Here is a 553,854-nt window from a genome sequence, read left to right as displayed (position 1 = left end):
GTTTAGGGTAATACTGGTTTGATACCGAGTCCTATACCTTTCACTAAAAAGAATATAGAAAGTTGCAATGAGGAACATAGCTGTTAGAAAGAAAATTCGGTAGCCCAATTTTAGTACAGTTGTAATGAAAGGTTTCCTTCATTTATTTCCATTAAAATACTTTCATATGACAACAGCTCCAACTGCTTATCAAAAGAATACAGTAATGTTAACTAGGTGTTATGTTAATGTTACACTGAAGTTTGTGTACTTACAACTATTCCTTTGGAGTAGAACAATCATGACACTCTTAAATTCATTTTCATCCATTCCAAAACATCAATCAATAAACCCAGTTTATTTAAGAATTGAGGTTTTATATATATTATACATAACATACACTGCATTGACATGGGACCTTTAATTTCTGATATACTGCTCAACTACAGCCGTATCCTTGGGGTTGATGACATGCAATAAAACTGGAGAATTAAAAGTTCTCTGTCTGTGATATAACAGAAAATTGGAAATTAATGTTTGTCTATTACATTCACAGTTTCCATACATACAATATCAGAGTGATAGTTTTCACTGGTTATTTTCAGCTACACATATGCTGCTTTTAACTGAAATATTCTATAATGGCTCTATATTTTAATTATTTCATATTTAAATTAAGTGGATGAAGAAAACTCCCTAACCTAACAAAGGTTAAACTTAAGCTCTACGAATATATACATGAAACAAATATACATGAATTCCATATATCTCTAGAGTAGCTTTTTTCTATAATTTAACAATAATATGCCTAAAAATAATTGTTATATTTATAATATTTATTCACTTCATTTTCATTTATAAAACAAAATTTAAATAGTATGAACTATTACAACATTAACTCAACTCATAAAACAATACAAAAAGCATTCCCCTATCATAACAGATCTGGTTTGTTTGTAACAGGCTGGTAAAGAGCTCCCTCTAAATAATCATCCTACATTACTGCTTGAACAATTTTTTACCAAATCCTAACGATAAGAACCAAATGTTCTGTTTCTCCAATAAGCAGTGTTCTTGGGCAGTAAGCTTGTACATAAATATATAGCTATCTAACTAGCTCTTCCCTAATATCTTTGATAGAAATCATAAGTTATGATCATTAAAACAACCAAAGTAAGCCCCATTCTTCTTTACTGTACTTTTCTAAGCATGATATTGTTCTTATGTAACATCAAGGGATTGAATTCTAAGGCCCACATACCTACCCAATCCCCTCTTCCTGTGCCAATTCCCTTAATTGACAAGCCTAATGGAGATCAATCACTCCAAACCTCTCAAGTGTCTAGCATAAAAAGAGACCTATGCTATTGAACCCTTGAGGTGGCATTAATTTGCAGCTTTGTTCAACCCTTTCTAATCAAATCAGGAGGAAACTAATAGCAAAAAATGTATTTGAACATTTGAATACTTGGGCTATACTTATCACAAATGCAAACTTCAAGCCATGCAATGGGGTCACCATCAGAGTTACCCAGAAATTTTCAAAGGAATTTCAATGGTAACTTCTGGAACATGCAAAACCCTAAAATTCAGCCTTGTATTAATTGGGTTTATCAGGTTTTCATATTTAAATTTTATCCTACATAGATGCAATTTTGTATAAAGGAAACAGGAGTTAATTGAAAGAAAAAATGCATCATGTTGTTTACTTTGTGCTATGGTATTGCTATAGATCAAACACAATATTGCTTTCCTTCACAAATGTAGTCACTCAAAATAGAGATAAATTCACAAAAGTGAGTCTATAGGGAAGGAAAATTAACACTAGCAAAATTGTGTGGGCTGTGATGGATATCTGCTCTCATATTTAAGATTTATCTCAACCCTTCAAATATTGAGTCATCTCACCAATTCATAGGTCTGCAAAAAAAAAATTTTTGAGAGCTGTTTTGGTTATTCAGACAGAAATCAAGTTGACTATATTATTGGTACCAGAAAGTGAAAGAATTCTAAGTCAAGTTAAAGTGGAAGAACAAACCCAACCAAATTCCAATACATTACACAGGTCTGCAAAAAAACTTTTTTCAAGAGCTGTTTTGGTTATTCCACTGAATCTTTGTTTTTTGGTGTGCTGAATCTGAAAATGACCTCCATTTTGTCATAGGACATCACGTTTCCTGACAATTTAGGTAACTATGTTAAATAAGGCAATACCTCAAAATAAATGGAAATAGACTTATAAAATTAAAGTTTTATTACAATATTTTCATGAAAATCTTTTTTTTGAGCTGAAATGAGCTCACCTACACATACTAAACTCGATTCTTCCTCCTTGTGAGGCTCCTCTTGGTGCATTTACGCTTGTGAGTAGCATCTGGAATGTCTCTCTGAAGCATCCAACAGTAGTCTGCCATCATTGTAATGCTCCATTTTCCTTGGTATCTCCTTTCCATCTCTTTAATGTCTTGGTGGAATAGTTCACCTTGTTCCTCACTCACAGCTCCCAAATTTTCAGGAAAGTAGTCAAGATGGGACTGGAGGAAATGCACTTTCAAACTCATCAGGCAACCTAAAGCTTGAAAAGGCTTTCAGCATTCTTCCAACGATCTTTTTGTAGTGAGGATCTTTGTTATTGCCTAAAAATTTCTGTACAACTTCTTTAAATGCAATCCACCCTTCTTTTTGAGGATCCGTCATGGTAATGACAAATTCTTGATCAACTATAAGCCTTCTAATGTCTGGTCTGATGAACACACCTTCCTTCAATTTTGCCTCCGACAGGCATGGAAACTTGGTGACCAAGTATTTGAAGCATTCTCCATCTCTTGGAAGTGATTTTACGAATTGCTTTATCAATCCCAATTTTATGTGGAGAGGTGGTAGAACTTTATGGGAAGGTACCAAAGTTTCTCGGAGGACATTTTTTTCACCGACTGTTAGCACTCTCAGCTGCCAACTCTTCTTTGTCCAGTGATTTTGTCAGTCTCAACTGTCCCATAGACACAGAAAACAAGGGTATTTGGTATACCCAGCTTGTTGTCCAAGCAGCATGCACAAGACCTTCAAGTCCCCACACACTTGCCAACCATGGTCTTCATATTTAAGTTTACGAAGAACCAATTCCAAGTTCTCATAGGTTTCTTTCAAGTGTACGGAATGACCTACAGGTATGGAAGCGTAAAAACCGTTGTGGAGTAAAACTGCTTTGAGACTTCTTTTTGAAGAATCTATAAAAAGACACCATTGCTCTGAATCATATTGGATTTTAAATTGACCCATCAGACCTTTGACATCGATGCAATAAACCAACTTGTCTTCCTGGGCGAAGTAAGGAATGAACTCCTTTTCACGATGTCTGAACCATGAAGATGACACTCCTGGCAACAATAAATTCCTGCTTTTCAGCCTTGATCCGAGTAACTCAGCGGCATCTTTGGGAAGATTCAAGTCTCTTACCAAATCATTCATCTCCTCCTGAGAAAACAATTTTGGTCTTGTATCATCTTCAAAGTCAGAACTTGATTCGTCATCTGGTTCAGGTATGACTTCATCTTCATCAGAGTTAGGTATCTCTTCCAAGGTAGCAGGGGGCTTGGGTACTGGCATATCTGTGTCATGGGGGATGGGACGAATTACTGAGTGAAGATTGGGGTATGAAATGGAATGCTTCCATTTGGAATTAAACCCTTTCACATTGCATGAACAAAAATAACAGTCATCACTATGGTTCTTTTGCTCTTGCCATACCATAGGAATCACATAACAGATTTTTTTTCTTACCCTTGAACCAGTTTCAGAGGTCCTCAACACACCGCTTGCACACTTTGAGGTGCCCAAACTTTATCTTGATCTCCAATTTCTAGTCCAAAGTATGCAAAGTATACTTTTTTCACAAAGTCTGTAATATTCTGCTGTTGCTTCAACACTGTATATTCACCACAGATGAAACAGAAACTGTCTGGTGAATTAATACACTTTTGCAGAGCCATAACGTAACAGTTGAAGAATGACGAGCTAACATGAATTGCGATGAAAAAGTGTGAACAGCCTAGAACCAAGAACCTGATGATGATTCATGCACAAGTGTGGCATGCAGGAGAGAACAGTTCTGTGTCTGTACATGAGACGTCACAGTGCCGGCCACGCCCCCTGCACTGACCAGAAATGCTGCTATCTGCCTTTTGTCTCCCTCATACTGGATTCTTCAGGAAAGATTAACCCTTCTATCATTAGAAGCACAGACTTAAAACTTGCTTAGCTTATTTATATATTGCTGACCATCAGATTTACAGTGCTATATTTTTTTACATAACTCAGACAAACCCTTTAAGGGATTTTTGGCATTTTATATCTTAAATGCACTTATGTGAATTAATTAATAGTAATTTGGACTTTAAATTTGGTTAAAAACCCATAATATAAAAAAATGCCAAAAATTTAAAAAAATGATAAATTTGAAGACAATTTTGTATATTGTGGCAAATCATGATGTCTAGGAATTTTTTCAATATTTTATTTGTTTTCAGCACACCAAAATACATGGAAATTAGATGAAAATAATCAAACAGTTTTTTAGTCGCAGACCTGGGATACATGCTTATGTCTACATTAAAAAGTTTTAACAATTATTTGCGGTAACATGACAAATGAGACATTGCTGTAGCACTCTGTACTTGAGACAATTTTGTTGAAAATAGGTATAAATCCACTTCAGCCTTTTCATTGGAAAGTGCAAGATGATATATCCATGGAAGATAAGGCTGTTTAAAAGGCACACAAGTCTTATCAATCAAGACAGATCACTGCTTCCCTTTGCTGTTCCTAGCTATATCCATCCCATGGAAGACAGGATTAAGTAGTCAGAAATAAACCAAAATGTTAACTGAGAATGAGATAGGAAAATGACAAATACTTCATCCAGCCATTTTTCATCCAAAAGTGTTAAATGAAAGCCAGAACAATTTCCACACAGTGGAAGGAAGAGTCAATTACTGAATTTATATCACTGGCCCCCAAAATGTTCACTTTCATATCAGACAATGACTTCTCATTTAGTAGCAAGCCCAGTGGTTAAAGAGCTGTTTAGGTAATAAGGATGGCATGTTTTGATCAGCTGATAGCAGCCTTTATTTCCAGTAGGCAAACAAAGCAAAGGATGCTGCTGTAAAAATGTTTCCAAAATGAGTCAAGGAAAAAAACAGTCAACTAGTTTTGTGTCTGAAGAAAGGGTTTAAGGCAGAGTCAGCTGCCAATTCTCACTTTTATTGTTTGCCTGTACTGCTCAGGCTCACCGACATACATCGGCATTGCTTGACTTTCTGGATCTTCTTAAGTCGAAAAGGTGGGTCCAGTTCAGGGCACTCTAGCTCCACTGTGAAGGAGGTGACCTTCTGAGGCTTGCAAAAGGCACACGATTGGAAAGACTCCTCCTCTTTTTTTACATGTCGGGGGATATAGAAGGAGTTGCACTGGCCATAGCAGAAGCGGTTTATAATTGTGCGGCTAAGGCACCCCTCCTCACTGACAGTCTGCCGTAAGGGCTGGGTTTTGCACCAATCACTTTTCAGATATTTCCTCTCTGTAACCACCAAAGCCTCCTGGCTGGAGGCCAGAACTTCTTTGTTCAGATGCGGCCGCCGGTCAGAGTTATTACTTCTGCTGCCTTTGTAAGGGGAAGGGATGGCTCCCGCAGGACGATTTTTCCTGGGTTCTATCACTTGAACCAGAGTGGACATGAGAAACAATGATAAAGCAAGTTTCCAGATCATTCTGCAATAAGATACCAAAACAAGGATAGATGTTAACCCTCTAGAAAACAGTCAAGATATCATATCAAAATGTATCATTCTAAGTATTCTAATTTTGCGAGTCTTATTCTGCACCCTCAAAGGATTTTTAGGAAATAACTCTGAAATAAATAAGCAATTGAAAATGGAACAGCAGAATAGTATACCTTTAGGACTTTTTTTTTAAAAAAAGAAAAAAAACTGACTTGACTATATCTATATCTTTGGGGCAGTCCAGAATCTGTTTTAGAGGACTCTTGCTTCAATCCAAAATTTATTTTTATTTTATTTTATTTTATTAAATTTATTGATCTTCTACCTTACCACAAAATAACTCTTAATAGTCCAGTTCTGGAATTAAACTTTCTCAATGTTCTCTAGTAATTTCTCTTCTAAGTATTAAATTGGCCCACACAAGGTCAACCATCTGCTGCCATCTGCTAAGATATTAAAATGCAGACAGAATGATTTTTTTTCATTCTGGAGGCAAACAATAGGATTCAATTCCATAAAAATATTATTGAGCTGGGAACGGGACATGAACACAGAACCCATAGGAAACTTTTTAAAATTGCTCAATTTTTCCCCCTGGGATTGTCTATCAATGATAAGGGAAGTTCTGAAGTCCCAGGAAGAGACACAGCTGCTTTAAAGAGCTACAGAAAGTGTTCCTATCTTCTCCATAGCACTTTTTTTCTGAATTCTTTTCAAAGTGTTCCATGGCCTACTTTGGGGCCTAAGAGCACATTGGTGAAAATATGTCTTAGGAACCAGGAAAAAGAGAATATATATATAATAATTTTCCCTTACTTATGTAAACATGCAATCTCAGCTTCTCATTTCCATACACTGATAGGCTCTCTCTGCAATGTGTGAAATGACAAACTTACAACTCTACACAATCACAAGCATACATAAGACCACCTTCTTCTTCTAGTATTTTAATTGATCTTATAACCAATAAGAAAAGTTTCTTTTCAGTTGCTTTCTGGGAAGAAAGGAGGCATAATAACGATGATGTTTCTTGTCCATCAGTCAATTATCAGACTGATTGTGCACAGTGTAAAGAGGGACAGGATGCAAATCATAGGAGAGCCAGGGTGGCATAGTGGTTAGAGAGCAGTACTACAGGCTACTTCAGATGACTGCTAGCTGCAGTTTGGCAGTTCAAATCTCACCAGGCTCAAGGTTGACTCAGTCTTCCATCCTTCCAAGGTGGGTAAAATTAGGACCCAGATTCCTGGGGGCAATATGCTGACTCTGTAAACTGCTTAGAGAAGGCTGTAAAAGTTCTATGAAGTGGTATATAAGTCTAAGTGCTATTGCTATTGCCATAAGAGGTCTGACAGAGCCTAGAACCTCTAGAGCAATGGTTCCCCCTGTGGGGCCCATGCCCCAAAGGGGGGCAATTTGAACCTTAAGCCAAGTTAATGGCCTTTGAGTAGTGTTCACTTTTTGAGCAAAATAAGAATTATTTTATATGGGGGGGGGGGCATCAGGATTTTAGAGCTGCTTAGGTGGGGCATGGCCAAAAAAAAAGATTCGGAACCACTATTCTAGAGCCTAGAACTGCCATATGACTGTCCTACTGCAATTTTGAAATGAACAGAATTAAGTCACCACAGCTCAATATAATGCAATCAGTCCACACCATTCTTCCCAAGCATAAGGCCAAATACAATAAGATGGTGCTTATATAACAAATATATCCAGTTGCTTCAAGTAGACTCTATATTAAAGTCACCTGAGATGGAATCAGACAAGTATCTGCCTTTGGGTTTTCCTTTTGGCCATGTACTTTTCAGAGAGACTGGAAGAAAATATTTCTCCGGCATAAAACTGAGACTGTTCAACTGATTTGCATAATTATAGAATTCAGGAGCACAAGCACACACCTGCCTTAGGTTATTGTATATTTGGGAAGGGGGTTATTTTGCATATGGAGTTAAGTGTGCAAACTGATTGATACACAGAATAGAATGTGTTTAACTTAGGATGTGAACATTTTGAAGCTACATACCTAAGCAGAAAATTGATGCCAACCTCTTGAGCCATTCACCTGACTTTCTGGAAGTAGAAGGGACTATTGTCTTAGTATCCTGCAAATAAAACATTAAAAAAGATAGTGAGCAAAGCTATTTTACTAACACAATTTTCTGCACAATTTAAACTATTTATACATTAAATTATACATTATCTTTAGTTACGCTTGTTCAATGATCTTAAATCTTGAAGATGCTTATTTCTAGCTGTTGTAGAATCAAAATCCAGCAGAAATCGATGAGCTTCTCTTGTAAATAAGTGTACTCAGGATCGCAGCCAAAATGTAAAATGATTATCTCCATCAAAAGACTCCAGCCAGTCTTCAGAGGAGTCATAGCACTCTACTTGACTAACACTCAGCTATTGTGGCCAAAACCATTGGATCTCAACTGGATATGCAGAGGCCAAATTCCTTTCCAATCAGCTAATCACAGCCTTCTCTGAGATGCAACTGAATCTAGCATTATTCCTTTCCTTCCTTGTTGCCAGACCCAAAAATATACAATGAATCAGAACTTCATCTGAATCAAAGCTAATTCTAAATTCAAGTGATTGGAAAACAGATATACATCCAGTGGTGGGATTCAGCCAGTTCACACCTATTCAGGAGAACCAGTTGTTAATTTTCTAAGCAGTTCGGAAAACTGGTTGTTGGAAGAAATCTTATTTTGTTTTTTTTCCACTTTACAGGGCTAATCCTGTAAGGAAGGCAGGAAGGAAACATTCTGGTATTGTTTCTAGCCTAATCTTTATTGTCCTGCTTACAGAAACTGCCTTTCTGGTTGACCCTTATTACATTGTAACAGCTAAGGTGAAGAGCCCTCAACCTAAGTGATGTTGAGTTGGCCACGCCCACATGGTCACATGACTACTGAGCCAGGCTTACCCAGCTGATCATTAGGGCAGAGATCTAGTTATTAAATTATTTGAATCCCACCACTGTATACATAATTGGTTTGGATATTGGGTTTTCCTACTTATTTATATGAATACAAAACCTAATGCCATTGTACAGATTATTGTAATGAAATATCCTTCCATCCTTTTTCTTCAGAGCAGATTTTTTAAAAAAATATTATATTCATTTTCTCCATTCTATATCAGATTCTAAAAGTTCATAAGAATCCTGCTTTTTTGTCTATTTCTCATCTTTGTTAAGAGTTTTGCCTAACAAAAAGCTGTACTACTGCGTGGCATGACAAAACCGCGCTACACAAAATAGCGGAGATTAAATCGTGTTGCTAAAGCTGCGACGTCATCACCGCGCGTCATTACCACCACGACAACAGCGCGGCGACAGAAGGGCATTCTACATGCTTCCTTTGCCTCCAAAGGTAGCCCTCCTCCTCCAGCTGACAGCGGCAGCGGGCACGGGGCAAAGCGGGCTGCCCAGCAGCAGCAGCCTGCGGGAAGGATCCAGCACAGCCGCGGGGGGCAGCAGGAAGCCCCAGAGGAAGAGGCAGGGTGGGCGGCGGCGGCTGAGGCTCTCCCGGGGCCGGCGAAGCGGGCTTGCCCGGCGGAGGCAGGCCGCCCTTTTCTTCCTCAACAACATCTCCTTGGACGGGCAGCTGCCGCCGCCGGGCAAGCCTGCTTCGCCGGCCCAGGGAGAGCCTCAGCCGCCGCCCACCCTGCCTCTTCCTCCGGGGGAGGCGCCAGCGGTGGAGGCCGCCCCGTCCAAAGAGATGTTGTTGAGGAAGAAGAGGGCGGCCTGCCTCCGCCAGGCAAGCCTGCTTTGCCGGCCCCAGGAGAGCCTCAGCCGCCGCCGCTGCCGTGTCCTCCACCACCGGTGTCGGCGGCCCCGCTCGGCCCCCCCGCAGGCTTCCTGCTGCCTCCTGCGGCTGAGCTGGACCCTTTCCGCAGGCTGCTGCTGCTGGGCAGCCCACTTTGCCCCGTGCCTGCTGCCGCTGTCAGCTGGAGGAGGAGGGCTACCTTTGGAGGCAAAGAACAAAGCATGTAGAACGCCCTTCTGTTGCCGCACTGTTGTCGTGGCGGTAGGGTCGTTTTTTTCTTAGCGCTTCGGACGCCACGGATTTGCCTCCGCACTTACGTCGGTGCGGATAAGGGCATCACGGTTTTGTGGTGGAACCGTACTACTGCACTTCAGTCAACTTGTGATTTCCCCTGAAGTCCATTAGGAAGCTTCAGCTGGTGTGGTGCATAGGGCAGCCTGCATAGTTATTCCAAAGTTCCCCCTCATAATGCATTTTCTTTGGTAACTGAACCAGTTGGCACTCCTTTGGAATCTATATTGATCCCCAAATTCAAGAGCCTGGTTATATCTTTTAAAATTCTATATGGCTCAGGATCAGGGGTGGGATTGAAAAAATTTAGCAACTGGTTCTCTGCACAGTTGCTGGATGCATGTGGCCATGGGGGTGTGGCCTAGTTGGCTTCCTGCACCATGGTGCGGGGAGGGGGGTGTTTTTGCCCACCCCAGGCTCCAGAGACTTTCCTCGAAATGCGAAAATAGCCTCCCCCAGGCTCCAGAGGCCCTCTGGAGACCTGAAATGGATCCATTTCTGGACTTCCAGAACTTCCTGTAGGCCTGTTTTTCGCCCTCCCAGAGCCTCTGCCCTGCACTTACCTGGCATCCAAAATGGGCTGCATGGAGACTCCTGGGAGGGGAGGAGTGGGGTGGATGGGGTCAGCCAGTCCTTGCAACTACCAGTTTAGTAAACCAGATTAAAATTAACATCCGGTTTGCCCCGAACTAGTCTGAACTGGCTGAATCCCATCCCTGCTCAGGATCCAGATGCCTTTATGTCTGCCTTCTCCAAACTAAAGCTATCCCTATGATCAGACTGGAGAGAGAAAGCTTGATGAGAGTTCCATCAAGCCTTCTCAATACTGGTTGAACTGTGAAATATTTTGCCCCCAAATGTCTGGACCACTTCATTATTGCTGGACTTTAAAATGGCCAGAGAGATGTGGCAATTCAAAAGACCATTTGGTAGGAGAACCTGCTACCATTCCATACCCTGTTGGCAGGGTGTCTTTTGTTTGTACTGGTCAAACTGATTTTACTTTTTTTAATCCCTATTGGTGAATAATGTCCCCAAACCACTGTAAACAACAGTTTTGGATCTCATAGGTAAGTTAATGATTTATCTTAGGTTGACTTCAAAAGAAAATGATTCAGAAACACCCATAGTGGGTTGAAAGATGGGCAGTTATATAAATGTTTAAAATAAATGCAATAACAAAATATATGTGAAATATATGAATATATTATAAACTTTAATGGTGAAATCAAGAGAATCAAATCCCTCTAGAACTTTTGGAAGAAAAATATTAGAAATTCTGGGTATAATGAAAGAGTATTTTGCAAATCAGGAAAGTACCATCAAGGACAAGAATTTGCCAATATAGTTTGAAAACAGAATCAATACAATCAATCAATCAATACATTCTTTATGAAAATATTATTCTATCAGAAATTGAAAGAACAAACATCTTTTCACACTATAAATGCAAACGGTGCAAATGCATTTTAACAAACCTATGATAAGGCAATTATTTTTAATACCAAGTACAGTATTGGATTGTTGGATTACAAGGTATCTGTGCATAAGGTGCCATTTTTATTGTCATCTCATTTATAGAGGTTGCCAAGGTAAAGGTTACCAATGCAGTTTTAAGACTTTATTGTTTGAGAATTCTTGAACTCTAAGGTGAAAGTAATGACTGCTCTAAAACTATATGATTAGAAAAGGTATATTGTGAATGAGAAACCAATGAAGAAATCAGAGCAGTGCTCTGATTTTTTTTTAAAGAAAAAAAATGGGAAAAATACTTACGAAGAAATATTTTTAAAACCACCAATTTTATAACCCTCTTAAAAATAAAATTAACATGATAGAAGTATACAATATTATGCAGAGTGTGGGGAAAGCATCTATTTGTTTTCCCTCAAAGAACTAGGGCTCAGGCTCAGCCAATGAAGTTGAATGATGAAAAACTCCCAATAGATAAAAGGAAGTCAATTTGCTAAGACAAAAATGTAGTGATGCCTCCCACTTGGACAGCTTTAAAAGGATTAGGAGGATTAGATTATCACTGACTACCAGTCATGATGACTCCAGATTACCTTCAGTACGTCTGTGATTATCTGTTGCTGGAGAACATAAATGGGAGATTTCTGCTATGTTCACATTCTACCTGCACGTTTTCCCACAGGCATCTGGCTGTTGCTAGCTACAATCGGTACACATATCAGACAAGTCTTTGGGTCCGGTCCTGCTACTATCATTTCTTTCCTTACGTTAATGATGAACAACTGGAAGCAGTAGAGATTGTGCAAAAATTCCACATTCTCACAATTAGCATTAAATTGGGAGGAGCAGCTTAAATTTATACTAGCCTACAACAGAGGAAAGGTGGCACACTGATGAATTAGAAATTAGAAAGCAGAGCCCATGGGAGGATCTCATGGAAATGCAATATAAAATAATACTGTAATAGTCAAGAGGAAAACAGTAGGTATTGTCTTTCTATCTGTTTTTTGCAAAGATTCCTCTCTGTTACCTTCTGGCCAAAAAACAAACTTAGAAAATTCTGCATAAGCAGCAAGCACTCTTATATAAAATTTAATAGAAACTACTGTGAGTCAATATTCAGATTATACAGAATACAGACTAAATAGAGCTGGAAGACCTTGGTGATCCTGCTCAACCAGGAGACCCTATACCAGGGCTGTCAAACTCCTGCCCGTGGGCCAGATGCATCACACACTGGTCACGTCCATACCCGGTTTAGCAAAGGGAATAAAAGTCCCAATATGTCACATGATACTGCTGTGACAATGTGAGTTTGACACCCCTGCCGTATACCATTTCAGACAAATGGCTCACCAGTCTCTTCTTAAAACACCCGCAGCACCCGCAACTATGGAAGGCAAGCTTAGCTCAATTCTGTTTTGATTTTGTAGTATTGGAGGTTAGAATTTTATGATGAGTTGGGGATCTTTTAGTAGACTTTGTTTTACATTAGTTTGGAAGTTGAACCAAGAACAAAGTAAAGTACTAGTAATAATCAGGAAGATGCACCAGTAATATCTATCAAGTCCAGTGATTCATCATTCAAACCTAAAAGTAAGACAGTCTTAGAAATTTTAATATTTAAATTTGAGATTCTTGCCCATTCCAACTTTTGCCAAATCTCAGGAAACTACAGTAAAGTCTCAGTTTCAGAATTGATGAACATCAGCCTTTTAGAAAGGAACTGACATGGGTGAGATCAATGAACTTGGATCCAGCTTGAGAAGCAGTATTTGCTCCCACACCAACCGTAATGACTAGACAAGATGGGGATAATCACCAACTCCTGAAAACCACTGTTCAAATATTAGAAGAGTTATACGTACCTGGCAGACTACTGGCAGCACTGCTTCCTAAATCGTTACAATTACTAGGCTGACAAACATCTCTTTACCCTGTTGTTATTCAAAACACAGTATTACACTTCAAGAATACCTCAGGCTTTCCTTTAAGTCTCAGTATTGGCAGCTGTCCAAGTTACAGGTCAAGTCTTCCAATACTGCTTGCCTGAACTGTAAGGATTTAAAACACTGTGTGCTTCACACACAATGTTCAGCCAACACAATAGCATGTTAAATGTGGTGAACTGAAGATTAAACAGGTTTTACAATATAGCTTTCTGGCTCCACACAGCGCCATAATCCATCATGTCCTTATTTGCTAAAATTTTAAAAAAATCTATTGGCCATTGTATGGCATGGATGCTATACTTAAAATGCTGCTGAAGAATATTGCTGAAGAATATTTAATATTTAAAAAGGTAAAGGTTCCCCCTTGCACTTATGTGCTAGTCGTTCCTGACTCTGGGGGGCAGTGCTAATCTCAGTTTCAAAGCCAAAGCGACAGCAGTGTCTGAAGAGATCTCCATGGTCATATGGCCAGCATGACTAAACGCCGAAGGCGCAGGGAACACTGTTACCTTCCCACCAAAAGTTGGTCCCTACTTTTCTACTTGCATTTTTACATGCTTTCGAACTGCTAGGTTGGCAGAAGCTGGGACAAGTAATGGGAGCTCACTCCATTATGCAGCACTAGGGATTTGAACCGACAAAGAGCCGACATTTCTTATCGACAAGGTCAGCGTCTTAGCTACTGAGCCACTGCATCCCTTCTTAGCCACTGAGCCACCGAGTCCTTAATACTTACGTAATGCCTTAATATTTAATATTAAGTAAATATTAATACTTAATATTTATGTAATGCCTAAATTATGTATTATGTAATATGCTGAAAACTGCCAGAGTTCTGTTGTGTAAACCAATCTTTCCAAACCTGTTAAGACTATAATTACCACAGCCATCAATTCAAATGACTAGGATTTATGGATGATGTAGTTCCAACAAATTCTGAGAGTATCAGCTTTGGAAGGCCAAAGTAGAAAATGTTCCCATCTAGCTGAGTTATGAAACAAATGCACCCACTCTTTATTTACTCTACAATTTGGAGGGGCAGGAAGATGCTGATCATGCATTATCCTGGTTCAACCTTATGATAATAGCTAGACTTATCTGTTTCTGTTTCAATCATAGTTTTGATTTTAAACAGCCTTCCCCTGCCAGCCTTTCTCAACTGTGCCCATGCTGCTTGGGAATTCCAGGCTGCATAATCCCAGCAAAACTGCTTGTTGGAGGAAGCTGCATTATGTCCAGAAAACTCAAGTCAACTATTCCATTGGTGCTGAGCTTTGGTTCTCTCCATAGGCATCCTGTTAGGACAATGTATTAATTTAAACATCATCTGACCTACCTAGAGGCATGTGATCATTTTAACTGGATTCACACATTGCATAAACCACTGTTTATTTAGCGAGAGAAATTTAACATAATTCTCTAAGCTATAAATTTATAAAGTCATTATATCTGGCTTCATACCATACACTAAAACAAAAATCAAACAAATTATATTAGGCTTCAGTATAATATGAGGTCTCAGTCCATACTGGCTTAGCTCTTAAACCCAAAGCCTTTATTTATTTTTTTCTTGTGCAAGCAGGCGTGTGTTACAGCACTCTTTCCCAAAAAGGGAGAAACCAGACCAAAAAAGTATCAAGTAAAAATGGCTTGGCAAACATTCCTGTAATGTTTTGAATCTTAGTTACAGTACAAGCAGAGCTTTCAGAAAGGGCCATCAAAATAGTAATCTGGAAGAGGAGTGCTATAACAGTGGTGGATAACTGGAAGGCTGACCAATGGATGCATGTCACATTCCTCCTAGCCTCTCCAATTAGCTGTATGCAGCCCAATCTCTAATTGCCACAGATACAGACACAGCACTGAATCTTAATTAGTTTCCATAGAAACTATGATTTCAAGAGGGAGGGGAAGACAAATATGTAGTGATACAGAGTACTATAAAGTTTTTATTGGCACATTTGAAAAAAAATTGGCCAAGTAGGCAGCAATAAAATGTTATACCATAATGAGCACTTTTCTCTAGTTTTGTAGGAGAGAAATAGAAAATGTCTAGGAAAGGAACAGCAAGCTATTTCTGATTACACGTGTTTATTACACTGGATTAAATGGGTTTGGGATAGCCTTCCAGATCTCCTGGGTGTCTCCTCAGGGTCCCCTGTGGACAACAGGAATGATAGCCCAACACATCCAGAGGGGAAAAGTTTGTGAAATATTAGTTTAGAAAATGTCTTCAGATACACCATACCTTTTCTTATAATGGCTTAGGAAGTTAAAGAATCATATAGCATACATCTTCTCCTAGATATATAAGCAGAAAAGCTAAACAAATGAGAAAACATATCTGCTATTTCCTTCTCTAAGAACCCATCCTGCACCTTCCTCTCCACTTATACATTCTACTATAGTTCTTAAATAGTTCTTTTTTGATGTTCTCTAAATTTTCTAGATGTTTTTCACCTCTATCCTATTTTTCTACTTGCATTTTTTACGTGCTTTCAAACTGCTAGATTGGCAGAAGCTGGGACAAGTAACAGGAACTCAGCCCATTAGGCGGCACTAGGGATTCGAACCACTGAACTGCCAACCTTTCTGATCGACAAGCTCAGCATCTTAGCCCCTGCGCCACCATTCAACTTACACAACTTTAATTACTACAGAGGTAGATTAATTCTTACAGGAAAAGCAGGGAAGGGGCACAAGAACAATCCTTATTAAATATTAAAAATTTTCAACTTAGCCAGCAGACAGTCTGTTGGCTGCAGCTCTTCAGAGTAAGCAATTTATTTTGCTAAGAAGAGAACTGGTTTGCTCAGCTTATCCTTTATCAAATGAAAGAGCACTCATATTCAGAGAGATCTACTCTTTTGGAAGCAAATGAAGCCATTTAGATTTGCTATGATGAAATTCATGATATTTTAAAAGAAGAGTGATTGTTTAAGATGCTTTATGAGTACTTGAAGTAGAAAAGGGGGGAAAGATTTTTTTTTAAAAAAACCATTGCTCAACAGAAGACAGCTTTGCTTGTGCATCAGAACAAAGTTTTAACGATCAGGTGAAGCTAAACAGACATCTGAAGAATGGAGATTACGACACTGAACTTCTAGATGACAACAATCCAGAGAAAAATTCATTAATATTAACATAATTTGATATGATTACACTTATAAAGACTTCCCTTATACCTTAGAGGTGGCACGCAGAGCCCTCCTGTGCCCCATCACCAGCTGTTCTTCCAGGTTTCATCACGTGTATGTGCACCAGACAGCTGGTCTGGCATCAGCTGGCCACGCATGCATGCGCACCGGCCAGCTGCTCTCTTCTGGATTCCGGCATGAGTGTGCATGTACGTGTGGTCCAGTTTCGACACTCGGTGCCCAAAAGGTTACTGCCTTAGATCTATCTATAGATCTAGTTATCTTCTGCCAGAGAAATGCATTACATTAAATAATTTGGCAAAGAACAGTTACAACTTACAGTGCTAGAGAGAAGGAAAGCAACACGTATGTTTGTTTTTGTTATTTTCATTCTCTGATTTCCTATACTCTGTTCAACAGTAAAACATGAATGCATTGTTCATGAACTGACTTTACTTCTTGCCAAACTAAGGTCAGTATTTTAGTTACTGTTCCTGCTCAAGGGGAAAAAATCCCAGAGGTTTTTTTCCACCTTTTCTAAATCACTGTTTATTATCCTGTTTTTGTTTTGTTTTGTTTATAAGAAAAAAAAACCTGCAGCACTTAAGAATGGAAGGGAAAGAATTTCCTCACCAGATAATTCTGAGTGATAACTGGGAAAATGTGTGGGGATAGGCTTTATTTCATGCATCAATGTATTTTTATGAACTACCCAACTTACATGAATGTATATTTAAAAATGAAAATTTATATTGTACCATATTTCTATTCAATCTCAAACATTAACTATGTTTAATATCCCACACAAAGGCACCCATTTAAATTTCTGAATGTAGCAATCAAAATCAATTAAAATATTAGCACCTTGACTTAACATGCTCCTACAAACTTTGTATCATGGCATTCTGTCCAGTGGTGGGATTCACTTCCCTTCCTTACCAGTTTGCATGTGCCTCGTCTACACACGTGCACTGCCTTCTGTGCATGCCCAATGCTCATGCATTACATTGGGGCGGATGGGCAGAGCCTCCTGCAGCCAGTGATATCAGTTCGCCTGAACTGGAGAGGACCAACTGAATACCATCTCTGATTCCGTCTCTTCCCCATTCAATTCATTGTAATTACTATAACCTCAAAGTTTTCCATTCACCGTACTTTCCTAATAGTTAGAAAAATGACAAAATCTGAAACCAATTTCAAAACATGGTTTAATATCCCATCCCACTCTGAAACTCTTAACCACATTTTCCTAATTTGGATACAAGAGAATGTTTAATTGAAAATTTCCTGGCATGTTACGATATTCTGAGAAGAGAACAACAGGATGAAGACATAGCTAGTTAGCTAACGGGTACTGAATCATTCAAAAAGTCCTCTTCGATTCAGGAATGTTTTTGGGAAACATCCATGTTTAATTTAAGCATAAAAAGAGGTGTTCATCAGAATAAGACTCAAATAAAAGCCAATTAGCTTGAATGCTAAACCCTTCCTTCTGATCTCGTGTAACAAAAGTCTGTGTATTGATTACTGCTTTGCCCTTTCACTGCAATGCCTGCGAGTTTTTGTTTTATTTTTTTCCCCCATTCATCTTAGCAAATGCCGTACCAGGCAAATTGTTTAAGCAATGCAGAGCTGACCCTAATCTTCCTTGGTGCAATGCAACCCCCTGTACAAATGAAGAATGTAGTAATGGTACCACTGGGCAGTAATTACAGCTAATCTATTATGAGCTATAGATCTATTATTAGATCTTGGTTAAAACGAAAGAGTGTCTGAGTCAAAAGTATAACGAAGGGACTGATTTTTGTGAACAGTTCAAGAGTGCACTAAAAATCAAATTAAAAAAATAAGTAAAACTATTTGATTTCTCTTTTCATTTAAACTGGGAGGACAATGGGAGCTTACTAATGAGAGTTATCATAGGTGAATCCAAGTACAACTTCATATAGATCTGGAAATTTTCTGTAAGACTATTTTGATTTCTGTTACTTACTTCCCTAACAACACTTAACAGCGCACATTTCCCAGCTGAAGTATTATATCACAAGAATTTAAGAATTTGCCTTACATTAAGGGCTTACCTACACTCCCCTTTTGCCCAGTGGTGAGATTCAAAATATTTTACTATCAATTAGGTGTGGCTTGGTGGACATGCCAGGGGAAGGATACTGTAAAATCTCCATTCCCTCCCGATCAGCTGGGACTTGGGAGGCAGATGGGGGCGGGGCCAGTCAGAGATAGTATTTACCGGTTCTATGAACTACTCAAAATTTCTGCTACCAGTTCTCCAGAACCTGTCAGAACTTGCAGAATACCACTTCTGCTTTTGCCCCATAACCAGGATAGTTTCTGAAGAGTATCTTCAAAGCAGTATCATGGCACGCTTGGTGCTGCTTCTGAACACATTTTTCCCTGTAACCTCATGTATTCCTATACAATTAGGTTACAGCATATTACTTTCTTGCAGTTAACTACAGCGATTCATTGACTATTTCAAAGAGTAAGGAACCTCTGGACTATTTGGAAGCTTAAGATAAAATCCTTCTAGGTCTCTCAGGTGACTGGAAAAAAATGATATACCGGTAGTTTGAATGAAGCTAAAAAAAGAATAAATAAAACAATATTATTAAAGCAGAGGGAAAAAAACTACTTTAAAAAAGTTTCTCTTGGGTTTCAAATCAGGAACCATAGTCAGATAATTTTTATTATAGATTTTAACATAGGTAAAGATAAATAAGAAAATAGAAAAAAAGAAGTGCAGAAAAACAATCGGGAAAAAAGTTATATAAAAAACCGACGTCTGATCTTCTTCACTGCTGTTTTACATATTATACCCCCCTCCACCTTAAAACTACATTACACTATTCCCTTCCTCTTTCTAATCAGCTCATAACTAATTGAAACATCTATAATTAGCTATAATTAGTTATCTATTATCTATATACCTACCTACCTATCATCTATGTATCTACCCTTTCTGAATTTTGATTCACTTATGTCTATTGTCATTCAACTTTTGTTGTTTTTTTCAGTTACATTAGAGGCAAAAACCACTCAACAGGTGGGGGTCACACTTCCCCCACACTGTATATGTGGTGAAGGTAGCATTCAAATAGTACAATTGCAATTGTTGCCCAGTCACTTTTGATGAGATGGGTCTACTATATACATTTGATTAATAAAATAAAGTTAATTAAGCAATACATTTAGGTTAAGTAAGGGTCCCATGGGCAGGGCAGTGATTAAGAATCATTATGTAACAGTATACCATGAATGGTGAAGGGGAGTCAATTTATAGACATTTCTCTTTATTCTTTTTTAGATATATTAAGCCAGTTTGTAGCCTACATACTATTCAGAAAATTATTATTATTATTGTTATCAGCAGCATCTTGGGGGTTATGGTCATCAAATAAACTACAAAAAAATAACAAAAAGTATTAAGGAAATCTGGACAGAATCATCTGAGAAAATAGTAAATCAATATTTGAAAGGATTTTGACTCAATAGAATTTGAGTGTGCTCCATACTCTGTATAATAAAGAGAGGTGATATGTAGATTTGCAGGGATCTGACTCAACAAGGTACAGAGGCTGGCTGCTGTTCCTCAGTGTGGCCTGTTGACTAAGTAAGCATCCAGGTGAGAATTTTCTCATTTAGCAATTTTGTGAGTTGGATGTGGCACAGCCTCATGAGTTACCGTACTTAAAAGAGATACTTTAAAGTATCTAAAAGATTCATCAACGCAAGTTCCCTAACACAGAGCCAAGATAGAAAAAGAAATTCCTCGTTTTGCTCACTATCTTCTCAAACAGACTTCTTGGAATTCAGAAGCTCACCAGAGTATAAACCACTCCAGGAGAGAACAAATGAGATGGCCTATCAATTGTGCTGACAGAAAAAGAGTGATCTCTCTTCTCTAGAAAGTTTTTCCATCCATTCTACTGCATCACCACTTTGACAGGGCTCGGAAAGGCTCTGAATAAATAAGGAAAGGAAATTCTTGATGCTTGCAGAAGGTTGTAATATGTCCCTAAATTTTGTAAAATTCAGTAAAAGCTAGAATCTAATTACAACTGAAAGAAGATTTAATTTCAAATGAATCTACACTGATGATCCAGATACTTGAGCTTGCTGACATCCCAACCCAAGAGTTTGCTCTCCATACACCATAAAAAGTGTGTATAATAGACAGGTAGTCCTTAGTAAGCAACCAAACATCAGACTAGCCATTAAGTAAAGTGATTACTAAGTGAAGCAGTGACTGTGCTTATGATCTCACTTCAAATTTTCTTTGCTTTACAGACCTGCAAAGGTTATAAATTGCAAGGATTGGTTGCTTTTTCATCACCATTATAATGGTGGGCAGTCACTGTACAAGGAAGTCACTAAACAATAACTACCTGTACACAGTGAGTTAGACTCACTATGATGAAGAGTCTTGTGTCATTTTATCACTTTGATGAAGAGTATTGTACAATGTATGGCTGTGAAAGTTGTACTATAAGCAAGGCTGAGTGCCAAAGAAATGAGGCCTTTGAATTATGGTGCTGGAGAAGACTCATGTGAGTCCCTTCAACTGCAAGTTGATCAAACCGGTCAGTCCTAGAGGAGATTAACTTTGATTGCTCTTTAGAAGGCCAGATCCTGAAAATGAAACTTAAATACTTTGGCCGCCTAATGAGAAGGAAGGACTCACCAGAAAAGAGCTAATACTGGGGAAAACTGAGGGCAAAAGAAGAAGGGGACAACAGAGAATGAGGTGGTTGGATGGAGTCACCGAAGCAGTTGGCATGAGCTTAAATGGACTCTGGGGGATGGTAGAGGACAGGAAGGCCTGGAGGAACATTGTCCATGAGGTCATGCTGGGTCGGACACAACTTCTCAACAAACAACATTGTGTCATTGAAATGATATAAACCTCTTCATCAAAGCAAAGAGGCAATGCATTTACCTCAACAAAGCATTAAATCTTTCATGCTTCTGCACTACTGGGAACATTGCAAGCCCTCTCCCCACAAACCTTCTAGCAGCATCAGGGTTGACCCAGCCAAAAGGCTGTGAAGAGTCTTCTTGCAGCCATCTCTACTAACATGTGCCTGTGGCTTTCATTTCAGGAGGAGGCAGAAAGGTGACTCCCAATCAGCCAGTCAAGCTACACACACACACAACAGAGCTGAAGGAGTTTTCTGAGTAGGGGCTGGGCCTGTAGAACAGCCTTCTCCAACTTTAGCAAGTGCCAGCAGATATTAGGGGGACTGTGAAGCACAGACAAGCAGAGCCACCTGGCTGCTTCACTTTGTTCTTAGGAGCCATGGGGCGCCATTCCATCTCAGAGTGACTTTTGAGTGGGTGCTTCATTTGCATCTTCATCAGAGCAAAGCACCTCTTCAAAGAATTCTGCAGCTCTTTTGGGTATTCTCAGACTAAGAGGCTTTTTAAAATGACACATAAGAAAACTCTAAAATCTGGGCATATGACAAAATTGCCTCACCAGCAAGGCCTGCTCTCCAAGAGTAAAGAAGAGGACCCACCCAAGAAATAAAACTTGCAACCTTACTTAATGTAACATTCGATATTCCAGAACCCCTATACTCTGTAATAAAATTAATCACTCCTCCAATCAATTTCAGGACCTTCTTCACTCTGTTTTTTTTTAAAAAAAAAACCTGCACAACAGAAGATGGAATAATAAATGCTGGAGTATTCTACAGGGTTGATATACATTAATTAATCCCCGTCTCCCCAAATGAATTAAGTACATTCTGCTTTACATTGCAGAATGTGCCAAATTCATAGTCCCTTGACAATGATTCTGTTTTCTTACAAAAAAGGCAGAGTGACCATCCATGGTGCTTTTGTATCTCCAGTTCTAGAAGGGCCACAGACTAGTATAAAAAAAGGCATTTGAGTATAATGGCTTCTGGATAGAGCATGAGCTCCTCCCCCTTGAGAGTTCTTAAAATGGGAAATAACTTCATTTCCTTCCCAGGTTTATGGCAAAATTAGCACTTGCTTCAAATAAATGAGCAGGACGACAGAAGAGAATTTGAAGGTTCACAAAATGATAAAGGCAGGCGTAGAAAACTGTGGAAGGGATTGTTTTCTGGTGCATTGGCCTGTTGAATAACCCGTGTATCAAAAACATTACATTTTTAAACTTGTTTTTACAAAGCAAGTCTACCTGGCAACCTCTGAAAACATGTTTTATCTCTTTCAAACCTTAGTAATCATGAAATTATCAATCAGTTTGGAAAGTACAAAACACATTCAAAGGGAAGAGAAGAAAAAGAATGTCGCCAAAATAGAATAGATAGCTGCTGGAAAACATCTTGGATAGCTTTCTTTATATTTGTGAGTAGCCACTGTAGTCAAAACACATTCCTACCTAGACAGTAGTGAGAGTCCAGAGATAAGACCAAATTAAAAGGACCCCTAAATTATGTACAGTTTTTGTTGAGATTGTGAACAGTTCAAACAGGGTTCATTTCGCTCTAGGCTGTGTCCAATATTCTACCCATTTCCAACAGATAGCTGAAAATGTGTCCTGCTTAGGCACTGGGTATGTTTGCTCTTAAGAGAATAAGCCTAAAGGAATCCAGAAGGAATCTCCTATATGTGCCTTATTAAAACACTGATATTTTCTTGATTAAGTTATCTCTAGGAGGTTTTGTAATATATGTGAAAGAGATTTGGGTAAATATATGTGAACTCTGGCTTCAGCTTATAGACACATTTTAAAGTCAGTCAGATGAGTTGATAGGAGAAGGTGACCTCCACTGAAAAGGAGGGCCTGGGTTATTATTACTAGAATTACTAGAATTATTTGCTACTAACAATTTCTGTAAAGGCTGGACTACCTAATAATTTAGAGAAAAAGTACTTTCACTCCTAGCCAAACTCTGAATTCTTTTATTTCTCAGCTTATATTATTTAATTGGGGGTAAATTCCATTGAACATTGAGGTGAAATGACTTAGTTTTGATTTGGCATGCGTAAAATTCTACTATAAACCTTCGATTATTCTTTTCATTTTTCCATCAAAATATATTAGTCTTTTTTCACATAATTTCATATTTGGGAGGAACCGTTGTTATTGAGAACTAGTTTGGTCTAGTGGTTAAGACGCCAGACTAGAAAGCGTGAGGCCATGAGTTCAAGTCCCACATTAACCATGAATGTCAGGCTGGGTGACTTTGGGCCAGTCACTCTCTCTCAGTCCAGCCCATCTCATAGGGTTGTTTGGCTGGGGGGGGGGGGGGCAAGAAGAGGAAAATGTGGTGGATATGTTTGCTGCCTTGAGTTATTTATAAAAATAATAAAGGTGGGACAAATGAACAAATAAACAAAAGTTATTTCTAGCAGCTTGTATAACAATGTGAGAAATATGTTTCACTTCTGCCTATGCTACAGCTTAAACCAAACATGTCAGTCAACTAACTATTCTTCAGTTTTTCCAGTTCTCTTTCCTGCAGAGGACATAAAAAGAATGTCATCAAGATTCATTCCTAACAAAATAAAAAAACCCTTTCACTCCTGTCCCCGATTCAGAACAAAAAATGAATTCCTCTAATAGTTTTTCGATTACAGGGATTCTCACAAAGATATGTTATGATAGAAATTGGCCAAGGCCAAGAAAATCATACTTCAAAACTCACGCTCTTCAATATCAGATCCCCTCTTAATATGGCATCTGCAATGTATAAGCTAGATCATCCCAAGTCCAAATAAAAATCCCACAGAAGCTCGTGAAATATAACAGAGCGAAGATCCTGTGGGATTTCCAGATTCAGAAGGACAGGTAAGTACTGGCCAATCAGCCAGACATCATGGTAATATACAAGGGCCAGAAAAACAGCAGTGGTGATAGACGTAGCAATGCCAACTGACAGCAACATTGGGAAGAAAGAATATGAGAAGATAGAGAAATACCAGGGCCTAAAGAGTAAGTAGAGAGGATGCAGAAAGTAAAAGCCAAAGAGGTCCTAATGGTGGTATGTGAATTAAGAGTTGTGAGTCCTAAGTTGGGAAATGGCTGCAACAGATCTCAGAAAAATATCTGTCCAGAAGAGAGCAGTGCCAAGATACTTTGCAGAACCTTCAAACTCCCAAGCCTCTGGTAAAGGACCCGATGGAGAAAGACACATAAGGGTGAGAAAGGAATTATATAGTCAAACGGTTTTAAACAGCTATTTCCAAAATGGAAGAAAATACGTATAACTCAAGGTTGAACTATGAAGGTTTTGATGCTCTCTGAGCTTGGTTGTTTGCTTGCAGATGTTTCATAACCAACAGTTTGAGTTTGAGTTTGAGTTTAATTTTATTTATAGGCCGCCCAATCCCGGAGGACTCCGTGCGGCTTACAGTGAGGGAAAGAAAAATTATAATAGAAAATAAGAATAAAAAAAAGACAGGTTAAAACAACACAGATACATTCGTTTTGGTTGGGGCTGGACCTCAACAATGAGGTCAACAGTCCCAGGCCTGCCGGAATAGCCAGGTCTTGACAGCTTTTCTGAAGGCCATGAGAGTGGGTAAGGTCTGGATTTCTGGGGGTAGTTCGTTCCAAAGGGTCGGAGCAGTAACTTCAGTGCAGTAACTTCAGTGCACTCAGGAAAGACCACACCAATGTTATCTAGTTGGGTAATAAAACATCTGCACACAAATGATCAAACACAGAGAGCACTACAAATGCCACAAGTCTTTCTGTCATTTTATATATTAGGATCTTAGGAAAGAATTAGGAAAGAGCCACATCTACTGTTTTCCAGAATTTCATATTACATTCATCAATCAAGAAGCGGACAGGGAGGAGAGAGCTGAGCATCATAATTTGACTTTGGGTGGTTGGGAAAGAGGGTTGGCTTTCATTTGTATGTCCCCAACTGTTTGACATCCAAATGCCAGATTCTAATAATCTGCTTCTAGAGAAGAAGCTTTCTTTTGGTTTTTCTTTCTTCCATCTCCAATGTAGAGTTTTCCCATCTAATCTTCTTCACACACAATGGTCACATGTAACACTCCAAGAGCAATAGACTAGCCCCTCCAATCCCCCAATTTTCAGAGGGGTAACTATACGGGGACAAGGTTGATTTCTAACAGAAAGTTGTTTTATAACAGAAACAGCTGTTAAAAATAGTACTTGCAAGACTTTGCCTCCTGAACTCTTTGAGAATGGGGTCAATACTAAATATCTATGGAGAGCCGGGTCATGGGTTGTCTCAAAGGTGCTTTTTCAAGAGGAAACTGGACAGTCTGTGTTTTTCCTTGAGGACATTTTGCTTCTCATCCAAGAAGCTTCTTCAGTTCTGGCAGTCATGAATCCATGATGATCATGTTATGGATTTGCTGTCCCATGACTGACAATGCCAGAGCTGATTGCAAACCTCTGTGCACAGACTATCTTGCTGTGATTAAATTTCAGCCTGTTTCACACATTCATCTCGCCATGGGACAGGAGTTACAGAAACATCAAAGAAATGATGGACTAGAATCATCAAAGAAAGGATGCAAAAAGAGGGGCAAAATGACATGTGAATGACAAAAAATAAAATATTTTTAAAAAATATTTTAAATAATTAAATTGAATTGTTGAATTGTCCTGCAATGGGTTGGCCATGGTGAATTGGCTGTGGCAAATTGTCCTGTTCCATGATCCTGTGTACACTACAGTATTATTATTATTATTTTTAAATGCAGTTTAAAATATGCTTTAAGATGACTGCATTGTTTTCTTGGCCTTTTTTATTTTTATTTTTATTTTCTACTCCTGGAATTTCCTGATGGTCTCATTGGCAAGTACCAAACAATTCTTAAATTAGCAAAGTGAAATGACAGAGTGCCAGTTTGGAGTACAGGTAATCCTTGACTTATAACCATTCATTTAGCAACTGTTCAAATTTACAATGCCATTGAAAAAAAGCAACTTATGATCAGTCTTCGCACTTCAGGGGTGGGTTCCTGCCAGTTCTAACCTCTTCTATAGAAGAGGTTCCACAAATCTACAGTTCCGTTTAGAACTGGTTCCAGCTACCTCCCCCCACCCATCAAGATGAAGAGCGAGAGGAGGAATTCTGGGAGATGAAGTCCACAAATCTTAAAGCTGTCAAGTTTGAACACCCCTGGGTTTTTTTTCTAAAGGGTTAGGGGTGCAAGGGCCTTGTAACTTGACAGCTTTAAGACTTGCCTGCTTCAAATGACAGAGTTTCTGAGCCAACATTTTGGTTGCTAAGCAAGAGCGTTTTAAGTGAGTTTCACCACATTTTACAAGTTGGCCACACCCACCCAGTCACATGGCTGCCAAGCCACTTCCACCCAGTCACATGACCAGCAAGCCACTCCCACAAAGCAGGCCACACCTACAGAAGAGGTTCTAAAAAAATTTGAAACCCACCACTGTCGCACTTACAACTGTCATAGCATCCCTACTTTCCTTTGATCAAACCTCAGGCACTTGGTAACTATCATGTGTTTATTCTTTTGAATTTTTCATTGTATTTTATTTTTTGATAAATCAATAAAAAAATTTCATGGCAACTAGCATGCATTTATGATGGTTGCACCATCCCAGGGTCACCATTTTCAATCTTCACAATCAGCTTCTCACAAGGCAAAGACAACAGGGGAAGCCCGATTTGCTTATTGACAATGATTCACTTAAAAACTGCAGTGATTCACTTAACAGTCACCTCAAAATATCATAAAGTTGGGTGTGATTCACTTAATAACCATCTTGCTCAGCAATGGAAATTCTGGTCCCAACAGTGGTCATAACAGAGGTCTACCTTTAGTAGTTAAAGGCAGCAGGTTAAAACCCAGAAGAGTGTGAATTCTAGTCCTGCTTTAGGCACAGAGCCAACTGGGTGACTTTGAGCCAGTCACTTTCTCTCAACCCTACGAAAAAGGCAACCTCTAAAAATCATGGCATGAAATCTCACCAAGAGTCAACACGAAGGCATCAAAATAGTACAAATAAGAGCTGCCTGGTGAACAATACAGGTCAGTATTTCATCACTTAGTAAAAGTCACTGCAGCTCTTTCCCAATTCCTGTTATAACACAGATGGAGGATATGTTTAAAGACAAAGAATTAGGCTTGATCCTGATGACTGCATCAACAAAATCAAGTCGCTTTCTCAGCAATAGTTTGACTGTGGTTTGCCACTGCTTTCTTCCAGAATGGTGTTTTGATACCCTTTAGTTTGTCTGTTTATTTCCCTGTATAGCCTAGAATTTTTGGTTGCCTTCCATTGAAATATTAATCAGTTCTAACCCTGCTAAACTTCTAAATCCAACAAGTCAGCAGGTGCTGCCATCCACAAAGCTAGCTAAGAAGCTGTATTAAGATGTGACTCAAGGGTAATCAACTCTATAAAAGTCAGCAGGAAAAGAAATGTTGTTTTATTTTCAAAACAGCATACAGTATGAAGAAATGAAGTAGAACAAGAAAAAAAATTCAAATAAGTGAAAAAAGATTTTCTTTCCTGACTTCTAAATCAGCTGCCTGGCTCCAAAATGATTCTGGGTATCTTACAACTTAGAATGTATATATGTAAAGCATACAATAGATACAACTAAATTGGAAGAGCAAAGTATTCAAAAAAAAGTCCAATCAAATCAAAACAGGCAAAAGGACAAAAGGAGGGTCCACAATCAATCAGCCTGTCTAAATCCTGGGAGAGTAACCAGATCTTCCATACTATAGTTAAAACATAAGTGTAAGAGCCACACTGATGTCAGAATCATTCCCAAAGACAAGAATCACAGCACAGTGTTTCCTAGGTCCAATAAGAGGATGGTTTTTTTTTCATTGACAGAACATTTGTGTACTTAGCCTAAAAGTTCATGGAACCTGTAGATTTCCAGACATTTGACGATAAATTGATGTATTGTATTTCTGTATTAAACTCCCTGGTTTACAAGTGACAACTAAAATAGTTATAATGTAAATGGTAAAAATATTGTCAGTAAAAAGGCTAATTAAAATAATAGAAACTTTAAAAAATACATTAATTGAGAAAATATTAACCAGCACAGCAAAAAAAAATTATGGCAAACTTAGTTATCAAATATTCCCTGTTATCTTCAGGGATAGTATTAAGAGAAGGTGGTAATCTTATTTATAAGATATTGCATAAAATATCTCATAGGGCCATGATTAAGACTCCATACTTCCTAACCTTAGTCTCTGCATATCACAGAAGTGCAAAAGAATGCATGCTCACGCTGCCCAGTTGACTTTGGCCTTTGGCCTTCTTTTGAGGCCATTTTTTGCCCTTTTGAGGCCATTTTTCACACGAAAAACCGGCCCTAAGGGCAAACCAAAAATTTGGGAACATACTTCTAGCTTGCTCGTAGGGCCAGTTTTAGCCCTCCAGAGCATTCAAGGAAACCTCATGAAGACGCCTGAAGGCTCCGGAGGGCAAAAACTGGCCCCATGAGCGAACTGGAAGTATGTTCCTGAATTTCTGGTTTGCCCGTAGGGCCGGTTTTTCACACTCTGGAGGCTTCAAAGAAGCTCCTGAAGCCTCTGGAGGCCCTCCTGGGGGGGAGGCTGTTTTCACCCTCCCCAGGCTCCTATAAAGCCTCTGGAGCCTGGGGAGGCGAAAAAGCACGTAAAAAACAGGGGGAGCACTGGTCATGTGTGCATACGCACTGGGATCGTGCACATAGCACTATGGGTGTGGCACTCCTGCAGATGACCCCTCCCCTGCGCTCCCCTCGCTTTTGGCACGTGAGCCAAAAAAGGTTCGCCATCACTGGCCTAGGCTATTTAGGGCTTTATAGGGCAAAATCAGCACTTTGAACTGCATAGTGAACATCATTGGTAGCCAATGCAGAGTCCACAACATTGGAGTTACATGTTCCTGATAACCAGTACATCCCAACATATAGGCTGCTGCACTTTGACCAATTGTAGTGTTTGAATGGTTTTCAAAGGAAGTCCCATGAATAGCTCATTGCATTGGTTTAAATGTCACTGGTAGAAGATCTTCTTATTCCAGCCATTGCTGAATATTTAAAAAAGATCAGCTACGGACAATGGGAGGGATACAGAATCCAGAGATTCTGACCCGACTTAATTTGTGTACTTTATAATTTTCTCTGTTGGCTCCTTTCATTGTTTTAAGCTTACAGTCATTGAACTAAATGCACCAATTAGTATTTGATAGAAAAGCAATCTAATTTTCCATAAGAACAAGTAATGTTCCCTACATAGCAACAAATCCAAACAACATAATACCATCTCCTACATATTCTATTTCATTCCTCAAGCAAACTCAGAAACTTCGCTAAAACGTCAGTGGTTTCTTTTGATAGTTTGATATCATTAATTATTCTTTCCTATTATGACTACATCTATTGCCTTCCTACCATCAGAACAAATTGCAAGGTAACTCTACTATATTCTCAAAGTTTATTAAATCAGCTGCTCTAAGCTAAATAACTGTGCTTATTCCATTACTCAAGTATTTACTCCCATTCATCTTGGCATATAAACAGTGTGCCATCCTGTGCTATGTTTTTAAATCTGAGAAGCAGTAATGTGACCTCTAACTTTGTTCTTTAAAAGTACTCTTGTACAGATACACTACATGATTTGGCAATCAGCAATAAACTCAAGTTTTCAGAATATTCTCTTTCAATTAGACAAGATGCCAGTTCTACAACTGCTACTGAATGATATGGTTCTCCAAAAATTCTCAGTATGATGATGATTATGCTTACACCAGTTACTTTTGCTTTTGAGATTGATTGTTTATCACTTTTTCTTCTTAAATGTTAACCCTGATCATTACTTCCAAGAATTAAATAAAGTTTTTGGAAAGCAACAAATAAAAGCAGAACAATTTCAGAGAACTCAATAAAAAATTACAAATTTCAACCTTTGTGAAATCTGGCACAAGTGTAAAGGGCTGGCTATAAATGTCCATATGATGAAGCCTGAACAATCAACAAAATGAACTGTAAACTTCTAAATATTGCTGGGCAATGTCCCCACAAATACAATGTGTGTTTTATCAGTTTCCTCTTGAGTTTAGTTTGACTTTCAATGTTCCTTTAATTCAGTCATAGTAAACATAACACTGAACTCCCTCGAAATAATACATTTTACTTGGAAAGAAATGATGGCTATGTCATATTATTATAAAAAAAGAAACAAACTTCGTTTATAAATGTTGGATTTAGATTGTCTATAATAACCTCTCTAGATGAAGACCTCAAAACTATGATGAATTTATCTTAGGCCAGGCTTCTCCAAAGTGATCAATATTAACTCTCAAGGGTCAATAAGACTCTCCAAGGCATTAATAAATGGCTGCGGATCAACAGGAATATTTCTATCCTTCTATATCTATCTATCCATCCATCTATATGTTACATTAGTCAGTAGTGTACAATGCTAACACAGAGTAGCTATTTGGCTGCCTAAAACTGCTAGCTGGTTCACACCCGTCTGAACCTGAATATACTGAATATAAATAGATTGAACCTGGGAAAGTGTAGTGATTCTCCAACCAAACTCATTCTACAACCAAATATCAATGCACTTGTCATTCATCAGAAGCATCATTCCCAATAATAATAAATATATGTTAAATCTTATATTTTTCATATTTAAATATTACCTATTTTAGGTTTGTTTTATCACTATTAAAGAAATATGTATTAGGTAATTATATTCACACCATATAATTTTGGATACCAATGAACAATCTGAAACTTCATGAAGAGGTCGATGAACTGAAGAGTTTAGGGATCCCTGTCTTAGGCTAACATCTTAATTGTATCATTATTTAACCTACTACTGTAGTTTGCCCAAAAGAAAAAAAGGAAGAATTTTCAGCTCTTGAAAGCCTTTCACTACAGTTCTATCTATCCTGGATATTCAGGATAATGCTGGTTGTGCAAAAATATGCATAAGATTACTCTGGAAAAGTAACATTTCCATATGATTTTTAATTTTTTAAAAAATATTAACTCAATTGTTGTCAAATTGAAATGACCTAAAAGCTCTGCAAATAATAAATATATAAATTTGCCTCAAGAGGTCTGACATCTCTTTCTCAAAAACCTCACAATGACTGCATGACTACACAGAATTTAAGAGAAAAAGCATGTGTGGAATTGAACTTAGAGGCATCAAGAGCATTTTTGTAACACCACTGAGTTATATAATAAAAAGATGGGATAAAAAACCTAAACTTGAACACATGCATGCAATAGCTTCCCTGATTCATAAGCTTAAAGGATATGGTGATGTCCAATAAAATGATCCACAGATGGTAGGCACCAACTACTTATATATAATTGTTGTTGACTCTCTATAATAGGTATATCTTTGCTGAAGCAAAGACAGCCATCCTGAATGATTGAAGCCACAAGGCAGACAGATTCACAGGATTTGTCTTGGGTTTCCTGCAGATCAGCTAACTAAAGCAATGAGGAGGCACTGAAAATCTCCCTGATGTATTTAAGTATTTTTATTACTACTGTCTGTTTCATATATGTGTGCCCCCATGTATAAGACACAGAAAAGGAAGATTAACTAGAGACTTGTTCTTACTAAGGAGCTTCACACCTTTCTGTTAACTGCAGTTTATCAGTTATGCAGCTAAAACTTCCAGATTATTAGAAGAGGGGTTTCTCCAGGGAAAAGACAGAAAATCCAATATAATTGAAGAGCACACTCTTCACCAGAGAACGCCTTCCTTCATCAAAGGAATCTTAAGGAAACACAGTCAAGGTTTGCATATTTTCTCATTACATAATTCCCTAAATAAATTCAGCAATTATATAAAGCAGAGTTAGCAATTTCTAAAGTGATAGCTGAATTGATCTGTTGGAAACAAAAAACACTACATTGGATAGTTTATATTCTCTTGTCAGAATCTTTCCTTTCTCTTCTTGAAGATCCTAAAGGAACAGATTCCGAGTGGAGGAAATAAAAGTACAAGAACCACAAAAGAGATATTTATAAAGGAAAGACTTATCCCTTTCTCAGATTATTTCTTCTGCCCTACAAAACTTGTTTTCTGCAAGACTCTCCCATCCAAAGGAAACAGATTCAACTTCTATGGTATCACAAAACTATTTACTGTTGCTTTATTAAATTGGCTGTTCTAAAAGTCCTAAATTATGTTTTTTTTAAAAAGTTTTTAAAAATAAAAATCTGTTGCTAATGCAAGCTTCTGACCTCATTGACAGACTAATTTAAATAACTCTTGAGATTATATAAAGAGCTATGACACTGTTAACCTAATTGCTACATTCAACATTTAGCATTAACACTGAACAAGACTTCCTCTATTGCTTCCCTGAAAAATCAGCTCTCCTTAGGAAGCTGACTCTTGAAAACATCAACCACAGATTCATTACTCACTTCCAATTTTAAGTCGAGACTCTCACTTTGTTTTCTAAAGTATATCCAGGAGCTTCCAAAAAATTACATTACAAATATCCTATCAGTCCAAGGCTAGATGAAATCACTTATCTATGTAATGTCTTCTACCATAAGTGTAGTTTTAACAAATGTATCCCATGTTCCCCGGGTAGCTTTGGGAACAAAAATCAATGTATTCAAAAGACTTACATTAGAACTCTTGCATCTCTACTCCAAAGGCAGTCCCACTGAGTTGAAAGCAATTCACCTTCTGAATTATTTACTTAAAAATGCCTTTGTTTTTAAACTAATAGCATTTGACTCCAACTACTTGAGTTGGAGGATTCATATATATGACAAATCTTTCTTTACAGTCAAAGAATTAAGCATACTAAGAGAGCCAGCTTTACAGCTCTTTAGCAAAAACTAAATATAAGCTCAAAGGGGCAAAATATATATGCTCCCAGCTGCAGTACCTTTCATTACACCTGACAAACGCTTGGGATCAGGTGTAAATCATTTCAGTTTCCAGCCCACACATTTTAAGGTCTATGAATTGGGTTGGCCATTTCCTTATCAGCCTTCATTCAAAAGTGCTTTATTTGTCTCTACTTTCAAGTTTATAATAAACAGATAACAAAAGGAGAAAGGCTAGAAAAATGTACCCACAGAGGTTAAAGAAAATTGCATTTGCTTGGTTTCAGTCCATGGAAAAGCATACCAGAACAATGATTTCAACAATATTTGTTTCCTTACCTTATTCAACATGCTAAAAAAAGAAAATAAACCCTGCAAGGAAACACAGTGCCTGCATTGTATTTGTGCTGGTGGGAAGTCAAGAACCTGAACGGCTGTTAGATTTCATAGTGAATTAGCATGCAGCAGCACCACTGTGGTCTGATATGCAAAGTGCTAATTAAGGCCCAGTGAGTGGACCATGCACCTGTTGCTATTTGATTCAGAAGGCATTGTTTGGATTCCTGTAGATTTACATCAAAAACCATTACTACAGTGATTGGAACTGGCTGGAACCCAGGTTCAACTTACAGTATTCAAGAGGCTTTCAAAGTGAGTGCTTGTCCACATTCCCATCCTTCTCTCCCTCTCCCCCCCCCCTTTTCTCCTTTAAGAAGTTTGCTTTCCTGAAAATAAAGTCAAGCTATTCATTTTATCCTCCTAAAATCTTCCTTAGAGAAAGCTACATAACTACTTGCACACTCCTGCCCCTCAGATTAAAACTTTCTCCACGTTTCTGTGTAGGACAGCTTGCTAAATGTTTAAGTCAAATTCAAAAACGATCCAATTTATTTCCAAATTTTGGTTCACTTTAAAATGAAAAGTTCCTCCCGTAACAAAGATGAATTTCTATCCCTCTAACACTCCTGGTCCAAATCATTAAAATCACATTTTGTGTTTCAAAAGCGTCTGGTTATAAACTGGTCTACGTCCTTAGAACTTTTTTTTAACTCCCGGGTTATTTTTTTAAAATCCTGATTTAGGATTAATTACGCTAAACCAGCCCTATCCAAAAATCATTTAATCCTAAAACCGGGTTTATCCCAAAGTACAGAGGAGGCGAGGGGGAATCAAAGTGAAATAGAGTATTATAAAAGCTTTAGCCCTCAATTTTTACACGCGCGGCGACAAGAAGAATGGTCTTCGACTACGGAACGCACCCCGATCCACCACCCCCCCCTTGCTTCAAACAAACCAGGATGTAACGATGTGGCTTACGCGTCTGCCTGGTAGTTCGCTATCTAGAAGCCGTGGATTTGGATTTGAGAAACGCGAAAGCCTGAAGGGCGCAGAGCGGCTCACGAGCAGAAAGCGGGCTGGGATGCTACACTATCCCCCCACCCCAAAAGAGGGGTCGAATCTTCCCCCAAAGGCGAGGAAAAACACACACGCTTCTGACCCTTTCTTGGGGGGTGGCGGAATTCCGATGTCCACGCGCGTGTTATGCCTGCCCCGAAGAAAGGGACTCGCGTCCGCCGGCGTCTTCCTTCCACGCTTCCACTCTTCTAGTCCCAAAAGGCACCGCCGCCACCTCCAGCCCTTTCGGACGGCGCGGCTTTACCTGTCAGCTGCGGAGGCGGCGGCCGCCGGCCCTCTTTTTTCTCTCCGGATCTAAGGGAGCTTCTCGCTGGGTTCCTTCCAACCCCGACGGCTCGGAGACCCCCGAGTAGTCGGCGAATACTCCCGGGACGCGTTTTCCCTTCCAGAGGACGGCGCGGTGCCACGCTTCGCAGCAAGCCAGGCGGGAGAGCCGTGTGGAAAAAAAGGGCTGCCGGCGGGAAGGCGCGAGGAGGGACGCTTCGCTCTAACTCCTCTCGGTCACCGCATGGGGATATTGCCGAAGTCTACGCTTTCTTATTGGCTCCGGTCACCAAACAAATCACACTCGCCTCCCCTTTCGGAGCCGCTCAGCGCTCCCCTCAAGTCCCTCCCGCTCGCCCGCCTGCTGCTTTCTGCTCAGGAGGTTGTTTCTCCTCCTGGCTTTTTTTTTTACAAGCTCTGCGGCCGCCCTCCGGTCAGGCGCGGCCGCTGCTTTTTCTGGGTCTTCTGCGGGATTTGCGCGCTTGTCTGAAGGTTCGATTTTATTCACCTGCAGCCCAGAGTATCTTGTACCGTTGGATCCACGGGGCTTGCCTAGAAAACCATTCTGGCACCCCCCCTCCTGCCAAATCATTCCTAAACTTAAGTTTTCCGTCGCCACCACCATCCTCAAACTGCGTACCGTTGAGGAGAAATAGATACTTTTTTAAAAAAAAAGCCAAAGGCGGCTCGAAAGCGTTTAAAAATTGAATTCGGGGAGGGGGTCCGTTCGCTCTTGTCTGTGGTCTTGGGAAAACTTGTACAAGGTGTTGGGGGAAATCATTTCGGGATTCACTGCATCATATTAACATTATGATGCAAATGATGTGAGATGGCAGAAGGTCACAACTTTAGGACCCGAAACTCTGAAAGCAGCAAATGTCAGAGCTGAATACAAGTTTCCTGGTGGCTTTTTCAATTGTTCCCATAAAGCTTAGACATTTGCAATAGAATCTATTGTTCTATATATGTGATTAGGAGTGTGTTTGGGGGAGCACCAACCAGAGAAACAGATTGAATCAATTTTAAAAGGATGCAGTTAAATCGATATATTTTTTTTGAGTGGCTAACAAAATAAGAATTTGAAACTCCTTTATTTAATATGTCAGATTCAGTCTAGGAAAAATATATAGAGTGTAAGAAATGGAAAGACTGTGGTTTACATCATTGATTTGAAAATACTATTGAATATGTAACTTGAATTACAGAACCCTTGGATTCTGTAAAACACAACTTAACCCTGATAGGTATATTTCGCCAGTCCAATTGGCTGACCTGAGTTACCTGTAACACTAGAAGTAGCAATAGCACTTAGACTTATATACCACTTCATGGTGCTTTATAGCCCTCTCTAAACAGTTTTACAAAGTCAGCCTATTGCCCCCAACAATCCGGGTCCTCATTTTACCTAACTCAGAAAGATGGAAGGCTGAGTCAACCTGAAGCCTGGTGAGATTTGATCTGCCAAATTGCAGGCAGCCGACAGTCAGCAGAAGTAGCCTGCAGTACTGCACTCTAACCATGTGCCACCATGGCACTAGGCTATAATGACACTGTTCATACATTCTCATAATATGTAGTGTGATGACCAAATTAAATTGTTAGTATTCAATAAGAACATTAACATTTTTGCTATGATAGCAAAAAAAATCCTGGCTTAGCGTTACTTTGCTTCTTAATATTTTATCAGTTACATGTCCAAGCACATTCCTTTGATGTGTAACAGGTAATAGCATCTTGTCAACCTTGTATGTTCTTTAGAAGTTAAGCAAAGGCAGGCCTAAGAACAGGTAGCCCTTGACTTATAACCACAATTGAGCCCAAAATTTATGTTGTGAAACATTTGTTAAGTGAGGTTTGCTCCATTTTACAACCTTCCTTCATACAGTTGTTAAGTGAATCACTGCAGTGAAGTTAATAACATGGTTGTTAAATGAATCTAGATCCCCCATTGATTTTGCTTGTAGGAAAGTTGTGAAAAGGGGTCACATGACCCTGGGACACTGCAGTCATCATAAAGAGATGCCAGGTGCCAAGAGTTTGAATTTTGATCATGTGGCCATGGAGATGCTGCAATGGTCATGTGTGGAAAATGGTCATAAGTACCTTTTTCAGTGCTGTTGTAACTTCAAATGGTCACTAAATAAACTGTTGTAAGTCAAGGTGTACCTATAGCAAGGTATGGACAAAATCAGAATTCCCAGGCTAGACTCGCAAATATATAAACAACAGAGTAAAGTAGTAGCAAACAATTTCTGCACTGCTTGACAATATGGATGTCACCCGCAATCAAGCTCAATTCAACAGAAACATCGCTGTTCCGTTTCAAGAGGCCCTGGGAGTGTGGAAATAAATAATAGTTTTCAGTTGAGATTGTCTGCCTGAGTTTGGTGGCTGCTTAATGATCTAAGTAGACTTCTTAGTGTAAGCAGTTTTCAGGAGACAAGGGTGCCCACTTACTGAGGTCTGACATTCTGCTGCAAGCACCATACAGTTATGTGAATGACCAACAAACCAGCAGTGAATGGAAAGGAGGAAAGGACTGGTATTTATTGCAAAAACCAAAGCAGGTGCAGTCTTTCCCCCTCCTACTTCTCATTTGGGTCAGTTATCACTGAAGGTTGTGTATAGCAATAGTGATAGCAGACTTATATATCACTCCATAGTGGTTAGACTTATATACCACTTCATAGTGTTTTTCAGCCCTCTCTAAGCAGTTTACAGAGCCAACATATTGCCCCTAACAATCTGGATCCTCATTTTATCAATCTCGGAAGGATGGAAGGATGAGTCAACCTTGAGCCACTCAGAATCGAACTCCTGGAGTGAGCAATGAGTTAGCCTGCAGTACTGCATTCTAATCACTGCACCAAGTTTAAGGAGGGCTCCCTTAAGGATCTAATATAACCCACCCCCACCCCCCAAATAACCAGAAAGTTGAATGAGGCACTTTCCCCTCACTGTACTGTCTAGTAAAATGAGACAAAGCTTTTGTAAGAACTTCAAATCTGCATTTACCAGAGTGAATTGTTGTGGGAAGCCCTGGAGGAAACAGATTATCCCCAGCCATTAAAATCAGACATCAGGGCTAGATAAGGCACAGAGATAGCATTAGGCGTACTTGTGGATTATTTCTGATAAGACCAAGATAGGTTTAGTGTGATCCTCCTGGTTCTGCTTGATCTCTCAACAGCTTTCAAGACTTTCAGTCATACCTGTCTAAGCTGAGCTGTCTCTAAGAGTAAAGAATCTATGGTTTTATGGTTCTCCTCCTATCTTAAGGAACAGGCCCAGTTAATAAAGGTGTAAGAGGAGAAACTATGACATGTGCTCCTCAATTGTGGACTGCCATGGGACTAAATGCTCCACTCTCCTATTCAAAAATCTATTCATCCTTAGGGAAGACAAAGTGTTAGACAATCTAGTCAGATTTTATTACTATTTTGGTGATGCTGAATTTTACATCTCAACCCCGACCAAACAAGTAATGTTGTCAAAGTCTTGTCCAAGTGTCCAAAGAGTCTCAGAATGAGATGGGGAACAATTAGTTCTGAACGGGGCTTGCATTTCCCCAAGCCAAATGTCTCTGCACAGGATTATCTCATGCACCATTTGCAACCTTTCCTGGAATGGGAATTTTGACTGAATGTCATTCATACCTTAGTTTCAACTGGACAATTTATCAATTGGACCATTGCCATGTGGTTCACAAGGAGTTCCCCTTAAAGATCATTCATAAATTACAGCTGGTTCAGATTACAGCAGTCTGAATTGCTATGTGTACACCTGGAGGCACCTACATAACACCTACTTTGAGAGCTGCATTGGTTGGGTTCTGGGGACAATTCGAGGTGCTGATACTCACCTTTAATGTCCTTCAGGATCTGGATATCAGTGTGACAACATTATCCTGATGATTTCTGCCTACCTGATAAGATCTAGTAGATTGGGTTCTTTATATGTTCTCTTAATTAGAGAGTGCCATCTACACAGAACACAGAGACATAACTTCTCAGTTGCTGTCCCCTTGTCTAGAGAATCATCTATCAGATATTCAAAGATCCCTCTCCATCTTGGTTTTCAAAAAGTCAATGAGGACTTGATCGTTCCATCATATTCAAGCCCTGAGAGCAGAGATGATACAACTATGACCCCAAGGATAAATGAGCCTTATTAATGTTCTGTGTGTTGAGTTCCAGCTTTTATGTAGCTGCTTACAATGTATGGTTTACATGTTTAAATGTTAACAATTTAACAATCTGTTTTTAAATCCTAAATCACAGATTTGAGGAGTTGGGCACCAACTCAAAATTTGACTGATTGATGAAATATTTAAGACTGTGAGTAACAGTAAAAGGAAATTAAAAGTAGCCAGCGTGGGTTTGGTGGAATAAATACAAGCACACTGTGTATGTGTGTCTGAGAGAGAGGAGGAGGGGAAGCAGTGCTTTCATCATATCAGTTTCATAGAAACTAGTCTTCAGCATATTATATCTTTTCTATATACAAATGAAATGTTGATTAATTTGGGATATCATTTAATGAGGAATATTTACTGAACATAAAATTGTACGAAGTTGACATTTCATTCTTCAATCAAATAAAGTAATCTCTGAACTCTGTCAACTATACTGTGTTAAAATACTTAGAATGTATCATTTAAATACACAGAGTAGTTCATTGAAATATGTTGAAAAAATGTAAGTAGCCTAATTTATTCTCAACATTTTCCATGCATCATTCTAAATAAACCATCATTAAGTTCCTTCCCAACGCTTACTTTTTCATTTTTGCCTGCTTAGTCACTTTACTTGTTTACATGAGTCTGTTTAATTTTTGTCTGCCTTATTGCTTATTTAATCTTTTCATTTAGAATTATAATGACCTTCCACAAGTTATTGTAATCCTATTAGGAACACGGGTATTTCAAAGTCACTTGACTTTGCAAATATTTTTATTTGCTCAATTATCTGGCTTATTTGGGGGCCAAGCAGGGTTGAAGAATCCCCACTCCATCCCCCAATCCTAGCAAAGGAAATGGTCATTTTTTATTCTAACTGGGCAGCAAATTAAATCAAAGAATGGGGCTTTGATATCTTGAGTCTGAAAACAAGTTGTTCTATAAATGTAGACATAATGTCATCCGGTAGATTTCTTTAAGTAAGTGTCCTCCATACATGCTGGACATAACTGCCGCCATCTCCAGCCAGCCAAATCATTACTTTCCAGCATTAAATTTCTAACTGTTCTATATATCTGCCTTTAGGAGAGAACAAGTGTGGGTATAGTACAGTGATGGCGAACCTTTTATCCACCGAGTGCCCAAACTGCACACGCACGCATACCCAAACTGCAATGTGAGAACACACATGCACGAGCACATGCGTGCAGGCGCAGCAGAGACCCAGAGATCAGCTGGCCAGTGGGATGCAGGGCATCCCAACAGTGGCAGCGTCTTTCGTGAGCTTCTGTTTTGCTGTTTGCAGGGAAACAGAAGCTCACAAAAGAAACACGACAGAGATCTGACCTGGGGTGACAGTGTGTGTTCCAGCAGAGAGGGCTCTGTGTGCCACATCTGGCATGTGTGCCATAGGTTCATCATCATGGGTATAGTAGTTAATGTCCTGGCCTAGGAGTGAAGACATTCAAGTTCTGCTTCTCACTTAAGAATGGAAGCCTGTTACTTAACTTTGGACAGTTGCTTTTTCTCAGTCCTAGATTGAGAAATAAAAAGAAAACCTACCACCGATCAGCAGCATTGTGAATTATAGAACATAATCTTCAATGAACAGATTTTTATTCTGCAATGTATATACCCATAATGCATACACACATTAACAATGCTGTTAAATGAATCGTTCAGGTTTTCTTCCTGATCCTGTTTGGCCAAGTACCCCTCTCATATTTGAAGTTGGGGTATTCATTTATTTATTTGGCCAGGAATATAATGCATAGGAAAGGGTTAAATGTCCTCTTTTACTCAGCCATTTCTCCGATTCTGAACCATTTGCATCCATGTTAAATAAAATAAGTTATAAAAGAGACCAAAATACCGATAAACCCCATCAGAGTTATTTTTTTATGTTCCATGTAATTCGATCGGTTGCAATGGAGATGGCTTTACCAAATGGTAAAAACCTTCTAGACAGTTTCTTGCAAGATACCTAGAAACCAAGTTTGACAATCAGTTGCAGAGGAAATGAATGCAAAGTGCTATGAAAAACAGTTAAAGAGCTGATAGAAATATTTAGCTTGGACAAGGGAGAGATGATATCAGGCTTCAAATAACTGAAAGATTGACAAAGGCAGACAGGGGAGCAGAGATATTCACTCTTTTCCAGAGAGCAGGACTGGATCAATGAGCAGGAAAGACAAAAAAAGCAGATTCCAGCTGACTAAGCTAGTGAATCTATGTAGGAGTGAAAGCTGTGGGCAGCCTTTTGATTGAATGGAGGCCTAGAAAGCCAACTTGTAGACTTATAATAGCAGTATCCAGTATCATGGAACTTGCCTTGAGAATGGAGTTGGACTAAAACAATGGTAGATAATCTACAGGTCACACGCAGCCCTCAGCTGATTTTTATGAACCCTGGAATCCCCCAAGACATCGTTTAGTGGCACATATTTTTAATTGCTAGTTTTATAAACTGCTCTGTTAACTCCAGCGGTTTACTGCCACCATCTATGATTGCTATACATTAGCTAAGAGCTAACTGAATCTGTTTTGGAACACCAGATTGATATTAGGTGCTTAATTCTAGTTAGTGTCAAAGAAGCAAATGGCAAAATTGCTCATCTGGTCAGGTTTAAAGCTACCGGAACTGATAATCATCTCAATCCAACTGATTGATTAATCTTTACCCATAGCTTAGCCCTGTCAATCAGAGGAGGAATGGAAACAAAGCTAACTTGAGGGCTATTGTAGCTTTGATTCCTTTACTGCAGGGGTATCAAACTAAACCCTGTCACAGACTGCATTAGGAGTTTGCCCTTGGGGGGCCAGGATGGGCATGGCCTAGTCATCACAGATGACTAGATGGATGTGGGCAGGCCCAGGGTGGCAGGGGCCGGTTTCTCACCAAATCTGGTCCACAGGCCACATGTTTGACATGTCTGCTCTATATAATAGAACATTAGGTATTATGTATTACAGTCCATTAGGATTTTAGTCCATATAGATGGAATAAAATGGCAGTTATATCAGGGGTGGGTTCCGGCAGGTACTACTGCCGGTTCACTTGTGGGCATGTACACGCATGCGCAGTGTAATAAAAATTGTTCTGCACATGCACAGAAGCAAAAAACAAGATGGCAACGTCTATGGCGCTGTCCAGAGAATCAGTTTGGGGATGTGGCAGGCCTGGGTCACTGCCAGTTCCAGTGACCCAGGCCACCAAATCACTACCAGTTCGGCCGAACCAGTCCAAACCGATAGGAACCCACCCCTGAATTATGTTGAAAACCAGTGAATGTATTAAACTTTCAAATTGGATCCTTTCTTTTTTTTAGTCCCTTGGGAATAGGGCGGCATACAAGTTGAATAAACATTCCAACATTTAATCTATCACTGTTTGCAGCACTGGCCAAGTTTATATGTTCTTTTCCACTGTCATCTGTCTATAGCAATCTCTATCAATAATTTCATAGTTTGAGTGACATACCCTCTAAATCCAGGTTTCTATAGTATTAGTGAGAGTTCTCACATTCCATCAAATTAAGCTGGGAGTTGTAGCAGGCAAGTAATTATATTCTCATTCCCAAGTACATTGGAATGAAGGAGATAATTTTTTTCCCCTGGTAGGATTATCTGGGTTACATTCATTGCCTGGGCAAAGGCACACAGTTACTGTCAGTGTGTGTTTCCATATTGTGTTGCTTAGGCTCAGGGTTATATAAATTAAACTTGGAATTTTGTGCCAGTGCTAAAAAGATACCTACCAGGCCAAGAGGCCAAATAAACAAGAGGCCAAAATTAATGTCTAATTTAGCCCTCTAAATAACTGTTCTCTTATGCTGCACTAGAAACATTGTGCCTCCATAATGAGAGCGCTGTACAGTCTTCACAATGTTTATGTTTCCTTATCTGTGCATATGTGATTTCATTTAGATTACATTGTCAAGTTTAGATGAGCATTTAAGATATATATACATTTAAATATTGTGTTCATTTATTACCAGTGCAAACCTAAAATGAAAAGTATGAACATAATGAAAAAGGGTCTGTAGCTGCAGTGTCATGGAAACTGAAGTGTCTTTGCTCTCTGTGTAGCCAAAAAAGAAATATTGAAGAAATCCTGCCTGCCTGCCTTGCCAGCTTTTGGAATGAAAAAAACAGAAACTAACTAAACAGAAGCTGCAACCAGTCAGTGCTTGGATTCTCAAGGTAATACTGATAAGAGGAAGGATTGTCTTTGATTGCTTTTGTTATGTGGCTATGTGCTCCCTGGATATAAATTTCATTCAGTGATTCATTTTACTGGCATGTGCACATTCTGCCACTGGACTCTTTAAGATCCCCATTTTGTGCACCTCTCAAATGTGTTCCAGAGGGAAGAGGGGAAACTTTTTGGAGAGAATTGTCAGGGATAGGCAGAAAGGGAGAATGATAAATGAACTTCATAATACATTCTGTTTCCATTTTTTCACACCCCTTTGTGGTTTGATGGGTTTTGAAAGGCTAGGCATTTGCAGTTTTTTTGTTAAGATGCCATAAAATTTTGGGATTAAAAAAAAAACGCAATTACACGGTGACCCTAAGATGATGCTCTGTCTGGGGAAAGTGTAGAAGAGCTCTTTTACCCCTTGTGCTCAAGCATTGAATGAGCAAGTGAAACTATGGCTGTAGACCTAAACATGCTTATTGAAGAGTAAGTTCATGGAGTTCATAAGACTTATTTCTAAATAAACATGCTGAAGTGTTCTGCTCATACAGTATATACATAGCATGAGAATATTATGGGAGCTTATCTAGCCTAGCATTGTAAACCTCTGAATGGGCCTTTAGGGAAGATCAGTGGTTGTCCGCATTGCTGTTCTGCTCCTTTGGATCCACAAGAACTTTCATAATCAGGAGAAGAGCCTTGTGAAAGTGTGATTACTTCCAAGAGTTATTTATGAACCACTTGTGTAGTGCAATCCACTTCACTTCAAGAGTACCACTTCAGTGTGAATTGCTCATTAGCTGGTCCATGGGTTTTTTTTCCCTCCCTTTCATTCACAACAAGCATGAAATGCCCCTGCTGAATGAAATATTATATGTAAATACATTTCATATTAACACTATTGGAGTTTGCTTTCTGGCAGCATATTAAGTCAAAAATTATCTGTCAGAGACATTTGATTATATACCTATCCATAAGAGACAATAATGCAAAGACATTTTACTGACATCAGTCTTCAACTGTTCCAAAGACCACCTAATCCTAATTGAAGATTTGTATTTCTGGACTATCGGGATTAGGACATAAAGAGAACGGAATTCCTTCCATAATCCAAGCTATAAAGAAGTTTGGGTCTGGGTTTTGGCTCTAGTCAAACTTTAGCAGAGAGCCCACACAGATAAAGAAAATAGCTGCTTGACCGCCAGATAGTCTTTCAGTGATGTTTGCTAAGGACATGGGATAATACTAAAACAACTGCTCCAGAAATGCTTTCAACAGACACATGCTAGTTGCAATTATTTTGGTAGACAAGGCCAGAGAATGTGCCCTTGTCCTGTAATGACCCCACAGGAGAGATTCTACCCATTTTCTTTCACATCAGGCACTACGGGTTGCTCTGGACATTGGTTTGCTTTGAGCAGACCCATTGAAACAAGCAAGAGTTCCACTGATTCATGAGGCCGATTGATTGATTGATTATTGATTGACTGAATTTATGTTCTGATTCCCCCCTCCAGAAGTTGCTTACATGGGAGATAGGGAAAAATTCCCTGATTTGATTCCCACAATCACAATTATGTGAGGCTGGGAGAGAATAATGGGACAGGTGTCATTCAATGACTTTTCTGCTCAGACAGAACTTGACTCTTGGTCTCCAATCCAGCAGCAGAATCACCACCCAGCTCTAGCTGTGGATCCAATGGTACTGGTTTTAATCTCTGGTTTTTGTCCCACTAAAATACTTATTTTTCTATAATCCCATAAAACAGGAGTGGGCAACATATGGCCCTCAAGGGAAACCCCCTAGCATCAGAAAATGCTGGCCACTGTGCTATCCAGGCTGCTAAGAATTAGCTATTAGCCCATCCCAACCTGGACAATGTTTTGAAATAAAAATGCCAAGCTACCATGACATGCACTTCTCTTCAATGGCTTCTCCTTTTCCTGCACTACCCCCAAAAAGTTTCATCAAATATTCTGTTAAACTCTAGTTCATCCGTCTCCAGTATGGTGCTTTCCAAATATGTTGGAATTACAGTTTCACGAATTTTCTGCTGATATGCTGCCAGGTAAGTACTGTGCTTGTAGTCCCAGTCTACACATCTGGAGGACAAGCAGCATGTATTCTCATTGCTGAAATGTGCAGATTAGGAGACTGTATCAAGGAGAATGCAAGGAAATGAGTCAAGAGGATAAAAGTAGCTAGGGAGTGAAGACGAAACTTAACAAATTATAAACAGGGTATTATTTACTGGAACTGCACAGTAATCTTCATATGTCACTCCAATGCAGCTTTATGAAATCTGGGTTCCATGTGGTAGTTCTTTAATGTGTATATCAAAGTTCTAAAAATATGGTAAAGTATTAGTACCACAGATGATGTACTTCAGATGGCTCATCTAATCAAACATTAAAGTTATAATTTAGCCACAGTTAAGAATCTTTGGTGGAGGAAATTGAGCATGCTTAACTCTCATTTTGACATTGGCTCGTCTGGAACCTCTGCATTAGCCTTTTCTGGATTGTGCCCAAAATGGACAACATGTGGAGCTCAAGGCCTACATCTGTAGATAATGATTGAATGATGAGTCACAAAAAGCATTACAAACAGAGGAGTTCATCAAAATTCTCTGGCAAGAATTTGTTGTCCTTGCTTTCATCCCTATTTTCATGTCTGTAGAGTCCTGACTCATTCTATTTTCAGGCAATAGGTGGGTCTCTGAGCTACTCATTAAAATAATACTGAAATTGTGACCCTTATTCCTGATGGCTCAACATTTGCATGACATGGATAAATCAGCAGGATCGTAATCAATTCAGAACTTGATGAAAAAGTTCTTAGGAACTGGATTCAGCCTGGAGGTCATATTTGATCCAGCTGTGGGTAAACAATTGCCTTGGATTTCTGGGTGGAAAAGAATCAATACCAGGGTATAGGATCAAAAAGTCTTGATTTGCTGTCCTAAATTGAGAGTTTGGTCAAAGTTTTACAGCTGAGTTTTGTGGACTACTTGCCACTTTTTGCCCTTTTTCAAAGATGCATTTGCCTATGGAAATATGTTCTGTTGGTGTTTTAGATTGTACATCCATCTACAAATTTTATAAATTATTCTGCTAGGGCTGGAAAATAAAACCTAATGTGGGGCTTATAGAATAATAGAAGAGCTGCTACCATCAAAACATCCATTTACAGAATCCATTGAGGATTACAATATTATAGTATTATAATATATAACAATATAATTATTACAGTGGATATCATTTCCTGCTTCCATTCTGCTTTAATATGGAGAACATCTAGGACTTGAAATTAATGGGACTTTGCTGTGACTCAAACAACTGAAGTCTATTGGAGTTCCTGAAAACATATTGCATTCAGTGGGAATTAATTATTACTTTGGCTGGATAATTTTTTTGTATAAAGATTATTAATTACACTAATTGAAGAACAAGATGAGAGTCATTGTATACTTCCAACACAACAAGAACAAAATACTAATATTCACAAGGTAAGCTCCACAATAATAAAGCATACTAATTTTCCCACTGGTGTGGGTATGTATTGTTTAAGAATATTATTATTATTAATATCTTTAAATAGTAATTACAGTCAAATGAAAATGGATATATGATGATAGTGATATGTATGAATATCTGAGTTAAAATGCCTGAGTTATGTTTGTTGACTGTCGAGGAGATGTACCAAAGTTTATTTGTGATCGACTGATACGCTTTTTATAGCATGTAAAGAAAGATGTTGTACCTGTTTCAAATTAAAAATTAAATTTTTTTAATTAAAAAATAAATAAATAAAGCATACTAATTATGTCATCCAATGAAGAACTTTTAAAGAAAATCTGCAAAATATAAGGAAAATATGTATACATAAATAACATTTAATATTAATGAAAGGCTCTTACAATCTATAACCCAGGTAAAACCACAGAAAAGGAGAATGATTATTGTGGTTCTTAGGCCTTAAGATTATTGTTTTATTTATTGTTTTCACCACCAAAGAAACTATTGGTTTAACAAATGACTTGCCAGAAGGATGAAGAGAAAGAAAGAAAGTTTACACCTTTCAGTGGATTTAATTTTATCATAATAATGTGTGAATATAATTATTGCAGTATTACATTTTGATAAAATTCCCCCAACTTGGTGCTTCCTAGAGATGGTGGACCATCTTTTTGATTTCCAAGCCATTTTGTTACTGCCTGGGAATTCTAAGAGTTTTAGTCCAAGACTTCAGAAGAACAGCAAGTTGGAGAAGATTGTGTTATAAAGTCAGTTTCTGCTAATCTTGCCATCTAGTGGTCACACAGACACACATCCTTTTTCTCGACTTCTCTTGAATGCAACAAGCAGCTCAGGGCTTTCAACCTGCACTATATTTGTGCCTGACAAAATGGGACAAGGATGGAGAAAGGATATTCATTTTGAGTGAAGGACAAAAAGCTACCACATTTAATGTCTCACAACAGATATGACTAGTAGGACCAGTTCCTATTGGTTTGGACCGGTTCGGCCGAACTGGTAGTGGTTTGGCAGCCTGGGTTGCTGGAACCGGCAGCCACCCAGGCCTGCCATCCCCCCGAACCAGTTCCTTGGGCATCGCCATCGGAACCGTCATCTTGTTTTTCAGTTCAATTCAGAACAATTTAAATTGCACTGCACATGCACACACAGCACATACAGCATGCACAGCGCGCGCACGAGCAAACCAGTAGTCGTGTCTGTTGGAACCCATCGCTGGATATGACTCTCCCTAGTGATGATGTACCATAAATAGAGTGTTATGAAAAGAAGAATTGAGAGAAGGATCTGAAGAGAAATAATGCAGATGCCAATTGTAAAATCACTGCTGATCTTCTTAACCATTTCTTGAATGGGATAGGAGTTGGCGTGTGTGATATGTCATCTTTTACTTTCATTGTAACAGACACTACTTTAAGCGTGAGTATGCATACTCACATAAGTGCCTCAATGACATAAGTTTTGTAATTTGTATCATTTGTACCATGATATGATGGTGCATGTGATGTCACTTGCCTGTTCCTCTTGTGAAGATCCATGACTTTAAATGAACTTTCTTGAAACTAGGCTGTGCTATGTTATGTTATGAGCCCTCCAGATAGGTTGAGAGCAGTGGTGAAATTCAATTTTTTTTACTACTGGTTCTGTGGGCGTGGCTTGGTGGGTCTGGTAGGGGAAGGGTACTGCAAAATCCCTATTCCTTCCCCACTCCTGGGGGAGGGATATTGTAAAATCCCCATTCCCACCCCACTCTGGAGCCAACCAGAGGTGGTATTTGCCAGTTCTCCGAACTACTCAAAATTTCCGCTACCGGTTCTCCAGAATCAGTCGTAACCGGTTGAATTTCACCCCTGGTTGAGAGTATAGAACTCAGAATTTTGAGCCAATATAACTGATCATTTCAGGGACTGGTCTTCCTTGGGGGGCTGTGGGTTGGAGAATGCAGTCTTAAGAATCCAGCTATTCTTCCACAAATAACTAAAACATGCAATGAAAGCATAGGCTCACCATATGAGGACTCCAAACTGTGCACCTTGAAGTGTAAAATAAGTAAGGCAGCCGATTATCACCAAGGCATTGTGTAAGAGGATTCTTGTATCTTGCCATTCTCCCGAAGAGAGATATGATCACCAGTTCTCTTATAAATAATGCTGCTCTCAGATATATGTTTGTGTGTCTACATATACACACACTGTTCTTGTAAACCATATACTTCTCATAAATATTTTATACGTCTGCAGCTTCATCTCAATTATAAATGTTTAAATTCTTCTAATACTTTTGCTGCCCTTGTACCGTAGATAGCTATGCTGAGGATTCTTTTTTTTTTTAACTGTACTTAACTGTGATGTCACTTGCCTGTTCCTCTTGTGAAGATCCATGACTTTAAATGAACTTTCTTGAAACTAGGCTGTGCTATGTTATGTTATGAGCCCTTGAGAGCAGTGGTGAAATTCAATTTTTTTTACTACTGGTTCTGTGGGCGTGGCTTGGTGGGTCTGGTAGGGGAAGGGTACTGCAAAATCCCTATTCCTTCCCCACTCCTGGGGGAGCTCTTATGTACTTCATAAGTTTTTTCTTCATGGTTGTGATTGTTATTTTTGCTATTATTTTCTGAACTATTTGGCCTCTCTTAGATCAGCAGGATTGTCCAGCAGCACCTTTCATGGGCTGCAGCTTCTGTGGGTCACAATTTCAACTACCTCTATTTGCTTGAATACTTATTGAATACCTTGGAGGATCAAAGCAACAGGTTTTTTTCTGGCACATTTGGAATAAATCCATGCTTTATTGCGATTTTCATAGATTGGATACTGCTCTCACTTTTTTTAAAAAAAACATTTCATTAGCTAAAGAAGGAGGTGCATGGACAATGATGAGCATTTACATTCTTATGAATCACTCTAAGTTAGGGGTGTGCAACCTTGGCAATTTTAAGGCAAAGACTTGTGGACTTTAACTCCCAAAATTCTTCTGTGAGCAAGGCTGTCTGGGGAAGTCCTCAAGTCTTAAAGTTGCCAAGGTTGGATGCCCCGGCTCTATGCCATGATTTGATTTGTTAGGCTTTAGCTTGATCTCCTCTATGAACCCAATCCATGGCTTCTCCCATACAAGTCAACGCAAGCATAGGTATTCATGCTGCATTATAAAAAAAAGCATATTAAAAACCAGCAGCTCTCCCCAACCTGGCACTATTCAGGTTTATTGCAGTCTCCACTCTAGTGTTATTATCTATAACTATGCATGGTGGAAAATGTAGGCCACATATGTGAAAGATACATATTGGCAAAATACAATTTAGATATACACATTGTAAACAAATGTACACTATTTCCTCCAACCAGAAAACATTTATTTTTCTTTTCCTGTGGATAAGGGGATAAGCTGGGAATGTGCTGGTTCTTGATTAAAATCTGTAAGTCCTTCAGGGACATCTATAGCAGGGCTGTCAAACTCGCGATCCACGGGCTGGATTTGCCACTCACTGGCCAAGGCCATGCCCAGTTTAGCAAAGGGGGGAAAGGTCACGATATGTCACGTGATGCTGCCGGGACGATGCACGTTTGACACCCCTGATTTATTGGAAAGATCCAACATGTGAAGATGGTGGTCATAACCAAGCAGTTGAAGTCTTGTCCCCTTTTATACAATTATAAAATCCATCTTGACTTTAATTTAATTCTCCCACCCACCCACCCCAGCAGATATCCCTGAAGTCCCTGGTATACATTTGGCCACAGAAGGTTGCTTTGGGACTTTTATGAGACTCACTGTCATTCTTTGATCAACACTAGTTTAATAGTAGCAAAACCGTATAATCTTTTCTTAGAGTATCATTTGATTCTATAGAAAGAAATTAGAAATTAGGTTTCATTTTTGGAAGTGGACAATCTAAGCACTTTTTTAAAAAACTAATTATTCTAGGTTGAAGAAAGATGTAAGCATTAAGGTATATATTTGAGAGTAGTAGAGAATGCAAGGTGATCTCTTGTAATTCATCTTCTTTCACAGGCACATGTAACATGGCAGGATTTCAAAGAGCATCAAAGAACATCTGAAAGACCTGAGGATCAATGGATTCCTTATTAATTCATGTTCATATCAGAACAATAATGTGAGAACAGATAAAGTAAAGGTAAAGGTTCCCCTCGCATATATGTGCTAGTCATTCCTGACTCTAGGGGGCGGTGCTCATCTCTGTTTCAAAGCCAAAGAACCAGCTCTGTCCAAAGATGTCTCTGTGGTCATGTGGCCGCCATGACTAAATGCCAAAGGTGCATGGAATGCTGTTACCTTCCCACCAAAGGTGGTTCCTATTTTTCTATTTGCATTTTTACATTCTTTCGAACTGCTAGGTACAAGTAACTGCTAGGGACAAGTAACGGGAGCTCACTCCATTACATGGTGCTAGGGATTCGAACTGCCAAGCTTTCTGATCAACAAGCTCAGCGTCTTAGCCACTGACTCACTGCATCCCCCCAGCACACGTAAAGATGTCCTTAAATAAACATTTAACACTATTGTTTTTTTAATCTTTGTCTTTTAAAAAAACCCTTGTTATTTCTGGGGATCATCACAGCAATTATACAAGGTTGGGATCAAGGCCAATGTAATCTCTGGGAGGAGAATGATCCATATGGAGGGATCACCAAAGAAAAGTCTCTTCTCCTGGATGACATCCATAACAGATGGGGCAAATGCAGCATGCTTCTCTTGCTGACTTTTTGGAGGTAATCTGGGAAGATTGTCTCTCAAATAACCTGGTCTCATGAAGGGCATTATAGGTCAGCATTTTATCAGCACTTTGAATTGTGTCTGGAACAATAGTTGCAACCAATAATATTGGAAATAAGTTAATTAAAAACGAAGGTAGGAATATGTGCTTTATAAGAAGCATCTGTTTGTTTGTTTATCTTGTTGGCCACCCATCTCCCTGCAAGGTAACTCTGAGCAGCTTTTTACAATCAATCCAAATGTAGCCATTTCTGGTTTGGAATGCAAACATGGCCCTGTTTATATTAGGTATGGTTTTCAATAATGCATTCTGGAAAGGATTGCAGAGTTTGAAACCCTAGTTAGAAATGAGCCACTAAAATCAGTAGAACAGTTAATCAAGCCTGGTAAAATTTTGTGGGAAGTGGGAAAAGCAGCATTGGTTTATCTTAGAAAAGGCAGCTTAATGTAATGGCAATGATATGGGGGAAAATGTTTTGAAGAGGCTACACCTTAAATTAAATCACAATAATACAAGCTGCAATTTTTACTATTTACTCTATTGGTGGCCCTTCTCCAGTGATTTGGCTACACGACACTGTGGAAGTAGAAAAGGAAAAGCGTACATTTAAAAGAGGTTTTGGATTTTTTTTTTCATTTTCATTCCAAACTGAATGGGATACTTTCTGCAACGACTCAGCATAAATTAGATTTTTGTTAAGCATCACTGCCTTGAAGGAGGTGCATGGGAAGTATTTAAAAAATGTCATGCAATGAAACCTTGAAGGTTTCCAGCTGAAACTTGGCAAGGTTAATCCACTCTAAAAGGTTTACTGTCCCAATTTCATCACGAAGCAGTTGGAATAAGATGTTATCCAGGTAGACCTCACTCACACAGCTTTCCTGCTCCAGAATAACTATTCCCATCTAAGAGACTTCAAACTAATATGAATTCCTCCTAAATATCAGGACAGTTGCCCAAGCTGACGAGATATTTCAGATGTTTTAGCCAGAACGTGGACTGCAACTGCACTGATGAGGATTTGTGAGGGATCAGTTATATAAACTTTTCTTAAGTCAAAAGGCAATAAAGAAATCAAGCAGGCTTCCCTGGGTATACAGAACCCACTGGTATTTCAGTCTGAAGCAGCCAGCATATAGTGTCCAGACAGTCTTATGAAACCTACTATACTCAAATGGTATTTAGAACCCATTGACCTAGAATATGGTTTTACATTTTACAGAGATAGCTCTAACTCATTTAGCTCATTTCCTAAGTAGACAATACCAGATCCTTGAATCCACCCAGATCACAGTGAACCAGTGATGGGTTCCGGTTCCTGTTGCAACTGGTACACTAGGTGCACCAGGTGCACACCTGACGCATGCGTTCCCACCACCTGTGATGCTCCAGCTGCTCAGCAGAGCAGACGCCATATGCTCCATGCACATTCACAAATGCCCCGATTGGCTCAAATAGAGGTAAGGAGAGCGGGCGGGGGGGGGGGGGGCTCCGGTGCACCATACTGGAACGGTACCTGGTGCTCCCAGCAGGCACCGGTACACCGATACTGGGGCGTACCGATCATATCCCACCACTGCAGTGAACCTAACTTATGACATTTAGCCATGTGCCTTTCTTGTCTAAAGTTTTCAGTAAGATATCTTTGGCTTCAAAAACCAAACCATAACACATAAACACATGTCAGAACACAACTAATTAGATGAAAACATTTCCTAATCAGAGAGCCTCCTATTATTATTTTTAGGAAAATCTACAATCAACAGTGATAGTAACGCCCCTTGCATTGGTTCCAACTAGTATTCAGGGTCCAGCTGCTTTTCAGCCTGAGTCAGTACGTATATAGCCATTGTGATTAACATTTATAAAAAATAAAGTTGCCAAGCTTGAAATATTAGGCAGAATAATTAAAACAGCAGCAGAAGGAAGAGTGAAAAAAAGGATTCCTCTGATCTCCAGGACTCTAAAAAAGTTTCTCACCAAGTCAGCCTCTGATGACTAAATGAACTTTCTACATTATATTTGTGGAAATACCTCTGCCATCTTCCAGATGCTTTCCCCCCATATCCCAGACTAATTTACAAACCCCAGGATTACTTGCTAATCCATGAAGTTCTAACTACAGTTTAGTTTAGTTTAATCTACAGTAGTTTAGTTTAGTTTAGTGTCACTCTCCTAAGTCACTAAGAACTAAACTGTTCTTCAGTAATATTCAATTCAATTCAATTCAATTTATTAGACTTATAGGCCGCCCAATCCCGGAAGACTCCGGGCGGCTTACAAAGAACAAGAAAAGAAAGCATATTCTAGATATTACAATCTCTCTCTCTTTCTAGGAGATGATTGAACTATGCTACATTATCTATAATAATTCCCAGCAGCTTGGCATTTGTTTTTGCTCTTTGTTCCAGAATTAGGAAGCACCAATAGTTATTGGCGGATTTTGATATGCCTATGTAATATTGTTTCTTCACAGGCTACCTGGTTAGCTGTATGTAATTCATGATGCAAGTTGTGAGTTGTAAAACCCTTCATGGCATAAGGCTTGGATGTTTCCTGATTGCTTATTTGTACCCTATGACTATCATTAAGTGTTGTACCTTATGATTCTTGATAGATGTATCATCATTTTACGTACACTGAGAACTTATGACCAAAGGCAAATTCCTTGTGTGTCCAATCACACTTGGCCAATAAAGAATTCTATTCTATGTTTACTGGACTGCCCTTTACTTCTGATAACATCTGACAGGATGGGCATATTACAGGTACCATCAGTTAGGTAGTGTCATTTAGTGGGACTCACGAGATGCATCCTTTTGGGATGGCAATCTTTTTCTTTTCTTTCTTTTTATTTCTAGTTTCTTCCGCACATCTTCATACCACTTGCCTATTACTTGTCAGTTAGAATAAAGACAAATGTGGGAAACAGGTAATCTTCTTCAGTGGTGGTTCCTGTCACACAGTTGGAAGAATATCTGTCAACTTGTGCTGTCTTTGGGGAAGTTTTTAAGTCATTCCTGATGAAGACAAACCCAAGGCTGCCATCTGCTGGAATGATACGCTTCTGGCAAAGGGTAGAGAAGTATACACTTAGAAAAAGTCCTCTTGTTGTTAGATGCGAAGTCGTGTCCGACCAACCGATCACAACCCCATGGACAATGTTCCTCCAGGCCTTCCTGTCCTCTACTATCCTCTGGAGTCCATTTAAGTTCACGCCTACTTCTTCGGTGACTCCATCCAGCCACCTCATTCTCTGTCGTCCCCTTCTTCTTTTGCCCTCAATCTTTCCCAGCATTAGGCTCTTCTACAGTGAATCCTTCCTTCTCATTAGGTGGCCAAAGTATTTGAATTTCATCTTCAGGATTTGGCCTTGTAAAGAGCAGTCAGAGTTGATTTCTAGGACTGCCTAGTTTGATTGCCTTGCAGTCCAAGGGACTCACAAGAGTCTTCCCAGCACCATAGTTCAAAGCAAGGCCTCAATTCTTTGGCGCTCAGCCTTTTTTATGGTCCAACCTTCACAGCCATACGTTGCAACTGGGAAAACCATAGCCTTGACTATACACACTTTTGTTAGCAGGGTGATGTCTCTTCTTTTTTGTATGCTGTTTAGATTTGCCATAGCTTTCCTCCCCAGGAGCAATCGTCTTTTAATTTCTTGGCTGCATTCCCCATCTGTGGTGATCTTGGAGCCCAGGAAGATAAAATCTGTCACTACCTCTGGAACTCTGGTTTATGGTTATTTGTTGTTTCTCCAGGCCTTGTGTGACTGCAGAAAATCCCTTCCATTTATGAAAACAGCTTTTTTCAAAACTTCCCTACGTGGCTGCATTAAGAGTTTCCTTCAGGGCTTTTTCTTTTACATGTGGAAGTTTGCATAGAATTGGGCTGCTTTAATGAAGAGTAGACTTATTAACTTGGGAGTCATTTCTGAATAATTGCAAAAATTACAAATCATGCTGAAATGCACAAACAGAAAGGAAAATTTCCAAGCAAACTCCATTTCCTCTCCTCAGAATCTATGTTGAACGTTACTTTTTACCTTTTTCCCAGTCGTGAAAGGGAAAGGATACTTGAATTCCCTATTTAATGAATAAATATTCAACTTGATAAGCTAAATGTGGGAACTAATTTCCACAACAGCTTCAATAGGTAATTTCAAGGCTTAAAATGAGCCACAGTTACCATGGAATGAGACCTCAATGTGTTGTGGCTACTAGGGTTCAATCCTGAAATGTGCCACCAAGCCTATGCTCATCCTTAAGCAGTGATTGAATCCCATGTCATTTTATTTTATGTAGAATTTATAGCTACACAACTCCACTTGTATGACAATCAGTGTGTGACTTCTAACCCTATTCCACCTACAGAAGAGAGTGGGAGGAAAGAAAATAATGTATTATGTATTTTTATTTATTGTATATTCCGCCTTTATAATTTTGACAAACAACTCGAGGCAGTGAAAATGTATAATACTCCTTCTTTCTCATATTTTCCCTAAGGCAACAGCCCTGTGAATTGGGCTGAGAGAGAGTGACCAGCAAAAAAACACCCAGCTGGTTTTCATATCTAAGGTAGGATTAGAACTGACAATCTCCTAGTTTATATCCTGATGCCTTAGCCACTAGACCAAACATACACACACTCCCACCATCCCTCCCTCTCCCCAACTCTCTCTCCCTCTCCCCTTGCATCATCCCTTAACAACTTGAAGGGGGTAGTCCAACTCCCAGAATTTCAGGAGTTGAAGTCCACACTTCTGAAAGTTGTCAAGGTTGAAAAACATTGATTTACACCATAGCATTGGCTTGCATAATATGCTGAGCCATATCCACTCTCCCCTGTAAAGCCAAAACAATGATTTGCAACTGCATAGGCCAAGTTCATTCCACATGCTAAAGCCAAACCCATGTTATGCCTTAATAATGTGGGAATCCTGCCATAATGTGGTTGCCTTGATTTAGGGCTTAATAGGTTATGTGATCTCAACCTCTTGGGTTTCTACATTAGAGGCTATGGCAGAGTACAAAAAGTGGATCCAAGCGCAGGGTAGACTTCCCTTATGACTTTGGTAGCAAGACATGCAGGAGGCTGCAGCATTTAATATATTGGGAGTTTACCAGCATCTCCTGAAACCATTGGGTTCTGTCTCTGAATGTTTCCATCTTGTCCCTTGAATCTCCATGGGTTCCCTCCCACGTATATATACACTCTGCTTGCAGGGGGTTACAAAAAGCTGCAGTATTTCTGAGATGGCTTTCATGATTTCACAGTGGGAGTCAGTACAGGAACTTTGCTATGAGTTGTGAACACAGAGATTGATCCCAGTAGGACAGTGTTATTAATCAGCAGAACAGCTTGCTGGTGATTGAGAAGGCACAATGTTAGTTCAAGAGAGAGCCTGTCACATGTGGAGAGGATGATTTTGTTTCTTCCTTAAATGATAGGGAGAAAAATCCATGGGGAGAGGAAAAACAACACCTGTTTTGAGTTAACCCTTACTGGAAGTTGAGTCAAAATGGTTTTGAAGTGGGAGGCCAGAAATAGCAATTTACTGGTCAAAGGTCCTCAAAATTTTGGTTCACCATTGTGCATGGAGTGTGTAAATTTGTGTACCAATGAGTATATTTATACCTGAAAAACCTTCCTGAAACTGTGATTTTGTAACCAAAGGCTGAATGCATTTGGAATAATCTGACCTTCAAACTGATGATGACTGAAAGTTGTATTGTAACTGGGGTAGGGGAGCGGGGATGGATGTTTTCTATTAAAACTACAATAATTTCTCCAGGATATAAAGTAACTAAATCACAATAGTCAATGTGCAAGGAATATAATATTGACCTGTCCCAATAAAACCCCACACAGTCCGTTTGGTTGGTGCCATGAGAGCCCCCCTCCCCTTTTGGGTAAATCTAACTTCATTTTAAAGACCTCCTATATTTCCCCTACCTCAGCCAAATAAAAATGTCAAAATATGTGAATGGAATGTACTGTATGTTGTACAGGAAGCAAACTAAATATTAAAGAATGGATTAATAATGTGAGCAAATTCAGAATGATCTGGCAAAAGGATCAGAGGATGGAGGAAATGGCAGTGTTTGCACTTTCACAAGTCACTTACTCTGACAGGAGGGTAAAAAAAATAGCCACATTGAAAGCTTTGACTGCAAACTGGTATGATATAAAAGTCTGGTCTCTATAGAAATAAAAGTTTGCTGAACCTCCAAAACTGCTTTTCTACTATCAGGTGAAATGAGAGGTTGATCAACAGCAGGAAAGCCCAAACTTGTGGGGTTAGATACACTATCAGTGGATTTCCTATAAAACCAAGAACTCCACAATGTTTGAGGAATAGGAGCCCATTTTGGTGGACATTGTCCTTGGCCATGTTGTGGTACCAACCAGGTGCGGTGAACATTGTCTTTTCTTTGTGACTGCCATACATTATCTTGTCTCACAAAAGTGCCATTCAGAACCTGCTGTTTCTTCTCTTACACAGACATCAGGGAGAAAATTGAAAGTGTAGGCCAAGATGAATTGGCAAACCAGATTGTTTCACATTCTTCGGCTGTTAGATTTTGACATGTGATTGGAAAAGTCAAAATCTAGGACTACAAAAATGTTTACAAACTGGGGAAGAAGAGGTGGTGGAGTCTTCCATTATTCTGCAATACAGTCCTTTTGACTGTAATTTTATCAGGTAAAGGTGTGGCCCATAAAGGAGAATATTTGTAGTTTAGGATTGAAATGAGGAGTCCTTGGTGCTCTTTGAGTTTGGTTATTTTCTTGCCGATGTTTCATTACCCAAACTAGATTAACATCATCAGTGTTAGTCCTTTTACATGCAGATGAAGGTATAATATGTTAGCAAATATAGGTTTGTGTGATAAGTCAAAGTAATTGAGGGACACAGAGATCCTGTTGAAAACATTCCTTTAGTATGTTGTTTGTATTCATTCTCTACCTGCTGATTATTTCCTGTAACTTCCTCTTAGATGGTTTTTAAGTTGATTAACGTAATTGTTGGCTTCTGACGTTAACTGGCGGGGACAACTAGCAAAAAAAGAAGAATCGACTGATGGGAAGAGGCAGGTTAAGCATTTTGTCTGTGTTAAAAATGCTGGGCTGCACAATACTTTATTTATATCCCATTTGTATTATTCTTACCAATAATTCAATTTGCACCATCAACAGAGTTTTGGAATCCCCCGTTCCTTGAGTAATCTGTAGCCCTGCCCTTATGCTCAGGATTCTAACATTACTTCAGTTGTATTCAATATATTTGGAAATTGTACAGTACATTGACAATAAAAGACATCTCCTTTTATGCATTATATACCAACTAAACTAAGATTGTTACTTTGGGTATATGGATGACTCCAAAACCTGTGCGTTATTGCTTTCTACTGAATGTCAATATCATGAACATTGTTCTAAATATGATTGTCACATTTATACATTATCTGAATATGAAACAATAATTGGAAGCAGCAACCTTGAATTTTCTTAGCAAACAGTTTGAGGGTGGTGTGAAATCAGTTTAGGAGTTTTGTCATGGATGGTTTTCTTTAAGCTTTTCCTAGTAATTTGTTGTTGTTTTCTAACAATGTGTCCCTCCACAATCTCCTAAGTGACCACTCATACAATTTGTTTGCTAGCATTCTGAGAACTTCAGATTACACTGATTATATGAACATCTGGAAATTATCACATACCATTGTTGGCAGAGAACCTCTGTAGTTCATCCAGCAGGCTTTAAGAGACACAGTCTTTGGTAAGGAAAACATCTCTGTTTCAAGACCATTTGGGAGACATTAATGTAAAAACAACAGAAGGGGACATTATAAGGACAGAAATAGATTCAAATGTACACTAACAGAATATTTCCATTTGCGATTTGGGATGTCAACCTCTTGCTTTAAATCTTGAACAAGAGATTCCTATTCTTTTCAGGATTGCAGTGGTTCAATTATAAGATTATCCTTTATACCTGAAGATGGTGTTGAAGCATAACTTTTGCATTGCCCAATTAACCACTTAAATTGATTGTGCAATTGAACTGGGTTTCCTTTTAGCTGTTGCTGAATCAATTCCTATTGCTATAACATTTATAATAAAATTCTAGGAGCAGGAGCTCTCCAAAGCAAATGAAATCAAGGAAGCAAAACTGATGTTGACCTAATTCTGTGAACTGGAGGATCAAGATACAAGGAATTGAATCTTTCTGGCATTGCTATGGTTAGGGCAATGCCAAAAAGATGAAACAGGCATTGTGACATTATGACAAGTTCCACCCTTCATATCTGCATGGATGTTGTATGCAAGTACATAATGGATGGAGTTTGTGTTTCTATGCTGCAACACACATTGTTACTTGCCTTTCCTTCCACCATGCTGGCAGGTGCTTACAGTTCTAGAACCCCATAATTGTCATTACTTGAGTTTTTATCATATTGTTGACAGCTTCCTTCCTTACTCTAATCCATTTCAGGAATGAGGTTTAGTGTGACAATTATTGAAGAAAATGAACGTATGCCCAAAAGTTATTGGGGTTAAATACCACTACCGTACCTACCGTACCTCCAAGTTAGCTTATTATTTTTCAGGCAATGTTGCTAAAACTGTTGCTGAGAATGCCAACATTACTGGTGAAAAGAACATTGACTGGGATTTTTCTGGCAACATACATATAAAAAAAGGAAGTAGAAGTGGGAAAAGAAAATAGGCTTACAACACAGACACCATGATGTCAGACACCTCTGTAAAATTCCACGGAAAGCCACATACCGGTAGTAAAATGTCATTTGGATTGTGACAGAAAGCCTAATGTACAATGAATCTATTTTGTCTTTTAATAAATTTGCTTACATCTAGACTTTGAAGAACACTAATTGGATAACTTTGAGGGTCCTTAAATAAAACATTTGGATCTCAGACTTCCAAGGCTTGAGAAATATTTTACATCAAGGTGGACTTGATGTAAACATCACTGAAATAAATGGAATATTTTTGAATTATTTCATTTGTATTTCTACCAAGTCAAGAAGCTTAGGTCTACCAAACAGAAGAGATTCTGCATATTTTAATGAAAGATAAAACAACAATATAAACATACACAAATTTACAGAGAAAGGATCAGTTTTAATACATTTGGAATAAAAGGATTTCTTTTCCCCCCTTAAAATATGGTATAAAAATAAATGCAAGAAACATTAACAGAATTTACAGACAACGGACAAAGACACAGACTTTCTTTCTTGATGTGAATACATCTGTGAGACAGAACCTTCTGTGCTAATTTATTGTGCAATAGCTGTGATGCCATATTAGGTATATTTATTAATATATTCTTTTTTTTACACGTCTTCCAGTTTGTGAATGACAGCACTGTAAATAAACTGTGCTTAACAGAAGCTTTTAAAAAAAACTGTACTGGAAATTGCAGAAAATAAATAGACACAGATCCAGCTTGATATGAAGGCGAAAGTGGGCAGAGAGTTTTCAAAATGGAGGCATCAAAAGATTACAGTAGTGAGTTCCTTGGAGTCTGTAATGCCTTGATATACACAAAAGAAAACAAGTCAGCTCCTTGCTCATGCAACATCTTGTTCTATTGTCCTCTGATTTCAGGCAATTAGTGAGCTACGAAGTATGTATAATGACTGAGTCTGCTTCCATGCTACAAGATGATCCTTTTAGTAGGACTGCACTAGACTGGTTAATCTCTTTGATGTGAGCGATTTCACCTGAGGAAAAGATAGAAACAAACAAACAAAAGAAAACAGAAGACAGAGGCATGTTCACTGAAAACCCAGTTCATTACCAAGCACCTACTTATTCTGGCTAACATTTTTCACACGGTGACCTTAAATATGGGATGCCTATCCTTGGATTCTTTCAGATATGAGCAGCTTATCACTTGGTGGCTGCAGTATCAAGCAAGACATTCATGTTATTTCAGGCACAACTGCATAGGTGGAGCATTGGACCACCAAAAATGAGAGGATTCACTGGAATTGGTTCACCAAACTAGCTTCCAATCATCATCAAGGGAATCAAAACCAGTTCCCAGGGGAGATGGGTCTGTTTTGATCAACACAGGCTTGATTGAAAAACCACCACCTTCTGGGTACTCTCATATTTTATCCGGTGGAAGCCATTAAAATTACATTCTAAAAAACATCCAATTTCACCTGCACATTTTCAGATTTCTCGTTATCTGATGTTAATGTCCAAATGTCAGGTTCAATGTTCTGAAGACAGCAATGGAGATCTAAGCTTCATTATGAAACCCTGAATTTTAATGCTATGAGTTGAAACAATCAAATGGCTAATTCACTATTGCTGAGATGGCTTACATTTTAAACACAATCTATCATTTATATTACTGATAATAATTAAATGCATATAATTCCCCAACATCAATTCTGCATTGTTATAAAATAATCAGATCTTTCCTTTCTTTTGATGATTATCACTTGTACATATAAGCAATAATGCCAAGAGGCCATATATTAATGACATCTCGATGATATAGCAAATGGTTGTTATGATGTGAAAAACAAAGCCGTTTGAATTTCTCATATGATGCAGAACTGGAGCTGAGAGAAATGTGCAGCACTAATTTATATATTTCTACAAAACCACAGAGGTTTTGCAGTTCTAAAACTCAAAAATTTCCGAGTCATTAATGGAAATTATGCAGGCAATTTCTATAACTCTCCTTTTTCTAATTTCTACTCTAAGTTCGTATATAATTACACTAAACTATACTTTCTTGACACTGAGATCAACAAGACAAGTGAAATATTTGAAGTTATCACACTCATTTCACAAATTTTGAAATAAACCATGTCCACACTCAAATTATCTTGTGATGCCAAAAGATAACTCTAGGGAGATTCCTTTGCTGTTAGCATGCCATGTCAGCTGGTAATGCTATCTACCAAACTGCCTCACCAGATAAAGTTGTATCTGGTTCTTATAATTGTAGCCAATTGGTACAGAAACCCAGTATTCAGAGAATGGGCACCAGTATATACAATGAAAGTATATCTGCAAAGGAAAGTAAACAATAGGACAATTAGATTAAAGTGGCATTAATTTCATTGAGCTGGAATGTTCATAATTTGACGTTATTTGACGTCCTCGTGTTTCTTAGAACTTCATGATCAATAGATTGGTTAAAGGAAGAAAACACTGTGTTAATTAAAAAGGACACAATTCCTACCGACATACATAGTATTAGAAGGGTCATTACCAACATCTTTTATACACCTCAATACTTTCTCTCTCAGTGAACTTCTGCTGTTGATTCATTGCTGGAAACATTCTGGAAGGAAAACCTTCTGGAGCTTATGCATTTGATACATTAATTTTAATAAGTGGATGGAGTTACCATCTTAGTATTTCTCATTGTGCTAGTTCTTTCACTAGCATAAAGATACATAATTTACATTTGGTTCTCATATTCTGACAAGCAGAGCAACTGGCTAATATAAAACTCCCAGCAACCTACCCCTTTTTCTATCCTTACTGTCACATCTCATCAAATCCCAATTATACTTCTGGTGAGGAAACCGGACATCCAAACCCTGTTCTTAGTAGTTCCAGTAAGTCTCATCTGAATTAATAGCTATTTTTCAGATTTCAGATGGACTCAAGCCATGCCTGGAGTTTGTTGAAACTTGATCATCTATGCTAGCAAGAAAGGAAAAATAGAGGAAGTTTTGTTACAATGGCACAGTGGATGTGTGGTTATGGGTTTGAAAACTCTTACAGCTATTGCCAAAGAGGATATTTTTAAGAGTTCAGAGATGACAATCTTCTATTTGAGACTTGGGTTTAATGATTGCTTGAGTTAGAGATTCTCAGCAGATGATAGCATCTGAACTTGTTGGGATTCAGAAGCTAAACAGAATTGTACCTGGTTAGTATTTAGAGAACACAAAGTTCCAGTACAGGCTGCCTTCTCTAGGTTACATTAGGGATTGAAATAAAAAAATAATCCCTAAAATAGTCCAAGTTACTTCTGCACTGCTGCCAATAGGCAAGCCACCAGGGGTTAAATTTGACCTGAAGGAGATCACTTTATAATTATAATAGAGAGTTCAGTTACACATCTACAAATGTGCTGCTTTTCTAGGTCTTTTTGCTCCCAAACAATAACAAAATTCACAATGTAACATGCTGTGGTGAAGCCACCATGCAAAAATAGGGGTTTTTGTTTCAAACTCTCCACTATTTGTTGTTGTTGTTTATTTGGCTGACAAGCAGGGGTACAATTCTCAAATAACTATTAATATCCAAGGTTATTTAAAAGTAACATGATCTGGATGAGAGGATTACGAAGCCTCAAATGTAGTAAATTCTTAAATTTATATTTCATTCTATTATTATTAGGTTCAACTCTTTCCCCCTAAATATCCAATTTCGAAGTCCCATTCTGCAAATATCTAATTTTCCTTGCAAGCATTCAAAGTACTCCAAATCATACTGTTTGTAATAGAGATATATAGGGTTCTTATCATTTTATTAGAAACATTTAAAACCTTGCTTATTTAGAAATTTTTAGGGGAATTGATTTTATGAAGACAGAAAACAAAAACCATGATCTTTGCTGATGGTCTTCATAAATTATCACTTCAGTACACACAGCTTTGTTAACTGACTGCAACAGCAAAAGCCACAATACAGCACACTTATGCACACTCACACACACCACAAGTGCGCACAGGAAACGTACACCACTCGGCGGACAAGGTCAACAAACTGGAGTAGAAGGCAAGATCTTTCTACCTCTTTTCATAACAGGTTAGTGCTCGCCCTCAGTGTTGGTGTACAGTTTTTATGGCAGGGGAAAATTGGGATGTTTCTGCCCTACAAAAATAAATGTGTTGAATGCTTTAGTTTAAACTGGTGCAAAGGTTGAACAGTGTGAATCCAAAGGCATTGGCACATACATTGTTAAACAAACCCAAAGACCTGAGTCTAATTTTTTTAAAGGTGGCTTTGATAAGAAAATGTAGGGTGAAATGGATCCAGTCTAATAATATTCTAGTTCATATTCTCTCTCTTCTTAAAAGAAAAGGTTTCTGGGACAGCATCGAGATGGCATTATTAAACAGCTTCTTTGCTCCTGCTGTTTAAATTATTCCCAGCAGGGCCTGACTTGTAACACCGCCTGGTAGCCTGAGGTCAGCGTCAACAAAAACTACATAATATCAGAGGACAATCTGTCAATCATAAGGCTCATGAGGTTATAAACTTACCATACTCCGTGTGAATTTCTCAAATGATGTTCGGCGATCCAGTGTATTTCCCAACTTGTGAAAGAAAAAAAGCATAAAGGGGAAACAAAAGCAAAAGAAGCAAAAAAACAACAACATGAAAATAAAAGCAAAATGAAGCAATGGGTTGCTAAAACACAAAAGTCATAAAAAGAAACCCACAACACAAAAGCAAGTGCAGAAGATGAAATGCTCGTAGAAATAGAAGGGGAAATATATTTTCCCCTACAATTTTCTCCTGAAGCAGAGAAGTCGAAGTGTACAGAGGCTTACAGATTGCCCACCTGAATGTAGTTTTAGGCATGCAGATGAGCACAGAGGAACTGGAAGCGGTGGGACAGAGAGAATCACACCTGGCAACCAGAGCAGCTGTCCCATACTTCATCCATTCCCCTCCCCCTTACATGGATGTCTGCCTGGCTCAGCTTTGACAGTGCTGATTCACTGGGTGAAGAACAACACTGACGTACAAGATCTGAAGTTTGCTTAGAATGAACTGCCAAGCCAATCAAACTGGGATAATACAAAACAAAACATGAAATTAAAACAGGACAAGGAGCCCTGCACATTCTGCCAATTATGTCACCACTTACACAATCTAAGAACATAATTTTTTTTAAAAAAGACTAGCCCTCCTCTGTTTAAGAAAAATATCCATTTATTTACTGAATTAGTAGTATCTCAACCTCAAGGAGGACTGTTGATTTTAAATAGTTTTCAAGGCACACGTGCCATTAAATGTTAGGGCAATGCATTGCTTTAAGTTCCTTGTACCTTTTAAGATGCTAAAAAGCACAGGTGAGTGCAGAGGTGTACCCTGGTGTACAGAGAATTGGTTAACTCTTTTCTCTGCTGCCACAGGCCCAATAAGATGCCCCATCATATTGCTATTAGCCCTCAGAGCCAAGACAAGCTTTAGAAGGGAAATTATTTTTATTGTATTCCTAGGTGATGCCTTCTCACACTTCCTGTTTGGATGGTTTATTTTTTTTCTTGGTTTCCTATTGCTTTTAACCTTTTAAGGAGAGGAACATGAACTAACTACAAAACTGGATTATGAATTTTTCACTATTGGATTTCTTTTATTCTGCCTTCCTAATTTTGCAGACTGACACAACATATCATTCCTATGGAAGCATTATTCCTGAAATTCTACATATAGCTAGCAAACCAGCTCTCCATTGTTTCTGCACTATTTTTTCCCTACTGGATCTTTATACATTCAGCACAAGGATCTGAAACAAGCTACACAAGTACATTATGTTGAATACAGAGATCTGATCATTATGAGCTCTAAATTATCAGAGTTAACTGAACCTCCTTTTAAGATCTCCATGTAGTGTGGACAGATAGGCAAGACCAGTGGAAGCAGGCTACCCATGCATACCCATTCTCTACCCAAGGGAGTTCTCTCTGTGCATCAATGTCCTTACAGTATTTAATTCAGGGGCTTGCACAAATGAGCATCCCAGTAGATGGGTTCATCCTGTAGTAGTAAAAGTAATAATTAGTAACACAGAGCCTGTATGTATTAAAGTGCCCATAACATAAGGATGAAATTCAGCAGGTCTGAGAGGTTCTGGAGAACCAGTAGCGGAAATTTTGAGTAGTTCGGAGAACCGGCAGTTGCCACCTCTGGCTGGCCCCAGAGTGTGGTGGGAATGGAGATTTTGCAGTATCCTTCCCCTGCCACACCCACCAAGCCACGCCCACATAACCGGCAGTAACAAAAATTTAATTTCACCACTGCCATAACGCCTTAGGTGACATCCATGGACGTCCAAAATTAATAGTCATAGTAATAATAAATATTTTGAAGAAATATAAAAAAGTCAAAACATTCCCAAGATCTCAGCCATGAAGGGTCTCAGTTCTCCATTAACACACATTGTGGGAAAATCTGAAAGAAGTCTCAGCTTCTTTGGCTGTGTGCAGAAATTGTCTAATCCCAGATTCTTTTAAACCATATAATCTATTTTCAGTTTTCTTCTCAAAAAGGAAGATCATTGGTAAGGTGGAAATGGTGGCTCAGGTTATCCACCCTTACCATGTCACTAGAATTAAAGTAGCCAGTTATCTAGAGTTATGTAGAACAATCTGGAGTTTTTGAAGTTTGCCCTCTGGAGGATTCTTTTTTGTGTTTGATTTTGCCTCTGTAACCTTCCTTAGTCGGAGCTAGAAAAATCCAGACAACTGCTAGCTGGCAGCAAAGACTTAGGGTTTCCCTCTGACACCTACTGGTCTGTGTTTTTGCAGTCTAGATTTACTTGCCCTATTCTCCTGATATCTATCAGGATGAGATACAGACAGTAAGAATACAAGTCTCATGTATGAGACTGATTTGGTTGTCTCCAAGAAATCTTTTCATTGGTGAGGCAGAATAGTCCAATCAAGATGAAGGTTGGTAAGGCAAAGAAAATGGCTGAGCATTAAGGCAACTCTTTCTTCTTTCTTTTGGTAGCCAAAAGCCCCATCAAAAATGAGTAGGGACAGGAGAAGATAGACAAAAAGCAAGTACTGAGAGTGTTAGAGACAAATGTGTAGAGTCTAAATGTGTTGTAAGTGCACATTTAATATTATTTGTTATTGCTGTATTTTGGGAACATTAAGCTCACTGTTCTTTCACTGTGTTCTCCTTCCTTGCTGTCACTATCTACCTGTTCTGACCCAGCTCCCCAAACACAACAAACCCTCTGAAATTAAATCAATGATTCCTTTATTAGGAGCCTCAGCAGCCCCAGCAAAAAGTTTCTCTCTCACTACAGCACAGGCTAATAAGTCTGTCTGGCAGGGAGATGAATAGTTGTCTGCCACATCTATTCATCTCTGCCCCCTGCCTTTTATCCCCAGAACTAGGGTGGGACTTCTCTAGCAGAGGTGGCTCTTCCATCCCAAGGATTGGCCCATAGATTTCCACTGCTCTCCTCTCCTTCTGCACATCCATGCATGAGACACTGGACTCAGCTGTTCCTCCTTTTCCTCATCAGCCACCTCCACACCTGGGGGCTGTTGACTCTCCATCTGAGGGCTGATGAGTGGTGCAGGCTCCACCTCTGTCTCTCTCTCTCTCTCTCTGACAGCTCCATTCCCTCTTCCCCCTCAGAGCTCTCAGATTGCCTTGATGCTGACCCTGACTTCCCCACCCCCTCCTCATCTGATTCAGCTGCTGGAGGGGCCGGCGGCGGATAGATCACAACACTATCTTTCTAAGAATGTTTTAATGGCCATCCTACTGGAACTCTTTTTTTTCCCAGACACAGATCCTGAACAAGACTAAGAAGAAAAGAATTCCCAATAACCAAGAATTTATTGCTCTAAAATTCCATGCATTTATTAGGTATGAATTGAGTCCTTATTGAACTTAGTGGAACTTACCTTTGACTACAAAAAAGCTTAGATGAAACAAATTCAGTATTTGTAGCTTTGTATAATTAAATTATATCTGCTGCAAAGTAGAAATCATACTACATCAACTATACTTATATATCTTTCTAAAATGTTTTGACCTGCTCTTATCTGTTTTCCTAAGTTATAGTCCCACATTTCCTTTCAGAATGATACAAAATAAATGTCAAAATGAAATTAATTTGCTCATGCAAAGATGCAAAATAAATATAGGCATGGATCCCACCATCATTATGGGATGCTCAGATTGAACTGAACTCTTCACCTACCAGATATACAGCTCATTTATCCAAAGAGAGAAAGTATGATAGACGAGAACCACTGCTGAAATAATAAAAATACATTGAAAACATTGAATAATACCTTCTTCTTGGCCTGCAGTAATTCCTGGTAGGCACTGGATCGTATAAAACGTGGATATGAATCACTTTTCATCAACTTGTAGATGTGCTCCTAAAATAAAAGAATATAGAAATGTTTTTCACTTTTGAAATCTGATCTTTTGAAAGTATTTTTAAAAAAAAAACAAAAAAGAGGATAAGGAAAAAAACAAAGCAGACTGTGTACATGTGAAATTCATTCCTAGGGCAGCATAGAAACCTGGTTCTATTAATACAGTGCCTACTAAATGATTTCTAATAAAGTTGCAAACTTTAGGGTTTTCAGTTAAAGAAGTTAACAAGAATTGGCCACAATCCAAGCAACATGAGAGTCTTCTGCACAAGCTAGTTTACAAGGATTTTGTTTCAGCAAAAAGAGACTTTGAATGACCACTTATCTAATTTGCATGAATTACCATATTTTTTGGAATATAAGACACACTCCCCCCCCCCAAAAAAGAAGGTAAAAATTTGGGTGCATCTTATACATTGAATGTAGCCCCTCCCACCTGCCGGCCCTCGCCCTTTGGCCTCTGCCTCCCAGCAATTTGCCTCCTTGCAGCAAATAGCCTGTTTCAGTTTTAATTTCAGCACAGCTTGATTAGCACAAGCAGCTGATTGTCAGTTGAATCAGCCTCCCAACCATCAGCTGTTTCAGGCTGCAGTGATTCCCACAGCCTATTGCCGCCTCCGTGTGCCGCATTTTTGGCCTCTGCATCCCATTTTTGGCCTCTGCATGCCCCATTTTCAGCCTCTGCACACTCCATTTTCTGCACATTCTAATCCCTGCTGCCCAGAATGGGTGGAAAATGGGGTGCGGAGGCCAAAAATGGGGCATGCAGAAGCTGAAAACGGGATGTGGAGACTAAAAATGGGGTGGCGGAGGCGGCAATAGGATATGGCAATCACTGCAGTCTGAAACAGCTGATCATCAGGAGGCCCGACAATCAGCTGCTTGTGCTAATCAGGCTGTGCTGAAACTGAAACTGAAACAGGCTGTTCGCTGTTTGCTGCAAGGAGGCAAATTGCTGGGAGGCAGATTTTTTTTTCTTGTTTTCCTCCCCAAAAGCTAGGTACATCTTATACTTCGGAGAGTCTTATACTCCGAAAAATACAGTAGTCAATTTTTACACTAGTGTAAAATTTAGTGCAAAAATGTCAGGATACAGAGTTTTGGCTCTGTGACATTCTCCAACTAACGATTGTTTAAGGAAAATCTACAAGCAAAAGAGATTCTTGCCAGATCACTGAATTTGGGCTCATCACAACCAGCTTGCTCTTATTGCCATATTGCATTGTGAATGAAAGATTAATAATGCTGAACATTTTGTTGAAATCTTTGTCACATCTACAGGAGCAACTATATGGGAGGAGCAAATGAATCCTTCACAAACAAAGAAAAGGAGGCTGAAAGCAGACTGAGAGACAACACAATGTGACATAGAAGATCAAGTCAGAGCAGAAGTTTGATTGGAAGTTGGCTAATCAGAAACCTCTCTTGGGCCACCCTATTGCAGGATATTGAGCTGTTACAGGCTTTCAGTTATCAATAAACCAAATATTACAAACAAATGTCATCTAACAGAGGTGAAGAGTTTTTGTTCCTAGAACTTTTCACTGCTCAGGTAGGTGGGGACATGGCTAGCAACAGTAGTGTTTTGGACTTTGTATTAGCTTATTTACTGTATGTTTTTAATTTATATAAGGTAAAGGTTCCGCTTGCACATATGTGCTAGTCATTCCTGACTCTAGGGGGCAGTGCTCATCTCTGTTTCAAAGCCAAAGAGCCAGCACTATCCAAAGACATCTCCATGGTCATGTGGCCGGCATGACTAAATGCCAAAAGTGCATGGAGTGCTGTTACCTTCCCACCAAGATGGTCCCTATTTTTCTACTTTCATTTTTATATGCTTTTGAACTGCTAGGTTGGTAGAAGCTGGGCCAAGTAACAGGAGCTCACTCCATTATGCGGCATTATGGATTCAAACCGTCGAACTGCTGACCTTTCTGATCCACAAGCTCAGCATCTTAGCCACTGAGCCACCCTTTAATTTATGTAGCTTTATAATTGTAAACCACCTAGAGTTATTGTGAGGTAAGATGGGCGGCCTATAAATTTTATAAATAAAACAAAACAAAAACTGTTCATTTGGCTTATGAAAACATTTGTTTATTTCTAGGATTACTTACTTGCCCTATAGCTAATGTTATCCTGAGTGATACACAACATAAAAATATAAATAAAATTCCATATAAATCAAAAAGTAATAATCTTTTTCTCAGTCACATGTCCCAGGTGGTTATCCCCAACCCATGAGGGCTGAAGGAAATACAGTTATTCTCTTCTGTGGCTGACCCCCATGCCCCCACCCAAAAAAACCCTTAGCCTTTTTCAAGTGTATGAAAACAATTTTATTTTGTAGAGGTTTTGGATGCTGGTACATTTGGATTTCTAGTTCCACGAGTCTCTTTTTAATGTCGTTGTATTGTAACTTTCTTAGCGTCTTTAAAATGTGTAAGTATACAGAGCATTGTATAATTATAAAATAAATAAAATAATCCAGCAACAGAAACAGAGGCTAAAAGAGACATCATATAATAAAATGGAAGGAAAGACTCAGCAGCAGGATAAAGATACAAAGCATTAAAAGGCTAAGAGGTTTTTTTTTAAGTATTTCCCTGGTGCTGAAAAGATAACAAATGATAGTGTGATTTGGAAATGGCTATTGAAAAGTCTTGCTTCCAAGTAGTCACCCACTAAGTCAACATTTGAGGATTTCTATAATCTTTAAAGGTGCAAGAGGATAAAAAGTACATAAAAGACCTCTTCATTTTTAAACAGTAGCACTTCTGTTTAGACAGCTGCCAGCTGATATTTTTTCATATAACACAGCTACTAAAACAAGTGTGCTCAAGCACACAGCTCACAGCTCACATCAGTCTTAAACACAGAACTGTATCTCAGAAAAACAAAGATAGAACAGTGTTTCTCAAACTTGACAAGTTGACAGCTTGACATGCCGGCTGAGGAATTCCAAGAGTTGAAGTTCACACATCTTAAAGTTGTCAGGTTTGAGAAACACTGCACTATCCAATCACTTCCACTAATGCAAACCTACCAGAGACCAACAAGGCAGCTGGTATAGAAAATACGTATATAGACAGCCATCTAGTGGCATGAAAAATTATTAGCATTTTCCATATAGATTTTAGCAAGTAGAAAAATTCAGGTACATTTTTAAATAATCTGTGTCACCCTACATTTGTGGGCCTTGTCAGTAAGATTCAGGCAGTACAGCCAATCTCTCTGGCCAATTTATTGTGAGTTAAAGATAAAAATCAAGACAGTGGACAGCTGCCTAAAGTTCAACTACTAGAGTTGGAAATGCACTACTAGGTTGATTAAGTGTATACACTTGAAGAAGACTGAATTTGGGTATGATTCTCCAATTCAATTGAGGAAATAAATAATTGTCAGTAAAAGTGATTTTGGGTGATTTGGATTAATTAATTAAGTAGCTTGCTTTCTATAAAACAATTATTCAGTTTGTATCTGAAAACTATAAACTACATATGAGTGAGTAAACTACAGGTTTTATATTTTGAAGTCAAGTACTACCTTTTCCTTGTAATCAGTTTCTTGTCATGTAACATATTGGAGTAGAACAGCCTAAAGTGTTTATATGTAATCTCAGTGCCAAATAAACATACTGAATCCAAAGCAATATAACACAATTCCAGAGGGGAATGTGATCAAGAAAATTTTAGACTGCACAGAAATGGATAGATTAACACTTGCTATTAAGGATAAACAAGAAACGGAATACATTTTATATAGGACATATTTTATCAGTGGCTAAATAATAGAAGTTGGAAAGGAGAGGATACAACTGGAGGAGATGGTAAAGAGAAGAGTTATAAAAGAAGATGATCTTCAATGTTAAATATCAATGTTACGATATTATTATGTTATTATATTATTAATATGATGGTGTGGAATTATAACAATAAAAAAGTATAACACACTATTCGATAAAAAATGGATGCTATATGAATAAAACAAATAAAACTTGGGGAAAACAATAACACAATTCCGGAACAATTTGCTATTGCAAAGCTCAATAATATGTAATATTTTGGCTGAAAGAACATCTATGAAAATTGATATTTTTTAGAAAATTTGTTTCTTTGCAGATTAATATGTTACAGGTCTGTAATGCTCGGATTGGCACCTCCCATGCATCTTACCATCAAAAACTAGAATGGTGGGGGAGGATAGATCAGCAATAAAGCTGTGTATGTATGATGGGAAACAGGGTGATGGGGGAATGGCAGGTAATAATGCCCAGAGAAGTCCAGAACCAGTTTCCACCAAAATCCAAGGCCAGGCACCCTGAGAAAGAATGTCAATTACCACCACCACCACCCCAAAAATATCTCAGTCTTTTCAAACTACTTTGGCGAGTTCCAATTGGCTGAAGACGGACTGGTCACAAGGGGAGGGCTGGGATGAAGGAAACCTTTCTGAATTCTTTGAGCGTGGGAAACCCAGAGCTAGCCTGATTTTACTGTAGCCAACATCTTTTGAATAAAATAATCTTTCACTTCAATCAAATGGAATCGAGGGTCTTTCTTTCCTAAGGGATCAGATTAGGGCAGGTCTGACCTATGTAATGTTGAGCCAAAGGGAGCATTTCTCAAGATAAAAAGAAAGTGTTGTTTCATTTTAAATTAAATTGAATTATTTCAGTTTAATCAAATTCTTCCCTAGGCAGAAGGAGGGGATGAGGCAAGCAAGTGATGAAAATAGTACTGTATCTTGACACAAGCTCCATCATCTGTACAAAAGAGGCAGGGCTTCCATTACTACAATACCAGAGTTGGGTTGCTCCTGATTTGTCCCGGATCGGGCGAACCGGTAGTGGCAGTGGCGGAAGGCTCAGCCTCTCTGCCCAGATGCTTCTGTGCATACACAAACTTGTGCACACACGAGTGAACTGGTAGTAAAAAAAATGGAAACCCACCACTGTACAACACCACTCTGCCTTCATCATACTTTCACCTTCTATTGCATTAAAGGTTAGTTTGGAATAGTTCTGTGGCCATTCCCAAAACTTTAGGAGCTGACTTGTTGGTTAGGATCTATGCGCACCTAGCTGCAAAGGTAAGGGTTGGGAGTTATAGTATATTTCCATTATTTACATAGTTATTTTTAGAATATAAATGAACTTGATTAGCCTATTAACCACAGGACATTATATGCTTATTAAGAAACTTTATTATGAAACACAAATCTTGTTGATTCAGGGAAATTATAGGTAGGCTTTAGGGCGCCAGCCTATTTTTAATTAGTGGACAAGTTATTGAAACAGAATTTAACCTGAATATGTAGCATATTGCATACATATAGTGCTCTTTGTTAAATACAGTTCTGGAATATATTAGAAAAGGAATGGTAAAGTTGGAAACAGTTTTTCACAGCTCCATTTCTCCATCAAGACACCCCTGGTACATATCTATACAAATAGTTATACCAACCTGAGCATCGGCAAATGTATGTCGCCCTGGTTCCTTCATCTTCACATTCTGTGTGGTTTTGTCATAACTTTTTGAGTCTACATTAATGGCACTTGGTGCTCCAGGGGCAAGGAATTCTAGCCAGATTTCCTGTACTCTAACAGGAACCTCGCGGATCGGTCTCTTCTTCAGGTCTTCTACTGCTAACCAGAACCTGTATAAGAAAATGGGCAAACAGCAGTAATGGACTGGATATTGAATCTTCTTGAAAGGTTGGTTTGATTTTTAAAATATCCCTTTAAAAATACATGTAGAAGCCTGAAAGCATTGAATCATCTCTCTGGGGTCTCATTTCACTTTAATGTCAGGTAGTTGAATCCATTTCTCATCCATATTTGTGATGTGTGGGGTTTTTTTTCATATATAATTCTTGTCCATGTTCACATTACATTCGAGGTGTTTCAAAAGTAACTCCAAATATTAACTTAAAGACATGTTTAAAGTATTTTTCCCTCAAAAATTCAATAGATAAATAACTTCAAAGTAAGGAGTTAGTAAATTTTGTATAGATGTGTCAGAATTTGCAGTGATTGATGTCTGCAACCATCTTACTGTAGTTGGGAGTTCAAAACTGCTGAACCTGGATCTCCAATGTCAGGGAAACTGTATTTAAGGCACTGTTGTTTTATTTATTTGGCATATCTTGTAGACAGAGACAATTCAGGAGAAGTGGACAAATGATATTTAAAAAGCTGCATTGTTGTGATTAAAGCTCTGCTGCTTGTATATATGCATCATGGCGGCAAATGTTGGTTTTTACCAAAATGCCAGAACCTATCAATGCTATGGTTATAGATATGGGAACTAAAGTCAATATTGGCTCATTTTGTATTCAGTGACTCCTTTTAGCAATCTATAATCATACTTTAAAACTAAGAGACATGACAATACGTAGTATAAAATGGAGAAATTGCAGTATTATAATCATTGTGACATTGTAAATAGCCATGGTTTTAATTAAATCCATAATTAATCAACACTGAACATAAAATTTATCAACATAAGAGAGGCACTGTGTTTGATTTGAAAAATATCCTCTCCATAGACTTTTCTTTAGGATTCTAATTTGGTAGGTCAAGAAAAGATATGTATGAAACATCAAAGTCAGATGGGAACAAGTGGGTTCTATCTAGTGATGGGTTTGCCTTCTTTCCTTGTTGAATACTTCTATCCATGGAAGGAAGTATGCTCAACTTTCATCATCCCTATGCAGCCTTCTGTGATAAATGTCATTTTAATCCCTAGATCAGTACATCCTACATGTAAGTGTACAAGATGAGATCCAGTTTGATGTAGTGGTTAAAGCACCAGGTTAAAAACCAGGAAATGATGCATTCTAGTCTTGTTTTATGCACAAAAGCCATTGGGATAATGCCAGTCACACACTCTCAGCCATTGATGTCAAGCTTAGTTGACAAGCCAGTTGGCTAATTCCTGTTGCAACCTTTGGGTTGATCTCAAAAAAGCAGACCCTGCACTTGTGGGAAGAAGACAAAAGAGGAGGAGGAGGGTGGGGGGAGAAAAATCCTTGACTATCTGTGGTTAGTGGGACATCAGGTGCTAAGAATCAAAGTGCCTGGACCTTTAACACTCTAACACAGGAGTGGGCAACTATAGCAACTTTATGACCTGTGACCCTCATGATTGGCTTATGAATTCTGGGAATTGAAGTTCACAGATCATGGTTGCCCACCCCGTCCAAATAATCTTCAATGCTTCAGAGAGTAGAAGAAGCAATGAAAAATAAAGCTTACCCTCTTGCATTTTCCATTCAGCCAATGCACTGAGTGTAAGGAATATGTCACTGGATTAAAATTCTTTGGATTAAGTAACTGACAGTTTGGTTTAGAAGAATATAATTACTCTTGTGCAGAAAACAGTGCAGAAAATCACAGTATAAATAAGTCAATATTTAAATATCTATTTAAATTACATAACAGGATAGTTCACACCAAAGAACAATTTCTTTCTCGCAATCAACCTTAAATAACCTCCTCAGCTCACAAGGATATGTCAGTAACAATATTCAGTTGAGGCCTCTGATCTCTCTTTGAGTCTCCAGTTAGTCATTCTAACATGGAGTATTCATCAAGCAAAAGATCTCTTGCATCTTCATCCAGCTGGCCTTTCAATAAGATCACAATTTATGGTACTCCCAGTTGGGAAGGCAAGAAGGCTACAAAGACCATCTGTGGTTTCAGCAATGCTGTGCGAAGAGTAGTGTGTCAGGTGTGTGAGATGGGTTTTGCCTTGATTTTACATTTTACGAAATAGATACCACCTATAAACAAAATTCATGTCTAACAAAAATTGATACTAGGAAAAATCCAGCAGTAGTGATAATTCATACAATGGAATGGGGTCCTAACATTTATAGTTAAAGACTTGGTAAGATAACAGTGAAAATATAGGAGCTGCATTTCATCATATATGAACCTGTACCCAGTTTATATCATAATTAGAAGAAAGAAGAAGAAAGAAGATAGGTAACAGATACTTAAGGGTACCACTTCTAAGCTTCTTATGGTTTTTGTCATGCCTGCTTAATTTCAGAACATTTTGTGGAAAGAGAATCAATATTTATTTATTTTTCTGCAAAGAAGAGCAAACAAAATGATTAGGGACTAAAACATACAAAGAACAATTACAGGAATTGGGTATGTCTAGTCTAATGAAAAGAAGGACTAGGAGAGACATGATAGCAGAGTTCCAATATTTGAAAGGCTCCTACAAAGATGAGGGAGTCAAACTATTTTCCAAAGCACCAAAAGGCAAGTCAAGTAACAATCAAAAGAAACTAACCAAGGAGAGAAGAAACTAGAACTAAGAAGAAATTTCCTAATGGTGAGAGCAATCAACCAATGGAACAACTTGCCTTCAGAAGTTGTGGATGCTCCATCACTGGAGGCTTTCAACAAGAGATTGGACAACCATGTATGAAATCATATAGGGTCTCCTGTTCAAGCATAAGGTGTAGACTAGAAGACCTGCAAGGTCCCTCCCAATTCTATTATTCTATCTTCTATGTTCTTTCTCCTATCAATTACATAGGAGGTAATCACATATTGGAATGAAAATAGACAGTGCAAATAATAATGAAAAATCACAACAAAGCTGAGGCCAAGAGTAAGAACAAGTCAAAGAAGCATTGAAAGAAGAGATCTGAGTCTCAGATGAACAACAGATGCTGCAAACAACTCAAAATAGAGGAATTGTTGCTGCACAAAGAAATGGCAAGTGAGTCACGCATCTTCTTATTTTTCAATAAATATGCTGTTTTGGATTTGGATAAAGAGCTGTCATGCCTGAGGACAAGGAACAATGAGAAAATAGCGAATAACCTAAGGACAAAAGGGCAGAAGATAAATTTATCTTGAGAAATACATGACATTGCAAGATGCATTATCAAAAGATAAAGAAGAACCCAACCCATAAGAAATATTATATGAATGAAAGTAAAACAGAAAAGAACTAATCTTTGATTTTTGGCTAAATTATATTGGGCTTTAACTTTATTCTGTGTGTATGAATATGTGGCATTGATGCTGAGTATGGAGAAGACCAACAAAGATAGTGAGGTTTGAGACTCAATCCTACAAACAACGTCAGTTAAAGGAACTTGGTATGTTTATCCTAAAGAAGAGAAGTTTATGGAGAGACATATAGCCATTGTCCATATATGAAAGGTTGCAACAAGGAAAAGGGTATGGATTTATTTTCCATAGCACCTGAGAATAAGATGAGAAGAAATAGGGGAAGCTTTTCAGTGAAAATTCAGATTTGAAATAAGGAAGAATTTCCAGACTGGGAGAGCCATTAAATAAGAGAACAGTCTGGCTCCTGAGTTGGATGGAAGTAGTCAAGAAAAGATTGGACAGCCATTTGTCTGGCTTGAAGATTCCTTCATTGGGCAGGGGTTGAACTAGAATATCTCCAGGAACCCTTCAACCCTATGAGTCTATAATGATATGTTGCAATCTATGTGTATTTGTTGCTGTATCCATACAATTATCAATGTGGATCAGCAAATTTCAAAACCTTTATGACTCCATTCTACAAACAAAACATCTGCATTTCTACAAATTTTTGTTTCCTTAAGCTCAACATTCATTATTTTTCTTACCCTTAGGAATCCCTGAAACTCAAAGTAGATTTTTTAACATTTTATTAAAATAATGTGCCTGTATTGTTTGTTTGTTGATGCAATAAAACTCTATCTGTATCCTTAAGAAATTGCCCTTCTATCGCTAACATCTTTAGAAAAAAAAAACCACAAGGAGGGACCCAAACATACATAGCCACATGGTTGATATCTTAATTTACCAAAGCTCCTTCTGCTACATTAAATGTTACTCCACTGTCCAGGATTAATCAGTAGGACAAAGTATACATTGAACAGCATAACGTGGGGAAATGTCCCAAAGATGCTATTCAAAAGAAAACTGAACTTTCTTGATTTTTTCCTTGAAATTTTTTTGCTTCTTATCCAAGAAGCTTCTCATTCATGGAGCTTTTTAATGGATGAGAAATGTTTTCAAGAAAAAAACCCAAGAAAGTCCAGTTGCCTTTTGAACAGCACCTTTGAGACAACCATGACCTGGATGACTTGAGAATCTCCATATAGAGGAGTTTCTAGATAAATGCTATTTCAACCAAATCACCCTATACTTAACTTTTCTCTAGAATGAGTAAATTCCTCATTCTACGAGGAATGAGTAAATGCAGTAGAAAGAAAATTGGCTTCAGAAAGGTAGAAACGTTGATCTTAAATACATCTTCTTTTATTTCTCCTGTTCTAATTTTCAGAAAGAAATAATAATAAAGCAGCAGAGATTACTAGCATGATGATAATGATCACTGGCAAAATAATACATATTCTCCAGAAGGCTCAGCAATTCCCCTCTGACAGATTATTTACTGGTTATATTCTCCTAACCAGGAAAAGAAAAGTGGAAACATCACTCAGGTCTTCCCAGAAGGATTGTATAAGCTAGGTCAGATGTGAAATTGGACTCCTGCTTTTGCCTCATTTAAAAACTCCCATGGGTGGAGAAAGTGGGCTCTGCTGTGCACATTGAGGATAAATAGCAGATTCATCCCCATTATACTATTTCCTTAGACAGCCCAGATATCAATGAGTAGAGGGAAAGGCTAACCTTAAATTCTCTGAACTAAATTCAGACTCCAGGTATTTGAGGAACTGTTCTCTTCCCACTGGGTCTTTCAGAGCTTCATCCATGCCAAAGCCCCATCGCTTTACTCTTTGCTGACTTGGCTCTTTGCTGAAAGGAAAAAAACAAACCAACAATCCCTCAGACTTGTTGAAATAGCTCGATTGGCTCTATATCTGCCTCGCTATCGGGAGAAGATGGTGTGGGCCATGCAAAGTAACTTAATCACATATAGGGCTACTTCAACTGCATATTACTTTAACTGCAGTAAATATGTACCGTGCTACAGCTATGGTACAAGCAGATAACTAAAGCTTTTTTTCATGCTAAAGTTGAAAGAATGTTAATCTCCTAAATAGCATCAGTTCAGTTCAGCATTTTGGCCAAGAAAAATAATCCTATTAGTGTATTTGGTTCCACTATTATTAGACCTCTGTTGTTAGCACATTCACACGGGTGGTTATATGGAAACTGTACTATTTTCGGCATGGTGCAATTTCTCCAGCATATCTAGGTTGTTTTTTTCCTTGCGTCACAAAGTCCTACGGGGAGAGCACTGCTTGATAACACAGACAAAAGGGAATTTAGAAACATAAAAACTGGGTCCCTGCTGTAATCCTTGATTGTCCTTTACTAAGGAAAATCTTTAACAGTGGAACATTGTGAAAAATATTCTTTCTCCTTCTTTCTTGTAATCTGATTTTTTAAACTAATGCTACTGAATATTTGTTATTTATTTTGGGGGGGGGGGTGAGACCAAATTTACTCCTAACATACCTTATTTCTGTTTCCCAGAAAGTAGTGTCATCTGACAGCCAAGGATTAGAAGGATCAGATGGATGCAGGAAAGGGTCGTATTCCACATACTGCTCGGTAAAACTTAATAGACTAGAAAAACACAATCAGCTAACATTTTTACAATGCATTTATTGCAAAGAGTATTAAGAACCTATTTTTACAAAGCAAGGTCCTAACTAAATACATTTTTTTCAGTTATGTCAGAATCATTCATTTAATAATTGCTCCTCTTCCCCTCCCATTTTTTTGTGAGTACAGAAAATGGCAGCTTTTTTACTTTAATCAAATTCAAATACAATATACTTACCTGTCAGCAACTTTTGACATTTTTAACCGATGTCTTTCTAGCTGTATTTGCCAATATTTTATCTACAAAAGGCAAAAAACAAACAAGTGATAAAAGCAGTCTAAGGTTTGAGTAAACAGAGATAAATTTGGCCTAAGGAAAATGGAGCATTTTATATGAACTTATGGTAAGCCTTATGCATTGATCTTTTTATAAATTAAGTCAAGAGAAAGCACAATCCAGCTCAAGTAAAGACCTCATAACAGTGCAGTGGTCAGTAATATTGAAAGGACTTTTGCCATTAAATCTAAAAAGATGTGGATTTTTGCAGATCCACATACTTAAAACTTCCATTAAAGGATAATAGGGTAAAAAATGCACGCAGTTTTGGGTAATTATTCTGTATTTATGATACAAGTATTTTTAGTTTTGGGTAATTAGATTATCATCAATCTAGGATGACAACCCACCCTTTCGCTACCCCTATAGTCACACATACAGATGTGTTCCATAATATTTATTAAAATCAGGATTCAAAGCAAGGCTCAGCATAAAAACTACTCAGAAGTTCAAGTATCTTAGTACAGTTGGATCATACCCTAAAATAAGATCAACAGTCAACAGTGCTTTGTAGTTCGTGGAAAGCTGTTGAAATATTGGGTTTGCAATAAAATATGTATGGCTCATTAGCCAAAGGATTGTTCCATGAGAAAAATTGGGGCACATAGAATCCTCATGGCTGGCAGGAGCTGCAGTTGCACCTCATCCTAAGCCCTCTCCAGCCACATATCTTGAAGTTAGGGCTGCTATGACAAATATGAGAGAGGTAGAAATAATTGAGGGAAGCACAGATTGGAAATAGAAGTATCTATCTAAAGCAGTGTTTTTCAACCTTTTTTGTGCAAAGGCACACTTTTTTCATGAAAAAAATCACGAGGCACACCACCATTAGAAAATGTTAAATTTTTTTAACTCTGTGCCTATATTGACTATATATAAAGTGTTTTTCCCACGGCACACCTTACACTATGTCATGGCACACTAGTGTGCCGCGGCACAGTGGTTGAAAAACACTGATCTAAAGAGCCCTGGTGGCACTGTGGTTAGAATGCAGTGTTGTTCGATTCTGATGTGGCTCAAGGTTGACTCAGCCTTCCATCCTTCTGAGGTTGGTAAAATGAGGACCCAGACTGTTGGGGGAAATGGGCTAACATTATAAACCACCCAGAAAGTGCTGTAAAGCACAGTGCACCAATATAAGTGTAATTGCTGTTCCTATCTATTAGAGAATAGTATTATTTTCCAGGGATTGATTCTTGAAATGCAATAGTTAGCTAGATGATAGCTAGCTAGCTAATGATGATGATGAAGATGATAGACAGATGATAGATAGATAGATAGATAGATAGATAGATAGATAGATGATAGATAGATAGATAGATAGATAGATAGATAGATAGATAGATAGATAGATAGATGAGAGAAAGAGAGGTGCGTGTGTATAAAACACACTTACAAGCACTCATACACACAGCTATCTCTATTATCCACTGAAATCTGGAGAATATAATAGATCAAAATTATAACCTTTAATGTTTTTAGGAAAATGCATGAAATGGAAGCACCTGGTGATGGTGGTAAAATATGGCACCTTGTATTATATTTAAATGTATTGTGAATCAAACCCTGAACACAATGCTATTCCCAGATGGACATTCCTTTTCTCTCCCATCTATGTTTTCCCCACTTGCTTCCAACACTCTCAGCCATGATTCCTCCCCTATCTGCATAAAGCCTGAGAGCCCTCTGGGGTTAGCAGTTGTGGCTCTGGACTGCCATGCATTCTGACAGACTGGAGCATTTAATTCAGTTCTGACATTTTCAAAATATTCCAGGCATTCATTTAAAGTAATACATAATATGTTTTATATTTTGTTTTTTCAGAATGCAGTAAGTTCAGCATTTTGTTTTGTTACATGAGTGAGTAAACTAAATAAATATAGTCTCACAAACCTCTTGACACAATTGGTCTTCTGTGGGAGGTTTTGTTTCTGGCACTGGTGTGTATGTCGGACTATGACTTCGAATATCATTCTGTAATCCATAAACAGACTGCATATAAAAATAAAAGAGAGATGTTAACACAACAGAGTTTTGCTATGCCTATGCAATTCCATCAGTGGTCATGAGGAGAAGTCAGGGTGGGCTGCTGGGGGTTCACACGGATTCGGGAGAACCTCTAGCTAAGATTCTGTGCAGTTTGGAGAACCCCCATATCCCACTCCTGGCTGGCCCTGCCCACCCCTCCCCACTCCTCCCAGGAGACCGAGTGTAGCCTGGTTTGGATGCAGGTAAGTGCATGGCTCAGGGAAGGTGAAAAACAGCCCTACCAGAAGTTTGGGAAGGCCGGAAATGGGCGTCCGGAGGACCTCCAGAGCCTGGGGAGGCTGTTTTCACCTTCCCAGAGGCTTGAGGAAAACCTCTGGAGCCCTGGGAGGGCAAATAAGCCCCCCCCCCCACTGTGATGCAGGAGGCCACACCCACCCAGCAATCGGACAGAGAACCCCTTGCTAAAAATTTTGAAGCCCGCCCCTGGGTGAAGCATTTGTCAATGGGTACTGCCATGAAGATTTACAGAAGGCTCAGTGCTCTTCTCTATATTGCTCATCTACATGAAATCACTGAAAGAAGTCAAATGTCTGACTGGGATGAGGTCTTCTCAATAGGTGAATGAAATTCAGGTGTACATTGCTACCTTCGACCAAATCAGAAATAGTGTAGAACGCCTGAATGTCCACATCAGATGAGGCAAAACAAACCCTGGACAGAGTTGTTCTTCATCAGTAAAGAACTAGATAATTAAAAAAAAAACATTGGCCCTGCATTACTCTGAATAGGGTTGTAGTTCATCACTTCAGGTCTACTTGTACTGTCATCTCTGAAGAATGTAGTTCATGATTTGAGGTATACTTCACTCTCATCTTCTGCTGAAGCCACTGGTGAAAGTGTGGCCAAGGGCACTTTCATGCATGGTGTTACCTAGTTTAGGTAATGAAACATCTGCAACCAAACAACCAAGCTCGGGGAGCATCAAGGACCCCTCAGGATTTCAATCCAGAGCTACAAACAGTCTCCTCTATCAGCAAAAACAAGTATGCCACAAGGAGCTACAAACCTATGTGAGAATTATATTAACATTGATTATTGATAGAATGGTGAAGTGGAAAAGTGAATACTCTGGTGTTTTATCTGATGATCTATGAATAAAGATTTAGATTGACTGATAAAAGTAAGTTGAATGGTGTGTGTGTGGAAAAACAAGAGATGGGTTGACGAATTAATGAGAGTTAAATTTCCATTTCCATTTCCATTTATTGAATTTATAGGCCGCCCAATCCCGGAGGACTCCGGGCAGCTTACAGAAATAAGAAATATTAATAAGGATTAAAACAAATAAGACAACAAATTAAAAGAAACACAACACAATAAATGAATTCCAATTGAACAAAAAAGTAAATGATCAGAAATCAAGAAGTATGTTGAGGTGGTTTGATCATATAGAGAATTAATGTGTATAGAAACATACCCAAATGTTTAAAGATAGGGTGAATGGATTGAATAAATGTATAAATCCCCCTTGTTACAGATGAATGTAAGGGAAAGAAGTATAGTTTGCAGGGTTAGAAGGGTATTGATATTAATAGATTTAAGGGAACCCTGTTTCCCTCTCTCAAATCTTAAAGTTATCTGGCTTATTGTTTCTTATTCCTTTTTTGTGCCTTGTATAACATTACTTACATCAATAAGGAAGAGGTTGATGGTTAGTGTGGGGGTGTTTCTATCTATATAGAGACCCAGAAACAGCTGTTGTACTTGTGGGCTAATTTTTTTTAAAGTTACAAATGCTGTGATGGCCTATTATTTGTATACATCTTCAGGGTACGCCAAACATTTGAGATGTGACTCATTCTTGGCACAACTCTTTTACATATACACCAGCCAAAATGTCATTATAACCTACTGTAACAAAGCTGATTATTGGCTTAAACACTAATATTTTAACTGAACCACATTGCATTTTGGATTGCCATCTTATCTCATTCAAAAAGGTACAATACAGTGAAATCCTAATCCAGTGTAACAAATATACGGTTTTAATTCTAATATCTGAAAATGTCATCACTTTTTTATTCTCACGTTGGATAGTTTTGTAGTCAGGACTGGGAACCTCTCTATCTCATTGCATTTACTAATTTTGTTTTTAAAAGGATGATTACTTTTCCTTCAGAGATTAAAGCAAGGGCCAATTCCTCTGTTGCAGTTATGTAGCCATATTACTGGAACTCACACCTGCTATAATTGTTTCAGATGTATAATTACTATTGCCAGAAAAAATTCATGAACACGATAACTAGAAATATCCATGCTGCAACATCTGTCCAAGCAGTTACTAGCCATATCAGGACTTGCAATTCCCGATTTTACAACAGATGTTCACGATGGTGACATCCATCATTAAAGTGATCTGTTCTTGATGAACAGGATAGAGGTGAGTGTTGAGTCACGAGTGCAGAAACCATTTATTGAAAGGTCATGTACCAATGTTGCATTTGCAGTCACAGAAGAAGTGCACAGGACGGCGGTCCAGAGCAGTTTATGTTATTTGCAAAAGGGTTGATTTTAATAAATCAGAATGAAGAATTGGCAAAGGGCTGGATAATTTTTTTTCTAAACATTAAAAAAAATCTAAGTATTTATTTGTGGGGGATACTCGCTTCTAGAATAAAACCAAACCGGTTTTCATTTTTTAAAGAATTTTCTATCAATGTATATACTCAGAAGTATTATAATGGATTTCTTCACTATAAGGGTAAACAAAATATGCTTATATATACATAATTTGAATAATTTCTTATTACTAAAAATAAGAACATACCTTTCTTGTTTTGTGAGGATTTCTCATTCTTGAAGACTTTTTAATATCAACTTCAGTCGTATTTACACATCCAGGCTAAAAACAAAATGTAGATAAATGTGATTGCTTTATGTTAGCATCTGAATTTTTTAAAATTCAAATTCAACATTTTTCCTCTGTGTTATTGTAAAACATGTATACACATTAGAGTTGACTCCATTGAATAAAGGTTTTAATACTCTATAACTATCATTAAAATTGGTCCTTGACTTACAACTATTCATTTAGTGACCATTCAAAATGGCACTGGCAAAAGTGACTTACAACCAGTATTTGCACTTACAACCATCACGGTATGTCCATGTTCATGTTGATCAAAATTTGGGTGCTTCAAAATTGGCATGGATTTATGACAATTGCATTGTCATTTGCAATTGTCATAAATCAGAGTCATTTGACTGCCCTCTGTGACCTTCTCAGTGGGCTTCTTACAAGCAAAGTCAATGGCAGAACCCAGGTTTGCTTAACAAAACATGTTATTTAATTTAACAACTGCAAGTGATTCACTTACCAACCAGGGCAAAAAAGATAATAAAAATGGGTGTGATTTGCTTAACAACTGCCATGCTTAACAATAGAAATTGTGGTCTCAGTTGTGGTCATAACTTGAGAACTATCTGTATACACGATGATCATGAACAGTTCTTAGTCCACAACCAAATTAAGATATTTTGTTTGCTTCTGTAATTTGTTGGAATGGTTTCAGCTAGTGAATAGTTTCATAAACTCAAGCTGTCTTCACACAAATATTCTAGATGTTGTTAGACTTTGTTTCCCATGAGCCCCATACATGTAGCCTAGCAAGCAGGCAAAATTACATGATACCATCTTATATAATTATCTGTATAAAATTGCCTTTCACGATGGCACCCAAATGTAAATAAAATCCCTATATCAATTACGGCTTATATCATAGAAACTCAAAGTTTTTCCATGCTTGCTTTAAAAGTAGCTATCTCCTCTATTGTAAAACAAGAAATACACTTTATTTACTCAATGAATGAGAACAGAGGTCCAACAGCAAAAGAGTTTAATGAGAAATCCCTTTCAAACTTCCCCTCAGTGTAAAACTTGAGAAGGGAACAAAAAGAAAGGAAGAAGAAGGTGAACACACAAACAAAAAATAGACAAAATAGGACACCTCCTACTGGTGGTTTTTACAACATAAAACTGAAGTTGTGGAGTCCTTGGTGCTCTCTGAGCTTGGTTGTTTGCTTGCAGATGTTTCATTACTAAATAGGTAGTTCAACCCTGAATCACATATCTTCTCTTCTACTTGAATGAACTGAAGTCATATGGAAAGGAATCGGTAGCTATGCCTTCAGATAAGAACAAAAACATACCACAAAGCTCTGCATGCCATGTGGTATGTTCATGTTTTTGCGTGGAAACAATCTGGCAAATGTTTGCAGAAAATATAATGTGTCAGTTGTACTTGAATAAGTAGTAAGAACTATAGCAACAAATGGGCATACTTCAGCTCATGAAGATAAAAGATTTATCAGACAGACAAAGGAAATAGTACAACATGAGTTGACAGTTTCCATAGGGGAAAACCAAGCAATGGAATTGTCCCCATGGGTAAGCAGGATCACAAAAAGCAAGAAATCGCGAACAGCCCAGAAGACAGAAATACAATTTAAAATTATTTTCATAGGGTAGAGAAATAGGTAAAAATAAAGAATGAAATTCAAGAAACTTGCAATGCTCTTCACACAGAGATGAGATGCATAGGTGTAGCATCTGAGATACCTAGTTTGGTAATAAAGTGCTTATAACAAATAACAATTTTGGAATAATATTGACTGCAAACCAAATAAGTGTCAGCATCATGAACTAGCTGCAAAAAAGGCATGTGGAATTTTAGGACATGTAGGCATATAATAGCTTCCGAAGGACGATAAATAATTGTTCCATTTTATTCTGCATTGATCAGACGCCAACTTGAGTTTTGTGCCTAGTTTTTTGCACCCTACTTTAAAAAGCATTCAGACTAATCAGAAGAGGTTCAGAGAAGATTGATTATGCTAATCAGGGAGCTAGAAATCAAATTATTTGAGGAAGGTGAAAGAACTGGGATATTTAGCCTTGAGAACAGAAGACCGATGAGGGACACAATAGCATATTTTGTATATCTAAAAAGACATTACAGAGAAGAAGGTAAAGATGAGTCATTGTTCTACATCCAAAACATGGGAAAATGGATTTCAGCTACTTTTAAATTCAGAATAGATTCTGATTGAATAAGAAGTTTAAAAAATTCTGACAGTCAGAGCAGTCTGATAGTGGAACCAATTGCCCAGAAACTTATCTTTGCTGGGTGTGTTCAAGTAGAAGCTTTCTGTGAAGAATCATTTATTTAACTTTTGGCATTGAGGAAGATGTTAGACCTGAAGATCTAAAAGGCCTTTTCTAACTTCATGATTGTGTGATTAAATATTATAATCAAATGGCAAATAAATATAGGGCTATTGATCCACTGCTCCCATCAGTAACCATAAAGCATCTGTTTTTCATTTTACAAGCATGGATTTGTAATTACTTTATTGAATTTAATTAAATCTTCTTGTTGCAATTGCTGCTTTATATGTCACGGGCTCAGGGGACGGTTTGGCAAACATATTTAGACACTTTGGGAGAATGTCACAGCCTGGATATGATGCGATATGATTTTAAGTTAGCATGTCCTTTAGCATCATTGTAAGTTTTATAGTAAAATAATAAATATACATGCAACCAAGTTGCTGGTCCCAATTGTCGAGGACTACCTTTACAATGGAACAAGCACAGTATACCCCTCCCCCACTTCCAATTTGACTATACATAGAGAGAGATGCAATTTCCATACTTATTCACATATACTGCATCTTCCTTTCATAAGTCTTACATTCACATGGAAACATATAACCTCCCACCCATAAGAAAAATTATATGCAGATAGATAGATACACATTCTTGAATACAACCATCACTACTCATTCACACACATACTTGTTATTTTTATAAAAATGGAAGACTTGAAAAGAGAGGCAGCATATATAGGCTGTTACTTTTTAATCTTTTACTTATACTATTCCATTTAATTAGGATTGGCATATCTTCCTTAACTAATGCTGTCTCACTCAGTCACTCAGTCAGTCAAATAAGCACGTTGGTTTTATGTATGAATACAGAATAGGATGACTGGCATCAACCAGAGATCCCGCTGATATTGGAAATAGTATCTAATAAAACAAACATGTTTGTAAACATGGAGGTCATGCAGTATAGTTCATTCAAGACAATCCCATCTCTCCAGTGCATGATTCAGAACACAACTTGAATAAGTAAGAGGATTTCCTCAAAATCACAAACAGTTCTGGTATTTCTCAGACCAGCTATTTTTAAAAGCTCAGGAACCTGTCACAGTCCAGATAATGTCACTGGGAGGATAAAAAATCCTGCCCCTGCAGTTTACCTAGATTCCTTTCAGTCGGGTTTCAGGCCTGGTTACAGCACGGAAACTGCTTTGGTCGCGCTGATCGATGATCTCTGGCGAGCCAGGGATAGGGGTCACCCCTCTATCCTTGTGCTCCTTGACCTCTCAGCGGCCTTCGATACCATCAACCATGGTATCCTTCTGCGACAGTTGCGAGAGGTGGGAGTGGGAGGCACCGTCTTTTGGTGGTTCTCCTCCTACCTCTTGGACAGGTCGCAGTGGGTGTTGGTCGGAGGGCAGAGGTCGACCCCAAGGCCCCTCAACTATGGGGTGCCGCTGGGTTCGGTCCTGTCCACCCTCCTATTTAACATCTACATGAAGCAGCTGGGTGAGATCTTATGCCAGCACGGGATTAAGTACCACCAAGACACGGATGATACGCAGTTGTATCTGTCCGCCCCGTGCCAACTCAGCGAAGCAGTAGAAGTGATGTGCCAGTGCCTGGAGGCTGTTAGGGTCTGGATGGGAGCAAACAAGTTGGCACTCAATCCAGACAAGACCGAGTGGCTTCTGATGTTCCCTCCCAAAGATTGGCCAACTATTCCATCTCTCAGGCTGGGGGGTGAAATTATACGCCCCTCAGAGAGGGTTCACAATTTGGGAGTCCTCCTGGATCCCCAGCTGACTTTAGAGCACCATTTGTCGGCTATGACCAGGGGGACCTTTGCCCAGGTTCGCCTGGTGCACCAATTGCGACCCTACCTGGATCGGGAGGCCCTTCAGACAGTCACTCACGCCCTTGTGACCTCAAGACTGGTTACTGTAACCTGCTCTACATGGGGCTGGCCCTTGAAGAGTGTTCGAAGACTTCAGTTAGTCCAGAACACAGCCGCGTGAGCGATTGTGGGTGCACCTAGGTACACCCACGTCACACCTATCCTCCGCGAGCTGCACTGGCTACCCATTAGTCTCCGGACCCGCTTCAAGGTGCTGGTCGTTACCTATAAAGCCCTACATGGCATCGGACCTGGGTACCTGAGAGACCGCCTCCTGCCGATTACCTCCCATAGACTGATTAGATCTCACAGGTTAGGTCTCCTCCGGATTCCATCTGCCAGCCAATGTCGGCTGGCGACTCCCCGGGGGAGAGCCTTCTCTGTTGCAGCACCAGCCCTCTGGAATGACCTCCCCATGGAGATCCGGACCCTTACTACCCTCCCGGCCTTCCGCAAAGCCACCAAGTCCTGGCTACTCCAGCAGGCCGGGGGGCTTGTGAAACATCCAGCCCCACGGAAACTGTGAATGTTGCGGGTTTTTTAAGTGTTGTCTTTGTCTATTTATCCCCTTTCCCTTGTCTATTGTGAGCCGCCCGGAGTCCTTCGGGATTGGGTGGCATACAAGACAAATAAACTAAACTAAACTAAACTAAACTAAACTACATTTTCCTCAAACCCTTTACTCACTCCTAATGTTCTAATGCTGTAGTGCTCCATAGCCACAGCATGAAGCATTTTCCTTCCTTTTCTCTAGCTGTTGTAACAATAGTTATAGAGAGAAAGGCAAAAGATAGCTTTCCCTCTCCTCTTCCTGCCATTCCTTTGGCAATCGATAAATAGATAAATCTATGCCCAAAACAATTAAACCACAAACCAACTCTCAAACCAACCAAATCTCTCCAGAACAGCTTAAGTCAAAAGACCGATCAGCCCAAGAAGAAAAACAGGAATGAACATAAGGTGTAAGGATTATAACAGCCACTATGTAGGCCAGACAGGCAGAAGACAAGCATAGCATACCCATGAGCACCAACTAACAGTCAGAAGATGGGATGAAAACTCCTTAATCTTATGACACATGGACAGACTCAACCACAGTTTTAGCTGGGAATGTGAGAGCATCCTAGACCAAACCAAGTCAAAGATACTAAGGAATTCAGGGAAGCTTGGAATTCAGATAAATCAGCCATCAATAGAAACATTAAAAATAAACCATATTTACACACAATTCAAAAGATATAACAAAAATAGTTAGGAAGGAAACAAAAAGACCTTCCAGCAGCCAACAACCAAATAAGGGGAATTCATGCCAGGTAAACAATCAAGTGGAAAACAATACCATAATTGTTAGGTAAGCTCCCCGTTGGGAGAGTGAATACGTTCAGCGAAGCGTTGTGAGAGTTGTGTTGGAGAACACACAAACCAGCATACAGACACACTGCAGTTTAAATAGGCTTTTACTTTTGTGGAAATAGAGGTATCAGAATCTATCAAACAGTCCAAGTCATACATGGATAATACAGCCAGTCATCAACGTCCTTCAGTTAAGGGATAATCCAAATAACATAGTCCAGTATCATATAATCAGTTCATTACTCAAAGTTTGCTAGCAGTTGCAAAACTTAGAATAGCTCACGGCACTCAGATCAGATCAGCCCAGCATCTATCGAACAGAGAGCTAACAGACATTCTGGCTCCCTCTTATGGCCGATCGAGGAAAACAGCAACCAATCACATTTTACAGTATGATTTGAAGAAACAGGTACAACATGGTTACATGATTTATATATTGTCAACCCAACCGTTAGATTATATTCGTAACAATAATCAAAGAACTAGCAAAGAGAAAACTACACTTTCGCTAAAACTGACAAACTATTAAAACTATTGTGTATAAACAAAGGGCAAATGCCACACTCACTGGCAGTGATAATGTTACCTAAACTAAGCTATAAAACAACAGGTTCAAAATTAAGCACATCACTTAGTCCTTAACTCAGTATTGTGCAAACATTGCCAGGAACAGTTGGAAGAATGAGTTCTTTTTCATTTCAGATTACAATTGAACTGAAGAAGAATTCAAGTGGGCAATATGTTTGTTTTGGATTAGGTGTGAAGATTGCAAGTTCCAAGCCAAGAAATTGGAAACAGTGATGTAATAATTATAAATAAGCTTATAGATAATGAGTGCACTCCCTGTTGGGAATGCAGATGGTATTTACTTAGATGATTTAGTGTTAAATTAATCCTATGACACCCACATTAATCCATATATTTCCCATCTTCCTAGGCATCTACAGTGAACTGTTAGAACTATGAAAACTTAAGCACAAACTATAAAAGCACAAACTCCACCCCTAAGTATTTACAGGCTGACAGCTGATGCAGGTAAACAAGTCATGTGATATCATGATGCACCTTTTGTGGTCAGCAAGTGATTTGTGAGTGTTCATGTCCTTCCTTCATTTTTTTTTAATTAAATTAATTTTATTTTATTGATTTTATATCTCAACTGTTTTGTCCAATGGTAACTTAAATTAGTTATTTCCTATTTTAATCCAGATACTTGAACCATCCAGAGATAAGATACTTCCATCCCTAGTTTGGGATGTAGACGCACTGCACAAGAGAGACCTGGGGTGCAATCTGGATGTCCTCCTAGACTCATGGCTCCTGCTCAAAGAGCAGGTGGCAGCCATGGATAGGAGAGAGTTTTAACGTTTAGGGGGCAGCATCTCTGCATTTGTGAATTTCAACCTACCTCATTGAATCAGTCAATAGGGGGAGGAGAAAGAAGGGAGGAGGGAAGAATATATCACCAAAACTATTACACTAACTACACAACCATTTCTGAATGTAAGGGCTGACAGTATTAATTTACATACCACTGGCCGGTGTACATCCCAGAATGCTCTCTCCTGGCTATCAAGGATTTTTCTTTCTATCTTGTCCCTTTTCTTGTCCACTCTGTAGATGATGAGGTGGATAATAAGTAACATAAAAAGATAAATTGAAATGCCTCGAAAGACAGCAGACGACAAATCAAGCAATAAAATGTCTGTGGCTACTCACTTGGCTTGTGCTTCTGCTTGCATAAAAATAAATTCCCACTTCCGTGCAAATGCTCGTTGCAACCTGGCCAAGCTTTCCTGAAAACACAGGACATATTAGCAAGTTCCTTGAGTAGGAAGAACTTTGGAGAGTTTGCAATCTTCATTACATAAATGTAATTTAGATCCAAGTCATTGTAATTTTCTTCTGACATATCAAGATTCCAAATAAGGCTTGCCTGAGTAGGTGACAAGATTCTAGAATCCTGAGCAGGGTCTGACATCGTTAGTACTTTTATGGGAGACCACCAGAAAACCTCACAATTGTAAACTACACCGGAAAGCTGAAGATACCTCCTGAGAGAACGTAACAGTCATCCATTTCATTGTCAATGTAAAGAAAACTAGATGGATAGACCCATCATTTTAAAAATGAGAAGCTATGACTTTGTTCACTGAAATGTTTCAGTTCACAGACCCTATATTTCCCAGGCATTCCTTTGTCCCTGTCAAATTCTGCCTTCTCTCTCCAGTTCTAAATGAGATGGGAACTTGTTTTCTTTTGTTATTGGAAGCATGATTTATACATCTTGCACATCTGTGCTCTCAAGCTAAAAAAAGTGGATCAAGACAAATCTTTATAAATTAATAGTGGTTTTCTCCCACAGATCAGACCTGGTTCTAAAAATTGCTATGTAAAAAAATAAATACTGTGTTCACACAGTGATCTACTTCTAGAAAGATGCAACAATTCTGCTCCTTCAGTTCCATAGCAAATCAATGCACTTTTCTATTCCTACAATAGCATCAGAGATGGTATTCAGCCAGTTCTCTCCAGTTCGGGCGAACTGGTAGTGGTGGCTGTGGGAGGCTCTGATCACCTGCCCCAATGTCATGGGTGAGCACTGCGCAAATGCAGAAGGCAGTGCACATGCGCAGACATTTGTGAACCGGTAGGGAAGGTAAGTGAATCCCACTGCTGAGTAGCATGCTATAAATATATAGGCTCTGAGCACTAAGTGCATGCTTTTGGGGATAGAAAAACACACTGTCCCCTATTTGAAGTGTGGACACAACCAGTAAACAGGTTGGCAGTAAAATAAAATTGCACTGACTTTCCAATCTGTATTCTTGCAGTGGAAAGGAAAGAAATCACCCTCAATTTTAGACAGTGTGAGTAGAGCATTCAGAGTGAGCTGTTCTCTGATGAAGCTTTCTGAGTTAGAGTCAACATAGACCAAAGCCGGTTTCTGTAACACATACATATGGGACCCTTGGCTGTTGTTACCAATGTTTCTAAACATTTTAGAGCTCTGCATGGGGATGACTATAAGTCTTCTGCAATTTAAGTGAAATGATCTCTCTTTTTGCCATGATGCTGTTCAGTCTTTTTAAAGACAATATTACCCCATAGACCCGTGATGGTGAACCTATGACACATGTGCCAGAGGTGGCACACAGAGCCCTCTCTGTGGGCATGTGCATCATTGCCAGCTGCTCTTCTGGTTTCTGACACACCAGCCAGCTGGTCTCTGTGGACACCGGAGCACCGGAAAATGGCCTGAAAACAGCTCCCAAAATGGCCCAAACCCAGGGCATTTTTCAGGCCCTTTTCGGGCTATCTTTTCAGGCCTTTTGGGGGGCCAAAAATGGTCTGAAAAATGGTCTGAAAACATCCAAAAAACCTGGCCAAAACTAGCCAAAAAACAGGCATGCACCTGCTGGACAGCTGGTCTTTGGGTTTCTGATGCTCCAGCACACGCATGCATACCGGCCAGCTGGTCTTTAGGTTTCCGGTGTATCGGCATGCGCCCATGCCTGTGCATGCACTCATGTTCCAATTTGGGTGTTCAGTGCTGAAAAGGTTCACCATCACTGCCATAGACTCTGCCATTCTTTTTTAATGTGCTTGTGAGGCTTCAATATCAATGCCTTCCTGCAAGTTGAAGCCACAAAATATCTTTTTTTTTAATCAAGACCAGGATTGTTTCAAGGGCTTTGCTTTTGTTTCTGGCAGAGTTTCCAAGTCTCATGACCCAATTTTCAAGTCTCGCTTCTAGGAAAGGGTCCAGGTACTTACTGCTTCATAGTCTGCTAGCTCAAGCCGTGCTTTGTTTTGCATTGTTCGCTTGCAGAGGTAAACCGCTGGAACACACAAAAAAAGAATCAATCAATTTCTTGCTATCTCAGATACTATCTGAAAGCCCAGACATCAAGACCTAAAGTTTTAATATATGTTTCATTGAGTAAAAAGGTTCTGACTGTCAGAGCTTTCTCTGTGTTTCTTTTCAAAACATGATGATCTGCCAAAAAGCATTAAAATGCAGTAGGTGTCAAAAGCAACTAGCCATTGTCTGGCAGTCTGTCTATAAATGAGTGATCAACTAAATTTTGTTTGTTTGCTTTTGCGTTTGCCATTTACTTAAGAAATAATGCGCTGCTACTAAACAAAAAAAAGAATTACAAAGTCTGGCGAGTTTTACAGCCTATGCCTGGAGGTGACTTTGAAACCCAAGGACTGCAAGGATGGAAATGCTTTTGCCACTTGGAGTGTAGGGATTCAAATTGCTTAAGAAATAAGTGTATGCTATTGTTTATGAAAGGGATGTGGTGGCTCAGTGGCTTAGATGCTGAGCTTGTGGATCAGAAGATAGGAAGTTTAGCGCTTCAAATCCCTAGCCCCACATAACAGAGTGAGCTCCCATTACTTGTCCCAGTTTCTGCCAACCTAACAGTTCAAAAACACGTAAAACTGCAAGTAGAAAAATAAGGACCACCTTTGGTGGGAAGGTAACAGCGCTCTGTGCACTTTCGGCATTGAGTCATGCCGGACACATGACTATGGAGACGTCTTCAGACAGCGCTGGCTCTTCAGCTTTGAAATGGAGATGAGCACTGCCCCATAGAATCGGGAATGACTAGCACATATGTGCAAGGGGAACCTTTACCTTTACCTATTGTTTATGATGTTCTCATAAAAGAGTTAATATTTGGTGCTCCTTCAGCCGGTTTCTTTTCAATGTATACTGTTTTCTGGTGCAAAGTTCCCGCAGACCAGTAAACTTTAGAGTGGGGAGGAATAAGCTTACATTTTGAAACAGGACATTAGTAAGTACTTCACATGGACAATCTTGTCCACAAAAATAATTCTGGGCCCTTTGACAACATATTTCCTACATAAGGCTCCAAATCAATGTTTTTTCAAACTTGGCAACTTTAAGATGCGAGGACTTTAGCTGCCAGAATACCCATGCTGGCCAGAGAATTCTGGCAGTTGAAGTTCACACATTTCAAGGTTGCCTGGTTTGAAAAACACTGCTCTAAATGCTTATCTAAGAAATGTAGTCAGGATAATTTAGCAACCTGATTCAGCCAAGAACATTTAAAAAAAAAAAAAAAAGCAGGTACATCAGGAAAAAAAACAACACACTCACATTTCTCTGTAAGTAAATACAAACTTCTGCCAGTTTTCTTATCTGGTAACTCAAGCTTAAAGGCAGACAAAAATCAGCCTACTGAAACAGCCCTACGATGTTTTCTATATCCTTGGCAAATATTCAAAATGTACTAAGTTTAGTTATATTTTCTGTCTTGGGCTAAGCCTTATTTTCTTTATTTTCTCTACCTTCTATACAAGTTTTGATACGGAGTGAGTTCCACTTTCATGTATATGTCAGCCTGTGTTCATGAACTTACATTTCTTTCTTTATAAACTTCTTGGGATGTGTAATATTTTGAATTGTCTTTTTATAATCTGTACTATTTCAGGCAGAGGGCTATTCTCTTTTAGCTCAAACTGTCCAGAATATTGTTTTTTCATCTGGATTTGTTAAAAATTAATTTCCAAGCTGCTGTGTTCTAGGGAGGTTTGCAATGATCTCCTTTCACATGAAAGGTCCGCATGTTAATACTTATAGTTTAAAAAGCAGGATTACATTTAATCTTTTTGTTGCTTTATAATAAAGTTTTGTTTTGTTTATCTCTTACGCGGAAAGTGATGAAGAAAGAAAGGACTGTCCTCTAGTTACCACATCTATTCATAGGTTGTGGCACTGTCGCTATTTTTTCTATTTTAACTTTTAATCCTTAGAATGAAATAGGAATCCTACCTCTAACTGATACTAGAATTAAGGTGCAGGTACCAGATAAAATGTCCCTCTAGAAGACAGGGGTAGTAGCAAGAATGCCAAAGCAGGTGGGGCATCAAATGTGAAGATCAGAGAACCTCTGAGAGAGATGGTTTGGTATCTCCAGTCTTTCGCCCTGCAAGCCTTAGCATTCATTACAGATATGTACAGGTAGTCCTCATTCAATGACTGCCCTATTCAGTGACTGTTTGAAGCTACTACTGAAAAAATAACACTGTATGACCAATTCTTGGTGTAGCATCCCTGTATCTCCCATGTGATCATCATTCAGGGGCTGTGCAATCACTGGGCATTTATGACTGTTGCAGTATTTCAAAGGCACATGATCACCATTTGTGAGCTTCACAGTTGGCTTCCAATAAACAGAGTCAATGGAGAAGCTAGCAGTAAAATTGCAATTGTGGCCATGTGATGTCTCATTTAACAATAATGGTGTGATCACATGATGTCACACTTATTGTATCACTTGGGCATTGTGGTCATATATTTCCCAATCAATTCTGCCAAGTGATATCCATTAATTTAGAAGTATTTTAATATTGTCAGGCAAACTAATCACCAATAAATCTATCTACTGGGTTCCAGAAACATTTTAAAAATATCATATTGCGGCTTGAACATCCTTGCTCAAGTTCAGAAAACCAGCATGTTTAAAGCAAGTGTTGATTCCGATCCTATGATTTTTTTAAAAATGAAAACTTAATATGTAGGCATACCCAAAGTATTCTGGCTTGAGCTCCTGGCCGGGCATGAGGAAGATTATTCACCTCTTCCTACTACCACCCCATTTAAAACTGAACACAAATACAACCAACACTATGGTATTCTGACATTTACTGTGGAACTATGATGGGATAACAAAGGTCATGCATTTGTGTATCAGAAGAAACATTGCAGGAGTATCAGAAGTAAAACCAGTTAAGTGCTTGGAAAACTATCAGTTCCCTCCCCAAGGTTGGTGGAATCCAGTTCATTTTTGTGCAGATCGCCTTCTTTTCAACTATACTTACAAAGGTCCTCCTTTTCAGCTACACTTAAGAAGACTGTACATATTCTCTTGCAAACTTTTAGTGTTAGACTATAGATCATTTCCTCTTCTCACTCGCCTCCTAGCTAGAATTGAGACTCCTGAGGTGCCATTGCATATTGACAATTCTTGATTTAATATTTTCAAATTTCCAAATAATTTCTTTGAAAAAAATATATACAACTCCTAATAAGGTGAAAGGAGGAAAAAGACTTCTTAATTTCTGAACTGCAAAACATTCCCTATGGATGGGCAGCCCTGAAATGTTAAAACAAAAAAATGAAGTGTGATTTGGTGCCTTCTTTCTATTCATGGAATGTTAATACTTACAGTAAAAGACCAAATGTAAAGCAGCTTTAAAAAGAGACACAAATGTTTATTTCTTACGCAAACCTTTTTAAGGCATCCTGCAGAAATAGAGGGTTGTGTCTGAAATATACACTAATTGCTCTGTTTTTCATTAAGCAAAAAAAATATTTTTTCCCTTATTGCAAGCACAGGGGAATAACCACAAATGCATCCCTTCCTTTTTTTTCACAAATACAAACTACGTAAAATAAAATAATAAAAATTAGAAAGTGCATAAAAATATTATAGACAGAAAAACAGAAAAGATAAAAAAGAGAAGCATATAAATTGCTTTCCCCTTCATCACAAATATGAACATGTTTATCAACTTATCACCTTCTCTTAAAATATAAAAAAAAATCTCTGTATCCCATATCTCCTTTATTATCTATAAACAGATCATTTTAATCTTATAATTCAGTCCTGACCAGCAGAAGTGGATTACCAGAAATAAAAACATTTCTGTTTCAACCTTTATTAAATAAACTCACCTTTATTCCTTCCTTTTACTCTTAACAATCTTATCTTTAATCCCTTCAAATAAAGCCCTTGAATTTGTTTTCTTTTTTGTCTGTTCTCACAAAATCCTTCAGAACTCTAACAGATCTCTTTTGTAAATCCAACATGAAAAATTATTTGAGTTATCTTTTGTTTTGCTGTTTGTTCACCCCTTTTAATTATTGAAACATCAGCTTACTAAAACATTTTAATTATTAATTAAAATTATTAAAACATTTCCTTTGTATATGCAGTATAACATTATTTTCCATATCATTCTTGTAACTTGTCATTTTTAAATCTTATTTCAGATCAACCTTGTCTGGTAACAATTGTATATTGAGCCGTGGTGGCGCAGTGCTTAGAGTGCAGTACTGCAGGCTACTTCTGCTGATCACCGGCTGCCTGCAGTTTGGCAGATCGAATCTCACCAGGCTCAAGGTTGACTCAGCTTTCCATCCTTCCGAGGTCGGTAAAATGAGGATCCAGATTGTTGGGGAAAATATACTGATTCTGTAAACTGCTTAGAAAGCACTGTAAAGCACTATGAAGCAGTATATAATGGCAGGCACGTTTGAAATTAAATTCTGGATCCATTTCTTACAAATATCTTCCAGTATGTCCAGGATTAAAATATTTTGCTCCATTCTGTATTATCAAGTCAAATTTAAATTTTCCTTTAATTGTAATCTTTAGTTCCTTCTGGTTTCCTCTAGTATCCAATATTCAGAATCCTATGCTATATACTTTCTTTTAGGAATTCAAAACAACATTTTTGACAGGAAGGATTTTTATGATTTATTTCAAAATCTTAACAAATATATCTGGATCCTTAGTCCATTTATAACTTTCCAAAATTAGCATTCTAATCACTCTTTTGCTATTTATTCCAAAAAAAAGTGGGTTTCTTATGTCCTTAAACTGATCTTTAAAACTTCTTTTGTTAAAGATTAAAGGAAACTCACACATTATAAAATGTATTGACTGAAGGGTTCTTAATAGTTGAAAAGCAGCTAATAAGCATTTTCCAAAATTGATTAAAATATGAGGTTCTGCAGAACTTTGTGTCCATAAGGTTAGATTCCAGGCATGAGCTTGACGGAAATCTCACAACTCAGACCCACACAACTGATAGTGAGTATTCATAGTAAACTAGCTTCCTCCAAGAGAGCAGAGATGGAATTGCAGTGAAGTTGGTGGTTAGGAATTCTGGCCAGTCAAACCTCTCTGAATAAAGGAGAGATTATGAGACTATCCACCTACATTTGGGCTAGCTGTTGAATAAATTGCAGGAACTGTGGTTTTCCCTTCCTATAGAAACATACACCTATTTAATGTCAACTGAACTAGATTCAGTGAACTTTTCCTGAACCTGCCAGCATAGATTATAACTCCTGTAACTCACGCCTGCATGACTACTGGATTATATTTTAAGAGAAAGTATCACTTTTTTCAAACGAGACAATTATGCTAGGGAAAGTGCTAAACTCTCTGCTAAAGCTTTAGCTACCATTGTTACTGCATATATAGTAGTTGTTGAGATTTTGTCTTTTTCTCCATACCATAATTGTCAATGGAGAAAAATGCACCATGAGGTAATAATGGAATGGGAGGGGAGAGGGGGGAAGACTTTACTTGGCCAAGTATGATTAGATAAATAAGGAATTTGCACTTCCCAGCTAAAGGTTCTGGAAATAGACATTTTGGATGGTGTCAAGTATGGAAATAAGTAATGAAACTGATAAAGGGCAAGATCTTGTAATGGCATAGGGCCATGATGGCAAACCTATGGCACGCGTGTCACAGGTGGCACGCAGAGCCGTCAGCTCCAGCGCACATGTGCACACCAGCTAGCTGATTTTCCTTTCTGAATTTCGAGTAGGCCTAACGGGTCTGTTTTTTGCCCTTCCCAGGCTCCGGAGGCTTTCCTGAAGCCTGGGGAGGGCGAAAACGGCCTCCCCCAGAGGCCATCTGGAAGCCAGAAACGGATCGTTTCTGAACTTCTGGTAGGCCCAACAGGCCTGTTTTTCGCCCTTCCTAGGCTCTGGAGGCTTTTTTGAGGCCTGGGGAGGGTGAAAACGGCCTCCCCTGGGCCCCTGGAGGAAATACCAAGCTCAGTTTGGAGGCAAGCAGTGTGGCCCACATAGGGTGGTAGATTGTGCGCACATGCGTATGTGGGGGTGCACTTTGCATTATGGGTGCCGGCATGCGAGTGCACTATCCCACATGTGCACTTGCATTTTTGGCACCCAACAACAAAAAGGTTAGCCATCACTGGCATAGGGGAATGATAGTTGGAGACAGAATGAAGAAACTCAGACTGGCCTATAGTAAGATAAGAGGCAGCTGAGCCTGGAGAAGTAATGAGTACATGGCAGAGAGGATATACTTCACTTCTAGGGTTGCAAATTTTTGGAAGGATAGATGTACTATTCAGATTGTAAGATTCTGTTAATGTAACATTACAATAAAGATAGAGCTGGTATCCCTGAATGTGCTTCTTGTCTCAACTACCTCGCATTAAGTACATCCTTAATGAAATAAAATTGTTGCCTACTAGGGTTTAACCTATATGAAAGATAAATACTGAAGAGAAGAGCCAATAACATTTCTGTTTTACTAAAAGACCCAAGATAATGTTAACTTTGCTAAAATATAGTATGGGTCTTGAAATAGCAACTGAGATCTGCATGCCAATATGCAGTGCTTAAGGATGCACTGAACTTGGCCAGATATATTTTTATTTAAATACAGATTGAGTTGCACATGGAATGCCACAGGCTATTCATCATTACATGGAATTCAGTACTGGTCTGAAGCCAGAAAAACATCATATTCTGAGCAATTCCTTACAATATTAGCTACCCAGAGCCTGATTTGTTGTTGCATTTGTATAATCAGTATATTTGCCTTCTGGTAAAAGGTAACGTATATAGCTTGGTTTATAAATTAATTACAGCTGATCAGAGCCATAAAAAAAAACAAGGATTGATCTTACTTGAAAGGTTATATAAGCCAATGCGGATGTGTATATACATTATCCAAACTAGGGGGAGACAGTCCCACAGCTATGCAAAAGTCGCAGTGAATTGTAACTTTAATGTGACATAATGGAAAATATTGATTATGGAGAGAGTTAAATGGAATAACTATACTGGATTTAGTCTGAATAACCTTTAATTTGGAACAAATGTAGCTATCCTCACTCCATGTCTTTGTCCTGACCCTATTAGCTTTTTGAAGTATGGCTCCTGACACATCCCCTTATTTATTTATTTATTTATTTATTTATTTATTTATTTATTTATTTATTTATTTTTAATTACATTTATTGATTGCCGCCTGACACATTCCTCAAAAGTTAGGTGTCTCTCTCAAACTCTGAAAAATTATTCACTCCTAATATGAATGAAAAGAGAGGCCAGCTTGGGATCCTTTATCCACGCATGTCTACCTTGAACTCTTATAATAGAAGCCCTTGGAGAAAGGAGCACCTCCTGTTTTTTTTGGCAGGCCATGAAACCATCCAAATGTGATAGCAATCTGCAGAATTGTAGTGGCCTCAATGTTTCATTGTTTTCAGAGGAAGAAGGCAAGAATGTTTTTCTTTAACAGATTTTACACATTAGTTATAAAGAAGAAAAATAAGCAGAACAACGCAAAGGGGAAGGAGGATTTGGGAATTTCATTTCACTCTTTCTACTGAAGTTAACTTTGCAGCCCTTTGAAGAGGAAAACAATAGCTTTGAAAGATTAAAAAAAATCAATACCCACAAAGAAGTGATCTGCCCTGTCCTAGAAATATAAGCAAATTATATCAATAATTAAACAAATAAATAGGTTGTGCTGGATGTTGTTAGGTACAGCTAAAAAAGACTGCTTCTAAAAAAAACAGGTGATGTATAGATCAATTGATGCCAAAGAGGCACTCTGTGCATTGCCCAATGATATCCTGTCATCTCAAATCGTGATATGCCAATATATATTTTCAACTTGCACTAAGGAAGAGATTAAATAGGCTTCTCACTGTATTCTGTGCCTGAAATTAGGAAACATGAATTAACTTCTGCCATTTTTTGATCACTATGCACTACTTTATGAGCTTTCTGACTTACAGCATCCAATTTTGTAAACACTATGCAGGATTTGTTGGCTTTGCTAGGAAAGTTACATGGATGCTGCATACCGAATTTGTGTACCAGACTACGAGAACAAATTCATATGGAAAAAACAAGATAGCATTGTAATATGTTAGAGATTACTCTAATATTAAGAAGTTTCACAAAGAAGCATATTTTAGATTCTGCACTTTTTCTTTCTTAGCAACAGATTATAAATACATTCCAACACAGCAATCGCTTTTCAGATTTACTTGGAGATATTTTGTTTTCTCCCTCTGCTATGCTGTCAGTGACTTAATTGTACCTTCAAGCTCATCAAAGCCATATGTTTGTTTTTATTTTAGCATGTCTTTTTGGCCAGGAGAGACCAGATAATTATGAGTTTCCAAACTATGAGCAAACAAGTGGACTAATTATACTTTATCTGCATTTACTTTGCAGGAAACCCACAGCTTTCTATATATAGAGTAAACTGAGTCAGTGATTGAAGTAGAATACTAGACATTACTTCCATTAGAACAATTATACCCTACTAAATTTTAATATCTATTTGACCTGCTGTCTACTCCATCTAGTCGTCATTATCTTCAAATGTGCATCAGAAAAACAAAAGGGCATATTGTTTAGAAGAATAAAAGATCAACTAATCCAAGGAAGTTGAAGTTTTCTAATAATCCCCAGGAGCTGTGAAAGTTAAGAAGGCTTCCTTGAGGAAATTGAAAGCTTGTTCTAATAAGAAAGACCCAAAAGAAGCATAGAAAAGTATCAGGGGACATTAAGGAATGCAGAGACAGACACAGAAACAGAGACAGAGAGACAGAAACACACAGAGAGAGTGAGTCTGAGGAATGTGTGGTTAAAAAACATAAAAGGAAACAGTAAGAACTTCTTTAAATACATACCAAACAGAAAACCACTTCTTTACATGGTGCATTAATTAATTTATGACATGGCCACTTAATATGGATGATGTTGAAAGAAACTGGATAAATTCATAGAAAACCAAGTCTATTGAGAGCTATTGATCTTGAAGACTCACTGTGTTACATTGGAATTGGGGACAGCATGTCTCCCAAAAACAGTCTCAAAGGAATGACTGTGGGAAATGAGTGATGTCTCTGTGTAATGGAACACACCCAAATATGGGCTATCATAAATTGGGCCCTATTATGGTGAGAGAGGCATGTGTTATAAACTTTCCCAGAATGAGCACCATGGTTTACTGAGCTTCTTAAATGTCTACTGTATATAGCAATATCACAGACCTAGAAGACAGTGGAAGAGAACAAAGAAAAAGGGAAAAAAGGAAAGGACTATTTGGAAAAGCCAGTTTAGTGTAGTGGTTAGAAACCAGGAGACTATGAGTTCTAGTCTCACCTTAGGCACAAAACCAACCGGATGACCTTGAGACAGTCACTATTTCTCAATCCTAGAAAACAAGCAAAGGCAAATGACTTCTGAAATCTTGCCAAGAAAACTGCAGGGATTGGTCCAGGCAGTGAACAGGAGTCAACATTGACTTGAAGGCACAAGAAACCATTGGTTGCCCTCTAATACCACTGGATGACATTGCCAGGTCTTGCTGCTTTAGCAGAGTAAGGAAGACACTCAGAGATGATTCAGACCCTGGTCAGTGTCTCTTTGCACTTCTGCCATCAGCAGAAGACATTGAAACATAGCCAGCCGAACAAATAGGTTTAAAAAATAGTTTCTATCCTTGGGCATCAGATTCTTAAACAAAACCACGATCACTCCATGTACACATGGAAATGTATGACTAGTTTTTCTTTTTCTTTCTTCCTTTTTTCCCTAATTACTTGTATAGGGATTATAATAATATACTTTATACTATTTATGTTGTTTGTATTTTTTGTCATGGATTGCACCAGTGAGGCTAAAACAAATTTCATTGTATGCATGATGTACAATGACAATAAAGGCTATACTAAGAATCTTAGTCACTGCAAAGTTGAATGTTGGATGACGAGGCACAAAAACAATCAGGGAAGTGATTGAAGCCTGGGAAACAGGCCCCATGTCAGTCAACAGCAGTGCTGATTTTACTCCCAGCCTATCAAGTACTCAGAAGGTGAAGCCTATGCAGCACAAGCAAATGACAGCTAATGACGTAAAAACCAGCCATCAACACACCCAATCAACATCTAAAAAGCCACTTACAACAGATACTATAAATACTACACATAGAACAACACACATTCTGCTAGAGAGAAGTTCCCTGAAGAAGGGCTCCAGCATGAGTCTGAAAGCTCAGAAGACAAAGCCTCTGGTCCCAGTGACCAACCCAGGTTGGATCCTCCAATATTATCCTGGGGCATGTATATTCGCTTTCATTCATAAGAATAAAAGATGATCAAGTTGCAAAAAAAATGGACCCAAACAATCCAAAAGAGGGATTTAATCACCTTCATCAAGGGCCTAAGCAAAGCAACCCCAAAATAAAACAGAATCTATTTCATGACTAGTTGCATTGACCCAGTGGTGGGATTCAAAAATTTTTACTACCGTTTCTGTGGACATGGCTTGGTAGGCATAGCATGGCTTGGTGGATGTGGCTTGGTGGGCGTGACAGGGGAAGGATACTGCAAAATCCCCATTCCCTCTCCACCCCACTAACCTGCTTTCCAGCTCCATTCTCCTGTTCAGGGCAACAAAAGATCAGCTGGGAGGCTGGGAGGCAGTGTGGGCGGGGCCAACCTATTTGCCAGTTCTCCAAACTACTCAAAATTTCCACTACTGGTTCTCAAGAACCTGTCAGAACTATCTATCTAAATGCAAGTTGCCAGAACAGCTACTGTCAGCTGCACTTTCCTCTTCTTTGGTTTGTAGCCAGCTTTGAAGAAGGGGATAACACGTATTCAGGACAATGGCAAAGGAGAGAGATTTCATGCCTGTGAATTCCTGAATTCCTCTTCACCACTTGATTTTCCCTGCCTTCTGTTTGATCCACCTATTAATCCTTAGAGAGCTTGGACGTCTGAAAATACAGTAGAATTCATCTACCTTCACTCCACTCTGCCTCCTGCTTGCCCCAGAGACAATTGGTTGGCTACAGTGAGAAACACTAGACTAGGATGACTTAATCTGATCCAGAAGGGTGGCTCTCATATCAATAAGTACTGAACAGGCTTATCTGGGTCTGTTGTGATAATAATCAGTCCTGGAGTGCCCATGCAGAACTATCTTGCTTTATACGCAGATATTAATCAAAGCAGCATTAAATGATATGTTTCAAGGAATACTTCACTTGATGTCACCTCAGACAGAGCTTGTTCATAACTTTGAGGTGAAAAATCAAAGAACAACTCACAAAAGGGATGAGGAACTTTTTCCAAATCAGTTCTAAGCGGCTTGAGAGAAAGAAAGAATTCCTTGAATTACAGTTGTTAAAAAAAGAAAGATAAATGCGAGATTGACCTTCCAGTTTCTGTAAATGTGGTCCCTCTTGGGATTAACATTTCATTATAATGGGCTAGCTTCCAAAGAATGCAATCCTATGCTATGCTTCCTACTTTGAAATCTGAGTCTTGATGGAAACAGGCACATAGCACTGTCATTCAGCCTCATTTTTACTGCTTCATCGTTTAAAGTTCTAAAATGGCTCTAAAGTATCTGTGCGGCTAGCAGTATTAATTCCTTCCCTGAAACTTTATTCCACGTTATTCAGAATATGCTTTTCAGTGATGAATTCTTGAAGACAAGGAAACACTACCTTATGTTAAGCAGTTGGGTTCCTTTCTACATAACAAAAACAACCAGAATGTGCCATTCTTAATGTAGTCACGTCTAATAATAGTTAACATGTGAAGCTTTTCATGGTGTGGAAGTCAGTTTCTATAATTCAGTATATACTTAAAAACACAGGAACAATTGATTGAAGGATTATTCATGCTGTGCAATATAGAAAAATTAATTTACTATATTGAAATATTATATCCTATGGAAAACAGTATGTTTTGCATACCACTGGATGTCATATGTTTTGATGCATTATCCGCTAAAATAGTCTTTTCCTGTTCATGGCAGCATGATCTAAACCCCAGTCTTTTTGCATATATGTTAATGTTGGATGCATGTACAAAAAGGATATGGGTTAGATTGCACTTGCCCAGCTGCCAACTTACCCAAAGCAGGTACCCTTGTTGCTGTGGGACCTCTTCAGATATCTTAGACTACAACAATGTAGTATAACTTCCCCCTTCAGACAAGGGCAGTGAGTTAGCGTAAAGCTGTTTGCAAGAGTCTTTAGATACAATGATCTGGAATAGTGAAGTACAAAATTTGGATCTGAAGTAGACAAAGGTGCTTCAGAGCTTGCAAAGTACCCTCGGCTTGCATAGGAAAATATATTCTGAGCTGAGGAAGAAGCAATCCTATGTATTTTCCTGGTTATCAAATGGTTATCAGGCAAAGCCAGGACAAAACTCTAGTACTTTAAGAAACACCCAATAGGTGCAATAAGATGTCCACACCATATCCAAAGTATCTTGTCTGTTTTGTATCTACACACCTCCACTCTAGAATCAAAATACTAAGGGCAGCAGTACACAGTCTGATGACCCAAGGATACATGCATCTTTTAGAAACCACCCTGCTCCAAGTTAATGCCTTATTATTTTAATGGATTGAGAAAACAAAACAATGAAATATATGGGGAAAGTTTAATCTTAATTGATTGCAATTTCATAGTTGTCCTATCCCTCTTAGTATACTACTGACAAGCCAAATCCTCTATCTGGATAAGATTGCATACCAATGTTTTAGGGAATGAAGTGAGGGAATGACATAAAACCTAGCCAATAAAATTGGCACTATACATAAATAATTAGTTTTCTAATGCTAGGACCAAATTTTGGGCAAATGACATTGGACATTTATTTATTTTACAAGTATCTGCAGAAGGTCAAGGATTTCCAAGTTATACAGAGTATTGTTTATGTGAACTTTGCAACAGGATTTTCCAGCTAAGCATAAAGTGAGCATGGACTGAAGGGGCATAATCTTAATATATTCTCAGTGTTTTATCAACCATTTTAATCATGTTGAATTTTAATACTCTGACACTCATACTTTAAAAGTTCCCTAATACCCATTTAGATGTATTTTTTAACTTGATTTCCATATATAAAAACAATCTTGATAGTAGCCATTTGCTTTTTTCATGGCAACTAAAGAGTCCATACTGAAGCAAAGAATAAGAATAATCATAGTCCAACATGAATGGAAGAGATTGCAAAATAGGTCTACAATCAGTTATATGTATGTGTATTTTAAGGCAGAATCTGCATTTTACATTGTTAGATGAATAACTCAATCACTTTGTTTAATATATTTCATGGTAAATGTTTAGTTCAATGTACAGAACCGTGATGGTGAACCTATGGCAAATGTGCCTGAAGTGGCATGTTGCCTGGCATGCACAGCATTGCCTGTTCCTCTTCCGAGTTTCTGACACATATGCTTGCACAATGATCAATTGGCCTTCATGCGTGCAGCAATGCTGGAAAGTGGAGAAACCGGTCTTCCATTTTCCGGAGTGAGCATGTGTGCCAAGCCAGCTGATCGTCGCATGCACATACATGCCAGTAACTGGAAGACTAGCATGCCGGTGTGCATGCATATGCCAAAAACAGGAAGTTCATTTTCCGGTGCATGCATGCCCCTGGGCAGCTCCCCTTCTGGATTGCAGCCCCGAGCGCACATGTGCGCTCCCTTTTCGGCACACTGCCGAAAAGGTTCGCCATTACTCATATAGAACGTTTAAACTATAATTATATCATACATTTTATTACCAACAAAATTAGCAGACTGTAAGAATATTGTAAGTATTACTGAATGAACATTTTTATGCCTTTTCTGCAACTAAAAGTTTATCTAAATAACTATTAATGCCTAAATAATATAAGTACGATATTACCACATAGGAACTGTGCTATCCATAACTACATTCACATATCATCTTGTTTGACTGGCCCTGAATTAGTTTTCAGCTTTGGACCTTCTTAACTGTTGCCTGTCATAATATAAATGTCAGATTTGCAGTCTCTGAATCGTCTAAATAAATGTCTGTAGCTTTGCAAAAGGAGATGCATTTTTTGTATTCCCAATCCATGCACAGCCTTTGTAAACTTTGTAAACCAAAGCCAATCTTGAGCTCAGCATTAATAGTTCTTGCACTAGGTTTGAAAAATACAGCTAAGAGTTGCTTAATTATAAACTGTAAATTAACAGATTAGTCCATTCACTGCAAAACTCCAAACTGAAAGAAAGATGCACACTGACCATAATCTGTATTTTCCGGCTCCCAACAATTAGATGGCCAAAAATAGGGTGTCTGCAAAACAAAACAAAGATAGAAAAAGTGACAAAGCAACATATGAAACATATTCTGAATGTCAATGTTGAATCACTGTGAGATGGGCAGCTATAAAATATTATAAAATTAGCTATTTTTGGGAATTATTGATTGAATAAATTTGCATCTTTGAATAACTGTGTCGATTAATTAATTAATTCCATTCAATTTCAATACCACCTTGTTCCCAACAACTCTTTTTATGTGACAATGCTAAGGCTATGAATTTTTGATATTATTGTTGTTGTGTTGTGAGTGTTGTGTTGAGAGTTGAGATGCTGTGGATGGGGCATTAAATGCAAACAAAACCCAAAACCCACTTCTATTAGCACTCCCAATCTGAAATTGTGTAAGTAATCTAATATTAAGCTGAAATCAGTTTCTTCTATAAATAGGAAATCTTGATCTTTTCTAAATATTTTGTATTGCTCTTGAATGCAAGTTGCCTGTCTGTAATGAATAGCTTGAAACCAGGTTTTAGTTACACCTGTTTGTCAAAAGGTCCTAACCTAGGTCTGGAAGTTGAGGCATGCCAACTTTTGGTTTGAAACCAAAAAAGAAAAGAATACCAGTTTCCTTGACTCAACTTCCAGACAACTCTGAGAATCCTCACTGAGATATTGCTCTAGTCTATGCTTTTTCATACAATTAATCTAGCTATGGGTTAGAAGAAAGACAAAAGCTGTAAATAATCTGTAGATTAAAATATAAACAGTGGTGCTGATTATAAAAGGCTAAATGTATAGACTTTCCTAATAGTACTGTTTCCATAATTCATACCCACTGCTCATATTTTCTAGGAGTTCTAGTGAATATACAGTAGATCAGATCATTTAGGAAGCATAAAGTGAGGGAAGACTTCTGCATTAACATAATATTAAGAGACTCTCTGTAGGGAAAATAAAAGTATCTCTACCTGAGGTACATATTGCTTAGACCATCACATTATGAATAGAATTGCTTATTGTTTGGGGTGAATAACTCTACTTCTAATAATTAGTTAAAGTTTAAAAAACAATGCTGTAAAAAACTTACTTGGAACCGATAAAAGGTGCCGTCATCCTTCAGGGTTAGAACATGGTCTGAGATAGGAAAGAAATAACCATGGGCTGCCATAAGCGTTCCCAAATGAAGGGCTTCCACTATACCAGAAGGAGACAAAAACATTGTAATGTTTTATGTTATGCATTTTTTCTACTTGAACAATGTTAGAACCTTTTCTATGGTAGAATTTTCATGAGTCAGTGACAATTTGGCTGATGAAATACTAGTTATAGGAATTATAGGGGGGAAATCATTCTAACAATTAATAGCAATCATAATAATATTAAAATAAGAACGTTTGCCATCATTGTGCATAAGCAGCAATTATGCAATGATGTCTCATGCAAGGACATTCTCATGATGACATTACAAAGCATATGTTGTCATTTGCCCTTGCTCTCATGTCAACACCCACAATTATGATTTTTTTTAAAATTAGTATCCTTGTGTTTACCACTTATTTAGAGCAGCAGGCAACAAGAGAAATCAAACATTACTTTGCATTGAATTTAAATTGGAAAATCTCTATTAAAGAATGCTCCTGGTTTTTTTATTTTTCTGCATAAAAAACCTTGGACATACTATGGTTTATTTACAGTCAGAACAATAAACAATGATTTATTTAAAGTCTGAACAATAAACATGTTATAAAATCAAACATTGGTATTCCACAGCAACAAAGTGCTCTAAGAATATATTTATAAGCCTGAGCCGAGGTGGCGCAGTGGTTAAATGCAGCACTGCAGGCTACTGCTAGATCAGCAGTTCAGCGGTTCAAATCTCACCGGCTCAGGGTTGACTCAGCCTTCCATCCTTCCGAGGTGGGTAAAATGAGGACCCGGATTGTTGGGGGCAATATGCTGACTCTCTGTAAACCGCTTAGAGAGGGCTGAAAGCCCTATGAAGCGGTATATAAGTCTACTGCTATTGCTATTGCTATTCTGCAGTCAATTAATAGGTTTGCTATTCTTTGAATTTGTGTCTCTTGAGATAATCCATTATAATGTTCATTATCACGTAGTTGCTCTTCGTAGGTTAGTTAAAGAAATCCCTCATGGATGACCTTCACTGGTACAACCTTGCTGCAAATCACCACAAGTACAAGGCGGCTTCAAACATGATCCATTTATGAAGAAGCAGAGTCGTATAATAGTGAAGAGGTTGAACTTGGACTGAAGAGATCCATTTTCAAGTCCCTCCTCAACTACAAAGCTTACAGGGTGACATTAGGCCAGTTATTTTCTTTTGAGGTTGCTCTTGTAAGGACAACAGCCTGTACATCAGTGGTGGTTGCAGGCGGTATGCCCTGGTACGGGCATACCAGAGTCTGCCCGGAGCACCATATACCATTCCGGTACGCTGCTCCAGAGGGCCCTCCCACCCACCCGAGCTCTCTACCTGTCTTTTAAGGCTTCTACGCTTCTGCGCACATGCATGGTGCATACAGCGCCTGCACGATGCTCCGCTGAGCAGCTGGAGCATCGTGGAGGCTCACGGAGGTGGTAACACGCATGTGTGTGCTACATGCATCCATGTGGATGCCGCTGTACCGGTTGGAATGGGATCCGGAACCCACCACTGAGATAACATTAGTGCATATTGCCATATGTGCTTCCAAAGGGGGGGGGGGGAAGAATGGTGATGATGAAGAGGATACAAAAACATTAATAAGGCAGCTCCATTCAAAAAGCTTTGTGGTGATAAAAGAGTAACTCAAAGGAGTTATATGAGGCTTCTTCAGCAGTCTTTTATAGTAAAAGCGTATTTTGAAAAATTACTATCACAAAATAAGTTGATTGCAAGATACTTCGACTATTCTGGCCAGCAATCTTGGGGACACATTATTGTTCTTTTTAATAGTAAGCTTGAATACTCCCACTTAACAAAGCTAATGCATATTCAAGAAACCTGTTCTTTTTTAGTTATTACTCCCAAATTAAAACTTAGTCTTGAAGAATGTGGAAATATGCCACAAGAACACTCTACTCTGTGTCCATTTGTGTCTCCTCCATTCTGACCTTAAGCACAGGGGGAGGAAAGCTATAAGTAACTGCTTTCTTCTAAAGATGAGATAGACAAAGCCGGCTGGCAGGCACTGCATGGGACAGGAGCTCCTCCCCCATTTCTACTGTCTCTCCTGCCCTTATTTAGAGTTCCATCTGTTTCATCAGGGCTTGTAAGAAGAAGAGATTGGGAAAAGAATTGTCATCTCCTCCTCCTCCACCTCCTCTTCTCCAAACCTGTCTGGGCATATGGAGAGAGTCCTGCAGAGTTTACTTGTCACCCCTTTTGAGAGGGCTTAGAGTGGGAAAAGAAATAAAGAGGCAATGGAGGCGTATTGCTGTTACCGTTAAGATGATACTGTGAATTAAGCAAGCAAGCAAGCAAATAAAACATAGCACTAAAATTATTCAGCCAAAGTGGAGAATCTGTTGTATTTCTTCTCAAATGATGGAAAGGTTAGTTTTCCTACTGCCAATTTCAGCTACACTGCTTAATATTGGGAACTTTGTACAGAAAAAGGTTGTGACCCATCTCCATTGTTCCAGAGGGTTGAACATGAAATTTGCAGGAAGGCAGATTCTGACTGAACGTTAGGAAAAAAAATCCTAACAATACAAGAATGGAATCAATTATTCTTATAGCTATGAGCTCCCCTTCACTGGATAGTGAAGCTAGATTTATGCCAGAGATGCTTTAAGTGAAGCCTCTGCATTAAGCAGCAGGATAGACTGAGTAGCCTAATGGCTTCTCTCCTTTGGGATTCTATGACTTATCATCATAATGATAACATAGATAATTCAGGTTTGATCCCAGGTACCTCGAGTGAAGAAGACAGTTCACTATTAGACTTCTTTTGATTATGGTAAAGTAGCTTTTCTCAACTTCATAATCTTTAGCCAACATAAGTCATTAGTGAGAAATAAAAATTATTCTTAACAAACCTCAAAGGATGGATAGTCCTAAAATAATCTAATATAATTTTCAGATTCCTTTTTTTCTTTTAATTTCTTTTCCAGATTGCAGATAGTCTTTATTTACTGGCCACTTCGTTTAAAATTAAAGTTACAATAATGTTAAAAAAAACCCACCTAGCTTTGCAACCAATTTTACTACCATCGCAGCATCCCATTTACTCAACATCCAGAGGCTTTGCAACTGATGCACATTTACAATCTGTGCAGAGTCCTGTGATCACGCAATCACAATTTGTATGCTTGACAACTGGCTTGTAAGAAGCAAAATGCCAAGGCTCCAACTAACGAACCCAAGCAAATCAGAACTTTGAGACTTGGCTCCTTCTCAAAGGTCTTCTTTAATGAGTACATCATACTGGCACAGTTTCAATGGAAAGCAAATCTAAATCTTTCCTGTGGTTTCAGTGCAATTAAACTAGGAAATAACCCAATCCCCAAGTGTCACAGGTCAATTTGGCCAATTGGGTTAATTGGTGGGCTCTTCAGACACTCCTTTCCCAACCTTATCTCTTGCCAGTAGAGATGACCCTGGTTCTCATGAGAAAGCTCTTTGTTCTGTCTAGTAATGCAGTTCAACCTCTTTCTGCCTCTGTGTGGCAACTGAGGAGCAGAAAGATGGCTGTCGCCAGGTTCGGTTCGAAGATGACACAAAGCTAATGGAGAACATGGAAGTAAAATTTCAAGTCACTGTCATATGATGTTTCTCTTAATGAAGAAATGGGAAGTGATGTCATAACAGATTATTTTCCACTTAGCAACTGTGGCACTTAGTAACAGAGCAGTGATCCCAGTTATGGTCGCTAAGGGAGGAGTATCTGTATTTCTTCAATTTCCTTTATGGTTACCACTCCCTCTTTATGGATTTATGATGTCTTTCCTCAACTTTCTCCAGTCACACTAGGAAAGTTATTAAAGGATCATTTATCCCAGAATTACAATTTAGAAATTCTTCCCGTGGTTCTTGATCATTTATTAAGTCATTTGTCCATTCATTTTCATTTATTATCAGAAATCAATTTATGATGTTTATTAGTAGCTTTTTTATGTGTTTCTTAAGCACGTAATGCTATTATCCATCATATAAATTACTAAAATAACTGTGTGCGGCAGGGAATAGTCTGTTTTCCTCATTCAAACATGTACCTCTCTCTTAGTAAGGCATCACAGAAGGAACACCTGGAGCAGGAGATAGAATAGGCTCTTTTCATATTGAAATTCAGCTAATAAATACTTGAACTGAAGCCCACAATTACAGTTCCAGAATGACATTCTGAACATAATAGAACATATTTAAATAATGATTTTTCAGTCATATAAATATAGCTTTCATTTCCAAAATACAATTATAGCTTTTGCTTCATGGTTACTATAGCAGTTAAAAGTTCAATATTTTATGTGTGGTGTATTTTGTGAACAGAAAGTTTCAATCTTTCTGGGATACAGTGAAGCAGATTTTTAATTAAAGTGCTTCTCCAATCAACCAAGCAATGTTACTTGGCATTTATTTACTTGGATGATGCACGTAAAGTACATGTTCCCATAACAGAGGCATATCATTTTATTTTACTTATTTAAAGATTAATTATTTATTAAAATATTTCTACTCTGCCCACAATCCTAGGATCCTCACAGCAAGTCACAGCTCTTAAATATACTAGATAAAAATTAAACTAAAGTAAAAATAATAAATTGTTAGAATAATACCAGCAATAAAGAAAAGCAATGGGATTACAGCCAGGTTCCACTGCCAGCTAAAAAGCAATCAACCTCAGCACCAGTCTGGCTTTCAGAGAAAATATTCCCAAACCAGGGATTTTTATACAGAATAGTCCTCACCCGTAGTCTTACCAACTGTGGAAACTGCTCCCTCAACCAAAGTTCACATAATACACACTAGGAGATGTATTATCTCAAGCATCAAGATCCTAAATCATTACAACCTTTAACCTCATTACTAAACCTTGAAGTCCAATTTGCAGGATAAGTATTTTTGAGATTCAGCAGCTGGCATTAGGACATGTTCTTTATTTGTGGAAAACACCCTAAAATGTCAGGAACAATTCAATTTCATTATATATGATTTGAATGGTTGCACTCATGGTCAAGGTTTATTTCTTACCCAGAGAGTAGTGCATTGTATCAGAACGGCTGAAAAACCAAAAGGCCTATAAGCCTTCCAAAACAATGAAATTACTGCTACTTATTATTATTGTAATATACATGCAAAATAATCAGAAAAGGCTATGCCAGGGGTTAAAGGTCCCCAAATCAAATAAGGTAGTGGCATTTCTTCTATGATGACTAAGTAAAAATGGTAGGAGTTATCACACAGGGAAAGATAAAGAGGAAAAGGTAAAGAACATTTTTTCAGGCTCTAAAACCAAGGGCCCTGCTCACTCTGCTTTGGAGCAGCATATTATTATTGCTGAATTTGCCAAGATTGGATGTCTGGATGGGAACAAAACAGAATCGGATAAAGATGAAGCCAAGAATGGAAAAAAAAACAAGTCCTGAATAATAAACTTCCACTCTACTATTATTCCATAATATTTGGGAACTGTTGGAATACAATTTTCATTTGTCTTTAGAAATACCTCTGGAATGACTGCAAAGGTGGGATAGTTTAGGAATAATTGTGCTTTAATAATGGGGAGTTGTTTGCTAATAATCAAGCTGATTTCTAAAATGTAGGTATTAGTATTGTGTGTTCATCCATCATTTCATTTTTTTCCAGTTAATCTCAAGGAACAATACAATCCTGAGTCTAAAATGAAACCTGGATGTCTACTGTACTTTTATCCCACATTTACTCCAACAGCACTATCACAGACCCCAACAACTTTGCATACAGGATTAGAAGTAATTTTGTCTGCTCTTCCTTTAAGTCATCATGATTTATAAGGTGAAAGTAGTAGCAGAACACATTAACTTCCAAGGATGCTCAATTATAGATCTAAAGGTATCATTTTGGAAGAGCAAAACTATAGTGTAAGAGACTGTGGAACTCACACACATCAAAAGGTTTCAGGCTGTCTCTGTAAACACAATTAACCAACACAATGGAAATTTAACACCTTACAATTACTAATTAATTAGTAAGTACAAATAGGGATATTTGTAATCTGTATCTTGTGTAGCCTACTACTACATAACTACCCTTTTTCCCCTTCTCCCTTGCTTCATCTGAATTTAAATCCCACATCAATTTAATACTCCATGGATCTGATGATGTGAGCCACAGCTCACAAAAGCTTATACTTTTTAATAAAATGAGTCAGTTTGAATAGGTATCAAACCTCCTCCTGACTTTTGGCATTTTATCAAGTTATTTAATCTGAATTATTTAATGTGGTCTTCAAAAACTTTGAGTGATCCACCTTTTTGTGTTATTAGAATATTTATGTTTATTTTCAAGATATTTTTTCCAGGAAAATCACCTGCCTCATCAACTTACCTGTACTGTTGATACAGTATAATATATAGATTTTAAAGTTAGCCCTCCATCTTTCCTGTGGCGTGTTTTGCCCCTAACTGATCAACAGGAGGCAGCATATGAATGGTTTCATTCTTACTGAATTTCATCAGATACATATAGACTCTATTATCAGGTTTAGACATCATATAGTCCAACTTCCTTTACTAATAAGTAAGTGGCAAAAATATATACAGTAAATCCACCCACATTCCTGTGAGGTGGGTGGGTGACAAGATTCACAGAATGTATAGCTTGAGTTCATGACATGTATCAACTTGTTTCTCTAGATTGACAGCTTAAAATAAAGAAGACATGCCGTTATTCCTTACCTCCATCTTTTCCCACTTACAAAGTCAGTTATATATTTGACAGATACATATTTGTAGAGTGCCCTACAGAAATGCGCTGTATTTTTAATATTCAAATGGAAGTGTTAAAATTTACCTCTTGTGATATTTTTACAATTTGTGATATAGGGAATCTTAAAATCAAAAGTCACCATAATAGAACATAGAATAATAGAATAGTCCAACCCACTGCTCGAGCAGGAGATCCTATACCATTTCAGACAAATTATTATCCAGTCTCTTTTTGAAAACTTCCAATGATAGAAGCTTTATAACAATAATGAGAATTAAAATATCATAATGTGCCCTCCAAAACCCAGGTCATAATTGTATGCAAAGGGAAGTTTGAAAACTGAAATTTTAATACAGTGTTAGGAGAGCAAGGACCTTGAGCTTGGCTATATGGATGGGTTGCAGGAAGTCACAAGTAGAAATCACAAGTGGAGGGATATAGCTATCTTGCTATTATCACGGAGCATTGATTGATATCAATGTGAGGAACTAATTCCCCTTTCTGGAGAACTGGGATCCTAGCTCCTTCTACTTTTTAGATAAGATGCAGAGTCATTTTCCTGGAAGCGACTCCAGTGCAGTTGGCATTTTAAACGAAGTCACCTTAAGGTAGGAAATGCTCGTTTATGTGAATTATTTTAAGGATTTTCATCCTTCTTCTGCTATAGGAACCAATTGAGTAGACTCTCTCTTTATGCTATGAACATACAAAGCCACATGCAGCTTTAGAAAATGTATATGACAGCTTAATCCCCATTTTATTACCCGAAGAAGAGTTTAAGAATAAGCACTAATTCTCCTATATATCATTATTAATTTATTCACTTTAAAATGTTTGAAAGGCATCTGTTCTCTTGTCATATTATGACACACGGCTCAAGACAATGGAACTAAAAATCAAAGCAATCAAATTTGAAAAGTAAAGTTGTGGATGTTTTGAGGGCATAAGTAAGACAACCTACATCTGAACTATATAAATCTTTTATACCTGCTAAATTAGAAATTCATTCCCTTTATACCCTTGACACTTAATTTAGAATGCTCATTGAACTGCACAAATCAATGCTATTGCAGTAGGAAAAAGAGGGACTGACCTGATACATAATTGGCCTTTAGAATGAAAGGGGAAACCAGTATTATTTCAATTATTAAGGACACTAAGTCCAAAGTAGGTAATGACTCTGATTTTAAAAATCATCATGTTTATACTTGACATTGAATAGATGGGCTAACAGGGGCGTTAATATTATCCTGGCTGCAGGATAACTGCAGCTTGAAAATTGAAGGTAATTTATTTTTTCATGCATTGCTTGCATTAATAATAATAACAATTAATAATTGCATTAGGTGGTGATGGGAAATAGAACGATTGCATGACCACAAGAGATTCCAATTTCAAATGAAAGGAGCTATCATGATACAAAGAAGTGGAGTATGCAGTTTTAAAATAATATCTTTTTGAAAAAAATTTCCTAGCTCTGAAATTTTCAGTCCTTGCTCCAATTCTGTCATAAGCTGACATAAGAAAATTTAGCATTAGCATATAATTAGAAGTATAAGATTAATTGAATGATATTTTTAAAATGATTAATACCACAATCTGTACAGTTGATGTCCCAGATGGTGCTTCTGGCACCTAATGATAGAGGTTTTTAGGTCTTCATTCACCTGTACCATTGATGTATTGGTACACGTGTGGAAGATTAATGCAAGATTACCAGCTAAAGTATTGAAAATTGTATATACAAGCACAGTTACAGGAAGTACTACATGCATTAACAAAAGCAAACTATCTATGCCATTTCAAGTAAACAAAGAATATCATGATAGTTACACATTGATGTGAACATCCAAGACAGACATATTCTACTATTTTTATGTAGATTTTGCAACTCCCTTGTAGTGGGTTCTTAGAGGGGTTAAGATTATTTGTTTGTGTTTGCCCTACATTTGACCATACACCATGGTCATTATTAAATAAACATTGGGATAAAAATCAACATTTAGAAAGGTGGAGAAAAGCCTATATTCCCAACATTGTTCAGCTATAAAACTTAGACTAGAGACCCAACATTTTATTCTTACTCTCTTTTGTGCATTGCAACAATCCTGTCTGAGTTTGCCCACTTCCTCTCTCAATCACTTCTGCAAATGACATGTAAGTTGCTTTTGGGATACAAAGAACCTTCAGAAGGACAAGTTTCATTATGCTGAGTCAGTCACCTTCAATATTCAGAGAAAGAAGTTTCATGTAAGTTTAAGAACTTAAAGAAAGGGGTTTTTTGTTTGTAAATAAGCAGCAAAAGGGTGATTAAAACATTGATTTTGGACAATTAATCAATGGACGAAAGGTCCAGACTGAATGGAAATAAGATTTTGGAACTAATTATAAGAATTCTTTTTTTTTTGTCTAAAATTGTATTAAGACATATGAAGATTATATTTAAAGGAGAAGACCATTGAATATAGAGTAGTAATAGCACTTAGACTTATATATTGCTTCACGGTGCTTTTCAGCCCTCTCTAAGTGGTTTACAGAGTCAGCATATTTCCCCCAACAATCTGGGTCCTCATTTTACTGACCTTGGAAGGATGGAAGGCTGAGTCAACCTTGAGCTGGTAAGGAACAAACCCTGGCAGTCAGCAGAATTAGCCCGCAATACTGCATTCTAGCCACTGTGCCACCATGGCTCAATGTAAGCGCTTTAATTCTGGAAGAATTCAAGGATATTTGGCAACAATGTACTCAAAACTTTCTTTTAAGATTGTTACTTTAAAACAGATTCAAAAGAGATAGAAGATACAAGCTGGAATCAGAATGCTTTGAATAGGGATTCAAAATGACAGGTTATAGGAATGATATTGACAAAAATGTTATATATGACTTATGAAAGTAGCACTAGCTGATATTTTAGTAGCTAAAAAGAACACACAAATAATAAATTAGAAGTGTGATGGATGGGTAGATTTTCACTTTCAAAATAGCAAGTTGGACAACTCTTTTATTTTGGATTTACAAAAAGTATGTGTTATATTATGAAGAAATTCTTGAGTAAAGATAAAGAGAGAATGAAAAGAAACTAGCTTTTGGGCTCTACTTAAGAATTAAGTACTTAAGAATAAACAGCAAGACTTAAAAGCAAAAAAAAGGTTTATAAAGTTGGCTTCGTATATGAATTTTTCTAGCAGATTTTAAAAGTTTTTTTAACCAGGACTATATGATGATTTGTTTATAGATATGATATGGGAAGTAGGGACTTTTTATTGTGTTTTGTATTGTGTTGCATTCTTAGAGAAAATGATAAGCCACGGTGTTAAAAACTGAAAGAAAATCTTAAGGCGGTTCGGGGAGGAGATGATGAGAAAGTGAAAGGAAATTAATTTGTGAAACATTATTTGAAAGAATTAAAGATAAAAATGTTGTTTCTGGTACCTCTGAATGGCATTTTTCATGATTAAGTTTGAATGACAAACTTTAAAGATTTGTTTATAGATATATGATGTGGCATGAAGCAACTTTTTGTTGTACTTTTTAAAAAATGCTAAGTTATAATATAAAGGGATATATACAGTATATTAAAAAGTACAACAAAAAATTACTTCCTTTTTTAAATTCAGAATATTCTGATAATATTTAAATGACTTTTGTTGATTAAGTTTGAATGATATAAAAGCAACATAAATTATCATAATAAACCTAACTTTCTGACTTAATTTCATATGAAAACTAGTAATAGTGCAAAGGTACATTATTGCACAATAACAAAAATTCATTTATACCCATGATGTCAAACTCAAGGCCCAGGGGCTGGATCTGGCCCATGGGGTACTTAGATCTGGCCCGCAGGCCTGCCCTGGAAACAGTGAAGGACCAGCCTGCGGTGGCTCTGCCAGCGAAAACAGAGCTCTGGAGGAACATGCGCAACTGACCCTGGCTCCATTTTCGGCCACAATGTCCTCCTGCAGCCCTCTGCCAATGAAAATGAAGCTCAGGGTAGCCACATGTGACATGCCCAGAGTCCATTTTCTGCTGTCCCAGCCTCCTGAAGCCCTCTGCTAAGGAAAAGGGAGCCTGGAAAGGCCGCATGCAGAGGCTGCATGCAGAGCCTCCCTGAGCTCCATTGTTGCTGTCAAAGGGCTGCAGGAGGCTGTTGCAACCAAAAATGGAGCCTTGATGAGTGATGTTGACCTGGCCATGCCCACCCTGGCCACGCCCCCAGCCACACACACACCCTCCCCCACGACTTAAACACAACCCTAATGCAGCTCTCAATGAAATTGAGTTTGACACCCCTGAAAATATACAATTGCCTTTAGTGCACTTAGCCCACAACAATGAAATACATCTCATCATTCTTAAATTATCTTTTAATTTAACGATTTTTGACCTGATAAAATGAGTGATGAGTAAGACACAACCTAAGTAAGACACAGCCACATACTTCTGCTGAAGATGGAGCATAAAAGATGAAGGCCTAAGAGTTAAACATGAGAGTTTCTCACTTGGGCTACTGTACTTCTCTCCTAAAAGAATACAAAAGGGTTCTTCCAGTCCTAATGCAAAAAAAGAGCAGCATCTCTTTAAATTAAATGTAAAAAATGAAAGCTATATGAATAACGAGAGCTATATGTACTGCTAACACATTCACACCATACAACAGCATTTTAACAGTGTGAAGAGGAGATCTCTCAGTTCTCTGCCCTAAAAAGCAGGAAGCTGTGAGGTACTATCACCCTTGACATTAAAAGCACCCTTGCTGCTCAACTGCTAGGTGCTTCTGCAAAGGATTTGAAAACACATATCTCCATAGCCAAAGGAAGCAGCAGTGCCAGACACTGTGTGGAATTCACATCAATATCTACATTCACATCTATATCTGCATCTACATTTATATCCAGTGAGTGTGGAGAGACAAAGAGGGACAGAAAAAAAAGAGAGTGCATTTTACAAAGGAATTTGCAATCTTTCTCTCAATAGCCAGAGCAAATTTTACACAAGCCAAAAAGTTGTCTGTATCAATAGAGCTTAAATCTAGCTCCCTAGCCTCAAAAACAGCAAGATAGTATTGATCGTGTATCCATGAGAGATTATAGAAATATTTCCATGCTAAATGCCTGAAAGAGTAATAACTGTTTAATATTACAACTTGGATTCAAAGTCCTCTATGTTCAAAAATACTGCAAAGAGAGAAATATGAAGAAGAAATTAGATAATCATTTGTCTGGAAGGTATAACCTCCTGACTGAGTAGGAGGTTGGATAAGAAGACCTCCAAGGTCCCTTCCAGCCCTGTTATTCTATATTCTACATTTTATATTCTACCAAACATGTGTCAGGTCGGTGGTAAAGTTGAAATTTAGCTCTGTTTTCTTGCCTTTCTCTATCTTTTCCCCTCCTCTCTCTGTATACTGCATATTTTCCAAACTCAGAAAACCATTTTCTGCATTAGAGGAGGGGGGGGGAGAATCCCTGAAAGCAACAATAAACTGAGGAATGACAACACATGAACATTCTTCAAAATCCCAATAGAACAACAATTTTTATCCCTTGCTTAAAACAGTGTAAATCAATCTCACCTTGTCTGCAACAATCAGGGTGCCGCTATCAAAGATGCCCCATTTTTAATTCCCAACAATCTAGTCTAATTATGGATTTTCCAGTAAGGATTGTAAACTATGGAGCATTCATGAAGATAATCCTGTGCATCCTACACACAATCTAGGAATATGTGGATGAAAACTGATCCTATGATTTGTGCCAAAAAAGAAACACAAGCTTGAAACTGTGGCTACAGAAGTTTAGTTACTGCAATTTCTATGAGGTGTAGTTTCAGAATGTTTTCAAGGGCAATCCCATGTCCTACGTTATTCTAAATAAGAGGTGATTAAGGTATGAGTCATTCTAGCCAGATCCTTTTTCCCTAAATAGTGTGTAGCTGGTAAATAAAACTATGCAGAGGCGTTTTCAACCATTCTTGCTATCCGAGTCCCAGACGATTGACAGAATCCAAAGTCATGTGCAAATTGGAAACCTGACCTTTTAGAGATACTGCTGCCCTAACTTGAATGGGATAGATTCCTCACTACCCTGTTTGATTGTCTACTGATCAAGAGAATTTCCTCCATGCCGGGGGAACTTCACTTTCTTCACCATGTCTAATCCCTCATTGCATTGAAGGGTACAGTTCAAAGACTCCACCTTAGGCTCCTTAGCAACATTTCAGACGATACAGAATTTGCTGTTATTCAGTGCATTGTTATGATCTAATCCCTGATGTGTGGATAACCTTCCTCAGTATCTTCATGTACACATTAAAAAAAGAGTACAATGCACACTATAGATCTAAGAATTTCTACAGGATAAAAGAAAGAGGTTTTACTGCATCATTTTCTCGAAAAACTGAAAAATTGTCTCCACATCTAGTATTAATAAGAATTCTCAAAAAGTTTCTAGTCACTGATTGTGGGAATTGCTGTTGAAAATTCCATTAAAACTGGGCCCGGTTCCCAGAACATTCAGTCTGTAAAATATCTATGGTTCTTTTTACTCTGCTGGTTGGGTTAGAATACAAATTGAAGAGTTCTGTATGATGATATTCAAAGTGAGTCAGTTTGGTTTAGTAGTTAAGGCTCCAAGCTAGAAACTAGGAGACCATGATCTCTAGTCCCACCTTAGGCATGAAAGCCAGCTGGGTGACTTTGGGCCAATCACTTTCCCTTTGCCCATCTCACTTCACAGAATCGTGGTTGTGGGGAAAATAGGAGAAGGAAGACGTGTTAGGTATATCCTCATAAAACTAATAAAGGCATGATATAAATAAATGAGAAGATTAAGATCCAGAATGATCCAATATAAGACAATTTAATGGGAGAAATTGGAATGGAAATAAGCAATGACAAAAAAGAGGATAGAAACAATATTCTCATCTTTTTGCTAATGATCTCTAGGAACGGACTCTGGGGAATGGATAGAGTCATATCTTATAGCTTTCTAGTTTTCTTTTAAATTATAGGCCTATAGTATATATAACAGAATTTTCTCTTTTAAAATGTTTGTTTACTCTTTCCATCAGCAGAAATCTCGAATGAATGAATTGAAACTCTTTGGATTTCAATTTCCCCCCCACCCCCAAACATATAAGAGTTTTTAGATTTTACAACATTATTTCATTTTACAAGTGTTGCTATTTTTTATATTGAATATTTCTCTTGTGCCTATTTTAATCATGACATCATAAAAAATCCCAAAGTACTTTGAATGATTAATATAATATGCATTCAGTGACTGTATCTTTATCTAACGCAGCCCCTCTAGGGAATGGAATGGGATGGGAAGACATGCTAGTAAGAAGATTTTCTCTTTTCCAGTGGTGGGTTCCTAGCATGCTGGCCTGGATCACAGAACTGGCAGCGACCCAGGCTGGCCACACCTCCAAACCAGTTCCCCAGTCACCCTGGTTGCCACTGCCATCTTGTTTTTGAGTTCTGTGCATGTGGAACGAACTCCCCGTGGAGATTCGGACCCTCACCACCCTCCAGTCCTTCTGCACCGCTTTAAAGATCTGGCTGTCCCGGCTGGCCTGGGGTTAAGATTCTAACCCCCCCCCCAATTGTGTGACTGTTGTGTTTTCTTTTAATATGTTGTATTGTCTTCATGTGGAAATTGTTTGTCCTTCCCCCCCTTCCCCTTTTTTGAACTGTGAGCCGCCCTGAGTCCCCCCAGGGAAAAGGGCGGCATACAAATAAAGGGAAATGAAATGAAATGAAATGAAATTTATATTGAAGCGCACCCACGAGTGAACCAGCAGTAACGCTGGCTAGAACCCACCTCTGTTCTGTTCCCTCTGCAATCAACCTGAATTGACATTGGGACAGAGTTATAGAAAACCATTAAGAGAAAAGATTCTACATTTTGATATTTTCATAAACTTTATCCTTGATATGGAATGACATATAAAAGAAAGGGCTAATTTAATTGATATAATTCATGAGTTGGAAGCATTTTTAAAGCCACAATCTTTCATTATGAGCAAGCTCTGATTTTATCTGAAGGCAAAAATTGGTATGTTTCTTAATCTGGAGTCAACCCAAAAATTCCAGAATCCTCAAGATTTCCTAAACAAAAATATTACATACTATGATTAAACAATCATAAAGAACAAATTTAAAAGGTTTGCAGGGACAAAGTGGAAGGTAATTGATACCATTGGACCTGGGTACCTGAGAGACCGCCTCCTGCTGATTACCTCTCTCAGACCAATTAGATCGCACAGGTTGGGTCTCCTCCGGATTCCATCTGCCAGCCAATGTCGGCTGGCGACTCCCCGGGGGAGGGCCTTCTCTGTTGCAGCTCCGACCCTCTGGAACGAGCTCCCTGTTGAGATCCGGACCCTTACTACCCTCCCGGCCTTCCGCAAAGCCACCAAGTCCTGGCTGTTCCAGCAGGCTAGGGGGAGCTGAGAAGCATCTACCTCCACGGAAATTGTGAATGTTGTTTTTGTTTTTAATATGTTGTCTTTGTCTCATTCCCCCCTTTCCCTTGTCTTTTGTGAGCCGCCCGGAGTCCTCCGGGAGTGGGCGGCATACAAGACAAATAAATAAATAAATAATAATAATAATAATAATAATAATAATAATAATAATAATAAAATTAAAGTGATGCATTTACCTGGATCTTCTATCGACAAATTCTTTGTTAACCACTGAACAATGTCTGAACCTAGGAAAAAATATATATAATATAATTAGAATGCACTTGCTATAAATTAGCCACATTTTACTGTCATTTTAAAAGCAAAGCAAAAGTTGGCTTTCCCAATAAATTTGTTTATTAATATATAATATAAAGAGGAAACATATGGATGTGGTGGTTCAGTTGCAAAGACCCTGAGCTTGTCAATCAGAAAGGTCAGCAGTTCGGCAGTTTGAATCCCTAGCGCTGTGTAATGGGGTGACCCCCATCACTTGTCCCAGCTTCTGCCAACATAGCAGTTTAAAAGCATGTAAAAATGCAACTAGAAAAATAGGAACCACCTTTGGTGAGAAGGTAACAGCATTCCATGTGCCTTTGGCATTTAGTCATGCCAGCCAAATGACCACGGAGACATGGTGGGGTTAGGGTTAGGGGCTGTATCAGAGAGCAGAAGGGAGAGTCCCTTTAGCTGTGGAAGCACAGTTAAAAACTGAAGAACAAACTCCACATATTATTGAACCCCTTAGAGATGGAATAGTTCAAACAAATAAATAAGAGAAGCCAACTCACTTTGCTAAGAAAGGATCAATAATTACAAAACTCCTTCTGAAAACAACTGTTGTCCAATAATCTAACTTTTCTAGTGAATCACATAACTACGTCTCTGATCATGATGTTAATTATTAGCAGCAATTTGTGGGAAAGGTCAGTCATTAATTTATCCAATTCCCCTACTGTTTCAGGATATTTAATCCAGATCATGTTTTACCTTATTTTCCTGGAATGCAATTCTTGTCTCCTGTAATGTAGGCTATATTGTACAAATGGGGAAAAGATGTCTTTAATTCACTATAACAAAGACACCTTTGAGTTGTGCTCAACTCCTAGTGCTAAAGAGGTTGTAACATTAACAGAAGGTTATGTTAGGTTACACTAACAGAATTGTGCTAGTCTGAAAGTACATCTCTTCTCACATTTATGGGCCAAGAAGTTAGAAATGGTCCCTTCTGAGACATTCGCCATGGTCCCATTCCTTTGCATCTTTTACACTGGAGAACTCTCATCTCATAGATGTGATGAAATATTCTAGTCTGTTTTTCTCATATAGATGAGATTTTTATCTATGTATTAGCAAACCACATGGTCTAGGGTTTAAAAAAAACCTCATTATCAAAATATGTAACACAAACTTAGCTAAAAAAAATTCCCCCAAATTTTCAAGTCTTCTTTCAGTTATACTCTAATTCAAACCTTGATTGTGTAACAATGCTATAAATAACAAAGATAAAGCAAAACTATGAAGTACTATTACTAAATTGTTGCAAAAGTGTTTACCATTTCATTGAAGATAAGATAATCTTTCCTTCAAGGCACATACTTGAAAGTTATGACTTATTTTTACAACTATAATTTCTGTGATAGCCCAGGAATCAACTTAGTGTTTCAACATTTTTCACAACAATGAGGAAGCAAAAAACTAAATGTATTTACTGCCCCCATTCATTTGAAATAGTGTGTCAGTACACCCTAACATTTGTCCCTACATACTTGAGGATGTATCACAAACTGAGTGGTTGGTTGCTTTCCATCTTCCCACTAGTATCTGATTAGAAAGGATACTTGAACTAAACTTATCTTGCTGTTGTTTAAAACTCTTCTTCAATATTTATTTTGAAAAGACATCAACTTGATTACTGGAGATGCTGAGAACACTGAAGGAGCAAAAAACATTTTTTTTTATGAACAGGTACAATGTTTCTGCAGCCTTAAAGAAAGATTCTTTTAATTCAGTATTTTTAGATAACTCTTTGTTTTTGGCTAGATTTAAAGTGCTAAGACACTTCAATTAGTCCAGAGTTTGCATGTTTATTTTTAGAATATGTGCTATAATTTCTTTTTTCCCCCAGAGGCAGTCCAACTCTTGTGTGCTAACTGAGTGCAAATTTTCACAGCTAAGTTGCAAAGAATTCAGCAAAGGAGAGGTGGGGGGGTGGGGGTAGCCTGGGAACCACAATAACTAAGTTGCAGAGGCTATTCTATTAGCCTTCATTAACGGTGTCAAAACAGTGCCATGTTTTCACATTTTCTTCTGTCTTCTCAAGTTGTATCCCACACATAAACTAAACTAATCTCTCTAAAAAGCATCAGTAACACTCTATAATTTGCACCAGAGTAACCTCTTCCATAACACGCTAACAGCTGCTTGTGACTATTAATGTTCCCAAAACAGGGAGTTTTAATCATTCAAGGATAACTTAACAAGTGGCATTTGCACTGATAGTTCATCTTATGCCAGAGCAACTTCCAAATGACATGATGTAAAAGCCAACCATCATAAAGGAAGATACATAACTGAAGAAAAACTTTATTAATAATCAAATATTCAAACATGTCACAGAGTAACTAATTAGGATTGAGAATATCTGGGATAATTTCAGCATGATTTCTTTGACTCTCTAAATCACTAAAGGCTGAATCTGTCAGGCCAAAAAGCTGTTCATCTACCCTGCTCTGATGACCAGCAGTTCTGAGAAGGTCCCAGAAACTTACATATTAAAAGGCTGTGTTCTATTACTGAGTTATAGTTTACATATTACTTATCATCTTTTTATTATCTCTTACAGTTATGTACCAGTATCTTCATTTATATTTCTCTTTTGGCACTTGTATTGCATCCCAGATAAATTACAGAGCATCCAAAGGACTATTTGATCTCACTACAGAGTCACCAATCTCAATAGTACACAGGTTACGCATGCTTTACAGCTGTAGCAGAGCCATCAGTGATTACACATTTACTACCTGGATTTGCATAAAAGGTTGCACCATCTTTGGAAATGGAAACATTTTTTTTATTAGAACGGAAGAGTAATTTTGTAACTATTGCTATTTTCTTGATTCTTAAATTTAAGAAAAGATGATAAGTATAACAAAGATTGGAAATTTTAAATATAGAATGAACCTATTCAATTTTCTTGTGTATACACTTTTGAATGGTGTTTAAATGTTGTTTATTTCCTGTTGATGGCTTATTTGTTAGAATGCCAAGCTTCCAGGGATTCTCTAGTGTTTTTAGATTTAGCTTAGTCTAGTTTCCCAGGTAAATTATGGTTCCCTCAGTCCATATATTGTGAAGTGAAGGCTTTTTCATTGCTTTCTCATTGTTGATGTTTATTGAATCTGCTCTGCTAGTTTTCTGCCACTTGTTATAGTGGCTGTTACAGTCCTGTAGATAATTCATGGTTTTTTTCTTCTTGGGCTGCTGAGTCTCCTGGTTTACTTAAAATGTTTTGGAGGCCTACAGTTAGTTTGGGTGCTGTGATGATGCCACCTGGTTGTAACAATCTGTTGTTTCTGAGAGGTCATTGATGTTTTACAGTGTTAACTTTTTCATAGTTTGTATTGGTTGTGCTGAAGTGCATTGAATTGTGAGGAACTTTTCATGAAGAATCTATTGGGCCTGAAATGTATTAATGGATATTTATGTAAAAGCTCTGAAATTGGGCCTTTGGATCAGTTTATTTTGTTTTATGCAATCAATGATATATTTGTTCCCCCCCTGCCCACCAATGTGACAAGACTGATAAGGTTTCCAACACTGCATGCGATTGAGTTCAGTGGATCTTAACTGCATTGAAAATATAATGAGTATAGAGAAACATGTATGTGTATCTTAAGGAGTACAACTTTACAGACTGGCTCAGTTAACTGTTGTTTCAACTATTCAGTTGTGTCTGACTCTTGGCAACTTTATAGGCAAGGGCTCTGCATGTTACCCCTGTCGAGATCTTTGTGTTAGTTTTGATGTTATCAAGTCAGCATGTTCTTTGCTTGCCCCTTCTTCTTGTTCCACTAACAATTCCTAGCATCATGGACTTCTCCAATGAGTTTACATCCTAAGTAAATCGGACACAAGCTTGTGATTTTGGCTTCTAGTAATTTGTCTGGTTTTATATGATTTAGCACCTCTCTGTTGGTTGTTCTGGCTGTCCATGGTATACACAATAATCCACACAAGCCCCACAGTTCAAAGGCATCAATTCTTCTTCAATCAGCCATTCTTAGTGTCCAACTCTCACACCCATACATCATTATAGGGAAGACTATGGTTCTAAATTGCCTTTGTTTTGTATTAATATCGATATATCTGCTTTTCCAGATCTTATTCTTGTTAACCATTGCAGTACAACCTAAGTTTATCTTGCATTTGATTTCTTCAGGGGTAGAAGTGCCATCGTGAACAATTTTTGATCCAAGGAAGATAAAATTCTTAAAGTAATTCAATTTCCTCCTTAGGCTAGGTTAACACAGCATGATAAATTGTGGCTTGCTTTCACATTTCTACATCAGATAAAACTGGCTAGATTTATAAATCATGTTAAGCTCTAACAAGCCACACAGCTGGATTGACTCACTTATTTTACTTTCAGTATTTCTATTCGGCAATGTTTTAATTTTTTTTAAATAAAATATCAGGTGAAATGGCAATCTTAACAAAAGATAAAAACAAGACAGTTGTTGAAATAATAAACGTTTCAACCAACAACTTCAGTAATTAATAAGAAAAAATAATGAGCCTGGTTAGATGAATGAATGCATGGAGAAAGAAAAAAATTCAACTTCATGCTTTGAATCATGCACAACAGGTGAAGCCAAATCACATTTGGCTCCCGGTGTTAACTAGTCTGAAGGAGAGCTACAGTTTTGACTAATTCATTTTCAGGAAGCTTTATCTGATTTCTAATTCTCTAGTCCCTGACTGAGACTTACTTGGCTTCTTAAAATAATGCCTACAAATCAATAAAACCTTTTGCACCTTTTTCTGTTTGTTGCTTTGGGAAACTGGCATATTTTCTATCTCCCATCTTATTTTAAAATGTCCTGACCTCCTTTTATTCAGAACCAGAGATTTCTTGGCTTGATATTTAACACTGCGAAAGCATTTCAGCATTAGCAATATATAATATCACTCTACCATCACTGGGGCAACAAATCAGGAATTGAGATTTATGTTGCTTTAATGACAGCTGAATGCTGCCATAAATCCCTAGTGTAGAAATGCTACACCATGGCCATTTCCATACCAGTAATTTATAGCATCTTATAGCATCACTGATAGGACTATCAATTCTAAATTGCTGAAGTCCAGATTACCATCAGATAGCAGCAATTTGATATAGAAGGATTTTTGCTGCCATTTAGCAGCCAATTGAGTGACTGCATACAAGATTTGGTAACCCTAATGATCCAGCCATGTATCATTAATAAAGACAACATTTATATAGCCACAATAATGATAGAGTGACTCTCTAAGATGTTGTAACACATTAATGAAGAAATATACCAATTACCATAGCATATCCAATCTGGAAATGTGAAAGGACAAAAATTACTGCAGTTCACTATATCACCATGAGTCATTTTTTTTCTTTTTAATTTAGCATTTACAAAAGCAGACTGCCATTTTTTTTAAAAAAAAGGATCGCCAAAGGTTCTGATATTTTGAGATAAATGCCTTTCAAAGGTAACTGTACTTTTAGTGTTAACATATGTTATCTTCTATTATTATTGTTGTTGTTTTTATATTGTTATTATTAAACTTCTTTGTTGCTCATCTCTCCAAGGCTTTTTCTCTATTCATCCCATCTCAGCACTTTAGTTTTGTCTTTTTCTCTGAATTGCATTTTGATTGTTTGCTGGTAAAGAAAACATTGTGTATAAATATATTGAAAAGAAGATCTAAACAAGAACCATTCACCTCTTGAGTTTTAGGTGTATGAAATGAAGTGGAATATTTTTTTAGATACTGCCGTATATTGTCAGAACATGTGCTGTTGGAAGTAGCACTGGATGTCACCTTGCATGGTATGTGCATGCAGAGTATCTTTGGTTTTGTCTTAATATGTGAAACTAGTCGCTGTGGTTTGTAAATCATGGTTTATGATGTAGCATAATGTGTGAATCCAGACAAGTTTTGTTTACTCAATAGCTGCTCAATAAGCAAGCTGTGGCGTCATGCAATGTGTAAATCAAGACGATTCTTCTACCCACCCAAAAAAACCCGTACAAGGCAGAAATCTATTCCTCCCACTTCAGCAAGCAGGTGCAGCTATCATTCTGATACTAATACTTAAATCAGATTTCTTGTGTTTGGCAGGATTTTTTTTTTTGGTCCATCCTCAGTTTTCATCTGTTGAGTCACTCCAAGAGAGCCACGACTTTTTTCCAGATTGGTATTTTGACTAAAATTACACAAAACTGGGATTTGGGGCTGCTTCTTGATCTTCTGAGCTCCAGGTCCTAGCTTTGTGTTTGCTTACTCTGCAGTAAGACTCAGAAGCAGCTTCTTATCTCTCCTATTGTTTGTGTTCTTACTTAAATGCCGCTGTAGTTATCTAAAACACCATGAAATTAATGACACTGTGGATTAACAAATGTTTCTGAAGTGCTGCTCATATTTTGCCAAGCATTTGGAAATAACTCCAAGTTCAGGGAAAGACAAAAACACTGAGAACTACTGCCCACCTTGGAAGAGATATGAGAGCATATACATTGTCTGATTCTTCTACTGTTTAGCTCATCTCTGCCAAATTGCCAAGTACAGAAGTTTGTAATAATGTTTAAACAAACATGATTTCAAATCTAAACCAGAGGCGTCCATCAGAAAGTTGCAGTCAAAAAAGCCAAGATAGTTGCAGCAAACATGGATGACACAACAAAAAGAAATGATTGTACAGTCACAGCCTATACATTAGTGGTGGTTGTAGGCGGTACGCCCCGGTATGGGCATACCGGAGCCTGCCTGGAACACCGGATACCGGAAGGCCCGCCCGCCCGAGCTCCTTACCGATCTTTAAGTCTTCAGCGCTTCCACGCACACGCATGGCAGGAGTGTTGTGGAGGCTGGCGAAGGCACTAAGATGTATGCGTGTGCTGCGCATGTGTGCATGCATGCTGCGTGCGTCCATGTGCACGCCGCCAGGCCCATTTCAACCATACCAATTGGAATGGGATCTGGAACCCATTACTGCTATACATCTTTATTTTTTTTTAACCCCTCCCTCCTTCTCACTGCCTGGCAAACCCTTAAAGTCAGTCAGATATGGCTCTTTTCACTTTACCATTCTTCATTGATTTTATACTAGATATTTTTTGTACAGCTTCCCTGTAACTGAAAAATTATTAAAATGCTACAAGAGAAGTGCAAAAGATTAAAGATGTTATATAAAGTGATGTTTTCAAATTGGAGTGGAATTTTTAAAAGCCTTCCTCAATAACATTCTTCAGGGAATAGTTTCAATCAGCACCTTAAAGTATGATAGTAGACACTGCACTAATCTTTGAAAAATCAGATAATGGAAATGCCAGAAATCTGCTTAGAATAAATGAAGATGGATCCCTTGAAAAGGGTTACTCAAAATAAGTAATAAAGCCCCAAGGTTGCTCAAAAGCACAAAATAATTCCCTTTTAAGCATGGTGAAGTAAAAACAAAAACAAAAAGGAGCATAAGAACAGAGTGATATATCGACACAGATTTTATCCTGACAGCTTCTTCTCTTAGATTTTTTTTTATAGCAAAGAAAGAACAGGTTTCAAATGTTAAGGCACATACAATTATCCCATCATACATAAACAGATACTCAACCATAGTTACAAAATTTTCATTTAAGTACATATTATGCCAATTACATTACCAGTGGAAATTAAAAGGTTGATAGAATAAATACATAAAGGGAACTAACTAGAATACTCTCTGGGAAATATAATTAAGATCTATCTATTCAATTATTTTAATTCTATTATGTTGGTAAGAAATAAAATTTTATACAGTCAGAATTGAAACCAGTACCCATTGGACATTAAGGAAGGTTTACATATTGCCTTCAAGCACAATATTTTGGGCTTGGTTTTGTTTATACAGTCAATGCTGAGGAAAAAATGGCTTAACATAATGTATAAATCAGTTCAGTAACAGTATTCATTCCCAGTACCATGCTGATATATATTTATATGTATGTTTATTTTTGTTTTACCTCATCAAAATCATTGATGGTTTTATCCTGTTAATTCTTATTAGAAGCAAGGCAAAAACAGTCTAGCTGACTCAAACCTTTCCTATTTTTAACAAATTTTTACACCCTATTTGATTTTCATTAATTGAGAAAAGCCGACAAAACAGCTGTTTGTCATTTTCATGCACCTATATACAAGCATGCCCCCCTACTTCTCAGGAATAGATCAGGAAACAAATGAAATGATGTTCACTCTAAATAGTTTTAGATCAGTGGTGGGATTTAAAAAAATTACTATCAGTTCTGTGGGAGTGGTTTAGTGGGCATAACATGGCTTGGTGGACGTGGCTTGGTGAGCGTAGCAGGGGAAGGTATTGTAAAATCTTCATTCCCTCATCACTCCAGGGGAAGGTTATGGCAAAATCCCCAATTCCTCCCAATCAGCTGGAACTCGGGAGGCAGAGAATAGGTGGGGATGGAGCCAATCAAAGGTGGCATTTACCAGTTCTCCAAACTACTCAAAATTTCTGCTACCGGTTCTCCAGAACTGGTCAGAACCTACTGAATACCACCTCTGTTTTAGATATATCATTTCCCATTAAACGGGGGGCATGGTTATCTATTAATCCTTGAGCCAGCAGAAAAGGTCATTGTAATAAAATTTGCTACCTGGATTGCCGATCCCTATTTGGCCACAATAATGAAGCTAGTGATAGGAATGTTTTCCAAATATAGGACAAATTAAGGAAAGCAATTGGTGGATTCCCCCCAACTTTGTTTTCTCTCTTATTAAGCTCTTTCTACTGAGATGAAAGCAGGCAACAATAACTTTTCTTAGCATCAAATGAAATGCAAGCAAGAGCACGTGAGTGCTTGAAACTAAGTGTTTATCTACATTTTCTAGTGCTCAACCAAGAGTTACAATTGCAAAGGGGCTCAATGTCCATGATTGGGCTACTTCTGAACACAACAGTAAACCCCAAATATGCCTGCTGGCAGTCTGCAGGAGCAAAGGAGGATGAAATTGGAAGAAAGCACCATCAGTGTTTGGGCTGCATTGTTAACTAATGCTGGGGGTGGGGAGATTATAAGATTTGCAGCAAGTCTAGTTTTGTCTTTGTAGAGCATTCCATGGGCAGCCGTGGTACCAGAACGTACTAGGTAAAACATTATTCTCTCAAAGTAATAAAAACATAAATCCTTTATTGGTAGAAGCAGAGGTTTTTTTCCCCTGTAATGCACTCAGTGTGTTGCACATTTTGTTGTAATGCACTCAATGTGACAGTATGAGTGACATTCAGCTGGCAGAATCCATTTGTCATTCCTGGCTATTGCACACAGCTAGTTCTCTCTTGAGGCATTCTTTCAAAAGAGCACTTGTGTATAAGATACTCACATCAAACTTGGCAAGCATTTTGGAAAACACTGGTCAGGTATTATGTGAAAAGATTCCTCTGTGGAAATGAAGTGTCCATCTGTCCTTTGGTCAAACTAACATGGCCAAACTCCATCCCTAACCTAGCAACCGCTGAGGAAGATCAAGTCCATAATAATCTAAAGTGACCAGTAGGAGCTGGAAATGTTCGATCCAAGACTGCATCAGCAACAGCATAATTGATAATGCATTCTAGTTCCTATCAGCCAGAAAAATTATATCAGGAGAAAGGGAAAATGCTACTTAAAAATTGAAACAGCTAAAGATACATGGCAGTTGCTTCAGCTGTGAGTTTGTGCTGAATTAGATTGAACAAAAAAGTGTGACTCTAGTCACAACTGAGATAATGTTATTTAATTAGGAAATGTAAATGGTCATTTGGCTTTTCTAAAATTTTACATGGAATTGTTATAAATCTATTGTTCATATTCACACACACACACACACACACACACACACACACACACACACACACACCAAATCCATAATGGAAAAGAAAATATTTTTTTGAGACAAGTTTAACTCTTGGTGACTCCATAAGCACCACTGCAATTCTTTGGCAACAGCTTCAGTTTTCTATTGCTCCCAGTTTTTACACCATAAATATATAAATTTGTATCTTTTCAGTTAAGGAAAAAAGGGGAGAATCTTTCTACTCATGCGTATGGAGATATTTAAAATCTTAATATCTATAGATTGCTTACAATCCAAAATCTAGAGTTCCTTTTTGCATTACTGATTCTGACTATGCTGACATTACTTTTCAAATTGCATTAAGCACTTATTAATATTAGCCCAATCACTGATCAAGAAATCTCCCATATTATTACCCCCAAGAATAAATAATTGCTCAAAAGGATCAAGTCTACCATAATAGAGATTCTTCCTGATGGTTATTACAGGGTACTGCAGTACATCTTAATTCCTTATTTTAAAGCTTTCTTCCATATATTATTCTGTTAGTTAGTATCTCCTTCCTGTATAACAGAGTTGGAAGGGACCTTGGAGGTCTTATTTATTTATTTGATTTGTCACTTCGTTTACAATAAAATAGGTATAAGAATAAACATGAGTATGAATGAAATGGGTACGAATAAATAAGAACAGTAGGACAGGGACAGTAGGCACGATGGTGTGCTTATGCATGCCCTTTATAGACTTAGGAATGGGGTGAGGTCAATAGTAGACAGTTTAAGGTTAAAGTTTTGGGGCTTTGAAGATGTAACAACAGAGTTAGGTAGTGCATTCCAGGCATTGACCACTCAATGCCACTGGTTGACCACTAAAGTCGTATTCAACTTTGGAACATTTACATTGAGTTTGTATCTGTTGTGTGCTCTTGTATTATTGTGGTTGAAGTTGAAGTGATCATTGACCGGTAAGACATTATAGCAGATAATTTTGTGTACTATGCTTAAGTCTGAATGTAGATGGTTTAATTCTAGGTTGGCAACCTCCTGCTCATGCAGAAGACCCTAGACCATTTCTGAAAATGATTGTCCCATCTCTTCTTAAAAGTTGATGGAGGACCCACAACTTCTGAAGACAAGCTGCTCCACTACTTGATTGTTCTCACTGTCAGGAAATTTCTCCTTAGTTCTGGGTTGGAGCTCTCTTTGGTTGGTTTCCATCCATTATTTCTTATCTTGCCTTCATGTGCTTTGCAAAATAGTTTGTGGTGACTTAGTAAGTGTTTATATCCAAATCTGGAGAAGCTCCAAGCTTATATTTTCAAATTGAATGATTACAGGAGGACTCTCTGTCCTTTTCCACAAAATTAACTTATATGGAGATGACTATATATCTTCTACCCAATAGAATTGCATGCCAGGTTGTTATAGCATGGATTAAATTATATAGGAATTAAATATAATTCATCCCTGCAGTACCATTCTCTGTTTCTTTATTGGCTTTTAATAATCGTAAACACTTTGATAATTTGGCATGGTCTGATTTATTCCATGTTATATATAAAATATAAAATGCCTTCATTGCAATCCTGGAATGCCTTTCTACAACTCCCTGGCTATCCTCCAAATTAATGGATGCAGTTCAATTCTTATTGGCTCAGTAAAAGGGAGCAGATAGTGTTATCTGCTCCAGCATTGCTATGCAGATGGAGAGAGGCTGAGGGTTTGTCAACTGAAGCACAAATTAAATTTGTTTATGATAAACTTCTCACCAAGACAAATTTATCTTACCTTTTTAGTAACTATTTCTTTTCATATGGCATTCAGGACTCTCTATTTCTAAAAATAATTGTCAACCCTGAAGCTGGCCTAGATGAATCCATCTTAGAGCTTCAGTGCTGCACACCAAGCTGAGGGTAGGGAGGGGGGATTAGAGATAGCTGGGGGTTTGTAGCCAAAATACAATGCTTTCTCTTGGGAACCAAGGACATTTTCACACCTGGCCAGGGGAAGGAGGAGTCATGTCACCAGACCTGTGGATGCTGCCTTGATTGGGCCATGTGACTGGTTGTTTGGGATTGAAACTTTCACTTTTAACTAGGTGAAAACCGAGGCACCCTTCAGAATTGGTTTGCAACAGATATGTGCCAATATGATATTTCCAATAAAGCTATTCTTTGAGGAAACCACCTGCCTTGGAGTTTTGTTTGCAATGGATCAATTACTTGGAACCCTGACAATAACTTGTTTGTTTGTTAGCTACACCAGGATCTTGCTCAAAAAATTTGAAGGCTAATGACCAAGAATTAAATTCTGAAGATCTCAAACACCTTTTTCCAAAAGAACTATGAGGACCAGTAACTAGAAGATATATTTCATTGGAAAAGAAATAGATTGAATTATTCTGGTGGAAGCTGATCTTGTCCCTCCTGGGATATGAAGCTTTAATTAAAATAACAATCTTACTACTTTTGTCTATTTATTACAAATGGTTGAGATTACCCAATGCAGTAGCCAACAACTTGTGAATATAGCACTACTCAGTACTTGACTATGTTTTGGCATGCTTATTGTATGAATCCAACTTTTTGATTTATAAACCATGGTTTATAACTTAGTAGGCTTTGTGACCTAAGCCAATGGTTTCTAATTTAGGGCACTATATAAACATAATCAGGCACTTAATCACACTATTTAATAACTTGGTCTCTGGTCTACAAAAGTTTATGTTGTAATGTATTGTTCAGTCTCAAACATACCTAGAAAAATTAAAAATGTATATACAGAGGTCCATACAGCTCTCATCCTAAAATATTATACTTTTTTATCATTTGATTTTCCTGAATCTTACGGAGAAGCAATTACAGCCAATGGAATGTGAGATTTTTTTAATCACTTGTAATTTCTCCTTTCCTATTTATCTCCCCCTCCTCTTCCTCCTCCTCCTCATTCTTCTTCTTCTCTTCTGCTTTAAAAATATTCACTAAAATATACTAAGTATATTAAGAACCAAGGTGGCACAGTCATTAGAATGCAGTCCTGCAGGCTACTTCTGCTGACTGCCAGCTGCCTGCAATTTGGCAGTTTGAATCGCACCAGGCTCAAGGTTGACTCAGCCTTCCATCCTTTCGAGGTGGGTAAAACAAGGACCAAGATTGTTGGGGGCAATAGGCTGACCATGTAAACCGCTTAGAGAGGGCTGTAAAGCACTATGAAGTGGTATATAAGTCTAAGTACTATTGCTATTGCTAAATTTAAAAAAAAGAAATTATTTTTCCTATAGAATGAGAAGTTGAAAAAAGTAACCCAGAAGTAAGCAAAGGCAAACAGCTTCCATTTAGTTGTGAAGAATAGATATGTCTGTCACCAGGATTAAGTTTGTAGGTGAAGCCTTTTCTTTTTCAGAGTAGAATCTACTGAAGCTTCTCTATATTTATAGCTACTATTAAAGGATTTTATGTCAGCACTTAGGAAAGGACCAAGCTGAGGACAAATCATATATACCTGACTGCCAGAATGAGATCTTCCCACTGATCCTCCTTTCCTATTCATCCAGAATGATTACTTAAACCTCTTCCAAATGAGTTGCCTTCACAGTAACAGAGAATTGCATCTGTCTATTATTCATTTCAAAAATAAAACTAGATGGAGCCACAAGCCCCAACATGAAGCATAAATCCTTCTAAATAAATACCATAAATTGCCAGACAGCCTATGAAAAATGACTGCACTAAATGCTATTTCTGAAATACATCTACTGGTAATCCAATGAAAGTCCAAACTCTTTTATATAACACAAAGTACCAAAAAGGATTTAGTTACATCCCATTGCAACTAATTCCTACAACAATGGTAAATTATAACCAGTAATAAAATAGCGCTAGTTGCAGCAACAATAAGAAAATAAATAGAAGACTATGTATATGTTTTTTTTTAATGTTATCTCTGCACATCAGCTTGCCCAAGTGGAAACTATCAGACTGAAATAATTTATTCCTGTTTTTGAACTGTTTTGCAATTCATATGCATTCAAGTTTTACAAACTCATTGCAAGTAATGGAAAAATAGATAAGAATAAGGATTTTTCTTGTCTGGAGAGAAGCAAGGGGAAGCCGTATAGATTTAATTTAAAATAGCAGTTTATGGCTAGCTTCTTTTGTTTATATGTGACTTATTTTTCTTTTCTGCTGAAGATTTTGTTGTATGTCATATTCCATATTTTCTAGGATTTGCTCGACAATTTTCAAGACTGCCAGCTAAAGGACTGTTTGACAACAAAGGTTAAGAGATGTGATTTGATTTTCTATTCTCCATCCCCACAATCTTAAATTCAAAACTAGATCTTTAAAGGGCAAATTGATAACATGAAAAGAGATGAGGCACATTGACATTTGTGAGAATAGCACAATCTTGAATTATGCTTCCACTCATAACAATGTTGTTCAAATTTAAAGAATAATTCAAAGCTTATTAGTACCCTTCACTATAGATGGGTTGCTGCTGGTTTGACCCAGTTTGGCCAAACCGGTGGTGGTGGCGGCGGGAGGCTCTGCCCACCCACCTGGGTGCTTCTGCAAGTGCACGAGCAAACTGGTAGTAAACCAGTGAGCAACCCACCACTGCCCTTCACATGACACTAGAGAAACCAGTGTTGGCTAGTTTGTGCCCAGAAAATCCAGGCATAACACACAGGGAGTGGGGCACATGCATGGGTGTGGGGCACATGCAGGGGTGAGTGTGCACATGCCTGGGAGTGGTTGCATTGCATTTTGGGGCCTTGCACAGCACCCCACGCCCCATTTTGGCTTTCAGTTGGTGCAGGAAACCTTCCAGGCCCAAACGGGGCATGGAGGGGGGGCATGTACCAACCTGGAAGCCCAAAATGCTGTCACATGCGTACACATGCACATTTTTGGCATGCGACAACAAAAAGGTTAGCCATTACTGGGAAAGCATATCCCAGATTTACACAAAGACTTCTTGGTAGGTCACAAAGTGTCTTAGGTAAAAGCAGGTTATTCCGTTAGCATGTCATTTTACTGTTGTTTTGACTGAATTCTGAGTTCTTTTTTATTATTTATTTATTTATTTTCAAAACAAACATATATTATAGAATGTATATCAGCTGGTTACAAAAAACTTTTGTGCATCTCTTCCACCGTCATCAAATATAATTCATATTAATTCAAATATGTTAACTCAAATATTTACTATATTAACATCATCATACCTCCACTTTTATTTGACTACAGTTATTTAAACATCCTTCATCCTTAAGTATACCAAGATTCAATACATAACCACATGCTGGCATTTCATTTACTTATTTGTAAAATCCTCCATTACCATTAAGTCCTCATATCCTGTTTTAGCTAAACATGACTGCGCATGTGCAAGCCCTACCGCTCTGACTGCGGAAGATGAAAAAACTTGAAAACCCATGGATTTAGACCTGAAAACTGTGCGGGAAGGGATTCCTGTAGGAGAGCGAGCCCCAGGGGGACCTGAAGAGATGATTATCTGGGGGGTCGCCACTTTTGGACGGCTCCCACTTAGTGTTGCCCTCTTGACTGCTTCTGTGCTGGTCGGCGGTGGCGATGGCGGCGTTGCGCTGATGGTGGCGCCTCTGGGCAGTGTTTTTGGCGTTTTCGGCATTTTCAACTGCATCTCTTCGACCGTGAGGAGCCTCTGGATCTACGCCGGGCTATTCATCGCCCCACGGAGAAGGTGGTCAGCCTGTGACGGTATTGGGCGAGAGTGGGTGGCTAGTTTCATCTGCCGCCATTGCGGCTCTCCCGGACGCCCCCCTCCCCCTTTCCCTTCGGCTCGGCCTCTCCTTTCGGTGCATTTTCTCCTCCACTCTGCCGTCGCCGCTACGTGGCCTCTTGTTATTTGACACTTGGCTCTTTTTAAACGCGGCTTCTGGACTGCATTTTTGATCTCGGCTTCATCTATCATGACCATGCTCCTGGATCCACAGCTGACATTAGAACATCATTTGGCAGCTGTGACCAGGGGGACCTTTGCCCAGGTTCGCCTGGTGCACCAATTGCGACCCTACCTGGACCGGGAGGCCCTTTGGATAGTCACTCACGCCCTCGTCACCTCAAGACTGGATTACTGTAACACGCTCTACATGGAGCTGCCCTTGAAGAGCGTTCAAAGACTTCAGTTAGACCAGAATGCAGCCGCGCGAGCGATTGTGGGTGCATCTAGGTACACCCACGTTACACCTATCCTCCGCGAGCTGCACTGGCTGCCTATTGGTCTCCGGACACGCTTCAAGGTGCTAGTCATTACTTTTAAAGCCCTGCATGGCATCGGACCTGGGTACCTGAGAGACCGCCTCCTGCCAATTACCTCCCTAAGACCGATTCGATCGCACAGACTTGGCCTTCTCCGGATTCCATCTGTCAGCCAATGCTGGCTGGCGACCCCCTGGGGGAGGGCCTTCTCTGTTGCAGCTCCAGCCCTCTGGAACGACCTCCCCATTGAGATCCGGCCCTTATTACCCTCCCGGCCTTCTGTAAAGCTACTAAGTCCTGGCTGTTCTGGCAGGCCTGGGGCTGTTGAAGTATCCAGCCCCACTTTAATTGTGAATGTTGTGGTATTTTAAATTTTGTATTGTTTTATTTACCCCCCTCCCCTTTTTTATGGTAAGCCGCCCGGAGTCCTTCGGGAGTGGGAGGCATACAAGACCAATAAAACCAAACCAAACCAATCCATAATATTTAATACCAAAATTTTCTAATCCTCCATTTATATAATTTATTATCATTATCCTTTATTTATTTAACTATATCCTATATCAAAACATTTCCCCCTATTAGTTAAAACTTAACTGTATATAATTTTGTTTTTTTATTATAATTATTATTGTTATTCATAATCTTTATATATAGTTCAAAAATATTTCTAACTTTCCCTTCTCATATCCAATTATTACTTATCATAACAACTCAACATTATATACATTACTATTGTTATCAATTTTTATTTAACTATACCTATTACTAATGGATTAAATTCTGAGTTCTTAATAACCATGATAAGTTGAACCCCTCCCCCACAAACAGACCTTCTCAGCAGTATGAGGTTTCAATTTATTTTACTACCGGTTCGCTCGTGCACGCACAGCACTCGTGTATGCACATGACGCTTCTGAGCATATGCAGAAGCGTCTGGGCAGGTGGGCAGAGCCTCCTGCCGCCACTACTACCGGTTCGCCCGATCCACACAAGGTTTCCACACAAGGAAGCGATGAATGAGGTCTAGTGGGTAATATTAAGTAATGGAGGAACAAAAGACACAAACCAGGGAGCAACATAACAAAGTGAAGGATTGTTCTGAAAAGAAAAACAGAATGGGAGAGGAGAAGAAACAGAAAGATTTCAGAAGCATAAATCGTTTAAAAAATCAGAATTGACACTCTCTTTTCTAAATGATAAAAAGGGTATAATATTTTAATTATGCTTCTCTATTGAGGAACTTAAGAGTTCCCTCTCCTGCACATGCTGCCGTTAAAACCCCACAGTTTTGTCAACTAGTTCAAGAATACCCAGCAAGTTTTATAGGGAAAGAAATCTTGAACCTCGATCACTCGAGTCAGAAGCCGTAAATCTCTGAAGTCTCATTCTGTGAAAAGGCAGAACAGATAATCTAGAGTGGTTAGGTTTGGAGAAACATTTATTTAAAGTTACATAACAAGTTCTTGTTATGGGGGCAATATCTACCATCTATAGGTAGATACTTCCCCATAAAACATCTGCACAGACTTATGGGAGCTGCCAGTTCTCTTCAGCTTTTCGGCACACTGGTTTGCCTTCATCACCGGTGACTTTCTCATGATCTCCACTTCTTCCATCTGCTTTTTTCTAATCTCTTTTGCTCACCTGTTCATTTCTCACTGCCTGTCTGTCACCCATCAGCTTATCTTCCCAATGCTTTTGCAAGTGTCTTCCTTTGCTTGCTAATGTTTGGGACCAGCTGAGAATCGATGAGCTACAGTTCCTAATCTGATCCAACATGCTGCTGCCCCTTGTCCTTGCCGGCTATTCATTCAGATCTTGTAACTTCTGCATTGCTATGAGAGAAATCTAAAGTGGCAACACCTTGTAATAGTTTCGAGAAAAAGTGGCTTGAAATGTTAGCTAGAACATTGAAATACTTAACATATACACTTCTAATTACATGGTCTAATCTCTGGATACATCTGAAAACAAGGCTGATTTTCTGCTTGCTTGCTTGCTTTGACAGGTTTCTACAGGTTCATGGACTGTTTCCTCTGAAGCTAATTTTATATGCTCTCATATGGAAAGGGCTGATGAGCAGCAGGCCCAGATGCTTTTCTGCACAGGACACTGTTTGAGTGAATTCTTGGGGTTTCTCTGAGATGCTCTCTGAAATAAATGCCCTCTGCCATCTGGGGATGACACAATAGGATCCCCGATTCTGGAGGCTGGGTGGACAGAAGCAACCGAGCCCCAACAGTATGTTTAACCTCATGTAACAGGTAGAATCACGAAATAATTTTTTCACGAATGATAATATGTGTGTCCCAAGATAATGTTGCAGGATCCAATCTGGGTCGGTCACAGGGACCAGAGGTTTTGTCTTCCAAGCTTTCAGACTCATGCTGGAGCCCATCTTCAGGGAACTTCTCTCTAGAGAAGAAGTGCTCCAGCATGAGTCCAAAAGCTTGGAAGACAAAGCCTCTGGTCCCCATGACTGACCCAGATTGGACCCTGCAAATAATTTTTTTTTGCTCTAAGCTTGAAGCCTGTATCTAATACTTCTGAAAAAAAAGTGAAGCAGACACATAATGTAAAAAATGAGCCCAAATAATGTAGGAAGAATTGGGGAGCAGAAAGGAAATACAGATGAATGACATAAACCAGAGCAAATGATCAGGAGGGATAGGGCACAGGTAGTGCCAGAGGTACACATAGAACAAAGTGGTGCAATCCTATGTAAATTAAAGATTTGTGTTTTGAAAAAAATACTTAGATGATCCTTAAATTATTGAGAATATTAACTGAAAGAGGTAATGTATAATCAAAACCTCAGGGAAAGATTGTCTGCATTTATTCATTTCCACAATGATTCTGAATAGAAGCAGTTTACCTGGATAGCAAATGCTTAAAATTTCATAGTATTCTGAAAGCATTTTATTGTCCTAATGCTGGTTTCTTAGGTGAAGAAGCTTTCCCGAGTTGCTGAAATAATAACTTGCAGTGCTACGTTCATTTATTTGATTATTATTTATATATTATCAAGTCAGTGTTAACTCTTAGTAACTAGATATAATCCACATAGACTACTGTGCCACATGCCTGTAGTTTAATGTGTGGAAAGCACTTACCAGATTGAAACAACTGGAAAATGCAAAATCAACAGGATGACTCAGCCTTGTACTGTCATGAGATAGGGAACAGATGGCAGAGAGAGCAAGATACACCACTTACCTAGAAACACTGAATGTGTTTCTATATCTGTTGCTGACTCACAAATTCCTTGTGTTTTGCTATTCTTCAAAGCTCAGAGCAAGCATTAGTTTGTAGTGGTTTTAGATATGGTCAGAAAGCTAGCTTAAATGTAGCAATTCTCATGTATTCTTACTAGATTAGAAACTTGAAGGTTTGAAGTTGCAGAATAGATCCTTTCTTCCTTCCTTCCCTCCTTTCTTCCTTTCTGCCTTCCTTCCTTTCTTCTTTTCCTCCCTCCATTAGAAACCCTCAAGAACCTAGACAAATATTTACTATTTACATCATTGTATATGTTCATGGTTCACTTTCCCTCAAGGTAAAATTGAAATGAAAATCAAATGTTTTTTTTATTGTTCATGATGTTGCAAGCACTGCACGCATTTCCATGGGAACAAGCTGAGCTAAAGGTTCTCATTCAGGAAAAGAACAGGAAATGTGACTCAAACTTAATCTCTCCATCAATGAAAGAAAAAACCCATTGTACACACACTCCATCTCTCTGTCTTTAGATTTGAGCCAATAACAGCCAAGAGCAGCTTCCAAAATCCTCTTTGCCATCTACCAGCCATGATTTGCTGCAAGTCAAAAAAAACAAAAACCACTTGAAAGATAGTGACTGTCTCTCTAGCAAAATCAGGGTGGGATTCAGTAGAAGAGGAAATTTGAAGGTTTATTTATACTCAGTGTGGCTCAAATAGATGCCTGCAGGAAACAAAGGTCCGGAGAAAATATTTAATACAATAACATAGTTGGAAGGGATGTCAAGTTGTTGGGCCTAAGAATTCAAGCCAGCATGGTTGGTTCAAGAATTTTGGGACTTGAAGTCCACAAGTCATAAAAGGGTCATTGTTCCCCACCTAGGGAAACAGATCCTTTGAACAGAGGTAGAAAGTATGAATGGATATGAATTCATCTGCAAATGTGATAGGTATTTCCTCTATGTCTTCATAATTTGTTGAAGAGTGATGGGTCAAGGACTGAATCCTGAGGTTCATTTTGACTTAACATAATTCGGCAACTATATGGTGAGATACTATCTTGAGATCAAGAGAGGAAAAGTAACTTAAGATACCAGAAATCATTGAAGGGAAAGCTTCAGCCCTTCTAGTTAGGCTAGGTCAAGAAATAGGCACTGCAGGGAATCCAGAAATGCTACTCTATAGTTGTAGGATATCGTAGCATAATCTTGGAACTTGCCCAAATTTATTTCCACCCCGTCCTATAGTTAAAAAAATCATGGAATTACGTTGAGCTTTCTACACTTGCTTCAATTTCAGGACTGTGCAATTTCCAGTCCAAGTCCTTCCTTACCAGCTCTTTCCTCTTTTATGCCTTTCCCAAGGTCAGTCCTAAATTCCTTTACACAAAGGTTGTTATTGGCTTGTCTAAGAAATGGATTCATAGCCCATCTTGGAGGCATCCTGTGAAAAAGAAATTTTGAAAGGCTTCAAAGAATTCTGTGTTAATAACTTACTAATAAAGGAGAACTGGAGGATTCTTATCTCAGTTCTCAATTTTCTGTACTAATTTTTGGCATTAAAGCCATTAAACAATGTCTGTATGAAACGTGTTTCCTTGATTATGCTTTTCAGTTTAACGGCTTGACACATAATCAATGTGACTTAATTAAGAAATCATGGTCAAAATGAACCATTGCTTATTACAACACAGAAAGATAGCAAAAGGAAGTGGAGGAAAATATTAGCAAAGCTAATTTGTCTAAAAAGATACAACAAGCGAACAAGGTCCTATAAGAAGATAAGATAACAAATAATATAAAGACAGAATTGACAACTTGTTTTCATTTATTTATTAAATGTATATGTTGCCCATTTCTCTATCCAAAGAGACTCTGCTGGTTTACTTAGAACCTAAATATTTATTTAGAACCTAAAATTTAGGTTCTAAGTAAGATTCATGGCATTATTTGTCCCCCAATGTGCTATATGTCATAAATTGGAATATCTTACTACATAAGTGATAAGTGTACTGTTGCCTTATTGCAACAAATGTGATATATAAAAATGTCATAAATCTGATATCACAAGTAACTTTATTAAAATATATGGAGGTACTTTAACTAACCAAGACATTAGGTACAATGCACTAAATTATAATAAGAATTTGTTTAGTTTTAGATTAGCCAAACTGTGAACAGTTCAACAAATCATAGTAAAAAAAAATGGCTTGGTAGAATGCAATTAACACAGTGCCACTGATCATGAAGTAAACCATTGTAAAACAACATACTGTATTTTTCGGAGTATAAGATGCACCTTTTTCCCTCAAAAAAGAGGCTGAAAATCTGGGTGTGTCTTATACACTGAATACAGCATTTTTTACCTCCCGAAACCCTGCCCCTTCACCAAGATGGCTGTGCATAGCCTCTAAGAAGCTTTTAGAGAGCTCCTGGGGGCTGGGGAGCGTAGAAATGAGCAAAAAATGGCCCGTTGTTTGCTTAATTTTACCCTCCCAGCCCCAGGAGCACTCTATAAGCTTCCTAAAGGCTATCCATGCCCTTGGTTTTACAAAAATGGGCCCTTTTTTTGCAAAAAAAATCAGGCTGTTTTTTGTTCATTTTTGCTCCCCCCACCTCCCAGGAGCACTATGCAAGCTCCCTAAAGGCTATTAATGCCTTTGGGGGGGGAGAAACGGGCCCATTTTCTGAAAAACGGGCTGTTTTTGGGAGGTTTGCAGAGTGCAAAAACTTTTTTTTAATTTGCCTCTTCAAAACCTTGGTGCGTCTTATACTCCGGTGCATCTTATACTCCAAAAGATAGGGTAATTTTTAATGTTTTTAATGGGAAATAGTTAAAATACATATTCATCAAGTTCAAATATTGATTCAAGTTTCTCATCTCTCATTGGAATAGAAGTAGGTCAGACGGTTACATTGAGATAAAGGAGATCCATGTTCAAGTCTCCAATCAGCTACAGAATTCATTAGGTAATTTTGTAGTATCTCTCAACCTGATAAAATGAGGAATGACTTTATGCATGCTACTTTGGGTTTTCAGAAAAAAGACAGCATGTAAACAATATGCATAGAGACATGTGCAGACACACACACATGCACACACACACAAACACGAACACAAATAAAATGTAGAGATAGAACTAATGAATGAATGAAAACAGCTGTAAGGAATGAAAAGTAAGGATAGTTTAACTTTAAAAAACAGTCTTGGGTACAATCTTTAAATCAGAAGAATTCATATATGAAAAAAAATATCTCTTTAACAACTATTGAATGAAGATCACAGATCTGCATGAATTATGCATAATGTATGTCTTTACAAGATCTGAACTACACCTCACTAGGGTAAATCGTGCATCATATGTTTTCCATAAGTATTACTGTAAAAATGTCAGTACACATTTTCTGACATCGTTTTTTTTCCTTGCAGCAATGCATGATGGATAGAATTTGCAATTCCAATATATAAGAGGCCAAAGGCTACATCAGAATCAAATCCATCAGCATCTACTGGACTATATTGACACATTACTGGAAATTGGAGACTCCACAAATTCTTTTACCATATATCAAGAATTGCTAATAGCTTAGCTATTGTCTTCCTGCTATTCTACGTATGCTATTCAAACAACAGCACTCCTCCCACACAAATAAGCTTAGCCAAAATGCCAAACACTATGATTGAAATCAGAATCCCAAAATATTTCTGTCAAGTTAACAACTATCCATCTCAGAGCAGCAGAAGTTACATCTATTAATAAACATGTGAGAAGAGTCTTATACATTAAACTATTTTTAAATGTGATGTGTTTAAAGTGATTTTATATAATTAAAACTATGTCTCTCCTTAGGTGATTTTGGAACAGTCACAATCTTTCATCTCAACTCACCTCATAGGTTGTGAGGAAAATAGGGGGAGGAAGGGGGTAATCAGGTATGTTCGTGGCCTTGAGTTATTATACAAATAATAAAGGCAAGAAATAATTTGGAAGTGAGTAGAGCAATGGTTTCCAGAGTTGGTGGCTATCTTTTTTTTTAAAGAAAAGTTTCTCAAAAGTTAACTCTGAGAGATTGCTACCCCTAGCAAATCCATGCCCTTCTTCTTTAGTCCCATTTAGTGACAAAAAAATAAAGGACAACCTCAAATCTCTTCAGTTCTTAAGTGAAAGAAAATTTAAATTTCTTACCTGGAAGAAATTTTAAATAAAAAAGTTAATTTCAAAATCGAAAAAGTATTTATTTGAAAAATGGAAAAATAAGAAAAACAATGAAAGGCTGCTTTTTATTCAAGCAAATAAAATCTGTTCAGTCAGTTGTGATTCACTTATCTGAATAAAATATAAGGTAAGTTGGAAACATATTGCAGAAAGTAAAATCTGAAAATGTATGCCGATCACCTTAATAAATGCTGCTAGGAAGACAGCAGTTCAACCAATATAACACTTTTATGGGAATGAGTTCAATAAAAGCCAGTCTTTTAGAGTCTGTAATAGCACAGTGTTCTCCATTATTGCGAATGGTCTAGCCAGAAAATTAATTTCTGGCTACACTTACCTTCTTAACAATACTAATCTTAACATTTCAAGAGAGTCAATGCATTCCAACTTGGTAGGTTTGCATTAAAAATGCATCCAATAACAAAAGATTATGAAATGATTTTTTTTAAAAAAAAAAAAAGACTGGAGGAATATTGAGATGTATGCAACCTGACTGGTTTCAACATTTCACTCTACTCCAGGTTCACACACAGAAGTGGTGATATGCTTGACTAGAATCCTAATCCTGAAATTACAGAGATTAATTGGCAATATGAGGCCTTTTTGTCCTTGAATTGTACTGATAGCAGAAAGAAGAATCTGGACAACTTCCAGCGGGTGCTTAGAGAAGCTTTTCCCAAAGGTCAAACTGTTTGAAAGATTGTAGGAGTCAAAGTCAACAAACCTGTAAAACAGCAAGTTAAATGTTGACATAACACCAAAAAGGGCTGATTACCACCAATAGTTTTCACAGTACAATTCCCAGAAGTGATATCCAAAGCTATTGTACATTGCAGAATGCAATCTGAATTAATCAGATTGTGATTTTATTATAGATAGTTTAATCCATAGTGAAAGTGTCTGAATTCAAATGTAGACTTTTTCATCTTCAAACTGTTAAGCCGAAAAAAAGATCCCATTAAGTTTCCTGATCTTTTATCATCTATAAAAATCATTCACTAAAATTCACCTCACTCAAGATGGAGATAAAATAAATTAGGATGTATGACTTTGTTTAACAGAACAGATCATGCAGATCTGGCAAGTCAGCCATGTTATAATGGTTGTTTCTTTCCCCCTCATTCTTTGGTCAATTTTTCAACATTTAGGTCCAGCTATGAAAATTAAAGTAAACAGGAGGAAACAGAAAGGTTACTCTTTGGGAACATGTTTCTACAACTGTTCTTTATCACATTTTATAAACATTCAAAAATTGTGCACCCTTCCAGGCTATTTTTATAATGAATAGATCTGACTTTCTTACCTTATCATTTAGTTTAGACAAGTTTCCGAAGAGAAGATGTGGGAGGAGTAACAATTGGGTATTAACCAAGCCTTCTTGCCTATTGGAGACTGAGGTAATCTTTTGAAGCCACACCTACTGCTCTCCTCTGGCTTCCCAGATTAACCTCAGTCATCGGCCTGAAAGGAGTGCTACTTTGTCTCTCCCTTCTTTTCGAAAACTTAAGAGTTTTTTCCCTTTCAGCAAGTTTTTTTCCAACAAAATTACTATTAGAGATCAGCAGTTCGCCTCACCATCCTTCTGTCATGCTCCGCGCCACTTTTCAAGCTCCGGCTTGCCAGTGCATCCGCAGATGCCCCGTGCGGCCAGCTGGTTGCGTTGAAGGGGTGGAAGTCCCAGCAGCCGCAGGGACGAGAGAAATGACCGTGCGGCATCCGGAGGGGCCCAGGAGGGTCTGCGAGGACTGGGAATCCACCGAGGATCGCTGCGGAGGCTTCCAGCGGCAAGAGGAGACCCGGACGGCTCCAGCGGTCACCATCTTGATCCGTCAACATTTTAGGAGCACGTGGGTGAGCGTGTGATCAGCGTTCCTCTATGGACGCCAAAAGCGCTCACAAGGCACCAGGAAGCCAGAAGAGGCTACATCTAGGCTCTACCCCGCCGGTGATCCGGGGGGTATTCCAGGGCTGTGCCTGCCGGCAGCTGAGGCCACAATCCAGCAGCAGAAGAGCAGGGAAGCGGATCCAAGCCCTAGAGGACCAAATCCGCCCTACAGTGACTGCAGAAGGAAGAGGTTGGTGAGCACCGTAACTGTAAGTAATGGCAGAGGTGACCAGGAGTAGGGATAACAGGCCCAGAGCCCCAGGGGGAGTGGACCCGGATGAAGGGACCTCCAGAGCCATTTCCCCGGCACCCAGAGGAAGATCCCCAGTGAGGAGGGACAGGGACAGGGCTCCCAAGAAGGCAGTCCTCAGGAAGGAGGCCAGGGCGACCAGGGCCTCAACCAGAGAGTTCAGGGTGACCATCAGCCCTTCCCCCTCCAGATCACGATCTCCCCGCAGGCCTTCAGCCCGGGTTGAGACCTGGGCAGCATCTCCAGCCTCACCAAGGGGTTCCCATAGAGGGCACAGCTCCCTATCGCCCCCCCCCTTCTCCAGCTCCCCCAGTAGACTCGAGAGCGGATCCTTTTGGCCGCAGGGCAACCAGCCCTGGCAGGCCTTGCCTGGCGCCTCTATCCCCTGAACACAGGGAATATTCCCAGCCACCAGAGCTCCAGCCTGCCCTGCCCGACCTCACTAACAGCTTCCAGGACATGCTAGCTAGGGCTCTGGCCCAGGTAATGGCCTTGAACTTAGGTCTGCAGCCTCAGAGGTCCAGGAGCAGGTCCCCTCAGGAACCCCCCAGGGTTCAGCAAGAACGCCCAGCACTTCAGCTGCCAGGGAAGCCAGGTCTCCCTTCCCCTCCACAGCTAGCGAGGCTTCAGACCTGGAGGAGGTAGAATTGAAGGATGTGGGGTTCTCAGAGGATGAGGATCCCCAGGTAGAGGATGATTCCACCATAGCGGGCCTCTTTCCTCCGTCTTTATTTAGCTCCTTGCTCTGCAAGGCATCGGCCACAGCCGATCTGGATCCCCCCCCCGGATCCTAAACTGGTAACGGATCCCTCTGGCAAGGGTAAGAGCAAAAAGAAAAAGGGACCCTTCCATAGGCCCCCCATAGCTAAGGAGGAGATTCCCATGCCAGAGATGTTCATGGAGATGCTTAAATCGCAATGGGTAAAACCAGGCTCCTTCCCCACCCCAGGGGGAAATGAGAGAAAATTTTACAATCTCAATCAGACTTTTGCCCAAGCGCTCCAGGTACCTGAAGTGGACAATCCGGTAGCCATCCTGGCATCAGCTTCAACGGTCGTCGCAGGAGACATGGCCAACTGCCTCAAACCAAAGGACAAGAAGGCAGACATCGTCCTGTGCAAAACGTTCCAGGCCATCACCTGGGCCAGCAAGGCGGCTGCCTCCGCTTCTTTCTTTAACAGGTCCACGGTCCTGTGGTTGGAGTAGCTGAGAGATAGGACCCCAGCATCAGAGGTTCGCCTACTGCAGGACATTTCCAAGATGCTGGCGGCAACACAGTTCTCAGCGTGTTAAAGTATGCCTTGTAGGCTATGTCTTCTTCAGTTGCTTCTAGGCGCCTACTCTGGCTACGCCATTGGTAGGCGGAATCCCGGATGAAGTGGCACCTAACCGGGGCAGACTACACGGGGAGAAGCTATTCGGGATGGCACTGGACCCTATCCTTGTGGAGGATAAAAACAAGTGGAAGGTTCTTCCAACAACAACCAAACGCTCGGACTTCCACCATGTGCCATACCCCAGGAGGACCCCCTTCAGACCTCCCGACGGAGACAACCAGAACCAGAGGTACAAAAACCGCAGGTTCCACAGGCAGGGGGATAGACAATTCCAGAACAGTTTCAGGGGCCAACAGCAGGGCAAGCGGCCCTTTTGAGGAGGAGGCAGTCGCCCTTTCTGCAGGTTCAAGTGATCCGACCCCGGATCACCCCATCAGCGGTCGCCTCTCCATGTTTGCGGATGCCTGGGGCCGTATCACCTCGGATGAGTGGGTACTCCAGATGGTAAGGCTCGGGCTACACCTGGAGTTCCGCTCCCTCCCCCCCCAGTAGGTTCCGCACCTTCACCTCCTCCACAGACCCGACCAAGAGGGCCCTTAAGGCCAAGGCCATTAAACATCTTCTAGACATCAGAGCCATTGAAACGGTCCCAGAGGGGGAGAAGGGCTCAGGGTTCTACTCAAACCTCTTCTTAGTTCCCAAGAACTCAGGGGGATGGAGAGCCATCCTGGATCTTAAACTTCTTAATTAGATCGCACAGATTAGGCCTCCTCCGAGTTCCATCCACCAGTCAGTGCCGACTGGCAACTACGCGGAGGAGAGCCTTCTCAGTAGCAGCTCTGACCCTTTGGAACGATCTCCCCGTGGAGATTCGCACCCTCACCACCGTCCAGACCTTCCACACAGCCCTTAAGAACTGGCTATCCCGTCAGGCCTGGGGATAAGATTCTAATCCGCCCCACCCGAATGCTGAATGAAAGTTGTGTTTTATTGTTTTATTTTTTATTTACGTACTGTCTTATGTTTTATCTTGCACCCCCCTTCCCATGAACTGTAAGCCGCCCTGAGTCCCCTCAGGGAAAAGGGCGGCCTATAAATAACAAATAAATTCTAAATTCTAAATTCTAAATTAATTCCAGGGTGGTATACTGCAAATTTAAGATGGCCTCCCTAAAATCCATCCTGGAGGGCATCCGGCTCGGCAATTTCCTAGCCTCTATCAATCTCACAGAAACATATCTACACATCAGGATCGCCCCAGAACACCGTAAATTCCTGAGGTTCTCCCATGAAGGGAACCACTTCCAATACAGAGCCCTGCCCTTTGGGCTGGCCTCAGCCCCCAAAACATTCACCAAGGTCCTGGCAGCAGCCGCAGGGTACCTGCACTCCCTCCCAGTCCGTTTGTTCTGTTATTTAGATGACATCCTCATCTTAGCCAGGTCGCCAGACTCGGCTGAACGGAACTTAGGTACCACCATCAACACCCTTAGGTCCCTGGGTTTTTCCATCAATCTGGAGAAGAGCCACCTAATTCCCTCCACCAGGCTCCTCCACCTAGGGTCCATCATCGATTCAGTGGCTGGGGAGGTCTTTCTTTCCCAGGATCGCAAGGACAGCATCGTTAAGATGATCCATGAGGTTCGCAAGTCACACTCTCTTCCTGTAGTTCTTCTTTCCAGGCTCCTGGGGAAGTTCATCTCATGCATAGGAATCGTGCCATGGGCTCGACTGCATGCCAGGGAGCTCCAATGGTTCCTGCTGCCTTACCAGAGAGCTGGGACGAGCGACGCCACCTTCAAGATCCAAGTGTCACCCCAGGTGCTGCTATCCTTTCGCTGGTGGCTGTCCCCAGCCTTGAACAGAGGATGCCTCTTCAGAGAACCGGCAAGGAAGACGCTCACCACCGATGCAAGTCTCTTCGGCTGGGGGGCCCACCTGGAGAACCAGACCTGAGAAACAACATCAACTGGTTGGAGCTCAGAGCCATCCATCTGGCTCTCCGCCACCTCAAGGACATGGTGACCGGACATCACATCCTAGTCCTGACAGACAATGTAGTGGCCAAGGCCCACGTGAACAGACAGGTGGCACTCACTCCAGGGCTCTTCGCGACGAGGCGCTGCGACTGGGGAACTGGGCAGAGAGGCATCTGCTGTCCATTAGAGCGGAACACATCTCCGGAACAGAGAACCATCAGGCAGACTGGCTCAGCAGGGAGATGGTCGACAACGAGGTGTGGCAGCTCCATCCCTCAATCTTCCGTCAGATCTGCGAGAGGTTCGGTCACCCGACAGTGGACCTTTTCGCGACACCGCAGAACCCCCAGCTGCCAGAGTTTGTTTTGAGGTTTCCGACCAGGGGACCCATGGACGCGGACACTCTTTGATGCAGATGGCCACCAGGTCTTCTCTACGCCTTTCCCACCCTTCCCCTCATCCCCGGGGTTCTGAGGAGGGTGGTAGCGGAGGGAGCAGAAATGATAATGGTGGCTCCCTTCTGGCTGCGCCGACCCTGGTTGGCAGACCTCGTGGAGCTATCCACAGCCCCGCACTGTGATCCCAGTGGGGGAGGTGACATTGCACCAGGGGTCTCTGGAGCATCCAGAGTGGTTTCATCTGACCGTCTGGCAATTGAGCGGGAACAATTAAGGGAGGCCCAATTCTCCGAGAGTGTCATCAGGACAGTAGAGGCATCCAGGAGACAGTCAACCACATGCATCTACAACGCTTCCTGGGTGTCCTTTGCAGACTGGTGCCGAGTTAAAGTCCTCCGCCCAGCTGCAGACTCGGTCCCCCAGGTCATAAGAAGGGCCTGGCCACCAGTACTCTTAGACGTCAGGTCTCCGCTTTCTCTACAGTTCTGGGGGGGGGGTGAATGCTCCTCCATTGTCCCAACATCCGGTGTTAAAGAGGTTCCTCAAGGGGGCGGGGAATCTGAAACCCTCAGTGGTCCATCGATTCCCCACCTGGGACCTTCCCACGGTACTTCAGGCCCTCACGGAAGCACCGTTTGAGCCTCTGAAGGAGACCTCCCTTCAGCTCCTAACCCTCAAGGTTTTCTTCCTGGTCGCCATCACCTCAGCCAGGAGAGTTTCTGAGATCAATGCCCTCTCCAGCAGGGCGGACCTCTGTACCTTCTTAGATAACCGGGTCATCCTCAGGCTTGACCCCGCTTTCATGCCCAAAGTTAATTCCTCCTTTCACAGGGCCTTGGAAATCATTCTTCCGGACTTCTGTCCTCATCCCTCCGGTGAGAGGGAGAAATCCTGGCACAAGCTGGATGTCAGAAGGGCCTTGCGCATATACCTCAAACGCACGGCCCCCTTTAGGCGTTCGGAAGCCCTCTTCATGTCTTACCAGCCTTCCTCCCGGGGAGCTAAGATCTCTCCGGCCACCATCAGTAGATGGATTAGAGCGGCCATCTCGCAGGCCTACAGGGCACGAGGACTCCAAGTCCCAGAGGGCATTACTGCACATTCCACCAGAAGTGCAGCCACCTCAGCAGCCTGGTCCACCCAGGCCCCCATAGAGGAGATCTGCCGGGCAGCCGCCTGGGCCTCCCCTTCTCCATTTATTAAGCATTACAGACTAGATGCCTCCGCCTCCGCAGAGGCTGCCTTCGGCAGGAGGGTTCTGCAGGGAGTCCTGGACTCCCCAGGGGGCTCAGGCCCATCTAATCCCTCCCAGGACATCTAGCTTTGGTATGTCCCAATTGTTACTCCTCCCACACCTTCTCTTCGGAAACTGGCAGTTGGACTTACCTGAACTGCATGTTTCGAGGAAAGGTGTGGGAGGAGTCACTTCCCTCCCGTTCAGGGCACCCCGCGCCGGGGGCCTGAGCGAGTCCAGGTTCAGCCTAGCGGTTAGGAAGGATATGTGTTGGCTGTTCTTGTTTGTCCTTCCTTTCAGATGCTGCTACAATCCATCGGTTAATCTGGGAAGCCAGAGGAGAGCAGTAGGTGTGGCTTCAAAAGATTACCTCAGTCTCCAATAGGCAAGAAGGCTTGGTTAATACCCAATTATTACTCCTCCCACACCTTTCCTCGAAACATGCAGTTCAGGTAAGTCCAACTGCCATTCTCTCTGTAATCACCACCTTTGAGAATGTAAATCAACTTTCTTTCCTTATTACTGATATCCACTTTCAATCAGTGTCAGTCAAGAACACATCTATTCTGCAGTATGATTATATCTGATTATGTCAAATGATGAAGAATATGACTGAGCTTCTGGACTGCAATTATATCAACCCCTCTAGATACTTTATATTTTCAGATTTGCTACTGATATTTTGGCAAAGATAAAACAATCCAAAACAGAGGCATAGAATATTGAATAGCATTCCATTGTTTAATATCATCACTAGCCAAAAATAAGGTAATTTTTTTACATTTGCATTTAATTTCAGTTCTGATTCAACTAAAATAGAAATTGTTCCTGGTCAACAAAAGTTCAGCAAACACATACCAATTACTTAAATTCAAACTCCCATGAAAAATATGTCACATTATAATAATCACTTTGCATAATAAGGCTGGGCAAAGGCAGCTACTAGGGTTACAATCAAGTGTGTGAAATACATGCTATGAAACTTTGCACTGACAAATTGGTTACTGTGTTTGTGTGTATGTGTGTGCATTAAAGTATGACTATGGCCAAGCCTGAAATACATCTCTCTCCCAAGTGCTTGACATTTCCTATATTCTTGGAAAAATGGACTCTGATTTGATGTATAATAAATTACAAAAGGCATTTTGTTTCATCAAACCCAATCCACCAATAACTTCATTGTCATTTTTCTGCAAAAATCATTACAAACCACTGCATAATAAAATTCTGGGTACAGAAACGATAACAGGTTTATACAAAGTTCTTCCTCTGGGGTTGCCTAGTTTCCTACCTCTCCTCCAGGATTCATGTATCAAGTTGAAATGTGTGTTTAGAGGAGCTACAGGAGCTGCACTCCATCACCCATAATAATCATCATGCAATTAATACATGAAGAATGGGAGATTCTAGATATTGTGTAACATCTGTTTGGCACCTTCCATAAGGCTCCTTTCCTCAGTCAAATTGCCTATCTTAATGCTACCCTTCTGTAATCTATTCCATGAAAAGATAAAAAGGAAAGAGATAAAATCAGAAGATATCTCACCATCTCTATAAACCACCAATTATGACCCCAACTGAAATTGACTGTTGAGTATTATGTATATGTCAGGGTTGAAGCTATTTTGCATGGGGTCAGGACTTTGATAATTGGAATATAGGAGGATAAGGTAACATTTTACAGGGAATTATGGATTAGCTAATATAATTAGCAATTTTAGTTAATTAACCACATGGAAATTGGGGTTTAATGGAAGATTGGATTAGAATAATTTGACCACACACAAAATTTCTGATAAAAATATTAAAATGGCTCAAGTTAAATTAGCAAAAAATATTTAATATGATGGAAAGTTATTTTTCTGAAAGCCATAGATATTTTTCAAAAATCTGTATGTTTTAAATAACTAAGAGTTTGATTACTAGTGTTTACAAAGTAGAGATATATAGCCAACAGTAAGAGAAATGGAAATAGAAATAGGTTATGCATAAGAAAAGTGAATGAAAACTTCTTATGGATTTTTTACTGAGAAAAAAAATTAAAATGGGTTTGCAATATATAAGTTTGATGGTTAGAAACAATAGCTAATGGAAGAAAGAAATTATGGTGCAACTTTAGAGAAAGAAGGTAAAATCTAAATGCATTTAAATCCATTGTCAAAAAGATCAGTCACTCCTTCGTTGTATTTACCTTTTTAATTTTTTTTATTGTTCTCTTTTCTGAAGAAGAGACACTTGTCAATATTAATGTTCCAGCAACACATGGCTTCCTGAGAAGCTCCAAATCTTCTTCCAAAGAAGAAACTGCTGGGGGCAGGGGGAGCATAGTATCCAGTCCTAATGTAAAACAATATGCTAACACAGCATGGAACTTACCAAATGTACTGCTAATGAAGCTTCATTGTAAATTACTACAGGCTTATAGTCATTATTTTTAAACTTGTCTGTACTAATTTTCTAATTTATCATTGTTCTCATGTATTTTCCCAGTACTGAATGAAGCACATGCTGTATTTTGAATCTTACCAGAGAAAACACTGGGAATCTTGGAGAGAAAGCTTTTGACTGTACGAATAGGAATCCCATTTTTCTCATCTTGCATACGAGCTATGACATCTTCCATCTGGATAAGAAAAGGAACAAATAAACATATTATGTTCTTGAGTAGTAAACAGACTGGATGAGTCTTGAGTTGATCTAATTCAATATCATGTTGCCACAGGGACCAAACTAAATGCCTAAGTGAGGATAGTAACCTCTGTTATTGCAATTATGTGTAGCTTTCATAAACAATAGCTAATAATAGCTAAATTAAGACCATCTAAATTAAGAGGACATCATCACATCTTGTGGCATCAATTCTAAGATAACTATTTTCTATATCAAGAAACACATTTTTACCTGCATTGAATCTTAATTATTTTGATAGATTGATTGACTGACAGTAACTACATTTATATCCCACATTTTTTGTTGAGAGCTTAAAACAACATACGGAGGAATCTCCACTAAAATTAATTCTCATGCTAATGAAGAAAGCTGTGGAGAAAGGTGTAAAAAAATTAGATAGAAATGCAGTAACTTGGTCAAAGCAACAAGTAACCTCCATGATCAAGTGCTGACTTGAATCTGGATTTTCCCAATCCAAGACCTTAATGGCTATATTGAGCCAGATCCAAGACTTTAAACACTATACTGGCAATTAACACTCAAGGTCAAAGCTCTCATGAGAACTGTTCATAAATACAGCTTTGATGATACTGTAAACTGAAGTAAGAGACAGGAATGAGCTAAGAACATAGTTTATTTACCAAGCTAATCATTTCCTCTAATGTTATTAAAAACTATTCTGTACCCAACATTGTTTCCAGCTTCTCCACAATGAATAAGTTTCAAATAATAGCACTTAAACATACATACATCCTTCTTCAAAGATCAATGAATTGAATATAGTAGTAAGCATTTGTTTGATTAGTTAGTCAAACAATTCTCAGTTAATAATTTTGAGTACATCTTTATTGAATTCTTAAATGACTTGCTCATTCATACGTAACTATGGCACTGGACGTGATACATATGGCTCTATTTCTATGATATCACAAACTGGGAGAGTTCATTATTTAATGCTAAAAAATTTTCAATTAAACATAGCATCTTTGATACTTGAAATCTGGAAAATTAAAATGTCTTATTAAAGGCCTGGGTTAGCTTGCAGAGTTTGCTGGGGGGGGTGGATTCTCAGATAAGCTCTTTGGTGCTGAAAATGTAGGTGTTATATCAAAAACAGTCACCTATCAGTGTACATTTAAAAAATAGAAAGTATGAAAAAAATTGAAATGTGAAGAGATTTTAATTTGAATGATAGCATTCCAGAATATTCCAAACTCTACAGCATGTTGTTTGTATGTGTATTTTTGTACAAATGTCACTTTGATATGGTCCAGTCTTCTTTTCTGATCAAGACAAAGCAGCCTTCTTTTAAATATGAGAGAAGGAAGGATATTCTGTTGTCACTCACACACTCACATATCGATAATGACTGATAATATTTCAATGTGTTTTTGATATCAATATTACATGGGAGTCAAATGCCAACTGAAACTACGTTTGCACACTTTGCAAATAATTTTGAATAAAGTTGTAAAACCCTGCCCTCCCCCTTTCCAAAGGAAAGATTGCATCTTTGAGCAATACAACTTTTTTTTCCTCATGTTCTCTGGTCTCTAGTTGCCATTTGTCCCACTTGGCATTCCCTTATTTATAGTTTCCTGTAACAAATTGTTCTCCAAGTGAGGAATACAAGGGAACAAACAAAGATAAAACAAACTTAACCCATTAATACAACAGCTATTTTTTAAAAAAACATGCAGAGCTAAGATCATTAGAAGCATCAATATTATGTATTATCAATATTATATATTCATTCATCTTAAGAATAATTCTATAACCCTGAGGATAATGTAGATAAAAGATACAACTATACCATAATAATATCAATTAAACACAGAATGCTACATGAATTGTAATTTACTAAGCAGAGACTAAGGGTGACAAACATGTAAAATATCCAGGCAGGCTAGAAACAGACTAAAAATACAGACCAAAAAACAAACAAACAGTTCAGCAAGAACTAAAATGTATTTCCTTATAAAATTAAGGTTGTCTTAAACCAAATGCTGGGAAGGAATATAAATATGCAGAGATTTAAAAGTGTGAATTTTCATGCCAATGTCTCAACTTGGAGAATGTTTCCTCCCCAAGGTGATTTCATAAGAAACTAGTTCAGGACTGCACAGCATGAGGCGCAAAAGCAGCCCTGTGCAGCCCATCAGTATATTTTTAAAACTCAATGAATCCAGCACCCTCATCATTGGCACCTCAAAATGCATGCTGCCAAGCACCACCAATGCCTACAGAATATAAACAGAGAGATCATCCTGACAGGTGAGCAAACCATTCTCTCCTCTTTTTCTAGAACTCCTTCAAATATAAACTCTCAGTAAACAAGCACTTCATCTATAAATGCTATTAGATAACCTTAAGAGCGATCATTTCAAATATATTTTCTTACCTCAGGCAAAAAAGCAATGTGAGCAGGAACAAGGAAAAGGCCAATTTCTCCATTGAGTTTTCTTGTGGGAATTTGGTAAGAAGCATTGGAAATCTCCCTTCCTTTTCCTTCCCTTCCCTTCCCAATAGACAAGTAAATGACTAGTACTGGGTGGAAGAGGAAGCAAGGGATTGCAAGAGAGGCTTGGAAACTGTCACAGAATATTGAAAATGAAGATTATGTGATCACAGAAGCAGCCCAGCAATGCAGCAGAGCCACCGGTAGCACTGAATCAGCTACAACTTTCCCTAATTTTATTCCCTCCAGAGTCATAAGTCCAAGATTTTAGATGTATTCTGTAAACTGAGGTAACATTGTTGCCTATGATGCACTGTTTCACACACTTAAAGGTCATAATGAGAGCTTTAATTGTACATAGATGTATCTTTCTTGAATTTATTTTGCATTGCAAAATTAAATCTGAGTTCACAGAAACCAACAACTGTATTACCAATTAATTTAATCCCAATTTTTCCTACTTCATTCCACGTACCCAAAAGGAATATTATTTTCCCCTTTAAAAAATTGACTTTCTAAAGAAACAGCATCTTTAGATTAACTAAATATGTCATAATAGGGGGAACATTCTTTTACATGAAAAAAATCATTTACATTTTTATTTTTTTCCAGATCAATATGGCACCAAAATTGTCCTAAATTCACCCTTCTTTCAGATAAATTCAGTATCTCCAGCAAAGGTATGTTTTATTCAAATGCAAATCATTATGTTCTCACTAACTTAATGAACTAAGGCCATAATATACTAAAGCCAAACTTTATGTACTAAGCCATTTTCTATTTTGATTGCCTAGAATGTGCTACAGCTGAATTACGATAAAAGATTAAGAGTAGGAATATTGTAATCTATGCTGTACATGTTGAAATGCTTCTCATGTTTTGACTGAACAGGCAAATCAGAAAAGTGTTGCTTACTATCATGGCTGCCTCTCTCCCTGAATTATCATGGCTGACTTCTGAAACTGCAAAGTAAAGAATTAGTCCCCTAGCTTTGCTTCAGCCTTTCCTGTCCAGTGGTCTGTTTATCTCTTATCAGTTTCACCCAGACCCGCTCTGACAATGCAATATTGCATTTTGTCTTTTTAAAAGACAACAAATCCTACCTGTGCAGAAGGTGCAAAAGAGCTGCCATAGGGAGGAAAAAGAAAATCATAGTTCTGAAACCAATAAGGCAATCTGACATTTTCAAAATTGGGGGTGGGGGGAGCATCACTGAGAAACAGCAGTCACAGACATGCCACAATACGAGCCAAGGAGATGCTCTAGCCAAGATCCAAAATTCGACATGCTCTAATTTGTAACATTTGTGAGAGATGGGGAATTGAATTGAAAAATGCTAACATTTATTAGCAAGCTAACAAAGTGCTTTGTCAATGACCACATTTAATTTGAATTTCTCTCATTCATTGCTAAATGTACACATTTACCAGGATACACAAATAGATATTGCGTTTTATGAAGAAATTAATTGGATCTCAAGGTATTCATTTTTTATTAACTGCATATTATAAACAAATGTTGAAAAGGGAGGTGAGCCTCACTAAGGATGTATAAAAGATGTTTGGTTTCAGGGAATTGGTACTGTTCAGGTATTCTGTTTTCAGATTTGCACTGCTATTTGTTCAATAAACCTGAAAATAACTCTGAAATAAAACACAAGGGACTGTAACTTACATAACCTTTTTTGGAAGGATGGTGGTAAAGGAGGCTTAAGATCCACATAAAATTTCAAGTTTTTCCACAAAAAAGAATTTGAGAAAGTATCCCCCTCTGCTCAGAAAGGCAGCTGAGTGGATGAATGTTGTTCAGGAAGTGGAAGATTACGAGTAGGAACACTGTAATCTATGCTGTATGAGGTAACTTGGGCCCAAGAGGAAAAAGAAAATAAAAACAAGATACATAGTTTGAACAATATATGAAGACACCTCAAAAGACGAAGAGAAAGAAATAGCCTATACTTCGTCTAGTTTAGGGGGTGGCACAATTTTAGGTGTGATGCATCTAAGGAAGTGATGGCGAACCTTTTTCTTACTGCGTGCCAAAATTGCATGCACACTATCACATCCACAGATGTGCCCACTCAATCCTCCTTGCCCACCTGTGCATGTGTGTGTGACCTGCACCCCCCACATGTGCATGACCTGTCCCCTTGTGCATGCACGCATGACCCCTCCCCAGGTTTCGGAGGCTTTCCTGAAGCCTGTTGAGGCCAAAAACGGCTCCCGGAGACCCTCTGGAAGCCAGAAACAGATTGTTTCTGAAATTCTGCTTTGGCTGTTGGGACTGGTTTTTGCCCTCCCAAGGCTTCAGGAAAGCCTCAAGAGGCCGGAGATGGCACAAAACAGCCCCAATGGGCCAACCGGAATTTCGGAAATGATCACTTCTGGCTTCCAGGGGGCCTCTGGAGGGCCGTGTGAGGCTGTTTTTGCCCTCTCCAGGCTTCAGGAAAGCCTCCGGAGGGTGGGGAGGGCGAAAAATGGCCCCAATGGGCCAACCGTAAGTTCAGAAATGATCCATTCCCGGCTCCTGGTGGGCCTCCAGGGGGTTGGGGAAGGCCGTTTTCACCCTCCCCAGGCTTCAGGAAAGCCTCCGGATGCTGGGGGGGGGGGTGAAAAACAGCCCCAATGGGCCAACTGGAAGTTCAGAAACAATCTGTTTCCAGCTTCTGGAGGGCCTCCGAGGGGCCGGGCGAGGCTGATTTCATCCTCCGGAGGCTTCAAGAAAGCCTCCAGAGGCTGGGGAGGGCAAAAATGGCTGAAACTGGCCCAACTGGAAGTTCCTGAACGAACTTCTGGTTGGGCCATTGGAGCCGTTTTTCACCCTTCCCAACCCTTGGAGGCTTTCCTGAAGCATGGGGAGTGTGAAAACGGCCTCCCCTGGCCCTCCAGAAGGGCAAAAAATCAGCTGGTCAGCACACACATGCACGCTGGAGCTAATGGCTGGGGTGCCACCAAATATGGCTCGGCGTGCTACCTGTGGCATGCATGCCATACATTCGCTATCATGGATCTAAGGTGCCCTATGAAAATTTTAATAATTTTTGAAAATCAAAGGTCCCATTAAGTCTTACCTAAAAAGAGTAGAGATTAAAGCATTTTCACCTGAAATCTCCATGTGAAATTACCAGAATATTATGAGATTTCTGACAAGGTTGGATTGGATGTTATTAGATTTTATGGCTCTGCGGATACTATTCAATATATATAGAATGCAGTAAGAAAAAAAGAAAAAACTTCCTCCCTTTTCCAGCACCTTAAAGCTACAGGACATGAAATTAATTTTGAAGGAACCAAATTAATCTCCAAAACTGAACAGATGGTGTGTCCTAGGGAGCCATTGAGTTTTTTGTAGTTTAGGACGTCCAGAAAGGGAAGTTGGTTGTTTGCTTTTATTTCCATAGTGAATTGTATTTTGGGGCATAGGCTGTTGAGATGTGTTAGGAAGTTGTCCAGTTTTTCTTTCCCGTGTGGCCAAATCATGAAAGTGTCATCAACATATCTAAGCCAGAGTTTGGGTTTGTATTCATATTTATCTAAGGCATTAGTTTCAAAATGTTCCATGTATACGTTTGTGATGACGGGAGAGAGGGGTGATCCCATGGGTGCTCCTTCTATCTGTTTGTATCTTTGTCCATTATGGATGAAGTATGTGTTGTTTAAGCAGTGGTTGGTCAGGTCCAGGATGTGTTTAGTGGGGTTGTGTTTGTTTAGGGAAGTGGTTTGAAAAACAAAAAAAACACTGAAATATTTATGACTGAAGCCCATAAGAGCTGGACATAATAAGAGCCATTCCAACTGTGTTCAAGGCTTTCGAATAAATATAACAATGCTGATAAAAAGTTTACCTTTAAAATAAGTCACTTTCTCTTGCTTAAACACTGAACAAAGGGTATAATATCAGCATATGAGATCATAGCTTGATCATAACAGAATAACTAATGCTTTTATGGTTTCCATTGGGTGGGAACAAAAGGACCCTCACTCTAATTCAAATTTCTTGTATGTGAGTCCTTTGAAAGCAATGGAAGTTTCCTTTTGAATAAACCAGAGGTGGGTTCCTACCAGCTGGCACAAGTTCGGTAGAATCGGTTTGTCAAATCTACCGAACCGGTTAGAAGTGGTTCCACCAGAAAGCAGGCCACACCTACAGAAGAGGTTCCAAAAATTTTTGAAATGCACCACTGACACACACACACACACACACACACACACACACACACAGATTCACACAGAGAGAGAAAGAGAAAGGAAGGAAGAAATAAATAAAGAAAAAAAGAAAAAAGAAGGAAAAAGTGAGAGAGATATGAAAGAAAAAAGGAAAAAGGGACAGAGAGAAAAAAGAAAGGAAAGAGAGAGAGAGAGAGAGAGAAAACACATGGCCGGCAAGCCACTTCCACCAGGTCACATGGCTGGCAAGCCACTCCCACAAAGGAGGCCATACCCACAGAGTAGGTTCGAAAAATTTTGAAACCCACCACTGGAATAAACATATAGGGTTGCTCTACAAGTAAAACAAAACTTCACAGATCTGATTACTCTAGAAGTATAATATAGACTGGATCCTTTCACTGAATACTCTATTACAGCAGCCCCCAACCTTTTGGGCACCAGGACCAGTTCTGTAGAGAGAGGTTTTTCCGCAGACTAAAGGGACATGGTTTTGGGTGCTGCCTACATCCATGAATGAGGCTTCGCTTGTTTGTGCGGACTGGTTTCTGGCATGAGGCAGCACTGTGCCGGTCCACAGACTAGGGGTTGGGGACCCCAGGTCTTTTAGGAAGCCGATGTCATAGCCTTGAGTTATGATGAATATGTGTAGCTATTGCCCAGTAGTAAATACCATTGTTGTACTTCAATATAAGGTGTCATTTGTCATAGTTGACAATGCCCTTTTGCTGCTGTGAAATCTAAATGATGAGTATGAATGGTGTATATTAGAACATTATGTCACTTCAAATAGGAGGAAAAAGTTGGTCCAGGAAAGCAACTAATTTTAAAAATTAAATTTCCCAGCCCAAAATTTAACAAGAGGAACACACAATCCCCCTCTATCATGCCCATTCCCACGTTCAAAATTGCATTTTCTTACATTGTCAAAATTGACAATGTAAGAAATTGAACTCTTTAAGCTTATGACATGGGGTTGTAGTTAAGATGCTTAACTCAAAACCAAGACATATTCCTTCCTTAGGCTTAGAAAATATCTTTGGGCTAGTCTCTCTCTTTCTTGATCCAACCTTCCCCCCACCCCTCCCTGATTGTTATTATGGGAAAACAAGAGGAGGAAGGTACATCAATTTTAGATATACAAAATAAAGTCGAGATATAAGCTTAATAAATAAAACATATCCTGCCATCAGCATTGTTTTCTTAGATAATAACATATTCTGGCATTTCAACAAATTGTTGACTATGAAAAGAGAAAAAAGAAAGCATAAAACAGCAAAGTACTACAAACAATGCAGAATACAGATTTTAAAGAATTAAAAAGAGTTGAAATACTAGCTTGCAAATAATCCATATGTTGAATAGACTCCAAATGTTTTTAATTTAAAAACAACAATGAACTCCAAAGAAAGGTAACTCTGATGTGTGAAGCCTCTACTTAAGAAGTGGGCCCAAGAACAGTGAATTTTGACCCTAAACTTAGAACTTGTCCTCAACCATATTCCATCACTTCTTTCTTCCATTATGAAGTGACAAAGTATTTCCTGGAAAATAAAGGTGAAGAAGGGGAAATGAAAGCATTTATCATCACTTCTTTAACTAAATCAGCAATTTTTCCATTATGTTTTTTTGAAAAGTTTTTTTTTATTTTAATTGAACAAAAACACAAAAAAAGAATCATCCTTCATTACATCTTGTAGAAAGCGTGTCGATTGGTTACAGATAACTTCCGTGCATTTCTTCCACAGTCATTACTTATAGTTCATATTAGATTATACACGTTAAATCAAAAATCTTTGTATATCTTACTATCAATGTACCACAATTCTCATTTGACTACAATTATTCGAATATGCTTTTACCTCAAATCATTCATACTTAAAGACACAACCACATAATGGCATTCATTAGCTATTTCAAAAAATCCTCCAATAACATTACACTTTTATAACAAGATCTACCCTAACCCTAACCCTAATGTATAGCATGTATATATTGTTAAACAATGTCCATTGACATTTCCTTGTTGTTATTATAATTTGCTAAAAATCATTTACTATTTATGTCTCATCTCCTCTCGTCAGGACTGTCCCCTCCCCCCCAAAAAAAAACCTTACACCTTTATAACAAGATCTAAATAAAAATTTGTTAATAAAATTTATAGGTCTTTTTCCCAAGTCACAATTTGCAATTTATATCCAAATTTCTTTTACTAGTTTGCCAGTACATGTATATATCATTAAGCTGTATCCATTATCATTTCATTATTGTTATTATAGTTAATTATTTGTTAATGAATAAACATTTAATAACAAGCTAAAACAATCTAAGAGTTACTAAATTCCTACTTATTGATCATCAAAATCAACTAATTTTTTATTATCAACTTTCATTGTCAACCTGTATCTTTCCAGTAACAAAACAATCTTATCTCTCTTGCCAATTGTGGTGTCAGTCTTCTTTTTATCTCCTTTATAAGGTTTTTATAGACTTCTCTCCGCACTTTGTTGCTTGAAGAATCTCTAAGGTAATCTCGTTGCTCACCAGCTGCTACTAAAATTAGCTTGTCTTTGGTTGTCAATCTTGCTTCTGAAAAAAAATTCTTAAGTCTATCATCATTACCATTTTTTTCCCTTCTGTATCATGGAATCTGGGGTAGAGCTCCAATTCATCAAATTCCTTTTCCATATTCCCTTCTTTCCACTTTCACCCACATTTGCTCCATTAATAAATTCATCTATTGTCTTATCTTTATCTACTATATCTTCATTCTGCCATTTAATTTTTGGGGCTCCAACCCCAACATCTTTTGCTAGTCTTTCCAACTTCTTCTCAATTCTCCCATATCCTTCCAACAGATTTTGAATTCCAGCCAAGTTATTTTGGAATTGTAAAGTTTCCTCATCTAAATATTGATCCATGTTTCCAAAAAAGAAGAAAGAAAGAAAGAAAGAAAGAAAGAAAGAAAGAAAGAAAGAAAGAAAGAAAGAAAAACTAATAGTCACTGCCACTCTAGCCTTCCAGGCCTCTTTTATTTTTTTATTTTAGGTTGACTTGAACACAAGTTCTTTTATGCTCTTCAAAGGAGAAGGGTTCTGTTTTTCCCCCTTTCTTTCCCTGCCAAAATATTCCTCAAAGGCACCTGTGAAAACAATTCATGCCCTTGGCTCTTTCTGTATACAAGTTGCAAACGCTTCAGCTACAAAGTCAGTGAAATCAAAGAAGGAAAGAGAAGAGATACGTTGTTTCAAAAATCCCAGCCTCTGACCTCCGAGTGGCAGTGTGCTACTTTTCACTTTCTAATATTTATATCTGGCTTATAGGAAACAAAGTTCTTTAGATTTCTTTTAATGAAATTTAATAACAAGTAATAGGATTGTTAAAATAAGAAGGAAGGTTTTAATCCAGAAGTCAAAAAATAAAGCAACAAAAAGCAGAAGAAAAAAATCAGTCTGTTCACTTTAAGAGGAGAAATGAGAAACATTGCGAGCACTTCAATCCACAAATAATAGTTACAAAGGAAAAAAAAGCTTTCCAAAGCAATCCAATATGAGTTAATTTTACCACTCAGTTCTTTTGCTTAAGGATCTAATTTGGCTTTAACAAAAAATTTCTTTGGGCAGTCTTTCGCAAAATAGAATAAATACCTCACCAGATGGACTCACTTTCTCTTTTCACTTCCTTCCTTCTGGAGCCGTCCCGATTTCATCAGCCCAGGGACTGCCTGTTTACCACCAGCTTGAAGCGCTTCCCTTGGGTCGATCAGGGATTTTGCGATGTCCCTGAGACCAGCAAGGCTTCCTGATCACCATCTCTACGGGACAGTTTAGGTCTCAATGGACTGTCCAGCAGCAAAAGTGTCAACTACGGTCTTGGAGTATCAAGACTGCACATTGTGACATCGTAACGAAGCTCCTCCTTCTCTGCAATTTTTCCATTATGTTTTGAGTGACATAGCAATCTTTCTCTTCCAGTTACTGATCAAACCCAGATTTGATCAACCTTAGATTTTTTTTAAAAAAAAAGATGAATTGGCATTGGCCATACTATGTATTAATATGATCCATCAACCAGTTGCTTTGAAAGTGCATTATCAGACTTCCGTTTATGTTTTGATAAGTACTTATTCATTAATGCTACTATTTCTGCTTCATTAATAACTCTAAGATGCAACAAGTGGAGCATTATGCAGGAAAAATGGTTAATCTAGGAGGCTGAAAAGATACTTAAATAGGGATTTCCAAATGGACCTATGAACTGAACAATTTTTCAGTAAGTTGATTCAAGAGCCTGCCTTAATATGAGGAATTTGTTCTGCTTTTTATACCATTGATTGTATGTCTTGTATTTCCTTTTTACTCTCCCCAAAGATATGGTTGATTTCTCTATTCGTAAGCAAGAACAAAGCTGCCATGCGCATGAATTTCTCTAGCCACGTTTTGGGGATGTGGCCAGTTTCTTTTCTAGATACTCCTCTAGGCTATGGGAATATGTTATTTCTTGAATGAATTGGCTTGAACAGATACTTCAGAGAAGGCTTCCTGCCAAACTCTAAAGGAAAACACACCTGATTTTACCCATTTTCAAAAGCAAAACTTTGCTTCCTGATCCCTACTGTTTCAAGTCCTGATCTGAAGGCAATCACCATGACTTCTCCTGGAGTTGCAATTACAGTGCTTAAAATGGCTCAGCTGAGTTATCATATCAGTGCAGGCTTCCCATTCTAGGCAAACAGATGCTGGGGATTTGTCATACAAATTAATCCTTGGCTAGTGCTGTAATATGCAAGACGAGAATTTTATTATAGTTGGCAATTCTTTGGAGTTGTGAATTCTCCATGTACATTTCTCCCTTTAATTGTGCAGCTGGCTGTATTTTTTATTTAATTTTAATAATTTGAATAAGGCATAATTCAAGTTATTCATAGCTCCAGTTAAAACCTAGAGGAGAACTAGAATTGTAAAAGAAAAGAAGAGTAAGAACCAAGACCTGGTAAAAGAAGAGCCCATCTGAAGAACACCTTTTTGATACAGTCTCCCAGTGTCAATACAGGTAATCCTCAACTTACAACCATTCATTCAGTGACCTTTCCAATGACATGGAACAAGGGGTACTTATGATAAGTCCATCATTCAAGGACGACTAAAGGAATATAAGGAGGTTGAAATGCATTTGAATATAAGTAGCTCAGTAGTTGGTCTGAGCTCTGAACTTTACAATTTGGTTGAAAAGGTTTCAAAGCGAACTGACAATGTCTCCGCGAATAGTGATGAAAATATTTTCCACCAAATTACCAAGCTCGGAGCTCAGACCAACAGACTGAATATAATGAGATTTACAGAGAAATTAAATGGACTCATATTTTCAGGAAGGAGAAAGCAGAATATCTACACCATACTGATGAGTTAAAAGCCGCAAATACTGCATGCACTTTTAAAAAATTATCCCTCAGTTCCTAGACCAGATGTTTTAAGACACATGACCAGCTGTTAGCAGGAAGCCTCAATGACACTTAGGCAGTGCATAACATGACAACAATTGTGTAGTTATTGTCCTGCATCTGCAGTTTTTTGTAAGTTATGAGTCTTCCTTCACTGTGGTCTCTGTTTTGGCTATCCTGATAGTTAAGACATGGTCCAGTGGAACACATCACAAAACAGCCTTTCTGAGATTGACTTCTGTGCCTGAAGAAGAGGACGAGATCATACAAATTGGAGAGATCCTCAATGGTGCAATGCCTGAAAGCACGATTGGATATAACCAGCTGCAGAGAGGAACGCAAGACTGCTGGTACCAGAATTGCTTAAAAGTTTGTTCACAAATGTGCATGTAATTCATCAGGGTAAGAAAAGACTTCATTTATGCCAATGCAAAGGGAGACTTAGGTCCCGCAATAGCAATTAGACTTATATACCACTTTATAGTGCTTTACAGCGCTCTCTAAGTGTTTTATAGAGTCAGCATATTGCCACCAACAATTTGGGTCCCCATTTTTCCCACCTTGGAAGGTTGGAAGGCTGAATCAACCGTGAACCTGGTGAGATTCGATCTGCCAAATTGCAGGCAGCCAGCAGTCAACAGAAGTAGCTGCACTCTAACCACTGTGCCACCATGGCTCATAATACTCTTAAGAACATAGTTTACAGCAGGGCTGTCAAACTTGCGGCCCATAGGCTGGATGCGTCACACACTGGCCATGCCCACCCCCGGTTTAACAAAGGGGGTGGAAGTCCTGATACGTCACATGATGCTGCCGTGACAATGCAAGTTTGATACCCCTGGTCTACAGTACTACAAGTTGTTCTAAAAAATAACCTTAAGGAGTTTTGAATAACAATTGGGAAAAGATATAAAATAAAATAAAACAAAAAAAAAGGAGAAAGAAAGAATGTTGCTTAAGCGGAATGACAAACAGCTCTTGGATGAATGTGTTAATGTTGCCATGGCCAGGAGGAAATTCAAGGGCTAGAGGACTCCCAAGAAACAAATATGTAAATTCTAGAAGGTGGCAAATAAGGATCAGCACTGGCTGATAACTCATATACATTAATCATATGAGAAATGTGTTTAGGATGGTAGCTTTGTCTTTTTTCTTAATAACTGGTTACAATATTCTCAGAGCTTGTGGTATAATGTTTCCTAATACTATATGAGGATTAGCACAAAAATCAGGGTAAACAGATCTAGGCCAGATTGAGGTCAAATTCTTGTTTCAGATGACCTAATTTTCAGCAATATAATCCTGAAATTTCCTAAAAAATAATGCCATATGTTGATCAAGTCATGCGAGTTTGTTTGTCATTTGTGCTGTCTAATAGCATTATTTGAGCCGGATGGAGTGATGGGAAGTTCGCACCTGTTTCATAGAATTAATGGAGGCTTTTTTAAAATAAAGATATTAACAGTGAAAATGGAAAGCTCAATATAAATCAGTTGCCAGGTAATTTCATATCTATTTTCCCTTTCCAGTTTATTTTGTTGATTACCATATTTTTTGGATTATAAGATAGATAGATAGATTGATAGATAGATAGATTGTTTATTTATATGCCGCCCTTTTCCCTGGGGGGACTCAGGGCGGCTCACAATCAAAAGGGAAGGGGGGATAGACTTTTACACACCGGAGTATAAGACGCACCAAGGTTTTGAAGAGGCACATTTAAAAAAAAAGTTTTTGTACTCTACAAACTTCCCGAAAATGGACCTGTTTTTAAAAAGGGCATGACTAGCTTTTAAGAAGCTTGTAGAGTGCTCCTAGGGGGCGAGGGGGGCAAAAATGAGCAAAAAACAGGCCATTTTTCATGAAAATGGGCCCGTTTTTTATAAAAAAAAAGGACATGGATAGCCTTTAGGAGGCTTATAGAGTTCTCCTGGGGACTGGGGGGCAAAATTGAGCAAAAAATGGCCCTTTTTTCTCATTTCTGCCCTCCCCAGCCCCGGGAAAGGGGCTCTGAAAGTCTTCTAAAAGCTATACATGGCCATTTTGGTGAAGGGGGCTGGGTTTCAGAAGACAAAAAATGCTGTATTCAGTGTATAAGACACACCCAGATTTTCAGCCTCTTTGAGGGAAAAAGGTGTGTCTTATACTCCAAAAAATATGGTAATTGATCAACTGCTTGCTTGCTTTTTATGATCCAATTCAGTGTTAAACCCTCAATGGTGTGCTCTTTTTAACAAGCTGATTATTATACCTAAAATTCCTTTAAAAGATAACTGTCTACTACAAGAATTCAATCACAGCTAGATACATATTTTCAATGTCAACCATTCTTTTTGGAATCTGCTATCTATTAGTGTTCTGAATGATGTCCACTCCCTCTAAAAACACATAAAAGACTCCATAGAATAGAATAGAATAGAGTACAGTACAGTACAGTACAGTACAGTACAATACAATACAATACAATACAATACAATACAATACAATACAATACAATACAATACAATACAATACAATACAATACAATACAATAATGTTATTGTCATTTTGAATGTACACTAATCGGCATACATTAAATGAAATAAAATGAACACCAGGGGCTTTAGTGTATTTTTAGTTTTTTGCTAAGTCAGTTTAAAACATGTTACAATTTATTGTCTGAAATGCAGCCTATTTAAAACAAATACAGCTTTCTCCATGGATATATAAAAAATAGGTTTCTTCATATTTCTCAAGCAAAATACTGTATAATGTTTATTATTGGTTTCCAGGTTAAAAATATTTCTCTATAATGCCTGCTTAAAACAACCTTTTAAGGACTGCTTTTGGGATAACCTATTCTTCTCAGACAAATGTTTTGCTTTTGTTGCTGTAGATAGGTTGAAAAGATTAAACCTTTTCAACATTAAACTGTTGCTATAGTTCCAAAACCAAATGTTTTGCATTCAAAAAGTATTTGAAAAATAAAGACTGAATGTACTCTCTTTCAAGTATGTATCAGAAGCATTAATACGGTGCAGTGTGGTGCATCTATCAGTAAATTATTTTCTACCCAGCAGGCTTGCTTTCAGGTAAACAAGCAGAGATTTGCATATTTGCAAGAAACAGATAGCTAAAAAGGTAGGGTTGTTTTTTTAAAAAATGGAATTACAAAACTCTGATTGTATAGCTCTGTTTCTTCCAAAGGTCAGTACTCTTCCAAGTTTTTAATGAATCTAATGCTCTTCAGACAACGCAGGGGTGGGGATCTTAATGTGCTTGTGGAGACTGTGGAAGTCATTTTAGAAGATCTACCCCTGCCCCTACAGAAAAGATATATGGCTTCTCCTTTTGTACTTCCCACAGAGGTATAGTAACAGGAAAGCCTAATTCATTAGTGCTTTCTCTCTCGGCACTTCCACAAGCTATGTAATAGGCTTTTTTTCTTTTTTAAAATTTCTTTTTTTATTAAACCTAAATTAAAACCTTGGACACAGTGTAAACCGTCCTGGCAGAATCTATGCCATACATGCTAAGATATTCCGTTATACATTGTAGCCACCCTGTTTTTTTTTAACATTTGATTCATACTGTATTTACAAAAATACAGTATGTTGGTTTGTGTTTATCTTGTACATTCTCGTATTTATCATTTCATACATAATTCTAGTCTCCATTCTGTAAATCTTGGCTCATGCCTATTTTGGGCTTTCCCTTTTATATTCCAACCATCGATAAAATTTATCCCAGATCTTATAATATTCTGATTCATCTTTATTCTTTAATTCCCACGGCAATTTATCCATTTCAGCACAGATCAAGATTTTCCTAATTATTTCCCCTTCATGTGGACTTTTCCTGTTTTTCCAATTTTGGGCAAAGACTATTCTTGCTGCCGTGATAATCAATGTTCCCTCTAAGTTTTTTTTTTCAGTGTGTGCAGAAAAGTATAGTGTTTGAGTGGCACATTTTCATGCCTGAGCACCTGGATTTTTTTCACAGATATCACCCAAGACAACAACGAAATCAGTGTTATTTGAAACTAAGTTCTATCATATAAATATCCATTAAGTAAATAAATCTCCCTATACAGGTAGTCCTCAATCTATGACCATAATTGAGCCCAAAGTTACTATTGCTAAGTGAGACATTTGTTAAGTGAGTTTTGCCCCATTTTACAACCTTTCTTGCTACAGTTAAGTTTATCACTGCGGTTAAATCAGTAACCTGGTTGTTAAGTCAATCTGACTTTCCCACTGACTTTGCTTGGCAGAAGGTTGCAAAAGGTGACCCCAGGATACTGCAACCATCATAAATATGAGGCAGTTGCCAAACATCCAAATTTTGATCATGTGGCCATGGGGATGCTGCAATGATCATAAGTGTGAAGAACAGCCGTAAGTCACTTTTTTCAGTGCTGATGTAACTTCAGTCATTAAGTGAACTGTTGTAAGTTGAGGACTACTTGTATTCAAGCTCAATGGATGACTCTCTATAGGAAAAGAATCAAAACTTCCGTCTATCCACATTTTCCATACTATGAATTACTTTATATGCTTTATACTTTCCCCCTTACTATCCAATAGTCTGCAGTGATATTAGCAAGTTATGAATAAATTACCAACTGATGTAGATTAGCAATTGGGGTACATAAAGAAACAAACAGAGAGGGGAGAGGAGGGAGGGGGAGGAAGGAAGGGAGGGATGGAGAGAGAGAGAGAGAAATGAAAGAAAAGAAAGAGAAGGAGAAAAAGAAAGGGGACAGAGGGAAGATAAGAAAAAGAGGCAGAAAAAAGAAAGAGAGAGAAAGAGAAAGAGGAAAGAAAGAAGGAAGGAAGGAAGGAAAAAGAAAGAAAGAAAAAAGGAAGAAAGAAAAGAGAGGAGAGAAGAGAAGGAATAGAGGCCAAAAAAGCAAACAAAGAAAAGTAGGGAAAAAACTTTCACTGGAAAATACTACTTTTCCATCAGCACAAAACCTTTCTAAACAAGATTAATTTCCTGGATTTTGACTTTGTGGTCCGGGCAGACCAAGAAGCCTCTATTTTCTTTTTCTTTTTAAGAAATAAAATCAAATAAAATCCGTGGAGCATCAGCTCAACTCCCCCTTCCTGCGAAAAAAACCTCAAGCCCCAATGCTCTGAACGCAGTGGCTGAATTCACCCGGCGTGGGTTTCCACTTGCTTGCATGGCCAAAGCGCCTCCCGCACACACGCATCTCGGAAGCAGAGCCAATGGCGGGACTTAGCCAACAAACCGCGATTGAAGCATGCTCCGCACGTCCCCCAGAGAGTTGGCTGCTGCCGCTGCCGCTGCTGCCGCTGCCGCTGCCCCCCTCAGTAACTTTGATCCAGGAGGGAACGGCCTCCCTGTCAATCAGCTGCGTGCTGGCAGAGGGAGCCCAATAGTAACCTTACGCGGCCATGTTTCTGTTGGCCAAAGGCCTGCCCTCTTCTGAGCATAGCTAGGTGCTATAATATCCCAGCCCAACTGACAGAAGCCTCTGAGCCGCCTGCGGACTGTGTGGCATTTGGAAACTGCTGTGCGGTGTTTTGTTGCCACCTGCGCAGCCACGCACCCACACGGCTTAGAGGGAACATTGGTGATAATATGTATAGTTAAAAAGATAACCCCCTTGTTGTATTTCTTGTTTATAAATTCCAAGAGAAATAGTTCCAGTGTGAATTCTATTTCCTCTTCGGTTATCTCTATCATGCACTTTTGGATATTCTGCCAATATATTTTGGCTTTTTGGCACGACCACCACATATGGTAGTATGTGCCTAGTTCTTGGTCACATTTCCAGCAATTTGGCGATGAATTTCTAAACATTTTGGCGATTCTTGCGGGCGGAAGGTGCCACTTATAAAACATCTTATACAGGTTTTCCTTACACCATATTGACACTGTTATTTTCCTGTTCCAAATGTATATTATAACCAAAGTTTATCGCCCATGCAACCATTGTTTCCTTGACCTGCTCTTCTTACATCTTGTATTCCAAAAATAATTTGTAAATCTTCTTTATCAATTTATCATTTGTCCCCAAAAGAATCTTGTCTATTGCCATCAACTCCCCATTAATACCCCTCTCTCTCATATCTTTTCAGTAGCGTGATTGGATTTGGAGGTAAGACCACCATTCCAGATCTATCCTTTGTTTGTAAAAGACATTTTCTGATTGTGTTTCTTCAAAAGAGACATATATGTCTTGGATCCTTCTGTGAGGATTAGATTTACTAAAAATGTCTCATATAAAAGTTCATCTCCCACTGTATTGAGCCCCTGGACTATCTAGTATTTTGCTATCTCCAGGCAGCAGTTTTCAGTGTTTCAGAAAGAGACATATTCTATTACCTTATATCCTTGACTGAATCTGCAGGGTGTGCTCTGACACTAAACTCCCTCCACCTATGAGGAAGCAGGAAAACTGAGAAAATAGATAAATTATACAGCCACTAAACTAGGTCAAAAATCACAGTACAGTGAGCAAGGGACACACAAACACCAAAGAACCAAAAAAACCTCATTTCAATCAATCAGAACTGGAAGGGACCTTTGAGGTCTCTAGTCCAACACCTTGCTCAAGCAGGAGAACCTATACCATTTCAGATAAGTGGCTGTCCAGTCTCTTCTTTAAAATCTCCAGTGATGAAGCACCCACAATTTCTGCAGGCAAGCTGTTCCACTGGTTAATTGCCCTCACTGTTAGGAAGTTTCTCCTTAATTCCAGGTTGCTTCTCTCCTTGATTAGTTTCCATCGTTTCTTTTCCTGCCCTCTGGTGCTTTGGAAAATAGTCTCTCTCTCTCTCTCCCTCTCCCTCTCCCTCTCCCTCTCTCTCTCTCTCTCTCTCTCACACACACACACACACACACACTCACACACACTCACACACACACACACACACACACACACACACACTTTGTTGCAATCTCTCAAAGGTTGGAATACTGCTATCATGTGTGTGTCCTCCCCAGGTCCATATTTTCTCTAGACTAGCCAAACCCAAATCCTGCAACTGTTCTTCATATGTTTTATATGTTTTAGTCTCCTGGTCTTTAATCATCTTAGTTGCTCTTCTTTGCACTTTTTCCAAAGTCTCAACATTTTGTAATGTGATGACCAAAACTGGATTCAGTATTCCAAGTGTGGCCTTACTAAGGCTTTATAAAATGGTAATAATACTTTTGTTCTATGTTCTGTTTATTCAACTAAGGATTGTTTTAATTTTTGACTCATATTTACATGATTGTCCACTAGGACTCCAAGGTCCCTCTCAACAGTTACTGTTTTTGAGTCAGGTTTCACCTAATCTGTAATTGTACTTTTGGTTTTTCCTGCCCTTGCTTTTCTTTAAATTTTCATTAAATTTCATTTTGTTGGATGGGGCAAATTGTTCAAATCTGTCAAGATCTTTTTGGATCCTGAGCTTGTCTTCTTGGATGTTGACTATTCCTGCCATTTTAGTGTGATCTGCAAATTTGATGAGTTCCCCTCCTATTCCCTCAACTAAGCCATTTATGAAGTGATTGAAGAGTACTGGGCCTAAAATGGAACCTTACTTCCCTCCATGTAGATATAATACCATTAAGGACTCTTTGAGTACAGTCTGGTGGTGATGCTGTCTAACCCACATTTTTCTAATTTACCAAGAAGTAGGTTGTGGTTTACTTTATCTAATGCCTTGCTGGAGTCTAAATATACTAAGTCCACTGCATTTTGCTGGTGTACTAATTTAGTCACTTTGTCACAGAATGAAATAAGATTAGTTTGGCAGGATCTGTTTTTAACAAACCCACAATGGTTTTTAATTTTTAATTTAATTTTTAAATGCCCTTTGTTATTAATTTAAGGCCTACTTAGAACAAGATAAATTGGTTTAGGTAAATCATGCTCCATAATCTTCTGTTGGATTATTGCAATGCCTTGTAGCTGCTGCTTTTGGAAATAGTCCAGAAAAGCTGGTTTGCTCAAAAGAGAACTGCAAATTGAGAAAATAGATCTGGACATTTCAGCCTAATAAACCCATACTTTGTCATATAGAAGTCTATTTCCAGACCTAATTCAAAATACTGATTTTAAAATATCAATTTCTAAACTGCTTAGGTCCAGTTAATAAGGGAATATGGGAAGGTCTCTTATATAGATCCAGGCTATTGGTCTAATTGGTCCCTATCTCCAGGATTTCAGAGGAGAAAACTTCCAAGCTACACCTGGAAAACCATGGATGAAACCAGGTACTCAAAAAGATGTTCTGAAAAATAGTTGGGTTTTTTTTGGGGGGGGGATATTGCCTCCCTCTGATCAAAAAGATTTGCTTGCAAGTTCTTTGTACTCTTTCCCTGCAGCAGTAAAGTTCTTTTTATATTTTATAATATAACATCTATATTTTTGATCTAGAAATCTGTTTATTTCTTGGTTATATTTCATAATTTGCTGCGGTACTTTTTGATGCTGTTATTATAACCCATCCAGAGAACATTATTATTGGTTCATAAAAAGCATTTATAATTGAAAAAGTAAGTACTGTATATGGAATGTTGAAAGTCAGGACAGGAGACTCTAATAATGTTTTTTCCATCTCAATATTTGAGTGGAGGGGGAGTACAGCTTTAGGTAGAAATAATGATTCACTCATCCAGATTCAGACACAAGCAAACCCACTACAGAAAAGCTTGAAAGGGATGCTGGATTCTTTCCAAACTTATGGCTTCTTTTGATGAATGTTCTAAGGATTTGTGGAAGCCATTGGAGAGATTTAGCTTGGGAAGGTTTAAGGACAATTATATTTAAATTTAAGAAAATAAATCCTGTATTTGATCCAAAGAGATTGAAAGGAGAGGAAATAAAAAGAACCAAATAGTGATGCTTCATGACCCCCAAAAAGTATTAGAACAAATAAGAGGATATGAGGGGGGGGAAATAAGATCCCTGGCAAAACTCAACATGAGCTTAATGAACAAGATGTCAAATCAGCTTAAGTGTCTTTTATGATGAAGTAACTGAACCTCTTAAATACATGTTAAGTGAAAGGTATGGTAATCACTGATAAGTCGTTACATTATGTCCTGCATAGTTTGCTCCCCTAAGAAAGAACTTCTTGTCTTCTGCAGGGATACCCAAAGTAATTTTGATGTTTCGTTCTACAAAAAAACCTGAACTAGCATTCTTCAACCTTGTGTCTTTCAGATCTCTCTCTCTCCCTCCCTCCCTCCCTCCCTCCCTCCCTCCCTCTCTCTCTCTCTCTCTCTCTCTCTCCATTGCTAGGAGGCAAAACGTATTTGAATGCACACATTTCTTCTTTTTTGCTTGCATTAACAGTCCAACTCAAAAGAAATGAATATACTACTCTGAACATGACTGGACATAATATTACCATAATATTACTGCTGGTAAGATCCCATTTGGAATACTATGTTCAGTCATGGACACTACAGTTTTAAAGGGACAGTGGCAAATTTTTCACAGGAGCACTAGCAAGCTGGTATAGGGTTTGTAAATCAAGGCCTATGAGGAGCAATTAAAAGACCTGGGTATGTTTGACCTACAAAAGAGAGATGAATGAGAAGATTTGGAGTCTTCATTTATTTAATGAGTTGTCTTACCCTTCAGGAAAATGGACATTTTCTATATTATTGTTCCACAGAAAGAGGATTTATTCTCCCTATCCCAAAGGGCAGAATCAGAACTACTGTGTTAAAACTATAAGGAGAAATATAAAGATCATGAGGAATTTTCCTATCTGTACAAACTGTTGCCTACTGAAATAATCTGCCATGTGAAATGGCCAATTTTATTTGAAATGCCTTTTTAGTACATTTGAAGACTATCAAGTGGCCAAAGCTCACTTGTTCTCTTCTCTTCCCTCTCTGGAGTCACTAATTCTCATTTTCAGAAATAAGATTAGATTTTCCCCTTTGCAGATGGAACAGTCAAGTAGCTAATGTAACCTTATGGCATCTTAAGAAGCAAAGCCATGGAGCTGGTCACTCAATTATTGTTGCCATTTTTTCCAAAGTAATTGTGCACTCATGTGTAGCCTTGAATGTGCCTGTCTACCCTTATTAGCACAAAAGTATTAGAAAAGCAGAGAGATTTCCTAGAAATAATTCACCTGCTGCTGCAGGGACAATAAGGGCAGATGTGATTGCTTGCTTTCACCCAACTTACTTATTCCCATCCAACAGGAACAGTAAACTGCAGCTGATGATAAATAGACAACTCATATAGTGGTTAAGTATATGGGAAACAAACCAAATATGGCTTTATTTAGGCCATTGATTCAGTTTTGGGTTCAATCAGAGTAATCATGTGCAGCCTATTTACTCTGAAATGCTTGATATGATTCATTCATGCAATTCTCTTCCTCACTTAGTGATTGCAGGTATCATTATAATAGCCAACTAGCATGTGTAAATCCAAAGAGAGGCCATCAACAATGAAGGGAAAAGAGGAAACAGGGATTCAACAACCAGTAAGGAAATCAAACCAGATTTACATCTATTATTCTGAGTGATCCACTAAACAAAATCTGGCTTGCACATATTTCCTTAAAGCAATGCACATTAAAGAGCTTAGGGGATCTTGTGTTTTATTTTTCATTTCATAGATATTATGAACTAGGACTTGCTCTCTGGAGGAGGCAATGCTGGGAAAGATAGAAAAAGGCCGATCAGCAGCAAGGTGGGGTTACAATGATGATGATTATATCACTGAAGACCTGAAAAACCAGGTTAGAGATTGATTGATTTAATTGATTTATTACATTTATATACCATCATGGAGAAAAATTCATCTGTGTAGTTACTAACCTTAGCTGGATGGTACATAATCAATCACCCTGTAATCCCTAGATTGGGGGGGGGGGCAGTTGCTTCCAAATACCAGTTGTATGGAAACAATGTGGGAAGAAGGATACATTTCTTTCTCCTGTTTGCAAAGTATCTCTGGCATCTGGTTGGCCACTATGAGAAACAAAATACTAGAATAAATAGGTTTTGGCTCCAGATAGCACAATACTGCTAATACTAAGAATAATTTCATTGCTCTGGTGGATGATCAACACTAGAAATTAAATAGGGTACATAATCCTGCTAGTTCTCTTTGAGGCTTTCTCAATAGACTTCTGTGCTTCTGAGGCACTGATTTGCACTGATTCTAATCCTTCCTATTGAAATATTTTTGCAGGGTTGTGCAGAAGAACCATATTTAATGCTTAGGTCATGGGGCATGAGATTTTTTTTCTTAGCCTTTGCTAATATCCCTCATGAAATGAAAAGAATGACTAGAGGTGACATGATAGCACTGTTGCAATATCTACGGGGATGCCACAAAGAAGAGGAAGTCAATCTATTCTTCAGAGTACCTAAAAGCAGGACAAGAACACACAGCTTTGGCTGCCTCATAACCATTCTTGCACATACCTCTCATGAAAGTGCGTCAGAAATGTTTTTCTTAAAAAAAATGGGAATGACTTGCAATTCTTGTTCTTTAAATTCATTGAGAATTGAAAGAAGTTTGGAGACATTATTAGCATTAGTAGTAGTAGTAGTAGTAGTAGTAGTAGTAGTAGTAGTAGTAGTAGTAGTAGTATACTTTATTCATTAAACATGAAACTCAGCCAACTGAATATTCAAAAATGCATCACAAATACCATTGACTGGTGCCAATGGTTGATATGGGTTGCTGCCAGTGTCCTAGGTATCAACCAAGTACCTTCTTAAAATATACAATGTTCCAAGTAGCACAATTTTTTGCAGTTCCGCTGGTGTTATTGCAGGAAGCTGTAGTTTGTTGATGTATCTTATAAAATTCTTGGACATGGTACCAAGTGCCCCTATGACAATGGGTATCATTGTTACATGTTTCATCCATAAGCGGGTAGTTCCGATGGCCAGGTCGTGGTATTCCGTGATTTTTTCCAGTTCATTTTCTTTGACTCTGGCATCTTCTGGTACCATGAGATCAATAAATTGTACATTTTGGCCCTTTACAACCATGATATCTGGCGTGTTGTGTTCCAAATGATGATCTGTGTGTATTCGAAAGTCCCACAAGATCTTCACCTTCTCATTTTCAGTAACTTTTTCCACTTTGTGATCCCATGAATTTTTGGATACAGGTAAGTCATATTTTTTACAGAATGACCAGTGGATTAATTTAGCAATATTGTTGTTGCAAAGTCGCCAGCTTGGATTGTCAGTGGATTTTTGTATTTTGCTTTCATCATCATCATCATCATCATCATCATCATCATCATCATCATTATTATTATTATTATTATTATTCTGGTGGCAGATTATCCCAGAAACCCCTACCTTTCTCAAGACATTCAGTTTAATTTCCTACTTACAGTTTTGCTTCAGTACTGATGGCCAGAAGAGAAACCTGAATTAGCTCCATGAATTCTTCCATATATGCGTTTAGAAATGTATGAACATATGCCCTTGATTGTCATACATCTACAGTAACTTTCACATACCTGTCAATATTAGATATATCTCAGATTTGAACAATAAGATAATACACACTGCACAAGCTGTTAGTGAAATACTGAGAAAACCCAGCAGATGGTTAAAATTGCTAAATAGTTACTATTAGCATTTGATTGCAAGGACATAACAATTTATGCAACATTATATAAGATTTATGTAACATTAATACTACCTTGGTTACGGATGCTGTGCTATAATAGTTAAATTGCTACCTAAGTACAGGAATTATTCCAAGTTTATGTCTCCAGCACACCTGGTACTTAGTAACTAACTATTCTAACTATTCTATTCTGTTAACTTTGTCTAGCACCAATTTAGTGCTGATTGTTAGTTGACTAGATTGTGTGAGAATAATTTAGGGAATAAATCTGAACTGAAACTGATTCTTCACACCTGACAATTAGCCTCTAAGGATCAATCAGATCTAGATCTAATTCAATCAAAAGTTAGGCCTCAATTTGACAGTGTAAGTATAGTATGTTAATTTTTCTTGACTGGCAGGAGGAACAAGGGAAGAGTGATCAGTTGGATTCTCCTGAAGTTCTTGAAAGGTGTCCCTACTATTACATTTGGGATTGTTCTGGATGGTTCCACTCATTGCAGCAAAGAAGCATTCTGAATAGTACTATCAAAAGTATTTCAGAATTTATGAAAAAAATACAGAGAATAGCTACTTAACATTTAAATATTTCCCATGCCGGAGTTAACTATTTAGTTTTGACTCCAACCATAATACAGTGTGGCCAAATATAACAGTTTTCAAAACATTGTATAAATTTAAAGGTTTAAAAATAATTTTAAAATTTAACTATATAAACATTACCACACATATTAAAACTATGATGTATTTTATGGGGAAAAAATTCTAATAGTTGATTGATCGATGGCATTCTGCTGAGAAGACTAGAAGACTGCTTGAGTGAAGCAATCACTTAAATCACATCTTTTTGACACAAACAGTTCTGATTTATAAACTGTTCCTTCATATGCCAACTTAGTGTCAGCAAGTTGAGATAATTTAGCTTTTCCACTGCTTCAGAGGAAATGATTATTCAAAAAAGGTAAATTATTTTCAGAAGTCTGGATGCTAAATAACATCTGCATGTAGAAAATGATTAGCAAGAAGGCTGGTATATTATCTGAAGACAATAAGGCAGGACATTCGTATATAAACAGAATTATGTAGAGGTGCTAGTAAAATATTGAAAGTATGATTTAATTTCAGTAATGTTCCATGCCAAATCATTTTGTATGGATATTAGAAATGCCCCTTTTTTCAAGTGGATTATCAGCAAATTTTGTGCACCTCTCTTAGAAAACAGTGTATACTAAGTATGTAAACACCACCTCTTGATTCCAGGAAACAAGAAGAACATGACAAGATATTGTAATCTGAATATTTTTAAAGCACTCTGAAAATGTAAAATTAAATGTGCATTGCTCTTTATTCTGATATTATTTATTAATGTTAATTACCGGTATATTGCCATGATAAATGGTACATACTAGATCACAACATCTTGCAACGGTAAAATAGCATATCTCCATGAAAAATTATACTAATTTAATTACAGAGAGAAGTTCCTTTTAATGCCCATGTTCCCAAGACAGATATCCTACAAATGAATATTTAAATGCTAATCAGAATCCTGAGCCATCCCCATTCCTGCAGGCATGCAGCCTTAGGAAAGAACAAGGATGGAAAGGCTGAGAGACTTTTACTGTCATCCACAATAGCACATCACCCACAATGACCACTGGAGTCCATTGGTCTCTCCAAGACCCAAAATTTACTTTCAAGGTAGGCAGAGTACACTAATTTGCTTCTAACCATTTAAATCAAGAACTTGTGAAACTTTTTCAGACTGTGGGCTGCAGTTACCGATTGACTAGAAAGCCTGGACCATATTTTACAGTAGGCAGGGCCAAACTGTAGAACTGCATTGAATAAGGATTTAAAAACAACTTGTATTTAATATCCTATACTTAATGAAGGTATAAATAAAAATTAAATAATGTCGATACGATTTTGCCTTCCTCTTTATGCCACCTTCAAAGTTTCAGTTTAATGATAAATTCAAAACTAATGTTCTAATTAGTATAATATGTACTGAAACAAGATAAATGGGGAAAGCATTTAGGCTGAAAAGTGAGGAGTGATTGCCACATATGTATTTGGGAGGTGAATGAACAAAATAAATAAATTTTACCTTGATATTTTTGTAGTTCCAGCAGCATATAGTATCTATTAAAGCATGAGAGTGTTCCAAATAATCTTTATGATAAACTTTGAAACTGACACAAGTATTTAATGTCATAGATATTTGTGGGTGGTACTAATGAATTTAATATAAAAGACAATTCCTTAATTGCAACAGGTATTTCCAAGAATTTACATTTGCTAGGCATACAATTTCAAATGCAATTCGATTACTTAAGTAGAGGTTCAATGGTTGTTTTTAATTTCTCCTATTGTCTTCACTCAAATACTTTGGCCATCTAATCAAATACTTTGACTACCTAATGAGAAGGAAGGATTCACTGGAGAAGAGCATAATGCTTGGAAAGATTGAGGACAAAAGAAGAAGGGAACGACAGAGAATGAGGTGGCTGGATGGAGCCACCGAAGCAATAAGCATGAGTTTAAATGGACTCCAGAGGATGGTAGAGGACAGGAAGGCCTGGAGGAACATTGTGGGGTCATCATGACATGGAGTCATGATGGGTCAGGCATGATTTTATAATTAACAACAACTATAAATTTCTTCACGCTTACTTTATTGCTTAAATTTTCTTTTTCATAAAAAAAATTGTAAACTATGAGTTTACTGATTATTTTGACCGATTGTTTTTGTTAGAATTATTGCAAAGTGTTTTAATTTTTGTTTAAACTGGAGGTGCTATATAAATATTTAAAATGAACATTATTAAGTTTCAACAAGAGGTAAGCCTTCTGCTTTTTAATTTACAGATCAGTTTTTATTTTGCAACCAGAACTACTTATGGTTTGTACAAAGCTGAAAAAATATTGTAGAACATAACATAACAATATTTTGGGAAGATGTTCAGGGAGAGATCTGTTCTACAGAATCATATGATATTTTACTTATTTATTTATTTTACAATATTACACCCTTTCTCAATCACACAGACACTGCTTATAATAAAAAATATATAAATTAAGACTTAATTTATAAAGAACAGAAACAAAAAGAAGAGGAATGAAGATAGGAAAATATGTCCAGATGATGCTGTTTCTGGTACAGTAACTCTGCTTTGGATATAAGTTTCGTATATTAATGTTATTATGGAACCTCTATTTCTCTTTTGGTAGCTGATCGTGTTCTATTAAATTATATATCAATGGTAGGAAACTTAACAGGTGATCAGTAGAAAAGAGCTCTTGTGTATTTTTTTGATCACAAAAACCTGATGCTCAAAAAATATCCAATAGTTTGAAAAATGTACCTCATTTTCAACATTTGGACATTGCTAGAAGTCTTAATTGCAGACTGTTTAGAATGCTGAAATGTGTATTGATTTATACATTTTCCTTTTTTCATAACAAAGTTGTTCATTAGTAATTTAATTGTATGACACAACATGAATACTTATGCGACGATTCGTTTTGATCAGAATTCAAGAAAAGTATCTTCTTTTGAGTAAATTCTTTTTTAATCTCCTGGGTTGTTTTTTTCTTTTTGCACATAAAATATAATTTAACAAAGGAAATGACAAGAAAAAAATCCTGAACAGATTATAGAAAAGGGATGCTTGAATTAAATATCCAAATTATTCAAGCAAGCATGTGATTTTTGCTTCCAATGTTTTTTTATTTAAGGTAAGAAATTATACTTTAGTGTATGCAAATTGTCATAATGATACTAGTTGGGGGTTTACAATTACTTATAAATGTGCAGGAAAGAAGCAAAATGTGCTAAATAAATAATTGGGAAATTAAATGAGCCTCTCAAATAGATTTGTATATCTCCGTGTATGAAATATCATTTCTTAATTTTGAAAGTCATGCTGGTATCGTCATTCAAAAACCCCATAAATAACAAAAGATGCTAAAACTTTGCTTTTTAGAAAGCCATTTCACTAAAATGTTTTCGTGGGATTGAACAGCTATGCAGATCATCCGAGTCTAATGGAAATTGCAAAAAAAAAAAATCATTAACCTAAGCAGACTGCACAGGTAGACCATCACAAAATGCCATTTATGTAACTCATTAAAAATGATCAGTGAGGCATTCTAGAGCCACTGAGATTAAGAAAATGCTTGACTGTCTGTTCATAGCTGGCTGCATCTTATGCATCGCAAATCTTTTGGGGCCCATTTGTCAGAAGTGTTTCAAGAGCGACAATGTTTAGGAGAGGCAGCTGAGTTGGAAGATTGCAGTTGGAAGTCAGCTCTTGTTCTGCAGTATTTAGATGAGAAAGTTTGGTTTGCTGTATATTCACCAGCCAATCTCAGGTGTGAAGCTTCATAAGGATGCAATCGTGCTTATGATCTCTTGGGTGGCACTAATTTAGTTAAGCTAATGATTTATTAGCTACCTCTTACATATTATTTGTTATAGGAATCCTTATATGGAATCACAGGCTTTGTGGAAGTATGTGAATAATGCATTTGGACAACAAAAAGTCGAGCTTTACACTCTGTGATATGCCATTATTTGTTTAACCACAATATGACTAAGCCATAGTTGGCTGGATCAACAACTGGGTAGGCTAAAACCAATGAATTACATTATGGCTTGGCTTGGCATGACAGGACAACAAAACAATTATCCAGAATCATCAGTCACACTGAACCAAGCATACTTATTTGCAGCTAAGAGGGTTGAGCAAATCCAGTTGCAGTACTTGTGTAAACTATGGATTATGATTTTTAGCATGATGTGCAAATACAACCAATCATGGTTTATGCCATGATGACCATAAAGCTTAAACCTTGTTCTATTGCATGGCCTTTTTACCTTACAGCAAGGGTGTCAAACACATATTGTCACAGCGTTGTCACATGATGTATTTCAACTTTTTTTCCCTTCACTAAATCAGGCGTGGCCAGTGCGTGATGCATCCGGCCCAGAGGTCACGAGTTTGACAGCCCTGCTTTACAGTATTTAGATGTTAAAATGGGAGGAAATGCTTTGTTCTTTACTCCCTGGAGAAATAACTATAACTGTTACTATTATTAATTTATGCTTGGAGTAATAAACCACAGTTTGTGGCAGGTCTCTTAGAATGGAATCTGCTTAAATCCTTCTATTTGCTCAAACGCTAACCTACACGTTATAAAGGTCAGACATCTAAAACTGCATTTGTTCAAATCAATAATTCTAACACATCCTCATGAGATACTGGGTTTGCAACTCCTTGAATTCCCAGCCAGGATAACTATCATACCAGGAAGAAACCAAATTAGTTGAAAAGTTTGCGTTAATTTTGTTTAAAGCCTTAGTTTATACAACAATTGGATTCATGTCAATAAGAACAGAACCTCATAACTAACGAGAAAGCTGGTTTAGCCAAGCCATCAATGACACTTATATCTAAAGCTTTTCAGAGAAACCAGCAAAGCACTTTTTTTAATTAACCAATTTTGCTTTTTGCCTCAAGAGAGGCTAAACTTATGGCATGTAATTAGAGCAATAATTCTTGCAATTCACTTTTTAAAAACCAGTGTAAAGAATACCATGCTGATAAACAATGACAACAATAATATGTTGAAGCAGCAATATATTCATGTTTATTGATCCTTTTGCAATGTTACTGTTCAGAAGAGCAAAAAGTGGGCTTCATTGGCTGCTCAGCATCAACAGTTCCTGTAGCTGCCTGACTGAAATTCTTCCTGCTGTTCCACAAACCCCGCAGAGTAGGAAGAGAAGAGAGAGAACCAGAAAAAGGGTACACCATAAATCTATTTTATGATAATGTGGTTCCCATTGAAAAAGTGCCAGTGTTACATACTGGACTGAATTAATCAGAATTGTTCATCTGGTACAAACAGCACAATGGTCATATATCTGAATGTATCTGCACTGTTCTTATAAATTATTTGTTGATTCTTCTGTCACAGAAGCTTTTTATGTTAACCACCCCATGCAAAAAAATTGCAAGCTTGCAATGGTACTTGTAAGAGAAAATGACCATATTTTTTCTGGGTGAGCAAATCAGCCTAGAATCAGTGTGAATTCCTACTAATTTTGAAAAGTTAAATTGATTCGATGGAAAAATTTCAAACTGATTTGATTAATGATCTAATTCAGATTTCCAAATAATTATGGGAAAAATGAATCTGTATAAATGAAAAAAAGCAACGAGATCTCAGCTTTCTAATCCATTTGGCCCTCTCCTATACATTTGAAAGTACTGTGTCAATTCAAAGGCATCACCTTTGAACTGATTCTTTGAATTACAGTACATATTCATTTAGACTTACTTTGCATGCCTGGAAATTGGCTTTTCCAACCAGTTGAAAAATAGATTGTTTAATAAGTAGTTTACATACTAAATGTGTGCCACAGATTGCGACATAAATTTCAGTGATATTTACTGGCCTATATCATAGTTAAGATATGTCAGTGATGGCTAACCTTTTCTGGACTGAGTGCCCAAAGTGCACATGCATCCAAACCAGGGGTGGGTTCCTGCCAGTTCTAACCTCTTCTATAGAAGAGGTTCCACAAATCTACAGTGACGTTTAGAACCGGTTCCAGCTCCCTCCCTCCACCCATCCACACATCATCAAGAAGAAGAGCGAGAGGTGGAATTCAGGGAGTTGAAGTCCACAAATCTTAAAGCTGTCAAGCTTGAACACCCCTCGGGGGAGGGGTTCTAAAGGATTGGGGTGCAAGTGTCTTGTAACTTGACAGCTTTAAGACTTGCACAGTTCCTGATCCAACATGACTGGAGGAGGAACTCTGGGAGTTGAAGTCCACAAGTCTTAAAGCTGTCAACTTTGAACACCTCTGGGTTTTTTTTTCTAAAGGGTTAGGGGTGCAAGGGTCTTGTAACTTGACAGCTTTAAGACTTGCATGCTTCAAATGCCAGTGTTTCTGAGCCAACATTTTGGTTGCTAAGCAAGAGCATTGTTAAATGAGTTTCACCACATTTTACAAGTTGGCCATGCCCACCCGGTTACATGGCCAGCAAGCCACTCCCACAAAGCAGGCCACACCTACAGAAGAGGTTCTAAACATTTTTGAAACCCACCACTGACCCAACCCCCCAAAATGCAAAGCGTGAGTGGGCCCCAAGCATGCACGCATCCCCACATATGTGCCCCACCCCCACACATGTGTGTACACTCCCCCGCATTTGCTTCGCTCCCCATGCATACATGACAGAGACCCAAAGACCAGCTGGCCTGTGGAGGTGCAAGTGCATGCACAGCGCAGCTGAATTGGGGCAATGGGCCATGTGCCACCAGAGAGGGTGTTGTGTGCCACCTCTGGCACACGTACCCTACATTAGCCATCATGGGTATAGGTAATCCAAATTCTTAATCTGAAACTATTTATATTTTCTGAGATTTCCTCATAAATAATCCATAGATCAGCTTTGAGTGTATGTGTGAGTGTTTTACTTTCAGATCATCAGATATTTTCTTTCATCATAGGAATGAACAAGCTAGGCAATCAGGTCCCCTACCATTCCCGTTTCCATTTTCATAGCCATTATACCATCCTCGGATTGCACCATCAACATTTATTTTAAGAGCAAAAAATAGGCATGGCATGCTCCCATGGGGCTTTAAAAACTTCATCCACCCCCACTTAAAAATTTCAAAACCCTATAAGAGGGTCCCCTCCCCCAAAATACCCAAACAACCCACACACACACACATACACATAAGTAATATATATTCAACATTAGCTAGACTCTTTTCAGCTCTTGGAGGTAAAAATAGCATAGCACAACATATAAATAGCAAAAGTGCATCACCCACCAGGAAAAAATATCATATATTCTGAGGGAGAAATTATTTTCCAGTTAGCAGGGAATTTAAAATGCCTTGTACAAAGGATATGTCTGTGTTTATACTCCTTAGCAAATTGCAGGCAAAGATAACTGTAAAAGCTCCAGGATTGTGTTGGTAATTCTGAGAATAGCAATAGCAATAGCAGTTAGACTTATATACCGCTTCATAGGGCTTTCAGCCCTCTCTAAGCGGTTTACAGAGTCAGCATATTGCCCCCAACAACAATCCGGGTCCTCATTTTACCCACCTCGGAAGGATGGAAGGCTGAGTCAACCCTGAGCCAGTGAGATTTGAACAGCCGAACTGCAGAACTGCAGTCAGCTGAAGTAGCATGCAATGCTGCATTTAACCACTGCGCCACCTCGGAGAATATTTGATGGGCTTTCTCAAAAATGCCATTGGGCACACAACAAGACTGCCACATAGGCTAGCCAGTTACCAAACATCCATTTTCCAATATTAAATCAGCCTCAGGATGTTCTCTATCACCCATGAGGCCTTCCTATAGATAAATATGGCTCTAGTGTCTCACCTGGGCACGGTTACCAGACATCTGGTATCAGGAGGACATGTCCTCCTTTTTGTCCACACAGCCTCCATTCAGAAGGCATAGCTTTAAAATCTATTATTGCCTGACTTTTTAATATTTACTCAGTTTCTGATTAGCTTTTGTGACATAGTGCCTCTCTAATAAATATTAAGCACAGCTGGAGCTCAGCTGTGAAATCTTAATTAGTATTGTCCCACACACACTTGCCCTGCTGCCTGCCAGCGACAAGACTTTAATCAGTTACACATTGAAGGCCTTTTTTTGCCTCTTGACCATTCCAGCATATTCCTGAGTTGAAAAACTAGCCTTCCTGATACTTTAAAATAATTTCATATGCATACAGGTTTTTTGCAATTAATTCACCCTAATTTTTGTTGCAAATGCCAAGGAAGTGAAATAGTTTCCCACTTTAAAGAATTCTCTACTTTTCGATGAAATGATACACTCTGTTCCTGAGGACTTCAGCATTGCATTCTGTTGTATGCCACTGATGCAGTCCACAGACGGACGAAGTGCCACTCACTCCCAGCAGGAGGAAGATCATGCAGTATAAATTCAATACAAAATAACTCATTTTTCAATATTCTTTGATTCGCCTCAAATAAAGGTGGAATTGGATGAAAGAAGCCTTTGAAAGGCAAACCATTTCCAAAACTATCCTGCTGAAATTCAACAGTTTTGCTTTTTAGGAGATTAATATATGGAAATGGATTGCTTCCTAGAAGCCTCTGACTCATTCCCGCCATTCAATCACTCCAAAAATGCAATGAAATTGGCAAAAATCACACCACTGCTTTCAGTGATGTCACAATACCAGAAGGTCTTCTCTCTCCTTTCAGCTTCAGAGACCTTGTAGCTCCTGGCCAGCAAACAGTTCCCCACCCCTGCCAGTGTAGAGTTCATGTTTTTTTGTGCTGGAAATGCGAATCAATACACGGAACATATTATCATTTATGGTGGACCTGTGAAGAGGCAACATTTTTTGGGAAAAGGATCAAAAATTAGCTGGAGGCAATAACAGGGGTTAAAATAGAATGGAAACCTGAAGTTTTTTTTATTAGGAATTATGTTGGTGAAATACAAAAAAGAAATCCAGTATTTAATACTACATATACTTACAGCGGCAAGGATTGCCTTTGCCCAGAAATGGAAAAACAAATTAATCCCAAATGAAGAAGAAATAATAAGAAAGATTATGGACTGCGCCGAAATGGATAAAATAACTAAAGAAATACAGGGAAAGGAAGAATCAGAATTCTACCAGATATGGGATAAATGGTATAGGTGAATGGAGGAAAGAAACAAAAATCAATGAAAGAATATAACAACACTCAAAAATAATAGTTATGAGTAAAATAAGAGGGTTAAGAATGGTGAAATCTAAATGAAATACAATAGAAGGGGAAATAATATAAGGTGAGCGATATCGATTGTTGATTGCTAATATAAAAAACAGGAAGTTCCTGTTTGCACTTTTATTGTATAAATGTGGTGTACGTCTAATTTTTCTGTGTGTGTATTTTACATGTTTGTTAATAAAAATCTTTTTTAAAAAAGAGTTCATGTTTTTTGAATGTGCTGAGTCTTCAGTAAGATATCCTTCCATCCCCACAGCAATGTGCTAACTCAGAAACCACGTCAGCTCTTTTTAATCAGAATGTCACTCTATAGTCAAAATACAGCCAGTCCTCAGGTTTAAAATTACAGGAGGACAGATAAAGAATGGAATTTAAGAAAACATTTAAGATTTTAAAAAGCCACTTAAGAATGGAGCTTTAATGCAGCAAAATTTAAATACATGATGAGACAAACACATAATGATTCAAGTTAAATATACAACGGTTCAAATTTATTACACAACTATGCCCTTAACATTCTTGTTTAAAGGAAAATGTTTCTTTTTGTGCAAGTTAAACCAGAAATTTTGCTAATTCCTCCCAACCAAATCAAAATATCAAATATCAAAAAGGTCAGAATATTTATGGTGTAGTATACTCTCTATTTTTTTATTCAGACCATGGCATCCATATGGATTACTCAACATGGTTTATGACTGTTATACAATGATATTTGGGTTATTATAGGACTACCATATTTTGGACTGTAAAATTCAGATGACCAGTATGAGGCAGTGAAGAATAAGGGTTTTTGCCATCTCCTTGTTGTCATATAGTGCAGTGGTCACCAACTGGTGGTGCGTGGACCACTGATGGTCCGCAGAAAAATTATTTCCATTTTTTATATTGCACTAAATCAGGGATCCTCAAACAACGCCCCCTGGCGTGCAATGAACATTTGTGTTGCTCCAGAGAGTCTCCGCTTTCAGGGTCTTTTTGTGTGGGTCGGAGGAGAAATTCCAACTTGGGGTCTACTTCATTCTCCTGATGTGGGCTTTGGGTGAAGGCTGGAGGGAAGTGCTGCTGGTGGTGAAGAGCCAGAGGGCCTCATTCCAGTGGGACTGCATCATGGCCTGGAACTGGCTGACCATCTCAGCCCACTGAGCCTCCAGGAGCTGGCACCTGGCCTTGCATTCCTGCAGGTCTTGCCTCTGCTTGGAAAGCCTCTGCTTATAGTCCTCAGTAAGGTGCTTCTACTGAGCCTCCTTCTCAGTCAGATCCAATTTGAACTGAGCCAACTGTTTTGCCAATTGTTTCTCATGGTGGCTGCTTAGCTCCAGCAACTGCTTCCTGTTGGGGCCTTAAGGAGCCTGGGTGGGCAGGTGAGGAGTAGTGAGTAGAGGCTGGCAAGACACTCCTCAATGTGAGTGACATCAAGTTGGCCACACCTATCCAGTCACAGGATATAGTGGTCGTTTGGAGTTTTGCAACCTAGACAGAGAAACTCCTAATTATTCATTATATCTTGTTCCCTCATTCTTTTTCTTCTCTCTATTATATTCTGAAACATTAGAATTATAAAAAACCTCAGATTGTAAATCTCAGTAATCTCCTTGAAGAAATAAAAAGGTATTTGTTGATTTTATCACAAGAGAAAGATGCAAACTTCATCTTGCCAAGAGAAAGCTCCTTAATTAGTGCTACCATTGGTGAGATGAAAGAGTATTGCAAAGAGAGTCAATGTCTAATTCTATCAATAGGTTTTTCATATATTTCATATGTCCCAGTTTTCAAGCCAGGATTTTTCTAAGTTTTAAATCTTCTCGTAATTATACACCTCAAAGCAAGAGAACCAATTTTCTGCTGAAAACCTATGGTTATTAGGTAATTTACTAGACTTTTATGTTTTGTTCAGCTATGCAAACTTGCAAATTTCTTGATTCTGCTAAAGAAACCTTGAGAGTCATGCTGGTGTTGTGGTTTAACACACCAGGCTAGAGACTGTGAATTCTAATCTTGCCTTAGGCAACAAAGCTAGCTAAATGACCTCTCTGTGGGTCGCCCCAGCTCTGTTTCAGGTCTCTGCCATGCATGTGCCTCCCACTGGCCAGCTGGTCTTCGGGTCTCTGCCACGCATGCCCATGCCTTGCAGTTTGGGTGGGGTGTGGGTGCATGCATAGGATGCATGCACATGCCTGGGGCATGCACACGCATGCGCCCAGGGCTTGCATTTGGGTGTGCGCACACAAACTTTGGGCACAGGATGCCTAAAAGGTCACCACCACTGGTATAGGGTCTCCTTCCTTAGCAGGGGGTTGGACTGGAAGATTTCCAAGTCCCTTCCAACTCTGCTATTCTTTTATTCCAATAAATCAGAGCAACTAAAGTTGTGCCTGGCTGGACAATAAAGAAACCTTGGATTTTTAAAGCACTTCAGAGGGGAGATTTTTTTTCTATTATAGTGGCCTTAGTTTAAAAGCAGCCTTTAAAAAAAACTTTGTTTTTTCAATATAGCCTGAAGTTGCATTACATTTTCACAGCAAAGGCATCTCTTTCTCAGGTTCTCTAGCAAAGTGGGGTTGCTTAAATGAATAACTGAGAAGTTCTGGGTTTGCATCAACTCTCCAGTCTGTTTTCCAAGTCATTTTTGAACTGTCCATAATTCTATTAATGAGGCTATATTTTATTGATGGCATGGTGCAATTGCTCAAATCTCAAGATGAGATCACTGAAATCTGGCACAAAACTTTTAAAGTTTCATAAGATTTCAGCATTCTGACATAAGATTACATGACAAATTGTTCTAGCATCAGGAAGCTAGGCTAGAGAGCGAAGCAATCTTCACTGTATATATTGCAAGTAGCATTCTTCATACATAGCTATATTGTAATGCACAGGAGCATGAGGCATCTTGCTTCAAATTTGCAAAACAAAACAGCTGTGCACATAGAGACAACTGGGAGTGTTTTATGGAGCAGCTTCATAAACCTGGAAAAATATATGATGGGGGTCCCAATATATCTTTGGGATCTACAGCTTTAATGAATAGATTAGCCATTAAAACCATAAATATAAAAGATCTCACAATCATAACCATTCCTATGGAAAGCTGGAGTTTTACAACAGAAACTGGAAATTCAAGCTGACTAATCAGTAGCCTGAGATTATCTCTTTATGCATGCTCCATATGATTCCCCCATATCCTATTAATATAAATTTGACTTACAGATAGTTCTAGCTTCCAATGTGAAGTAACACCAAGCATAAACTGTTGGCATATCCTTTGCATGGAAATATACTGTGGGATAAGGAAAGGTTTTCATGAGGACCACATCAATGATTTGCAAAAGATGCTAGGGAAACTGAGATTGAAATCCACCCTCAATCACAGAAGCTCTCTGCATTCCTTTAGGCTGGTCACTTTCTCTTAAGAGTTGTTTATGTGGTAAAAATAGAGGTAATACCAGATATGCCTTAAACTCCTGAATGATGGGGGTTAGGGTTAAATCTATCCATGAAATAAGTAACAAAAAGGTTAAGTAGTTGCAGAAATCAGAGAGCCACACATACCTCCAAGATGCTGTTTTCTATAAATGGCACTTCCTTCCAAGCTTTGCTAGTAGAAAGTCAAGTGGCAGTGCTCATCACCATCATGAATTCTTAAGGGCATAAGAGACTAGATAAATTGTGTATGATATACTGTAACCACTAACAGTTTCTCATTTCGAACTTTAAGGTTTTTTTAATCTCCTGCACTGCCCCTACTGTTCCTCTATACATAAGTCACTGTGTCATACTACCACATCTTGTAGTAGTAATTGCACTCATGAATAAAGTATGTACAGCCACCATGAGAATAAACATTAATATGCTTACTTGGCTACGTAACAAAGGGCTGCAATTACTGTGCTAACAATAAATGTGGGCAATAAATACAGGCCCCCAGATCATCTCTTTTCTTAATAATCTAAGGATGGTAGCTATATTGAAAGGACTCAATGACCTATAGAAAGAGTATCACTCTGTTTTGGCTTGTATTTCTTGAACTACAGCTTTGACTGCTGAGCAAACCGTTTGTAAATTGAAGAAGCTTCCAAAAACAATTCTGAATGGCTGACATGCTGAAATAGGGGAATAATGGAATCATTTTTGGATGGGACTCAAATGCTTCTCCCATAAGGTATAGCAACATGGATGCTCTCCACCATTCCAGAAGTAGCTCCACAGCTATGTGGTCTCACACCTTTCTTTTTGTTCATCAATTAAGCTGATTTATTTCTCATTCAGCAGCAACATGCAATATCTAGAATCATATAAAAATCTCTCCAAAGTTTGTGATACCTTCATTTGCTGTTTTACTGTGCTTCCTGGCCTCTAGCAACCATTACTCTATCCCTCTTACCGCCAGAGTTTTAGCATCATTTTCCTGGTGTCTCCAAGCACCAGGAACACCTCCCCACCCCCTCCTGCAGTCCTTTTAGCAACACATGTTGAGCAAACTACCTGGTTGTAAAAATACTGTTATTGCTCCTTTACAGTGAGCACAATTTTTAAAAGCACATAGGCCTAGCTTGTTCACAGTCTGGAAGTTTCTCATTAGCAGCTCAGGAGAGTATGGAAACCATTAAATGAATTGCTACAGGGCATGCTGCTTGCAAGTAATCAGGAATCAGGAGTGGGTTTCAAAATTTGTTTGAACCTACTCAGTGGGCATGGCCTCCTTTGTGGGTGTGGCTTGCCACCCATGTGACCGGATGGGAGTAGCTTGCTAATGTTGCCGCCGCTGCTAACACCGCCCCCACCACCCGCCTTCGGCCGCATAGTGCACGCGAGCCCGCAGCTTTCGTGAGCGAAAGCTGGGCTGCCACCCACCACCCACCTGAAGCCTCCCAAGTCCCGCTGCTTGGGCTTTGTTGCTTACCTGAGGGGGAAGCAGTAAGCAGAAAGGGAATTTTCAAATGGAGGTCAAGCGCGAAAAAAGCTTTGCTTCACCTCCAGCCCACTCACTGATTGGCTGGACTCCAGGCAATCAGTGAGCGGCAGGCTGGGCTTAGTGCGGGTGGGCGGGGGAGTGAGGGAGCGAGCTGCGGATGGGCAGGGGAATGAGCAAGTGAGCTGCGACGCGCCAGCAAAAGGGCGCTTTGCAGCGACAGGGGCCAGGACCGGTACCGGCATTCCCGGAAGTTAATTACTTCCGGGTTCACCGATGAACCGGTTCGTGTGAACCGGTGCGAACCGGGAGGAACCCACCCCTGCTAGGAATGTACTGATTTCCACTCCCTAGTTCTGCAAGGCAGTCTTAAAGTCTGTATCTAGATCCCAACACCCCGGCAGAAGAATTCTGAGAATTGAAGTCCACACATTTTAAAGTTGCTAAAGTAAAGAAACATTGACCTAGATCCTCCTCCCACATTCTTGGAAAGAGCATCACCACCATTTCTCTTTGATTCTAGAGAAAGTCCAACTGTGTACATTGCTTCCGCAGAGGAAGAAGGGGGGGGGGGAACCTGCAGTTTAGCAACATATATTTTTCCTGCTAGAAAACAAGTAGTGCTTCTACAAGGAAATACAAATGCAAATTAAGGCCCAGGAACTAAATGAATGTTGGTAGAAAAGGAAAAGGAAATAACATGGCTTTTTCAGCTGTGGGGAGTTATCATCCAGCCCTCTCCCAGAAAAATGAAATAGCCTAGGAAATATTGAAAAGGCAGAATATTTCTCTGGATATGAAAGAAAGAAACATGTTTTAAAAGACAGAATAGTTGCCTGTAGCTTCCTGCCCATCCCTACTGTTAATGGGCCATTAAGAAGGCCAAGCTAGTCCCTTTTACATAATAAAGACTTCTCCACTGCAGCCCCAGGGGGGATGGGAGTAAAGGCATGATAATATTGGCCCTTTACTCAACTGACCATATGGCATCTGAGAACGCAACTAAACCTGGATTCAAAACACAGCCCAGAGAGTTGCCCCTGCATGGCCTTATGGGAGTCTGACAACCAATCAGAATACATTTCTTACACAGGAACAGGAAACAGAGAGGTGGGACTAAACAGGTTATAAAAAGCCTAGCAAGCTCCTCCTTCAGCCCTTCTCTTCTTCTCCACCAACATTGAAGCATGTGATCACCTTTTCTTTTCAGGGCTCAAGCCATGTAGCCCTGTCCAACAATAAACCATCTTTCCAAGCAGCCTCCATGTCTCCAGTGTCTTTTTCCCCCCTTGGAGCTGAACCCAGAAGGACATTTCTTTCATCACAGCTTTAACTCAGCAACACTCTTCCAGGAAAGAATACACATTCCCTGGCACATAATACAGGTGGGAGGGGGAGAGTCAGGATACAAACTTTGATCAATCCAAAATTACTCAGCAGACTCTTAATCCACATCAACTATTTCCTATTTTCAGCCAGAAAATAGTGGATATTTTCTTCTAATTCGTCAACTACATTTGAGTTGGGTTTTTTTTTCCTTACCTGACTGAGCGGTGATGAAAGACAAAAGAGTGGAGCTAACTCATTCCCTGTTTCAAAGATTGCCTCAAACAGAAATTGTCCTGCTCCTTATTGTTGCAGGAGTTGGACTTTCCCAACATGGGATGAGGTCTGCCTACTTTCTATACCAAGGGTGGGGATGGCCCCTTTATGATTTGTGGACTTCAACTCCCAAAATTCCTGAACCAGCCATGCTGACTCAAGAATTCTGGAAATTGAAGTCCACAAGTCATAAAAGGGGCCATAGTTCCCCCAACCTTGCTCTAATCTAGACTGACAGGACCAGATATAAATGTCATTTAATTCATTCATGTCTGGACCTTCAAGCATAGGCTTTTACACATTATAGTAATGTAGAAACATGACAATGGGTGGGGGGGATTCACAATTTACCTAGTTTATATTCCTCATCCCTTGAAGGGATTTTTTTCATACCATTATCTGCAATCGCTTAAAGGTCAGGATGCAGATTGGTTAACTTTTTTTTCCCACTCTCCTATTTGTCAGCTGAGAGTGAGCGTTAATTGACTGTTTTCAGCACTGTGAGGACAGCTGGAGATTGCTCTGAACTGCTGTGGGGAATACAAATGATTTGGTGTGAAGGTACCTACAAACAAATGGGTTATTTCTGGCTATAGGTCACTGCTGATCTGGTGGATGAATCTGCTGGTAGAAAGAAGGTAGATTGATCTGTGTCAATTCTCATTGCAGTCCCCACATCTGATTTGTTTTGGAGGAAAGCAACAAAAGGGGTTGTAAAAGAAGAGAAGAGTGATGGACATTATTTCATTCTTTCTGTTCTGAGTGGAACTGGATAAAAAGAAGGTAGAATCAACAGACTGGAAAACAGATTGGACACATAAAAAAAGAAAAATGGAGTAGAAATGAGAAGAAGCAAATGGAAAAGATTTTAGCTTGGTTTCATGATTGCTAGAGAAACTTAAAGAAAAATTGTCACTCACTATAGCTTTGCACACTTTTTGACCCTTGTTTTATGTGCCCATCAGGGTGAGATATGTTATAGTTACTATAACAGACCAGCTATAGCATGTCTTTCTCCCAGAACTTTTATTATTCGAAATAAATCTATTGAACAAAAAAGGGTAGAAATGTGAAATGTTCTTAGAAATAAAATCTTCAATATAAAATATATTTTATTTGAGTCTTCCTCCACCTGTGTTGGACTGTATCCTATTCTCTCCAACCAATATATACACAGGACTGAGGATCATGGGATCTGTTGTCCCACACTATTAAAGTTCACCATGCTGAGATTGGCTGCCATAAAAGTGGCTGCTTTCTCTCTATTGCACCTTTGGATATACATCTTCAACAAATCTTTTGGTTCTTCAATTTTGCATAATGAGCTGTTTTGTAGGTGGGCTGAGAACAAGCTGATAAACTTGACCATTTTTCGATGACTTTCCAGCAAATTTTCTCACTTAGTGCTTTGCATGTAAATGTCATCATCAGCACTTGGTGCTATAGCAACAGGAATATTTAGGAAACGATTTCAACTGACTATTACAGGCATCTATTAACTAGAAGGGGCTATTTATAATAAGAGGACAGATAGAACTATTTAATTTTGTTAAAGCCATGCCTTTTCTTGTTATGATAGCTCATCATATTTTCACATCAATAAATAACCATGTGCTGTGATTAGCTCTGAGAAGTATCAAAGACTCTTTATCTCATTTGATTAAACTTTATTTAAATGCTCTGATCTTTGATTTATTCGTATTGCTTTCACTATTCTGATATATGTTAACCATTGTACATGATGATTCATGGCTGATTACAAACTGAAAACAGTATGCATATCACCCCTAACCCTGCCATAATAAAGGAAGAATCTACTGACTTCAAGTTAGCAACTCCTGAACCAGTGGTGGGTTGCTACCGGTTTGCACCAGTTCAGCCAAACCATTAGTGGTTTTGCGGCTTGGGTCGCTGGAACTGGCAGAAACCTAGGCCTGACACGCCACCAAACTGGGTTTCCGGGCAGCGCCATAGCAGCCCCCATCTTGTTTTTTGCTTCTGCACATGCGCAGAACAATTGTTATTGCATTGAGAATACACATGGGTGAACTGGCAGTAGTGCCTGCCGGAACCCACTCCTGTCCAGAACCCTGGCTTTCTCACTGTTTAAATCTATTTACCTTTTTTTTCACAAGAGAACAAAGATACAACTTCCAATGCAGGTAAATGAGATTTGCAATAAGTGGTTGCCATGTGAAGGGTTTTCAGCCATGGTTTCCTGCTTTCATTGGGGTCAATGACTTCCCAAGACTCTGTGTTCCCAAATGGTTAATTACTATTTTAGACTCACCAGACATGCTTAGTTCTCATCAGGCTGTTTTGCCCTCTTACAAACCTGGGCACACTGGTTTGCTTTCTCCTATGACTGCCTTTACCCTGATAAACATACATCAAAGAGGATATAAATCCAATGTCTTAGCAACATTCTGTTAGTAATGCCAGTGAAGAGGGCCTTTATAGGTCTGGCCCTGACAATCTGAAAGAATCCCACTGAGATTTCAAAAATTCCCTACTAAGTATTTTACACTGACAAAGATTTTTCACCTCAACATTTTCACATTTGTCTGGGCAATCATCTGCTATCCTACAGCATGAATGGTTTATGTAGTATTTAACATTAAGTTTATTTCCTTACTGAAAAATGTATACTATGTTTTTGGAGAATAGAATAGAATATAACAGAACAGAACACAATAGAATAGAAGAGTTGGAAGGGACCTTTGAGGTCTTCTAGTCCAACCTCCTGCGTAGGCAGGAAACCCTATGCCATTTCAGACAAATGGTTGTCCAATCTCTTCTTAAAAACTTCCAAAAGTTGGAGCACCCACAACTTCTGGAGGTAAGTCATTCTACTGATTAACTGTTCTGCCAGGAAATTTCTCCTCAGTTCTAAATTGCTTCTCCCCTTGATTAGTTTCCACACTGCTTCTTGTTCTACCCTCAGGTGCTTTGGAAAGTAGTTTGACTTGCTCATCTTTGTGGCAACTCCTAAGATATTGGATATTGAAATAGTAAACTGCTTTGATATTTTAGATAGAATGAAGCCAGGGATATAATTTTTAAAAATTGAACACTGAATTTGAGTTGAAATGGTGAAAGGCCAAAATGGAACTATATTTGAGATGACCATGTTTTATTATTATTATTATAAAACCAGTGACTTCAAGGAAAGGGCAAAGTAAGGATAGAAGTGGAATGGAAACAAAAAAGATTGTTAAGCAGAAATTTCCATAACTATTGGGACTTTTGAAATATGAAAAACAAATTCAAATAACTGAACTTGATATAGCCCATTTCAGTTATTTGGAAAGCTTTGGAAGTTCCAAAGCAATAAAACCTCAAAAGTTTTGAGACCTCATGGAAAGGAACAAAAATCTAGGGATCTCATTATTTTAAGATAAGTAACCTCAGTGATTACTTTTTAGAAGAAGACTTTTCCAAAGGAAAGATCTTTTGAAGGATTTTTTCCTCAGCATAAATGTGGTAATGTGTGCTAGCCACATAGAAACCATTATTACATGGACAAACTCTGTTTCCATAGAAAGGAAAACAGCAATAAGGTATGTTGCAATGTTTTCATTTTTTTTACAAATATACCAGCTAAGATAATGATGCCTTGCATCGTTATTTCAATGTACATCCCTAAGTTCACTGCTTCCAATGAAGTAGATTTTTAGAATCCAGCTAGCCTCAAAAGTCTGTGTGTTTCTTTACAAACTAAAATGAAACCACTTTGTTTAACTAAACACAAATGTGTGTTTTCTTGGCATTTTATTATTGATTTTCTGTTTTATCCTGCATGTGGAACTGCAAAGTAACATACTGTATATACTCAAGTATAAGCCTAGTTTTTCAGCCCACTTTTTGGGCTGAAAAAAGCCGCCTCGGCTTATACTTGAGTCAGTGAAAAATTTGCCCGAAATGGAGGAGAAAAAGGTGCGGGGCCATGCCGCTGGGTGACGCTCGTGAATGGCCCGGCGCCCCTGAGTTTCCCCTCCCTCTGTGTCAGTTTGCCGCGCAGCGTGCACCGCACCATCCCCCCTCCTCACGTTCTAATGTAATGCAGGGCTGTCTTACGATTCCCCTTCCTCCCCCTCCTGCCGCTCTGCAACGATGTCCCACCTCGTTATGGCAAGCAGCCACATAGCGATGTCCCACCTCCTCTGGTACAGTGATCCAATGATAGGAATCACTGTGCCATGTGTCATAGGAGGCGGGACATCATCATCACAGCGGGACATCAGCATCATGAGGTGAGTGAAGTATTTCATTGAATACACCGGTATTGTGTGATAATAATTTGTTATGCAGAGCAAATTTTTACAATGGCTACTGTATATTTAATGGGCACAGGCAGGCTGTATATGTTATTCAATGGGCAATGGCATTATTGGTATCTATTTTTATTTTTGAAATTTATCGGTAGCTGCTGCATTTCCCACCCTAGGCTTATACTTGAGTCAATAACTTTTCCAGTTTTTTGTGGTACAATTAGGTGCCTCGGCTTATATTCGGGTCGGCCTATACTCGAGTATATACGGTATAAAGAAAAAAATACTATTAAATATAGAAGTGTCCATAAGAGAGCAATGTTTTGGACATTATGTAAGTGATAATTGCATTGTGCATTTATTTCTTCTCATTGTATTCAGTGCTGGCAGAGAGGCCTCTGCAAATGAAAAGAAATATGAAATTACTTTTTGCTGATAGACTATCTAGGCTACCTATTTCTGTAATACAGAGAGGGGGGATGGCGTCTTTTTCTTTTTTGAAGTCTGAATACAAAAGGTAAAAGGTAGATAGCAGCCAGGCACAGAATGACTCTCAAAATTAAAACGGCAAAGTTTTATCTCAAAGTTCTAGATGTTCAAAAATATAGGTGTACCAGTATACTAAAAAAATTCCTCTACAGATTAACAACAGCTAGGATGTTCAGAGGAATTAACAAAGCATGTATAGGAAGAAGAAGAGGGGATTGCAGAGAGGAACACCATTAGGGAATGTTTAATTGGAGAATTGAGTTGCTGATCGTATTTAAGAGAATGGAGGAAAAAATGGACTAATGGGTTTGGTTCTCCTGAGAAATTACTAGTCATGTATATTGGACCACCTGGAAACAGACCAATGTTTCATTCAGACTAGCTCCGAAACCTGAAGATTCTTCTACTGTCTCTTTCTGACACACACAATCTTACTTCTGTCTCCTCTTTATTGAGAAGCAATAAGGTTGAGTTATTGTGGCTTATAGTACACATTTTAGAGCCAGCCTCCTTATCACACTATTGCTGACTGTCAACAGTACTTCAATAGATTTGAGATTGCATCAGAGTGACTCATGCTAACACCAATCACAAAAAAAATTGAGAGTTCAATTGCTGAAAGGTAATTCTCAAAGGGCATCCACATCAACCTCCAACTTTTACCAATATAACATTCAGTAAAAAAATTCAAAATATTGAAAAACATAATCGATTTATTCTGTTCTGCATCATATCTGCTCTTCTTTGGCTTATAATATTTTGTGTGTTTATATATTAGCTGTGGCCAAATATAAGAGCTTTTTGCAGTATAATACAATGTTTTTCAAAAATGAAAACTTGGGAATATCTTATATAAATTATTTTTAAAATTACAACTCATATAAGGTTGCAATGGGATGCTTACCATTTCAATTAACAAGGGCAGTCCCTTGAATTATCACCCTATCAGCCTGCTAAGAATTATATGCAAACCGTACATGAGACAACTTAATAGAGAATTGATTATTGCAGGATAATATCATGAGCTGGCTTCAGTAGGTGATGATCAATATTAGATTTTTGTCTGTTCTCCTAGCACTTAGCTGAAGAGTACCCTTCATATTCAAGGACGAACTGTATGTGGCTTTCACAAATCTGAAGGTAATATTCAAGTTAACCTCCAGAAATTGGTTTTGGGGAAAATTGGCTGCCACATCTATTAACTATCATCACCCCCAGTAATTTGGAAGCTGTGTAAGGACACCACCAAACAGATTTAATGCAACCAATGTATTACATGCTCTTCCCATATTAGAAGGTAAGAAATGTATCTTGCCTTCCTCCTCAAATATTCAATTTTATAACATGATAAAGCATTATCATCCATCTATATTGGCCAGTAGACCAATCACAGTGCTTATGCATATAAACAACTTTGCTATTCTTTTTACTTCTCAAGTGAGCTTGAGGTAATGAGACTCTCACACCAAATTATACAGGGGACAATCTAACCATCATTTTTTGGGGGGAGTCATGAGGTTTCTAATCCAGTAGCCTATATACAATGGTACAATACATACATTTTTGCCAAAAAAATTTCAAAATTAAGCTAAATAGAGCAATATAGAAAAATGTACTATATGAATGCAGAACTTAACAGCTGATCATTATCTTCTATGAAAACTTTTATTATAATCTTTAATGGTTAAAAAGTCATATTTGGTTTATACATCCTTAATATTAGGTGTTTCTATCAGAAATCTCATCAATCTTTTTAACAAAATATTTTTTTATAAAACTTATCCATCCACAGCATTTCTATGAAAACCACTTAAGGAAATTAGAATCTGCTTTTATAGAGTAACAACCAACTACAATCAACTTTAGTCCTGTTAACCATTTCATGATAATTTTCACATGAAGATTCATTTCCATTCAACTTGCAGAGATGGTCCAAGCATGACAAAAAGGGCAGTATACGTATCAGAACCTTAACTTATTTTAATAAGACATGGCCACAAATTGTTTCCCTAATACATTTACAGCCATTTGTTCAGCAACTATTTGAAGTTACAATGGCACTGAATGGTGGTTACTACTGGTCTTTTGAATTCCCTTCCTGATTGGCGCTTCTTGCACACCCTTATTTTACGACCATATCCCTTAGCAATGTAAATCCTCATCTCAACTGTTGTAAGTTTTAATTGCATCTCTATATAATGAAAATTCAGCAAGTCCTTTATCTTTTCTTCAGGGTTGTCAATTCAATCTCTAAGCAATGAAACAGTTCAAAAGAAAAGAAAAGAAATGTACTTCCTAAGCAATAAATGCATCTGATCAGACGTCATGAGTATTCAGGGCATTGCTAGGGTGGAATTGCTCAAATTTCAATGCAAAAAGCAAATACAAGCAGGAAAATCCTGATTGCAGTTTCACAGTGTCCCAAATCATGATTTTGTATCAATGCAACACAGTATCATGATACTGAACTGGTATAGTTATCGAAGACACATAAGCAGTTGTTGCAAAAGATAGCTCACCTTGAATCTAGGGAAATATTTAGAGACACAAGGATCACAAGTTTGCTCAATGCACCATCTTGCTCTGTATTGATTGGCCTCAGCATTTCAGGCCTTTTCAGATCTTCCTGGATATTTGAACGTTTTGCATGCAAGGAACCTGCTCTTCCACTTATGCTCTTATTTTCCCCCTCCCCCCCATATAAGGATGAGAAAAGATGTCATAGTGCAAGTGAGAACTGTAAATATGGGCTGAAAAGTGCTTACAAAGTGGCAGTCATTAGATTTCAAACGAAGTGGAAAGCAGATTTATGAGTCATGCATCAAAAGTCAAAGAAGCATTGCTGCATATAACTCATACCCACAATTGAAAATGCTATGCTTTGTTCCCCTCTATGACACACCAACAGAATCAAGCACTTGTTATTCCCAATGTTTAGGTCAGTGATGGCGAACCTTTTTTGGCTCGCATGCCATAAGGGGGGAGCGCTGGGGGGGTCGTGCGCGGGCATGCCTCAACCATAATGCAATGTGGGACACACACACCCAGTGCGTATGCGTGCATGAGAGGCACTCCCCCACATTTTTCCATGCTTTTTTCACCCTTCCCAGGCTCCAGAGGCTTTATAGGAGCCTGGGGAGGGAGAAAACAGCCTCCCCCACCCTCGGAGGCCCTCCGGAGGCTTCAGGGACCTTCAGGAGGCTTCCCTGAAGCCTCTGAAGGGCAAAAAATGACCCTGCGGGCAAATCGGAAGTCACTTCCAGTTTGCTCATAGGGTTGGTTTAAGCTCTCCGGAGGCTTCATGGACCTTCAAGAGGCTTCCCTGAAGCCTCCAGAGGACTAAAAAGGACCCTCCGAGCAAACCGGAAGGCACTTCCAGTTTGCTCGGAGGGTGGTTTTTAGTGCTCTGGAGACTTTGGGGAAGCCTCCTGAAGGTCCCTGAAACTTTCCGGAGGGCTTAAACCGACTCTACGAGCAAACCGGAAGTCCGTTCCCGAATTTCCAGTTTGCCCATAGGGGCATTTTTTTGTGCTCCGTAGGCTTCAGGGAAGCTCCTGAAGCCTCCGGAGGGCCTTGGCGGGGGGAAGCTCTTTTCGCCCTCCCCAGGCTCCTATAAAGCCTCTAGAGCTGAACTCAGCTGGCCAGTGCACGCATGCACACGTGCCACAGATTCACCATCCTGGGTTTAGGTCTCTCTAAAAAAAGAAACCATTGTGTATTTGAATTTTAATTAAAGGTAACCTTCGTGGTTCTCTTTAGTATCTAAAGTAAAGGTAAAAGGTTTCCCCTGTCCAATCATGTTCAAGCCTGTCTCATCTCTGTTTCTTAACAGAGGGAGCCAGTGTTGCCTGAGGACACTTCCATGGTTATGTGGCCAGCATGACTATACCTGAGGCACACAGAACACTGTTACCTTCCCACCAAAGTGGTACTTATTTATCAACCTGCATTTGCATGCTTTTGAACTGCTAGGTGGGCAGGAGCTGGGGGCAAGTAACGGGAGCTCATCCCATTATGTAGCACTTGGGTCTCAAAACCCAGATTGTCAGCTTTTCAGCTGACAAGCTCAGCATCTTTAACCACTGACTATCTCAGCCACCTATCTAGAAGCAGCTATCTACCATATACTGCTTCATTCCTCCTGTGTCTGGGGAATTAAACTTTTCTTATTATACAGACATAACTGTTTTGTTTGTTCCTTCCCATTTCACATTTCAACTAGGTTAGGTTAGGTTAGGTTTATTGGTTTTGTATGCCGCCCACTCCCGAAGGACTCCGGGCAGCTCACAATAAACAAGGGAGGGAATAAATAAGACAATACAAACAATTTTAAAATCCACAACAGTCACAATTAAGACGGGGCTGGGTGCTTTAACAGCCCCCAGCCTGCCGGAACAGCCAGGACTTAGTAGCTTTACGGAAGGCCGGGAGGGTAGTAAGGGTCCGGATCTCCACGGGGAGCTCATTCCAGAGGGCCGGAGCAGCAACAGAGAAGGCTCTCTCCCGGGGGGTCACCAGCCGGCATTGGCTGGCAGATGGAACCCGGAGAAGGCCAAGCCTGTGCGATCGAATTGGTCTTTGGGAGGTAATTGGCAGGAGGCGGTCTCTCTACACACTGTTGAAGTCAGTTTTAAATATATACAGTATGTGGCCTGCTTTATGCACATTCAATAATATAATATAATATAATATAATATAATATAATATAATATAATATAATATAATATAATATAATATAATATAATATAATATAATATAATATAATATAATATAATATAATATAATATAATATAATATAATATAATATAATATAATATAATATAATATAATATAATATAATATAATGACATGACATGACATGACATGACATGACATGACATGACATAATATAATATAATATACATGGCTACAAGAGCTTTGGTGGTGCAGTGGTTAGAATGCAGTATAGCATATTAATTCTGCTGACTGCAGCAGTTTGGCAGTTCAAGATTCACCAACTTTCCATCCTTTTGAGGTAGGTAAAATAAGGACACAGTTTGTTGGGGGCAATATGCAGACTCTGTAAACTACTTAGAGAGAGCTATAAAGCATTGTGAAGCGGTATATAAGTCTAGTGCTATTGCTATTGCTACAAGCTGTGATTTAGATCACTAAGTAGTTTAAAGGAGTAATACAAACCAATTGTGATACATTTTAACTCTAGATCAACTTAAAATATCCTACACTCAAAGAGAATTATTCTCACACCATTAACCATCTTATCTATATTGGCATGAAGTTTTAGAACTGGGAAGATGTGAAAATGACTTATAACTTTATCATCATTGTAAAGCTGGAATTATTGATATCTGGCCAAGAAGTGTCATGCTGGTTGGAGAACTCTGAAAATTGAAGTCCAAACATCTTAAAGTTCCCAAGGGTGAAAAAAACGTACCATATTTTTGGATTATAAGACACACCTTTTTCCCCCAAAAGAGTGTGAAAATCTGGGTGCATCTTATACACTGAATACAGCATTTTTGGCCTCCCAACCCCCCCTCCCCCACACATCCCATTTTTCACAAAAATGAACGTGGAGAGGATTTGGGAGGCCTGCAAAGTGCTTCTTGGGGCTGGGCATGGCAAAAACAAACATAAAATGGGCCTGTTTTTCACAAAAAAATGGGGTTTTTGCCTTCCTAAGCCCCCAGGCACATTCCACAGGCCTCCCACACCTTCTGCATACCTCTTTTTTACAAAATAATTGGCCCATTTTCATGAAAAACAGGCCCATTTTTCACCTCCAAACCCCCCACGTTTTGCATTTTTGCCCTCCGCGGCCCCCTAGATCACTTTGCAGGCCTCTCAAACTCTCTGCATGCTCCTTTTTCACAAAAAAGGACCCAGCCCAAAATGCAACTCCAGTTCACCCAAACCGGTGCGAACTGGTAGCAATCCACCTCTAGGCTGGGACCTCATTGAACCAAAACAACATTTGCTCATCTGCCATTTGATAGTCTGTTGTGGATTGTTTCTTATCCCCTCAAATCCCACCTTCAATCTTTCTCCTGCAATTTTTATTTTACAAGATAATAGTAATTATTATGAGAAGAGGCTAGCAGAAAAAAAGTAAAAAAAGAAAGTGAGGGGAAAAGTTCCATAAACATTAAAAAAAATCAATCTTCCATGTAATTTATTTTCAAATGGTTAACTCTAATGTGCACATCAACCATTAGAAGATAACATTTGTCAAAAGGGCACTAACCCTGGAAAATGTCATTACAACCATATCAATGTTTGTTCACCTGCTGCAGAACTTTTGTTTAAACAGCTATTATATTATTAAAATACTGCTTCTTAGATTTGATCATGTTTTTAGGATATGCATAAACTGGGAGGACAAATGGGCCAATTTGTGTGGGCCAGATAGTATATTATATTTACATTTGGGGAGGAACTATTCCCCCCCAAAAAAAGTTTCTCACATTGATTTGCATCCAGACTGTAACCACAGCTCCACTGACTACTTCAGTACAAGTAGACGGTCACAAACAATCATTTGCCTGTGCTAAACTCAAAGGGATGTTTTACCAATTTAATTGGTAACAGACCCTTCCATGTGAAATGATGCTCTCTTCCAGGTGCTGAGTGGAACTACTGCACAGCATCAAAGCCAATATGGAGATTCTCAGTCATCCAGCTCCATAGTTGTCCCAAAGACGCAACTGGACTTTTTTGTTTTTCTGCATTTAAAAGACAAAGGTCACTCTTTTGAAGACAGCAAACTCCACATTTTGGGCACAGAAAACTGCTGGTTTGAAAGATGGATCAAAGAGGCCATCTAGGTCAAAATTGAACAGCCCTCTCTTAACAGAGATGGATACAACATCATCTATCTCCAGTTGTAACACAGTCCTTTCAATAGTTCCAAGAAGGCTCCATGGCCATTTCCACTACTCAGATGGCCCTGAGGATACAGATAAATCTCCAGATGGTCTCAGTGAGTCTCTAACAGAATGCAAATGAACAGCTGTCTGCAAGAAATATAAATCCTTCCATTCCCCACCATCCAGTCAGAGCGGAAAAAGCTTCTTGGATGAGAAGCGAAACGTCTTCAGAGAAAAACAAGGAAGTCCAGTTGCCTTATGAAAAAGCCCCTTTGGGACATCAAAGCCAATGCTTTGCTGGGCAGAACAGAATAAATATCTATCAGGGGAAATACTTCAGCTTAGCTCTGCAACTGGTTGAATCAAGGAGTGCCTTGATTTTCTGGGTCATGGTTCTATTTGCACTCCAGCAAGCTTGATTGCAGTACTGTTTCACACATTCCTAGAGATCCCAATCACTAGGCCTCAGTACAATCAAGGACAGAAACAGTGTATTGTCCATGGAAGGCATATTTGGTTAGTCTGGCTCTGAGATTGGCACATGTAAAATGAATGTTATTCTCAGCCTTTATAAGACATTTATGTACAGTTTGAGGTCGTTTTGCCCCAAGTAAAATGCATTTACTAGGCCAAGCTTGCACAGCCAAATGTCATCTGGCTGGCGAAACTGTAATATAATATTACCAATAATATCATAAAAGTCTCATCACAATTTACTCCTTAGGAGGAGAGAAGGGCAGAATGTATAATTATTCAGAATGCATCAAGCAGTGTTTCTAATTACAGTTCTTATTCACAGTGGTCAAATATTGCCTCTTATATTTTTGCATATATTTTAATATATTAGCTAGCATCTATTTTAAGAAGAAATGGACTTACAGAGTCTTGAGTGACTTGGTGTTTTCTATTGTTACAAACCCATTTGAAAAAGGAATTCTCATGAGCATTCATGAATCAGGAAAATCACATCTTGTGTGCCATAATGTAATTGTGCAAATGACACAAATGAAATAATGTAGATCTTTTACACATAATGCTGTAACACAAAGAAAGAGTTTGCATGCTCAGATGGCACTGCTTGGTTCAACATCTGCCCTTCTATCCAAAGATGGAAAGGAACTTGATTTTGCCATCATTAGACAAAATGATGGCTTCCATCTGTCACCAAACAAATAATGGGGTTAATTTAGAAGTAAAAGGCCTAAAAGATTATTCTAGCAAAGTAGATCAGTATATAGAAAATAAGGTCCGGTCCAAAATGAAGTTGGAAGAATGTAAGGAAAGAACAGAATAGCCAGCTCAATATGCTTCTAAAATGGTAGCAATTGTCACCTGCATTCTAATCTTTTCCATAGAGATTCTTCCCAAGGGTCTGTTGAAGATAACAAGCCAAAAGGGGAGGAGGGAAGGATGGAAGAATCCAGCTAAGTGGTCTTTTGGGATGCTTGTCATTTGCCTTTTAAATGCTACAGCAATTATTCTCTATCACAAGGAATTCACCTGAAGAAAAGGAACATCTATAACAAATGACGATCTTTCATATTGCTATTAACAAGCACAGGTACCGGGGAATTTAGTTAACAGAAAACATTTATTTAAGAATAACTAATTAACTTCCTATTTCATGTTATTCCAATGAACATTAAAGGCAGTATATCAAATAGTGGGACAGATAACTAGCTAACTTTATATGGTCCTATAAAGCAGTGTTTTTCAACCACTGTGCCGTGGCACACTAGTGTGCCGTGACATAGTTTAAGGTGTGCCGTGGGGAAATTACTTTATATATAGTCAATATAGGCACAGAGTTAAATTTTTTTAACATTTTCTAATGGTGGTGTGCCTCGTGATTTTTTTCATGAAAAAAGTGTGCCTTTGCACAAAAAAGGTTGAAAAACACTGCTATAAAGGACTGAGAATCAGGTTTAAGATTTTACAAACTTTGAAAGTATGTGGTAGATTAACATTACCAAATTTCAAAGCCAATTATCAAGATAACTGCTTAATCTGGATTGCAGATTGGACTGAATCACTTTATCATTGGGCTATTTCTATTGAGGGAGTAGGACTCTCAGATAATTAGGGTTGCAGGAGGCTGTCACAGCCAAAAACAGATTTTGGGAGCCCATTTTCGCTGCAGAGCGCTCAGGCCACCACAGGGCCCCCCAACAAGTAATGTTGATCTGGCCATGCCCCCCAGCCCCCCCCCCCCACGAGGTCAAACACAATCCTGATGTGGCCTTCAATGAAATCGAGTTTGATACTCCTGCCCTAGGGAATCAGAAGATACGGCTCCATATGCCTGGTCTATGATGTTTCTTCCTCTGGAGTAACTCTATGCTGGCATACCTCTTAACTCCCCTTTCCCCTTTAGCTGGTGATTCCATCTCATCATCTGATTATAAGTAGTATATTAAAAACATGTATGAACATAGAAAAAGAATTAGCATGAAAATGTACAAAGAAATTTGACAGATGGAAAGACAATTTGTACATGCTGCAAGATTAAATTATTTGTGAAAACACCGGTGAAAACTTTTGAGAGTTTTCTCAATATTTTGGTAACCAATGATTGGTTTCAGTTTCTTCAAATAAGCGAGAATTACACAAAGAAAAATATCACTGGATGCTGAATTTGAGAAACTTAGAAGACAAAATTAAAAACATTTTGGGGGACACTTAATTTACAGCTTGCTGGTGAAATATGATTAAAAGCTAAAGATTTTTTTTTTGAATCTCTCAAAATTTGGTTAGTTCTCCATTAACAATTACTTGTACTTTCTGTGAAATATAGATTAATCTTACACCTTTAATAAAATTATCTCCATGGTTCATATGTTCCAGAATTCAAATATAAAACTCCAGCCTAAATTATCAAAGATTTTCTCTGCCTCTAAGATCAATTCAGTTTGTTTTTCATTGTGTTTCTCCAAATATTCCAGAATAGCCAACACATTTCTAATATTATCTCACAGTTCACTTTAGATTAAAACCCATATTGATTTTCTTGAGTTAAGTCCTGCAAAAATATTTCCAACCTTTCAGCTAACTAGTGATAAACAATTTATACTCATTGCTGCATTGAGTAGAGATATTGGTCGATAATTTCTTGTTAAAGTGAGGTACTAGCCTCTTAAGTATTAATACTTTGTTAGCCTCTTTCCAATGGTCAAGAATCTTCCCATTCAGTAAAACAATATTTATTGTTTGTTTAAAGGTTGTAAAAGTTCATTTTCAAAACATTTATAGTAAGAGGCCAGCAGACCATCTAGTTCACGTGCTTTCCTAATTTAATATTTTTATTTGTATCATAAATGTGCCTTGTTGTTATAAGTCCGTACAAAATATCTCTCTAATTCTTTTGCCATTTTGGGTAAATTTCATTTATGTAAATATTCATCCAATTTTTTCTAAGACAGATATTGACTTTTATATTGAATAAAATAAAACACTTTTCATATATTTGCACTATTACAGCTTTTTCTTTATGGAACTTTAATATCAATATCAATATCAATATCAATATATGTGTGTGTATGTGTGTGTGTGTGTGTGTGTGTGGTGTGTGTGTGTTAGTTATTTATTTATCAGCACAAACACAACACATACCAGGGGTTGTGACTTTAAATATATACCTTTCTCCCTGGCTCAGCTGATAACGGAGGACAGCCTGTGGCTTAGTGGTTAATACATCTGCCTAATATGCAATACAGCCCAGGTTCGAATCCCAGTAAGGGTATGGCTAGCTGATGAGAGCTAAATAGCTTGAAATAGATCTATACTAGTCTCCTTTTATTTATTTATCAGCACAAACACAACACAAATGTAACAAAGGCAACAGTAAAAATATTGGGTTTCTGTCTGGATGGTCTCTTATGATGAGCCGATGGACAGAGAATGGAAGTAGTGACCTTCCTCCCATATTTGGGCATACCAGGGGTTGCGACTATATATATATATAATTTGCAAATTCATATTTTCTTTGTTTTGCATAATTCATTTTTATTTGCATGTATTCCCTGTTACCATAGATAATTACCTGTGCAGAAACTTAATTTGGTGGGTAATAGTTGTCCTTTCTGGGGACTTTTTAACTCTCCCTTTAAAAAAAAAATTCAGACAATATCACTTGTATTCTCTTTTGCCTTTCCTTGTTAAATTCACTGTTAAATTGCATAAAATATCCTCCTATAAAAGGGGTCTTTTTGTATTTCAAACTGTTCTTACTTCTGTACCAGAGGTGGGTCTCCATTTTTTTTACTACTGGTTCGCTCGTGCACATTCGTGCACTCATGATGCTTTTCTGCCTGCACAGAAGCTTCTGTGCATGCACATAAGCGTCCGGGTAGGTGGGTGGAGCCTCCTGCCGCCGCCACTACCAGTTCACCCAATCCGGCCCGAACCAGAAGCAACCCACCTCTATTCTGTACTTTATGAAGATTATTCTCAAAAAAATTATTTCAACTTGTTTTGGCAATCTTCCTCTTTGGCTTCTTATTGCAACAACATCTATTAATGCAACATGTTACATTATAAGGAATTATGTTTATTATCATTTTCAATATTTCATATTTTAATATTACACATTACTAATTGAATTGCACTTTTGGATATACATACAAAGTTATTTAATGGGTTTATTACAAATGTGGAGCGCATATAAATAAACAAATCTAAATCTAAATCTAAAATCTCTGTAAGTATCCCAGGATGACTGAGTTACTGGTACAGAGACTGAAAGTTTTTCTTCTATGAACTTTCTTAAGTGAATTATTTTCCATTTAAGCCTACCTATGGATAGCTTACTTCCCTATAAGCAGTCCAATGCAACATCCCACATCCACATTATTCAATTTTAATGGTTATTTTTTTAAAAAAAATCAAAATGACTGTCAATGGCTGTAAAATGGGTGAAGTACTTAGATGAAATAAGAAAAGCTTCAGAATAGATATGATATAATTGTGCAGCATTTTGGACTCTCTATAACTCTTTAGAGCAGCTGCATCTTTTCTCAGGATTAGGCAACTGCCCATTGCAATTGTCACAATATCTCTGTAAAGATATAGCTGTTTTGGAGCACTTAGCCTTATATACTGCTTCACAGTGCGTTACAGCCCTCTCTAAGTGATTTACAGATACAGCATATTGCCCACAACAATTTGGGCTCTCATTTTACTGACCTCGGAAGGATGGAGATCTAAGTCAACCTTGAGCCGGTGAGGATCAAACTCCTTGCAGTCGCCAGTGTTAGCCTGCAATAATATATTCTAACACTGCAGGTACTCTTATCAGTACCTGTTGTGTTCTAAATGATTTTAATCAAATCCAAAGCATTGCATAAAATGTATACCTACTTGAGTAATCATAGCCATTATCTTGATTAGCTCACTTGATAAAAAATAATCCATTATCCTAAAATGTGCGTTTACTGATGATTTTTTCCCCAAAGTATTAGTTCATAATCTTTGCCACCAACATTGTCTAATATTAGAGGGGTAAGCATTTGCCATTTAATGTATTAGCTTAAAAGTAGAATCAATTTATCTTCAAGAAAAACGTAGAGCTTTGTTAGATATATTTCAGGATAGGTCTCCCACCTCAATAAACTCCTGGTTTCAATATTGGATATTTCAGCATTGGATATTCGACTTTTCTTGATTAAAGTGAGGAGAATAAATCAAACCATTAAAGTTAATTTTACCAAAGCTCTTGGAACGGAAAATAAAAAATCAAAATTGCTTCAAATATTTATATATTTCTTTTCAAGGGAAACATTTGAGTGCAGCCACAGTTCCAGGTGAGAAGTATTTGTCAATGTGACCTTAGAACAGGGCTGTCAAGCTGCTGGCCCATGGGCCAGATTCATCATGCACTGGCAACATCCACATCCAGTTTAGCAAAAGGGGGTGAAAGTCCTGATAGTCACATGACACCACCGTGACGTGAGTTTGACACCCCTGCCTTAGACAGATATGCATCATATCTTAGATCAGTGTTTCTCAACCTTGGCTACTTGAAGATGTCCGGACTTCAACTCCCAGAATTCCCTAGCCAACGAATGCTGGCTGGGGAATTCTGGGAGTTGAAGTCCAGACATCTTCAAGTGGTCAAGGTTGAGAAACAATGTCTTAGGTAATAATTATGTTTTCACTTAAATAGTTATGTTGATTACTTCCAAGTAGATCTTTCAAGAATTAGGCAATTATCATAAAAAAAATCAAGGAGCAATCAAATAAACTGTCAACTTCAAGCATAAACCGCTCAGCTCCACAGGAATTATCAATAATCTGATCATCTGGAAATGGTAGCTGGAGGGTTCAATTAGAGGGATGGGGTTTTTTCTTTGTTTGGGGTTTTTTGCGTCAAACAACTTTTCCTTCAAAGGAATAAACATTTTGGAATGGACATTCTATCATATTCTGTGTAGAATTTTTATTATTGGTATGTTTGGGGAAAAAATGCCGAAGGATAAATTTTTAACCATGAGGTTATTCACAACAAATTATACCTTTAATTTCATTTTGAGACCCAGAATGGGGTGGAAAAACCCAGGTTTTAGTTCTCATTTAAGCACATTTAAGAAGCTGGCTGCATGAGGTTGGGTCAGTCACCTCTTCTCATGTCTAGTCAGCATCAGACTCTGGGACAAGCCAACTCAAACAGACCCCCTCATTGCATCATGCATTGGTAGTTTCATTGTAAATGACAAATGCCCTGCAAAACTAAATGGGTTATGCAGTCATACAAGACAAATGCTAAGAAAAGCAGAAAACAACATTGAAAATCTCATTTTCTAGAAAATCACATTTGCTATATAAAAAACAAGATTCCACACCACTTCCAATTTCATCTATAAGAATGAAGTGCAAGTATCTAATTAATCCTGCTGTCAAAAACTCAACAACCATTGTAAAGCAACATTTTGTGCTATTAACCCCTATATAACACGTTGGTGTCAGTTATATACAGGTAACATGTTATTCCTAATCTATTTTCATTCCATTCGCTTTTTTCAATTATGTTTCACTTTTAGATCAAACAATAACAGAACTAAAAATAAAAAGTGCTCCTTGGTGCAGTTGGTACAGAAGGCCAAGAAAGCAAAACTCAGAACACAGATGCAAAAATACGGTGTGGCTAACAAAAATCTTTTTGTTCAAAATATATTAAATTCCAAAACTGACACCAAGCCAGAACATATGGAATGATGATGGGAAAATGTAATTCCTTATAATGTTATGTTAACCGAACTTTTTATGCTTATCCACCTATGTGGTCTAATATTTATCTCATTAGTTTCCTATTCTACATAGACATGTAACATCTAATGAATCTATATACTGTAGGACATTGTGAGTAACAACATCTATTTGGATTGCCTTCCACTATAGTTCTCAACCATATCAGATTGCATCAAATTAACACTGAATATACTGCAAAACTGAACTCAGGCCCCTTTGGGGAAGGGTTTGTTGTGGGGAAGGGTGTTTCTATACTAGCTACTGAAACTCACATGGCAACAACTTCCTACAATAAACACATGCAGAGCTTAGAGGGTAGTGTTCATGCATGCCCATAACCATGATGGGTAATAATTAGGCTTGTTCCCATCACTACTCAACCTCATATATGATTACCTTCTTAGATATGCAATTCAAAGACCCTGTGTTTTTCCCAAAGTGTAGCATCATGAGAAGGAAACTCCTGCCAGCTTCCATCGACAGTGGCAGCTGCATACTGAAGACTGCCAAAGCCTTCGGCTTCCCTGGAGCCTTATGGAGCTTCCTCTAGCTTAACCAGATGAGGTTCTACTGCAATGTTGATAGGAACACAGGCAGAAGGTACCAAGAAGAAGAGAATTATAATCATCCAAAGGAATGGGCTTTTCTATTAATCATTTAGTACACATTTTAACATCATTCAGAATTAAAGAAAAAAGCTGGTTATAATCGTACTCTTTCTCTCTAAAGCTATGTAAAAACATAGCTCTCAAGCTTTCGGGGGGGGGTTGTCAATTAGATTTTTGTTGCTAGATTTGTATGCTACATTAGTGGTACTTAGCTAACTATCTGAACTATTCCAGCCACCTTTTTGACTGTGTACTGCAAAAATATAGATGAACACTAGATAGCAAAGATGTTTTGGAATCTCTTTGCTACCATCTTGTGGGTGTCCGGATTATTGTAACCCTGTTATGGTGGCCCTATATTAATGACAAGACAAACTATCCCTATCTATTTACTCTGCCCTCTCTGCTCTTTCACTGCCAGCTCCTTATTGTTCCTGCTCAAAACAATTCCATGTTGTAGGTTGAAGGAGGCGCTTAGGAATGAAAGGTAAAACTATAGATGAGGTTAAATTCTTCTTGCAGATGGTTTCAAAAGTAAATTGCAAGGAAGTATTGATAACAAACTGATCTCAGAGAGGGCATATGGAAAGAATAGCAATAGCATTTAGATTTATATACTGCTTCACAATGCTTTACAGCCCTCTCTACGCAATTTACAGAATCATATCCCTCCCCCACCCCCGGCAGCAATCTGGGTCTTCATTTTACCAAAGGTAAATAACAGGATCAGGTAGAGCGTTCCATACATTTACTATTCTATTGTTTAAATCTTTTTTCCTGCAATCAAGATTAGAACGGATTACATTTACTTTGTATCTTTTGATAGCCGTTGTGTTATTGTGGTTGAAGTAAAAGCAGTCATTAACAGATAGGATGTTATGGCAGATGATCTTGTGCGCTAAACTTAGGTTAGCATAGTTCAAGGTTATCCAGGCCTAAAATTTCAAGACTGGTGGTATAAGGAATTTTATACAGTAGAGGAATTGAAGACTCTTCTTGTAAAATACCTCTGGATCTCTCTAATGTTTTAATGTCCGAAATATAGTGTGGATTCCAGGCAGGTGTGCAGTATTCAAGGATAGGTCTGGCAAAGGTTTTGTATGCCCTAGTTAGCAGCATAGCATTATCAGAGAGAAAATTTCGTAAAATAAAGTTGACAACTCTGAATGCCTTTTTGCAATGTTGTTACAGTGAGCTCTGGGGCTTAGATCTTTCAAAATGAGTACTCCTAGGTCTTTGACAGAGTGTGGGTCATCTTTTAGATCATTTCTGCCCAGCTCGTATTTGATGTTCTCATTTTTATTGCCAATGTGTAGGACTGAGCATTTGTTAGCAGAGATTTGGAGTTGCCAATTCTCCCCACAAAAGAACTTATCCCCTCTAAAGCAGCTGCAAGAGAAAACAACGGCAGATCCTCAAAACTGCAAACAAGTACAAATGTGTTTCCTGCTTTTATTTCATAACACAGCATCAAACCCCATATTTTAGGGAATAATTATTAATTCCTGGATATCTTTAAAAATATCCAATTAGGAACTCAAGTTTTTTTTTATTTACAGATCGAGGGATCTGAAAGAATAGATGAATATTCAATTTCATGTGAAATAAAGAACTGCTTCACATCATACTACTCCCTTCTTCCTACTCTGCCATGATGAAAGTATTTCAGGAAACGCACGTAGCCAGCATTGATTCACATGCTTGTGCCTAGTGCCCTTAATTCCTTCAATTGTCACTCAGTAAACATTTTCAGTTCTGTGTCAAGACAACTCCAATATATAAAGCAGTGGGTTAGCAGAATCATTATATCTTACTGCTTCTGTGATCTCTTAACAGCATTGGCTACTTCAGGAAGCCAAATTTAATTTGATTTGTTATTTGTATTTGTGTACAGGTAACAATTGTATAAGAAAATGAGAGTCTCCTTTAGTACACTTCAAAACCACTTGACCTGCCATCCTTCAGCGAGCTACGATGCGTGGGCTTCTAGAAATCTGGACAACAGCCAGATGATGGAAAAGAGCATTACAGAATTACAGATCCATGCTCAGTTTCACAATATTTAAAACATTTTTCAACTATTCACAATCTGACCTTATGAAGCTGTATTATGACCAGGGTGTTTATGCTACCACAGATCAATCACCATCCTGTTTATTCTTGCAAATTTTCATTTATTTGTGCCACCAAATAAAACAAAAACCACTGCATATGCTGAAAGGGTAGCCTGTATCACATTCTCTTGCAGCTTTTTCACTCTTAATAACTTTCATGCACCTGAGAAAGTATAAATAATTAAATAAATAAAACAATGAATTAGAAATTAAGAAGTACACAATTGTAATATCATAGAAAACATTAATCCTTTGTTGCCACATATTTTTTTCCTAAGCTTTCCTGCAGCATACATGGGAAAATTAATGCACACATTTCTAAAAACTCTCTTTGAATTTAAAAAAAACTTTGGCTAATAAACCAATATTAAAATCACTTGCTTACCCACAGTGAGAACTGGCCTTCTACTTGCTCTTCTCTGTACTTTGCATGGTTCTCTAAATATCCCTGAATGCCAGTTACAAGACTGGAGGAAGCTGGATTAATAGGCATTGACAACATTATATATGTTGTCAGTATCTATTAATCCAACTTCCTCCAGTCTTGTAACTGGAAACTGCTAGTTTTCAAAGGCAGATTTTGGCAATAATGTAATTCAGTATATTACTTTTTCCCCAAAGAAGCCAAAAATAGATACAGGGCATTAAGAAGACATCAAAGTATATTCTTATACTTTGACTAATGCTGGGAACTGAAAGCACTCAGCAAAGAAATCAGCTCATAAGGCTATAAGATAAAAAGTCATTCTATTTCTTTTCCTGGAATTCTAGACTGTAATTTAACTACTAAAGCTGATGTCTCTTGTAAGATAAAAAAGGAAAAAGGACCTAGAAATGAAATGCTATATTTATAAAACAAGTTTTGTGGAAGACAAGCTCTGTTGCTTTGTGCTTATTTGTCCTTTGTGCCTATTGTCCCAGTTCGAACAACTACCAAGTGTGTTCATTTCAAATATAAAAGTAGAACTGAGTAGGGTTTGGGAGAATTGTGTCAGTCTCTTCATGTTAAAGTTGACTAATAAACATTACCTTCAAATAAGGCTTAAGGTAAAGGTTCCCCTCGTACGTATGTGCTAGTCATTCCCAACTCTAAGGGGCAATGCTCATCTCTTTTCAAAGCCAAAGAGACGGTGGTGTCCAAAGACATCTCTGTGGTCATGTGGCCGGCATGACTAAATGCTAAAGGCGAACAAAACACTGTTACCTTCCCACCAAAGATGGTCCCTATTTTTCTACTTGTATTTTTACATGCTTTCGAACTGCTAGGCTGGCAGAAGCTGGGACAAGTAACAGGAGCTCACTCCATTACACAGCGCTAGGGATTTGAACCGCCAAACTGCTGACTTTCTGATCAACAATCTTAGCGTCTTAGCCGCTGAGCCACCACATCCCTCAAATAAGGTTTAGTTTTCCTTAAATTTATCAAATCACAGATAGGAATATGTGTCATTACAGCAATTAGCAAAGCAAGAAACAATTTCCAGTTATATTCTAGACCCACCTTTCTCTACCAAGTGCTGTTCATATGTCTTAATCCTCAGTTCTCCTAAGTAGTGTTCAACACATGGAGTGTGAGAAATATGGATTTGTGCTACTGTTATGATGTTTCTGAAACAATATCTTGTTGTTTTTTTAAATTCTTTAGTATTAATTCCTGCCTGCACTGGCAGTGTGGCAGCTTTTACAAAATAATTTTCTTTGGTTCATAATAACACTTTATCCTTCTTTTAAAAGTAACGACGCTTGCACTAAAGTTGTTCTCACAGCAACACAAAAGTTATGAGCCCAAAAACAGGCTTCCTGCTTCAACATTTTCTCATACCAGAAAATGGTGGTCTAAATTCACATTTTCATGAGAACAGCATTTTGTCCCCATTCTTCATAATTGTTGTCTATATGCAAAAGATGCTGAACTTTCAAGAAGATAAATACAGGTAAATGCTTTCTTATTTATTAGACTCATTGACAAAAGTCAATGTTAAAAAACTGGCTATAAAATTCACCCCAAGAACTATATGGGACCTACTTCAACTTGTTAAACTGTTTCTAAGGGCACTAAATTGTGTGGAAAACTGCCTTCCCTCCAAGGTGGTATTTTAAACACATAACCAGAGAAGACACCTTTACAGTATTTTTTATAAAAATGGAGTTAGAGCTTTCACAAGCAGAGGGGTTGAAAACTAATTCTTCCCTCCACTTCTTTGTCCTTCAATAGATTAATCTTTAACCCCAAAAATGTGCAGAAGAGAGGAGAAGCTACTTCAGCAAATAGTTCTATAGTACAACTACTTCAGACTGACACCTCTTTTTTTCTGAATGGACTATGGGCTGCTTTGCCTAGATTTACATGTCACAGTAGGTTTGAGACTTCTGTATGCAATAGGGTGCTTAAATGAGAGATAGGGACAATTTAAATAATTCAATCTCAGCAGCATACAATATTGTGTGTCCATAGCAGGAGTGTCAAACTCAAGGCCCAGGGGCCGGATCTGGCCCACAGGGCTGCTCTAAAAACAGCAAAGGACCAGCCCGTGATGCCCTCATGGCCCTTCCCAAGCTCCAAGCTCCCAAGCTCCACAGTCGGCCCTCCCAAGCTCCATTTTCACTGGCAGAGGATTGCAGGAGGCCATCACAGCTAAAAACGGAGCTCAGGAGCCCGTTTTTGCTGGCAGATTGATCTGGCCACCACAGGCACCGCCAACATGAGTGACCATGCCCACCCTGGCCACACCTCTCACCACCCACCCACCCCCGAGATCAAACACAACCCTGATGCGGCCCTCAATGAAATCGAGTTTTACACCTCTGGTCTATAGCATTTCATCAGCATAGTTTTTCAATTTGCAACATATATTGCAGATATTGTGTGTGTGTGTGTGTATGTGTTTTATTCTTGAACTTAGCTGTAATATGAACAGAACCGAAAGATAACCAAGACATCATCAGTGCCTTTGCAAGATTTAGCCCAACTTCTAAAAAGCAGTTGTACCTAATGATTGTACCTAATATTGTATGATAGCTGAAGTTTATTCGGAGCTGATCTTCCAATACCCACTGTGAAGTCAGTCACTGTGAACTACACTAGTTTCCTGAAGTTATTCACAATTACAAACCATTCTGGCCAGCTACCTGAGAAGAGTGTATTGTATTTGGTCTAAAATTTCTCCCAGGCAAATCTTTTGTATGGGACACTTTCCTAAGTGTCCTAGGATCATCCTAAAGCCAGTTTGAATCTAGTGGTTAAGGCAACACTAGAAATCAGGATACTGTGGGTTCTAATCCTGTCTTAGTCAACTGGGTGACTTTAGGCTAGTCATTATCGCTCAGCCTTACTCATCTCAAAAGATTGCTGTTCTGGGGAAATACGGTACACTTCCAACTATTTATTGTCTAAGAAATGAAGAGACATGGCATTTACCTGTTGTTTTTTTTACATTAATGAAATTTCAGATACTTGGACAATTATGATAAGCGCACAAAAAGTATAGTAGTTTGGGCATTTCCATCTGTTTGGTTTACTATTTATATTTGCAAGACCCCTATTAAAAAGGTTCTTCAGGTGTTAAACAATTATTTAAAAACAAAGTGACAACAATTTTTTTTATTTAATGAAGCGGAAAAATTCAGCAAGAGAATTGTCATGTTTCTCTGATTTGTTTGCTGAAAAATGCTTATTTGAAGTTTTTTGCCATTGTTTTATCTATTTTGTACATAAAACTTCAATGCTGAATAACTTGCACTGTATGAAAAAGACACAAGCTGGGTCAGCAAGGGGCAAAATAACAAAATGCCTATGCAGACATTTCAGGGTGAAGAGAACTTCACTGCACTGTGTTCCTCCTGAAATGCCTTTCTCTGCTTTAGAAAAACATAGTTGAATAAGTATATAAATAGAATTCAAAAGGTTTTAGTTTCATCAAAATAGATAGCTAGAAAAAAATCATAACATGACAGAAATGTTATCAGCTTCCTACTGAAATAATTTCACTAGCAACATATCACTACGCAGAAATATTTTTTTTAAAAAGCTGGCATAAAATAAATCAGGGATGTCAAACACAAGGCCCACAGGACTGGCCTGGAAATATCAAAGGACCAGCCCGCAGTGCCTCTGCTGGCCAAAACGGGCCATGTGCGGCCACCCCACTGCCCTTTTTCAGCCTTCCCGGCCTTCTGCAGCAATCTGTCTGCCAAAAACACACCACATGTAGGCCTGTTTTTGGTCGGCAGAGTGCTGCTAGAGGCCAGGGAGGCTGAAAACAGGCCACGCAGGGGCCTTAGGAGGCCGCCACATGGCCCGTTTTTGGCCAGCAGAGTGCTGCAGGAGGCCATGGAGGACAAAACGCATCGCGCCCCCCACCACATCCCATTTTGGCTAGGAAAGTGCAATGCTGATCCAGCCCTTGAAGAAATCCAGCTTGACAACACTGAAATAAATCTAGAATGACAGAACACAGATTGGGAAACAGCATAAGGTGCTTTAAATGGGGCCATTTGATACTAAACTGTCCTGTTCAGGATTGCATGGTGTAGTCTTTTTATTGAAAACCTAAATGTTAAAGAACAACTGAATTTTGGAACATTCAGTTTCAAAGTCTTGAGAAAATTCAGTTAGAATATAAAATTAAGACATCTACTGTGGGATTCAGTTCCAATGAGTCTAATGAGACTTAATTCCTAAAGTGTTCAGGCCAAAAAAGTCTGTGGAGTCCTTGGTGCTCTCTATGCTTGGTGGTTTTCCTGTAGATGTTTATCAGTGCATAAAAACACTGAGCATCAAGGACCTCACAGTTGAACCCTGAACTATAAATATTTTCTTCTGTTGGCTAAACAAGTCTATAAGAGAATAATATCCACTCAACTCAGTGAGAATTAAACCAAGTAAACATTGTTAGAATTATACCACAAATATCTGTTTATGTATTTACTTGCATTGCTCCTTTATTATCTGTACAAATAACTCATGGTGACAAACCTATCCAATTGAGAAATAGTGACTGATCCAAAGTCACGCAACTGGCTTTCATGGTTAAGGTGGGACTTATTGTAACTTTTAAAAAATAATAAAATATCTTCTAGGATTTCTTTGGAGAAACTATGGTACCATCAATATGTACCACAATATTGGTCAAGTATCCTGAATTAAGGTGCATGCAAATTTCAACATGAATTTAAAAACATCAGAGGTTAGCCACTTTTTCAGACAAGGAGGCCATTTCATCACTTTATGTGGCAGCAACTTTTTTTTTAAAAAAAATGCCCCAAACGTATGAAATTGTTAAGCCTTGCCAGAAATCTTTCCCAAGATTTTATGAGTCCACAATTTTAACATTTTAACTTCTCATCAGATTGTGCCGTTCAAATCTAAAATATCACAAGATCTCATTTAAGAAAAATTACAGTATTGCTGTAATAATTGAATTAACTGTGTCATAAATAATATTGGATTTGATTGCTTTGAGGCATCCATAAACTGAGGTAAACGCTTTTAAAAGAAACTGTCATTTGAAATAACATAATTGTTCCAAGCAAAAACAAGCCATAAGAATTAAAGGTAACTGTGTTTAATAATCTATTAAATGTTTATAAATAGCATTTCTCAGACTGTTTTTTTATATATTTTTAAATATATATTTATTAATCAAATTTATGTAGCCACCCATCTCACCAAAAAGGTAACTCTGGGTAGTACACAATAGATCTCATTTTCCTAAATGTCTTTTCCAATGTTTCATATTTGGACTAAATGTTCCCTAATTTTTAAGTATCCTTCATTTGCAAGGAATGGAAAATTGTTTTGATGAAAGTATTTTAACTGCTGATAAAAGCATTTATAAGCATTAAGAGGCGGGGAACGTTTACCTTTATAAGAAACAAGATATTGACTTTCATTCTATCAGTAAAAGGTCAGTGTCTCCATTGTACTTGCTCTTTTCAGCATATGAGTTTTCCGCTAATTTTTTTTTAAGGAGACGAAATGGTAAAAAATGCCAAATCATTCGGAAAATTGTTACAAATGTCATCTGGCTTTTCCAAATGAGTTGTCCCAAGAGTCTTGGGTATTTCAGCTTTTTTTTTTTTTTGTATTATTCTTCACACAGAGAAATGTGTGATTAAACAGCAGCAGCCACAAATTCTATTTTCTTCACATCTTCAATTCATCACACCAATATCCATGAGTATTATAATGCAGATCCTCATAGCCAACTGATATAGTAATAATCTCATGCTGCTGTTCTTGTGGGGCTATGGAAATTTGCACCACAAGTGGAAGGTTGAGTTGGAATGGTGCTCCCCCTCCAAAAATTTACCAACAAAACCACTATTTATATATCAGAGTATACTTGGCTTATATGCCTGATATATCTTTCCTATGTGAAAAGTAGTCTTTGTACTTAGAATAACTTTATTGTCACTTTGAATGTCCACTAACTGGCATACATTAAAATGAAATTGTATTGAATATAGCTCTCAAAGAGTCACCACCTCTAATATGAACTACACAACCATGACAGAATTAAATAAATAAATATAAAATTATGCATATACACACATATATGAAACACACCATCTAGTTCGGATGTGTATGTATATGTATGTATGTATGTGTGTGTCTGTATGTATATATATATGGCTAGCTGATGAGAGCTAAATAGCTTGAAATAGATCTATACTAGTCTTCCTTTATTTATTTATCAGCACAAATAAAAACATATATATATATACACATATATATACATACATACATACATACATACATACATACACACACACACACACACACACACACACACACACACACATATTGCAAGTTTACCAGACAGATGGCATAGGGAATAAAGCTGTTACAGAATCTGGTAGTCCTGCTAGAAATACTTTGAAACCTCCTCCCAGGGGGACAGCAACAAAAACAGACCATAAAGTGGGTGAGTGTGGTCTCTAACAATGCTTTGAGCTCCAGGCACACAGCACTTATAAGCAGTATCCTGAATAACAGGAAAAGAGATTCCTATAATCTTCTCAGCTGTCCTTACCACTCTCTGTATGGACTTTCTGTCTGAGGCACTGCAGCCACTAAACCAAACAGTGATGCTGTTTGTTAAAATGCTCTCAATCGTGCTTCTGTAAAAAGTGGCCAGGACAGAAGGAGACAAATGTGCTCTCCTCACCCAATACAAGTTGGGTTTTTGGAGAGACCAATTCACATTGTTAGTTATCGGCATCCCCAGATGTTTAATACTGTTGACAACTTGTACAGCTGCATCCTTGATACTGAGTGGAGTATGACTATGCTGGCTCTTTATAAAATCTACAATGATCTCCTTTGTTTTGTTAACATTTAGAACCAGATTACTTTTATTGCAACAGTCCACCAAAGCCTTTACCTCTTCCCTATATGCAACTTCATGCTCATGGGTCAACTTTGAGGACAACATCCTTAAGTAAAGAATATCAGTTACTTCTGTTACTTAGCAATTGTTATTCAGAAGATATAGTCTTTAATACTGGAGATAAGGGTAGAAAGCATGACTAGTAGTCCTTAATTGACTTATTATCTGTAAATTTCCCTCAGTTCCTTTTAAACTGATTTAAATTGCTAACTACCATTATGTAGTATTGTATGTAGAATAAACTGAATACTGTTCTGTTTGTCTTCATTCTCCCATCAGTCAAATAATTTGAATGATCAAGGTTCTAGTAACATACGGAAAATATTATGCAAATATCTAAGGATTAACTTCTAATTTAAAAGTATAAATTAATCTTATTAAAAATTCAAAGGGATTGTCAAAGAATTGGATGAACCTGAGTTCATATGGTCTTTATTTAATTATTCCCCATTTGGAATTCAGCATGAAACCCTGTTTTTAAGAATAATTACCACTCAACTGGAAAAGTGCAGAACAGGACAGTCAAAATAATCCATGTATTCAAACTCTGCTCTAAAACAAGTATTTATACCTGGGTAAATCGGGGATGGAGAAAACTACCAAAACCAGTGTGAAAATATATAAAATTATAGAGAAAATAGCAATATAAGAATTCAGATTTATTCAATTCCATTTATTGGCACTTACAATTTGGAAAAAAGGACAAGAAAACTGTTAGATCAGATAATGTACGAGAAACAATGGTTGTCCCAAATGTGCTTTTTCAAGAGGCAGCTGGACTTTCTGGTTTTCCTTTGATGATGTTTTGCTTCTCATTCAACAAGCTTCTTTACCTCTGAAGAAGCTTCTAGGATAAGAAGCAAAACATCTTCAAAGAAAAACCAAAAAGTCCAACTGCCTCTTGAAAAAGCACATTTTGAACAACCATGGTCTTGATGCTGAGAATCTCCATAGACATTTAAAAACAATAGTGGACAATAACTTAGGAAATTACCCTTAAAGAGTTAAAAATTAAATGGTAAACATCTCTATTAATAACCATTCAAAATACTATACTTTTAAAAATTGGTATATCAAACAAAATGGTCTGATATTCTCAAATCTGTTTTCTCGTGTTCTTTGAAATTGGCTTTATCTACTTACTAAATACTGGGAAACAATTCTATCAGATTGGTGACTAGTATTATTTCACTCGGAAATAGAACTAAAATTCTATTAATTCTATTAATCTATCTATATCTATATCTATATCTATATCTATATCTATATCTATATCTATCTCTCTATCTATCTCTCTATCTATCTATCTATCTATCTATCTATCTATCTATCTATATATATATATATTGCATTTGTGCTGATAAATAAATAAAGGGAAACAAGTATAGATCTATTTCAAGCTATTTAGCTCTCATCAGCTAACCATACCCTTACTGGGATTTGAACCTGTGCTGTATTACATATTAGGCAGTTGTGTTAGCCACTAAGCTAACTAGTCTCCCTTTATTTATTTATCAGCACAAATGCAACACAAATGTAACAAAAAGGCAACAGTAAAAATAATGGCTTTCTGTCTGGATGGTCTCTTGGGATGAGCTGGTAGACAAGAGAAAGGAAGCAGTATGCTTCCTCCCATATTTGGGGTAGTGACACAAAATACATACATACATATATATATCTATCTATCTATCTATCTATCTATCTATCTATCTATCTATCTATCTATCTATCTATGTTGTATTTGTGCTGATAAATAAATAAATGTGCTGATAAATATGATAAATAAATAAAATTATTTATCAGCACAAATACAACACAAATGTAACAAAGGCAACAGTAAAAATATTGGGTTTCTGTCTGGATGGTCTCTTGTGATGAGCCGATGGACAGAGAATGGAAGTAGTAAACTTCCTCCCATATTTGGGCATACCAGGGGTTGTGACTTTAAGTGTGTGTGTGTGTGTGTGTGTGTATGTATGTATGTATGTATGTATGTATGTATGTATGTATGTATGTATATGTCTTTTCCCATGTAAGATTGAGATTGTCTTGGCAACATTTTGGCGAGGTCTCACTCACCATCAATCTCAATCATACATGGGAAAAGACATGAATACAACAAGACCAGCATATATATAAATTTAAATATATACAAATTTATCAGATAATTGGCTGAGAAAAAGATTTTATTATGAATGCAAATGCACTATAATGCAAGCATTTCTTTTCATGATGATTAAATTATGGCTAATTATGACTCATTCACAATCAGCATGCAAGGAAACTAGGTTTGCCAGACTTACACTAGGTTTGCCAGACTTACACAAGAATACATTTTGAATTGTAATTAATTTTGCATGTATGGGTCATTTAAATTTCTGATTAAGAAAAGCAAGTATACACTGGGTAAATATAAATGCCTGGAACCTGACAATGAACTAAAGCCATAGAAGAGAAATATCATTTGTTATACAATAGGCTGAATATTGGCTAAGGGCCAGTTCTCATTTATACTTCTGTTGCCTGATGGCTAAACATGAATAACTTAAACAAGTGAATAGGGCAGTACATATGCAAGATTTCTAATAAAACATTTATGTAATCACAAGCACAGCAGTGAACATTGATAAAACACTAAGCCAGAAGTTTTAAACCAGGATTTGTTGAATGAAAAAAAAATTGCTTGGATTCAACTTGCCCAGGATGCCATTCCATGGTTGAGTTCACATATTATGCTAAGGTGAGAGCAAAGAAATCAGTTTTTGACCCAGTGCAATTAACAAATCCAGATAATGCTTTTCAGATGAAGTAATCCTGATTCCATCACAGTAATTATACCACAGAAAATCAATGGCACATTTGTATATGGATATTAATGTTCAATACAGTCAGGAAATAAACATCTGATTCATTTGTTTCATTTCATTCTAGGACTGCCAATAGTACTGGCTTCCCCACAAACTGAAGTTACTAATTTGAGGCAACAAGTCTTCCATCATATTATGGTTTTTGACGTCTCAATCCAATGCCCTATTTGTAACAGATAGAAGCAAGTATATACTGTAGAATAAAACAGAATTGCTAGTCTCTAAGCCACCCCTGTTTTCATCTCCATAGCAAAAACTGTGAGCTGGAATCTGATGGATTATAAAACCAGTGTTTCTCAATTTTGGCCAATGTCAGCTTCTGCCTTGCTACTGCTTCAGCTGTCATGAAACGGGGAGGGAGGGTTTGGTATTTGGGTGGGGTTATTCAATGTGCTGGAGGAATGTTCTAGTAGTTACTGGATGGTTGGACTACGCATGCGTGGGTGCTTCCCGCCTGGACCAATGGCCCCGACATTCCATCTTCGTGATGCCTTTTGAAGTTATCTCACACCTGACACTTGAAGGACTTATGATTGGCCTGAGGCTATGATCCCAAGGGGTGGGGAATGGACTATTCTATATATCAATTGCTTTCGCGCCTAATTAAACAGACTTCGCTTCGCAACTGCTCGCTAACCATTTGTAATTAGTAAAAGTACTTTTGATTTCCAACACATGGAATCTCTTGGTCTTTCTTTCCTAATTATATAATGGAGGGATGCTGACAAGAAGCGAAGTCTGTTTAAGTCGAGTTTTTTTCCGGGGGACGGCCGGATGTCAGCTTCTGCCTTGCTATTGCTTCAGCTGTCATGAAACGGGGAGGGAGGGTTTGGTATTTGGGTGGGTATTTAAGATCAATGATTTTCAGTTCCCCATGCTGACTGGGAAATTCTGGGAGTAGAAATCCACCCATCTTATAGTCATCAAGGTGGAGGAGTAATGATCTAAACTTTGGAAAAATGGCTGAGTACATTATATGGGCAAAACTCAAAGCAAAACATATGTTCTGATATCTCTCAATGAAATGACATATGAATTGTTCACTAAATATTGAAGCCATTCGTACAATCAAGAGAAATCAGGAATCATTCATATATGATTTCTTAACCATTTATGGAAATGTGCGCACATTGTACATACAAAGCTGTTAAATACCTTCATTCTTATCTTCATCTTTTAATCATCTTTAGAATGATAAGAGTTATAGTCAAACACGTTTGAAGAGCACCAACTAGGGAAGTTAAGCATCACTCTGGTTGTAATTATTTAGTATTCAACTGCAGACCCCATTCACCCGATTTCAATCTGAACAGTTAAACCCCACCTAAACCCTCTCCTATTTCAGACACAGTAGAGGTTCCCTACTTGTACTTTCAAAACCCTGGATGACTTTGCCTCTTTTTCCTCTGCTCTTATATCCCAAAATATGCCTTCGTATCGTATTGTCTATGTAAATGTCTCCCGTACTATCAGAAAAACATTTCTCTTTTCCACTCTACCTTGTAAGTTGGGGACTGTTTGCATACAGTACTTCTATGATACCAGCTCAACTTCTCATTGATCCACCTTCTGATCAACCACATAAATCCCCATACTCCATTGTAACTAAATCTCCAAACCTAAGCAAGAGGACCCAAAAAAGATGGATTTTAGGGCTTCATGCACATTTCAAAAATTATCTGAAAGAAATCTTTCAGACCTGATATTAATTCAATGTTGGTGTGATGAATCGACACTTTAAAGCAGTCACCTTGTTTGAGGTTCACATGGAAAAACAAGGGGCAGAGTTGTCCAGTACTTTTACAAGGTCTGAATACCAACTCATCAAATCACTGTTAAAGTATGCACATACATTCATTTATTACATTTTCAAATCACCAGCAACCAAAATCCAAATGGGACAGCATTCATTTAATTAAAAGCCTACAGATAAAACAGCAGCCAAACAAATAGCACAAAGTTCTACAAGTGCAAACAAAAATATTTTGGTGCTTAGAAAAATCAATCACTTATAGGCAAGGAACTATCTTAACTAATTACCTGGGGACAGATGCTTTTCACAAAAAGAACATCACTGCTCCAAAAGTTCTATGGAACGATCTCCCTGTTGAGATCCGGACCCTTACTACCCTTCCGGCCTTCCGCAAAGCAACTAAGACCTGGCTGTTCCGGCAGGCCTGGGGCTGTTGAATTATCCAGCCCCATTCGAGGTTACGACTGTTGTTGAATTTTAAATTGCTGTTTTCTATTTTTATTTTTGTACCCCCTCCCCTTTTTATTGTTAGCCGCCCTGAGTCTTCCGGGAACAGGGCGGCATACAAGCCAAATAAATCAAATCAAATCAAATCCTATGCTTTTCTTGCTTAAGGTTAGCTCTATCTCCTTTGTGGTGAAATATCATGGGTTGTTCTGTATAAATTTATAAACCACGTAAGATTGTGCATTAATAAATAAGGCAACATCTGAAATAACCTGAACTGAGAGAAATAATCAGGGGGGGGGGACTATTGACAATTGGATGCAAATGAGATTTTAGAATTCTTCTATGTTTAGGCAATGATACAAGAAAAAGTAGAAAATTAGGTACACTTTTTTTCTTTAAGAGGAAAGTATATTTAGAATTAAAAATAATATATACACTTAGCTTTTCTCTATTTTCTAATATTATTTTGTTGGATATGAAGTTGTAACCTCAGGGGTGGGGGAATTAGATATGAATTTTGAATACTAATATAAGTCTTAAAATATAAATAACCATGGCAGCATTCCAAAATAACTATATCATTGGCTAACTGCTAGAAATGAATTTCTCAGATTGTTTTATATGGAAAACTAAACTTAAGAGCTATTTAAGGAACAGATTCATGATCTTTCTAAAATACCAGATGTTAGCCTTTCCAGTTTAATGGTTAAACACTTTAATTGAAGAAAAAAACTCTCTTCAGAAGAATGTTTTGAGATGAGCACATTTATTAACATGGCACATTGGTAATTTTAGTTCTCTTGCCTACACAAAATCTTTCAAACCAAACAGTGATCTCTAACTTCAAATAATTGAGTACCCTTTTTTATTCCACCATTTCCACACAAATCCCTGTAGAACTATGGAAATAATGATTATAATTTAAGTCTTAATTACATGAATTACTAGTATCATTTTTGTTTCCATAACATCAGGTGCATCCGCATTCTAAAGGTGAACACACACATATATATTCCCACTTTACATACAACATATTAGACAAAGTACATGTATTGTATAATGAGATGTAATCAGGCATGAAATCCTCTTATCCTCATTACTGGTTCGGAAGCAGGAACGCTTGCGCATGCACAGAGCATCCTTGAGGTCATCTGGATGAGTGGGCGGAGCCTCCTGCTGCCACCACTACCAATATGCCCGAACCAGGGCAAACCGGCAGAATACTACCTCTGGATGTAATGGTGCAATATTTTGAATCTTCTTTATTTTTACAACAATGAAATTGTCATGCAAAATTACAAATCTATGTAAATGCATGTAGATTCAAAATGTATGGGTGTGGTTGTTCATGTGATCTATTCTGAAATAACAGAGATCCATTCTCTAATGTTACTTGCTAATGGATTTTATCTGTTGGTTTTCATATAGTGTCAATATCAATAGTTTTGTGGTCTAAAAAAACCACCCAGGTAGCACACATAAGAGATTCAGATCTGCTCCCATCCATCTATCACCATTCTTGTTTCTATTACAGAATAACCTTTATTTGCACAACATATTAACTAGGTCATGGAGCGTGAAGAACACTGAATCAGTTGACCAAGTCAATTAAACCTAAAGGAGTTAGAGTTAGCCTTAAACATATTTGTCTGTTTGGGATTAAACTAATTATCCCCATCAACTGTTCCACCTGAATGCTGACTAGACGGTTAATGAATTTCTCCTGATCAATAATCAAAATGAAGCACTAGAGAGATCCCCCAAAATGCGACTCTTTTAGGCATGCCATCTCTGTGCCCAGGTACAAATTTAAGAAAATTGGGGGGGGGGGCAGAAATATGTATATTCAGTATGGCCTGTATTTACATTTTGTTTAATCTATTTTAAATAAGAAAAGATGTCCAACAATAGAAAGGAAAATTAATCTCTTAACCTTCTTTGTAACATTTGGGGAGACTGTAAATTCAGCAATCACTGATTTTCAGCACATTCCCAATTCTGTGTTATTGGCACATGGAGAGGTGATCTTGGGGTGAACCATCTTATAGGCAGCAGTTATTTACATGTGTTTGTTCAGATACAGTATGTATGGTGATACACTGACATACATCACTAGATTACACAGCAATTTAAGATTACCATGACCCAGATGACTGAGAATCTCCATAGACAATAACTTAAGATGCATCATCCAATATTGCAGGTTATGACACTACACTTCCATAACAATTCTAATAACTTGTATTCCCTTCTTTGCCAATGTTAAGGATTCATAGGATCAATATTGGGGTCAGTGACCACTGATGACTCGGTTTTCTGTTTCCCATTCGTTTCTTAAAGAATGGAGAGAATCACATTATATATCAATGAGTTAATTCTGTTTTGAAGGAAAATTACAAAAGCTGACCTATGTTCCAGGAAGTTTCTCCCAAACCATTGTTATTCATAGATCATAGGCCCTAATTAAATAACCCAGTCTGGTACACTTTCAATATGGTGGATCTTTGGGTTTTTTGTATGTGTATATAAATAGCAATAGCAATAGCAGTTAGATTTATATACCGCTTCATAGGGCTTTCAGCCCTCTCTAAGCGGTTTACAAAGTCAGCATATTGCCCCCAACAACAATCCGGGTCCTCATTTTACCCACCTCGGAAGGATGGAAGGCTGAGTCAACCCTGAGCCGGTGAGATTTGAACAGCCGAATTGCAGAACTGCAACGAGAGCGTGCAGGTACACACACACACACACAAACGTGTGTGTGTGTTGTGTTTGTGCTGATAAATAAATAAATTAAATAAATAAATAAATAAAATTAAATAAAATTAAATAAATTAAATAAATTAAATAAATTAAATAAATTAAATAAATTAAATAAATTAAATAAATTAAATAAATTAAATAAATTAAATAAATTAAATAAATAAATAAATTATTTATCAGCACAAACACAACACAAATGTAACAAAGGCAACAGTAAAAATATTGGGTTTCTGTCTGGATGGTCTCTTATGACGAGCCGATGGACAGAGAGTATGGAAGTAGTGACCTTCCTCCCATATTTGGGCATACCAGGGGTTGTGACTTTAAATATATATATATACATACACACACACACACACACACACACACACACACACACACATACAGAGGTGAAGTGCTACTGATTCAGACCAAGTAGTAAAAATGCTACTAGTTTGCCTGAACAGGTAGTAAAATAAATGAAACTGGTTCGGATAAACTGGTTTTTCTGATGATCAGCTGTGATGCACGATTTATATTAATATTATTATATTAATATAAATTGTGTGGCACAACAGGTTACCCCCCTTACTGTTTGCTCACCTTACCTTTTTGATGCTCTGCAAATGCGCAGGAGGTCCTGCGCATGTGTGATGTGCCATGCACGAGCGCTAGTTCACATTGCTACTGAACCGGTAGCAAAGGTAAGTGGATTTCTGCATACATAGAATTAGATCTTTAAATCTGTAAACTGGTAAATTGAATTACAATGATGTTGCTTTGAAGATGAAAACATAGCCCTGAAACCTAGATTGAAACAGAATTGCTAAATTAAAACTGGTAATGGACAATGGAAGCACATTAGAATTCATGTATGTTACAACAAAAGAAAAGATATGTTCGGTTGTGGCAACCCATTTGTGGAATTCCTTTGTCATTGTGGGGACAATCTTGGGAGGCAGGAGAAAAAGATGCTGCCTGGAAATGATCAGATAAGAGAAGGCATAGCCTGCAGTTGCATAACAGACAAAAAAACTCAGAAGGGAACAATTCTAATTTCTAAGGCTGTTAAAAAGATGGCAGGAAATTTGTATAGTTAGACTTGCAAGATTAATGTCAGCCTTCCCAGAATCCTGACCAGCTAAGCTAATTCTACTTTACTGTAAGACTACATTAACAGAATCTTCCAAATCAAGCAACGTTACAATTGGAACAACAGTTCTCAGAATTCCTAGCAGCAAATACTGTGTGAACCAAAGCCAAAATTGACAATGAAGCTATTGACGAAACACATGTGTGACCTTGCCATTAAATATCTAGAGCTTAGCTGAAAGTCTGAACAACTGATAGAATAGCAATCAAAATCATAAATCAGATCTCATAATTTTCAGTGGAAAAAAAGGTCACTATAGATCTACACTAAAGAACAAAAAAAAACCTTTTTTAACCTTTTTTTTTTGTTATCCAAAAATACCAGTCCAAAACTCCTAACATGTAGGAATTATAGTTTGCCTGCCTATATTCAGTTTTGCAATATATGCAAATACCTTATAAGATATGGAAATCTATAAATGAGATTTCCATGCAAATTATCCTAGCATTCAGCAATGTCATGATTCCTAAAATTCAGTGCATTTTTAAATGCTCAAAAGAATTTAATATAAAATGAAAGAAACAGTCTTGGGATGTTTATGTCCTTCCAAATTATAAGCAAAGAAATAAAGATGTTTTTTGAAAGACAGAACAGCATTATTTTATCCAGCTTGGCAACATTTTATCAGAGTAATGCAACTGTTGTTCTTCTCTTTAAAAGAAAAACTTATCCTCCAGGCACAATCTCCTTGCATCCAAACATCTTCAGCTTTGAAATAAAAGTTTATCTAATGTGACATATACCAAAACGAGGCTTTTGTTTGCCTCAACAGGGATTCAGGAAGATTGGTTAATGCAAGTAAGAAAGCCCTTTGGAAAGGATTCCAGCTGCTGCAGTGCCACAAACTCAGTTGAAAGCCTCTGAGAAAATAGCACAAGCAATGGATTGCAAATCAGGGCTAATTCTGGCAAGGCCTCATTACAAGTGGCAATGTGATTCTCAAAGTTCAATAAAGAAGAAGAGAAAAGAACAAACTTTTGCCATTAGATAGATATAATATATATTAAAATTTCTGCAAATCTGCTGCATAGTTTGCTAACATTTTAAGTGCCTGATGGTAATTCAGTTCTCAAGTCCAATATTGCCTTCACGGGCATTGTCAGTTGCATTTCCATGAAAAATAGGAGAACTACATTCATATTTTCATAGTAAATGATGAATGTGGACCAATGATGAAGAATCATTCTCTCCTCGTGGCGCCAAGGTGGCGCAGTGGTTAAATGCAGCACTGCAGGCTACTGCTAGATTAGCAGTTCAGCGGTTCAAATCCCACCGGCTCAGGGTTGACTCAGCCTTCCATCCTTCCGAGGTGGGTAAAATGAGGACCCAGATTGTTGGGGGCAATATGCTGACTCTCTGTAAACCGCTTAGAGAGGCCTGAAAGGCCTATGAAGCGGTATATAAGTCTACTGCTATTGCTATTCTCCCAAGTAAACAATAGCAACACAAGAGATCTTGGGTGGGAGATGAGCATTGTGGAGAGAGACACATTCATTTTTCTGCACATTCACTTTCTGCCACTGTTTTTATTTATTCCAAATTTTCTCTTCCTGCTTCACAAACATAAGTTACCAGCACATAAAACTCCAGTTACAGGAATTAGTTCTTCAAACTTAAGGAGATTGATAATAATTACTTGGACCTATCAGTTACACTGCCACATATTTACTTCTCCAACTTGTGCTGACTCTGAAGAATGTTCATAACCTTTAGTTGGTTCAGAATGATGTATCAGAATGTTAACTGAGGTCAGTTATGAAGTACAGTATACCTGATTCTAAGGTTGCCTTGTAGGACCTATAATGCTCCAGGATGCTATATATCAATAGCATTGAGACCATTTATCTGAAGGAGCAACTCCTCACATCACAGCCTGATAAAATGGCAAAATATTGCAAAGCATAAATTATTTTTCTGAAACACACTTGGTCAAGATTTCAGAGAGAATTCTCCTGTGCAACCATCAATATCTCTGTCAAAAGAAAATATTTTGTAAAAACTTTGGCTCCAGCAACCAACCCAACACATTGCTGGAGTGGTGTTTTGGCTCCTATTTCTGGTGCTTCCTACAAAAGCAAAACACAGGCAATGCAGGTTTTTTTAATCTGGAGATCCTCTAAGGTGATTTGATTCCTTGATGGAATTCCTTTCTCTTTCCAGAACAACATTTTCATATCTGCCTTCCAGTTGTCCATTGACCTCTGGAAAGAGTGAAGTTAGAATTGAAGGAGATCACTTTGGACTGTTTGTTTTTTTTAATCTACCCATTTCACACCATTAGCAATAATAATTTATACTTGGCACAAATAAAAGTACAGTTAACAAAATAATGACCACCAAACTCAAATACATATCTCTCTCAGGTCATGAAGGAGCCAAGACATATCAAAATGCTATACATATTTTCAAAATATTCAATATGCAGGCACCAAATTCACAATAAATACAGTACCATAATCAGAGGCAATGCTATCTATCTAACTGTATATTTGTGTATTTCATACAACTTTTGTTTGACTGAGCATATAAAGATGTGCAAATCTAGGTATATTTGCGTAGAGGTAAGTCCATGTGGATTCCCTGTGTATTTCTTAGCAGGTTTGTGATTACTGTATCTATGGATGAAAATTACTGTTACATACATACCACACACCAATAGCAATTCCACCATTAATTTTAGCTACCTTTTTGTTTTAGTTTGCTTAATATAAGCACAACTCTGTTAACTTTTCTATAACAATTACATAACAGTATGATCACTGATGTTTTAATTTGTGTTGGGAATGTTTTTGTATTAACATATTCCAGTAAAATCCTGTGCAAACATTATAGACAAAGCATTATCAAGTTAAACAAGCTATTGTGGAGTGTATGACACGTCATCACATGCAGTCTGGTCAAGCAGATGAATTGGTTCTAATAATATAGTTTCTGGCTCCAAAAGACAATTCTCTCAGGTATAGTTGTTGGAACACAGCAACAACTAGCACAAGAATCCCATGAAAGTTTATCAGAACAAAATACTGGTGAAGAGGGAATCAACAAACAGTATTTGAGATGCCTATGACTGCAATACGTTGAAAAGCTGTTGGAAATCAGGTGCCCTGGCATTAGTAAAATGCTTTTCATTAAGAAAGCCCTCGCTATATATAATTAGTGCTTAAAAGTTTGTTTATTAAACATAATTCTCATTGCAATGATACTATAAAAATCCTATCTACAAAAACAGGACACAAGCTATTTCAGATATTTTCTCTGCATTAACAAAATATACTTAACTTTTTTTAACACATTGTTGCTGGTGAGAGATTTTTTTTGTACATAATCTAAGCAAACAAGCTAAATTTATATATTAGTCTAAACCTTCCTCTCCAAAAAATGAAATGTAACACAACCTAATAAAAATTGTTGTGCTAATGTAGTTATTTGGGTTTTTAAAGAACAGTTTTAAGGATATAGAGCTCAGTAAAAATGTGTGACATCAGCACAAAAATTTTGAACATTCACAAAATATTTCACAATCATCAGCCATAGACACATTTTAATGCCATATATCTTCCTCTGTTTAATATCATATATCATTTCCCACTTAAAGGAGTTATATTTGAGTAATGATTTTAAAAGTTCTGTTGAAGAATACAAGGGTTTATTGAAGCTGAAATTGTTAAGATGTTCCGCCTCTTCTATCAAATTAAATCTCATGTGCAAAAAAAAATCCTTTGTATTTCCATAGTTTATAGATAAAGAGTGAATGAAATCAAGAATGTCAACATTGCTGTTTTCTCCCTTTCCGCTATATGAATCACTCAACTAAGCTAAGCAACATAGATGTAAGATTAGGATTTTAGCTTTATTGATTGAAATGTGGTGTGACTGATTGAAACATGATATGCTGGCCATTCTCTCTCAAACCTAACCATTCACAGCATTGTGGGTGGGGGGAGCCCTCTATGTACTTGTGCTGAGTTATCAAAACAAAGGCAGATGATCAATGTAATAGGTAAATTAATCATTGTTATACATTATCCAGTTGCCTACCTTTCTGTACACCAACATATTTGGAGATTCATCAGCGACCCCATTGCTGCTCTGTCCATAGTTATTTCCTTGTGCCATGTCTTAAGGCTAGGGCTCCTGGTAACTTTTTTGAAGAGCAATTAGCCTCTGTGAAGAATGAAAGTTATCTCAGTCAGTTATCTTTGGTAAACAACTCCTCATGTCCACAGTAGACAGCTCTAACTTTTTCCCAGTTCCTTAACACAAAGTGTCCTTTTCACTTAGCCCTGTGGCCCTGCCCCAACTCCTGCCTGAAACCAACGCAGTAATTTTCCTTCCAGCACCATCCAGCGGCCACTGGAAGTTTTATCTTCCCACCCCATTCTTGGCTAACCCAGCAGAGTTTGCTTGAATGGCCATTCAGGAGGCTTTAGCATCAACATCCTAGAACCAGCATCACGGTGATGTAAGCATCTTTTCTAGCGACGGTTGCTTCCCCCCCCCCAACCCCCGGCAAAACAAAACTGGACTGCAAAATTCACCCTAAGTTTCAATCACTTCCCCGCAGCTTTGTTCAAAGTGGACCTACTTCTGTGCCACGTTAAAAAAAACAAAGAAACGATCCAACGCCTTTGACTCTGCGACAGTCAGCCACGTGCCTGCTTTCAAATCCACGTCCTTCCCTCCCAGGACCAATTTAAGGACCTGTTCTCTTCCTCCTCTCCTCGTCCTCTTCCACCACACTCTTCCATGACCCGGCCGCCTCACCAAGACACTCTGCGCCTCGCTCTTCTCATGTGAGTTGGAGGATCCGATTCGACTCTCAGAGCGGCCCTGGCCCCTCTAAGCCCGAACAGCCACAACACAAAGGTTGCTTGGCAGTCTTCGTCTCGCCGACTCGGTTCTACAGTGGTCCTCAACAGCTCTTCCCTTCCCTTCCCTTCCCTTCCCTTCCTTTCCTCCTGCCGCCTCCTCCTGGGAGCAGCCTTCTTAGGCGGGCGTCTGCCTTGTGCCTTTCGGCAGCAAATGGCAGGCGCGCGAGATTGTTTTGCCCTGCAGTGAAAGCGGAGAAGCTGCCTGAGATTTCAGCACCGAGGACAGCGCCTAAGGCACCACCACCACCTCCTCCTCCTCCTCCTCCTCCTCCTCCCGCCCGCGGCTGGTTTCACCCGAACGCAAGCCCCGCGCCGAGCCAGCCAGGCAAAATTCCCCCACTTCCCGCCGCCTGGCGTTATTTACCTCCTGGGTCAAGGTCACCCGGCGCACAGCAGCAGCAGCTCCCTTCTCCTCGGCTGCTCGGACCACCCACCCAAAGCCCTGTGCAATAGATCTCAGCCGGCAGAAGACGGCAGGAAGCGAGGCTCGTTCATCACACAAGCAGCGCGCACACACACGCTGCACTGCTTTCTCCCGCCGCCGCCGCCGCCGCCGCCGCCGCTCCTCCGGCGTTTGCAACTCCCTCAAAGCTTTGCTGAAGCGGAGCCAGCGGCAGCGGCGAGAGCGTTTCCCTCCCTCTTTCCCTCCCCTCCCTGGAATGGAGCGAGGCTGTCTGTCACGTGGGAAAGTAGAACGTCAAAGGTGCCGCCGCCGCCGCCGCCACATGGCAACTGAGAAAAAAGCTCCCTTTGCGCTCGACTTTCCCGCGGGGGTGGTGGGATTGGACGGAGAGGGCGGGCGGCAAGAAATGACTGACATTGACTGCGGGACGGTGATTTCGGCAAAATGAAGGTTTTGTGGGAAGAAAGCGAGAGAAGCCCCTGTTGCCACCTGTCTCCCTTTGAAAAGAAGCCTAATCTGCGCGCAGAAACGCAACGGGAAATTAAGTCAATTTGCATCAAATCGCCTTTGAAAGGAGACCAAACGGCCGCTTGAGCCCGATTAGAAAACTGGTTCAGAAAGCCCTCCACAGGCATCGATTTTCTCTAACTGCGGCTGGCAGCGATTGCGAAGTTCACTTTGGCAGGAGGGGTGGAGAGCTGGAAAGAGCGAAACGTTGAGATAGGCTGGAAAGAGCTATGGGCACAAACGAATAAAATCCAGGATTCCGAGAAAACTTGGGAAAGTGTCTGAGCCGGATTAGAATCGAGAATAAAATCAAAACATTTCATTGCAAAATAAACGCGTGGCAGAGGATTTATCGTGTAATAAAACTCTTGTAGAATTCCTTGCTGTGATAAGGGTCTGGTGGTCTACCCTTCCCCATTTCGAATCCTCTGGTCAAAGGGCATTATGATAATATCACAACTTTCGTCTAAAATTAAGAATCCTGACATTCTAGAAATTAAAGTGCATCTTTATCCCATAAGCTTCCATAATGGATCAGTGTCCATTATATTAAATGCAAGCAATGTTATGTTGAGGAATGAATACTAAAAGCTCTCAAAATGTGGCTTACCAAATTAACTAAGTGGGGTTCGAATGTTGTATGCTTAGTGAACCTGATCACTTCCTCTCTCCCCAGAGATGGGGCAATTTCGACCCCTGCCTGATTTTCAAATATGGTAATGAGGTTCTGGCCCATAATTCATGACTTTCATAATAAAACATGGAGATGATGCATTATTTACTGAGGCCCTTCCTGGTAGCCTAGATTAAGTTGCACATTTTTTTACCTTTTGAGTGATTGTTGAATTATATTCACAAACATTGGAATCCGATTAGGTAGATAGATGATAGATGATAGATGATAGATGATAGATGATAGATGATAGATGATAGATGATAGATGATAGATGATAGATGATAGATGATAGATGATAGATGATAGATGATAGATGATAGATGATAGATGATAGATGATAGATGATAGATGATAGATGATAGATGATAGATGATAGATGATAGATGGCAGGCAGGCGGGCAGGTGGGCAGGCCGGCAGGCAGGCAGGCAGGCATTATTTCAGACTGGGGGTGTCATTAAGACAATTATATTGAGAATATAGAATAGTGATACTTTTGATATTAAGGATTGGATTCAGTTTGTGTGTAATTTATCTTGAAAAGGCAGTGTTAAAATATGACTCAGTATGATGTTCTTTGGCATAGTTTTTATGACTTTTTGAACATTAGCGTACCGTCTTTTTAAACAAAATGTATAATTAGAAACTGAATAGACATCTGATGAAAATATTTGATAGCTAGCTAGCTAGAAGTTGTTGGTGGGTTGTTTGTTTCTCATGATTTATCTTTTTGTTTCCCTCTCTCGTTATTCATTTTTACTTCATTTATTAATTAGAAAGCCCTATCCCCAACACCACAATTTGGTTAATTATGTTATATGAATGATATGTTTGTACTTTATAAACAACAAAGGAGTAAGGCCACAAGACTTTCTCAAATGTTCCCTGGGTGAAGATTTTTGAGAGCCTTTTATTTAAATCAGGCTGATTTACTGTTTTAAGCCATAGTTTCTTTCAAGAAAGTTAGTTAATGACAAAGAACCATGGTTGGTTATGGAAAAAGATATGTGATGCTGTAACAAGATTGGGACAATTGGATGCTGTGTTGTTAAAAACAAAGCAGAATAAAACAAAAGGATTATAATTTATGGCATACATTTATGAGTATGAGATAAAAGTACAGTATCTTACAGGATTCATTTCCATTTCATATCCTTGCAACCCATTATGCAGAAAGTGGGTTGTGAAATAATGGCTAGACAAGCTGACTTCTGATTCACTTTTCACTCTCCTTAGTCTAAAACCATGATGGCAAACCTATCGCACGTGTGCCAAAGGTGGCACAGGCACCGTCACCAGCTGCTCTTCTGGTTTCCGGCATGCATACTGGTCTTTGCAGGTGCCGGAGTGCCCGAAAATGGCCCAAAAAAGGTCCTGAGAATGGCCCTCCAAAATGCCCAAAACTAGGTCATTGGGGGGGGGGGGGTTCTCAGGCCGGAAAGGGCCTGAAAATGGCCCAGAAAAGCCCAAAAAATAGCCCAAAACAAGGTCATTTGGGGGGCATTTCTCGGGCTGGAAATGGCCTGAAAATGGACCACAAAAGCCCAAATAATGGCCCAAAATGAGCCAGTTTTCAGCCATTTTCAGGCCATAAACAGCCCCAAAAATGGCCTGAAACAGAATGTCCTGAAAACAGCCCCCAAAATGGCCCAAAGCCAGGCATGCATGCACTAGCCAGCTGGTCTTTGGGTTTCTAGTGTTCTAGTGCACACGCATGCACGTGCATGCATGCGCAGTCCTGTTTTGCCACTCGGTGCCGAAAAGGTTTGCCATCACTGATCTAAAAGATCTCAAAAGGGTGATATGTCACATTGCCTTAACTTCTGTGAGGCCAGATACACTTCATAGCCTTCTTCAATAAGACATTGGCTTCTATACCAGTTGAGATGTATCTAGAGCTGCTTTTTCCCCCATGTTGAATTATAGTTGTCCTATTTTCTCAAGGAAAAGGAAAATAATATTATGGATTTCCAATAGTCCATAATTCTGTACACACTGATTCCCCCCTCCTCCCAAAGTGTGGATTGTGGACCCACCTATTCTTGAACAAGACCTGGATTTTGTGAAGACATTCTACTGATTCCAAAAAGATTTGATATTTTTTAAAGATACTTGTCAGCAAGTAGCTAGGATTGGCATTTTCCACTTTAAACTTCAGTCTGATTACTTACAAATAAGGTCAATTGAATTCAATGGGATTTAATTTATCCCTTTAACCTATCCACTCTGTAGGATGACAATATTGCAGTGGGATGCTTTATATAATTTCCCGAGAGTAAGCTTACTGGACACAAAGACCCTTGCTTTCAAGCTAAGAATTTATTTAAGAAACTGGTAGAGCTGCAACAAAAGGGGCAGTTCAAGATTTTTATTTATTTATTAGATTTAAGATGTTAAGCAACATTTCAAAGTGATGTCTCTTATGTCTCTTTTTTATATAATAATTTTCAAGAGGTAGATATTGCTTAGAACAATTTCAGACCTTCCATTTCAGTATCTAGTAAACACAGCTTCCATATGCTTATTGATAATACATCCAAAGTTAGAAGTGCCTTATTAAATCTTTAAAAAAACATATTCTTCCACAATATATTTTATTTTCAAAGACCAGTTATCTTTACTAGTTTAAATGTTTCTGCAACTGATTTTCTCCAATGCAGCAAAAGAAAAACAAAATAAACCTCTTTAATGTATTCCCAGAAACCCTGATTAAATGCTTAAGGTCTCCATCTCTCTGATTGAATGAGCAGCAATAGCAAAATTATCATTATTGTTATTAGTTGATGCCTTGATTTAGATCCAGGCAATGCGAGCAGGGACATGTTATTACTTGCACTGAATGCTTAAAACAGTAATTATTCATGCTGCTAAAAATTACTGTTTCCAAAACCAATCAGGATTTTAGTTACATTATGAGATTTGATTCCAAAACTAATTAATCCCTTTCAGCCCCCCCTTCCATCACAAAATATTTATGTTTACAGAAACTGCTTTTATTTTTCTTCAATCAGCCTCTGCAGGAACCTTTTGTGTTGAGTCAAGACAGACTGCAATAGCAAAAGTAGCAACAGTTACAGAAAGATTTTGGAGGGTTGATTTCTTTCTCCGTGATCAGCAGGCATGCAAAAGTGTCCTGGATGCCTGGTGTGTATGCATGTCTTTGTACAATTTAATGCAACTTAATTTTAGGCATTGGGATCTTGAAATAATCATAATCTTATTTTCAAATGGCTTACAGTAGCAGAGTTTTCTTTTCCATGTTATTTCCATATTACACAATTATAGAATTATTACTCATGGAACTATTAGCATTGGTGTAGAAGACCTTAAGAAAGTAGAGCAATTCAAGTACTTCAGTTCCATCATATTCAGCAACAGTGATAGCTTTCCAGATGCCAACACCCTTGTCAACGCCACCTGGATGAAGTGGTGCCAGGTGAATGGAATCCATTCCATTCAAGTCAAGTCGAAGACTTACAGTAGTGTGTCCAGTCATCCTCTATGGATCAGTGCCAATCCTGAAGCAAACCTGACTGAGGCCATCTTTGAGACTTCAGGGTTGCCATAAGGAAGAAGAAAGGACAGGGAGGGGGGAGATAGATAGCTGGAGTGGTGGTAATCAAAACAAAATCATGTGGTAATCAAAACAAAAAGTTTTCCTGTGGGAACCAAGGACATTCCAACAGGTGGCTGGGGAGAGGAGAAGTGGAGTAACCAAACAATCGCCCAGCACCTCTATTGGACAATGTGACTGATTACTTGGGTGAAATAGAAACTTTTTAAACTGGTGAAAACCGTGGGAACTTTCAGAGTCGGTTTTTACCAGTTGCGCTAATATGATATATCCAATAAATTGTTCCTTGAGGAATCTACCTGCCTCAGAGTTTTGCTTCCTATGAGTGCATTACTTGGAACGCTGACACAGAGTGCTGGTCAGTGATTGCAAAGGATGAACAGTCATACGTGTGATGGAAATGCCACTGCTTTGATGTGCTAACTTGGACTAATGCAATTCAACCACACTGTGAATGACGACATCCGATGTCGACTGGGAGTCATGCCAAAGGTAGCAAAGATGCGGGAAGAAAGACTTAGGTGGCATGGACGCATTGTATGTGGTAAAGAAGACTCAGTGGCAAGGACAGCCATGGGTCTGGACCAGTGGTGGGTTCTTATCGGTTCAGCCAAACCAATAGTGGTTTGGCGGCCTGGGTTGCTGGAACTGGCAGTGATCCAGACCTGCCACGCCCCCAAACTGGTTTCCCAGGCAGCGGTGTTAGTGGCGCCATCTCATTTTTTAGTTCTGCGCATGCACAGAATAATTTTAATTGCACTGTGCACACATGAACAAACCAGCAGTAGTGCCTGCTGGAACCCACTCCTGGTCTGAACCCTGATGGCCAGTGACCCCTTAGCAGACCTACGAAAAGGTGGATGGATTGCATCAAGGACATGAAATACGTGGGCATCACCCCTGAAGATGCTGTGGCTTAACTCAAGTGGAGGCAGCTTTGCTGACAAGTGGACCCTGCCACAGTGTGGGAATAATGCTAGGAAGAAGAAGAAGATTCTTGGATCTTTCAAAAAACTGGTTGTTTTTTAATCCATTTGGTCTCAAAAAGGTGATTAAAAATAACTGTTAAGTATCCTGAATGGCCATATGTATTTTTGGCTAGCCTACAGAGCCTCAGAAACTTTAAGGTGTGTAGACTTAAAGTTCCCAAGCTTTCCCAGCCAGCATTTAGAGCATATAAATATGGATTTGCTTTGCATCATTATTTCTTCCCCTCCATCCTGAAATCCTTGCTCTCCCAAAAGAAGAAGGGCACATCTCAGCCAACATAGAATGCTGCTCTTTTTTCTAAATAAATATATACATACCTAGATATCCATCAGTATATGATTTTCCATTCCAAGGTAAATAAACAGGAGTCAGAAACAATAAATCAAAGAAATTAAAGGAGTGACCTAAGGAAAGGAAGTATAGTTAAATTGAGATTATGCCAACACAATTAGCTAAGCGTCTCCATACCTTTCTATTCTTGGAAATCAACCAGTACATTCACATACTGTTTCATAATTTGCCTTTTTTATTCTTTTGCTCTTTTTCCTTTTTGAAAATCCATTTTTGAATTTCATCCAATCATAACTTTCTTGGACATTGCCTTGCATTCTTTCTTCATTTATATTTTTGCTTTGCAATTTTACTCAAAATAACTTTCTTTATATGACTAACCTCCCTCAAAATACTCATTTCTTTCTTCCTGGTTTTTCTGTTTTGTATACATATAAACACTGCTAAGCTACAGCATTTACTTTTGTTTCTCCTGAATACATTCAACTTTCACTGCCATATATCTGGCTTCCCCATTGACTTTGCTTGTCACAAGGTCGCGAAAGATGATCACATGACCCCACAGCACTGCAACCCTCATAAATACGATTCAATTGCCAAGCATCAGGATGTTTATCACATGACCATAGGATATTGCCATGGTTGTAACTATAATACAGTCTTAAGTCATTTTTTCAGTGCCATTTTAACTTTGAATGGTCACCAAATACACTGTTGTAAGTCAAGGATTACCTGTACATTATGGCTGTGAGCTTGGTTGAAATCCCTCGACTCCCAGCCACTCAACTCACAGGTCAATTGCAAAAATCTCAGTTCCAGCAGTCTCCTCAGGAGTAGCAGTTGTTGCAAGTGTAAATAGGTGATCTCACTATCTCTGTTCAGAAAGATTATGTCAAGCAAAAGTTGGTGTCTGTCTACTGATTCTGCTCCACAAACCATTCCCATTCCTTCAGGGACATCTAGTCTGCTATAGTTCCTCATCCAGAAGCCTATTTTTTTTCCTGGCGATCTGATATATTCATTGTCAGATCTATAATCTCATTGTATTGTACAATCTACCTAATATTTGTTGTAATTTATTTGGGTTATTGGGCCAACATTATCTGCATACAAAAGTACATTCATATTCCAATTAATATACATTTGACATCATCACTAACATTCCTGTACATTTGTCCATAATTACATTTTAATTGTCCATATTAAACATCTAAAAAGATATTGAACACCTTGTCTTATTCATTACTTAGTATTGAACAGACATTCAATTTACTCTTGTGATTACTTTATTTATATCAAATACCAATGTTCAGTTACCAACTAACAACTTTATATTTATGTAAAACATTCCATAAACTAAGTCTATTCAGTCTTCACTAAGTCTTTAGTGTTTTCTCTAAATCAATCAGTATAGCACAAACTCCCCCCCCCCTTTTCTATTTTTCTATGATCTGCTGAAAAGCAAAAATATGTTATATGGATCACCTACTTGGCATAAAAACCACCCCGCACTTCTCAAATTTTGATCATTGACACCTCTTATTTTCTTACATATCTTCAGTGTCAGAGTGATTACAATATTGAAAGCCAACTTATATCAGATAAAGATCAGGATTATGTAAAAAATCAGAACACATTGATAGGGCTCTAAGATTAACATTTGGGTGTTAATGATATTCGTAAGTGTCACATTTGGAAAGTGAAACAGAAGTGTGATACTAAGAAACTATCCTATAATGTATGACTATTAATAGTGACTTCACCAATTGTTAGAGATATTTTTTTAAATTATTCTCTCGACTCATAAAAATTTACACTTTCTTAGTATAGAAAGAAAGGCTTTGCTACAATGACCTAATTAATGAAAACATAAAACTATAGAACAATGTACAGAACTATTGAAGAAAGTTTGAATAGGCCTTCAAAGACAAGTCAATGCTCCCATTTCACAGGAAGTAAGATTTTAAAAATAAAAAGGGGAAAAGATCTCATTGAATTGTGTAGCTCCAATTCATGATAAAGAAAGATGCAAAGTGTACTATTGCATAATTGGCAGAAAAGTGAATCAAGTGACAAGTCTGGCTACAGAAGACGACCTTGACTTTAAAAGAAAAACAAATCAAACCAAGCTCTTTTATGCTAGAATTAGAAACATGGTCAAACAGGCCCCTTCCTTTTTGCGCTTCTGGTGAGTAAAATTGATTTTTAAATAGAGAAAGGAGCTGCTGCAATTCTTATTTCACCTTTTTAGTGCTTTGTGTCTTTGCTACGCTGAATATTTCTGGCATCCGTCAGACAAAATGTCAGTGTCTGGCGGCAGTTGGGGTCTGGATGGGGTGAAATGGGCTCTGATTCAATCTTAGCAAGAGTGGGTGAATGTGGAGAATACCAGGGATAAGGTTTTGGGCTATGTATCCAGACCTGGAGTTCCAAAGATATTATGGGCCCATCTCTTAGTTTCATAGTTAATTGGTCAATTATCTATGCTGCTCTATATATTTATTTTGGATTGTTTTCATTGGTTTTAACTGTTTTATTATTTTAGAACTGTAAGCTGCCCAGAGTCAGTTGGCTGAGCTGTTACACTGCAGTATGATTGCATTTGCATCTCCCTGGATGAGACTTGGAGGCTTACAATGAGCATTTTACTATCGAAAGGGTGTATTTCATGGAATATACAGGATGAGTCAGATGATTGTCTTGTCCTAAAAATGTGGGCTGAAGTAAAGTGGAGGCTTTTATCAAGAAAATAGCAGGAAAATATAACTCTGATAATCTCTGGATTCTTCATATAGAGACCACCAGTCTCAGCTATCTCTAAAAGTAAAGCAATAGAAGGAGTAAGGGAGTGGAATTTGAATAAGAGAGTAGTTTGGATGAAGACTTTTAAAATTCCTAACTCCCCCCAGCTGTTACAAAAATCCATCTTGCTCACTTTCTGACCTGTAAAAGAGCCAGGACATGTGGAAGCTCAATATAGCATATAAAGATGTGGGATTTTTTTAATGTGGGTTCAGCAACCATATGGAGACATTGGTCCATTAATGAAAATAGGACTGGGTTTTGTTTTTTTTCAAGAGCATCCTTATAATATTTGGAAGAGAGATTATCATGGCATCCAGACCGAGGGAAACTATAACCTCCCCTTTTTAGAATCAACGACTTTCTATATGCTGATTATTTTCAACCTCCGGGCCGAATTCTAAAATATGTAAACAATGACTGATAGACGCTTGTTTTCGATTGTATAAAATCCTATTTTCGGATCCTGGGATCTGCTGTCCTTCTCTTACAGATAAAAGTCCATTATTAAGATTCTTCCGAATGTCTCCCCAGGCAAGAGAATGGGCAACAGCCTTGGCTTCAGTCCTTATAACGCGCAGCCGCTACTCCAACTCATTTTACCTTCCTGGTCTTTGCTGATTGGGTGGCATCCCTTTCAATTTCGAAGCTGTCTACCATTCGGAGAGTTATAAAGAGAGAGAGGCTGGAGCTATTATATTAATATCCTGCCCCCAAGTAGAGGGGGCTTTACATTATATCCTTCCCTTTTCGGGGCGTGCGGAATTGATCTTTTTTTACGTAGTGCATATCCTCCTTGTACTTTCAGCTACACTGATTACCAGGAAGCACATGGCGATCAATGTAGCATTTCAATCCTAAATAAATCTTCAGAAGTCACAGATCCTGCAAACTTCGCCTTTCTCTTTCTGGAAAATTAATTTGCTCCGGGAAGAATCGGGAATAAAGTTTTTCCCCCGAGCCCCGAAAGAATAGTGATATTATTTTTAAACAATATTAAAAGGATATATTATTCAAAAGAAGAGTGAGGATGCTGCAGAAAATAGTAGAGCTCCTTAAAAGCCCTTTGGAAATCACGTTTCTTGACAAGACTAACTATGATTGGGCTGGAACGAGCAAAGCAAACTCATGTGTTAGTTATAAAACGCAGAATAATTCTTGCATAGTTCTTGAATATACTAAAGAAATTGAAATATTTTATGTCGTTTCTCGCGTTGTATCATTTATTAAATGCTGTGAAATACAAAGCTAGACCAAGAAGGACTTATTATTGAAAAGATAAATTCCTTCTATTTTCTCCTTTTTTTCTCGTTTGGATTCTACCTTTCATTTAAGATGCTCTGATTTGTGGATTGGTATTAACAACCCAGTAAGGAAGAAACAGCTTGGTATAGCACTTAAGAGACAGCCATGGAGATTGTGAGTTCTGGTCCTCTTTAGTCACAAAGCTGACTGGGTAACCTTGGGCCATTCTCACCCCTCTGAAGCAGGTGAAGGAAAACTACTTTCAACTCTGACTCCAAGCCTCTTGTACATTTTTTCCTTACTACTACTTTCTAAAGCTACACAAATACTAAATTACAAAAAAACCATGAAAATTGTGCACCCCTTTCAAAGCTGTTAGTTGGGCAGGTGAGGATGTGCTGGGTAACATTAATGTCCTGCTGTTTTTAAGCAGAGAAAAACTGTACTATTCAGATATAGCTGGGATGCAATTATTTTTTAATCTATAAATTCCTCAGGAGGAGACCACACAACAATGGTTTTGAGAAACGATGAAACACAAAAGAATAGCTATCTTGCTCAAACTCTAGTTGGTGCCTTTAAAATGATGGTAAGCTTGCATACTACCTTTTCTAATCACATGTGGAAATTGCTTAATTATGTTTTGACTATGAGGTGTTTGGATCCACAAGTTTGACAAAGCTGGATGACTCTATCTTCAATCCTTAACAAAAGAAAAATTTAACTTCCGGTACAAGTTTAAAAACTTTGGAATAAATAGCAGAGTTCATTAGGACTTTGATTTAAGAAAGTTACTAAACAACATGTGACCAGTTGGGTTATTATTTCAGAGATATTTCCTGATCTAAACAGAGAAACAGAATGACTAAAGGCAGGCAAAAAATTAGTGGGCACAAGAGCACTGTCACTTCCTCATGGAGTTTCCTTGTGAGAGAATGAAATTGAGTATCAGAAATAGTCTTTCCTTCCTTTTTCCCATTTCCTTCCTCCTTGTTCTTGTCTTCTTTTGTCCTTTCCTCCCTCCTCTTTCCTTACTGCCTACCTCCTGCCTGCTTACCTACCTGGCTATTTGCATTCCCTTCTTCTGTCCCTCCCACTTTGCTCTTGCCGTCCTTCCCTCCTCCCTCCATCTTCCTCCTCCTTGTGCCTTCATTCCTTTCTCCCGTTTTTCCTCCCTTCTCTTCTCCTCCTTTCCTTCCTGAAGGGATTCATTCTCTCCTTTGCATAAGCCAAGGATTGTGTAGGCTTTTTAAAAACCAGCTTGCTACAGCTTGAAGAAGTCCTTGAGAGATGTTGAGGCTACCAATCAATTGAAGCAATCTCATACTTTTTTAAAATTTTCATATATAAAAATCCAGATCCATTTTTTAAAACAAAAAAGGCAAATAGAAGAACTAGTAAAACTTTCCCAATTTGATATCTCTGGATATTCTTGCTGCAGAAGATTATGGTGTTAGTTCAATATTGCTGTTAAAATATTTTGTGCCACTTTTATACCAAGAAATAAGCATATTTCCTGAGGATTTAGCAAGAAGGTTCTTGTCTATGTCCAGCTGAAGTAAATGGAAGTTGTGTTATGGCTCAGTTGTATTCCTGGCAATTCACTTTACTAGATTTATTCTGAATCTTGACCTAAAAGGAAGTACTGTCCTTACTTTTGTCTTGTAGGGAGAAAAAAAACACCCTACGTGAGTATGATTTAGGAACTTTAACACCAATGGCAGTAAGTTGTACTAAATTAATACTGTACAATTGTAAGCTGAATGTTACACAATAGTAATTCTATAGTTAGTTGTGATCTCTTTGATATTTCAAAGACAAACTTGAAGTATTGTCTTGAATAAATAGAAAATCATCATAATGGCTTTTGTTTCTTTTTGGCTAAGCAGCACCACACATGATAAATCACTTTTAAAATTCAGTATTGTCAGTAAAATCCCATCCAAGCCCATCTTTTAAAGCCCTTTTGTTGTTTGTTGTATTCATTGTATAGAGAAGGTAACAATATGTTTCATTCATCCTTTATACTAAAGACCGGTTCTTTATAAAATGATTTTGCAAACTTTATAGTAAAAAGCTATACTTTTTTTGCAGCATAAACACTTCTTATTCAAAGTTAAGTTCTATAGAATTGCAAAGCAATTTATAAGTAAGAATAGTGGAACTTTGCAGGACAGTCCTGTATATGTTTCCCTGCTACGTTTCATCGGCCCTGCCGGAGCTGCTAGATATATTACCTGGATTGACGGTTGATTTCCCCAGGCTTATGGTCCTGGGGGATCTCAATCTGCCTTCCATTGGCAAGACATCCAAGTCAGCTCAGGAGTTCATGGCTTTCAGGACGGCTATGGACCTAACTCAGTTCATTCAAGACCCCACTCATAACAGGGGACACACACTCGTCTCTGGACAGTGGATGAATGATCTAGATTTAGGGGATATTTCTATCCAACCCTTGTCATGGTCGAATCATTTCCTCCCTAGGCTTGACTTCCATACTGCCACCCCTCGCTGCAGGGAGACAGAACCGATTAGATGGTTCCACCCCAGGTGCCTGGTGGACCCTGAAAGGTTCCTGATGGACCTTAGGACTTTTCCTGAATCCCTTGCTCACAGTTCGACCAAAGCCCTAGCGGAAGCCTGGGATAGGGCAGCCACTGGGGCCTTGGATCATGTTGTGCCTTTGCAGCCTCTGACCCAGTGTCGATCTCAGGTAGCTCCCTAGTTTACCAATGAGCTCCAGGAGATGAAATGCCAGAAAAGACACCTAGAGAATGATTGGAGGGCCAGCCAGTCCAAATCCGACCGAACACTAGTAAGAATTCATATTAAATCCTACTTAGTGGCGATAAAAGCAGCAAAATAGCAACATTTTTCCATTCTTATTGTGTCTGCAGAAACTGCCCAGCCGCCCTGTTTAGGGTGACCCAGTCCTTAAATCAAGGAACTGGGGAAGACCCCTTGCAGGGTAGGGCTGAGGAATTTGTTCAGTATCTGCAGGATAAAATTGTTCAGATTCAGACAGGCTTGGACTCTGACTGGGTAGATTCGGGCAAGTCGACAGGGATGAATCTTGTGGAAACTATCTGGGATGAGTTTGACCCTGTGACTCCCGAGGGCATGGACAGGATTATGGGGAGACTCAGTGCTGCCACTTGTGTGCTGGACCCGTGTCTCTCTTGGTTAGTTTCGGCTTCCCGGGAGGTGACACAAGGCTGGCTCCAGGCGATTACCAACGCTTCATTGAGCGACGGTTATTTTCCACCACCTTGAAGGAGCCGGTGATGAGGCCCCTCCTTAAGAAGCCTTCCCTGGACCCAGCCTCTTTAGCCAACTATCATCCGGTCTCCAAGCTTCGCTTTGTAACGAAGGTTGTTGAGGGCGTGGTAGCACTTCAACTTCCTCAGTACCTGGACGAAGCTGCCTTTCTGGATCCATTTCAGTTGGGTTTCAGGCCCAGGTACAGCATGGGGATGGCATTGGTCGCGTTGGTTGATTATCTCTGGCGGGCCCAGGATAGGGGTTGTTCCTCTGTCCTGGTCCTATTAGACCTCTCGGCAGCTTTTGATACCATCAACCATGGTATCCTACTGCGATGACTTGGGGGGTTGGGAGTGGGGGGGCACCATTTTGTGGTGATTCTCCTCCTACCTGTCGGATCGATCGCAGTTCGTGTTGACTGGAAGGTGGAGATCAACCCCGAGGTGCCTCACTTGTGGGGTGCCTCAGGGGCCAGTTCTCTCACCCTTCCTGTTCAATATATACATGAAACCACTGGGCGAGATCATCCATGGTTTTGGGGTACAGTATCATCAATACACTGATGATACCCAACTTTTCATCTCTGCCCCAAACCACCCAAATGATGCCCTCGACGTGATGTTCCAATGCCTGGAGACTGTACGGATCTGGATGGGGACGAACAGGCTCAAGCTCAATCCCTCCAAGACTGAGTGGCTGTGGTTCCCATCATCCTGATTTGTGCATCTTGTACCATCTTTGATGATAGGGGGAGAAATTTAAGCTCCCTCAGAGAGGGCCCGCAATTTGGGAGTCCTCCTGGATACGCGGCTTAGTTTAGAAGAACACCTGATGGCCGTGACCAGGGGGGGCCTTTTACCAGGTTCACCTGGTATGCCAGTTGCGCCCCTTCTTGGATTGGGATGCCCTGTGCACAGTCACTCACGCCCTTGTCCTTTCTCGGCTGGACTACTGTAACGCTCTCTACATGGGCTGCCCTTGAAGAGCACCCGGAGGCTTCAGCTGGTCCAGAATGCAGCCCCACGGGTTGTCATGGGGGTACCTGGGTGCTCCCATGTTACACCCCTTTTAGGCGGCCTGCACTGATTGCTGGTGGTTTTCCAGGTGTGATTCAAGGTGTTAATTATGATCTTTAAAGGGCTCCATGGCTTAGGCCCAGGGTTTTTGTGAGACCACCTACTGCCACCGGTAGCCTCCCACTGTCCAGTACGATCCCACAGAGTTGGCCTCCTCAGGGTGCTGTCGGCCAGGCAGTGTCGGCTGGTGACCCCCAGGGGGACAGCCTTCTCTGTGGGAGCGCCTTCCCTCTGGAATGAGCTGCCCACAGAGCTTTGCATAATTCCCAACCTCCTGTCCTTCTGGAGCGCCCTAAAACGTTGGCTTTTCCAGCAAACCGGCCTGGCCTGAATAAAATAAATTATTAATTTTAATTGTTATTTTTAATTTAATTTCTAAATCTTATTGTAAATGTCTATTGGGTAGGTTTTTTTTTGATATTCTAATTAATCTTTCTTTTAACTTTTGTAATATGTGGTTTTTTTTAAACTGTTTATTTCATTTTTCATTTTCATTTTATACAATCACTTATATACTGTGCATTTAAAAAAAAGAAAAATCAATGAACACAACTCATCTTCCACCATAGAAAACCAACATAGGACTTCAATCCCCCATACACCCTTTCTTCTCCCCCTCCAACTTTCATTTCTCCCCTCCAACATTCCCCTCTTCTACTTCCCTTCCCCCTCAAACATTCCTTTCTCCCCTTCCCTCCATCTCACCCTCCTTACATTCCCCTCTCACTCCCTCTTTACTTCTCCCTCTTCTTTCCCTCTACTCCTCACTTTGGTGTATCTCTACAATTCATTAATCTATTCAGTTTATATTTTACTCTAAAATTAAGAAAAATGAAAAAAAAAGAAAAAAAAAGAAAAAAAGAAAAAAGAAAGAAAAGAGAGCAACAGTATACAAGTGCATTCTTATTGTTCTGAAAATTGAGACTGTATTTCCGCCCTACCCCCTACCCCCCATAAACCCCCCTCCCTAACCCCCTTTCGACTTCCCAGGTCCCATACCCGGCATAACTCTTTATCAAGCACAGTCTGGAGTATATTAAAATCAAATAACTTTAGAATTAAAAGATAAAAGATAAAGGAAAAACAATAAAAAGGAAATAGTAAAAAAAGAAAAAAACCACACACACACAAAAAAAAGGAAAAACGGGAAAAATCAACAAATTCTCTACATTAAACTCAGCTTCCCATCATTTTTAAATCTTAAACAATGTACCTCATTCCTAATTTCAGTTATTTTATTACTTGCAGGATTTCAAACTATATTGAAACCAAGTAAGTTAATTAAATGGAATTCCAGCTAAGGGCCTTATCTCTTTATCTAAATATCCAAACCTTTGATTTATCTCTTTTACCTCCTTCTCTATTAAACCATTTAAACATTCAAATACTTCTCTCGGTTTCCTTTCCAACTCCTCCCATCCTGCCTTTACCCGTGTCCATATATATATTTTATTTTCATCCGTACTCCTCTTATATTTGCTTAACCTTCCTGCAGACTCTATGGGTATATCTTTCCAAACATTATATTCAAATAACAATTTATACAAAGATCAGCTTACTTTCTGGCTCAAAATAAACTCTACTTAAACCTTCACTACCCTCCCATCTACCCCACACTTCCCAGCTCCATTCAACCCGAACCACAATCCAAGAAGATCACGATCTCCGCTCTCCTCACCCTAAAGAATAAATCATGAACAGTTAAAGTAGAAATTCAAAGTTATCCATCGAATCCTGTTTAAATCCCATACAATATATATTCCAAAATCATCACCACTTCTTTCAGTCTCTTTCCGTCTCAATGTCTCTTCGTCAGTATGCAGCTATACCGTTTTACCCAAGACAGAAATCACAAAGTATTATTCAAATTAAAAATTAAGCAAATGTTTTAGAAGCATAACTAAGTCTTTATTCTCTACTCTTCTGCCCTTCCGGAGGGGGAAAGCAATGCCTCTCGCCTTGTAGCCATGTGTTCCGCTGTTTCTCTTCTCCTTCTCCTTGTCTTTCTCCATGTCCGGGTGATTCAGGAAGTCCCGCCTTCAGGATCTTGTAATAGAAATCTCGGGCTTCCCAAACAGAGTTAAGACAATATTTTTGGTTATCAAATGTAACTGTAATACCAAACGGCACTTCCCATCTGTATTGTATCTGAGAGTTTCTGAGTTCCTTAGTTAAGAAAGCATAGTCTCTTCTGGCTCTTAATATTTGAGGTGGTATTTCTTTGAAAACAATCAAATCCTGTCCATCAATTCGCAGCCTATTATTGTAGAACTCCTGTATTATCGCGTTTCTGGATTCTCTTGTGGCGAAATATATAATTATGTCCCTCGGAAGTTGTCGCTGTTTTGCTACGTACGAATTATGGCGATAGATTTTTTGGATCTGCCAATCAAAGTTAAGTCCCGGACTTCCCACCTAGCGACTAAAAGCCTCAAAAAAGGTCTGTTTCAAATTCTCCTGCTCATTTTCACGCAATCCCCTAACTCTTATTGCAGACTCAGTCTTCTTATAATTTATCATGACAAGTTGTTTTTGCGCAATTTGGATTTCCTGTTGTAATATTTCAATTTTAGATGTCAGGTTGGAATTAGCTTCTTCCAAAAGTTCCAATTTATCCTCCATTCCAGCAATATAATCTGTCATAACATTCATAACCTCGATCATATCCTCCTTTGTTTGAGCAATCTTGGCATCAAGTCTGTCATAAAAGTCTGAAATAAATTTTTGCATTTCCTCTTTGAACTCTTTAAGGATTTCAAAAAGAAATTCTTTCGTTAGCAAATCTCCAGTAGAGGACGTAGAAGGCAAGGACAGCGGCTTCGTAACAAATGCTGATGTAGAAGAGCGTCTGGGTTTCGATTTCGGTGCCATGATAAAAAGGGAAGCAAACAGAGTCTCTACTCACGTTAATTTGAGATAAGGTAGTTTCAACAAACCCCTGGCAATTAATAAAAAGAAATCTTCGAGGGAACAGGGCTAATTAGTTTGTAATCCCTTAAATCTGTCCAGGAAGTTGAAGATATATCGTTATAGCAAATGCAGAAGTTATAAAATCGCCATTTTTTTTTAAGAAAAAAAAAAGGTTAAACAAAAGGAGTCTTTTATAAAATTGAAGCTGGTATTTTAAATAGAGAAAAAGGAAAAATTCACAGGTATGGTCACTGCCCGGATTAATCTTAAATGGGTTAATTACAAAGGCTTGTTCTGGGGGGGGGGGGGAAAGTAACTCGCCTAGAGCTGGAAAAAAAAAACAGCTGAGAAGGTCTGGCCGGAGTAAATGACTCAGCTTTCGTTGATTCACTCTCTTTCGTTCGCAGCCAAAAAGAAAAAAAGGCTGCGAACTCCAAAGAGGATTTTAACTGGCTGAGGGTCCCTCCCTACTTTTTCCTTACTGGAAAAAGAGATATCTAAGATCTTAAATAGATATACGAACCAGAACTCTGAGGGCAGCTTCATTAAGCTGCCGACGGCGGCAACACCTCCCCCGGAAGTCTGTAATATGTGTTTTTATGTTGTACGCCGCCCTGAGTCATCTGGGAGAAGGGCGGCATATAAGTCCAATAAACCTAACCTAACCTAAACCTTGTAAAGGCAAGGGGAGAAAAATGTACTTTCAGACTTACAATATTCTATTACTGAAACCTTACACTAAAGGTAGTGTTAGTATCATAATCAGAAGTATTATGATGGTTCTTGTTTGGACTACCTCTTAAGGCAGGGGTGTCAACCTCAAGTTCTCAAGTCGTCATGTCATCACATGACGTATTGGGACTTTTCCTTCCTTTGCCAAACCGTGGCTAGCACATGATGCATCCAGCCCATGGGCCATGAATTTGACCCCCCTGTCTTAAGGGATGTAGTCTTGAAGCTGCACCTGTCCTTTGAAAGAGTATTCCTTTGGATATCTATATGACAACCCTACGTTGCCTGCCTACAACCAATCATTAAATACTTCCCCTCTTCATAGGCCTGGGATTAGGTGGTTTGCAACAGTGGTGGAATTCAAAAAAAAATTACTACCTGTTCTGTAGGTGTGGCTTGGTGGGCATGGCTTGGTGGCCATGGCAGGGGAAGGTTACTGCAAAATTTCCTCCTGATCAGCTGGGACTTGGGAGACAGAGAATAGATGGGGACAGGGCCAGTCAGAGGTGGTATTTACTGGTTCTCCGAACTACTCAGAATTTCCACTACGGGTTCTCCAGAACTGGTCAGAACCTGCTGAATACCACCTCTGGTTTGGGACTCGGATGGGTCCTCTTCTAGCTGCGGGTGTCATGGAGTTATGTTTCCATGATTCCACATATATCACTTGTATGTGTTATTTTATGGTAAAAATGTGTTTTTAATCTGGTGAAATCTCTCAAAGTCATTTGAGAGAAATGGATGGCCTAGAAATTAAGTGAATAAATAAAGTAGTAGCTAAGAGTTGTACAATTCTGTAAAAGAAACTGTTTCAAAAATAACAATTTCACCTGGTTTTCTCCTCTTCTAATTTGAACTCTTACACACACACACCCGTCCTTCCCCATCCTCCTTGCTCTACAATTACTAGAATTTTGGCTCCTAAATGTGTTTGTTTCTGTTCTTCTTTAACTGTAGTTCTCCATATTAGATCATTAGTTCAGATAATATCCCAAATAAATTGTTGATTATAGATTGAAGCTGTATCCAATGGAGAACAGTTGCATCTGACAATATGTGATGATCTCTATTCAGGGCACTGAATTAATGTATGAAATTGCTATCCCAACAGAGCCCCCTTTGACTGATATACATTGGTTGTTTCCAATGAGACAAGAGCTTTGTCAGCTATAGCTTCAGCTTCTTAATCTGCATCAGTCACACATTTTCCTGCAGATATATACTCCGGACTTGGGATGTCCATTGAGTGTTAGAGAGATGGAGCTTGGGTCATCTGTTGCTGAACCTTCTATTAGAAAGGGGAACAAGAAGTTCTTAATATTTCTTCACTCATACTATAGACCAGGGGTCCCCAACCTTGGGGACATGGCCACACAGTCTGTGGCCTGTCAGGAAACAGGCCACACAGCTGGAGATCATCTGTGGGCAAGTGAGCCAAACTGTCTGTAGAAAAAATTGTCTTCCAAGAAACCAGTCCCTGGTGCCAATTTCTATAAGTTGAACTTGATATTGTGATCTTTTCCTGACCACAATACTAGACAGTCTAACTACTCTATTTATGTTGGATGTTCAATGGCCAGATAGATAATATAGTGCAGGAGTGTCAAACTCACAGTGTCACGTTGTCATCACGGGATGTATTGTGATTCTTTTTCTCTTCGTTAAAACGGGGTAGGCATGGCCAACACATGACACATCTGGCCTGTTGACCATGAGTTTAACATCCCTGATATAGTGCATAGTCTACTGGAGAGGATCATTAAGAGTGGTCTGGAAATCCAGAAATGAGGAAATCTCAGAAAATCACTTAGAACAGTAAGTTATGATAAGTACTTCAAGCGCATACACTTTAATTATCTGAGATGTTTGAATTGTCAACTTGGGTATTCTTTCCTACTTCTTGCTTTTTCTTTTCAAGTGGATTTTTAAAAGCCTTGACTGATTTCCCTCCCCCCTTGAATACAGTATGGCAGTTCACATGATTAACACTTCCTGCCATGCTCAAAACTGTGAAACATATTTGAAAATAGATTTTAATTAACATTAGCACTTTCATAATTAGTGCTGGCAATAAAATGCCTCTTGGCTGACTCAAGAAAATTCTAATTATTTTCAATGGGCTCTTTTTACTGTTGTATTGGTTAGAAAGTTAGATGGAAAAAGTAGCACAATTATACATATAGAATTGAAAGACAGCTGTGGAAAAAATGCCACATTCCGGGGGTCCCAAGTTTTCTCTACTACGTCTGTACATGAATGAATAGCTGACTTGTCATAATGGCTTTCCAGGGAAATGTGATTTTGAAAGATATGAGTAGATATGAGTTGCTCTGGACAAGATACTGGTAGCCCATTGAGGGCATCACAGACTTTGTCTTGGCTTTGCTGACTAGGGAGACAGGATGAAGACAGGGTACTCTAGTTGACTTTACATGTTATTTCTGTGTAAGAAGCTTTGATTAGATTAGATTAGATTAGATTAGATTAGATTAGATTAGATTAGATTAGATTAGATTAGATTAGATTAGAAGGTTTATTTATATGCCACCCTTTTCCCTGGGGGGACTCAGGGCGGCTCACAATCCAAAGGAAGGGGGGAAAACAGACTTTTACATATAAGACAATACATAATTAAAACACAACATTCATACCATTCGGGCGGGTTACAATCTTTACCCCCAGGCCTGACGGGATAGCCAGATTCTGAGGGCTGTGCGGAAGGTCTGGAGGGTGGTGAGAGTACGAATCTCCACGGGGAGATCGTTCCATTGGGTCGGAGCTACCACCGAGAAGGCTCTCCTCCGCGTGGTTGCCAGTCGGCATTGACCAGCGGATGGAACTCGGAGGAGGCCTAATCGATGGGATCTAATAGGTCGTGTGGAGGTGATTGGCAGTAGGCGGTCTCTCAAGTACCCAGATCCACTACCATGGAGGGCTTTATGGGTGGCAAGTAGCACCTTGAAGCGTATCCGGAGATCGACAGGTAGCCAGTGCAGCTCGCGGAGGATAGGTGTTACATGGGTGAAGCGAGGTGCACCCACAATCGCTCACGCGGCTGCATTCTGGACTAGCTGAAGTCGCCGAATACTCCTCAAGGGCAGCCCAATGTAGAGCACGTTGCAGTACTCCAGCCTAGAGGTCACAAAGGCACGAGTGACTGTTGTGAGAGCCTCCCGGTTCAGGTAGGGGCGCAACTGGTGCACCAGGCGAACCTGGGCAAATTCCCCCCTGGTCACAGCTGACAAATGGTGTTCGAAAGTCAGCTGTGGGTCCAGGAGGACTCCCAAGTTGCGGACCCTGTCTGAGGGGTGTAATGTTTGACCCCCCAGCCTGAGCGATGGAATACTTGCCAAATTGGCGGGAGGGAAACACAACAGCCACTCGGTCTTATCCGGGTTGAGCACGAGTTTGTTAGCCCTCATCCAGTCCCTAACAGCTTCAAGTCCCTGGTTCATCACGTCCACCGCTTCATTGAGTTGGCATGGGGCGGACAGATACAGCTGGGTATCGTCCGCATACTGGTGGTATTTTATCCCGTGCCGCCGAGCTCATACAGTATCTGCAGCAAAAGCTGTGCTAAATAAAGATAATTTATTATGAAGAGCAAGCACTCCATGAAGTTTATACTTTGTATTTAAAATAGAAATTATTATAAAATATTGTTTTCTCTGACAGGGAATTGCTTATATATTAAGATCCAGATATCAAGGCCCAAATCTGATATGTCTAACTCTTAACTTTGCTCTCTAAAAATGTAAACAAGCTCTTGCAAAGTCACAGTGCTTCATTGGTGAGTTGTGAATACCATAGTCAGTTATTACTAGTGCATACATGCATTAAAGTGGTTTTTAAAACTGGGAGAGGGAAAAATTATAATAATTGTTTCCCTGACGTTGAAATTTCAAGTTTCTCAGTTACTAGTGAAAAGGCCTTCCTCCCTGCCAGGTGACAGCAAAGCTGATGGGAAAAAAGCTCAAAAGTCTAATCTAGTAGAGAAAATGGTTATAAATGGAAACTATTCAGATGCTGGTATTTCCATCCACACATCTCAATAAATCCTGCTAAAGAAAACTCTGTGAGAATCTTGCTTGGCTTTAATCACTTTCTGTTGGGAGCAATAATATAGTAAGCCCCCTGCAGCCATTAGGAAAATAGGCATTGCTTGACCAGGTGGGTGTCATTGAATGTCTGGGGCTGTTCCTACTTTATAACATTAGCCTTTAATTAACCTTGATGAAAAGTCTGAAAAGAAAAATTGGAGCACTGGACAGAGCATAGTCTCCTTCTAATAGGCTTCTTATACTGTAGGCTAAATGCATTGCTTGTCATCTCAATATGTCAAGGCCTTAAATCAAAGCCTCTTAACAGGAAGGCAAAAATAATAATGACATATCATTTTATCCTTAAAGTGTTTGTCAGTAGCTGACATTTTGCCTAAGCCTAATCCTCTGGGGTGGTGTAACATATCTTATCTGGGGACCAAGCTGTTTGGCATTCAAGCATCATCTGAGACTAAATAAAAGCATATTTGCACAAAAGCAAGCCTCCGTTTTCCACTGGTGATGGAATTGGTTCACTAGCTTACAAGGGAAAGATCTGAATTAAAAATATTGTTCCCTAATTTCCTGTGCATTTTGGCTCTTTAGTCTCTTAAAGGCCAGGATGTTTTTTGGAAATGTGCACTTCTGCAGGGGGCGGGTTGTGTGTCTGTGTGTCTCTCTGTGTGTCTCTGTGTGTGTGTTGGAAGAGCATGATGAAAAGCGGGGAATTCAGGACAGGATTTTGCAAAGAAGAGCAAGCTCATTCAGATGGCATGTGAAGAAATAATAAAAGAAGCTCCAGACTAGTAGTTCTCAACCTGTGGGTCAGAACGTCGCCTAAGACCATCGGAAAACACATATTTTTTTAAAAAAATACGGAAAACATAAAATAATTTTATGGTTGTAGGTCACCACAACATGAAGAACTGTATTAAAGGGTCATGGCATTAGGAAGGTTGAGACCCACTGCTCTAGACCAAAGGACTTAAGATCTTGGTATGAAAGAAAATATTTTTTGCAAAGAGAAACTAAGCATATCAAATAAGAAGGGCTGGGCCAGATGTTTTCTGGATATCATTTCCCACATTTTGTTTCAGAGATGAGTCTTCAGTCAAGTTGTCCTTTCTTACTGAGTTATTGTCTTGTAACAAATCTATCACTTCAATTAGTTTTTGTGTGTCTTTGGCATTAGGCCATGAAAGTACATTTCTTTTCCTGAACTGCCAATATACACATTTCAAAATAGCTGTATCCAAATACTATATCCAAGCCAATAGAAAGTTGTCAGAAGAATTTGCAAGATTATGACTATATAGAAATGTTCATAAGATCATAGAAATTTCAAGAGAAAAATGGGTTTTAATGAATGTCTTTTTTCAAACAATGTCTGCATTGTATGATCATCTTTGAAGGTGATAGTCTACAATGAAAGTATCTTATCTAATGCAGGAATGGTGTGCTACAAAAAAATTATCCATCCTCAGGCACTGATGCAAATTATTGGTTCATCATTTTGAGGATTTTTCCTTTTAAACTGGGATGTTGGAAATTAAAATCCTCACTGCAGGGGGGTCAGGAAAATAAATAGGTTTGACTACATGAGTGTCTTTCCTGGGCATCTTAAATATCATCATGATGAGCATGAATTCTTGCTGATTTGGGGCACAAACACTTTAAAAAGGCAAAAGATTGTTAAAGAATGTATTTATTATGATATACCGTAGTTACTCTAGCATTACTAACACTTCTGCTCTGGCAAGTTTTAATGAATAAATCGAAGAAAGGTTAGTTGTATAATGTATAGAATTATAAATTACAAATGATCTTTGACTTACAACCATTTGTTTAACATTGGGGAAAAAAGTGAATTTTGGCCTATACTTAAAATTAGAACTCACAGACCACCTTCATGGTTACATGATCACAATTGGCAGCCAGTTCACATTATTGATAGTTGCAGTATTTTGCTGTCACATGGTCATGTTTCGCAATTTCCCAGCTGGTTTCTAACAAACAAAATCAATCAAGGGGAGATTTGCTTAATGACCATATGATTTGCTTAAAGACCAAAGTAAAATGGTTGTAAAATCAGGCCCAGCAACATGATGACTTACTTAATGACTGCATTACTTTAACAACCAAAATTCCAGGCCTGAATGTCGAGAACTATCTATAGGAAGTAAAAATGGGAATTTTATATTGAAAAGCAAGATGACTTTTTCAGTGAATATTTAATTATACTGAAGAATTTAAATATATCTCTTCTTATCCACTTCCAGCTAAAGGTTGTGTTGGGGGGGACGGGACTGTACAATAATCCCTGGAAAAACATTGATTGTTTAGGATTTTTTTATCTTTTATTTTATTTAGTTTGTCAAACATGTACAAAATAACAGATATAAGTATAAACATGGATATGAACACAGGAAATGGGTACGGACAAACGGTGACAGTAGGACAGGGATGGTAGGCACACTGCTGCACTTATGCACGCCCCCTTTGTGGACCTCTTAGGAAGGATCATAACAAATTCCGTACATTAAAAAATAATCTACCTCCAATCACAATATGATTTGCCCTAGTTCCCTGCCTCTCAAACAGTTCAATATTTTTACTCCTTTTCTTGTCATCATTATTTTTTTAGATCTCTAAATAATCAGATCAAACATTGGAGGACAAATTGAAGATCTGCTATAAGAGGCCAAAGAGGTGGTTGATTTATGTAAATGTCTTCATTTTCACTATTTGCTCATCATGAGAAACAAATTTCTTTATCGTCTTGTGCATGTTTCTGTCAAAGGTATTGAGATTTAAATGGCTAGTTCAATAGTTTAATTTTGCTCATTGATAATAAAATATGCAACTCATCAAGTTTTGCTCTACTGGGTGAGGGAGTTAATGGAAAACTCTGAATCAATCACTGGTTCACCTAGGTTCATCCACATGTCTTATCTGCTCTAACAGATGAAAACATCCATCAACCATTTATACAAATGATAACCTTATGATGTTGTATCTGTCTCTTCATCAGCTCACTGTTTAGACAGCCACCTAAGAAGGCATGAAAGTGATGTTCTTCTTCATATCCCAACGCAGAACCTCTTGTGGAACTTTAAGAACAGGTAGTGGAGGAGCCTCGGAGGTTTACCCATGATATCTAGTCTCTAGACTCTGAGCTTACATGGTCAATTTGACTATGACATTGTTGAGAGTAGGGAAGACAATTTTTGATTGAAATATACCTAGGCGAAAGAGACTGAAATATTCTTAAAACCCAGAATGAAATAATATTTGGAAGCAGCTCTAGCAGATGCCTCTCTACTTCATTGGAGTGTAAAAAGGTGGAAGGAGTGCAGCATAATCACATTTGCAAAAGTCTGTTGTTATAGCTAACTTCAATAAAATTAGGTTTAGCTTTCCAATAGTTAATTTCCTGCCCTGACTACATCTTGCTACAGTAAGCAGCCTACAGATTCAGACATATGTATCTTTTTTGTAGCTCTGGGAGATTCCCCTGACCCTAGTTGATAAAAATGAATGGTTTCTCTGACGGCTCAAAGTTGACTCGGCCTTTCATCCTTCTGAGGTCAGTAAAATAAGGACCCAGATTGTTGGGCGTAATATGCTGACTCTGTAAACCACAGAGGACTGTAAATCACTGGGAAGCAGTATATAAGTTTAAGTCCTATTGCTATTTCGAGTTTATAGGAGTGAGAAATCAAAAAGTGCTATTGCTATCATAGTGCACTTCAAAATTTGTACCATAAGTCCTAGAAGAGAAAAAAAAGAACAGATCCAAAATACTTGAAAGAAATAAGCTTTTCCCTCATGTTTGATGTCTTCACCTACATTAAGAGCATACACATCCCAAAAAATTCTCTTCCTGTCCTAGAATATTTATGAACAAGGATAATATGCAGTAAATAACTCAGAAAAACTGTAAATATACAATGGATTTCCGTGCTTTTGCTCAAGTATCTCAATCTCTTTGGCTAGAAAAACTGAAGACCAGTAATTATATCTTTCAGCTTAGCTGCCTGATCAAACTGTTCTAATGTAAGTATTCCAAACAGCAGCTGTTTTTCAGTGCTTTTCTGTGCGTCTGGCGTTTAGGACATCCGGCTAAGCCTTCAGATATTCTGTTCAAAATATCAAGGGGAGAAACATGGGATTAATCATGATTGAGCGATAGTAGAGTCAGGAGGATGGGGAAAGTTTGCTATATGTGCCTACAATGATTTGTAACTATCATATCAAACTTGATCTATATTTGAATGAAGGATATCAAAGGTCTCATTATTATTTTTTAATAAACCAGAAACCCTAATAATGTATTAATCAAGCAATGGTCTGATACTCTGACCAGATGTTTAGTTTAAACATTTAGCCAAAGCTATGAGTTCTCTATGTGGAAACCTGTGATAGAGAGAAGAACATAACAGGAAAAAGAATGACATAGAAAAAGGACTTCATTGTCCCCACTCACTTTTAATTATGGCCACTGCCTACATTGGCATATCACCATCAGTCCAGAGCTCCAATGCTCATCCCTCCTTTAAAACATAATTTCCTGAGTACAACTACATATTTTCATTGTAGGATATTCTAATTTCATTTGATATTGGATAGGTCTACTTGTTACTGTGGCAATATAACTTTCTTTTAGCATTTTTATATATATTTTATATATTTTATATATTAAATATTAAAGTATCTAAACATCATAAGAGAGAATACTATAGAACCATTGCTTTGGAAAGACCATTTAAAATATCAAGCCCATTCTCAGCACAGACATTCTACTCAAAGTACTAATCTAGCATCTGCTTGAACAAATCCAGCATCAGAAGCCGCCATCTCTCTGGGTAATTGGTTTTGATGTTAATTGTTGCTATTATTGTGAGTTTTTCTTAGGAATCTGACTTTCAAAATTATATCAAGCGCTCTGGTGGTGGTACCTAGTTTGTTAATGAAACATTGGCAAGAAAACAACCAAACTCAGAGAACACCAGTGACCTCATACCTGCAGTTCTATTAATCATTGGAGAAATCATATGGACAACTTGACTCCAACACCTCCATAGGGACATGAATATTCTCAACTCATTTCTGAGTGTTAAACTTTTTATTGATGTCCAACCAATTTCTACTTCCTTGTAATTGAAATCCATTATTTCTTGTCCTGACCTGTAGAACAACTTTGAACAATTCTGCCTCATCTTCTACATGACAACATTTCAAGATGTCTGGAAATAGCTATCAAATCTCTCCATGCTCTTCTTTTTCCAGACTAAAGTTATTTGTCATCGCCAACTCTTCCTCATTGTGTTGGAATGTGGTGCTGAGTCACAGAAGGGTGGATCTTTCCCAAGGAGCTAAGAGGCACATCGGTCTGCAATCCTTGGTATTCAGGAAGAGGTCCAGAGTAGACCCTGCCTAACCTTTTACAGAACATATCTAATAGTTATGCACATTGTGCTTTAGTCTGGCAAGTTTCCTGTCTATGGGCAAGCGACAATGAAGAAATTACTCTGAATAAATCCTTTCAGGCCTGCAGCCATCTTTTCTTTTGGACCTTTGGCCTGCCACACTTTCTATTATTCTACTATGCATTTCTATTGTGGGGAAATGGGAAGGAGGGTTGTAGGAGCTAGATGCTATGTAGCCATAACAAAATTCTTGCTAGAAAGCCAAGGTCATCATTTGTCTTTTCACCTCTGCACCTGACCAGAACTTGATGGGTGGAACTGCCAGCATGGCAGCGGTAGATTGGACCATGTGATGGACTTGTGGGTGTGGTGGCAAGATCTTGAACTTTCAACTGTGTGGGGAAAACAGGGAAACTTTCAGATTTGGGTTTTCCCAGCTGTGTCAACATGGCTCTCTTAATAAATTGAGCAATACTTTGCTTTGGACTCTGATTTACTTTTGGATGCTATTTGGAACCCTGATAGTGTCATTCTTGGTCCCTTGCACCTGACACTCAAGTTTTTTCTTCCAGAACTCTTATAATTGGTCGCTATCTTCTGAACATACTCCAGTTCGCCATTACCTAAAATGCAGTAATCAGAATTAGGGTATATGTATGTGCACTGTGAGCAGTGCAGGATGAATTAATCTGTTAATCTTGACATTGTACTTCTGTTGATGTGGGCTACCCTTTTTGTAGCTTTTTCTTAACTTTGGATTACATTCAATTTGTGATTCAAATATTTTTTGCACGTACTGCTGCTGAATATGATCTCCCAGCATACTATAATCATGCCTTATTTTTTTCTTGCTGAAATGTGAGAAATGCTGAATGCTGAAACTCACCTTGCTATTTATGTATATTTTTCCAACTTGGGAGAATCTTCTATAGTAGGTCCACCAAGCACCTACAGTATGTCAGCATTTTTAAAAATCCAGTAAATTCACTGATACCACCCCAAAAGCTTCATTGCCGCCATCTCCAAACTTAATTGCTTCTGCCAATTCCATTCTACCACCATTCTGCTAACCATCAATTAGCTGATTGATGCACCAGACATTCCCTTGTGGCTTGCAACAACTTTTAATTTTTTGATGTTGCACTTTTTCCTCTACAATGCTCTACGCCATTCTTGATATTTTCCAGTAGGGTGTTAGCTATCTTTGTTCTCTTCACAGATTTGATAATCATATTTTCTACCTCCTCAACCAAGTGGTTTACAAATATGTTCAACAGCACCAGGTTGTAGCCTGGTAGTTTGCAATCAGCACTTTCTCCTGGCTTAATGCACAGCCATGGATATATGAGTATTATTATCCAACCACCTCTCCATCCATCTTGATACTTGCAAAGTCTAGCCCACATTTGCCATTTTCTTTGCTAGAATCTTATAGGAAACATTGAATATATTGCTGAAATCAAGATCCAGTGTCCATGCCACATTCCTGTGGCTAACTAAACTAGTCACTCAATCAAAAAGAGATCCGTTTGATTTGGCATGGCTTAGTCTTCGTAATGTCATACTGTTTCCTGCCCAACAAAGCATACTTTTTCAAAATCATCTGTGATGCTTAATCATCTGTTCCAGAATTTTGCCTGAAATTGACATTAAGCTGGCTAGTCTATAACACCTGGGTCCTTTTTCCCCCCCTCCTAGTTTCAAAACCGAAACAGTATTTGCTTTGCCAGTTTTCTGACATTCCAATCTTCGATGATTTCTCAAGGGTTACAGAAAGGGACTCTCACAATCTCCTTAAAAATTCTTCTAAGTGATGTGTTCCAGGAGACTTCAATTGGCTCATGGAAATGAAGTGTTATCAACTGTATAAGATATTCTTCTGGAACAGTCAAACACAACTCCCCTTTAGAGAAAAGTATGAAACAAAGGAGAAGTTGAGGAGCTCTGTTCTCCCACCTGTTCTTTTCTTACCTTCTTCCAGCAGTGGGCCCACACCTTCTCTTTTTCTTTCTTTGTTCTACTGATATAACCATAATTTTTCTTTGTTGGGCTCTGTAGTGCTGGAAGCAACTATTAAGTATCCCATGAATTGTCAAAATAATAAAGGAGTCCTAGATTGAACCTCACCAAAAATATCACTTGAAGCCAAGTTTGTCAAAGGGGCTGTCAAATTTTGGTTCATGTCATGAGAGCTGACTCACTCGAAAAGTCAACTATGCTGGAAGTGAGTAGCAGAAAAAGGAGAAGGGGCCACTGTGATACCTGCAGCTGGACCCTATAAAGCAGCGATGGCAAACCTTTTTTTTTACAGTGTGCCAGAATTGCGCACATGCCATTGCGCACAACCGTGTGCCCACTCAATTCTCTGCCCAACTACGCATGTGCACATACCCCTCCCACTGTGCATGCACATGCATCCCCTCCCGAGGCTCCGGAGGCTTTCCTGGGGAGAGTGAAAACTGCCTCTACATTTCCACCAAGGGCCGCCCACTGGCCAGGCCAGGCTGGATGCTGATCTCAGATGGCAAGCGGGCATGGGGATCCGCTGGTAAGGCCACATGGAATGCAAGGAAGCATGGCAAGGCCACGGGGAAGAGAGTAGGCTGCTTGCTCCCTTTCCCACAGCCCTGCCATGCTTCCCTGCCTCCATGCGGCCTTCTGCTGGGCTGCTTTCACAAGCTGGCCATGGGGACTTCAGGAAGGCCACATGAAAGGCAGGGAAGCATGGCAGGACAATGGGGAAGAGGGAAGGGGCAGCTAGCTAAGCCACGACTCCAGACAGATCAGGGGTGCAGCACTTCAGGTAGGCAAGTTGTAGAGTAGAGACTGATCGTGGTGGGGCGGAGCAAGTGAACGGTAACCAGCAGTAACCAGGTAACCGGTTCAGGGGCGAAAATAGCCTCCCCTGGCCATCCGGAAATGTGAAAAATCAGCTGGCCAGCACGCGCATGCGCATCGGAGCTGACAGCTGGTGTGCCACCCAAAATGGCTCCGTTTGCTACCTCTGGCATGCGTACTATAGGTTTGCCATCACAGCTATAAAGGATGACACTGGAATGACCATGGCAGATGCAAAGGAGCCAGTGCAAGACAGAGGAACATGGAGAATGCTGATCCTTAAAATGGTTGAGGGTCGGACACAATTGAATGGCTGACAATGCAAGCCTAAGTACCTTCCATACGTGGGCATTTATAATTTTCTTCAGGTCTTAGTTTCTTATTGGTGGCTATACCCATCTTCATCTTTAATTCTTAGCTCCACTGAAAGAACTCTGTCTACCTTGTAGCATAAGACTGTTATTCAGTATCCTGCACTCCAGAATGATAAACACACCTTGGACTTGAGGTGTGACTTTACTTCCCTTGAAAAAAGGTATATACCCCAAGCTAATAGAATTTTCTTCCCTGGCACTTGGGACTCTCTCTTCCTTCTCCCCTCTGCAGTTGAACTGTTTGAAAAGGGCAATCATGTTTTGCCTTTCATCTTCTCATTGCGAGGCATACTGTGCTCTCCATCTCTCCTCCCTGGGTCATGCCATTTCATTGCTGGTTTTTAACAATGCTTTTTGATACTGAACAACTTCATTCTGCAAAAATAACAAGGCCTTTTTTCAATGTTTATGTAATAAGCGTCATCTAGAAATACTTGAAAAGTATTATGATTTTTTGAGCTGGTCCAGTGGATTTTCCAGATTATCACTTTCATATTGTAGTCTCTCTCAATACACTAAAGCACATTTGGGAAATATAATAGGAGGAAAAAATAATTATTCAAATTGATTTATTTCCTCAGCAGATAGTTAATTATGGGATAGGTTCCATAATTTATTTCTACCATCTCTTATAATGTTATTTTCTCTAACTTGTCCAGAAGGAACTTGAAAACATATTTTAAGTTTTTGGCAGTCAATCTTCTCCTCAGCTCTCTCTTAGGTCTTTTGTTCTCCAAAAGATTCAAACAGAATATCGGCAGACCTTTGTTACAGTTTTGAACAGCAAGTACTTTTTGATTATTCATATATATTTTTGGAAAAGCCTTGTAAATCTGATCCAGGGGTGGGTTCTTGCCAGTTCTAACCTCTTCTATAAAAGAGGTTCCACAAATCTACCATGCCATTTAAAACTGGTTCCAGCTCCCTCCCCTCACCCATCCGCACCACGCTTTCCCCGCCTGCCGCTCACTGATTGGCTGGCTCACCAATCATCCCACATGCCTCTAAGAGTCCTATCTAAACCTTAAAGTCTTAAAACTGTCAAGTTTGAATGCCACTGGCGTTTTTTTTGTAAAGGGTTAGGTGTGCAAGGGTCTTGTAACTTGACAGCTTTAAAACTTGCATGCTTCAAATGCCAGAGTATCTGAGCCAACATTTTGGTTGCTAAGCAAGAGCATTGTTAGGTGAGTTTCACCACATTTTACGTTGGCCATGCCCACCCAGTCACATGACTGGCAAGCCATTCCTACTCAATCACATGGCTCCTACCCGGTCACATGGCTGGCAAGCCATTCCCACAAAGCAGGCCACATTTACAGAAGAGGTTCTAAAAAAAAATGAAACCCACCACTGGTCTGATCATACCTCTAGAAGTCTTTATAAGTTTACTAACAATGTCAACACACAAAGAATCTGGCAATCCTTTAGAAAAATGGTCAGCAAATTGCAGCCCCAGGGCCCATACAGTTCCTAAACTGAGAATTTGCAAGGCTGACATCTTCTCTAAATATTGCACCAAATTTCAGTTGTCTGATATTTTAAATTAAGAAAGACACAAAACTATAATGTAAAACTATAGCAGATTTAACAAATGTAAAAAAAAATGAAGGAAAAAGCCAAAGCATCCTCAGGCCGAAAACAGCAGGAAATACTGTCCCAAAGTTCCAGCCCTACTGATAAATCAGTTACGGGATTTCTTTCTTTACATCTTACTTTTTGCAACGAGCTCAAGCCAAGAAGTTCATACTGTAGTACACAGTACTTCCTCTTCCTTTTCCCCAGAAGAATTCTGTAAAGTAGGTTAAGCTGGAAGAGAGAGGAATTGGCTCATAATCTCCCAGTGAGTTTCTGTGATTCACACAGTGTTAGCATCTAAAAAGTATACAATTTGAGAGACATGCTTCAGTTTTGGAAATGTGTCAACAAAGAGAGATTTTGCAATGGGTGCATCTCATTCAGGATTAATGAAAGTTGCCCCTACTATTTGTCTCTGTGAAAAACTCTGCAGTTGAAAATTGAGTGCCTAAAATTCCAAAATATTGTTCAGTGCCTCTGTACAATGAATTCCTGTTGTCTTACCCACAGCCTGATTCTACATTGTCCTCCCTTTGAGACAGGGGTGAAATGCAGCAGGTTCTGGAGAACCGGTAGCAGAAATTTTGAGTAGTTTGGAGAACCAGCAAATACCACCTCTGGTTGGCCCCAGAGTGGGGTGGGAATGGAGATTTTGCAGTATCCTTCCCCTGCCATGCCCACCAAGCCACGCCCATAGAACCAGTAGTTTAAAAAATCGAATTTCACCACTGCTTTGAGGGATAAGATTGATCATTCCCTTCTAATCTCTCACCTACTTAAAACGATTTAAGATTGTCAAAATGCAACATTGCAGTGTTTGTGGAATATGACAATCAATAGCCTTGTAATTAATTTCTTTCTTCAAAACTCTTGATAAATCAGCATAATGCAATCTCTGTTTATTGAAAAGCAGGTTATAAACCGGATGTATCTCTTCCCTGTCATTCTGATGCCAATGCTGCCTACGAAGAAACACACACAGCTGACTTCACCGATTTCTGTTCTTCAACCCAGAGGATTTAAAAAAAAATGTATATAAGTGGTGAAAAATGGAACACTACAGCTCCTTCAGCTTGAATAATTCACAGAGCGGCAGCTTAATATTAGATGTGGATTTTTAAAAAGTATCTTCCACATAGTCAGTCTTTATCAGACTTTCCCAAGCTAATACCCTCCAGATATGTTGGGACTGCATTTCCCAGAACTCATAATCAATGTGACCTTGGTCAAGGCCACGAGAATATATTTGGAACCCCAGCACTTTTTTCGTATCAATATTATTGAATTGCTGCCATCTGTCTTGCAGAAATGTGTGTATCAATTGGAAAAAATTGTTGATAAACATTAGACACTTTATATCACTTACTGCTTTGATTTTCCATGTTTGGTTCCTAAAGCCAAAGGATTATTTCTAAATTTCCTTCAGAGGCAATCTTTTTGGAAGTGTTTTTCCATGAAAGCATATATGAGAATGTTATTCTTGCCTGCTATGTGAGAAATTGTAAACCAACTGCTAGATCCTGTTCAAGGACTTTTCTCTGAATGATTGAAGGACTGTGATATATAAAACATTTTACACATTCATGCTTTTTAAAGTTTTTTCCCCCGAAGTCTCTCTTATGGAAGTAATTATGATATTTGAAGTAGTCCTTAGACTCATGTTGTCATCATGTGACATATAATGACTTTTTCCCCTTTGCTAAATTGGGGGTGGGCTGCATGATGCATAGTGTATGATGCATTTAGCCTAAGGGCTGCAAGTGCTATGCCCCCGTCAGAGTCTGAATCCGAGGGGGAAGATCTGACAGAGAGTGGGAGAGTGGCTTCGTTGGCTGTGGAAGAAAATAGGGAAGGGCAAAGTCAGGCTGCCCAAATAGGGGAGAGGTAGGACAAGAGAGAAGGGGTTTAGATGAAGACCAAGGCCCACCCGCTCCTCATCCTAGGGCACACAGGGAAGAATGGAGAAGAGAGCAATGTGGGTTACAAGGACGGAAGGGGCCCTGATTCCTTTCACAAGGCACACCTGGGGATGGAGTTTAAAGGAGAGGAAAATGGGAGGGGCAGTTGTTGGAAACAAACACTGAGTTTAACTGCTTATCTGAGTTCTTGGCATCCTCCCAACTGGTTTGATTTACTGCCATGCTACTTCACTTCTGGAACTCCTTAACGTGCTTGCCCTGCCTAATTAATTGCCTTGTTGTATTTATAGTTGGGAGTTTTCTGCTTACAACGGTTTGGACTGGAATATTTTCAGCCAAGGCTATTACAGGTTTGTGAAAGAGCTTTTCTCCAGGCTGGAGAGTTGAAAGGGACGTTGGGGGCACAGTTGGTGTTAATAAAGGGATTCATACCAGTTCTCTGGCTGTGTTGCCTTTGTGCCACACCCCGGGTCATCACAGCAAGTTTGACACCCCTGCCTTAGATCCATAGCTCACACAGACTTACAGTAGAAGCCAAGGGGAGGAAGAAATGCTCCCCCCTCACTTTCATCACTATATCTGAATAGCACATTATCTACATTCTAATGTTCATTTGAAAACTGAAAACACAGGTGAAATCATTTTCACAAGCAATGTGGTATCAGGTTAATTACAATTCATCAAAAACTACAATCAATCACAGTCTACCACTTGCTGATGATGTAGTGCTGCTGACGTAAAATATTTAATATGGAAAATGAAAATATGCATCAGTAAAAAAATCAATAGCAGTAAACAAGAAAAAAAATGGTTTTTTTCAGAATGAATTGTTCCAGTCTGAGGAATAAAGCCAAACAAAGTACATCATCATCAGAGCCTAAAAGTGCTATATTTAGAGACTCCTGGAGATAATTTCAGATAGAAACTGAACCGGTGCTGTCTATAGAATTCGATTTTTAAACAGAAGCCACATTTTCAACTATATTCATCCTTACAAAAGTGGTAATTAGAATGATCTGAGAGGTGAGGGGAAAATATTTAAATAACAGTAAGTATAATTTGACATAATTGCAGACAACTTATGGATGTGACCTAGGCCAGTGCTGCTTAAATTTGTAGGAAATCAGGGTCCAATGAGAACTGAAGCTTTGAAAGTTCAAAATGTATTTTCTTCCCATTGCTCATAAAAAGGAATATTGTGTCCTTAGTTCCATATAAGCAGAGGTCTGCAGTTTACAGTAAAAGAAAGAATGTAGAAGAATATCCATTTGAATGTAACTATATAATGTCATTTTTTTAAGGGTTGGGCTCTTTTTTGTGTCAAAACTGTCTCTAGCTACAGGACAATCATTGTACTGTTTAATCCTTGTAGATATCTAGAGTCATGTATGTGTAGGTGGCCATAGAAACTGAAACAAATAAACAAAATTGAAGAATTGATTGATTGATAGCTTGAGAACAGTGTGCAGCTATGGACTCTTTTGTAACTATGTAGATAAAAATATAACCTTTTACTAGAGCTGCATGCATGTAAACACTGGCATTTACTGTATGTCATTCATCTAAGGTGGATAGTAAACCTTAAATTGATGAAAAGACACCATAGGTTTATTTCTGGTTTTGGTTTCTCTCTTTCACTTCTTATGCTGTGATATCTAAATCTATGGAAGAAACTAAGAACATATAGCTGTGGGTTGTGATTGATCATCAGGGAACTTCTGCAATTCTTATTAACAGGAAAGATGTGGGAAGTTATCATATATACCATTTTCAACAGTTGTCCTGGAATCCTATAGTTGTAAAGGGCCCATATAGGCCACTGAATCTAATCTGCTGTTCCATCTGTCTAATCCACCATTTTTCTGGGATATTGGCTCTAGGATTGTGCACTGTTTTGGATGTTAATGGAAACAGAACAAATGCTCCAGAGCACGGGTGTCAAACTCGATCGTGTCACGTGACATATTGTGACATATAGCGATGTTTTTTGGCTTTGTGGAGTCAGGGTGGGCAAGGCTTGCACAGGATGTATCGGGCCCATGGGTTGCCATTTTGACACACCTGTTCTAGAGCAAGTCTTGCTCTGTTTGCATCTTTGCATGTTCTGAATCCTTTTTGGATATCACATATCGAATGCTACACGTTGATGCTACAGTTGATCTGCTATTACCATTAGGATTTTTTCCCCTGCCATTTTATTGAAATTTATCTTTCTGTGCCATAAATTATATCACATTCTGCACTTTAGAATTATAAGAGAAAAGGTCTTGACATGCTATATACTATCCCTTCAATATGATACAATAGCAGAGTTGGAAGGGACCTTGGAGGTCTTTTAGTCCAACCCCCTGCCTAGGCAGGAAACCCTATACCGTTTCAGACAAATGGCTATCCAACATCTTCTTAAAGACTTCCAATGTTGGGGCACAACTTCAGGAGGCAAGCTGTTCCACTGATTAATTCTTCTGTCAAGAAATTTCTCCTCAGTTCTAAGTTGCTTCTCTCATTGATTAGTTTCCACCCATTGCTTCTTGTTCTACCCTCAGGTGCCTTGGAAAATAGTTTGACTCTCTCTTCTTTGTGGCAACCCCTGAGATATTGGAACATAGCTATCATGTCTCCCCTAGTCCTTCTTTATTTCTTGTTCTTCAGGTTGTCCCAAAGGTGCTGACCTGGATGACTGAGAATCTCCATAGACATTTATTCCTTCAGGTGTTAGAGTGCTATCATATGGCCACTCAGTCTTCCCAAAGATAAACATTCCCAGTTGTTCCTATCTCTTTTATTAGGACTTAATCATCCTTGGTATTCCTCAATCTTTCCCATTTCTCTGAATCTTTCCTAAAGGGGATCTAGCTGTAGCAGAATAAAGCACACCATTCTTCTTGCTAGATAAGTGATTGGGGATCAAATTGAATATTCCTTGCATGATTTGTAATCATATAAAAAATAGCAAAGCTTTGCCCCCGTCATGATTCACAATATAAAATAAATGATTTTAAACATCTTTTCCTCCCATTTTTTTAAAAAATAGCTAATCCTAATCTAATTTATGAGTTTTTCCCCACTTTCATCTAACCACAAGCCCTGGAACTCTTTATTTCACTGGGTTTCTATGGAACTTGCCTTCATTTTGTCCTTATCCTTTGAGGGAGACAAGTTTAAGACATTTTCAATAATTCCAATTTTAAAGTAGGTTTATTCTTAGGATGATAGCAACCACCAACAGTTTAAAGGTGAGGACAGTCTGCTGCTAGGTGGCATGGTCAATTGACCAATAAGAAGAAGATGCCTGTAGGTCAGTTTGGTATCTCCAACTGTCTACGTCTGGGGCTCTCTCCTCTAAATCCATTACTTTTTCTTTCTACAGCCTCAAGCATATGATTGTCAGGATAAAGATGAGAGCTGAAGGGAAAATAATTTTAATGTACTAAAACTCTTAGCTCAAAACAAGCCAATAGATAACTGTGTTGCCAGTGAAGAATCACATAGGGAGGCTCTCACTTCAACCACTCAATGCTAAACCCCATTCACAAGATGGTGAAAATATGCCAACCACTTATCATATTAACTGTGTTGGTCCAAGTTTTGACAAACAGCTAAACCCACAGGTCTAATATCTGTCATATAGCAAACCACAGCAATAATGTGATTGGTGGATGTAGTATTTTCACACTAGCAACTTATAGTTTCTCTCAGAGTCATCTAACTATTACTGCCAGAATAAAAGTAATGAGTGCAGGCTTCAAATCACTTCAGTGATATTTGGATGATGTTATGAAGACGCGGCATGTTACTAGTGAGAAAATGATCTTTAACTCAGCAGTGGAGAAATGCCTTATTTCACAACTTGGACTCAGACTGAGACTAACTTTACTGTCACTTTGAACGTACACTAATCGGCATACATTAAAATGAAATTTCATTACATACAGCTCTCAAAGGGTCACTGCCTCCAATATCCACTACATAAACATGACAAAATAAATAAATAAATAAATAAATAAGAAATTATGCATATACCCACATATATTATATTACGGAGAAACAACAGTCTAGTTCGGATGTATATATCTACATGGCGAGAAAAACAAATCTTACATGTTTGCCAGATGGATGGCATAGGGAACAAAGCTGTTACAGAATCTGGTAGTCCTGCTAGAAATACTTTGAAACCTCCTCCCAGAGGGGAGCATCAGAAACAGAGCATAAAGTGGGTGTGTGGGATCTCTAACAATGCAGAGCTCTAAGCATATAGTGCTTGTAAGCAGTATTCTGAATGACAGGAAGTGAGTTTCCTATAATCTTCTCAGCTGTTCTTACCACTCTCTGTATGGACTTTCTATTGGAGGCATTGCAGCCACCAAACCAAACAGTGATGCTGCTTGTTAAAATGCTCTCAATTGGGCCTATGTAAAAAACTAATTAGCTGCTGCAAAGAAGTTCCGGATCAGCAAAACCTGGGAAGGAAACTGCACCCCTTTCCATCTGGGCTCAGGCCAGGGCACAGCACTGAAATGACATTGGTCAAACTCATTAATGAGGGCTCAGGATGGGGATGGTGCAATCATTCTAGCTCTCCTGGCCTTCAGCATTTTTCAATACCATCAACCACACAGCTTTTTTCTGGACCAGCTTTGGAAGTTCATAAATAAATAAAGATTCCCTATTGCACTGAGGCCCATATTCTGATTGATAACCCACCATACCTGCTCTTTTCAGATTAAAAAAAACCACACGCAATAACAGCTTAAAGTTACATGACTACTTTCAGCAGAAACACTTTGGCCTTGAGAACATTTGCTGTACAACAGATCAGCCAGTGATCTCTCCGTTGCACTGAAGATGATGGAGATATTTTCAAAATATACAGAGGTTTGAAAGGATTTGGATGTTTTCTATGTATGTTTACAATCGTGTCCTTGTTACATCCGGATTAACATATTTTGTTTTGGTGGCTTCTTGGTGTAAATTAATATTTACAAAAATATGTTTTAATCTCCTGGTGCCTGATTGTCTGGGAGTGAAAATGGAAAACAACAACAAAAGAAATAAGAAAGAAATGTATGCACAGAAATCTTTAAATAATGTCAAGAAATGTGAAGTATCTTCTAAAGGAATTGGTTTTTAGTCCCCAAGGAAAGAATGAATCATATACCAACATTGATTTCCCTAGGGCTCAATTATATTGGACACATTTATCAACACTTTTCCTGTTTGTTTGAGTGGGTGTTGCTTTTCATTACTGAGACAAGTTTTAATTTTTAAATGTTTAATTCCAGCAGGATTTAGCAACCTTTCATAATCAAAGCACAGCTGTTAAAAAAAGGCTTGGTTTTGTTTCCTTTTTATCCTCCGAGTTAGTCTCCCTTGATTTATTAGAAAGACCAACTGGGCCCCAAGAAACATGGATTGTTATTCAGCAGTATTATTCCAAAACTTTCTACTTGTAATGTTTGTAAACATGTTTATGTACCACAAGTGATGCTCTAATTCCAGCATACTGAGTGTCAAATGGACCATTTTTAATAAAAGCTTACTGAAGACATGAGCACATGACAACAATTTCCCAGTGATAGACTATGTTTGACCAACTATTTCCAACTGATTTATTCTAAAAGTTCTGCTTGAGTGAGTAACACAAGAATAAAATAACTTTAATGGGTACTGAAACAACATACAATTAAAATAAGGAGTGGGGTATCATGAGCTTATTAGCTTAGAGCTATGTTGATTGTGTTTTGACAGGACCTAGACATAATAAAACAGCCTTTGCAAATGTCTCCAGAACATGCAGCTAGATAACATTAGCAATAGTAATAGCATTTAGGTTTTTATAGCACCCCACAGTGCTTTACATCAGTCTCTGAGTGATTTACAATGTTTTGCATATTTCCCCCAACAATCTGAATCCTCATTTTACCAGCCTCAGATGGAAGGCTGAGTCATCCTTGAGCCAATCAGGATTGAACTCCAGGCTGTGGACAGTTTGCCTCAATACTGCATTTTAACCACTGCCCCCAAGGCCTTGTCTAGATTATAAACAGAACCAGGGAACTGAATTAAGTCCAAAATGCTACCTTTAGCTACAGCCTGAAGATGGAAATGTGGGAGAATGTTTGCATCAAGGTTTTAGCACTGACTATATAAAATAAAATCGCAAGACGGTATTCTTAGGCATTCTTTCTTGAGAATAAGTCTTCAGTATTCAGAATTCAGTGGGTTTCATTCTTTCAAATAAACATGCACAGAATTAGGTAGCATGAATACATTTATAAATTGATAGTTAGGTTTTTCTTTGTCTTCAGTATGCGTATTTTTCTGAGATATCATCTGATGCATTTCTTGTGAAGATTACAATATTCAAGTACAAATTTGTATCTCCCGTCACAAGAATCATCCTCCTTCTTATGCTAGGACAGAAGGACATCCTGGGTGGTTTTTGTTCTTTTGTGTGCTGTCTTCTATTCCAAAGTAATAGAAAGAAACCAGACTGCAGTGAATATACACTTGAATTTCTTACAAAGCAGCCATGACCTCCATCTTTTGAGAGCATGTTGGTACTCTTGAAACCTGGCTGCCAAGGCTGGACAGGTTTTCCTATTTACTGAAACAGCTATAATCTACCAATTGGGTAGAACAATTCCTGCACCCTCTGTCACATTGTCCACTTAGAATGCTCCTTATCACCCCTGCTTACCTTGTCTTTTTTTCTGGCCTGGAAGGCAGATTTCCGAACAAAGCAGTATAACAAAAATAGAGTTGGAAGGAACCTTGGAGATGATCTATTTCAGCTCTCTGCTCTTGCAGGAGACCTATACTATTTCTGGCTGTTTAGTCTCTTCTTAAAAGCCTCTAGTGTTGGGTAACCCACAATTTACGAAAGCAATTTGTTCCACTAGTTAATTGTTCTGTTGGGCATTTTCTCCTTAGTTCTAGGTTACTTCTCACCTTGGTTAGTTTCCATCCATTGTTTCTGCTCCTACCCTGATAGTTGTAGCCACTGGTTACAACTATCATGCTTATTTCCCCCAAGAAAGCGTATTGGGGCCATTTAGGCCCCAGATCAGTGGTGGGTTCTGGATCCCGTTCCAACTGGTACAGTTGGAACGGGCCTGGCAGCGTCTACATGGATGCATGCAGCGCACACACAGTGCGTGCATGCATCTTAGCACCTCCGCGAGCCTTCGTGATGCTCCAGATGCTCTGCAGAGCATTGCGCAAGCGCTGTATGTGCCATGCACGTGCATGGAAATGCAGAAGCCTTAAAAGACAGGTAAGGAGCTCGGGCGGGCGGGCAGGCCCTCCGGAGCACCGTACTGGAAAGGTATCTGGTGTTCCGGGCAAGGTCTGGTATGCCCGTACCGGGGTGTACCGCCTGCAATCCACCACTGGCCCAGATCCATTCTGACACATAAAGATGTCAGGTTCCGAGCTTCCTGGGAGGAGCCTACTGGTGGAAGCAGCAAAAAATCAGCTGCCTCCGAATTCCTGGCTACGTACCTGTTTAGAGGATCTTCCATCTGACGTCTTATCAGGTTTTCTTATCCTTCAGGCAAGAAGGAAAGAAGAAACTGTTTTGCTGGCAAATGCTCTTCGATTTTTGCAGCTTTTGTGCTTGCAAGGAAAGGGGGGCTAGCCCAAGGCAGAACGGCTGTCCGTGCTGGGAACTTCAAACTGCCTTGTGCAGGACAAAGTAGGTCTCTCCCACTCTGATCAAAGTTTTGTTTGATTTATTCTTATCACGAGCTGGATCCGTTCACTGTGGACATTAATTGCTTATCAACATTTTAGCTTCTTTTCTTTTTCTCCTCCGAAAAATTATCTACTCAGAGGCTTCTAAAATGGCGCCGAGCAGCCTGGTTTCTCCGGTAATAACGAACACTTTTTGCTAGACAATGCAAATCCTCAAAAGAATTCAAAACAAAAGAGATAGCTTATCATTTGTTTTGGTTTCACAATAGAAGAATTTTACTCCTTTATTAACCTTGCTTATTTGGAAGTTAAATGGTGATGAATCTGCTGAATGGTCTTGTTACAATGTTTACTCACTGAAAGTTTTGCCAAGCCTTAAACTTCAAAATAAAAGCCTCTTTTTTTAAAGCTGCTTATTTAGGCAATAGAGTTTTATTAACTGCAGGCAGATAAATTTTGAAATGGCCTCAAAACCAAATATTAACTTGAAGTCGTCACCCTCTACTTCCAGGGGCACATCCTCAGTGCCTGGCACAAAGCTGCAGCCTCCGCTTCCTACGCCCCCTGCTGGGGATGTGTTAACGAAAGAATTTTTTCTGAGTAATCTAAGCGAGGCTCTTAATGCACAGACAATTAAAATGGAAGATAAATTTAGAGATAATAGAGAGGAGAGAAAAGAGGAAATAAAAGAAATGAAAGAAGAAATTAAAAACGAAATTAAAAGTGAAATAAAAGGACTTAAACAGGAGTTGTATGAGAAATTTGAGGCTAAGGTTGATAAAATTAGAGACGACATGCTGAGTCTTGTAACTGTATTAACAGAACATATTTCTGGAGTGGAAGATACTTTAGAGGTTCTTAATGATGCCAATGCTAACTTGACATTGAAAACAGAGGTGGTGGAACAAAAAGTGGAAAATGCTGAAAAAGAAATTATTATGATACAGTACCGACAAATGGAGTTCGCATTAAGAGTAAGGGGGCTGCGTGAGGAGAAACAGGAGAACCTGAAACAGATCCTATCGGAAGCTTTTGACCGCCTGATGGGAAGACCAGGGACCAATCAAGGCTGGCAAATTGACAAAGCTTACCGCGTCAACTCCTGGCTGGCAAAGCAGAAGCAGCTTCCTCGAGACATCGTTATATATTTTACTACAAGAGAGTTTAGAAATATGGTACTGCAAGCATCTTATAACACTAAGCTTCAAATTGGCGGTCAAGACCTGGTTGTTTTGAAAGAGATACCACCTCCAATGTTAAGAGCCAGGAGAGACTACGCTTTTTTGGTCGAAGAACTCAGAAATCGTCAGATACAGTATAGATGGGATGCACCATTTGGCATCATATTTACATTTGATAAGCAAAGGTACCGCCTCAACTCTGTATGGAAAGCACGAGATTTTTATTATAATATATTGAAGGCCGGACACCCTGCACCATCTGGACCCAGAGAAAGACCACAAGAAAGACAGGATAGACAGCAAACTACACAACCATCAGACAAGATGGAGCATCTTTCTTCTCTAGAAGTGCAAGGTGCTATGGAACCAAGACCTAGCCGCATGACTACTAGACGTATGGAGAAACAAGCTAAAAAGCAACAGCATCAACAATCATCGGCCATCGATCAAGGATCTACAACAACAAATCTGGAAGCAATGGGAGGAGCTAGACCTAAGGTTAAACAGGCCGTGCAGGAAGCTCTAAAAATGCTTCAACCAACCAAAAATGACAACTAAGATTTTAACATGGAATGTCAATGGACTGAACTCTCCACAGAAGAGGAAGAAAATATTTCATTATCTCAAACAGTTTAAGAACGATGTAATTTGTTTGCAAGAAACTCATATCAAGTCAACTGATCAAAAATATTTGATCAACTCAAAACTTGGTCAACATTTTGCAGCTTCTGCTATGGAAAAGAAGAATGGTATAGTTGTATACTTAAGAAAAGATATGAAAGCTGAATTAATAGAAGCAGATCCCTTCGGAAGATATATTGCTTTAGACTTAATCTTAGAAGGGAAAAAGACATTACTTTTGGGAATTTATGCTCCCAATCAACAGCAAGATAGATTCTATAGAAATCTTCATGCTAAATTAGTACAGTGGGACTATAGTTCCTGTATACTATTGGGTGACTGGAATGGAGTGATAGACACTAAGAGAGATAAGAAGATTTCCCGCCTAAATACCAAGATGCGAGCAAAGTTACCCAAATCTTTCTTTGACATTATGGATGATTTTGAATTGAGAGATATTTGGCGAGAAAGAAATGCAGAGGAATATGACTTCACTTTCTTCTCGGACAGGCATCAATCCCTTTCAAGGATTGATTTTATCCTAACCACTAACGATTTGCTTTCTAGGGTCAAGAAAACAAAGATTGCAGTTAGGGTCCTTTCTGACCATAATCCAGTTTGGATGGAGTTGGGAAGGGTAGTGCAGGCAAGAAGGTCTTGGAGATTGAATGAAAACTTATTTAGATATGAAAAGTATATTAATGATTGTAAAAAATTATTATCTGAATATTTTGTTTTGAATATGAATAAGGGTACATCTATGGAATTTGTATGGGACGCAAGCAAAGCGTATATGAGAGGAGTTTTGATGAATATAAATAAAACACATAGAAATAAGCAAGGGTTAAAACGAACAGAACTGGAAGAGGAAATTAAGAGAAAAGAGCTGGAGTTAACAATGAACCCAGACGATACAAAGGTTAAGGAAGCTATTAACATATTAAAATCTCAATTTGACATGTTGATCTCTGACCAGGTGGCTACTAATCTATTATATGCAAAACACAATACTTTTTGTAATGCAAACAAACCTGGCAGATGGTTAGCTTATCAGATTAGGAAAAAAAGGAAAACTCGAAATATATCTAAACTGTTTTACAGAGGGAAGGAGGTGTTTCAACAGGAAGAGATTCAAAAGGCTTTCTGGGAATTTTTTACAGAACTGTATAAAGGGGATAAAATTAATGGTTTAGACATAGACAAATATTTAGACAAAGAGAAAATACCTTCAGTTAGAGAAGAACACAGGCAAAAATTGAATCAACCAATAACCTCGGGGGAAATCCTGCAGGTAATTAAGCAATTAAAGTTAGGGAAAGCACCAGGTACAGATGGCTTGACAGCGGTTTACTATAAAAACTTACAGTTAGAAATGGTAGAACCTCTTAGAGAATTATTTAATATGATTCAAACGGAAGGTAAAGTCCCACCATCTTGGAAGACAGCGTTTATATCTTTGATACCCAAAGAAGAACAAGATACTACTCAACCCAAAAATTATAGACCTATTTCATTACTGAATGTAGATTATAAAATTTTTACTAAAATATTAGCAAATAGGTTAATGTTGGTCATTCAACAATTGATACATACGGACCAAACAGGTTTTATACAAGGGAGACAGATGAAAAGTAATGTTAGATTAATTATTAATGCATTAGAATATTTGGGAAAGAACAACCAGATCCCTGCTGCGTTTATATTTTTGGATGCTGAGAAGGCCTTTGATCGAGTTAACTGGCAATTTCTGTTGAAGATACTGCAAAAAATGCAGATAGGAGATAATTTTCTACAGTCAATTAAAGCAATATACCAACAGCAAACAGCACAAATTATAGTCAATGGAAGTCTAACAGACTCTTTTCAAATTGGAAAAGGTACAAGACAGGGCTGTCCTTTGTCCCCATTATTGTTTATTATAACTTTGGAAGTATTGTTGAATAAAATACGGGGCTTGGATGGTTTAAAAGGGATCAAGATTAGGCAGCAAGAATATAGAGTCCGCGCTTTTGCGGATGATTTGGTCATAATATTGGAACAACCGCAGGAATCTAGTATGGTTTTAATGAATATGATTAATCAATATGGTCAAGTGTCGGGCTTTAAAATAAACTTAGGAAAAACCAAAATATTAGCTATAAATATGAATATTAAACAAAAGGATGAATTAGGAGTGATGCTAGGATGTGAGGTAGTTAAAAAAGTTAAATATCTTGGAGTTAACATTTTAACTTCAAATGGGAAATTATATAAGCATAATTATGAACCACTTTGGCATAGCATACAGACAGAGATGAAAAAATGGGAGAAATTGCACTTATCTTTGCTGGGTAGGATAGCGGCAGTGAAAATGAACATTTTACCAAAATTTTTATTTCTCTTCCAAATGTTACCTATACTTAAAAAAGATGCGAACCTTTTAGAATGGCAGAAGGGTATCAACAAATTTGTGTGGGCAGGAAAGAAGCCGAGGGTAAAGATGAAAATAATGCAAGATGTACGTGAGAGAGGAGGATTGAAACTACCTAATTTAAAAATATATTATGATGCAGTGGTATTATCTGTAATTAGTGACTGGATTCACTTAACCAATGATAGAATATTGAACATTGAGGGACACGATCTGGTATTTGGTTGGCATGCTTACCTGTTATTCAACAAAAAATTGGATAAGAACTTTAAAAGTCATATTTTAAGAAATGCTTTATTGCGGGTCTGGAAGAAATATCAATATAAATTAAATGACAAGATACCCATGTGGGCAATTCCTAGACACGCAATTGAAAATATGAATACAGCACAAAAACAGGACAGAATTACCTACAGACAGCTTCTTACCTCGGAAAGGGGGGTACTACAATTAAAATCTTTAGAGGTATTAAAAGAGGAGAAGGTAGTTCAAACATGGTTCCAGTATGGGCAATTACAGGCTAGGTGGAAAATAGATCAAAAAATTGGTTTTATTCAAGTTGAGGATAATTTGTTTAAACAAATAAGAGATCAAAGCTTAATGCATATAAAGAGGATATATAATGTATTGATACAGATGGATTCGGAAACAGAATTAGTTAAAGATTGTATGATAAAATGGGCTCAAAATATTGAGGAACCAATAATGTTGGATACATGGGAAAGAATCTGGGTAAGAAATGTGAAATTTACACAAGCTCAAAATCTGAGAGAAAATTTTTACAAGATGTTCTATAGATGGCATTTAGATCCTAAAAAGTTGGCTTCTATGTATCCGAATGTACAGCCTAAATGTTGGAGATGTGGTTCTCTCGATGCTACATATTATCATATATGGTGGACCTGCCAAAAGGTTAAAGCATTTTGGATAAAAATATGGTGGGTCATGCAAAATGTTTTTAAAAGAAGGATAAAGTTTAGTCCTCAGTTATTTTTACTAGGTATATGTACTGACTTTACAGTGGTAGAGACCAATTTGACTCTGCACCTGATAACTGCAGCAAGACTGTTGGTGGCGCAATATTGGAAGAAGGAAGACTTGCCTACAATTCAAGAATGGACATTGAAAGTAACAAACTTAGCTGAAATGGCTAAAATATCGGCATATCTCAAAGATCATTCAAATGAGAGATATAAACGAGACTGGAAAAAATGGATTGACTATATACAAAATAAATACGGGACTAAGAAATTCCAGTTAGCCTATGCTTAAGATCAGAAATGATTTAAATTGTTTAAAGTTAGTTCAGTAAGAAGAAGCTAAGGTCAATCTAGAATGTCATTAATTTCTTTATTTCTTTTTTCTCAATAGATTTTAGACTGTGTTAGTTAAAATTCTATACCGTGTACGGGTTCTGGGAAGTCGGGGGGGGGGGAAGGAGGAGGGGGGGTGGGGGGGTGGAGGGAGGGAGGGGTACACACAAAAAAAAAATTGTACTTCAATGTTTTAATGATTGACAAATGATGACATATTTGTGTTTGTTTTTTTTTAAAGAAAAATAAATATGGGTCAGTAAGTGTGAAGAAGATGTCAGGTTCCAACTAACACCCCCAATGAAATAAGACTCCCAGGCTTAAAATCCTTCGAAGTTCCATTTTATTAGAGATGCCATATTGGGAAATTTGGGAAAACCCGAATCTGAAAGCTTCCAGGTTTTTCCCACCCAAATGAAAGTCCAAGTCCCTGCCCAGCACCCATGTCTGTCACATGGCCCAATCAGGCACCATCCGAACTGGAGATGCCTTCCAGTCATACCCCTCCAGGTGCAGGGAAAGATGTCCTTGACTCTCTGAAAGGAATGTTATTATGACTATATATCTCCCATACTCCATATATATTACACCCTCCCATTTTCCCACAGCATTAAACGTGACAGGCCTGAAGGTCCAATGCAAAAGAGGGCTTCCAGGCCTGACAGGTGTGGCAGCAGTTGACAATTTAGTTTGCAGGATGCTAGCTTCCTTTTAAAAAATAGCAGGGATTGGCAGGAACCAGAAAGTGTCTACAAACACAATCGTGTTGATAATCCAGGTTCACTGGAAGTATAGCTATCTGTTTTTCAAGTTGTAGATACTGAGGAAAGTATTGCCCAGCTCTGTTGTCCCTATACAGCACCCAACATATGGAAACCTGAAAAGAATGAAATGCATAGGACTGCCTGGGACTTGAATAAGAAAAATTGCACTTTACTGGGGGGAATTTTAAGTTGAGACTTGGTTCTTTTTCCCCTTAAGTCTATGTTTAAGTTACAATTATTTTTTAGCATTTGCATGCGACAAATGATATCTCAAAAAGCATCTACCATTTAGGTTCATTTTTAAGAAGATTCCATAATCAATTACTCCAGCCTTCACTTAGTGGATATTTGGTGGTAAACTTGAATTTGGTTAGGCATATTATGTAAATATATCTCATATTTTTCCATTTTTTAAGAATGTTCAGGCAGGAAATCTGTCTACTTTTTAAACAATTCATGAAGTGCATTCCTTCCCCTATAAAAGAAAAAGGGAAACCATTAGTGTGCAAGAAAAGGCAACCAGGTAATTAATGAAGCTTCTCAGTCCGAGTTCATGGAACCAACATTCCATTTTTTTAAGTCAGTCTGTTCCTTTGGCAAGCTAGACGGTATCCAAAGAAAAGTGATAGGTATTTCTGATGCTTCATAAAACAGTTCCCTCCTATCGCTCCTGTTTGGTTTTCAATATATAACTGTTCTTTGGAAAAAGCCCTTAGCCCTTATTTAATTCTATAGCTGTTCTTTTTCAATACCCAAATATCTGGAAAAGGAAAATTGGGCTACCATGTTATATTGTCCAGAAGCCATCTGGACAATTTATTCCATTTTTATTGGGAGTAAAAGAATAGTGTATTTCCAAAGTACATTATAAATGTTCATATGCTCAGTATCCTTATTTACTAGCGAAGGTTCTAATTTTTGGTTCATTGGAAACCATTTCTATCATGAAAAGCATAGAGCAATTTTTGCAATCTGGTGCCCTCCGGAATGTGTTAGAATTTAGTGGCCATAATCCATTGCCAGCATAGCCCTCGTTAACAGATTATTGTTTTATGAGAAAAATAAAGGATGCATAATATCTGCTTGACCCTCTTTTCTCTTTTAATTTATACAACGTATATTAATCTCTGATTCAGATTAGAGCTACTGCATACAGAACAAGAAATCTTAATCTTTTTTTAAAGGCACTATGTTTAAAAGCTCTAACCCCAACCCAACAACAGCTTATTGAGAGTTTAAACAGTATAAAAAGCACCAAGTGTCAACAAAGTGTTTTTCTGTTATCAAAATGGGAACGTTGAAGCTTGAGAAGGGTTTGTGTTGTAGATTTCCTTCCTTCACATGCAGTAAATCAGGCTCCTATAATGCATTTGTTAGAACTGAAAACATTTGCACCATACATGTAACATTTAATCCGACCTAGTTTAAGGTATTTCTTTCTTAATGTTGTCCTTAATGCATATTGTTTTCTGTAAGAGCCTTTTACAGTACCACTAGAGGGAGATCCTGCACTTCAGTATATACTGAAAGTATACCATAAGAGCTTAAGTATTCAAATTTATCAACACCTTTGTAGTAACCACATCTAATAAGCTTTTTACAAACTGGTGTCCCCTAACTAGGTTGGCTCAGATGGTGAGAACTGTAGTTCAATTCTGTCAAAAAAATATGCTACCCATAATCTTATGTCAGAAGAAACAGGAAAACTGAACAATATCTAGAGAGCAATTGGTTGGAGAAGGCTAAAGGTATGTTGACAAATGAATCAGTAAACACCAAATATTCCATTCCTATTAAGATTATTATCCCATTAACCTGGAAAACTTTGAAGAAGAAACATCAAGTGCTATGCAGTTGGCACTATTCTGATACCCCAAAATGCAAAGGCTCTACAAAGCTCTAGTAATTAAAAGGCTTATGATGTTCTGGGGTGTGGCACGACATAACCACGAACGTCAAAAGCGCGCCGACAACACCGCGGCGCTAAAACTGCGATGTCAAAAGCGCGCCGACAACAGCGCGATTTAACTTAAGGTAAGGTTTAGGGTTAGATTTAGGGTTAGGTTTAGGGTTAGGTTTAGGGTAGGTTTAGGGTAGGTTTAGAGTTAGGTTTAGGGTTAGGTTTAGGGTTATTTTTAGGGTTATGTTACAGCGCGCTTCTGTCGGCGCGCTGTTGTCGCGCAGTTTTGACGGTGCGGTTTTGTCACCGCGCTTTAGTCACACGCGCTTTAGTGTACCGCGGTTTTGTGGTGGAACCGTTCTGGGGTAGATAAACTGCCTTTATATCTGGTGGAGATTGCCCAGAGGAGGAAGATGACAAGTTTGTTGTCAAGAACCAGGATAATTTTTCTCCCTCCCTCCTTCCCTTTCCCTTACTTCCTTTCTTCCCCTTGCCTCATCTCAATGTGTCAGCCTGTGTAGCAATAATTTCCATATGAGAGAGAAAATGACTGAGTCATGCAAAGGGAAAAGACTATTTTCTTGAGTGTGCATCCTTTTGTTTGCATGTGTGTCAATGGTGCCTATGTGTGAAAGCAAATGATTGGGTCATGCATATCACAGAAAGCCAACTTCCGAGATAAAATGCTAGTGAAGCAATATGTATTGTCTATCTATTCTTTAAACTCTTGATCTTTAACTTTGCAAACAATTTTTATGAGTTTGTATCCTTTCCTGTAGAGGTGCAGTGGCTCAGTGGCTTAATCATGCTAGAGAGATTGTCTCTGTTCCAGCAGTTTGAATTCTAGCACTCAAACACCGTTCAGGGTTCATCCACAAAACAGAAATATTGCTTATACTTTGGATCGAAGATCAAATACAAAAGAGGATTCCAATCAACCTTCTCATTTAGGCACATAGCATTTTCACAATGCTGAAAGAAAGAGCAGGTGAGGAATGGATTGAAGCACTCACTTCCAGCCATGGCTGGCTTGTATGGGTTTGGTAAAGATTTCATTACTGTAGCATACATTCATCAGGTGAAACCACAAATGCTGACAAAGAAGCTGTCCAAATTATCCTGGGTGAACTTGATGAGATCATGACAGACAGGGAATTATTTCCCTGAATAGATATTTGATATGAACAAAACAGTTATTGTGGAAAAAAATTCTAGGTGTCTAGGACAATCTGGTGTGGCCAGCTCACCGCTGGCAGCTCGCCACTGCCAAGTTGCCACTGCCAACTCACTGCCACCAAGTCATCACAGGATGACTCAACACAGCCAATTCTCCAGGGGAAAACCTGTCACGAACAGCCAGAGGAACAGCAGACGGGCAGAGTGTAGAATGTAATTGTAATTTCATGAATCAATGGCAAGTCCATTTTTTAAAGCAGTATCAAATTTTCAAACAGATAGTAAGCAATTGGTTGCTCCATGAATACTTGTACTGGATTGGAAAATTGACTTTCTACAGATTCTCAGTAAAACACATCCCTTTATGACTACGGTTCTGGATATTCAGAATGATGGTTTCTACCACCAATGGACACCCTTTACTCTTCTGATTAGGAACAATACAGTAAAGACATTGAGAATCATTTGGCTCTTGACCTCCTACTGATTTCCTGGGTCTACTAGGACAGGCCTCCCAAAGTTTAATTAAAACACGTTTCAATCACAAAATGATTTATTGAATTACATGGCTGCCCATCAACCACAGCAGGATTATCATTTTTCTGGTCAGGATTACTGAAAATTATAATCTGACATGTCTGGAAGATACCAACCTGAAGAAGGTTGATCCATCTACAACACCATCTACTTTTATAACAAGTAGCTGTGGACATTGAAGAATACAGTGCAAAAACATTCATCATCACCATCAAGCACAAGTGTAATTAAGAAAATACTGCTCAAGTGCTTCACATTTCTTACCTCATGCTGATGGATTTTAACAATTTAACAATCTATAGCAATCAGTTTCCTCTACTTTGTGCATGTTCCTGCATCTACGTGAGTCATAAACCAGCCTACCAAAGTCACAATGGTGTATTCCTTATAGGGAGGTGAAAGTTAATTGAGACAATAAAGAAAATAATAGGTTTAAAAATCCATCTTTCAGGTGTCTGTCACAATCTCAGGTGGTAACAACAGAGCTTTGAGTCACCGATAGTACAATTCATTATAATTATGCTGAAGAATACTGCATTAAGGTTTGTATTGCTCCCCTTCTTGGCAAATTATCATAGGAATGCAGACAGAAAAAGTATTTCATATAAGATTGTACTATCTTGCAAATTGTGCCACTCACAGTTTTGTTAGCAGATGCCAACTTAGAAAAATTTCTGGCCAATCTGCTATAAAGGCTTCACTTGGATCATGTTTCCTTTTGTGCCTATGTCTTTGGAACTGTCATCTATCTGTTGCGTTTCATCATTGGTGATAATGAAAATGACTGAGGAAGAGCTGAATGTCACTTTCTTCTTGGGCCTGTCCCTCACCTTCTGTGACACAACAATGGGCCTTACTGGCTTTTCATTCCTGATTGCTGGCTTTTCTTTCAAAATCCTCTGAAACCTCAAGAGGTGAACACAGAGAAGCTGCGTAAGACACTGTCGAAACTGCAAGGAAAGAAAACTGCACTGAAAATCTAATATTCAGACGGCATGAATGTAATATATTTCAGAAACAGGATAACATGAGGATGACATAAAATCAGCCATGACTTTTGCTAAATACAAAAACATGTTTGATATCCAATCAGATGAAGGCCGATCAGTCAGATTTCTACTAGCATTTAAAGAAAACTAGACATCTCTATGTACAACAAACTTTATTTGTTCCATTATGGATTAACCTTACAAATGTTGGCTTTTTAGCTGATGAATGACCCTCTCAGACATTATGTAATGTTCACCCAATTCTACAAGTATTTGCAGTAAAAATGAAGGGTGATCTGATTCATAAAATGTGAACAGAACAATAAAAAAAAGAAAGCTGAAATGCTATTGGCATTTCCAAGGAAAGCTTGGAAAGACTTTATTTTAATATAAGCAGTGCTTTACCTACGTAGAGTTATCTGACATGGTGTAAAAAAGCTTTTTACATTTCTACATTTATTGCCCTGAATGTCCTATTTTGTGACTCCTTTGATTGTTTTTGGCAGCTTTCAAATGAATGTATGTATGTATGTATGTATACATACATACATACATACATACATACATATATAAACACATACACATACATGTATATGTATTTGTATATGTGTGTGTGTATATATATACATATATACACCACACACACACACACACACACATGTTGCTGCAAAGAAGAAAGTGATATACCTCCAGGGCTTGTTTTTTATTTCATCTAGAGATGTGGACATTACAAAAAAAACATTAAAGAATTGCTAAATTTGCTATGCCAACACTGCATTGTCAACAATAACCTATGTCCTTCTGCTTAAACCAGAAATTGAAAAGATTCATTGCTTCCACACCCTGGCTGTTTCCTTCCTGGGATCTACCATTAATTCCTCAGCCAAACTAAAATTAGCTAAGATTTTCCCTTTGGAATAACTGACAGGGAGTTACAAACCTTTGGAAATGAACTATGACAGGAAATGAACTTCTGACAACAGAAATCAAAGTAACCCTGATAGCTGTGGAATCATGTGGAGCTGTGGAGTCAAGATTTTCCAGGAATATCTTGACATTTTTTTCTCCTTTTTAGAGTTCAATGCCCTGCATTGAGGAACAGCAACTTGGAGCTTCTACTAGCCCAGCTTCTACTTAAGATATGATGGATTACAATTTGGATCATCCCCACTAATATGTCTATTGACTTATGGCTTAGGAGTTGTAGATGGATAGCAACTTATGGAGAAGGTTAAGCAAGTAAGAGTCAAACCTTCAATACCAGTTTGGGACTGGGGGAGATTTCCTACTAGGAATTTTGCCTTGTTACCTCCGCCTTCCCATAAAGAGTCTCTTGATTTTGTATCAGAAGAAAAGCTAATCCTGTTGTTTATATACTTCAACTATCAGAGCAGAACATGCGTTTGTGAAAATGAAGTATTAATTTCTTCTAACATTTGAGAAGTTGAGAAAAATGAACTGAGTGTGATTTACCATTATTAGGTTTCTTTAAGGGACTTACCTTTCTATTCATGAAAATAAAGATAACTGGGTTGTAGGCAGTGTTTGATTTGGCAAAGAAAGACGGGATAATAGCCACTGTTGGAGTTATAAGGTGAGCATAACCATAGGCTATTAAAAGTGAAACCACAGCATACGGCATCCAGCAAATAAGAAACGTGGTTATCATTATAAAACACATTTTAGCCATTTTTTTCTCATATTTTAAGATTTTGATCACATGGACAGTTTGCAAGTCTTCCACACAATGAAACTGGAAATGAAAAGAAAAAGATTAAAACGTCTCATTTAGAATTCTAATCATATTTCTCTCTCTTGAAAGAATTGAGATCTTGTCTTTCTGCCACAATGTATAAAGGAGCTTTTCTTGGGACAGGCTACCACAGTGTGATAATCATCACTTAGAATGGTAGAACAGATCTATGTTGCTTTCCAATCAGCCAATTACTTTCCAACCAGGAATTTATTCAAAGGAAACATTGGATTGGATGCTGGAATGAAGGAGGACTGGACAAAAATTACTCAAAATTCTTTTTCTCTTTATAAGACAGCACTGGACTGCAGTGACTAGATTTATGAATCAGGCTAAACACATAGAGCATTGCACTATTAAATAAGACATTCTTAAACACATTTCATTTGCATCAGGAGGATTGAATTGTTTCTAAATATATTTAGTATTACAGCAATACAGCAAATGCATTTCTACTGAATTATATGCTTTGATCTTTATGTGTTTCTTGGGAGCGTCATTTCTCATTTCTCACTGAGCAAAAAAATTCAGCTATATGAAACACACCAGAATTACTTTTTAGCCAAGCTTTCCCCATGTGGCATCTTCCAAAAACTATAATTTTCCAGCCAACATGGTCTTTGGCTACTTTGCTGGTAATTGTAGCAATAGCACTTAGATTTATATACCACTTCATAATGCCTTACAGCATTCTCTGAGCATTTTAGCATCTTGTCCTCAATAATCTGGGCCCTCATTTTACTGACCTCAGAAAGATGGAAAGCTGAGTCACCCTTGAGCAGGTCAGGGTTGAACTCCTGGCAGTGGGCAGAGTTAGTCTGCAATACTGCATTTTAACCACTGTATCACCACAGCTCAGCAATATTTTAGGGAATGCCATATTAGGATCACTACTCTAGTCCTTGATTCTCAGAGTGATTGAGAGTCAGAAGCACACAAGATTAATAAAGTATTAGTATTTTCTCAATTATTTGTTCCATTTCTTTTTAAGACAGCCACTTAACAGAACCTCCATGCCACCTCCCCCAATATATAATAAAAATATATAGAGATCAAATTCAGCTATCACTTTTAATATCAGGCAAAATATATGAGGTTGCACATTGTCAGAAAAACTAAAGCAAATTATGAAAACATGTATACTGTATAAGTAATAATAGGCACGCACAATAAGAAGCAGTTTTTCATGTTCTAATCAGTGTTTAGCCATGCACATTGGATTTGCTTACTGAAAAAGTCTAGGGGCAAGCTATTAGTTTATCCAACTCACCATTCGTACTGCGTGAAGAATATGCCCATAGCAGTAGACCACGATTCCAAGTGGTATCACTAGACAACCAAAAAAGAAAAAGAGGACAAAGGAAGTATCACTGGGTTCTCTTGAACTCCAGTCCACTGAACAACCTAATCCATGAAGTTCCAAGGTGTAGTGGTTCCAGCCAAGAAGAGGTGCTCCTGTCCAGGCTAAGGAATAAAGCCAGATATATGTGATTGCCCTCCAAGACCACGAGAAATCAATCACTCTTGCATGCACTACTCTAATGTACCGCTCATAGGCCAAGACAGTGAGAGTCATAAGCGAAACAATTCCTGCAGGGAGATATAAAACAAAGCAAGCATTATACAATAATTGTTAAATCGTGTGGTGTAACTATCTTGCATACAGACATGTGGATTTCTAGTTTCATTGTTCTATACTTATAGACCAATATCAGAGCTGTCAAACTCGTAGTCTGCGTGCTGGATGCATCACACACTGGCCATGTCCACCCCCGGTTTAGAGAAGGGGATAAAAGTCACAATATATCATGTGACACCAACATGACGCCATGAGTTTGACACCCCTGCTCTATATGCACAATGAAATATAGACAGAAAAAAGAAAATATATATTTTTTCATCATTGGGAGAACTGCAAGCCAAGAACATCTTTCACTAATAATCACCACAGTGTTTATTCTTGAAATCAAATATTGAAACATCAGATCCCCCTTCTCTCATTCGAGGCACTCCCAAAATGTTGGGAATGCAACTCCCAAGATTCTCTAGTCAGAAGTAATTTCTTACCAACTCAGTTAAGTCTAGGCTACAGCAAAATCATTAAGAATGCAATTAAAATACATTTCAGAATGTATGTCTGTGAAATATTGGGGCTTACCAATACAACTAATACCATTTATAGCAGCCTCAACCGATATATGCGAACTTGAATTTGGGCAAATTCTGGGAAACTGTGGAGAACAGGTGGCCTTGGCATGCTAGAGTCCATGGAGTTGTGAAGAGTTGGACACAATTTAGTGACTAAACAACACCTGATTACTGGACCACAACTAACCAGTAGCCAGGACCACGAAGAATAATGTGAATTGTAGTCTAACAGCTAGGAATGGGCTCCATTTTGCAAATACTAATTAAAACAAATTGAGGCTGGTTCATTACTTGACATAAGGAATGTAGAATTTGGGGTGGTAGGTGGCTGCATGTAACATTTGGGGGCAGGGGAAGAGCAGCATTATGCACAGCTGCCACCTCTGCCACCCCAAAAGACATGCTGAGCACCTCCAAGCCTTGTCACAACTGCCAGCTTCAGCATTTCCATCACTATGCTAACTTGAAGAACAATTTTTTGAACAATTTCCATGTATTTCTTTGAGGCTTATGAGGAAGTTTAAAGTATTAAAATGATCCTTCTCCCTAGATGTGCAAGCTGGTTCTATATACAAATTCTAATTGAAAGAAGGCTTCAGCCAAGGCACAATGAAACAAATCCCATTACATGTTAGAAACTAAGAATCTTTTTTGAGTTTGTCCATATGGGCTGACTTAGACTTGTAAATAAATCAGTACAAAGAACACTTAGAGCGGCCAACTCAGATGACATCTGTTGTATCCACTCAATTATCTAAAATAAACAGAATGAACAGTTCATGTGGCACAAATGAATGCTGATTTTGCTGATTGTATGATGGGTATTAATTGAAATAGAGAGAAATTGGAGAGAAAAAAATAAGTAATTTAACATCCTCTTGCCCATTGATATTCTATTACCAATACGTTCTCCAATGCCATCTAACATGTTGGGAAGGGAGAAGTTCTATATTAAGGTTTGAAAGATCGATATACATATATCAACAAATTTCAAATTTATTTCAAATATCAAATTTATTAAACACATCTATATGGTTTTCCAACTCACACAAAGTGACTCTAGGTCTGGGATGGTGAACCTGTAGCACGCTTGCCACAGGTGGAACGCAGAGCCATTTGTCAGGGCATGCAAGGCGTTGCCCTGTCAACTGGCCAGAATGCATGCGCACACTGGCCAGCTGAGTTCAGCCTTTTTTAAAGACATTTTTCGCCCTTCCCAGGCTCCAGAGGCTTTATAGGCGCCTGGGGAGGGTGAAAAGAGCCTCCCCCTCCCAAGGCCCTCTGGAGGCTTCAGGGACCTTCAAGAGGCTTCCCTGAAGCCTCTGGAGCACTAAAAACCACCCTCCGAGCAAACTGGAAGTGACTTCTGGTTTCCTCAGAGGGTCCTTTTTAGTCATCTGGAGGCTTCAGCGAAGCCTCCTGAAGGTCCCTGAAGCCTCCAGAGAGCTTAAACCAACCCTACGAGCAAACCGGAAGTGACTTCCAATTTGCTCGTAGGCTCATTTTTTGCCCTTCCTGAAGCCTCTGGAGGGCCTCTGGGGAGCAGGGGAGGCTGTTTTTGCCCTCCCCAGGCTCCTATAAAGCCTCTGGAGCCTGGGAAGGGCGAAAAAAGCATGGAAAAATGTGGAGGAGTGCCTCTCATGCGCACATGTGCACTGGGGGGGTCGCAAGTTGCATTATGGGTAAGGCACGCCTGCACATGACCCCCAGCGCTCTCCCTTATGGCACGCGAGCCAAAAAAGGTTCGCCATCAGTGCTCTAGGTAGCTTACACCAGCAGTCCCCAACCTTTGCAGCTGGGTGGGGGGGAAGAGGGGGTGGACTGTGGGAGTGGAGGGCCGACGCACGTGTGTGTGCATGCAGCCCTTGCGGAAAGTGGCAGGCCAGTGTGCAATTGCCCACCAGCCCATCATACGTGCATGTTGACCTTGCTATCCATTCATATTAAATACATATCCTTAATACCCCAAAGCTTTCCAAGATTTAGGAATGCAGGAGATAAAAATAGCCTACTTTTAAGCAAGCATGACGTTCTAAGAGTTTCAGCGCAGGCTATGCCCTATTAACTTCTGTACATCAAAATCATCAGAGCTTCTGTTTCCTGCTTCTGAACTTGCCCAACCTTTAAAAGATGTCTCCATCAGCAACTTTTAAACTTTGTGTTCTCTTATTTTAATTACCTCTCCTGTACACTGTCCTACTTCTTCTAATTAGACTCTGCTTGTAATGGATAAATAGCATGTAGAATCTTATAACTTTCTTCCAGTTTGAAGAATTTTTACACTGTACTTTTTTTTTTAACTGGAATGAACCTTTGCTTCCAGAGGATTCAGCCTAACCATTCATACTGCTAATTGCAGTCGTGGTAGAAATCATTTCCAGAGATTTAGTCCCTGAAGTTAACTCAAATTGTTTAAAAGCTCTTGCTTATGGGTATCAGATTCTTTTATGCTAACTAGGTAGTATTGGTCTATATTATAAACTTAGCCAAAATTCAAACAACATGATAGCGTAGCGTGAATAAGATCCTGGCAGTCATTTATTCAACTAAAATGGTTAAGCCAACCCCAGTTAAGCAAGAAGTTTGAATCAGTAAGCACTTTCAACTACCTGAAGTACCAGTGATTTTCCTAATAAGTTAGTTCTGCTTCTCTTTTATTGAATTTTCTATTTCTCTAATATCAAGCAAACCAACAATCGTTCCCCATTTTGCTTGGAAAAATCAAAGCTTTTCCTTAAGCTGAACCTTGTCAATACTTACCTTTTCTCCTTGACCTTCATGCAGGGGTGAAATGTTACCGGTTAGCACTGGTAGGGACAATTGCTGTTGTTTCTGCGAACCAGTAGTAAAAAAAAAAAAAAAAGCTTTGGAGGATTGCGCGGCTCAGCTGTGAGCTGTGCAATCATTGGAAGCTTTTTTCCTGCTTTTTAAAGCATTTTTTTCTTGCCTATTCATCTGAACCAGCAGGAAAAAAATGCTTTAAAAAGTCCATGACAATCAGCTGTGCCATGCAATCATGGGAACCTTTTTTTTTTACTTTTTAAATGATTGTTTACTATCTATCTGTCCCAACCAGCAATAAAAAAAATACTTTAAAAAGTGGAAAAAAAATTCCCACAATCACACAGCACAGCTGAACCTTTTTTGCACTTCTTAGAGCATTTTTTACTATCAGTTCAGGCGAATAGGTAGTAAAAATGCTTTAAATTTTTTTAAAAAGTTGGCCACACCCACCCAGTCACATGACCCCACCACCAAGCCACGCCCAGAGAACCAGTGGCAAAATCTTTTACATTTCACCACTGCCTTCATGCATATCTATTAAATTTTCTTTATGTTGTTTATAACTCTGTTTGCATGGCACGTAAGCACGAAAATATAATAAGACTTGGGAAAAAGAAATTTGGCTTTTTATTTAGAACAGCCCCGCAGTTGTGCTGGGTTAAAATAATCTTCTCCAGTCAGATACGTTTTTGAATGCAGAAGAGAGTCTCAATAAGGTTACTCTCTTCAACTACAGGACATAAAGAATGCAGAGTGGCTTTGCGATAACAGGGCTATGTGAAAAAACTAAACTGCTATTTTTTATTTTATTTTTTTGGTCAGGAATAAGCCCTTAGGTTCCGCTTGTAATTGAAAGGAAGCAGGCATGAATACAGTCATGGGCACTGGATTCATTTGCATATCCTGTATTCTGGAACAGCCAGATAACATTCCAGCAGGATGTTTCAGCTATAGAATTCGACTTGCACATAAAATACAAAAATTAAGTCCAAAAACAATTTTATACATCAATGATTCCATATAAAGACTGGCTTGTTTTTTTATGTAAATAAAAAATGTATACATTTGGTTTTGTTTCCTTAGGAACACCTACCTGGGTCCCTTCCTAATGAGGGTCCCTGAACCAGGCCACACATCTGGAATAGGGTAGCTGATAATTGAATGTCAACTTACAGCTGAGACACTGGCTATGCCTGCCCTAGAGAAGTCTCTAGATAGAAATGATAGCAGTTTTTAAGTATCAGATGGAGGAGGAATTAGGTACATTTGTTTCAGAAAACAGAACAAGAAACAATGAACATACATTGCAAGAAATGAGACTTGGTTGGACATCGCAAAAAAAAAAGGGCTGTAAAACAATGCAATAAAAAGCTGTGGGGTGTATTTAGAGAGGTTTGATGGAATCTACAGTTGTAGATTCATGAACTGGACAAGAGATGATGATCTTTAAGATGACTCTCAATTCTTGCATTCTACCTTTCCATGATTGTTTCTGGCATTATTATAGATAAATTAAATCAATTTATGTGCACCTAAATCAGGCATCAGCAACCTGCGGTTCTGGAGCCACATGTGGCTGTTTCATCCCTCTGCTGCGGATTCCTGTCAACAGTTGGCTCCACAATTTATAGGGCTTTCGCTTATGACAGGTAGAGGAAAAAGGATGCCGCACTAGGAGGAGATTCTATGAGACCAGACTTCTAGTTGGCTCCAGAATTGAATGGGGGGTTTCCGGTTAGGACCTTTGTAGCTCTTACAAAGGTTTAAGGTTTCCAACCCCTGACCTAAACAAATAAGCAGGAAAATGTCTAGAAAAATGATCTGGAATGAATAGCAAACATTACTTCAGGGCAAAAAAAGTGTGTCCAACCTCTTCCTATCAAATGCACATTCCCATGGCTACATTCATGCAATATACTACTAGCCTTTGTTTAAAAATTAAGTGGCTTGCAAAGCCAGTTTAATGCAATATTTAAAAACAAACATCACTGTTGCAACATTTGTGCCACCCATGCAAGTCTGCTTAAAAGAAATGAAAATATTTCATTTCAGTATCTTAGTCAAGCTGATTCAAGGATACCCGATGTATGAATCTGCTCATATGGCAGCTGATTACATAAAAATAATAAAGAGCAATTTTATTTAAACTGCAAATCTTTTTAGGGTGCAGAGGCATGCAAACAAAAGAAATACACTTGGATCACAGACTGATTGTATCAATAGGATTTATTATAAAAATATTGCTTTATACCATCACAGCTGTCTCTTGGCGCTTTAAGTTATGTAATACAATTAAACATCTTTCTTGAAAATAGTTCAAATAAATAAATGGATGCATGGACATTTACAAGAAGTCACTCATGTTCCTTATTAAAGGTTGAGTGCATGCAAATGCTTTCTACAAAGCTAAATTTCACTGGAGAATTCAACTGTACAAAATAATTTGTATAAAAGACACCATGGGGAATTCACGATGGAACTTTTTCTTAACTGCGTGACTCCCTTATACGTTTTTGCCAAAGACTTAAAGTACTTCTAATGTAGATCCTGAGAACATGTAGGGTTATAGAAGAGTGGCAGAAATGTTCCTTCTGGTTCTCTGAGAAGTTTCCTCTATACAGGAATTGTACTCTTGGATTTCACTCTTTGGTGTTTGAATTTTTTAATTAATTTGCAGTCTTAGAGCAGATCGTGTAACATGTAATCATACCTCTCTAATTATATTGCTTATTGATTTATCTCTCTAATTATATTGCTTGTTGATTTTATTTCTCTAATTATATTGCTTGCATTCATTCCCTTAATATTTTGATATTTAATATCTCTGGTAAGAAATACTCAAAAAAGTCACATTTGCATCAGCTGTCCTTGAAAATCTAACCTATCAAGACAGTTATTGGAAGATCCAACTTGTAAGTTAACTACTCTATCAATTCAAGCATCCATAGAGAAGTATCAACAATTTTTTAGGTAAGATTTATTAATTTATTTACTTACTTACTAGGGTTTCAATGCCACTGTAATTTGGCCCATAAAATCATCACCAGTAAGTGGATTAAAAGCAGTACAGGAAAATAACAAAGGGTTGACTAAAGCAAAACAAAAAACCACAATTATAGTACAGGTAGATCTCGACTTAATGACAATTGAGCCCAATCATGCCCCAATTTATGACTTTATTTACCATGGTCATTAAGTGAATCATGTGGTCATTAAGTGAATCTGATATCCCCCCCCAATTGATTTTTGCTTGTAAGCAGTTCCCTAGGAAAGTTGCAAATGACACTTCCAGGGCCCTGGAATGCGGCAACTATTGTAAATACATGCCAGCTGCCAAGCACCTGAAGTCTGATCATGTTACTGTGGAGATGTTTTAATGGTCATAAGTGTGAGAACACGTCATAAATCACTATTTTCAGTACTGTTGTAACTTTGAATGGTCATTAAACCATTTTACGTCTAGGACTATCTGTGAACTTTGGGCCAAAGCAGTAATGAAACATCAGGCTTTCTGGAATGTGAATAGGGAGGAAGTTAGTTTACTATGGGTGAGTTATCCTTCCAGATAACACTTTCTTAAGGGCTAATGAGAGCCCATTGTTCCAGATTTTACTGAATGGGCAGACACCGCTAGAACAGCTGGTCCCAAAGATACCCTGCATTTCCAAGCCACTGGCCTGTTCTTGACTCAGCAAACACACAGTTGCAAATTGTAACTGGTTTATGAATGGGATTGCAATTCAAAGAAGTGAGCAGTCACACACCAGCTCCAGAGGAAACACAGGGAAAATAAGATCTTGCTTAATAATTCAGGTGCAGCACCAATTGTCCAGAGACCCAGAGCCAAGGGAAAAAGAGATCAGTCCAAAATTACTGCCATTAAAGAAAAGAGGTATTAGAAGGCAGGTAGCAAATGGCATGCAGACCCAGAGAAAGGAATGAAGACAGTGTTTAAGGACAGGGAGGACTATGTCAGTCTAAGATTCAAGAGGGTTCTAACTATAAAGCATAGAATCCAAGCGCAGTGCAAGAAATGTAGATCCAATATTGAAGAATTGTTTCCAGTGGACATTAAAATCCTAGAAACCAACTGATGGCCTCCTGACAACAACTTCTTGGATCAAGCCCTCAGCTGTTGACTTGAATTTGTCAGAGCAGACTATTGCACCTATGCAAGTGAGAATTAGCAGCTTAAAATGTCTCAGGAATATAACTGGTAACCATTGCAGATCCAAAGCAGAGCTATTATACCAAAAAATTGCTATATTTTGGACTCACTGAAGTTTCTCAGTACAGTAGTCTTGAAGGCAAGATTACCTATAGCACATGGTTATTTTCATATAGGAACTCATTAAGGAACTCATAGACCAGGAGACACTGGACATAGTCTCTTGATCTAGAAAAAGTCGTAACTGGCATATACGATGTAACTGAAGTTACATCCTTTCCTGCTACATCTGCCACCTGCTCTTTGAGGAACAGCTGAGGATCTAGAAGGACCTCAAATGATGAATTATTTTTACCCAGGATATTGCAAGTTCATCCATAGCCAACAATGAAATAATTCTGCTGTCAGAAGGTTTCTATAGTCATAGCCACTCTGTCTTGCTGAGTTTGGTCCAAGGCTGCTGTTCCCCATCCAGATCCTAACAACCTTCAGGAACTGACCAAAACGTTTTGGTCAGAAATCAAGATGTACAAGTATCAACAGCAGCATATTGATATCTGGCCCTTTGCAGAACAAATAATCTCCATCAAAGGCTTCATTTGGTTGTTAAAAGAGAGGGCCAGAAATGTTGACTAGCAGGACCCACAAAACTCTACTAGCCCTCCCCTACCACTACCACTGCATCAAGCTTCTCCCTTGGGAAAGAGAGACACTACAAATCAAACTTGGGCTCAGAAGAGATTCAGGATATCATAAACAATAGTGTCAAAAGTGGATGAAATGCCTAGCAAGACAAACTATGCTAGTAGTGTTCTGGCCTTACCACAGGTCATCCACAAGAGCAATCGATGTAGTTGCAGTACCATTCATAATTCATTTCCTAAAGTGCTCTGCAGATCCATCAACTTTTCAGCAGCCTTACATAAAAAGGGAAGTTTGGAGATCAAGTTATAATTATGTAACATTGCTGGATTAAGATACATTTTGGAATAGAGGGAACTGTCTTCAGGGTTACTGGCAACTTACTTTCATTCAAGGAAGTATTAACCAATCCCCATTCCCAGCCTCTTTTTATCTGGCTTTTCATAAGTATCTAAAAACTTGGTTTTATGCCTGGACCTGGTGCTGAGGGTGTGTGATGAAGCCTATGGCTTTGTTGATGTCCATTTTGAGATGTTTGCTGCAATGTGTTTTTATGTTCAGGACATTATTTGCTTTATTGTAAGCCACCTACCATCAGAAAGATGGGGTGAGCAGCTACATAACTCAAATAAATAAATCAGAAAGAACCCTGTCTGCTTTTTCAGGACCAACACATTCAAACTTTCTGAGATAATAATGCAATATGTAGCATTAAGCCCCTTAACAGCACTAACCTATTATCAATAGAACTAGATCTAGTGTCCAATGCCAAGCAGAGGAATTTTTTATTGATTTGCTTGGTGAAGCCCCATAAGACCTCTTCAATTCCCTAATAGGATCCATGAATGTTTATAATGTTGCTGGATGACAATTTGAAGATGTAATAGCAGTCTGAATATATTGCCTTTTTGCTGCTCTGATTGCAAAGCTGTAAGTTGAAGCATCTGATACATCTGTCTTTGCTTTCCACTAGCAACATTCTAGGCATTTCATAGAACTCCTCAAATAAATGAACTTCTTTAAAACTGTGGTCTAAGACAGACAGCTCAGTTGTCATCCTGGCTAAAGGCCATCATCACTCTTATATTCTAGCTGGCAAGTCAGAAATGTAGCTTACCCCATGTCTCCCATCATATTTCCCTCTGCCCATTACAATCTGAAATCCCTTCCTTAATTCTATTACCACTACCACCATTAGTCCATTTACCCTAACTGGCCTAGGAGATTTAATTCCAACTTTCCACTAAATCAAATTCAGATCTCAATAACCGCAATATACGTATAATTTATTTATGCAATCTGGGATAAGGATTTCTCTTCTTAGTGACTTGTATTAAACCTGGGAATTGATACTTGGTGATATCAAAATATAAATGCATGAGTGTTAAACGAGGCAATTCCCATTAGCCCCAGCTAGCATTGTTGATAATACGTGATGCTGGAATTTGCATTTTAATATCTGGAAGGCCACATGTTGCTTACTCTACAACTTGCAAACAAAAAAGATTTACCTAGTAGGAGATATATACATTTTCCAACAGATTTTAAAAACATGTAGAGAACTTGGGAAGGCGGAATATTAAAAAGCTGTAAATGCCACAGACTGTAGATAATATAAAAGAAAATAAGATTGGAGGTTTTTCTCAGTTCAGTATTTAAAATTGGATAGAAGTTTTAGATTACATCAAGTGACACTAGGATACTGAAAGCAGACAGGTTTTTTTTTATTATAATCTTCTCTTTTGGCAACATGGCTGTATTTTATTTCTTAGTTTAGAGATATCTTTCTTTCACCTAAATATCCCATATTGCAAAAGAGATGCAACAAGGAAATAATGAGGATGGAATATGCCTGTTCAGTACTTCAATTTAGCATTCATCAGACAGTCCATCTGATATTCTGAACTGTTTTCCCCACCCCTGGGTTTCTTTCACACACATTACAGATTTATTTGTATCAAATAATTCCAGTAGTTGAATGTAGCTGATAAGATTTGGTAATGGCAGTCTAAATGTTTGAAACAGGAAGAGTTGATGGTTCAAGACATCCACAATAATTTCAAGATTAATGGCAATCTCTACTCTAAAAAGCTTTAAATCTAAAATACAATGATGCTACAGGGCATAAGAATTAATTACAGCTGGGAAGAACAATTCAGAAATTAACACAAAAGCCCTGCAGAAAAGATTTTAGGGGGGCTCGGTGGTGAACTTAGAAGCAGCAGCTAGTGCATATGGTGTTAGGCAACCTTCAAAGTCTAGAACACTCTAGACCCCGGGTGTCAAACCCAAGGCCCAGGGCCAGATCCAGCCCGCAGGGTGCTTAGATCTGGCCCACAGGGCTGGCCTGGAAACAGCAAAGGACTGGCCTGCAGTGCTTCTGCCAGTGAAAACAGAGATCGTGAAGGCCCTTTATTTTCACTGGCAGAAGGTTGCAGGGGGCCATCGCAGCTGAAAACAGAGCTCAGGAGCCTGTTTTCGCTGGCAGAGTGCTTGGGTCACCACAGGCGCCTCCAACACGAGTGACATTGAGCTGACCATACCCACCTTTGCCACCCCCACCCCTGAGGTCAAACACAACCCTGATGCGGCCCTCAATGAAATTGAGTCTGATACCCCTGCTCTAGACAGATTGGACTATAATTTCTATCGTACACAATTACCCAAGATAATGAAGACTAATACAACAGGAGATTGAAAAAAATGATGTAGAGCATATGTGAAATCAGAGCCCGGTAGAATGACTACAAGCACTGGCCATTACAGGATAAAGTCATAGAAGAGGATACCAATAGGATATCAGAACAAACAACATTATAAGCATCATATGATCTATTATCGCTGCCTTGGTGAGGATTATAAGAAATATTTGGAGAATGATGGTGGTGAGAGATCTATGGAGGTGGTCTGCAAAAACAACCAAGTTGTATAAACTGCAAAGATATTTTCACAGACGCACAACTGCAAAGGTTTGTTCTGCAGACTGATATGACCTGCATAGCTGTGTTGAGGAGTACAGTACAACTTCCTTCCATGTTGATCTCCAAATGAAGAACAGGTGTGTCTGATGCATAGATGCTGATGCCCTGATTGCTTTGTGCCTGAAACCATACAGTGCTTGCTTGATGGAACATCAGCAGTCTTTCTTTCACTAACTGCCACTCAGTAACAGGGATGAGAGGCTTTCCCAAGGTGAGGAAACACCTGCAGTATTAGAAAACGAGATGTGAAATGAAACTTATGATTAAGCTGACTAGAGGTTAAGTATAAAAGGGGGATGCTATGGAGCTGATGTAAAGCAGAGAACAGTATGAGTCTCAGAACTGGAACTCTTAGTTAACTGATAGATTCCCTTCTTCAAGTAGTTTTCCAAAAATGCATACCTGCTATTTACAGAGGCAGATTACCCTAACACCTGCTTCTATGCATTGTAGAATGTCAGAGAAATGAAAAAATGGTAAGAAAAATAAACTGTTCCCATGTTCAGCCTATACAACCAGCAATCTCAGAAAGGTGTTTCGGGGCACCTTCAAATCACGTTGTGAAAAAGCTATCTGATTAAATGATTGTGGGCCACTCAAGTCATTTTTGACTCCAGGCAACCCCCTAGGTTTTCTCCAGGATGACCTATCCTTAATGAACTCAGAGATTAAGTAGAAGAGATCAATCAACTAAAGCAGGCAGGCCAGTTATCTTATGAGGGGCAAGTAAGAGGATAGAATAGAATGAGCTGGAAGGGACCTTTGAGGTCTTCTAGTCCAGCCCCCTGCTCAACCTATACCGTTTCAGATGTGACTGGTCTAGACGCTTTAAAAACCTCAGGTGATAGATCACCCACTATTTCTGAAGGCAAGCTGTTCCACTGGTTAATTGTCCTTACTATTAGCAAGTTTTTCCTTAATTCCAGGTTGCTTTTCTCTTTGATTAGTTTCCAACCATTGTTTCTTGTCCTGCCCTCTGGTACTTTGGAGAATAATAACCCTTTATTAGCTACCTTGACATTAAAGAGAGGCTTGATCTTAAACCCCTAAAACCTAAATTGGGGTTCGATTGGAAATGTCAACATCAGCACCAACACGCATCAGAACCCATTTTGGCACTGAAATAAGAGAACTCTGCTCTGGCTTTTTATCATCATCATCATCATCATCATCATCATCATCATCATCATGATTAATTTTTGGTTAGATTCACAGCCTTTGGGGCTGGTTGGTAGCTCAACAGCTCAAACCAAGGACCTAGGAACTGTTAAGGTAATGTCGGAGTATATATGTTGTTCCAAGTAGGGTGTTTTTTTGTAGAATCAGAATGTTCAAGTCAGGCAAATTTAGAAATTATTATTAATTATTGATTATTATTATTCCCGTTCTTGTAAATCTTGCGCCGGTCCCACTGCACGAATTCAGAGGGAGGTGCGCCGACCCTAGAGCAGGGCTGGAGCTCAGGGCTCGTGAATCGGTTCCCCTTACCGAAGAGGCTGTTGCTGAAGCCGTCCCACATGCAGCCGGCTTCGTCCCAGGCCCACCGATTTCTGAGGCAGGAGAGGAAAGTGAAGCTGACGCCGAAAAACGACACCAGCAGGTCGCTGAGGCTGATGTTCACCAGGAAGAGGTTGGTGGGCGTGCGGAGCCGCTTGAACTTGGTATAAAGCACCAGGACCAGCAAGTTGTTGCACAAGCCCACGAAACCGATAGCGGCGATAAGGAAGGCTAACAGGTGGTAGGTGCTGGCGCTGAACGGCGTCCCCGAATCCCCCGCCGCCTGCGGCCGTCGCCGCTCCAAGTCCTGCTCCCCCGGCGTGGGCTGCAGGCGGCTGCCGCGGCTGCTGTTCCCGGAGTACATAGCTCGAGGTGGATGATCGGGAAACTCCGTTCACATGCTGCCGGCTGCTGAGAATCCCGCGCAAAATCTATTGCAAAAGGGAGCTCCCGCGGCTGCTTGCACTACCCTCGTCCGCTCCCCAAGCACCCCTTGCCGCCAAAGGCAGAACGAGGGAGGAGTGAACTCTTAGAGAGACTGTGGAAATCCGGCCGCGTCCCCGTTCTCCCCCTCCCCTCCCCGGCGCGCTCCGCCTCGTTAATGGCACCTGAGCGATCAACCGTGCGACAACTCGAGAATGGAAAAGGAGGATCTTCGAGTAAGGCTGTAAGGACCGCGCCGTAGTAAGGCAACTCCTTTGTGCAAGTCGACGCGATCGCCGAAAAGAGAGGAAGGGGGAACGCCGGCGCTTGCGCTAACAGCGCGAAACGTGGGACTTGGTGTGTTCACGGTTGTACGTCTCTTCCTCCCTCCCCCACGGGCCGTCAGGTTTTTGAATTGCTAATACTTCGGGCTTCTAGTTCGTGCGTAATGATGATTGGAGCTTCCCAATCTAGGGTAATAGTTTTGCAACTTTAGGGATGACGACGGCAGTCAGGCAAGTGAAATTGTAGTAGCACCTCTCTGTCACTCTAGTCTATACACAAACAACAAAGGGGGGGGGGAGTCCATTAGAACGAAAATGGTTTGGTATCGCCTTCCTAGAATTTGTTTGATTTCTCGGGGGAGTCCAAAATGTTGGTATTTCTTACCCAGGTACTGTTCTGTTTGTTCAGGCATCTTTGAAGATGGACCTTCTCAAAAAGTAAATCTCTTAGATTTCCCTATAACTGTGTTACTAAGGTGTATGTGTTACTAATAGGTGTAACATCCTATTTTGGACACATTATGCATCTAGCTCTCTGAAGAAGGCTCTAATGCTGGAAAATGTGGAAGCACAGAGAAAAAGAGGTCAATCAGCAGCAAAGTGGATACACTCAGTTACAGAAACAATGAGTACAATTTAGGAACAGCTGAAAGACCAAGTTAGGGACAGATTATTATGGATCACATAGTTATAACATTTCAGGCGTGGTTGTCCAAACGCCTGGCTTGTCTGGGTCACATTAAATAAGGAGGAATTATCTTGGGCCATATATAAAATATGTAAAATAGAGTTGATTGGCAGTTTGGCGGTTCGAATCCCTAGCACATAGTAATGGAGTGAGCTCACGTTACTTGTCCCAGCTTCTGCCATCCTAGTAGATCAAAAGCATGCAAAAAATGCAAGTTAAAAAAAAATAGAGACCACCTTTGGTGGGAAGGTAATGGTGTTCCATGCTCCTTCAGCATTTAATCATGCTGGCCACATGACCACGGAGACATCTTTGGACAGCACTGGCTCTTCGGTTTTGAAACGGAGATGACCATCGCCCCCTAGAGTTGGAAACGACTAGCACATGTGTGCAAGGGGAACCTTTACCTATAAAGTTGGTTGTGAGTTGTGAGCCGCCCTGAGTCCCCTCAGGGAAAAGGGCGGCATATAAATAAATTAAAACTAAATTAAAACTAAATTAAAACTAAACTAAATCACAACTTTATTATTTTTATATATTTATGTTCTTGTGGAGTGCATTATTGCCTGTTCAAGGCTGCCTGTGGGTGATGGGTTGGCCACACCTGGTCTAAACAAATGTTTTCTACCTATATACTCTCAATACTGTTCTGGAACTGAACTTGGTTCCCTTTTAAAAAATTGTCATCACACTACGTATTGGAATAGTACAGAGGCTAATGTTTAGAGTATGTTATTTACAAAAGTCTAGAAACCCTAGGATGGACTTTTTTAATATAGAAAATGGGTAAAGATGAACAGGATTTCTGGATTTACTGATTAAAAGTAAATAGAGAAGGGAACTACATTATGCACTTTTGAAGGTGGGAAATAGTATCAAGTATGTTTATAACTGCTGTAAACAAGAGCAGAAGTTCCTTCATTAAGAGTTTTTTCTTCATTGTTTTCAACTTTTTTATTTTTTTCTACTTCTATATTTTTCCATATTTATTTTTTGGCTTTAAAAAAATCCTTAATAAATACAGAAATATATTATTATGTATTTCCAATGTTTGCTAAATGACACATTTTAAGGTAAACCAACATTGGACTGGGGTTTAAAGAATCAATTTCCTAGAACTTTGCAATGCATGTCAGCTAGCCAAATAAGTGCTTTTCTGCCTGTTCTCACAGCAGGAATCTGGGATTAATTTATAGTTATTTTTATTTTGTGGAGCTCCATATCACAGAAGTTCTGAACATCATATCTGAAGCCCTGACCATTTTTGAAATAGTCAGGACTTCAAAGATGACATTCAGAATTTGTGACAAGGAGCTCCACAAAAAAAAAAAAACAGTAAGAAAAACACAGCACAAAATATTTAATGTAAAAAGAAACATACTCTTGAAACACTTGTTAGTATGTCTAATCTGTGCTTTGTAAAATATTCCATGCTTTACAATTGTTCAGTGGCTGAAACATTCTTAACACGGAATATAGATTAATTGGTTTCTTATAGGACAGATGGATGATTTAGAAAACAAACCACTGTTTTAACTGCATTTTCCTTAGCCCTTTCCTTTAGCCCTTTCTAAAGGCTGCACTGAGCTTCACTATCTGTCACATAAACCATGCTAATTATTTTTTTTAATTTGTCTCACATTTATTCTTGGCTAAAGTTAGAACACTGTAAGTATATGCATCATAAGTGCTACAAATTCTCAATAAAACTAAAGCCCACGGATTTCATTGGAGCCCTCTTGTAGAGAAATGGCTACAGCAGTGGTCCATGAGTTAGATCCTGCCTGCAGGTTGGATGTTATTATTGGGGAGAATTGAAGCTCAAAACCTCATTGTTTCCTTGGACACAAAAAGGAAAGAAATCAAAGAATTTGAATAGACTTGAAGACTGCTATTCTTTCTCTCTATTGAGCACTCTCAAGAAGGGAGTCTATTCGTGCCAGTATTTTGAAATGTTTGCTTGCAGAGCATTTTTGCGGGTTGAATGAACTTCTTGGATGATGGATTTTCACTGCTAACTCTAATTATTCTGAATTTGTCAGAAGCAAAGCTCTGGAAGACATATGTGCTTTTGTCCTATATTTCTCTCAACTTAATAACAATCGTGGAAACTACTTATTAGTTGTGAGATAAGAGACACCAGTATTTTTCCCCGTATTGTGTACATTTTTGTACTGAGGAGGAATCATTATGGCATGTTAAATGTCAACAATAGAACTCCACTTACATTTGGACTGTCACATTACAAATCAGGAAATCCTTTTACAAAGCTGGTAGCACAAATCATTTGGCTTAGCATTAAAACTATAGTCCCATCAGCTAGATCAATAGCAATAGCACTTAGACTTGTATACCGCTTCACAGTGATTTATAGCCCTCTGTAAGCGTTTTTCAGAGTCACCCTATTGCCCTCAACAATCTGGGTCCTCATTTTACCAATCTCGGAAGTATTGAAGACTAAGCATAGTACATATATGAAAGACTCTGAAACTAGTTGAAATGCACATACATACAAATGCTAATATCCTCACATACATTTCCCTTGTTTAAATGAACAGCAGTAAAATTTGTGAATAAATATTATAGAGCAACCTTGTCCAGTCTGATGACCCTAATACATACATACCTGAAAGGGATAGAAGAAAGGAAAAATAATGTGTACAATGACTATATCATGATGATACATAATCTGTGTCATTTGTACAATGCCAATGCATATAATTTAGTATCATTGCAATTGTTCTTTCAAAAATGACAAGAAGGTCTGAAATCACTAATTAATACACCCATATGCTGCAAGACCATAATATGACATGATCTATATTAGGGGTGTCAAACTCAAGGCCTGGGGGCCGGATCCTGCCTGCAGGGTGCTTAGACCTAGCCCACAGGGCCACCCTGGAAACAGCAAAGGACCGGCCCACAGTGCCTCTGCCATCAAGAACAGAGCTGGCAGAGGGTTGCAGGACACCCATCGCAGCCGAAAATGGAACTTGTGAGGGCCACGGGGGGTCCTCTTGAGCTCTGTTTTTGCTGGCAGAGTGCTCAGACCACCACAGGCACCCCCAACACAAGTGACGTCAAGCTGGCCATGCCCCCTTCCCCCGCAAGGTCAAACACAACCCTGATGTGGCCTTCAGTGAAATCGAGTTTGACACCCCTGACTTGTATGCATTATCAAAATTATTTCATTTTCCCCCTTTTAATTGTTAGAGTGACACTACAAGTTGTGAGAGTTCTGACTTTTTCTATAAAGACCAAGGTTCAGGGAAGAATACTAGGTGCGATGCTCAATGGAAGAGAATGGAGAGACTGCAACTTCAAAGCAGTTGCATAAGAGAAGAGGTGTGAACATGGCGTAGACCAGTGGTGGGTTTCCATATTTTTTTTTACTACCGATGTGCTCGCTTCTACGCAGATGCATCCAGGTATGTGGGCTGAGCCTCCTGCCACCGCCACTACCTGTTCGCCTGATCTGGGCCAAACCGGGAGCAACCCACCTCTTTTGTAGGCCTTGTGGACTTCTGGAAAAGAAAGTTTGAAACTCAAGCATTTTGTTCTATGGGCTTAGATGTACTGCTGTATAATGAGTTGTTCTTGTATTATAATTAGGAAGACAGTTCAGTCTGATCTATAATTCTTATCACTTTGTAAGATTTCCTTTGAAGATAGAAAATATTATTATTATAAGATAGGTTGTGGTTCACCATTAGTCTCTACAATACAACCAGCATGTACATAACAGTACTCACCAAATCTAATCTTCCATCATTGAAACTGGTTGGGTTTAAATGCATGACTGCTCTCCTCTAAATCTTTCCACCAAATCATGATTTACTTGCTTAGGTTTAGAGGAAAAATATTTATGATAAGATTTGACTGAGCACAGTGGTTGACCATTTGACTCTTGAATGCTTATAGAGGAACTACAGACTAACTATGGTTGGTGAACACAAAAACCTTGGTCCACATGTTGCACAAAGCAATAGTTTTGTTTATAATTTGTGGATTATTCAGAAAACTGTGGTTAAGTTCATCAACTGCATAAACTCCAACATGCAAACCACAATGCCTAGGTTTCGGTAACATACTAAGTCAAAATAAAGTCAGCCACATTATATTTGTTAGCACAACATAACAGTGTTAATTAAACCATTATTTTCTCAACCCTTTTTTCTTTGTTTCCCTGGCTATTGGTCATGCTGGCTGATGATAGTAGTAATGCAACGCATCTGGAGGATATTAGTTTGAGGAAAGCTATGAAAACAAGACACTTTCTTTTATTTCTACCTCTGCAGCATTATATTAGTTTTCCTTGAGCTGAGGAATTTGCAATTCCCAATATTGCCAACCAGCACAGCCAAAGGCTATCCTGATGGAGAGCTATTACTCCCAATACACCTGAAGTGCAGCCACTGGGAAACATTGTACTGTAGTAAATTATTTAATTCAATCTACAGTACCTAGGCTGCCTTTATTTTCCTTGCATTTTATCAAATTGTCTGCAACTGTATTACAAACAAGGATGTTATCCCTTTGCAATTGCTGAAATAAAATTAAATACATTTTTACACAATATTTCCCCTAAAATTACCAATTTGCCTTTTGAATTTACTATGACTCATCTTTGCCCAGAAGGTAAACTTCCTTATGGCCTTCAGCCTGCCAGTTTGGTTTGTGATCTAGATTGGCCAATAGACCAATGAAACTGAGGGAGGAGTTGTGACATCAGGTATTTGATGGCACATTGCCCCAACAAGCTACTGCAGTTATCATTTTTCCAGTTCACCAAAGCAATGCTTAAGATCTGTTGGGGGTATTCCCACAAATGTTATTATTAGGAATAAGAACAGAAGAAAATATTCTGACTGGCAAAAAAAGCTTCTCTGGATTTTGTCTAACTCAGTAGCTTTGATGTCTAGAAGAAGGATTCATGGAGATGATCTACTTGACCTCCCAGATGGAGAGTTATTTAAAAAATCCTTGAAACTGTTTCAGCAACTGGTTGACAAAACAGTGGATCAGAAAAGGGAGGAAAGATTAGGTCTGCGTGTAAAGGATTCTGGTAAGAAAATACTTCATTTGATATACTGTTCTTTGATGTGTGTATCTACTTTTTATTAGCTCCTTTTTGGATGGATGAAGAAGGCAAAATAAATTACAGACAGGTGGATGATGGCAAATAAAATATAACTATGCAGCATAGTGCTCAAGTTGTTAAGTCCAGGACCCCACAAATAGAACATTAATAGGACAGCAGTATGATTAATAAAGTACTATATAGTACTTTACACTTGTATGCTAACCCTTACAAAATAAGAGAATTGAACAGAGGGTCATAAATCCTTTGGAATAGGAAATTCCATCAGGATGAATTTCTACAGAATTACCGGAGGTTTAATGCTGATCTTAAAGTATAGTGAATGCATTAGGGGGTGACAACAAAACATTTCAGCAGTATTAAATGGAATTTTTAAATTTCCCCTCTTTTTGTGTGAGATATATGGGGATTCTACACACTTCTTAAAGAGACTAGCACATTTTTTATTATACACTCCAAAGCCAAAGGTTTCTTACTATGCATTTTCAGAATTTCCAAGATTTGTGTGAGTTTGTGTCTATATATACATTTAAATACAAGTAATAATAATAGTATTAATATTTGTTATTTAGATCATACTTATTAGTATTTGTGATAAAATATAGGCCTTCATTATTTAGTTTTTCAACATTTAGTCCCCCATTCCAATGACAATAACAATATCATTAAAACATACATAATGTCACCATCTTTCAACATCTAATCCTTATATCTAGCTATTACTTTATATAGTATATATAGTAATATAGTATATAAATAATATAAATATATTACTATATAATATACTTAGTATATTATGTAAAATATGTATAATAATATTCCCCCTATTTCTTGTTCCTGCCTCTGTTCTAGCTCCTAATAAAGCCAATCTTTTGTTATATAACATTTCCTCTATCCATCATCTCTTGCCCGTTTTAATATTTCATTTCTTATTCGTTTTTTAACTTGCCTCCCAAATTCCTCACTTGGGTCTTCATCTCTACATCTTTCCTGGTTAGCTTATGTATTTCTTCCATCTCTACTAACTTTTGCTGATAAGCCTCCAGAGGATCTGCCCAATTCTCTATTTGTTTTTCAAACATATCTTTCTGTTTATCCAGTATCATTTTTTGGTCTTTTAGCATGTATTGTCCCTGAATTGCTTCATAAGTTTTTATTGCCTTCTCTTTCTTATCTTTTTGGTTTCATTTGTTGATTTGTCCATTCTATCTTTTCCTTGTCTCTCTATTATCTCCTCTTTCTTGGACTTTTTGATCATTATTCATTATCCCTTGTGGAACACTTTCTAACTTCCCATTTATGTTATTCATTAAATCCATTATCTCCCTGTGATTCCTTGTCATGATATCATGAATGCTTTGAAACATCAACATTATTTTTTGCAACCCACTTATTTCCCCCTGCTGAAACATCTTGTCTTCTTTTAATGTCCCAGTATAGCTCAATAGTTGTCAGTGGTCTATCACTGCCCCATGGTCTCAATTATCTTTGATCACAGAAAGTCAATCTGAAAGCCATTTACTCAGTCCAGACGTTGCTCCTCTGGGAATAGAGCAATATAGTTCTTTATGTCCCACAGTTGGTCAATTTAGCTCTTTTTAGGTAATCTAGGAAGATTTCAAAATGCCTCCTTAAATTCTATAAGTTCAATTATAACTTCTAATGTTTGAAAATCACTTTAGATTTCTTCCAGGTTTTCACCATTAGAACTTCAGTAGTCTTGGAGCAGATAAGTGTAGATCAATAGATAGCACAGCGATCCTCCATGTGTTATTTCCACTTTCTCCTCTCTTATCAGTATTTTTTCCAAAGGTTGTCTTATCTATGAAATACTGTCTATTTCATTCACCAGTAGATGGCACCTTCAGCTTAACTTCAACGTTCTACAAATTCTATCACGTTCCATTTGTATTTATTCAAACATATAATCAAAATTCTGACAGGTACTTCCAGAATTTTAAAATGCCTTATTGCCAGTAAAAATTAGAGATTCAATCTTTCAATGTTTTTAAAGGTTTTGCGCTCCCTTCTTAAAATCTTTTCTCTCTGTAATTTCTCTCTCTCTAATTGTTTGCCACTTACACAAACTTTTCGAAGAGTCTCTTTTCCAGAGTTAATTTTTTTTTGGGGGGGTAGGTTTTAAATTTTAAAAAGTCACCTCATCCAGTTCCTGTCACTGTTCATCCACACTGCTCCAGCACATTCTTTGTTTCTTCGGCTGCCCCAGCTTCACAGCAGCCATAATGGCTACCACTCCTCTTTGTTGTAGGCTGAGAGGGAATTAGCCCTGGGTCAAGCAGGAGAGCCATTGCTCTTTATGACCTGCAGGGCACTCCTCCACTCTTCACCACCTCTACAGAGTGACTTTAGCCACATATGGGGCCCTCCAACAAAGGGATTCAGCACAATTTCTCAGATCCCCGCTCTTTGCGTCCAATAGCACTGCAATGTCAACCAGAAGCCCTCAGAATTTCCAAGATTTTTAATAGCAGCATATGTTGATAAGATTTTGGGGTTTAAATGAAAATAAAATGAAAGATTAATAGTGAATTTCTACACAAAATAATGGTGATGATGAGAAAAGAAATTTTAAAAATGATATGCTAGCCTTTGTGGTTATATTCTGTGAGTGCATTATTTTGTTTTAATTGCAGATGAAGTGGATTATGACAAATTCTTTGATGCAGTAAAGTGTCTTTTTGGACCAGATGTCAAAGCCCAAGATGTTAAAACTTTCTATAGGAAGATTAGCAACAACCCAGATGCGCGGACAGAATGGTGTGAGGTGAGAGTTGGTTTTCTTTTGATACATCAACTTTTTCTGACAATATTACATGTGACCAATCAGCTAAAAATATGGAAAGCCAGAAAGAACATGCAACAAAGCAGAGAGGGGCATGGGTAGCATAGTAAAAGTTAGAAGTTTTACTGAAATAAAAAGGAGAAGATGGAGGGATAAAGCCACAATGGCCTGGAAAGGGTTTGCTAAGTGAGATGAAAAGAAAGAAAGAAAAACTCAAACTGGAGGAGTATGCCCTAGTAAAAGAAACAGGAAGTGTTTATTCTAACTGTTTTGATTAGTGATATGCAAAAGTTTTGAATTCAGGCTCTCAAATTGGAAACATCCTGTTTCAAATGCAAAACAGCTTTTCACACCAAGACTGTTTCAGACTTCAAAATCTGAGTGATTTAGATTCGCTTCATTTTACAGTAAATGTGGAACAGCTTTTAGGCTGTTTCACATTAAAAAGAAACACCTAATCCTCAATACTATAGTTTGATGGTCTGTCCATCTAGACTACCCTATAGTTAAAATTCACTGTTCCTGAGGTGAAAAACGATGCCTTTTGCAAATTTAATGTACATCTTCAGCAAAGAGCTAGGCATTCCTTTGATCATTGCCTGGAAATGAACTCCAAATTGTTCTACTCAGCTTCTGCCAAGGAAACAAGCAAAATATCTGAAATCAATTATCCAGGGAGTTTTACTTTAAAGACTCTTAAACCAACTCAGCTGGAACTAATCCTGTTTATTTCCTCTTTTGCTTATTTTTCTTTAATTTCAGCAGCAAAACAAATACACAGAGACTCAGGCTACTCCCTATGTTATCCTACAATGCTGAAGTCATCTAAATAGTGTAGTGATGTCAGAATAAGCCCAACTACATTGCTTTGGCAGGATGCATACTGCATCTTATTCAATAAATCCATAGATTGGTAATATTTATACTATATTGTAAGACTCTTCTGCTAGTAAAGTTTTCTTCTATTTTCTTATGGATCATGTTTCTTAGGTCCATATTTATGGGTACCCGACTAATAGTGCTACAGTTACAGGCTTATCAAACCAGCAGATGTTGATCCCAATCAAATCTTGTTTCATTGTTAAAACTTGTTCCATAGAATTATTATTTTTGGCTACACTGTCATCTTTTGAGGAGGCCTTATGCCTTCAACTGTCTGCTGAGTGGACTATGATATGGTAGAGCAGGCAGTGATTTGAGCTACTAGCAGAAAATTGAAGCACTTACAGTTTTGCTAACAGTACAATTTAGATCACTTCTTGCAGGGTGGTTGAAGTAACTGCTATTGAAACATCAGCTGAAAATATTTGCACTGGCGAGACTTCATTTTTAACTTTGGTTTTAATAAACAAAATGGATGTAGCTTTTTGGTCAAATATTTTTTCTCAAAGTAAATCTGAAGTGAATTTTACACAAAAATATGTGGTAGAATAAATACCGTATTTTTCAGACTATAAGATGCACTGGAGTATAAGATGCACCATGATTTTGAGGACGTAATTTTTTAAAAAAAGTTTTTGCACTCTGCAGGCCTCCCAAACCTCATTTTTTTGCAAAAAAGGGGGGGATGCAGAGGCTTTGGGAGGCTTGTAGAGTTCTCCTGGGGGTTGGAGAAACAAAAACAGCCCATTTTTTCCTCGTTTTTGCCCTCCCCAGCTCCCAGACCACTTTGCACGTCCATTTTTGCAAAGGGGGCGGGGTTTCAGTAGGCCAAAAAAGCTGTATGCAATGTATAAGACACACCCAGATTTTCACCCTCTTTTTCGGGGGAGGGAAGGTGCATCTTATACTCCGAAAAATACAGTACACTATGGGATAAAAACAACAATCCCAGCAGCCACAGTCATGGAGTTCAGCATAATTTAAAATACGAGGTAACGCTTATGAAAAGAAATTTCATCCAAAACATAGTACAGGTAGTCTTCGACTTGGAACAGTTCATTTAGTGACCATTCAAAGTTACAACGGCATGGCAAAAAATGACATGACCATTTTTCATACGTACATCATTTGTAGCATCCTGATGATCATGTGGTCAAAATTCAGAAGCTTGGCAACTGGTTCATAGTTATGACCGTTGCAATGTCATGTGATCACCTTTTGCAACCTTTTGATAAGCAAAGTCAATGGGGAAGCCAGATTTACTTAACAACCGGGTTACTAACTTATCAATTGCATTGATTAACTTAACAACTGTGTCAAGAGAGATCATAAGATGGGGCAAAACTCACTTAACAAATGTTTCACTTAACAACATAAATTTTGGCTCAATTGTGGTTATAAGTCGAGGACTACCTGTATTCATGACATTCTGCAGTGTTCTTGTGAGGTTCTGTATTGGCCAGTTCCCTTCTTTCAGTCAGTTCACTTTACTCTCACAGTCTAGGATCTTCAGATATGGTTTAGAGATTGAAGCTGCTATTTCTGGTTTGAAAACCATTTAGACAATCATAAGTGTTCTCTACGACCAAGATTTGGGAAAAACTAAATGTGCATTCTGACATCACAACATTCCTCCAACCTTTCATATTTGCAATCCAAATTCAAGTTGTGGAATTTGTACCATGGCATTACAATATATTTTCCTCTTACTAACATAAGCCTGCATAAGAGTGAAAGTCTTTTTGGATTGGTAGAATATAAATATTAAAGAAAGGCTTTTATATTTGGCTTTGATATAAGACTTTGAAGCATTCTCAAATGCCTGGCAAAGTTGCAGGATGGGGTTAAAAACATACTTTTTGTGACTATTTTGTTGCCATGGAAGTCAAGGGTACACGAAAAGATGGTACTAAAAATAAAAACAGTCTGCCATTTCCGCTCTTTTGTCTTGCATTAATAACATTTATTAGTGCATTAATAACATTTATATGTGAAACATATAAAATGTGTTATAATAGCTATTAAGTGAAAGCTCTGGTGTTTTTATTTTTCATTTTTCTATTGAATTGCAGCAGGGAAATGAATTTATAATTGTTTATAAAACTGTACAATGAAAATATTTTACTTTTTAGAAGAAATTGTGCTGCTAATAGAATTTTGGAATCTTTCTATGAATTTTGCCATTCTTTTAATATTAGAGCACAATTTTTCATATAATAGGATTAGCATAATTCCAGTCTGATTATCTATCTATCTATCTATCTATCTATCTATCTATCTATCTATCTATCTATCTATCTATCTATCTATCTATCTATCTTTTTTAGGACTGTTATTGTATTGATGGAAAGCAATGAGACTGCATAATGCATTTGCTATTCAAACAATTGAATGATAATCTTCCACAAACCACTACCTTTCAAGCACAATTGTTTCTTAGTTTAATTCAAATGTCATTTTAACCCATATTTGGGAACAAGATGCATAATCATAAAGATAAAGCACACAACACTTTGTACAAATGTGATGTGCTTTATCCATAAGTCAAGACAATGTTTATGATATTTCCCATCCCAGGTTTTATTTAAAACCTGGCAACTTGTGACCTATTGGGTTATTGTTTCAGAGATAAATCCTTACCTAAATGTCCACGGCCACAGACAAAAAGCAGTGGGTGTGACTTCTGATTTCCTACCAGCTTCCCCATTGACTTTTCAATAGGTGGCAGAGAACACTGGAAATGACAATCACATAACCATGGCAGTGCAGCAGAACAGTCACAACTTTATCAAATTTCAATCCCATGGTAGCCTTGGATTCTGAAATTTGAATGATTCTGCAAGGTAGCCCATTTAAGGTGTGTTGATTCAAGAATGGTTGCCCTATGATAGTAAATCATAGTAATTAAAACAAGAAATAGATAACTGAAACACATTTTCTAAACTGGCTTAGGTATTATTCATGTCATGAAATCTTTTTTTCTAATTATCTGTTCTAGAATGTACAGGGTATTAAAATAGAATAGAATTGTCAAGACTCATTATCCTTGATCTTTAGCCATATTATCACAAACATTCCTAATGTTGGGAATTATTATTATTATACAATTTATAATACCCATATGCAAATATTTATTTTTTCATGACTATTTAACTTTTCATACACATTTTTGGGTTTCATTTAGATCTTTGGATACTACATGGTGGAAGGTGATATTCTTGCTGCCCAGCTGGATGAAGAAAATATGGTTTTCCTGATATCCAAAAAGCAACGGATTGCAAAAACAGGTCTGATTTTCAATGTTACATCACCAAATAAAAGTTCAGCCTCATTTATTAGTATAAGCAAAATAATGTATTCATGGTTTATAGTTACATTGGTTAAACATATTTTTACATTATTATATGTTGTGTAATATATATTTTCTCTAATCACATTTTCTCACACTGTCTCATTTGGCATTTTTTCAACCAGAGTGGAATATATGTCAGTTTTATTTTGTTTCCTATACTTGAAACTTGATGACTATATTCATACAATTTTAATTCTCCTTAATTCCAGGTTGCTTCTCTCTTTGATTAGTTTTCATCCATTGTTTCTTGTCTTGCCTTCTGATGCTTTTCCAAATTTGTAGAATTTGTTTTAATTCCACTGCTAAACATATTGTTATTCTCACACAGATCTCTAAAATATGCAGAACTCTTTGCCTGAATTTCATTCTAAGTCATTCCATAATTTTTATTTTTTTAATTGATTCACAGCACTGGAGACCCTTTGCTAGTCTTTTTCATCCATGCCCATATTAATTGTTTATTTTCATCAAAATTGTTCTGCATCTTCTCTGCTTCTTCTAACCTTACTGTTCCATGCTACATTCATTGCATTTTTTCCCAATATTCATGGTATACAATATCCTTTCTTGTCATATTTTGTAGTAATCATTATATAACGTATTCCATAACTTCTTTCTGTTCATTATTCCACCAAGAATCCTTTTTCATACTTCCGATTAGTGTAACTCCCACACACAATTTCTCTACTGTGGTACTTTGTAAAATAATATTTGCTATCTTGTTTCAAGTGGCTTCCTCATTACCATTCCTTATGATAATATTAAGTTACCATTTAGTTTGTAGGAAATTGTCTTGTGATTTCTCCTGCAATTTTTTTATTTTGACTTTTCTCTTTTCTTTTGTTGCAATATATAAAAGATCCTCTCTTGAGGTTACCAGGAATGGGCCACCCCACATTTAGAATCTCTCATCACCCTTTGGTATGTTTTAGTAATTCTCTCAGTCTTTTATCAGCAAATCAATCATAATTTTTTAATCCTTCCTTTGTCATCGATACATGATAACTGATTTATGCTTCACAGAAATTTTTCTAAGAAGGTACCCTCTAAGCAATCACAGTTCTTGTTCATTCTTGGTATCCCATATGGCTCAATCTCTTTTTCAACTCATTCCCATCTATTCATGTCACCTAACAACATCACATTCATTCATGCTACTTCTTATAGCAATCATCATCCTAGGAATTTCAACTTCAGTTCACATGTTGTTGTTCACTCTTTGAGTCATGTCTAACTCTTTTTGACCCCAAGGATCTTAGCATGCCAGGCCCCATGTCATCCATTGTGTCCTGGAGTTTGCCCAAATTCATGTTCATTGTGTCAATGAACATCTCATTCTCTGCTGTTCTGTTCTTCTTTTGCCTTCAATCTTTCCCAACATCAAGGTCTTTTCCAATGAATCCTGTCTTCCCATTAGGTGGGCAAAGTATTTGAACTGCAGCTTCAGTATCTGTCATTCCAAAGAACATTCAGGTTGATTTCCTTTAGGATTGATTGATTTGATCTCCTTCCAGTCCAAGGGGTTCTAAAGAATCTTCTACAATTTGAAAATATCAGTTCTTTGGCGCTCAGCCTTCCTTATGGTCCAACTCTCACAGTCATACATTACTACTGGGAAACCATAGTTTTGATTATAGAGACCTTTGTCAACAACCGATGCCTCTGTGGGCTCTAGTCTAGGTTTACCATTGCTTTCCTCCTGAATAGCAAGCATCTTTTAATTTCATGGCTGAAATAACCATCTGCAGTGATCTTGGATCCCAAGAAAATAAAAACTGTCACTGCTTCCATTTCTTCCCCTTCTATTTAACAGGAAGTGATGGGACCAGATGCCAAGAACTTAATTTTTTAAATGTTTTTTTTAATGTTAAGTTGCAAGCCAATTTTTGCACTCTCCTCTTTCAACCTCATCAAGAAGCTCTTTAGTTCCTCTTCACTTTGTTCTATTAGAGTTGTATCATCTGCATACCTGAGGTTGCTGATATTTCTCTTGGCAATCTTAATTCCGACTTCTGATCCATCCAGTCCAGCATTTTGCATCATGTACTATGCATAAAAGTTAATTAAACAATTAAATATACAGCCTATTTTGAACCAGTCAGTTGTTCCATGTCCAGCAATTGTTGTTTCTTGACCCATATATGTTTCTTATGAGACGGGTAAGGTGTTCCTGTACTCCCATCTCTTAAAGAACTTGCCACAGTTTGTTGTGATCCATGCAATCAAAGAAAACCCATATCTGCATCAGCGTAAATTAGAGACCAGCAAGTTTCAACAAGCTGACAAGGGTCAGTTTCTATCCCTCTTTTAGCATAGTGTGTCTGGCAAATCTGCAAGCCAAGGACCAGGGCAACCATTGGATGGTGCCAGCAAGGAGGTTGATGATAGGCTGCTGTCACCCAGGGCACCCCCACCATTTATTCATGGAGTTTGGCAGAGGCATGGACCTGGCAATCTATGGCCTGCCTGTTCGTTTTAGCTCACAGGCTATATTTGATACCAATTCATGCTTTGTGACATACAGTAGATATTGCTTTATTGAGGCTTCTTACAATTGATTTCTCTCCCATTCCAAGTTGAAGTTGCTATGTGACATGGTCAACCTGATGGGCCCACAGCCAGACATCATGGTTTAGTCAGTGAAGGTTGTAATCTCATGCTTTTTAATAATATCAAATGTAGATTAGGTTGACTATATAAACATGTCTGTGTGATGTGCAGCATGCTCTGGTAATAGTAAGGGTGCAATATTGATAATTTTGGGAACATTTATGGTCGTATGGAACATGTGCAACACAGTCAAGCAGGATATCACAAGCAGGGTGATGTTATCCTATACATGCTAGGATCTCCTCTTTAATTTTACTTTTTTAAGGAAATATATATTTTACTAAGGTATATGCAGTACTGCAGGCTACTTCTGCGGACTGCACTTGACTGCAGTTTGGTAGTTCAAATCTCACCCGATTCGAGGTTGACTCAGCCTTCCATCCTTCCGAGGTTGGTAAAATGAGGACCCAGATTGTTGGGGGCAATATGCTGACTCTCTAAACCTCTTAGAGAGGGCCATAAAGCACTATAAAGCAGTATATAAGTGCTATTGCTATTGCTATGTACTGATATGCTTAGGATACCAATATACTGGACTAGTACAATATGAATGGACACAGTGATTTTCAAAACATTTTGGCAACTTTTTAGTATTTTTCCCTGAATGTTATCAAAATATGCATCATTGTTCCTAGATCAGTTAACTAAATAATTAATTAATTAATAAACAGGTTAACTCCCTGCCTTCATATGTATTGAGTAATTCCTCATTTAAATTATCTTTTGTTTTATCTTTCTTATAGGAGTCAAGAGAAGTGATGTAATTCGATGCATGGTAAAGATAACTCAACTTGATTTTTTGCTAACAGCATCTCAGAAAGGAATGTTGTCTATTTTTTCTGGCCAGGTGATTTTGAAATATATATTTGTCTTTATTGAATTAAAATCCTGCCAAATGTGGACAGATGCTTAAAGAATTGTCATTTAAAATTTTCAGAATCTGAAAATTATTTGCTTTGATATATTATTCTGGCACAAATTTATAGAAGTCATGTTCATAACAATAAAAAGCCAGCCATGAGTATAAAAGTTTCACAACCATATAAACCAATAAAAGTTCTTAAACTATGAAACTGTCAGCTGCACTAGAAGTTAATAGTAAGTGTTCAAAACATTAGGAAAATTAGAGGGTACCCCCCTCCACAAAAAAACCAAAACCAAAACAAAATCTCAACACTGTTTGTAAAATACCTCTGTGAAGACATTCTGATACTGTGATTCCATTGCTAAAATGATCCTCTTCCTGGGTATTGTTCATCTTTTGATAATATTTTACAACAGAGAAAAGTTTGTCAATCTTTTGTTACATGCTCCTGCTTTGCAATATGAGGGTTGGTACCAACATGTTGGAAAGTTAAAAATATTCATTTGAATACATACTAATTAACAGCAGATAAGACAAAAAACTAAGAGTTTGTCAATCACTTCTCCACTATTTCATCTGCTTTTTCCTCTTCCTCTTTCTAATAATTGTTATCAGAGACTAAGCAATTGTCTGGATTTTTTTTTTTTTACTATTGGGTACAGTTTCATGACCTCTTTGCCTCTTATATTTTAAGTGCGTGCAAATGGGTAAGTGGATACTACGCAATGTATGCATCCTTACAGCAAAACAGACTGATTAAATACAAAAGGAATCAAGATTTCTGCACATCAATATTTATGCACAAGAAGGAATTTTGGAAGCATCGTTTGCATGGAAGATCAATAAAACCCCTTTCTAACACAGGCATGAGTGGTATAGGACCTATAATCTTTCATTCTAGCCATATTATTGGAAAATAAAATCCTTTGCATATTATTTTGTTGCAACCAGAGTTAGCTGAACAAACCATAATGGCCTGATTCCTTGTGGTGTGAATCATGGTCGTCAAATCCAAACAGGTAAATCCAATCATGCCCCTAAGCCAAAAAAAAAAAGCACTGTTGCTTCATATGAGAATTGTGAAAATGAATGAAAATTTCTGCATATTTTACTTGGGCAGGTAGTGTTTCCTTTCTAATTTTTTTCTGACTCTGTCTTATTCTTGGTTTTCCAGATGCGAATACTAGCAAGCACCAGCATCCCAGTAAGTTTGCATTTCCCTCACATTTGGTTCAGCTAATGAAGCCAATTAATTCATTAAAATGTATGAGGATAATAATACTTTATTTCTCATTTTTTGTATAAATTTACATTTCCAGACAAATTATGTCCTTTTCATATAATATTTTTAAATTATCCATTCTATAACCCAGTTACCTTCCAGAAAAAATGATAGAAGTCATAAAAATCAAACTCAGAGAAGTTCCAGAACTTATCTCATTTTTCTGATCTGTGACCGTGATAATTGATATCACTTCTAAACTTGTCCAATTTAGAATTTGCCCAAAGGATTACAAAACTTGATCCCAACATTGCCCTCAAGGATAACAGCACCCTACCAATACATTATTATACCATATTGCCAGGTTGATCTTGTTTTATTATATTATTTTAACTTTCAAAAATGTGGTAAGCAAGCATGCTCAAATCAAAGTTTCCGTCTGAAGCACAATAACTCAAGGTATACGGAGGAATACCATATTGGGTGGGTACAATAAGTCCTTTGTTTGCCATTGAGTATAAGGCTATTTTGGGTAACTCTTTCCATGGTAGCCATTTTATGAGTTTACAAGTTCTAAAAATGCAAAGTGTATCCACTGTTTTAAAAAGATAGCAGATGTATGGACAAAACAACTAACTTGATGAAAGCTGATTATTTATAGAGGGAAAATGTCCAGACCAAACATAATTTCTAATGTTGGATTTTCACCCTTGCTAGAGGGAGCCCCCTTGTGGAGTACTGTGAAGCCGTTACAGTGGCAACTCCACTGTGATGTACAATAGAAGTCATTTAAAGACACAACAGGCTGCATCTTAACAGAACACACACCGCAAGGGGTGTTAGCAGTGTGTTACACCAACAATATTTTTCTCCAGAGAGTAAGTCATCTGTGTACCAAGTTTGGTTGAAATTGCTTGAGGCGTTCCAGAGTTATGCTGGAACATACACATACATATACACAAACACACACACACACACACACACACACACACACACAATTTGAAACTTCTTTGAACATCAGTTATAATTAAGGCTGTTGCCTGGGAAGGTCAGTAATCAGAGAAGTTGATTTTGCCAATATTTCTTTTTCATCAGGACAGTTCCTGGATCACTGGATGTGACTACCTTGGTCAATTGAAGCGTGCTGTTGGTGTGACAGAAAGAACTATCATCATATGGGATTATAAAACACAAGGGAGTGCCCTGGTATGACACTTAGGGGTGGGTATGTAATAAGCATAAGGTCATTAGTAAAGTAACACATGCAAATGCAAATTCATTCAAAGGTATCTTTGTATGGTGAACCTGTAAGCTTTCAAGCTCAAAAAGAAATGTTGATAGATGTTGATATTGTAACCCTTTGGCATTCACAGAATATCTTAATTTCTTTAAAAATTCAATATACGGTGGAAACTATAAAATGCATTACAAGACAGCATTGACATTGAAAATGGTCCCTACAGTTGTGATTTTCCCTATTTCTCATTATGTGTAACCAGGGGCGCGTTGCTGCCTGTTTGCTTCGCGTGCATGCATCCTCTAAAACCTCCTTTGTGTAAAACCTCCTTTGTAGATTCAGTAATGTTGCGATATGATCATATTGCACATTTTACTATTACTACTCTAAATTGTTGTTATAACTGGATGCTAGAATATTCTTTTGGACCTAAAGAATTTATTGCTTCTTCTGTTTTATTAGCTCAGACTAGGATTGGCCTCATGGTTCCACCACAAAACCGCGATGCCCTTATCTGCGCTGACATAAGTGCGGAGGCAAATCCACGGCGTCCGAAGCGCTAAGAAAAAAACGACCCTACCGCCGCAACAACAGCGCGGTGACAGAAGGGCGTTCTACATGCTTCGTTCTTTGCCTCCAAAGGTAGCCCTCCTCCTCCAGCTGACAGCGGCAGCGGGCACGGGGCAAAGCGGGCTGCCCAGCAGCAGCAGCCCGCAGGAAGGGTCCAGCTCAGCCGCGGGGGGCAGCAGGAAGCGGAGGAGGATGCGGCAGCGGCGGCAGCTGAGGCTCTCCCGGGCCGGCGAAGCGGGCTTGCCCGGCGGAGGCAGGCTGCCCTCTTCTTCCTCAACAACATCTCCTTGGACGGGCGGCCTCCGCCGCTGGAGCCTCCCCCGGAGGAAGAGGCAGGGCGGGCGGCGGCGGCTGAGGCTCTCCCGGGGCCGGCGAAGCGGGCTTGCCCGGTGGCGGCGGCCGCCCATCCAAGGAGATGTTGTTGAGGAAGAAGAGGGCGGCCTGCCTCTGCCGGGCAAGCCCGCTTCGCCAGCCCCGGGAGAGCCTCAGCCGCTGCTGCTGCGTCCTCCTCTGCCGCCAGCGTCGGCGGCCCTGCTCGGGCCCCCCGCGGGCTTCCTGCTGCCCCCCATGGCTGTGCTGGACCCTTCCCGCAGGCTGCTGCTGCTGGGCAGCCCGCTTTGCCCCATGCCCGCTGCCGCTGTCAGCTGGAGGAGGAGGGCTACCTTTGGAGGCAAAGAATGTCCTTCTGTCGTCGCGCTGTTGTCCGCGCGATGATGACGCACGGTGATGACATCGCGACTTTAGTGACGCGATTTAATCTCCGCTATTTTGCGTAGCGCGGTTTTGTCGTGCCACGTGGCCTCATATCCTACTCACCTTCAGAGTATTATAACACATCCCACATGTGCTGCTATAAAATATATGGTTCAAAATTCATTTCCATTTCACTGAAACAAACCATACTGATGATTTTACACCAGGCTTATCTTTTTAAAGTAGCTGCTTTTAAATCTTATATATTTTTAAAATACCACTAGTAGTTATCTTTCCAATCCAAATACCGTTTTAATTACCAAATGTTCCAGTTGTCAATTGAAAGCACAGTACTATTTTTAGGACTGTTTCTTATGATGAAAAATTAGACAAAAACATTCATTAATAAAAAAAAATGTTTTGTCAAAGGAACTAGTGGATACAATAATTACTGGTCACCAAGTCCCGTTGTTGATCTATAGAGTACCAGTATATGGGAATAATCTTAATATAGAGGGTACATTTTACTACTATGGATTTAAAGTTATTTTATTTTTAAAAAATTACCTGGCAGCAGATTGGAGAATTCTATTTCCATTAGCAGCAAGACAAACTTTACTATCACATACTGTAACATTTACTAGTATTTTTCCTTTCCTTATAAAAGTCTGCAAAAACAATTTCTAAACAAAAATAGAGTACTGAAAGTTGCACACAAATAGCAGTAAAGTTCTATAGTTTGAATAAAATATTTTTAAAGGCAAAAAATCTCAATTTTTAATCCATAGGGAAAAAGCCAGAAGAAAATATTGTCCAGCTATTACAGGCAGGATTTTTTTTTAGCATCATATATTTCTGTTAAATGTGTAGCTTTATTCTAAGTGTATTTTTTAAATCGATATCATTCTATATTAAGCATTCTTTATCCCCAAAGTTGTATTTTCAGTTATAAGAATTCCCTTTAGAGAGTTATACTATGTTCACTGTTCACAAAAAAAAAAAATGAACACAGATGAAGGTGGAACAAAGTAAATATAATTTAAGGGTTGAAACTGAGTCAAGAGAATTGTGTGAAATTTCTTCTAAAGTCTTTAAGCAAAGTTCTATAACCAACCACTGTTTTCAGTCAACTAATAAGAGAAATGCTAAAGCATATAATGAACAATTGCTTGTTTTTGTAGGATAACTGCTGTATAATCAAACCCATGGAACATTGCCTCCTTTCTGTTTCTGCCATTCCTCGGCCATCAGAAATTCTAGTGAAGGATGACATCTTGCTGGGGGATGATGGTGGATTTGTTACTTTGTTTACACTTACCAGTGACGACTTTGGTCTAAAACAAACTAAATCTAAAAAGATGTTGCACATGTTGATAATAGATTCTAAGAACTTCAAAAGGTGAGTTCATAAATCTTTGAAATTTCTCATTTTTGACATTTTTAATTTCAAAATTATAATTTTTAAAGTGAGGTTGTAAAAGCCTAATGCATAGACAAATAAGTTGGAATTTTCAGGATAAATTTTCTACTTCAAATATTTAATTTTAAAGTGCTTATAGTGAGGATTTCAACTAGTCAGCACTGCTACTTCTAAGAATATTCTATTCTTCCTTGTGATTTTCAGTTTTCTTATTCTTTCTTGTAAGGATTCAATACCATAACATAATGGCTAAAGATCATTACCAAGCCAAGGTCATTATCACAGCCAAGTATTCCAATTGGTAATTGATATGAGAATCCCCCCCCCCCGAAATAAATAAAATGTAGAATATAAGAGTCATTCTAGACATGACCAAATATTCAGCACATCTGGGAAGTTCAGAAGACAGACATGAAGAGGCTAGCTCTTTTTTATTATTTCTCTCAATCAACTGGAAATTAAGGATGTTGCTTTTATGCCATTGAGGCAATGTAAACCATCATGACTATTGATAGCCCTATTCCCCAAGTATTTATCTAGTTCCCATTTAAGTTCCACAATTAAATAAAGAGCATCTAGCTAATATTGTCGACAGTGAGTTATGGGAATACATCTATAAATATGGCATAGCACGTTATTAGAAGTGTAGTTTAAAATGGTCATTAAAGAAGAAAAATTATGCTATATAACCACCATTTCCACTCTGTAACATCTCAAATACAATTTAAAAGAATAATAGGTTTCACTGAAATTTGACGAGATGATACAATTGGCTCATAACTATAGAAGGAGAAACCTGGGAAAACGAACCTGTATGCTTGATTTCTACAATGGGTGAGATCTTCTAAACAGATGATCAAGTAGCATATTTTTGAGATTCAGCACATCTGGGAAGTTCAGAAGACAGACATGAAGAGGCTAGCTCTTTTTTATTATTTTTCTCAAACAACTGGAAATTAAGCATGTTGCTTTTATGGCATTAAGGCAACGTAAACCATCATGATTCTTGATAGCCTATTCCCCAAGTATTTATCTAGTTCCCATTTAAATTCCCTAAATTGATAGGAAATCTCAACTTTAGTGGTAATAAATTCCTTAGATTAAATCCTATATTAGAAGAACAATTCAATAATACACACTGCAGCTACAACAGATAAGTCTTTTCCGTGTAAAAAGTGGGAAACAAGAAAATATACTCATGAAGATGCTATAAAGAGCATCTAGCTAATATTGTCTACAGTGAGTTATGGGAACACATCTATAAACATGGCACAGCACGTTTAATAGAAGTGTAGTTTAAAATGGCCATTAAAGAAAAAAATGATGCTATATAACATCACCATTTCCACTCTCTAACATCTCAAATACAATTTAAAAGAATAATAGGCTTCACTGAAATTTGACGAGATGATACAATTGGCTCATAACTATAGAAGGAGAAACCTGGGCACACCAACCTGTTTGTTTGATTTCTACAATGGGTGAGATCTTCTAAACAGATTATCAAGTAGCATATTTTTGAGCATTTCCTAAAATTAACAGAAGCCGGCACAGGTTTGTTGCCAATCAATCATGCTAAACTAACTTTGTCTTCTTTTTTTGATACAGTTACTACCTTAATAAATTAGAGAATGCCTTAGATATGTTATTCTTGGATCTCAGCAAAGTCTTCAGTGGAACATGTTGACTCTTAATTGTCCTCTAGAGGAAGACCTTATACCAGTTTCTGAGTTCCATTGTACCTATTGATACTCTTGCTGTTTGAATCAGAGTCTTCCATGTGTCTACCTTTGCTAAATGTTTTTTTGCTTACTTCTCTGTCCCTTCTGGATACCCAATAGCCTCTTCTCTTTTCTGAGAGTTCCTTTCCTTTCTCCTCCAAAAAAAGAAATAAGTTTGCACTTTTAGCAAATGTACCTGGCTGGGTCTTCTTCAGGCAGGAAAACAATTTTGCTTCTCTTGTCGATATTGCTTTCTTATTCATTCCCCCTAGAACACTTACACATAAATTCTCCCTACTTTCCTGTTATAGACACTAGCTCCCAGAAGTTCTCTTTTCCCTCTGGGTTGAAACTAACCTGAATTGAAACAAGAAAAGAAGACAGAGAAATATATCTACATTGATCTCTCTCTCTCTCTCTCTCTCTCTCTCTCTCTCTCTCTCTCTCTCTCTCTCTCTCTCTCTCTCTCTCTCTATCTATCTATCTATCTATCTATCTATCTATCTATCTATCTATTCCATTGATCTCTGCTACCAAAGTCATGTTTTCTGTTTGTTCATACAAAAATAGATTCACAGTTGACTGACCCAAATAATATTGATGGCTCCACTTTGCTTGGATGGAAAAATGAATTCAGAATTCAGTGAGAATTTTTTCTCAATGACTGGGATAAGAGAAGTTGAAGAGAGATTATAACTTTTGGCATGGTACATATAAAAAAGGTCCTGGTGTCTTTTTGTCTATCAGCAGTGTAATGCAGTTGCAAAGAAGCAAATGCTAGGTCCAACTCAAATACCAGATCCAGAAAGTAAATGTTCCATTCTACTCTGCCCTGGTCAAGCCACACTTGGAATATTGTGTCAGTCTTGGGCACCACATTTCAAAAAGCACTGTGACAATTTGGAGTTTGTTCAGAGGAGGGTTACTAAAGTGGTTGAGTTTGGAAACTAAGCTCCTTGAGGACCAGTGTGCAACATTAAATTCATTTTCAGATCTATAACCAGATGTGCCTTTTAAATTAATGTTTCATTTTTATCACCTCTAGCGTTAGACGTAAACTGCATGATGACTGGGTTTTAAAAGTAAAATACATTCCAGCTTTGAATTGTTTTGGATCCTGTTCATTGGATAGCATTCATTCATTGGTTTTGGATGACCTGAAAAGAATTGAAGACAATTTGTAAGTTTGTTTATTTGTGTTTTTATAAAGCACCCAACTCAAACAGTGCACTGAAAATATGCATTTTAATTATCCAAAACTCAACAAAGAGATTGTTCATATAGCTGATCATTTCACCAGGTAGTGTTTACAATTGGTTCTGGCTTGATTTAAAAAATACAAACATCCATGGATTATTTCCTTTCTGCTCATTATAATTTTGCCTGTGTTTCTGGTGATATTGAAAACTCTTACCTTCAGTGACTTTTTGTTTGAAATACCATACAAGTGATGTTGTTGGTTGCGTCTCTGATAGAAATTCGAGTCCTAGCACAAAGTCTTCTATATATTTAGACTCTGAAATCAGTTTCCCAGGACTACCATCATATAACTATTTATGTATTTATTAGTTTTCAAACATGTACAAGATAACAGGTACAAGTATGAACATGGACCTGAACAAAGAAAATGAATATAAATAAATGGGGACCATAGGACAAAGACGGTGGCACGCTGGTGCACTTATTCCCCTTTTACAGATCTCTTAGGAATGAGATGAGATCCATGGTAGACAGTTTAAGGTTGAAGCTGTGAGGGTTTGAGGATGTAACAATGGAGTCAGGTAGAGCATTCTAGGTGTCAACCACTCTGGATCTACTATGGATTTAGGCAAAAATAACTGATACTTAGCTGTATGTATGATCAAATGTCTTGTTACAATTACAGACCTGTCCGGGAATTTTCAATCCCGAGAGGTGTTAACACTTTCACGTATTGTGTAAAAGCCAATATCGTCGTTACAGGAGGTAAGTAAATGGCATTCATCTCAAAGTCTTCTTGCTTCTGCAAAATACTCATTTAGTACAGGTAAGAGAACAAAATCAGTACAGGGCTCCAAAAGCACTCTGTCCTAAGACCTGGGAGAAGAGCTAAAGATTTAAAGATTTCCAGAACATCACCACAAGATGTCTGGGGCAGTATCAATCCAGCACTGTAATGCAGAACCAAACTAGATATTAGATAGGAGTACAGTTCCACTTCCGCTAGCAGCAGGCAGCATGCTTGCTGCGAGCACAGAAACATCCTCTCTCCCCACTGCTGGGACTGCTAATATAAACCATACTTTTTGCCCTTCAGCAAGTCCCTGAGAAATGAATTGGATGTGAGGAAAATTTGTTGATTAATAGAAAATGCATGATAAAGTAAATAAATTTTAACTATGAAATAATTTGCATGAAGTTTGCTTCTGAAAGCTGTAAGAGCTCTATATGATGCACTAAGCAAGTGAGAATTGGTGGAGTGTTTAGTATAAATTGTTCAAATATGTATTCTGTGGCAGTTTTGCAGCTCTGACAAATTGTCCTACCCAAGTTTTTTTAAAACAAGTTTCTAAAAATAAGTGCCTTTGTAACTTAATGGGGTTTTTTTTAGTTGAAACCTTGAAGTGTCTTCTAATCTAATCATCATGCCCAGAAGAATTATGTAGAGTGGCAAAGGATAGACAAATAGTACCTTTATTCTCGTTCATGCTAACAAATTCTTAAAGTGATTAATACTTAGGAAGTTTGATGGCCTTCAAAGTTATTATGTAGTTTTCTGTGTCACATAAAACCTCCTTCAGACTAAAATTGATTTCTCTGAGACAATTCTATGACATCTTGAGAAATGCAAGGAATTGTGCAGTTGCTTCTCTTTTTTTCCATACTAAAACTATGTCCCCAATCTAGATGCTCTCCAGGAATAATACAGAGATAATATGGCCAATTGATATACTATTAGGAAAGAAGACAACATTAAACATATGCATTAAATGTTGCATCAGATGGGCATCCATTTAGTGATTGGGGCCATGTTTAATATGTTTTGGGTCTTAGGGTATCAGTGGTTAGATAGATGCACGCCAGGTGTTTATGTTTTGGAGAGGTTTTGGAGAGGAATGGGAATCCCAATTTTTTTTTAAAAAAAACCTCTGGAATTCAGTAATGTACTTCATACAGTCTTCCTATTGAAATTCAAGTAAGCAATTCAAGTGCTTGGTTAGTGACTCCCCCTCCTTCCTATCCCTTTCTGTAGCCACAGCCCAACTCATCCTGTGCCTATAATGAACAATAGGACAATAAGTTCCTTTAAAGCAATACAAGGCTACTTCTGCCTTGCTGCCAAAGCTGCTAACTTAAATGGATCACAGCAGCTAGTCCTAACAATTGAAATGGGATGGATATGGCAATCTTCCTGATCAATACCTAACACATAGAGCCTTGTGAGATAGTGGTGTCTGGTGATCTAATGAGCATCCCATTCTCCCAGTGATCAAGTTTCAGTTTGAAATTGGAGAGTAAGAGACCAATGGTACTATCTGCCCTATGTGGGCTAGTTTCTGCTGTATAATAGGTCTGGGCTATTAGGGTGCTGGATATATTACTCTTTGCAGCTCCAAGACAGCTGTGCTCCTGTGCCACTATGTGTGGATTATCAAAAGAATATGATTGAAGCATGCGCATGGGTGGACAAGATCCAATCAGTTCCAGATACATTTTATAGCCTGAAGTGGAATAACGAATGGTGCTTCCTGCTTTTCTTTCATGAAAAATATAACATCTAAGAAAAGAAAAGCTCACCTCCAAAACCCCTTCAAGATAAATTAAAGAGCCGAGGTGGCGCAGTAGTTAAATGCAACACTGCAGGCTACTTCAGCTGACTGCAGTTCTGCAGTTCGGCTGTTCAAATCTCACCAGCTCAGGGTTGACTCAGCCTTCCATCCCTCCGAGGTGAGTAAAATGAGGACCCGGATTGTTGGGGGCAATATGCTGACTCTGTAAACCGCTTAGAGAGGGCTGAAAGCCCTATGAAGCGGTATATAAGTCTAACTACTATACTATTACTACTACTAAATTTAAGATAAATTTAAGATAAATTGTTTGGTGGACTGACAGCAAGATTATGGTTGCTGACAGGAATTAGCACATTTCAAATGTTAATTGAACTCAGTGATACTTTAATTTTACCTATGTTTTTAATTTTGTTGTTTCTTATTTTGTTTTTTATCATTTGTATTTTTGTTGTTAGTGACTTTGACCAGACAGGATGGGAATATGGGCTTTAAATTACACAATAAGAAAATAGTGGTGGCGCAGTAGTTAGAATGCAGTACTGTAGGCTACTTCTGTTGACTGCCAGCTGTCAGCAGTTCAAATCTCACTGGCTCAATATTGATTCAGCCTTCCATCCTTTCGGGGTTGGCAAAATGAGGACCCAGATATGTAAACCACTCAGAGAGGAATGTAGAGCACTATAAAGCAATATATAAGTTTAAGTACTTATTGCTATTAAGTCATTGTTTGCTTTTTCACATAATGCTTAACAAGCCACATTAAAAGAAGCCTGAAATGATGGGTTTCAAACCAGTATGATAGATTAAAAATATTGTTCTAGAGCTTCAGAGGGAAAAACAAAAAACAAATACCCACCACCACCCAACATTTCACGTTTAAAGAACAGAAAGACAAAACAATTTATTTTTGGTAAAGTGTATAGGGTAAAACAACTTACCAGAGTGTCCTTATTTTAGAATGCTCTGCTATAACAACTGTATATATACATCACATATAGATGGATAACTCAAACTGATCATAGCAAACCTTTTCTAACTTTCTAATTAGATATGAAAATAGTTACATATTGGTCCAATATAGTATATAGACAGAATAAACAAGTATTCATTTCATCGTTGGCTTGGTCAGTCTTATGAACCATTCAATATTACTAGTCATGAATTATTAAAACATTGTATTTTCTTCCTGGCTGGTCTAGTTCTACTCCTAGGTCTTTCTGGCTGGTCTAATCTGATGTTTTCCAGATTTATTGCTCTTCAGGCATGTTGACTGGTAATTTAGTAGTGAAGCCTTCCACATCTGGAGGACATAAAACTGGGAGATACTGCTGTCTATAAATAAAATAAGAAAATAAATGATCCATTTAATTCCAGGAGAAGACAAAATTATTCGTTTATGGCATCCAAACATCAACACCAAACCAGTGGGGAAATTGATGGGACATTTATTTAGTATTGTAGAGATTGTCACCAATGAAAAGGATCAACACATTATCACCCTTTCTACTGCAAAGGTATGGAATTACCTTTGACTTAGTGAAAACCATTTGCTCTGCCAAAAGTGATCTTTTTAATGTTATGAGTGATAAAATACTATTTTTTCCTTATAGGTTCCAGATCTGAAATAGATGCAGTGTAATTCCACTTTCCCATTCATTGAAATGCATATTACCCATTTGTTTGTACAGCATCATTTATATCAGTCATAATTTTAAACTAAAAGACAAGATGCAGACAATATTAAGAGGATGCTACAAATGTCTCATATCTAAGAAAATCTAACAACAATTCCTCTTATCATTCATCAAAATGTTTAACAAAGATTTCTAAGATATTTGAAATATGGTTTTATATTTTTAATCCCATATTATTTTTAATAACTCAAGATTGTGAACAAGCCTAATAATCCTTCCTCCAATAAAGTAGAATATTTGTAGCTCAGGATTAAGATGAAGAGTCCTTGCATTTATTAATTTATTGCTGTTGTCCTAAGTTGTCTTCATTTCAGTGTTCTTTTGGGGGGGGGGGATACATTTGCTATACTTGTTTTATACTCCATATCCAAGTTTATAAGATATCAACGGTTGTCAATTTATGTATGTTTAGCTTCAACCTCTTCATTTTTACCACAGGCATTCTACATATTTTTGGGCAACAATTCCCCGCATCAAGTCAGAATAACCAATTGTCAGGGATGCTTGGGATGTAATTAAGCTATATCTGCAGGGTCTTACATTGCCTCTTCCTACTTTAGTGGCAATTTGGACTGTATTTTATTGAGAACATTTGGTATGATGGTCTCAGAAATTATTGGAGCGAATAATGAAGGTTTTCTGCCCTCAGCAATACTACGTAGTTGTAGGATTTAAATAATAATGTGATTTTCTTTTCCCACATCTCACTGGTTCCCCTGAGCCAAGATCTCATGCTTTGTTTTGAATACCTGCACTGCCTAAGAAGAATCTTATAGACATTGGCACTTATGTCTAAGTTAATATGCAAAGGGATTGCTATGTCAAAAGACTTAAAACAATTCAGCTACAAATCTAGATAATTTGACAGAAATAAGCAGTAACTTTTCTTCCATTCAATCGTGTCCAGTTCTCAGAGGCTGCCTGGATACGTCCCTGCAGTTTTCTTGGCAAGGCTTTTTTCAGAAGTGATTTGCCATTGCCTGCTTCTTAAGGCTGAGAGGGAGTGATTGGCCCAAGATCACCCAGTTCGCTTTGTACCTAAAGCAGAACTAGAACTCATGGAGTTCTGGTTTCTAGCCTGATGTCTTAACCACTGCACCAAACTGGCTCTTGCTCATTGTTTATAACCTCAGATAAAATGATGATGAGTTAGCTATATACCAGAGGTAGATTGCTCCCGGTTTGTCCTGGTTCGGCTGAACCGGTAGTGGTAATCTGGCCTGGGTCACAGAACCGGCAGCAACCCATGATGGCCATGCCCCCGAACTAGTTCCCCGGTTTCTGTTGCTGTTGCTGACATATTTTTTATTAGCTTTTAATGGTCTTCACACATGCACAGAACCATACACAGCGAACTGTACATGTGTGAGCAATGCGTGGCCAGCAAAGCATGCGCAAAGCGAACTGGTACCGGTTTCCATAGGAACCCATCCCTGCTATATACTAATGTGTTTTATCATACTTCTTTAAGAATGCCTTTTAAAAGTAAAAACCTTTTCCTTGCCTTATATCCCATGCACTCCTAGCATGCATAGTAGATTCTCTTTGCAGATTCTGGTAGGGCCCCAGGGCAAATTCTGTTTTTTCCCCAGAACCGAAAGAGTGAGTTTTGTTGCCGTGAATACTGCAGAAGCTCTCTAGGGCAATTTATCATAGTCATCTCCAAATGTTCCAAACAAATCTACTGGAACCTTCCAACTATCCTCGTGTCTGAATTCATACAATCATGCATAGAGAGTGAGATAGAGAATCTGGTACTGAGCATTTGGCAATGTGCATTTCCCAGCAATGCTCACAGCAACCTTGCTTAGAATTCTTCATATTTGAAAAAGTCATTGGCAACCTTTATCCCAAAGTGGGGACAGAAAGCCAAGTAGAAGGTAGAAAACTTGCCTTTTGGAATGTTTTTTGATGTAAATTTTCTGTAACATGCTGCAGAACAAAATGCTACTTTATAGCAAGGCCTTCGGAATTGGTCTGTGATTCAATAATAGAAAATAAAGACAAAGTCTCCAAATCAGGCTATGCTTCATTTTTTCAAGATAAGCCAAGATTGGCTAGGTGCTATTCCTGCTGTTTATAATATTGTGCCAAATGCTTAATTTCAAAAGATCTGAATCAAATTTTTGACTTGATAATAATACATACAATATACTTAAGAGTGAATTCCATTGAAGTCCAATGTTGACCCTAGTGTTCATTCACTAATCACGTTTTGTGTTTTACAGATGATATTGAATGCTGGGCTTTAAGGTCTTAATTTAAAATGATAGTAGTTTTCCATTTAGAAAAAGGAAGAATATACTATAGTCTTGTTGCTTTCACCTTTTTCTGAATATCCCTTCTCAACATTATTGAGCTCACACAGCTGCTGCCCAACAGGAAAATATAAATGTTGAGCAGGATTCCTCCTCTTTCTCAAGGACTCAGTTTATGATGGTTGGAAGCAGGACTAATTTTTCCTTTGTTAATTAGTTGTTAATAATTAGCTTCTCACAATATTTTAATTCTCTACTTTTCCTGATCCACCACCTGAGATGACTGTCTCCTTCTGCCTGATGAGACTAGATCTGGTCTCTTCCATAGAAGTGGAGAATGGTGATCCTGATCACTCAGTCAATCTTTATTGTACTCTCAGATCAGTAAAAAATAATAATCCTGGTCCATGTGTCTTGTCAAGTTGTGTCTGATGCAGAGGTGGATTTCTACCAGTTCACACTGGTTCGGGTGAACCAGTAGTGGTAATTTGACCTGGATCGCAGAACCGGCAGCGGCCCAGGCTGGCCATGCCCCCGAATCAGTTCCCCGGTCTCTTCTGACATTGCCGCCATGTTTTTTATTAGCTTTTCATGGTCTTCACACATGCGCAGAAAAGTTTAGAGTGAACTGCGTATGCGCAAGCAATGTACATCTGGCGCATATGCGAGCAAAGCGAGCAATGCACATTGCATGTGCGCGCAAAGTGAACTGGTACCATTGCTGGTAGGAACACACTCATGGTCTGATGCTATTCAATTCTGCAGTGTCTTAATGGCAGGGGGCTTGGATTCTTTTCTAACACAAAAGGAATCAATGTACCTATGGTTAATGCTCAACTTACACTCTGGACATCTAGTTTTGCTCCATAATTTGGTGATGAAATTAATTGAATTTGGGCTGATCATTTTCACAGAATCATGAGAATAAAATAGAGTATGTTCTAATGTGTGTAGCAGAATATACATATAATACATATGGTATGGTAAGATAAGCAAACAATAGGAAGAATACTAATATGCATATCTCATTCTTTCATTTTGTTTGTATATTGTATATTGAGGCTTTACACAGGGAAGTACAACATATTTTGATCATTTTGTTGTGGCACTTATTTACCGCACATCATATTTCTTGTCATTCCTTTAGATTTTCAGAGTGTGGGATATCCAGACGCTTTCATTGATGCAAGTGTTCCATGACGTTCAAGGGGCACGCAGAGAGTCACAAATTTTTGCTATGGTATTTGATAATACCCACGGAACACTTATTGCAGGTGGGTATGATAAAAATATGTGGCTTTATAACAGGCTTGCTGATATCCTGGAACAGAACCAACAATATCTTTCTGATCATGGAAGATAATATTTTAACTTAAAGATCAGTTTCTCCAACTGCTCTGCAGTCTTGAGAACTTAACTTTCCCAAATAGTCTTCAAAACATTTTCAAGCCCTTCAAAGCAGTTTTCAGGCCTATGAACAATTGTTGAAGGAAATAATGGTAGAAAAACTAATTTGCATACTTGAAGTCTGTTCACTTAAGAGTGGATTTTGCCTAAAATTGTAGAAGATAACAAGTATGTGTGAAAAGTGATGCCTCCATAATTTTATTTTAAATAGGAATATTTTATGATACAGGAAAATAATCCTTGAAATGAACTCTCTTGCTATCTGCATTTTCCACTTGATTTGCTACAGTTGTCTTCCAACAATGGACAGGTTTCTTAAAAACATCACAAAACAACTGTATACCTTTCCTCTTCAGTGAGATCCTGACAGAGTTTTTCACTGCTTCACTTGAATCAAATAGAGACTCCACAAATGCATTGTTTCAATTTTGGAGAAAGGTGGAAGGCATATGGTGCCGAATTTGGACTGTATGGTGAATAGAGCATAACAGAGAGTCAATGTTCCCTCTAATTTTTTTTCAGTGTGAGCGGAAAAGTACAGTGTGTGAGCGGCACAGTTTCATGCCTGAGCACCTAAGAGAGCCACAGTTTGAACTGCTGTCGCGTCTGCTGGACATTTGCGCAACATTCCAAGCGTCAAGCGCCAATTGCGAGCGAGGTTTCAGCCCGATGAATGCCAGACATGAAAAGTGCCACTCAAACACTATACTTTTCCGCTCACCCTGAAAAAAAAAAAAGGCTCTCTGCTCAGCTTTTACATTGTTAGACTGGCTAGAGAGAGACATGGCTCCAACAGGGTACTGGGTCCTGGCATTTTGCAGGCAACCTGTCCTCTCACATTTTTGGAATGCAACCCATCACATGTGAATTAGATTTTGCCAATTATCCTATTAAAAGATAATCCTATTATTCTAAAATACGACTAACTCAATATTAAAAACTGTAAATATTTGATGCTGATAAATAATAGCAGTAATTGTTATTTAGTATGAGTAAAATCAGTATTGATATATCAATATAATATCTATCAAAATTGACAATAAACACTAAAATAACAATACAAATATATAATGTGAAATATAAATGTAATAAATATAATATATAAATGCAACATAAATGTAATAAAATAATTTATCATGAAACTCTCCCCCTTTAAAGTAGTAAGATCAATTAAATAGTCTAGCAAGTTTGGACAATATGCTATATGTTATGTTACTTAAGAATATATATACCTCAGAGTCAGATACAACATCCACATCATTTCCAACTGAGTCAATAAAATCATATGCCATGCCAAAACTATTTTAAATAAAGATATGAAATTAATCAAGTATTGCATTTATTTTTCAAAATGAATGTACATTTTTTTATTATTTAAGTTTTGTACCCTATCTTTTCTAACGTTAACTTTAAAAAGATGTTACATCAGACTACAATACAAGTAATTAAATGAAGACTAAAATAAGTATTTTGGCATATTGAGCTTTTTATATTTCTTTCTAATATTTCTTCCTTAGTTGAGAACTTCCTCCTCAGCTTACTTACGCATTAACTGTTTGTTGCTTTTATGGTTTATTCATTCACTGCTCCATCTTCAGTTTTTTTCACAGGGGGCAGGGCTTCCTTCCTTCCTTCCCTCCCTCCCTCCACTCCTTTGGCCACCAATTTTGATCCAATTCTTTCTCTCTCTCTCTCACACACACACACACACACACACACACACACGTTCTTTGGGGGGGGGTTGAATTACTCCGCCTCACTGCGCAAAGTCGGCTCAGCATGTGTTCAGCCCCCACTTACGCCGAATCAAATCCGCGGCCGGCGGGACCAAGGCAGGGGTTGCATTTCAAAGCCGCCAGTCCTCTTGCTTCTTCTCCTTCACCAGCAAAGCTCCCGCTGGCTTCCCGGCCTATGGCTTTGGCGTCTCTCCCTCCACGCGGAGCACCTGAGCTGGCTCCCGCGTTATCCCTCCCCCTTCCTCCTCTGCCGTGCTTTTGAGGCCGTGCGGCTCATCAAAACAAGTCTGGGGAGGTCCTTTGCGGGCGGCCAGTTCTAGCCGCCTGCAAAGGACTTCCCCACGTTTGCTTTGGTAGAAATCTCTGCGCAGCAGTTAGAAACCTCTGCGCGGGGATTTCTTTTTATGTGCGCGGCCGCGCAGGCGCGCACCTTAGAGGGAACAGTGCAGAGAGTGTGGCTTGTGTGGTACGAGGCTTGGTGCTGTCATGTTGCAGCAAAAAATTCCTTCACTTTTTATTATTGTTTTGAAGTTTTAAGATTTGCAATGTAGTGCTCTAAGTTGACAGTTGGGTCCATTTGAAAGAAATCATGTGAATAACATCTGAATCTCAAAAAACTGCCAATTTCTTCCTTCTAATCCTTCTCTTCCTCCATGTGAAGCTTTGTGATTATATTTTATGAACTGACATTTCATTTCTGGGTCATAAGCTTCCAGTTCATAAACAGTAGCAAAATAATCCATTCTTACAGCGACTCTGCTAACTGAAGTGAAATAACAAATGATAAATAATGCAGATTTTAGAATGCCAGTGTTTGGATTTGTTAGTAATTTGTAACATTGAAGGGATTATATTTAATTCAATTGTTTGTGTTTATCTGATCTTGCAGTGCAGTTAATTGTTTATAGTGGATACTTGTGCAAATGTTCAGAGAAATTGTTCAAAAGTATTAAAGTAACACTTTTTAGAAATCTATTGTATAAATAAGGATGGGCTTTTGCGCACAGTTTGAGTCATCACACTTCAATTGTATTATTGGACATGAGGCATTAAAGAGTTATCAGGATATTTAACAGAAATTTGGTGACTTTGCTATGAAGAAAGCAACATATGAAAATTTGAAATTAGAAAAAGACATGTAAAGGGGACATTGAATGTATCAATATACATACAACTCAGAGGTGGGTTACTACCGGTTCGCACCAGTTCGGGCAAACTGGTAGTAGCAATTGTGACTAGGTCGCCGAACCAGTAGGATGGCAGGTTGGCCATGCCCCTGAACCAGTTCCCTGGTTGCCCATGCCATTGCCAGCATGTTTTTTGTCATTTCATAATGTTCTGCACATGCACAGAACAATGTACAGATAACTGTGCATGCACAAGCAATGCGTGGCAGGTGTGCACACGAGTGAAGTGAACCGGCAGTAATACTAGCAGCAACTCACCCCTGCCTACACTGGAAGACAATAGATATATATTTTAAAGACAAATAAAAGATATTTAAAACAGATAAAAGAAGGTGATATTACTGAGGGTGTTGCTTTCATGCCACGGAATATAAGAGCCGAGGTGGCGCAGTGGTTAAATGCAGCACTGCAGGCTACTTCAGCTGACTGCAGTTCTGCAGTTCTGCAGTTCAAATCTCACCGGCTCAAGGTTGACTCAGCCTTCCATCCTTCCGAGGTGGGTGAAATGAGGACCCGGATTGTTGTTGGGGGCAATATGCTGACTCTGTAAACTGCTTAGAGAGGGCTGAAAGCCCTATGAAGCGGTATATAAGTCTAACTGCTATTGCTATTGCTAACTGCAGATTCAGGTGCTTACTGCTAATGCATCTATGGCAGATCAGCGAATTCATCAGAGGTATTTAGTCTGTCCCCAAAATATTGAAGTGGACATGCTGTATACACAAGGCCCACAGGCCGGATCTGGCCACAGGGCTGCCCTTGAAACAGTGAAGGACTGGCCCACAGTGCCTCTGCCAGTGAAAATTGAGCTCAGCATCTCCTGCAACCCTTTGCCAACAAAAAGGGAGCTCAGGAGGGCCACTGGCAGAGCATTCAGGCCATCACAGGTGCCCCCTGACACAACTTAAATCTAGCTGGCCATGCCCACCTGGCCCCTGAGGTCAAACACAACCCTGATGCGACCCTTAATGAAATTGATTTTGACACCCCTGCTGTAGACATTCCTGGGGACATCTAGTACATAAACAAGCAAGGCCACATTAAGACCATTCTGCCTTTACTTTGTAGATGTGATACTGGTATTTCCTACATTTTCTCTTTATCTGGCAGTCCACATAACAGAAAAACATCATTTTCTGGATGACCAGCTCAGCTATATTTGGTCAATGACTCATAAATGTAGTCAACATAGCTTGTATCCCATTTTCTATGCTTAAACTTGCGTGCAGAGACAGAATTTCCACTTTTTGTATCCTAAAATATCTGCATGCAAGGCTGAATTCTGCAGAGATTTATTGCCCAATCTGCTGTGAAACCCGACAATGCCATCTCATGCTCATAAAAAGATTTCTCCTGCACTATTTTCCTTCCTGCTGCTCCGAGACCTTTCAGAAATCCACTGGGATTCAGCCACTGTGTCATTGTCACATTCTATTGCATTAGCTGAACATGAGATATTTTCCCTGCAGTTTGCAAGCCACAAGATTTCCCTTTTTAGCACTAAGGGCTTTCTAATTCATAAAATAGGAAAAAAACAAGTAGAACTGGGGCCTCCAGCCTGTCAAATATTCCATGTCCTTGCTATAGACTATAGACAAAGAAAAAAAATCATCTCTAATTTTCATTTGCATAAGATTTAAGGGTTTGGTTTTTGAATATGTGCATGAAACAAGTTTTTGGAAGAGTAAATGCAATATTGTAGTGCACGAAAATCTAGCAATAATTTAATTTGATCAGACATATAATACCTTCAAACTACATACAGGAGCAAGAACATGCTTGAGGTCAGAGTGGCATCAAAAATTTGAAATGAAAATGTAAGTATTTTCTAGATTTAATGCAATTCTGTAATACCCAGGATCGACAGTCATCGATATTTATCCTCTCACTCGGATGATACAAGACACGAAACAAGTTCCCCAGTCCCATGAAAGGAGCATCAGTGTGCTGGTTTACAATAAAGTTTTCCACCAAGTTCTAAGTATCTGCTCTGAGTCTATTGTAAAGGTGAGTATAAGTCTTATGAGCCTTACAGTTGTAAAACAAAAGAAAAAAATTTCCCCCTTTTTGGACAAATACATAAACTAGGATATTCTTATCACGCGCACATGCAATTTTAAAAACCATTTTGGAATTTGTCATTCCCAGAGATGGGTGAGGCGGGATGAATAAATTACTTCATTTCTTTCATTTGGGGAAAACAGTTGAACTGCAAGCCCAAAGGAATTACTGATTTTTTCTATTAAATCAAGGAGAAATTGGAATACTTATTTTCAGTATTCCTTTCTCAAACTCAATCAGTTCCTCTCATTCTTCTAGTTTAAGACTTACTACATACATTTTTTTTAAAGTAATACCTGCTCAAGTTATTTTTGAAATCTCTTGTTGCTGCATTTTTCAAGAAGCCATAAAGCTAGTTCAATAAATCATGCATTCTGTGCTCCATAGTGACATAATAAGTATAAGTATGTATAAGTATCATCTTTATTGTCATTGTATTTAAATACAACGAAATTGGTTTTAACCTCACTGGTGCAAAATTATAACAGAAACGAAAAAAGAAAGAAAAAAAACCTAGCATGTGCATGGAGTGATTGTGGTTGTATTTAAAAGTCTCACAGCCCAAGGATAGAAACCTGTTTGTTCGGCTGGCTATATTTTGATGCCTTCTGCCTGATGGTAGAAGTGCAAAGAGACATTGACCAGGGTGTGAATCATCTTTGAGTATCTTCCTTACTCTGCTAAAGCAGCAAGATCTGGCGATGTCATCCAGTGGTGTCAGAGGGCAACCAATGGTTTGGAAGTTTGGAAGTTTATTGGCATTTGTATGCTGCCCACTCCCAGGGGACTCTGGGCGGCTTACAGACAAACAAATAAAAAATAAAAAATATTTTCAGTATTCCTTTCTCAAACTCAATCAGTTCCTCCCATTCTTCCAGTTTAAGACTTACTGCATACATTTTTTTTTAAAGTAATACCTGCTAAAGTTATTTTTGGAAACCCCTTGTAGTTAAGTCTGCTGAATTGTGTATAATCTGTTTTATTTTTAGGTCTGGGAATTGGAAACAGGGCAGCTAATATACCAGATTGAAGATGCTCATGGGCCAGGGGTTGAGTTGACATGTGCAGCAGTTGATAAAAATGGATTTCATCTTGCTACTGGAGCATGTGATGGTAATGACATAATTAGTCCCTAAAATAACCCTTTTAAGATAATTTGCTGCATTTTTCAAGAAGCCATAAAGCTAGTTCAATAAATCATGCATTCTGTGCTCCATAGTGACATAATAAGTATAAGTATGTATAAGTATAATCTTTATTGTCATTGTATTTAAATACAACGAAATTGGTTTTAACCTCACTGGTGCAAAATTATAACAGAAACAAAAAAAGAAAGAAAAAGAAAAAAATAACTAGCATGTGCATGGAATGATTGTGGTTGTATTTAAATGTCTCACAGCCCAAGGATAGAAACTATCTTTAAACCTGTTTGTTCGGCTGGCTATACTTTGATGTCTTCTACCTGATGGTAGAAGTGCAAAGAGACACTGACCAGGGTGTGAATCATCTCTGAGTATCTTCCTTACTCTGCTAAAGCAGCAAGATCTGGCGATGTCATCCAGTGGTGTCAGAGGGCAACCAATGGTTTCTTGTGCCGAATTGATCACTCTCTGTAGGACTTCCTGTCCGCAGCTGTTAAACCAGCATACCATACTGTAATACTTTATATTACATCTATAGTCATTCAAGCTTTTTATGGCTGCTTTCTTTGGAAATGGGATAATTGTGGCTGCTTTCAAGCATGATGGGACTCTAGCCTGTTGCAGGGAGAAGTTAAAAATCCTTGTCAGGACCCTTGTTAATTGGTCGGCACAGGTTTTTACCACTTTCCCCAACAACCAGTCTGGACCTGCAGCTTTGTTGGGGTTTACAGCCTTCAGCTCAGCTCTCACTTGATGTTCATCCAGGGTGAGTGGCTGAAGGTCAGAGAGCCTTTGGGCTAGAGCCACAGAGACTGATCTTTTGATCTCAAAGTGGTGAAGAAGCTATTTAGGTCCTCTACTAGCAGGGCATTAGCATTGGCTATTTTTTTCATATTGCCCTTATAGTTGGTTAGATGTTGTAGCTCCTCCCATACCTGTCTTGAGTTATTATCTTCCAGATACTTCTCTACCTTTTGTTTGTATTTCTGTTTAGCCACATTAATGCCTCTTCTCAAGTTTGCCCTGGCTTCATTGTATTTGTCTTCGTTTCCTGCCTTGAAGGTGGAGTTTTGGGCTCTCATAAGTGATTGTACCTCTGCTGACATCCAGGGTTTACGATTACTGTAAACTCTGATGTGCTTATTCACTGTTACATTGTCTGTGCATGATTTAATGTATGAGAGTACAGTGTCAGTGAATTCTCGCAGCTCCAAATGTTCAAATATACTCCACTTGGTAGTCTCAAAGCAATCCTGCAACTGGCAGAGTGTTCCCTCTGGCCAGATTTTGACAGTTTTCAAGACTGGTTGTATCCTTTTCCTAAGGGGGATATACTTTGGGCACAGTAGCAGAAAGATGTGGTCAGACATACCCAGATGAGAGAGAGGGATTGCTCTATATGCCTGTCTTAAGTTTGAGTAAATATGATCTAGAGCAGTGGTTCCCAAACTTTTTCAGTCCACCGCCCCCTTGATGGTACAAACTGATCCTCAGTGCCCCCCACCCAGTGGTGGAATTCATTTTTTTTACTACCGGTTCTGTGGGTATGGCTTGGTGGGCGTGGCTGGGGGGTCATGTGACTGGGCGATTTGCACGATGGAAGGAAGATAGTAACAGTAAAATTCAAAACTAACAATTAATTGCACATTGATTCAAAATCCAATTTAAAAACCTTTTTAGTCAATGTTAATTCAACAAAATTGTTGAACATGATCCAGTGATACCAGGTTTTTAAAGTCTGATAGTCATTTATCAAGAACCTTAGTAACTAGTAACTTAGTAAATTCAGTAAAATTTAGTAACTACTTCACTGTTCAGTAAATTCTTAATGTGATGGATGGGCTTGATGAAGCGATATCAGTTTCCCAATGTCTGGTTTTAAGTCACTTAGCAGGAGTCTTAAATCACCATGTTCAGTAATCTGGAGTCGATTTCTTTGCTTGGAGACAAGTTGGATGACCACACTGAAGCCACGTTCCACCAAATATGATGTTGGAAATGCAACAAGGAGCTTCTTAGCCACTGTCCATAGTGAAGTATAGCAATCAGAAATTTCTTTCTGTAACCAAAACTCTTGGTACGATTTCTTAAACTTTGGCTTCAGCTCAATGTCATTTTGCAGCTCTATGAGTTGTTCCTCCACTACCCCATCTTCCTCAGTATCTGAAAATGAATTTATCATCCAATCTGGAATTTCCATCAAAAAAAGATCCTGATATCACTCAGACATTTAAGTCTTAAATGTCAGAGAAACAACTTTAGCTAGATAGTCACATCCCTGCAATAACATCATTGCAATTTTCAGTTTTATTAATTTCCACAATATCAACACTAGCTTTGCTACTAACCCCTTCCAAACCATCTGCATAGCCTTTAAGATTTGGTGGTCTAAATATCAAAAACGGTTGACTCACATACACATCTAAGCAAAACTGAAGTATAATTTATTTTTCCTTTTTAAAAAAAATCTCAATTTTAAGATTTATATTACTGTTTTCATCTGGTCCCCATCCAAAAATGGCAAGAAACTCTGGTGTCATTTTTTAAAGCAACCATGGACAGATAATTGATCATACTTGCCTTAATATTATTGCCCAAGTTTCTCATTGGCTATGCTAACCAAGAGGTGCTCTGGTCATTGTTAACCCTGCTGCAATTTTTTTTTAATTTAAAATAAATTTTTATTAGTTGTAAAAAAGGCTGCAAAATTTATGAGTGCACATATCCATACATACAAAGGCATACAATATAATCTTATCTCCTTCAGATTGCCAATTATTTTGCACGACACAGACATTATGCCTTTAAATGCTTACGTGGTTTTAATGGCTAAACTTTTGCTTGCCAAACCAACTATTCAAAACCAGTAATTCTGCAAGGAGAGAGGATGGGAATGGGGATATTTAAAAAACTAAACACATATCCTAAAAGAAAATCCACCCACAACCAGCATTGAGTGGAGCTTTTATAAGCTTTAGAATAAATGAGCTGGAAGGGACCTTGGAGATCTTCTGGTCCAGTCCTCTGCTCAAGCAAGAGAACCTATACCAAAGGTCTTCAAACTTGGCAACTTTAAGACTTGTGGACTTCAACTCCCAGAATTCTCCAGACAGCTATGGATTTCAACTCCCAGCTATGCTGGCTGGAGAATTGTGGGAGTTGAAGTCCACAAGTCTTAAAGTTGCCAAGTTTGGGGACTCCTGATCTATACTATAGTAGTATATACATTTAGTATACTATACCTATATCAAAGAAAGCTCCTGTGAGTTTAACAACACCCGTATTTCCAAGGCTAGAAACAGAAGATTGCAATGCAAGCTCTCTCCTGCTGGTAATCCAAACCTCCCTAACCAAAATTTACACCACCAAAAGAGAGTGACCGCACTCCCGCTCATCACCTTCATCCCCAGTTACTTTTACCCAGCAGTGTCTCCATGCAAAGGAAAAGGATGGCACAAAATATGTGACCGTTTTTTAAACCAGTGGCAAAGAGCTCTCTCACAAGCTCAAGTAGAATTCAATTGGGGGGGTTTCCCCCCCTAACAACACCGTGCACGATCTCCTCGCTCACCGACTGTTAAAAAAAAACCCTTTTCACCAGCCAAGCCGGTCGGTTAAGACACCAGCGGTGTTGGGGGGCAGGCGATTGAAGCAGTACGCGCCCCTCTCCTGGGAGGAAGGAGGTGATTGGAGGGGAGGGTGGTGAGGTTGCTTAAAGGGAAACCCGCAGCTATTTCCAGTTTTGTTTGGGTGATTTCGTCCTTCTGCCCGCAACGATGGGCTTTAAACAGTCCATCTTCTGCTTGGCAAGTTTCTCCTTTCCATCTGAGAATTAGCTAAGGGGAAGCTACCAACCTAGGGGTGACGCCCTCTGCAGCCAACACAATACACAATCTTTTTTTCCTCGCCTTCTTAGCACCCTCCCTGCTGCCCCCCTGCTGCCCTCTTTGCCTCTTAGCGCCCCCCTGCCATCCCCCTTGCCTCTTAGTGCCCCCCTAAGTCATCCCACCACCTCCCAGGGGGTGGAACCGCCCACTTCGGGAACCACTGGTCTAGAGTATTCTTACCTCTGGTGGTACACTGCACATACTGCACAAACCTAGGTAGAACAGACTTTAGACTGGCTTGATTAAAATCCCCAGCCATGATAAAAGCTCCCTCATGGTAAGTTTTCTGCTGCCTCTCGATGGCGTCATGTAACTTAGAGAGCGCTGCGCTAACATTTGCATCAGGTGGAATATAGACAGCAGTTATATCTATAACAGAAATCTCTCTAGGTAAATAAAATGGCCGACAAATGACAGTTAAGAATTCCAGATCTGCAGAACAGTGAGTATAAGCAACTCTACTGTTAGTACACCAGTTATTGTGTGTGTAAATACAAAGTTCTCCACCTTTGCTTTTACTCTGTAAACTGCTTAGAGAGGGCTGAAAGCCCTATGAAGCGGTATATAAGTCTAACTACTATACTATACTATACTATACTATACTATACTATACTATACTATACTATACTATACTATACTATACTATACTATACTATACTATACTATACTATACCAGAGTTGCTGTTTCTGTCAAAGTGGTGTGTGGTGCAGTTAGATAGCTCCACTGACGCATCCAGTACAAGTAGTTGAAGCCAGGTCTCTGTGATGATCATCACAGAGCAGTCACGAATGAGCTTATTCCATAGCTCTAATTCATCAGTTTTGTGGACAAAGGATCTAGAGTTGGTTAGAAAAATGCTTGGTAATGCTGGTCTGTGAGGCTGCTTCCGTAACCGAACTAGCAAACCAGCTCTGCATCCCTGCTTCTGCTTTTGCTCTCTTCACCGCCTCCTAGGCCCAACAACGATCCATGGAGAGCCTGGCAGTCTTACTATATCACTCGGTATATTATGAGACTGCTGGAAGTCGCTGGTAATATCTAGTTGACTAGAGGATCCAATCTTTAACAACTCCCAGTGGGTATAGACTAGTTTTTGCCTAATTCTGCTGTGGCACCAGGGAGCTCAAAGCCGCAGTGTCTAAGCACATCGCCATCTTGGGGGGGAAAAAGATCAATTGAGAATTCTTTTGGTTTTATAACATTGTGCACCATGTATAGTAGTTACAAATAGCCCTTAGTAAAGCATTAAGAGAATAGACTTTTTACACAATCGGTCGGTATTGTTCTACATGTATTTCAAATAGTTAAGGGCAAACTTTGTTGTCAGTAGCACACAGCTATTTGTTATTTCTATGAAGAGTGACATTCCTTCTGTTTTATTACACATTTAGGGACTGTGAAATTATGGGATTTTGGAAGTGGACAGATTCTTAAAATGTTGCCCTTGGGCAGGGAAATCACGGTCAATGAACATTGGCTGATGCAGATGGTCTACCTGAAAGCCAGTGAGAGTAAGCATGTGGTCCTGGTCTTGGAGTACAGTGGGCTGATCAAAATTGTTCAGGTTTGAGCTTTAATTGTTACAACTTCTATTTCATTTGCTTAACTTTGTTCTCAATTTCAAAAGTCAGGGAACCCCATCTCTCTTAACTATGGCTTTTCCACATTTGTTAGGACTTTAACTCCCCATGGCCAAGTTTGCTATTATGTTAGCTGTAATCCCAACATAGCAAGACAGTCCCAAATTAGAGAATCTCTGTAGGGCTCAGTTATCAGCATTGTGAAATACTTCCTCTCAAGTATTTACATCCTGATATTCCAAATCCATTTGTGCAGAATTACAGCTTTAATATATCAAAGATTGTCCCCCTTCAAGCAATTAAGGTATAATTAAAATTCCACAAATCTAACTCATAAATGGTTTACATATTTATTCTGTTTTTCTTTATTGATTATATTCTGTTTATGAATTCTGGTTCTAATCCTCTTAATCCCCTCAAGAATTTTCTCATCTCCATTACAGATAGTCCTTGGTTAATGACCATTCATTCATCAATCTGTAGCACTGAACAAGAAGTTACAGTAGCACTGAACAAGGAGACTTATGGTTCAGGGTCATGTGGTCATGATTTAGGCATTTGGCAGCTTGTTGACAGTTATGAAAATTGCAGCATCCTGCAGTCACTGTTCATTTGCAACCTTCTCTGTCAATTTCCAACAAGCAAAGTCAATAGGGAAGTCAGTAAGAGATTGCAAATGGCATGTTGTCATGCTTAATGACCAAGCAGTGTTGTCATGCTTAATGACCAAGCAGAAATGCAATCCTAAATCAACATGACAATATGACATCGCACTCACCATGTAGCAACAAATTCCTGGTCCCAATTACCACAATTAACCAAAGACTTCCTATATCTATTTAAATATTTATATTTATATAATATTTATTTATGTGTGTGTGTATGTATATGCATATGCATACACACACACACAAATACATACACTGCTCAAAAAAATAAAGGGAACACAAAAAGAAGACATCCTAGATCTGAATGAATGAAATATTCTTATTAAATACTTTGTTCATTACATAGTTGAATGTGCTGACAACACATTGGATTTGTAGTTACACTCAAAATTAAAGTGGAAAAACTACAGGCTGATCCAACTTTGATGTAATGTCCTTAAAACAAGTCAAAATGAGGCTCAGTAGTGTGTGTGGCCTCCATATTCTTGTATGACCTCCTTACAACGTCTGGGCATGTTCCTGATGAGGTGGTGGATGGTCTCCTGAGGGGTCTCCTCCCACACCTGGACTAAAGCATCCCCCAACTCCTGGACAGTCTGTGGTGCAACATGGCGTTGGTGGATGGAGTGAGACATGATGTCCCAGATGTACTCAATTGGATTCAGGACTAGGGAATGGACAGGCCAGTCCATAGCATCAATGCCTTCATCTTGCAGGAACTGCTAACACACTCCAGCCACATGAGGTCTAGCATTGTCTTGCATTAGGAGGAACCCAGGGCCAACCACAACAGCATATGGTCTCACAAGGGGTCTGGGGATCTCATCTTGGTACCTAATGGCAGTCAGGCTACCTCTGGCGAGCACATGAAGGGTTGTGCGGCCCCCTAAAGAAATGCCACCCCACACCATTACTGACCCGCTGCCAAACCAGTCATGCTGGACGATGTTGCAGGCAGCAGAATGTTCTCCACAGCGTCTCCAGACCTTGTCACGTCTGTCACATGTGCTCAGTGTAAACCTGCTTTCATCTGTGAAGAGCACAGGGTGCCAGTGGCGAATTTGCCAATCTTGATGTTCTCTGGCAAATGCCAAACGTCCTGCATGGTGTTGGGCTGTAAGCACAACCCCCACCTGTGGAACATCGGGCCCTCATACCACCCTCATGGAGTCTGTTTCTGACCGTTTGAGCAGCCACATACACATTTGTGGCCCGCTGGAGATCATTTTGCAGGGCTCTGGCAGTGCTCCTCCTGTCCCTCCTTGCACAAAGGCAGAGGTAGCAGTCCTGATGCTGGGTTGTTGCCCTCCTACGGGCTTCTTCACGTCTCCTGATGTACTGGCCCGTCTCCTGGTAGCGCCTCCATGCTCTGGACACTACGCTGACAGACACAGCAAACCTTCTTGCCACAGCTCACATTGATGTGCCTCCTGGATGAGCTGCACTACCTGAGCCACTTGTGTGGGTTGTAGACTCCGTCTCATGCTACCACTAGAGTGAAATCACTGCCAGCATTCAAAAGTGACCAGATCAGCCAGAAAGCATAGGAACTGAGAAGTGGTCTGTGGTCACCACCTGCAGATCCACTCCTTTATTGGGGATGTCTTGCTAGCTGCCTATGCTTTCCACCTGTTGTCTATTCCATGTGCACAACAGCACATGAAATTGATTGTCAATCAGTGTTGCTACCTAAGTAGACAGTTTGATTTCACAGAAGTGTGATTGACTTGGAGTTACATTGTGTTGTTTAAGTGTTTCCTTTATTTTTTTGAGCAGTGTGTGTATGTATCTATATCTATATATCTATATCTATATATCTATATCTATATCTATATCTATATCTATATCTATATCTATATCTATATCTATCTATCTATCTATCTATCTATCTATCTATCTATCTATCTATCCCAACCATCCTCATTAACTTATAATCATATACAATACATTCTAAGCTAATAAGTCAAAATTAGCACAAATCCTCAAAAATGCCCTCTAAATGGCCTAGATTGAAAAAAAAAATATTTAAGCTTCTGTCAGCTGCCAGTTCATGCTTGCCTTTTGCTATCGCTCAGTGCCAGGCTGCCATGAACTCTAGGGGATTGGATGGGAGAGGGGAGGATTCTAGAAAAATGAAAAGTTCATTTCCTGTCTAGGCAGGGGGCTGGACTAGAAGACCTCCAAGGTCCCTTTCAACTCTGCTATTGTATTGTACTGCATCTCCCTGAAACATGGTTTTAAGGTCGGCTGGCTGAGAATACAGCCGCATACCAAACCACACTTGAAGCAACCCTTCTGAAAACATCTTTGAATTTGATTAGGCATTGGGGAGGCCAGCATGGGGAGGTACCTAAGGGAAGGGAAGTTGGACCTGAGGTTTTTGGCATGTGAATTTTAGTTCTGGCTTTGCACTATTGTATTTCACTTGACCGCTAGGAAACTATACCTTTCTCAACAAATGGAATTAAGGATCATTCTTAAGGCTAAAACTGAGGCAGGTCTGACAGCTCCCTTTTAAACTGCAACAATTCTTAATTCACTCAAACCTCAAGAGAAAGATAAACCCTATACATTCTTAGTGTGGATATACCATGCTGGAGCCCCTGAAATAATGTATCAAGAAGATGCACAATTATTTTCAGTTCCTAATAATTTTTTTAATGAGGGCATGCTAAATGTACCTAATCCTCATGTGGCTGCCCATTGAATGAGAATGCAAAATGTTTCCTAGGTATTATGACTAGTATTTTTATTGGGAATTATCTTTTTAATCATCTAATTTAGGCTTTTTAGAAGAGACTCTGGAAACATGTTTTTCACCAGATGTTTACTTCAGTCATTTGTCCTGAAGACATTATGTTAGAGCTGATTTAATTAATTATGCCTCAAAAGCTTGTTGAGCTCAGAACTGCCTCTTGGATTGCATTCCCTTACATTTCTAATCAATGCTGCATTCAGTTTCTGACATACTTCTGGCTGATCATTTGTGCTGACCAGAAACTTAAAGCCTTTGTTAATGATAGCAATGTGTTCTGCAGCCTTCAAACCCATCTCAGTTTTAAAACTATCAAAGTATTTCACATAAATGATTACTTTGAAGTGAGTGCATCTACCCAAAGGTAACTCTGTGTGAAATGCCCAGATGTGAATGTCAACCAGAAGTATAACTGTTCATAGCATTTACTGCTAATCTTGGACAAATGTTCTAACATAAATATGTATATAATGACTGTTATCTGCAGTTCAGCGGTTCTAATCTCACCAGCTCAATGTTGACTCAGCCTTCCATCCTTCCGAAGTGGGTGAAATGAGGACCCAGACTATGGGGCTGATATGCTGACTCTGTAAACCGCTTAGAGAGGGCTGAAAGCCCTATGAAGCAGTATATAAGTCTTAACTGCTATTGCTATTGCTATATGCAACGTAATTTACAAAACTAGAATTTTTTACCAGATTGATTGTCAATTAATCTTCAATTCTTTATTCAATTAGGCTAATCAAGGTGAAGTTTACATGTCCATAACTTGGGAACTTCCTGAAGCTGTGTCGTTTGCTTTACAAGGCTATCCACTCATTTCCCTAAAACTATCTCCCAATGTCAAAAAAAATAATGAATTTTTCCCAGACGTTCAACTACTGCTTGATCCAGATCTCACAAAAACAAATGTAGAGGTGAGGAACTATTGTATTCCTAGATATGTTCTAGAAAACACGAAGAAAGAGAAAATAATTCTGAGAAAGTTATTTGTATCTGAGGTCCACAGCAAAAGTAAGCAGCAAAAATGATTTTTTGTTTTCTATAAGTTTATCTGGATATTGACAAAGATTATTGGAAGGAATTGTGAAGCACTTGGTTGCCTTTCTCTGTGTTGTTTGTCTTTGATTGTCCATCTGTTCTGGTCAGCTATTCTTTCCCAATCAATGTCCTTCAGATGCTTTACTTTGTGTATTTTTCAGCTACCTCCTAAGATTGAAGTGAAGTGCTTTGATTTGTTAAAAGTAGAAGGTTACAGTTTATTAGCTACTGCAAGTGCAAATGGTTCTATCATCATATGGGATTTTGAAACTGCCACAGCCAGACATATGTAAGTACAACACTTTATCATATAATGGATGTGGAGAGACAGTGCTAATGTCCAGTTATTCAAGATAAATGATGTTTTAGTGTCCAGTCTCAAAACAGTTCCCAATGTGAGAAAAGGAGAAATAGAAATATTAAACTAAGAATAAGCTACTGGAACTCAGAGAAAAATATGAAGATTGTTGATTAATTATTGGTAAATCCCCCCCAAATCCTGTTCATAATGACATGCTTAGTTGAGTCATAGATGAAGCTATAGTATCATCCAGTCAACGTAATCAATGGTTTTAGACAAAACAGCCCAGGGTAGACTTGGGTTTAGCTCTCTTTCCAAAATCAACCATATTTTGAAAATAGAAAAACCTTGAGATTTTTTTTTACATTCTATCCCTGGTTTGGAAACAAACTAGACTAATCCCACAAAAGAGGACTGATCTAGGAACTCCCTGTCCCTTATTAATGTACTTTTAATACTAGTCCCATATGAGCATACGAGGTGGGAGTGAAAAAGAAGCAGGAAAAGGAGATAAAAATTCCCAACTCTCTCTGCTAGTGCTGCTGCTGATCTTCATTGGGCCACCATAGATTTTTTTTTTCTACAATCAAGAAGTGGCAGGAAGCTATAGATTCCTAAAGAGATTTTCAAATGTACTTTTCCCTCTTTGACTGAGGCAACCCTGGAAGCATCCAGGACTGAGTAATTTCTCTAAGATAATCAGCCATTTTGTGTCAACACAGCCTCACCATACATGAACTGCCATTCAGGATTGGAGCTAGGAGACTTTCTTCAGCTCGTGCTCTCTCTCCCCTCCCCAGTGTGAGTGGTAAAAAATGGATTGTCAGAAGTGAAGATCTTAATTATTGTCTCCTGTGCATAACCTGAGTCAGAGAAATAGCACTGAATGGATGAGATGCATAGAAGAGGGAACTTTAGCTCAGTAAAGGGCAGTGCGGTTCAGCAACCTATTTGCCTCCATCCAGGCTTTATTCACTTGGGCAGAGCACTGTGCCAATTATCTTGTTCTTGCTTGTTCAGAGGGGAGAGGGGGGGAAATGTTGGTTAGTTTTGCTGCAGTATAAGAAATAGTTGAGTTTCCCATCTCCAAGAGTTTCAGTGGAATTGTTCTCTTGAGCATACGTTAAAATTCTGCACTAAAGGCAGAAGAAATAACTTTGGCTTTCTGTATCCTATTTAGCTGAACTTCAAAACCATTTCCCCTGCAACCACAGTTCCTGTAAATAATTTCTTTGCTGCTTCATTCTTCTCTCCTTCAAAGGATATTTATACAAAGAATGGTTCCCAGACCATGCCCTTATTTTTTCACCAGTTTTGCTTTTAATCTACTTCATGTTGAAAGTCTCTTGGAAATGCTAATTGAGATTGCTTCCCTCCCACTAAAATGGATGAATAATTCTTATCCCCTGGCTAAGAAAGCAAAGCTTCAAAAGAGAGATAAATTGATGGGCCCAAAAGCAAATGTCTTCTTTTGAAAACCAGTCCCAAAGGACAGTTGAGTGTGTGGGTGGGTGTTTTTAAGTCAGAAGAGCTCGTTCTTAGAATTATGGGATTTTAAGCAGCACAAAAAAGTTATCCCGAGCACAAACAAGATTTTTGCAGAAGTAGGTAGGTATTTGTCATTTAGGCAAATTTTATTGAGTTCACTAAAGGTCTATGTATTATTGAAAAGCTAAATTTGGAGATTTGGTAGTATAAAGAATGAATTCTCTTAGTTTTAATTGGAGATTTTCAACCTGGGGGAATTCTATATTGGCAGTCTATGAATTTTTGAGATGACACAATTATTTGCACTATCATTTTGAAACCAACATGAATTTGAAAATATGAAGCCAACTTACAAAGTTTTTAAAAAGTATTATTATTCTGGCCCTACTTTGAGGGAGGAAAGATGTACTATTTAACAATATATCTAACAAATGTGGAAAAAACTACAGACAAAGTATCGGCATTTTCAGGTTTAAAACTCAGAATGCTATTCATGCAGATAGACCTGGATTACTTAAAACCAACTGCTTACTATTCCTGTATCAAGATGTTATCACTGAGAGGTAAGTCAATTTTTTATGAGACATGTATACATTATGGTAGCTGGGCTAAGAAGCTGTACTATTTTTCCTTTTGATAAAGTTGGGGGAGGGGAAACTACCATATTTTTCAGAGTATAAGATGCATCTTTGTCCCTCAAAAAAGAGGGTGAAAATCAGGCTGCCTCTTATACATTGAATACAGCATTTCTGGCCTCCAAAAACTCTGCCCCCTTTGCAAAAATGGCCATGCATAGCCTTTAGTAGACCTCCAGAGTGCTCCTGGGGGCTGGGGAGAGCAGAAATGAGAAAAAAAGTCCATTTTGCCTCCCCCTGCCCCCAGGAGCACTCTGCAAGCCTTGTAAAGGCTATGCATGTCCTTTTTTGACAAGAAATGGGCCAATTTTTCCAAAATTTGCCCCAATCTTTGCTCGTTTTGGGCCCCCTAGCCCCCAGGAGCACTCTACAAGCCTCCTAAAGACTATGCATGCCCTTTTTTTGACAAAAACCAGGCCCATTTTTGCAAAAAAAAAAAATGGGCTGTTTTGGGTAGGTCTGCAGAGTGTAAAACCTTTTTTTAAAAAAAAATGCCTCTTCAAAATCTTGGTGCGTCTTATACACCGGCACATCTTATACTCTGAAAAATACGGTATATTAGTCACATTCTGTTAAATTCCTAGTTATCTGAAGTTGTTTTGTAGTCCTAAGAGAGTGTAGACATCTCTATATTACTTTGTTTCTTGAGCAATGCTTCTTGTAACAAGAATTAGTAGGCAGAATATGATATTGGATAGCCAATGTGGATCCCCATAAATCAGTTCAGATTTTCACTATTAATGGCCACTGCTTGTTAAGGGAAAATGTTACTTTGCATGTTGTTACATGGAATGGGACAACTTACCATGGTCAACTCGTCATGGCCAACTGGCCACGAGACAACTTGCCACATGACAATTCAATGAATATAAAAGTTAAATTAATTTCAATGGAACTCTGGTCAATAATAATGAAAGAAAGTCAATCCAGAAATACAAGTTACAAAAATTTCAATGAAAATATGGTCACCAATAATAAAAGTAACTAAATGAAATGATTAATAACACTTAGTTGTCCTATGGCAAAGTTGGCTGTGGTGAGTTGTCCTAGACACATCCTTATATGCATGGACCTCTCATACTATTTCTTCTTGACATTAGCAGTGTTAATTCAGAGTGCAAAAAAGGACAAAAAACAGTAAGGACTAAAATTTAAAATTATTAGGTTAAAAGACAAATAAAACTTCCCTAAACTAGTTTCATACAAATCACTGAATTTCTCCATACTTTCTATCCTTGCAAACTATGTGCATACTTCCATTCATACAGTGTCTTATCATGGCTTTCTTTTTCAGGATTTCATGAACTTTATCCAGTGATAACAGTCTCCCTCTTGATCAGTTGACTTACTCACTTTTTCTTTCTAGATTTGTTTTTCAATTTAAGTCTTCTTAACTCTCTCTACATCAGAGATGTCACTCAGTTTCATTGAGGGCCACATCAGGGTTATGTTTGACCTTGCGGGAGTGGAAGGGTGTGGCCAGGAGGGGATGGCCAGTGTGTGCATGGCCAGATTGATGTCACTCATGTCTGGGGCACCTATGGTGGCCAGGGCAGGGAGCCCCCAGACTCCGTTTTTGGCTGGGACAGCCATCTGTAGCACTCTGCCAGCGAAAAAAGGTGTGGCCTCCCTAAACTCCATTTTCACTGGCAGAGAGCTGCAGGAAGCCATCACAGCCAAAAACAGAGCCCTGGGGGATGTGCGCATCCTTCCCTGAGCTCCATTTTATCTGGCAGAGGCACCGTGGGCCAGTACTTTGCTGTTTCCAAGGCAGCCCTGCTGCCAGATCAAAGCACTCCATGGGCCAGATCTGGCCAGTGGGCCTTGAGTTTGACACCCTGCTCTACGTGATCAAATCACTCCAACAAACTTCTTACATACTTGTCAGTTATTCTTATGTTTCACTCAGATTCATTCAGCACCCATTCATTCTTGCTTTATCACTCACACATCTTTGACTGCATTTCAGTTTAACTTTTGTTTGTTCTAACATACCCAATTTTCCATTCCATGTCACAAAGTGGGCAGAGTATATTCTTATAAGCAGCTACTTTAAAAAAAAAACATCCAGTTTGTTAAAAACACACATTCCCTATTACTTTTCTACCAGCATTTCCATATTTTAAAATTTCTACATCCATTTTCCTATTTTTAGGAAACACTCTACTGTTCACAAACTCATTTATTGGCTCCAGTGTTTCAAATTTATACTTAAGTTAAAGTAGCTCATTACATTTTCTCTGTCAGACAAAATTACCTTGGTCTTTGATGCATTAGTTTTCTGATATATATATCCCTTTGGTTTCATATAATCTGCCTAATATTCATTACAAATAATTTCTCAGGCTCTCAGCAAACAACATGGTATTATATGTATATAAAAACATATGGATGTTTATCTTCATGACCAACACAGTTCTAAAATTCAATAAGCATTCTTTATACAGTTATGTATAAATCTCAGTGAAAGAGACAACACCTCTCTATCTTATTCTCCATTCGGTATTGAACCATTCTCTTAAGTATACTGTAAATCACAATATACAATCAATTTTATCTCATGTTCACTCCTTCATCAATTATTAGCTAAGGAACAAAACCATTCTGCACATCCTATGACAGACATGAACCTGCACAACAAATATTTTGTTTACTTTTTACATCCTTTCTATCTACCATCAAACACTTTTCCTGTTTAATTTACAGTCCAGATATACGCATCTGAGATTGTCACTGGTATTACTCAAATTCTGAATGATTAAAATAATAACTTCAATTCCCTTTTCACTCCAAATATTTGCTGTTTTATACTGATTTAAAAAAAAACCTTTTAGAAACCCACCATACTCAACAAACCTTTGTGGTAGGCCTATTGGAAGAAAAGCAAAAAACAAAACAACCAAAGTAGACTATACAATGGTTAATATGTTCGTAAGAATATTCTCGGTATTTTCAGACACTGAGCCTTCTGGATTTTATTTCCCATGCAGCCATATAAGTGAATGTTTCTCCTATTCAGAAGCACAGGGCGAGGATATGCCTACACAGGAAACAGAAGATAATGTGTCAATGTTAAAGCTGGTATGTTCCATTTCAGAGGGGAGAATGGTAAAAAATAACTGTTGCAATTGTTATTTTTTTGGAACGAGAGGCATCAATGTGTTAAAAAGGTAGATCCACAAGTAAGAACTATAGTTATGAATTCAAAAAGTGATTGTAAGCCATTCTTATAGCATAATCAGGTATTAAAATAGCCAAATCATAATAAATTAGTGTCCTTCATGAGCCATGATTCATAGTTTGTAAATCATACTTTAGTTATATGTAATCTAGGCGTTGATGGTTTTTCCACCAATCATGGTTAAAATAATCCATAGTTTAGTATATCTAATTAACCATAAATGTCTAAATCCACACAAATGATTATCAAATTTAACCATAATATATAGAAGCAGGAGGGGTGGTATTCACTTATCTTCCCTACCGGTTCGCAAATGAGAGAGTGCTCACTACTCTCGCACGTGCCCCTGCTGTGCATGTGCTTTGGGTAAAAAAAGTGCCTAAATGAAATAACATAGAATGGGGGTGGGTGGATGGGGCCACGCACGATTTCGTTTACTGGTTCGGGTGAACCGGTCTGAACCAGCAGAATACCACCTCTGGGAAGCAATGTAATTTCAAGGTATGGTTTCTTTCTGTAAGAGCCTGAAGACTTGCATCAGGTTTGGGGACCCCATGGGAAAATACTGAACTGAAGGTGATTATTAGACTAACAACAGATCCCACCTTCCTCCCTGGGCTTCCCACTCTCTCTCTCCACCCATCTTTTAATTCATATTGTTGTGTAGATATCCCTCAACTTACGATTACAATTGAGACCAAAATTTATGTTGTTAAGTGAGCATTTGTTTAAGTGAGTTTTGCCTTTTCTTGCCACATTTGTTAAATGAATCACCACAGTTCTTATGTTAGTGACAGGGTTATTAAGTGAATCTGGGTTGCCCATTGACTTTGCTTATCAGAAGATCAAAAAAGGGGCTCATGTGACCCTGGGTCACTGCAACCCTCATAAATGTCAAATGCTTGAGTCAAGCATTCATTCGAATGCAAATCCTGTGACCGTCGGGATGCTGTAACGGTTGTAAATGTGAAAAATGGTCCTAAATCACTTTATTCAGTGCTGTAACATTGAACAGTCACTAAATGAACTCTTGTAAGTCAAGGACTCAATGTATTTTCATTATTTTTTATGGTTTCATTGTTCCTATTCTTATTATTTGTATATTTGTTTATAATTTTACATTCTACTGTTGTACGCCTCCCAGAATATTCACACACACACACCACGGCAAGATGGGCCACAAACACATTTAATAAACAAACAAACAACAAACAAACAAATAAATAAATAGTTTCTGATGCAGGTTACCATCCGCCTGTGTCTCAAAGTTTGAGCAAAACTATCAGCCACTTTAAACCACCATTCTGAGATTGCACTTAACAAGAAGTCACTGTTAGCTGAAAATAGAAGCAAAAGTATGCCAGAGGACAAGGAGAATGCATTCTGTCCTCAGGCAGGCAGTGACTAAATATAGATTTTTATGGCTTTAAGATTGAGGCAGCTCTTTTGTCTTTATTTCGTTTACTGTTAATCATGATGAAGGTTCAAAGCATACCAAAAATCTTCTGCACTTTTCTGTGATATTTGGATTGATCTTAATAAAGTAATAAATTATTGCTGATGCACATGGGTTATTGCTGATCCATGCTGGATGTTTGAGAAAGTCAAATAACAAAAATAAATTACTATGTGCTTCGTTGATTATATAAAGGCCTTCAATTGCCCTAACCATGTCAGGTTCTAGAATATGCTTAGAAAAAATGACAATCCAGGAACAGCTTATTTTTCTCATGAGAAACTTACATGCAGGTCAGGAAGCCAGTCTGGATAAAATGTGACTTCAGATTGGCAAAAGAGTGCAACCAGGCTATATTTTCTCCTAGGTAGTCAGTTTGTGAAATTTTGCTGCACCCACTGATATTTTCACATATCAATGCCTTGGTAAGGCTACACATGGAATACTACATTCAGTTTTGGTCACCAAGATGTAGAAAAAATGTGGAGACTCTAGAGTGCAGAGAAGAGTGCAGAGAAGAGCAACAAAGATGATTAGGGGACTGGAGACTAAAACATATGAAGAATGGTTGCAGGAACTGGGTATGTCTAGTTTAATAGAAAGAAGGACTAAGGGAGACATGATAGCAGTGTTCCAATATCTCAGGGGTTGCCACAAAGAAGAGGGAGTCAAACTATTCTCCAAAGCACCTGAGGGCAGAACAAGAAGCAATGGGTGGGAACTAATCAAGGAGAGAAGCAACTTAGAACTGAGGAGAAATTTCATGACAATTAGAACAATTAATCAGTGGAACAGCTTGCCTCCAGAAGTTGTGAATGCCCCAATACTGGAAGTCTTTAAGAAGATGTTGGATAGCCATTTGTCTGAAATGGTATAGAGTTTCCTACCCAGGCAGGAGGTTGGACTAGAAGACCTCCAAGGTCCCTTCCAATTCTGCTATTGTATTGTATTGTATTGTATTGTATTGTATTGTATTGTATTGTATTGTATTGTACTTCTTTCTTATATTCAGCTTTTGACTTAGTTGTCTTTAAAAGGCCTCCTTTATTTACTTCCTTAATCATTGGTTCTTCACTTTTCTGGAAGTAATCATTCAAGCTGCGTTTTTCTTCTTCCACGGTCTGTTTTACTTGTAGGAGTCCTCGACCACCCTTTGCTTTTGGTAGATATAATCTGTCAATATCACTTTTAGGGTGCAAAGCATGATTCATTGTCATAAGCTTCCTTGTTTTTCTGTCCAAATTGTCCAACTTCATCTGGGTCCAGTCAAGTATTCCTGCAGAGTATCGAATCACAGGTATAGCCCAGGTATTTATGGCTTTTATGATGTTTCCTCAACTCAATTTGGACTTTAATACCTTGAGAATTCGTTGAATGTACTTGGCTGAAGTTAATTCCTTGACTTTATTATGCATATTATGCATCAGAGGCCTCTAAAATCCCCAAGTACTTGTAGTCTTCTTCTGGTTTTACTGCCTTTATCATTTCTTCATTCTCAAGTTCTACTCCATCATCTTCTATGACCTTGCCTGCTTTGGTTGCCATGGTTGCACATTTGTCAATTCCAAACTGCCTACCAATGTCTTGGCTAAATTCTTTTGTGCTTTCAATTAATAAATTCAGTTCAGCTTTTGTTTTACCAAACAGCTTCAAATCATCCATGTTTTCAGTCCTTTCTTTGCAAGTTCGTATCCATAGTTCATCTTCTTCAAAATGATTGTCAGTGGTAGCATTGAGAGTATAAAAAGTAGGGGTGAAAGGGAATCGCCCTGGAAAATACCTCATTTAATTTCAACTTCACCCAGTACTTCTTCATTACCTATAAGCTTCATTTTCCAGAGGTTCATTGAAGTTTCCATGAATTTTTGTATGTTGCTGCTGATGCCAAAGATTTTCATGGATTTCTTGATCCACCTATGGAGAACTGAATCAAATGCTTTCTTATAGTCTATCCAAGCCATGAACAGCTTTGTTCATCTTTTCTTTGAATTCTTTAGGATTAGTTTGTCAATCAGCAGTTAGTCCTTTGTTCCTCTTGAATTTTTGCAGCATCCTTTTGTTCTACAGGAAGCAAGTTATTTCTTTCCAAGTATCCATAAATTTGGTTTGCAATGATACCAGTAAGGAGCTTGTATGTTGTTGGCAAACAGGTGATTGGCTTATAGTTTCCAGGATCCTTTCCTTTTTCTTTATCTTTTTGGATCAAAAATGTCCTTCCAGTTGTCATCCATTCATCATTTTCAGGTGTGTTTAAGATCTGGTTCATTTGGGCTGCCAATCTTTTGTGCACAGTTGTAAGTGCCTTTAACCAGAAGCCATGTAATTCATCTGGTCCAGGTGCACTCCAGTTCTTCTCTTTTCTTGACTGTCTTTGCACCATTTCTTTTGTTATTTTCACATCTTCCATTTTATGCACTTTAATAGAATCCTCAATCTGTTTGATCCATTTTGCATTTCTGTTGTGCTTCTTATTGTTTTCCCACAAATTCTTCCAGAATTTCAGAGCTTTCTCTTTATCAGGATTTTCATTTGTTGTTACTCCATCTCCACTTTCTAAGCTCTTATAAAACTGGTGCTGATTTGCTCTGAACTGTGAGTTTTCCTTGAATTGAGTTACTCGGTTTTCATATCTTTGAATCTTTTCAGCAACGGCAACAACCCTCTGCTTCAGCTCTTCAATTACTATTGCAATCTCTTTATTCCCCAAATCGTATCTTGCTTCCAGGCTGCTTTTGATCTGCTTGTTATTTAGCTGACCATGCCTTAGGTTCTTCAAGTTGCTCAAGTCTCCATGAAATTTTTTGATCTTCAATTCCAAATGAATTTTCCATTTAGGCTTCCTCTTCTTGCCTCTTTGGTTCTTTTGTATTTTCAAACTCAATTCTTTGGTTGTTATGAAGGCTGCTGCATACATCAGCTGGTTTGTTTCAGCTAATGTAGTGGTTTGAATGGTTTGCACAGCCTCATTGACCTTTTTAGTACCTTTCTCAATTCTTTCCAGTTCACTTGGTTCAGCTTTGGCAAACGTGTCCTTTCAGCATCTTCCATTTGATGCTTTATTTTCTCAGCTAATTGAACAATATCTGTTGGTGTTTGTTCTTTAGTGCTTCCTTGTTCTTTATCTTCATCCATTTCAGCATCCTCTTCCTCCTTTTCTTCCTCTGTTTGTTTTTGAGTCTGCAAATCATTCTTGAAGTTACTCTTCTTTGTTGGTATACTCAGACCATTAGTTGCTTTCTCTTCGATTCCTATTAATTCTGCTGTAGTGAAAAATTTGTGGCTTAGAATTACACGTCGTTGGTCCATTAGCCTTTGTTCACTGATATCAGAGTCCATGTGTTTCACCTTCCAAATCTGATACATTCATTTTTGAAATCCACGTCTTGCTGGCTCAGACTGATAGTAAACTTTCATAATAGCAATAGCAGTGGACTTATATACCGCTTCATAGGGCTTTCAGCCCTCTCTAAGCGGTTTACAGAGAGTCAGCATATTGCCCCCAACAATCTGGGTCCTCATTTTACCCACCTCAGAAGGATGGAAGGCTGAGTCAACCCTGAGCCGGTGAGATTTGAACCGCTGAACTGCTGATCTAACCACTGCGCCACCTAGAGATGTTTTCTTCCCTTGTCCAGATTTTTCACTTTTTCACTTTTTCTTCCAGTAGCTTGTCAGCTCCATGCCCTGGTTGCCTAGCAGAGGGAACTGAGCCATGTAGCTCATTTTGCGCAGAATGCCCAGGAGCCATAGCATCCAATGGAACCCTTATTAATCCGGGTGATGGTTCAGCCGGCATAAATTTCATTTTTTTTCATATTCACCATATTTGTATGGGTTGTGGAGCAAATTTTATCTGGCCCTTCACCTAAGACCTGTCTGATATGGTTGCACCTGTTCAGTATATCCCTTAGGATCATTAGAGCATGCAAATCCCTATACCACGACAAGATAAAGCTTGGAGGGGTTGTTGTTGTTATTATTATTATTATCATCATCATCATCACATTTATTTGCTGCCCATCTCACTGCTCAAGATGAATATGAGTAGCTAATGACAGCAGGTACAACAAGCCTTAGAATTGAGAATGGAATTATTGCGTAATCATGACAATAAAGGAACAAGCAGTCCAGAAATGTTAACACACTAGCACCTGGTAGAGCAGCCATGAAGGCTTTGGAAATCTTGATGTGTCTGTATTGATAAAGATCAGTATAGTGCAAGCCATGGTATTCTCCAAAACTCTCACTCAAGTCACAAATGATCAAGCTAAAATTGTCTTACTCTAGACACATTATGTAAAAACTAAGTTCTCTGTCATATACTCCAAATGTTGGAAAAGGTAGAAGGAAAAAGAAGAAAAGTATGATTAGCAGCAAGGTGGATGGACTTACTTGCATCATTGGAAATGTATTGTTGGAAGGTCTAAAAGATAGCTTAGGGGCAGATAGAGACACAAAATGTATGTGGTCACTTAAGAATCAATATTAATTTGACGGCACATAATTTTAACAAAGCCTGCTGTGAATAAGAAATCTTTGTTATTGCACTTTCTTATATTTTCTTGAGATTATTTCATCCAAGTTTACATACATTTTCTGAGTATTCTAATTCAACCTCAGGGATTCTGTTCTGGTATTTGTGGACATATGCATAAGAAAAATAAAATAAAATAATATAAAAATGGTAGCTGCAATAGCAATAGCATGCAAAATGAGCGCTGAGCTTATGCCCAGGGAGAATTTTCTCATGGTGATAATATTCCTCAACTCAATCAGGACATCTCTAATATTGCCATCATTTCTTTTTCATCATAACTGAAAAACTGTTTATGAAATTTTGGAAACTAACAATTTAAACCGTTACACAAAATTTGACAAATGAAATCAAATAACAAATAAAAAAATTACATGCAATTTATCATGATGAAGCATGCAGATAAAAATAAATATAGGGTTGGAATAATTCTTAGAAGCAGCAAGAATAGACTATAAACTTCCATAGACCTGTATTTTTCAAGTAAGAATCAAGTACAGGAATGAATCTGATGGAAACAGGAGTTCAAGCTTCAAACAAACCTTCCCATCTATTATATAGAGGGGAGCAGGACAGTGAAGCTTTTATTTTACTTCAATAGAGAATAGGGTAAAATAATTTGTATTAGCCTAAAGTTCAGCACTACTTCTGTATTATTTTCTCTGCTGGTAGCATTATTACCTACTGTTACCAAAAGTGAAATGAGATGACTGATTGGTACAATTCTTTAAAGAAATCAGCAGCAGAAGGAGCATTGGTCTACTGAGAATTTTAGTAAGCATATGGGATTTTGGAGTGTCTAAATTTGGGGGTGTAATTATTTTGGCCATTTTAAATTCTCAAAGCCCTTTAATGCAGGCTAGAAGAACATTCAGCCTACCTTGTAGGCACATACTCTGGAAAATTCATGTTTTAGTTAATTATGAGAACATTTTTAAAAAGATGGTGTTTTCTTTACTGAAAGTAATCAGCAAGATTAATTTAAATTTAATTTGGATTGAAAAAACTAATTTCTAAATTTCTGTTGTTTGATTTCAGAATAACGTTATAAGAGACACGGTTGGTACAACTCTTTCAGGTATGAATCATAATAATTTTAGTTCCTTTACACTAGGGGTGTCCAACTCGATTTCATTGAGGGCCACATCAGGGTTGTGCTAGACCTAAGGGGGCTGGGGTGGGTATGGCCAGAGTGGGTGTGACCTGCTCGATGTCACTCATGTAAGGGATGCCTGTGGTGGTCCGAATGCTCTGCCAACGAAAACGGCCCCCCGAGCTCTGTTTCTGGCTGCAAAGGACTCCTACAACCCTTTCCCAGCTAAAACAGAGCTCGTGAGGGCCACACACGGACCGCTCCCTTACTGTTTCCAGGATGGCCGTGTGGGCCAGATCTAAGCACCCCATGGGCTGCATCTGGCCCTCGTGAGTTTGACACCTGTGCTTTAGACAATAAACTGTATTTTTGAGAGTATGTTTAAGAAACTCTTTTTAAAAAACTGCAACAGCTAGGTTATTTGAGGTTACTTCAATGACAAGCATGGAAAATTACATTTAATACTTCTGTATCAGAAGTGCTGAAGTGCTTGAAAGGTGGACATAGATACATTAGATAAATCTAATGATATGACAAATAATTATATTCAAAGAAAGAAAAACATGTATATTGTTTGTTGAATCATGTTCTGCTTCAAAAAAAACAACCCTCCACATTCTTCCCCTTCAGGAAGCAAAGGAATAATTTCCACAAGTTCTATATGAATTCCAAAGGGAAAAATTTGAAAAATTTATTTCATAACACACATCTTAACCTTGATCTTGAAAAGCTACACAGGGTTTGAATTGATTAAATGGAAAATCCCTATGGAATCCTAGGAAACCGAGAAGTTGAAAAATAAATATGAAAATAAAGCAATGGCATACTTTTTTCATGTTGTTGCCAAAAACATGTTGTTGACTTCATGGGGTCAACAGGATTAAGTTTGAAGGATTTCCATGAAGTTAATAGGATTAAATTTGACTTGATAGAGACTTGATTATTTATGTAATAACATTCTTGATGGATTTTATGTCAATAAAATTTAAGTGAATAGTGGAAATAGAGTATGCTAATACATCTCATAATAGAAAATGAAAAACAAGTTATATTCAAAGGAAGAAAAATATGAATGCTGTTTGATTGATGAATTATCTTCTGCTTTAGATATTTCCATAATCAAAGGAGCAATACCCAATGTATTGTCAGTTGGAAAAAATGCTTATTGTACTATACCCATACTTGCCTCAGCACATGAAAATGGTTTCATTTATCTATGGAGCATTACGGTAAGTCCTTTTATGGAACTGGACTGAAGTAGTGAAGAAGAGTTTTCCTGTGATCATGGAGACAGCAGCCAGATGGGTATGTTCCGCCCAGCAACCAATTGGACTGAGTCTACACTTATGATGTCATCAGTCCCTTGTGGCTCCTCCACAGTTTCAGATTCAGTCCAACCAGGACTAGCTGAGAGAATTGATCTCTCCTCCAAATTTTACCTTTATTACTTTAATTGGAGATTTTTTCCCTTGAATTGGCTTTTTAATTGAATTTTTTTTTTCTGACTAAATTGGAGGAAAATTCAAAACTGCTTTCTGGCTGCCTTTCTTCAGCTGTCTGACAGTCTGCGGCCACGAGTTCACCTAGGAAGCCTGCCTTGCAGTCAGATCGGCCAACTCAGGAACTACGGCTCCACAGCTGTTTCCCCGCAGCACTCCTTGACTCTGGGCACTCGGAGGGACACACGACCAGCCGTTTCGTGCGCAATGGTTCCCGGCAAGTTCGGTGGCCATTCTGCAGATTGCCTGGCTACATTTAATGTTGATGGCCATTTTGCGGCTCGGAAAAGCCCGCAAAGATAGCAGCAGCCATTTTGAGGCTTAAAAAAGCCTCAGAGAAAAAAAGTTGGCCATTTTGGACATTTTTAAAAAGGCACGATCTCTACAGCAGCCGTTTGGAGTGCCCAGCGACCCAGGATCATTTCAAATGGACCAGATCACGAGCGCCTGGCCAGCAAACGGGTGAGACCATTGCCTATCTTTATTGGGGCATTGACTTATATCTGGGGAGATGGCTGATCCAGCTGTGGCTACAGATGCAGGATTAGAGGAGGCAGGGCCATCAGAGGCAAAGAGCAGCAGGAAGAGGCAAGCCAAAGAGGTAAACCCCAATGTCTTCAAAGCGACAAACTCTAACTGCCCAGCCCTCCCTCCCTCCTCCCAAGGATCTCCAAGTTGCCTCCCCAGCCCCACCTGTCTTGCCTCCCATGGGTCATTGCCCTTCCCTGGCTGATTCAGATGGGGAATTGTCTTCTTCAGAGTCCTCCTCTTGTATGGAACCTGACAACAGAGGCAATTTCTTTAATGTCCCTCTCAATAGGGAACACACCTTTGAACAGGCTTCCCTCCCTGTTGCATATGGGTCAGGGATCCCCCAAGCCATGTACACCTCTCCTGCAGATATGGCAACTATCATTGCTGAAACCATTAAACAAGTCATGGCTGCTGGCCTACAACAGCACCTCCAACCTGCTCCATCACATGGCCATAAGCATAAATCTGCTGCTGCTGCTCAGCAACCTGATCCCTCTACCTCTACTTCTCAGGCCTCAATTGCAGGGAGCAAGACACCCTGTGGGATTCAGACCTGTCTAACGACAAAGTGATCACTCCAGATGCCCCGGCTTTTGACGGATTATTCAAAACTGATCGATTTAAGTCCTTTCTACTTAAGGCCATTAAAGCTGCTAACTTACCATCTTCTGCTTCAGCTTCTACTTCACAGGAAAAAACGACAGAACCAGCTTTAACTGAGGGCCCCAGTACCCCATTCACCGAACCTACTGTGGAAAAGGAGGTGATCCCTGATCCCGAGATCTTCTTGAACATCATCCAGAAGCAGTGGGAGTCCCCAGGCATGGGCCCACAGCTGACCAACTCGACAAAAGTCTCTACAACATTGCACCGGAACTCACCAAGTTCTTCGAGACTTCCCCAGTGGATGCAGCGGTTGCACTCCTGTCTTCCCCTATTGTGGTCTCTGGAGCCCCTGATGAGGTCCTCAAGCCTGAGGAGAAAAGGTCAGACCAAACCTTAGTCAAAAACTATCAGGCTGGGGCCTGGGCTGTTAGGGCCTCTACGGCCACTTCCTTTTTCTCCAGGGCAGCCCTGGTTTAGATTGAACAACTTCAGGAGTGCATCGCTTCTACTGACAGTAGATCACATAGGAACCTCAAAAAGATTAGGGCAGCCATTGAATTTGCAGCTGATTCTTCCCTCAATGCTGCCAGGTTCGCTTCTAAAGCCATGGCCTACCATCTACCGTCTCATCCTACATCTACCGTCTCATCCTTTGATCCAGAGATTTCTTGTGGAGCATCCAATCTGCATCCCCCTGCCATTCATAGATATCCAACTTGGGACTTGCCTCGTGTCCTAGAGGCTCTGACTTCCTCGCCTTTGAATCTATGAGATCCACTTCATTGAAACTATTGTCCTTTAAGACCTTGTTTTTGGTGGCTATAACATCTATAACATCTGCCAGATGTATTTCTGATTTGGCTGCCCTTTCAGTCAGGCAGGATTTATGTGTGTTCCATCCAGACCGAGTTGTCTTAAGACTGGACCCGACATTCATACCGAAGGTGAATAGCTGCTTCCACAGAGGTCAGGAGTTAACCTTACTAGATTTCTGTCTGTCTCCCTGTCATGAGAGGGAACGTAAGTGGCACAATCTTGACGTACGTCGGGCCCTCAAGATCTACATTGACTGCACCGCTTTGTTCCGCCACTCAGAAACTCTCTTCATCTCCTTTCGCCAGACCTCCTTGGGTGCCAAGGCTTTATCATCTAGTCTGGGGCGCTGGATCAGGGCCTGTATTAAACTGTCTTAGGAACTTCAGTCATTACAGGTTCCTCTAAACATTACAGCTCATTCTACAGTGTAGTGACATCTGCTGCTTGGTCCACGCAAGCCACGTTGGAAGAAGTTTACCAGGCAGCCACCTGGACGTCTTCATACGTCATTACAAGTTGGACAAGTATGCGTCAGCTGACACAGCCTTTGGACGCAGGATGCTACAACAAGTGCTTGTGCCCTAACAGACCTTCTTTCATATTCCCACCCTAGTGGACAGCCCAGTCTTTGGTACGTCCCAGTCTGGCTGCTGTCTCCATGATCACAGAAAAATGGGTGTTGGTTCTTACCTGATAAACTCATTTTCTGTTGAAGTGGAGACAGCAGCCAGCCCCACCCTGGGGCGAGTCACACATTATCATGTTTTTGTGCGGAGGACAGGGGAACAGAGATTATGGACTCTTTTCACAATTCTCACTTGAGTCTACAGTTTCCTTCGTCTGAACCTGGGGAGGAGCCACCTGAAAGGGTATGGGGGCTTTTTTTTTTTATTAATTTTTTTTTAATTTTTAATTTAAAACAAATACAACATCCTTCTTTACACGCTATAGAAAGTATATCAGTTGGTTACAAATAGACTTTTGCGCATCTCTTCCACAGTCAACAAACATAGTTCATGTTAACTCGAGCATTTTAACTCAAATATTCATACATGTCACCATCATCATATATCCATTTTCATTTGACTATAATTGTTATTTAAATAATAATAATAATAATAATAATTTTTGTTTCTTAAACAATACATGCCCACACCAGTGGGAAAAGAATTTTTTTTTAAAAAAGACAAAGAAGACAAAAAGGACAAAAAACAAGGCAGGGGGAAAAAAGAAAAAGAAAAGAAAAAAAAAGAAAAAAAAAAGAACACAGGTATATATTATAAAAAAAAGTATATCAGCTGGTTACAACATGTTTTGGTGCATCTCTTCCATTAATTCATATTAATTCAAATATCTTAACTCAAATGTTTATCATATTGACATAATTATACCTCCACTTTGCTCTCCTATTTGCATGGCAAGCCCTTGCATTGGGAGCAAGTACTGGTAGCAGCTCAAATTCCTCATTTTCAGAGATAGATGGCAGCTACAGTACCTCCTAGTTATCCAGCAGTTACACAAGAATTGAGTGCACATTGTTGGCATCCTCACCAGAGTCTGAGCTGGCCATGACATGTATGAACCCAGCATTTTTGTTTGTGAACAGTACTTTATGCCTCGTGTGCAAATTGGGCCATTATATTTGAACAACGTTGTTTTAAAAAGCCTTAGCTTAGTGTGATGCATAAATCCAGTGCAGTACACCCGAGTACGGTATAATGTATTTAGAAGGAAATAGGCATAAGGTTTTGCTGCAAGCCAATTTAATGGTAGGAAAATGGGTATGACTCACACAATCCCCAAGTCCTAACTGCAGAAAATTCTGATTTGTTAAATTGTGATTGCATTTCTGTTTGTAAAGGGAGATCTACTAAAAGAAATTCTACCTTACACAAAACATGCTCCAATTCCTTTGACAGCACTTTGTATTGATGGGGCTGCCAAAATGCTTTTTGCTGCTAATAAAGGTAAGCTTTATTGCTCGGTATGATTCTCATATAGTATAGGTGGGTGGCTATACACATTTGTTAAATAAATAAAATAAGTACTTTTCCAGGTCTTTGAATGATACTATTATATCAGTTATACCTTAATGTACAAGTGAATGCTTTTTTTTCTAAATGTATCTGTAATCCACCCTCATTTGTTAAAACAACAGGTATATAGACTTTCTTAGTAAATAAATCATATGTGTAAAAATGTAATATACCTAACTGCAAGAAACTGTATGCAAAAGATTAAGCTGGTGAGGCAAGAATCATGCCCGGTAATAGTGGCAGCGGGGGGCTCTGCCCACCTGCCCGGATACTTCTGCGAATGCTCGGAAGCATCGCAAGCGCACATGGGAGTGCGCCTGAACCGGTAGTATAAAAATTGGCAACCCACCTCTGATACACACAGCATTGCACTGTATAAGATAATAGCAAGATTCCAGGTGGATGTCAGTAGTTGTTGAATCTGTTTTTCATAGTAATCTAGATAAGGTTTTGGTGAAATGAAAATGTGTTCATAGCCTTCCTTAAACACTGCTATAAATGAGAAAAATGGCTTTCTGTGATATAAAAATAATTTATATTAAGCTGTCTTCTTTAATCAGAACAAAATAGCCATCAAGAGACCCTGTTTGAATAATAAAATATCATTGTTCACTTGATGCCAATTCCGCTGCTTCTTAACCTACAGGATTATTTTAGGGACGGCCCTTGGCCAATTCTGTATTATGAAAAAAGTTCTGATTTTTTAATAGATGATTTGTCTTACAGAGGGAAATGTTATTCGATGGAATATTGGCTTATTCCTGGAAAATCAAAAAGATCCAAGCAGGAAGGACAGGGTGAGCAAAATGCAAAATAATGCCTGCCATCCTCCAGTTCATTTACATGGATTCACGCATAATCTAAATTCTTTGCGTTACATACAGATTTAATTTAAACACTAAAAGTAAATGAAGCAAATGAATAGTTAATGATTTGTATAATTCAAGAAACATCTGTGGAAATGAGGATTGTTTTCAATATGGCTTACATGCAGAATTTTTATTGCCCAAAGCTGCTAAATTAACATTTGAAGTTACTAAAATGTTTACAAATCTGATATTTATAAATTAAAATTAGATTATTAATTTGGATTAGTATATTAATAATCTAAGTATTATTAAAAATAATTCTATTAAATAATGGCATGAATATTAATTATGTGATTATCACAAGATCAATCACAGGCTTTTACATATCAACATTTTTAATGACTTGACTGGAGAGGTGAATGTTTGCAAATAATTCAAAAGACTGCTCAGAAGGCAGAAATAAAATGTAAAGAAATGTTAATAAATGAAAGAAATAGGCACAAGCAATGAAGTTTAACAAAAGCAAATGGCAACCGGTAGTCCTCGCTTAACAATGGCAATTGGGAAAGTTTGATGTTACGTGACTGCATCACTTCGTCATGGGTAGCTCAGTTTTCCATATCAAATTAACAATTTGAACATGCTTAAGTTCTCACATAAAACCTAGAATTTGAGTCTTCACACCTTTTTTTCACAACCTGTTCTTTAAACTTCAACTGCGTGGACATTATAACTTCCATTTACCCATCAATAGTCCCCAGACTATCTGGCATTGTAGACTGTCTCACACATACCGTATTTTTCGGAGTATAAGACACACTAGAGTATAAGACGCACCAAGGTTTTGAAGAGGCTTTTTAAAAAAAAAAGTAGGTAGGTAGGTAGAGGGATAGAGAGGGAGAGAAAGAGAGAAATACAGTAGGTAGGTAGGAAGAGAGAGAGAGAGTAGTTAGGTAGGTAGGTAGATAAAGGGAGAGAAAGAGAGAAATGGAGAGAGAGAAATACAGTAGGTAGGAAGGGTAGAGAGAATTTGTGTAGGTACATTGGTAGGTAGAGGGATAGAGAGAGAGAAATAGAAAAAGATAGAGAGAGGGAAATTCAGTAGATAGGTAGGGAGAGAGATAGGTAGGTTGGTAGGTAGATAAAGGGAGAGAGAGAGAAATAGAGAGAGAGAGAAATACAGTAGGGAGGGAGGGAGAGAGAGTATGTGTGTGTGTGTGTAGGTAGGTTGAGGGATAGAAAGAGAGAAATAGAGAGAGAGAGAGAAATACAGTAGAAAGGTAGATATTTCTGCTGGCACAGCACTTGATCAATGTAATTCTCTTCAATCAGTTAAAGAGTTTTCCAAAAGAAAAAAAAAGTTTTTACACTCTGCAAATCTCCCCTATGCTAAAATGGGCCATTTTTAAAAAAAAAGCATGAATAGCCTTGGGGGGCTTGCAGAGTGCTCCTGGGAGGGTGGGGGGGCAAAAATGAACAAAAAACAATCCGTTTTTTTGTGAAAACGGGCCCGGTTTTTGTCAAAAAAAATTGCATGCATAGCCTTATGGAGGCTTATAGAGTGCTGCTGACGGCTGGGGGGGGCAAAAAACAGCCCATTATTTGCTCATTTCTGCCCTCCCCAGCCCCCAGGAGCTCTCTGAAAGCCTCCATAAGGGTATGCATGGCCATTTTGGTGAAGTGGGCGGGGCTTCAGGAGGCAAAAAATGCTCTATTCGATGTATAAGACGCACCCAGATTTTCAGCCTCTTTTTTGAGGAAAAACTGTGTGTCTTATACTCCGAAAAATACGGTATATACAATTAAGACATAATGTATCTTGTCCACTTTTGGCTTGGCATGATGTGAAAATCATCTACTGAGACTTAGCTGTGTCTGAACCTGGCCACTGTGCCTTCTTCAAGTGTTAAGAATTCTGACTTAATTGTGCATATGAAGACAGCTAATGTTAACTTATATTTTTTGTAGCAAGTAAAGCAACAAATGTGTTGGCGGGCTCATTCTGCTAAAATAATCAGCCTGTTTTGTGATGCTGAAAAATGCCTAGTGGTGACTGCATCCACCGATGGTTCTGTCAGGTTAGTTATATATAGCTGTTACCGCTTATTTGACAGTTTTTTGTCTGAGGCTCTCAATCCCAACATTAGCCAGCCTAGATAGTTCTTTACTAGGTGCCAAGGTGGGTTGCTGCCAACATTACTGCCAGTTCTCTCCGCGTATGTGCGCAGTTACCCAAAAATAGATCTGCGCGTGTGCAGAACATTAAAAAAGGGGGGGAAACATGCTGCCCCAATCAGGGAACTGGTTCGGAGACATGGCAGGCCTGGGTCACTGCCAGTTCTGGCGACCTAGGCCGGAAAACCACTACCAGTTCAGCCAAACTGGTCTAAACTGGTAGAAACCCACCTTTGCTAAGTGTCTATCAGTTTTGGAGCTGACTATGCATCCTATTAATGGGGCTTGGGAGACTGGGAATTTGGCTGTGTTGGTCTCTCATGATAGCAACTTAGCCAACCATAAAAAGATGGCCACTAGTGAAAGATGGCTAAAATATATATTAAAAAAAGAAGACAATGACAAAGGGAAAATGTTCAGGGAAAGTCTTACTTAAAAGTTGGTGTTCCCAGCAAGCATATTCCATGATCTTTTTCATTGAGCCAATTGTTACCAAAGGGTAGCTGATGAAACATTACAATTGCCACCTTGGCAATTACATACGTATATTGACCTGAATTGTCATTCTCTTATTAATCTATTGTCCTGAAAGGTACCCCATTAAAAATTATTATAATGCCAATTGTACTTGATTAGTATTTTTCATAATATTATTTGAAGCCTCTCCATATCATTGGCTCCAAGATCTTTTTATGCTGACAATATTTTTTAAATATTTCTTGGTTGGATTTCTTTAATAGACTTTGGCATTCAATTCGTGGAGTCTACTTTGGCTATTTTGGACAGCGCAGATTGTTTGAAATTACTGAATCCTCCGATATAATTTTGCCTTGTGATGTAAATGAAATTCCATTCACAATAAAAGAAGAATACAAGTTTATGGATAAAAAGCAGAAGTTTGGATACCCTCTGTTTTTTGACAGGGAAAGGTGAGGTTGCACATCTGCTTTGCTGAAAGTATGTGTTTAGCGTACTTTCAAATCAGAAGTAATGGAGATAAGAGGCTCATTGGTATTATGATTAACTAGACAGTCGATGACCTGTTGAATCATCCTTTCCACTTATAATAAGGCTGGCACCATTTCACACACACACACACACTTTCATAGCCTTAGTGAACTTTTCTCTTCTTCCTCGTCTAACGCACAGAATTTGGGTGGCAGAAGGGGAAACCAAGGGAACTAAAGACCATGAAGAAGACTGCTATGCTGCTCTCCATTCTGGTATATTCCCAAGAACGATCTCCCTCTTGAGAGGAAGAAGTCTCACCAGTTGACCATTGGTTGTCCCCCATTTCCCCCCGCCCCCCCATCATCTTATCTTATCAGTAAGCATCTGAAAATCTCTCATCCCATCCCTCATTGCCTATTGCCATTAAGACATTTCAAATTTTGCTTTCAGTTCCACATTGTCATTCATCCATTGGGCCATGACAATATGTGACCAATGCTGACCACAGCAGCAGAGAGGCAAGATTTGAATCCAATAGGAGTAAGAGATGCTAGATTTAATTTAGTCCCATTTCACCCAGCAGAAAATTATAAACAGGAGAAATTTAATGGTATATAGATTCTGCACCAGATATACTTCATTTCACACAATCATATTTGTATAAGGAGTGGCACATGATGTCAGCTAATTGAGTTTCTGTTAAATTTTTGATGGTCTTTTTATATTAATGTTAATAGGATTCTTAATTTTTCCCAGAAATGTCTTCATCATTTATCCATTCCTCTAAAATAAATCAGGAATTATTTTGTCTCAACTACCTGAATCTTTTACTTACATCTGGGGTAATAACTAATTGCCTCTCCTTTTTAGCTTGGTTTTTCTGTTTCATTGTTAGGAGCGACATAGTGGGAAACATCATTTTTTCTCACTGTGATGTCATGCATCAAATAGGATTTGCAGTCTGGCAGCGATTAGCTAATGCTGAAAATATTTATCTTCCATCAATCTCTTCCTATTCTAATCTATTCATTATTGAAGTATTGTTTCCCTGTCAATAAAATTATCTCCAATAGTTTCTGCCCATCCAGTACATTCCCGAATAGTGACTGTGCTTCAGGTCCATGAAACACTGTCACTTTGTGGGACCATGGAAACATGCCTTCTGTTGCTGCTCCCACCCTCTGGAACAGTATCCCACACATACCTTATATAAGAGAGGTATCCTCTCTCCTGGGGTTCCAGAGACCTTTGAAAACCTGGCCTGGATCCCAGGCTGGGTTGGTGTTTCAAGATTTTTGTAAGGCCCCTGCTCTGTTTTATTGTATTTGCCATCTGTCCAATTTAATAGTTGTAACTATTTTTTATAGTTTTGTGTGCCACCCAGAGTCCACTGGAGATGGGCAATCATTAAATAAATTTTATTTCTTAAAGAAGGGTACTCCATGCCAGAGTCCTGCCTGAGTGTATTTCTGATTTAAAGCAATCTTACAAATACATAATCAGAATAAATAGCCATTGTATTCAATGAATGTTATTCTTCGATAATTGTATTTCAATGGGGCTTATGCCTAAGCAAATTGCAGAATTAAACTAGCAAAGTACCACTATTTTTTTCCTGATGGCCATATTAAAATTCCAATTAATGGTATTCATCACAGACATAATTACGAAACTGAATGCTTCCTTTGTTTTGCAAGTAACATTGTTTCTCAATTATATCTTTTAAATAGATGGAAGTCTCTGACCAGGTCATCTTTAAAGTTGAAAAAGCCTAGCCGACATGATGTTGATCTGGATTTTAAGTTTTTCAAGTCCCTGGCTTCTCCCAAGGTGCTTACTATTGAAACTTTATTTTGCCTTTTGTTTGTCAACCTCAGCAGCTTTCAGATGTATACAATTCAACTCCTGGCTTAGAAATTCTTGGAGTTGAAGTCCACACATCTTAAAGTTGCTAAGGTTAAGAAACAGTGTCTTATTGGAATGGTTATTGGACTTTATTGGATTTTGGATCACGCTAAGCAAGACAGTAAGAAAGACTTGGTTTTGGCTAGAAAAGCTTTTGGTTTCTTCCAACTGCGTAATATGAAATTTGAGAATTATCATGCTGTCAGATTATGACTCAAAGTATAATAAGCAATGCTTAAATTTCATACTTCCAGAGTATTTAAGAAAAATGTTATGCCTTACATTGTATAATGATAATAATACTAACATTCCTTTTTTTGTTCAAACTAACATGTTGAAATAATGAAAAAAAGAAGAATATTGCTGTTGTGAAATTCCTTGAATTGAACTCAGCTTTTGGTGACTTTATAGACACTAAAGCAGCGGTTCTCAACCTTCCCAATGTCGTGACCCTTTAATACAGTTCCTCATGTTGTGGTGACCCCCAACCATAAAATTGGTGTCTCGGTTCCTAAGACCATGGAAAATACGTGTTTTCCGATGAACTTAGGCGACCCCTGTGAAAGGGTCATTTGACCCCCAAAGGGGTCACGACCCACAGGTTGAGAACCACTGCACTAGAGGGAGGGAGGGAGGGAGGGTGGGAGGGAGGGATGTAACAATACAGAAATGGTATGCCTTGCCATCTTCTGGAGATTCTTTTACTTCCCAGTCTAGTCTACAAGTCAGAACTATAACTAGCCACCATTATTTTTGCTAAAACAGCTCTACTTAAATGAAACAGGCATTGAATTCAACTTAAACCAGATTTTAGAAATACAAATTTAATATATTAAATACAATATAACTGAGAGACAAATATTTTTGGAACTTAAAGGTAAAGGTTCTCCTCGCATATATTGCTAGTCTAGTCTATTCCCGACTCTAGGGGGAGGTGCTCATCTCCGTTTTAAAGCCAAAGAGCCAGTGCTGTCCGAAGACATTCTCCATGGTCATGTGGCCGGCATGACTAAATGCTGAAGGCACACGGAACACTGTTACCTTCCCACCAAGGGGGTCCATATTTTTCTACTTGCATTTTTACATACTTTTGAACTGCTAGGTTGGCAGAAGCTGGAACAAGTAACAGGAGCTCACTAGAGATTTGAACGGCTCACCTTTCTGATTGACAAGCTCAGCGTCTTAGCCACTGAGCCACCGCGTCCCATTTTTTGGAACTTAAATTATATTATTTTAATATTACAGGTCAATAAAACCCCTTTGGAAAGTTTCAAATCTGGAAACAAAGACGCTGGTTTTGTATTTGGAGCTATACCAATCTATAGGGTGAGTTCAAAGTAATCTGCTTAAATGGAAGCTTCATAAAGACAACATTAAAATTAAGCTATGCTTAATTAAGCTATTATGAAAGTTATTCTCTGTGAATTTGCCAGTATTTATTTATAAAGTATTTGTAATACTTGATAACATTTATAGCATTTTGATAACATTTTCTTGAACTAGGGTTGACTTAATATTTTTCCTTTCTAATATAGAATGTAAGTTTTTATCAGTTGGGGTTCAAATCACCCATCATCATTAATAAGATCTAACTTTGTATAAGACTTTGCATATTTGGATGGACAATAAATATCTATACTGTATACTGTAACTGTCATAATGATTGTCTTTACCAAATCATCTGAATTAAATTTACAACATAACCATGAATATCTGAATGAAAGTTTAACTCAGCAGAATATACACATATAACCAGAAGTTCCACTGAATTCTGAGGAGACTTGTGAAGTACTATGATGTGAAAGGCAGATTTCTTTCAAATGAAACCAATTTTACATCTTAGTTTAAGCCATGTCATCTTATCGCTTTCTATTCTTCCTTCCCTTTTGGAGCACTTTTTTCAGGAGACTTGATTGTCTTAGCAGAACAAGCTGAATTTTAAAAAAAAAGAAATCCACGATATTTGCTTTTGGGAGAAAGTTAGTAACTTCCCAGTTGAAAACTTTTAATATAGACATTGGTTTGAGTCCAGAATAGCTCTTCCTCAATTCTGGAAAATGATTCTTTTCTCTGCACCTATCTCCTGCAAAATTATGGAACTCCAGAACAAATTTTCAGGGAGTATTTATTTTTATTTATTTATTTCATCAAACATGTATTAGATAACATATAAGTGTAAGCATGATTTTGAATACACGAAATGAATATGAATAAATGGGGACATTAGGGTAGGGATAGTAGGTACTTTGGTGCGCTTATGCATGCCCCTTGCAGACCTCTTAGGAATGGGGTGAGGTCCACAGTAGATAGTCTAAGGTTAAAGTTGTGGTGGTTTGGGGAAGAAACCACAGTCAGGTAATCCATTCCAGTCACTGACCACTCTGTTGCTGAAGTCGTATTTTCTGCAATCGTTTGTATCTATTGTGTGCTCATATATTGTTGTGGTTGAAGCTGAAGTAGTCATTGATAGATAGGACATTATAGCAGATACTTTTATGATAATTTATTATATAATTTATTATAATAATTTATTATATTTATTATATGGTAATTTATTATAGATAATAATTTAGAGCATGGAAGTAGATTGGAGACCATCAACTACATCCCATTCTGAAAATGGGAACATTCCAGGAAGAAATGCTTATGGTTTTGTTGACATCAAACGTATAAATGTAAATGCAATAATTACTGAAATATTATATGTGAAATACCTCCTTGTTTCTCATTGGAACGATCATTATTCCAACCTCCTCGGTCACCTAAACATACAAAATTATCAAGAAACTGCTAAATCTCCGGTAACTTAAGACACTAGTTTTCCATTTTCCATTTCCGAGTTATCAACTGAAGAAATGTTATGCCATGCTTTTTTTGTGGCTTTTGATTAAGCTACTGGTTAAATAGGATTTTAATATATAAAGAGAATCATGTTATTAGTAAAGGGGGTAACTGGCTTGAATTAACAATTTATAGAATAGTGTAGAGCAACATACTTTACAGGCAGCGCTGCATTGGTTTTGATTTGGATCAGGGGAATGGTCTGTTTTAATTTTCAAACATGAAACCTTCCTATCTAACTCTTCCCACCTTGAAATATTTTTAAATTTTGACTCACACCTCCATCTATTCTGTTTGACAGCTGATTACAGCAGTTAGTCCAGAATGCAGCCGCGCGAGTGATAGTGGGCGCACCGCGGTTCGCCCACGTTACACCTATCCTCCGCGAGCTGCACTGGCTACCTGTCGATCTCCGGGTGCGCTTCAGGGTATTGATGACCACCTTTAAAGCACTCCATGGTAGTGGATCTGGGTACTTGAGAGACCGCCTTCTGCCGATTACCTCCCTCCGACCGATTAGATCGCACAGACTGGGCCTCCTCCGAACTCCATCCGCCAGTCAATGTCGACTGGTGACTAAACGGAGGAGAGCCTTTTCTGTTGCAGCTCCGACCCTGTGGAACGACCTCCCCGTCGAGATCCGTACCCTCACCACCATCCAGACCTTCCGCACAGCCCTCAAGACCTGGCTCTCCCATCAGGCCTGGGGATAGGTTCCCAATTTACCCGCCCGAGTGTTGACTGTTGAATGCAAGTTGTGTTTTATTATTTTCTTTCTTTTGTTCACATATTGTTTGTCTTTGATATTGCACCCCTTTCCCTGTGATTGTAAGCCGCCCTGAGTCCCCTCAGGGAAAAGGGCGGCCTATAAATCTTAATAAAATGACTAAAAAATGACTAAAAAAATGACCTTTGCAGGAAACAGTATCAGTGAATGCTGAAAAGTCCCACAGCTTTCTTAGTGAATAGTTGTTTAATATTTGCTTGAAGAAAGAAAAATGTTTGTAAGAGCACACTAGCAACAGGAAGACAGCATCTTCTTGTTTAACAGGCAAAGAAATATGTTCTGTTTTAGGAAGTAGAACAGTAAATCAAACTTCTGCATTTATTTTTACTCAGTTGCCGGTGTACAGTGGACTGATGTAGATCAGAACTACTGTGTGCTGGATAAGAAAAACAGCCCTTCTTTAGCCTCTATTTAACCTGTGAATTATCCCAAGGGCTTGGGGTGAATCCCCAGCATTTAGCCCAAGTCGGTTGAGCCATGACCATCATACATTTCCAATTGAGTAAATCAATAGCACAAGCTTAATTTTGTCCTAAGAGGCAAGAATTGGACAAATTGACCTGTTTAATTGGAGAAAATATTTATGCTTATTGTTGACTGAAAAATGAACTTTTTATGTAAAATGGAAAAAATGGTTTTGCTGATTAGATAGAATAAATTATAGGAAGAATCACAATATAACTTTAGAGAAACAGGTAAATCTATAATTTTACTTGTATCTTTATATTTTCTTTACTTTTTTCTTTTTTCTTTTTCCACTTTAGCTTTCTCTTTTATCTCTTCATTTTTCTCTTTTTTACTTTTAAACTTAATTACTTTAATGTATTAATTTTCACTCTTGTTTTTAAAACTTACAATAAAATTATATTTTAAAAAATTATCAGGCAATAGCTTGCAGAGAAAAAGCAGTCGGTTATAGAAAATAAGTATAACGGATTGTAATAGTAACTTTGAGGATGAGAAAAAGAGCCACAACCAAGACAAGGGATCATGTCAGAGACATTTTCTTAAATTATAGTTCTGCTTTGGATTCAAATTTTGTTTATCATTCTAACCTTTGACCTGCCAAGAGGAAGGCTTGCCATCTCAGTTTGGCAATGCAGTATTCTGCATGCTGTCAAAATTCAAGGAGTCTGGGGACTATATTCAAGATTTTAAGAAAGGATGTTTATGGCTCACAAATTGGGCTGCATGATTGTGAAGCATGTATGGAGAAGGCTGGACTGCAAGACACATATGATCTTCTGTCTTTGGTCTGCCATGGGTACCCATGGAGTCATCATCCAGAATTACATTCCAATACTGATTACACTATAAGCGTCATTATCATTTGAGAGAGAGTGTAAAATCTGATCATGCATTTTAACAAATCTTGATGTTTAGGTGCATTATAATTTATTGACACCTTTTAAAGGAGCTTTGTAAACTGCATCAAAGGTTGTTAGAGCAATAGCTTATGAACCTCTGATGTGATTAATAGATGAAAATGAATAATTAAGGGAGCATATTAGTTTAAAATACAGATCAGAATAAAATTGCTTCTTAGCTTTTTAAAAGTAATAAATGTTGTTTTATTAAGTAAAGTAAAAATGCTATTTAAGCCATAGTGTTTTTCAGCAAGAGACTATTCTTTGTGTAACAGGCAAATATTGAATGGATATAGTTCTGCAGCCTAAAAATCTTCCTGCATGAATTTTGGCTTAGATATCTAACCTCAGTGAAATATAACCATAAAAGCATAGCTTCACTAGCAGAAAGCCATAAAAGATAAAAATGTCTTATAGTCAAGCTAAACTCCTGCAGAGTACATAGATTGTTAAGTATATCTCCTTTTGGAGACTAGAGTTGAGTAGCAGAAGGTAGCAAGGAATGTGCCACTGAATACTCACGCTATCAATCACAGCCGCCGAAGTTAAAACAAGGATAACTTTACTTGCATTAACAAAAATAAAGTAGGATACACATTCTCTAAAAGGAGATATACTTAACATTGGTTATGGGCCCAGTGTAACGTTAGTAGCGATAGGGGAGCTGGAGTCGCTGCACACCACCGTATCCAGATAGCTGTTCGTCATAACACCTATCCCTATGAAGATGGCGCATGAACAAGCAACGAATTTGTCGATGGTCACCCAGTTGGATGGCGCAAACTATGTTTCCTGGTCCACGAAGTGCAGTCTGCTCTTGCGTAGAGAAGGGCTATGGGATGTTGTGCGGAACCCACCAGATGTATCTGCCTGGGATCCACAGGATGATGATGACGCCAAGAAGATAGCGGAGTTTCACCATGCCAATGAACGAGCAATGTGTATCATTGGACTAACATTAGCTGACCAACAACTGGTTCATATTCATGGTGAAGATTCAGCTGTGAGGTGTTGGGATACTTTAAAGAGAATTTATGTATGTGACGCTATGGGTAAGCATTTTCATATTACACGTAAACTGTTCAGAACACGGCTCCAGAAAGGTGGAGATATGTTAGCTCATTTGAACTTTATGAAAGCAGTTTTCCAGGAGCTACATGAAAAGGAGTTGATTTTTTCTGAGCTACACCAGGTCTACATTATTTTTTCTTCGTTGGATGAAAGCTATGATGAGTTTGTATCTTCTCTTGAAGTTCTAACCCGACAGGACGTAACATTAACTGATGTGACTTCACGACTGTTGGAAGAGTCAGAAAATGACTACGTCATGCACGTAGTCATTATCTGACTTCCCAGTTTAGACTACAGTCCTAGCACCTGAATTTCCTGGTAGTTAGTCACTGACAAAGTACAGAGTAGTTCTAACTCAGCATACCTTTGGGGGAATGAGAGACCAAGTCAGAGCTTGGTGATTTCGAATAGCATGAATTAAATTTGCTCCTGGGAAAAAAAGAGAGCACAGGATTACAAATATGGTATTTAAAAAATGCTGTAAATAAACAACAAAACAGAATAAGCAATTGACTATATTTTCCACTAATGACAGTATAATTGATGATTTTATAGAAAAGGAAGGCAAAAGCAAAACCCTGCACTTTTTATAGCATCTTGAACATCCATGAGATAAGAATACAGGAAATTAAACTTTACTGGATGATAGGGAAATGCACAATCTAAGATCTGAAGTATCTAAGGAATTGCATACCATCATCTGTCTTGAATTTGCAGAAATTCTCCAGGGTTTTTTTTTTCTTCAAAAGATCCATGTTTATGACAGACATGTGGGCATTTTATATTTTTGAGCAGGGGAGGGGGAGAGAGCTGAAGTCCATATATAACTGATTTTTTTAGACTATATAAATGTGACAAACAGGTCATTCAAAAAGCAAAAAAGAAAACTGCATTGAAAACTTTTAAGTCAAAGTAAACACTTTGCCTCTGGATAAGGATGGTTGATAATATGAATGTTTGGTTTGTAAAGAAACACCACACTAATCATGTATGTAAATTCTAAAACTATGAAACTTTTCTGAAGATAACCTGGATGCCAATTCCAACATAAATCTTTTCCCAGTCATATTTGAAACAGGAATACTACTGATGGTGGTAAGTGTGAATGTGGTAAACATTGAAAAGCTCTTATAAAGATGATTTCAAGACACCGGATAATAGATTATTTTTTCTTGTCCATGTTCCTTCATAAACTATTGCAGCTTTTCACATAATTCTTGATTTTTCTGAATTATTTGAAAAAGGTTGTAACACCTCCAAAGCTGAAAATAGCCTCTGCTGATCTAGATGGTTCTTTTGAAAATATGGCCAAGAGAAGTAAACTTCTTCAAACTTCCGTGAGTTAACTATTTCTTCTTCTACACATGTTAAGTACCGGTATATAAATGTGAGCTACCCAATATGCTCAAAAAGTACCATGGACTCCACAGTCAACCCAACCTAAATATATAATCTTATCTACTGGAATTAGATAAATTGCTTGCAGATATGAAGGCTATTATATTTCAATTGTTTTTTTTTAATTGCCAGATTTTGGTTGGAGACAACAAAAATTCAATTTAAGTTATATTTCTTTAAAATATGATACATCCTTATAGCAATCAATAAAGAAACAAAAATAATTCCACTATATGGAATATATCCACACAATACCAAAGCCTTTCATTCTGGGACAAAATAAATACAAGCAACTGGATTATCATAATTAAGCTTTTTTAGTGGTCTAAGTAGCTGACCTACATTGGAAAATAGGGGAAGTGCAAATCTGTTGATGCCCTTATTATTTTCAGGATGTTTTATTATCATCAATCATGGGATCAGGTTAGACATCAAAAACATCATACTGTGATTTTAATCTTACCAAATAATCAGTTTCCAAAAAACGGGGCTTGGTCATTATGGCTCTATCCTGTTAGCATTTAAAATACAAAAGGTGTTGTTCTTATACCTATCTAAGACATTGAGAAAAGATACACAGACCTTTAGCATTCAGTTGTATTCATTTCTGTCTAGATATAACACACAAAAATGATGAAATTCTTAAACTGAACTTTTGAATGTCATTTTCAAATGGATATGTTGAATAATTCAAAAATTCAGAGAAGACTATTAATAGGAAAATTAATTATTGGGAATGGAGGCTTACAACAAATTCTAAACAATGTTGTGTTTCTTTTATTGGGTCAAACTAGACAAACTGACAATAGATTAATGAAAAGAAGGACTAGGGGTTACATGATAGCAGTGTGTCCAATATCTAAGGTGCTGTTACAAAGAAGACAGGGTCAACCTATTCTCCAAGGCACCCAAAGGCACAACAAGAAGCAATGGATGGAAACTAATCAAGGGAGAAGCAACCTAGAACTAAGAAGAAATTTCCTGACAGTTAGAACAATTAGTCAATGGAAAGATTTGCTTCCAGAAATTGTGGGTGCTCCAACATTGGAGGTTTTAAAGAAGAGATTGGACAACCATTTGTCTGAAATGACATAGGGAGGTGTCAGCAATCTGCGACTCCAGAGCCGCATGTGGCTCTTTGAGTCCTCTGCTGTGGCTCCCTGTCCCATCACTGCTCTCTCTCTCTGTCTCTGTGTCTCTTCTCTCTCTGTCTGGCCAAGCCAGCAAGCTCTGCTTCGGGCACTTTGCTACTTTTATTTCTTCTTTTTGGAAATCTGGGCTGGGGAATGATCGCCAGCTGTGTCAGAGGCTTCTCTTTGGATGACCCTCCTTCTCATCTCGCGACCCCATAACTGGCTGTGGTGGGGCCGGGGAGTGTGCATGCGTGGAGAGACCCTCCTCAAGCATGCGCCAAACCACAGCAAAGACATGTGCGGGGTGGGCAGCCGCTTGCTTAAGGAGGGCAAAAAGACATGGCTTCTCTCCTGCACTAAGGCTCCAGCGATCCTCCTTCTGTTGTACCGGGGGGGGGGGGGGGCATGGCAAGGTGGTGGCCAGAGTCTTACTGCAGGAGAAAAGCCACATCCCTTTGCATCCTGTTAAAGCCCTCAAGTGGGTGGGCAGGCGCCCACCCTGTGTGCACATGAGAGACATAGACAGACACTCACAGACACACACACAGAGTGATACACAGGGAGGGGGAGAGAGGAGGTAAGATAGGCAAAGGGGGGAGTGGGAGATAGAGAGGAAGAGAGAGATGGGGAGAGGGAGGGAGAGAGAGAAAGAAAGATGAGAAAGGGAGGGAGGAGAAAAAGATGAGAGAGGGAGAAAGATGGGAGAGGGAGGGAGAGAGAAATATGAGGGAGGCAGAGGAAGAAGGAGAGAGATGGGGAAGAGGGGGGAGATAGAAAGAGAGAGGGATGGAGAGATGGGGAGAGGGAGGGAGAAAGAGCAATGAGAGAAGGGTGGGTGGGAGAGGGAGATAGAGAAGGAGAAAGATAGAAAAAGATGGGGAGGGGGAGGGAGAAAGAGATGGGAGAGAGGGAGGGAGGGGGAGAGAAAGAAATATGAGAAAGAGGAGATAGAGGGAGAGAAAGGGAGAAAAAGATGAGAGACGGGAATAAAGAGAGAAAGAGATGAGAGGGGGAGGGAGGGAGAAAGATGGGGAGAAAGATGAGAGGGAGATAGAGAGGAAGAAAGAGAGATGGGGAAAGGGAGAGGGAGAGACGGAAAGAGATGAGAGGGAAGGGAAAGATGGGAGGGAGGGAGAGAGAGAAAGAAAGAAAGATGAGGGAGACAGGGAGAAAAAGAGATGGGAGAGAGAGAAAGAAATGGGGAAAGAGATGGAGAGAGAGAGAGAGAGATACTTGTATCCCATAGAAATCTAGAGAGCCACAAAACCTCGATAGGCATGGCTGGAGGGTGTCATGTGACTCAGTGGGAGTGAGTGACATCAAGTTGGCTATGCCCACCCAGGTTTTGTGGCTCCCTGTGTTTTGTTTTCTGTGGGAAACCGGTCCAAATGGCTCTTTGAGTGTTTAAGGTTGCAGACCCCTGGCATAGAGTTTCAAGCTTGAGCAGGGGGTTGGACTAGAAGACCTCCAATGTCCCTTCCAAGTCTGTTATTCTGTTAGTCCTGGGATCAACACATATTTGGGAAGCTGAAGTAGCAGCACTATTTTATATCAATTTAGATTAATAAACAGGTTTCCTAGTTAAATAAAAGTTTGCATTTGCTGTTATTAACTTTGAAATTTAATAACTCAGAGAATATTGTATCTTTATCCTGAGCAACAAGTTAGCTGGCATTCAATATGATATAAAGAAACATTGCTTTTTTTTTTACAGACATTACATTTATGACACCCTCACAAAGGTGCAAAACTCAGTCAGATTCCACTGCTTTCAGTTTCTTCCTTCCCATTGCTCCCAGTACAACTCCGAAAATTGTGAAACAGTAAGAAGTGTTGCAATGAACAAAGGTGAAAATAAAAAAGACTGGCAATCAAACATATACGCATGCTGTTAATTGAATCTTGTATCAAGTAACTAGGTATACACAAACCTGTGCTCATTTAAATTCACCAGCTTATATCAATAGTATAAAGTAAATGATTCTATTTATTTATTTATTTATGAATGTTGTGGCCCGCCAGCAGCCAGCAGAGCTGATGGCAGACTCAGACGGTGAGGAGGTTGGGAAGGAACATGGGCCATTCCTGGAGTCTGGGGAAGGCTCTGACGAGTGCTCTGCGTCGGAGGCAAAGATGAGGCCAGAGCCGTCTGACAGTTATCAGCTGCCTTTGGAGTTGGACATCAGTGGCCCAGAAGAACAGCTGGAGCCTGTTCCCAGTGTGTGCATGCACAGAGCTGCCAGGAGAAGGGAATAGCTAAGGAACAAGGGTCAACTCAGTAGTAAAGGCATAGGTGGACAGTGAATGGCCCCTCCCATAGGGGATAAAGAGGAGCGAAAGGGGAGTGGAGTTTGCAAGAGAAAATTAATTCAATTCATTAGGATGAAGATCTGTTCCTGACTTCTTGCCAAGTGTTGTCTACTACAGTCCTTGCAGCTCTCGAAGCCTGATAAAAGTCTGTAGTTGTGAAATCTCTAGAAAGACTGTTGGCCGGGACTTTGCTGGAGAGGAATTCACTTTAAACTAAATAAAAGGAGTTTCATCGGGACAAGGAGTCAGCTTCGTGGTTTTGAGAAGCCTAGGTCAGAACAATTAAGATTATTTATATGGATGCCCAACTCTCACACGCTGACTCCAGGTGGTGTACAACATTAAAAATCAACACTATAAAAAATCCAGAACTCTCCCCCCACCCCATGGCAGTGATGCTTGATTGGCTTTGAATGAACCTGGAGTCTCTAGGCCCACTGATAAAACCATCTTTTCAAGGACTTCCAGAAAAATAACAAAGAGCAGGCCAACCTTATTTCCGAAGGAGTGATATTCCAAAGGGTCCCATTAGTTGTACTTCCTTAATAGATGGGCACAGTAACATATCCTACATTCCCATTCTGGTGAGCTGGGTAGATGTAACCGAGAAGAGGTGATTCTTTAAATACAAGTAGACTTTGACTTACAATGCATTTAGTGACTGAAGTTATAACAGCACTGAAAAGTAACAGATGGTTTTAACATGTATGCCCATTGCAACATCCCCATAGTGATGTGATCAAAATTCAGGTACTTGGCAACAGGCATGTATTTATGACAGTTGCTATCAGGGTCCCAAGTAATACATCCAGAGCATACAGAACTCCGAGGCAGGTCAATTCCTCAAAGAATAGTTTTATTGGATATATCATGTTGGCACAGGCTGGTGAAAACCAACTCTTATGTTCCCATGGTTTTCACCTAATTAAAAGTTTTTCTCTTCCCCAAACAATCAGTCACATGGTCCAATCAAGGTGCCACCCAGTTGCCTGCTAACTTCACTCCTCCTCTCTCCAGCCACCTGTGGAACTGTCCTTGGTTCCCAGTAGAAAGTATTTTGTTTTGGCTACAAAACCCCAGCTATCCCCACCCACCTCCCATCCCTCAGCTCCAGTGTGGCAACACTGAAACCCCAAAATGGCCTCAGTCAGGTCAGTTTCAGGGCTGACAGTTGCACTTTCTTCAGGGGGTCTTCCCAACTGGCTTCCCACAAGCAAAGGCCAGAGAAGATAAAGAAACCTCCAAAGGTATGAAAAAGAGGAAAGCAAGTTAGTTTTACTGCATTACTGAATTTTACTGAGCTTTACTCTTGATAGCAATGAGATAGTATTGTGCTATATGAAGGAACACACACATTAATCACAATTTTGCCTGAGGGACCCTCATTTATACGAGCAATTTAGTCTATTCCAAATCTAAACACTCTTATAAGTATAATTATGGTTTGCAAGAATGTAGGATACTTTGCCATTTTCAGTATTTTTATTAATCGTGTTGGTTTTTATTTAATTGTTTATGCTTGACAAATACGTATGGTCTTCCTCAGGGGATATCTATGGATTATGTTTGAAGGCCATTAGCAGTTGGTATGAATGTTTTAAATTTTGGCTCTGAGGAACCAGCATTACAGGTAGTCTTTGACTTACAACAGTTCACTCAGTGACCGTTCAAAGTTGAAACAGCACCAGAAAAAAAATGACATGACCATTTTTCACACTTCAACCATTGCAGCATCCCTATGGTCAGGTGATCAAAATTCAAATGCTTGGCAGTTGACTCATATTTATCCTGGGGTCAAGTGATCCTCTTTTGTGACCTTCTGAGAAACAAAGTCAATAGGGAAGGCAGATTCAGTTTACAACCATGTTACTAATGTAACAATTGGAGTTATTCACTTAACAACTGTGGCAAGAAAGGGTGTAAAATGGTGCTAACCTCACTTAACAAATGTCTCAGCAACAGTAGTTCTTAGTTCTTAGAAATTTGGGGTTCAACTGTGGTCGAAAGTTGAGGACTACCTGCATCTAGGAATGGTCAGATTGTCTTATGGGCTTTGTGGATTGTATCATTATCATCTGATAAGCCTATATGGAAGAATCCAGTGGTGAAATTCAGCTAGTTCTATCTGGTTTGGGTGAACCAGTACCGCTGGTGGCAGGAGCCTCCACCCACCCACCCAGACCTCATCATGTCCCGTTTTTTATACTCTGCGCATGTGCGGAAGGTCCTGCGTATGCACAGAAGTGACACAAGCACTCATATTTGCAAAACAGTAGTGAAGGTAAGTTGATTTCACCCCTGGAAGAATCATATTAAAACATTTGGCAATACTGCTATATTTTATGAAAGATTAGAATACAACAACTAACCCAGGTCAGCTGTATGGGATAGAACTGTTTTCAGTTATCTTTTTAGGAGATTCATAAACAGACTTGCAAGTTTCCTGAAAGCAGAAACACATTTTGTTTTAATCCAAGGATCCAGTGACCAGAACCAGGCTGCAGAAATTCAGAGGGTCATTATGACACTGCAGTAACACCTTGAATATTAACTTTGTAGGCAGCAATTTGATTAAAAATCTGTAACTGATGCTCCTAATAGCACAGAAGCAGTGGGTGATATATTAAAACTATTATTTCTTTCTTTGATATTTGCCTACTTTCCAATTGCTGTTTGACTCATTGCTCTTTTTATCTCAGTGATAATGAAGAAATAACTGTGAATATATTTTTGTCCCCAGGATGGGTGTACTACTTGACACTTCCAAAAAAAGAAATCATTTTGCAAGAATGGTAACGTACAAATTGCTCACAGGCAAATAATAAAGGGGAAAAATGATTCCTCACCAGATCTGTCTGTTCAATAAAATATATTGTACAAAGCACTAAGCTCTTTAAAAATTGTTCCACCTTTAAGCCTAATTCATAGCTGCAAAGCTTATTGAGTAGACAGTAAATTTAAATTAACAGGCTGCAGTGCTGTACAATGTGTAATATTATTTTCGGAGATGGAAATTAGTTTCAGAATGACTGTATGACTCATTTGCAAGTAAAAAAATACTTAGGTTCAGAGTAAATGCATGCAAGCATTCTATCTAGAACATATCAACCTTTTGATTTATTAATATGGCAATTGTTATGTTGTGGTACCTTACATTTGGAGGAAAGTGTTTGGAAAGGCAGCAAAGCAGTTTCAGAACTGAAATAGCCCTACCATAAGGCAGAATTTAAACTTAATAAATATTAAATGAAAGACATTAATTGGGTTTGAGTTACAACTCTACTTTTTTTCTGAATGAATAACACATTGTTCAGCTTAATTATACGACCCCCATGAGAGGTAAAAAAACCTCTTTATTTTTATCACAGCAGGAATAAGTAGTAGCATGGTATCTTTTACTCATTTTGTTTTTTTCAAACCTAAGAAATTCATTAAAACTTTTTTTGTTTTGCACGCTTGCTCCCTAATTCTTTTATTTCTTCATCCTGCAGTTTTTCCAAGTATAAAATCATTTTGGAAATCCATATAATTCATGTTTAAAGTTGTGCACATATATAACCCAAATTTCACCTTTAAAAAACACAGTCCTAGGCCTGGAAAATATGTTACCTCTTCATTCCAATCATAAAGTTATATGAGTTATATGAATTCCTCATGCATGTTCAATAATGGATACTGGAAAAGTGTGCAGAAAGATTAACATGGAGAGAGTTCAAAAGAAAGATGAAAGTATATTGTTACAAAGAGTACCATAAACTACAAGAAAAATAAAACAATATAAGTAGATCCTGGACTAAGTAAAGACTTCCATTGAAGCAATAGGGTAAAGAAATTCACATTCTTTGGCATATGCTTCACTAGTTGCTGAATAAGAATGTTGGCAAGGTTGAGGAAGATAGAAGGGCTAGAAAAAAGCTAAATTGGATTGACAGAATTAAAGAGATTGGGCTCTCCTTTAAAGAATTGTTGGATTATTGCTGCAAATACATCAGCACGACGAGCACTGATCTGTGCATTTATTGGGAATCAATCAGGAGTCAATGGCCTTTATCCAATTAACCAAGTTAGGCACCCAGATTTTCTGGATCCCGGAGCTTGCCAAGAGGTTTGTAGATTTAATAGGTAAAAGGGTGCTTATTTATGAGATTCATCTATTGTACTGCCTCGATCAAAGCAGACTCTAGGTGGCATACTGATACTAAAGATTGAAAGCTCACAAAATGACTACTGATAAAATAAGGATCAGGTTACTTTATCCACTCATAGGTCCACGACATCTTTCCCACCACTCGCTAAATGAATGTTTCTGTGCTGAATTAACTCAACTGCCAATGTTCACACATGATAAACCATAAACTAAGCTAGATTCCAGCCATACCGACCTAGAAACGTGACAACTGCATTTAATTTACTGTTCTAACCGAACGCGTATACCGTAACGGAAAACACAACCCCAGCAGCAACAAGCGCCCCATAACTTTAAAGGCAGACTCCAGTCTTCGCACAAAGAAAACGCTTGTACTACAACACCCAAGATGCAGAGCGGTGAGCACAAAGGCAGGCTTCGGGCCGCGCGGCATGCTGGGCGTTGTGGTCTACATGGGTGCCTGGACTTTCCCTCGTTCTCGCGAGGAGGGCGGGGTCGAGGTGGGGCTTGAGAAGCGCGCGGGTTGAAAGCTTGGCGCGCTGGGTTGATTTTGCGGCGAATGGCGAAAAGTGTCTGTCGCCGGGTGACGGTTCGGCGCTGACCCGGTCCCAGCAGTTGCGCTCCTGCATCAGGTACTTTGGGGGGGGGGGGGGGACGACGACACATTTTTCATTCACGGGCTTTGAGAATTCAGGAGCTGGACGCGAGAGAGTGCCTTCATTAAAAGGAAAGTGAGATCGTCTCCCGGGATATTTAAGACCCAAACTACTATAAAAGTTATGCGTAGAGCACACACTGCCTGTGTTTTAGTAAAATAAACACGCTGCGGCTTTGTCTCTTTCGCCAATTGAATGCAAAGTGATTAAAGCGCGGGTTGTCCTTTGAATTCAATGGCGCGAGTAAGAATGTTGATGGAGGAAAAAAAAGAAAACTTCGCAATCTTTATCTAGTGATCTAAGGTCTTTATTAAATCCATTGTTTTCAGTGCCACTTGGCGTGCCTGGCTTGCTACTTCAGCATCTGCAGCTCTGCTTAAAACTTTTACTTGCAGAGGATATTTAACTGTTATTTACTATTTACGTACAGAAAACTTTTACTGCACAGGTACAGTATAGGTGGTACCTTGCTCAACAGTAGTAACTGTGAAAGGGATCTTGGAGTCCTAGTGGACAACCATTTAAATATGAGCCAGCAGTGTGCAGCAGCTGCCAAAAAAGCCAACAGAGTTCTAGGCTGTATAAACAGAGGGATAGAATCAAAATCACGTGAAGTGTTAATACCACTTTATAATGCCTTGGTAAGGCCACACTTGGAATACTGCATTCAGTTTTGGTCACCACGGTGTAGAAAAGATGTGGAGACTCTAGAAAGAGTGCAGAGAAGAGCAACAAAGATAATTAGGGGACTGGAGACTAAAACATATGAAGAACAGTTGCAGGAACTGGGTATGTCTAGTTTAATAGAAAGAAGGACTAGGGGAGACATGATAGCAGTGTTCCAATATCTCAGGGGTTGCCACAAAGAAGAGGGAGTCAAACTATTCTCCAAAGCACCTGAGGGCAGAACAAGAAGCAATGGGTGGAAACTAATCAAGGAGAGAAGCAACTTAGAACGGAGGAGAAATTTCCTGACAGTTAGAACAATTAATCAGTGGAACAGCTTGCCTCCAAAAGTTGTGAATGCCCCAACACTGGAAGAAGATGTTGGATAGCCATTTGTCTGAAACGGTATAGGGTTTCCTGCCTAGGCAGGGGGTTGGACTAGAAGACCTCCAAGGTCCCTTCCATCTCTGCTATTGTATTATTGTATATCTGCTTCAAATGAAAGAATTTTCTCTACTTTAATACATTTTTTCCTCCCCGTCACCTTCCTATGAAAGGGTTGGTCATTTGTATTGTTTTAAAGATTTCTTTGAAGCTTGCATAGGATCCTTCTAGGACTAGGTGGGATAAGAATGGGAAGCAGGGGGATGCAACAACTTGGACCTGAGAAAGTAATTCAGCAGCTTTCCAAATACAGTGAATAGCTGTCCCTTTTTCTTAGATGTTGTGTTACTGCTAATTCCCCCCCCACCAATACTATCAAAGGATTTGATGGATTTTGAAGAGCAGGAAAAGAGAGAAAGGCATGAACTAGAGATGAAAATATGTCTTGCATATTTATTCCTGAAAGTTGATCCTAATGTCATAATATCCTCATATATAAAAATCAGTTCTCGGTACAAGTGAATGTGAAAGCAAGTTCTGTTGGTGCATGCTACAACATACCAGTTACTAGTTACTAATATTTTATATATTATTTCATTGATTAACAATGTCTCTGATTAATCAAATTAATACATCCTGATGAGGGTGTAATAGTCTCTTTTGCACTAGAGGTCCATTGCCACTTTGGAAATCTTATTGATGTGTGTTGTAAAGTTTCCTGGCCCAGCTCAGGAGCAATTATGAATCTGTTGGCTTTGTGTTTCTTTACTTTGCTTTCAGAATTCAACTGATACGATACAATGGGAATCCAAGGGTTGCTCCAGTTTATCAAAGAGGCAGCTGAACCAACTCATGTAAAGAAGTACAAAGGACAAGTAGTTGCTGTAGACACTTATTGCTGGCTGCACAAAGGAGCCTATGCATGTGCAGAAAAACTAGCAAAAGGAGAAGCCACAGACCAGTATGTGCAAAATTATTTGACTGATAGAGTGGGTAAAATAGTTACGGAAGTGGTGGGGGTGCCTGTAACCATTTTTAGCCTTCATGCTTTAACAGGTTTCTAGGCCCACTGAAAGGCTGCAGAAGGCTTCTTTTTGGTGACATCACAGGGGAAACAGGACCCATTTTCAAAGATTTGGAGGTGTTTAAAGCTGGATATTTCTGCATTTTAGCATTTCACATGAAAATTCATGTTTCCAACCTTTGGTGATTTTGCTACCAAATTTCAGTAATATGCTTTTAACTGTTGTTATCAGCTTTAAAGGGTAGAAATTAATCTTTCTGCACCCCTTTAAGTTTTCATGCTTATTGATGTGTTCTCATGCCAAAAATTGTGGTAACAAAAAAAAAATCCCTGTCATTTTGTCACCAAATTTTGGCTGCAAACTTAAGAGTGCTTGGATTTGAAATGACAGATGCATATGGGTTGAAGGTGCACAGCCATATAAACCATTTAAGCATTTGAATGGATTTGATGGCCTCTTCTGGGGCTGATAGGCTGTGAATTTAATTCTAAATTTGAAATAGAGTTCACTGTACAGGAAAGATGGTCTCATTCTGAAAGCTGCATAAATGCTGCCCACCAATGTATTCCATCAGTAAGAAAGATGGGGAAGCTGAGCATATTAAGTATGTTGTTCAATGCATGAACTCAGAAAAATAACAGAACTTAATTTCTTTTTCATGTTAATTGCTTGTGAAAACTTTAAACAAATGATTTAAATCCCATTTAAAAATAGTAATAGTAAATAGTTATGAATAATTGGCGCAAAGAGTTACAGCCCAAATTTAAAAATATTTGGAAAAGAAGATAATCTTTTTAAATCCATACACTTTTCTTAATGTACAAAATGAAATATTTTTCTCTTGTAGGGTGTGTTTACTACAGTTAATTAAGTCAAATGACGTTCTTCATTTACTTCTGTAAGCTAAATATTTGACTAGGCACAAAATATAGATTTAGCTACATTGACATAAACCGCAACCACGGCTGATCATGTTGCTACCCTAATCTAATGGCAATTTTGTTATTGCAAGGCGAAGTTGGCCTTGTTATACAAACCATATGTTATGTTTCAAGATGTCGTGACAAATGTATGAGGCTGGTGTTTCTTTTCACAGATACGTAGTTTATTGCATGAAACTTGTTGATATGCTTTTATCATTTGGAGTTAAACCAATTCTGGTATTTGATGGATGCACTCTGCCTTCAAAAAAAGAAGTTGAAAAAGCAAGAAGAGAGTAAGTTATGTTTGTGTATACTAAGAAGCTGGGGATGTTCCTTTTTTAATCTTTCCAACTCAGCAGAATATTGGAAAGAAATTGGGATTCTGCTTTCTAGCAGAATAATACTTCAAAAACAAAATGGGACCAAATTCTGTAAGAAGGTTCAAATTAGCAAAAGATAGATTGAGATCAAAATGGACTGGATCTGACTGGGCATTACAGAGAGAAAGAGAAATCCCCAAGTAGAGACCATTCTCTACAAGTTGGGAAACATGTAGGTATCTCTCTACTATTATTAAGTAATAGCAATGAACAAGAGCTGTGGTGACTCAGTGGCTTAATGACACTGAAGATGGTCTCTTCTCCAACAGTTCAAATCTTAGCACTTCATGTCAGGGTGAGCTCCCAACACTCATCTCAGTTTCTGTTCACCTAACAGTTCGAAAGCCTATTCTATGTGAGTAGATAAATACTGTAGGTACCACATTGGTAGAGAAACAAATGCTCCATTTAGGCATTCCTGCCCACTCTAAACCTTCCTGATTGTGGCGTTTATTTGGTGACTCCGGAAGGGGCTGTGGATGATGCTGCAGGAAAAGCTGCTCATCTTTCTGGTACAAAGCCCTTCTGTGGTGCACCTTGTCCTACAACACAGCTGCTAAATTGGCAGCTGAACTATTCCTCTGCAATAGCATTATGGTCTTCTGAATAATGTAATAATGCCATTGCTAATAACAATAATAGTAATGAACATATTATTACTGGACTTTATATTATTGATTATTGTTGTCTTTTATATCTGATTCTTAAGCTTTTATATGGTAAATCTCCAAAATGTAAGGATAGTTTTGGGGAGAATAGCACAATATTCTATTTATTTGTTATAAATGTGAGATTCTTAGACAATGTATTTGTTATGTTATTTTGAAGAAAACGACAAACAAATCTCCTAAAAGGGAAACAGCTGCTCCGTGAAGGGAAATTATCAGAAGCAAGAGAATGCTTTGCTCGCAGCATTAATGTTACACATGCAATGGCTTGTGAAGTGATTAAAGTAAGTGTTTATATTAGCAGGTTCCCTACTATGAATTCCACTTTCCATGTCTTGATTATGACATTTGCCTTTGCTATCAATCTTAAGCTTGCATAACTTAGTTTAGAGGAAAACAACGAATTGTGCTTATTATTTTGTAACCTTTAGTGGTGAATTTATAATAAAATATGTAATTTGAGACAAAAGCATTTTTCCACAATTACTAAATTTAAAAGCTGGGGGAAATATCTATCTACAACCCCCCTTCTGCCCCATTTTTTTCTATCTAGGATACATATAAACCTAATACTGATCTGATTGCAAGATTTGTGTGGACTGTGTACATTGCTACATAAAAATTTATGGACCATTAGTAGTCTGGTATGACTGGATTCTTTTAGAAGTGTATTTAGGTTTACAAGGATTTCAATTGATAACAGCCTTTGTACAGTCTCTTCATTTCTCCTTTACTTCTCTTTCTCCCCTCCCCCAGTGTGGGTTAGACTGGCAACATGTTCCCCAGCAAGGAAGTGTGTGTCCCCAAGTTTCTATGGCCTAAGTCTGTGGGAAGAAAACATTTCTGTAGCTAAATAGTAAAAGCTGGTTCAAGAACTAGAAAAGGCCAGGTAGTCCTTGACTTACAATTCAAAGTTACAATGGAGCTGAAAAAAGTGACTTATGACCATTTTTCACATTTACAACCAATGCAGCCTGCCCGCAGTAAGGTGATCAAAATTCAGGTGCTTGGCAACTAATATTTATGACGGTTGCAGTGTCCCAAGATCACATGATCCACATTTGCAGTCTTCTGATAAGCAAAGTCATTGGGGAAGCCAAATTCACTTAACAACTCTGTCACTAACTTAACAACTACAACGATTCTCTTAACGATTGTGGCAGGAAAGGTTATAAAATGGGGCAAAACTCATTAACAAATGTTTCACTTAGCAATATAAATGTTGGGCTCAATTGTGGTTGTAAGTTGAGGACTACCTGTATACAGAGTGTAATTCATGAATTCAAGTTGGGCAAAAGCAGCTGGATTTCATTAGATTAGATTAAATTAGATTAGATTATAGAAAGTTCCACTTTAAGCATGTGATTTATCCAAGGAGATACAACTTGACTATTGCAACTAGAGCCCCGGAGAGCTAGTTTTTTTGTCCTAAACTCAAAGAGTAGCTTTCCAGGATCCCAGACGCAATATTCAAGTTGTATCTAGCAGGTGAACTGTTCATTTATTATAGTTCTATATGTTAATGTGTGGTATTATAATGGGCATTTTGAATGATGCATTATTTTTGTTTGTTTGTTTGCTTGCTTGCAGGCTGCCCGAGCTCGAGGAATAGATTGTCTTGTTGCGCCTTATGAAGCTGATGCTCAGTTAGCTTATCTGAACAAAGCTGGCATGGTCCAGGCTATAATTACAGAGGATTCTGATCTCCTCGCTTTTGGATGCAAAAAGGTAGGAAGTCTACATGGGAAATCACTCCTTGATCCTGTTTGGTCCAGTGCAGGGTCTTCACTTGCTCATCTGCCTTTGCATTCCCTTCCCTTGCCAGTGTTAAATATAGCAAAATATAGGTATATCTTAAGTTAGTTAAGGCAGACTTGAACAACCAGCCTAAAAAGAGCAAGCAATATGGTTTAGAAATTGGCAGTGTGCAATTTATACAAACAAACACGGATGCTTAGATTTCACTTTTTTCCATATGAGGGAGAATTTGCTTTCATATGCTTAGATCCGAAACTTGATATTTCTAAAGAGAAATCAAAATGTGTGCATATGTGGGCATATGAACACATGTGCTTGTAAATATACATGTGTATGCCCTTGAAATATTTAATTTTGATGTCATCGTTACAAGGAGGTAGGTGACTATTATGTTGAAAAGGCATAATTTATTAAGAACATTTAGGGAGTTCATGGCAGAAGTGAGAATAAAACTGGGGACTTTTAATTTGTGCTGCATCTCTTTGTCACTACTTTGTACATCATCTCTGCCCTGAACTTATAAATATTTGTGATAAGGGCACGTAAAATAAAATGTTCTGCTAATTGCTTTGTAATTAAATCCTCATTAGGCTTAAAATTAAAATAACATTGTACAATGGAACTCTAATTTTTTATTTATTCCAACTGTAAAATCCTCCAAAGTCTTACATCAATTCACTTAATGTTTCCTTACATCAAAAATATTCCAATAGCTTTTCTAGTGTGCAGCACCAGGTTATCAGCACTAGATAAAATTAGTAATGTTCAATAGCATCAAAATGGTGAGTGGGTTTTTTTAGGGCAATCAAAGCCCCTTCCCTTTTTGCATGCACATTGAAATGAGGCAGAAGTTTGAACACCTGATCCATTTGATGCCATTTGATGCTGTTGATACACTTGGTGGATGTTCCTTGAATATATTTATTCATTCACGATTTTATTTGCATTTCAAGGTATTTCTTAAAATTGACAAATTTGGAAATGGCTTAGAAATTGATCAAGCTCGCCTCGGAATGTGCAAACAGCTTGGGGATGTTTTTACAGAAGAGAAATTCCGCTACATGTGTATTCTTTCTGGTTGTGACTACCTTCCATCCATTCATGGTATTGGCTTAGGCAAGTCTTGCAAACTGTTAAAGATAGCCAATAACCCCGATATTATCAAGGTAATGTATTCTTTGCATCTTGATTTATCTTGTATTTTCAAAACTCCTTATCAATAACGAGGAAAATCTCTAGAACTTCAAAAATGGTGCTTTCCTCTGATGAGGGTTAAGGAAGAAACAACCCCTTGAAACTGTTTTATGAAACAATATGGTTCCCAGGATTCAAATGGTGAAGCTTCAACAGGAAAAGCATTCACCCAAGAAAAACTTTTGAATTGGGTTTAATGTCATGAATTCTCTCTCCAGTACAGTGATGGCAAATGTTTTTCTGCTCAGGTGCCAAAAGGGCGCACACGCGATAACGTGTGTGTGTGCATGCCCACACCCATAATGCAATACCGTCCCACCCCCGCGCATGCACGCTACAGTTTGTTTGGAAACAAACTTTGGGTTGGCCCATTGGGCCATATTTCTCTATCCACAGCTCCAGAGGCTTTCCTAAAGCCTGGGGAGGGTGAAAACAGCCTCCCCCTGCCCTCCAGAAGGCTGAAAAATCAGTTGGCCAGCGCGCGCATGCACATTCGAGCTTACATAGGGCAATGCCTTGCATGACCTCAGAGATGGCTCCGCATACCACAAGTTCGCCATCACAGTTCTTGTATTCTTCCCGTTTCAGAATCATATTTTAAATTCCATCTCATGCTAACATTTTCAAAACCTAGTTTTCTCACTTGGCTCTTGACAGTAAAAGTAACTGTACTATTCTTGGTTCTGAGTAGGTAATGCATTAGCAGGGAAGCAATCAAGGTAAAAATTGAAAGTGGTTAGAATTGGGGGAGAGAGACCAATTGTTGATAGCCCACTTAAGTGCCATCAAATCTCTGCGTAAGAGCTTTCTACACATACTTTTAATTACTGCCACATCTGCTTTGTCTTCAGCAGACCATCCTTGACTTTATGTATTCTAGCTGTTACCAACACCAAGTTATTCAGAGAGGGTCTATGCTGATTAATTTGCCATCTTAATTTGCCGTTCTTCCTCGGGCAGGAGTGGGCAACCTGTGGTTCCTATTGATCTATAGCTATATCCTGTATCTCTTACAATTAGCCGTGTAGCTGTGCCTGCTAGAAACTGTAGCTCAGCATCATCTGCAATGCAGCTGGTTGCCTTTCAGTATTCTAGGGCATAAAAGCATCTTAGATAACAGGTGTAATTCTGCTGTCTTTTCAGAATTCTTTTAGGCCAGTTGTCAATAAACAAATAGATCAAATAAAAAAGGCCTAATTTTTCCCCTTTCTTATCAGGGTCCCTAAAATAAGAGAAGCAGTTCATTAAACTGAGGAGGCTGCCCCTTCTCCGTAACCCTGGATCCTATGATTCTATAGGGGAATCTGTAGCTACAATTGATCAATATATTTGTCACAGGCTGCAGCACTTTGGATACAAAGGGACAAAGATGCTTGGATGATAAGTAGGTTGTACTTGTTGGCATTTCCTTAAGCAGCTGAGTCATTTCATAGTATGTCATGCAACACAATTCCACGAAAAGATGTGGCAGACACTACATGCACATTCTCACACGCTCTAAAGCTCCTTTCGCCCCTACAACTCAGAGGTGTTGCACAATCAGCAGCTAAGAATTTTCTCTGAGGAGTTCAAGGTCTCTCGTGACGGATGTCCCTGTTGCTGTGCATGCAATCTAACTTATACTAAGTCATTAAGTTGGGATGGGTGGGTTTTATATTTATTGGGTGTTCAGGCCTTTGACTTAAAACATTTCAGAATTTGCCTCACAACAATATGTGATGATCTGTAAGAGAGGCATGTGATTGTGTGTGTTGGGTAAAAATTAGTGAAGGTCTTTGGCTTTCACAGCAAATTCAAGAGTAGTCAATAGAGTGTCATCTACTTCTTTTTTGTCATAGGATAGTAGACATTAAAATAATGACATGTGAAGTGTTTGGCTTGGATCTGGAACTAACTTTCCTTCTTCCCCACTTTACCTCCTTTTTTATCTTTTTCTTTCTCTGTTTTATTTGCTTTGAGCACGGCAGCATAAATATATCTCTAAGGTTTTTTTAAAAAAGTATTTTAATATAATTTAACAATTTAATGTATTTTGGGATGTTGCTATCGCTGACAATCAGATAATTTCATTATAGTTAAGAAAGTTAATGTCAAATTTGCTACTGCTTGATACACACACAGGTATAAACACATACATACATATAGATATAGATACACACACACACAAACACACACAGACACACAGAGTGCCTGTTAAAGATTCTGAATCAAATTAAATAATCCCTCCTTTCATTTATGTTTGTGCTAGATTTCTCCTTAAAAACCCTCTTTAGTGATACATGTAGAAAGAAAATTATTTTACACATTGGCTCAAAACCCATTTGTGCATCTTTTAGTTATCCCTATAGAAAAAAAGAGGAATGATTCTGTGTTTAGGATACTCTTTACTTTAGAAAATAACTTTCTCATAACCCAGATTTTCTAGATTTTCTTCATGCAAAGTCCAAAGCACTGATATGTAGATTCATAAAGGTATTGGCTTGGATATTAACTTTCTTTCTGAACATCTGTTTCTAAGATCATTAGGGAATGATATGATAGGAGGACAGATGATTATGGAAATTGTCCCCTGATGTGACTAAAGAGATTGTTTATAAGCTAAGCACTTGTGTTTGCTATTACTCATGAACACTATTTGTTTGTTTTCCCGACAGATCATTGGAAAAATGGGACAGTATTTAAAAATGAATATTTCAGTATCTGAAGAATACATACAAGGATTTATTCGGGCTAATAATACTTTCCTCTATCAGTTGGTTTTTGACCCAGTCAGAAGGAAACTTGTTCCTTTGAATGCTTATGAAGATGATATTGAGCCAGAAACTCTAGTTTACGCTGGAAAGTATCCTTTATCAAATAAAAATGTAATATACCTAGAGAGCATAAAAATGTCACCATCAAGTTGTTTCTATGTCTTAAGGTAAAATCCTTAAGCACTTTTTGCAAAAAAAGGAATTGTTTCTAGATCAATTGCTATTTAGTTTATGTTGATCCCCTTCAGAATAGTATTGCTTGAATAAATAGTATTTTTTTTCAAATAATATAAGCCATTGGAGGAGGCCTGCCTTTTCATAAGCTCATTGAAACCTCCTGGAAAATGAAGTTGGGATTAGGCTATATGCAGTCTTAATCCCTCAGCTAGCTATTAAATTATTTAAGTTTATATCTACTTAAAACAAAGGGTAAAATTTGTTTTTCATATGTTGTAAAACTGCATGAACATTTCTATGAACTTTGCAGAGTTATGAATGCCATAAAATGAAACTATATATAAAAAAGAAAATTCTAATTAAAATGGTGTTTTTCTGAGATCGATTCATTTAGATACTTGGATGATAGGACTGCTTTTCAAATTGCACTTGGAAATAAAGATATTTTCACAATGGAGCAAATTGATGACTATGATCCTGATGTATCATCGGTAATATTTTGTATCTAAAAATTTTTTAATGGTCGAGAACAATTTTGTCCTTGTATTTCTGCTTGACTTTGAACTCAGACTTAGATAAATCTGAAGAATATAGTTATACGTTTTATGCCAAGATTTGATACATTATACTAAAAATCCTGTATCAAAACTACAATTTTAGATGATATATTTGTTAACAACCACTTGGAGGCACTGCAAACTACTTTTGTCCTTGTTGAGTCTCTTCAGGCATAAGTATCCTCTGTGCTAAATATTCTGTATTCAACACTTTAATGTGATTTGAATTGACAAGACTTTCTAGTTAACTATACTTTAGATTTGACTTTATAAGTATCTTAGGTTGGCTGTCAACAACTTCTAAGAAAGGAAGTTTTATAGATGATATGCTGATAAGTCTTCCTTTTTTTTTTTTTTTTTTTTGAATAGTCTCATATTGGAGAATTTTCTGATTTTATTGGTTTGGGCCTCATGCGATTTTTCAGAAATCATAGAAGATTAGCATAGTGTCATAGAGAATTGGAAAAGGGAAATTGTTCCTACTTTCAAAAATAGGACGAAAAGGACTCACAATTTCAGTCAATTTATATTGATACAAGCAAAACTCCAGGAGAGATTATTAAGCAGTCAGTTTAGAAAATTGTTTTGAAAACAATAGTGACTTTATTAGGAATAATTATGCCAAGCCAACCTGATTTCTTTTTTTGATAGTATCCAGTTTAGTTCACCGCAGGAATGAGGAAGACATAGTATAACAACTTCCATGAGATGTGACAAAATTGAGGGTGATCTGTTCTACATTTGGATGAATACTGTTTGGTCCCAAGCCTCTACAATATATATGGACACAGACTTGTCTGTCTGCCACAACTAAGGAGGGAGATAAGCAACCCCTTGGCTGGGAACCCAGAAAGCTATCTCTATGAAACAAGGCTTGAACTCATGAAATTCTCCCAATCTTTTTCTACAGCTGGATCAGTAAATTGCTGTTTCCTGCAAAATTCCCCTCCCGTCGCCCCACTTATAAGGTCTCCGGGAGGGGCCAATCAGTAGCTACCTGTTCCTATTTCCTTCAGTGATCCTTTTTCCAAAGCTGCTCCCTCCTCCTCGCAGCCCTACGCATACGTATGTCAGGGACAGCCTCCTTCTGTTCTTCCTCACTTCTCCCTGACTCAGACGCCACCTGGTGGCCAACAGGCCTCTCTAGTCCCTACTCTGACTCCGAACACCCCCTTCAGCCTCCAGGGCAGTCCTATAGTGTTCATCACTGTCAGATTCCACCAACAGCTCAGCCGGCCGCTGTTGCGCCACAACATATACAGAGTTAGTTAAACAATTCTATCCAACAAGCATATATTTATGGCTTCAGTTTAAACTGGAAGAAAGTTTTGACAAATTCGTACAAGTGTAGGTACTGTGTTGTTCAGCATCTTTATACATGACTTAGGTCATGGGTGTCAAACTCACAGCTTCTCATTGCCATCACGTGACTTTTTTCCCATTCATGGAGCTGGGGTGGGCGTGGTCTGCATGTGACTAGGGAGCACCAGTTTGACACCCCTGACTTAGGTAAAGTACATAAAAGTATCAGATTTGCAAACCACCTAAAGAAAGGAATAGCAAATCATTTTAGAAAACAGTAACAAGATTCAGGGATGAAATATATTGTATTTCTATGTGTTTCAATATTTATCTCCACTCCTCACAGATGAGCATTTTGCTTTCACTAAACAATTATTTATCAGCATTGGCTTTAAAAGAAGCATAACAGTCTCTTCTAAGAATGTGTAGAGGATATAGTTAAATTGACATCACACATGCTAATGTTCTGTTTATTATGATTAAAAAAAAACCACATAGCAGCATCAAACGTATTATTGAACAGTCTATTCTATAATACATGCGGCTCAGAATTCACATCACCCTTGCTTGCTAATCACTCCAGCTATTCTATGGGAAGGCATATGTTCTTTTTAATGAGAAATGTTCAGAAATCCTCCAAAAAGTTGCAAATTTAGTTCAATCTTGATAAATTCCGAGAAACAGTATACATACAAGAATTATTTCTTATTTCCCATGTTATAAAGCTATATATTGTTAATATGTAGTGTTACTATATGTTTTGTTCAAATTCTAATATAAAATTTTGGTTAATGTCAGAAATAAAGTTAAGTATCAAGATTCAGCAGAATCTTGACAAATTGGAACAATGGACAAAAACAGCAAGATAAATTTCACCAGGACAAATGCAAACTCCTGAGATCATATTTGGCAACAGTTCAGGCAGTACAAAAGAAAAAGTTCTGCTGTCTTTGGAGAGCATAATCTGGAGAAATGTTGACAGCTGCACGACATACAGCTATTTTCAAGTGTCTGAATGGCTATTTGCATAGAAGACAATACAGAATCGTTCAGAGTGAAACCAGTTTTGGCCAGTACATCAACTGGAAAAACTAAAGCCATTGCATAAGTAAAGTCATTATCTCATAGGCAGCTATATTTCAAGAGTTTCCCAATCAGAAAAGTGTTAAGGTATATATGAGTTGAAAAAATTATAACAGTCAATCTTTTCGGTAGGCTTGATCACTACTAGGTTCCCTTTGTTCAGCGTCCAATGGCTACGTACCAAAACATTGAGAAAACTCTAAACTAGTAATAAAATTAATTTCAGTGTAATTTAGAGAAACAGAGCAATATAACTTTATGTTTTTCTTTCTGTTCTTTTGGTATAGCCTGTACTACCAAGAAGCCGCAGCTGGGATGTCACTTATACTCATGAGAAATCATCCTATTTAAAGAGCATTTGGAGCAGGGACTACAAACCCTGTGTTATTACAAAAATTGTCACAAATTCAGCACCTTTGCTAGAGAAATCCACTACCCGAGGAGTTGAGCAGCTAATTAACTTAAAAGGACTCAAACTTCCTAGCAAAATGCTAGTGGCAAAAAGACCCAGGCATGGTATGATTTCTACATTTTTGTGTGTGTGTGTGTGTGTGTGTATGTATGTGTGTATATATATATGTATGTATGTATGTATGTATGTATGTATGTATGTATGTTTGTGTATATGTGTATGTATGTTGTGTATATATATATGGTGTGTGTGTATGTATATGTATATATATGTGTGTGTGTGTTATATTTGTGCTGGTAAATAAATAAAGGGAGACTTTACCAGCACAAATATAACACAAATATAACAAAGGCAACAGTAAAAATATTGGGTTTCTGTCGTGATGGACTCTTGTGACGAGCCGATTGACAGATAATGGAAGCAGTTAGCTTCCTCCCATAATTGGGGCATATCAGGGGTTGTGACTATATATATATATGTATGTATGTATGTATGTATGTATGTATATATGTATATATGTATATATGTGTGTGTGTGTGTGTGTGTGTGTGTGTGTGTGTGTGTGTGTGTGTGTGTGTATATATATATATATGAAACAAAGCCTTAATCTAATTTTACCTTTAGCATGTAAAGCTTGAATGTTCAATACAATGGTTAGGAAATATAAGCATTTACTCATAGCATCTTTCTTAATTCCTTATATTTCTTTTTTATATATCACCCAAAGGAATTATTAACAGAACACTTACATTAAAACAAACATAATTTGTTTATTTTTTAACTTTTCCATTTTTCTTTTTCTGTTTTGGGGTAAACTAATGTACAGCGATAGTATTTGTCTACTCTATTAATATCAATATATTAAAAATGCTGATGTAGATATAGTATAATTGAACTTATTTCATCTTTTATATATTTAGAAGAAGCATCAGAAGAAGAACTTTTAAGCCAGTATTTTTCTGACTCAAAAAAAACCAAAACAGAAAAATGTGATGAGAAGCAGCAACTTTTTATTGAAACATCTGCAGCCTGTGCTTCCCAGGACTCATGCAAAAATAAGGACAATTCTTGTGTTCAGCCCAGGCTTAGAAATAAATTTGCCACTATTTTTCAGAAGGAAAATGAAAACAATGGTGCAGTGGTTGTTCCAGGAACCAGAAGCAGGTATGTGTCTTTAAATTGCATTCCTGCAATTTCAGTATTTTTTTTTAAAGCAAAGTAATATTTTTTAAAAAAATCTTAAACACTATCAGTAGAATCAGATAGTATAATCAGGACTACACAATATATTATAAAATATTAATATCACAGCTACTTTATTCAATATGGAACTCTCCAGGTGAGACTGCTGGCTGATAATTCTGGGAATTGCAGTGTCTACATCAGTATTTCTCTACCTTGGCAACTTTAAGGTGTGTGGATTTCACCTCGAAAACTAAAAATAGATATTAACTAGCATGTTTTGATATTATACATAAGTAAAATATTGAGAATGGTGAGAAAGCATAGGTCTAGAGTCATGATGGCAAACCCATGGTACACATACCAGAGGTGGCACGTGGAGCCATTTGTCAGGGCACGCGAGAGGTTGCCCTGTTAGCTGACCAGTGCTGGCCAGCTGAATTTGGCCTTCTTTTGAGGCCATTTTTAGCCCTCCGGTGGCTTCCTTGAAGCCTCTGGAGCGCCAAAAAAAAGGCCCTACGGGCAAACTGGAAGTTCAGGAATGTATATCTGGTTTGCTCGTAGGACCAGTTTTAACCCTCCGGAGCGTTCAAGTCATTTCAGGTTTGCTCGTAGGTTCGTTTTTTGCCCTCTGGAGCCTTCAGGGAAGCCTCCTGAAGGCTCCGGAGGGCTAAAACTGGCCCTACAAGCAACTTCTGGTTTGCCCATGGGGCCAGTTTTTCGTGCTCTGGAGGCTTCAGGGAAGCTCCTGAAGCCGCGGGGGGGGGGCTGTTTTCGCCCTTCCCATGATCCTATAAAGCCTCTGGAGCCTGGGGCGGGTGAAAAAACCATGCCAAAAACGGGAGGAGCACTGGTCATGCACACATGTGCTCTAGGGTCATGCGTATAGCATTATGGGTGTGGCATGCCCGCGCACGATCCCTCTGCGCTCCCCCCACTTTTGGCACGTGAGCCAAAAAAGGTTCAACATCACTGGTCTAGAGGTTGTTATAATTAGCTTCTAATTATTATGTCCATAATTTTAACATACATTAATAATTTATTATCAGTAAAACTAACATTTTAACATGATTAGATTAACGCACACATCTTTTTATATTATCTCTCATTTCCTCCTATACTCACTCAATGTATGTTAGATTTTTCTGCAACATTGGAGATCTGCCTGAGACTATATCGAACAACAAAACTGACCTGCCTCTACAGGACAATGAGGCTGATAGTCCAACTAAGGAAATAAAGAAATTAACAGAAGACCACAGTCCCTGTTCATTGGAGACTGAAGAAATAGAAAGAAAGGTCTCAACCACACCTGGGGTAGGACAGTCCAGCTGTTTCACTTGGTCTAGAAACTTTGCAGAGAAATCTTCGATTCCTAGCCTATCACAAAGCATAGCACTGCTAAAGCAGTATCAAAGACCCAGTAAAGACACAGGGAAAGACAATAGTGTGACTGGATCACAAATAACCTCACCAGCAAATAAAGAGTCTGATGAAGAGTCATCACCTTTAAAAGAACAGCGGTGTTTATCAAAGCAGAATTTTGACAAGCTGTTGCAAAGCAAGGTGGATACTTCAGAAAAGTCCCCAGTGACCAAGAAAAATGCTGCTCCTGCCAAAGTAAGATTTTCTTTGTTTTAGTTAAGCAGTTTATTAAATTGTCATGGCATTCTCAAGGGATTGTCCAAATCTGTTCTTATTTGTTGCAATTGTTACACATCTGGCTCTCCATTTATAAAGTAACTTATGAAACCTCAAAGTCTGCTTGCCTGCCTGCCTGATAGTCTGTGTACTGCTGTAAACTAATATATTTTAATTTGATTGACTGTTAAGAGTGTCGGAACATGTCAAGCAATGAGATATCTTCATTTTCTAATAGACATTCCAATATATATCGTCATTGGTTTTAATAGGGCTGACGTTCATGGAAGCTGGTACAGGATTATAACTGTTGTGTCACTTTGCTAGTTATTGGAAATTAATTCTAATCTCACTTTTAAGGAGCACAGTGGATTACAAAATCATAACTCTTTTACTGTACTTCATTTAGGCATAGCTTTACTTTTAAAAATGACACAAGAGTTCACATTTAAAGTAAAATAATGCCTATCTTTTTTTAATGGCAGGAAACTGACAGCAGTCCAGAACCAGGTGATAATCTGAATTCTCAGATCCTTCCATTTTCAGAATGTAGAGATAATAAGAGCACAGTTTCCAAAAATATGGTATATCTTTTTCCTCTTTTTTCATTTTAAGTTCTTGTTTTCTATCTAAATACTAAAGTATGACTTGAAGACAGGACCTGTTTTAATATGCATGGATTATAATATATTCTTGATATTATTTATGATCAGCACCCTCCTGTGATATAACTAAAATATTACTCCTCCCCTCTGATACCTCAGAGCTATTCCTAGTCCTTTGAAAGTACAGGCAATCCTTGACTTAGAGCAGTTCAATTAGCGACTGTTTGAAATTACAACGGCATTGAAAAATGTGACTTACAATAGTTTTTCACACTTAACGTCCCTTGCAGCAATGGTCATCTGATCAACATTCAGATGCTTGGCCACAGATTCATATCTATGACAGTTGTGGTGTCCCAGGGTCATGTGATTCCATTTTGCAACCTTCTGACAAGTAAAATCAAATGGGGAAGCCAGACTGACTTAACAAAGTTAACCACTTCAGTGATTCGCTTAACAACATGGCAAGAAAGATTGTACAATGGGACAAAACTCGCTTAACAAATTTGTCACTTAGCAACTTATGTGGTCAAAAGTTGAGGACTCCCTGTATACATTAGGGTTGTCATATAACTCAGGTTAGGGCTGCAGTAGCTTCTTGCAAGTATATAGGGCTCTTTTCAAATAGCTAAAACTGCAACTGAGCTATTTGATGTGAGCTTCAGACTTTGGCCTCTATCTTCTTTCACCTTTATTTTAAACGGAAGTAGTTTGGCATCATATGCAAATTTTTTGAGCTTGTTTCAACCAAAGTAAACCTTAAATAAAACCTGAAAATCTTTGATTTGATCCTCACATCTATCATAAAATTATTAAGTTGCCTAAGGCATCCCAGCTCAGGCTGCCAAATGCAGTACAATCAATAAGGCTTATTTATTTAAGCATGTATGGAGTGCTTTAAATCATGCAAATCTTATTATTTCAGATCATGTTTTTTATTTCACCTCTTGCACAAAAGGGAAAGAAAGAATATGGAACGCTCTCCTCAAGCGTACCACAGTGATCTACATCATGGTTTCAGTCAAACTTGTGCAGCATTTTTTAAACTGAGAAATTATTGTATATGCTAGAACCATCTAAAACACTGTATTTGGTTTCATTTTAAAATCAGATTTATTTAAGTACAAGTTATATATATTTATAATGTTCCACTCTGATCATAAGATTTTGGATTAGATTGAACACATCTGGTTTCAATAATTGATCACACATGGTAACATTGGAATTTTTTTCTGTTTCTTTAATTTAGCTTTTCTTAGTGGGAGAATATTGTTAATTTTCCTTCAGGAAATGATATGATTAGTCATTTGATCCCTATTGAGTAAAAATTCTGATACTATATTTATCAGGAGATAATGAACACTGAGCAATGAATCCTCATATATAGATACACTGAAATATAACAGCTGATATATATTATTTTAGCTTTTCTTTTGATGATTTTTTTGTTTTTTTAAATTATCTGCTGTAAGCCATTTTTAATAAGCTTTGCCTACAGAACCCTCAAACTGTCATTAGTTGATTAAATACTTCTTTATATTCTTCAGAATTATACTGACATCTTGTGGTTAGTTACTTCTTTTTTTCCCATTCTTGAGGTATACGTATATTAACCATTGTTTGCGTAATTGTATTTGTATTTTAACAATAATATGGTTTAGATTATTGTTTTCAGTGTGTTTTAATACTGGTTAACATTACAAAAAAATAGCATGGCGTTCTCTCTCTCTCTCTCTCTCACACACACACACACACACACTCCTTAGATTTTAATAGGTGAAACTATTTCAGAAATACTTTGGGGTGAGTTTGCATAACAATTAGATTAAATGGAATTGTTTCTGGTTATTATATTCTAAGAAGTCCTACTATTTTCTCAGCATGTTATATGAATCATGCGCTCCCACTAACCCTATTTGTTTCGATGTAGCATCAAATGAAAATCCAGTTGTGCGTTTTTAATTTGGGTTTAGAGTTAAGTGTGCTCTACAAATCCAGTCTTTAAGTGCTTGAAATGATATGCATGTTCAACTATAAAAATGTTTTTAGTAGCTGTCAAGTAACTTCGAGTCCTTGGTGCTCTCTGAGCTAGGCAGTTTCCTTGCAGTGGCTTCATTGCCAAACTAGGTAATGTACCTGGACTGATGATGTTACCTAGTTTGGTAATGAAACATCTGCAAGGAAATCACCTAACTGAGAACACCAAGTATCCCACAGTTCATCCCTGAAGTTACAAATATTTTCTTCTATCAGTGTCTACTCTTTACAGGGACAATTTATAATTCACTGAAACAAAATAATTTTTTTACTCTCTCTCTCTCCCTCTTCCCCTCTCCCTCTCTGTCTTCAGATTCCTGCATTATGTAGAACAAATTCTCTAAAATCTCCTATGGTGGAAAAACATAAATTATTGATGCCCGCCAAAGTTAGTGGCTTAAGCAAGAAAATAACAAGTATAAAGAAAAAACATCATGATACTGAAAACAAGTCAGGACAGCAAGTGAAAATTAATGATCTCTGGAAGAGCTTCCAGTTCAAAAGGTGAATCTCTTTGAATCTAAATGTTTATTTGTTTTATTTTAATCTTCTGTGGAGAAAGGGAAGTATTGGTGAAACAATACATGGTCCCAAAACATGGCATTAGCTTAATGACTTTTCAACAGAACAGTGCATTTACAATCCTTAAAGTAACCATTTGAATCCCCAGAGAATTAAGTTTGTCTGTTGATGGAGGCTGCCAAGAGTGGCTCACATTTGAAAAGGGAGGGGGGGACATAAATATTTAAAAGAATTCATTTTGCCTCTAATTTTAGGAATATTTGTTGAATTCCATCCTCTTTAAATGATTAGGAATAAAATATATTCCAAGGAAACTTTTATCTCCTGTGGTTGAAGCTGTCAGGCTTGGAAGGCATGTTTGTATGAGGCCTCAAGCCTGCCACATATTCAAACATTCCTTCCCAGAGAGTCAAGGCCATCTTGCCCCTGCACCTGGACAGATGTGGATAGGTGGAACTGCCAGCATTGCAGTGGGTAATTGGACCATGTGATGGACTTGTGGTGTGGTGGCAAGATCTTGAACTTTCAACTGGGTGGGGAAAACCTGGAAGCTTCAGATTCGGGTTTTCCCAGATGTGCCAACATGGCTCTTCTAATAAATTGGAACTTTGAGGAATCTCTAGCCTTGGACTCTTACTGGATTGGCGATGCTATTTAGAACCCTCACATTAGCTTTATTAACTGCATAATTCTTCCACTGGCTTTAATATTTGCATTTATCTACAGATAATTGATTTAACTCTGATTTCTTTATATATCTCTTTACTCATAACAAAATATATATGTTCTAAGGGTTATTTTTAAGGTCGGAGCAAAATCAAACTATCAGATCTTCTTACCGATTCCTCTTCTATGTCTGCTAAAGTATTAATTTTTATCTCAGAGGCAGTTTTCAGAAACAACTTTTCATTCTTTCTAGCTTCATTATTTTCCCATAAAGCAGTTTCTCCTTGGCTTTGCTGGTACCTCCTGCTGCTGTGGAATAAAAAGCTTGTAGCTTCTTCAGAGAAAAGCAGTGTATCCTCTTCCCATCTTGGGTAATTGACTTTGGCAGGACTTATTTTCCAAAAGTAACGGAGAGAGAGAAAAAATCATCCATCCAGTTGTTTTTATTGGTGTGCAGTAAAAATGTAGCCCCAAGGAGACTGACAATAAATTCAATTCACTTTAAACTTTGTTAATACTCATCTTTACCACTATTAACCATACTTTTTTTTTCTTTTAGGGAATCAGAAATACTACCTTCCTGTAGAAAATCAAAACCATTGTCTCCAATTAAAGATAATAACCAACTCCCTCCAGACACATGTGATGAAACTTTTGATAACTGCAATGGAAAATATTTTAGTGAAGTGGTACTGCAGACCTGAGCAATTCTGTAATCCCTGTTCAATTTCTGTATGAATTTAGATTACTTCTGGACACGAAAAAAGCAAAGTAACACTTGTACATATATATAGATATATAGACTTCAGCTGACATTATCAACTTCTGTTTTGAAAGAAGCAAATTGAAACAATATTATGCTTTTTGCTGCATTGAATAAAATCTTTTGATACAAACAGATTGCTTGACTATATAATGTATACGAATGCAAGAAAACTTTTGGAAAAAAGTCAGCAAATTGAACAATGAATAATTTAGATTACAAAAGATCATGTTAAATCTCTGCAACAAAGTGGGTCCAGATAATTCATTAAAGGAAGTAAAATCTGAAAAGTTAGGAAAACAGGTATTACATTTAAATATATAAATTATATTTTATAATTAAAATTTATTACGCTGAATTTCATACAACCATAATCAAGGGGGGATGATAGTGGATTACAAAGACGTCCTTGAATGGTGGCAGTTCTTTAAAATATCTAAATATATGCATGCGTACTCTAAAATTGAAGGAAGTGCTTCCCTCTTGTAACTCCGCCGAAACTCGTTATTTTCCTAGCAGTACTCATCACCCAGATTTCTTATTAGAACAATGAATGTTTCACGTAAAAGGCACTTAAAATGCAATTACAGTACATGTCCAAGTTGTAGAGAGGGAATTGGTGGTCAAAATTAATTTGATTGTATTGGTTTGAATACACTGAGGGTTTAAAACACAGAATTTGGATTTAAGATAGTTTCACTTCTGGTCCAAACTACTTGGGCATTAGACAAAGCCTGCAACAAAATACAACCCGTAGGCTGTGTGTGATCTGCCAAGCAGCAGTCTGAGGTCCATTTTGAAAAATAATCTACTACCACCAAATGCCACCATCAGGAAAGATTCATTGCCACGTGTGTTTTCCCAGTCACTTTCATCTTTAGAGACAAGCATCTCAACACCTCCAGGCTTCACAGATACTGCCAGCTCTAATATTGCCCTGCACTTCTTAGTACCAAATAGCTGACTGGCATGCCACGTATTTCTTGTGGTCCACAATTGTATTTCTGTTATCAAGCTTGACCTTATAATAAATAATATGCTGTAATGCAAGTAATTTGTTGTCAAGCTTGTTGTTCATAAGATCAATTTAGTTTGTGGTATCTGATTTAGTGTTTAATTGTTTTTTGAGATGTCTAGGCCATTAGAGTTGGGTGGCCAATGCATTTAAATAAATAGAAATAAAGTTTCTACAAATGTTGTGCAGGCATATACTGGACTCTTGCTTTCATTCTCCCTATGTGAACAATAAACAGTAACGATGATAGCTAGAGTGTTGCACGGTGGTTGAGTGCAGTTTGGGGCATTTTCAGCCAGATTGTCTGGGTCTATTCTGCAGACCAGGCAATCACCTTGTGGCAGCCTTCTCACGCCCTCTGGACTCACTTTTGCTGGACAACAGATCTACTGAAGGCAGCCTGCCTCATCTGGATCAAGGGACTGTGCTGCTCTAGGTGCTATTGAGAGCACATTTCTGATATTTGGATTGAAGTAAAAAGTAAACATGAGTTTGGTAGCCTTTGTTTTTGGCTACCAAAAGTCTTGGCCTGGCTCTCCTCAGTTCTGTGCCAACTTATCCATGATGCTTACTGACAGCTTAGTTCAGGTAAGCAGGTATGGATTGTGACCAGATTAATGTTGGACTAGCAACTTTGGACTTGGATGTCATGTGGAGGTGTAATGTGGCATTGTTGCTTTTGTAGCTTGCCCAACCCTAGTTAAAACCATGGTTTCACAGGATGTGTGCATGCAATCTCACTTGTTTTCCAGGATGGTCATTCAGGACAGACGAGGCAAGTATCAGAAAATAAGCATATTGAGAGGGGAGAGCTGTTGCATATAAAATAACTATTGCTTTTTAGAAATATTTATATTTCTCGTGGTTTGTTTCAGCGCATCTGTTTCCATCTCAAAGGTCTTTCAAACTGCCAATTGGTACTCAAGGCAAAAATGTGGGCCTGTTGTTTCTGGACAACCTCCCTATCATGGAGCATGGACTGAGGTAACTGCAACAAACCTGGCACATTTGAAGAGCAACTGCTTTCACGGGACAGATGAGGTTGCTAAGCAACTGGCAGATTGGCTAATGGGTCTACAGCTTAATCACAGTTCAGCTGGAGCATAAGATGTCTAATGTGTCAGAGGCTCAAGGCTTCAAAATCTAAATTAATATTTGTGTTGGATTGAAAGGAGGTTCACGGAGGTTAGCTGCGATGAACACATCCATCTTTTCAGAAAGCAATGCCTATGATATAATTTGAAGGGGTCCCGTGGCTCAGTGCTGAATTGCTTTTGGTTTCCTGTGTCTGACATATGGTCTACTGACACTATATTTCTTTCAGCAGAAGGATGAAAGAGGACCACTTTACTGTACATAGAATGGATGATCTGACTCAAACAGCTGCCTTAGTTCAATACAAAATCAATATTATCTAATTAAGAATATTAAAGGGGTGGGTGAGAATTATTCTGGTCGGAGTTCCATTTTCAGAATTCAGTGGCTACTGAGCATGCTCAGTCCTTATTTGTCTTTATGATTTTTATTTTTTAGTTAAAGTAAATTCCTCTAAAAACTTGTACTTTTCTAAATATGGGATCTCCAAAATGGATATCCTCCTCATACCAGTGGATCAATTGTTTGGCTATATAAACTATTACTCATGGTTCTATCACTAGAGTCTATTTCTAAATGGTTATAGAAATGTCAAGAACTGCGCAAATGCCATTTTAAAGAAAATACGTACTGTATAAGATGAATCTACCCATAAAAATTAAGACTGTACACATTTGAAAAAGCTAGGTTGAGCGAAGCACTGCTTTTTGAAATGTTAAATGTGTCCTTTGAAGGGTTTGTTGGCTGGACAATCAACTGTCAGATGTCTGTTGGTTGACTAAAACAACACTTGATTGCTGTACTGGCTGCCTGCACTTATATGCACATGCAGAGATGCCTCATTTCTCTGGAAATCTCAATAGAAATATTGGTTGTACATATCATACGCACATATAGAATGAGGAGGCGACTTCAGACCAACTGCACAAGCTTTTCAAAGGATGTGGTTATGATTCACGTTAATACATTTTGTTTTGCTTTGCATGTCTTAATAAATGTATAGATTCTGCCCTTTTATTTCACCAATTTAATGCTCAAGATAATATAATCTATGGTATTTTGCATAGTTTCTCTGACCTCTTTTAGAATGAGAGATATGTTATACTTTAAATTTGCAATTTTCTGCATAAGGATAAAACTAATATTAGAAAGTACACCAAATTTAATTTGAAAATCATTGACAACGATATTCCAAATATCTGTCTTTCCCAGCACTCTAAGATGGTGCCAGGGACCAAACCCGGATCTTTGGCATATAATACAAATGCAATATAAGTGTACTACTTTGGAATAAACAGTTTTAAAATTACTGCTATGCAGTCTAATTCAACTGTTCAGAATAGAATAGAATAGAATAGAATAGAATTCTTTATTGGCCAAGTGTGATTGGATACACAAGAAATTTGTCTTTGGTGCTCTCAGCGTACATAAAAGAAAAAAAATACATTCATCAAGAATCATATAACACTTAGTAATGACTTAACTAGAAAGAGAAGCAAGATCATGGTATTTATTCTTTGCTTGAGGACAGTCCCTAGTCAGTTAGCAGTTCTTCATTATAATACCCTTTTAAAATTTCAGAATTTACTGAAAAGGCTTCAAAAAATTTATCAGTGACAATGTTCAGAAAACTTTAAAAATAAATAGCATAGGAGCGTCAGTAGCCTTGCAGAACTGCTGAAAACATCTGGACTGTGCTATCAGCTTGCTCAGGGTATTGCAAATAAAAGACCTATCCACTGTAAACAGTGGAATAGTACTAGACAAGTATTTAAATAGTTAGCTGAAAATAGATTAGATACCTTGCTCATAAACTTGCGGTATAAGCAGTTTGCATGGCAACTTGCTTTGCTTCATATGCCTTTGGAAAAATTACCCTATCATTATTTTGATTTTTTTAAAGTTGCTGAAATCAATTTTATGCAATGCATAAGTCTGATAAAAAACATATAAGATGTGTTGGTACAGGTGTTTTCAGTCCTAAATAAGTTTCCCTGAGCATATAACTAATTTCAGTCTGTTGACTGAAATCCATTAAAGGTAGACTTCAAAATAAATGCTAGCTTTTAAGATACTACGTGAGGGGTTTGTTGTTGTTTTTGGCCTCTATATACCAGCTCCTCAGTACTAGGTAACATACATCTGATTGGTATGTTTAATTAAGTGTAATTTATATTGAAATTGTAAGGATGGTTGTTGACTGATTCTCTGGTTTAGAGTGATTGTTATTTCACTAGCAAAAGTATTCAGAAAATTCCTGTTTGCAGAAAACATTTCTTATTTACTACAGTTTTTATGGCAACCTTTTCAGAAAAGCTCCCAATTCTACAGAGAAGATTTCTGAGTAACATAGGAAAGAGAATCAGAAACAATGATCTTCTCCCATTTACCCACTGGGAAAGCACTATTGGATCATAAACTTCATCGTGGCAAAGGTTGGGTTGTAGAATGCATGCCTTTGTCTTATGCTTTGAACCAAATGTTTAGATATCTTGGTATTAGAATTAATTTGAAAAATACTAATAGGAATCACCATTCAGTTACTGAAATTCAAAGGAATATCATCAGCTTATCACAACCCTGGTAGATACCACTTTTTCTTCCACCTATGCATGCATATATACCGTAGAACTGTGCATATTGTAAAAATGATTCTAAAGAGGTGCTTTAAAATGTAAAGGACCATAACTGGGATAGCATTTTAGGACAGCCACATCTTTTTTCAGGCTCATGTAGACTCCTGAAAAAAGCCATAGCTACTTTAGAGATGTTGTACTCACACTTCTACACAGACCAAAACACTCTTCTAAATCATTTTTACTTTTATTCATTCACAGCGCTAATAAGTATAGTTTCATGAGACCAATTTCTATGACTCTGTGCTATAATATATTATGATGATGTTTCATTTTTAATTTCAAGGATATAGATGATATAAATAAAGCAATAAATAAATATAATAAATAAATATTAAGATGACAGAGGCTTGAGGGGAATCTAACATTGCACCATTTATATATAAATCAAATTGCTCCCTAATAGAACTGTACCACTGGCAGTTTGCCTGCATGAGAATTAGACAATTATAAGCAGGATCTGCCATTTTCTAGTCCACTTCAAGACAGCCGAGGCATAGGGTAGCACTTCAAATAACCTAATTAGTCCCAGATTCAGAAACAATGTAACACATCATGTCCTTAACATCTTAAGTTCTTAACTTGTTATGCTTGTCTCTTTCTAAGTTTCCATCCCTACTATTTTTCCAGCTCCCAGTTATCCAAATAAGTATACCAAAAAATAAATTAGCTTGGGTAACACAGTATCAATCAGAACTTTTAATCAGATCTAGAATCCCTGTTTCACCATGAATACATATTTTAATAAGAGTTTGCTATAGCAGCAGGCTGTGTTGGAATACTTTGAAAGATAGGATGAGTTGGAGGAGGAGTTATACTAAATTCTTGAAAATCTAGAGATCTATATTTCATTCAATTTCTTTTTGAGAATGAGGACAACCTATGATTTACTGTAAATAAAGAAGTTTCTGGCATGTAAAGTATGGACTCCTTGGATAACAGAATCCCTATTTTCAGCATTCATTTTCAATGCATTTTATTATTCTATTGCTACGCAGAAAGATCATTGAGAGAAGCAATCTTGGTGGGTCTATTGGTTGCTTTTCCTTGAGCACAGTGTTTGCCATTTCCAGGAATTTTGGCTCTCTCTTAGACAATGCAGGAGGCTTGAAGGAATATATATATATATATATATGTGTGTGTGTGTGTGTGTTTATTTGTGCTGATAAATAAATAAAGGGAGATGTATATATATATATGTGTGTGTGTGTGTGTGTGTGTGTGTATGTATATGTATATATATATATATATAAGGCAAATACCGCTCATTGATCACGAAGCCTGCAGAACCGTAAAGCCTACAAACTTGAAATTTGGCACGTATGTTCCTCTTGGCTTCTAGGTGCTCGCTAAGAAAGGATTTTTTGAAATGACCATCAGATCATTAGTAATTCTTATACAGTAATTAACACACACTGATGCTAGGGAGTTCTACTCCCCCTCCCCACCTGAAAAGAACTCTATTCCAACTGCCAGTTGCCTTACATTCTGTTACCTCAGTTCAAACTGGCAGACATTCCACTCCTTCACTCAGGAGCGATGCGGGGCTCCTTACAGTACTAAACATCAGTACCTTACCAAAATGTCTATGCCTTCCACCTATAGAACTGCTTCCAGACTCAAGGCAGTGGGAGCGATATTCCCTTATGTGTTTCAGTCACTGACCACCACTGAGCCAACAAATTCTGAACAGAATTCCTTCTGCATAGCCCGATCAGATAGTTTCATTGCGAAGCTACTAGTATGTATATAAATAGAAGTTTTGGAAAAACCTTGACAGTAAGATATTTCAGTAGGCAAATATAGCTTTCTGTTTAAAAAAACTCCTCAGCAACCTTATGTGAAGAGAATTTTACTATCTCTCAGTATGAGTTAATAATTAGAGAGTAAATAATCAACCCTTGCAATGTCTTTAAATCAGATAGCCAATGAACAGAGGGAGTGAATTGAATGGGAAAAAATAATCCTTTGCATGAGTTTATGATATTGGCTTAAGGCAATTAAAGAACACTAATTTAGTTTTAATAAGTTGCTGTGCCAAAAAAGGATTGTTAGTCTCTTTAGTCAAAATGTGCCATACAGTAGTTCTGTAGTAAGAAATATATCAAAACATTGTAATGATTCTTGGATTTGAATCAGCAAGCATAGCAGAGATTTCAAATCATCACATCCTGAACCTGTCTCAGACGTCTAGGAAAGCTTTTGCCTGTCTTGTTCTCTAGACTGGATTTATCTTTTCCACTTTTTTTGTCCAGAATGTTTATCATTTTGAGCTTTATCTTTTCTTTGAGGAATTTGGAAGAATTTAATATTTTTATACTTTTTGATATGATGTTTTGTTTTAATTCCTTTGTGGGATTTCTTGCATTTTTTTTAAATTGCCTAGTCATCAACGTCACTATTCAGATGCTCCTTAGTTAATACTGGAGTTATTGGGAAAGAACTATAAACTTCAGCTAAGTGTCCTTATTTCAGTTATGCATTTTGAGTATCATTATTTTTGTCAAAGCAGAGTTCTGCAATTCTGCCTGAAAATATTTTATCAGTGAGATTTCTGGATCCCATCCAGAAATCCAGTTTGGCAGTGCCCATCTGTTGTTTCCCCAATATATGAAAGAGCCGTGGTGACACAGTGGTAGAATGCGGTACTGCAGGCTACTTCTGCTGACTGCCGGCTGCCAGCAGTTTGGCAGTTTGAGTCTCACTGGCTCAAGGTTGATCAGCCTTCCATTCTTCCCAGCTCAGTAAAATGAGGACCCAGATTGTTGGGGGCAGTACAGGGCGGGGCATAACCTTTTCCTAGGGGGTCACAGCAACACTTGTAATAACAACACAAATAATTCATACACCATTCGAAAGCCCATCAAAAACTGAGTTTATTGACACGATTTAATAGTCAGTATGACCACCATTAGTCCTTCGAACAGCATTCAAACGAGGTGGATAAGAACACAACAAATCTTCAAACAGTTCCGTTCGATTTTCCAGATTTTTCAACACAGTTTCCAAATTCATTCTCAAAGTTTCAACCGAAACAAATTTAACATTTAATAGCTCATTCAATTCAGTTTTTTATGGGCTTTAAAATGAGGTGTCGCGGAAGTTGTAAACTGCTGTCGATCTTGCTGTGACCCCCTAGGAAAAGGTTATGCCCCGCCCTGTATGTTGACACTGTAAACCGCTTAGGGAGAGCTGGAAAGTACTGTGAAGCAGTATAGAATTAGAAATATATATATAACTTAGAGTTATATACTTTTACAGCCCTCTCTAAGTGGTTTACAGAGTCAGCATCTAGCCCCCAACAATTTGGGGTCCTCATTTTACCTACCTCGGAAGAATGGAGGACTGAGTCAATATACAATACCCTAAGTGCTATTGCTATTAGCAGCTGACAAGATGTTTGTTCTTTAGCATAGAAAGGGCTTGTAACAGATTCCGGGGGGTTGTTTTTAGTTCCTCTATGCTATTCTAGTAACTATTTTCTACTCCTTTTTGCACCTGACTCAAAAAATATTTGGCTAGCTATCAAGGTCATTGCCTTCCAACTGAAGTAATCTGTAGCTAAATTGCTTGCTGTTTCATTCTGTACTAAGGTTTATAAACAGAATAGCCCTATTGATCAATCAACTGGGGTAATCTCTAAGGCAATTTCTTCATCATAGCAGGTACTTGAAGAATACCATGAGGAGAAAATAGAACAGTAATCTTTTGCATGGAAGGACTATGGAAACAAAGTAGAGAAGGGCCCTCGGTGCTCTCTGAGATTGCTTGTTTTCTTACAGATGTTTCATTACCCAAATTAGGTCACATTATCAGTGAAAGACTAGGCCAGTGACTAGCACTGTTGATGTTATCTAGTTTGGGTAATGAAACATCTGCAAATAAACAAGCAAGGTCAGAGAGCACCAAGGACCGCCTCATGTCAATCTTGAGCTATACATATTCTCCTTTATTAGAGAGTGAGAGAATATGGTTGAGATAGTTTACTTTTGTGACATGGGCATAATTAAATATATTATTGAGGGATATTATAATTTTATCATAAATATATCATAAATCATATTTCAAATTAAAATACATTATATTCTGCCAGAGTCTCAAAAACCAAGTTGTGTGCTATCTGCATTTCCTTTGGGGGGAAATGCACAGGTGTTCTCATTCGCTCCTTTGACCTAGTTATAACTTTGATCACTAAATGAAAGGTAGTCAAGGATTACCTGCATTCAAAAAGCTCCTATAACCGTTCAATTTTATGGGTTTTTTTTAAATAGGGTTATCAACAAGTCTTTTTTCTTCATTTAACAACTCTCTATGTACAGCCGAGTACACACTGAAACTCTGTGTCTAAAAAAACCTATTTGAATATATCCGTACAGATTCCATTTTAAAACAATGACTAAATGTACACATTATGTCATTTCGGTCTCCTCCTCTCCTCCTCCAACACACTCTGTACAATTTAGTTTTATATTCCATGTGACTTGAAGAATTCAGAATTTGAAAGTTTTTCACTTGGTCTTGTAATCTATAGTAGAATTGGAAGAGCTAATTCCTATGCTGTTGTTGCACATACAATATGATATCTCCCCTGATAATATTGCTACTGATGGGGTTGTGCTTTATATACAGAGTATGTTATTGCCCATCCCTGAAAATATTTTATTTTCACTGATCTGTACCAATTCCCAGCAATTTTCAATGTAGTCATCAAATAAATTAGAATAATATTTTATTATAGCATACTAGAAATAAAAATATAATTCTATAAAAGTATTCAAATCAAAAGAATCAAAATAAATGAACAAATTTATGGCAGCATTACATATTTCAAAGGTTCTCTGTTTTCAGTGGTTTATGAGAAATTAGTTACGTGAAAGCTAAGTGAATTTAAAATATTTTTAGAAGCCAACAGAACACTAGCACAACTACTGAAGTTTCTGCATGGTTTTCAAAGGCTGACCATATATATCATCATTCACGTTTTCTAAAATAGTCACAACATGCATATGGAAAGCATGGGATGTCTATTACAAAGTTGCATTCTTCATTTTTCTAATTTTCCAACTGATGCCCCTGCTCCTTCCCTTTTAAAAATGGCAATACATCTAGACATTTTGGCAGCTGTGATAATTTAAATAGGAAAAGATAACAATTTGTACCAGGCTTAGATTATTCTTTTTCCTACATTTCCAATAGAATTCAATCACCTATTTAGATTCATTAATCATTGGTTTTCAGTTCCTGTGCTGAACACTCCAATTTTTCAGTAATTAACGACTACTGATTGTAGAAAATAAGTCATCTCTAAGTTGAATATAGTGTTAGAGTACCAATGCTCAACTAAATTTGGATTTGGAAACACACCAGTGCTTTCTCTTTCAACTGCATGTAATCCTACCTTCTTATAAGGATATAAGTTATAAGTATATGGTGTAAGCATGTAAAGATACACTGCTAATGGTATGGCGTTTTCGGTTTCATCAGGGACAACAAGAACTCCAAAGTCCCTTCCAACTCTGTTATTCTATTAAGACATTCATTCATTCATTTATATTCTGTATGTATTGTCCAGTTCCTTAATACCCCAGCTTTCAAGCTAGCTTCACACATGTAATAAAACCCAGTATTTACATAAAATTTTTATAGAATGTTGTTTCCCCCAAGATTCATACAACCTCTGCTTTGTTGGGGTTTCAAAGGGCCCTGAAGACCTCATTCATCGACCAGGCCTTTGGAAAGCATAATCGAAGAACCCTCTTCCCCATGCACACTTCTCCCCCCCCCCTGTTCCCATCATGCTTATACATTTTTGCCATCTTTATTTTTTGGGGGGGAGGGGGAGAATTCTTATTTTAAATGTTAACCATTTATAAACCATCCAAAGTAATTAGAGTTGGCCACCATATATATTTAACAAATTATTAATGTATCATTAGAACCTATTAATTTGCAATACATTTAATACTGTACAAGTCATTTTGGAAGTCTCAAGAAATTTCAGACCAGAGTCCTTTAGTTACATAATGTTTAATTTTTCTCCAGTTCATTCTTTTCATAATGAAACCACAATATTTCAGTCTTTTACTCTCAAGAAAGAGCAAATCATTTCAAAAATAGTACAGTTAATACCTTGAACATACTATTTGACTCTCTTTGAGAAAAAGAAGAAAAACATATTGCAGACTGTTGCAAGTGAGAAATCCCTTTAAGGGCAATTATGTATTAGCTACTCTGTGGCATCCTATTTTACACACATTCTTGCAGCAATTCTAACGATTTTGAATGTTGGTCTTGCCAAACAAATATTGTCTTAAATGCCATAATGGCTAAACTCTCTTTTAATTGAACAAAAAACAGCTTGTGTCACAAAATAACAAAAAGGCATATAAGAAAATACATGTAAAAATGTGCACCCCTCCTGCAGGCACAGCCATAAATATGGACTAGACAAAAACATTTACTTTAATGAAACTGTGTCATCTTGTTAAAGCAGAAATAAATGCATGTCATTTTTAGAAATGCACAAAAAGTTGTTGAACTACTCGTATATAAAGGATATTGAGAGAAACACAATTTTAAAGGACAGAGTTATTGTTCTAATTTATTTTCAACAAATACATATCTATTTTCACTTCACAAAAAAGCATCGAGTATAACTGGATAAAATATTCTTAAATTAGGTTAGGGCAGCAGCCTCCAACCTTTTGGGCACCAGGAACTGGTTTGGTGGAGAAAAGTTTTTCCACCGACCGGAGGAAGCATGGTTTTGTGTGCTGCCTGTATCCCACTGATGGAGCTTTGTTTGTTTGCACCGCCCAGGGGTTGGGGACCCCTGGGTTAGGATCTTTACATGTGAGCCAGAACTTGACCATCAAATAAAGCTTTGTGTCTTACCAGATCAACAAATCTGTTCACTTTACAACCAATGACTCCTCAAAACCACTATTTTGGACATGAAATTTATCTGTCTTCTTGTCTACGTTGGAAGGAAAACTAACAATATTTTCTGGGGTGAATACCAGCAACTCTTCAGTTTGTTCCTTCCAAAACTCTTCCAAGATTTCCAAGTCATTTGGGCAGTGAGAGGCTACCAACAGGATTTTAACTTGGGGGCAACCTTAAGACAGTTCTACTGAGATAGATTTTTCTTAAGTATGGCATTGATAGAAGAGTCTCAAAGACATGGTTTTATTAGCTGGCTTTAGACTAAGTAGCTTGTAATCCTGGTGCACTTTATGAAATACAACATATGACTCTACAGCACACACATACATACACAATTACACATGCATATTCACCCACACAGCTCATCTTTATACTATAATCTTATCTTCAATCAAAGTTAAAGCTCAGAGCAGAGTTCAAAAGGCAAGAACACAGCCTTGTGATAAGGCTACTGTTCTAGCTTCTGGAGTTGCTGCCTCAGCACCAACGCTGAGTTAGTCACATACAAGTTAAACAATTGCGAGATGCCATATAGGAATTTGCGTTCCTATTTAAGTGGCTATGTTCTTGCATTACTTGACACAGTCATCACCACCCCCAACAAAACTCACTTACTAATTTTTAGCAATTGATATCTGAGGAATGTGTGTGTGCAATAATGTTCTCTGAAGGACTGATGATTACATGCCATCAAGTTGTTGTCAACTCTTGGTGACCCTATAGATTTGTTTTATGATACTCTGTTCCTAATCTGGTCCCTCAGGAACTCTGATGGTACACTCATTGTTACGGTAACTGAATCTATCTACCTTGCTGCTGGTTGTCCTCTTTCCTTTCTCCTTTCCCAACATTAGAGTCCATTATATTACACCATATTAGTTTCAATTCTACAAGCCGCTTGTGTGTAGTTGTCACTATTCTGTAAAGGGAGCGACTTCTAGTCTGTGGAAAGACATCGTCCTGCAAAATTTACGGTGCCATCCTACTCATCAGCAATATTCCTCTTGGAGGAAGAAAGCAAATGGCTTTGATAAAAGCAGACAATATAAAAGTCAGCGCTGGCTCAGCCTTGCAATGTTCAGCTAACTATGACAGCTTGCTACTCTCTAGTGCACATGTTATTCTCTGTTAAGCAGACAATTCGTGTCCAGGTCATTTAACTTGGTTATAAAATTTCATCGTTTTCATTCATTTCCAATTACGGCAACACTTTTTTAAGCAGATACATGATTTAAGGGTAGCATATCACTACTAATGTCTTTGGCTGGCAAGGAGCCAAATTATTAAACTATGTGTCCATTTCATTTGTTTGGGATGGTTTATCCCACTCCTCAGTTCTTTAGTTGGGTCTTGCCAACTCCTGGGCCATTAATTTTGCAGAAGAGCCCGCGTTAGACAGAGCACCTTTCATCTTCAAGTAATCTGAATGATGTACAGCTCACTGTTCAGCCATGCTGCCACCAAGTGAAGACTTATCTTTTTAGGAGATATTCCTTGCATTTTACTTTGGAAGTAGTTAGACCTCCAAACATCTCTTGGGAAGCATATGTCATGTATACAAATCCATCTTCATCTTTGTAGTCTTGGTATACTTCGGCCAAAGTTAAAGACATACTGGCTAAACTCTTGTTGTTTATCAGCAAGTAGAAAGCTTGGGTAGCACTCAATGCCATTCTGCTTCTGGATTAACAAAGAAAACAGACATTCTTCTAAAATATGCAAACTCCTTCAGAGTAGATAGGCAGTAGATTAGCTACATACATGGTGAAGTGCAAAGTTGCCACCAGAAAATGGTATATTGTACTTTGAAAAAGGGTTAAGGAAGAAGATGGATTTTTAAGTTGTCCAGACTATCCAACATGCATTCCATTTTTCTGGGATAAGCTTTATAGTGTTCAGTGTAGCTTTTTACATTTATCATTAACGTTAGTATTTATTTATTTTTTGTGCCATCAAGTCGGTTTTTGATGCCTTGTGACTGCCTGCAGTTTTTTGGCAAGGTTTTTCAAAAGTGGTATGCTTTTGCCTTCTTCCTCGACAGCAACTGGCACTAAAGTCACCCAGCTGCCTCTGTGCCTAAAACATAATTAGAACTCACAGGCTCCTGGTTTCTAGCTGGATGCCTTAACCACTGCACCAAATTGGCTCTCAGATATTTATTTAGCTTGCGTGTTATTAAGGCATTTATTTAGGGGTTTAGATTCCATAGTGAGGGTGGTACAGGAAGGTTACAAACAGCAAAGATAATTCAACTTGTTCCTAGAGTGTAGAGACTAGGAGATGTTAACGGTGGAGTTCCTTGCCATTTCACACTAATTTTAGCTAATTTTATTTGGCTGATTAAATGCACACTACTTTTTTGTGTAGTCACAAAGCAATAAGCATATTTTTTTTTAAATGTAGTGTGCTTCTTAATCAAAACTTTTAAATATTTTTTATAATTCCAAGAATCATACTCCTGTAGGCAGAATTGGATGAGTGAAGATTAAATATTCTGAGCACTATTTGGGAAATTCTAATGGGTAGCACATATTGGATAAGTCTATGACCTTGAAAATGGCAGTTAATGAACATTCCAAGTTTCTGTAATCTCACTTTGTATGTACTGCTTTATTTCACTTGGCTATAAGAGATTCTAATCAATTTTGAAATCAGCAATAGTCATAGGAGCTTAAAGAGTTCTTGAAGCAGTAGAGCTGAGATAAAAATAATGTTATGCAATGAATTCTGCAGACCTGAAGTTTTTTTGGATTTATACTTAAGTGCCCTTGCCAGCTCATAGCAAGCAGTTTTTAAAATGAAGGAAAATTTAAAAGTAAATTACTAGATGGAATGAATAAAGGTAAAGGTTCCCCTCGCACATATGTGCTAGTTGTTCCTGACTCTGGGGGGCAGTGTTCATCTCTGTTTCAAAGCCAAAGAGCCAGTGTTGTCCGAAGACGTCTCCGTGGTCATGTGGCCGGCATGACTAAACGCCGAAGGAGCATGGAGCGCTGTTATCTTCCCACCAAAGGTGGTTCTTGTTTTTCTACTTGCATTTTTAGGTGCTTTGGAACTGCTAGGTTGGTTGAAGCTGGGACAAGTAATAGGAGCTCACTCTGTTACGCGGTGCTAGGGATTCAAACTGCAGAACTTTCTGATAGACAAGCTCAGCGTCTTAGCTACTGATGCCACGTCCCACTTTTCCAAATCAAAAATTCATAGTTACATCCTGGATTCTGAAGAATAAAATGTCAGTATTTATTCTGAGATATGCACATGCATTTAGGATAGCTTTTCCTAAAGCAGTACTTTCCCTATACTTTGGGCTGATGTCGATATTGGAATTGAAAGCTGAACATGTCTGGACTGCATAGGACTGGGGAAAACTAGCTGAGAATAAAAATAGATTGAAATGAATTTAAAGCACAACGGTATAGATTTAAAAAAATAAATCTTGGTCATCTGTTGTATCAAACTCTTCTTGGATGGTTAAAACAATCTAGGAACTTTAAAAAAAACAGAGGAGGAAAAAAAGACAGGACTGTATTAATCTAGCCTAGTTTTCTCACCATACCTTTGTGCAAATAATGAGGAATACTTTGCAAGAGGACTCAAAGGACTGAACCTCATCAAAGCAATGGAAGAAAAGTCACAGAAAGGTGTTGGGTAACAGAAGCCATACTATTTGCAAAGTTCCCAAGTTTTCTTAGAAGCCCTGTAGCAAAAATAGACAGGCCAGGGGGTGTGCGCACAGAAGCACTGACAGCCGACAAATAATAAATAGCCTATCTGTGGCTTGCTACATACCTAATGATGGTTATAAACTGTGTCATAGTTAACTCTTGTGGTACAAGAAACTTTGTTTTGTCCAACAGGGGGAGGTATTTTTCTTTCTGATATCTTTCAACAATTACCTGGTTCAAAAAGAAGAAAGCACAACATGTTTAAAAGCAGTGGACATGCTACCAGTGGAAGCATCTACTACTATCAGCAGGAGACAATCCTAAGCAGACTTCTTGTTATCTACAGAAGGTAATGATACCACTGGCCAAGAAAACCTGCCCTGAGTCAGGTACACTTAAAAAACAACAACAGACACTAGGCAAATGTTAGGAGTATTTAGCAGAGAAGAGAAAGAGAGGCTTACTGGAACTTTTGTCGGGAACTTCCCACGAATGCCTGCTACTTCTTCCACTCGGGTGGCTGTGAAAATAAAATGACAAGAAAGACCCATTAGTTTTCACCTAACGGGGGCGTGGAGGTGAAAAACCTCGACTCCCAAGGTAGCAGGTAGCGGACTGCAAGACGGTCAGCCCTGCAAAGCCGAGCTGCCCCCACGCAGGTCAGATCGCCGGAGGCGTTTTCCTTTTCTTCCTTTCCAAAGAGCGGTGGAAAAGCCGGCGCCCGGCTGTGCTTTCAGCAACCCCGTCCCCGATCCCAGAGCAGTCCGTCCGTCCCACGGAGATTAGCGGTTTCCGCCAGAATTCAGGAGAAATAAGGCGCCAGCCTGATTTCCCAACCAATCGCCTCGTACGTAGGGTAAGCCCACTTTCCGCCGCTTACCAAAACTTTTCCTTTGCTTAAACGGCCTGACGGGCTGGCAGTTCTGCTGTAAAGGTTGCATTTCCCCCAGCTTTGCAAAGAGCCTGCTTAGAAAAACACCCACTGCGGCCCCGCGACAGCTGCTCTCCGGACTGTACAGCCGGGGCAGAAGAGCCCCCTTTTTAACTAACGGCTTGCGACATCCACGTCACTCGTTGCCCCCCCTCCTCCCCCTCTCCCCCCTCCCCGCGGACGGTCTGGCCGGGACCCAAACGGGAAAAGTGGGTGTTGGAGACAAAAAAGAAAAAAAAAGAAATAACGCGCGGGACACGAAGGCCTGCAAGGTGGCAAGTCACAGCCTTTCTCTGGTCCAGAGTAGCCCACGCGCAATCTTCGTGTCCCTGCAGAGCTCGGGCGGGGGCGGGGGGATTCGCTGTGGAAGAAAACTATTCGCTAGTAAGAACGATTTGCCGTTGTGGTTCCCCCACCCCGGAGTGGAGGATCTCTAGACCGTCTTTCCTTGCTCTGGGAACAAATCCTGTCCACTCTGCTGCCGGGAAGTACTTTATGGTGAGGTAAACATCAAGATGAGCGCCTGACCCCCTTGAGATGACTTGACCATAAGCCTTATGACTTCTCTTCTCTAGTTACAGTGGGATAAATCAGCTGTTTGGGGAATGATGGTGACTTTAGTCAGTTCATCTCCCGAATGTTAGATGGCACCCGGAGTATCTGTTTGTTGCTGTTGACGGCAAAACCATTTCCACCCGTTTCGAGGGAACCCAACTTTTGAGCACCTATGGATAGGTTTAGTTGGGTAATAGTCTCTCACAGCTGGGTAACCCGGGGTCATAAAACATAACGTTTATTTGAAAGGAAATAGGTATTTGTCTCACAGGGTTCCTGCCAGAGCTGTATTGTTCAGCGGGGGCTGTAATTTCATCCGTTGTGGCTGCAGTCCTAGCTGCATTGCTAAAATTCGGGTTAATTATAGCGCTTGTTCTGTTCTGAGGAAAGCCCCCTTGAGCCCAGTGGCACAGCAAAGAAATACAGGATTGCACCCTTAATCATTGGCAGTCCTTGACAAGCAGGTAATTTCTTAGCTGTTACCTAGTGCATTTCATTACCAGGTAGGTTTTGCCAGATGTTAGCCAATCTTCAATTTCACCTCCTTTACAGTATATTGTTAAACTTCTTGGCAACGAATGGGTGTAGACCAGTGGTGGGAGTCAAAGAATGTAACAACCGGTTCTCTGCCCTAATAACCATCTGAGTAGGCATGGCTCGGTGGTCATGTGACTGGGTGTGCATGGCCAACTCAATGTCACTCACATCGATGGGTGTTTCTTCTTAGCTGTTACAATGTAATAAGGAGAAGCAGTTTCTGTAATCAGGACAATAAAGATTAGGCTAGAAACAATACCAGAATGTTTCCTTCCTGCCTTCCTTACAGGATTAGCCCTCTAAAGTGGAAGGAAACAAAAGGAGATTTCTTCCAACAACCGGTTCTCCAAACTGCTTAGAAAGTTAACAAACGGTTCTCTCGGATAGGTGAGAACTGGCTGAATCCCATCACTGGTGTAGACCAATGTTTCAATCAAAAACTATGGTTCATTGTTACCCGGTGCTGACCAGTTTTTGATTTCCTTTGATTACTCCACCATTTCTTCTGTTATTGCAAGTTCTCTCATTTCAACTTTTTTTTTTTTAAAAAAAAAATCCACTTCCAAGCTTCTGGATGTATTTTTTTCGGTTGCCCTACAGCTGTACCCAGAATGCACTGTTTTTTCCCCTCTGGCAGGTGTTGACTGGTTCAGTGCAGTCTCTCCATTAATGGATGGATAGAAACGTTTCTGAATTTGGAGGTCCTGTCTGTAGTGTACATTCAAGGTTTGTAATTGCTGATCTTTTAGTTATAGTTGTTTCTTGTTTTATTACCCAGTCCCATCAGAAGCTCATGAGAGTGTTGGCCTAATCTAGAGGTGGTATTCAGCCGGTTCTCTCTGGTTCGGGAAAACCGGTAGTGGCGACTGCGGGAAGCTCCACCCACCTGCCGCAACATAATGCGCGAGCACTGTGCGTGTGCAGAAGGCAGTGCACATGCACAGATGTGGCACATGCACTCACATTTGCGGAGCAGTAGGGAAGGTAAGTGAATCCCACTACTGGCCTAATTTTATGAAAATGTAAAGGTGAAGTAGGTGTAGGTGTAGACTGGGTGTAGACTGTTTAACTATGGCATTTAGATCCTGATAATTGGTTCATGGGCCATATCAGTTAACACAGAGACAGAGTAGAACCCTATAGCATCCCATAAGGTAAAAGCTGAGAAAAAAGCAGTAATTCCCCAGTTTGCCTATATGAAACCCTAATGATAGGCGTAGAACCACAACAAAACCATGTTCCCATCCATCAATTCCTGAAAGTGGTTCAGATGGTGTCAGAAGATGTCAAGATATATGCAAGCACAAGCACAGACAAATTACCGAGTTGTACCGTCTACTAGACCATCCATCAGAGCCAGGGCCGGATTTTCCTATAGGCTAACTAGGCTTCAGCCTAGGGCCTCAAGATCAAGAGGGGCCTACATTCAAATTGTTAGCAAAATTAAAATTACACTATTCTAAAAACAGTGAACACTAAAACACTGAACCGAAAATAAGGAGAAATTCTACGCATATGACTAATAAACAAACATAAAAATGTATTGGTTAAGATCGTTCCAGCGCCGCAGCAGTTGGGGAGCCTGCCCACGTTCCTGACACCAGCGGTCGGGCGAGAGGCGCGGCCGCTCCCAGTAGCCTCCCGTCGACGCGGAGCCCACCAGCGGCCAGGCAGGTGAGGGTGAGGGGGCCGAGCCGAGCAGCTGAGTGCAGCAGGGGAGGCAGCTGGCCTCACTGCCTTTGCCGCAGAGCAGAGCCGCCCTCCGTCGGGAGGCCAGCTATATATATTGATATATATTGATATATCACAGTAATGATGTATTTTATTGTCTCTCATGTAATTTACAAACTTAAAAATGGGAGGTGAAAGGGCCTCATAAGTGGAATAGCCTAGGGCATCTTTTCATCTAAACTCAGCCCTGATCAGAGCAACTAAAACTGGCCCTGAAACAACTGTAGATGAAGATCATCTAGAGATGCTCTACCAACAATTCTGTTGGCTGGAGCTTAGAACAGTGGATGGGTTTTATTTGGCTTTGGCAACACTATAGCAGATTGAAAGCATTTTGCTTCCTAGGATTCATCATAGATCTTATTTTGAGAAATAATGCAGAATGCATAATGATAACATATATCACATATACATACATGATATGGCATATCTCATGGAAATCAATGAGTCCATCTGAATGCTTACTTTCAATTTTGGCATTCAAATTGACCAAATTATTTATTTATTTCTGGAGAATATAATTTTAATTAATATAACTAATTGCCTTTTGTGATCTTACAGATGCGCTGAAATGCATCTCCCATTGCCTGAATTAAAACTGGAATTGTACTACAGTTTCGGGCAGACCATCCTTAACCCTGAGTTGATGTTCATTGTCTTTTATTTATTCAAGTGTATGCCATGCTGTATAACTTCATGGCACTTTCCTGAGTTGCAGGATTCCATTCCTTATATTTCTTTCAGCCCCCTTTACTTTCTGTCTCTACATCTGTCTCACTGTTGCATTAGTGTTTCCTGTTCAACTGATCTTACCATTTGAAGCATCCTCTCTTTTGAGGTGCATTCTTTCTTGGAACATCACTCAAACCATTTGTAGTCATAGAAGCAACCCAGGATTATTTTTCCACACAAGAGTTTGATACTTTTTCAGGAATTGGCAGGTTATGCCATCACTCCAGTTATCAGACTGGGTGTTGAATTACATGATGTAATTATTTGAAAATGTGTCTTGCATGCAGACAGTACTGAACAAAATGTTCCACAGAGATTTTCTGGAAGGCAATATTTCTAGTCTAGTAATCTTCTCCATACTTGTACTAGCAAAATAGGAAATTTAACTGGCATTGGCTTGAAGAACTCAAGATCAATTGTGGGTTCCTAACCGTTCAAATCGGTTCGGCCAAACCATTAGTGGTTTGGTGGCCTGGGTTGCAGGAACCGGCAGTAACCCAAGCCTGCCACACCCCCGAACTGGTTCTCTGGGCAGTGCTGTAGGCGCAGCCATCTTGTTTTGGGGTTCTGTGCATGCGCAGAACAATTTTAACTGCATTGCACTTGGGGCATGCAGCGTATACACACAGCACATCCACAAGCAAATTGTCAGTAGTGCCTGCCGGAACCCACTCCTGCTCAAGATTGTATGGATTTGTTCTTCACTGGGAGACCTGGAGAGCTTCTCAGTCTTTGGAAGAGATGACAAATATTATGGGAAGCACTGAAGATATGAAATAATGATGTATCTTCCTGGATGCAGCAGAATTTATTACGTGGGATTAAGGATGATGAGAAATATAAGAGATGAACTTTTTGATCTTCTTCAGAAACAAAACAATAATAAAGGCAGTCAGCTGGAGGGGACACACTTAATATACCATCATTCCATGGGTTTCATTTCCAAGTTTTCCCTGTCCTTCCCAAGATACAGGAAGGAACACAAGAATAGTTCATTGTGATTAGACCAATTCTTGTAACACTTCAATAACAATTCAAGAATAGTTATGAATTGAAGGCAGGCCTATTATTGATCACTGAACCGAATCTACTTCCTCAATACCATTCCCAACGTGGTCAGTTTTGAAGATGACCAAAGCCCTCTCCCATTTTAAACTAGTTGCAGTCATCTCATAATTTGCCAGGGTAGAGAGCACTGCAACAACAGAGCAGGATCAGAACTCTTTTGAGGATTTTGAAAAGGATAGGTTGGATTGGAGTCTTTTGTTCTAATATTGAGGTGATTTATTTTCCCAAACAGCCCAAGTCTTCTCTGGAGTTTTGGTTTCATCCAACTTGAGGAAATCACTACTGTTTGAGAGGCAATAGTCTACCTTTTTTTTTCTTAGTTGCATCTGTAGATACAAGTGGTAGACCCTTTGCAATGACATGCAAATCTTGTGAAATGTAATAAGGACAACAGCAATAGCACTTAGACTTATATACCACTTCAAAGTGTTTTACAGCACTCTCTAAGCCGTTTACAGAGTCAGTATTATGCCCCCAATGATCAGGGTCTTCATTTTACTGACCTCGGAAGGTGGAAGGCTGAGTCAACTTTGAGCCTAGTGAGATTCTAACTGCCAAATTGCAGTCAGCAGGCAGTCAGCAGGCAGTCAGCAGAAGTAGCCTGCAGTACTGTATCCCAACCACTGCAACACCACTGCTCTTATAATAAGAGTATGTGTGATCAAAGCAGAAGATAGTCATTCACTTTTTCATAAATTAAGTCTCTCACCTACAATTTGGCTAAGGTATCAAATCATAAAACTGTTTGTTTGTTTGTTAAGAAATTAGCAGCAGTTCAGAAATAGACTGAGAGCCACATAGAAACGTTTCATGATTCCTTGGCTCTAGGTTACTCATCTGAACCTGTGGCAGGAACAGGTACTAGACTGGGATGGATGATCACAAGTGTCATCTGAACCATCTAGATATGAATTAGGGATTTTATAAAATTAAAAAAAACAGCTGCAACAATATTTCTTTGAAATTCACTTTCAGGAATAAGAACTCAGGTGTATACAGTGTCTGAGTATGACAAAGTAATTTTGTACGTAAAAGAAGACAAAACAGAAAAAAGAAGAAGTTACCCAAAGTGACAAATGTTGATCTGATAAAGGGAACAGTTATCTTCTGGAATTCTTGCATTCCATTTTTTATGAGCTACATGTTTACAACCTACAGAAAGCAAATATTGCAGACATCTCATATCTTCAACACAATCATATGATAATTATTGAACTTAATGTTTCTGCCCTTGGAAACAGAACCTGTTTGATGCTTGTATATGAGAGACCAGTCTTGCTAATGATACAACATGTTTAGATCTTGTCAGAAAGCTTCATGTTTTTCAATATCTTTTTTCTTCCCAACAGCTCATAACAACTTTTCCATTCTGCATAGTAGTCTGTTGAGCAAAAAGAAACAACTTTCTGAAAGAGTACTTATTTTACTCATTCTTATTTCACACTATTCACTCTTGTGTTCAGATGATATTATTTTCTAAAACAAGTTAAAATTTCAATCCATTCAAAAAGGTTCTGGGAATAATGGAAAATAGAGTAGTTCTTGCTGTTTCTTCTGTTGTCTTGTGACAATGGTAATAGGAGTGGACTCCTTCTCCAGGGGGAGAGAATAGTAAGCACGCCAACACAAGAAACTGTCTGATGAACAGTTCCATAACTATGTATATGATAATGTAAGCCAGGATATAATGTTACCACATCATGTGGGCATTCCAATGAACTAGAATTAGTTTAATAAAACAAAATTAGCAGAGAAACAGAAAGGACTAACTGAGCATTATGAATGTCTGTGAAGCTCAGGTGCCACACTGTCTCATGTATTCGTAATGTTCAGTTAGGCCCTTCTGTCCATCCACAGTTTGTGCCTTTTCCAAGGCCCATGTATTTCCTTCCAGAGACATCCTGACCTTAGAAAGCATGATAAATATGTTAGTATTTAATGCAAGATCTTTGTAAAGCTTTTAACGGGAATAAGCTGGTGGATAAATACCTGTTCCTAACTATAGAACTTGCAGCTGTTTCCTTCACTTCTACCATAAAGAAATTAGTCAGTATGACCCGCCCCTGACTTGTGTATTTGTGTGTCTAGTACCTGAATTGTTTGTGAGGATAACCTTCCTCCTTCTTTTTTCTGTCTATAGATACAACAGCAAGGTCAGTTCAAGGATAGTTAAGTGAAATAAATCTTTTTTTGCAATATTTAAATGTTTCTCAGGTAAAATCAGGTATCTGCATGACACAGTTCTATTTATATCATCTATCTATTATCTATTGTCTGTCTGTTTGTCTATTTTTCTGTCTGTCTGTCTATCATAGCTCTCTCTCGCTCTCTCCTAATCTCTCATCTATTATCTTTGCAATCATTTTACCAAAATGTGGAAAAAGTTGAATAAGTTTTGAATAAGCACTTGTGTCATCTAAATGTTATCTAAAGCATTTAGCTATCAGGATCTGAGGATTTCCCAAGAGTTAAATTGAGTTGAGGCTGTAAACTGAGAATTGTCAACGCAAAAACAAAATAGAATTCCCAGATATTTGTTAAAACTTGATGTCAGACTTATTTTTTATTGCTTTGGGTTTTTCCTAAGTTTCCTAGGGTTTGGTCTTACCTTTTTATACAGTATTTTATCCCTAAAGCTCATTTTACCTGCATTTGGAAAAGATCAGAAAGTAGGAAAAGCATGCCAAACATTATTTCTGGATTCTTTCCAGCCAGTTTGTGTTTGACTGAATGTGCCCATTGGAAAGTATAGGATGGGCTGGGTACCCTCCCCTGTGGATCTGATTATGGAAAGAGGCAGAGGAGAGAAGAGATGGAAGCTTAGAAAAGAGCAGTTGCCACCATAAGGATGAAGGAATATTTTTCCTGAAATGTTTTTCTTCCCGGCCTGATGCAGCCCACTTTTCAAATTCAATCTTTCTTCTCATCTTTCTATAATGATTTAAAGAAATTTATTAGACTGATGGACCGAAGCACACCACTATCAACATTATTTCTTTCCAATATCCCATTGGTTGCAAAGCATATAAAAGGAGTTTATTGTGTAAAGGGAAATATAGGAGAAATAAAGGAATGTTACTATGGAGAAATCTAGATAAAATGACACAACTTCAGATAAAATCAATTCAGTCACTCTCTTTAAGTTTTAGCACATGTTAATTGCAGAGAGGATTCTTTGAGGGCTATCATCTGTTTCTTAGATGTTCATAGTTAAAGTTCCTTTTCCTTCCTTTTTTAATTAACAATTTTGTAATGCTTGGTGTTTATAGTAATTATATAGTTACTCTACCCCAAGATCATTTTTGCAACATTGATAGCAAAGCTGAATAAAGTATTCCAACTGCACAAAGAATGAGAACATCAACCATTTTTAGTCTCTTTCTTAATATTCCCTAATGGGAATTTGCCTTTTACATAATGTCTGTATGCGGCATCTGTGGTTTCTTCAAGTAATCCTACGCAGTCCCAAAACTTCATTCCAGTTAGATGATGCCAGCTTATCAGGAAAGGGAAAAAGTCCCCTACCTTATTTATATAATTGTGTGATTCATCTGTGAAAAACTTTTAGGAAAATATTTTTGTCAGTTTTGATTATTTCACCACTGATCCTTCCCCACTCAAGTAATTTTATAAAACATGACTAAACATTATTATAAAAATAATCATGAGTGCTATGCAATAATAAAGAGTTGCTGTTGTGTCAAAAAGATACCTAGTGAACTCCAGTGTGGACAAAGCCAACAACACATTTTAGAAAGTATCCTGTTTCCCTGAAAATAAGACCTTCCCGGATAATAAGCCCAATTAGGCTTTTGAGCACATGTGCTAAAATAAGCCCTCCCCCCAAAATAAGCCTTCCCCTAAAATATTGCAACATAGCAGCAGCCATGAGGTGACCACTCTTGCCGCCTCCTGCACCTCAAAAATAATAGGACCTCCCCAAAAATAAGGCCAAGCGCTTATTTGGCATCAAAAGAAAATAAGACTCTGTCTTATTTTTGGGGAAACACGGTAGTTGACCAATTCAACCATAGCATGGAATTAATATCCTACTGAAAAGTAAACAAATATGCAGCCATTTTAACCTCTGTAAAAATAATTGGGATGTTACACATTCTTCAAAAATCCCTTTGACATGTCTTATATTACAACCATAATGTAACCTATCTGAGATTCTGGGTTTGAGATACACAGTTTTTGAATGTTATATGTCCTAACGTTACACAAGAAGTGGATACATTTCTGTCATAGAATGGGAACACATATGATAAATAACTTTTTTACTAGGACCAAATAATGTTTCAAATTTCCAGTTCTTTTCTAATCTCAATATTGGGTTTCCCCCCCTAAAATCTAATTCTGCTCTTCTGAAAGTGAATTCCAGTAACTTTGCTGAGTGTAGGTCAGAAGTGGTATTCACCCAGCCAGTTCTGACAGATTCTGGAGAACTGGTAACAGAAATTTTGAGTAGTTTGGAGAACCAGCAAATAGGCTGGCCCTGCCCCCGTTGCCTCCCAGTCTCCCAGCTGATCTGCTTTTGTTGCCCCGAACAGGAGAACGGAACTGGAAAGCAGGTTAGTGGGGTGGGGAGAGAATGGGGATTTTGCAGTAACCTTCCCCTGCCAGGCCCACAAAGCCACACCCACAAAGTCATGCCCAAAGAACTGGTAATAAAAAAAATGAATCCCATCACTGGCGTAGGTATGTTCCAATGTTCCTATGTGCACAATATTATTAAGTAGTTAAATCTCTCCAGAACTTCTTACATTGTTGTCTGAAAACAGTATTTTCTTGTCTGTTTCTATTCATACATGTGATTGTTTATTATCCCTATCATAATAGTTGAACAAAGGGGCTGGAAAACCTGAACTTGCTGATAGCTGCAGTAGTACAATTAATATTTGGGTCCTTTTCAAGGTTTTATTATTAAAACCATATAATCCAGTATTACAATCAATTCATTGCTGGATCCTACTACAGTAACTCAGTGTCAGACCTGGAAGCCATCTTTTACATTGGGCCTTCAACCCCGCCACATTTTCTACTGTGGGAAAATGGGAGGGGGGATTATATGGAGTATGGGTGATATAGTCAAAATAACATTCTTTTCTCAGAGAGTCAAGGACATGTTGCCCTGCAGCTGCGCCGGAGTGACTGGGAGGCATCTCCAGTTTTGGACGATGCCTAATTGGATCATGTGATTGACATGGGTGCTGGGCAGGGACTTTAACTTTCATTTGAGTGGGAAAAACCTGGAAACTTTTCCCAGATTTGTCAATATGACATCTCTAATAAAATGGAACTTTGAGGAAACTCAAGCCTCAGAGTCTTCTTTCGTTGGGGGTGTTACTTGGAACCCTGACATTAACCCGAATTATGATTGTAAGATGATAGTTCCTGTTTTCAGTGAAGCTTAAATGCAGCTCATATTTTTCTTGTTTCCTCTTCACTTAGCTGTTTTTCTACTTTCAGAGAGATACTTTTAGCAAGAGAAAAATATTGAAAATATGCAATATGTGCATATTCAAAATATGGTCCCTCTTCATCAGAAATGATCCATTGCACTACCTCTTCTCCACTGCTAAGGATAATGACAATGTCCTTGCACATTGTCTCTCAGGTCTCTCTAACAGCGTTACCAGAGAATGTGAGTGTATGTGTTTATATGCCACATGCACACAAATGCATATGTGCATGCATATGCATATTTTGGGGGGGGGGGTGTTTCAATCAAACCCAATTCTTGGAAGCTAGCTGGACAAATTTCTCCAGTGTTTAGGCAATGTTTTTCAGGAGTGGTTTGCCATTGCCACTTTCTAGGGCTGAGAGAAAATTATTGGTCTTGTGCAGAGGTGACCCATTTTTGTTGGGTTGCAGAACCAGCAGTAATCCATGCTTGCCACACCCCCAAACTGGTTCCCCCATCACCTCTGATGTCGCCGCCATGTTGTTTTGTAGTGATTGCACATGCGCAGTTTACTGTAAATTGTTCTGCACATCCGTGAAGAACAATTTCCATTGAACTGTGCATATGCACAAAGCGAAGCGATAGTAAAATCAACAGCCTTGTGGCTTTGTACCTAATGTGGGCCCAGAACTCATGGTCTCCTGGTTTTTAGTCTGATAACATTTAAACTTTAAAAAAAAAAAACCTCTATTTTTAAAAAAAAATAATGGCAAATTGGAGAGAGAAACAAAACACAAAGATAAAAATATATACATTCCAGATCTTAGACCATATTCTCATATGAAAAGATCCAGCTGAGATATCAGAATACGGTTAGATCAGTACAATAAAATAGTTTTACAATCATAATTTGAATTTTTAACATTACGTTATCTCGGTAAAAAAAAAAACACCCTCCCATCAATCACAGGAGACTCTATTTTAAATAATATTTTTTCTGGTTTAGGGTCTTCTGACAGTTGTTGTGCAGCTGGAAATCCAACAGGTGAACTATTTCCCTGAGTGGGAGGAGCTAGGGTATTGAAATGGCTTTCCTTTGCCCATTGAGCAATTGGGGAAGATGTGAAAATTCTTGTTGTCTGAATCTCTTTTCCAATGAAATTGGTGAGATATCAATACAGGAATATACTGCCAGATTGTATTACTTGTTGAAATGAACACTATAAGTTCCTCACCATTTTTCAGCACATAACACTTGTCAGAATCAATAAAACAATAGTTAGGCACATTCCCAAATCAAGATGGCACCTGTGATTGCATGATTGAAGTCTCACCTCTTTTAACATGCATCACATACCCAACCAATGTTTTTTTTTAAAAAGGATCAAGACATAATCACCATCTTGACTTTTTTCTGACACCCATGGACACCCATCTTCAAATCAGAACATAACTTCTAAACCTTTTAGCTTTAGCTTTTATGGCTAAAGAGCCATAAAAGTAGAATGCTATAGACAGGTTGATCTATAACCCTTTTATCTTCACTTTGTTTTTCTTAAATATCATTGTTCCAAACAAATCAATGTATGATACTTTTAAAGAGATTCCTCCCCCCAATTGTTGCTTACTTCACTAAATGACTCTTGAGAAATTTCACAACATATTGCCACATTGTATTTGTGTAAAAATAGGAGTGATCTTGCCAACACCATTGTTTCAGGATATTAGGACTTCTATAAAGTATAAAAGAACGAGATTAGGACAGCTAAATATTTAACTAAGAGTTTACTTTCAGGTGGACGTCAGCAAAGACAAAATAACCATGACCGTACTCTTTTGCCTAAATAGAGTTGATTGCATTGTTTGGACATGTTAGACCATGCAGTTGTAAATACCAGAGTGGACAACTTGAAATTATTTGTTTTGGACATATATGGATAAAAAAGATACCTTTTCTGATCAATGATTAATTATCATTAATTGGAAACAATCATATAAAATTTTGCGCTATTAATTGCCCTATAATTAGAGTTGCTCCAGACTAAATTGTTACTTTGATCCAACCTTTTTAATTTTTGAGATTATTCTTCCAGTAAATGCTAGAGAACCTGACCATACTAGAAAAACACTGCATATCAATCAGAGTTGGTTAATATTTGGATGGAAGACCACCAGGAGGTACTATAATTGCAGGTTAGATTGAGAAAAGTTTAAAAAAAATCTGAAGAAGGCCAAGGACATGCTGTTTTCCTTGTTGTTGTCAAGAAGACAATATGAAGTCATAATGAAGTCACCAAAGATTAAGCTATCATAACAAGAACAAATAATTACCTTTGTGATTTGAAGAATCAAAAGGGATTGATTCATACTGAATAGAATCAATTCAGTGCTAGGCCTGTTGCTACACACCTTATATTTAGGCCATATTATCTGCTGAACCACACACTAGAGAACCCCATCTTGGGGAGGTTATCTTGGATTAGCAGTGGTGGAGTTAGAACAATGTCTATGGGATTCTCATTCATCCAAGTCATGGTTGATCCAAAGGTGCTTTTTCAAGAGGCAACTGGACTTCCTTGTTTTTCTTTGAAGACATTTTGCTTCTCATCCAAGAAGCTTCTTCAGCTCTGATTGGATTCCATTCGCCTCCATCCAGTCAGAGCTGAAGAAGCTTCTTGGATGAGAAGTGAAACATCTCCTTAAGAAAAACAAGAGTGCCCAGTTGCCCCTTCAAAAACCATCTTTGGAGTAAGAACAGTTATTGATTAAACCTAACATTCCTATTTTGACTGAATTGTATTGGATGCATGGAAAACCTCAGATCCTCAACTGTAGCACTAGACAGCCACAGGTTTAAGTGAACTTAATTGTGTAGTTGCGATCTTCATCCAGGCCTTTAAACTAAGATAGCATTAATGCTAAAACCTATTTTCAAATTCTATGTATTCTAGAGGCAAATGTGTACTGGGATGGGACTGTGTATAAAACAGCTGTTTGCCTGCCATATTTAATCACGATACAGTTCTTCCTGATACATATCACAGAAGGTTCTCAATAATTTATTTCCCATAATATGCACATTGGGATCTCTGACTGTTAGACCTTTGAAGTGGTCCCCACAGGAAGCATGACAATAAATATAAGATCTATCCAAACATCGATTTTTTTTCATCTACGGTAAAATGATAGTGAGCTATCTTCTTCCCTTGCTGCAGATACTTTGAACATTATTTTATTTCTAAGCCTGAGAAGATTTAAGAGGCGATGGAATTATGTGATCTCCTTTCTATTCATGTCTCCTTACTTTTTCAATTTCATATGGCTCTTAAGGAAATCCTCCCAAAGACAATATTATCAGCCCCATATATTTTCTGTCCCCTTGATTCTTTTCCTTCTTTCATTTGTGTGTCACTTTTTGTCATAGGCACATGATGGCCAACCTATGGCACGTATCCCACAGGTGGCATGCAGAGTGCTCTCTGCGGGCACATGGGCCATTGCTACAGCTCAGCTCCACCACACGTGCACGTACAGGCGCCTGCCACTGGCCAGATGGTTTTCTGGTCTCTGCCACACATGTGGGGGATGGGGTGCAGGCAGGAAAGGAGTTGCAGGTGCATGTGGGGGTGGCAGAGCACACGTGTGGGATTGCAAAGAAGGATGAGGCTCCGCTGATCTGGAGCCATCCACAGGGGGAGGAGTCCCCCTCGCGTGTCAAGAGAAAAGAGGGCAGCGCATGCCATGTGGGCTTGTGCAACTGCCAAAGAACAGGAGCTGAGGATTCAGCTCTGCCCAAGCCCAAGAGCACATGCTGTCCTCTTCTCTCTGATAGCCACCTGATTAAAAAGAAGGATGAGAGTCTGCTGGTCCGGAGCCATCCATGGGGGGGAGGGGTTCCCCTCGCATTCCTCGTCTTCCCGGATGGGGAAGGAAAAGCAGTGAGCAGGTGGGCACCGCCTGGCTTCCAAGTAGGAAAACAAGCACCTAGAGCCGAGGCTGCTGAAAGCAGCTAAAAAAAAATTGGTCCATTTTCGTGCCTTCGGGTGGAGCACAGAGCACAGAGCCAGGATGCCATGCAGGGCACGCTTCCCTCCACCCAAAGACACAAAAATGGAATGCAAAAGGAGGAACCCAGGGTGGGGTGGAGGCACTATGCATGACTGCAGGACACAAGCACACACCACACGTGCAATTTGGTGTCAAGTCCCATACCTGGGAGTGGAGGTGGTGGAGAGGCATGGAGAGGTCCAGCAGGACAATCTGCTAAACAGCAGCGGCAAGCTCAGGAGTTTTCTCCTGGATACCTCTCTGTCCTGCCTCCTCTGATCTCCCAAAGTTCTTTCCCCAGCATGTGATGCTCTCCCCTGGATTCCCCTCTGTCCTGCTTCCTCCGATCTCCCAAAGTTTTTTCCCCAGCGTGGATAGCTTTCTCCTGGATTCCCCTCCTCCGATCTCCCAAAGTTCTTTCCCCAGCGTGCAATAGCTTTCTACTGGATTCCCCTCTGTCCTGCCTTCTTTGATCTCCTAATTTTGACCCTTAATCCTCCAGTTGTCTATTTTTGGGAGTTTTTCCCCTCTCCTTTTCCCCCCTTCATAGGAGTCCCAACATTTTTTGTCATATGGCTTGGAGGGGGTGGTCATGTGACTGAGTGTGCATGAGTGATGTCAAGTTGGCCATACCCACCCAGTCACATGACCGCCAAGCCATGCCCACAAAATAGGCCACATCCACAGAATAGGTTCTAAAAAAATTGAAGCCCACCACTGGTGCACACATGCGCTTTCGGCATGCGATGACAAAAAGATTAGCCATTACTGTCATAGGTTGTTGGGTTGTTGCTGGAGAATTCAAGCATACTTGCACATGGCCCTTATTAAAAAAAATACTTCTTTGTATCTTCTATCTATTCCCTAATGTAAAGGGGAGAGTGCATGAAACTGACTGAAATCCACCAGTCCATTCATAGGAATCCATATTTAGGAAATTGTGATATTGTCTAAATTAGGCCAGAAATGATTCAGACATAAATAATAGAAATTGAAAAATAACAACAGTTGGAAGAGACCTTGGAGGTCTTCTAGTCCAACCCAATGCTCAAATAGGAAATCCTATTCCATTCCAGACATGTGGTTGTTCAGTCTTAAAAGCTTCCAGTGATTGAGGACCCACAACTTTGGGAGGCAAGTTGTTCCACTGGTTAATTGGTCTCATTGTTAGGGAATTTCTCCTTAGTTCTAAGTTGCTTCTCTCCTTGATTAGTTTCCATCCATTGTTTCTTGTCATTGATTGATTGGGTTTATTGCTAGTGCTGTTCATTGCAAAAATCTCTATTCTATTCAGAATATTATCGTATAATTCTATCCATATCAACCGCCTTTCTATCCATATCAACCGCCTTTGGATATAATGGATCTTATGTAGCTGTAAATGTAACTGAAGGAATCTTTCTCAGGATGAAGGGACAATAATTGGTTGAAACAGCTTCATCTTTTCTTTAAAATGGCTGGCTCCCCACAAAAGAGATGATTTAAGTGGTGGGGTCCAAATTCTATGTATCTAGGCTTTAATTCCTCCCAAGTTTCTATGTTCCAAGTTTTTATGTCCATAGCTAGCTGTGGCTTCTTGCACAACTAGTGTGCCACAGTGTAAAATAGGTCATGTTTTTCATTTCTGAGCAGGAGATCAGCATGGCTTTTTGCCCACCTTGCACTGCTAAAGTGAAGTGACATCATAATGTGAACTCCTTTCCAGAAGACAATGCTTGGTGAAATGAAAATGATCTTCAGCTTTGGTTTCATGCAATAAAAATTTTATTACAAATTTATCCTTGCCTAATATTTTATGTCACTTGATGGTTCAGAATTATGCAGTTGTAGTCCAACATTTTTTTTAAAAAAAAAACCATTGACCTTAAATATTATCTAAATTATTAGATTATATAAGAGCATTTTACTAGTTTTCCAGAAAATATTGGGGAATGGGATTCAGCAATTTTTGAGCTAGCAAATCCATTTTTTTGGGAAATATATAAACATTCCTGAGCCAGCTACAAGCTACTAGAATGAATTAATAAATTATAAGATGTCCTTTATTTTTTTTCCTCCAGTCCAATGCTGATTTGGCAATATTGTCTCCTCTCTCAGCATAGTAAATTCTTTAAGGAGACTTTGTGCCTGTTTCTATTTATGTGTTTATTTGAATCATCCCAATCAATGAGAAGAAGTATCTAGTACCAGGATCACACATCAGACAATTTGAGTACTGCTTAAGCCTCGGTACTTAGTCATGTCATGGGACTAACCTGCTAATCTCAAATTTATCTAGGAGCCTCATGCTTCATACCCTGGCTGTGATTTATGCAACTTTGATGTTTTGATACTGCAAGATACCCAGTAGCTACAAATTATGTAATATGGACTACATGTCATGGTGTCACATATTCTTTTGTAAGGGTTGGAACATCAAAGAAGTCTTGTTAGAAAAAGTGACACATCTCAATTGACACATCTGTGACACATCTCAATGAATCATGGAATGGCATACATAGACTTGATCACTAGGTGGCACAACATCATCATTTACTAATATTAGGAAGGAGGATGTTTCATTTTTACAAATTGGTATCCAAGTATGTTTTTCTATTATCTATCTAATACTAGAGATACCTCCTGCTGATATAGCTACGGCTACTATATTTTATATATCAAGGAGATAATTTGGTTTGTGGATAGAAGGCTGGAATATAGCACTTAAAATGCAGGCTGGGTTCTAAAGAGAAACATCAGTTTTCTGAATTATAATATTCTGAGTATAAAGTAACTTTGTACCCTTCCCTTCCTTTCCCTTTTTAAGAGACAATATTATTCTCTGTCAAGAACTGCTCAGGTTTTTCAAGGAAAAAGCTGATTTGCACATAGCTGCCACTTATTTTTTCATCATTTGTGTGCTAAGCTAAATACTTTTGAAACTATTGGTCATTATATTTGATTTATATTCAAATTGCACATCAATTTAGTTCAGCTATTCATTATCATATGATGTAACTATCTGAGCTTTGAACCGTAAAAATGGGAAATTTGTGGTTTCTCTAGAACATTACTGAATTATCATTTCCAGTATCTCATTTGGATTTCTCATTAGCCCATGTTGCTAAGAATTCAGCAGCATTTTGAGGCTCATATGTTCCCCAATCCTACAATATTTATTTAATTTGGATTAAAAACCACAGCCTTGGTCATTTATTCTTCTTAAATTCATGGTCAGAAGACCATCAGCAGGCTCAGGGGCATTCTAAGGTTTATACAACATAAAATGTCTTTTTGTGAGCTCATGGAAAATATAGGGTAATTCAGTAGCTTAAATGGCTTTAAAAGATGGTTGAAATAATTAGATCTAGATAAAGACTATTCCTGAGCATCAGCTATTGGGAACTAATGCTAGGAATGATTTCTGGTAGACTTTGCATAAGCATCTGATTAGATAAACGTTTAGCCTGATCCAGCAAGATGTGAAAGCCCATCCGCCCGCTCACACGGTACAGTACCCAGCCCATGTGAGCGACAGCGGATGGGCGGGGGAATGAATGAGCAGCTCACTCGTTCCTGCCCATCCACCCGCTCACACGCTACAGTACCCAGCCCATGCGACCGGCAGCGGATAGGCAGGGGAACGAATGAGCGGCTCACTCGTTCCCCGCCCAGCCGCCTGCTCACACGCTACAGTACCCAGCCCATGCGAGCAGCAGCGGATGGGTGGGGAAACAAATGAGCGGCTCACTCGCTCCCCACCCATCCGCTCGCTCACTCGCTACAGTACCCAGCCCATGCGAGCGGCAGCGGATGAGCGAGGGAGCGAGCGAGCTGCGAGCGCCAAAATAAAGCGGGTTTTTTTGAGAAAGGCCCGGGACGCGGGAAAATTATGAAAAGGCGTGCCTGTCCCGCCAGATGCGGGATGTCTGGTCACCCTATATTTATGTTTATAGTAGACTATAGGATAGAGTGTGTCGGTAGGCAAGATGTGTGTGGGAGCAAACTGCTACAAAATTATTTTGCATGAGGGGCTATGAAGCATGCAGACATAACAGGAATTTCTGAAAATAATTCTGCAAAAGACATACTGGACATGGAAGTGGTTTGTATTTTCTTTTAGAGGGTCCCTATGGAGCTTAATGAGAAAAGGAATAAAAGAAATCAGAAAAGGGTGTTATTCTAAAAATGCTGTCACATTTAGGCAAATATAGTGTTACCTACTGGGAAATGATACCGATCAGCTTTGTTATAATTTTTCTTACAAAACTCCTCTGAGATTTTACACACCATCATTTCCCCAACTTCATTGATATGCATAGAGAATCTAGCACAGTGGTTGTGAAATATATATAACTAATGTTTACATTAACAGATGGATCCCAGACTTTGAATTCCTGATAATTTCAGTTCACATTGATTTTTTAAGAACATTCAGATCACGAAGAGGACTTGTTTTATATGTAATTTCATTTTTGTGCAGGAGATGATTGTGAGAGACATTTGGGAAACAGAGTTGAAGTCTGTGATACTTTTCTATGGTGGAAAAATACAAAATTAAATATATCAAACTAACTTTGAAATTCTGTTTTGAAGATGTATTGAGTATTGAGCAAGTATTGCCATGAGCTCAGCGTTTTTCTCTAGGTGATGCCTATGGTTTAGTGTTGTGGGGGGGGGGGGTGTCAGAACAATTTAGCAAAGGATTCATTGAACAATCTGCTCATTTAAAAAAAACTTATCTTGACATGTTACTCATTGTGGAATGTGCTGTCCTCTTTCTTTTTCATCATGCACATCATGGTAGATGCAAATAGTTTTCTACCTCTGCTTGGATGTTTTCTGAATGACTTCATCCAAATGGCAATGTAAACAAAACACTGCTGTGTATAAAGGTAAAAGTCCCCTCACACATATATGCTAGTTGTTCCCAACTCTAGGGGGCAGTGCTCAACTCTGTTTCAAAGCCAAAGAACTTGAGCTGACTGAAGACTTTCTCCGTGGTCATGTGGCCAGCATGACTCAATGCCGAAGACGAATGGAACGCTGTTACCTTCCCACCAAGGTGATTCCTATTTTTCAACTTGCATTTTTACATCCTTTCGAACTGCTAGGTTGGCAGAAGCTTGGACAAGTGACGGGAGCTCACTCCATTTCACGGTGCTAGGGATTCGAACTGCCTAACTGCTGACCTTTCTGATTGACAAGCTCAGCTTCTCAGCCACTGAGCCACTGTGTCCCTTCCGCTGTGTATAACCTATGATTAGAATAAATGATCCCGAATTGTGTTTTAACGTGTGCAATTGCAAACTTAGATTGCACCCAGCGTTATGCAAGCAGACTTCCATCAATGCTTGGAGACATTTTCTTGTCCTTCCCTTTCTACACCTTGTATTTGCTGCACACATCCAAAGCTACTCACTATCTTCAGATGGTTTGGAGTATAGAAGACTTCCAAACTTTCTGAAGAGGAACCATAGTGCATGGAGAAAAGAAATTATTGTTATTTATTATACCTAGATTCAGTGCTGTCCAGGAAGTTCTATTTCCATTTCCCATGTAAATGTCCAGATTTTTTTTCTGAAATGTTGCCAAACCCATTCACAGAACTATTTCAATCCTGGATTCCTGGTCTAGATTTTTGTTGTAGCAGAAATTTGTCCTTTTCTTGGATTAAATTGAAAATCTGATAAAGACAGTTTTTGATTCATTTACATTGTTTTGATTTGGTTTCTATATATGCAATGTAATTAGCACACTGATTCTGCTATTGTTATTATGTGCTCTGGATTGTATTCGTTCACATTTCAATCAAGGCTTTCCTCTTCCTTCTGACCTTATTTCATTATTCTGAACAATAATAATGGATAAAAACATGCTAACTTTTCTCAGTGATGCTCTGTTTGTGATTCTGACAGTTGGATAAATAGCATCTCCAGAATAATCCTCACTTTGCACTTTTCAGATAATAAATATGCATATTTACATAGCAAAGCCTTCCCAACATTAATTACCAGCCTTGTAATTAAGGATGCTGGCATAATGTAACTAGCAAGAGGAGGGGGGGGGTGCTTTGGAAAGATAAATTGTTTTTAATAAGCCCCTATGAGAATTAAAATCAGATATACAGTTTTGCTCAGCATGGATACATTTTATTTATGATTGTTAATTGTGGTCTGCCTGTGACAATGTATAGAAGAGGAAGCTAAACATGTTAGCTTGTTGGAGGAAAAACAAAGACCCAGTCATCTCAGGAGGCATTTTAAAGGCTAGCCAATTTATTGTGGCATAAACCAGTTCCCCTCCCAACATCACATTTGCAAGAAGAATTTACAGCTAAATGAAATGTCAGCCAGATGCTCAGCAGCTGTATGGAATGTCAGGAAGGTAAGTCCTTTAAACTTTGCCCAAAGTGTGCCCAGTGGGAAAATTGATCACTAAAGCTGTTAACTAACCTACCTCAGGAGACTTCAGAGAAGCTGACGGCTCCTGACTGGCATGCAGGGATTAATACAGAGATGAGAACAGTTTCATAACTGGCAACAGGACTGAAATACTGATCTGGGAGACCAAGCCAGTGTGAGCTCACTGCAAACCTGAACTTTGAAGATAGCCAACATGTCAGAAAAAATCTCTATAGTTATGAGCAGCACGGCTGAACACATTCGTCTCTGCCAACTTAGGGCTCTCTTAGACTGAGATGTGAAATAACAGCTCATGAACTCTTCGTTAAAATGCTGAAGCTATTTCTCTCTCTCCCCCCCTCCTTTTTTAAAAACATTTGCCTTCTGCAGATGAATGCCAAGGAATGATGCATACTGAAATCAAAGGAAGCAGAATACATTTCTGTACATTTATGGCAATTTTCATATGTGTCTTTTTTAAATAAAGGGAACGTTTTGGCATTTTAATAATTCTGTAATTTTTCAGAGGTTTTCTAATGAAACATTAGGCAACAAGCATTTGCATGTTTGGTACTTGGTAGATAACATGTTTTGAAAAGAAAACACTGCAAACCTGGCTGTAGAAATCTGGAGGGCGGCAAAGAAATACTGCCCTCTATACATCATTCAGATTTCTGAAGCATTAGTGTGATAGTCCCAATTAAAAATCCCTACCCACATTTGGTGGGAGAAGCATGAGCACTTCTTGATGCTGAATGATGGTTGAAACAAGGGGACTTTGGTGCTCTCTGAGCTTGTTGTTTTTTTGCAAATGTTTCGTTACCCAAACTAGGTAAGTGCTGGGGGCACTGATGATCCTACCTAATTTGAGTAATGAAATGCCTGCAAGAAAACAATTAAGCTCAGAGAGCACCAAGGATTCCACATAGGAAGACGGTCGGGGAAATGGCCTAATTAATGCTGCACTCTACTTGAAAAATGCCCAGACAGATGCTTGCTTTTTACATTCCAGATCCTTAATGCAGGATGGGTGATTTTGAGTCAAATTAATGTGTTTATATGGATCACTTCATGTAATGAAACTGTCTGGTTATCTCTGGTGTCAGAGCAGGGCCTTGGCAAAAACATGATTTGGCCTATGCCTATTAGTATAGAGATGTTAGTCAAAAGTATACTTGATGGATTTAGGATTGCAATCTATTAGTGTATACATTTTGTGGGATCCACATTTAGCAAAACAGAAAGGCGAGCAGAGCCAAGCATAGTGAATATTTAAAGACCAATACTTAAAGCCTAAACGCCAAAAAAGTTTTATTGTGAAAGTTCCATGCCATGCCTGCATATGAGTTTCCCGTCTTCAGTTTGGGGGAAGGATCAGGAAGGATCAGGAAGAACACCGTCTATTCTTTCTGCTGACAGCAGGCTGCAGCTTCAAGTGTTGAGGCTCCCAATAAGTCAATAAATAGTTAACTGAAAATAAATGCTGGTTTTGTTAAAAAAAAAAACATTATTGTTAAATGCAGAAGCGCGGCTGCAGGATGCTGCAAACAGATGTAAATGTGGGCCGATTGCCCAAATGTGATCATGTGATTGTGTGGATGGGTGGGTATTAGAATTTTGAATGTGGCTAAACACCGACTAAGCGGCGCTCAGTTGCTGGCTTTTTAGGCTCCTTCACTGGTCTTGCCTCATCTCACATCATATCGCAATGCCTCATGTGCAGCCAGGTCCAGCACTGGCTTCCACTATCCTCACACACAAACACAGCTAGGTGTTTTCCACAGAAGTGGCACACACTTATCTATTTTCAACATTGCAAGGTTTTGAACTGCTAGGTGGGCAAGAGCTACGGATTGAGCGACGCGAGTTCACTCTTCTCCCACAGAGCTGGGTTCAAACCATTTCCAGCCAGCAGACTGGCACAGTGTCAGTAAGCCTGATGCTTATTGCAGCCTTGCAACAGCAAGATCTGTTGTAACAGTCACTAAACGAGCAGTCATAAGTTGAAGACTACATACAATGGGTCAAAGTTCATGTCTTGAATTTTGAAACTGACAGTTATAAAGATTTAACAAGAATATTTTCCTTAGTGAGTATTGTCACCTCAGATTGCTTTCTGGAATCTGCTACGGTGATTATGGGCATCTCATTGGCTTCAGACTGTGATTTCCTCTGAAATATACAAGATACCAATATTACATTGCAGTTGCCCCTAGACGCATCTCCACTGAAGACATCATATGTGGAGTTGAAGCTACACTCACCAAAATCAACCCAGATGAAGCCAATAAAATCAGACTTGCAGTCACCAACATCCTTTGCTCCAGTAATCCACCCAGAAGCGACTTACAGCAAGAGGAACAAGAAGCACTCACCAACCTGAGGAAAGACAACAACATAATCATTCTCCCAGCAGACAAAGGTAACGCCACAGTGGTGATGAACATGTCTGACTACCAAGCCAAACTATCCAACCTACTCCAAGACCCCGCTTACAAACCTCTAAACACAGACCCCACCACCGACCAGGAAAAAACCACCAAATCCAAAATAAAAGCCTCTCCCATCAGTGAAGATATCCAGCAAAGAACCATCCCCAGAGAGGGAATCTTCCAGATGCCCCAAACTCTATGGCCTCCCCAAGATACACAAAGAAGGAACACCACTCATACCCATAATCAGCTCCATAGGCTCACCTCTACAGAATCTTACCAAATTCCTCGCCAAACAACTCCAACCCTATGCAGAATCCATCACCTCACACGTACAAAACTCACTCCACTTCATAGAAACAATAAAGAAACAAAACCTACAACCCAACGACCTACTCGTGAGCTTCGATGTCATATCCCTCTTCACCCAAGTGCCTATAAAAGAAGCCTTGACAGCTATCCAAAACAAACACAATCCCCCTAAACACATCCTGGACCTGACCAACCACTGACTAACCAACACGTACTTCACCCATAATGGACAAAGATAAAAGCAGATAGAAGGAGCACCCATGGGATCACCCCTCTCACCTGCCATTGCAAACTTATACATGGAGCATTTTGAAACTAACGCCTTAGATAAATCTGAACACAAACCCAAACTCTGGCTTAGATATGCTGATGACACTTTGGTGATTTGGCTACAGGGGAAAGGAAAACTGGACAACTTCCTCACACATCTCAACAGCCTACACCCCAAAATACAATTCACTATGGAAATAGAAGCAAACAACCAACTTCCCTTTCTGGACATCCTAATCTACAAAAAGCCCAATGGTTTCCTAGGACACACCATCTACCGGAGAAAAACCACACCAACTACTACTTAAATGCACAATCCCATCACCACCCTGCACAGATCTATAGCCAAGACTCTCATCTACAGAAGCAAACGCCTAGCCGACAAAGATCACCTGAAAACTGAATTACACACTCTCACAAACGTATTAATCTCCAACGGATTCCAAAGAAAAACAATTACCAACCTAATCCAAAGGGAGACTCCCCCAAAAAACCGAGACACAGAACAGGTCAACGGCATTGCCCTCCTCCCTTACATCAAAGGCACCACAGATAAAATCAGAAAAATTCTCCACAAACACAATATCAAGACAGCCTTCAACACTGACCAAAAAATAGCCAACATCTTAAGAAACCCCAAAGATAAGATCCAGCTAGAAAACCAAGGAGTCTATGAAATACCATGCAAAATCTGTCCTGCAACATACATAGGACAAACGAACAGGAGAATAAATGCACACATTGCAGAACACAAGAACGCAGTAAGAAAAAAAGAAAAAACTTCCTCACTTTTCCAGCATATTAAAGCTACAGAACATGAAATTAATTTTGAAGGAACCAAATTAATTTCGAAAACTGAACAAAACTGAACAAGAGAATAATTATGGAAGCTATCGAAATAGAGAAACACCCCCACAACATGAATAAACATGACGATGACTCCCACCTGCAAGATATCTGGAAACCAGCCCTGGTAAGCAAATGAGCCCCACCCACGAAACAACAATGGACACACAGCCAGCACCAATCAGCACCAATCTACCAATCATGATACAACCACACAACCAATCACTCCATTTATTGAAACAAAGCCAGCACTCCATACCCCTCCAAGATTTCTAGAAAGACGGCAGTTCTGATCACACTTTAAGCCCCAAACCCAGCCTGAAGATGGTGAGTGAGACATTGCTGAAACGTTGCCAAAACAATCTCAATCTTACATGGGAAAAGACCTGAATACAACAAGACCAGCATATTTTTTTGATAGGGAGGTTTTTGTAATATTTTTCTGCAAAATTAGGGCTAAACCTGATGGCCCCATAACCCAGGGTTCCCCCCCTAGAAAATAAGAAGTGACAAGAAGATTGCTTGAGTGTATGGGTGTGTTGAGCCCAGTGGATTTACATTCTTTTCCCTAGAACATCTCTCTATCCCCATTGTAATAATTGTTGAAGATAATTAACCACTTTTAATGTATTTTTAAATACATCAGTTTTATATGTATGTCCCTAGCCCCAAGTAAATGCATTTAATTTCAAACCAGCAGAAACAATTCTATATTTTTTCAGCATTCATATGGTGCCATCATTGAAGTGAAATTAAAATGTAAGGCTGCCTATTCAGAATCACCTTTTTTCTTTTGTTCTACATTTTTTTTATCAAGAACTCCTGGCCTAGTAAAAAAGTGTTAGTTGTATGCTTTGCAATTAAAGCTATAGATATAACACCTAAAAGGGGGCCCCAAGCACACTGTATAAAGTCCAAAGTTTAAAACAATGTTGTGTAGTTGTTCCACTGGCTCAGGAAAGAATGCCTTGCTTATTGTCTGTGAGTCAGCCTGTCACTGGAAGTTCAAACAAATGAGCAGAAAAGAAGAAAGTGACACATTTATCTAATGCTACTGCATTTGATCTTGAAAAAGATTAAAGCTGCTGTTCTATACACACTTACTTCAAAATAGATTTCACTGAGCTGGGCTGAATTGTTTTGCAAACTTGTGCAATAGGATAGCACTATATAGTATGACGGCAAAGACCAAGTCCCTTATTTCCTTTGTGATTTTCCATCAATCAATTGTCTTTGGATTTATGTATGTGGGTAAACATGACTTGAAAAGAAAATTATATCACTCTCACGGGTTAATTGTGTGAAGCATTCTTAGCAGAGGAGTTATTTTTTACAAAAAAGAAAGAAAAAGGAATGATGGCTATTAGTTTATGTGTAAACATGGAGGAAGCCAAAGAATGCTAAATTCTGTAGAAACGTAAATGGAATTTATTAAAATCCAGCTGTATAGAGTGAGTGAGTAACTCGGGTCACCCAGTAACTCGGCCTGCCATGCCCCCGAACTGGTTTTATTGGCAGCATCACCATCTTGATTTTCAGTTCTGCGCACGCGCAGAACAATCTTAATTGCAAAAATATACTTCCCCCACCTTTTCTAACGTTGTGTGCATGCGCAGATCTTTTTAGGTGCAAATGTGCACATGTGCTGAGCTGTATTTTTGTGTGTGCTGAACTGGCAGTAATGCCAGCAGCAACCCTCCCCTAGTGGGTGATTAAGATATGTCAGCTATCTTTTTAGAGAAAATTGTAAAAGTACAATTTGAAGGAATATTTGTCAAGAGCTCAATAAAAAACATAAACCAATCACAATCTTTTCCATAATTTCATTCTCCTTCTACTGGCTTTCCATATTTCTCTTATGAGATTTATTTCTTCAGATCCCCCAGGTCTGCATGCGTGCATGTGTTTGTTATTTCTGTTTTGGATAAAATTTTGTTGGGAGTCCCCAGCTGAATTTTTTTTATTAATGGGAAAGAAGGCCACGGAGTAAGGAGGAGGTTTGCAACCTGCATGATTTTGTTGAATAGTATTGCTAAGCATTGGCTATACTGGTGAAATTACTGGGATTTGAAGTCCCCTTTTTTGCTTCTGTATCACAGAGGTAACAGATCAGAAATTTTAAGTTAAATGATTTCTAGAAGATGGAAACCATTTTTTTCATTGGAATTTATAGAAAATCAAATGAATGCATGATACTAATATTAGGAAAATGGATAGAACAGCTGCAAGTCATTTGAAAATGTAATCCACCACTGTGAAGAAGAGGCCTCAGAAGTGCTACGAACATGCAATAGTCTAAAAGGCCTCATTTCTATTGCACGGAAAAAGGAAATAATTTAAAAACCAACCAGCAGTCTTGGCTTCTTTTCTGTCAAGGAAAGGTTTTGAGTCAGTTTTTATTGTGCTATGTTCTTGTACAGTATGGGGCTTGATGGATCAGTGTTTAAAGACACTGACCTTGACAGCTGGAGAGCTGACAGACTAGGCTGGAGACCTGGGCTCCATGGGGTGAGCACCCCTGTTACTTGCGCCAGCTCCTGCCCACCTAGCAATTGAAAAGCATGCAAATGCGAGTAAATTAATAAGTACCACTTCAATGGGAAGGCAACAGAGTTCCATGAGCCTTGGCCAAGAAACAGAAATGAGCACCATGCCCTAGAATCAGACACAACTGACAAGGAAACCTTTACTTTTATTGTTGTTGCTGTTGTTGTACACTAATTTTGTCATCTCTTTTTATTGTTCTAATCATCATCAAATAAATTTCTCTCTGTAAAAAAAGATGAAATTGACCAAATTCTGTCAATTTCACTTCTCATTTTGCTTTGCTACTGAGGGGGTGAGATCTCCTTCAAGATCTGGATTCCCTTCATAATGGCCTGACTGAGCTAATCGTGGCCTCAACATATCTTATACAGTTGTTGCAATGGGCATAAAATGGAGGCCCCCTATGTAAGTAAATTTATACTTCTGCATTTTTGTATGTATGTATGTGTGTGTGTGTGTGTGTGTATATATATATATATATATATATATATATATATATATATATATATATATATATATATATATATATATATATATATATATATATATATATATATATATATATATATATATATATAATGTTATATTTGTGCTGATAAATAAATAAAGGAGACTAGTATAGATCTATTTCAAGCTATTTAGCTCTCATCAGCTAGCCATACCCTTACTGAGAATCGAGCCTGTGCTGTATTGCCTCTATATATATAGTCACAACCCCTGGTAAGCCCCAATTATGGGAGGAAGCTAACTGCTTCCATCATGTGTGTATGTATGTATGTGTATATACACATACATACATACACATACATACATACATACACACACATACATACATATATATACACACACACACACGCATACACACATATGTACGTACATACGTACGTACGTACGTACGTATGTATGTATGTATGTATGTATGTATGTACAGTGTATAGTGCTCCCAGGTACCGTTTCGGTACAGTGCTCTGGAGGGCCTGTCCGTGCTCCTTACCTGTATTTGAGCTGTTCGGGGCTTCCGCGCATTCATGTGGCGAATGCCCAGCCCCATTTCAACGGGATCCGGGATAGATAGATAGATAGATAGATAGATAGATAGATAGATAGATAGATAGATAGATAGATAGATAGATATATTTCAGTAACAAAAACAATTTTGCCTTTTAACAGTACCTCTACAACAGTTTCTGATAAGATTCAGCTGTAATACTGCGAGATGTTAGCAGTGATAGAAAAGACATTGGGATATACCAAAACATGTTGCTTTTATTTCTGTCAAATAAAAAGTTAGTCGGCTTAGCCTAAAAATTTGCACCTGAAAATAAAACAAAGGATAAACATGCTATGAGAAATACATTCTGGGTAATATCAGGAATTTTATATAACAAAGGTATGAGAAAAACTAATAACAATTGCATTAAAAAGTAATATTTACATAGCTTTATATTAATGCAATATACAATAATTTCATCAGTGTTATATAATTGACAACTTGGTATGCATTATAAGTATAACTTATAATTAGCATTATAAATATAACATGACATTTCTTTCAAACACGAATTCTAATTTTATGGAGACTTAAATTAATGATTTTTAAATATGAAATACGATAAAAAGAGATTTCTACATCAATCCATCCCTTTGGTATTCCCATTTAGGTTCAAACAAATAATCAAGTATTTTATCTTTGGTTACATTTAGTAACACTGTAAATCAGTTTCCCCAATATGATTTCCCATAGAGAATTATCTTTCTATTCACTCCTAACCCATTTGGATTGTGTTGGAGATTTCTTTATTTATTTGTCCAATTTATTGGCCCCCCATCTTATCACAGGGTAACTCTAGGCAGTTTACAATATTAAATGAAATGGTAGGAGTTCTCCAAGAAACTGAGAGCTCCAAAATAGGGAATTCTGCTCTCACTTCACAACCAGTCATTGCTCCTAAGACTGATGTTCAGTGACAGAAAACTCAAATTAATGGTCAACCTAAACAATAGTTTGAACCCTACGGAATGTCTTTAAATGCTTAATATTTTCAAGAGTTCCTCACCATAGAAAGCCTACCTTGATTTGGGATTAACGTTTTGCAACAATGAAATAAATAATTTTAGCAAATGTTCTAGTATGCATTTCAGTTTAATGTTCATCATATTGTTTAGTATGTACTATTAACAATGCCAAGAAAAATAGCCACTGCACCCTGCATGAATGACAACACTAAAAAATATTACTTAAAACTAGCTGTCCTCAAATATATAGTTCCCCTCATAGATTTAGACTACAACTCAGGGTTCTCAGCCAGATCAGCCTTGCAGTATCTGAATCCTAATATACTGTATCTGCAGGACACAAATTTAGGGAATGCTGGCTTTATACATTTCCTTTTTTAAGACAAAATGGATTTCCACCAACATATCTCAAAAGAAGAAAAAAAGAATTGCACTGTATTTGTAGTTATTCTACAAATCCCATTTTTTTATAATTACCCTTATGATTCTGCCAACACTAATTTATTCAAAGCCCTATTGAATTATGCAAGTGTCTCCAGGATTTGCTAAGGCCTCTAACTCCATATGAACATGGTATAACAAACACATACTGATTACTGACTCATGTATAACCAAGCCCACTATCTACTGAAACGGGCTTCCTATTACATTGTCTCCCATCTGCCTTTAAAGTGTTTTAACATCTAGATCTTGTAATGGATTGACGTTAACTACTGTAATTATTATGTTCTTAACATCACACGTTGCTTGGTTGCTTATATTTTATGCAGACAACAGAACAATTATGGAATCATGCAATATATACTTTTTTTTAAAAAAAGAGTATAAAACATTGAATATTCTTGTAATAAAGCAATTGCGGTGCATAGGCATTCATCAAAGTCATATCATAAAACTGAATTACATAAACATGTAGCAATTGCCTTGTGTTCAGCCTTTGGAAATTAAAGCCCATTGCTCATATACAAGGTAGATATAGTTTATAACAACTTGTTTTTGCAAATTACATTTCCCACAGGTGCACTAGAAAACACAAGATCATAGCAAATCTAAGCAATGCAAGGAACTCTTGTTTGGGAAATTGGTAAGGCTTATCTCAAATAACTAAAGTATTGAAGCGGAGCTGTCCTTTTCCTCTGATAAACAGTTCACATAAAAGAAATGTCAATCTAGGGATAAAATATGTGAGTAAATTATTTGTTTTTCATATGTTTCCCTCTATGAGAATTCCTGTAACACTGTAGACCATGGGTGTCAAACTTGAGGCATCATAGTGGCGTCATGTGACATATCGGGAATATTTCCCCTTCGCTAAACTGGGTGTGGGCATTGGCGTGGCCAGCGTGTGATGCATCCAGCTGCAAGTTTGACAGTCCTGTTCTAGACCATTTTACTTTTATTATAGTGACCAGTTTTAATTGAAAGAAGTGAGGGTTGCTCCAAAACATTTCTAGTCAATAGATGGCTCAGGATCCTTCAACCTTGGTTACAATTATATATCCAAACAGAGCTTTAGAGAAAAATATTTCCACATCAGTTACTGAACAAGGTAGCCATGTGATTGTAAGAGTTTAGACTTCTCTACTCTTTGACAACAGAAGTTATCACACAAACATACAGTTCTGTTCCTGTCACTTCTAAATTTTGTTAATATTGGTTTCAAAATAGTGATTCTGACCACTGCAAAAAGTGGATTTATTCCTCTTGGCACGAGAATGGCACGAGGATTTCTAACTGTCCTGGGTTATAAAGTTCAAAACCTAAGCAAGGAATCCCTCGGCATTATTTTCTAATTTAGCATGCAATTGAAAGCACGTTGATAGTGGAATCCATTATTTATTGGATAATAAACAAAATGCAACATCCATATCATCCTATTCTTTAAATTCCATGTTAATATGGTAATTATTCAACTATGAAATGTATCTTTTGCTGAGGTAGGATTGATATTAAAATTTTAACAGTACACGAGTAAGCAAAAATGATCCATATTATCACAAATAATAATCTGCCTGTCTATGTACCTACTGTATTAACAGATGTATCTTTTATAGCCAAAGGAATGGAGGTGTTAAAAAAAAGAAACAAAATCACACTGTTGTAAACTTACAACATGGACAATTTTGAGGGAGTTGGTTTGATCATATTAGTCAAAACAATTTTCTGGCCTTTTCTTCTTTTTCTTTAATTATGATAATGAATGTTGAAGTTATGAAAGAGTAGGTGTGTATTCATCACCTTGATTTATTTATAAAAATAATAATGGCAGGATTAAATAAATAAATAAATTTAAAAAAAGAAAGTTTCATATGATAAAATCAAATGTTAAAAGTTCAAAGTAAGTCCAATATAAATAATACACAAGGCTTAAATGTGTGATTAGGTTTTGAATGAAATAAGTTAAAAGTTGTATATTAAATATTCTGAAAAGTGCCCTTCACAAAGATGATATTTTCATGACAAGGATTAAAGAAAAGTTAAAAGTTTTAAAAAAATAAAACAAGATGAAATGGAACATTATTTTATGAAGTTTAGATCAAGAATTCTATCAAATTAAAGTGATGAATTATTGTCTCATACCTATAAGTCTGAGATGGAGAAATCAATGCAATTAATTGTATAATCTTTCAAGGAGTTTTCAATCTGAATAAATTTGGACTTGATTAAAAAGTCATGTACTGTATTTATTAAAATGATCTTTATAGTGCCCTTATAGGAATTAAGGAGAACAATTCTTTGAACTTCTTAAAGTATAGCTTGGTCTTTCTGTATATATTCACAAAAGTTCTTGGCTAAAGTTCACTTGTAAATATGGTTTATATTTAGTACAGTCTCTTGCATGGTATTGTCATAATGGTTTCCTCAATATATACAGGCCAAAGCAAAACAAATTCATGCCTAAATCAACAATTTGATATAGAGTAGCATGTATGCTCACTATATATTGGCCTGAATGAGCCAGTTTAGTCTGGAATGATGTATCCAGGAAGAGAAGAAATATCCCCCTATTAAAAACCAACTGAATAAACCATGGATGAGGTCAGAAGGTGAGCCAAGCCAAGATTTATTGTCAAAAGAGTGGTGTGTGTGTCTGTGTATGTGTGTCTGTGTGTGTGTATGCCAAAAGCCAGTGAGGAAAGGGTTTTGGTACCTTGCCTACTGAACTAGCAGTAGTGCCTTCTACTTTGTACTATTGTGGACAGGATTAGGGGAGGGTTGCTAGAGGAGAAACTCTTTTCCTACAACAGCAAAATATAGGATAATGTTGACATTTCAAACATCCAACCTATTCCCCTCCACGAAGATGAAGGAATATGAAGAGGCGGCAGATGTTACATAAGAATCATGCTGAGCTCCATCTGTCCCAACACCAGAACCCCCAGTCTGCTTTCCTGATGGAGATTCAGGAAGTCCTTCTATATGAAATCAGCAACTGTAATTATTGTGATTCGCAAGGCACTCTGATAGCTCCACAACAGCTAAACACAGCAAATTATCATCAATGTAGTACATCGTTTTTTCTGAAGTTATAGACAAACAGTTTACTTTGGTTTGAGTCTATCTTTGGACTTTTTATAAAAAAGAATTTTGAAAAATTAAAAAATCAGAGATTCAGTGTGGTTGGCTAGCTTCAGGGGTATTGTCTATGGTGTTTGTGTCACTATATCCATCCATGTACTTTCTGCGTTATGAATTTTCTCATATATAAGTATGCATTCATCCGCTTGTACACTGTGGACTGCACAAATCCTGTTTAAACATAACCATCTGGTGGGGTTTCTGGCTAGACTAGATGACTTCCAAAGTCCCTTCCAATCATATATTTATGTGATGCAGCTAGTGGTGCATTCTGCTGCAAAGCTTTTGAAGTTGGTTTGATAGTTGTGGCAGATTTTCTGTAGCACTTCAAGTGTCGAAGAGTTATTTGCTGAGCAATTTGAATTTAGCATGGATGGCAGCCTGCAAGGAGACACTATTTCATAGAACTGTTATGTCTAGCTTTCTTTCATATAGAAACCACAATCCATTTTTTTTAAGGAATAGGAAGGGGATGCCACCAGGCCACAAGATAAATTTTCTTTTTTGGTGTAAATATTTAAAGAATCTGACTCTTTAATCCAATGATCAGTTAATAGCAACAAAAAGTTAAGTTGTTCTGAATCTATTTATAATTATCTAGCTGCCCTCCCTTGACTTTTGCAGCCTGAAAATATCATATGCTATGTCCGTATAATAGAATAGAACAGAATAATAGAGTGCACTGATGTTTCCTAGTTTGGATAGTGAAATGTCTGTAAGAAAACAGCCAAGCTCAGAGAGCACCAAGGACTCCTCATTTCAACCCTGAGCTACAAATATTCTGTTCTATCAGAAATCACAGACTGCTAGAAGGAGCTCAGCATCATTAAAACATAACAATTCTAGACTAAAATAATGGATGTGATGGACAAAAGGAGGAGAATATGTCTGCAATATGTAGCTTTAAAAAATCAGCTTAAAAGAAAGCTTTACAGTGCAATCCTACCCACATTCACCATGCTGAAGTCAGTTTACTTCTGACTGATATGAAGAGACTATATGAATAGTCTTAACGTTTTTGGTGTTCCATTCATCTTCTTCCAGCATCATTGCAACCCTTACCATATATAACATCAGCTAGCTCTGAAAGTTGCTTTCACTTTCCACTTCAAACAAATTAAACTTTCCTGCTGTCAGAAGAAAGTAATTGAATTTATCAATGCTGAATACCTAGCCTTCAATATTAAGCAAGCTGAAATTTGGAAGCTCATATCTATAGTGAAAGAATATATGAATGGGACTGATGGATTTTTGACAAATGGCTACTTTTAACAATTTATAGAATTTCCCAGAACTTGACATTAAAATACAGATTCTGAGCAACTTTTCCAATCTATCACTACAGACTGGCTTTTATAATAACAACAAATTAGAAATATACCAGTAATTATATACATATAAATATTGCTCTAGAACTATGGCATAAGGCTGCCCTATTTTTCCTGGATTTTCACTTTGTAGGGGAAATAGATGGATTAATTTTAGTTAGTAGGAATGTATTTTAAAAATATTTTAAATACTAATGATAGACTTGCTAATACCGAGTTAAGTAGTTTGAATGTGAAATATTACATTTGCCTACAAAAAATTCTTTTGTCATGTTAATTAGTCTGCTTCCTTTTCTCAAAATTTAAGAATTTAAAATTAAATCCACTTTATAATCAGAAATTCTATAGATTATGTTGTAAGCTTTAGAAATCTATAAGGATTTGTTTATATTAAAAAGAGATACTCAAGTCACATTGTTATAGTTGGCTTTTAAAAAAAACAGTAAACAAAGTCATTTAGATGTTAGAAAAGTTAGTCTAAGAATATTTATCTGGAAAATGTTAAAGTGGGAACAATTATTTCTCCATGAATAGTAAAGATAAACATCTTAAATCACAGAAGAACTCACCATATTTTTTTAAAATAAAGCCCTTTTCTGCTAACATGGTATTCAACAATCAACTACCATAGTCATTTTAACTTTTAACTTCACTTTAAAATCTCTCAGAATCTTATCAGAAGCTTGAGTAAACCTCATATCACAATTCATTTGCATCACAATTCAAGGTTTCCAAGGGGCTCATCAGAAGGATACTGAGATCAAGGGTTGCTTAATGGATTACATGGGGGTTGAAGAGGGAGGCCTGCGTGAATGCTCATCCTCCCTTGTGGGCTGCTCAGGAAGGAAAGAATGGGTGAGCCCGTACTGAAGTGGTTGGGGAACTCTTCAAGTTTCCAAGGTTGAGAAACACCATCCTAATGGATTGTTCTCCATTTCTTCACAAAATAAGTGTAAGCTTTAGCCCTGCAGAAATGATTTTACGCAGAGACAAGTATTTTTCTTCAGTATGGCATGCAACCTACTGTTGTATCATATTTAAAAAAATAAAACTGTAAAGCATATTTTTTTAAAAAAAAATCAGAAAATTGAAGTTGATTAGCACATGACTGGCAGAAGATAATGGTTATGGTTGATTAGAACTATTCCCTTTACAATTGTTTGTCAAGTAATAATAGGTCCTTTAAATATAAATGGATTGGACTTAGTATTATAAATTCAGGTAGACAATTAGTATCTTAAACTGGGAATATACTATTTATACAATACAGGCTTTGCGTGTACTTAAATTGTGGGATTGAGCGAATTTATTATAAACTGTTCTAAGAATTTTTTTTCCATAATCAAACTTGCTTTCTATATACATTTTACTATATAGCAGAGAGAGGTAGAAATAACCTTTAAACTAAAGAATCCAGCATGCTTTAAAATGTGAATGACATATGTCCAACCCAACAGCAAAGCGAAAAAGACATTCATTGTCAGCAGTAACAAATCTAACATTTGTAAATAATACAGTATACAGAATATAGTTTAAAGAACATTTTATGTAAGTGTGCTTTTTTACTATAAATTATTATTTTTTAATTTTTAAAAAAAGTCTATTGTCCATAAATAAGAACATGGGAGTCCGCGTCAGTCCTACTCTACTTCTCCCTTGGCTGTGATACTGAACAGTACAAGGGCCGTCAGTTCATATTGCTTATGGCAGACTTATTGGCTGCAGCTTTGCTGTGTTTGTAGATTAGACAGTTTGAGATCTTTGCTGTTGAACTTTTAGCATAATGTGAGTACCAGTCCCTTTCAAACACAGCTTTAAGTTGCTTAATGATGCTGGTTTTGTTCCCAGTGTCTGCATGGTTGATAACAAGACCAGCTCCAGCATTCTGATTAAAATAGGTCCCAACCCAGTCAAAATTACCTATAAGGTAAATGAAAGGACAAAGTTATGTAACAATTGGAAAACATTCCCCGAGAACAACTCATTTTCTTAATTAAACTTCAGGCTGAACACTTTTGACATTTTATATCAAATATGGAGGCAGATTGAATTTATATGCTCTCCCTGAGAATCTCAGCTTCATACATAAGCAGATTGTGTCACATGCTAATTTTTTTCAAATCTAATGTTTACTAATAAAACAATATTTTATATAAATTATATCAATTAGGTTTTTATTCTTCAAATGCTTTATATTTAATCAATTATTCTAGATTCAAAGCTACAAACAGTATACAAATAATTGGAACTGGCTCATGCAATTATTTACTTACCAATATAAGCAGCTCTTTCAGTTACCACATATTTATTGCGATTTAGCTTGAGAAGAGAAGAGTTTTTTGGCTCCTTAATAAAACATGCACTTTCTGATTCAAGATCAAAGAATTTCTGTATTGAATGAAAAAAACTTCACTTAGAGATAGCTAATCTCCACATTGCTGAAGGAACTTTAAATTTAAACATGCTGACCTATCAGATTTGGAAAAGGGAAAATAAAATCTATAAAAACATTATGAAATAACCTAAGTTTTGATTGCCTTTTGCAAAATTTCCACATTAATAGACAAGTTGATTTTCAAAAGTTTGATACTTTATTGCTAGTTGTGATTATGTAAACATACAGGTAGTCCTCGAGTTATGACAACAATTGAGCCCAAAAGTTCTGTTGCTAAGTCAAACATTGGTTTAGTGAGTTTCCCCGTTACCACCTTTTTGACACCTTTTTGTTAAGTGAATCATTCAAGTTGTTTAGTTACATGGTTGTTAAGTGAATCTGACTTCCCCATTGACTTTCCTTGTCAGAAGGTCGCAAAAGGGGATCACATGACCCCGGAACACTGCAACCGTCATAAATATAAGTAAGTTGCCAAGTGTCTGAATTTTGAACACAGGACCACTGGGATGCTGCAATGGTGGTAAGTGTGAAAAAAAGCCATAAGTTACTTTTTTCAGTGCTGTTGTAACTTTGAACGGTCACTAAATGGACTGTTGTAAGTTGAAGACTACCATAAAGACAGTAAGTAGCATGTCCTCAAACTGATACCCTAATTCACTACTATTACTTTGATACAGCCTAAAATAAGAGACCGAAAAGTTTTCAGTTACAATTCATTGTTATTATTAGCTTTATTTTATTTTCTGGATTAGAGAAGTAAGCAATTCCCCAAACCACAAATAGTTTTCCTAAATCACATTGAAAACCTAATCCAGTTTTTCTGAGATTGGACATAGCTATAGTTTAAATTAGTTTAAAAAGAATCAAAACCTTCCTCTTTAAAATAAAGAGAAAGCTGTGCTCCACTCATGGGAGGGAGGGAGTTACAATAGTTCTTTTTAGAACTTTGCTATAGGAGAAGAATCATATTATTGAACAATACATCTGAACAACTCTTTAGATTTTAGGTAAAGAGGCAACAATATTCTTATACAATACTTCTGAGATATTATACAATACTCTAATATTCCAAGATATTAAACAATATTCTCCATTCATATTATGAAGAAAATTTTGAAAGTTTCATAGAATCAAAGAATCAACATAACAGTATACCACAACAGCAACCATGCTTAACTGGCAAGAGGGGAACCAAACACAATCTGAGCAGAAAATGTGCAGTGAGATTAATATGGAAACTTGAAATAATGACTCTCGGTTTCCATTATTATATTAAGAGGAAAGAAGACCCTGTTTTATTTTGCTGTGGATTTACATTGGAATTCATATGATTGAGATACAACACAATTGCTAAAGAAATGTACTAGAATATTGTTTTAGCTATGTAAACAAACAACACAAGGAATACTTACAACTTTTAAACTACAGTCAGAAACATCAGTGCAAATTGCTTTAAGAGATGAAATAAAGTTAAAAGTGAGGGGATTTGTTTCTTTGGAGAAACTTATAAGGAGTCGCACTTTAATATTGCGTAGAATCAGTGCTTCTCTAATCTTTCCATCCAAAAAAGGCCAATACCTATAAAAAAGCAGCACATGTTATTCATTTTTTTAAAATGAAAAGTCAGAATTTTGATGTAAAAACAAGACCGCAACCAAGCAATTCTTAAGTACCATGACTCTCATACAATATCTCACACTGAAACTCCTGAAAAGCAAGAAACAGGTAGATCTTATCAACTTGTTGAGAAAAAAAAAAGTTTAATAGCACTGTCAAGGTCAAACTGTACAACTAGACAATGAAGTAGAAGTCCAAGAATGGACAAAAGTAGAGCTAGAAATGTGATAATGATCCTAAATGTGTTATTTTAAATAGAAGTGTTATAGACTGATCTGTAATCAGCCTGGTAATACGATATTATATTTTTATCTTTTTTTTTCTTCAGTCAAAATTTAGAATAGTATTAATCAATGGGTGAAGCCCAATAGCATTTTATCAAATTTATTAGAAATTTTAGAATTGTGAGTATTGGTGTAAGTTTCTTTTCTTTTTCTTCCATAGAAAAAAAATAGAATATCTTGTGGTTATACTGACTCAAGGATACAAGGGCTGGTTAGATCGCTTTTTCCTTAGGACTTCACGTGCACATAAGAAAACAGTGAATCACATGAAGTTGACAGGTCACATTATTATCATAAGAGCCAAGGTGGCGCAGTGGTTAAATGCAGCACTGCAGGCTACTGCTAGATCAGCTAGATCAGCAGTTCAAATCTCACCGGCTCAGGGTTGACTCAGCCTTCCATCCTTCCGAGGTGGGTAAAATGAGGACCCAGATTGTTGGGGGCAATATGCTGACTCTCTGTAAACCGCTTAGAGAGGGCTGAAAGCCCTATGAAGCGGTATATAAGTCTACTGCTATTGCTATTGCTATTGCTATTGCTATAAATCAAATTATATATTTTCCCATTGAAAACATAATGCATGGTAACAAGTCTGAATAAATAATGTATTAAAAATAAACATTAAGTTGGAAAATTAGGAAATAAATTACATTTTTGATAGTACATGACCAATTGCTTATCAACATAATGAAATATGCTAGCTATAGAACTGCAAAGGAAGAAAAATTTTTTTGCAGGATTTGTGACTGAAGCTCAGAAAAATCTACAAAACCTTTTCAGGCTTGCTACTTTTCAATTTAGTTGGGTCTGACATTTTCTACAGTTTCCAGCCAACGTATCATAAGAATTCTGGAAACAGAAGTCCAATTACTACTAGAATAAATTATTTATTTGTTAGATTTATATCTTGTATTTCTCCCAGAAATTCCAAGTAATACATAAGGAGATGTTCTTTCATTCCATTCTTACAACAAACCTATGAAGTAGATAGTTGGCTTAAAGTTATCCAGTGAATTTGAATGCTTGAGGGTAGGTTTGGTTTTCCTCGATCATAGTCCTAACATTTTAATCCCTCTTCAACATAAGTTCCTGAATTTGCTAAACTGGAAAAGAGAGTTCTTACCAATGTTTTTCTCAGAAAATATAATGTATTTATGTTAATATAACAATACATAATTAAAATTTCTGGTTTCTACTCACCTTGTCTCATTTATTATATTAACAATAGGCAAATAGTCCATAACAGCTATATATATAAACTGTTCAGCATTATCTACCACACTATAGATTGCATCAGTATCCAAAGTCCTGTCTTTAGGGCATAAGAGCTTTGGAGAATTCTGTGGAGAGAAGGTTAAAAATATATTAACAGAAATATAGAAGATCTCATTTCAGGGTTTTTTATGTAGAATTATAAAATCATTGTACTCACACCTGTAACAAGATGGCCTGTATAACTTTTAATATTTTAATAGTGTTTATCATGACATCATATCAATATATTTTATGTTACTTATATGCTACCGTGAAAGTATTTCTGTTCTTAAAAGCAGGATATAATTTTTATCTCTGATTTCTCTAAAAGGGTATTGGTTGAATTCATAATTATTCTGCATTAAATAAATAATGCAGAAGTTATTTAAATCATGTACAGTAGTTGCAAAATCCACCATTAGCTGTAATGGAGTCTGGACTATAATTAAAAAAATATATGTTTGCAACATATATTTGCAACATATGTTCATAATTTTCTCTGGATAAATTGGGGATACTCCAGAGCAGTGACGTGCAGTCAGGGGAGGCAGAGCCTCACCAATGTCATCATGAAAAGAAAAAAAAATGTAAAAGGAAAAAGGCAAGAGCTGAGGTCAGTCTGCAGGGAAGTGCTCTCTCTCCCTAAGTGTAGTTTGATTGCAGACAGAGCCACGTTGTCTTTTCAAACCTGTAATCAGTGAAGCTGGGCTGGATCCTTCCGGGGCTGGGGGAAAGTGTGTGTGCTCCAGAATGGCTCTTTTACTGGCTTCCTGCTTCCTCCTGTGGTCTCCCTGACTCCCTCCAATCCAACTTTGTGTGTGTGTGTGTGTGTGTGTGTGTGTGTGTTTGAGATGGGGGAAGGGAGGGAGAGAGGGAGGAAGGAGGGGAAGGGAGAAGAAAAAGAAAGAAGGGAACTTATTTTGCAAAGGAGAAAAACAAATGCTGTCACTTTAAATCGGAATTGAGCATGCCTGGCTGTGGAATTCTGGGAGTTGAGTCCACAAGTCTAAAAAAATTTGTGTCAGTGCCTCACCAGCCATAAACCTCATCGCATGTCATTGCTCCAGAGTAAATGCTGGAGGGGCAGGAATAAAAAAATTAAAAAACCTTCAGCAATATCATTAGCCAAAAAGATTTAATGGTATGGTATAAGGCAAATATATATAATTTTCTATTAATTAAGCTTTAGTTGTGGTGCAAGATTTATTATGCTGCAGCTCCTATCTTCTGGAACATTCTCCCCAGAGATTCACCCGGCTCCCACCTGTATGACATTTAGGAAATTACTAAAAATTAGTTGTTCTTCCAGGTCTTGGGGTAGGGCAATAGGGAGCACCATAATTATACACATTAGTTTGCACACGAGAAATACTTTAAAATCTTATCTTTTCGCTTTTAAAGAAGGGAAGAAGTTTCAAATCAGCAATGACCTGATTGTCAAATCAGGTGTCAAATACTTCTATGGCTTTTGTCCTTAAGCAATGTCTGTAACTGAACATATCGATGTTCATCAGAGCAGCTTTCAGATGCTCAATGTATTCTCTGATTGATGTCTGACCTGAGTTTCAAATTTGGAGGGATTCACCTGTACCTTGATTAAGCTGAAATAGAATCTTTCCTTTCAACTGCAGGCTGTCTTCAACAGATGTATGGGAAATTTCTAATAATTTCCTTCATTATTGCGATAATGGTATCACATAATAATATCCAGAATTTTCCATTATGATCACCAGCAGGGCCAATTTTAGGATTACAAGATAAAATACTATAGAGAAAATTACACTTTAGACTGCAGCCAAGAAAGACTGTTTTGCTAAAAAAGGGATTTAGCAGTTATTTCTATTTTGGCTAAAATACAACTGATTAGTGACGTGAGTAGCCCGATCAATATAATAATACCTTGGCTTCTAAATCTTATAATTTAAGTATCTATTAAGGAAAGAAATATTTTAAGGCTGTAACTAAGGTAAGAAATATTTTAAAGGCAAGGAAAGAGGAAATAGAATGGGAAAGATGTAATATTCACTTATAATTACAAATAAAATTATCAGTGTTTGGTTTGGTTAATGTATTTTCTTCTAGAACAAAGATACTATTTTCTGCCTCCTTTCATAAGCCCAAAAGATTTTATAGGAGGGCCACTGTATTACCACCAAGACAGTTTCTAACATTGCTTTACTAATAAGGCATATATTAGATATATCTGCACCTCCTTAGAATCACATCTTCTCCTCTAAGTTCATTTTTATTCCTTATTGCTGCCAGAATTTTTCTGGGTAAAAGGAAATCATTGAAAAGTAGACTCTGAAGACATCCATATCATGTACCAATAAACTTCCTTCTTACACATAAAGATGCATGGTGTTGCTTCCTGCTTGTATTTTTTCACGCTAGTGGCATCTCTGAGGGAGATGTGTGGTTAAGAAGTTTGGTATATAAATAAATGCATGGCACTATTGGATTTGCAAATATTGTGTATGTTAGGGATATAATTTTAGGGGAAAGTAACTCAGGGAGCAGCTAAAAATTATCTAAAAACAAGAACAAAAATACTCACTGAGACAAAGATTTCTGACTTGGTTTCATTCAACTTAAGATGCAGTTTATTTTTAGTGCTATACACTGCATACAGTCTTTTAGACCAAGTGGGTGGAACTTTGCTCTTGGATTTCAAGGAACTGTACAAGGCAAATATCCTTTGTAAATCTAAAACCAGGCAACTGCAGTTGTATACGATGATGCCAAGCTCCTTCATCTGTGAAATGAAAGTATGTATTACTAGGCATATTGTCTATTAAAAGAGCTTCAAATGACAGGTTGGTGTGATTATTAGATGTTCTTTTGCTGCAAAGTCTATTACTTATGTTGAAATATATATACATATGTTGAGCATCTCAGTCTAAACTAGAATCCTGTTGTTTTGTCTTCCTTTGCATTTATTTGTTGGTGCTGGAAATAATCAGCAATAAATAGCAAAAAGAATAGGACAGGTTTTCATATTATAACAAATAGCTTGTAAGCAGATAGTAAATTCTGTCCTGAGAAGGACAGAGATTCAGCACATGCCTATTTTATTTTAAATTATTTTAAAATAAAAATTGACACAGTGAATATACAATGTAAGTTTTAAATGATTGCACAACAATTCCAATTCCTGGAAAACTATTCATTTATAAAATTCTTCTTGATTCACATTTGCAGGTGAACATAGTACACTATGTTTCTAGCATCAACTTCATTCATTCTGTATCAAACATGATGCTCTGCACATCCTGTATGCTCCACTAATTCTTATAAATCTCAACTAGCATGTCAAACCTACAAGGAAGGCTGCTGTAGTGCCAAAGAAAGAGCAATGCATGATAAGGAACAGACAGACCTAAAACTCTAGGAGGGACAGGATGATTGGGAAAGAGCTGAGCAAAATATGAGGCTGTAAAGTTTATAATTATGCACTCCTGAAGAAATTATTTGCTTTCAATATTAAACATATGTGCAAAAATGACCATTCTTCTACTTTGACAATCTTATCCTTTCAGAAGCTGAATATATTCATTAGGCTAATTTTAATTCACATATGGAATCATTCATATGGAATCATATGAGCTACAGTGATGCAGTGGTTAGAGTGCAGTACTGCAGGCTACTTTTGCTGACTACCGGCTGACTGCAATTTGGCAGTTCAAATCTCACCAGGGTCATGGTTGACTCAGCCTTCCAAGGTGGATAAAATGAGGACCCAAAAATGTTGGGGGCAATATGCTGACTCTGTAAACCATTTAGAGAGGGCTGTAAAGCACCGTAGAATGGTATATAAGTGTAAGTGGTATTGCTATTTCTTAAAACTATTATTTTTTACAACTATGAAAAAAGTAGTTAAATTTCATAACATATGAAAGCACTTGTCACATCTTATGCAGGCTTTTTTATATACACGAGTTTATCCCTTTTTTGAAACAACAGCACTAATCTGTTCTTTTAGAATCAAAATTATTTTTACTGATCACCTGTGTCCCAAGACGGCACATGAGAAACTGGAACTATTGTGGAGGGCTGCCAATGCTGATACTGACCCCTGCTGCCAAGATCCTGCCAATGTTGCCCATCCACCCAATGCTGATAATGCCTTGCCCTCCACCACCAATGTCTGCCACTGCAGGCTGGACTGGGACAGCCTGCAGGCAGATGTGGTCTGCAGGCCATAAAATGTCTGATTTATAGGAAACAATGAGAATTGCCTCTTGTTTCTTTTGATAATAGGGCTACAAAAATAAATGGATAGCAAACACTGCAAAAAATAATAATTCCCAGTCTTGCTAAAGAATAGAAGCCAGCAACAAAATCAAGACTAAACAACGCCCTTAAAAATATATTGGATTAAACTTGCATAGGGCTCACTTTCTGACATTTTTAAAAGCCCAAATTCACTTTTGCATTTAACAATTCCTCTGATAAATAAAACACAACACACAACGTACACACAGAAACAAAACCATGGCTAAACACATGTAAAGTAGCTATTAGGGTATCAGTGTTTAATTAGTGATTTCCTGACTAGTTTAGAAATTAATCTGAATGGCAGATCAAGATTGCAGAGAATATAAACAGGCATCTGTTATTAGTAAAGTGGAGATTTTGAGACAAGATCAAATTCAAGTCTCCTTTTCTGAAAGCTCAAAATCTGATCTAATTTGATCTATTTGTAAACTAAATTTACAATTTGTTCAATGTCTGGGAACCATCTGTTATAGCCTCATTCCCTGAGATACGTTGAGATATAATCGCTAACCAAGTTTGTCTTTGTCTCTGTGGCAGGCTGGCAGATGTAGTGATTTCATCTAAAGGTCATTTGATCAAATAATTCCATCAAAGCAGATACGTATATGAAACTGCACAGCATGATGAGACATATTTATATATCCATCTAGAATGGCCATACATTTTGTTCACATGTCTGGTCCTTCAGTCAGTAATCTTCTGCGTTGCAGCCATTTGGATTACCATCACTTTAATAGTTAGAACTTGTTGCGTCTGAAGAAGAGAAGCAACTTAGAACCGAGGAGAAATTTCCTGCCAGTTAGAACAATTGGAACAATTTGCCTCCAGAAGTTGTGAATGCTCCAACACTGGAAGTTTTTAAGTTGATGTTGGATAACGATTTGTTTGAAATGGTATAGGGTTTCCTGTCTAGGCAGTGGGTTGGACTAGAAGATCTCCAAGGTCCCTTCCAACTCTGTTATGCTATTCTATTCTATTCTTTACTGCAGGCAAGGGATAGATCATCTTGCTTTTCAGAGATATGTGTTGAAGAGAAACTTGCACAAGCCTAATACATTCCCTATGTCATCTAGAAGTTGTGGAAAAACATGATACTTTGGCCTGATGAATTGTGATGCAAAAAGAAAAGCAGTAGTGGAATAGGATCAGGATTCCATTGCACTCAGTTTCTGTCTCCCTTTATCTACGGTGTCATTTAGGTCTGCAACTGAGTTGCTTCAAACAATGATTTAGGTAATGGGTGTTGGGGAAAAACATCATCCAATCTGTTGCATTTTATAGTCGTGAAAAAGCTAGTATCTGCCAAATGTCATGTAGACCCACAGTGACAAAAGCATTAGCTCTAGAAAACAACATCATTGATTGTTGACCATAAACCTATAAACCTGCTGCATTGCCCTCAGAAATAATTATTCTGCATACAGACTATTAATTGCAGAGGGTTTTTTAAATGAATTTCCTAACAGCAGTATGAAAAAGAAATAGAAGAAGTATTGGAGGAGAAACACTTTGTATCCAAGTTATATGCCACTTGAGGATCTAATTGCTGAAGCAGAGGTGGTATTCAGCCAGTTCTCTCTGGTTCAGACGAACCAGTAGCAGCGGCTGCAGGAGGCTCCACCTACCTTCCCCCGACATAATGCACAAGCAACGTGCATGTGCAGAAGGCAGTGCGCATGTGCACACAAGGCATGTGTGCTCACATTTGTAAACTGGTAGGGAAGGTAAGTGACTCCCACCTGTGCTGAAGGTGTTATACATGGGAGAATAATGTACACACTGGTACATGGGCAATTGAACTGACCCTACTAAAATTAATAATACTAATAATAGTAGTAGAGGTTGCCATACAACCTATTGTATCATATTACTTTATCTAATTTTAGAAGATTCAGTTAAGAACAGTACAATTTCCAGAGTTATGTCATGAAATGAAATAATTTAGATTTAGATTTACTTTTTTTAGATTATTGTCATTGTATGTATCACTGTATACCCACACAACGAAATTCACATAACACCCAGAGACACACATGACCATAAATGAATAATAAATAAATAAATACATAATTATAACATAAATGATCCACATATACAAAAGCCAATGGCTGTATCTGCCATAACAAAGTTAATTATAATTTTTAAAGAATTTATTTTGCAGTTTAAAGAACTAATACCTGCCCCAGTGAACTCCAATCTAAACTGGCACTTCCAATGTACACATGTTGCTTATCCACAATCCAGAATGATGACTGCAAGTGACCACCATTATAAGCAATTAAGTTTACATATATCACTTCTGCACCTAAACAAAATAAAAAATATAACAATTAGAGCATATAATTAAATCATCCTGTCTTAAAGATAATGATCACATAAAGTCACATAGAGCTCAGTGAGACATAGTTCAAAATATCTGAGGCTGAAGTTGTTTTAAAAATAGACTGGCAGAAGTTATAGAATTGTAATTACCCATCTGCAGACATTCACAGATTAAAATGTGTCTAGAAAATGTTTCTCAATTCATTGTATTCATTTTGATTATGACGATGGCCTTGAGTTAGTAATTATGTATTGACTGACAGGTGGAAGAAAAGTATGCTAGGGTAAACAGAGCACTTTGAATTCTTGTAAATGAAGCTTTTCTCATAAAATAATGCCACATTTTTTGAATTTTACAAAAGATAGCATCCTTCAACTTCTAACCTCTTTTCCCTCTGTTTTCTTCTTACCACAAAAAAGCTGTCCAGGAAGAAAAAGATGGAATAACTGTTCAATATCTTAATTTACAAAGCTAGGACCCCACTGATCCAAAAGTATACTTTATCATATCATTACTATACTACAATATACTACTGCACACTAAGCACGGTCTTGGAAGACCCTGACAAAAAGTGGCTAAATGGAAAAAAGTTATAATACATTCGAAACACAGAAAGAATGAAAAAAAAAAAGCTATATCAAAGGTTTTAGGATGTAGCACAAGATAGGTTTTTTTTAGAAGCCTGACATAGTGCAAATGATGTATGTTCTCTCTAAAATGAATATAAACCCATAGTTTTTGTTTTGTTTTTGGTCATTCATGAAAAGGAAAACACTTCTAGCTTTTCAATGAAAATTTTAACTAAAAAAAGTATTCCTAATATTCAAATATTTTTAAAATGCCACAATGCAAATAAAAAAATAAGCAACTGCACAAAGCATTGTCAATGCCAACTTGATTGGAACTTTTAATATATACTAATAGAAGAAAACATTATTTAAAATATGGAATAATGGAATGTTATCTACTAGAGGAACACAATTGTTCCTGAAATCCCTCTAAAGGAGGGAAGTATGTCTACCAAATCAAAATGGAGCAATTGTGGCTTGATGGCCATAAGCAACCCAGCTGGAATCAAATGCAGCATTTTTGTCATGCAGCCATAACGAATGTTCCGGGTGTCACCTCTTTTGTCCCTTAACCAATTGCTTTCTCTAGGCTGAGACACCGAAGAGTGCTACTAGATGATGAGAAATGAACCTGTTGAAACACTGCTAACAGCCTTTATTAACAGTGATAGTATTACAATTAGAGCAGCAAAATGTAGTTATTTTTCTGCTTTTATTGTATCCATGGATTGCTGTCTGGTGGCTTCATTTAAGATAACCCAGTCCCAGAGAGAGAAAGAATTAAAAGCTCCAGAGAGATGAACTGGGCTGATCATTGAGGCTGTAGCTGATTCAGACAGATCTTCCACATGAAAGGAAGCCAGCAGAGCAGCTAAAAGATGTTAAAGGAAACTGACTGGTTATTTTGGCCAGCAGCGAGTGGAGTTGACAGAAGAATCGTAACTGTGCTATTATTCCGGCTTGCAGATATATAGCTTTCAAAAGAAAATGCTAAGACGCTCAGTTGTAAAGAAGCTGTAGCAACCCAGCAACCTGATGATTAGTGGTGGCAAGGAGAGAAGATACCTGTGACACAATGGTGACATTAATCTAAAAAGGTTTGTGTGCAAGTGGAGGAGGAACCTAAATTCCCACACCATCCTGTCCTCTTGTTCAACTTAGTGATGAGAAACAGAGGTCATCTAGAAGGGATGGGATTGGAGAGGTGGGAAAACTAGAGAAAAACACTAGTGATTGCACTGCAATGGCAAACACTCCTGTATAATTTATCTTAGAACTTGGGATAGAAAAAGCTTAAATGGAGGCAAGAAAAAAAAGGGGAAGGGGAATCAGAAAATCACATCCTGTCACCTTTCTTTGCTAAAGAATAGCTGTTTATTTCTTGTGAAAGTATTCAAGAGTAAAGCAACTGGCTGAAGAGTTAACAAGATACTACTTTAGTAAAACTGCCAGGATGTTGGATTTATATTTTACGCACAAAGAAATAAAGAGAGACTAGTATAGATCTATTTAAATCTATTTAGCTCTCATCAGCTAGCCACACCCTTTCTGGGGTTCGAACTCAGGCTACTTGCATATTAGATAGATGTATTAACCTCTAAGCCATGGGCTTTCCTCACTTTGTCAGCTATACCAGAGGGGAGATTAAGTGTTTTCTGGTGAAACCGGTCTATCCGGTCAACCTGTTCTACCCAAATATGGGACGGAGCATACTGCTTCCACTTTCGCCTTTCAGGCTCAGTCCAGAAGCCTTCACAGGTAGTCACTTTCATGACAAACTATTTTTTGTGTTGAATTTATATTTTACTGACAAATAAAGGGAGACTGGTATAGATCTATTTCAAGCTATTTAGCTCTCAGCAGCTAGCCATACCAGAAGTACAGGAAGAAGGCTAGAAAGATGTAGCTGAGGGGTCAGAGTTTCAACATGGTGCCGAAATGTCTATGGAGCTGAAGAAGCTACTTGGATGAGAAGTGAAATGTCTTCAAAGAAAAACCAGAAAGTGCTGTTACTTCTTGAAAAATCACCTTGGGACAGTACTGAAATACATTTGTCTATGTATTTATTTATTTAAACAATTTATACAGCATACCATCTCATAGCAGTGATTTTAATAAAAGCACATGTAACAGAAATAATTCAGTATGTTACTTCAGGCTTGTATCATCCAAATAATTATTCACAAAACAGCCCGACAATGATTTCCCCTTCAGACATCCAAAGTATCTTTCTTTTTCATTTCTTTGTTGATCATGATTCTGCATTCCATGTTGGAATCTTCTGCACCAGGATTGTCCCCAAACAGACACCCAAATATTGACCAGCCAATAATAATCTTTCTTAGTAAGATAAACAATTCATATACTGGTTACTATCCATGCCACCTACAGCATTTCTTGTTCAAAGTAAAGATAGGTTTATCTCATCCGTGTGTATGCCCATCTGTGCTAGCTAGGATCTCTAAAGACAATCAACAAGCAAGCCAAAAATAATTGCCTATTTCTTGCCAACCACAATCTACATACAAGCAGGGTTGGGATTCAGCCGGTTTGGACCAGTTCGGGCAACCTGGATGTTAATTTTACATCTGGTTCGCTGAACCAGTAGTTGCAAGGACTGGCTGGCCCCCCCCACCCTGCCCCTCTGCTCGCAGGAGTCTCTATGCAGCCCATTCATCATGCCAGGTAAGTACCCTGCAAGGAGGCTATGGGAGGGTGAAAAACGGGCCTCTGGGAAGTTCTAGAAGTCCAGAAACAGGCTTGTTTCTGGTCTTCAGAGAGCCTCCGGAGGCCAGGGGAGGCCATTTTCACCCTGCTGGAGACTCGAGGAAAGCCTCCAGAGCTTGGGGAGGTTGAAAACTTCCCTCCCACTTAGGCCACGTCCATCGACCGAGGCCATGCCCAGCAACCAGGCAGAGAACCGGTTGCTAACATTTTTCAATCCCACCCCTGCATACAAGATACCAACACCTACTTGGGATTGTTTTAAGAATACACATTGATGCTGTTGAGGTATGGTATATTGTAAATGTGGTTTCTAGAAAACTGACTCAAAGTATGATAATGAAACTGCTTTGTGTGTGCAACTAATTGATAATTGTAACTTTTGATACGCTGATAGAGCTTCTGGTGCTCATTTTGAAATATTAAAGAGGATTAAGATTTATAAAGGTTTAGTGAATTATTTCCTTATTTTGGCCTCACTGGGGGCCAAAATAAAATGTGGCTGGGGATCACAGACAGCCCATACCTGGCCTTAGTTGTAATAAAAAGAAAAATTAAATCAGAATGAAAACTTTGTGAGGTGTAAAAGTATTACTTTCTTTTTAATGTATTATTTATCCCACAAGAAACAAATAATTCAATACAGTAAAGTTTGTATACTTAGTATAATTTGATCCCAAATTATATTTAATTGTTAGTTGTGTATCACCAATTCAAAGGAACTTTCTGAAGAAAGAAAGTGATATATTTTAATTAGTTCTCAGAGAAAAGGAATTCATTGTTTTTTAGGAGACACATTATTTCAAAAAGAGATTAACCACAATAAGAAGAACCTTTTTATTTGGATGTGTTCCAATGGCTCAAAGATCATATCTCCAGACATTTTAAGCTTCCCTTTTAGCATTTTTGTCAAAGGCCTGGAGATGTTCCAGAAATTCCATTAATGCAAAATCTTTGCACTCAAATAGGTTAAGCATAAAAATAGAATACTCATATTAACAACATAAAGCTATTTTATTACTCATCCAATTTTTAAACTGAAAATTATTTTTATGTTATCCAAGACTATGATATTTAAAATAATTTAATTTCTAGTAATACATTCTATTTAAAGAAAACCCACTGCTCTGTCTCTCCTCACTGCTTTCTCATTTAGTAATAGCTTGGAATAATTCTTTCCCGCTCTAACTCTTTTTCCCCTTTTCTATACACACACAAATACAAAACACTACATTTTCAAAATGGAACCAAGCCTTGGAGATCTTCTAGTCTAACCCCCTGCTCAGGCAGGAAATTCTATACCATTTCATATTTGGTTTCAGTATTTTTTACTGTTTCACATAATCACTGTTCTTTTTCATTATATTTCTATTGACATATAATGCATGTTTCAGGAGGTCACTGCTTATAATAACATATATATTATTATGAAGTACATATTCAGTATTTTTTCTTTTTCTCGTTAATTCTTCTTATAGTCCAGTGGTTCCCAAACTTGGCAACTTTAAGACTTGTGGACTTCAACTCCCAGAATTCTCCAGCTAGCTCTTCTGGCTGGAGAACTCTGGGAGTTGAAGTCCACAAGTCTTAAAGTTGCCAAGTTTGGGAACTACTGTTGTAGTCTAATGGTCAAGTCAAAAAGGTGTAATTACTTAACCCAACACACAAATTAACTCTAGAATTTTCTTTTTTGCACTACAGGTATTTCATAAATTCTTATATGTGTATGATGTTTGTGTGTGTCTGTGTGTGTGTGTGTGTGTGTGTGTGTAGACATGATTGTTGCTGTTTTTCTGAGTATTTATATCACTTAGTTGCAAAGTCTACTTGTTTTGCATTGCACTCACCATAACTAGTCCTCATCCAATTTAACAAAATTTAACACTAAGCTGAGAAATAAGCCTTTTAAATATATTATAATTCTATAAAGTCAATATGGAAGCTGCACACATGCCATTTGTCCTCTTCTAAATATCAGAATACAGTAGTAGTGTTACCTATAGGAAAGAGGCCTTCACCTGATACATTGAACACACTAAAGCTCCAATATAATCTCGGATTTTATTAGCACAGGAATCCGGTTTTCATGAAGCCCTCCCAGTGTAAAATTCTGCACAGGAAGTTTTATTATATATAGATCTTCTATATAATACACCGCTCTAGATCCTGGATGGCCTCATTTAATAATTTCATGCACTATATCTGTTCATGTGACAGACCAGAACCTCATTGTGTAAACACAAGGAACTAAGAGACTTCCTCTATCAACTGTAGAGGGGGCATGCATAAGTACAATAACATGCTTATCGTCCCTGTCATTGTATTTTTCTTTTATTCTTGTTCTCATTTTTATTTGACAAATTCTAATAATATATCCGAGTCCATCAGCAGCTCAACCAGATCCTGCTGGGCCACAACATACATACATACATGCATGCATGCATGCATGCATGCATACACACACACACACACACACACACACACACACACACACACACATGCCCAGCAGGATCTGGTTGAGCTGCTGATGGACTCCGATAGTGAGGAACCATATGAGTCTGCCATGGAAGATGAAGAAGACCCTCGGCAGGGTTCAGACTCGGAGCAGGAACCAGAGAGGCTGGTTGGCCACCAAGAGGCGCCTGAGGCTTGGAGCAGTGGAGAGGATCTAAGGCAGTTTTTCCCTGATGCTAAAGTGCGTCGAGCTGAGAAACGGAAGCAGCAACTCCGTAGGCAGTCTCATAGACGATAATTACGCACCGGTGGTTGTGCCCGAGCCCCTCCCGAGGGTTTATAAGGAAGGGCATTGGGAGGGGACATTTGCAGGAAACATCCATTCGAACTCTTATTGAAGAAATCTGCATTCTAGTTGTGTCTTGTAGAATTATCTGAGTTGCTTTCTTGGAGCTTCTGGGTTGCTGTCAACCGATTATCTTGAACGTGAATTTGCCTGGGCCTTCAGCCAAAGGACTGGTTATTGCATTCATTAAATATTGGCAAACAGCCACTCTGTGTGTGTGTGTGTGTGTGTGTGTATATATATATGTATATGTTGTATTTGTGCTGATAAATAAATAAAGGGAGACTAGTATGATCTATACTAGTCTCTCTTTATTTATTTATCAGCACAAATACAACAAATGTAACAAAAGGCAACAGTAAAAATATTGGGTTTCTGTCTGGATGGTCTCTTGTGACGAGCCGAAGGACAGAGAATGGAAGTAGTGATCTTCCTCCCATATTTGGGCATACCGGGGGTTATTTAGCTCTCATCAGCTAGCCATACCCTTACTGGGATTTGAACCTGGGCTATATTACATACTAGGCAGATATCTTAGCCATTAGGCCACAGGCTCTTATCTGTTATCAGCGAAGCCAGGGTGAAAGGTATCTATTAGATTTTTACAACCCCCGGTATGCCCAAATATGGGAGGAAGATCACTACTTCCATTCTCTGTCCTTCGGCTCGTCACAAGAGACCATCCAGGCAGAAACCGAATATTTATATGTGTATGTGTGTGTGTGTGTGTGTGTGTGTGTGTGTGTGTGTGTGTGTGTGTGTATATATATATATATATATATATATATATATATATATATATATATATATATATATACATATATATATATATATATACATATATATATATATACACACATACATACATACATACATACATACATATATATATGTATGTATATATATATATATATATATATATATATATATATATATAGCTAGAACTGACAGACATACTGAAAGCTTCAGAAGTATAAACAGATTTATATCTCTTTCCCAGCAAAGACTTTTTTGGGGACTCATTTCCCAATAGTCTTCACTTTCTGAGACTGCTTCAGTTTTGAAGGGGAATTACTACTTCCTGCCTTAATTAATTATATTTTTGTAATAATTGCTATTAACCCAAAATTAATTGCTATTAACCAAAAATTAATTGCTATTAACCAAAAAAGTGATTGGTATACAACAAGCCATAAATTATCAGGTACCATGGTTGAAGAAAGTGTTCCAATGGTTTGGATTTATTTAATAGCTCCATAGCGAAATCCATTTTTTTAAATATAGTAGATACTATATCTCTCCTAAACTATTCATACAGATCAATTTACATTGTTCATATATTTGAGTATTAGCAGCTTAACATTTTCTAATATTGACCTACTTCCCAGCACCACAGTATATCTCTATAATCATAAGAAAATTAATGTTTTCTATATCTTTTCTTTATCTACCTCATTACACTGTCACATAATCAATAAGCATTTTGCAAGTATTTATGCTCAAAGACGAATATGGCACATCCTATTGAGAATTAAAGCTGTCTAATATATTTTTCTCTCACACACATATAATATACTTCCCAGTTTAGACTTAACATTTGCATGGCAGATTTTTTGTTTTCCCTTCATCCTTTATGGTGATTCCCCACCTCTGATAAACACATATACATCATTCTATTCCCTTTGGCAGAATTTTCACACTGCAGAAATGGAGCACGAACTAGGACGCTCCTACTTTGGCTGAACTGGTAGTAGCAGCGGCAGGAGGCACCACCCAGAAGCGTCACGTGCGAGCGGGCTGGTAGTAAAAAATTTGGAAACCCACCACTGGGCATGACATAAGACATGTACAAGAAGTATTATAATATCTAGTTTATACTATAATTCACTATACCTTAATACAGATACCTTACAACAGACTGTTTAACTATCCTTTGTTTTCTACCAGCATCTGCATGTCTTAAAACCTTATCTATTCATCTTCTAATCTTGAATAAAGACTGTCTTAAGGTACATAAATTCATCTACTTGCTTTAACTCTTCACATTTATACATAACATATACAGTGAGTCACTCCATTTTCCTGTCAGATGCAATTTATTATCTGAAGCATTACCTCTGGGCCATTCTCTCCATTGTCTCATATAATCTATCTTAAATTTGCTGCAATTTGTTTGGGCATCTTCTGCATACAAAAGTATTCTACACAGACACTGACATTCCCAACTAACATATCTGTAATGTCACCAGAAGTATTCCATTATGCATTTCTCCATAAATGCCTAAATCTTATATAGGTATTATCACACACACTTCCTGTTCTAAGAGTTCCATTTAATCTGGGGCAAGTTTACTTCCATGATTTATTGCTTTTATTCACTTTTATCATTAGTTTTCTCTAACACAATGTTCCTACTCACATTACTGTGTTTCTGAATAACCTCCTAAAGTGTGGAAGTCTGGTTCTGCAAATCCCTTGTCCAATAGATGTCATAGCTTCCCAAAGTTATGAGACATTTAACAGAATATCCTATACATATTTTAGGTTATTCTATGATACATTTGAATAGGTTTGCTTTATAATTTGGAATTTCTCTGTCACCCTTCCCCATTTCAGATACAATTGAACAACAAGATAGAGATAAGCTTGAAACAGAATCTGTGGGGCATACATTCCATATGTCTTACTTTTTTTTTTAAGAACTCACCATGCGGACCTGCAATTTTAAAATACTCTTACTGGCACTTGGTAAAAATATAGAGAAAATGTTTGTATAGTAGCAGCATGAAATAAAGTGAAAAGCCCACTACTCTAATGCAGACTCAGATAGATTTCAGGTTGTCTGTTCATTTGAATAGGACTTAATTTTTTCCCCATTTATGCAGAATGGCAGATTAATGGCGCCAGATCAGCTAACAAGTCTTTGAAAGACCTGGAAGTAAAATCAAAGTTTACATCCAAGTACAAATGCAATTTACTGGATCACACCGAATCCACAAGCGTCAACATTCAAATATAGAAGCTCCATGGGAATTTAAGGGAGACTTTCCAATTTTTCTTTTCCAAATTTCTTTTTCTTTAATTTATGCATGTCTAAATTGCCACATTATTTTCTCATTCTAGGATAACTTACCACCATTCTGTTGGCCATCTCATCACAGCATCTGGTTTCACACCTCCCTGCAAAGTGAATGAGAAAATGAGCCTGATTTTGATGTGAATTCAAAGAAGTTCCAGAATGGGAGTGTTTTTTTTAAAAAAAAAACTTTTACCTCCCACCTCCCAAATAGATGCAGTGCATCTAACCTTAGGCTTCAGAATATTTGCTAACAATAAAAGCCTTGAACTTGTTTTTCTCCCTGTAATATTTGGTTAATGAAACTATGTATAAAAATTAGCTTACATTCCCATAGAGCATCTTGAATAATTGAATGTTGACACGATAATGGTTTAAAGTATTGGTGAGTTGAATGTTGATGAATGTTTATCTTCACTAGGTAACACAGTAGACCCTTTTAGTGCCTGGCATGGACATAGTAAATGAGAGTAAATTATGAGTTACATAAAAGCATAAAAACCCTATTAAAATAGTAACAAGGATAGGATATAGAGATATAACTGCAGTAGTTCTGCATTTCTGTAAATGCAGTATGAAGTACAGAGATAGGTTATTAGAAGGAGAAATCTGCACCTGATTTAAAATTATGGAAATTTTAAACTGCTTACATATTATTTTCCTATTAATAAACATTACCATTCTGAAAGCTTTTCCATAAAACAGATTATAATTTCGGCACGTACTATCAATGGCCTCCTTGCTAGTTTTGTATTTTAAAGAAATTATATTTGTTCAAATAGCAATTGTAAAATAGTAATGGTAAAATATTGTAAAATAAAATACATGGGACAAAAGAAAAGTTAGGGTTTCAATTTTTGATTTTTTAAAACTATTTATTTAGTAATGTAGTTATATTATTTAGTTATCATATATGACATGTATCCTTTATCACACCAGCAATACAAGACTATTTATTTTTAACTGATTGCCACTACAAGCAGACAGACTGACCAGTAGAATATAAGAACCACTAGATTTGGATCTAACTTAAAAAACCACACCATTTGGCTAACTTCTTAACTTTGTCATATGCCACATTCATGCAAATAATGCTCTTAAATGTAAATGCACATAGTGCCAGGATTAATTGTACCTATCAGGATTTTTATGTAGTTTCTAAATTTAATATTAATGCAATTGAAATACTTTTTCGTTAAAGAAAATAAATGTATAGCTTTGATTTGTTTGGCTCAAAATGTTTTTATTTCAGAAAAAAACTGGTTTGTTAAACACTACAATCTTCTAGGTCTTCAGTACTGTATAAACACTTTACCAATAAAATAGTTACATTTTATTGTAAATGTTGAATATCCAATTTTATTTCATTATACATCAATTACAACATGAAAATTTATTCTTTGACAGAACTGAAACAAATAAATATTATAGTCCATAAAACAAATATTTTAGTAAAGTTGAACATTTCATCAGCTTAGGTATAAAATTGGCAAAAAAAATCTGAAATCTATATAATGGATTAAAAACTATATTTGGATTTTGTAATAAACAGTTACATTTTATTTATACATTTTGTACGACTTATATATTACTAAATTGCTGTATCACTTGGACAGAAAAATGTTCAGGATCTCTCATCATACTAATAGACTTTTATTTTCCAATATGCAGAGAGATAAATTTCAATTATTTGTTTAAAGCTTATTAATACAAAATTGTATTATGAATGTCTCCTCTCAGAATGTGCCATATTAAAATATATGGTTTGTAAAGTATATTTCCATTTGACTTCATTGTGCTCTGTTTTAAAATCATGATGATTCAAAATTAAGTAACACAGAGAGACAGATTTCACTCTACCACCATGAAAGTATATACCAGTAGCTGTCATATATGCCTGATGCCCAATTAGGGAATTTGTGATATTGCAGAAAAAAATTGAGCACATTCATAAGTTTGTTATTTGTTTACTATCAGCATCATTTTGAAGATTTATAGATCTAACAACACTGCTTTCTGTTTTAATATGGATTGCCATAATTTGATCAAAGTGAAACCAGTGGTGGGTTTCTACCAGTTCGGACCGTTCGGTTAAACCGCTGGTGGTTTGGCAGCCTGGGTCACTGCTGGAACCAGCAGTGACCCAGGCCTGCCACACCCCCAAACCGGTTTTCCTGATGGTGCCTATGGCGCCACCATCTTGTTTTTTGCTTATGTGGTTGCGCAGAGCAATTTTTATTGCAGTACGCATGTGCGTGCAACACACATCAAGTGCCCGCCCACAAGTGAACCGGTAGTAGTCCCTGCCAGAACCCATCAGGGAGTGAAACCATATACACAAATACAAATACTTAAATCGTGTTCAACTTTTCCACAGAACTAAATGAAAATCAAAAATGCTTGACTTTACAAGGCATAATCCAGCAATGGTTTTGCATACCACATCAACACCCCATATGTATGATGTAAGCAATATAGCTTTATCATTATAATAAGACAAAACAAAGTTCATGCCCTTACCCTTTTTTTCCAAGTCATTTAATAATTTGGACTTCTTGTGAAGAATATCACTCACTAATTTGATTTCAATATTTTGAGACAACAGTTCTTCCAATTTTTCAAAAATTTGCTGCCCCTATAAGGAAAATATTCATTTATTTACTTATGTAAAACATTGTTATGGTCACCCATTTTAAACCAAACTTTGGGCAGTTCACAACCCAAAAATAAAAACAATGTATAAACATGGAATTAAAACAAAAAAGGCTAGGTGCTACAACTAAATTTTCTCATGCATCGCATAACAAGTTCATTCCATGCCAATCTCAGCAGTTGGTGGAAAACCTAGGTCTTAAGTGCTTTTCAGAAGTCTAAGGAGATGGGGAACTTCTAGACAGAGGCTGCCATAGAAAAGGCACACTTCCTAAGTCCCATAAGATTAAGGTGACCAGATTTTCAGATTGGAAAAGAGGGACACCCTTTACCGGGGGGGGGGGGGGGGGGCTTGATTAAAAAAAATTTTTTTTTGTCAAAAGGTCACCCCAGGACACTGAAACCAGCATAAATACGAATCTGTTGCCAAACAAAATTTTGATCACGTGACCATGAGGATGCTGCAACGGTCGCTAAGTGTGAAAAATGGTCGCAACGGTCGCTAAGTGTGAAAAATGGTCGCAACGGTCGCTAAGTGTGAAAAATGGTCATCAGTCACTTTTTTCAATGCCATTGTAACTTTGGTCACTAAATGTTTTCCCCCTCCTCGAGACTCCTCACTTCTTCCTTCATTCCTCTTGCTGATCTACCTTCACCTTATCTGTCTTCTGCTCTTTCCCTCTCTTCCTTCCTTCCTCCCTCCTTCCATCCTCTTCTTTCCTCACTCACTCCCTTCCTCCTTTTTTCTCTTCCTTCCTCCTTCCATTCTTTATACGATATAAAATTCAATGAGGGTGAAACACACCAAATCTGGCAAAGCTGCCTTGCACCAACCTGGCCTGCCCATAGAATAGCAGCCACTTTGAGACACATAAACCTGGTCTGAACATATTGCATCACAAAGATTTGCAAAGATCACATTTGCAAAAAGGAACATTTCTTGTAGTAAATACATTTTATAAACAATTTAAAAGTAAAAATCCCCCCAAAATAATAAAAAAGGTATTCTATAAATAAAAGAAATCCTTAAAAACCATTGTTAAGTATTACACCAGCAATAATTTATACTGTCACCATTTCAAACTATCATCAGAAATACGAATCTGTTGCCAAACATCAACATTTTGATCGCGTAACCATGAGGATGCCACAACGGTCGCTAAGTGTGAAAATGGTCGCTAAGTGTGAAAAATGGTCATCAGTCACTTTTTTCAATGCCATTGTAACTTTGGTCACTAAATGTTTTCCCCCTCCTCGAGACTCCTCACTTCTTCCTTCATTCCTCTTGCTGATCTACCTTCACCTTATCTGTCTTCTGCTCTTTCCCTCTCTTCCTTCCTTTCTCCTTCCATCCTCTCTTCTTTCCTCACTCACTCCCTTCCTCTTTTTTTCTCTTCCTTCCTCCTTCCATTCTTTCAGCTTCATTTCTTTTGCCTATCTACCTTCTCTGTCTTTCTGCTCTTTCCATTTCTTCGCTTCTGTTCCTTCCTTCTTCCCTCCTTTCCTATTTCTTCCTTCTTCCTTCCTTCTGCCTATCTACCTTCACCTTCTCTGTCTTTCTACTCTTTCCCTGTCTTACCCTTTCCTCCCTCCCTCCCTTCTTTGCTTTCTAGTTCCATCTTTTCTTCTTTCCTCTCTCCCTCTTTTTCTTTTTTCCTTCCTTCCTCCTTCCTCTTGCCTATCAACTTTTTTTTATTTTTTTTTTGTTACATAGACGACACATACCCACAACAATAAAAACAAAACAAAAAGAAAAAAACCCATCATCACATATAGCATGTCATTTGGTTACAAGTGTTTTAACATTTATCATTCTTATACATTTATTATTTCATTTAATAGGTTATAATATACAGTTTGGGTTGCTTTGTTTACCATCCCTTCCTCCTGTTATAACACCACCTTATTTTCCCTTTCTTTTCTCCCTTCCTCCCTTCTCTACTTTCTTCCTTCCTGCTCTCCTTTCCCTTCCTTCTTCCCTTACCTTTCTCCTACTCCTGCTCTTCCTCTTCCCCTTTCTACCCTCTCTCCTCCTCTTTCTCTCTTTTCCATCCTCCTCTCCTTACCTCTTTCTTCTTTCCATCATCCTTTCATTCTCTCCTCCTTTCTCCCTTTCTCCCAACTCCCTTTCTGGGAGTTTAAGTCCACACACTTTCAAGTCTCCAAGGTGGAGAAAGACTGATCTATCTAATTAATATAATTATTTCTCCCTCTCTTTTTCACTCTCTTTCCAGCGCACACACGCAAATGCATAGGGCAGCCCACCTCACACACAGGTAACTCCGGGCGGCTTGCTTGCGGGAAGAGGACAGCCTACCACTCACCCACGCGGGGGGGGGGCAGGATTTCACCAAGAAAAGTTAACTTTCCTGCAAAAGGGGCCGGCAGCCTCTCAGCTCTTCCCGGCTGGGAAGACCTCCCCCCACTTCCACTCCTGCGACCCTCCTCCCGCCTCCTCGGAGCTTCAAGCAAGCTAACTGGGAAGGCTGGGAAAGAAGAAGAAACGGAGGCGCGAGGTCAGCGGTCCTTGGGGGCGCGGCGGAAGCCCTTCAAAAGCGCCCATTTCCCGGCTCGGCTGCCGTTGCTGCTGCTCATGGCAGAAGGGGAAGAGGAGGAGGAGGAAGAGAAAGCAGCGGGGCGGTCCCTACAGCCGCCGACGCGGGAAAGGTGCGCTTTGACAGGGCTCCCACAGCCCTTCAAAAGCGCCCATTTCCCGGCTCGGCTGCCGTTGCTGCTGCTCATGGCAGAAGGGGAGGAGGAGGAGGAGGAAGAGAAAGCAGCGGGGCGGTCCCTACAGCCGCCGACGCGGGAAAGGTGCGCTTTGACAGGGCTCCCACAGCCCTGCCAAAGCGCCCATTTCCCGGCTCGGCTGCCGTTGCTGCTGCTCATGGCAGAAGGGGAAGAGGAGGAGGAGGAAGAGAAAGCAGCGGGGCGGTCCCTACAGCCGCCGACGCGGGAAAGGTGCGCTTTGACAGGGCTCCCACAGCCCTGCCAAAGCGCCCATTTCCCGGCTCGGCTGCCATTGCTGCTGCTCATGGCAGAAGGGGAGGAGGAGGAGGAGGAAGAGAAAGCAGCGGGGCGGTCCCTACAGCCGCCGACGCGGGAAAGGTGCGCTTTGACAGGGCTCCCACAGCCCTGCCAAAGCGCCCATTTCCCGGCTCGGCTGCCGTTGCTGCTGCTCATGGCAGAAGGGGAGGAGGAGGAGGAGGAAGAGAAAGCAGCGGGGCGGTCCCTACAGCCGCCGACGCGGGAAAGGTGCGCTTTGACAGGGCTCCCACAGCCCTGCCAAAGCGCCCATTTCCCGGCTCGGCTGCCGTTGCTGCTGCTCATGGCAGAAGGGGAAGAGGAGGAGGAGGAAGAGAAAGCAGCGGGGCGGTCCCTACAGCCGCCGACACGGGAAAGGTGCGCTTTGACAGGGCTCCCACAGCCCTGCCAAAGCGCCCATTTCCCGGCTCGGCTGCCGTTGCTGCTGCTCATGGCAGAAGGGGAGGAGGAGGAGGAGGAAGAGAAAGCAGCGGGGCGGTCCCTACAGCCGCCGACACGGGAAAGGTGCGCTTTGACAGGGCTCCCACAGTCTGCTAAAACGCCCCTTTCCCAGCTCAGCTGCCGTTGCTGCTGCTCATGGCAGAAGGGGAAGAGGAGGGAGACCTCCCCCCACTTCCACTCCTGCGACCCTCCTCCCGCCTCCTCGGAGCTTCAAGCAAGCTAACTGGGAAGGCCGGGGAAGAAGAAATAGCGGCGGTGCGGGGGCGTGGCGGAAGCCCGGCTGCCGTTTCTCTTGCTGAGGGCGGAAGGGGAGGAGGAGGAGGAGAAAGTTAAAGTGGGGGCCCGATCCCTTCAGCAGCCGAGGCTAATTCTCTGCACGAACGAGAGCGTGGGGGCAGCGGCAGCCGCCCGCACAGAACTTCCACGCGCTTCAGTGGCTTCTGCCGGGCGGCGGGAGCCCCGGAAGTGAGAGGAAGTTCTCTGCGGGTGGCTGCTGCTGCCCCCACCCTCTCCTCCTGCCGCGGCCAGCGGAAAATTCTCTGATTAGATTCATTAGAATTAGATTAGATTACTCACCAACAAGCGCAGCTGCAACCCCAAAAGACGAAAGGAAAATGGAGACTCACGCAGGAGTCCTCAGGGTAAGGAGTCCAGCCAATCAGTGAGCTGGTTGGGATGGAAAATTTTCCATCCCAGCCAGCTCACTGATTGGCTGGACTCCTGGCCAATTAAATCACTGAGCGGCAGGCTGGGCTGGCTTAAATTTGTAGGTAGCAGATAGAACAGAACGATGAGCCAGCCCAGCAAGCTAGCAGCTGATGGGCGGGAGCTGCGAGCGCCAAAAAAAGCGTGCTTTTTAAAAAAGCGTGCGGGACGCGGGAAAATGCATTAAAAAGCGGGGGTGTCCCGCCAAAAGCGGGACGTCTGGTCACCTTACATAAGATGGCAGCATTTATAGGAAGGGATGAACAAGGATTACATTATATATAAAATCAATGTGTTTATGGAATCTGCAGAGGAATTTATTTTTGAATGGTTTTCATATACACAAAAAGAGATTTAATATAGATAAAAAGGTAATTGGGAATTGAAACTGAATTGTATAGAAATGATGAATGCGGGATGTACAAACTTTTGCTGAGATTTGAAATGGAGGAAGAGCATATATATTCTTTTCTTTTTTCTTCTATCTATATTTCCTTTCACACTTTTCTTAATTTTTCACCTAATCTCATTTTTCCTGTTCTTTAACCATATACTATTTCATGTTTCTCTTTGATCTATGAAACAATTTTTGATAAACATTTTTTTTTTAAAAAAAAAACAGTACCATTGTGTCTGTGTGTATGTACAGAGGTATATAATATGATAGTTTTTCTACAAGACTTTAAAACTATTGCCTGGAAAAAGGACTTGAAGCTTACAAAATCATGTAGATAGTATCAAGCAGAATGATCTCTTGCAGTCCCCTTAAATAAGAACACCATGCAAGATGTCTAATTTTAAGCCAAAAAGTTAAAATAATTGGAAGCCTTTACACGATCACAAAAATCAGTGGGCAATTTTGAAAAGCAATTAGATGCTAAATTTTGACAGCATCTTTGGCATGGAGATTGCAAACTATATTACTTCTAAAATCCATCTTACATATTCTGACTTTTTAAAAGAATTGCAAGGTAGGATACTATTGCAAGCTTCTGATTACATTAAGTTGCTAATCAGCATTTTAGAAAATTTGGTGGTGGTTCCTCTACTGAATACAAAAAAAGCTTTGATTCAATCCAAATTACATTTTTCCTTAACTTATGAACACAATTGAGCCTCAAATTTCCATTGCTAAGCAAGACTGTTGTTAAGTGAGTTGTTGATATAAATAGATGACTGAAAATTCAATGAATTTATGAGAAAGAATAATTGCTATTAAATTAATATAATTCTAGGTTTCTACATGGATACAAAGAGAGATCCCTTAGTATGGGGATGGATAGATACTGATATATATATATTCTATTTAAATTGCAGTTTCTGTAAAAAGATTTTTCTAGATATCCATCTTTCACCATGGGATATAATTTTAAATGGAATCTAAATGATCTGTCTCAAAACCATTATGTGAACAACTATAATGTTGATCTCACCAATATTTCGGCAGGGGCTTGGTTGCAAAAACTGATTTTTTTCAATTTTGTGATAGTTCAGTCTCTATTTATATGAAGAACTGACAAATTGGAATTACATCATTTTAAAATTGCAGGTAAATCCTTCTTAAGAGTGTAAGAGCAAAATGTAGTATTAATGTTTGGGATTACCTTAATTATTCCTTATAAATGTATTGATATGCTAAATATGCTAAATGCCAGAGTTGGAATAAACAAACATTCAATTAATTCCTAAACCTCTAAATCACTTGTTATATTGGAAAGTGTTTTGGAAGAGTCTAAACCTTCCAAATTCCTGAGTCTGTTTGGATTGAGGTAGGTTGTAAATACAATATTTTAAAACAAACAATCCTACTGAATTTCTGATAGATAACTGAACAATATTAGATAGACATTTGTAATTTATAGGAATTTTGACTCATGGAGCAGGAATACCCTAGTTTAACCAATTTGTGATCTTGTATTTAAAGAATATTAATTACATTGCTTATAGCCTTAACTTGAACTAATTCATCAAAATATAATTTTTCATGAGTTGTATCTATGTTTTTATAAAAATAATGTAGACAATAAAATTTCCTTTTCATTACTATGAGACTTCACAAATAGCACAAAAATTACATTTTCCATATATTAGAAATACTTTTTATTCTAACTATAGAAAAAAAATGGGATTGTTTAAAATTGCTGTGATAAACTAACATATTACTAAAGAACAAACCAAAAGGAATTTGACTGACAAAATGGGCACTGTTTATCCTTTTATTGCAACTTCCCATCCTCATTAAATAACAATTCCCAGAATCGCAGCTGGCATCATTGCAATCTGAGAATCAGGAGAGTGCCAGGACAGTTTATCAGAGTATGTAAATTAATTTAGTAATTTTGAAATAGGTTTCTTTAAAAATAATTTTATTTTTTGTCTAAATACATATGAAAAATATCATTATATAAAACATGAAAAAGTCCATGATCAAGTTAGGAAACTCTTTATAATCTGATATCACCATTTTCAGCATTAAACTTATATGATCTGAAATATTAATTCTTATTCTGAAAGGCTATTCTACAGGCAACTACTTCAATCTCACAATGGGAGTAACAGAAAATTATTTTCTTATTTAAATAAAACCTGAAGGATTCAGACTCAGGCAAGATTGAACTGTAAAACTGTAAACCAAGAAGACAATAAGACTTGAAAAAGTTTTTTAAAAAATGTACCTGCCATGAAGTTGGATGGCTGTGACTGAGGTTCCATTGGGAAGACACTATGTCAACAGATGCTTTAGCCATATTAAGTAAATTCATCCATCCCTGGAAAAGAGACAAGTGGGATGGCGCATTGTCTGAATAGTTTATGCCTTCAGGAATGTTTTCCACAAGAGTAACTCTGAGAAGACACAAAGAAAACACAAGACAGGTTTTCAAATGTTCCCATTTTATAAATTCATCAGCTCTCTGGGGCTTTCTTCAATCTCTGCCTGTCAAGTGCTGGAGAAATCAGGAAATCCAGGCAATTCAAATCAGTATAAAGATTTATTGCAAGTTTAAGCTCTTTACAAGAATCTGACCAGTTGGCTGTCAAGGGGAATGAGCGGGAGATAAGAGAGGCATTTAAGGTAGGCTGGACTTAGATCTCTTGCGGGCATGCAGGGACTGGTGACTTATGACTCCTTTGACCCTTCCCTCAGGCTCAGCCTGGTCATCTGCTACACTGCCTTAACTGGGGTTTGAATTGGGTGTGGGGTGTGTCTGTTGTGGTACATTACTCCACACATACTTGCATCTCTGCTAGCCTTCCTGCTTTGTTATGTCATATTTTGTTCCCAAAGTAGCATTAATGATTACAAAGACTATCCGCTTTCACTTTTAAATATGTTTAGGATTATAGAGAATTGTAAGTCAGACATATTAGAATCTATATTTGCCTTTCAATTAGTATAGTGCTGCTTAACTTAAATTGGAGTTTGACTCTCTAACATCTCAAGACACAATCCTTTACTAATCTTGCTACACTTTCTATTGCTAAAAGCAGAGGTTATGTGGAGTGTAAACTAATATTTTATGTGATCTTTCATTTAATCTTCATCTATATCCTCAAGAATATTACATTCAGTGTTCTATAGAAACAAAGAAACTTGGCCATGCATTTATTTATAGCTTAATAATTCTTTGAACTGAATAATTCTTATCCTTTACTTGTGAAATTTACCAGGCAGCCAGGTTAAAAGGTGCTGCTTTTTATATATTAATTCATTACTTTTCATCTGATAGTTTATCCATAATTTACATGGGCTGGTATTAAATACAACAATATGACATGAACTCCCAGTTAACCATATATTAATATTAAAACATTTTAAAAATGATTTTATTTTTTTAAGTCAAATGACTTAGATTTCAAAAACGTTGAAATTTTATTATAGTATCTGGTTGAAAATAAAATCTAAAATGTATTGAAGTATAATTTCTAAAGAGTTTCTGCTACTCAATGCACATAGCATTCAGTTAGATAGACCAATTGTTTGAGTTCTATCTTCCAAGGTTGACCATCTTCCAGAATAAGATTTAAACAGCAATGAGATAACAATAGAAACAAAAAGCACAGGGTCATGTTTTGCATTATATTTTCACTACAAGATAAAACATGTTTTTGCATTAGAAGAATTTTTTTCTGGTTAAGTAGCAATAGATTAAAAATGCAAATTGTTTCTGGGGGAAGGGTGACTAAATATTGATGATTAAAAATGAAAATACTGACCTGTCTGTACTACACATTGCAAGGAAGATAAATATGGCCAAGAAAAAAGACAATCAGGTCAAGGGCATCTATACTGTAGAACATACTAAAATGATATATTAACTTATACTGAAACTGACAAAGTATTATCAAGATAGATCTTGGTCCTTGATAAGGAAAATACAGATTGAGCATCAGTTATAAATAAGTGGTGAAAATTAGAGCAAGTAGATGAATGCCTACACCTGGTTGGAAGGTTTATTAAAATATTATTAATGAGAAATTTAAGATGTATAAATATAGGTAAAGGGGTTGTGAGTAATATGTAGCCTTTTATGATGAATGTTTATTTTAAAAAAAACGTTAAAATGGACCTGTATGACAATATGCTTCTCCCAGTACATTATATGGAAGTGAAAGCTAGGTATATCAGGAAAAACATAAAAATAATCAGAATGTAGAACAAGAAATGTATTTATATGGTAAGCATGTAAGTGTAAATATGATATGGTTACAGTATAGATATGCTGCAAGGAATGACAGTTTGCAAGGATAGAGAAGTATAATTAGATATATAGTGAATATGTTGAGGTAAATTAGATTATGCTGTTTCTTTTTTTATCTCAGATCTTTAATTTCTTTGGCTTAGTATTTTTTTTACCCTTTTCTGTACTCTCCCTACATTGTTTACCCCAAATGGAAAACCTGATGGGTATGTATCCAGTATCACCTTGATCTAGAAACCCATGTAGAGAGAGGAACAAACTTATAGGGTATGGAAAAGCCAGGAATAAAGAAGAAAATGCATTTTTAGCATCTAGTTTCCGAAATCCATCAACTCTAAAGAAGTAATGAAAGCAGAAAAAGATGCCTGGATTTCAATCTCCCTGCCTTTCAAGTGTAATAACTCTCCCACAGCATTAATCTACTAATAGGAAACAGAAATGAAAGATTACATATATACTGAGCCTAGCTTGATTCTTTTTCCTGCACTTTTCCGAATCTATTTAAGAATATTAAGGTTAAGAAGGATTATGGGCAAATAACAGTCTATGTAGTCAAAGAACCTTCCTGTTAAGGAATTGTCTTACTTAATATGATTTGGTTAGGACATCTAGAGAGGGTCTGCTCTTGGCAAGAGGAGCATGGACCAGAAGGCCAGACACATTCCCCAGGAAATGTGTGTGGTCTTCTTAATTTTAACATGAAGAAAGATTTTCTTTTATAAGCAGAATTTCGATACATCTGTGTATTAGGGAGCCATTATAAATTTTAAATAATAGTACACATTTTAAATGAGTTTCAATTGAAATATTATTTTGGATGACAATAAGTCAATGCTGTGAGGATTAGGTGTTTAGCAGAGTGATGGCACAAGGGAAAAAACTGTCTATTTTGGCATGCAATGCCCAACAATGGGAAGAAGTTGAATGTGTACCGATGGCTGCACTAGATACTTGATTAGGACCTATGCAAATGGAAACTCAAGGGGGAAATTTTTCTTTAGGTTTTATGGTCTTGAAGCTATTGCTGAAATTTATGAAAATCATTTGCAAGACATTGTTCAAAATACTGGTCATTAGCTACTCATCCAGTTGATAATGACAGAATTTTGCATGGCTTACTGAATCTCCTGGCTTGGGAAAATGAGGTGAAGTTTATTGCAATTGCTTCTAAGACAAGAGAGGGGAGGGTTGCACTGAGAAAGGTCTTTGGAATAGTTCATTTGGTATCAGTGAACTGCTGAGTGTGAGAGTAATAAGTGGGTGAGTAGGTGGAGATATATGTGGGATGAATGGGTGAATGTCTGTATGTATTCAGAAGTTACTTGAGAGTACTGAGAATATACACTAATTAAGAAAAGATTTTAAACATTCTAAATTCTTACCAAATTTAAGAACAAGAGAAGGAACACTAACACATTTTATCATGTTTTACTGAAATACAAAAATGTAAATGTGAATGAAGTCTATTGTCAATATAGACAAAAACATATTTCTTTTTGCATAATCAAAAGGTGATGAGTCATGGAGACTGCTAATGAATACCATATAAAGAAAACAAATCCTTATAAGCCATGTGGTTAACTTATTTGTTGTTTCCTATGCCCAGAATGTCATAGGTATCTATGGCTACTCATCTCCTTTGTTACCTAACATGTAAGTGTGCATCAGTCCAGCAAACAGTAAAATAAGCAGCTCAAATACAGCCAAAATTCCAACATACAGAAGACAGAGGACTACAACAATAAACAAGAGAAGAGAAAAAGATAAAAGTTGCAATTTATAAAATGTACTTCTGTATTACAGTGAGTATTTCTGTAACACACCTGATAAATTTCATATTATTTTTATCAAGGGTTTCCCACTCTGTATGTATACATGGAATCCATTGATGTGCAAGAATTATTTGGATGCTGGTTCCAGTGCTGTTTCTCTTCTGAATTACAACTAAAAGCCATACACTTTTGACAGAGCAATTGTCTTTTTGCCTGACATAAAAATAATTGGAATAATGGTATATGTGCCTGTATATGTGTATGTATATATATGTAGGTATGTGCATGTAATAATATCACATCATATCATATTCTTCAGATATGAAAAAAAAAGTGGTCTATGCATAGCTCTCAATATAATGCTCACTTGCACAATACTAACGCAAAATGCATGCTTTTTTTAAACCCTCCAGAGCCTGGGGAGGGCGAAAAATGAACCTACCAGAAGTTCTGGGCACATTTCCGGCTTCCAGAGGGTCTCCAGAGCCAGATGAGGTCATTTTTGCCCTCCCAGAGGCACGGCAAAAGCCTCTGGTGCCTGAGAAGGGGGAAAATATGCCCCCAGTGAGCAGGCTGAGGAGGCCATGCCCCCATTGCCATGCCCCCCACAGCAACCGGGCACAGAACCAGTTGCTAAAAAATTTCAATCCCTCCCCTGCCTCAGAGGAATGATTAACCTAGTTGTGAGAGTATATTTCAATGACCAAGGTACTTCAAAAGTAAATCTGACACAGAATTCAGCTCAAGTTGAAAACCATTCTTGGACTATAATTTGAAACACAGATTTGTACAGCAACCAAAATTAAATTACTCTATGTACAGAGTCTAAGTTTAACTTCATGGGATATTCAGATTAGAATAGATTTTCAGTATGGGTTTAATTAATTACAGCTGATAACATCAGACATGATTTATACTGTATTGATTGAAGTTCTTGATATTTATTCTCAAGTCAAACTTAATTGTGATTCATCTTCTTTTAAAGAGATATAATACATTTTAATTATTTTAAAGTCATTAATGATATGTCAGACTTTTTAGATCTATGATACTTTAATTTCTTTATATTTAACTCTTAATTCTTATTTATACTTTTTCTAAAAGAAGGGTTCCCAAACACTGGTCCATAGACTGACACTAGGCTGCAGCATACCAGAAACTGGGCCATGCAAACAAGCAAAGTCCCATCCATGGGATGCAGGCAGCACACAAAACCACACCATTCCAGTCTGCAGAAAAATCTCTCTCCACGGAACTGGTTCCTGGTGCCCAAAAAGTTGGGGGCTACTTCTCTTCTCAAACACATACACATGAGATGACTTTTTCTGGTTATTCCATTTTCCGCTTTTCTTTTTTGTTATTTTATTACAGGTTTCTATGACTCTTTTGTTCCTGTATTACTTAGATAAATAATTTTTTTTTAAAAAAATCTCGTTTGCATTGATTTACAAAATGTACATGGCCACCCATTTTAATATAATTTGGGGTGGCTAACACATCAGTACAATATAACATTTTTGTATCAATTCAATTTATTCAATTCATTTGGAAAGATCTTTTCTATTTCAAGACAAAGAAGCTATATTGATGACTCTCATACAAAAATTGCATCATTTCAGTGATAGATGTTCAAAATCTTCTCAGTCATATTGTAGCAACACCAACAATAGTGAACAATGCTTGCCTTCACACATGGGCTTTCCAGTCCTTATATCTATTTCCAACTACCAACTTATTACTAGAATGGCAGGCTAAACTTCTGCACCAACTTCTGATCTTATTTGAATTTGTTTTTGTATAGGAATCTTGTCCAGGACTCTCCCAATGGATTCTTCCCTATAGGGCTGGGAGAGCATTGCAACTGATGTCAAACCTAGAGTTTCTGAAACAAAATGGAGAGGGCCTAAACTTATAAAAGTACTATAACTTCTAGCAAAGAGTTTCTCTCAAAGCCTTCAAATTAATCATTCATTTGGATATTGATGGACAACGCTACAGCCACCATTATCTCAATAGACAAGGTGAATCCATTTTTGTATTCTACATTCCTCACCGTCAATTTGAGCAATTGCATATTTCCAGAAGCATTAATCTCATGACGTTCAGTGGAAACAATATTTTCTTAACATTTGAGCCAAGCCTGACAGGGAGTCCACAATAGTGATTGCACTGCAGTGTCACCCAGTTTCTATTCCAACACTGTGGGCTCCACAGATCTGTTTATACTTGAGTACAATATAAAATACAACAAATATTCCAATTCGTTCTCTTCCCCAAAGATACTGAAAGCAAGCATTAAAAATTCCTGTTTTGTATAAGCATTGTTTGTATTGACTACTCTATGTTACCCACAGTCACTTCTCATGAGATGGGTAGCTACCATATATAAATTTTAATTAATAAATAAATAAAACAAGACACACAGAGACAGAGACACTAATCATAGAGGTAAAAGTTTATAAATAAGTTACATTCAGCTGCTAATTCCAGAAATCCTGTCCAGAAGTGTAGAACAAAAACAAAAACAAAACAAAAACCCTAGTACCATATCAAAGAAGGGTTAAGGTAGATACATGGTTTTGGAATAGGCAAGATACAGTGTCCTGTATTCTTTTTTAATGAACAGCATGTTCCACCTCCTGTAAGTATACATTATTTTTACATTTGTGTAAAGCACAAGGATCAAGAAAAGAATTTTTATGGCTTTTTTTCAAGCTGTCAACTGTACATTCACTTTCTAATTCCAAGCTTACTTTGGCATCTTTCTCATTCCAAAGTAGACTTGATTTGCATGGGTTCAAGAAAATAAGGGAACAGTGGAGCTATCAACAACAGCATGCATAATGGGCTGAAGGAGTTCCATTTTTTCCTCTATAAACTTTACTAGAAACATTCTGAATTATATTCTGAAAAGGCCCAGGAAAATACATTTGAAAGCATGGTTAACTACAGAATCATGCCTGCAGGTAAATCACATTTTAAATATGATCCGTATATTATATTCACCTTTATTTCTGTTATTTGTTTGGATGTTTGTTTGTGTTAATATGAGAAAGAAAAAATTGTAAAATGACCATGCCATCTGATCAATTTAAACCCACATTTAAGAATGTTCTCTATTGAGCTTTGGATTCAAATGAATGTTGTTGTCGAATTAGAGATTATTTTTAAAAATCTGACATTCACATTGCTGTTACAAATGAATTGTAATTCACCTTGTTTTTGTATCTCTAAAGATAATTTTAAACTTTCTCTCGGTGTATCTTTTGCATCGCAGCAGCCATTTATCCCCAAAAAAGAAGCTTTGTTTGTTACCTCTTACCGACAGTTATTTTGACAGTTTTTTTCTGTGAGTCCATATTCATCTTCTCCCATAATATCCACAGCTGAAAATATTAGTGCAACCAGAATTGCAAAGCAACAAACCAGTGCAAAAATCACGATGCATTTTTGCTGGGACTGAAAGACATTAAGGAGAAGAAATTGATATCAGAATAGTCAAGTATCTTTCCAGTTATTGCAAACACTATATAGTTTAGTCTAAAAATAGTTTGCTTTGATCTAAAAATTGCTCAAATTTGTATCACACACATCAAAAAAGGCAAAGCATTGTCTTTGTTTTGATTATTTTACCACAACCATGTAAATGTTTCTTTTTTTACTATACATCATGTATGCCATGATATGGACAAAATTAAACTTTAACCTTTTGTCAATTATCCTTAAAGAAAGGAAAAGAAAAATAAAGAAAAATAATAGTGCTGAAGAACTGACACAAACACAACCACCCCCACTCCCACACACTTTCAGGTTATTTGGGGGGGGGGGAAGCATAATAAATAATAGCCATAGGATGCATAAAGAATGGCTCCTATTCCATTCTAAAATTCAAAGCACATCTGCCTTGGAGCAATAGACTATTATTTATTGTCTTACAGCTTATCATTATTGAGAACTCCACCAGCTGATGAGAAGTTTAGTAAGAAATTGAGGGCTGCCACCTGAAGGAATTTAAACTTTTTTTTGAGAGAGAGAGGAGGGGTACTGATGTGTACAGAATCTAGCTGTGCTGGGTACTGCCATGCAACAGCTTTCATTTTTCTTTTACTCACTGTTTACATTTCTAAGATACATAATTATATGTCCTAAAACCTACTGGTGAAAGAGCTTATATTCTAATTCATATCAAAACTAACAAATATAGCATAGATGCTGTATAGAAACTATACAATTTCTTGAAGTAAGACCAACTCATTTTATTGTATAAGCACAAATTATACAAAATGGTGATGAAAAGCATTTTATTTTTTTCCAACAAGAAATTAACATATAAATCCATTTGAATCAAATTTTAGGCAAATATGTGTACCAAAAACATGCATGTTGGCGTATACATCTAGAAGTTGGTCAGTCTGTCAGTTAAATAATAAGTAAATGGCCAATTAACCCAGACCAGCATCTCTTGCATCCACTGGGGCAGACCTGAGTCAGTCCTTAAAAAAGTATTAGGATCCATAGACTCAGCCTAATTCCTTCCATCACAATGATCCATCCAAAGAAATCCTGGGGAAGAAGTCTCAGCCATTTTTCTCTCTCCCACATCATAGCCAAATCCATGGAATTCCAGAAATGACTAACGATCAAATGAACTTGATAATGATGAATATTGTCAGTAGATATTGTCAACACCACACTGCATGCCATCTAATCAGCCAGCAGGTTGGAGAATGGTGCCATCCTTTGGCCACCCTTTGACTAAATGGCCAATGTCCAAAATACAATTAAACTCTCTCTATATATATATGCTCAGAGGGACATGTTCAGATTATTTTGTCCAAACCCCACAGCCTCTCCATAACCTCCAACAATGATGCAGCTTGATCTGCAGTAAGCAAACAACTTGAAAGCCTCTCATGGGAACATGGCAAGTTCCACTGCAGCAACGAAAAACTGTCCCAAGAATCTCCCAGAGTTTGGAACCAATACCCTAAAAAAATACCAGATAACAAAATATAACTTGCAAAACAAACCAGCCAAAATAATAGTGATAAATCCTTCATAATGTAATATAACCTAAACAAAAACTCTCCCTTTTACTAAAACCAGGTGACCTCCATGATGCCATTTTAAAAATTAAATTTAGTAGTAGACACAATTGAAGTAATTTATGTACTCTTCCTGAAATCCAACAAAAGGAACAAATTAGATAATATACAAGTAGGAGAGCCAGTTTGAAGATAGACTCTAGCCCAGGGGTGAGTTTCGGCAGGCACTACTGCCGGTTCGCTTGTGTGCGCTGCGCGCGAATGTACAGTACGATTAAAATTGTTCTGTGCATGTGCGGGACCAAAAACAACATGGCAGCACCTATAGCACTGCCCGGCAAACCAGTTCGGGCGTGTGGCAGGCCTGGGTCACTGCCGATTTCTGCGACCCAGGCCGCCAAACCACTACTGGTTCAGCCAAACCAGTCCAAACTGGTAGGAGCCCACCACTGCTCTAACCCCACTTTTCACAAAAAGCCAGCTGGGTGATCTTAGGCCAGTTATTCTCGCTCAGCCTTAGGAGGATGGAAATCACAAATCATTTCCCAAAAAATATTGCCAGGTAACCTGCAGAATATTGCCTAGTCCAGGCAGTCACCAGGAGTCAAATACTGACTTGAAGATACATATATATGTATATTTACGAATCTCTGGACAACTATCCTAATGGTTTCATGTTAGTGCAAATAACACTGAGATAAAACAAAAAAATATAGATCCCCACACTGAAATATATTATTTTGGATTTAGATTTAAAATTTAAAAATCAACTTAGATGGCTTCCTTCCTTTTTTTCAGTCATGAATCAAATACTTGTTCCTCCAGATCTTAATGAAAATTTCTATTTTAAATATAAATTCTTCACCCCACATAAGTCAATTATAGTTTCTCTAAGATATATATTTGAAATGATTAGAACCCTTAGCATATTTATGCAGTTATATTGAAAATATACAATACTAACGCAACTTTCCCCCATCTGCTTTGCTCTTGCAGTATTAGGACTGCCAGCTGGGAACAGAAATTGCAATCCTAACACATCAGGAAGGATCTAGCTTGGAGGTTGGCCTGATGTATTTATTTTGATAGCATGACAGTAGACATAATAAATTATACTGCAAACGAACTTGGATTGTTTTTCAAATGCACTCCACACATTTCCTCCTTTATAGCTAAGTGTTATCTGTAGAGAAAACTGCCATCTGTGTACTGAAATATATGCTAATTTCTTTCTTTCAACCTCAATTTTCTAAAGCTATCTAGCTCTTATTCAAAGCAGAAATGTAAAGATTGAACATTGCTTTTGGGAATCAGTCAGTGAATTGAAATGAACTGGAATGTGCTACTTCACATCAGAAGAGCAGTAGATCTTCTACTGCGAACAAAAAACCATAGAAGAATAGAGTAATAATAATGGTTTAAAAAGGGATGTCAAAATTCATACTAAAATATTAACCTCCAAAATCACAGAATGATGTCAATTCAAGTCCAAGGCAACTTGGTGCTGCGAAACAATGTTCCAACCATAGATATGAAGCAAACAGAAGATGAACAATTCTATGCTAATTCGCAGCACTATATCAGCACACCACCAGAAAGAAAAAAGACAACATGCTAATTATAGTAGACTGGAATGCCTAATCTGAAAGGAAAATATCATCTGAAATAAAGCAAGCACAAACATGGTTCTGCCAATTAAATTCAATATTTATAACCAATTCCTTCTTTGAACAACCTAAAATAAAGACCTTTCAACAAATTCTTAACATGACTATCACTAGACTCTATATGAAAAGATGGAGAAGTTTTGTTCAGACAGCAAAAGCCAAATTAGATGTTGTCTGTGGGTTAGACCATTACTTTCTTGCAAAATTCAAACTAAAGAAAAGAAATAAGGTCACCAGATTCACAAGAAGCAACATCAGCAATGTTTCCTTTGATTATGCAGTGAAGATAAAGAATAAGTTTAATGGATTAGATTTGATAAATTGAAAGTTTAAAAATCTCTGGACTGAAATTTATAACGTTAACAAACATATTTAAAAAAATGACTGCATAGGCTACAACAACAAATTGTGAACCACTCTTAAAACTAGAGGTGTACTGGACCAATTGAACAATTAGTATAATATCCAGGAAACTTCTTACAGAAATTAATGGAGCAGTTAAATCATAAAAGTACTAAAATTGTACACAATGACTTTATTTAACTTACATGCAGAATATGTAATGAAAAATGCTAGTTAGAAAAAATAAAAATTGTAATTAAAATTTCTGGAAGAAACATCAACAACCTTAAAAAGCTGTTTATACCACTATGATTGCTGGAAGTGAAGAAGATTTAAGGAATTTCTTTTTGAAGATGAAAAAAACAGTGCAAAAGCCAGTCTGCTGCTGAATGGTTTAAAAAAAAAAAAACTAAAAAATAAAATTATGCCAACAATGGATATAAGCAGAGAAAAAGCTGATACTTATCTTCCTAGACTCAAAAATTCACAGGGATTGTGATGGTGAAGCGATGAAATGAAAAGACATCTGCTACTTGTGAGAAAGAACACAGATCTAGACAAAATATTCAAGGGCAGAGACATCACACTGACAATAACAGCATGAATTATAAAAACTATATTTTCCCCAGTTGGAACATATGGCTATGAAAACTGTACCATCAGAAAGGCCAAGTCAAGATAAATTAATGCCTTTAATTTATGGTGCTGGAGAAAAACGGTTGAGAATATCTTGGACCATAGGAAGCAAAATATTACAATACTAAAATAACACAAAACTGGCTTGTTTGCAAGAAACACTAATAAGGATACTGATGTTTAAACATTTTAGAACCATAATGCAAAGGTAAAAGACTCAAGAGAAAATTCCAATACTTGGGGTGGGGAAATCAAAGGAAGTTGATGGAAGACAAGGTTACTAGATACTATCACTGATGACACAAATATGAATTACAAGAAGAAAACAGTTATTGGCAGATGATCCTTGTGAAATGATATCCATCAGGTTGCAAAGGCTGAAAAGCAACTGAATAACTGAGTAACAACATCATATGAAAGTTTAAAATTTACCTCTCTGTTCCTTAACTTCATTGTTCCATAATAATTATAGCTGAGTTTGTCTTATTTAATTAAGGTGACCAGATTTTCAGATTGGTAAAGAGGGACACCATTGACCGGGAGGGGAGGGGGGGGGCTTCATTAAAATTTTTATATTTTGTCAAACATGACCCCAGGACACTGAAACCATCATAAATACGAATCTGTTGCCAAACATCAAAATTTTGATCACGTGACCATGAGGATGTTGCAATGGTTGCTAAGTATGAAAATGGTCGCTAAGTGTGAAAAATGGTCATCAGTCACTTTTTTCAATGCCATTGTAACTTTGGTCACTAAATGAACTGTTTGAAAGTTAACACTAGCTTGCATTATAATGCCTTATGCTAGCTTACATTTTCAAGAGAGAGAAGCTAAACTCCTTGTTAGAATTGAAATAGAAATGAATAAAGTAGAGTAGAGTAAAGTAGAATAGAATAGTTTATTAGCCAAGTGTGATTGGACACACAAGGTGAGTATGCTCTCAGTGTACATAAAGAAAAATAAAATAGTAGGATAGTGGGATCCTTGCTGCACCAAGCTCAGAAAGCAGCAATCCCACTCTCCCCCACACATCCTCATTCTGAAAGAGGAGGTGGGGTGGGGGATCCTTGCTCACCAAGCTCAGAAAGCAGAGATCCCACCATCTCCCCCACACCTCCTCTTTCTGAAAGAGGAGGTGGGGTGGGGGATCCTTGCTCACCAAGCTCAGAAAGCAGCGATCCCACCATCTCCCCCACACCTCCTCTTTCTGAAAGAGGAGGTGGGGTGGGGATCCTTGCTCACCAAGCTCAGAAAACCTCCTCTTTCTCCCTCGCCGTGCTGCCGCCACCAGAAAACCGTTGGTCTCCCTGCAGAAAAACGGCGTGCGTCGGCATGCACACGCACAGGAGAGGAGGGAGCTTTGCTCCTCGTCGGGTGCTGCAAGCCGAGCGGAGAGAGGGATACCACTGCCCTCTAAAGGCCACATCGGGAACGACACTTCAGAGAAATAAAAAAAATTTTTTTAACGGCGTCCTTTTAAAAATTGTTTTCTTTCTTTTGAAAAATCGGGACTTTTTGAACACGCTGCGGGACACGGGACAAATTATTAAAAATCGTGACTGTCCTGCCAAAAGCGGGATGTCTGGTCACCTTATATTTAATAGCCCTTAGTCTTTAGCCCTTAGCCTTATGTACCGCTTCACAGTGCTTTCTAGCCCTCTCTAAGCAGTTGACAAAGTCAACTGCCCCCAACAATCTGGGTTCTCAACCTTGAGCCTGGTGAGACTCGAACTGCCAAACTGCTGGCAGCTGTAAGTCAGCAGAAATAGCCTGCAGTAATGTATTTTAACCACTGTGCCACCACAGCTCTTATCACTAACTGCCTGCCATTTAATGTTACATAGTTATAGTGAGTTATTTGACTCTGCCCAGTTGAATAGCTTTAACAAATGTATAGTAGTACTGAATGTACTCCTGAACATTCATATAAAGTTATTAAAAGCTTGGGTAAGGGACCTGAATCTAAAGTATATTGATAGTAAATTTGAGTAAAGGATTATGTGGAGTCTTCAGATGCTACATTACCAAACTATTTATATATACTAGTTGTTTATTCTATCAGTGTTGGTAGGAGTATCCCTGATTATTCCTATTGTTTAATGTTAGCTTGCTTTTGTGAGTTGGCAGTTCTTTGACTGGGATATTGTTTATTTCTAGACTATTGATCTAGGGTTAATTTTGATATTAAACTCAGCTCATCTGGGTGTGGATTGCTGGTGAGGAGGTGTTTTGGTCTTTGTTTCCTTTTTGACTTTTGATTGCTTCTTTGAATAGCATGTAGATATTATTTATGTCTGTTGATGGCTGATTTGTCTGAGTACCAGGCTTTCAGGAATTCTCTAGAATTTTTGGACGTGGCTTGGTCAAGGATGCTCATAGTTTCCTATTTGAAACTACGTCTTTTCATACAGTGTGAAATTAAGGAGTTTTCATCATGTATTTTGACTGCTAGTATTCATGGATGTGCTCTGTTAGTCTTCTGCCTGTTTGTCCTACACTGTTACAGTCCATACACCATATGTTGTAGATAACTCCTGGTTTTTTTTTTTCTGGGGCTGCTGGATCTTTTGGTTTTCTTAGGATGTTTTGGAGGGCTTTAGTTGGTTTGTATGCTACAGTGATGCTGTGTGGCTTTAATAGTCTGTTGGTGGTTTCGGAAATGTTTTTGATATATAGCAGTGTTATACTTTCCACAGCTGATGCATTTCATGCTTTTTCAGAAATAATCATCTGTAACTTGTGAAACTTCCTGAATTAGGCTGAATGCTCAACTTTCAAAAGGCTGTTTTCATTTTTATTTATTTTCTTTTATACACCAACTCTCTTTTCTGAACTTACATCATCTATGCCTTGATAAACTCTGTGTTGGGCTATTTCAAATACAGGAATTTACAAAATTTATGTGGTTATTTATTATTGCCTTTCCACTCTTTTTTTTTAACTTTGTAAACTGCGCAGAGTCTTAAGCAGAGAGATGGGCAATCATATAAATGCAATCAATAAATAAATGCAATGCAATAAATGCAATAAAATATAGAACATAGAATCAAAGGGATGGAAGGGATCTTGGAGGTTTTCTAGTCCAACCTCCTGCTCAAGGCAGGAGACCTTATAGCATCTTGGTCAAATGGTTGTCCAGTCTACGTATGAAAACCTCCAGCGCAGGAGAACTTACAACTCCTGGAGCAAGCTATTCCATTGATTCATTGTTCTCACTGTCAGAAAATTTACTTACTTCTACTTTCAATCTCTCTTGAGATCCAACCTAGTTTCAGTTTGAACAATATTGGATTGATGGATATACTACAGCAGGGGTCCCCAACCCAAGGCCATGGTCCACATGAGCGGTAGACAGGGACATGTGTATGTACAGCTTGACTTCCATGAGCAGCAGGCTGGTGTGCACAAAGCACCAGTTTGCATGCACACTAGCCAACCACTTTTGCAGCTCAGTTTCCCTCTCCCCCTCACCAGGCCAAACCATAAAGATTTGGGACCACTGTACTACAGTTAGTAATAAATGTATTAAATGAAATGTTTTAAAAGAATGTTATGTGCATAAATGTAAGAAATGATGAAGTGGACAAGGCCATGGGAGCAGTGAGTGCCGCCACATGTGTACTGGACCCGTGCCCCTCCTGGCTGGTCGCGAACAGCAGGGAGGTGACGCGGGGCTGGATCCAGGCGATGGTGAGTGCCTCTCTTCGGGAGGGTTTCTTTCCACCGGCATTGAAGGTAGCGGTGGTGAGACCCCTCCTAAAGAAGCCATCACTGGACCCAGCCAGTTTGAACAACTACCGTCCAGTCTCCAACCTCTCCTTCATTGGGAAGGTTGTTGAGAAAGTGGTGGCCTCGCAACTCTGGCGGTCCTTGGATGAAGCCGATTATCTAGACTCCTTTCAGTCTGGTTTCAGGCCTGGCTACAGCACGGAAACCGCTTTGGTCGCACTGACCAATGATCTCTGGAGAGCCAGGGATGGAGGTCATTCCTCCATCCTAGTGCTCCTTGACCTCTCAGCGGCCTTCGATACCATCGACCATGGTATCCTTCTGCGACAGTTGCGAGAGGTGGGGGTGGGAGGCACCGTTTTTTGGTGGTTCTCCTCCTACCTCTCGGACAGGTCGCAGTCGGTGTTAGTTGGGGAGGAGAGGTCGACCCCTAGGCCCCTGAAATACGGGGTTCCTCAGTGTTCGGTCCTGTCCCCCCTGCTATTTAATATCTACATGAAGCCACTGGGTGAGATCATTCGACGGCATGGGATAAAACACCATCAATATGCAGACGATACACAGTTGTATCTGTCCGCCCCGTGCCAACTCAGTGAAGCAGTTGACATGATGTGCCAGTGCCTGGAGGCTGTTAGGGTCTGGATGGGGGTTAACAAGCTTGTACTCAATCCAGACAAGACCGAGTGGCTGTTGTGTTTCCCTCCCAAAAACTTGGTCAATATTCCATCACTCAGGCTGGGGGGTGAAAATCTACGCCCCTCAGACAGGGCTCGCAACTTGGGGGTCCTCCTGGATCCACAGCTGACTTTAGAACACCATTTGTCGGCTGTGACCAGGGGGGCATTTGCCCAGGTTCGCCTGGTGCACCAGTTGCGTCCCTACCTGGACCGGGAGGCGCTCGCAACAGTCACTCACGCCCTCGTGACCTCAAGACTGGACTACTGCAATGCGCTCTACATAGGGCAGCCCTTGAAGAGTATTCGGAGACTTCAACTCGTCCAGAATGCAGCCGCGCGAGCGATTGTGGGTGCACCTCGGTACACCCACGTTACACCTATCCTCCGCGAGCTGCACTGGTTACCGATCAGTCTCCGGATACGCTTCAAGGTGCTAGTCGTAACTTATAAAGCCCTTCATGGTATTGGATCTGGGTACTTGAGAGACCGCCTGCTGCCAATTACCTCCCACAGACCCATTAGATCTCACAGGGTTGGCCTCCTCCGGGTGCCATCTACCAGCCAATGCCACCTGGCTATTACCCGGGGGAGGGCCTTCTCTCTGGCAGCTCCGGCCCTCTGGAATGAACTCCCCGCAGGGATTCGGACCCTCACCTCTCTCCAGGCATTCCGAAAAGCCGTCAAAACCTGGCTTTGCCGGCAGGCCTGGGGGTGATGAGTTCCCTCCCCTCTCGACATGTATGGTTGTGCGACTGTTGTCTACTTTTATTATTTGTATTTTGTCTTTTTATGTTCCCCTTTTTTTCCCCCTTGAATTGTTCGCCGCCCTGAGTCCTCCCGGAGAAGGGCGGCATACAAATAATAAAATACATAATACATAATACATACATACATAAAAGAATTTAACACCATATGTATTATGATGATTTTGTATATTTCTAAAACATAATATAATTAATTAGTCTTTTTTGTTGGCATATTTATGTTCAATAAAAACAAAGCAAAGATAAATAGGTATTTCACATACAAGTTCCAATTTGCCTTTCTCAATGTTCTTTCAGCTATATTTTAAATATAAAACTATACTGAGACTCTCTGCTTTATATATTTAAATTTATTGCCTATAATTTAACATAGTTTATAAGATATTCTATATAATTTAACATTAAAACCTTTCTCTGCTTAAGATTATGTTCTTTTTGGCACTAATCACGAATATTGTTTCTGTTCTTTCCCCCCAAGAATGAGATTAAAAGTATTCCCTGTCAGGTTTTGAGTTGGTTACCATAGTAACTCCCCCCCCCATTCAGACTTCCACAGTACAAGTTTTACTCCTGTAAGAATAATGGGAAAACAATAAATAATAAATCTGAAAATGTAGGAAGACTAAAACAATAATATTAAGGAAGAGTGATATTTGTGGGATATTCCTGTTTTTAAATCTATATACAAAACAAGTATTGAATCTTGTAAGTAGATTACACATAATAGGTACACAAGAGAATGGTATCAAATGGTGCAAATTCCTTATATATGGGGCTGTTTCTGAATATTGCAACTACATGAGTAGAATAGTAAATCTTACCCCCAAAGGTAAAGCAAGCCCCCACTGGCCTTATGGAGGCTCTGCCTGTTAAAAGATGGGGTCTAAGAACATTATACAACCCAGGAGATGACTGATCCCTCTCTCCTATTAACCTTTTAGCCATGTTAACTTTTTAACTGTTTTTTTTTAAAAAGTGTATGTTTTAACTTTATTTATTAACTCTGTTCTGTGCTTTTTAATCACAGTTTTACATGATTTTATGATGGACTGTAAACCATTTAGTGAGGTGGATGCTGCAGAAATTAGATAAATAAAATATAATAAATACAATAGAAAGAAAATTCTGTTTTGCACAGGGCAATAGAGAAAATTTCATACACTAGATGTTTATTATAAAACTACATCTTAGTGGATGTCATGTTGAAGAAACAGTAATGCCCATTGCATTATCTACACATTATCTACACAGATGAATGTTTCTCACATCTATATATACTTTGTTACTCGGTACTACAAAATATTTCCAAACATGTTGTTTCCCTACATTTGTGTATTAAGATTGGACCATTTCTTGACTTCTTTGTCACAAGCTTTAATATTTCAAAACACTGTATAAAAATCATTAAATATATAAGTAACACATGAAAGTTTGAATTAATTTGGGATTTTTTTATTAAATTAAAAATATGACAAAACATGCAGGCTGAACTCAAATGGTTTCTAACTAGGACATGGTCACATTAATTTGGCTTATATTTGGATGAGATATTAAGGTGTACTCAATTTAATAGTATGGTATTCCATTATATGTGTTACTTATATTTTACCACATCCTGAAAAGCAGTTAAATGCTGCCCATCTCTACATATCCTATCATTTAATACAGCTAAGAATCATAATTCAACTTTCCCCACTAATATTCAATAATTTTAATGAATATGTACTGAATATGTTACCAGAAATGACAGAAATAAACGAATGACAGACACTAAATAAAATAATTACAGAATCACTTGTATAAAATGGACTGTGCAAATAGGAAAAATGAAATCATTCAAACTATGATGAGTAAGTCATGTCATTTGGAATAAACAATCTCAAGAGCTTTGTGCCTGAATAACAGGATGGAGTACAAACAAGCTGTTTTCCTATTCATATCAGAAGCTACTAGGAAGATGTTACAGACCTGACTTTTGAACCAAATCATATCATGCTGTATATCAGCTGATTTATTTGGGCATCTTAATTCCAGGATTATCAAAACCACATATGCGTACATTTACTGTCCAATTTATTTGGGAAAAATATATCTGGCAAGTTGCACAATATATCTGTTCAGCTAAAAAAAAACATGCCTTAGCTGCTTTTTTATTTCAATTACAAACAGTAAAATATCCTTTTCATATGTGACATAATCAAATACGTATTGCTCACTGTAGCATGTTTCTTTTTCTCTAATAGTCTCGTGACTATTATAAGGTTTTCAGGCAAGAGGCTGTTTGCATAATTTAAAAAATATGATCAATACTTTTGCAGTTGGGAAAAACAGTGCAACCTGCGCCCCCGTCTCTAATCTAAAGATTCAAAAAATGGACAAGCATTACCTCCCTAATGAGACACTTAATACTGATTTCTGCTTTTGCTGATTTCTAAATGTAGTAAAGTAAAACTGTCCATCTTATTTATTGATTTAGTATACTTTGCTTTACTTCAATTATTAAAGATGTTATAAATGGCAGGCAAATTTAACAAACTCATTCAAAGTGATCCAAAAGCAGCAGGTTTGCAATCAAACCTTTAGACGTATATGTAAATCAGTATTATCTTTGAATACTTGTTTTATTTACAACCAATGGAATAAGTCAATATTCACCAGATATTTTCTTAAACAATTCCCTAAAGGCTTCTGTTAAAATATATATGATCAGGACCATAGCATGTTTGTTACCAACTTGCTGTGCCTTGCCAACAAAACATTGATAGTATTACTGATTTTCAGTTGCACCATGCTTTAATTAATTACTCTTTGTTGTTCTCACTCGCAGATTCTACTGGATAGCATTTTGCATTTCAAATACGAACAATTTATGGGAAAAATATGAAAAGCATCTTACCATTCTGATTCTGTAAATTGCAGCAGTATCAAATGAGCTGTGGCCGCAGTACTATTCACAGGAGCCAGAGATATAAGAAGCACAGAGATGTGTGGAAAATGTATCCATGCAGCTTACATTACACTCATTCAATTGCTAGCCATATTGCTTTAAAATTCATCAGCCAATCAGGATATAAAAAGTAGAGCTTGCAACAGAAATCTTTGTTTATACAGCATAGTTAAGGATGCTGTTTTTAAAAGATGCCTGTGTATCTCCTTCCTGTATAAAAATACAGTGTTGAAGCTTCATCTAAAAACTGACTATGCAGTCTACGTGATTACACAAATGTTTGCAACCTATCCAAATCCTGACTTGTAAATAACCTATGACCTCATACGTGGGCTGCTCCCAAGTTCATGATTTCTTTAACTAAGCCAGAAAATGGAATAGTTTTGCCATAGGCAAAATATGCAGTTATATAATAATAGATCATGATTTTTTACCCTATGCTTCTTTTTAAAATTACATTTAAACATGAGGACAAATAGCAATTAGATGACTCAGACACTTAAGAAAATAATAAATGATTAGAATACTCATAATTCAATATAATTCCTTTCTTTCACTTCAAAATATAAAATTAACTAGTTAATTTCCAAAAGGTTTTATGACATTAAGTCTAGAGATTGTATTCAGCCAGTCCTGACAGGTTCTGGAGAAACGGTAATTTTGAGTAGTTCGGAGAACCAGCAAATAGGCTGGCCCCGCTCCCGCTGCCTCCCATCTGATCTTCTTTTGTTGCCCTGAACAGGAGAACAGAGCTGGAAAGCAGATTAGTGGGGTGGGGAGGGAATGGGGATTTTGCAGTATCCTTCCCTTGCCACACCCACAAAGTCATGCCCACAGAACCAGTAGTAAAATGTTTGAATCCCACCACTGATTAAGTCATATTAAATAGCCTGCTCAAATTAAAAAGACAGAATGCAAAACAATATCTTGTTGGAAACTCTTTCTCTGAAGAGAGAAAGAGAGAGAGAGAGAGAGAGAGAGAGAGAGAGAGAGAGAGAAAGAGAGAGAGAGAGAGAGAGAGAATCTAAGGAGTGTATGTAAAGGATCTATTCCATACACTTGTTGTACAAAACATCTCAGAAACAACAAACCTTCTTCCCCCCAACAAAAAAATTACATTTCCCTAAAACCAAGATTTTAGAACATCTAAGCTCTGAACTATTAATTCTGTTTCCAAATTGGTCACTTTTTTCTCTTATTCACTTGAATTCCTCTCTTCCCAAGCTGTTGTTTTCTACTTAGTCCTAGATAAGGAATAACTAGGTTCGTATTCATCATTCCAAGAAAGTCTTCATAGCAATGTATCTACAAAAATTATTCTGGTTGTCCCCACTATCCCAACATAAATTCAAAGGACAATGAAAACAACCACAATGGCTTGTCATTGTGTTCCCCCATTTCTTAATAGGAAATATCTGCAACAATGATATATCATTTCTTTTCTGCTGTTTCTATAGTTAGCCATCCACAGCCATTCTGCCTCTTACAAAATGAAGTTCACATTTCATTTTGTTCCCCATCTCCCAGGCTCTGAAGAGCTACCTTTCTTTGTACAGGTCTGATAGCATGTTTTTGAATCTTGTCTCTTTCTACATTTAGAGGTTACTGTCTGCCTCCCCCAATTCAGCTGCTAGATCAACATACAAGCATGGTTCCATAATTGATGGTGGTTCGTACACGAACTTCCTTTGACAGCTTCTATGATTCTGAAGAAGTAGCACTCACCTTCTCTGAAGGCTCAAGCAAAGGACCCTTTAAAAGCAAAACCATGAAGAGAGGCAATTTTTTAAACAATAGACTAGAACTATATGGCTTTGTTATTTTACTAATAACAACTAAACATTTGTTAAGCACAGTGTGTTAAATTTGTTCAAAACCAAAAACAATGAACCATGTGGTCAGACAAATGTGCATGCCCAAAGATCCCAGAAGGGTTTCCACAACTATTGTTTGCTTATGCATTGGACTAGAAAGCTTACTTTTTTGTCCTGATCATTCAGCATAAAAGCAGGCACACTCTGCAAATGTTTACAATTCTTCTTAGGAATAGCAGAAGAAAATAAAAACCTTAAAGGAACTATTTCCCTTAAAAAAGATTTAACTATTTCAAATTTTAATATTTTCCCCTTGCTTTCTATGCTCAAAGAAGCATCTTTGATGAAACAAATATTCATCACATGATATGTGCTGAAAATTGCCTTTGGATGCTTCAGTGGCTCCAGTAAACAAGGATGCACTCTGATGAATTCTCTCCAGTGCCTCTAGAATAACATTCCTGAAGCTATAATAAAGGAATAAGAGAAAAGTTAAATACGTGATTTTGTTCAAAGGGCCAAAGTGCTGCTCTTGCAGAACAAAGTGACAAAGTAACAGCACTTGGTAGTGCCACTTATTTAGATCTATTTCAGACTGATTTTGGGTCTTATTCCAGGACATACAATATAGAACTTATTATCTGCAGTATGAGAAGAAGAAAAATTAACTTGCTGGTCTTGGGCATCTCAGCATGATTAAATATGAAAATTAAGACAGTGGGTTAAAAATAGATTTCTGTGATTGCTTCACTTTTTTCTGAAGAGTAGTTCCAGAAGTCCATTTTCAGAAGTCAATGGTGAAAAAATATTTCCTTCTTATAGAATCTGTATTAATGCAACTTCCCTTAATGTCATGCTACTGAACTGGGTTCAATTCTGTCAACATGCAGGGAATCACTCCAATCATTTGGCTAAACGGGATTAGGTATAATCAGGGAGGATGACAGTTTTTTTTTTCTTCTTCTTTTTTTTTTTTTTTACCAAACCTTGATTTTAAAAAAACAGATTCCTTGAATTGTTGTTGAAATTTGTTATGAGCTAGTGAAAATACATTTTATTTCAGTTAGTGCAGGACAGAGATAAAGTATCTGTTATGCATTGAATGTGTATAGTTGTGTTAACTGTGCTAAAATGAAACTAGCCTTTAGATGACCCTGTTGACTGTCCTAAAGTGAAACTAACCTTTAGATGACCCCAACTGTTTTGGAGGGAAAATTAAAACATTTATATTTGGGCGGGCTTTTTCTAGTTCTCTGATTGGTTAAGGCCCTGTGGGCCTAGAGTATACATCACAGGCATTTGCCTGCAGTTCCTCAATTTCATTTTTGAGTCAATAAATGCTGTTGCAGCTATGCTGGTCTGGTTCTTGCCTACTGAAGCCCACTACAGAATAGTATCTGTCAAGTTCAAAGTGTGGTTTTGCTGTGGCAGCCATTTTCCCTTCTCACCTTGCCAAAATACCAAGGGGGGAGGGAAGACCAGGTTTGGAACGCTGATTAGATGACCAAGGTCATCTAATCCGATCATCCATAAAGACTTGGACCGTTTCTAAAACAATATCCAGATACCTAATTGTATGTGAACTGTGCTAGCGGGGAGGAGGGGAAAAACTATTCTTTAACTATATGAAAACTGCAGGAATTAAGTAGAGCTGGTTTTGCTTTCATACTGTGCTGAAATGATGTACTCAATAAAGCTTTGCATTAAAGGATTGGATCATCTTGTCAGTGCTTGCTGTGTTGGGTTTGTCAATCAGAACCTTGACAATATGTTAACTGGAGAAATATCGTGTCTTGATTATGAGATAACCTAAACCTTAAGAGAGAGATTTATAGGCAGAGGATGTTAATATCCCCAAATATCTTTCTTTTTCTAACGTTGCTTGGTTCCTCAAGTGCTGCTTGAAGATACAGATTTAATTGCAAGTATTCAGATTCTGCTGACTTCTAAATTAGAACATTGCTCTCTGTTCTACAAGAAGACTTGAAGGCTATTCAGAAACTGTTTGTAGTATAGAGTGGTATTATTCAACTGATGCACACAGATACAAATGCATATACACACAAAAACACACAGGTATAACAGGAAGAAGGCAATACAAAATTCTGAAACATGCTCACTAATAATCTGTTTATTTCGGGATATAGATTAAGATACTTATTTTGATATGTAAACTTACATGTAAACTTTATTAACAGCAAATATATGCTTTGCTGATAGTAAGATATTGCAAAAGCTGTGATCTATATTAGCTTTTCCATGACTTCCAAAGTTACCTTAACCTGCTTAAGAGAATAGGCATATTTTTAACGCAAACAAATGACTAATTTTAATCAGAGCAAAATGGAATGGCATTGAACAGTGAAAGGCATTGAAACACAACAGGTAGTGATCGCTGGGCAGATAACAGAATGATTAGCAGCAGCTTAGGCAAACAAAAACAGAATAGCAGAAAGGCTAAAGACTGGCAATTTCCTCACTGTACATAAGAGAGAAAGCAAATAACACAAATCGTATAAGCTTTTAAAAATAAATAAAGAAATGAATGGCAACCTGCCAAGAGATTTTGTTAGGTCAACTCAGCAATATGCATTCAATCAATCAACCAGCATAAATGAATTAACTCCTTTTTCTCTATTCCTCAAAGGATTTGTTTTGTTTATTCTTTATATATACCCTCTAGTGGCCACTAACAAGAATAAAATAATACAATCCGTTACACAAATTATAGCAATGCTTTCTTTTATTACATAGCCCGAATTCTCTCTGGTGAGACATTTTAATACATAAATAGAATAACAGAGTTAGAAGGGATCTTGGAGGTCTACTAATCCAAGCCCCTCCTCAAGCAGGAGACCCTATATCATTTCAGACGAATGTCCAATCTCTTCTTAAAAATCTCCAGTGATGGAACATCCACAATTTCTGTAGGTAAGCAGTTCCACTAATTAATTGTTCTCACTGTCAGAAAATTTCTCCTTAATTTTAGATTGGTTCTCTCCTTGATTGGTTTCCATCCATAGGCCCTTGTCTTGTTTTTAGGTGCTTTGGAGAATAGAATGGAAAATCATCCTTACTAGGTGATGGTAACAAATCTCTGAATAATTTGTTTCCTTTAGACCTGGCCTACTTTTGTTTTCATTGTAGTCTCTAAAGCAGGACAGCCCATACTTAAATGATACCATACACTATCCAAGTCACACTTTTCGAATTGTAAGCCGCCCTGAGTCCCCCCAGGGAAAAGGGCGGCATATAAATAAATAAACTACTCCAACTACTCCATACACTATCCAAGTCACACTTATAATAAGGATCATGAGGATGATATCTCTGCAGAATTCAGGTTCCCAGTCCTTTCAGGAGCCAACTAAAATGGTCATAAAAGGTGAGTTCAGAAGGGAGGAGGATTCAGGGCGACCTGAGCTAATCAGCATAGCAAGAAAGATCCCAGCTCTTGACCATGTGATCAGCTAAATCAACAAAGAGAAATTCTAGATTATTTTTACAGGAAGGCTTGCACTATGAGAAAATAAAAATATTACTTTAAAACTGAAACAGCCAAGGGAAAATTAAGAATGCCTGTTTGATGTTCCGGGAATGATATGACAGCAACATGATGAAGATATGCTCTTTTAAAGCCATTAGTGGAACTTAAGGATTAACCTTAAGCCAGTGGATCACCTAGTTATCTGCTGCAAGACGATCGCACAGACTCACTGCAAACAACAGCAGTCAGAGATGGCAATAATGGTGCATTGGAATATTCACAAGAAATACCATTTGCTCACAAGCAAGAACTGGTGGGACTACAAAACAGAGAAAATAATAGAAAATGAAGAAACTAAAGTCCTGTGGGATGTTAGAGGACTGCCACACAATACTCCATATTTAACAATTGTCTATAAGAAAAAATATATGAAGGCCATTATTTATTGTTGCTGGTTGAAAAGATGATGCCATTACGATTTCTTTATATTGAAGAGAAGAGAAAGGTTACAAGAGTTAATACAAAGCTATAGGGAGATTATTTTGTCAAGTATGCTTGGAAAGTGTCAGCCCTCCCAGACAAACAACACAGGAAACACAACTAAAGGAGCTAATTCTACTTTACTATTAGACCACATTAACAGAATCTTACAAGTTTGAAAGTACAAATCTCTTCCTGTGTGATTAATTAAGGTCGATCCCTCTTAAGTTTCTTTCTCTGACCATCAACCAACTGTGGATTGTTTCCCCTCTTTTCTGAATGTTCCCTAGGCAGCATTTCTTCCCCTCAGCCTCTCATTCCCATATAAATTACAGGATAATAAAAACAGTAGACTGATTTCAGAGATGACAATGAACAAAGTTCAGCAGGAGCTTTATACTGATTATGGTAAGTAGTGTACCAATTTTTGCCCTTCAACTAAGTATAAATAGAACTAGACAAGCCATACTCTGTTGGTTCACTATTTCAGAGATCTACCTAAACAAACTGAATGATCCAGGGGTGGGCAAAAATGCAATGGGAGTGAGATCAATTTCTATCTGTCAGTTTCTCCTTTGAATTCCCTTGAGGGAAGCTGACAGGGAACATTGGAAAATTTCCTTCCTTCCTTCCTTCCTTCCTTCCTTCCTTCCTTCCTTCCTTCCTTCCTTCCTCCCTCCCTCCCTCCCTCCCTCCCTCCCTCCCTCCCTCCCTCCCTCCCTCCCTCCCGCAGCTCTGAAGCAATTGACACTTTTCCAAATTCCATTCCCTCAGGATTAATGTGTCCCAGCATTTGGTAAATTAACTTATTTGAGATAACTTTGTTGACAAGGTTATGCCCTATGACGCACCATTTTGCCCATTTCCAGGTTACAGATATGAGAGTTTTAGCAGTATGGTAGATTGTAAGTGGTTTAACACTGAATACAGAATTACTAACAAAATTTATAGTATTAATCAAAGTAATAAGTTAAAACCATAAAAGCCAAAAATAAATGAATGGAAATTGGCAACCGAAATTGGTCAAAACACAGGGGTCAATCTAACTTCCTGACTCTCACACTCAGGAAAATAGCTAGGTCTTAAAGGCTTTTAGAAAGGCCAAAGTAAGACAAATTGGAGATATTTATCTCCGCAAAAGATCAAACATTAATATGCAAAATTATTATCATTAAAAGGTTTGTAAGGGGAGTGTACTATTTCTTGCCTATATATAAATAACAGTAGCTGGTAGGAAAATAATTAACAGGCTGCACTTGCTTCAGAATTCATTTTAGCAGTTGCTATTGCCTCTTTTTATAAGACAAGAAAGGGGATAAAGGAGCCATTAACCACATTTCTTAATCCATATTTTTGCTTTTGGCAAACATTGAAAAATTTTTCTCTCTGACCACCAGAGAGAGCCACAATGTCGCACAGTCCTATATTCAATACATTTACAAGATTTGAATGGAGTTACATTGCACATATTTAAAACATTAAGCTGTGCAGAGATCTGGATTCAAAAAGGAAAATGTGCTTAGAGAGCTGCCTTAGGAACTGTCTACACTTCCTAATTCAAACACAGCGTTTTTTTGCAATTTTTTTAAGGAGCTGCTGGTTGATGCTATATACATGTCCATTCAAAATTACAAATCACCTTTTAGGATTCACATTAGTTTAGTACATCTAGAAAATACGTATGTATAGTATCAGAGGTGGGTTGCTGCCGGTTCAACTGAACAGGTAGTGGCCCGGAGCAGCTGAGAGCAAATCGGTACGGTGACTCTTTTGGCCTATTTTTATGGCAAAAGACAAATTGCGCATGGACGCACAGCATGTGGCACCTGCGTGAGATCCTACAATCAGCTGGTTGTCGCAGGAGCAGTGGATTGTACACATGCGTGCAGCGTCAGTCAGGCGCCGGTGCGAATGAAACACGCTCGTGCGCGATCAGCGAACTGGTAGTGAAGGTAAGTGCAACCCACCACTGTACAGTATATATTTACTGCATATATAAACACAGTGACCATATTTTATTAGAAAAAATAAAGGAAAAAACTGAAAAAGGGACAAATCTTAAAGAGGTTCATAAGGGGACAATTTTTTTAAAAATGTTTAATTTTATAACTTTGCTTTATAACGGAAAATTTAAGAACAAAATGAATAAAATAAATAGTTAAATTAAATCTAAAGGACAGCTTTCTGAAATAAAGGATTGTCCTTTACAATAAAACATGTATTTATAAACTAAATTTATAAAAGAAAAATGGACCAAAATTCCTGATCCACCATCTGTTCACTGCAGCTCTTTAAATAGCATTAAAGAGCTCCTTAAGTATTTAAATTGTAGATATTTCTTACTCAAACATACATTATTCATCATTCTTTCCTTTCATTATTCTTTCCTTAGAGAATTAGCTAATACATTGGCAGCAAATTCAAAATTGAAGTTGGATGGCCAATAAGTTTAAATAAATAAATAAATCCCTGGTCAAAGCAACAGGAAATATATCTTCACATATCCAGTATACAAGGAGATAAAAACTTCATTTCTTTTGGAAAAGATGGTGATGCATGTGAATATGATTTTTGAGACAAATGGATGAAATATTCTTGGAAATTATCTCAATATCAATAGCCATCTACCAAGGTTAAAGCTAAAATTATTATATGGTTCTCTCATGCCTGAATATTTATTCATCGCATATGCACTGAATATAAAGAATTACATTGCTTTTTCAGTTCTGCAATTCAGCAGAATTGTTCACCAGGAAAAACAATCCTTGGCAAGTAGGATAGTGTCTATTTCATGAAATTTCAGGAACTGAGCAGCCTATCTTGGCTTGAGAAGATACTCTTCTAGTCTTATGAAGTCTGATTTTGCATATGGGATTTATTTATTTATATCCCATCTTTATTATTTTTAGAAATAACGAAAGGCAGCAATCATACCAAACACTCCTTTCCTCTCCTATTCTTCCCATAAAACAATGTCATTTATTTTAATGAATATTAAAACAGCTTGCCTTCAGAAATTGTGGATGGAGGTTTTTAAGAAGAGTCTGGACAGCCACTTGTCTGAAATGGTATAGAATCTCCTACTTGAGCAGGAGGCTGGACTAGAAGACTTCCAAGGTCCCTTTCAACTCTGTTCTAGTCTAATAAACAAAAAGTGGGATGCTACGAATGTTGCAGTTTCCAGACATCATTCTTCCAAGGATTAATGGGAAGAAGTAATAAGTTATCATCGATCTTTCAGACATCCTAGAATTCAAATGTTACTCATATCAATCTCCATCCTTCAATGAAATATAGAACTTAATTGATTTACTTCCAAAGGCCAAAAACAATGCTCAAGAGGAACCGGGTTAAAATGCAGGTTAAGAAAGAGATTAATAATACTGGTACATTTATATACACAGAATGTGTGTGTGTGTGTGTGTTTGTGTGTGTGTGTGTGATGGGTTAATGAACTAAGATGAGGTTTATTGATTCAGTTCTGATGCTATTAGATCCTGCTCTAATGAGAACATGTTGAGAGTAAAGGCTCAGCTTCAGGAAGTATAGCATCCTTTCCTTTAATATATATTTTCAATCTAAAGGATATAGTAATACACATTTCTTAATAAATAAAATTATTATAGTTATATTTAGCATGTCTTTTCATCTTCTTTTAAAGACTTTTAAAGGTAGTATCAGATTTCAAGAATTGATTTTGTATTTTAAAAACTAAAATTATGTATTCATCTCTAGAATTAATTAATGTATTGCATGTCATAGCTACTGTTAACACAATATCTATGGAGATTCTCAATCATGTCCCAAAGATGCTTTTGCAAAGGGTAACTGGATTTTCTTGGGGTTTTTTTCTTGGAAACATTTCATTTCTCATCCAAGAGCCTTCTTCAGTTTTCAAAAGAAAAAACCAAGAAAGTCCAGTTGCCTCTTGGAAAAGCTTCTTAGCGATATTCTTAGCACAATCTTAAAGATTTAGAATAGTCCTTTGTAGAAATCTATTAAGTACAAATATTCCAAGGAAGCTGATATTTATCATCATCTTTTTTATTTGAACTTTTCTTTGAGGATTGCTTGTGCATTTAGCATGACATTTATAATTGTTCATTATTATTGCTACTTGTATTATTTTCTGTGACAAGTAAACTCTGATCAAGAGAAATAACTGATAGTGAATTTGGTATGGTGTTTGAAACTTACATTGAGTGGAATTGGTGTTAGGGAAAGGAGGAGAACCAGAACAACTCTGTACCTCCCAACCCCAATTCCTGGGTCTGGTCTAGAAAGACACCATGATGGATGCTTTGAAACTTGTTAAGAGATCAAGAAGAGCCAGGATGGATGCACCACTCCAAGCCCTCTCCCACCAAGAGTGAACTGTATAGGCAAATAATGGTGTCTCAGTCCCATGTTCAGTTCTGAAAACTGATGGAAAAGGATCCAGATAATTTTTGAATTCTCTAAGGATCTCTCTCTCAACAATCTTCCCTAAAAAAAGAAGATTGGTGATGGGGTAAGTTATTCAAACCAGCAATGGCTTCCTGAAGAGAAAATAAACCACTGCCTCTTCAAACAGCAGTAGGATCACTCCTTCTATCAAGGATGAATTCACAACTGCCAGGATCCAATAGCCTGTTACCTCTCAGTAAGCCTTAAGTAGACAGGAGGGAGATAGGTTCAATGTACAGGTAGACATGTTAAAAGTTCCAAGAACTCTGTACAGTTCATAAGGATTAAATCATCCCAGATAATCACACAAAAACTCAGTCATCTCCACAGGTTCTGTCTCAAGCTCAAAGTTTGGAACAAATCTGAGTCAATTCATCTGACAAATACTTAGAATACTTCTCATACCAATCCTGGAGAACCTCCTCCAGAAAGGGCAAAGTCACTGGTAAATGTTAAAGGTACCCCAGGTGACTACCTAGGGACACAATAAGAACAGAAAGATTGACATTTCATTACTTTTACCACCATGAGGTAAATCTTAAAAGGGGGCTCTATTTCATTCCAATCAAATTCACTCCTTGTTTTCCTCCATCACATTGCTTTCCCTCACAACATAATGATGTTGGGTACTGAAGCAATGAAAAGTCTCTGCTGGCTGGCTTGGAGTGAAATACGGAAAAGCTGTACATTACAATTGGAGTCACTGCTTAAAATATTGTATTGTGGGAATAGTCAAAGGAAAGGCAAACAGGGAATGACATTTTGAAAGTGCCAAGCAATTAACAGGCAATTAGAAATTTCTATTCTTTTTCCTCTTTAACCTGCCATCTATTACACAATAGCAGAAATGTCAGGTGCATGAGGTCACTGACTGCACGAGCGTCACCAATTTAATTGGATGTCTGATGTCATGGAGTCACAGATGATAGATGATCATAAAATGTTGCCCCAATAACTGTGATGAGAGCAGTCTGATTATTTTAAAACTCAGCATGAAGTCCTTTACTGCTTTAAACAAGGCTGAAAAGAATGTAATTATAGCTTACCGGTGAATCTTGAATTATATGTAACCGATCACCCCAAAAATATAAAATTAGTAGACTAGAAGAACATCCTGGAACAATTAATCAGAAAGGTCTAAGAGCACAGAAGCTGAAACTGATGAAAACTGAGTTATTTAATTGGCTAGAAACTCCCATAGATAATATTTTCAGCTTTCTTTAAAAAAAATACTCAACTCTGCAGAGACCTCATTGTGTGCTTCAACTCCCATTCCAGATTTTACAACTGGAGATTGTAAAAAATTGTGTTTGCTATTATGAAATCCACATAAAAATTTTAACCCAAGCAACAGAATGTTAAAGATAAGCAGACAACTTGGATATTATAACAAATATCTTTATTCTAATAGAAAATGAATATTAATAGCCTATTAATATAAAGCATGTTACTGAGAGCAACTTTAAGCAAGGCAATTTCAAGAGAAAGAGGACAGAATCAAATGCTAAAAGAGATTTTAGAATATAAAAGCCCTAGATGAAATAAAAAAATGAATTTTAGAAGCTATAGCATTAATTAATAACAAAACTAAATATAACGTAAGATATAATTAGAGGTATACAATGAGGAATAACAAATAAGAGCACATATAATCTTGATAAAATTTATTCTAATACTGCAAGCATCTCATTGTTCAATTGGGAGAAAGATATTAAATGTCTAAAGATTACTTTTTAAATATCTTTACATCCAAATATCTGGTTAATGAATGTTAATGAATAATTGAATTATGATTATGTGGAGACATAAATTGAATGTTATATGCCAGAAATGCTGTTATGATTGATAAAAGAAAAATTAGGAAAAGAAATAAAATTCATATGACTTCCACATAACCTCTGCAAAGAACTGGTGTAAGCTTCATCAAGAGAATAGACCTGCTAAATTTATGCAAACCAAATCAGGAAAAAAACTTGAGAAGCTTATTAGAGTGCATCCCTCAGAGGAGATAAGATTTGCGAAATCTGGAATTGTTCTTTCTGCTTTCCTCCTTCATCATAAATTTCCCCTTATTATATTACTTTTACATAGCTTTTCTATCCAACAAGAGGATGAAGATGGTTAACAGAATAAAAATACAATTAAAATAAAACAAAGATACTTAATTTATTGATAGGAAGGTTAATTTTTCTGCAAATAATTATTTCTGAATGGGAAGCCATCTTAAGTTTCCCAATAACAGAACAAGCTGCTGAAAATAAAAGAACACAAAATGTAAAAAGCTTCAGAAACAATACAGAAAAGCACAAAAGCTTTCAAAGATTAGTCTGAAGATTAGCTTGAACAGGCTCAAGAGGCACTGTTACCTGATAAATTTAACAGGTAAATAGAGATTTTTATCTTCCACTTTCCTTCCCTACATAATTATGTCTTCTGCTTAGCTCATATCCATCCATCTTAGCTCATTCCCTCTTCTTTTTCTCATTCCTTCCTTCCCATTTCAGTTATTCTTTCTCTTATCCATTCTCTATTATGTCTCCTCCTCCACATATATATTCTCTGTGTGTGTGTGTGTGTGTGTGTGTGTGTGTGTGTGTGTGTCACATGGAGTATCCTACAAGAAAATAATTTTAACTTTTATACACACACACACATACAAAATCCAGAAAATAACTAAGTTCTACATCTACTCGCAACAGACATTTATAAAACATGTGAATACTTAATAGCAATAGCACTTAGATTTACTGCTTCACAGTGCTTTACAGCCCTCTCTAAGCTGTTTACAGAGTCAGCATATTGCCCCCCAACAATCTGGGTCCTTCTTTTATCAACCTCAGAAGGATGGAAGCTACAATTTGAGCAGTACACTTCTACACCTGATAGTTTTTCCCACTCTCTTATATAACATCAAATTTATGTTCCATTGTGAAATCTTTAAAGTGATATCTCTCTCTCTCTCTCTCTCTCTCTCTCTCTCTCTCTCTCTCAATTTTTAGATAACAAATATAGTCACAATTCATCATGCTTTTCCATATGTCTCTATGTATCTATGATATATATTAATTACCTCCTCTGGAGCTAAAGTATTTCCTATGGAATATTTAAATACTCCCATGGCAGGAATAACTAGCTGTTTGGGAAGAATAATCTGTTACTGAAAAACAGTACCATTAAAATATTCTTCCTTGGGGCTGCTGCCTAATTTGAAATTAGGGAATGGGAGCAGCAGATAAATTTATCATTTACACATTTGTGTAATCTATGTCATTCTGGTTTCCTTGTTTCATACATACTGTTGTGAAAATTAACCTGTATATATAGTCCAGAAAGCTAGAGGAATAGCATGTCATACTGAAGGATTGACTTTTCATTTATAAAATATTGCTAGATACTTCTATTTAAAGTATTGGCTGTTTATGATGTAGCTAATTGATATGCACAATCATCAGTGGATCTGCGTAGTTTATGATGTAGCTAATTGATATGCACAATCATCAGTGGATCTGCGTAGTGGATCTGCGTACTTGGGAGACCGCCTTCTGCCAATTACCTCCTCTCGACCCATAAGATCCCACAGATTAGGCCTCCTCCGAGTGCCATCTGCCAGCCAGTGTCGGCTGGCAACTACGCGGAGGAGAGCCTTTTCTGTAGCAGCTCCGACCCTCTGGAACGATCTCCCCGTGGAGATTCGTACCCTCACCACCCTTCAGACCTTCCGCACAGCCCTCAAGATCTGGCTATCCCGCCAGGCCTGGGGGTAAAGACCATAGTTTGCCCCCGCCCGAATATTGAAGGAATGTTGTTTGATCTTAACTTTATATTGTATTTTTATGTTATTGTACGTCTTCCCCTCCCATAAGTTGTTAGCCGCCCTGAGTCCCCTCAGGGAAAAGGGCGGCCTATAAATAAACGCAACTGATAACTGATAACTGATCAACTTAGTAGTGTATGCAAGTGTGTATGTGTGTATGTAATGTGACATACACAAACACACAATACACACACACACACAGTGTTACACAAAGTATTTTTTTTTGCTTACACAATAGATTCACCCCAAGGAGAAAAAGAGCACATCTGCTATTTATTTTTGACTGTAGTTTAAGTAGTACTAGAGGGGGTGCTCATTTCCAATTAAAATGTTATCCCTGTGGTTTCTACTGGTCTAATTTTGTCTACATGGTTGGGCATGCTATGGATCATGTCAGACAAGGAAAGTCAGCTAGCAAGGACTAGTCTTATCTGCCATAATCTCTGCCTTCTGAAACATTCTTCCTTCAGAGTTGAGGATGACTTGAGCCCAACTCCATTGGCCTTTCACAAAGCTTTCTGCCAAGGATGGAAAGGGCGCAGTTTCCTGTATTGACATCTATGATGGTGTTTGTTTCTTGGCTGTCATATATATTAAATTCTGTACTATGCTGTAACTATTTTTAGTTGTTTTATGATTGTTCACTGCCATGGATCACTTATTTGAGATGGGTCACTATAGAAATTGAATGCATTATATAAATGAATGAATGAAAATCAAGTCTCTGAATAATGCAGATATTTCTGTTTATTGTTTTGGCATATTAAAGATGACCCTTTCTTTCTCCATCTACTTCACCAAGAAATTAGACCAGTGCAGTAGAGAAAATGAATTGTATAGTAACTATGTACCATGGTATTTTAATGAAATTAACAATGAAATGAAATTATCAGTCAAATGTATTTATCATGCCAGCATATAGAACCAGTTTTCTGAAAGTGACAATATCATAAAAGCAAATCAGATTTGGAAAAAAAACTTAATATTATATTGAACATAGTTCAAATTATTAGTTTTTCAAATAAGTTTTATTAAGTTAGCTAAAACAGTTGCTGAGTTTGGCAGATTTTGTTCATCCCCACTACATCAGATTGATGACTATGTGCCATTTAATGTATGGCAATTTTAGCAAACATATAGATAGATTTTCCCTAGGATTTGTATCAGATATACTGAGTATAATTCTAGCCAACTTTAGAAATATCTCTATACATAATGCATCCATTCAAGTGTCCTGCAATTTAAAGAATAATGAGCTTCTTAAAGGATGTCCTTTCTTTAGTAATAGTGTTTTCGGGGAAATTGTTTCTATTTTGATTGTCACATTATTTGGCATTGGTATAGTCTACTTCCATGGACCTTCTTCTTGATATTGAACCTCCTATATGCTGAATCTGTATTTCTCCACTAAACAATAGCACCACAGCCTCCTCTATCAGCTTGAATCCATATAATATGCTCCATGAGGTCCACCTCAAAGCAAAAGCTCCATGCCTGCTAAAGTAATCCCAGGCTTCCTGCAATCTTGCTGAAAGCTGCCAAATATTCTAGTTCTGCAATGCATAGAAATAGCCCCTTTCCTCCAACTTACTGTCTGCATAGTGCTTGTCTCCAGTCTTTTTCATTCTGTCTAGAGATATTTGTTCCCTTCCACGTCATTCCTCTTTCCCACATTCCTGTGTCCCAGCCTGAAGCAGTAGAAACAGTGCAGAGGATCCACAGACTACATTGCATGTGAGACAAGGATCCATACTATGGGGTGGAAACAAAAGAGAGTGGCCTAGGGAAGATCCCACATGACTTTGCCTATTCCAGTTTCCAGCCTAATGGATGGAAACTAATCAAGGAGAGAACCAACCTAGAACTAAGAAGAAATTTATTGATAGTTAGAACAATTAATCAGTGGCATGACTTGCCTCCAGAGGTTGTGAGTATTCCAACACTGGAAGTTTTAAAGAAGAGATTGGACAACCATTTGTCTGAAATTGTATGGGTTTTTCTGCTTGAGAAGGGGACTGGACCAGAAGACCTCCAAGTCTCTTCCAACTCTTACTCTGTTATTCATATCAAACACAAAAAGTCTTTATAATCAACTCTTGTTTACATTCTTCCTAATTTATTTTATTGCATTTATATATTATCCTTCCTAAAAGGAGTGGCATATTTTCCTCTAAATTTTATCCTCATATTAAAATCTTAAAAATATTAAATATTAAAATATTAAAATCTAGTACAAGATCATCCAATGTATTGTGAAGCTATGGGAAGTTTAACATAACTTTTTCTGTTGAAAAAAATCTTACGTTTACCATTTATTTCTACACAAAGGTGATAAAGTACTCTTGAAACTCTTGAGCTATAAATGCTGTAATGACAAATCAATGGCTTTGATTTTAAATACATTTTCTATTAACTTTGTGAATTAAGGTGAGATTAATTCATCAAAAGTTTATTTTTTGTGTTTGATGTTTTAAAATGGATGGGTATGAATCTTTTTACATTGGAGATATATTCTGACACAAATGATTAAGGTTTGTTGTATGGTTCTCCTATTTGGGTATAATATTGTTATTGTCTAAATACAGTTAAAATAATTTAAAGAAGGTGAAACTAAATTATATATTGAGACTTGGAATCTTTTCAGTCACAGTCTTAAATTTAATCTTTTCTGATGAAATTCAAAGGCTCAACCACATGATCCTGTGTAGGAATTTTTCAGATATGCACATACAATTCTTTCTTTCTTAGCTATTGATTAATTGATTGGGTCAGTGTTGACTCCTTGCAACTTCCTGCAGTTTTTTTGGCAAGATGTCAGAAATGGTTTGCCATTGCCTCCTTCTTAGAGTTGCGAGAGGATGGCTGGCCCAAAATCACCCAGCTGGCTTTTTTCCTGAAGAGGGACTAGATCTCACAGTCTTTGCTCTTTATTTAATATATACAGTGCTCCTAGCTTAACACACTATACAATTTTATTCAGACCATTTCAAGTGGATCTTTATTTTATCTGTTTCACTCTATCTTCCCCTCTCTCACACAGCTTCTTTTTATGCCTTCCCTTTGGAGCTTGCTTCTACCCAAGGAAGGAGACAAAATAACTCTGGCTTCTTTGTCAAGCTGACCTTGATGACCTCTGATCTGTTCTGTTAAGGCTTTCCTTTCCACCAGCCAGTTCCCTCTACTGATCTCTCTTGGATCCTCTTGTTCCTGCTGGGTCTTCAACTGTGGGTTTTTTCCCCTCCCAGTTACACACAGTATCACCAGATCATGCTGTACCAAAACAACTCCAGAACTGGTCCGCATCCTCCTCCTCCCTCACTTAATGCTTTTGCCCTTTTAGATATTTACCACTAAAAGGCAGGCACTCAGTTTTGAAGTTTGTTTCCTCTGGATATCTTCCTTGGACAAATGTAGGAGATCTCACAAACTTCAACGTTACTTTTTCTATTAGTCATAGACTCTGCTTTTATACTAGCTCCATTTCTGCTGGGCCTTAACTTCGCTATTTATGCTTGGGGAGCTTTTTCTTTCCACATTGTCTCACATTTGGGGATTTAGGCTTACTCCCTCTGAACTCATCTCATTTAATGTTATTAAAGGAACTCTTTTCAGAAGGGCTCCTTGTTTTTCATACTTTTTATTTCATATTTGGTTTCAATTTCTTTGTATTTGTCTTTTTGTTCTATTTTCCAGTACCTTGTAAAAAAAAGGAAGTAAATATTAAAATCTAGTACAAGATCATCCAATGTGTTTGAAAGCGCAGTGGGCATGCAGTTCTGAATTCTTTGTGTCTTTGTGTGCCATTAACCTATCATGCTTTGAGTTCAGACATTATAATGTAGCTTCTTTGATTTTGACTGGAAATATTGTGCAAGCCCAGCCACTATGTTTTATGGATCATAGCTATATGAATCCAGGCAGTAGGATTCATTTTCCACTCTACTGCTCCTTCCTTTAGCATGTATTGTCCTTGCAAAGAGATTGTTTCACTTACGCAATTCATACAAACACTTTCTGCTTATTTATTTGAAGAGATTTATATAGTGTCCTTCATTGCTAATTCTAGGCTGGGTTACAAAAAAAGCCAGTTGGGCACAGCACATTTAATAAACCATGCATAAAATATATTTCAGGTAAGGAAATATCAACATGCAGTGTTGTTGTCATCTTTGTGCTGACTATTGCTTTTCCTAAATTATACTAAAGAAATCAGTTGACCATATTGTGATTAACGTTAAAACTTTTAAGAAGAATGAAGTAGTTGCTATGTTGTTTGTTTTTATAGTCTTCATTTTCTACTGGGTAAACTGAGATGACACAAAATGTAATCAGTGAGCACTCTTTCTTCCTTCAGTAGTGATCTTGTTACTTTATTAAGGGATGCTTTTCTTTTGACTTTACTAAAAAATACAATTTGAAGATATAATGAAAGAATTGTGACTATATTAAGATGGCATTTGTGTATCAGCTATTTTCATGGGACTATTAGAACAACTATAATAATCTTTATTACTGTCTGTAAATCAGACTAAAATTAGCATTGAAGGAAGCTCTTTGAATAAACTGTACTTTACTAATTTGCAAGTTTATGATAAAGTATGGGTGCATAGCCTTTGCAAGACAACATGACACAAATTTATTGCTCATATCACATACTGCTTTACATATTTATAACTTTCTGCACAGGAATCTGTGTTGAAGTGATGAATAAAAATGAAATAAAAGCAGAAGCACTCTTTATATTTTTGCGTCAATAATTTGATAAGAATTCTGATCTTGTATACATCTGGAAGCTATCAGCTTTGGAGAAGGAGATGGCAGACTGGAGAGACTTCTATGAAAAGTCACAACCATGAAGGAATGAAGGTTTCCTTGGACATACATAAGCTTGGTGCTTTAAAAATCAAACGGGAATTACAAATAATAAACCAACCGAGTGTCCTGAATAATTGAATTTACAAAAGAAGTGTGTTAAAGCTTAAAGAATCTTGTGAGAAGAAATTAAAAAATGAAAAAGTATTTGATATTAATTAAATAAAGATTAAGATTGTTAGAAGAAAAATGAAAGGAATATAAATTTGGTTTACTTGATCAAGTTTGCTATTTCCTTAATGGGCTTTTGCTGATACTACCACTGATGTGACAATGCTTTATGGTTTGTTTAGAGATAAGAGATGGGACATTGAATGAAGAAATCATTTGTTATAAATTAAGAGAAGCTGAAAAGTTACTAAAATTGCTTATACTTTGTGTGATGAAGGGTGGAAATCACTTTTAATATATTTCTTATCTTCTTTACTATATTCTTTCTTTACTTTTTTTCTGTTGCACTTATTATTCTTTCTTTTGTTAATTTTTATTATTCATTAAATTTATTTTAAAGAAAGGGTGGCAAATTATTATTAACAAGCAACAAATTCTTGATCTGTAAATGATTCAAGTGTTTTTAAATTTTAGAGAAAGTCCAAGAAACACAAAGAATCTGATATCAGTCCAATATGACTAGAACATGGTATTTCTAAGTAATTAGAAAGGAAATACTTACTAGTTCCTCTATGGACACTTCATGATAAACCAACTGTAGCTTAATATTCATTCATATGAAGAGGAAACTGCAGATATTTTTATAACTTTAAACTTACCTTACATAATGAACCACATGGAAACTGGATTTAAAAATAAACAACATATTATATATTTTTTTAAATGATTGGTTATTATTTGTTATTTACCAAATAGCAGAATCCTTTTTAAACTTGTCAAAAATGATGTTAATTTCAAAATCCATATTTTTAAAAAATGTTTTAACAATGTTGTATATGTCTTGCAAAAAAGCATACTTATTAATATATGTCAATATTAAATAGCTTAATAATCAGTCTCTTTTTTTAAAAGGACCAAAATATTAATTATACTTATCCGAACTTTTTTCCTGAATATGACTTAACATCCAGATCTTCTCATGTATACTTACCTTGCCTAAAAAGACACAAAAACTTCACTAATATATGACAATAATTAATTAGATGAGATTTCAAAAAATTATAGAAGCTGCAGCAATTAAAACGGGAATGGTTGTTTATGTCATGATCAATATATTTATATACTTTCCAAGGAAAAAAGTAATTCCTGACAATTCCAGAGCATAGGGATAAGCCAAAAGAAAAAATCAGACATGAGAAACTTAAAAAAAAAATACTGTACTGAACTAGCTTGTTTAAGTTTAACAGTAAAGGTTCATATAAAGAAAAGAAATGGGCTTTTTCTTGCCTATCAACAATTACAACCTGGTGACAGCTTGAGGAGTTGCACATAACTGTGCTGAGCCATGTCACAGAATGTGTTGGAAATACCCTTAAAGTCATCAAATCAACCCCTCTGCAGAGTGATGGAATCTAGTATTATAGTTTTCAGGCTGGGGAAGAAAAGACCACATTACTGTAGATGTTAGAACCATCTAAATCTGGAAATACTCCATCTCTAACCTGCAGCTTCAAGAATAGGGGGAAATCTGTTGGTCTTTGCACAACTTCATCTGGTTCACCAGTTTCAGCCTTTCTTAAATCAGATCATTTTTCAGACAGACACTCATGCCCTAATCTCGATTATTGTAACATGCTCTCTACGGAGTTGTCCTTAAAGACCACTCAGAAGCGTCAACTGGTCCAGAATGCAGCAACATGGGCAATGATTGGCGTGCCTATGTTACTACTTTACTTCACAAGCTACCCTGTTTGTCAGGTGTGATTCATAGTGCTAGTTGCAATCTATACAACCCTGCATGGTATAAGACCTTGTTACTTGAGGGACTTCCTATGTCCCTGGATGATTGTCAATTCAATCTGACAGGGTTGGCATGCTCCAGGTTCTTTTAATTAAACACTGCCAACTATCAGCACCCCACTACTATGCTTTTTCTGTCACAGCACCTCCCCTCTGGAATAGGCTTCTCTTTGGAATACAGGTGACTCTCACTCTGACATTCCGGAGGATCTCAAAAGCTAGCTCTGGGCAAGTGTGATTGTAGCCCCTTGCTGGGTGTGTAATATATGTTTTGTTGTTTCTGGCCAGATCTACCATCTTGTTTAATGTTTTCTATTCCAACTATTTATTTGTTATTTTATGTTTAAGTTTTGAGCTGCTCAAATAAGATAAATGAAACCAGCCTTCCTTTTCCATGCATGATAGCTTTATTTTATTTATTTTATTTTTATTTGTGAAATTTATTAGCCACTCATCTTGATCACACTTCAGGAAGTAAGATGTTCCAGATGGCAGGTGCAATGGCAGAGAAAGATATTCAGTTTAGCTGAAACGTCCTTATTACCTACAAAGGTTTGCTAAGCAACACCCCTTTTATTCTTATTGGAATGGCATGCAACAGTGCTTTCTGTAGCTTATATTTTACAAGTTTCCAACTCCCCTGAATTTATTTTATCTGAACGATTTCTGCCCATGCAATCCTTAGTATTTCTTTAACCTTGTTAAAATTGGTTCTCCTGGATCCAGTGTGTTTTATGCTAAAATTTCTCTTTCTCTAATATTTTACTTTCCAAGATGATATAGCAGTTCCTTCCAAAGTTTCCAAGGCTTTTATCTTTTCTACTACCGTTTTCCTATTATTTGGGATCATATCTAGGACATCCAATCCCTTGTCTCATCTGAAAACCTCTTGAAAATGAAGTAGCCTATTATTGCACTTTCCAGGGGGAGAAATCTGCTTGTCCTACTTACCTAAAGATAAAGCTCACTTTATTTGCAGATAAAAAGCCAAGATAAGTGAGCACTCAGAAATGAGGCTATATTTTTGTAGGGAGCAAGTAATTGCATTAGACATTCTGGTATGTTTTAGTTTCTGTATTCATTATTTCTAGAAACCTTTTTCATGATCAACCTGAAAGAGCTTATGAAATGAGCAAGACAATGTGTACGGTTCACTAACAAATGCCGCTCGACAAAAGCGTGCCAACGAAACTGCGGCGATAAAACCGCAAGTTCGAAATGGCACCGACGAATGATCGCAGAAGCACGCCTACAACAGCGCACCGACAGAAGCGCGTTCTAAACCAAACCCTAAACCTAACCCTAAACCTAACCCTAAACCTAACCCTAAACCTAACCCTAAACCTAACCCTAAACCTAACCCTGAACCTAACCCTAACCCTTACCCTTACCCTAACCCTTACCTTAACCCTAATCGCGCTTCTGTCGGTGCTCTTTTGTCGGCGCACCTTTGTGGGTGCACTGTCGACATCACGGTCTTGTCACTGCGATTTTGACGGCGCACTGTTGTCGGGCACGCATTTGTCAGGTCACGAATGTGTACTGTATGTACACATACCGTAATTCTTACTTACTACTAACAGATTGATTGATTGATTGATTGACTAATTGATTCAAGTCAGTCCAACTTGGCTAATAGTTTCTCTCCTCTTCCCCACCACTTTGCTATCGAGACCATCACTCAGCCTCACCCAGAGAATCCCAATATTCCTTAAAATTTCTACTCATCTCTCACCTGATCATATCCCATGCAACTTGATCTAAATTAATCTTCCCTCACATATTCCCCATGTCATTGGGGGGGGGGAATTCTCCAGCTTGGTCTACCTTATCTCATTTTGCCTTTTATCTCATTTTGCTTCCCGAGTCTCTTCAATGTTGAATTCTTCCTCAAAGCCATTAAAATATTCATAAGGTTAAAGCAGCTTATCTGGCAGTTTGATTGTAATGAACAGTAAACAGGCAGTTTTCAGCCTTAGATAGTTCACTCATCACTTTGCTCATTTGAGTCATTTAAATGATGTATGTTTTTATTTTATTTACTCTCTGCGTCTCTCTCACTGTTGGTTGTCTTTGTTGTATAGCACAACTCAGCATAATTAAAAATGGGATAAATAAAATAAAAACTAGATAAATAAATTGGGAACAACAGTCATCCACGCCCTTAAAGAGTGCATATGAGATATAGAAAGTGAAGAGATAAGGAATGGGAAGAGTCCCATTTTATGTGTGTAGTAGTACATTTATACAATAAAAGATGTAGCTCCTGGACCATTAATATCGTATATTTTAATCTCATAATTGTTATCATCAGTACTGTGATGATAACTACTGAATATGAAAAAGTTACAAAACTTTATTTTATGGATTATTGCCTAATTCCTAAGATAAACATCAAGTATTTCTTGAATATTTGATCGGGACAAAAGGGGAATTCAATAACTATAAAAAGTTTGATAATACCTTCATGTGCATAGACATAGACAGTTTTGGAATATAACATAGCCTTGTATATACAGGTACTCCTGGACTTACAACAGTTCATTTAGTGACTGTTCAAAGTTATAATAGCACTGAAGGTTTCAAGGTTCATTACACTTGTATGCCGCCCTATTCCCGGAGGGACTCAAGGCGGCTAACAAACCAAAAGGGGAGGGAATAATACAGAAAAAAGCAAAAGGCAAGCAAACAAAATACGGAAACAATTTAAAAACAGTCAACAGCCACACAATTCGAGTGGGGATGGGAACTCATCAGCCCCAGGCCTGTCGGAACAGCCAGGTCTTGACGGCTTTGCGGAAAGCCTGGAGGGTGGTGAGGGTCCGGATCTCCATGGGGAGATCATTCCAGAGGGCCAGAGCAGCCACACAGAAGGCCCTCCTCCGGGTGGTCGACAATCGGCATTGGCCGGCGGATGGAATTCGGAGGAGGCCTAATCTGTGGGATCTAATAGGTCTTTGGGAGGTAATTGGCAGAAGTACCAAGTACCCAGGTCCAATACTATGTAGGGCTTTATAAGTGACAACTAGCACCTTGAAGCGTATCCGGAGACCGATAGGCAGCCAGTGCAGCTTGCGGAGGATAGGTGTAACGTGGGTGTACCGAGGTGCACCCACAATCGCTCGCGTGGCTGCATTCTGGACAAGCTGAAGTCTCCGAATGCTCTTCAAGGGCTGCCCCATGTAGAGCGCATTGCAGTAGTCCAGTCTTGAGGTCACAAGGGCGTGAGTGACTGTTGCGAGAGCCTTTCGGTTCAGGTAGGGACACAATTGGTGCACCAGGCGAACCTGGGCAAATGCCCCCCTGGTCACAGCCGACAAATGATGTTCTAAAGTCAGCTGTGGGTCCAGGAGGACTCCCAAATTGCGAACCCTGTCTGAGGGGCATATAATTTCACCCCCCAGCCTGAGAGATGGAATACATGGCCAATTATTGGGAGGGAAAAACACAAGCCACTCGGTCTTGTCAGGATTGAATGCAAGCCTGTTTACCCCCATCCAGACCCTAACAGCCTCCAGGCACTGACACATCACGTCAACCGCTTCGCTGAGTTGGCACGGGGCGGACAGATACAACTGTGTATCATCCGCGTACTGGTGATATTTTATCCCGTGCCGCCGAATGATCTCACCCAGCGGCTTCATGTAGATGTTAAACAGGAGGGGGGACAGGACTGAACCCTGCGGCACCCCATAATTAAGGGGCCTAGGGGTCGACCTCTGCCCTACGACCAACACCGACTGCGACCTGTCCTGAAAAATGTGACTTATTGTTTTTCACACTTACAACCGTTGCATCCCCATGATCACGATTCAGATGTTTGGCAAGAGGTTCAGGTTTATGACAGCTGCAGTGTCCCAGGATCATGTGATCAGCTTTTGCGACCTTCTGAAGCAAACTCAATGGGGAATCCAGATTCACTTAACAACTGTATTACTAATGTAACAAATGCAAAGATTCACTTAAGAACTCTGGCAAGAAAAGTCCTAAAATGGGGCAAACTGACTTAGCAACAAAACTTTTTGGCTAAATTGTGGTTGTAACTCGAGGTCTACCTGTACTTGTTACAAAACTGAAAGATCAACGTATATTCAGCAATATATTCTGGCTAAGGTAAAGCGTATCAACTCAGCACATCTTCCCAAAAACCTAAGAATAACACAGTATTTCTCACCTACTTTTTCCAGCTCATTACCTTAAAAGTATTCTTTGAGATAGGTAAAAATATGAAATTAAGTAGGACATTGAAGCATGTAGTATATCAATGTTTAAAGCTATACATGTATTCCTCAATTTACGATCACAATTGAGCCCAAAATGTATGTTGTTAAGTGGGAAATTTTTTAAGTGAGTTTTGCCCCATTTTATGATTTTTCTTGCCATGTTTGTTAAGTGAATCACCATAGTTGTTAAATTAGTGACACACTTGGTTTTCCCAGATTCCCTTTGCTTGTCAGAAGGTTACAAAAGGGGACCCCAGGACACCACAATTGTCATAAATGTGAGTCAGCTGTCAAGCATCTGAATGTACATCACATGTCCATGGGATGCTGAAACTGTCATAAGTGTGAAAAATGGTCATAAGTCACTTTTTTCAGTGCCGTTGTAACTTTGAACGGTCACTAAGCAAACTGTTGTAAGTCAAAGACAACCTGCATGTAAATAACTTGCAAATATCTATGAACTCAGAGAACCATATTAATTGCTCCTCAAAGCTACCGCAGGACTTCCAACTCTGTACCCATGAAATCCTAAAACTAGTACTGTGCTATATAGCATAAGACAGTATATCTCAACATGTCTCACAGTTTTAACACAAAAGATTGCTGCAGGAAAATGGAATAGGGAGTTGCAAAATGCATCTTCTTGAAAAACCCTGTGGAGTTGTAGAAGAAAGCATGGTACTGATTTAGACAAGTAAAACAAAGCAAAATATCCCCTTCCCTGAATTACCTTCTTAGAGATTTGAGAAACAACTCTGTTGGATCCGCTATGCCAAGGAATGTTGATAAAACAAGGAGATAATATTAAGAAACAAGCAGAGGCTCTGAACCATGGCCAATTGAGCATAATAGAATAGAATAGAATTCTTTATTGGCCAGGTGTGATTGGACACATAAGGAATTTTGTACATAACAAGAATAAAATACATTAATCAAGAATAAAAACCCATAACCTCAACTGATTAGATGGCAACTCATGGAATGTCCTCTGTATTCTCTCAGTATACTATTCTTTTTGTTATTCCACTCTATTATCTATAGAGTCCACTCCATATCCAATCTCACTGATACATAAGCTTCTCCTATATCCAATCAATTATATTTAATTGCTTTGCTATATCCAATCAGAAGCTATTTTAATTTACATAATTATCTATAGAAAGATTGCATCCTCATCACTTTATATTGCTTCTAGTGACTCCAGTAACATAATTAACAATATGAGCTTCAATAAATTCTTGGGAAATTTATGTGAGAGATTTTTTTTTCCTACGGAGTAAGCTTGCTAAATCCAAGTAAAATTATGCTTCTTTGAAAAGAAACGTTTCCCACGTCTTATATGAAGCTGAAATGTTATTGTTCTTGTAGTTGCTGCTATTGTAGTCAAACTCATTGTACATGCTTACAAGGCTAAATAATCATGCCTTGATGGAATACGGATGCTATATAACGCTCTAACCATCTGATTTGATACTTATCCATTTGATACAAAGGAGGAAAAATAATACAGTATAACCTGGAGTTTAGATGAAAGCATCATCATAAAAACGTTGCCTATAAAACTATGGGGCATCCTCCAGCCATGGTTAGAAAAAATATCTATAGATAAGTACTAACAGAGCTGATTTAAAGCAAGAAACCATGTTATCTCTGTTGCACACAGCAGCCCAACTAAAGGAATCATCTCTTTTTTGCTGTACTGTTTTTTCTGATTTTGGGGATTAAATAACTGTACACATGGGAAGGATGAATAAAGCATGAAAAGATGTCCTCATCTATTAAAAAAATAAACATTGGATTCAGAGCTGATGCTATTTTTCTTCTGTTTCAAAAATGGCTAATACCAGAACTAATTTTAAAACACCTATTAAAACATGTTTTAACTTTGAAAATATAACAACTCTATAACTGCAGGAACCCTGGTCTGTGTATGGACTGAAAATCCAGGGTAAAAAGCTCATACTTATTAAAATATGGCTTTAAATCTGATTGTTTTGTTTACTTTTAATGAAATATGTTAATTTGTAAAGTCTCGTGGACCTATCCCTGTTTTCAATTGATATTTAGATTATATTTTAATTATTAATGCCAATCCTAACCATAGTGATATGGAGAGGGACACAAAAAATTGTGAAGTCCCAGAGTGATGGAGCATGGAGAAAGAAAGATGCATAAAGTTAATTTAGAATGTGTTTCATTCATTTTCTGCTTCATCTTATCTAAAGGCAAAGTTTTCCATCTTGGGCAACTTATGGATTTCCAACACCCAGAATTCCTAACAATTCCTTCGCTAGCTGAGAATTCTGGGGAATTTCCATACCAATAAAGGAGAGTATTTGTAGCTCAGGGTTAACATGAGGAGTCCTTTGTGCTCTCTGAGCTTGCTTGTTTGCTAGTCTAGACTAGTACTAGATAATGTTACCTAGTTTGGGTAATGAAACGTCTGCAAGAAAACAAGCAAGCTCAGAGAGCACCAAGGATCACTCAATCCATACATCCATGCCATTTGGATGTTGTCTAGTTTGAAAACACTCTTATAACCTAAGAACTGAAAACAAGGGGATACTAATTTTATGGCATTGAAACTATATTATAGTAATTTTTTGCTTCTTCTCCATCACAAGATTTTTTTTAAAAAAAAAATCTATACGATGGCACAAGTTTAGACCATCTTTATTTTTATAGTCATAGATATTTACGGAGCAATTACCAGGACAGCAAATGATGAAACATCATTGTGCCATTGAGATATAGAATATATTCTTTGTTCCTACGTCGTGATGTCTCTTACACATATGAAAGGGATGGAACATGTATCAAAATGGCATGATGTTGCTTTCATCATTTTGAGGAAAGGATTGGATTTATTTATTTTATGTATTAAAATTATATGCTGCATGACTCCCATCCTGTGCATGTCTCTGGCTTGTAAATATTCATAAGGAAAAACTGATGCAGCTATATTAAAATGATTGCCATTAAAAAAAAAGTCCTTCAAATTCAGCATATTCCATGGCTAGCATTATCTAAGTGCATGGCTAGCAGGTGGTTGTTAAAACTGAAGAATAATGTGGCCAGAATCCCCTCCAAGATTTTCCCCCTCCTCTAAGCACACAGGAAAAGGAGGGAAATCAGAATGTAATATTTCAGCCACATGATCAAATTGGGTGTATTTTGTTCCAAGGATATTTTTTTTAAAGAAACACTAAGTGAGTCAAGGAATAAATATCAATGCTGATGTTGCAAACAATGCAGACTGTCACGTCCCTCCTATCAATGCTATTCTATTCATCTAATATTGTTTTTCCTGCTACCACTGTTTAATGAGTACAATAGCTGATGAAGTGTGCTCAGCTTGGTTCCTGTATTCATCCAACAGAAGGAAGACAGATAACTCATATACAGAGATGGCTTCAATTCCAAATCAGACTGCCCAATCTAAACTCAACAATAAACCTCTTAAGTGGATTTCATGCTGAACCACCACTCCTACTGTCATCAATTACTACCTACATTTCACATGAACTTCTAAAAAATGCATTATATTTACAAGGTATTTATTACTAGGTGGGTTGCATATTCATTGTCCCCATGTATTGGTTCAGATTATTTTTTTAAAAAATTGCACTATTTTGAAATGTTTAAACATTGGAATGATTAAAATGTTTTAAATCTAAATAAAATAAAAAGTTGCTCTAAAGTAGGAGTAGATGACTTAATACACTCCATTTTTTTCTTTATTTCCGTTCTTAATTACACAGCCACTTGGGCAAATGGCAAGAGTTTATGGAATTTGTAGTCCAAAATACTTGGAATATACCAAGTTGCCTATGGCTGATAGCAGATTGTCAATTACAAAAGCATCAGTTATAAACTATTGCATGTCGTGAAACAACTTACAGAAAGGTTTGTACATTCTTTGTGAGAGACTATCTATGCTTACAGATTTTTCCCATTCCAGAAATATACATATGTAGAATACTCCTCCAAATAAATAAACAAACCGAGTTATCACTGAACTCAAATGGCCATGACCATTATGCAGACAGAATTACACTCTTAATTTTTTTTTAAAAAACCACAATCACATTAATATCCGAGTTTATGTGTCAGTTTATCCACCTTAATTCACTGCAATATTCTCAGGTCAATAAATTTATTTCAATAAATCATCTTGCCATGGCTCAAGATTAAGTATATTAGGGGTGTGTGTGTGTGTGTGTGTCTGTGTATACATACACATAGACACATAATAAATGTGTTTTTAACCAAACCCGATTACAATTACCTAGTTCTTCTTTATGGTTAGGGTTAATAAATATGCTACATTTAGTTAAAACACTGATGCATAAGAGTAACTAATGTATTGTCCAAACTTAAACGTACTGAAGCAAAGTCAGTAGTTTTGCTTTAATCTGCTAATTAGAACCGCTGTTGATTCAAGATATATAAAATTGCTATAAGGTTGCTGAGAATATTTCAAGAGTTTCCCACTGTTGATCATTCTGCTGTGATATAAATTACTAAAATACAATCCATATTTGGGCATGGATATCTATTATAATTTACTGATATTTATTTTTTCCAGATCCCTTTATTAAATAAATAGCGGTATACAATATTGTCAGAATGCAAGGCTTTCACCATTCCAGTTACTGCACCTTTGCCTGTATTTTGGATTACATCACTTGGCACTAGTGATGTTCATGTACTGTAGCTATATACAAAAGTCAGTGTATTTTTCTACTGTGATTTCTTTCAAGGAACTAACTTGCATAAACAGCCCTTTATTGTTCATATATTGCACATAAGGAACACAGGGACTCTATTTCACCTTCTTTTGAGCAGTACACAGCATCCCTTTAAGCAAGTCTGCTGCATTATAAAACTTAACCATTTCCTTGCCTGCTAACATACATGCAACAAACTTCGCATTAGAGTTAAACTCCCTTTCTTCCTACAAGTACATACTTAACTTAATATCAAAATCAAAATATGCTGTTCCATTATTCATATAACTCATTAATGCCATAAACTACACAAGAACATGACAATCCATTGCTCTAAAACCTCTGAACTACAGGAATATTTCCAAGTACCTTAAACCCAACATTAAATATTCATTGCAGCCAGCCATAGCTTCAATTGTTTCCTGATCCTTAAACCCCTTAGTTAACATTATTCCTGCAGGAATTGACAGCACAATCAAATCTACTTTGCAGAACCTTACATAGCCATGTAAGAAATATATCTAGAAAAAAATATACCTAGAATACAGCATGTCTATACTTCTAAATAAATAAAAATAAAGGATGCAAATCAAAAATCAGCTATATCTAAATCATCATAACACTGCAGGATGCATTCAGTTGGAGAAGTGTTCTACAACATTCCAGAGTTTCCAGGACCTCTCAGCAATTAGATCCCTTCATCAGAGCTAGATGTGAAAACTGGTTTGCAGCAGACAGTGGTTTAAAAGAGAGAGAGAGAGAGAGAGAGAGAAGCATAGAATATGAAAACAGAAAAATATTTGCATTTCTGAGAGGACTGAACAATGACCTAACTATTTGGGCATCATACTGGATAAAGTATATTTACATCACATGCAATCCTATATATGTTTATTTGGAAGTAAATCCAGGTGGGACATGCTCCCCAATCAACATACATGGGATTGTCATTTAAATGCTGTCCCCAGATACTATGTTTTTCATTCACTTTAGGTATTGGGAGGTAGGTTTAAGTAGGGGCAACCTGGATTGAGAGGTAGTGTAGATATCAAGTTGGTCTTGTGCCTAGTCGAAGTAAAAAGCTAGTCTCATCCTGACTTCACAGTACGTCTATGAGTCCTGGGTGCGAATTCTCCCTCAGCCCAAAACGCCGCAAGTCGCCAAGAAGTTTCCGTTCCGGCTCACAGCTTTCACACCTGTAAAATGGGTCGATTAACCCGCCTGGCGGGCTTATCGAAAGAAGGATTTTAAAGGAAACGGCGATCAGCCTAGCGTTTCAGGAGAAAGCAAGAAAAGTGGCTTACATGCTCCAATTTGTCTTTCCTTCTCAGCCAGACGCTGGCACTGTAGTCCTGCTGCTTGACGGCGCTGTAGAAGTTGGAGCCCACTCGGGTCAGGCTGGGCGAGGGTTCCCGGGGTCTGCTCTTCAGCCTCATCTGCTCGAAGCCCTCAGGACGGGTCGAGGAGGCGAGCCACTCGCTCCTGCCTTCCATCTTGACATGACAAGGCAAAGTCCACGGCGGACCCAAAGAAGACACCGGCAGGAGGAAAGCCGCGAGGAAAGGCGGCGAGCGTGCGGCTGGGTTTAAGAACAAAGCGCCGACGACGAGGAGGCGCGCGGGGGTGGGTGGGTGGAACACCCGACGGAGGCAAACGCCAGGCAGGCTCGAGGGAAACGGCGCACCCAAGTGCCCGGTGGGGAAAATGAGCCGGAGGGAGCCTCAGCTGGGGCAGGAGCCTCTGGCCCCCCGTCGAGCTGCAGTTCGCTGCCAGCGCAGCCCTAACCAGCTCTTTGCGGCACTGGCTGCTGACAGAAGCTCGAGCAAAGGAGGGTAAATCCGAGAGCGGCTACACACATTCTCGGGCGGGCAGGGAAGAAAGGAGGGAGGGGCCGAGGCGGGAGGGAGGGAAGGAAGGAGGGAGGGAGGGACGCAGGCAGCGGCGGCCACGGAGAGCTGAGGGGCGCGCGCCCCCTCCCATCCCACGGATTCCACCAGCCTGCAGGTTGGTGCAGTGGCGGGGCTGCGTCCTTCGCGTCCGTCCCGCGCCTCCGCTTCTTGCTCCGCGGCTGAGGGGGAAACTTCTGCCGCCGTCGCCATTCGTACCCGCCGAGCAGACATGCCCTTTCGTGGCTCATGCTCTAGCGGGAGGACACGAGAAGGGGCAGCC

At 38.2% G+C, this 553,854-nt stretch overlaps 7 protein-coding genes across 13 annotated transcripts; 2 read left to right on the top strand and 5 right to left on the bottom strand.

The window, feature by feature from the left end:
• Positions 1–237: 237 nt before the first annotated feature.
• Positions 238–35,093, bottom strand: GREM2 (gremlin 2, DAN family BMP antagonist). The gene is made up of 3 exons (XM_087718046.1): positions 34,852–35,093; positions 7,786–7,864; positions 238–5,748 (listed from the first exon to the last, which is right to left on the bottom strand). The coding sequence occupies exons 2-3, from the start codon at positions 7,818–7,820 to the stop codon at positions 5,241–5,243; spliced, it is 543 nt and encodes a 180-aa protein (XP_087574172.1). The 5' UTR covers positions 7,821–7,864; positions 34,852–35,093; the 3' UTR covers positions 238–5,240.
• Positions 35,094–60,591: 25,498 nt separating this feature from the next.
• On the bottom strand, positions 60,592–243,187 carry RGS7 (regulator of G protein signaling 7). 5 transcript variants are annotated; one of them, XM_087718041.1, is made up of 18 exons: positions 243,067–243,187; positions 241,870–241,995; positions 216,693–216,764; positions 158,798–158,894; positions 125,688–125,738; positions 110,200–110,306; positions 109,092–109,143; positions 94,730–94,794; positions 92,672–92,748; positions 92,485–92,566; positions 85,367–85,441; positions 82,444–82,542; positions 80,452–80,513; positions 80,124–80,234; positions 79,332–79,457; positions 74,137–74,329; positions 68,582–68,671; positions 60,592–61,270 (listed from the first exon to the last, which is right to left on the bottom strand). In XM_087718041.1, exons 2-18 carry the CDS (start codon positions 241,945–241,947, stop codon positions 61,220–61,222), a joined length of 1,488 nt encoding a protein of 495 aa, XP_087574167.1. In that variant the 5' UTR covers positions 241,948–241,995; positions 243,067–243,187; the 3' UTR covers positions 60,592–61,219. The 5 variants fall into 5 exon arrangements, with proteins under 5 accessions (XP_087574167.1, XP_087574168.1, XP_087574169.1 ...); XM_087718042.1 differs by lacking the exon at positions 216,693–216,764 and adding an exon at positions 64,796–64,849; XM_087718043.1 differs by lacking the exon at positions 216,693–216,764 and adding an exon at positions 64,323–64,403.
• A 51,750-nt stretch (positions 243,188–294,937) lies between these two features.
• Positions 294,938–312,439, bottom strand: OPN3 (opsin 3). Its single transcript, XM_087718040.1, has 4 exons — positions 311,893–312,439; positions 298,952–299,271; positions 297,430–297,681; positions 294,938–295,889 (listed from the first exon to the last, which is right to left on the bottom strand). The coding sequence occupies exons 1-4, from the start codon at positions 312,263–312,265 to the stop codon at positions 295,626–295,628; spliced, it is 1,209 nt and encodes a 402-aa protein (XP_087574166.1). The 5' UTR covers positions 312,266–312,439; the 3' UTR covers positions 294,938–295,625.
• A 5,771-nt stretch (positions 312,440–318,210) lies between these two features.
• WDR64 (WD repeat domain 64) lies at positions 318,211–395,451 on the top strand. Its single transcript, XM_087718039.1, has 28 exons — positions 318,211–318,361; positions 321,052–321,182; positions 325,267–325,369; positions 328,788–328,891; positions 330,084–330,113; positions 331,227–331,337; positions 333,813–334,030; positions 336,818–336,952; positions 337,658–337,737; positions 340,917–341,056; positions 344,642–344,768; positions 349,683–349,831; positions 350,875–350,998; positions 356,307–356,479; positions 360,656–360,835; positions 361,121–361,248; positions 363,219–363,311; positions 366,374–366,464; positions 373,593–373,632; positions 374,755–374,876; positions 378,964–379,069; positions 379,865–379,935; positions 381,916–382,025; positions 382,863–383,051; positions 384,804–384,903; positions 386,224–386,304; positions 392,289–392,381; positions 395,290–395,451. The coding sequence occupies exons 1-28, from the start codon at positions 318,211–318,213 to the stop codon at positions 395,302–395,304; spliced, it is 3,195 nt and encodes a 1,064-aa protein (XP_087574165.1). The 3' UTR covers positions 395,305–395,451.
• A 5,125-nt stretch (positions 395,452–400,576) lies between these two features.
• Positions 400,577–421,390, top strand: EXO1 (exonuclease 1). The gene is made up of 14 exons (XM_087719125.1): positions 400,577–400,664; positions 402,519–402,699; positions 403,860–403,979; positions 404,895–405,018; positions 406,325–406,462; positions 407,446–407,658; positions 410,341–410,528; positions 411,011–411,107; positions 413,846–414,074; positions 414,891–415,134; positions 416,292–416,772; positions 417,279–417,377; positions 419,749–419,939; positions 421,183–421,390. Exons 2-14 carry the CDS (start codon positions 402,539–402,541, stop codon positions 421,325–421,327), a joined length of 2,430 nt encoding a protein of 809 aa, XP_087575251.1. The 5' UTR covers positions 400,577–400,664; positions 402,519–402,538; the 3' UTR covers positions 421,328–421,390.
• Positions 421,391–432,153: 10,763 nt separating this feature from the next.
• On the bottom strand, positions 432,154–437,817 carry MAP1LC3C (microtubule associated protein 1 light chain 3 gamma). Its single transcript, XM_014057003.2, has 4 exons — positions 437,623–437,817; positions 437,207–437,262; positions 436,867–436,973; positions 432,154–434,757 (listed from the first exon to the last, which is right to left on the bottom strand). The coding sequence occupies exons 1-4, from the start codon at positions 437,681–437,683 to the stop codon at positions 434,550–434,552; spliced, it is 432 nt and encodes a 143-aa protein (XP_013912478.1). The 5' UTR covers positions 437,684–437,817; the 3' UTR covers positions 432,154–434,549.
• Positions 437,818–443,538: 5,721 nt separating this feature from the next.
• On the bottom strand, positions 443,539–553,432 carry PLD5 (phospholipase D family member 5). Of its 3 annotated transcripts, none has more exons than XM_087718036.1 (10): positions 552,990–553,432; positions 509,421–509,557; positions 502,302–502,470; positions 495,304–495,418; positions 483,469–483,596; positions 479,571–479,768; positions 476,960–477,099; positions 475,271–475,436; positions 473,737–473,851; positions 443,539–443,677 (listed from the first exon to the last, which is right to left on the bottom strand). In XM_087718036.1, the coding sequence occupies exons 1-10, from the start codon at positions 553,176–553,178 to the stop codon at positions 443,592–443,594; spliced, it is 1,443 nt and encodes a 480-aa protein (XP_087574162.1). In that variant the 5' UTR covers positions 553,179–553,432; the 3' UTR covers positions 443,539–443,591. The 3 variants fall into 3 exon arrangements, with proteins under 3 accessions (XP_087574162.1, XP_087574161.1, XP_087574164.1); XM_087718035.1 differs by lacking the exon at positions 443,539–443,677 and adding an exon at positions 472,743–473,383 and having other exon boundaries at positions 552,990–553,422; XM_087718038.1 differs by lacking the exon at positions 443,539–443,677 and adding an exon at positions 472,743–473,383 and having other exon boundaries at positions 509,414–509,557; positions 552,990–553,108.
• Between the last annotated feature and the right edge of the window lie 422 nt (positions 553,433–553,854).

Source organism: Thamnophis sirtalis, unplaced genomic scaffold, assembly GCF_051295495.1.
Source record: "Thamnophis sirtalis isolate CommonGarterSnake01/CBP01778 unplaced genomic scaffold, rThaSir2_p1.2 scaffold_6, whole genome shotgun sequence".
Taxonomy (NCBI): Eukaryota; Metazoa; Chordata; class Lepidosauria; order Squamata; family Natricidae; genus Thamnophis; species Thamnophis sirtalis.
This window is presented reverse-complemented; position numbering and strand designations above follow the sequence as displayed.

Bases quoted from the DNA above. Each gene is read 5' to 3' on its own strand.
- GREM2 (XM_087718046.1), bottom strand. From the start codon at position 7,820: ATGGCTCAAGAGGTTGGCATCAATTTTCTGCTTAG. The intron at 5,749-7,785 runs GTATGTAGCTTC...ATCTTATTGCAG, and splicing joins GGCATCAATTTTCTGCTTAG to AATGATCTGGAAACTTGCTT.
- RGS7 (XM_087718041.1), bottom strand. From the start codon at position 241,947: ATGGCACAAGGAAATAACTATGGACAGAGCAGCAATGGGGTCGCTGAT. The intron at 158,895-216,692 runs GTCAGTAAAATG...TTTCTTATCCAG, and splicing joins TAGATCTCCATCCTTCCGAG to ATGGAAGATGTCATAGCTCG. The intron at 74,330-79,331 runs GTTAGCCTTTCC...TTTCTTATACAG, and splicing joins TTTAGTTCAGAGAATTTAAG to GTTCTGGTTAGCAGTAGAAG.
- OPN3 (XM_087718040.1), bottom strand. From the start codon at position 312,265: ATGTACTCCGGGAACAGCAGCCGCGGCAGCCGCCTGCAGCCCACGCCG. The intron at 297,682-298,951 runs GTGAGTTGGATA...TTTCATTTCCAG, and splicing joins TTCTTCACGCAGTACGAATG to TTTCATTGTGTGGAAGACTT. The intron at 295,890-297,429 runs GTAAGTCCCTTA...CTTTCCTTGCAG, and splicing joins TTATTTTCATGAATAGAAAG to TTTCGACAGTGTCTTACGCA.
- WDR64 (XM_087718039.1), top strand. From the start codon at position 318,211: ATGTCTAGAAGAAGGATTCATGGAGATGATCTACTTGACCTCCCAGAT. The intron at 341,057-344,641 runs GTATGGAATTAC...TCATTCCTTTAG, and splicing joins TCACCCTTTCTACTGCAAAG to ATTTTCAGAGTGTGGGATAT. The intron at 344,769-349,682 runs GTGGGTATGATA...TGTAATACCCAG, and splicing joins CCACGGAACACTTATTGCAG to GATCGACAGTCATCGATATT.
- EXO1 (XM_087719125.1), top strand. From the start codon at position 402,539: ATGGGAATCCAAGGGTTGCTCCAGTTTATCAAAGAGGCAGCTGAACCA. The intron at 410,529-411,010 runs GTATCCTTTATC...CGATTCATTTAG, and splicing joins ACTCTAGTTTACGCTGGAAA to ATACTTGGATGATAGGACTG. The intron at 411,108-413,845 runs GTAATATTTTGT...CTTTTGGTATAG, and splicing joins ATGATCCTGATGTATCATCG to CCTGTACTACCAAGAAGCCG.
- MAP1LC3C (XM_014057003.2), bottom strand. From the start codon at position 437,683: ATGCAACCTTTACAGCAGAACTGCCAGCCCGTCAGGCCGTTTAAGCAA. The intron at 437,263-437,622 runs GTAAGCGGCGGA...TTATTTTCACAG, and splicing joins TAAGCAAAGGAAAAGTTTTG to CCACCCGAGTGGAAGAAGTA. The intron at 434,758-436,866 runs GTATGTAGCAAG...TTGTTAATCCAG, and splicing joins CAGTTTATAACCATCATTAG to AAGCAGAATGGCATTGAGTG.
- PLD5 (XM_087718035.1), bottom strand. From the start codon at position 553,178: ATGGAAGGCAGGAGCGAGTGGCTCGCCTCCTCGACCCGTCCTGAGGGC. The intron at 495,419-502,301 runs GTACATTTTTTA...TTTTCCTTATAG, and splicing joins GCCATCCAACTTCATGGCAG to GGGCAGCAAATTTTTGAAAA. The intron at 477,100-479,570 runs GTGAGTATTTTT...TTCTCTCCACAG, and splicing joins AGTCAGAAATCTTTGTCTCA to AATTCTCCAAAGCTCTTATG.